The sequence below is a fragment of the Sciurus vulgaris genome (assembly GCF_902686455.1).
Source record: "Sciurus vulgaris genome assembly, chromosome: 16".
Classification (NCBI taxonomy): Eukaryota; Metazoa; Chordata; class Mammalia; order Rodentia; family Sciuridae; genus Sciurus; species Sciurus vulgaris.
In genome coordinates this window covers 40290900-40867615 of record NC_136477.1, presented here as the reverse complement: position 1 = coordinate 40867615, position 576716 = coordinate 40290900, and the positions used below count along the sequence as shown (strand labels likewise).

Sequence of the window (576716 nt, the reverse complement as noted above, 5' to 3'; positions counted from 1 at the left end):
CTAACATCAGACTGAAAATAAATCATACAGGATGCCTGATGTTGTTGCTCAAAGAGAATGAAGTGGAATTTTAACGATTCCAAAATACGAAGGAATGGATGATCCTCTTAAGAAGAGCCACATAGAAGGCTCTCCAGTGGGTGACTCTCACTTATTAAAACTACACAAAAAGGCTGGTCTTCCGTCGTAATCTTGCCTAGAGCCATTTTGCCTTTGGCCTAGAACATTTGGTAACTAGTCTTCATGAAGTATCTCAAAGAAAACAGCAATAACTATCCATCAAAATCACTTCCCTGTGTGGTGACGTAGGTCACACAATGAAGTCAATCTAATTCATGACTTCACGGGTCTGAGGGTAGGAGATGAGGGCTATGATTTTCCATACACCAACCAAGAGACATAGAAAGTAAGAAACGGGCTCTCAAAGGGATTATAAACTGGAGAAATCTACTCTGATTAATAGCGGGCTATTTCCAAAGGATAAATCCACCTGCAAAAGATAAATCTTTGCCTCTCCTGGAGATGATTAAACAACAGGGGAGAAAAAGGTGAAGGGAGCCAATACTTAAAGACTGCACCTCAAAAGTCAATCACAAAATATACTGGGGATCCACTCCAGCATCACAAAGTCTGAGGAGTCTCCTGAAGTCAGACATCAAGGAGGACCACACTCTCTTGAAATTCTATCACCTTTGTAGAAGTTCTGTTGCTTTGTGCTCACTACTTTTCATTGACAACAGTGACTTTGAAAGCACTTTGGAGTTCATTAGTGCATTCTTTATTAGCTGAATTTATAAATTAAATTTAAAAGATTCTGACTTCTTTGTGATTTTATTAACTGTAAGTACTAACTGCAAACTGGGCTCACTTATTAAAGTTATATTTCCCCTTTGCAGAACTGTAATTGTAGCATATTATTTTAAATGCATATTAAACACTGATCACTGTATATACACCCCAAAGAGAGAAGTTGACTTAATAGAAGTTATGAAATTATATAAGCTGTTGTTAGGCTTTCTTTACAAACATAATGTAAGACAAGTGAACAGATTGTCAACATAATAAATTTACTTTTTAGAAATTATTTTAAAATTGGCATGCATTTTAGTAATGGAGTCCAAATAGTTACAAAGCACATTCCGAATGACAAAAACCTGATTTGAGTGTAAACTGGCTAAGTTTATGGTTGCATCGCCTCATACCCTTAAGAAAAAGAAGTAATAATTTTTCAGTAAATTAAAAGTTTCGATTCCTACAAAATCATCAACACTTTCCAGAATTTTGCAGATCACAGAATACTCTTTCTGGAATTAGAAAAATCCTGACAACTTAATATCTTTGTCTGAGAGTTAGAGAAAAATCAGAAGGTAAGACAAATAGATTTGCAAAACTCACAACCCGAATAAAAAGGTGAGGTACTTTTACTTGACTCCAGTGACGCACACATTATATTGTACAATGTTTATAGATTTGTCTGAGATCTTTAGATGTATCAGTACTAAGAGCCCAGGTTCAAGAGAATGGTTTCTCCATTTTCATTTTCAAAGTTATACTATGACGTTCACGTAAGAATCAATTAGCCTCGTCTCTATGACTGAAAAATTGGTTGTATTTGCTTCTCCCTTAATGTCACTCAAAAAAATGACTCAAAGGAATGACTCAGAAAAATGTGAATTCAAGCTATAAGGATAACAGAAAGCAATTCCATTGGATAACTAAATTCTAAAGTTTTAATTCTCCCAATGCAGCTCCACAATATAATAATAACTGCTGGTAGATTAGTGAAATGCAGTACAATCATTCGAGAATGACCAAGTATATCCCTTTAAATTAAGAGTAACAGAATTACAATAAAGCAATTTAAAAAGTCAGATAATTTTATAGATTTTCTAAAATAAGTTATATACATTGTCTAGTTTTCTCAATGTTCTCACACCTAACTGTATTTATAATATCTCCCTGGGGTAAATATTTTCTCATTTTACAGAAGAAATGGAAATAAGGAAGATTATAATTTGCCCAAGTTTACATAATTTCAAAATGCACAAAAACTGAAAATTAAATAGGCAAAACAGAATTGAAATAACTAAAGGAGAATTATTCATGCTAGAGGTATTTAAATTCATTGGTTCAGACAAATTAGATTCTTGGGCAACTAAATAATTGTTCGAAGTCTTCAGATAATCACTAGCTATTATTTTAAGCATCAGTGAAATTAATACAGGATCTGGAGACTATAAATATTTAAGAAATAATTCATACCAACACTTGAGAAAGAACTTCTCCACTAATTATAGAAATTTTGCTGTATTTTATATTCATAGAAAATGCTGGGCTATGAAAAATTAAACTCAATGAGCAAGATTTTTCAAAAATCCCAAAGTACTTGATGAAAAATAAATTTTTTGTTACTAGTTAGCACAGATAAATATAATTTACATCTAAATTATAAAAAACAAGAACAAGAAAGTAAAAATGGTATTTAAAATGTTTTACTTTGATGTTTTTCTCATTGCTGTTTCATCTTAAATGAAGAAACACATGTACAGGAACTCTAATTCACATTAGACCACTAGGTGGTGTTCTAAAGTTTAGAAGACCTCTTGGTGAGGGAGAAGATACCAAATGATGGCCTTCATAAATCATTACATTACTCAGATTTTTAAATTGCTAACATAAAAAATAAATGCTCTGATCACTCATGTGATTCATAAACTCATCTAATTATAACAGGAAATACTCACAGACCGGACATAGGAAATGAAAAGCTTTATACTGTCTAACTTCAGGGAATGCTCTTATTATCTAGACATAGAAAAAATAACTCTTTATATTGTCTAACTTCCGGGAACACAGAGGGTTAGGTGAGAAAAGTCCTGGCTAAGAATTTTAATATGATCAAGAAACCAGCTATTTTAAAATGCTGCCTGTGCTTTCTGTGCTGAAAGACTGTTAATCATAAATAGGCACTGGAACGGCTATTTTATCCTTGTTAAAACATTAAAAAATACTTTCCTACCAGCTTACAAATAACTGCTGTGCTGGCTATCCCTTCTCCATGCCCATCCACAGCCTTCTCACTCCAAATTCTCCCCTGGTCCTCATTGCCAAGTAGCAAAGTGTTAAGGATGGCTCAATAGTGACATCTCTGCCTTTGCTTCTATCTGGTAGCTAAATATTTTTAATATCCTGCCTATGTAGGTGCCTAAAGTCAATTGATTTATTCATCAGGGTTTTGTTGTTGTTTTTTTTTTAAGATTTGCAAAAGTTGGAGAAAGTGAAAATAGAGCAAAACATCTCAAAGGAAGGGGCCCTGAGCAACATAAGCTTGTTGGTATGAGGAAGGAAAGCTAGGTAAAAACTGTGCCTAATGAAAAATCTCTATTGGCACAGCAATGAAGGAACTTGGGAGAAAATCATATTACTATTTAAATTTTGCTGAACTGTGAGATAATCATTTACAGTTACCCTTCAAAAAGTTCAAACACTGGTTTATGGCAAGGCATTGCTGGTGTTTGGGGAACAGAAGGAAATTAAATGATGTTCCACAGCTGGGAAAATATAGAACCAGTGATAGGGGTAAAGGCAATAATGTAAAGTAAGCTATGAGAGAAAATCATATAGCAAACCAGATTAATGAACTTGAATACATAACAGAAAATTTTCCAAACTGAAAAAGAGAAGATAACCCAAGAAAATAAAGCAGCAATAGGACAACTCCAAATACACATGAATTTCCAATCCAAAAGGAAAATCCAGGTAAGACAGAAGAAATATTTATAGATATAATGGCAAAAAAAATTCCAAATCTGATGAAAATTATAAACCCATCAGTCTAAGAAGCACAGCAAACCCCAAGCACAATGATCATGAATAAAGTTACACAAAGGTAAATCATAGTCTGTTAACTTTAAAACAATAATAAAGAGAAAATCTTAAAAGCACTAAGTGAAAAAAAAAAAACAGCACAATACTACAGGAAGGCAAAAATAAGTATGGTAGATTAAATCATCAGAGAAAAATAGAGCAACATTAAGATACTCAAAGAAAAATGGTGATCTATAATCCAATTCCCAATAAAAATCTTTCAGGAATCACATAAAAAGGCTTAAATAGTTCATTACCAGCAGATCTACACCACCAAAAAATAAATTTAAAAAATTAGTAAGAACAGTTGAAGCATATCCATTAGGCAGAAGAAAAATGATACCAGGTGAAGATATGGATCTGCACAAATGAAGAGCATCAGAAATGGCAATTATGTGAGCCAATATTTGTAACACTTTCTCATTATTTAAATATATTTAAAAGATTATAGAATAGTTAAAGAAAACAGTAAAAATGTAGTGTGAGTTTACAAAATATGAAAGTAAAACACATAACCAAAATAGCATAAATTCCAGAAGAGGAAAATTTTAGAATTACTACCAAAATAATCTTATGTGAAAAGTGAAATTATTCAATTATTCAATATCACTTGAAAGTAAAATGTAAAGGCCTACCAATGTATACTACAAAGCCTAAAACTAAAATAATAAAACAGAAGTTATAATTAATGAGCCCTCAAAAACATAAAATAAAATAAATAGAGGAAGAGGACCAGGAAAGGGAGAAGGGGAGGAAAAGGGAAGGTATTAGAATAGAAAACTGACCGAATTATATTGTTATATTGTGTGCATAACAAATACGTAACAAGGTATTCCACTATTATGGCTGATTACAATGCACTAATAAAAATTTATTCCGTTTTTTAAACGAAATATATTATGAAATCATAATAATATATTCAATTTAATTCAAAACAAAGCAGAAAAGATGAAGAAACAAAGAACAAATAAAAAATAGTATGGCAGTGGATTTAAACCCAATCATAACAATAACCACATGAAATTTAACTGGTCTAGATATCCCTATTAAAAGGCAAAGGTTGTTTATATACCTAATAACAAAGCTTAATATATACAATGCAAGAACTTAATATAGCTGCATGAAGAACAGTTATAATTCATAATTATATCCAGATATTCCTCCCTCAGTAATTGCTAGAACTAGTATACAGAAATCAGTAAGAATGTAGAAGACATAACCAACATTGTTAGCCAACTTGTCCAAACTGACATAGATCAAAGAAATACCCAAAATCAAAGTCAGATTTTTGAACTGAATTAAAATGAAAACATATCAAAATTAGAGAGATGTTGCTATGATAGTACATTAAATCACCCATTGCCTACATTAGAAAAGAAAAACAGTCTCAAACCAACAAATTAATCTTCTCCTTAAGAAAATAGCTAAAGGCCAGGCATGGTGGTGCACTGTAATCCCAGTGACTTGGGAGGCCAAGGTAGGAGGATCAAAAGTTCAAAATCAACCTCAGCAACTTAGTGAGACCCTGTCTCAAAAGAAAAAAAAAGAAATGGGGGTATGGCTCAGTTGTTCAGTGGTTAAGCACTCCTTGGTTTAATCCTCTGTATCAAAAAGAAAGAAAAGAAAAAAATAGCAAAGGAAGAATAAATAAATATACTATAATAGAAAAGAATATATAACAATCAATAAAACAGAAAATGGACAAACACAACATTTGATTGAGGTCAATTAAATTGGTGAACCTCTAAGCAAACTGACCATGAAAAAGAGAGAGAAAACATAAATTACTAATATCAGGAACATTATATCACCACAAATTCTATGGAAAATAAATACATTATGACCATTTGTAATATTTTATTCCAAGAACACAAAGTTGGTTTAACATTAGAAAAATCAATATGAATAATGGTATTACCAAACTTTTAAAAAATTCATTTACCTCAATAGATACCAAAACTATTTTATAAAACCTAACATCCATTCCAGATAAGAATATTGAAAAAAACAAGTAGTTTTCATCAATCTGAAATTTTAAAAAAGTTTAACTAACATCACATAATTATTGAAAACATGAATTATCTTCCACTCATGTAAGGAACAAAAGAAGGATTTTTCCACTGTCACAACTGTGGTTCAGCATTGTATGGAGGTTCTTGCCAGTGCAATAAGAAAAGAAAATGAAAAAAACGCATCAAGATGGGAAAAGGAAATGTAAAACTGATTATCCAAATATAGCCAGATTATCCTTATAGAAAATCTGGTGGACTCCACAAAAAAGTTACTAGAATTAGTAAATTTAGCAAATTTGTCAATCAACAAAACTCAGTTGTATTTATATATGCTACCAATGAACAGTAACTGATTTTTAAAATCTGTCATTTAGAATTCCAATTTCATATGTGTAACTATAATGCACCAATTTAAAAAGTAATAAATACACAGAAAGAAGACCAGTGGAGTAGTGGAAGCAGGTGAGGAGGAGGGAAGGGAAAGTACTAGAGATTGAAATGGAGCAAATTATGTTATATGCATCCCTGAATGTCAAAATGCATCCCATTGTTATGTGTAACTATAATGCATTAATAAAAACACTTTAATGTCACTTATACAGCTTTAAAATATAATAAATAATAAACACTTTAATGTCACTTATACAGTTTTAAAATGTAGTAAAAGATAACAAAAGAATTATTCACTGAAAACCATAAATGATGAGAAATTAAAGAAAACCTAAATAAATTAAATACAACTAGACTTGTGTTGCAAGAGTATCAGACCCATAGATCTTGACAGCTGCCGTATCTTGATCAAAGATATGATCAAGGGCTGAGATGTAGCTCAGACATAAAACACTCACCTAGCCCTAAATTCAATCCCCATTTGTATAGCAAGTGTCATCACTGGGTTTTTATTACTGACTTGTTTTATTATTGGCTTATTAAATGACATAAGTGGTTCTCTACTCATTGTCAGTAGTCAAATAACTAAATGTGAAAGATGAAAATTGGCTCAAGTTTTAGAGATACTCTGCCTTGTCTTGAAAACATAATCTAGCATATCTTTTCTAGCAGTCTAAGGATCACCATGCAAGTCTTTCTCCCCAAGAGTTCCCATCTCAACTATGGATTAAGATGATTTCTTATAGCCCAATTCCAATTATTAGGGCATATCATTTCTTTGAGGAATGTTGTCCCATCTGTCCTGAGTAAACTTTTCATGCAAGGTCATGGTTGCATAATCTAAATGCAGAGATGAGGGGTAAGAGAAGAAGGGAGGAACTTCAGATTATGTAGAGAGAAATGAGAGGGAGAGGGGGTGGGGGTATGAAAGATGGTGGAATGAGACAGACGTCATGACCCTATGTACATGTATGATTACACGAATGGTATGACTCTACCTCATGCACAACTATAGAAATGAAAATTTGTACCCCATTTGTGTACAGTGAATCAAAATGCAGTCTAAAAAATTTTTTAAATGCAGAGAGAGCTGTGACTTCTTTAGGTTTACAGGACAAGTTGTGGGGACAAGTTTTGGGAAGATTGTGTCTGGTTTCTAATTGGAGTTCATTTATTTAATATATAAATAATCCAGAAACTATCATCTAAGAATGCCACCAATTCTAAGAGTTCTCTTATAGTCCAGCTTCTTCAACCCTCCTAAAACAACTTTAAATTACTACTTCAAAACCCCATTTTCTTGTGGTGCTTCCATTGTGCCAGGGATGGTAGCAACCTGCCAGTGGTTCATTCATTTAGTGAAGAAATGTGTACTGAGTCCTTGCCATTGGCTTGGCACTGTGAGAAAAAGGGTTAGTTGGTCGGCCAGGTTGGAACTAGATATGATACTAATGGGTCTTATCTCCATCAAGATCCTCCTCTGGGGGAAGAACTAAAAAACCGAATGAAAAGGTAACTCACTTTTATGAATGAGGATCTACACATCAATGAAACAATGAAGAAAAACCAGACTCCTGATACCTGAAGCCTATGATTCTATCAGGGAAACTTGGCAATGGGAAGCCAGTTATAAGCATCACATGGACAGCAATATTATCTGTTAAGTACACACTCTCAGCCTGGTCAGCATTCCTGCATTTACAAACACAGATGACTCTTTAGATGGCTACCAGTCACTCAGGTGACCGTACCAAAATTCCACCTTCAAAACATTTCTGACACTCTACTACTGCCTTGAATGTTGTGTTTATTTGAAAGTCTCTTTCCTTGAATGTTGTGTATATTTTAAAGTTTTCATAGAAAGTGTTTTTAAATCCCTGAAAAGGAAGGAATCATCAAGCGTCCCTTGAACTTTCACAGAGGTGAGATCCTACCATTTTGTAAAGTTAATACGGAACTAAAACTGTACTTTCTATAATGTTCATCAATTGATCAAATCCTCTCCTGTGACCTATATGTAAGTAGTTCTTCACTCTAAAGGAAATCTCTCAACAAGAGAAACTTCCAAAAAGATGGTTATTTGTAACTATATAATTTGCTATTCAAAATGGGGAAAATTTTCAAAGTAAAAGGTGGCACAAAATAATTAAAATAATTTTTAAATTTGCATTTATTAATTGAATATTAGGTTCTATTATAGTGGTGGGTCTGTTAAAAAACTGCAATCCAAAAACTTTTTCAAAAATAAAATTCTTTTAAAAAAATAAACACATATGATGAGCCAGATGAGACATGAATAGGGAATGACCCCAGTTAAACCAAACAAATGGTCACCATAGTTACCTGTTTCATCATTACTCTGCCGGTTTAGGTAAACATCCCCTGTTCTTTGAACTGTTTTGACCTCTTCAATATCCAGTCTTCTCCATCTAATGATATATACGTAAAAGATAGCATAAAAATCATGCACAATATTTCTGATTAATTCTGGCCAATACTACATTACAATGAAGCCATCATCTCCATGAATCCAATATCACATTTCCTACACTCCCCTTAGACTGCCTCAGCCTCCCCAACAGCTGCATCCGTATTTCTGGCTCATATCCAGCTTGAATCAATCAACTGAAATTTTTGCACATTAAGTGCTGCAAACCCCAGTCTTCCTCTTTATGAACATTCACAAAAGATATAATTTTTTAAACCCAAATTCAAAAATTATACCTTGTTAGTTTTAGGTGATTATTATAGACTATTAATATATTTTTCACTAACAGCTTGTCATGGAATACATTATCTGTTATAATTTTTTGTGACATCCAAAGTTTGTTAAATCAATCATATGTATCTTTTATCCAAACCATTAATTAAAACAGTGAGCAAAACAGGACCCAAGCTGGACAAACATTAGCGATGTCCACTAATCACTAGGTAGCTCCACTTAGTAATATTTCTTTAACCAGGTAGGGGAAAAAAAATACCTAACCACCCTCATATTGACCCATATTTCTATCTCCAACCCAAAAGAACACCATCAAAGATATCAAACAAGCCAGATACTCCCTTTAGAATGGAAGATGATAGAATCCTCCAAGTAATTTTCCAATCCATTTGCCATGACAGATAGTCTCCTCGTGAGTGTTTGTCTTGTAAAGCAATCTGAAGGTTTTCCAATAGCAAAAGACACCAGTTGTACAAAACTCATCACACAATCTAACAGCTCAGCTGTTAAATGCTGCCTGATAAAAGCACAACCCAGAAAGGAAAGTGGGAGGCAAGTGGAGTGTATTTTGACAACCATTATCTCTGATTCAGTACAAATGTTAAATCTTCCCACGCTCTTCCTTGGAGCATCTTGGACTCGCTAATGGGGCACTGAGTTGTTTCCTATCCTAGGGTCACACCAAAGGTAGAATGAAATGCTGTGGCAGAGAGCCACCATGATTCAACACAAGGGATGAATTTGAGCCAGGAATGAACAAGCAGAGTCTAAGAACAAGAAAGATCTCTGACAGGTGTGGCAGAGTGTTGAAGTCCACACTGGCCAAAAACAGAAGAGGGGATGCTGGTGATTTCTTTAACACAGATCAGCAACAACAAAAGCCACTGATAAAACTCAACATGTCTATACTCTGAATCACTGTCAAGATAACCATAGTAGTCTCCATAATAATTTTTTAAAGCAAACACAACTGTAAAGGGATTGTGGAAGAAGTGTGATCTAGAGAAAATGTACATCAGGTGGGAAATCAGGTATCAGTTTCTTCACTTGTTAAGGAGTTTGGGGTTTTATGACTTTTCCCAGACCTGTTTTATTACCTGCAAATGGAGCCCTGACATTCATGCCATGTTGTTACAAACAGATCTAAGCCAGTTAAGCAAAATCTTCTTTGCTGTGCCATCTTCCCAGAGTAATTATGGAGATCAAATGTGAAAATATAAACACTCCATACAGATATATATTTGTATGATCATTAGTCATAATATTAACCTTTGGATGTTTTTGTGAATTTGATCAAATATTTCTCTGGGAGGTTGTGATAAGTAGATAAGTAGGCAGGTAAGAACACAGAAACAGAAGGGAAAGAGTAGAGAGAGATAGAGATATTAATGAAAGAAACATAAGAGAAAGAAGAGATAGAGATATTAATGAAAATAGTGAATTATATTTAATGGATGATATCAATGAAATACTCAAACCGCAGAAGTTTGAATCTGGAGTAGACTCTTTTTTCACAACATGATCTTACCGATGAGGACATTGAGGCTTAGGTATACTAAGTGACCTGCCCAAGGTCAAATTTAAAAAGAAAAAAAGGAATATGAATATATATATTATATATATATATTTATTTCTAGGGATCCAGTCCTGTGCTTTCTCCACCACCCCACTGGAATTTTAATTCTATTAGTGATGACACTGTCACGATTTTCAGTTCAGATTGTCACTGTTCAAAAGATAAATAAAACTAGTATGTTTGCAATATTGCTGCTATGGTTTAGACATGAGGATTCCCCATAGCTCAGTGTGAAATTCATACCAATTGTGGTGAAATGACTGGATTGTGATAGATGAAAACCTTATCAATGGGTTAATCCATACCAATGCATTAACTGGGTGGTAACTGTAGGTAGGTAGGTAGTAGTTAGAGGAGGTAGGTTTCTGGGGGTGTGCCTTTGGGACTTACATATTTTGTCTCTGATAAGCAGAGCTCTCTCTGCTTCCTGTCTGCCCTCTCTCTCTGCTGCCATGTTCTTCCACCAGGATGTTCTGCCTCACCTTAGACCCAGAGCTATGGGGTTGGCCATCTATAGGCTGAGACCTCTGAAATCATGAGCCAAAGTAAACTTTCTCTCCTCTATGTTGTTCATGTCAGTCTTTTGGTCACAGCAATGCAAAGTTAACTAAAACTACTGCCAAGAAACATCACCAACATATCTGGGTGTGAGGTTTCATTGGGTAATTTAGAATTGGTAAATGAAGACTTAATTGTCTCTAGTTCCTTTTCTTCTCCCATGGGCCAGAAAGTAGCTTCATACTCTTGAAAATAATAGTCTGAACAGACACTACATATCAAGTGGGCATGTTAGATGAAAATTATTTATAACTCTTAGATATATTAGAAAGATGGAGTAATCGGAAACAAGACATTTGAATTCTGGTCCAATTGCTCCAACTCCCTACCCATGCCATATCAGGTAGGCAAGTCATGGGTATTTCCTCATCTGTGAAGTGAGGGACCAGGGTAAATGACCCCTTTCCAGGTCAGAGCCTTCTGCCTTATGAATAATGTCTGCAGCCAGCTGAAATGAAATGAAAGGGAAATAAGATTATGAATATTGCAGATAAACATGTGTCTTGAGAGAAAAATTAGCTCAACAAGGCGCTTGTGATTTGTGACACATCCTTATTTTTCAACCAACTGATTACCAACAATTTAACAACTATTTGGATCTATATTGGTTAGAGTAGGCCAAATATTCATAACAAATAAATACCAAAATGCAACAGCTCAAATACATGCTGTTCTTACAGAACAGCAATAGAAGTGTGTTCATCTGTTACACTTGGCAGATATCTCTCCTCCATGTGGTCATTCAGTGATCTAGTCTGATAGAAATTCTTCATTTATAACTTCCAAGGTTGATCTAGTCAGTGTCTTTCAGCCCAAGAAAGAAGAGTATATATAGAAAGCATATTCATCAACTTCAAGGCTTGTCCTGGTATAATATACCTCACTTCCTTATGCATTCCACTCAAGAAAATTAACCATATGGCTATACATAACTTCAAGGAGGTTTGGAGATTTTATTCCCTAGGTGACCAGACACATCCCAGGTATGGTTATTGCTTCAAAGGGAGAACAAATTTTGTTAGGCAGCTAATAGTCCCTACCACAGTAGTAAGTTCATTTAGGTGTTTGAATATAATCAAGCTACAAAAACAATTTATGTAAGTCCAAGCTATTAATTCTGGAAACTGTTCCTAGATGCCTGGATTTAGAAGTTATTGGTTTGCTTAAATGTTAGCTAGTGAAATAAATTCACTGAGTGCCTACTTTGGGTCCTATCCATCTTCAAACTCCATAGAGACCTGGAAATCAGAAATGTATTCAATTTTATTCAAAGAAGAAAGCTTCTGATTTTCATTTGTTCCAGTAATCCATAGATAGCAGGTGCTTTTGAATCAGAAATGGCATCTACAGCTTTAAAGAGATACCTTCTCCTAGTAGTTGAGGCAGAGCAGTGAGCAATCTGACTGGCTAAGACGGAGTGATACTCAATAGAAGTGTGTTCATCTGTTACACTTGGCAAGGTTGCTAGTGCAATGATGTTGTTATGGCTTCTATTTAGCTCAGAAGTTTAAAAAAAAAAAAAGAAAAAAAGGAAGACATAGGATAAAACAGAACCACCACCACCCCATTTCATCAGGTCCCTCTTCACTAAGCATCAGCTCTTCTACTTGCAAAATGCAGCAGATGGAATGCTAAATCTAAACTATAATGTCTCTTTCATTCCTAGCTGTCAAAACAAACTATGTGCCTCCTGTTTCTCAACTATAATCCACTAAAAAGCAAGGAGACTATTTCAGATACCAGAACATGTACAACTGATCTATTTTGGGTGATTCTTTTTAAGAATATGTGTCAGAAGATGAATGGGTGAACTTAAGCAAAAAAAAAAAAAAAAAAAATAAGTGTCCAGAGTCAATGACCATTTATTGGCATTTTAATTAAGACTGCTGTATGACAAATACACTGTCTTGCCAAGACCAATGAAAGTAAAACTTCTCAGTTGTGAGCTAAGCTAAACAGAGTAGTTTTATATTAAGGTCAGAGTAGTCTTTATTCATTGTTTAGAACAAGGGTGCCCAATATAATGCAAGTCATTTTAAAAAGGGAAAAAGAAACAGGTGGATTAATTTTAATAATATCTTAACCCAATATATCCAAAATACTGTCTTTTCAACATGCAACTAAAATGGAGAATGAATTCTTTAAAAATCATGTTATGGAGCTGGGGATATAGCTCAGTTGGTAGAGTGCTTGCCTTGCCAGCACAAGGCCCTGGGTTCAATCCCCAGCACTGGAAAAAAAAAAAAAAAGAAGAAAATCATGTTATGTGCATATATAAATATACCACAGGGAATTTCACCTTTATGCATTAAGTAAAAAGAACCAATCAAATATAAGTAAAAAGAACCAATCAAATATGAATAAATAAATAAATAAATGGAAGTCTAGTAGAGTATAGGAAGGAAAACAGGAGAGGGAAAAGAAAAGAGGAGGAGAAAAAGGGAGGGAGAGGGAGTTCATGAACTGAAATCAAATTCCATGTATGTATGAGTTTGTCAGGTTGAACCTAACTACTATGTATAACTATAAAGCGCTGATTTTAAAAATAATTTTAAAACATGCAGCTAATATGAAAACATTGAGATATTTTATATTCTATTTTTATTGCAATTAAAACCTGATACGTATTTTATATTTACAGAACATCTCAATTTGAACTAGCCATCATTCAAGTGCTCAATAGCTACATGTAGCTAGGGGCTCCCTAATTAGTATAATTAGAAAGTTTTAGTTTTTATTTAGTACATGGTGCTTATATGAGAATTACAATAAAAATGAAGTAGGCTAAGTAGCAAAAATAAGTGACAGCATCTTTATACTGACCCCTTCCTCAAGAACAGAGTGATTAAAAATTCATGCACCAAATCAGGAGTTGACTAAATATTTTGAATACCCATAGCCAAGCATACCAGATGCCCTAGACCCACCCTTAAAACACAAATCTGGGTTGTTAAGAGACTAACTCCAGCACTAACCCAATGATTCTCCATGAATGTTTTGGTTATAAATCTTAGACCCAGGAAAGAATATATCTGGGCCTTCATCAAATGTGACTGAGTTTTGAGAAATCTGAAAATGTGACCAATTGATGAACTAGCCAAAAAAGGCACTAAGTCTTTGACAAAGAGGAAGTTAAGAAGCCATCTTCCATAAACTAAATGTCATTCCTGGATACTCTTTAGGGACCAAGACACGTTAAAAGGGGCAGGGTGTGGTGCACACGGGGATTAGACAGCCAAAATGCCCCATCCGCACACTGTAAGTCTGTAATACACTGTGCAAATTCTTGGGTCTTACAGGGCTTATGGGTTAAACTGCCCTTTATGACCCCTAATAGATACTCATAACCACCTAAAAGAAAGATTCCCATTGGACAAGAGTAAAGGACATCAGCCAAGATCTTGGAGGAAATAAAAATACTACATAAGAACCAATTTCTATTTTAGTACCTCATTTTTAACAATCTGAAAAATGAATAGCCTACTAATTTCCCAGTCCTCTTTAAGATACCTCATGTGTAAATAGTAGTAAATGGATGTGACAAGTGCTGGATTGTGTTACTTACTAAACGAACTCGAAGATGATTTTTAAGAGAGCCACTTCACAAGGCATTCTCGCCTCAATTGAGCAGTGCCAATATATGCAAATTAAACACCAGCACCTTGTCCAGAAGACTTAAAATGATTCTTTGGCACATTATTCATGATCTGCTTCTTCAGCAGAGTACAATTTTGGCCACAAAAGCAAGATATTCTTGTGAAGAAATAGCTTTGTGTAAGTATTCAATAACATACAAAGAGGACAATGGATCTACAGTCAAAAACCATGTTTATTCAGCACATCCTTGAAAACTAAATTATCCACATTATTGAGCATCACTAGAGAAACTTAACAGGAAGCATCTTGAGTACCTCAAAAGATGCGCTTTGCCCATGTAGCCAGAAAGTATGTTTATTATTCTTCTTGTGAAACTTCATGGGAAATGATGTAATGTGAATCTAATTTGTTATTCTTTAATATAGAAAAATAAACAAAAACTTTCTCCAAAAATATATAAGCAAAAAAATAAAATAAGCATAGCAGAGAGATTCTCCAAACACCCTGAGAGAAATCTGACTTTGATGGCCCTGAAATCCATCATTTTTCTAACACTATTTAAACCTTCAGTGCCTCAGTTTCCCCATGGGTAAAATGAGAATAATGCCTACTTCATGAATTTCTTACAAAGACTGCAGTAATTCATGTTAAGTTCTTAATAGAAGGACTGGCACATAGAACATTTTCTATAAATAAAATATTGTTTTAATTGTATTTTAACTCGTATTTGTACTTATTTACAGGATACAGTATTATAATGTGATACATGTATACAATGTGGAATGATCAAGTCAGGGTAATTAGCATTTCCATCTCCTCAAATATTATCATTTCTCTATGTTGGGAACCTTCAAACTCTTATTTGAAATGTGTAATTGTTTATAGACTATAGTTGTCCTACATGCTATATAACATTAGAACTACTTCCCTTGCTCTGTGTTTTGATACCCATCACTAACTCCACTTCCTCCCCTTCTTATGACTTCTACCCTTGAGTTTATGTGATCAACTTTAATATACTCATGTGATTTTAATATGAGGTGTCTCCCAAAAGTTCAAAAGACAAGGTAGCAATGCTCAGGAGAAAAACAATTTAGATTATGAGAATGGCACTCTCATCAGTCCATCCTATTCGAATGGACTAACTGGGTAATAATATAATTAAATGGTGTATAGTTGAAGAAGATAGGTCACTGGGGGCACACCCTGAAGGGGTTCAAATTCCCTGTGGCCTCTTCCCCCATCCCCTCTCTGCTTCCATGTGCTGAGCAGCTTTCCTCTTCCATGTCCTTCGGCCATGATGATCTGCTTCACATTGGGCCCAGAGCAATTAAGTTGGCTGATCATGGACTTAACCTCTAAAACTATGAACTCGGGATAAACTTTTCCTCTTCTAAATTGTTCTTCCCAGGTATTTTGGTCATAGCAATGAAGACCTAACTAATACACATTTACTAGTTTCATAATTAAAGATAGAGCAACACAAAAGCTAGACAAAGCAACCTAGGCAAAAGTCATATAAAGTCATACAGATATGGCCTAGGACATATGACTCTAGATTCTCTATAGGTCCTAAGGAATTTATTCTATTTACAGTACAAATCTTTTTTTTAATAATTTATTTTGATTCATTGTAAACAAATGGGGTACAATTTGTTTCTCTGGTTGTACATGAAATAGAGTCATACCATTTGTGTAATCATACATGTACATAGGGTAATGACATTTGTCTCATTCTGTTATTTTTCCTTCCCCCCACCCCTCCCATCCCTCTTTTTCCTCTATACAATCCATTGTTCCTCCATTTTGGTCTCCCATTTTGGATTATGTATCATCATCCGCTTATCAGAGACATCATTCTCCTTTGGTTTTTTGGGATTGGCTTATCTCACTTAGCATGATATTCTCCAACTGCATGCATTTGCCTGCAAATGCCATAATTTTATTCTTCTTTATGGCTGAGTAATATGCCATTGTGTATATATACCACAGTTTTTTAAATTCATTTTTATTGTAAACAAATAGGATACATCTTGTTTCTCTGTTTGTACATGAAGTAGAGGTATACCACAGTTTTTTTATCCATTCATCAATTGAAGGACACCTAGGTTGGTTCCACAATCTGGCTATGGTGAATTGAGCAGCTATGAACACTGATGTGGCTGTATCTCTGTAGTATGCTGATTTTAAGTCCTTTGGGTATAGGCCAAGGAGTGGGATAGCTGGGTCAAATGGTGGTTCCATTCCAAGTTTTCTAAGGAATCTCCACACTGCTTTCCAGAGTGTCTGCACTAATTTGCAGCCCCACCAGCAATGTATGAGTGTACCTTTCTCCTCACATCCTCGCCAACACCCTTTTGGTAATACGTCCTCACTCCAGCAACCATGTTATCAAAATATCATACTAATGCTTTGGTTTTACCAAGTTGATCTCAGGAAGGAAAATATGACTGCCTTTACTAAATCTGATTGGTGTAGGGAATTCTCAAATATGTACCTGGTGAACTGGCCAAAAGAAAGTACAGTCTTTAAAAAGAAAGAGATGAGGTTCAAACTTCTAGAAACTAAAGAATACTATTTTTTTATTCAGGTAGAGTACAGTTAAGTGAATAACCAAAAGGAAGAAAAACAAAAGTGTCCACCACTGAGATAAACAGAGAGATGCTTAAGATAACAAATGAAAGAACCTGCTTTATCTCAACCAGTCCAACCATAGAAACATTGTTTGTTTGTTTGTTTGTTCTTGCTAAACTTCAGCTTCCAGACCCCTTGAAGAAGGAATGAAAGACAGGGACTCGCATCCCACAGGCCAAGTTGATATAATTTTCTTACTAATGACGTTCAGACTGCTGCTCTCTCATTTCAAAAGGCTCTTTACTTTAGTAACTGTTAAGCCTGTAGAGTCTCCTTGTCCAAGCCACCAACATCTCCCATCTGGACCACAGAAATTAGTTCCTAGCCGAGGTCTCATTCTCCATGCAGTAATCAAAATAAATCTCTACTTAAAACCTTCAAATGGCTGGTCATTGGCTTGCCGTTCTCTAAATCCTGGAACATGACTTGAAAGGCTCTCCATGATCTGGCTTCTGCCTTCTACAAAATAATCTCTATTTTCTCACTCAGTCATTGTGTTCTGCTATTCTGGCCTTTGTTCACCACTTGAACCTAAAACCTTTGTTCTCATCTTAATAGGTTAGTACTTGTCCTCTGCTTCATCCTTCGAATACCATCCCCTAAGAGACATTCTCCTTGACCCCTCCAGCTAACTTAGTGGTCCACAAGCCCAATGTCTATCCCATTACTGGGTTTTATTTTCTTCAGAGCATTTGTGAGTATCTAAAGTCGTCTCATTTTTTTCTGAATATCCCACCCGACCCCACTACCAATGTAATACACTATTCATATGGCTCTGTCTTGCTTACAGTCCAGTATCTGCTCCATAATATAACCTCAAAAGGATATGTTAATAAATTAATGAAAGCTACAATCACACCTTCCCCAAATGCATACACTCACAAAAAAACTTTGCATGCAATTTTGCAGGATTATGAAACCCCTAAAGTCTTAGATATGGCATAGATTCACAGGGAGCCTAAGTCAATAAACTAAGAAACCAAATATTATGTTGACAGAACAGAGAGATAAGTTAGTTCAAGTTGGAATGTGGGCTAGTTTTACAAACCAGAAGTTTAGACATCTTTAGCTGGTATCTTTAACTTCCAAATATTATTGATTTTCCAACTGAGCCATCAATTATTTTGAGTAGGTTATTGAAGTGTTGAATATTCCTCTTCAATTCTTTTAGCTTTTGCTTCATGTATTTTGGGACTCTGATATTAGAAACATGTCTGTTTACAATTGTTGGATCTTCCTGGAAGCCTTTTTATAACTCTTCTATTATTATAAAATATCCCCAGTGCAGGGAATTATGAAAGTCTTTATTTAGCCCATTTAGCATGAATATTCATACTTCTCACCTCATTTCAAGTCATTTTCATATTTCAGTCACTGGAATATAGAGAAGCAAGTCACCTCCAGTTTCCTATCTAGTATGACCAAACAAGCCCTGTAGCCCATAGATCTTCTCCACCCCAAGTACCTTTCCACAGTGCATGGACCACAGCCATGTAGAACTTCAGGTACAGATCACCAATTGGCTTCCCCACTAGAAGGAAGCTTTGATCCCATATGAGCTTGACAGGACTGAGGACAGCTATTTCTCAAGACCTAAGGCTCTGCTTCCCACTAGAAAGTTAGCGTCACAACAACTTAGCATGACATGCTGACTGGCTGAAGTAACCTTTGACTCTCTGCTAAATAAGGTCACCTACCCCAATGGTCCAGTCAGCATGGCACCTCAGATTCACACCAAGAGGTTTCAGGCTAAGTTCCGTGGAACCCTACTGGACTACAAAGATACTTCAGCATTCCCCGAAGTCTGGATTCAAATTTTATTTTTAAATATACATAATCATCTATTTTAAAGCTGCAATAAAACCAGCATGCATATTTAAATGTGATATCAAATGGAAACACTTTAGAGACTGCATTAATTGTACAACCAAAAAGGTTGATTTTATACAAATCCCAGGGAAAATAAACTCTATCATTTCTAGTGTTTAATTAAGACTTCAACTATATCAGTGATTATAGAGATTGCAACTCTGCAGTGATATATTTTTATTCAAGCTTCTACATGTCAACACATGTAAAATTATTGACTACACGATTATTAAATACATTTGAGTCAGTATTGTCTTGATCTGTACAATCAAAAGAAAATAGAGAAATAAATTGAAGGCAGTCATTGTCATTCATAACCCTCAATTTCATACGTTCTTTAGAACAGTGCTATGATTTTCTTTTATTAACCTTACCTATTATATTTGTGAATTTAGAAAATTAAATTATGCTAATAAGGTATTGCTGTTATGTTTGTACCTGACCTCTAATCTCCACTTTGTTTTGACAGATCTCTGTGTTTTCTGCCTGCCTACAATTGAATAGAAATGAAAGGAAGGAGTATATTAGTGACATATTGCCTTATAACAAATTACCACAAATTTATCAAATGTAAACAACACCCATTTGTTATCTTACAGTTTCTATAGGTCAGACATCTGGAAGCAGAAGTCACTGGGCTTTCTGCTCAGGATCTCACAAGATGAACAAGATGCTGGCTAAGACTGTGATGTGGTCTTAGGCACACTGTCCTCTTCCAAGCCCATTCAGACTATAAGTAGAATTCAGTTCCTTGTAACTAGTCCTACTTTTCTATTATTTCTTAACAAATTATCACTTAGTGGCTCAAAACAATACCCACTTATTAGTTCACAGTTCTGTATCGGGAGTTCAGGCATGGTGTGACCAAGGTCTTGCTCACAACTTCACAGGGTAAAACCTGGGTGTCAGTCATACTAGTTTCTCGGTGAGGAAGAATCTTCTTCCACACTCCTTTAGATTGTTGGAAGAATTAAGTTTTTTATAGATGTTAGCTAGCTGTCCTCAGTTCCTGTTGGCCACCCTCAAATCCTTGCCTTATGTCCTCATCCACTTTCAAATCCAGTCGTTTATAATCTTCCTGGTGCTGAATCTCTGACTTCAAATCTCTCTCTATTCTGCTCTGACAGTCATATAACATCACCATTTCTCATATAATATAATCTAACCAAGGGAATGACTGTATTCACAGAGTCTATTCATACTCAAGGATAGGAGACTACACAAGATGTGGTCACCAGGAGGTGGGAATCTCAGGGGCCACTTTAGAATTCTACCACCACAAGATAGCAAGAGGAGACTTCTCCTCAGCCACAAAGTGAAACTTACTTTGTATGTGCCAATCACAATGATTCTTTATCAATGATCTGTTCCAAGATAGAATGTGACCCAGATGTAGGCAATAAGATACAAAGCGAAGTCCACTGGGGAAATTCTGAGAAATATTCCTCCCTTATAAGGTTAGAGCACCCCAATTCCAACTCTGTAGGATTTCCATTCTAGCTAGGATGTCTAAAACCACTGCTACCCTCTTGCTCCAGATGAGCTGAGGACATGAGCACCATGCAGTGGAAAAGAAACACAAGAGAAACAGTAAGAACGTGACTGAAGCCCCGTTGTACCCTGCTGCAGACCAGGTCACGTCTTGTTAGGTGAGATTTTTTAATTCCCCTCATCCAAACTAGCGTTAATCTAAATTCCATTACTTACAGCCCAGGTACTCTTTGAAACGGACTCCAGTAAGTTTTTTTATTTCAGGAAGAAAAAAAACAGTTCAGCCACTAAAGAAAAAAATTTAAAACTATAGACCTACTGGATAAAGTCAGACAGATCTGAGAGTCCAGCTTAACTTCCAACCTTAACGGGCTAAACTATCTCTTCTGTAAGATCGGAAAAGAAATTCCTGTCCCTATGAGCATTATAATGACTCAATGAAGTTACACACATGTAGCAACAAGTAACAATCCTTGTTGCTTGGTCCTTATGATCTGGAATTATAAAGCAGGATGAAACACAGGAGGATATGGACTGTCAGTAGAGAATGGGGAAATATGTGCGATGAAGAAGGGAACCAGATAGGAAGAGAGTCGCCTGAGGAGTTCGCATTTCTTTCCCAACCCCAGATGGGTATATGAGCTCTAAAGAGGGAGACTGCCAACACACTTGAATGTGGAGTGTGTGTACACAGCATGTGCACACACACACTTTTGCATTGTGTGACTAGCACCTTCATAGATACAAACAGAGAAGAGAAAAAGAAGAAGCTGCCACCACAGCTCAGTACTTCCGAGACACTTCCAGTAATAGAATTCCGTGGCAGACTTTAAGGAAAGAACTGAAAACGCCATTAAAGTAGCAATGGAAGTGGTCAAGGAGAGTGTGGGGAAGCATTCAGAGAAAACAAAGTGTTTTTGCATTCATTTTCCAGATTGTATTACATGCCTGGGTCTAGGATACCCTTTTTAAATTTATACTCTATTTCTGCTCAATAAATAGAATTTGGGCTGGGGATTTAGCTCAGTGGGTAGAATGTTTGCCTTGCAAGCACAAGGTCCTGGGTTCAATCCCCAGCATGCATGAATGAATGAATGAATGAATGGAATTTTCCTTCCCTTTTGATTGATGATGTGAGAGAAGAGGGAAATTGCAGCTATGATTACCGAGTGCTTTTAGGAGAAAAGTGTTTCAGCCAGTTCTCTGTGTGAAACAAATAATCCTGAAGTCTCAGTGGCTTACTATTGGGGGCTGTGCCATGTTGATCACATCGGCAGCGAGGAGGTTAATTGACATAAGCACACTCAGGTGATTTTATCGTCCATGCACACAATATATGCGCATGTGTTCTCAAGCACTCCTAATTGTGCCTGATCTTTGCGTAAGAGGCGTGGCCCTGCTCTCAGCCTCCTGGAGGTGATATAAGCATAGGTGGAGCAAGACAGAGACACACAGCAGCAGCTAGAAGAAAACACACAGCAGCCATTAGCAGAAAAGCAGTAGAAGAAGACACACGGCAGCAGCGAGTAGGGGCAGCGGCAGAAGGCAGATCCCAGAACGGAGAACTGAGACGCATCACTAAAACACCTTAGGTAGACATACCCTTAGTTCACAGGATGCAGGATGCACCAGTAAGCAGCAGACCTTAAGTGAGGCGTAGGAAGTCTCTCTTCCTCTAAGCTCTAAGCAAAGCCTGTCCTTCTCTCAAAGTCTCTAAGCAAAGTCTCTCTTTCTCTCTGATAAGCAAAGTCTCTCTCTCTCTCCTCTCAAAGCAAGTAAACCTCATTTCCTCTATCCTCTATAAACAAACAAGCAAGAAAGCAGTGCACTAAAGAGAAAGATAAAAGTGCCTCAGTTTCAAATCCACCACCCATAAGACCCGTGCAAGTTGTTGCTGCAAGCGGTGACAAATATCCATGGATTTTGTACCGCAAAGAGCCAGTGACAGCGTACTGTATTTCTTTTTCCCCCTATTGGGTCTACTCTACCAGTAAGCTGAAATATCTCAGCTTTGGATTTGGGGTCAAGGTCACATCTCCTCCACATGTCTTTCACCTCCATTGGACCTGTGACTACTCAGGGCAAGTTCTTCTCATGAGGGACTATAAGAGGTGAGGAGAAACACATAATACACAATGCCTTTTAAGGTCTCATCTCAGAATTTGCCCATTTTCACTTCCACCCACAATCCATGGTTCATCAGACCAAGTAATGGCCAAGCTCAAAATCAAGGAAGTGGGGAAGAATACTCAGTCCCTCTCTAATGCAAGTTATTTTGAAGTCACTTAACCAAAGGTACGGATTTATAGTTCACAGCATTGGTAAGAAATATGAGCAATGATTCATACTCTACAACACCAGGCCTTCTTGGGTATACAAAAGGCACATTAGAGATACAGGAGAGACAAAAAGAAAGGGAGGTAGAACCAGGTTAAAGACAAAAACTGTGCTCTTTCCAATTTTGCTTTTGACCTAAAACAGCCATCATCCATCCTCCATACAAATGTACACCATTGCCTTAGTTTGACATTTCTGCCTGCCCCTTACTTGAGTGAATCACCTCACCTCGAGCCTTGATGTCCTCCTCTTTAAAATGGGCAACATAGAGCTGGGGCGATAGCTCAGTTGGTAGAGTGCTTGCCTCCCAAGCACAAAGCCCTGGGTTCAATCCCCAGCACCACAAAAAAAAAAAAAAATGGGCAACATAAAGGCCTTGCTCACAGCATCGCCATGCAAAGTGAAAGCATGTTAAACTGCTGGCTTCTAGAAGTTGCCAACAAAAGACACACTCTCCAGCTGTGCTTCCTGTACTGCTGGGAACCCTGACACATAGCTGCTGTTGAAAACCTAACTAATCATTCTTATGCAAAATGCCAAATAAATCAGTATGATGTACGATATTAATAAGATATTAGAGATTCCAATATGGTGTTGGAGGCATACCATTGAAAGAGGGAACTTACAGTATCAGGGGAAGTTGGAAAAGGTTTCACCAAAGAGGTGAAAATTGAGTTTGGACTTGTGATGTGAATAGAAGCACCCCGGTCCAGGAAGGAGGGAAGGGCATTATAAAAAGTGTAGTTTATGGACGCCCACATCAGTGGGTGATATTGCTGGTGATATCTATGAGGAAGCGTGTCAGCTCCCCACATGGATGGTAACTTTGCCCTCATCTGCAACTTGATGGTAAGGCAAGTGAGTTGAACCTTCCCTCCTACAGAGCAGAGCACAGTTGGAACAGTCTAATGGTAGATTCTTCTGAGCCACTTGAAGCTACAAAGATTATCACCTGGGAATGTAGATATTATGAGAGGAGAAACTTGCAGAGTTTCAAACTAAACTAAGTGCTTTCTCTCACTGAAAGAACTTTACATGAAGCCACAGACTCACAGAACACACTGCTCTCCCAGGGGAAAGCTGTCTTGTTAACTTTACCACAAGTAAATAGTCCTTTTCTGTTTGGGTTTTTCTTTTTTCACTCTTATCCAATAATAAACCAAACAAGCTAAATCAGAGTAGACTGTTCCCCTTACCTTCTTAAAAGCAGCTGGTGTTTTTCCCACTGACTTTCTGAACACTACACTTAATAATGTCTCCACTGGGAATTTTAAACAATAAAATATATGAATTGCCTTTGGAAGGAAACACTGAGTTTAGTGAGTTTTGTACATTCTTACTCCCTTCTGCTACAGAATCCTTCCTATGTTGCTTCCAATGTGGGCATATGCTAAACCTACCTAGGTCTGGAAGATACCATCAGCAAACTGGTTTTCTTTGTCCTGAAGAGGTAACATTTAAATAACACCACCTCACACTCCCACAGTGCCCTGAATATAGCAAACGCCCTAAGTTCCATCCCCAGCACCACAAAAAATAAAAATAAAAAATAAAATAAAAAAGTGTATCTGCATTCATTTTCCATTTTAGTTCTCAAAATAATCTTGGAAAGAAAATAACAATATTCTTAGATATTAGGAAACTGAGGCACTGAAAGTTATGACAGAACAGTTGGCAAGTCACATCAGAATTTGAACTTAGGTCACAGACTTTCCTGTGTGGACTGGAAATAGAATGATCTGGATCACCTATACTCTTGACCCAGCAAAGAGGACCACTTCACTTTGAAGTTACATCATGAATTTTGGACACTCTACTCCCTGCTGTACTAGCATATGCCCTGGAGGAAGTTAATCGTGTTAAATCTGTTTCCTCAACTATTATATTAGTTTGCTAGGATTGACATAACAAAGTACTACAGACTGGGTGACAAACAGTAATATTTCTCCTCATAGCCCTAAGAGCTAGAAGTTCAAAATCCAGGTGTCAGCAGGGTTGGTACCTTTTCAAAAATCTCTCCCTTGGGCCTGTAAATGATCACTTTGTCTATGTGTCTTCGTACGGTCTTCCTCCATGCCTACCCCCATCTTAATCTCCTCTCGGTACAAGAACACCAATCATACTGGCTTCAAGGAAACTTGATTACCTCTTTAAAGACACTGTCTCCAAATACAGTCACATTCTGAGACACTGGGGGTTAGACCTGGGCATTTAAATTCGGTTGGGACCCAATTCAGCCCACAACATCTACAAAATAGGATGATGAAGTTATGATATCAAGGTCTTAGTATAATAAGTTCTATCATGGACCTAACGAATGACCGCAAAGCTAGCAGCTTACCACCCACTGATTATCTTACATTTCTGTAGGTCAGACGTCCTACAGGTCTTGCTAGGTTAGGGTTGTGATGTCAGCAGAGCTGCATTCCTCTCTATAACTCTGAAGAAGGATCAGTTCCCTGCCCATTCAGGTTGTGGGCAGAATTCAGTTCCAGGTGGTTGTTACACCTGTGTTCCCATTTCCCAATGGGCTGTCAATTGAAGACTGTTCCCAGCTTCTGGAGGCCAACATATTCCTTGGCCCATGCCCCGCTCCTTCATCTTAAAAGCCAGAAATGGTACTGAGTGCTTGTCACATCACATTTCCCCAATGCCTTTTCTGAGATCCTCTCTCTCCCTTAACAGTTTAAATGGGCGCTCCCTTTTGAACATTCACATGATTTAATCAGGCCCAACTAGACAAGAATAATCTAATCTCCCTGTGTCAGAGTTCTTAAGCACATCTGCAAAGCCCTTTCTGCCATGTATGTGTACTAACATACTCACAGGCTCCTCGGACTGGGTGAAAACATTATTGGGGGCTCTTCTGCCTGTCACATAAGGACAGCTATTCTGTCTTTAAAAATTCAATATAAACCTTTATAAACCTGTAAACCTATTTAAAATTAATTAGCTTAATTAGGTCACTCCAACCCAAAGACACATGACAAAGTCTGGAAACATCTTTGGTTGTCATACTGGGGGATGGAGGATGACATTGATCCCTGTTAGTTCAAGGCCAGGGACACTGCTAAATATCCCACAATGTACAAGACATCCCCCAGAGCAAAGAATTATCTAGCTTAAAATTATGCTAATGCCAAGGCTGAAGAACCCTGGTGTAACTGAACATTTGGGGAAGAGTTAATTAATCTATAAGGAAATCAAATTTTTATCATTATCAAGCGAACTCATCAATGCCATAATCGAGTGACATCTTTTGTTCCCTAACAAAAAAAAATCAGTTGGAAAAAATAGATTTAGTATGTTTGAGACATGGTTTATTTAGATGACTATATTCTCATTGGAATTTCAACCTTGTCTGAGAAGTGAGAATGGACCTAAACATGCCAAAATTTATTTATATTTGAAGACCCAGCAGGGGTCAGTCACTGTTGCAGGCATATGGATACATCAGCGAACAAAATTTTCCTGTTCTTGTGGAGCTGACATTCTAAAGAAGGGAAGAGTCAATAAGTCAAATGAATGAATGATAAATTATTCAAAAAGATGAAAAATACTGCAGAAAAACTGCCCCAAATCAGAAATGTCAGGACTGAGTGAAATAGGTAGGGGATCCCCAGTGGCATTAAACAGGGTAGTCAGGAGAGAGCTCCTTATTTCCCTGATGAGTGAATGATGATATATAATGGGGGTGGGGGAGTGAGAGAAGAATGGGGGAACTTTAGATTATGTAGAAGGAAATGGGGGGTATGAAAAATGGTGGAATGAGACAGAGATCATTACCCTATGTTGACATACGATTACACGAATGGTATGAATCTACATTGTGCACAAACATAGAAACGAAAATATGTACCCCATTTGTGTAAAGTAAATCAAAATGCAATCTGTAAAAAATTAAAAGATAAATTAAAAAATAATAAAAAAACAAAAAAAAAAGAAAAGTAACTTGTCTAGTTATGAAGACTAGATTCCTCCTCATTTTCTTAAGTTTATTTGCAAAGTATTTGCAAATTCTACTTGTGGGACATAACACTGAAAGAGAGCTTTGCAGTTTTATTTCCAGTGAATGAGAAAAATCAAGAGGAAAAGAGATGAACCCATATTGGTCCTTAATAAACAAATGGTCAGTGCTTGGAACTCAGGTCCCTGAGTTGCAAAATCACTTCTCCCAAAGTCACTCTGCCTTCTCACTGTCCTCTAGCACCAGGAACAAACAAGCATACATGCATAATGAAGCCCCAAGCTATGGAATATTCCCCTTCCTCCTCTATCTACTTCCACCACCCCACTCCAAAAAAATTAAACACAACACAGGTTAGGTGAACTATGGTTGAGTATATTATTTGCTTGTTTGTTGGAATCATCTAATATGCATTACGTCAATCATCTAATATATATTATGTCAAGTTATATTTATCATATAACTTGAATAAGATGAAAAGTGAACAACATTTTATTTAGTACTTATAAATACCTTCAATTCCTACCAAAAAAAGAGATGCTACAGAAAACAACTTAAAATATTACTAAATGCTTCTTCTTTAACATATTGATACATATAATAAATTCTGATTCTTGGCTTTAAAAATCAAAATAACCAAAAACTTCCTGAATAAAAGCCAGGTCCTAACTATAGTATGTCCTGAATTCCTAGAATGTGCATTCTTCTACAGTATTTTTATGTTATTAATCTTTGTAGTTCTGCATTGAAATATTTGACCCTCAAATATTTTGAGGAGTACCACCATTTATTCTTCCAAAATGAAAGAAAGAACCAATTTAGAATACAACTGGGTTCCCACCTAAAAACTGGGTCTGGTTATAATCAGCCTATGAAAATTCAAGTCAGCAAGTTAAAACTTGTTGTTGCATTTGTTGCTTAACAAATCAAGGAGGCAAATCAATATCTTCCTAATACAGCCTGGGGGAGGACTCAAGCAGGAGGAGAGACCATAGTCTCAGTTATCTAGGCAGTCTGAAAAACACAGTCAGAGCATACATTTAAGAATTAACTTCCCCAAACATCCTTTAATGGCCCATTTTGAAAATATTTCTGCTTACATATTATCCCACAGTTTGGCTATTTTTTTAATCCTCTCCCTCTCCAAATTCATTCCAGTGGGAGCTGCCCATTGGCAGTGTAGGACCGTGATTATCTCACTGCGTATAATTCATTTAGCAGCATAATGTGTTTTTGCAAGTGCTGCTGCAGCACAGAGAAAAACTGCCAACATTAGCATTCCAGGGTCATGCAACCTGCCCCACTAGGCCTCTTCATTTAGAACAGACCCCAACAACAAGCTTTGCCTCACCCTTTGCTGCACTAGGACACTACCCTTGTGCTACCGAAGTCTCTCTGGGAGGCAGTTCCTCACCCTGCTTCCTTATGAAAAGGAGATGACTACAAACCTGCAGCAATCTGATCCTCTGCTGCCTTGCTACTCAATGCAAGATCCCTGAAACAGCAGCAGACACATCTGAGAGTGTCAGAAATGCAGAATCTCAGGTCTCTCCCCAGACCTATGAATCAGAACCTGCATTTTTAACATGATCTCCAGAGACCTTGCATGCACTTGAAAGTTTTGAGAAGCTTGGCTTAAATGGATGAAAGCCAAGAATGTTGGAATTCTTATTCCACTTTTTTTTTTAATTTTTAATTGTAGATAGACACAAAGCCTTTATTTTACTTATTTATTTTTTTGTGGTGCTGAGGATCAAACCCAGTGCCTCACACATGCAAGGCAAGTGCTTTGCCACTGAGCTACAACCCCAGCCTTCCGCCTTTTTTTTTTTTTTTGAGTTGTGTTGATCATTGCTGATTTTTATTAACTCTAGATTTATGCCTATATCATGGTATTTATCATTCTTCTCCCTGATTATAATTTTTCACATATCTATCTCACTCATACCTCATCATGTATTAGATACTTCTAAACTTAAGCCCTCATGTATACTCTTGACTTCTCTGATTTTGCACCTTTCAGGAGCTTACAGATGATCAAAAAGTATTAAATGAAAACAAATTACCAATATTCCTCTTTCCTCCAAGGTGCTCAGAGATACTGTCACAGACACCTACAGTTTAACCCTCCCAGCATTCCTTCCTCCTTCCTAGGATCTCAGCTTCCCCTAATTCTCCAATCTCAGGCTAAGAGTTTAAAACATTCCTAGCTGCCTGCTCCTCAGTGGCCACATGAGAGCTTTCAACACATTGCCTCTATAATTGCTCAGGAAGTCATGCTTTCCAAGCCAGGTCAGCAAGTGTTAGCCACAGCACATCCCCTGGAATGAAGGGAAAGGTGTGCTCGCCCTTCTGTGCTTAGTAAGCTGGTAAGACGGAAGTCTAAAGAGAAGGTGGGCCATCTCTGCCTGTCCTAGGGAAAGCCTGGCTGAGAAGGGAGCCAGTGCAAAGTTAAACAGAGCCTCAAGAGGAGAACAGGTTCCAAAGGGCTTTGCTGTAGCATTCGATTCTTCCTGACCAAATCCACATAGCCTGTCCAGGCAAGAGGCAGCCATTCATGGGAGTGGGGCCAGGACTTCTGTAGAGTCTCCCCAAAGAATCTCCTCCTGTGATTAGAGGCCTGCCTGAGATGGACCACAAGTTCCCAGGTGATCTTCCTAATTGTCCTATGACCGACTTGGGATTCCTGAGAGTCCATGTTGTGAGTGCTCTTTGGCTTTTACAGGGATTGGCCAGAACTGCCAGCAACATAATTACCCCCTAAGCCTTAAGTTCTCTTCCCAGAAAACCCCTCTCCACTTTTTCTATGTTAGTCAGATATGGGATGTTACAGTTGGACAAGGTAGGTGGCCTACGGGTACTGTAGTTAATGTGCTAACCCCTTCGTGTGGAATCCCCAGGTGAACAGGCACCTTATCTCCTAGTACACATCTCATGCAAGATGAATCACACTCAAACATAAATATGCAGCCTGAGGAAGCATCTGTTCTGGAGGCCTCTCAGGCCAGAGGATGTCTCAACTGTGTCAGCAGTGGAACCTTTGGAAAGAACACCAAATCTGCAATACTCACTGAAGATCTTCATAAGTTCAACAGAACATTTGGACTCCATGACACCATAGCCCATACCTGACATCCATCTAGTGATTATGGACAAAAACTAATGCTGACCAAAACATAAGCCTCAGGCATCTGTTTCTGTGAGAGTCACTGTAGCAGACTAATAGATCAGAAGCTTAAAGATGAGACCCACATCAGGATGGTATAGAATCCATTCTGGCCTAAAAGCTGTATGCCATAAAATCCAACTTTCAAGGTTCCTGCAAGACACATGCCCAGATGTATGAGTTGCCTCTCAGAGGGGACCAAGAACATAGCTTTCTTATTCAGTATTTATAGTTCATTAACCCTCCAAGTCAGGATACAATTTGCCAATCAAAGTTCATTTTTTGCACAGGCTATCCTACCTAGAAATATAGTTGACATTCTGTCATTGTCAAATTACCAGGGGAACTGAGCTAGAAAGTTAAGCAAAGGTCAGATTCTCATTCAAGAAGGCTTTTGTTAACTATTTATCCATCAAGTTAACAAAGAGGGAAGATACCCTCAGAAAACCTAGAGAAGATCTGACAGAGATCCCAATACTCTGTAGTTCACTGCCTACACTAGCAAAGCAGTGGTGTAGGAAACAAACACAAACATAACCAGTTCTCTTGTAGAAGAATGGCGTTGTTTCAGGGACAGGGTTTCAGGGGTTTTCCTGATTGAAGCGCCACATGGGGACTGTTCCATCTGATGAAGTACAGTCATAGTCCTGTCCCTCACCCCTTGCCAAAGAAAACAAGTGGTCAGCTACTTTTCGACAAGTTGTATTAGGCCATCTTGTAAAGACTGAATTGAAGCCTAGACAAAAGGGGGAGTTCTAGAAAATCATGACAATAGGTGTTAAGAAGGTGTCCACTTCTATACTTCTAGTATGTTTGCTAATTTGACCCAGATTGGCATGGTTAAGTCTGACATTCACACTCAGCACAACAGCCAGGAATCCCTCACAGACTACCTGCTGTGTGCAAGAAACCCCCAATATCTCAATTGCCCCAGAGTAGCAAGATACCAAGAGCTCATAAATTTAACCTCCTTGGAAATGCAGAGGCACTTAAAGCTCTCATTTAGTTGTCAAACTGTGACAAAACCTGGCAGAAAATTTGAGTTCCCCAAACATAACGCCTGGGTAGTTGTACCAAGTATAACAACAACTGCAACCACCTAAACACACAAGGACCATAATCATCAAAAGCTCAAGTATCATCATTATCAAAGCCACCAACATTAAACACATTGTCATAAATGCCTCCAAATGGTATCATTCAGCTCCAAATGCCTGGAACCACAAGACTACCATTATCTAAAACTATGTAACTATAGCCAAAGCTACAAAATAACCAGTATCTAAGACTACATAGAGAGCTATCACTCTTGCCCAGAAACATTGTGTCCAGTAGTAAATCTATTATCACAAAAATGATGTGCAGTCAACCCAGAATTAAATAACTTTTAAAATAATAATACTATATTATTCATGGTTCTGCAGATTGACCAGGCAGTTCCTCTCACCTGGCCCAGGTTTGACTGTCTAGGAGGTCCTCAGCTAAGATAACAGACTCTGCTACAAGCTCTCTCACAGGCTAGTCTAGTCTTGCTCATGTTGAAGGAAGAGGGATACTAGCAAGAATAGAAGCACAAGAGGCCTTGAGAAGTCTCTGCTAGAACTGACACAATGTCATTTCAGCTACTTCCTGCTGATTAGAACAAGTGACAAGATGAGCTCAAATTTAAATAGGAGAAGTCAGGGGAAATATAATCCCCTCCTGATAGTAGTTGTGCAAAGTCCCATTGCAGAGGGCTGTGTAGAGGGATGCATGGAGAATTAGGATCATGTTTTTAATCAGCATCTCACCTATTTTGAATTATAAAACATCTTGACTACGTCTCTCCTGGTTCTGTTCTCACTTCTGCAAGCAACTTAGCTAAGAGGAATTTTACCCAGCTCCAGTCATAACTCACTCCCACTCCATCCCTGACAGCTACTATAACTGAAGGAAACAGGAGAAGAAAAGCCCCTGGCCATCATCCATCCCTACGTGCACATAACTGGGGGGAAGGGTATTGGGGGTCAGAGGACTCAAAGCAGCAGCAGAGAGAAATAACATTTGCTGCCACCAAACCTACGCAGGTCCCTGCCCCTTGTCTTGCCACACACTGCTGACGAGACACATGTGAGTACCACAGAGGGGATGCTGTGCTTCCTGCCCCCACCTCCCCCATGAAGCTGGACCTGAAACCAATGTCTAATAAGAGGACAAGTGTGAATGCAGAGAAAAAGGAACCCTTATATGGTGTAGGTGGAAATAAAAATCAGTATAGCTACTATGAGAAAAGCAGTATTGAGTTTCCTCAAAAAATAAAAAACACAGAATTATCATATGACCCAGCTATTTCATACCTGCATGTATATCCAGAGGAAATCAGCATACCAAAGAGATATCTGCATGCCCATTTTTATTTTGACAGTATTCACAGTAGCCAAGACGTGGAAACAGTCTAGGTGTCCATCGACAGATGAATGCGTGAAGAAAATATGATGTGTATATACACAATGGAGTACTATTCATCTAAAAAAGACTAAAACCTTGTCATTTGCATCAAAATGGATAGAACTGGAGCATATCATTTTGCAGAAAGGCAAGTATTGCATATTCTCCCTTGTTTGTGGAAAAAAAAAAATGTCGATCTGAAAGTAAAGGAGGGATCACTAGGTACTGAGAAGAGGCCTGGGGCACGATTTATACATGTACAGAAATATCACAGTGGGTTCCACCAATTTGCATAATTTATCAGTTAGTAACAATAATAACAAAAAGATTCTCTCCTTTGACCAAAACTTTAATCAGTATCTTCTGAGTCCTCTGCTTGACTTTGAGATTCCCTCTCTGTCGTTACAGAACCCAGTTTGTACAAGACAGTTTAGAGTCAGTCCCTCACCCTTGGTATCTGACCACCCTCAAGGCCTCCCACTCTCTGCAAGATTCCACTGCAGGTACCCATCTCCATGGCCCCACTTTGGTTAACCTCTACATTTCCATCTTCAACAAGCATCATGGATAATTTTTTCTTTAACAGCCTGAAACCAAAGTGACACCAACAGCAAAAGTCACCAGCTCCTAAGTCATGAGTATTTTAAATCACAAATATGTCACTATCACATGATCACTATTACCCAGAAACAATACACATGTAGCATGCACCTTTGTCAGTTATCTCATTCAGTGTTACAGAATGATACGTCCGGGTCAAAGAATTCCCTCTGACTGCCTCCTTCACAAGTCATGTATCTGTGTGCACTTCTCTTCCCCACTAAGTTGAGACCTAGGAGAAGAATCCACACTGTACTTCAATGATGGCTGTATTTTCCAACTCTTGCCAACATTTTTAAACACCACATCCTGACAAAGTGACTCCAGAGAGTAATAAACAACATGCATATGAGCATTCATGTGCTTGATTATTCTGTAAATTTCATATATGTCATTGTGGTTTGGGAAGTGGTCATCCCAACAGATAGTAAGTCAACTTCCTTCCTGTGAAAGGATCAGATACAGTTCCTCAGGGAAGCTTCTGTGAGTACCTTTCCAGAAAGCAATGATTTATTTTCTTGGTAAATACATGTACTGCTTTGGAAAAGTTTCCTGCAAAGAAAGAGAAAATGAGCAAGGTTGAATATCGGTCATCACCCACCCCCCCCAAAAAAAAAAAAAAAAATCGGGAACTTTTTATAAAACTTAAATATAAAGTGAAACATAGTATACCTAAGAAAATAATAAACTTGAGAGAAACCAATCTTTTTTAGGATATGGTTTCAGGACAGCCAGAGATTTTCTGTGCACATGAAATCTGGTCACACTGATGCATGCTTACTCCTACTCAAAGATGAGTCTTGTAGGAAGGAAGTCACTGGGGCCTCCTTGAGGCCTTTATGTGAAAGGACACAGCTGTAAACTGGCCACTGGCTACCAGATATCCTCATCTGACAGACAAGATCACTGATTGTGGGTACCTCCAAAACCACGATCTATTGACACAGTCAGGACCAGCTACTCCTCAGAAACAAGCTCACATCTTCCTGGGTCAAAAAGTGAAGATAGATAGCATTGGAAGATGCTGGCATTTTTTGCTTAATTTTAACTATTTGTCCAACAATGTCACTAGTAATCCATCCTGGTGGCCCTTCAGATATTATTGTGGGGCATTTTCTGCCTCTTCATGAGGGCAGTAGGAATAGCATGTGTACTATTTGGGTCAAGGAGAGGCCCTTGAAGCTATAAGCAAAGGTCATTGAGATGGAGATTAATTTTTGAAAACCATTTCTGTGTCTGTCATTCTGGGACACACTGGACCAAGACACATTACATAGATTCCAATTATGAGATGAATTCATTCAACACATATTTCCTGTGCCCCTACATTTTCTGGGAATTGAGTTTGACAAGGCAGATACTGAAGTGATTCAAAAGACAAGGTTACTGCTCTCATGTGCATTCAAACCAAGAAGCTAGGTCATACATGAGAAATACACAGTGAGGCAAAGAATCACAGCTTGTGATAAATGCCAAGAGGAGTGACAGAAAACAGGGATGAAGACTAATGGGAGGATCAGGCAGGCCAACTTCCCTCCAGTCTGTGTCAGGAGCTGCCTCTCTAGAAGGTAACACTGAAACTGAATTCCAAACAATGAGAAGGTCGCGCAAGCAGGCAAAGATCTGGAGGGACACAGGAGACCACAAGTGTGAAGTCCCTCTGCAAGGAGAGAACTCAGTTGAGAACCTGGCAGAAGACAGTTGTCACTGCTACCGCTGTGAGGAGTCAGAAAAGAGTGTGGGAGTCTGATGAAGCAGGGCCTCTTAGGCCACCGCGAAGAATACAATATTTATTCTCAAAGAGAAAAGAGGCCATTGCAAGGCCATCAGCCAGAGAGTTATATTATCTCGTCTGGCTTTTTTAAAGACCCATCTGGTTACTAGTTAAAGAATAGATGATGCCTATATTATCCTATTTATTTAAATAGACTGATACAAGCGTATCAACATAAGCTCCCCAGTGTGATATTAATTTGGGCAAAAGGCCTACAAATCACTTCGCCTCCACAGAAGAATAAATATTGCTTTAAGGCACTGCCAAAAGCAGCACACAACAGACTTTATTAGTTTGTGTTAATTTTTAATTTGATGCTTGAGCTCCTCCTTGTGGCTATATGGTTGCAAGCTCCTTGGCAATGCCAAATTCCATACAGCCACCAGGAATTTTTTTTTTTTTTAACCTATCCTTGTTAATAAAACACACAAAGGCTAAAATGTGGGTTTAAAATTTAATGAAGGCATTTGAAAAAAATAATTCTATTATCTGCTATTACATACACATATGCATTACACAGTATACATTTTGATATGATTACACTCCACTGAAATCTGTTGCTTTCTGTAACATTCTTGCCAACATCTGGTACAAATTAGAGTAAGATATAAAGTATTTACCGCCCCTCAAAAGTAATTTCATCAAATAACAATGTCTTTTAACCAACCTGCAACCACCAAACAAAAGGAATACATTTTAATGTTCCACCTCCAAAGTAAAAAATTAGGTAGGATATATTTATCTACTATGGAAGATGTGAATAAAAGTAGTCTTTCTCTTCATTAATCACCATATATATAGGTGGTGACTGACAATCTGAATTAAGAGAGAAATTCAAACAGTTGGGCATCAGGGACTTTCTAACTGTTCTATCCCTCACTTAATAAGAATTACAGCTTTGGAAATTGCGCTCAGAAGGCACATCCACTCCCACAAAAAAAAAAAAAAAAAAAAAAAAAAAAAAAAAAAAAAAAACACATTTTCAACCCATTTTGATGTGTAGAAAGCTTTCGTGCCACAGAGATTAGAGCTAGAAAGGAGGAGAGCCTACTCAGCCCCGGAGAGCTGGGACATGTGGCCTGAGGATGAAGTGAAATCCATACAACCTGGATTCTCTGGAATCTCCTTTCTTAGCTCTGTTTATTACTCCCATTCATTTGCAGAGGTACTTTGACTGGCATATAATAAACAACACTTGGAACTCTGTGGGGCCAGTGGGCCAGAAGGTGACCAAAGTAATGGCACCTTCCACTGACAAGCAGAATGTCATGAAAGATGGTGTTTGAAGCCTCAATGTGTACTCCAAGCAGGAAGGGCGGGCAAGGACTATTAGAGGTGGAATAACATCAAACTTCCACTGACGTCACACTGTTCACTTGTGGATGTCAGCCCTCTGGACTACCCTGAGCGTGATTCCTGTAGAAAAATGCATTTGGCCACAAAAATGTGCTTGAAAAAGCAGTTAAGAGACACTATTACAGATTCCAGGAACCTAAGAAAACGTTCAATGCCTGCAGTCACCTGTGAACAAGTAGCCGTAACCTTGAGACTCAAGATCCAAATTCCATGATGCAGTTTTGCTTTAAATGTCTCAGGTGTCACATGGTTTGACCACAGCTACCTCAACTCTTTGCTGTGACTATCTAGGACAGTCAGGCTGTGGTTTGTCGCCCAAGAGTTCATGTGTTAGAGGCTTGGTCACCTCTACCAGGTGAAGCCTAGTAGGAGATCCTTAAGTCTTTGGGGGGCATGCACTCAGGAGGGACTCAGGTACTTCTCTTTGGCTTCCATCTTGGTGATGTGATCTCTACCTCTTCCATTGTGATGCCATCCACCATGAGCTCCTCACAAGAGATAAGCTGATGTCAGGGTCATGCCCCTGAGTCCTCAGAACTATGAGCTAAATGATGCTCTTTTCTTCATAAAGATACTGAGCCTCAGGTATTTCATGATAGTACTGAAAAATGGTGTAAGACAAAGTAGTAATAGCTCACCAAAAAAAATGGGAAGAAATTGCGCATAGAGTTCGTTTACACAATAGATCCCTAAAACGTAAAAATATTTGCAACAAAAATTAAAATCATAGAAAATAAGAAAATGAAGGCATGGTGATGTACACCTGTAAGGACAGCTACTCAGGAGAAACAGGAAGGAGGATCACTTGAGCCTCCAAGTTTGAAACAAGATTGGGCAACATTGTAAAAGCCTGTCTCAAAAGAAAAAAAGGGGGCAGGCAGAGAGAGAGAACGTATGTGTTGTATCTAAAATGCAAGATAAATTAAACCACTTAGAAATAGGAAAGTAAGACTAGTAACGTAGATGGCTGAAAAACATTTTAAATTCTTCTCAATAACAATATACAAAAAGATAAGAAAAAAATTAAACATTCAGAGGCACCAATATTATATTTGGGATGCTGGTCATGCAGTGGGACAAAGCAAGGTGAGCTGATGATGTCACTGCTAGCTCATGAAACCCATCTCCTGCAGTAAGTAGCACAGAAGTGAGGCCACTACTGAGAGGATACATGCCACTTGTCCAGCAGCCACCACTGGACAAGGCATCGTGAGGGACGGAGGAGCTCTCTGACCAGCCTGCCACCCCAGAACATTCCATGCAAGCATTTTCCAAGAACCCTTAGGTCTCATTCACCATATGCAGGTACACTCTTTGGACTCCTGCCATCTTTTCCACTGCTCTAGCCCAACGGGACCATGCCTAGTACCCTCTCCCATCACATGAGGACCCAGTGAGAAGACAGCTATGAATCAGACATTGAAACTGCTGGTGACCTGATCTTGGACTTTCAGCCTCCACAGCTATAAGAAACAAGTTCTGTTGTTCATAAGCTGCTCAGTCCATGGAAATTTGTCACAGCAGCCCAAATGAACTAAGACATGACCACAGACATTCTCAGTCACAAGGTCCCGAGGACAGAGAGCATTTTTCACTTACAGTGAACATCTATAGGAAGGACACCAGGGTGTTCAGTTTGGGGCAATACTCGTCTCTGAACCAATCTCCAAAGCCTGGTGGGTGGGGAATCATAATTGACCATCCCTGGACCCACCGAAGCCATGTTGGGGGAGAAGGGTGGAGAATGGTATATCATGATTTCTAGCCCTACTATACACACATGCTCAAGGGAATGTGCTGCTGCCAGAAAAGAGGAGCAAAGAAAGGATGGGAGGGGAGAAGCCGAGCAGCAGATCTGTGTGTGATCGGGGTGTGTGTGCAGGTGTGCTGTCAATAGGTCAACTGATCACCTGCGTTAGAATACTGTTTGTAAGGTGTCAGTCCACACCCATACATCTCCGCGCGGGGAAGAGTAGAAGAAAAGAATAGGACATGCTATGTGAAGGTCAATTTCACTTCGAATATAGAGAGGACTTCTAACAATTAGAGCATACCAAACACAATAGGTTTTGCCCCGGAAAGCAGTAAAACAACTTCTGGAGCTGTTCAGCCTTTACCTGTAAGACAACTTAGCTGAATTGTTGTAATGAGAATAAAAGTTCCAAGTGGGTGGAAGGCGAATCCAAATAATGGCAACCTTGAACATTTGTGCTTCCACAATTTATGATATCTAATGTGATAAGATTATCCACAGAGACTGTTACAGTACCTGCAGGTTTGATTACACGTGGCTGCCAAATTTAGAGACAACAGCCAGGCCCCATAGGACCCCTCGCCAGACTGACTAAGCCCCATCTCCAGGATCCCTCAGCCCGACTGATCACCCCCTGCCTCTGGGGCCCTCACATCGACTGACTGCTCCCTGCCGCCAGGACCCCCAGACCAACTGACTGCACCCGGCCTCCAGGATCCCATAACCACACCAAACACACCTGACCTCCAGGACCCCTGCCTGACCAACCGTCCCCCACCTCTAGGATCTCCTGCTAACAACGGTCACACCCTGAGCTGCAGCTCCCCATTTGCCAACACATTCGAAAGCCAGAGTGGCCATCTTGGATAATCCTGGAAGCTGTAGCTCCGATCTTTAGGTGGGGCAAAACCCATCCTAAGACACCTGCTGGAGGCTTGAAGCTCATTGTCAGGTACCTCTCATGCATCAGGCAACTGAACTCTGGGAGGTTTCATTACTATATGACTATGATACTGTAGATTTTCTTTTTTCTCCTTATTGAAAAATTTAAGTTTTTATTTCTTTACTTTTCTTGCTCTATTTTCCTTTTGTTTACCTGTTCCCTCAGAGTCTCTTTCTCCCTTTTTTGCATGCTAACATCCAATTTCTTTTGGTTACACTCTCACCTTTTCTATTATCTAGAACTTCTGTATATTCTTTTCTTATTCCATTAACAGCTACATTCTACATCCCTCTGCATCTTCTTTGTCCTCCATTTGAAACTGCAGACCTTATTGCCAATCTGTTTGTTTTACTGAAGATAATATTTGAACACATTCTGTTTATTAGGACAATTTTGTTATTGTCCTCATAGGGGCTATTTGGTCTAGGATTGCATTGTGTCTGAATTGGGCACTGCTAATATTGATCTCCCCTTAAAGAAAGGGTCTTAGAAACCTATAGGGCCACTGTAAGCCTATAGGGGGAAATCTGCAATACCCCAGATCTGCAGCGCTAGAGGGGAAGATACATGAACAACATGAAAAAACAAGGGAAGAAAATGTTCCAAACAAATCTAGATTCTATATTAATAGAACCCAATGACAGTATGTTAGAAGAAATGTCAGAAAAGGACTTCAGATTATACATGATTAAGATGATTCACAAAGCAAAGGATAAGTTAAGAGAGCAAATGCAGACAATGAATGATAATACCAATAAGATGAAAGAGCAAGTGCAGGAAGCAAAAGATCATTTCAACAAAGAGATAGAGATTCTCAAAAAAAAAAAAAAAAAAAAAAAAAAAAAAAACCGAAATCCTTGAAGTGAAGGAAACAATAAACCAAATAAAAACCTCAATGGAAAGCATCACCAAAAGACTAGACCACTTGGAAGACAGAACCTCAGACAATGAAGACAAAATATTTAATCTTGAAAATAAAGTTGCCCAAACAGAGAAGATGGTAAGAAAACATGAACAGAATCTCTGAGATCTATGGGACATCATAAAAATACCAAATTTAAGAATTATTGGGATTGAGGAAGGCATAGAGATACAAATCAAAGGAATGAACAATCTATTCAATGAAATAATATCAGAAAATTTCCCAAACCTGAAGAATGAAACAGAAAATCAAACACAAGAGGCTTACAGAACACCAAATGCATAAAAATCAGATCCACACCAAGTCACATTATAATGAAAATGCCTAACATTCAAAATAAAGATAGGATTTTGAAGGCAGAGAGAGAAAAGCATCTGTTTACATATGGGGGAGACCAATACGGAGAGCAGTCGACTTCTCAACCCAGACACTAAATGCTAGAAGGGCCTGGAACAACATATTTCAAGCTATAAAAGAACATGGTTGCCAACCAAGAATCCTATACCCAGCAAAACTAACCTTCAGATTTGAAGATGAAATAAAATCCTTCCATGATAAACAAAAGTTAAAAGAATTTACAAATAGAAAGCGTGCACTACAGAATGTTCTCAACAAAATTTTCCATGAGGAGGAAAGGAAAAACAACAATGGAGGTCAGCAAAGGGAGGAACTACCTTAGAGAAAAACCACTCAAAGGAGAAACCAAGCCAACTTAAAAACCAAAAATAAGCCAAATGACTGGAAATACAAATCATATCTCAATAATAACCCTGAACGTTAATGGCCTAAACTCATCAATCAAAAGACATAGACTGGCAGAATGGATTAAAAAGAAAGACCCAACAATATGCTGCCTGCAAGGGATTCATCTCATAGAAAAAGACATCAAGACTAAAGGTGAAAGGATGGGAGGAAACCTACCACGCACAGGGATTCAGTAAAAAAGCGGGGGTTTCCATCCTTATATCAGATAAAGTGGACTTCAAGCCAAAGTTAGTCAGAAGGGATAAAGAAGGACATTTCATACTGCTTAAGGGAACCATAAATCAGGACGACATAACGATAGTAAATATTTATGCCCCAAACAATGGTGCATCCCTATACATCAAACAAATCCTTCTCAATTTCAAGAATCACATAGACCACAACACAATAATTCTGGGTGACTTTAATGCACCGCTGTCACCACTAGATAGATCTTCCAAACAAAACCAACCAAAGAAACCATAGAATTCAATAACACAATCAATAACCTAGACTTAACAGATATATATAGAATATTCCATCCATCGACAAGTGGATTCACTTTCTTCACAGCAGCACATGAAAACTTCTCAAAAATAGACCATATGTTATGCCACAAGCAGCCCTTAGGAAATGCAAAAAAAATAGAGATACTGCCTTGTGTTCTATCAGATCATAATGGACTGAGAATAGAAATCAATGACAAAATAAAAAACAGAAATTACTCCAACACCTGGAGATTAAATAACATGCTATTGAATGAAACATGGATAACAGAAAACATCAGGGAGGAGATAAAAAAATTCTTAGAGGTCAATGAGAATGATGATACAACATATCAAAATCTCTGGGACACTATGAAAGCAGTACTAAGAGGAAAATTCATTGCATGGAGCACATTCCAGAAAAGAATGAAAAGTCAACAACTAAATGACCTAACATTACAACTCCAAGACCTAGAAAAAGAAGAACAGAACAACAGCAAAAGTAGTAGAAGACAGGAAATAATTAAAATCAGAGCTGAAATCAATGAAATTCAAACAAAAGAAACAATTCAAAAAATTGACAAAAGTTGGTTCTTTGGGAAAGTAAACAAATAGACAAACCCTTAGCCACACTAACAAAGAGAAGGAGAGAGAAAACTCACATTACTAAAATTCATGATGAAAAAGGAAATATCACAACAGACACCACTGAGATACAGAACATTATGAGAAGCTACTTTGAAAATCTGTATTCCAACAAAATAGAAAGTACCAAAGACATTGACAAATTTCTAGCGACATATGCTCTTCCCAAACTGAACCAGGAGGACAAACACAATTGAAACAGATCAATATCAAGCAATGAAATAAAAGAAGCCATTAAAAATCTACCATCCAAGAAAAGCCCAGGACCAGACGGATTCTCAGCCGAGTTCTATAAGACCTTCAAAGAAGAACTTATTCCAAATACTTCTCAAAGTATTCCAGGAAATAGAAAAGGAGGGTACCCTACCAAACTCATTCTATGATGCTAATATCACCCTCATACCCAAATCAGGAAAAGACACATCAAGGAAAGAAAATTATAGACCAATATCCTTGATGAATATAGATGCAAAGATCCTTAACAAATATTGGCAAACCGTATCCAAAAACATATTAAGAAAATTGTGCACCATGATCAAGTGGGGTTCATCCCTGGAATGCAAGGATGGTTTAACATCCATAAATCAATAAACGTAATCCATCATGTCAACAGACTTAAGAATAAGAATCATATGGGAGGGTTTTCAAGATGGCGGCCTAGAGGGTGGCTGCATTTCATGTTGCTCCAGGACTCAGGATTCAAAAGAGGAGATATTGAGACGCTTGGGACCAACTCAAAGCAGCCGGGTGACTCTCACCCCCTGGGGAGGCATCCCGGATGGGACGGGGGTCCCGGAACGCAGAAAACTTTGTGAAGTAGAACTGCCGGCGAGACGCCACTCCCCCCACTAGAGCAGTGAACTCGGACAGCTGCGAGCGCCGTAAAGGAGGCCGCTCGGCACAGCGCTGGGACTCGGAGCAACCACTGGGGCTCCGGCGGCTGCCCAGGGGAGGAGTGGCGAGGAGAGCTGTGTGGACTCAGGACACTGGGGCCTGCCCTGAGGAGGAGGAGAGGAGCGTGGCCACTTGGATTCGGAGTGACTGCACCAGAGCTACAGGCGGTTGCCAGAGGAGAAGCTGCGCGGCGAGCTGTTTGGATCAGAACGACGCTTCTGAACCCCGGGGCCTGCCCTGAGGACGAGAAGGAGGAAGAGGAGCGCGGCCGCTTGGATTCGGGTGACTACACCAAAGCTACAGGCAGTTGCCAGAGAAGGGGCTGCGTGGCGAGCTGTTTGGACTCAGACCACTTCTGAACCCCGGGGCCTGCCCGGAGGAGTAGGAGGAGGAGGAGGAGGAGCGCGGCGGGTCCTTTGGACTCGCAGTGACTGCATTAGCGCTCCAGGCAGCTGCTCAGAGGAGAAGGCGAGTGGTGAGTTGTTTGGACGTAAAGGGACAGCTCCTGAACACAGGGGGGCTGCCTGGAGGAGAAGCGTGGTGGGATGCTTGGTCTTGAGTGGCCACACCTGAGCTCCGGGCGGTGCCCAGAGGACCCGTGCAGCGGGTCACGTGGATTCAGAGCCACTCAGAGGGACTGCTCCTGAACACCCGGGGGGTTATCTGAAGAAGGAGGAGGAACGGGGAGGGTCACTTCGACTCGGAGTGATTGATTGCCCCGGGCTACGGGTGGTTGGTGGGAGGAGGAGGCACGAAGTGAGTTTCTTGGACTCCTAGTGACCGCACTGGCATACTGGGCGGCTGTCTGGAGGAAGAGGCCTGTGGCGGGTCTCTGGGACACAGAGCAATTGTTTGGGGCCACAGGTGGCTGCTCAGAGGAGGGGCCACACAGCCAGGCGATTAGGTGCAGAACAGGGTCCCAGGATCTAGGAGGCTTCTGGGTGGAAGAGCCGCACAGAGACAGGCTTAGGGCGGAGCGAAGGTTCCAGGCCTGTGGGCAAATTCTCTGAGGAGGGGCAGCATAAGGAGATTCATCTGTGAAGGGTGAGGCTCCCAGGCCCAGGAGGTAGGGCCGGGCCCCTGGAAACTTTGCAGAGGAAGGCAGCCCAGCCCAGGCAGTAGCTGTAAATTGAGGGGAACCTCTAGGAGGAAACTGACCAGCGAGACCTCCCCACTGGGTGAGTCTTCCCTGCCTGGTGAGGTTTCCCCACAAGGACGGTAAAACCAGAGACACAGGCCCAAACAGGCCTTGCCTCAGCCCGCAGCCTAGGTCCCCTTTGGATGACCATTGGTCAACAAGTGGAGGCACCTCTGCCCACTAGCAGGGAATATACCCCACCTGAAGGCCACCACTCCTAGAGAGGCAGCTTCCTTGTGGAGCACCGCATTATCAACTTCCTCCAAGACTTCAGCCTACTGAAGGCTAAGGGGGGATATATATAGAAATCTTCAGGGACATTGTAAATCAACAGAGGAAATCTGTAATATCTCAGCGGTCCACTGATATCTGAACAATATGAGAAAACAAGGAAAGAAAATGCTGCAAACAAATCTAGATGTTACATCAATAAAACCCAATGACAGCATGGCAGAAGAAATGACAGAAAAGGAGTTCAGAATGTACATAATTAAAATGATCAGAGAAGCAAACGATGAGATGAAAGAGCAAATGCAAGCATTGAATGATCGCACCAATCGACAGTTAAAAGAGCAAATACAGGAAGCAAAAGATCATTTCAATAAAGAGTTAGAGATATTGAAAAAAAATCAAACAGAAATCCTTGACATGAAGGAAACAATAAACCAAATTAAGAACTCCATAGAAAGCATATCCAATAGGATAGAACACCTGGAAGACAGAACCTCAGACATTGAAGACAAAATATTTAACCTTGAAAACAAAGTTGAACAAACAGAGAAGATGGTAAGAAATTATGAACAGAATCTACAAGAACTATGGGATATCATGAAAAGGCCAAATTTAAGAATTATTGGGATTGAGGAAGATCTAGAGAAACAAGCCAAAGGAATGAACAACCTATTCAATGAAATAATATCAGAAAATTTCCCAAATCTGAAGAATGAAATGGAAAATCAAGTTCAAGAGGCTTACAGGACTCCAAATACACAAAATTACAACAGACCCACACCAAGGCACATTATAATGAAAATACCTAACATACAAAATAAAGACAGAATTTTAAAGGCTGTGAGAGAAAAGAACCAAATTACATTCAGGGGGAAACCAATACGCATATCAGCAGATTTTTCAATCCAGACCCTAAAAGCTAGAAGGGCCTGGAACAACATTTTTCAAGCCCTGAAAGAAAATGGATGCCAACCAAGAATCTTATACCCAGCAAAACATACCTTCAAATTTGACGATGAAATAAAATCCTTCCATGATAAACAAAAGCTAAAAGAATTTACAAAAAGAAAGCCAGCATTACAGAACATTCTCAACAAAATATTCCATGAGGAAGAGATGAAAAACAAAGAAGCAAATCAGCAAAGGGAGGAATTATCCTAAAGGAATTGTCCAATAAATGAGGAAACAAGTTGTGTCAAACAAATAAATAAACAAAATTTTAAAAATGAACCAAATGACCGGGAAACCAAATCATTTCTCTATAATAACCCTGAATGTTAATGGCCTGAATTCATCAATCAAAAGACATGGACTGGCAGACTGGATTAAAAAGAAAGATCCAACAATATGTTGCCTGCAAGAGACTCACCTCATAAAAAAAGATACCCATAGATTAAAGGTGAAAGGATGGGGAAAAACATACCATGCACATGGACTCAGCAAAAAAGCTGGAGTATCCATCCTCATTTCCGATAGTGTGGACTTCAAGCCAAAGTTAGTCAGAAGGGATAAAGAAGGTCATTTCATACTGCTTAAGGGAAGCATAAATCAGCAAGATATAACAATCATAAACATCTATGCCCCAAACACTGGCTCATCTATGTATGTCAAACAAATCCTTCTCAATTTCAGAAACCAAATAGACCACAACACAATAATACTAGGTGATTTTAACACGCCGCTCTCACCACTGGACAGATCTTCCAGACAAAAATTGAACAAAGAAACCATAGATCTCAACAACACAATCAATAATTTAGACTTAACGGACATTTATAGAATATACCATCCAACCAAGAGTGAATACACTTTCTTCTCAGCAGCACATGGATCCTTCTCTAAAATAGACCATATATTATGCCACAAAGCTAATGTTAGCAAATACAAGAAGATAGAGACACTACCATGTATTCTATCAGATCATAATGGATTGAAGTTAGAAATAAATGAAAGAGTAAAACACAGAAACTATTCCAACATCTGGAGATTAAACAATATGCTATTATATGATGAATGGATAACACAAGATATTAGGAAGGAAATTAAAAAATTCTTAGAGGTAAATGAGAACAAAGAAACATCATACCAAAATCTCTGGGACACTATGAAAGCAGTACTTAGAGGGAAATTTATTTCATGGAGCGCATTTAATAAAAGAAGTAAAACTCAACAAATAAACGACCTAACACTACAGCTCAAGCCCTAGAAAACGAAGAACAGAACAGCACCAAAAGTAGTAGAAGACAGGAAATAGTTAAACTCAGAGCTGAAATCAATGAAATTGAAACAAAAGAAACAATACAAAAAATTGACAAAATAAATAGTTGGTTCTTCGAAAAAATAAACAAAATTGATAAACCTTTAGCCACACTAACAAAGAGAAGACGAGAGAAAACCCAAATCACTAAAATTCGGAATGAACAAGGAAATATCACAACAGACACGAGAGAAATACAAAACATAATTAGAAGCTATTTTGAAAATCTATACTCCAAAAAAACAGAAAACCTCGAAGACATCAACAGGTTTCTAGAGACGTATGAATTGCCTAAACTGAACGAGGAGGACATACACAATTTAAATAGACCAATTTCAAGTACTGAAATAGAAGAAGTCATCAAAAGCCTACCAACAAAGAAAAGTCCGGGACCAGATGGGTTCTCAGCCGAGTTCTACAAAACCTTTAAAGAAGAGCTCATTCCAATACTTCTCAAAGTATTCCATAAAATAGAAGAGGAGGGAACCCTCCCAAACTCATTCTATGAAGCCAATATCACACTGATACCTAAACCAGACAGAGACTCATCAAGGAAAGAAAATTTCAGACCAATATCCTTAATGAACATCAACGCAAAAATTCTCAACAAAATTTTAGCAAATCGCATACAAAAACATATTAAAAAGATAGTGCACCATGATCAAGTGGGTTTCATCCCAGGGATGCAAGGTTGGTTCCACATCAGGAAATCAATAAACGTAATTCACCATATTAATAGACTTAAAGTCAAGAATCACATGATTATTTCAATAGATGCAGAAAAAGCATTTGATAAAATACAGCACCCCTTCATGCTCAAAACACTAGAAAAAATAGGGATAGTGGGAACATTCCTTAACATTGTAAAGGCCATCTATGCTAAGCCCATGGCTAATATCATTCTAAATGGTGAAAAACTGAAAGCATTCCCCCTAAAAACTGGAACAAGGCAGGGATGCCCTCTTTCACCACTTCTATTCAACATCGTTCTTGAGACTCTGGCCAGAGCAATTAGACAAACCAAAGAAATTAAAGGGATACGAATTGGAAAAGAAGAACTCAAACTATCCCTGTTCGCTGATGACATGCTTATATATTTAGAGGAACCAGGAAATTCCACCAGAAAACTCTTAGAACTCATAAGTGATTTCAGTAAAGTAGCAGGTTACAAGATCAATGCCCATAAATCCAACGCATTTATACATAAGTGATGAATCTTCAGAAAGAGAAATTAGGAAAACTACCCCATTCACAATAGCCTCGAAAAAAATAAAATACTTGGGAATCAATCTCACAAAAGAGGTGAAAGACCTCTACAATGAGAACTATACAACACTAAAGAAAGAAATTAAAGAACACCTTAGAAGATGGAAAGATCTTCCATGTTCTTGGATAGGAAGAATTAATATTGTCAAAATGGCCATACTACCTAAAGTGCTATACAAATTCAATGCAATTCCAATTAAAATCCCAATGACGTACCTTACAGACATAGAGCAAGCAATTATGAAATTCATCTGGAAGAATAAGAAACCCAGAATAGCTAAAGCAATCCTTAGCAGGAAGAGTGAAACAGGGGGTATTGCAATACCAGATCTTCAACTCTACTACAAAGCAATAGTAACAAAAACGGCATGGTATTGGTACCAAAATAGAAAGGTAGATCAATGGTACAGAATAGAGGACACGGACACAAACCCAAATAAATACAATTTTCTCATACTAGACAAAGGGGCCAAAAATATGCAATGGAGAAAAGATAGCCTCTTCAACAAATGGTGCTGGGAGAATTGGAAATCCATATGCAACAGAATGAAACTAAACCCATATCTCTCACCATGCACGAAACTAAACTCAAAATGGATTAAGGACCTCGGAATCAGACCAGAGACCCTGCAGATTATAGAAGAAAAAGTAGGTCCAAATGTTCACCTTGTTGGTCTAGGACCAGACTTCCTTAACAGGACTCCCATAGCACAAGAAATAAAAGCAAGAATCAATAACTGGGATAGATTCAAACTAAAAAGCTTTCTCTCAGCAAAGGAAACTATCAGCAATGCGAAGAAAGAGCCTACAGAGTGGGAGAATATCTTTGCCAATCATATTTCAGATAGAGCACTAATCTCCAGAATCTATAAAAAACTCAAAAAACTCTACTCCAAGAATTCAAATAGTCCAGTCAACAAATGGGCTAAGGAAATGAATAGACACTTCACAGAAGAAGATCTGCAAGCAATCAACAAACATATGGAAAAATGTTCAACATCTCTAGTAATAAGAGAAATACAAATCAAAACCACCCTAAGATTCCATCTCACCCCAATTAGAATGGCGATTATCAAGAATACGAGCAACAACAGGTGTTGGCGAGGATGTGGGGAGAAAGGTACACTCATACACTGCTGGTGGGGCTGCAAATTAGTGCAGCCACTCTGGAAAGCAGTGTGGAGATTCCTTAGAAAACTTGGAATGGACCCTCCATTTGACCCAGCTATCCCACTCCTTGGCCTATACCCAAAGGACTTAAAATCTGCATACTACAGAGATACAGCCACATCAATGTTCATAGCTGCTCAATTCACAATAGCCAGACTGTGGAACCAACCTAGATGCCCTTCAATTGATGAGTGGATAAAGAAACTGTGGTATATATATACAATGGAATATTACTCAGCCATAAAGAATGATAAAATTATGGCATTTGCAGGCAAATGGATGAAATTGGAGAATATCATGCTAAGTGAGATAAGCCAATCTCAAAAAGCCAAAGGACGAATGATATCGCTAATAAGTGGAGGATGACACATAATGGGGGGGAGGGAAGGGTTAGTGTTAGGGTTAGAGTTAGGGTTAGGGAGGGGGGCAAGTATGGAGGAAGGAAGTACTGTACAGAGGGTAAAGAGGGGTGGGAGGGGCGGGGGGAAGGGAAAAAATAACAGAATGAATCAAACAACATTACTCTATGTAAATTTATGATTACACAAATGGTATGCCTTTAGGCCATGTACAAACAGAGAAACAACATGTATCCCATTTGTTTACAATAAAAAAAAAAAAAGAATCATATGGTTATTTCAATTGACGCAGAAAAAGCGTTCAACAAAATACAGCACCCCTTCATGCTCAAAACACTAGAAAAAATAGGGATAGTAGGAACATACTTGAACATTGTAAAGGCTATTTATGCTAAGCCCATGGCCAACATCATTCTTAATGGAGAAAAACTGAAACCATTCCCTTTAAAAATGGGAACAAGACAGGGATGTCCTCTTTCACCACTTCTATTCAACATTGTCCTCGAAACTCTAGCCAGAGCAATTAGGCAGACCAAAGAAATTAAAGGGATACAAATAGAAAAAGAGGAACTTAAGCTGTCACTATTTGCTAATGACATGATTCTATATTTAGAGGATCCAAAAACTCCTCCAGAAAACTTCTAGACCTCATCAACGAGTTCAGCAAAAGAGCAGGCTATAAAATCAACACGCATATATCTAAAGCATTTTTATGCACAAGTGACGAAACAGTTGAAAGGGAAATTGAGGAAAACAACTCCATTTGCAATAGCCTCAAAAAAAAAAAAAAAAAAACTTGGGCATCAATCTAACCAAAGAGGTAAAAGATCTCTACAATGAAAACTACAAAACATTGAAGAAAGAAATTGAGGAAGACCTTAGAAGATGGAAAGATCTCCCATGTTCTTGGATAGGAAGAATTAATATTGTCAAAATGGCCATACTACCAAAAGTGCTATATAGATTCAATGCAATTCCAATTAAAATCCCAATGATGTACCTTAGAGCAAGGTACATCATAGAGCAAGAAATCATGAAATTTATCTGGAAGAATAAGAAACCCAGAATAGCTAAAGCAATCCTTAGCAGGAAGAATGAAACAGGGGGTATCGCAATACCAGAACTTCAACTATACTACAAAGCAATAGTAACAAAAACGGCATGGTATTGGCACCAAAAAAGACAGGAAGATCAATGGTACAGAATAGAGGACACGGACACAAACCCAAATAAATACAATTTGCTCATACTAGACAAAGGGGCCAAAAATATACAATGGAGAAAAGAAAGCCTCTTCAACAAATGGTGCTGGGAAAACTGGAAATCCATATGCAACAGAATGAAACTAAACCCCTATCTCTCACCCTGCACAAAAGTCAACTCATAATGGATCAAGGACCTCGGAATCAGTCCAGACACCCTGCATCTCACAGAAGAAAAAGTAGGTTCAAATCGTCAACTTGTTGGCTTAGGATCAGACTTCCTTAACAGGACTCCCATAGCACAAGAAATAAAAGCAAGAATCAATAACTGGGACAGACTCAAACTAAATAGCTTTCTCTCAGCAAAGGAAACTGTCAGCAATGGGAAAAGAGAGCCTACAGAGTGGGAGAATATCTTTGCCACTCATACTTCAGATAGAGTGCTAATTTCCAGAATATATAAAGAACTCAAAAAACTCTACACCAAGAATACAAATAACCCAGTCAACAAATGGGCTAAGGATATGAACAGACACTTCACAGAAGAAGACCTACAAGCAATCAACAAACATATGAAAAAATGTTCACCATCTTTAGTAATAAGAGAAATGCAAATTTCTCTTATTTCTACACTAAGATTTCATCTCACCCCAATTAGAATGGCGATTATCACGAATACAAGAATTCTTGTATTGGAGAGGATGTGGGGAAAAAGGTACACTCATACATTGCTGGCGGGGTTGCAAATTAATGCAGCCACTCTGGAAAGCAGTGTGGAGATTCCTTAGAAAACTTGGAATGGAACCACCATTTGACCCAGCTATCCCACTCCTCGGCCTATACCCAAATGACTTAAAATCAGCATACTACAGAGATATAGCCACATCAATGTTCATAGCTGCTCAATTCACAATAGCCAGACAGTGGAACCAACCTAGATGTCCTTCAATTGATGAATGGATAAAGAAACTGTGGTATATATATACAATGGAATATTACTCAGCTGTAAAGAATAATAAAATTATGGCATTTGCAAGCAAATGGATGAAATTGGAGAACATCATGCTAAGTGAAGTAAGCCAATCTCAAAATTCCAAAAGAGGAATGATCTCACTGATAAGCAGATGATGACACATAATGGGGGGTGGGAGGGGGGCGGGAGGGGGGCAAGAATGGAGGAAGGAGGGACTATACAGAGGGAAAAGAGGGGTGGGGGGAGAGGAAAAAATAACAGAATGAATCAAACATGATTACCCTATGTGAATGTATGATTACGCAAATGGTATGCTGTTACTCCATGTACAATCAGAAACAACATGTATCCCATTTGTTTAAAATAAGAATAAATTAAAAAAGAAAAAAGATTATCCATAGAGACATTGTTGGCTATTAGACATATTTGTTTCTTTGGCATAACTTCTAGTGGAGGTAACCAGCTTGTAGACCATAAGCCAAACCTGAACCATCATGTATTTTTAAATACTTGAATTCATTTCCCATACTCCAAATTCTTGGAAAAGTCCTATTTTTTTTATAGGCTACCCTTGAAAAACTTAGGTCTGTATTAAGTGGAGCCAAAAGTGACTACGCCTTTAGCACAAGGCTTAAATTCTCCCCATTTGCAGAGTAAAACCCAGCACACTTCATTTATTTATAGTGCCTCTTTCTCTTATTTATATTTCAGTTTGCAGCCCTGTGTAAACCACATTTAACACTATCATTTACTTTTTACTTTCTTTTCTGACAGATATCCTCTACCACAATCGTGCACACTCAAAAATTTTAGCAATATGCATAATACAGCATATAGGGTAATACTGAGTGTGTACTCTGCTAGCTAAGCAGTATACTAAATCTGTTAGATACTGTATCAGTCAGTATAGACATGCTTCCACTACAGTAACATAATTTCCAATCTCAATGACTTCACACAGAAAGTTCATCTCTTGTACATGTTTCAGAGTAGCAGTATGTTCTAATTCACACAGTTGCTAAGGGATCTAGAGTAACAAGCTTTTCCCATCTTGAGGTTTCCTTTTTTGTACTTCTCAAAATTTAGTAGACTTCTATTTTATTTCCCCAAAATTCTATGGACTAATATCTTCACCCATGGTTCTTCATGAAGTATGTTCTTAGAAAACATTCTGTTTTCCAGGCTTTTCTCTTAGAACTAAAGGTTCATCAGAATATGATCTGCATCTCAAGTTATAGTAGATGACAGTATCCCCAAATATTTTGCCACTATGTAACATGGACTGACTTTTTTCTGATTACTGACATCATGATCCTCATTGCTTTTTGCTCAATTGTGGAGCCAATACAAAGTATTTGAAGTTTTTATTGTAATAGCACCTTAATTCCTGTAAGATTGATATTATTCACAATACAGCCTTATGCTGCAGTAACAAGCCAACCAAATTCCCAGTGGATTGGTATCATTAAAGTTTATATCTCCTTTGTGTTACCTACTTCACATTAACTGGGACTCTGCTCCACACAGTCACTCAGGGATCAAGAATAAAGTGCTACCATTTTTTAATTCTACCACTTGTAACATACTACCTTCTCAACTGCCACAGTAGGGAAAGGAAAAGATTTGCAAATTACTCATTAATTTTTTAATGTTTCATTCCAGATGTGACACCATACTTCCATATTTTTTTGCCCAGAACTAGTCACATGGGCTGCCTAACTACAAAGGTTGGGAAATGTGTGACAGCAAAGAGAAAATCTGGTGAGCATCCCATCTTTCTTCCTCATTATTTCACTTAATTCTCACTATAATGTCAGAGGTAGGTATTACTGTCCCACTCTACAGATGAAGAAAGTAAGACTTGGAGTGGTCAATTGAGCTGTCCAAGAACATAATTAGCAGGTAGAAGATGAAAGATTGTGAATTCAAAAAAGGAGAGCTAGTCAGAGAAACTGCAACCAGAACATATTATCTACATATTTTGGTCAGTTTTAAATTAATTCATTTGCCATTAGCTAATTGATTCATGAAACAGAAAGTTCTCTTCCAAACGTCATCCTATGGAGTGATTTTGGATAATTCTTAACTTCAGTTTCACAGAGTTTATTAATGTGAGAATTAAAAAGTACCACCTGAACTTCAGTGATTAAAAAAGTGGACTGATAGCAGTTCCCATTGTGCCATCCATTCTGATACTCATCATTCAATCTAAGGCCAGCATGAAATTGATTTAGAACTCAAGAGATCAGTCCTCCAATAGGTGCTGCTGTGTCATCCACAGAATTATGAGGCAACCAGAGTTATCAGTGCATCTTTGTTGTCACTGGGAATCTCTGCAGTGCTACATTTCTCCCTCTTTTTGAGTGCCAAGACATTATTATTTCCAAGTGGAATCCCATAGATAATAAATGTTCAATGTCCATTATTTCAAACCGTTTTAAAATTGAGTACAAGAAGATGGGACAAAGGATTTTCTTTTCTCCCAAGAACAATGATTTTTTTTTTAATAATAGGCCTTAACAACTTACATAGAAAGAGGAGCCCTCCATTAACACTTAATGTTAATGGTCTCAACTCCCCAATTAAAAGATATCAATTGGGGCTGGCCTGTGGCTCAATGGTAGAGCACTTGCCTAGCATGTGTGAGGCACTGGGTTCAATTCTCAGCACCACATATAAGTAAATGAATAAAATAAAAGTCTATCAATATCTAAAAACATTGTTTAAAAAAGATATTAGCAAAATGGATCAAAAAACAAGAACCAACTATATGCTGTTTACAAAAGACTCATCTCACACTCCAACACATTCACAGGTTGAAAATAACAAGATGGAAAAAAATACTCCAAACAGAATCCAAAAACAAATAGGAATAGCTACTCTTACCTGACAAAGCAGTTTTCAAGCAAAAATTAATCAGAAGAGAAAAAGAAGGACACTATATCCTTGTAAAGGGAATGATCCAACAAGAAGATATAATGATAATAAATAATTATGCCCCATATGTCAGCATACCTCAATCCATTAAAAAAATAACTAAAAAGAATATCTGACGTTAAATCTCAGATAGACCCCAACACAATAATACTGGGTGATTTCAACATATCCTTATCACCAATGGACAAGTTGTCAAAATATAAAATCACTGAAGATATTTCCAATCTAAATAAAAATGAACCTAACAGACATCTACAGAACACTTCACCCAAAACAGCTGCATTTACCTTCTCAGCAGCTCATGGAACTTTTTCCAAAATAGATCATATTCTAGTTCTTAATGTAAATCTTAGCAAATACAAAAAAAAATTTTTTTAATCTATATAATCCCATGCATCCTATCAGATCATAATGGAATAAAACTAGAAATCAACAGCAAGAAAAATAATAGAAACCACATAATCACATGAATATTGAATAATACTCTTTTAAATGAAGAATGGAAAAGAAGAAACTAGAGTAGAATTTAAGAAATTCTTAGAAATAAAGAAGAACAGAGATACAACATATCAAATTTTCTGAGACAGTATGAAAGCAGTTTTAAGAGAAAAATTAAGGCACTGAGTACCTACTTTAAAAAATTAGGGGCTGGGGTTGTAGCTCCTTGGTAGAGCACGTGCCCAGCACATGTGAGGCACTGGGTTCAGTCCTTAGCACAATATAAAGATAAATAAATAAGATAAAGGTAGAGTGGCCATCTATAACTAAAAAAAAAAAAAATTTTTTTTAATTAAAGAGATCCCAAATAAATAGGTTTTTGTCCCACCTCAAGGCCTTAGAAAATGAAAAACTAATCCCAAAACCAATAGAAGACAGGAAATAATTAAGATCAGCGTCAAAAATCAATGAGACTGAGAATAAGAAAACAAAATGTAAGATCAATGCAATGAAGAGTTGATTCTTTGAAAAGATAAATTAGACTGACAAACCCTAAGCCAAACTAATGGGGAAAAAAAGAAACAGAAGACCCAAATCAATAAAATTAGAGATGAAAAAGGAGATATCACCACAGACCCTTCTGAAATCCAGAGAATCATCAGAAACAATTTCGAAAATTCATACTCCAATAAAATGAACAATCTAGAAGATACTGACAAATTTCTAGATACATATGACCTGCCCAAATTAAACCAGGAAGATATAGAAAATCTAAATAAACCAGTATCAAGAAATGAAATTCAAAGAGAAATTAAAAGCCTTCCAACAAAGAAAAGCCCAGGACCAGATGGAGTCTCAGCAGAGTTCTATCAGACCTTCAAAGAATAATACACACCAGTCTTTCTCAAATTGTTTCATGAAACTGAAAGAGAGGGAACACCCCTAATAAATTCCATGAAAACAGTATAACCCTGATATCAAAACCACACAAAGACTCAAAGAGAGAAAACTATAGACCAATATCCCTGATGAACATAGATACAAAAATCCTTAATAAAATACTAGCAAACAGCATTCAAAAACATGAAGAGCCAGTAATCCCAGAGGCTCAGTAGGATCACAAGTTCAAAGTCAGTCTCAGCAATTTAGTGAGGCCCTAAGCAACTTAGTGAGACTCTGTCTCAAAATAAAATATAAAAAGGGCTGGGGATATGGCTCAGTGTTTAAGTGCTCCTGGGTTCAATCCCTGGTACACACACACACACACACACACACACACACACACACACACACAAAGATAATACAGCATACATCATGATCAAATGAGTTTTATCCAAGGAGGCAAAGTTTGTTCGATATACTTGAATCAATAAATGTAACTCACTACTTAAAGAGAATTAAGCAAAAGAATCATACGATCATCATAGTAGATGTAAAAAAGGTCTCTGATAAAATTTAGTGCCCCTTCATGTTAAAAATGCTGAAGAAGCTAGGGATAGAAGGAATTTACCTCAACATCATAAAGACTGTTTATGACAAACCCCAAACCAACATCATAGTGAATGGAGAAAAAAAAATCATTTCCTCTAAAATCGGGAACAAGACTAGGTCGTTCACTCTCACCACCCTATTCAATATAGTTCTCAAAACTCTAGCTAGAGCAATTAGGCTAGAGAAAGATTATAAATGGATACAAATAGGAAAAGAAGAAATCAAACAATTTGTTTGTTGATGACATGATTCTATACCTAGAAGACCTGCCAAAAAAAAAAAAAAAAAAAAAAAAAAAAAACTCCACCAAAAGACTTCTAGAGCATATAGTGAGTTCAGCAAAGTAGCAGGATACAAGATCAACCATAACCATAAACCAATAGCTCTTCTATACTCCAACAGTGGTTCAGTCAAGGAAGAAATCAGGAAAACTATCCCAATCACAATAACCTCATTAAAAAAAAAAAAAAAAAAAAACTTTGGAATTAATCTAACCAAAGAGTTAGAGGTAAAAGAGTTCTACAAAGAAAATTATACAACAAAGAAGAAAGAAATTGAGCATCTTAGAAGATGGAAAGACCTCCCACGTTCATGGAAAGTCAGAATTAATATTGTCAAAATGGCTATAGTATCAAAAGAAATATTTAGGTTGAATGCAATCCCCCAAAAATTCCAGTGGCATTCCTCACAGAATTAAAAAAAAAAAGAAAGAAAGAAAGAAAGAAAATCATTCTTAAGACAAACCCACATATTTACAACCATCTAATACTGGACAAAAGTGCAAAAAATATTTTAGGGAAAAGATAGTCTTTTTAACAAATGGTGCTGGGATAACTGGTTAGCTCAATGTAGAAAATGAAACCACATCACTATCTCTCACTCTGAACAAAAGTCAAATAGAAATGGATCCAAGACTTAGAAATTAGAATAGAAATCTTGTACCCAGTAGAGGAAAATGTAGGGTCAGCACCCCATCATATTGGTGCTGGTACCAACTTCTTTAACACAACCCCAAAGCACGAGAAATCAAACCAAGAATCAATAAGTGGAATGTCATCAAATTCAAAAGCTTCTAAATGGCAAAGGAAATGATTAAAAGCATGAAGAGAGCCTACAGATCGGGAGAAAACCTTTACCAAAGACTCCTCTGACAGGTGATTAATATCCAGAACAAACAAGGAACTTGAAAAACTTAACACCAATAAAAAAAAAAAATTAATAAAGGGGCAAAAGAACTAAATAGAGACTTCTCAAAAGAAGAGACACAAATGGTCAACAAACAAATGAAAAATGTTCAACACCTCTAGCAATGAGGGAAATGCAAATCCAAACAATTTCATCTCACTCCAGTCAGAATGACAATTATCAAGAATACAAACAATAATGCTGGCAAAGATTTGGGGGATAGATACAGTGTCGGTAGGACAGCAAATTATCATAATCACTCTGGAAAGCAGTACAGAGTCCTCAAAAAACAAGGGATGGAACCACAATACATGACCCAACGATACCACTCCTTGGTATTTTTCCAAAAGAGTTAAAATCAGCATTACTACAGCAGTACAGCCACCTCAATGTTTATAGCAGCACAGTTCACAGTAGCTAAATTGTGTAATCAACCCAGATGTCCACCAATAGATGAATGGATTAAGATGTTGTGGTATATGTACACACAATGGAGTTCTACTCAGCCATAAAGAATGAAATTATGACATTTTCTGGTAAATGCACAGAAATGGAGAACATCATGCTAAGCAAAATAAGCCAGACTCAGAAACTCAGAGGTCAAATGATTTCTCTCATATGTGGAAGCTAGAGTAAAATAATGGAAAGAAGCAGGGAAGGATAAGATATCAAAGATATAGGGAAGACCAGTAGTGTAGAAGAAAGAGATTAAGAGGCAGACTGGGGGGATGGGAAAAGGGAGGCAATGTCATGTGCATATATAAATATACCATAGGGAATTTCACCTGTATGAATAAGTAAAAAGAAGCAATAAAAATAAATCCATAAGCAAAAGAAAGTCTAGAAGGGGCAGAAGTGGGATGGCGTTGGGGGGAAGTAGGAGAATCATGAACTATATATATGAATTTCACGTATGTATGATTTTGTTGGGATGAATCCAACCATTCGGTATAGTTATAATGCTCTGATAAAAAATAAAATTACAAAGAAAAAAGAAAAAGGAGCCCTCCAATGGTACTATAAAAATGAATATAGGGCAGAGGTCAGAAAACGAGGGCCCACCTGCCAAATTCATCCACACTTACTCATTTACATATTTCAGGACCCCATTTCATCACCAACCCTCCCAGGATGACTTCCTGTAACTGAGAACAAGCCGAATAAGGCAGAAGTTTATGATCATTGATACAGTATCAGCACCACAAGCAGACTGATCAGATTTATTCCTAACCCCTGCTGAATCCTACTGTATCGATTTCATGTACCAGTTTCACCTCAGGATGCAACAGCCTCCATCCTGAACTCCCAACTTCTGCCCTTGCACTCTTTTTTTTTTTAATTTTTAATTTTTTAATTTTAGTTGTTCTAATTTGTTGTACATGACAGTAGAATGCATTTATACATTTTGATAGATCATACATAAATGGCACGCAATCTCATTTTTCTGATGGTACGTATTGCAGGATCATATGGGTCATGCAGTCGTACACGTACATAAGGTAATAATGTCTGTTTCACTCTACTGTCCTTCCTACCCACATACCCCTTTCACTCTTACAACCTATTCTCCACACTGCCACCAGAATCACCTTGACAACAGAAGTGAGAGTCTGTCATATTTCTGCGAAGTTGCCCTATGTCTTCTCTCACTCACAGGAAGATCTAAATTCCCCAAGGCTCCACATCATCTGGCCCCTACTCTCTCCCTCTGACCTCATATAACACTGACCCTGCTTATTCGCTTCTTCCCAACCACACCAGCCTTCTTCCTATTCCTTGAACACCCGGAGCTTGCTGCCATCGCAGGATGCTGCCCTTTTTCCCTCTGACTGAAGCTCTCATTTGCATGACTTGCTCCTCCTCCATCAGGACTCTGTTCACATATCTCTGTATCAGTGATGTCTTAGACCACTACCATTCCAAAAAGCTGTCTGTGTTACTCTCTGTCCCGTTTCCCTGAAGATTTTTTCCCTTTTCATTTAACCTCTTCCCATAAACCCAGTAGCTCTTTGCTGTCTCCCCTAAAAGAGAGATTGATAAAACATTCCTCCATGATGGCATAGATCTGATCTGTTTGCCTCTACTGTGTTCCAATGCCTGAAATGGTGCTTATGATATAATAGGTTGCATAATACTTTTTAATAAATACAAAAATATATTAATTAAGCTCCTATTGTAGACCTGATTCATAGTAGAAACTAAATACATTGAAGCTGTTCTTACATAATTATTACTGAATTCTGCATATTCCTGCTCCTTTTCCCAAGAAGTACATGTTCTTATTTGAACAACTACCTTCATTTTGGGGAAAGAAGCCTTCAGAGACAACAGAAAAGGCGGACAGTTCTCAATGTCTATCCCAAGAAAAGGAAAGACTCTAAAAGAGGAACTCAGCTGGTTGGGTCACCTTGACTAGACTATTAATCTCATAAATACCATATGGCTAAGGATAAGTGAAATCGAACAGAATTGTCCACTGGAGTAGCTGCTAACTGCCTATGGCTATTTAACAGTAAGTTAAGGAAAAGTATATAAAATTAAATCCTCACTGCACTAGCAACATTATAGGTACTCAGTAGCCACAGTGGCTGGTGGTTCCCATATTAGAGAAGGTAGATATAGAACATTTTCTTCATTGCCAAAAGTTCTCTTGGACAGCCCTGAACTTGAGCTCAGTAAATATTCTCATGTGGAAACATTGTTCTAATGGAATTACTCTTGTGAGAACCACAAAGCCTGTGCTAACAGTGGGACAGTTTCTCCTAAATATTACTATTCTCAATTGTTCCAGGAAGGGGGAAAATCTCAGGAAAGAAAAGGAGAACAAGGATATCAGTTCAAGAACTTAGGAAAGTCAGTTTATGAGATTAGTGTCTGGACTTGCAGAAGCCTTATGGATTCAAGGACACTCCCAGGGGTGGGAGAAAGTTGCCTTCAGGTAAAGGTGGCAATCTGGGAGCTGAACAGCAGAACAGCCTGACAAAGCTTTCTGAGATATAAACCCGAAACTGTGGAGCATCCAGATGAGAAGCCAATCATGGGAGTCATGGAGGGTAATCATGGTCAGTGACACTAACAGTGGTATACAAACAAAATAGGAATTGGTGGTCCAGACAGAACCAGGATATGACACCATCTAACAAAAAGGCAATGTGAGGTAAGACTCCAAGAAGTAGCCTGGAAGAGGAGAGAAGGGTGCTCTCATCCTGCCATTATGTAGCCAGAAGTCTTCTTAATTAAATTTACTCACAAGATAGTAAGACCTTTGTTGTGGACAGGATCAGACACTCAGGCTACATGCATATATCACAACAAAATATATTGCCTCTACCCATGTCATCCCAGTCAATAAATGTCAGCCTTTTTAATTTAAATTGAAGACAATAAGGCTACCAATGGGTTGAGAATAACTGGAACAGTCTTGTTTGGGTTCAGTTGGAAAACTCATGCCCACCAGTGGCCTGTTGACATAGGGGTACTGAAGAAAGTTAGGAGGAAAAGGTCTGGAGAAGATGTGGGACAGGCCCCCTGGGTCTACCAGTGGGCCTCTGGGCCTTTGTAAGAATGCAAGAAGAAACTGGATCCAAAGTCTACCCAGTCAAGATGCCTGAATTTAGGATAGGAAGGACCATCCTAAGTAAGAGTACATACAGAGGTACCAACTGCTCCACTCAGAACCCCTAAGCCAAAAACCCAAGAAGAAAACAAAGCATTCTGCTCCAGTTATAATCACTGCATAATCCAACCATCCTAAGTGAAAAGGTATAAACAACAGTCATTTCATTCTGTCTCCTAACTCTGAGGGTCAAGAGTTCAGAAGGGGTGGCAGACAGGAAAATCTAGTCTCTGTTCAATGCCTGAGGCCTCAGCTAGGAAGAGTGAGGAGCTGCAGGTGAACCCACCAGGCCCTGGAATTACCTGAAAACGTCTGCCCTCACATATCTGGCTGGAATGACTTAAAAGCTGAACTCAGTACTGGTGGCCAGGTTTGGTCTTCTTACAACATGACAACTGAGTCCTGGAGAGTGAGCTGCCAAAAGACCCTGATGGCCACACATGGCCTTTTAGGATCTATCATTAAAGACAAGCATGAGGCACATGCCTATAATCCCAGCAACTTTGGAGTCAGACAGGAGGATCTTAAATCTCAGCCTCAGTAACTTAGTGAACCCCTAAGCAACTTCGTGAGACTCAGTCTCAAAATAAAAAATAAAAAGGACTTGTGGATGTGGCTCAGTGGTGAAGTGCCCCTGGGTTCAATCCCACACACACACACACACACACATAAAATCTACACTCAAAAGCCATAGAGCATCATTTCTACTATATGGATCAAAGCAAAGGAGGAAGGAACCCAACTTCTTTTTTTTTAATTTTTTTTTATTGTCGATGAACCTTTATTTTTTTTATTTATATGTGGTGCTGAGGATCAAACCCAGTACCTCACACATGCCAGGCAAGCGCTCTACCACTGAGCCACAACCCCCGCCCAAGGGACCCTACCTCTTGATTAAAGGAACAGCAAAGAATACAAAACCATATTTGAAAACCATCTAATTTTACTATCCATTTTGGCTTTACCATCTCAAGGGCTACTCATACATAGCAGATACATAATTATTTATTGACATAATGCCTAGCAAGAACCTGATTAGTTTGTAAGTATACTTGAAATGCTCACTGGGTATGCCTACAAATACTTGAGTACTTCACAGGGACCTAAGATCCTATGTGGACAAGAAGAACAAAAGTCAGAGAAACCAGCTTATTCTTGATTAGACACTTCTATTTGTAAGCACAGGCTGGAGAAAGCAGGGCAAAGGGTGGGGAGAACATGGCTTTTACCTAAGAACAATCAGATAAAACAGGGCAATGGGTACAAAACCCACTGGGACTATAAAAGACAAAAACTAAAGTATCACTTCATGCAATGCTTCCCAATTCTGGATGACTGCAGATTGCAAACTAGATGAGCTATTTTGTTCTGCTGAAATGAGGAAACAAGCTGTGCTTTTCAAGCCAACTCTTTAAGCCAACCTTGAGTCTTCTAAAAAGAATTGCAAGCATGATGTTCTTTGAAATGCCAGCCATGAATACTCATGGAAATGCAAACTTCATGTAGGAAGACTAGGAAAGGACTTAACTTGAGGAATTGGCTTTTCAATCACACCCCCTCACATCTTCAAAAATATAATAAGTCACACGAAGTTTATTTTCAAGCACTTGATCATTCCAAAAAAAGTCAGAGGAAATTTGAGTCCAAAGGGGGAGAAGTAGCCCCCCCACACACACCAAGGACAAATGTCTGCCCCATAATTTAGGGTGAAGTCAAATCATTCAAGCAGCAGTCTATTGGCATTGACTGCTATATCATCTAATTAAATGGTTACACAAGTCACAGAGTACCATATCTCCTGCCAACTGACCTTATTCTCATGACCTTCCCTGAACAAAATTCAGGGGAATGGGATACTTGAGAAAGATGCTGCATTTTTAACCTAGAGAAAATAAGGATTTTTTTTTTTTTTTTAATCAAAGGGAGTTAAGTGGTAAGCGCTTTTCCCTTGATTACTTTGCGCCATGGAAGCCTCCTGAAGAACTATGTATGAAAAATTTAAGCTCCCCCATTCTTAAGGGGGAAAAAAAAAAAGCAAAGGACAGTCATCACTTTGTCATTGTCACTGCAACTAAATTTTGCATGCAAAGTGTATCACTGTTTAGGCTGTTTTTTTAAAGTCCAGAGCTCAGCATTTCCTAAGCTTGTTTTTGTTACTAAAATCTTGACTCTTGAGTAATGTGAGCCTCCTGAGTTTTCTTTGGACACTAGTTGTGACTCATGACTAGGCTGATTAGGTCTCCAAAGAAACATGGGTAAAGTCTTAATGCAAAGTTTAATACTGACTTATCTTGCTACCCACGGAGCCCCAAGATGATGGGTCCATGCAAGATCCACATTACGTGAACTTCCGCAGTCTGAATGTGCTCTCACTTCTTCTTCCCACCCCCACGATCCTTTTCCTTCTCTACTTTTTATGAACTCATTCATGAATTTTTTACCATGTTTTATTGAGTCTTATCAATATAAAAGGGGTAACATTTATACATATAGACAGGCATGTGACTACCTGTCCAATCAAGATCTAGAAAATTCTCAATGTTCTACAGGGCTCCCACATGCCCCTTCCCAGACAAAAAGCCTCCCCACAAAGATAATCATGGTTCTGACTTTAATCACCATTGCTGCCCATGAACTTCATATAAATGGAATCATGTGGAACATGATTTCTGTCTCCTGGTTCTTTCATTCATCATTATGACTGTGAGAGCCATTCACATTAGTATCAGTTCTTTCTTATATTCCACTCTTTGAATGTACAAAAGTTCACTTGGAGACAATCTACTGCTACAGATCCCTTCTGCTGATGGTACCTGTCTTTTTTTTTCTTTTTCCTCCGCTTGTTTTTCTCTTAGTTCTGTCATCAAGTTCTATCTAGATCTTTCTCCAAGTTCCAGGCTCCACGAAGTGAGTAGGTGAAAATATACTCAAGCCTTTGATGTCCTGTCCTGGGGAGATTTTAGGTCCTTTAGAGTCTTCTCAGTGCTAAAAGAGCAGAAGGTAGAGGAGGAAGAGAAGCAGAAGATATGGAAGAGGAAGAAGAAAAATCATTTCCTTGCTAACATTGATCCCTTTTAAATTTTAACTTTGTCTGTTCAACTAATAGACTTTTTTTTTAGTACCTATCATGTGTCAAAATTTTTTTTAGGTCCTAGAAATGAAGCATCAAATAAGATGGACAAAGACACACTGTTCTTCTGAAGTCAATCTTCAAAGAAAATATCACATGTTGATAAAAAGCTATGAAGAAAATTAAAATAGGACAGTACAATAAAACAGCCAGAAAAAGCCTGAGGGGAACACAGAATCACAAGAAATAGCCAGCTGCAGCAGGGTCAGGGGAGCCATCAGGAGGACACATATTCTCAGCAGGCAAGACAACTAGGTCAAAGTTGAGTGAAGAACAAATCTGATCTTCTTAAAAGACAAAAGGCAGGCTCATGAGTCTACCACATACTGGTAACAAAAGCAAAAGAAGAGAACAGGGAGGTTATCAGGGATTGCAGGGAGGTGCTTAGACTTTATTGTAAGTGTGTTGGGATGCAATTAGAGGGCTCTAAGTAGGTGAGGGATCTAGGCAAATGGCTTGAAGAGAGTCAGGAGTAGAGGCATGATGCCAGAAAGAGGCCACTTCCCTCAATGACACAATAGTGTGTCTTGCTAAGAAGTAGCAAAGAATTAGTAGACAGTTCAACATTTCAAAGGGAGCGTCAACATAATATGCTCTGGACAAGATGCGCCATTATACTCATGTTGTGGTTTGGATATGAGGTGCCCCCCAAAAGCTCACATGCAAAACAATGCAGGAAGGTTCAGAAGAGAAATGATTGGATTGTACAAGTCTTAACCCAACCAGTGAATTAATCCCTAATGGTATTAATTGAAGTGGTAGGGTGTGACTGGAGGAGGTGGGAATTGGGGTTAGGCTATGAGGTATATATTTTGTATCTGGAGAGTGGAGTCACTCTCTCTGCTTCCCTCTGCCATGCTCTTCCACCATGATGTTCTGCCTCACCTGGAGCCTCAAGGAATAGAGCTGGCCTTCTATGGACTAAGATCTCTGCAACCATGAGACCTCAAATAAGTCTTTCCTCCTCTATAATTGTGCTGGTCTGATTATCTAGTCACAGTAGTGGGGAAAAAAAAAACTCAACAAATTTCTGTCTTCTTGTATGTCTGACTCAGGACCCCTCTGCTACCAGAATGGTGGAGGAAAGAAGAATAAATATTAAAGGAAAAGAAAATCCTGCCTCTCAGTAATAACTTCTGTTGGCCCTTGATGGGCACAAAGTAGTTTCACATACATGTTCTCATTTAATTCTTCCAAAAATTTTATAAGGGAAGGGAGCAGACATAACAAGTTTAGTTTCATAAATAAACTCAGGACTTAAAGATCCTAATGGACCAACCCAAGGACACACATTTGTAAGTTGTGAATTCAAGACTGGCACACATCCTCCTGACACTGGGCCCTCCATATTGTTTTCCAGAGATATTTGCTTTAATGATTATAATAAATCTTGGCTTTTATTGAGTGCTTTCTCTTTGCCAGACACTGTGGCAATTCATAACATATATCACCTCTCTTAATTCTACAATATAAAAACCATTACTGCTAACCTTATTTTGCAGACCTATAAATTAAGTAAACCTCCAAAGCTTTCATAAATGTTAAATGCTGGAATTAGAACATCAGCCAAGGCACATTCACTCCCAAGCTCATTTGCCCAGTCATAACACAAAGCTATTAGAGACAGAGTAGGCAGAATCTGCTGAAAAGCCCATTTACCACCTCCAGTGTAACAGCATAAAATAATTTCAAATACTAATATTCTCTAAGATCCTGTACTGGTAAATAAATACACAAAGATTCTGGGCATTTTGTTCTTCATCCATGATACTAAGGAATGTATTTGTCAGTTTTTCTCCCTAGCCTCTGAAAAATGTCTGAGATGTGAGATCTGATGATCTGCCCATTTACCATTTGATCCCTCACAACATCCATCTATAGCCACCAGTGTAATTAGAGATGTGTCAAAATATCAGAGCTGTTGGCAGGGTTTACTTTATCATTTGCTCAGAAAATATAAAACATCCATTTTAGAGCCAGCACTACATGGTTATAAACACTTCTTAAAGACAGAAGTTAACAATGGAAATGCCAACTCACCCAGAGAAAAAAACACCTAAGTACAAGATTACCTTCAAGGTGTCTTCTATCATTTAATCAAATATTACATTATTTAAAAATCAAATTCAGAATGCTTTCTGATTAAAATATTTTTGGTTTCATAAATCCTGCATCTGTTATTCAAATGCCTTCTATTAAATTATATAGCATTTAGAGCTGGAAGAGACCCGGGAGAGCTATGTTATCTAATGGCCTCTAGTTATAGACAGAGATACTTAGTTCCACAAAATTTACCGTGTGTCCAGGGTCCCCCGGTGAGTTGATTACAAAGCCAAATCTACGGCCCTGGCCTCTGACTGCCAGCACAGAGGCCACTTTGTTATCTCCTTTGTATATTACCTTTATTAGCATATTAACAGTCTCCCTCTCTGATAATGCTATTTATAAACTTAGTCTAGAGTCATCTATATCAATATATACGGAGAGAATCATCTACATAAACTGATTTTAATATACTTTATATATATACCTTATATACTCATACTTTAGAGTTGAGTAAATGCTCCAGACCAAGTTCAAATGCAGTTGCTTTGACTCCCTTGGAGAGAGTAAGACTTTCTGTCATTGTGTTTCCAGATTGGTCTGTTCATTTTTCAGTAGTTATGTTGTATTCTAATTTCTCCACTTAAATATCTGCCTTCCCTATTCGATCGTAAGCTCATCGGGGCAAAGATTGCCTTAATCCATCTTGTATACGTCAGCATCTTTAGTGAAATACTATGTTAGTCAGCTTCCCATCACTGTGACAAAATACATGACATGAGATAAGTAACTTAAAAGGGAATAGACTTGATCTGATTCACAGTTTCAGAGTTTTCTGTCCCTGGTTGCTTGACCATGTTGTTTTTGGGCCTGTGGCCAGGCAGAACATCATGGGAAGGAATATTAGCAACAGGAAAACTAGGAACCAATTTAACCATGCTTAGATTGGATGATCTCTTTCAAAAGATGGCAAGAAAGACATGAAGAAGGTTCTACTGCCTTAGAAGAGGTTTCATGGAAGCCTGGGAACAGGGAGAGAGAAGAGGGGGGATGAGAGGGAGAAGGGGAGAGAGAGAAAGAGAAGAGGGGTTACGGTCTAATATCCACTTCAAGGGCATGTCCCCAGTGACCTCACTTTCTTCCATGAAGTCCCACTTCCTAAATATTCACCACCTCCTAGTAGTCCCACAAGTTGGGGACCAAAGCTTTAACATATGGCCTTCGGAGGACATTTCAGATCCAAACCCTAACAAATGCACCCTCAGTAAAAGACTTTATGAATAAATGTGTCATTAAATTAATCAGTTATTGGAAATTGCCTTATCTATTCTCTGAGCTCAGAGGTAGAATAATCAATGTATTGGTATCATACAAAAAAAAACTGTGTAAATAAGTCATAAATAAGGCAATGTAAACAGCTGAAGAGGTCACTGTGGGAGAGGAGAAGAATTTTATCAATCTGGATCCAATTAGGAAATCAGAAGATAAACCAAAATTAAACAAAAGTTTACCATAAAAAAATTATTAAGCTATGATAGAAGAATAACTGAGGATGGGGCGGGGGGGGAAGATACCTTGAACCAAAGAACATCCAAGGAGGAAGGAGAAACTTGGAAGAGGACACCACTTCACAAATCTGAGTAAGGTATAGCTGCACTCTCCTGGAAGGGGAAAACTCTGTGGGGTTGCCAGTCCAGAGCTGTTAGACAGGCAGCAGCCCTTCAGGGCACAGTGAGCCCTGGCCTGCAGAGAGTCACAGCAGTACTGTCGGTGCAAGGTCTAGAGAATGTAGTACCTACAACTAGGAGAGACATGAGAAGCCAACTTCTGGGGCCAAAGTCAGCTGAGGTTCCTGGAAGGACAGAGAAGGCTTTGGAGTGCCATTGAGGAAATGAGGCCAAGATGATGCAAGGCCTTGAGCACAATGACATGCAGGCTCCAGGCTGGGATTTCTAAGGGATCACCCACTCGGGTACACAGTTCGGGCAGAGCACCTCCAAATGTCCCTCCCACACATGCTCCATTGAATCATCCCAAAAGGAGCAGGAAAAGGAAAACAAACACTGAAACTCTAAGGAGGAACAGACGTCCCCCTCCTCCCACAATGTCCTTTCGACATCCTCTACTGACCAAGTGTAACATCACGCTCATTGAGAAGAAGTGCAGAGAAGTCCAGTCCTCTGATTCTGTTTCCTCATCTGTGAAATGAACCCACTGGCAGGACCCACCTTGTATGTCGCTAAGTAGGATAACGTGGACAGGGAGGACACAGATGCAGATCATAGAACCATGCCTAGGATCATGAGAGCACCAATGTTTGCTACAATCACTTCCATTTCTTGGAAAAGCACTTCTTGGAATCAGGAAACCCAAGTTCTGTTTCCAACCCTTTTGTTTGGGACAGGAGCAGGCATTCACCCTGGACCTTAGTTCCTGTAGCTGTAAAGTGGTCCTTTCCCACTTTTAACCTCCCATGTCCCCATCTCACATCCCTGATGGCCACATTCTTGTCTCCACACTAGAGAAATCCTCAGGACATACAGTGAGCCTAACCCTCAAAGCTAAAGCTGAAAAACTGGAGGGTAAGGTGAATTGGCTGCGCTGAGAAAGGCTGAAGACCTTTACAAGACGAAAATAGCCATTCAATATTATGGTTTTTCAAACTCTACACATTTAGAAAATCTTCCTTCCACAGGTTCTTAGACACTTCTGTTGAGATTTTTTTTTTTTTTTCCAGAATCAGCCTTGGTTAGCAGCAACAGGAAAACTAGGAACCAATTTATCCATGCTTAGATTAGATGATCTCTTTCAAGAGATGGCAAGAAAGACATGAAGAAGGTTCTACTGCCTTAAAATTATTATCCCCATCACTCTGCACCCAACTGGCCTTCACTTACTGAAGGGAAGAGAATCGGCCTTATTGAATTCCAAGTGAATGTGGGGAGAATATTGCATTAAGTTATAGCTTGTCATATATATCTTAATGTGGATTATCTCATCAAATGCTTCCCAAGGGGTCCAGAATCCAAGAGTGTACCTTGATGCCAGAGGCTGAAAATAGATTTTGTCACCTGGTTAAAGGAAAAAAAAATAAATAGATGGGAATAGTGCAAGGGAACCTGGAAGAGCCTGAGAAATAGCTAACCTCATAGTTCTTCCTGGACCCGTCTCAGAAGGAGGATCACCTAAAGGAGGAAGCCCACTAATATTTTCCTGCCACAATGAGAGTCCAAAATTTCATCAATTTTATTGCTTGGGTTAGAGATATTTTTTCAAAATTCACCTAATACTCAGAATCATCTAGGGTGCTTGTTAAAAATAGAGATTCTAGGGTCCCATTCCCAAGTATACTGAATTGAATGCTCCAAAGTTCAAGTCCTGGAGACCTGCGGCAGTTCCTCAGATGGTTCTTATAATCAGGAACTAGTGAGTTGATAGAACATTTGATTATAATCCCCACTGGGCAGACTGTACATAAACAGACTTCTGGGTCACAGAACCCCTGGATCAAATACACAGGACCTCTCAAGAGTGCCAAGTGCTGGCTATGGTCAGCATCTCACTCAGCTCAGGCTGCCGTAACAATATCATTAACAGGGTAGCTTCAAAAACATGATTTCTCATAGTTCGTAGTTCTAGATTTAAGATCAAGGTGCTGACATGGTAGGTTTAATTGAGGCCTCTTTGCTTGGTTTATTAGGTGCCTGCCATCTTGCTGTGTGCTTATGTAACTCTTCTTGGTTTTCTCATTGGTGGAGGGAGATCTCTAGTGTCCCTCCTTACATGGGAACAACCCATCATGAGGGCCCCGTTATGAGTGATATACTGTACTATATAGATTGTTATGAGTGTTATGAGTAATGTAGTGTTATGTGTGATGTGCAACTTAAATGATGTAACTGTGTGAAAACCTAATGATGTAACCCCCAAAAGAGGTGTAACCAATTAGAGACAGTTTAGAATAACCACACCCAACACATCCAGTGCCATCCACCTTATTGAGCCATGACAGAACCTCAGTTCTGCCAAAGAAGAACTATAAGAAGACCAACCAGAAAGGAAGAGATTGGACAACAGAGAAGACACACACCAGCCTCGCTTCCCCCTGCGATAAATTCTCTGAGCACCCTCTGGGTCAAATAGACCCCCAGCAAAGCCAGTCTTAAGAAATGTCACATGGTGAGCACTGGGATGTTGGTGTGAGACTTAGTTTAGGTTAGGATAAGTAGTTGTGATTGTGTGCAGTGAATAAACTAGCACTGAGAACGTCTCCATTCTCTTGTCTCATACCTTCACCACTGTACTGCCCTCATGAGCTCATCAAACTCTACTTACCTTCAAAGACCCTACCTCCAAGTAATACAGCACTGGGGAGGAGACACATCACATACGTGACAGGCAGTATATGAAAACCCTGGGTTAAATAATAATTGACATGAAGCTTCTTCCAAAATTCATAGATTACCTGGGAAATGATAGCACACTCTAACCAGTATCAGGCACTAATGTATTAAGAAGCTGTAGTTTAGCTGGTAGACAGTCAAGTCCCAAAACAAAGAGGGCTCAGGGGAAGTCCTCTTTCAAGACCCAAAGGGAGCAGGGAACTCCATCTAGGAATTGTGATGTGAGTTGTGGAATAGTGCTTCTCAAATTCTAATATGCACATGAGTTACCAGGAGTCCTAATACTGTGATGGGCTGACAGACCTGGCTCCATGAGAATGTTATAGGCCAGACTCTAAGGGAAATGACTAAACAGATTCCAGTTTGCTCTGAGACTTCACGTTATGTAGGAAACAAGCTTCTCCCATGGGAACACCCCACCTCTGTACCCATCATAAGTTACTTAGTGTGACATATTTAACAATACAGAATGATAATTCTTATGTAATAAAAAATTGCTCTCTTTTGATCCCTATTGCTCCTAATCAATGTACCAAGTGAATGGTGATTGTGTGGATGTTAGTAACCATTCTTTAGTTTGTACCTAGGTAAGGGTCATTTTGACCCACTTCCTCCTCTGTTGATGGTCTCATGATGTTAGTTTGTAATTTTGAATCATAGCAGCAGACACTTATGATTGATGTGATTTTTGGTATAAGAACCCCTACAACCCTATGGCCAGGGCTGTTCTCCCAATAGCCCTTTTAGAGGCATTGTGTGAGACAGTCAACCAGCTGGCTTAATAAAGACTCTCAAATTTGGACTTCTCAGTGGTGATCGGTCTGTTCTTAAATTGTGCCCCATAACAATACAAAGTGAATTCAGATTCAGCCTGTCTGGGTCAGGTCTGAGATTCTGCATTTCTGAACTACTGGGCTACTACTACTACTACAAACTACTGCCTACTCCAAACTACTACTGTTTGGAGTAGGCAGTTCAGGCAGCCAGTGCCACGAAAGAGGCTTTTTCAACCTAAAATTTTTGCTTGGAGTTGATGATCTAACACCACAGCAAAAGGCTGACTTTCAAAGTATCATCTAGAAGAAAAGAGCTTCAGAAACACATTTCCAACTTTAAAAAAAAAAAAAAACTCCAAAATAACAGAAATCAAATAAACAAAATGTCAGAAATTATTTTCAATTGTCACCAGATTATAACAATGGTTGGCTTCCAAAATTTTTTTATTGAGTCATTAGTGCCACCATAATCTTTTCACGGAACCCCTGTTCAAAACAAATACCAATTGCTCTATTCATTAAGTAGTTAGGTCCATACAACTTAGTACCACAGGAACTTACTATTTGGAAGGTGTGGGATGATCACACAACTTCTCCAAATTTGGAATGAGATTGGAAACCACCAATCTGATTGTGTTTAGAACAAGAATTGCTATTTATCACAGCAACTGTTAAGAATCCAGCTTCAAAAAATACATGACATCATTGAAAGCAATGAAGACAATAGGCTGAAGAAACTATGAACTATCTCAGGCTAATAGTTTATGTGGTGTCCAACAAATATTAAATATCTCTGTACTTCTCTCCAAAACTGAACATTTTCAGAAGTACCTTCAAGGTACTTTGGCATGGTTTGGGAACTGCAGGATCAAACCCTTTCAGAGTACCAATGGTGACCAAAGGCAAAGTAGGAATTTCAGAAGAAGACAGAACTTTCCCAAGGAATAGCTGTAAGCAATACAACAAAATTTCCCTGAGATATTAAAGGGAAATCAGTTATTCTCTGGCTTGTCAGAACAAAGGTATCTCCTGCTTACACCAACATTAGGATTCTTCAATCAAAGTTATGATCTTTTGAAGGAAAATTATATTTCTAATATTTTCCCAGCAATAACACACTACTTTCCCTTCAGAAAAAATTAGACGTAGCATCTAATTACTATTGTTCTTTTATTTTCTTGCATTCACCTTCTATTTCCTTGACATTAAATTAAACAGAGAACAATTTCAAACATTCAGGCCTCACCAAAAAAAAAAAAAAGGGAACCTTGATTGATTCAAAGTTTTACTTTATGTACCTACAATTTCCCAGTAGTCCTATTTCTCAATCAGAATTTGAATAATCTTTACAACATGTATTCCCCCAAACTCGGATTTAATGACTCAGTAGGTTCAGAAAGAGAAATAACAGCTGCAGCTCATCCCGCTGTGCTCTTCAGTAATGACAATGTTATACCACATTAGCAATTGTGACATTAATAAAAAGAAGCCCATAGGATTAACCAAAGACAGCTGACTTTAGTCAAATGTAGGTCAGGCTTTGTTTGCTCAGAAACCGGTAATAAATTCCCAGGTAAGTGCTCTCGTGTGTCACACATATATGTCAGGAGCATAATTTCAACCTCACTAAATGATTCACATTTTTAAGTTTCTGTAAGCCATTTTTGAATTATTGTTAAGCATTTAATTCCACTGCCAGGCCTAGAGTCTCCTTAAAATTATTAACTTATGTGACATTACAGCGTGTTTTTCCTTTAGGCAACACTTAAGAACGCCTTGGAGGGTTTCGCAATCACCTTCCAGATACTGAAGTTCTTACTAGAAGAGGCTCAGGGGTCACCCCTAATTTACAGCATAATTATGGAGGAAGTAATGCTGATACTAAGATAGCCATCTGCAAGCACAAAGTTCGGTCACAGGAAAGCTCACTGCCAGCCCACCGTTAATGCTACAGTCTTCATCAAGTCTTATGTCAGGCTTTCTACAAACAAGAAGTCCAGAACCACGCAACCCTAAAATATATCTTAAAATATGAATGCTGTGAAAAACAGTTCAGCGGTTTCTTAAAAAGTTAAATATACTCCTACCATATAATCTCAACATTGCTCTCCCAGATATCTAAGAAATAAAACCAGACATCCACAAAGCAGTCCAGAAGAAAAACGTCCACAGCAACTCTTTTGGCCCCACTCTAGAAACAATCCAAATCAACAGGAAAATGGGAAGACAAAGGGTGGTTCATTCATACCCGGGGACCCTACTTAACACAAGAAAGGAAGGAGCCACAAATCCACTTGAGAATCGAGGACAATTCTCTGAAACACTGTGGTCAGTAAAAGTAGCTAGACCGAAAACAGTACGTGTCATGTGGTCCATTGATGTGATATTCTAGGGCGCCCAGAGTGACAGACCAGAGTGGGACAGGGGTTGTCTAAGAAGGGGGAAGAGAGCATGGCTGGGGTGATGAAGTGGTCCATACCTTGTTGGAATGATGTCATGTGCATGTACCTATTTGTCAAATTCATCCAACTGTCATATGAGAGCTGTACATTGAGATCCACATCTAAATTATACCTCAAAAAATCAAACACATGCATGTGACCTGAAAACCCTTAAATTTTATACTTAAGCTCTACTGTCACCTACCTTTATTAAATCTTACTACTTAATATAATACTTTACTATAAAGCATTATGAAGTCTTCCACATGTGAGCAAGAAAAAAAGCTGTTACCTGAATGAGTTACTAACCCCGTTTTACCCAAGGAAAGATATGAGGCAACATATTTAATGACTGAAATAAACAGATCATTTCAATTGACTTGCATTTTAATTCCCTCTACATGCAAATGGCATAATTTGAGAGCTCTGTGTTTATAAATTAGGAAGATTAGAAAAATATGAATGGGCATTAATGCAATTAAGTACTTAAAGTGAATTTATATTAATGAGGAAGAGCAGTTGCAAGATGAGGAAAACCAGTAAATGATACAAAATTCATTTGCATTTCTAATATTCAGCAGAGCTCAGTTAACTCTTCCAATATAAACCTGGTCCCCACTACCATTATGATTCAGACCTTGTCACTGACTTTTAAGTACCCCCAGATTTCTCACTGGTTTTCCTAGTTGTACTCTCATGCCCCCCTTTTATTTATTTATCTATCTATTTATTTATTGTGGTACAGGTACGAGGAATTGAACCCAACTCTACTACTGAGCTACATTCCCAGTCCTTTTTTTAATTTAATTTTGAAAGTGTCTCGCTATTTTGCCTGGGCTGTCCTTGAACTTGCAATCCTTCTGCCTCAGTCTCCCAAGTCACTGGGATTACCAGCATGCACCACCACACTTGGCTTGACTTCCCCACTTTAAAGCCACCATGTTAGTCTCAAGGCACAGCTTGAGCATTTCTTGGCATTCTTCAAAATCATAGTCCATAGTGGTTCAAACCATACCTGGTATTCAAACACCCATGTCTGTGTGACTGAAGTCAGCTCTGTGTTGCACCTAACCTCATGGTCACTTTTCCCTGGCCTCCCATCAGTCCACAGGTCTCAGTTCCCCTATTCCTGCCACTGGGCCTTTGCTCATGCTGCCTCCCATGTGAACTTCATGCCAATCCCAATTCATCAAAGCTCTCGAGGTCAACTTGAGATGCCACCATTCTGTGCCCAGATCTCCGATGGTCATCTCCCCTCCTATCCTTCTATGAAATGGTTTGAACTCTAACATCAGAAAGAAACATGCAGCTTCAAAACTTAGCTTCCCAACTGTCAGAAGTTACTTCTCTCTAGGCTTCCATTTCTTTGAATGTCACAAAATTGAAAAAATTGTCCCTCTCTGATATGACTATTGGTACTGGGAAATTAGATAATGTACATCAAGTGCTTAGTCTGACACACATTTTAAGAGCTCATTAATATTTACCCCAAAACCTGCCATCTAAAATAGAGAAAATTCTCTTAAGTGGACAAATTATATTCTAAGAAATGAGAGAACTTGCAAATGGAAAATTCTTGAGGAATATCACAGCATACCAGAAGGTTGGAAATGGATAACTTTTGCTGCTATTTTCAAAACTGGGCTGCAGTTAGGTTTCTGAAACTACAGAATGGTGACATTGATGTTAATTTGAGGCAGGAAGAGTCTGGTTAAAAGGCAAAACAAAAACAAAAATAAAATAAAGGAGAAGTAGTCCAGGTAGCAAACAGAAATAAAAACACATGTCTGCATCAACATTTATACATGAATATTCAGAGCAGCTTTATTCATAATGGCCAAAATCTAGAAACAAATGTTAGCCTGAATCTCAGTCAGTCACGAAGATAGATCAACAACACGGATGGATTTCACGATCATTATATCAAGTGAAGGAAATCAAACACACAAAAAGGTACATACTGCCTAATTCCATTTAGTGAAATTCTAGACAGTGCAACTGGCCAGTCATGACAGAAAGAAGGTCAGCATTGCCTGGGGAGCAAGCAGGGAGGGCAGGCGCAACGTGGCTGTGAAGGGGCACGAGGAAGCCCTAGCAGCTGATGGTGACGTGCTATGTTTCCATTCTGGCAGTGGTTTCAAGGATCTGTACACAATTCTGTCAAAATTCATCCAATTGTATACTTTAAGTGGAACTAATTTGTTTCTTGTATTAAGTCAGTGAGAACCTATAAAATAAAGGACTCTTGACTGGGACACAGTACTTTTTTACTAAGAAAATGTCTACAATTGACTGAAAAATTTTCCTTCCTCGGTGGGGCCGTAGCTTGCAGTATCTGGGACATACGGCAAATGCAGAGTGGCTGGACCTCAGCTCCACGCTGCAAGAGCTGGCTCAGGACACACCGTAGGATCCAGCCTTACAGCCTGGCTGCCAGGACACTTGGATAGTCGAGGGAAGATTCCTGTGTTGTCCTAGAATTCTAGTGGCAGATCAGTGGCTTCTGCATGCTGCCTGTCTAACGTTTTTATCAATTATTTCAATACCTAAGGGCTCAGCCATCAACTCTGTTGACAGAACCCTAGGATGTTGGATGAGAGATGGGGATCTAAATCATCATGACAGTCTAACACGGTAACAAGGTGAAACTTCATGGAGACAACTACTGAGCAGCTGAACTGAGTCTCCAACTTAACTTTCCAAGTATGAGAAAGAGACATCCTGTCTTATCATGATGTCTCTAAAAAGAGCAGCCTTAGGATCACAATCAATGATCAACTCAGTGTCAACCAACAATGAAATGTAACTCTTAAAGAAGTTAGTAAGACCTTGGGTTACATCAAGGAAGATATAAGCCTGAATTAGAAAGGAAGTGAAGTTTTCATTTTCTCCATAACAGACTTCAAAATATTGCATTAAGTTCTTGACAACATGCTTAACGGAGGGAAATAGTAGAATTAGATGACAGGAAGAAAAAAACAGTATGTCTTTAACCTGTTAAGTAACTGAAGGACAGAGTCCATGTCTTAGTTATCTTGTCATCACTAGCACCTATTTTGATTCCCAGAGTGGTCATAATTATTGTTACCAAAGTAAATGGTGTTATATATTGATAAGGCTTGAATTTTATCATATAAGTAGTGTGAAAGTAACAAAGGGTTTTAAGCCTGTAGATCTGAGGACTGAAGAAGAGGGGAGGGAGGGGCTAAGCAGGCAGGATGGCCCAAGATGTGCCTGTGGTCACTACAATGGCCTTTAATAGCTACAAATTTGCAGTCACATCTCTCCATCAAGCAGTGGGATTTTACTTCCCAGGCTTAGAATCTAGGCTGAATCCATGATCACTAGGACCAAGAAAGTTAAGGACAAATTATACTGTTCAGTTCCAGGTCCAGTCTTTATGAAAACAGGTATCAGTTTAATATGGGGAAAACTTTCTTAGAGAAGCATAATCCACTGATTACAAAGTCCTGAATTATCAACCAATAAGGGCTCTATAGAAAAGATGCATTCATCTGATAAAAAATGACATCAGATAGCTTTTAAGTTGCCTTCCAACCTGGGATTTCCTAACAGATATGCAATTTGAGGTCCAACTCTTTGCAGAGAAGGTGCTTAACAGGGATAGAAGGATGGATCAATGGAGGGAAAGCCAGATGATATAGTCTGGCATTTTCAAATACCCAGTACCACCTGTCCGTGGCCACATTAAATGCAGAAAATAAGCCAGATCTTGAAGAAAAGGAATTCGAACATATTTGTGCCTACAAAAGTTTGCCAAACACCTTTGAGTGACAAAATTTGTGCTGCCTATTTAATGCATATGAAAGCATTTTCCTAAGAAAATGAGAATCTCATATGAAAATCTCTTCATATGTTCTGACTAGCTGACTCTAAGCAGGGGTCACTGTGGCCTGTGTCATTTGCTATATTCAGCATCTGCTCTGAAAAGTCAGGAATCCAAGCTCCAGTGTAAAAGAAAGATGTGAACTGGGCATGGCGGCAGATGCCTACGATCCCATCAGCTCAGGAGGCTGAGGCAGGAGGATCCGGAGTTCAAAGCCAGCCTCAGCAAAAGTGAGGTGGTGAGCAACTCAGTGAGACCCTGTCTCTAAATAAAATACAAAATAGGGCTGGGGATGTGGTTCAGTGGTTAAGCACCTCTAAGTTCAATCCCCTATACAAAAAAAAAAAAAAAGAAAGAAAAAAGAAAGACGTGAGCAACTGAGAGTCAGTGCCAGCCAGCAGCCACAAGTCTTGCTCTCTCCCCTCCCAATTGACTGCTCTCCAACACATGGCTTTACTTGCTATTTTCTACCCATCACTCCTGTCACATACTCCCCAGTATGAGATGTTTTGACAAGGCCCACACCGTACTCTCAAAAACAGGACTCTTCATGCCTAAGGTTTTACTTCATAGACTTTCTAAAACCATCATACACCTTTTCCTCAAAAGCAGAGTCAGTGTGTGTTCTAGGGAGTGGTTTGCAAATTTTTATAACCATAACCTACAGTCAAAAAAAATGATATCACAACCTAATACACAGGAGACAAAATAATATTTGCTTTCCTATATGCCATAAATTCCATATTTTCTATTCATTTCATAGGCTTTTGGTGAGAGCCCATTAGTCTGTCTTTTAGGGTTCCCTAGTGCAAAGGGGCTGGTCATCTGAAAACTGCCTCAGGGATCATCATCCACAATACTTTGAGAGTGTGTGGCGATGGCCAAATACCCAACAATCAAGTCACCAAACCTAGAAAGACCGAAAATAAAGAGTTCATGCATAATGAATAAGATTAACTACGGGCTGGGGAGATAGCTCAGTTGGTAGAGTGCAAGCCCTGGGTTCAATCCCCAGCACCGCAAAAAAAAAAAAAAAAAAAAAAAAAAAAGATTAGCTAAATATAGAAATTAATTCAAGAATATGTGAGGTTGCAGGAATTTGAAAATATTCAAGTCCAATCAAGGTGTCCAGGATATATAGCATGATGGTAGTCTTACTAGATTATAATTCTAATTGGAAAATTTAAGACCTGACAGTTTTATTTTGCCTTGTCAGAAGAAATCCTGTTAATAGCAAACTCTGGCAGCACTGGGGTCTTGTAAGTGGGAAGTCAAAAGATGAGGAGTTATTGGTAGGTCCCCGCCTCGCATTCAGGGGAAACACTACTGCAGCCCCTAAATGCAAAAATTCAGCTTGTTTGGCAGCTTTAAGAAAACAGAGAAGAGAGGGAAAGTTGAACATGAGACTCTCGTGGCTCAATTACACCTGTCCCCTTTCTCCTCACCCAGATCCACTAAGCAACTTATGATTTAAACATTGGTTTTCCACATATGTTTTCCTAAAGAGGTAAAAACACATTATCCAGCTAATATGAATCTGACATCTATTTGCCAGTTCTATTTCTCCCTGTAAATTCAGAGATCAGGATCTTGATTAATAGACATCAGTCTCAGGAGTTTGGTTACAGGACAATTTCTGTACCAAATAAAATATCAAGTTTGTGGAAAGCAGGCAACCAGACCTAGGATAAACAGCTCTTCCAGGCTGATATCACTTTAGAAAGAGCCTGCCTGGGCAGCCAGCCAGGCAGTCTCAAAGAAATCCCTCTCTCCACTCTGTCACTAGACCTATAACGAGTTATTCAGAGGTTGATAGGTGACACACCAAATGAAAACGTATTGGTTTCATAGAGAAAAGCATTGACCTGCACTCCTTCAGTCAGCTGAGTGAAGGAAAATTATGGAGACACTGTTAAATTTGTTTTCACACACCAAAGCCGGGTGTAGTCCAACCTTTTGCAGACTGAAGTTAATATTTTTAAGGAAAGATAAAACGGCCTGTGTCATAGAGTCTGATGGTCATCTCAAGACAGCGCTTCCAATCAATGGCTGGGTCTGGCTTTCCATTGCATTCCAACATCATTCCTTCACTCCACACACATTTTGTAGAACCCAGATTCAATGGTCACAAGGAAATGAAGACTCCACCCTCAGGGGGCCCTGAGTCCAGAAGAGAAGGACAAATGATTTTAAGTCAGTGTAAGAAATAATGTTATACACAATCTGAAGCTGTGGCATCACAGGATTAATGCAGTCAGGCACAGGGGTGCACACCTGTTGTTATGGTTTGGATGTGAGGTGTCCCCCAAAACTCACATGTGAGACAATGCAGGAAGTTTCAGAAGAGTTTGGAAGAGTCTTAACCCAATCAGTGAATTAATCCTTGATGGGATTAATTGAAGTGGTAGGGTGTGGCTGGAGGAGGTGGAATTGGGGAATTGGGGTGTGGCTTTGGGGTATATATTTTGTATCTGGAGAGTGGAGACTTTCTCTTTCGGCTTCCTGATGACGTGAGCTACTTCCCTCTGCCACATTCTTCCACCACGATTCAGCCTCACCTTGAGCCCTGAGGAACGGAGCCAGCTTTCTATGGACTAAGACCTCTGAAACTGTGAGTCCTCAAATAAACCTTTCCTTCTCTATAACTGTGCTGCTCAGGTCATTTAGTCACAGCAGCGAAATAGCTGACTGAAACACCTGTTGTTCCAGCGACCCTAGAGACTGAGGCAGAAGGCTCTTTTGAGCCCAGGACTTCAAGGCCAGGTTCCAGTTTCCAGTTTTCACTGGAAAACAGTGAAACCTCATCTCAAAAACCGGTTGAGTAGAATCAACTCAAACTAAGGGATGGAGACCAAAGATTTTACCAGAGAGATACTGGAGGTAGGTTGTGGGGGTTAACTGGAGGTCACAAAGCCCACTAGTGGAGAAGGATCATGGCAGGAGGAGAATGTGTGCAGGAACCTGGAATGTACAAGGAATGTGACAGGATTGGTCTGGGCAGCTCCCATAAGGGTAAAGGGAACATTTTTTGTCATTGCAAATCTCCTTTATTGAAGGAACAGAGCATTATGACCAGGCTTACATTTTTAATGACCTTCTGACACACAGTAGGAACTGGAGGAGTTCATTGGCAATACTAGAGTCAGGGTCCAAGAAGATTACTTAGCTGATGCTATTAGTGGGGAACTGTTCAGGAGCTAATGCATGCACATAAGGCAGTTCTATTACTTAGCTCAGTTTTGTCTTGCTATGTGTTGTTCTCTAACAAAATGGAATTAACATTAATGTAAAGTCTTGCCACAGGAAACACAAATAGTTTTGATGATAATCATTTTTTTTCTTTTCCCAAAGCCACCTAAAATGACAGAGAAATCTTTTAAGTAGGAAAGTAGAAAAAGAAAAAAAAAAAGGAAAGTAGTTCACTTACAGCTAGTTTTTTAAACACGCAATTTGTCTGTTTTTGTATCATCTTAAAACATGTAATTGTGTGAAAGGAGGCCTCATTTGCCAATGCCTAGCAACTTTCTACTCTGTTCGCTAAATTATGCATAGGAGGAACAGTCTCTGCAGGTGTCCATTTCCCATTTTTAGATTAACCAGGGCCCAGAGCACTAAGGGTGGGGAAGGATGGTGGACACCAGACAGTTGGGTCCAGCATCAGCCAGAGGCAATGGACATCTCAGGAAGGTCAGTGTGCAGAACTGGGAAGGCTGTCCAGCCCAAGCCACACACCAGTGGGGAAGGTTTAGGAATCAGGTGACAGGTCAGAGGTAGGGCTGATGGTTTGAAGAAAAAACAAAGGAACAGTAGCAGTGACTTCTTATGGCCTGGAATTAGGATACGTTCAGGGAAGGGATTGCACTGAAAAGATTTTCTGCCCTCCTGGTTAAAAAGGAGTCGTGTTCCTTCCAAAGGCAGGAATCCTACATTATTTTATAAAATCAAATTCTTCTATGATACCAGAAATAATCAAATAAATTAATATAACTTTGAGAGGACCTGAGGGCAAGGGAGAAAAAAAAAAATCTCATTTTTCCTAATTATCATAAATTTGAGAGTTTCCTGTAATTTTTCATGAATCACTGATACTCATCAAAATAAGCTCTAAGATAACATCAATTCTGTTATGATGTCAGGACATGGTCAAATTGCCAATTATTATTTAAACTAGCATTTATTTCTTTGCTTATATGCTTGTGTACACATGTCTTATTCCAACAAGAATTGAAGGTGGTTTGTTAAGCAAGTAAATACGAGGCTGTTTGCATACCCTCTTCCTGAGCTATATAGAGGCTGAATATCCCTTATCCAAAATGCTTAGGGTAATAAGTGTTTCAAATTTGGGTTTTTTTTTTTTTTTCAGATTTTGGAAAATTTACATATAAATAATGAGACAGCTTCAGGATGGGACCCAAGTCTAAATACAAAATTCATTTATGTCTCATATCCGTCTTAGAGCCTGAAGGTAATGTTATGCAATATTTTGGTGCAACTGTGACTGAATACATGGGGTCACGTGTGGAATCTTCCTCTCCTGCCATCATGCTGACACTCAAAAAGCTTGATTTGAGAGCATTTTGGATTTCAGGTTTTCATGTTAGGGATGTTCAACCTGGAGCGAAGGCCAAGCATCAATGCACTTGAGTATATTTAAATATCTACATTTTTTTAAAAAAAGTATTTCCATACACAACTTTCAAATATTGGGAGGACAGTCACCAAACTGAACACAGCACATAATTGCATAAGGTATTCCCTTTCCAATTGTACATTTAAAATGAAAAGCATAGGGAGTCAAACATATTTCATCTGTGTACTTAAAAACTAGATGAATCAATAGAAACAATCTAGCACTTCCCAGATTAACACATTTCTTAAAAAGTAAAGTCAGGTATATAAATTATTTTCTTGTCTTCTTTTAGGAGTTTTAAATAAAAACATCAGTGCTAATAAGTATCATAAGTTGTTTTTCATTTCAATTTTATGTCTTCCCTTTGTCCCTGTTCCTGGCCGTTTTTATGTTTCTGCCATCACACCTTCAACTACCAGTTAAGCACATGATACTAGCAGAACAGTAGAACAGTCAGCTTTGACTTCTAGGGTTGGACCAGGCAACACTGGCCTCTCTGATTTCACTCAGAGAAGCCGCTTCAAAGCAGTTTAAAGCACTCTTTTAAAGAAATTCAAAATAATGATGAAAAGAAATGGATGTGCTTTTGAAAACACAGAAATAACAAGGGAGTTGACTGTACTGATCATATGTCCATGGATGAGGCTGTATGAAAATTAGAAATGTTACATTTGATTCATATCTTACTTAATGATTTAATGTAAGAACTCCTCATTTTTATAGAAAGAGTAGCTATAAATTTGAGACTTCATTTTTAAGAGCCTATTCTATAATAATATTGCGATTTTTTTGTTTGTATGACATTGTGTTAAGAAGGAAGAGCTTACAAATATTTCCCCTGCTGTAGGTCTTGAAAAATGTTTGAGATCATTGTAACCAGATTTGTGAGGTATAGCCAGTTAGTAATTAGTCATGACAAAGCAGAGAAACAAAGCCACCTTCCTTAAGAAACAAACTACTTTAAATAAAAGATTAGTTTGCACCAAAAAATTCTAGCAAATGTAGCTTCCTGTAAGAAACACAAAGCCCAGGACTCCAGATCTGCATGCTTGGATCTATTAATGAGAAACTCTCAAGATTATAGAAGACTTTTTGCCATTCTTAGTAAGCATTTTAACATGTTAATAGAAATTAACATTAGGATGACAAGATAAAGAATCAAATAACTTAAATATTATGACAAATGATATACAAATATTGCCTACCCTTTCTAAGCCTCTTTCAAGAAGGGACAACGACTAAATCAATGCTTTTCAATTCTGAAGTCCTTGCATTAATGGTTTCTTTAAAGTTTTCATGAAATAACACTGAAATTATTTCAACTGCAATTTCAACCAAAGCAGAAAGAATCTAGAGCTTATAATAATTTATTTCTGCATTAGCAAAGATTTTTCTTTAGTCATAAAATTCAATTGAAAAGGGCATAGTAAAACAGCTATTCTTATCTATATTTGATGAGTGAATCAATTTGTATAACCTTTTGAAAAGACAACTTGAATGTATTAAGAGATTTATATTAGTTATCTATTGTTACATTAAACATTATTCCAAAACAATAGACACTGTTTATCTCAGTTTCTGTGAGTTGGAAATTCAGAAATAGTTTATCTAGGTGGTTACAGGGTCTCTCTTGGAGTTGTAGTCAGTACCTTGGCCAGAGCTGAATTCATTCAGATGCTTGTCTGGGGTCACAGGATCTGCTTCCAAAATAATGCACTTGTCTGAATGTTGGACAGAGACCCTGGAGAAAGCTGCTGGCACCTGGCTCTCTCTACAGGACTGCTTGAGAATCCTATGAGTCAACTGGTTTCCCCAGCCCAGGTGCCACAAAGGGACACAAGAAATTAATTGCAGGGGTTTTTTTAATTTATTTTTATTGTAAACAAATGGGATACATGTTGTTTCTCTGTACATGAAGTAGAGGCATACCATTTGCATAATCATACATTTACATAGGGTAATGGTGTTTGAGTCATTCTGTTATTTTTTCCTCCCCCCCCACCCTTCCCTTCCCACCCCTCTTTTCCCTCTATACAGTCCCTCCTTCCTCCATTCTTGTCCCCCCCCCACTCCCCATTATGTATCATCATCCACTTATCAGCGAGAAAAGAGTGGAGAATATGAACTTTAAGTTCTAACACATAAAGGCAACTGATTCATCCTTTGGTTTTTTTGAGATTGGCTTATCTCCAATTTCATCCATTTGCCTGCAAATAATTGCAGGTTTTTTTAAGACCTGGTCTCCAAAGTCATACACCATTACTTCTGCCATGGTATATTAATTAGAAGTCATCAGTAAATCCATTTAGTAAGAGCCCCCTTTTGAAGGAAGGAGTGTCAAAGACATGTTAGACATACAGTGAAACCACAATAAGCTTCTATTCTAATGGTATGTGACAAAGTATCATATGAAAAAATATATATGGAAATACTTAAATAGAAAAGAATAAAACACTAAAATCAGTTGTCTTTATGTTAGAACTTAAAGTTCATATTCTCCGTTCTTTTCAAAAAACTCTACTTTTCAATAGTCCCATACAAGGGGACATCCACTTGCCTCTATTCTCAGCTTGAGGTATATTTACAGGCAGACTGCATGTCATGCTCTTTAAAACTTACAAGTATTATCTCTTATGCAGCACTCTCCTAATAGTAGGAGAATTTCTTCTTTTCACTTTAAAATTATTAAATTCATGATTTTTGAAAAGCTCAATCCAAAAGACATAGCAAACAATCATTCCTGTTCATGCCAGTCATGAGCAGAACTCCTACACCGCACTCCCTAAAGGATCTTGCTATGTTCACAAGAGTCCTGTCCGGTTGCTAAGACAAGAAACAGACAGTGAAGGACATTTGGAGGTCAAGACTCTGAGATCAAGCAAGATGAACAACTGATCCCAGAAAGTCATACCTGGACCCAGAGGCTGGAAACAGGACTCTGTGTCAACTCACCTTGTAACTCCTATGGTTGCCTTCTCCCTGCCACTCAGCTGAGAACATTCCAGAAAACAGATCTGCAAGGAATCACTTTCATGTATGGATCCAGGGGTCTGATCAGCTAGAACCATCCACCATTGTCCTCCCCCTCACACAGAGTCTCCAACCACCCTGTCCACCACGCATGTTCCCACTGGGACACTCACAGATTCTCTCTGTGCTCTACCAAGGTCCCCCAGAAGCTTCCTTACTAGTTCTGATCATCAATCCCATGGTTTCTGAGTGTTGTTTCTAAGAATTTACACCTGTAATATCAGTTGGATATTCCTTTTGAGCTACTGGACTACTTTGCTCCAAGCACAGAAAGCTGAAAGTGCTTGGGAGTTCCCATCTCACCCACTCACATCAAACACCCTCAACACACACACACACACACACACACACACACACACACACACACACACACACACACAGAGGCAGAGTGATCTTTAACCAATGAGGTGTTGGAAGTGGGACTGTGAAAGTCCAGTTCCCTGTGGCAAGCCAGGACAAAATCTGAAATATTACTCTGTCTTGGTGTCCCTTCCTATCCTACTCTGCTTGCCTCATACCCTTTCCAATATTGCTAGGAACTCTTCCTTAATGGGCTCTGTGCACAAATTCCTCCTTTCAGGATTTGCTTCCAGGAAAGTGATGGAAACCCCAGTGACTGGGAAATTTAGTTGCCCTGGAAACTAGGGATGTTAAAAGATCTCCCATGCAAGGAACATTCCACACAGCACAGAAATGCCATTCAAGATGGCCATAAGCACCCTAAGAAATAGTAGGAGGAAAAATCCAAAAACCAGAATGTTCAGCTTGGACCAAAACAAGACTAAGCCCAAAGTTTAGATTTGGTGGTGAAGGATATAGTTAATAATGTCAATAGAGAGTGACCAGAGCAAGAAGAATAAATGGAGACAAGGTGATCAATAGAAACCAAGGTAAGTTGCTTCAAAGAGAAAGGGGATCCAGCCACATCTCATGCCACTTAGGCTACATAAAAGCTGAGAACTGGCTCCTAGGTGTGCTCTGTGGGGTCAGTGGCACCCAGGACAAAAGCTAAGGAGCAGTGGAAATGAAGTTAGCTTTTGACAGGTTGAAAAATGAAAGGACATGAAGGAGGAGGAGACGGCTGTGTTTGTCTTTGAATAGGTCAAGAGTGGCTGGCAAGAAATGTGGGACTAGAGGACATATTTAAAGAACACGTTAATGATATGATTGAGTAAGGAAAGAGCAATAGATGGTGTCTACAAGAGGACAGAGCAGAAAGGGCATAATTTAAGCATGGAAGAAGGAATAGGACTTAGATCTCTCAAAATTCAGTTAAGATTCCCCAAGGATCCTGTTCTTAGAAACTTAATGCTCATTCTCCCTGGAAGCCCACCTCTGTCCCTTCCCTAGGGACAAAGATTTTTCATAAAGACTCACCCTTCCCAAACAACACATTGAAACACTTCCTGCATACGTGTGCACACACACGCACAGAAACACGTTTAGTTTTCTTGCCCCATGTGGTATTGAACAATGGTCAGAGAAGGTGTGGGGGTGACCTTGACATTTGAGGAACCATTCCTCCTCCTGCCTCCTGTGACCTTCCGTGGTGGTAAACCACTCAAGCATTTCAAGGTTTGCATCTTTGTGAGGCACCCAGTATGCACTTAAGGCCACCCACTTCCAGGCTGCTCCCAGTCAAGGAGAGTATGGCAGGGCCGCTGGTGCCAGGGGATTCCTGCCCAGGGTAGGATTCCTCTAACTGGCAGTTGCTCGGAAGCGCCCATCAGCCTGGTCTAGGCTTTCTTGGAGCTGCACTGCAAACTGAGGTGGTTTGAAGAATCCTTACCGCCCCGTTTCCTTTCACACTCTTCTAACCCACAACATGGTCTGAAGGCTCTGTCTGCTTCTGTGACCACTCCCTTTATCTTTCACAGATATTTCCCACAATAAATCTCTTGCACTTCTAATTCTGTCTCAAAATCTGCTGCCAGCAGGACACAAATTCCTCTTCCTTCAGAGATCCAGAACATGTCCGGGACTGAGATCTTGTTAGTTTGCCACTATTGGTCTTGGTTTTCTATATATAGCTTTTTTTTTTTTTTTTTTTTTTTAATCAAGGACTTGGCATCTGTAAAAATATTAAATTAGATTTGTATGCTTTTCAAGAAATAGATGATTAATAAATTGTTGTTATTATTGAGAGCTATGCTCGTTTTATAAATGATTGTTGTAACTTCCGTAAGAGCCAGCCCTGATTGATATCTATCTGCTCCCTATTGAGTAAGTGTAGTTCGAGAGATTGTTATTCTTCTTGTTTGCTCTTTTTCAACAAAGAAATCACAGTGCACAGTTGCCAAATGAATAGACTAGAATAATGTCATGATACAAATAGAGCAGAGAATGCCACCCAGGCATTCTCTATCAATAATAGGGTTCTTGATTACAAGCTATAGCTAAACTGATTCAGTAGGGAATTTATCAACGTGATGTAAGATGAAGAGAAAAGGACTGACAACAGGAGAGCAGAACAAAGCTTGAAAATGGATTAAAAGCACCAAGGAGTCTCTGAGGACTTGGAAGCAAGAAACAGGACACAACAATCATTTCATGGCTAAAAAATCCTGGGCGGAACTATGCTACCATTGCTGCCACAAGTCACTTCTCTGTCTCGCTGACATTCCTGTATCCAATTGGTTAGGTTCAAGTCAACATCTATCTCTACAAGAGATGGAGAAGAAAGACCCAGGAAGATCACCAAAAGTGGTAGGAGGACAGGTGTCTCTAGTACCAAGGCCATTAACAAAAGGGGGAAGAAATTCTTTCAGAGGAAATTAAGGAAGTGTCATGGTATCAGGTATCAGCTGGGTCCTGGAGAGAAAAAAATTTAATATAAATCATATCACACCTTTCTATATCAAAAACAAGTCCTTTTCTATTATTTGAAAACCATGGAAAGTTTGTTCAAAGAAAATATTAGAGCAGTCATTCTCAACCTGGGCTAATGGAAAAGTCTCTGGGGAGACTTCACAGTCCTAACACTCAGGCCCAAACTGAAACCAATTAAGTAAAGAATTTGGATGTTGAGATTCAGGCATCAGCACCTCTTTAAGCTTTCCTGAAGATTCGGATGCGCAACCAAAGCTGAGAACACCTGTATCGGTAGAAAGCACGATACACAAGACAGACGAAACTGAGTTATTTCAGTTCAGTGGGGACAAGTGGCACCTCTCCCATTCCTGTTGGTCCCTGAGGCATCTTCTCTAAGGAGTCTACTTCACCAGCACTTAGGATGGATTGTAATTAGACATTTGTTGACTTCTCTACTTTTCTCCTACTCCACATCCAATTGTCAGGTTGACTCATCTTTCAAAAGACAGTCAGAATCCCAGCACAACCCCTCTTCACTTCCCCTGCTACCACCCTGGACCAAACTACCTTCATCTCTTACTTAAATTGTTGCAATAGCTTTCTAATGGAGCCGCCTGCTTCCATCCTTGCCCCCTGCCATCTGTTCTCAATACAGCAGCAGGAGTGATTCTTGCATAAGATAAAGCAGGTCATGTCCCTCCTCTACCATGGAATGAATCAAAGGACAAAGGAAGAACAAATAAAATAAATGAAGAAATAAAGTGAGACCCACTGGCCTATTCTAGTGTTCTTCCTTTTAGCTCCCCTGCAATTGTATGAACTATGAATCATTTACTAACTATAGAACAGGAATACATGATAAATTGAGTCCCTTTGGGTAATAATGTAACAGAATCAAACCAGATACCTCAAAGATACATGTTTATCTGATGAACATTCATTTATGTTGATTAGAATAGTTTGCAAATTGATAGATCACAGTAACATTGAAAATATAATAAATCAGAAATATTCAGAAAATTTTACAAATGCCAGCAAATATAAATTTGTCACTTGAAATCTTTTTAAAGGATGAGTATGTTTCATGCCATTGTTATTTTATCTATTAAGCAGCAGTAAAATAAAGTCAAAATCATTCATTTAAGAAAGACACTGACAATAAAGAAACAGGTCATATAAAATATTTTATCTGGCCTTAAAATATAATATTTAACGTTTTTGCAGTCAGTTTTAGTTCTAATTTTAACTAGTACTGAAAGGAGACGGCATTTCTTAGCACCTGTTTATACCGGACAGTGATGGTCTAAAATCTGTCCCTGTTTACAAAGTAGATAATGCCCTTCTTCAAACAGAAAATTAAATGTTCTGTGGATACAATAGACAATGGAGGACAAAGAATAAGGCTGTGTATTTCTAACACATTCAGAGCAGGGCAAAGAAATTCCCAGGAAATCCCCAAGCCCCTGCCACATTTATTCTGAGCCAAGGTCAAATTCAGAAGGGAGGTAAATCATACACCCTAATACTCCCTAGAACATATTTCTCAGATCAAAGTTATAGACTTTATAGAGACTTCATCCCCAAATCTAAGAACTCCCTCTTATGTAAAAGATAGTTCGGCACATGTGAGTTACAAAAAGGTCAAAGCAAAAAAAAAAAAAAAAAACACTGCAAATATTAAGGTTTGTGATAAATTCATTCTGGAATTTGTCAAATTCACAATAAGCCTATCTAGAATGTTCCTGGGTTTGTCTTCATCCCAGTCCCTAATCCAGAACTGATGTCATTCATTTAGAGCTTCTGGGACAAACTGTTCAAACTGTCTGTGCTGGTTTTCCGTTCGCTCTAACATGGGTAAAAGGAGACAAGTTTGGTGTTGTTTGTAACACAAAACCACTCTCCTCAGCCAATTCCCCACCATCTTAGAGCACCCTGTTTCCACGTGAGGAACCACTCTGCTCAGCAGCAAGCTTCAGACACTGACACCCATGAAGACCAACAGTGTGGCTCATGGTTAAGTTATTATCTTGAAAGAGTCGGGTTATGAGTCAGCTTGCGATCCAGCATCTATGAATAAAAAGCCTGATGAATTTAATTCAATGACTCATGAAAGTCCAAGAACAAAGCAAAAACTTAAGGTGGAGTAAATCAGACCACTATGAAAGTTAGGGGAGAATGTGGTATTATTGGGTTAGATTTCATGGCTGACAGAAGCAGGAAAGACATATTGTCCCCTTAGGGCTGTTGACATGGGGTACTGCTATGTGGTAAAAGGCACCTCTCTGCCCTCAGAGTGCCCACCGCTGCCTAAACATATGCTCCAGGAATCTAACCTAGCCCTGCTGTGCTTATGATAATAATTACATGTAAATAATGAATTTTACTTCTACTTTGCAGTAACAGAAAATGTGTTTCTTTAACATACAAGTGCAGGCAAAGATTCCAGATTAGGACCCATATAGCTCAGGAAATAAAGAGTGGGGGGGGGGAGTCAATAAATGGGATGGCATCAAATTAAAAAGAAAGCTTCTGCACAGCAAAGGAAATAGCAGTGAAGAGACAACCAACAGAATGGGAGAAAAATCTTTGCCAGATTCTCTTCCAACAGAGGATTAATATCCAGAATAAAGGGGAAAAAACCCTCAACATTAAATAAGCAAATAACCCTATCAATAAATGGACAAAGAACTGAACAGAAAAGTCTCAAAAGCAGCAGCACAAGTGGCCACCAACTACATGAAAAAGTATTCAACGCCTTTAACCATGTGGGAAATGCAAATCGAAACTACTCTGAGAGTCCATCTCCCTCCAGTCAGAATGGCGGTCATCAAGAATACAAGCAATAATGAATGCTGGTAAGGATGCAGGGGAAAAAGGAACCCTTACTCACTGTTGGTGTGAATGTAAATTAGTATAGTCACTATGGAAATCAGTATGGAGATTCCTCAAAAAGCTAAAAGTAGAACTACCATATGATCCAGCAATACCAGCCTCCTTGGTATTTATCCAAAAGAATTAAGAGTCTGCATACTTTAGAGATATATACATCCCCATGTTTACTGTGGCACAATTCACAATAGCCAAGTTATGAAACCAGCCTAGGTGTCTATCAACAGATGAACAGATGTAAGTGTAGTATATTAACACAATGGAGTTTTGTTCATCTCTGTGATGAACAAAATTATGTCATTTGCAGAAAAATGGATGGAACTGGAGAACAATTTTGAGCAAAATAAGTCAGACTCAGGAAAGTATTGTATACTTTCCCTCATATATAGAAGCTGAAAGGGAAAAAAGCAACACCATGAAAGTAGAACAGTGACCATTAGGTTAGAAAGAGGGGACAGGATTGGGGGTAGTAATGGGAAGTGAAATTGATTGAATTGTGGTTTTATGTATACGTGAGTAAGCCACAAAGAAACCCACCATTTTGAGATGCACTGATTTTTTAAAAATGTGTTTCCTAAGCATAAAGGAAACAGAAAGTTCCACTGTATCCTGTTAAATTTTCTGCTTTACCCAGTGGGAGGAGAAAATGGCTTAGCTTCCCGTAAGCACTGACCATTCCCATTTCTACGATTACTTTTACATACACGGTGAGAATCCTATTCTTACTGAGCAACTACCTAAAAGTGTCACGAACTCTGCACAAACATGCATACACACCATGTCAAATTTATTAGGCGTTTTTCTTTCAAAATTTGTTTCTGGCATGTTCCCTTGGTTTAAAAACATATTTGCCCCAATTCTTTAAAATTAATTTGTGTGTAACGTGGATTTAGTTTTGCTACTGCAAAGTGACTTTCCAATCACTGTTTTCTTTTGGATTAGCCAGAGTTTACTTTTAAGAATTTTTTTTTTCAGGGAAATACATACATACACACACACACCACAGTTTTGGTGGAATGAAATTCTCACACCAAATCCTTGCCCAATCTATCCCTATAATTTATGCTCTTCTATATTTTAAATTTTGTTGAAAGGCTATCAGAGGAACATATTATTCCCTCTCTCCTTACAGGTCACCTTATATTCTCCCTGGATGCATTCTGAAAGTATTTGAAATTTTAAAATATCATCGGCCTTATCTAAATGTTTTCATTAATATAGATAGAGGCTGCATGAGCATTTTCTGTACACAGACTCAGATCTCCCAGCACTAAGGCAAGTTTTTTCCTCTTATATATCTGAATGTCATTCTTATCCTTTTTGCTCTGGTCTCCTTTTTAGAAACATCAATTATCTCTGTTTAATCACTACCTTCTGCTCCTAAGCTATCCATTTGTCATTATTTTTAACTCTTGGTCCTTTTTCTCTATATCCCTAAGACTGTGTTCTCCATTTTTCTGCTTCTGAATCTTTTCATCAGCTTCTCTGTTTTATTATTATTATTTTATTCCTATTCATCCTAGAAGAATGAATGCAAGGCTTCTGCTGCCTTGGTGTTTGCTCCACAGACTGAAAGGCTGGGTTCACTTGTTTCTCCTGATGTCCTTGGAATCCTCCTCTCTGATTATGGTCCAGAGTGTGCCTGATGTAAACATCTATTTCCTATTCAACCTGAAGTAACTGGCACGGAGGGAGCCAAGAGCATTCCCAGTAGAGAAATGTCTGTTCCCAGTCTCTTCCCAGTGTCACTGAAGCTGCAAAGCCTCCAGCTTTCTGTTTCCTCCTATTTTTTTGCCAGGCCTCCATGCCAGGTGACAGCTGTGCCTCTGCCCAGCCCTTCTTGGTCCTCCTGCCAACTGAATCAGGCCCCATCCTCACCAGCCTGCTGGATGCCTTCCCTGTCACTGCTGTGTGAAGCCAGATGCTACCAGTGGTGTTGATGTTGGTTTTCTGGTCTGTGGGAGTGGGACAGAAACCCAACAGTGTGTTCTGTGTGACCCTACAACCCACCTGAAAATCTTCAGATAGTGTTGGATACTGGTGGAATTAGGAGGTGTTCCAGGGTCTTCTTCACCGACTGAATCCAAACCTCTCCCCTTGTCCTGCTCTGACGCCTACCTTTGGGACAGGGGGTGGCATTCACAAAAGCTGGAGATTCCTTTTTCCACTAACCAATGTGGATCACCAACTGCAAAATGAAATCCTCCATATGTATATGAAATCCTGTATCCAGTCGGTCAACATACCACCTACCATCACCTAGAAACCACAACACAAGAACCTCAACTTGCCATGGTGTTTGTTCTTTCAGCGTACTTGAATGGTCTCACCTCAGGACATGCAAGGAAGCTGGAACGGTATCTAGTCTCTTTCTTTACTGAAACAACCTCCTCACCTCCCATCTATTCCTGAACCCAACTGAAGTGTCCTGGGTCAGGCTGCTGTGAAACTCGGATGCACAGATTCTCCTTATCCGGCATGCACACACACAGTAATTCTTAAAATGTATGTCTCCCCTTATGTTTGCAAAGAACCTTTGCACATTGGCTATTTCACTTGCTCCCCATGAGATCATCACCACCTCTGCTTTCAGGGTAGGAAAGTGCATACACTTTTGCAGCTTCACCCCATCCAACATCCTTTGCCCTGACCGTCCTCTTATAAGTTCCCGTTACTTGAGTCCCCACAGACTCTGGCAGTTTTTCCCAGACTTGCTTGTTCAGTCTTTTGGCTTCTATCCCTGATCCTTCACTTTGGATCACTGGATAAGAACTGGGCCCATGCGACCTCCCCTGCTTCCTGCCCTGCCCTACCATGGCCTGCAGCCATGGCTCCAATCACATTTTGCTCTGAGTCCTCAGCTGTGCACCAGTCCCTCTCACTTCCACACCAGACCTGGAAACTCAGCCTGGGCAGAGCCCTGGAATCCCCAGTTACCTAGGATAGGAAGTCAAATACAGAGGAGGAAAGGAGACCTGAGAAGAGGCAGGATGTACCATGAATTGTGATCTGCCAGAATAGGCAGACCAAGTCTGAAATATAACACTGTCATCCAAGAATGTGACCTTGAACAAATGTCTTCACCTTTTGTGTCTATTACTCAGCTGTAAAAAGGATGTAATGAAGATAAGCCAATCTCAAAAAGCCAAAGGACGAATGATATCGCTAATAAGTGGAGGTTGACACATAATGGGGGGGAGGGAAGGGTTAGAGTTAGGGTTAGGGAGGGGGGCAAGTATGGAGGAAGGAACTACTGTATAGAGGGTAAAGAGGGGTGGGAGGGGTGGGGGGAAGGGAAAAAATAACAGAATGAATCAAACAACATTGCTCTATGTAAATTTATGATTACACAAATGGTATGCCTTTACGCCATGTACAAACAGAGAAACAACATGTATCCCATTTGTTTACAATAAAAAAAAAAAAAAAAGGATGTAATGACAGTGCATCTCTCTCCCAAATGCCTTTTGCAAATATTAAATGAGATGGGTATAAGTTACTGAGCATAACGCTTGGGACCTGATAAACTGTCATAAATATTAACTGTCATTATTATTATTAGGTCAAAGAGTGAGTAAGAGGCAGAGCTAAGAATTGGACCCTTCCCTGTCACTTCATTTAATTTTTAGCAGCACTTAATTATAAAATATAATTAAAAGATAAAGCTAGTATATGAAGGTAGACAGAAATGGTCATGAAATAGTTTTTTACTAAATAGTAGAAAAGTTTGATTAAGCACGAACTAGAAGTCAGAAAAATATTACTCATCATAGGTTAATACTTATTAGCAATTTCTATCAGACTTCCTATTTTATTAGGCTCCTCTGATAGGGAGGTGTGAAGGAAATACCCCTACTGTATCAGAGGAGGCGAAACCCATTATGTTTTGTCTTTGTTGTTTTAAACAACACACATTATTAAGTCAAATGGCTTTCTCTGTGGACTATAATAACATACTGCCACAAGTTTTCTCCCCTCTTATAGGCAAGTTCTGGAATCACTACAGTGTCATCTATGCAATTAATGATGCAAAGTAGCTGTAACTTCCCGGGAAGCTGAGTGTGGGCTAAAGAAGAAGCAGTATCTGTGATGGCCCTGGTCATAGGGCTACTTGGGGATCTTCCCTGCAGTAATGAATCCCACTGAAGCACATGGTCCAGAGGCAGGCTTTCAAAGCAATCCACAAAGCAAGTGTCGAGATCCATCAGGCAATTAATTATGTGTGTTCCAGTGGAATCATCTTAATACTTCCAGTTTTTCTCTATAACATATCTGTAGAAGGGTCTTTTGATCGGATTTGATGGACACATTGGCCAGAGTGTTTATTGTAAGCCATAGTCTTTATGGATTTTGACAGATTATCTTTTGAGAATTTCCAGCAGTTGCTGCTTCAGGAGAAGAGATGTGTTCTTACTCAGTGATGTGCTTATCTTAACGTTTTGCAAGATTTTAAGGCATGCTTCCAGATTTTCTGGCAAGGAGATAAATTCTGGGGGTAACTAGAGCTTTGAATGGATCCAGATAATCTCTGTTTAAAAAGAAAAGAAAAAGCTTAGTTATGGTTCCTCAGGGTTTACCAGTGGTGGTTTGCACTTCATTGTTCCAAGGTTGGACTGGGTGTAATCCTATCTGGCTCATTCTGACAGCGTCCCTGAAAAGACATAAAACCCATGGCAAATTGAACATTAGCAAACAAACCTAATCTAGATGCGAGAAAAACTACTCTGGACCAGGGATTACGATCCACACTTTACATCCATGTGCTCATTTGCTTCTGATTCCAACCCTGTCATGAATGCTATCATTAAGTCTACTTAATGATGAGAACATTTAAGATTCAAAAGGATTAGGTCACCTGTTCAAGACCAAACTGCCAGCTTGTTCAAGAGGAGGGCTTTACCAGACTCCCTCATTCTAGAACTCCAATTATCTGCTAATGAGGACCAGCCATGCTAGCCTATCTCTTTTTTGTTTCTGGTACATGCCAAAACAAATCCTCCGTTAGGATCCTTGCCAACCCATCTCCTCGGTCATGAACACTTCTCAGGGATGATTTGTTGTTGTCATTCACAGCTCAGTATTCACAATGTTCCCTTTTGCAGAGGGCTTCTCTGTCACATGTCGTGCTCAGAGGAGTCTCGAGCAAAGGACAGGAGAGCTGAGTCAATTATCTCCAGAGCTTCACAGTCAAGGACAGCTTCTGGGAGCTCTCTGGCCTGCTCTGTGCATAGAAGCAGCTGTGTCCCATGCAGAAATGATGCATGCCAAGAGCAGGCTGTCAAGTTCAGTGAGTCTAGGGGTTCACCGATAGCCTCAAGAACCAGATTGTTGTCTTCTTTACAACTCAGCTATCCACAGTGTGAAACACATTCTCAAATCCAACAGTTCCCCCGCACCTGTAGACTCATGATAACACACTGCTGAAAGTATTTGGGGTGAGTTTTTCTCTCTCACGCAAGTTCTCAAATCACTGTTTAATTAACATATGCAATGTAATTTCCTGGGAAGCTAAGTGTGGTTAAAGCAGCAGCAGTATTTGTGATGGCCCTGGACACAAGAGCAACTTGGGTTCTTCCCTACAGTATTAAATCCCACTGAAGCACATGGTCCAGAGGAAGCAGACCATGAAGCACGTGTCAAGGTCCATCAGGTAATTAATTATGTGTGTTCCAGTGGAACCATCTTAGTACTTCCAGTTTTTCTCAATAGCATGTCTTATCAGATTTCCTCTCAGGAGTGTTTGCCTGTTAGCACTAGGTCAGCCGTTAGGAACAATTGGGACTGCTTCCTTGTTCACATCTAGTAAGACAAACCATCTCCTCCTATCAGGAGCAGAAAACTTCCTAGGTATTTCCAGAAAAGTCCCCTGCATATCTCATGGGCTGAAATTGAATCATGTGCCCATTTCTGAACCAATCTCTACTGATAGGAAAATACTATGTGCTGACTGGGTTAGGACGAGATTCTTAGACCAGTCACTGATGAGGAGGATAGTGTTGCTATGCCTAGGACACATTAATCAAAGCCAAGAGTGAAGCTGGGTCACTGAGCTGTCTCTGAGATGCATAGGCACCTGACAAGTGGTTAGTTTAGAATGGAACAGGGGGAAACAGATGCCAAGAGGCCAGGACGTTTCCAGTAAATAGAATAATTGTGCAGCTCTTTCAAGATTTTCCTAGGCAGTTTTATTTGCATAGACCAAAAACTACATCTTCTCAGTAACCCCCAACCCCATCCCAGTCAATAGCTCATGTCCTAGTTTTATTCACACAATAGCATTTATCACTCTCTAATTTACACTGGTTTGTTTATTCTCTTAGTCTGTTTTCTTCACTAGGACACAAGTTCCAAGAGAATAAGAGTATCATCTGTCTTGTGTGCCACTGTAGACCTCATCTATAAAGTCATACTAGATAACAGCAGAGGCTAAATAAATGTTTGCTGAACAAACTTATGAGCGAGTGAACCAAGTAACAGTGGCTTCTGCTACATAAAGCCAAGAGGTGACAGAAAGGTATGTTGAGGCCACTGATGGAGGATTCTTTATTCCCTGGCAGGTGTGGGTGATAGTGAGGGACTGAAAGAGGGTTCAAGGACATAAAGTCCTGCTCCCTGGCATCCTGGGTCAGATACCACCAGCCATTCTCATTCCTACTGGATGTCCCCAGTGCAGTATGACCAGAGCAGTGGTGGACAGGGCAGGGGTTGTTCTCCCTACTCAGGAGAGACTGAACAGTCAAACCAGGGGAATGATACAGGTCAATGGAAACCCAGGCCCAGAGTGGCTTACAAGAGCCCCAGGCATACTCAGACCTAGCCATGTATATCCTCAGACCACTTTTCTTCCTAAAAATGCTAGTTTTCATTTAGCCGAGATGCCAGAGAAATGCCAACAGTGCTGATCCTATTGTCCTACATAAACTAACCTCTGTGGACACACTCAACATCAGCAGAGAAATTACACTCAAGACACTAAGTTGAACATGCTGTCACTCGAAGGAAAGACCACATTCAACAGGTTAGCCATGAGAATGTTATAGGCCAGACTCTAAGGGAAATAACTAAACAGACTCCATTTTGCTCTGAGACTCCATGTTATGTAGGAAATAAGCTTCTCCCATGGGAACACCACGCCTCTGTACCCATCATCAGTTACTTGGTGTGACATGTTTAATAATATACAATGGCAACTCCTAGGTAGTAAAAAATTGCTCTCTTTTGATTCCTATTGATCCTAAACAATGTACCATGTAAACAGTGATTGTGTGGATGTTAGTAACCATTCTTTAGTTTGTACCTAGGTAAGGGTCAGTTTGACCCACTTCCCCCTCTGTTGATGATCTCATGATATTAGTTTGTAATTTTGAATCATAGCAACAAGACACTTATGATTGATGTGATTTTTGGTGTAAGAACCCCTACAACCCTGTGGTCGGGGCTGTTCTCCCAATAGCCATTTTTTGGGGGCATTGTGTGAGACAGTCAGTCGGCCAGCTTAATAAAGACCCTCAAATTTGGACTTCTCAGTGGTGATCGGTCTGTTCTTAAGTTGCATCCCATAACACGCCTTCTCAGACATGTGAGCTGTTGCCGGTGCACTGACCATTCTGAACATACTGATGCTTTGGTTGGCACCAATAACCTCCAAATCTCCACACAGAGGTAGAAACCTGGCTAGAAGTAGGGACTAGGAGAACTGTCATGAAATACAGAGTGCACACCACTGTTGTACAAATGATTCATGATTTAGGCCAGATCTGACCCTATCCCAGTGACCACTCTAGAAATCTGATGACTTCATGCACATATCAAGCCTGGCTCAATTCATACTTCCTGCTCACTGTTACTATTCGGGATACCATACTTTTCTTGGGTGAATTTCATTCCCCTAATCAATAAGCCTCTGCCAGTCCCTTGCATCCTCTCCTGGCCCCAAGGTTTAGAAGACTACCCTCCAAATTTGGAATTAGAAAAATTGGTGTCCATGTAGGAATGGGGAGCAGAGTACTCTGACTTCCAAAGCAGCACCTGAAGAGAACAGATGGAACAGGAGATCATAGTGTTAAGAAAAACAAGTCAGATGAAGAAAGGAAAGTATTGCATGTTTTTCCTCTTATGTGGAATCTGGGGGCAGTGAGCGGGGGATGACATGCAAGTAACAGGGAGACAATTTGAGAAGAAGGAGAGAGGATTGGGGAAAGGGGGAGAGAAGGGCAAGGGAGAATGTGGAGTATGTTCTTAACAAGTATGAATATTCCACAATGAAACCCCATTGCTCTGTATAATTAAAATAGACTAATTGAAAAAACCAGTACCTGTACAGTAGAAGAGTTATGGAGAATACTGGCTAGTGCAACCCTCGTGTCGTGGGACGTAAACAAGTGCCTGGGTGGGAGCTCCTCCTCCCCAGCTTCCTAGGAGACACCAGCAGTCTATTTCCCCCAGCATAGCTGGGATGAGCCATCTACATCATTTTTTTCCAAGCAGATCCTTTATCCTTGTAGTTTCATGAAATATGTCCAAGATTCTGGCAATAGGTTGAATAACAGTCCCAACTTTGAATGCTCATTTTCCCTTTGCTTCATAGGGACTATGGAGGACAATGGCAGGGACTACAGGAGAATCTGTTTAGGAGTGGGAGGTGCTAGGGATTGAACTCACTTGACCACTTGACCACTGAGTCACATCCCCAGCCCTATTTTGTACTTTATTTAGAGACGGGGTCTCACTGAGGTGCTTAGTGCCTCACTTTTGCTGAGGCTGACTTTGAACTCATGATCCTTCTGTCTCAGCCTCGCAAGACACTGGGATTACAGGCAGGGGCCACTGCACCCAGCCCTAAACTAAACTCTTGGATACAAAAAGTAAAACACTTGCATCTTTCAATATTCAGAGAGAGGGTCTCCCTATCAGTCTTAAGGTCCTTTGCCCTTTTCCTTTTAATCTGTCCCATGATATGCTCTCTTTCTCCCAAGCATTTTGTTTTGTTAAGTAAGCCATAATTTCAATACCATGAAGTGCAAAGAGTAACAGTTTTGCTCAACACAAGTTAACATATGTATGTATAATCATCACCTTCATCAAGATACAGAATATTTCAATCAAGAGAACTCCCCTTTGGGTCCCTTCTGCTATTATGACCTCCCTCCAAGGTAACTATCAATTTGACCTCCAGCACCATAGATGAATTTTGATTCTAATGCTCTTTCTTAATTTTTAATAAGATATCCCAGGCTTCAGGGCATTGTAATCTGTTCTCCCTCCAGTTTTGCCCATAAAAAGTGAGAAGAAAGAGTTCATGGTGATTAAAAACAGAGAATGGACAGAGAGGAAGCTCCCGAGTCTGGATACAGGTGGCTGTTTGATCCTGCAAGGAATAGGTGGCAACATCTGCAGACAATTTTGGTTATCACCACTGGGGTTGAAGATGATGGTACTGCTACTGTCTTGTGGGCAGAAACCAGGGTGCTGCTGAAACTCCACTGTGTACCCAACAAAGAAAGATACAGTCGACGGTGCCAGATGGCAATAGTGTCAAGGTTGAGAAATCCTAATTTCAAAGATAACTGCCATTAGATAGAGAATGATGTGAGACCATCATCTCTGAACCTTTTTCTACAATAAGAAGCTAAGAGTAGTCAGAGTATGTGTAGCCCAAGAACAGGATCATTCATTTATCTTCATCAATGATAGCTGCTAGAAATTTCACCCAAAATTTGGCTTGCTGTGTTCCTTTTAGTTTCTTGCTCTATTGCCAACTTGGGTCTTTTTTTTTTTTCTTTTTTTTTTTTTTTTTTTTCCTTTCTTTTTTTTTTTTTTTTTTTTTTTTTTTTTTGCTAACATGACAGCAGAATCCATTTGGATGAAATTATGCAAGTCTGAATATAACTTATTCCAATTAGGACCCCATTCTTGTGGGTGGACACAATGGTGGGATTCATTTAGGTATTTTCATATTTATGCAGAGGAAACTTATGTTAGATTTACTCTACTGCCTTTCCTATTCCTATCCCTACTCCCTTCCTTTTTTTCAAATCTAATCTACTAAACTTCTCTTCTTCCCACCCACCATCCCCAACTTCATTGTGGTTTAGCTTCTATATATCAGTGAAAACATTCAATCTTTGGTTTTGGGGGATTGGCTTATTTCACTTAGTATGATATTCTCCAGATCCATCCAATTACTGGCAAATGTCACAAAAATCATTCTTCTTCATTGTTTATATATATATGGTTATTTTATACATACATGTGTATTTGTGTGTGTGTGTGTATATATATAGTATATATATATATATATATATATATATAGTGATCTCTCTCTCCATATATATATCACAATTTCTTTATACATTCATCTGTTGAAGGGCAACTAGGTTGGTTCCATAGCTTAGCTATTGTGAACTGAGCTACTATAAACATTGATGTGGTGGTGTCACTATAGCTTGCTGATTTAAAATCCTTGGATATATGCCAAGGAGTAGGATAACTGGGTCAAAGAGTGGTTCCAATCCTCATTTTTTCTGAGGAATCGCTATACTACTTTCCAGAGGGGTTGCAACAATCTGCAGTCCCACCCATAATGTGTGAATAGTCCCTTTTCTCAGCTTGAGTCTTTTCTGTGTATCTTCTCAGGATATTGTAATGGCAGCTGGGAGAAGAGGTAGCAGATGTAGTTAGCCTGCTATGATATTACCTAGAAGTCCCCATGTAACTTTAATATTAAAAATATAATAAACATCTGCATTATTACTTTAAATGAAATGTTTTGTGGCTATGAAATAGGGAGTGATTTTACCTGATGGGAATTCCAGGAGAATAGATGGAATTAAACAAATTGTCCTCTCGACTGTCAACTTCAGCTTTTTCTAAGGAAAGGCTATTAGCAAGGTCCTTTTCTAACAGTGCATTATTGATCAGGTTCCCCGGGAAATTTGCTAGCTCTGCAATGTAGGTCAGACTCACAATTTGTAAGTGATCACTGATGCTTTTTCCCTCTAAAATAACAAATGCTGCATGCAGTCAAGGGTGATATATTCTCATTTCCCCTCATGGATTTTAAGAGCATCTCTTAAGTCTCCTTTTCATTAAGATATAAATTGTACAAGAATGTGAGATGCACTATTAGAAAAGGCTTACAGAGCCAATGACAGTTTTGTTTTATGGCCTTTTGGTTTAATCAAACAATGAAAGTTTTATAGGAAAACATCCATAGTCTCTTGCACCAACCCCTACCCTTTAAAAATTCTTCATTACTTCTCCATCATCAGGCATTATTAAGGAACAAGATATTTCAAGTACTTTCCAGATAAATGAAACATAACCTTTTAAGGAGGAAAATTATTATCTTTTAAAGCATGGAAATCTCTCCTCTCTCTGCCATTAGCAATTCTGAAGATCCCTTCTCTTTCTTCAGAACAAGTTTCTCTTATTGACCTAATCAGAAAGAATCTCTTGCTACTTGGAATTCCTGCTGTATTTTAATCATGTTTCTTTATGTCGTGTCTCTATTGAGGGTTGCTTCAGGAGCATAAAAATAAGTGAGTTTGCTCCCTCAGATAAACTATCAAACCAACACATGATGGACAAAAATACAGATAGAAGATGACACTTTACAGAGGATTAAAAAAAGTCAATGTATTTAAAGCACTTGGAACTACTCCTGGTATGTCATAAGCCTGAAATAAACGTTACTGACTACTATTATTGATTTCATTATTGGATTTAAATAACACGGAATTCTCCTAGAGAATAGTAGTTCATTGTAGTGGAAAATAATGTGCCCATCAAATAAAGGATTGTCCATCTTTCAAACTCCAGAAAGAGGAGAAAGGACACAAGGGGCAAAATATTAACTGGACCCATTCCAGCTTGTCTACCCTGTCTGACTGCAGCAGGTACAGCCCACATTGTGGAGGTGCTACTTCCTGTACCTAACCCCACTCTTTTCCTCCTTTCTCACAAATTGTTTTTCCCAGTTGAGAGACTTCACAGGTACTATCTGCTATGCGGATGTGTCTTCTAAAAACTGGAATAGCTGGCATTTAAATAATTTTGCTTTCAGAGTTGAGTATACACAGGTAAAAAGTGACAGGGGGCCTTTCTGGAACTTCTAGCACTTTCGATTACCTGTACATTAATAAATTCATGTTGCACTTCAGGCTTTACAAGTTTGGTCATTGTAAGCCTACACTTTAAAAAATGCATTCACTGAGTGAGTCAACAAATTGGATTTATGAGTCTGCTCTCTGACCAGACAGAATTCACCAAGGCATCCTGGAGATAGGGTAGCATTTCTTCCCATTGCCAAGCTCTGCAAGTTACTATTTCTACAAATTCAGCAACCTTTAAAACATTCTTATTTTTTTCTTATTTCTTCATATTACTATTCATGTACTTGATCACATGCAATTGTAAGCTCCATGAAAGCATTACTATTCATTCTTACCATCATCCATGGTTTTTAATATATGTAGTATTAACGAATATTTTTATACATCGTTGGCAGGCATGCCAAATGGGGAAAATATTTGTAGGAAAGATTAAGCAGTATTTAACAAGATTAAGTATGTGTCTAGCCTTTGACTAATTCCACAACTCAAAATCTACTTAAAGAAAAACTTGTAGGTGTGCACAAGCAGATGTGTATCAGGATACATTTGACATCGACTATAATGATCAAAAATTGAAATAATCTGTGTCTACCAGTAGAATGGACAAACAACCCATCATATATCCAATCTATTGTATAGAAATAAACAATTTAAAAGAATGAGGCAATTCTAACGTCCTAACATGGAAAGATGGGTAAGCCATGTTATTGAAAATAGGCAGGGGGAATAAACAGACATTCCACCAAAAAATATGGATTGTATGGCACTATTAATGGATATAAGAAAAATCAAGATATCATATGTATCCTCTGGGCACATTTACACATATGTAAATGCACAGACAAGTTTGGACACATACACTCCAGATGGATAAATGTGGATAGTCCTGTAAAGGTAAAAATGGTATCTCTAAATTTGGAAGGATAGACTTAGTTATAATGTTTGAATTTTAACAACAAGGATGTATATACATATTTGTGATTATAACTGAGTTTTAAAAATTACAATAATAAAATAAGAGAAGATTTAAGTAAGTGAGGAGACATCACAGAACTGGATTTAAAAAATTAAAATGTCAATGGCCCACAAATTTATTTGTAAATTAAAGTAATATAAATCATAGTCCTTTTTCTTTTTGAAAACTTGCAAAAATAATTATATGAGAAAACAATTTGAATTTTTCTGAAACCAGATTACAAGAGTAATATGTGTAAGGAATTTAAGTTATTAAAGTATATTATAAGACAACAAAATATTAAGGTATGATAAAGGAACAGAAATTCAAGGACAACTTAGGGAAAAAATTATCACAAAAATATGGGGCAAAACATCCTCTATTAGGGTGGGAAATTCTAGTACACATATTAAGGAATTTTACTGGTGTAAAAGATATTTGTTTGAACAAATCTTACTTTAATGATTTTATTTAAGTTCAAATCAATGTTACAGTTAAAATCAATAAAAATTTAATATTTCTCTATGTTAAATACTTGCCTTACTTTTTTTGAAGGGGTGAAGGTTTAACTAGGGATTGAGCCCCGGGGGCACTTAACCACCAAGCCATATCCCCAGTTTTTTTTTTTGTTTGTTTTTGTTTTTTTTTTTTTTATGTTTTATTAAGAGACGGGTCCTTGCTAAATTGCTTAGGGCCTCACTAAGTTGCTGAGGTTGGTCTCAAACTTGTGATCCTCCTGTCTCAGCCTCCTGAGCTGCTGAGATTACTGGTGTGCACCCCTGTACCAGCATGTCTTTCACTTTTTAAGGAGGTTTAACTTGTGCACATGAAGTTGCATAAATTACAAGCAAACAGCTCAAAAAAAATCACAAAGTGAGGAAATCCAGGTCAAGGAGGAGACTATGAGCAGCACTCAGAAATTCCTCTTCTGCCACTTTTCAATTACTAATACCCTTTACTCTCCAAAATTAACCACTAACCTGACTTCAAACACCATAAATTAACTGTCTTTAACTTTATAAAATAGGAATAGTATGGTATATTCTACTTTGTGTCTTACTTTAGTCATTTAATGTGTGTCCTTTAGGTTCATATACATTGTTACATGAATCCTATAGTTCATTTTCACTGCTGTATATTGTTCCACTATGTATATATACCACCTGCTATGGACCAAATGGTGCTTTCAAAACTCTGCGTGTTGAAATTCTAACACACAATGTGATGGTATCTGGAGGTGCAGCCTGTGGGTGGTGATTAGGTCGTGAGGGTGGAGCCCTGATGAATGGAATTAGTGCCCTTACAGAAAACATCACAGAGAGCTCCCTCACCTCTTCTGCCATGTAAGGATACAGTAAGAAGATGTCTATGAAACAGTCGAGTCCTCATCAGACACCAAATCTGTGGGCACCTTGATCTTAGACTTGCCAGCTTTCAGAACTATGGGAATTAAATGTTGCCAAAGACACCCAGTCCAGGTATTTTTGTTATAACATCCCAAACTGACTAAGACACTATCACTTACACATCTCTTTTACTGCCTATAGACATGTTTTGTTACCAGTTCTGCCCATTAAAATAAGACAGAGCAACAGACACCCTCAGATACTGATGGTAGCAGGATTAGATGGTTTAGCTGGTCTGGGAAAAGGTCTGACTTTATTCATCAGATTTCTTATGATGGAGCAATTTTGCTCTAGGAACATACCTTGAAGAAAAGCACACACTGGCTTGCCAAGACTGCTTTAGGCACTCCTGTGTGGGTCTTTGTGTGGGTGTATTGTCTTCATTTCTATTGGAGATTCCTTTTAGGAGGAGGAGGATTGCTGAGCTGTGTGGCCAATTGATGTTTATATTAATTTTCAAAGTCTGAAAACCAGAACAACTTTCGCCCTAATTTTATTTTGATAAATTGCCATCCCCAAACAATGATAATTATTTTGCAATTAAGTGTAAACTTATCAATGTAGCTTTTGTGAAATATTTGAAATTTTCACTTACTGGAATAGGAATTACTGTAATTTCATAATTTCTATCTGCCCATAGATTTTTCTTTTTTTTCCTGATGCTCAATTTCTGGTTTGATTAAAAGTATCTTGAACATGACAATGTTCTCTAAATTACTGTTTGAGCACACTTAACATACGGAGCTGTTTCTCTGTCTTTAAAATAATCTTCCATGAAACAGGAGGCTTGAAAAAAATCACAGAGTGAATATCTTTCTTCTTTGTTATTTCAGCTGCTGACATTCTTAATTCAATTTAGCAGTGGCCTTATATTTTTAAAGTTAATGAAGTGGATTTCAGGTTCAGTTAGCAGTAATTTAAGATGACAATTCAATCATTAGTGAAGCTAATTATTAAATGGAAAACTCACTGTAATACTCCAGCTCATAATGAAATAAAGTCTTAGGTCCAAGTGCTGTGCAAAGACTGAATTCTTTTCACCAAGCAGCACAATAGTAAGGCTGGGCAATGGCTCTCCTATACACAGTATTATTTTCAGCAGGCTGAGGTTTAATATTTAGGTTCCGTTGTACTCATGGCTTGCTTTCCCCTACATCACGTAGCATATAAAACACTTTGTTTCACACCATCTCCAGCAGTGTTTTTAAGCATAAATATATCCATTATGTTTATCTCATTTATCTGAAACTCATGACAAGTGTCGTAACTGCCACGTTTATTATAATAAAAATGAAATAGGATTGATGCTGTCGCTTTATTTTAGTAAGCAAATGCATGCATTTCTTTTGGGTATATACCTGGAGCAATAAAACTCGTAGGTCTATCAACCCATGAATAATAAGCAAAATGTAATGTATCCATATAACAAAATACTATTTAGCAATAAAAGAAATAAAGTACAGATCTATGCCAAATGTGAATGAGCTCCAAAATATTATTCTAAGGCGGGGGGGAAGCTGGATGTGACTGGTCATACACTGTTGGATTCCATCTCAATGAAATGTCTATAAAAGGTAAATTTATACAGACAGAAAGTGGATTAGTGGCTGCCTCAAACTGGAGATGAGAATGAGAAGTGACTGCTAATGGGCACAAAGTTTCTTATTGGTGTGACGGGAATGTCCTAAAATTAGACAGTGGTGATAGTTGCATAAGTCTGTAAATATGCTGAAAGTCAATGAATTATTCACTAAAACTGGGTGAAGCTTATGGTATGTAAATCATGCCTTTAAAAAACTGCTTAAAAAGAAAGATTGAATTTTGAAAAGAAGCTGGGCTATTATGGATTGGTTGTTCCTGACATCACTTCACATGATTCCTTGCTGTTTGTCTTCTCAAAAGGTCTAATGTTGCATCATTTGCTTATTTAAAAATTGAAGTTCTTGATGCAAAAATTAATAATAAAACATATTATAAAATGTAAAGATGTCCCATTAGCTAATATAACAGGTAATCCAGGTGGTATTTAAAAAAAGAATTTAACTTTTCAAAAACTGTAGTCAGAAACAGAATTGTTCATAAGGATTTATTTTTTAATCTATCTCCTCCTTCACCTTCACCAAGTCCCTTCTCCATGCAGGATTCAGAGAAAAAAAAATTAACTCAAAGCAGATCCCATCGCTCCCATGGAAAGCCTCCAGCACCGAGAGTCACACATTGCTCACTCTTGACCCCAGTCTGAAAGGCTCCAGGTCCTCACCTCTGCCTGCTCTCTGGACACAGCTCACCTCACACTCTTCATCCTTAAACACCAGCTGCATGGTCTTGCTGCCAACCTTCCACAAACCTCACATCTGTTTCAGCCCCAAAGTCTGCACCGTGGCTACGCCTAGAAATCCATCAGAGCACTGGTGACGTACAGACTGGCCCCGTACTGCCTGGCTCTCTGCCTGTGCTTAGGTACTAGCTATGATGCCTAAAGTAGGTTAATTTCCCTGTGCCTCAGTTTCCTCTTCTGTATCACGGAAATAACTGTTACTCTCATTTTGGGGTTGTTAGAGGATTAAATGAATTCATATGCTCAAGTGCTCAGGAGAGCTGCTCTGTAATTTTTTTTTTTTTAAGTGTCCTTCCCTAGTTCTTTTCAGAGGCCTGTCACTTAGAACTCACATCCTCACCTCGACCTCCTCACTAGCAGTTCCCAGCCCCCTCCACGCGATGCATATTTATTCCACGCTAGCTTCCTTCCAGGGAGGGTGTTGAACCCTGAGCACACACCATGAAGAAAAAAGATGCTTGCCCACGTGGAGCTTGCTTTCCGCCGGGGTGAGATGGATGGTAAATAATAACCACAGCAAACACAGCATGTCAGAAGCCATCATTGCGGTGGAAGAAAGGAAACAGCAGAAGCAGAGGGGTGAGTGTGGGAAGGAGCACTTTGAGTCACTGTGCGGGGTGGTCAGGGACACAGAGAGTTGAAGGAGGTGGAGGAGTGGTCAGTGGTCCCGGGGAGGGCTCAGCTGAAGTGTGCCTGGTCTGCCCGAGGACAGCTTAGGACCTCTGGGCTGCAGTGGAGGGAAAGGGAGAGGGTGGTGGAGCTGTGGCCAGAGAGGTATGATGGTAGGGGTAGATTACAGCGGGGGGGATGGGGGGACCTCCAGGGTTACCTAAAGGCTTTGCCTTCTTATCTCAGTGACATGGGGGAGGGACAGCAGATAGACTGAGATGGCACCCAAATCATCCCCAACCCCCAACCCACTGAAACTGTGAGATAACAAATGTTTGTTGTTTTAAGCCACTAGCTTGTAGCAATTTGTTACCCAGCAACAGATAATGAAGAGGGAGCCATGGAAGGGTGGAGAGCAATGTGGTCTGACTGGTGTTTTAGAAGCCGGGCTCTGACCACTGCATGGAGAGTGGACTGGATGACAGAGCATAGTAGGGAATGCATCACCAGGAAAAGGAAGAGGAAAAAACTGAATGAATGGATGGATCCAAATTCAAATCCTGTTTTTTAATTGGTTCTTTTTAGTTATGCCTTACAATAGGATTCATTTTGACATAATTATCCAAGCATGGACTATAATTTGCTCCGATTCAGTCCCCAGTACTTCCCCTGTTCCCTTCCCTCTACTGGTCTTTGCTATTTACTTCTAGTTTTTTGGTTGGTGTGTATATGTGTGTGTGTGTGTGTGTCTTGTGCCCTTTGTACAGTGGATGTAAGATTTTATTATATGTTAAATGGAACATTTTGCATTAATGAAAGGGCTTTATTTTTTATGACTATTGCTAACTAACAATTTAGAAAAAAAGTTAAATTAGATGCTTACACATACTAAAATAGATGACAGATGGCTTACAGGGTTTAATATAAAAAAGAAATCCTAAAAGAACAAGAAAATATAAATTATTTCTATGTGGATAAGGACTCTCCAAAGACATAACTACTTCTAAAAGATTGATAGGTTTGGTAACACAAAAATTCTTAACTTCTGTATAGCAAACTCATTATAAACAAAATTAAAACCCCAACCAAAAAACTGAAACATACAAAAGAAATGTCACTACATGTGGGATAGTGGGACATATCCTTCATATATAAAAGACACAATTAAAGGAACAGAGCTGGGGATATAGCTCAGTTGGTAGAGTGCTTGCCTCGCAAGCATAAGGCCCTGGGTTCAAATCCCCAGCACCGCAAAAACAAACAAACAATTAAAGGAACAATCCCCCATATAAAAATTTGCCTAGTGTATGGGAAAAAAAATTTAAGACATATAAATGTTCTTAAATAGTATTTAGCCTATTAAAACTAAATAGATGCAAAACAAAGCAAAATAAAATATTTCACCTATCAAACAGGTATTGATTTAATACTAATACTAATGTAAGTCAAGTAACTGATTAATGGACATCATTTTGGTCCCTGTAAATATATATTGATACAGTTCAAGAGGTGTTTCAGTAGAACACACAAATAACTTCAAAATGTCCATAGCCATTGCTCACCTGATTCTAGTTTAGGGAAATTTTCCAATATGCACATACACAAGTGTATGTCTCCATCATCAAATATTAGACATTTTAAAATGCTATCTATATAGAAGTGATATTAATTGTATTGGAAAATGTTCTCTATATAGCCTATTGTTAAAAAAAAAACGTTATAAAACATTATAGACATCTCAATTCTTAAAGGTACACATAAAATTTTCACTGTGATGTATACATATGACAAAAATGACCTAGACGTGGGGCGTGGTGGTGTAATCACAGTAACTCTGGAGGCAGAGGCAGGAAGATCATACTTTCCAGGCCAGCCTGGGCAACTTATCGAGGCCATGTTGCAAACTAAAAAATTAAAGAGGGGGCTGGGGATATAGCTCAGTTGGTTGAGTGCTTGCCTCACAAGCACAAGATCCTGGGTTCAAATCCCCAGCACCGCAAAAAAAAAAAAAAAAAAAAAAGAAAGAGGGCCAGGATGTAGCTAAGTGGTGGAGCACTTGCCTACCATCTGTGAAGCCCTGGGTTCAACCCCCAGTACTGGAGGAAAAAAAAGTTTGACAGAACTATATGCATACACTGTTTCAATGTTAACTTCCTGGCTTTTGATATTTTACTACAGTTATATAAACAACCATTGAGCATAACTGGATGAAGTGTACACAGGACAGCTCTGTGCTATTTTTGTAACTTCCTGTTCCTGTATCTAAAATTATCTCAAAACAAGGGTTTTTTTTTTTTTTCTGTACCAAAATAGCTTCGAAGTTAGAGAAATTCAATGAAATGCTAATAATCATTTCCACAGGCATATGAGATTTGAGTCATTTTTATTTGTCACATTTTTAAACTTCCTCAATGAGCAAGTAGGCTTATCATGAGAAAATGATATATTATTTTAAATAATGTAAAAACCTAAAGATGACCTGAGAATTAAGGCCTTTTTGAATGTATCTTTATGCAGGTATGTATGTATATTAGGCATATGTATGAGAAAAGATGAATAGAAAGAGCCATTTATAAACTATCACATCATACAATAAACTATCAAAAATTATTCTAGTAATGCAAACAAAGAGCATGAAATGTGAGAAACAGCTTTCATATTAATTTGTAGTCAACTACGATGTAATCAGTTCTTACAAATCACACCTTTAGAATTTTCTATTAGACATTAAATCATGATAAATATTGTTATTAACAAGTACCATGAAAGACTTGTTTTTTCTTCTCCCCTCTCCCCATCCTTTGCCTCCTTCCCTTTCCTTGCCCTCAGTAATATGGTGAAACAGTGTAAAGTAGAATAAGTTAAAAATAAACTTTTGACCTTGTTTCTTTTATTCAGCATCTGTGGTGGTGGGCAAATCTGTTACCACCCACCCAAACCTCAGTTATCTCCTCTGTGATATGGAAATACGAACATCCACAAAATGATTGGGAGAATTAACTGAGAAGATAGTTAAAGTTACTAGTACTAGTAGGTTCTCAATAGACATGAGTTTCCTCCTTTTCTTTCTCCATCTACTTCCCATTCCTTGATCCCTTCCTTCCTGCCAATCCCCCTCCCTTTTTTCCCTGAGAAAACAATGATATTTTTTAAGTTGCATAGACTGGAACACTAATTTTCTCAGCAAGTCCCCATTAAGAATTAAGCTCCTTTCTTTTGGGGGAGAGGAGTAGAGTTATAGGGAAAGGAGTGGAGCCAGACAGACACTAATATTTTCTGTCACCGTGGAAAGCCCAACACTACATGGAGAACAGTTTCTCCCAATTAGAACAGTTATTGGAGATCTCGTTTTACTGAGTCAACCACCGGTACATTTGTCTGGAAGAACTCCTTGGAGCTCTAAAGAGAGCTAAGAGCACTTCTATTCTCAAAGCACTATTTCTTCTCCGTGTCACTTTTAATGCCGCCAAATGCCATTATGCAATGATTTTAGTAGAAGCGGCTTTTCGAAATGGCATATTTTCTCACCTATCACCAAGAATTCATCCCACATTTCAGATGGCCTCGTTTCAAGCTGTTATGTCAACCACACTAACACACGGTCTCAGACTTCACAGTGTAGGGGAAGACAGAGGAGTGGCCTTGATTTGCCACTACGAGAGAGCATAACCCTGAAGTCCTGAGGATTCCCCCACATCCTCGGTGTGCCTCCTCTGCCTGCTTTTCCACGTGGACAGACTCAATCTTTCACATTCCAGCTGTCCAGCCTGTTTCCAGCCGACTCACACAATCCTCAGGACAGTCACTATGCTCATTTCCATCCTTCAAATACATAACAAAAACATGTGCTCGTCAACAGTCGTAAGTGAAAGATGCACGCCTGCCTGTTGTACATGAGGCTTATAGTGCAGCAAGCTGGGAGATGTTTAGCATACAGGTCTCTGGTTCTGATCCGCAGGAGTCCTTCCGATTTATCAGTGTCTGAGCTGTTAATCTTTTACCATTTTGGCCTCCAGCCCACATCTCTTTTCCTCTTAACTCTAATCTAGGTGAATGGAATAGATTCTGCAGAAACAAGCAGGTAGAATTAATTTTTAAACCATTTATTTAAGTAGACTAGTCTAGTGCTTTGTTACAGTGGGCGTTTGTTTCTCAATTTCTGAGCCAACTTGGCTGTCTTCTCCCCCAACCTGGGAGCTACCTACACTCCCAGTGAACTCCTTTTCTGTGAAATTTGCCCGGAATCATTTTCTATTATTTGTAACCAAGAACTCAATGATATAACCTTCCAGTCACCATAACACATCTTCATAATCTAAGATAATGGCACTGTGTGTGTGTGTGTGTGTGTGTGTGTGTGTGTGTCTGTGTGTGTGTATTTGGAGAACTTCATATAACATGAGTACTAACAAAATGTGTGGCACTGTGTGTGTTTGTGTGTGTGTGTATGTTTGGAGAACCTCGTATAACATGAGTACTAACAAAATGTGTACCTGAAAGAAACATATTTATGAAGTACTATTGGAGAAAAATAGAACACCTGACAAAAGAGTATTCTTAGGATAAGAAAAAAAGATACATGTCAAAAAAGACTGGAAGGGTATTGGTCACGAAGTTAATAGATTGATTAGAATAACAACTTGCCTGTGATTTTTATTTAATTCTTTTTGCTTCTCCATTTTCCCTGGAGTTTCTACCATGAATACGCATTTCTTTTGCAACATGAAAAAATAAAATAAAATGCTATTTTAAGGACTAGTATGCTCAAGGATGAATTTTCAGAATAATTAGGGGTTAGCTACTGATTGAAAAATATGTGAGCAATTAATGAAATGTTATTCCAAGGACCTGCCTTGGTAGCAGTTCTTGAATCCTAATGATAACACTGGAATATATATATATATATATATATATATATATATATATATATCACTTATTGTTCCCCAATTCTCAAAAACTAAACATCGTCTAATAGGTCATGTTGTTCATCATGAATCACAATGATAAATCATGACCTATAATGCTGCTGCTAAAAGGCTATAGCTAAACATATCATCAATCTATGCATAAAATTATCCCACTACTTTGAGAATCCAAGTATTTTTTAAAATGATTACTACACTGGCTTGACATTTCAACAGTCATTTTTGTCCTCATATCAGTTTAAAAATGCACTATAATTGCCAGCACACTAAACAAAGAAAAACATGAATAAAGGAAATTAAACAAATATTAGTTGATCTAGTGCTTAGGACTGAAAGTGTCCCCAACCCCCATGCATATTTTAAATTCCTAACACTTTCTGTGGTGGCGACAGGAGGTGGGGTCTTTGGGAGGTAATTAGGTCACTGAGGGTAGAGCTCTCGAGAATGGAAAAAGTCCCTTACTTTTGCTACAAAAAGCCAGGGAGCTAGCTAGTTCTCTTCCCACCATGTGAGGAAACCACGTGAAGTTGGCAGTCTGTGACTCACAAGGGAGCCCTCAGCAAGACCCGACCATGAACCTGATCTTAAACTTCAGGCCTCTACAACTGTGAGAAATGGATTTCTTTTGTTGATAAGTCACTCAGTCTATGGATCTTTTTCATAGTAGCTCAAGCCAAAGACGACACTCAGCTAGACTGCAATTCCAGAAAAATTTCCCCCTTTTTAATAAAGATAAAATAGGGCCAGGCCTGGTGGTCCATACCTGTAATCCCAGCAACTAGGGAGGCAGAGGCAGGAGGATCACAAGTTTGAGGCCAGCCTCAGCAACTCAGCAAGACCCTGCCTCAAAGTAAAGAATAAAAAGGGTTGGGGATATAGCTCAAAGGTAGAACACCCCTGGGTTCAATCCCCAGTATGAGGGGAAAAAAAAAAAATAGAAATTTTTCTAAGTTTCAAAGTTCACCAATAAAATTCAAACTTTTTCCATGTATTTTTAAAGACTGCTATTACACAGGCTTGGTAATTTATTCACCTCACATCAATCCTTCTCCTACTAGAATTCTTTAGAAACATTTGTCTGTTTTTTCCTTTTCATTAATTATTCAGCATTGCATCTGGTTTTTCTTAAAAGGTTAGAGGCAAAATTTTAAGTGCTTTTAGAATTTATTTATTCTTCTAGTGTTTGAAAGAAAATGTCCATAATAATCTATTAAGCATCAATTGATCATTGGAAGCTCTACATATCTTGACTGTACCATATCTAGGGTTAAATCCAGACTCTCCTACATCATTGGTTCTCAAACTTTTTGGTCTCTGGGCCTCTTTGTACCTTTGAATATTCTCTAGGACCCCAGAAAACTTTTTGTTTACCTGGGAGACATTTATCAATATTCAATTATTTGAAATTAAAAATGTAAATTTTTTTTATTTATAAATGCTGATAAATTCATTGTTACCATAAATAGCATGCTTTACAAAAAAAAATCTATATTTTTCAAAAAAATTAGTAAGCTAAGAACATTGCTTTGATTTTTGCAAATTTCTTTAATGCTTGACTTAGTAGATGATAACTGATTATCCTATCTGTATTCGCTCTGTTGAAATATCACACATCATTTAGCCTCTAGAAGTTTTCATTGTACACCTGTGAGAAAAATAAGACTTAAAAAGGCAAATGATAGTACCTGGGGTTGGGGCTCAGTGGTAGAGCACTTGTCTAGCACATGTGAGGGACTGGGTTCCAACCTCAGCACCACATATAAATAAAGGTATTGTGTTCACCTACAACTAAAAAAAAAAATTTTTAAGGCGAATGTAACATTATTAAAATAATTTTCATCTTATAGACCCCCTCACTGGGTCTCTGGCTTCTCTTTCCCTAGGGCTCCTTGGACCACAGACTGAGATCCACTGCTCTATATAAAGCCACAAGAGACACAAATGAGTTGATTTCATCTAATAGTTGTGCAGCTGCTAAATCATATATCTAATAGATGGCACTGCATATTTTCTGGATCAAGGACCGCTTTCCTGACGGGAACTGTTGGTCCTTCATGCCACAGCAATGGATGAAGACTTGGACCTTTCACTGAGATATAAAAGAATGGCCTCATCTTCCTAGTTATCAGCTAGGCCAGGAATCAGGGCTAAAGCATATTGGACCCTCATTTTCAACAGATTCCACCCCCACCTCTATCTCAGAAAGGTAATGTTTGTCCCTAAGTGACAAAAAGATCCCAAGTATCTCAGAAGAAAGGAAATAGACTTCATCACCATTATAGACTGTCCCAATGACAGCTCTTGAGGGTGCCTTAACTTTCTCATTAATCTTCAAAGAAAATCATACAGTGAGTCAATTAATAATGGTCAGACAACTATGGTCTGCCATGCTCTGTGCTAACCAGTTTAATATAAGGAGGATTCTGACCTTCCTCTCTAAAGCATTCCTGCTAGATAGAAGCAATTTGGTTGGTCATTCTTCAATGCAATAATTGTTTCACAATCCGTCCTGGTCAAACCATCACCTAAGCAGAAAGATTGAAAAAAATCAGTGTAGAAAGTTAACATGGAAAAACCCCATGTATCTGTCTTCCATTCATACACCCAATCACAGATTAACTGATGCTCTCCTGGTCCCTTCAAAAGATGTACTGACTATGCCTATAGTATGCTGACCCTCATGATCACTACATACACTCTCTCTAATGACAGGGATTACACCAGTTGGATTATATTTTAACCAGAATTAGTTAAGTTTGTCTTCAAATTATTTATTCCAGTGTACTTACTGTAATTTTATAGTTTAATTGAATCTTCTATAAACTGTTAAGTATGAAGATATAAAGGGCACTTGTTCCTATGCTATCTCAATCAGATGCTTTTAGAAAGTCACAATAAAGGCAAGACTTAAAAATATTAGAGTTGAATCAGGTCTGGGGATAACAATTTTCAAAGGAGTGGAGAAAAAGGTAAAATGGTAGGATGATTTTGTTCTCAACCAAAAGTTTTCAACAGAATGTCTAACATCTTGATCAAGAAATTGAAATTTACAGGTGATTCATAATGGGTGAATTTAATACAAGGAAGACAAGGTACTTCAGTCAACAAACTAATACTCAAAAAAATTGCCTTAAAATGACAGTTTGATGAATGATCATTAATATTTCAAATAGAAATGTTTGAGACATATGCTATAATATATACTATAATATATATATAAAACTTTTTTTAAAAAATGGTTCTCTTACCAATTTTTGAGCTTTTTATATGGTTATAACTATTGAGTCTACAGAAATATATAAAGAACATATAATCTATTGAGAAGTCTTGCGCATAAAACAACTAGAAAATAAACGTGTTAACCCCAATCAAGTGGCAGTATTGATTGCAGTATTATAAACTGTAGTGTTTATTGTAAATGTGACAAAAATTCAGAAATCAAACACCAACTGCACCAACAGTGCTGGATTCAAGAAGGTTCTAGGAGGGGTGGGCCATGAGCTGGGGGCATAGGATTGTTGGTAGTGTTTTTTCTGCTGTGTCTGAGTTTCCAAAGACAAGGTGAATTCAGTCCATCACCCATGAATATCTAACATAAAACCTGTTTTATGATGGTATCTTACCTTCCCATCTTCCCACTTCTCTGTACATCCAACTCACCAAAATCTTACAACCAAGAGCATACTTTTTGGTCACTGTTTATTTCCATCTTTGGCTGCTTAAATTCCCACCTACTTGTCTCTGAAAATTCCCCTTCCTTATATCTTTAACAACTTTCACTTCACCCATTCCAGAGGCCTTGACCTTTGACCATTCTGCAACTTGGATATCTCTTTTCTAGCTCTTATTTTTTGTTTGGTTTTTCTTTTCCTGTTTACCAAAAAAAAAAAAAAAAATGCAGAAATGGCAGATTATTCAAAAAATTTTATGATGCCAATGTTTTAAATGTTTTATTTGTTCTTTTTAGTTCTACATGAGAGTAGAATGCATTTTGACATATTATACATACATGGAGTATAACGTCCCATTTTTGTGGTTGTACATGATGTGGAGTTACACTGGTCGTACGTTCATATGGGAACAGAAGAAAGTGATGTCCAACTCGTTCTACTGTCTTTCCTATTCCCATCCTCCCTTTCTTTCATTCCCCTTTGTCTAATCCAATGAACTTCTTCCCTACAGCCCCTCTATTGTGTTAGTTATAATGCATATATTTTAAATCACATACCTACTCTAGTATCATTTATTTTTACAAAGCTATTCCTTGAATCCATATCCCTGAGCTTCTTCAGTTCAAAACATTTTAAGTGTTGTCTTTGCATGTTCTTTTCATTTCCACACCTCCAATATTCTCCTCCTGGCTGTTCAGTACCTGGCTCCTTCCCGTCTTTCAAAGGCAGGTTAAATATTACCTCCCAAGAGAAGCTTTGCACAACCTACTAGCACCTAAGCAGACCCACCTGCACCTTATTCTGTACCAGTGTCCTCATATCCTTCTTCTCACCTTCTGATCACCAATCAATGTCTAATCAGTTGCATTTATCTAAATTTGTTAGGTATTTTCCTATAAAACTCAAATGCTACTAGAATAGGAGCATGTTTTATTCAAAAGTATCCACCCAGAGCCCTACCTGGGCCTAGAAAGTAATAGATGATGAATAAATATGGAATGAATGAATTCATGCTATTGGCAAGTATCACTTTTAACTCTGTTGAGCGAATTTTCAGAATTTTTCCTATGGCAGCATATACATTTTTTTCTTTACAAAAAATAGAATCATACTGTGCGTATTGCTTTATCTATTTTGTTCATCGAAAATGTCTCAGAAACATCTTTCTATGGCAGAAATTGCTGATATTTGTCTCCATTTTAGTGCAGCATGCTTTCCAATATATAAAAGGTAAGTAATTCACTCTTTTGGATATTCAAAGTGATTTTAAACCAGTTCAGCTACATAGAACCTGTTTTCTAAATGTGAAAGCAGTATTGTCTTTTGCTTTTAAGATGACTCATTCATTAACTGCAGGAAATTTCCCATCCTTTTTTAAATTATTTCATCTAAGAACTCTTGTTTTCTGCTCTTTCTTGCAAAATTTTTGTATATTCCATTTTAGCACGGCTCTTCTATATGGTACATCATCATCTCTTATTATTTCAACAGGGGAAGAGAAAATAGTCATTTTTCCTCCCAAACTCCATGAATTTTCTACTCAAACTACAACCAAACAGCAATGATTTATATTGACATTTATTCTACATACCTCTCTTTATTCTGCATTAATCATTAAATTTTCTTTCTTCTTCACATTTCAACATTTCCATGGAGGTTTTTGATTTTCATAGAGCATTCTTCTCCCTCACTTGGCTTTTCACAAGCGTACTAAGGTGAATGTTATATTTATAATAATTTTCCTTATTATTTTGGCACACCATTATTTTTCCAAATGTAGCCAATAATTTTTCATTTGTGTGCTGTATCAATTGATCAATTGCCACTTAAGTCAATATTTCTAAGTTCCAGATAAGTGATTCATTAATTTTTTTAAATACTCAATTAAACCCTTTGACATTTCTCTGTTCCCAACTCTCCTCTGTGATTCAGTTTTCTACTTCATACATACTGTTTTTCTTAAGTCACTTCTATAATTAGAAAGAACACTGAGGCTACAAAGTGTGGTCTTTAAACACCCAGAGGGCAAAAGCAGACATTCCATGAAAGCCAAAGAGAAACTGAAGCACCAAAAAAAGAAAAATGACATCCGCGTTAAATCCCCCAGGAAATTATTTAAACTCTTCTGAATGTGTTTTGCAGAAAAATATGGTAACAGTAGAAAGCAAAACTAAAATGTGTATTCTGCTATAGAGTTTCTTTAATAGGTAGATGACTAATTTAGACAACTAGATGATAATTATCAATATCATCACAGAATTCTGGCCAATTTTGAAACATAAAATATATTTGATACAATAAAACATTGTGTGTTTTGCCCTGTTGGAAAAGGATCTGTTTAAACTCAAAAAAAGTGAATGCTATCACATACCCACTGCTGAGGGAAAAATCACCTGCTGTGAAGCATCAAGGGGTTAAATCCAGCACCACCCAGCAGGCAGAGGCAAGGAGAGAAGTCCTCCATCCACTAAGAAATGTCTACCTAGAATTGCTCAAGGGAAACACTCTCTTTTCTACATTTTCTACATTCTGACCAACACAGTAATTTACCTAATTGCTTGCTTTTTTTCAGACAATCCTCTCCCATTAAGTTTCATGCCAAACATCTGTTATGGATTTTTAAATTTTACAATTTTATTCATATATATAATTTCATTTCTCTCTATATAATACACACACACACACACACACATACACTATTAAAATAGCTACTATTTTTGAGTTTTTTTTAACACAAGCATTTTAGATACATAGCATTTTCTTATCCATAGAAAAAGTATATGAGGCCAGCATCATCCTGGTCTCCTAGGTAATAAGGGGCAGAGGAAGACTTGAAACTGAGGTCTGACTTCTGACACATACACACTTTTCACATTATTCTGACTTGTCAAGAAAAGTGATGTTTTAACATCACACAAGGTAGACATTCCTTCACTCATTCACTTCATAATCATTGAACTAATTCAAAACAAGTACATAAAATCTAACTTAAGCAGGGTGCAGTGGTCCACGATTACAATCCCTGCAACTCAAGAGGCTGAGACAGGAGGATCTCAAGTTCAAGGCCAGCCTCAGGAATTTAGCAAGGCCCTGTGTCAAATAAAAAATAAAAAGGGCTGGGGATGTGGCTAGATGGTAAAGTACCCCTGGGAGGAAATTAACTACAACTATAAGGAAAATATAAAAATTTCTAAAAAGAACACTCTCTACCTTTGGAATGCACAGGGTATTGTTGACAATGAGCCAGTGTTATCTGAATTTTAAATTTTGCCATTTTTATGTCTGAATCATTTGGAGCTCAGACAGAAGCTCAAGCCAAATTTTATTAAAAAGAAAAAAAAAAGGCAAAAACTTCAGCTATGTTCACTAAAGCAGCTAAAGCAGCTGGAATTTTTCCTTCTCATTGATCCACTGTAGATTTTTTTATCATCTCCTCTTCTATTATATCAAAATAAATTGGGGATTACCCAGCAGTTTAACACTGCAGCATACTCACTCTCCCGTATACACTCATCTAGAGAAAGATGGAATTCATGTGCACTATCCTTCCAAAGGGAGTTCCTCATTTAGAGTTAGTTTGCTCTGAAAAGTGCAAATCCAGACCAGAGCCCATCAGACTGCCTTTTTCTCACAACAGAAAGAAACTTTATTGACCAGCCGAATTATTGGACCTCTCACTGGAAAATTGCTAATAAAATTATTCCTTCTAGTGATAATAAGAGTTGGAGTCCATTCCAATCCTCTTAAAAAGATGGCCACAATAATCCAGCATCAAAATGGTTACACAAAGTTTGTCTTTATGAAATAACACCAAAGTAATATTCTTCAATTTAAACCTTGACAATTTCTACCACAACCATTCACAAAATATTTATGATGAATGTCTCCACTACACTTAAGCTGGTAAAATTCCCTTCTCTATTTAGAATAGCTAACCTAATCCTAAAATAAACATTAAACTATCTTTAAAAGAGTAAGCTATTTAAAACTAAAATAACAAGCACACTCAGACATACTAAAAAGGACACCTATAAAATGATGTCAATTAGGTAATGAATTCTACGTTACTCAGATAAAAAGTTATCCTTTTCATATTTTTGTCATAGAGCATTTGTATGGTTAAGAATCATGGGGAGGGGGATATACGTGTGTGTATATGAAATATTTGCTGGAGAAAGTCAGTTTCACCTTTCTCCCAAATAAAATAATTAATGGAAACCCACAACTTTACTTATACATATTTGATTTCAAGATAATAGTCCAGCTATGGCTAACGTCAACATTGTACACTGAATCTCAGCACAGAAACCACCCCTGAGTTCTACAATCTGTGATGCGGAAGAGCTGAACAGTACTAGGTAGCACTGGGCACACAAAGATAAACAAGACCTTCTACCTGCCCTCAAGGTGTCTGTGGAGTCAAGAATCCCTAGACATGTGCACTAAAAATTATTGAGCATCTAAAACTAGCAGAATGAGAAAGATGGAGAGGAGAGAATGAAACGTTATGAAAACAAGGGGAAATGACAGGTTCCTTGAGATCCCACAAATACAAAAGGGACAGACATAGGGACTCCGCAAATTCAAACATTGCAGACTCAGTCCACAAGCCTCTGAAGCATTCAAGTCTCTCAGTTCTTAGTTCTATTTGAAACCTTTGAGCAAGAGGGACATGCTGACTTGTCCTTAAAGAGGTCACTGTACAAGGGCCAAGATCAACCATCTGGAGGGACGACAGCCTGGCAAAGACATTCTAGCTAAAGGTGTAGAAGCCAACGGTCCAAGGAATCTGAACTAAGGCAATGACCACAAGTATAATAACACCAGCCACTTAAATTTCCCACATCTAAGTTTACCATACAGAGATTATGTGTATTTCACCCTGCAGACCACTGAAACATGAAGTAATAAAGAAAAGTTCATTAACCTAAATTCAGGAATTCAAAACCATACATGCAATACATGTTTAGGTGCATGGTAAAAAAAAACTGCTTAGAAATTTAGTTCTGATATCTATAAAGATTTTATAACCTTAATAATTTTCTACAACAATGCTAAACTCATTTTGAAAGTAAATTAGAATTAACTTTTTAAAAGTTATATACTAAGTGTGCTCAAAATCTCTAGCGCTAAGGTTCAGTATTTGTCTTATTACAGTAAAAATTGTTCCCACTTAGAGCTTTGGAAAATCTAGAGCTATTCAAACTGCACGCTATTTTTTAATCATTTTTTCTCTGCTAAAAATGTATGTAGAGTTTTTATTTGTATGGATAATTAATTTGTATATATGGATTTCTTTCCTCTTAAGGATATTGTGGGATGCCACAATTGTTTGGTAAGATTTAAGTTATAAATATTAAAGTACTGCCTGGTCTTAGAAGTGGAAGCTTATTAAACATTTATGAATTAACAATTACACAATTAATCTATATAACTATAGATTAATGTGGAATTGCTAGTTCAATTACAGCAAGCATGAATATTAAGAAAAATACTGAAATGCTTTGCAAAGTGGCTTATAATGAGTTTGAATTTAAATTTGCTAGTGATTTCTCAAAACAAATATGAATAATTTTTCTCTCCCATACTGTATCTTTCTGTAGGAAGAATAAAAATTCCATAACTGCAATGATATTTTATTTTGATATAAAAATAAGAATTGTACAAAATGTGTGAAGGGATTTTATTGAGATATTAAAAGACTTAAATATACATTAACCATGTTTTGGACTGAAAGACCCAAAATCAAAAAATAATTGATTCTCTATAAAATAATATGTGAATATAAAACAATACTAAATAAAATCCTAGGACAGTTTTGAGGCACACAGGTCTTTAAAAAGTAATTCTAGTTTTTTTTGTTTTTTTTTTTTGAGGAATAAACATGAAAATTGAAACATCTTCAAACTGAACATCTAAGAAAATTGAACATCTTCAATTTTTCTAAAATAAATAGGTGGAAACCTACTCTACCAGATTTTTAAATGGATTTTAAAGTGACAAACATGAAAAGGACTTGACAAGGGAGCCAGAATAGACATACCAATCAATGAAACAATAAATAAATGATTAATGATGATAATGAGAGGGGTCCTTGAATCAGTGGGGAAATGGTAGGTATTCAGTTAAGTCTTATTAAGGAATTGAACAAAAATCTGCGATCAAATTTAAAAATGTTATCCCTAATTCTTACTTTAATTCAGAAAAAAATCCAGATGAACTAAAGATATAAACATTAAAAATATAATTTTAAGCATACAAGAAGAAAATTCCACATAATCAAGGTAGGCAAAACCGTTCTAAACATGACATCACATAGAAAAGGCCAATAAAAGACATAAAGCTATGTAAGGAAACTGCAAAAATGCCAAAAACAAAGTTAAGTGAAAAAAAAGGGGGGGGGTAGGGGGGAAATAAAACTGTATCAGGCAAAAGGCTCCCATGAAAGTGAGATATTTTTTCACACCTATTAGGGTTCTGGCAGAAAATGAATGGCATATGCATGCAGATTGATTGGGGGAATTTAATAAGGGGATTTTTACAAGTGTGGACAAGCAAAGGGAAAATCAGCCACAGGTGGTAAAGGACCCTAAAACTAGCAAGAGCTCAGGAGGGATCCATTTCCCACCCTGGTTAGAAAGGATGAGGGAGAAGGCAACTACTAGAACCCAGAATGAGTAGAGATCACCAAGTAGGAACTGTGAACTTTGGTAGAAGAATGCAGCTCACCCACCATGGACCAGGCAGAGAGGGAGCAAAAGAAGAAAAGCCTTGACTTCAATCTGCTCTCATCTGCCTGTCTCCTGCCAGTGTCTCCAATGGCTGACCCACGAGAAAGCCAGAGGGCAAGGAGCCCACCAATGCTCCAAAGGGCAGGGTGGAAAAGGGTGGGGAGTAAATCCGAAGGTAGAAATAGAACATTTGTCATTGGTAAATATTAAAATAATTATCAGAATCATTGCTGAGGAGGGTGTAAACAACTAGAGATTCAAATAAAGGTTTATGGTCATGCAAATATTTCCACCTTTCAGGAGGTCAAGTGGACAATATGAAATGTAAATACCCTACAGATATTCAAAAGATCTATCGTTCAGAAATGGACAAAGAACCAGTGTGTGTTTACACATATATGTGTGTATATATGGGTACATATGCATACACATATATCAATATTCAAGGCATTGTTTACTACAATGGAAAGTTTTCAACAACCTAAAATCCACTAATAGGGAACTGGTTAATTATTGTATTTATAAAACTGGATCATTGAAACTGATTATTAGGCTTTTCTTTATAAGGAAAGATGATCATAATAAACCATTAAGTGACCACTTAATAAGGAGGAGTATGTATGTACAGAAAAAAAGCCGAAAAGGATATATGCCAAGACAAAATGGGGAAATTGTGGATGATTTTTGTTACTCTTATTCTTTGTTATATGTTTTCCAAGTTTTCAAACAAAAACATGAATTATTGTTGATAGCTGGTGTTCAATTTAGGAAAAAAAGGAAAATTTTTAATGTAAAAGAAGTAACTATAACATCAGATATTCTGGGCTGTTTTTCAATTCAGTTCCTTATTTGTTTCAGAAGAAAAATGTGTGTCCTTTCTTAGCCAAAAAAAAAAAAAAAAAAAAAAAACTAGATAGAGCTCTGTATCAGGGTAAATGAGGGCCTCTATAATAAAAAGCCTGGGGAATGGAGAACTATAAATATTTATGAGAGAATTGTATTTGGTGAGGAAAGGAGATGTTTTTAATGATAGAAAAAGGTACATTACAGAGTTGCTTCAGCCACAAAAATGACAGGATCACCAGTCATCAGACTCATCTTTTTCTCCAGCTTCTAAAATATATTGTCAACCTCACAGTGAGAAGCCCATTATAAATTGTAGTCCTAATTTTAAATTAATATCAAAATAAGACTAACAGAACTTAACTACCAAACGTGCTGCAAATAGTATTGTCTCTTACAGATAACCTGAAGTTAAAAAAAAAAAAAGAAAAAGAAAAAAATCTCTCCTTAGCAATTTGATTAACTAGTAGTTCTTACTTATTAAAGGAAGGCAATTTATTTCTAGAGACAATCAGAAAACTGGTCTATGAAATAAAATTCTTGGACGTGCATTTAAAAACAAAATTTTCTAGCTTCAAGTTAAGAATGATAGGCTGACACAGTGAATTCTACCTTTATGTATATATATAAAGTACCAATTAAAAAAATAAGTAAATAGAAGGAAGACCAGTAGAGAGGGAAGAGAATAGGGGGAGACAGGAGGGAAGGGAGAGGGAGGACTGGGGACTAAAATGGAGCAAATTAAATTCCATGCATGTATGTTTATGTCAAAATGAACACAATTCATATATAACTGTAATGCACTAATAAAAGCATTAAAAAATGATAGGATGACCAAATACATTTCTCACTTTTTCCTCTGAGGACCCTACTAATGATAGAGAAGAAATACTGCATATGTCGGCATACATAAATATACATATGTATGCCTGTAATAGCAAAGAGAACCAGAGAAAGTCCACAGATGAACAGGAGATTTCAAAGAAATTCCAAACGAGGATGAAGCACTAGGGAAGAAGGCAGAGCACAATGCAGACACAGAGGCAGCTACGAAAACAAGGGCACAAAGTTGCCTGACTTCTTGACAAACCCCAGGAAGGCTTAGAATTGGAAACCAAATGACATCAGGAATTGGGAATAAGATGTAAAACTAAGAACAGGAAGATGCGCTGGAAGTCAGTGTGGTAGCCCTTTCCTAAGATGGCGCCAATTCCCCTTACCCCACAGAATTCACTTGCTCAGTCCCATCCTATATTAAATAAGGGATGGCCTATGAAGCCCATAGAATATAGCAGAGATGACAGTGATGGTTTCTGAGATAAGGTCTCAAAGGCTTTGCAGCTTCCGCTTGGTTCTCCCAGACTTTTCACTCTGGAGAAGCCAACCCTCCATGCTGTGAGGACAACCAAAGGCTTCCCAAGAGAAGAGAGGAGGAGGAGATCATACTCAAAGCAATAGTAAGGTGAACTGAATTGGATTTTGCCAAGGGCAAGCAATGCTAGATGCTAGGCACAATGGCGGAATGTCCACATTGTGGAGAGAACAATGGTATGGTGTTTATGGACGTGGACTCTGGAGTCAGACTGCCTGGTTTACATTCCTTGTGTTTCCACTGACCTGTTGACCAATCTCATTTTAACTACTTTCACCTGCCTCTCATTCGCCAGAGGCAATCAGATCCATGATGAACAAAATGAAAAGAAGAATCAGGACTTCTGGGTAGCGATAGATAGGTTGGTTAATGGAATAAGGCCTAGCACAGTACTGACTTCAAGATACCACATGAAATAGAGGCAGAGGAAGACACAGACAGTCTGTGGGACAGTGACCAAAAGGGATTGGGAAATTGAAGGGAATCTCCAGGCTCTGGCAGAGAAACCAGACAGCAGAGATGGGTCAGGACCAGTGTGGCAGATCAGCTCCACCAACAACACCAGCCCCAGTCAGGGGCACCAAAGACTGTCTGCCTACACCTCACTTCCAAAAGAAAGGCAGCAGGATTATCACTTCCAAGACAAAGTGGATTTTGTGAAGAGGAGTCATCAATAAATCCTATTGTAGTCAGTAAACTGTATTGAATTTCCTCACCCTAAACTATGCGAGCTCGGAGGGCAGAGGTGACATTTTATTCATCATTATCCCCAGAGCTGGGCAGCTGAGCAGGGCTTGATAAATAAAAGAAAGAATGTATACACTTGTTCATATATAATTCTATTTTTTTAAAAAAGGTGATTTTTAGTGTTCAAATAAATTAAAATGAAGACCGGGTCTGGAGAAGCCTTGAACAAAGCCAAAGAAGCCTCTTACATGACCTTAACCTTGCTTGATTTGCAAACATGTGAAACTTAATGTGGGCTATTTTTAAAAAAAGAAGAAAAAGAAATTTAAGTCTAATTAATCGGAAGCCACCAACTAACTTGTAGGTAGATAACTAGGAGTTCCCCACCTGGACAGACCAAATAAGGCAACTGTATGACTAACAAATTGATCAATTTTTGGCTACTTATGTGCTCACCCTGTGAAAGCCTCCCTTTTCTGCTCCCCTGGCAGAGCCCCTGGAACCATTTCGGGTTCTCTGCTGCCCCATTAATGAACTGCTCAAATAAATGCTTTAAAATTTCAAAGTTTACCTTTTAACACTTTAGACCACTGAGTCAACCTTCCAAAGCCTGCATGGCCCCAAGAGATGCTGGTCATCCACTCTGACCCAGACAGCCAAGATGGCAAACCTACCCACAGTCCCTGTCTCTCTCCCCTGATGTGGGGATTTGTCCCACTGCAGGAGAGTCACACAATACTCCGGTTTCCTTGATTCATCCCTGGCTGCCCTCTTCTCTCAGGTGTCCCTCGTCTTTTCTTGCACTTTCAGGAACACGGTTCAAACTCACTGCCATTAACTTCAGGAAGAAACCTGCTCAGTGACACATGGACAAGCAAATTGAGTCACAGAAAGGATGGATAACTTGTCCTGGGTCAGAGAGGTGTCAAAGATAAGATTGAAATGGAACGATCTCGGAACAGTTTGTGCACACCATTGAACCTTTCAAACCCTTTAATCTTCCGGGAGCAGCCTCCTTGATGGTTCTGGCAGCCCCACCTTCAATCTCCAGGCAAGTACAAACAGCCCCAGGCCCACCCTGCTGACCTCCATACGCACTTTTCTCAGAGGGAGGAAACATTCTGTCAGGGTCTGTACGCCCCATAAATTCTGGACTACATTTTTGTTTTGTGAAGGTCACATCCAAGCACAGATCTCAGAAACACTTGAGGTTTTGCATTTATCCTGAAAATATGGCCTTTAGTTTCAAAGGGGAAAGCAAAATACCAGGAATTTGGAACTAATTCAGAGGGCATGTCTGTCTGCAGTGGGGCCAAGTAATGCAATCATGGTGCATTATTTTCAAGGAAATGAGGCTTTGCCAGGGTCATATTCCTATTCTGACTAGAACTGGACATTGCAATCATACTTGGAAGAAGACCCTAATTTAATGAATAAATAAGAATTACTTGAATTAGCAAATCAGAGCATCAATCTAAGCAGCCACAAGGTCCAGCTTACAGGGTCATTTCATTTTGTCTACATAATCTCCAGTACTGAAGTTCGTGAAATTATTTATTCTCCAAAGTATACAAACATCTCATATTCTTACTTACATGATTCCCTCACTTAGAAATTTTGTTTTCCCTTTAATACAGCAAAGAGGAACCTTAAAGTTCTATCTGAATTATCACAAATTTTGAATTGGTAACAACAGTATTAATGACATTTTAATATGGTGACTAAATTAGCTTAGATTTTTTAAATAAAAGTAACATCTTTGCAAGTGGTATTCACCACCACAATGGTACATTAATAGACAGATATTTGCTAAAAAATAAAAAAGGCAAGATATATTCTTACTTATTGAATTAGTTCCATTCTTCATGTGATTATGCAGTGAATTTAAACCTATTTTGATCATCTTTTCTAAAAGAGTTATTTTTTACATATAATTTACTAAGTTATTTTCAAAAGAGGTTATTCTTGATGTTAGGTAAGTTATAATGGCTTATTATTGATTATTTGGTTTATTAGACTTTCTTCTTAAAAATGTTCAGTGGCCATAATACTAGTTAAGAAACTTCTATGAGCAAAGGAGGGCTCTATTAATAAATACAGCAGTCACAAACTAGCTCTGTCATTGGTGTATTGAGAAGCATGGTCAGCCCAGCACAGTTGTCTCCATCCTGAGAATATATCCTGAATAAAATTTCTCAAAGGGTAAAACTAAATGCACAAAGACTTTTATTGCTACAGAATATGTATTAGTAAAAGATGAGAAGCAACATAATAAGAGAAAAATTAAGTTAAAGTAGGGGCATGCTAGCTGTAGATATAATTGAATATCATGTAACTCGTTAAAATTGATCACCATGAAGATGGTGTAACAGCATAAATGTCATGAAAATATTTTGGAAAAAAAGAACACAAATTCATATGTGCATCAGTATGACAACCACATCAAATTATATGCAGATATACTAATACAGAGATGTTCAGCTACATAATTTGTGGAGTCCACTACAAAATGAAAATGAGGAAGGGGGGCCTTATTAAAAAGTTATTAGGAATCTAAAGATACCATCAGCTGAGTACTGAACCAACATGGGACCTTCTTAGTGTGGGACCCTGTGTCTCTGCAAAGGTCACAGACCCATGAAATGTACAAAAGGGTCAAGTGAAAAGAGAAAATGAAAACAAATGAGTCAGCTATAAGGAAGATGAAATTCTTTGGTTTATTTTTGTCATTACTATTATAATGTTGGTCTTTCTAATAAGTAAAAATTTTCAGTTGTTAGCACATTATTATGGTCTGGATGTGTGGTATCCTCCAAAAGTTCCTGCTAATGGAGGGATATTTAGAGGTGAAATGAATGGATTATGAAAGGTATAACCTAATTAATGGATTAATCCATTTGATGGATTAACAATGTGAATGGACTACTGGGTGGTAATTGCAGGTAGGTGGGCATAGTTAGAGGTGGTAGGTCCCTGGGGACATGTCTTTGGGGTTATATTTTATCTCTGGTGCCCTGTCCTTTCTCTCTGCCTCTTGACCACCATAAGCTGAGCTTTCCTCCACCGTGCCCTTCCGCCATGATGTTCTGCCTCACCTCAAGCCCAGAACAATGAAGTCAGCCCACAGTGGACAGAACCTTTGAAACCACGAGCTCAAAATAAACTTTTCCTCCTCTGGGTTGTTCCTGTCAGCAGTAACACAAAGCTGACTAACACACACATCATTCAGCAGATGTAGTGAAATAAACTTTGCTTTAACCATGTGAGCATTCTCTGACTCCCTGAAAATAGACACACCCTAGGGCCCTCACTCACAAACATGCCAGAGCACTATCCCCCATGCAGCTTGATACATTCCAAATGCACACCCTTCACTTCTGGAGACTTGGTGAATCCAGTTTGAAACCAAGCAACTAAAACATAGCTATGGAGCATTCTCAACTGCCTCTTCCAACAGAAGAATTTCTAGTGTTGATGTTGGCCTTGGAAATCTTCTTCTCTTTCAAAAATAACAAATTTTTCATGACTTAATCATGACTACATGTCCTGTGTGGGGAGGGGTACTGGTTTGTGGTTTTGACTTTTATATTCTGGTTTTGGTTTTATCCATTTTTATACATTCAACCTGGACAGTCTCCCTGTTGGGTAAGCTTTCAAAATAGGAAGTATACAAGCTATGTCATTGAATGATCAAGTATTACATCTGAAAGAAGAACAAGAAGAAATTTTGGATACAGAGAATAACGACTTTGTTGAGAATTGTTGACATTTTTCCTCTATGTATCTTCAAGATAAGATCTGGCATGGCTTTATATGGGGTTTATTGTGGCCACAAAACTTATTAATAAGAAACACCACTCCAGATAACAGACAATCAACCAAAGATTGGTGCAAGATATCTTCATCCAGGTGAACAGTATGTCCACCATGCAATTCATAGCACAGAAGCCATGACCTACTAGCAGCACTCGCACCTGGAAATACTTGTCATGGGTGCTGGCAGGGTCAGAGGAGGGTGAAGTAGGAGAAGTGCCCAGAGTACATTTACGGATGCAGTCACTCTCAGGTGCCAACCAGACACTTACACAACCCTAGAAACTTGTGCCTCCTTAAACGTTGTGCCCCAGGAACCTGCTTCCTATCCTAGCTCAGGCCCTGCAACACAGCAGTGGGAATCTATAACACCGTGTCATATCTCTGTCTCCTTGTCTCTAGAACCAATAACAATGTTTGCCTTAATAGATTTTTTTAGAGGAAATTCTCAGTCATCAGTTAAGTAATTATTTGAATTGGATGCTATCTTCAGTAAATCTGGCTTTCAAATATCCATTAACAATATGTCAAAGTATGCCTAATTAAATCCTTGGATGACATACACAGAATTTCTGCACTATTCATTTGGTACCATTAAAACCTAAAATGACCTTTAAACAAAACATTACCCATTAAATCCTTATTCTACAGAAGGTAAGAACCAGCAACTCTGTGCAGACAAGCTAGCTGTATTTCAGCAGACATATCTTCATCGATCCAAGAGGTTAAAAAGTAGGGAAGAAAGAATTCTTACAGCAGGAAAATGACATTGTACACCCCCAGCTGAACTCAGCTTATCTCACCGATGTTTTCAAACTTCAGTCCATTCTCACCTAGTATCTTACTACTCAGAGTTGATGGAGCCAATTGGGACAGCAGCATAAGCATCACCTGAGAGCTTAGAGGAAGCTCAGAATCTCAGGTCCCTGCCACCCCTGATCTGCCACATCAAAATCTGCATTTTAAAAAGATTCCCCAGGTGGTCTTTAGACTCATTCTCATTTGATAGGCAGGCTCTATTCCAACCCATCCCCCTCCCAACAGGGTTTAACGTAGCCTTGTTTCTAATCAGAGCAAGGGGACCAATCAGTGCCAAATGAGTCCAGGGAATTCTGGTTCACTTGTTTTCACCCAGCTGTAGTCCCTACCCTAACATTTGCTGTGTCTGTCTAACCCTTAAAATGGGTTTCCGCAGTGGTCACTGATGAGAAGATGGAGGTCAGCACTCTGTCTTGATTTATACTCTGTGAATTCCACACTCTGCCCAGGAACACCTGAGAAATTTGCAGGGCTGTTTTTGGCAGGTATGCTTTTGATATTTAGTGGGCAGGAATCAAGGATAATCCTGCTCATCGAGAGGCCTCGCATTCCACAAAAGAATTTCAACTATTCCCCTGTAGGGAGAAAATTTGTATATTATTATCTGAACCTAGAATTTAACTCCATTTTGCACATGAACACAAAGTATTTTTCAGGAATGTAAATACTGTATAAAAAAGTGACTTTTTAAATTTTTGGTACCAGGAATTGAACCTGGGGTGCTTAACCACTGAGCTACATCCTCAGCCCCTTTTATTTTGAAACAAGTTCTTGCTAAATTTCTTAGGGCCTTGCTAAATTGTTGAGGCCAACTTTGAACTTGCAATCCTTCTGCCTCAGCCTCCCCAGTCGCTGGAATTACAAGCATGCACCACCATGCCAGGTGTTAACTTTCTTTTGATAAAATTTTTATCAAGAAATTTTTCATCAATTTCCTGAGGGGAAAAAAAAAATCACATTAATAATAGCAACACCACTCCTGGTAATTCTGTTGCCAATTCAATGCGCCAGCGTCAGGCGACATTTGTAAGCTTTCTTTTTTGCAATGCTCTGATTTCTTCATTATGTTTTCCAGGACCAAGCTTCTCAAAGCCCCTTCCCCATGCCAACAGCATCAACATCACCTGGAAGCTTGTGAGAAATGCAAAATCTCAGAGCCCACCCTATATCTACCTGTGTTACTCAGTTTTCTGTTACTGTAACAAAATATCTGAAATCAATCAATAAGAGGCTCACAGTTTTGGAAGTTTCCATTCACAGTAGGCCCACCTACAGGGGTCCTGAGAGGCAGGACAACACAGGAGTCTGCCGCAGTGGAAAACTGTCCACCCCACAGAGGCCAGAAAATGAATGAGAGAGGAAGGGGAAGGGTCCCAATATCCCCTCATGGCCACACCCCCTAACTTCTTTTCAAGAGCCCCCCCCCGCCCTTAAAGGTTCCATCCCTCCTAAGGCTTTAAGCACAGAAGACTTGACAGACAATCCAGAACCAAACCATAGCACTACTGAACCAATAAATTCTTTTAAATAAGATCCCGGGAGGTCTGAATGCACAAGAGAGTTTGGGAAGCCCTACTCCAGTGTAGTTGTTCACAAACATTACATTTTAAAATGAGCATTATTACTTTTTTTTACTTTAAAGCATACTGATTTTTTTAAATTATGTTTGTGGGTGGATTATTTTATCGATGAATGTTAAAAGTAGGTGGGTGTAACAAAATATTTATTTGAAATAGAGGAAATCAGTTGGGACAGGGGTGAGAATCATTTATCAGGACCTAGCCATCTGCCTTGTGCTGATGATGATCTACTTTCTCTAGCCCACACTAGCTAAAGCTGGAGCCACCCAAATCATGGTATCACCATTAACTTAAACTCCTGCTGCTGCCACCCACCAACCAGATGGATCCCCTTAGGTAATCACATTAGTCCCAGTCAAGATCAAATCCCCATGTGCTAGGAGATTGAAACTCTTTTCACTGACGCTTACCATCCTCTTTCTCTTAAAGATCAGACCATGGCCCAGTTATCCCCACACTGCCTCAAAATGTTCTCCCATACCTACGCAGGTGTTTCAAACCCTAATACACTCTGTAAGTGATCCCACCAGACTTATGAAGAAGATACAGATATGGTCCAGGTTCATTCAAACCTGAGGATTCCTTAGGAAACTTTCTGAGCTTCCAGAACGTTGCATACGCCTACATCCAACTGAATTCAAAAATACATTTCCACGGCAAACTATGAATGACTTGGCAGGGGGGAATGTGGTTGGCACCAACATTTGTTTTGAAAGTTATCTTTCCTTATTATGCCATAAACACTCAAAGAATTATTACAATTATAGAAGCCAAATGGTATAACCTTAATTTGATTTTTACCACTATGAAGAAAATTAGGAATTTAATCATCCAAGTGTCAGCTCCACAAATTATCTAGTAACATATCTTCTTGTTTCCAAATGCCATACTGTGTGACATTGTTTCTACGAAACATGCTAAAATTATCATGTGGGCAGGCTTTGGGTGGCTTACATGATGCTAACATATTTGTAATGCTCAGTTTTAATATGTCTTTTCATGCAGTTTCCAGTATTCAGAAGAGAAGTACCAAATTTACCAATTACATTTCCTGGTTCAGAGTTTGATATAAATCATTTACATCAGTACATTATGTGAATTCATCACTGCATACCTTCCTGTTCTGAGCTCCCACCTCCAAACATGTGGTTTAACTGAGCAGGTCCAGCCCCTTGATTCAGCCTAAAGACCTTGAAGACAGTACAGATGAGAAGCAGGAATGGGTACTTTGCAACCCAGGAAATAGGTGCTTCTCCCTTATTCTACCAGTTATTGCTTAGTGTGATTTCAGTTTGTGAAACACAGTTCCTGTTTGTACAGCAAAAAAGAAGAGGGTGAACCAAATGGCTCATTCTTTCTAGCTTTAACATTTTGTGATTGTGTCCAAAGACCAAACATGAAAATGTGTTCTGTAAACTGTAAAGCAATGTTATAACACCTTCAATTCAAACTTGATATTCAATCCCTTGGTAATTTTCCAGAAAGTTCTCTCAATTCTTGGTTATATATGTTCAGGAAAGGAAGCAATGTCATGCTGGGTACAAATATCACATATAATCAGCTTCTAAAAGTATTATTTTAACTTTTTTGCCCAGCAAAGGAAAGCTAGTTAGCATTTAGCATTTCTGACTGAATGGAGTTCAGGAAGGCAGACCTTGAAAGGAGATGGATCACAAATCCAGGGCAAAGGAGGGATGTAGGGCTAAACTCTAAGGATCTAAATTCCTAAACTCTAAGGACCTAAATTTAATTCATTTGAAAGGCTACATTTGTACAGGTAATGATCTAACATTTTTATAAAAGCTTTCTCATACTTTTGCAATAGCATAAAACAGATTGTAGGCATTCACTAAGCAACTTAACAAAATTTACCAAAATGTTAAATGTGCATGAATCTTGATTCAACAGTTCTGTTTCTTTATTCAACAACAGCACTGGCACAGGAACAGAAAGATACGCACGCAAACAATGGTATTTACTGCAGGACTGTTTGTAATAGAGGAAAGTGGAAGACAATGAATGATTGTCTGAAACCTAAATAAATAACTAGCAGCAAGGCAATGGCTATGTGCATCTGGACTATGGAACACTATACAATTATTTATTAACTTCTTTTTTTGAAATAATTTCAAACTTACAAAAAAGTTGCAATAATAGTGCAAAGAATTCTCACATATCCTTTATACAGATTTCCAAAGTTAGCATTCATCACGATTATCCTTTTCTTTCTCCCTCTCTGTGTACATACACACACACACGCACACACACACACATACACACATTAATCATTAACAGCAAAATTCATAAACATTTTTATCTGAGCCCAGGACAGACATTGCATTTAATTGTCACATCTCTTGAGTCACCTTTAATCTGTAATAGTTCCTGGGTTTTCCTTTGTCTTTAATGACCTTGACATTTTTGAAGAGTACAATTCAGTTATTTTTTAGAATGTCCCTCGAATTGGATAAATCTGATACTTGGCCATGATTAAATTATATAGCCATTTTCATTTAAGTAAATATATATGTGATGATATGGAAGACCTCAGGATATTTTGCTAATGGAATAAAGGGACATATTTGTCCCAGTCATCGGAGGAAGAACAGGGCCCACTCAAAAGGTTTTAACTGAAACTCTTTTAATGAAGAGATTCTTTTCAGAGCTATGAACAGGGTTCAAGGAAGAGCAAGGAGTTGAATGAATCCATTAGGGATAGCAAGGCCCTCGGGCCCTGGCAATGGTGGGAAGCTTTACCAGACTTAAACTGAAGGAACAAGAGGAAAAATAGCTACACCTGGAGCTAAGGAGGAGGGACCAGCAGGCAGCAGCTGGAGTCACAGAACCTAAGCCAGGCCAGAGAGCCAAAGTTATAAATACCCTGATTCCCTTCTCTACCACTTGGCAATTTCCTACTGCTGCTTCCCATTAGTCAAAACCAACCATAAATGCATTCTATTTTTATGTATAACTAATTAGAACAAATAAAAAATATTAAAAAATAAAAAATAAAAAACAACCAGATACAAGAGGACAAGAGAGCCAAGATGATACAGTCCACATAAGTCAGCTTTCTGGGGAACACAGAAGGGCAGAAAGAGTGGGGAACAGATCTGGGACAGAAGACAGAGAACAGGCACAGGGAGCAAGTTCTAGTATCTAAGGATATGAAACAAGATGTCAGCTTGTATTTTTTTCTCATGCTGCAGAATTTCAACTAAGGATCAGGACTGAAGATAGAAGTCACTAAACACTCCGTGTCCTCTGTACACAGAGCAGCCAACGTTGAAGTCACCTTCTTTCCCTAGAATTTAAGAAACAGCAGAAAAATGCAGAACCATTCCTGACACCACCACCACATGACCCTCTTCTAGGCCATGTAAAAAGAGAACTGAGAAAGGAAGGGGGTCACCAGTCTTAGAATAGCAAATCATGGGAAAAGTCTGTTCCGTCTAGTCCCCATTCCAGAGGGGAAGAAGACTCCCTCCCCTCCCAAGGCAATGAAGACAATTTCCACTGAGGCACCCAGAGAATCACTTGTAAAGATTAAGGTGACCACACAAAGATTGGCATTTTATTCCCTGTGTGATGTCTGCTAGGCCAGTAGATCTAACAATCTACTCCTTGATACCCAGGTAGAAGAGAACGAGAGAAAAGATGGCACACGGGAACAGGGGAGGTGCCTGGGGCAAACAAAGTCAAAATTGTCTCTATTCCCTCGAGTTCTTGGTTTGTCACAGTCATGGAAGATGGATCTCACATATGTTTGCCAATCCTAGAGGTAGGGAGTTTCAACAAGAAGCTGAGAGTGGAAGAATTCTTAAAACCTCCATAACCTAGAACCACCGTAGTCTTGAACCATCATAGTCTAAAACTACCATAGTTGAGCATGGTAAAGGGGAAGATACAGTCTATTAAAGAATGAGAATGGATACTATCCTCAACTGAACAAGGAATCACAATATGACAAAGGGCTACCAGTGTCCAACAACACTGAATGAAAACAAATCTTTCTTGTAAGGGGCATACTGATCCTTTTACCATCCTCACTGATCTCCCAAAACCTAGAAGAGCAGACCAAGGAAAAGCTGCAAGCAAGCCCACCGCCCATCCCTGACACACACGCTCCCACAAAGACCTAAGCAGCTAGAGTCATGCACAGGAGCCACAGAGACGAAGACTCAGAATTGCATTTAAGACTCAAGTTTTTAAATAAATATAATGTTAAATACCAAAATGAAACCACTTTAATAACAGAAAATAACAGGAAAGCAACAGAAAAAGGACCGAGATTTTATCATAAAACCTACACACCTCTCCAAAAAAAAAGTTTAAAATATCACATTTGGGAGAAAGTCATTTTTTAAAAATTAAATCATTTCACATGAATTGAAATGAAATTGTGAACACTTTTGTGTTCCAGTGAATTGTGTGCCTGTTATGGTTTGAATATGGCATGTCCTTCCAAAGTTCGTGTGCTGACGCCTGGTCCCCAAGGCAGTAAGGTCCAGAGATGGGGCTTTTGGAAGTGATTGGAATATAGGGACTCTAACCTCAACAGTGGATTAATCCACTTAATGGATTATCATTTGAATGAATTACTGGGAATCGGTGAAAACTATAGGCAGGTGGGCATAGTTGGAGGAAGTAGGTCACTGGGGGCACGCCCTTGAGGACAGTATCATGTCCCTGGCAACTTCCTCCTTCTCTCTCTCTCTCTTTCTGCTTCCGGGCTGCAATAAGGTGAGCAGTTTTCATGGCCCTCTGCCATGTTTCCGCCTTGCTACAGGCCTAAAGGCAATAGAGCCAATCGACCTTGTACCAAAACCTCTGAAACCATGAGCCCAGATAAATCTTTCCTCCTCTTAAATTGTTATTCTCAGGGATTTTCCCCCAGAGACAAAAAGAAACACGTAAAACATCTAAATAATTACCTTCATGAATTGAAGTCAGCACAGTATAGAAACACCTGCGTGCCCATATTTATCACAACAATAACCAATTCACAATAACCAAGTTATGGAATCAGCCGAGGTGCCTGTCAATCAATGAATGGATACAGGAAATGTGGTACATGTACACAATGGAGGCTTATTCAGCCATGGAGAAGAATGAGATCATGTCATTTGCAGCAAAATGGACAGAACTGGAGATCATCATGTTAAACAGAATAAATCAGACTCAAACAAGTATCATACATTTTCTCTCATATGTAGAATCTAGAAAAAAAATTTTTTAAAGACGACATGAAAGTAGAAGGTACATTAATAGAGAAGAAGGGGACCGTGGGGGTGGAAATGATCAGAAGGTGTTAAATACATATACAAATAAGCCACCATGAAACCCATTGTTCGGTATAGGTAACATGCACTAATAAAAAATAATTACCCTCATATTTTAAAAGTTAAATATACACATAATTATAATACACATAAATAGAAAGACTCAAAAGGCTACATATCAAACTGTTACCAGTAATTCCACATACCACAAAGGGAAGAGATAATGAAAAGCATCAAAGACTGAAGGTAAATTTTCCTGCCTTATCCCATCTTCTTCAACATTTGAAACTTAAAATAAGCATGTGTTTGTTTATTAATTATAGAATTATACTAAAGAAAAAAGCCAAGGGTTCTCTTGTACTTTCTCTGGGAGGTATTGCAACCTCCGTGTGTGTGAGGGTCTGAGGGGACCATGCACGTAAAGCCTTATCGTAAGTCCTGACCTTCACCTGACCTTCATCCAAAAGACCTTCACCTAACTCCTGCTCCTTGACTCTCCCATAACTATGTTTGACACTGGTGTCTTGTACTAAGCATGGGACCCAAATGTCACCTTGTGTTTAAAAAAGGAAAACCATTGTAACAAATGCCGCAAATGCAATGATTCCTTTAATGTTCATTATCCTTTTTAAGGATCAGTATTAAATACTTTTGTCATAAATGGCCTTGCCATTTTTTCAGTGTTTTCAGTATCCCTATACTTACTGGATTCTCCTTAGGTTCCTTTGCAATTCATGGCTTTCCACTCCCTGCCTGGTTCTGATGTACCTTTTTCCAGCCCAACCTCCTCTGAGCAGCCTCCCTCACACGCCTCTCAGAAAAGCACACAGGAACTATAGAGATTACGGTGGATTAAATTTGGGTAGGATCTGGGAATTTATTTTCTGAAATAGCATCTCAGATGATCATGGGTTGGGTTTGCCATCTACTTTTAGTATAGATCCAGGAGAGAAAAGTGGACTGGTAGTTGGCAGTCACGGCAGTAAATGTGATTTTCCAGGGAGACTACAGACAATATGTAGGGCAGGACTTTGAAGGAGCCCAGTAAGATCAGGAGGGCAAAAAGCACAGAAACTGAAAAGACTAAACTGTGGGTGCTCCTAAATCTTAGAATGATAAGCCTCATTTCTGAAACCACATAGAGAAAAAGTATAGAATAAACGTTTTTTAGAAATCTTAAAAAACAAGAAAGCACACATGAAATCCTGAAGGCGAAACAAATGTCAGCAGCAGAATGCACCCAAAAACCTCAGCACCTTCTCCGTGTTGCCTCCCATGACCTCACCATCTTTCACCTGCTCCTTTGCCTGGCTCACACCTGAGGAATACATCTTACGCTTTGCCTGATGAGCTGTGGATGCCACTAAGGCAGCTCCTAGCATTCCACCCTGTATTTGTTCCATAAGTATTTGCAGAGGGCTCACAAGTGTCAGGGCTCTGCTAAGCCTGGTGGGTAACAAGGATAACCATGATACATTCAGGTCTCACTGGCCACGCTCTTTTTTTTTTTTTTTTTTTTTTTTTCTTTTTTTTTTTTGGCCACGCTCTTAAACCACAACCTACTCAATGCTCGCACAGCCCCAGGTTAAGCCCTACCTTCCAAGATTAACATGAACTAATTCTTTACAATTTTCTAAAGTGGCCGCTATGATACTGTTTGCTGTTAATATTAAACATTACATCAGATGGCAAAAAGAAAAAGGAAAATCCGAGGTTTGGTTCATTATTTTTTATATATTTTCTCCTATGATAACCTGTCTCTCTGGATTAGAAAATATTACCAAAGTCATCTTAATTTTATGAGTACTGAAAGCCATTAACCTTGATTTTTAAAAGATGTTTAACATAAAACCAGATTGGACATGACTGTGATTGTGGGCTTTGATCCAGTGGGAGGTTGACAGCACTCTGGGAAGGCTACCACAACTACCATTGAGTATTAAATTTACAGTTGCCACCATGTGTTGAAGGAGTCCAAGTCAGTTTTGCAAGCTAACGTCTTTGCTATAGTTTCTTGAGGGAGATGAATGGGAAAAGGGGTTACCTATTTACTACTTTACATGTAACTCCATCGTCCCTAGAAGCTACAGAACAATTTAGAGACCTTAGTTTGAAACAGATGATTTACTGTGATTGTCCTTCACTCTGCTAATTTGTGCTTTTGAACAAAGCTAATATTAATTCAGATATGAGTACATATTTAATTAACTTCTAATTAGTTTCTCTCTTATCAAAATGAATCATCTGATAAAATTATTTCTGTACATTTAATTTCTTTTCTTTGAGAAGAAAAGAAACAAAATTTCAAAGAAAACAAAATTGAAGGGCTAGAAAAGAAGGGAAATTAATAAACCTGTGACCTGTGGAACTCACCTCTGAATTTGACTGTTGGGATCAACTCAAATATTGTGTCTGATGCAAGAAGATTGGTAGGTCAGCTTTGAACTGTGCTTGGGAATAAACAGTCCTGCTTCAGAATCTCAAAATTCTGAATAGCATGTTTTCTTTAACAATAAACTGATCACCAAAGTGTTAGCAGCATACCCTGCTATCATGTTGACATACAAACTCTTCTATTTAGAGCTACAGCAAGTGATTTTGATTTGTTGTCTTAAAAGCACTGCTTCTTTGGAGTCTTTAAAATCTGTTCCCTCCCTTTCTCACTCAGCTAAATCTGACTTCTTATCCACCCTGTCACTCCCTCTCTCTCAAGACACATTCCTTTTAAGTATGAACTCACTCAACTTTTGCCCCACAAGCAACTTCTCACAAAACTATGCTTTAACAATTTTTCAACCCAGCCAGAACAAAATTCCAAGAGAAGGAATGTGACTACAAGCCAGAACCTTATCTTTTTATAGAACAGAATAAAATCCACAGCTATTCAACTTGTACAGAGTAGAGTGCATAGCCAATGTCATGTGCATGAGTGCTTAATAAGACAGTTTGATGATGAAATACCCTGGGCAAAAAAGCCAGAAGGAAATTCCAGAGAAAGGAGCAGGGCCAAATCCTGCAACAAATTTAATTTAGCCCGCCAAATCACAACATGTAACTGATAATAGCAGTGAACGACAACAACAAAAAAGCACAAAAGTTAATCCTTAGGCACTAGGCTCCTGATATTCAATTATAGCATGGAAAACACATATAATAAAATATACCAGGAGATTAACATTTATTAAAACTGTTATCCTTTTCAACACTTATTGCTCTTATCCTAATACATTTAGTAAGGCATTAAATAGAGGCCCTAGTTCACCTGTAGTTCAAATTACAAAGCTAACCTTCTGCAAAATTAGGCATTAAGAGATACAGATGGTCATTTTAATAATTTCATGTAGTCAATGTGCACACACTGCTGCTGCTTTTGACCCCCAAGAAAAGCTCTCCCCTGGTTTAAAAATATAACTTATTCAGAGCATCATTGATTAATAGTCCTTAAGAAATCACAGAAAATAAAAGAAGTGCCAAAAGAATCAAAGAAGACAGGAGACTGCCAGACATTGCCCTGAATTTTTAAATGGGGTAAGAAGTAGATCCCTCAGACTCCAAACAAGTGCTAGTCAATGGGAACATTGTAGCTACATCCTAAAATGTTCAAAGAACCAGGTGAAAGTGAGTTTTAGTGGTATTTTTTAATTTAGTCCAAAGCATCCAAATATCATTTCTTCATATAATAAATATTAAAATTTTTAATGAGCTATTATATATCTTTTGTTCTACCACATCCTTAAAATCTAATATGTATTTTATGTTTATACCACATCTTAATTAAGATCAGCCATATGCTCTGCAGTCACATGTAGCTCTTGGCTGATGGTCTGTGCAGCTACTGACCCCAGCACAATCCTAAAACTGATTTTGGCAAAGCCTGAGGCAGTAGCTTATATGCCACTATCTTACGAAAGTACAATCCTCAGGAAGTAGAAATGAGGCAAAGGAAGAGTGGCAGGGAAAGAAGAGGAGCTTTCAGGAGGGTATATTACTGAATTGGCCACTGCTTAAAAACTAGTACAACCATTCATTTCATCTCACACAGTCATCTTCTGAGACAAATAGAGGTGCTTTATCTCAGCAGGAGGAAGGAAGAAGGATTTATCGGTTAGCTTCCATCTCACATTGACCAAGGCACTTTGCAGAACATTAACTCCCCCACACTTTCAGGTTACATACACCTGCTGCCAGCTCTGGTCTCACAGTACCTCTCCCACTACAAGAAAGCCCAGGAAATAAGCAGGAAATGTACAGCAGGGACAGGAGGCAGGGCACTATTGGGATGTGCCCATGTAAGGCCAGTTGCCATAGCAGCTGGAGAAAACAAATGGCCAAAGACCCCAGGGGCAGGAATGTCAGTGAGGATTTGAGGCAGTGTGTAAGAAATGTCTGATGCAACTAAGAAAAGAATGCAGAAATGACTAAGAGTTACCACAGGTGCACGCAGACTAAGTCATGCCAAATTAATTTCATACTGTGCTTTAAGCTACCAGACAGGTATATCACGTTGCAACATGCCTGGATCTCTATCCATCCATCATCTGTTTAATCTTCAAATCTGATGCAGTTTAATTCTTTTCTACATACCAAGCTTTGCCTGAGGTGCTTCTCAAAGTTAGGTACTGTGTAAGTAACTTGAAGTCCACCAGACTTACAGAACAACAGTCAGACAGCCTTATCCAGATTCTCCTCTGATTTTAGGACCCAATTCTGGTGACTGGGTTCCCACAGTATTATTTAGTTCTTATCCTTTGTTCTCTTTCTCTGTTTTTTTCTTCCTTTCTCAGGCTGCTAGAAACCAGTGTCTGCCAGGACCCTTCACTTAAAGCTGGAATTGTTCCACCTGCCTTGATTTTCCTCATTGCTTTGTATTACTTAATCTTTGCTTCCCCCAAGTATTGATCTACCTGGAAGACACACTTGCCTTATTGGTTATTCATTCCTATTAGAGATGGATCATCTGGGTCTCCACAGACGCCTTCCTCCAGCATTGCTGGACTTGCTTGACAATGCCTACAACTTGGTCCACTCCCCTCCCCAGTATCCATTCTTCTTTAAAAGCACATCTGTTTTCCAGGGTGCAAGGATCCACTGCCTTTGGTCTTTCCTAGCAAGGACCTTCTCCTAGCCACCCTGCAATGTGTACACCTCTCCCTTTGGACAGACACAGTCCTGCACCAGGTTCACAGCTTGAGAGCAGAAACCTCCTGGTGCAAGTTACAACCTGCCCAACTTCACTTTTGGCTTCCCTTTTACAGCCTGGAGCACGTTCTTCCCACACTCTTCTAAGACTTTCTTTCAGTCTCTGATTATATTTTCATCCTCAGAAGCCCTGCCTGGCCACCCATCCTAAATTAGTCACTCATTACCATCTCAAAGACTTGTGATTTACAGATTCTCCCTCCATTTTCTTATTTACTTTGTGTCTTCCTCTCATACTCTAAGTTCAATTAAAGCCAAAATTGCCAACCTATATCCAACCGCCCTTATAGTGCCAAAATAAATCCATTTGTTGAATGAAAAAGAATGGGTGAATGATTTATTTGTCTAGCAATCAAGTTCCTATATTAAAAATCAAGGAATAATACAGATCACAGGTCAGGCAGCATAATTATATAAGCCACTGGTTTCTGATACTAGAAAGTGGCAGGATTTAGGGCATACTGCACAAAGCCCATGCTTCCTTAAGACCTTCCAATTCAAATTTCAAATACATCTGCTGGCTCAACAGAACACCCCTGACTCAGCACACTGCTTTCCACCAACACTGTTGGACTGCTTGCCAACTCCTGCAGCTTAATGGCCAGCACTGGACTGTGAATTCATGACCCAATCGACATAATAGCCTTATTAATCAATATAAAGCTTTACCTCCAGGTCTTTGTATGTGCTATTCTCTCAATTCCATTCACATTTATCCTCTACCCTTTTAGTTTCCTAACTTTCGTTCACCCCCAGACCTCAGTTTAAGTACCCTCCTCAAGGGTCCTTTCATGATCATGTCCCCACCTCGTGATCCTAAGATGCCTGCACTCCTGTTAACCTATTTGCCTCCACGCCAGACTTCCCTAAAGGGAAGGGACTGGGACTCAGGTCCTGCTACATCCCTTGTGCCTAGCATAGTGCTTAGCTTAGGATAGAAGCTCAAAGTATTTACTGAATGAACACGTGACCCCATTCTAAGATACTCCCATGAGATAGAACTCTTCTCCTACTGAAAGCTAAAGAATGGATCCAGACAGATATGAACTAAGGTCTCTTAGGCTGTGTGACACGGGCCCCATCCCATTCGATAACCTGATGAATGACTTGACTGAAGAAAAGCTCTGTCCCAACATGCAAAGCTGGGAAGGAGAGTCAACATTATTGGGAAACAGCCAAAGGAGAGGAGATACAGATGGTGGCTGCGGTAAGTGCGGGCTAAGGCCTTCGTTTTTGTAAACCAAATCTAAACATTTTCGTGAGTGTTAGTGTGTAAGATCTGTAGGAGAGCGTGGGGGAGGAGCTGTGGTTCAAGGTAGGAATGTGCATCTGTTGACTGGATCCACTTACCGGTGGTTTTTACAAGACTAAAGCGAGAGCAGATCCAGTGTTTTCAGAGAGTCTATAAATGCTATTTAAAAGTAGCTTTGATGACAGGAGTCTATAAATTGATCTGTGTGTACCTTTCTCACCCAAATTCTCAGTTTATAACACCCTCAGTTAGAATGCAGCTTCCTTACCATATGCATATAAATTCAACAGATTTTTTTCCTCCTCTTTAAAAAAAAAAACAAAACTTATTGATGATGGCTTTATTCTTGAACTTGTATAGGGATTGCTGTTGGGGGTTAGAGAAACAGAGCTGATATAAATGGGACCATGGAACTGATATGTTTTGGATGCTAGCCAAACTTCTAACAGTCTCTCTAACCTACCCTTTAGGGAACCAGTTTTCCCTAAACTAGGTCTCATCCATTCTCTCATGAATGCTTCCCTCCAAGAACCAAAGCCTACTTGTAACTAGTAGGACCCCCATTAATGCTGACTGAAGAAAACACAAAAATTGGGCTGTGATATGTACGTGACCTTACTCAATTTTCACAAAAACCAACTGAAACACACAGCAGATCATGCTGGTGCCTTGCATATCCTCTAGGCCCTCACTGTCTAAATGGTACTCTCTCACCATAGAAGAACTTGATCTGTGGTTTGTGCAAATCAAGATAAACTATGGGTATAAAGTACACACTGATGTCAAAGACTTGGTACAAAAATGTAAAGTATCACATTAATAATTTTATGTTGATCATTTGTTGCAATCATGATATTTTATATGCATATATAAATTAAATATGATACAAAAATTAATTTCATCTGTTACTTTTTACTTTCCTAATATGGCTACTAAACTTAAAATCATATTGGCAGTATGAATTCATGGCTTGGTTCATATTTCCCTTGGATAGTGCTCCATTCAATATTCACTTCTATACTCTAAAAGCTGGTTATTATGAACATCTTGACTCTCTCCCCAAGGGCTTTTTCCTGGCACCAGATATTTGATTGACACATGCAAAAGATGTCAGAAGTGTTGAAGGGTTAACACCCCCAGAAGCAGCCCTCAAACCATGATAAAAGTGGAGTTGGAGAAGAAAACACTAGATCTCTTGCCCCTCCATTGAAATAACTCTGAGATGTATGTTCTGCAGTGACCCCCACAATTTCCTGGCAGGACTGAGCTTCAGCCAGCAGCGGTGACGATTGCTTGATGACACAGCCTTTGCGAGCTTCCTTCCCCCTTCCCCTCTCATTCTCCCACTTCCCTTCTGGTAGTCCCAGGCATCATTTCCCAAATGATTTGCACCCATATCCTCATCTTAGCTTCCGGAGGAGCACAAACGGAGAGGCTTCTGCAATTTCTGTCTATTTAAAAACCTCAGTCTTCAAAAAATTGGGGGAAGAAAAAAAAAACTTACCCAAGGTCATAGAGTTAATAAGCAGCCAAGCAAACATTCAAGCCCAGGTCTTCTGACCCCAATGTCCTTGGTTCTTGCGTCCTGCCTATCCCTGTGGAGTCATTCACCTTTGGCAGGGTCAGGAACTAACTAGCTCACCTGAAGAAGGACCATGGAATAGGAAAGGAGAACAAAAACAGTTCTTACAGAGCAGTGTTTTAAACAACTTCTTTTTTCTTCTTTTTTCTTTTTTCTTTCTTTTTTTCTTTTTCTTTTTTTTTTTTTTTTTTTTTGCACCCAAGGGTGCCTCATTTAGGTTACATCAGAAACAAACTCAGATAAAGATGCAAGTGAGAGTAATTAATTTAAAGGATACTATTAGTGGAACATTAAGGCAAGAAAGAGAAGTAACCCAGTAAAGAATATGTTATTGTGCAAATTATCACTGTGGGCAACAAATGAATTTTAATGCCACTGGATAATGCTAGGAGACTGAATAGAGAATGCATCTCTGGGTTATTCCATCCAGGGGTGAGGGAAGTCGGGTATTTATCCACCAACTCCTATCAATCTTTGTTGTAGGAGAACATTAATTTCTAGCATCTCTAGTCTTTGAAGACATATACAGACACCAGCTGGTAATTAGAAGTCAGTCAGCGTGCCTAGACATAAGAAGTGACACGGGGACAGAAGTGAGACTTCAAGAGCATGTGTTACAGACAGGCCTCCTGAAGTAGCCTATAATTATTTAAGTAACAATTGCACACAATCTAACTAAAAAGAATCTTAGAAAATTATTATGAAAATCTGTTGAAATGAAAGATTGTTCTACTTTTGAAAAGATCTGAAGGAGAGTTTCAACTCAAATGAGCTCAGCCTCACTTGCTATAAGGCTTGAGTCAGAGACCTTTGAAAAGTTAGTTTGTCTGAGCCTCAGTTTTCTTATCTGTAAAATGAACACAATAATTTCCACTGTACTTGGTAGTTGTGAGATAAAGTATAAAAAACAGATAGCATAAAGGCAAATAATCATGGTTTTGTTTTTAATTTTAAACTTGCAGTGATAATTGATGATGGAAATTTTACCTATACAAAAGATTGCTCAGAGAAAAACAGTAAAACTACGTAAAAGTCAGCATCGATGTGCTTAGGATAAAAGCTTAACAGTGCTTGCAAGTATTGAAATATTTACACATTATATAGACAAATATTTCTTGACTCACACTCCAGCATTTAAGTAACATTAGAAATTTAATATTGTTTCAGACATATCAAACTAAAACTTTATTATTCATTCAAGTTTGCTGTTCCTATAAAATACTACCAAAGCAGTTATACATAAAAGAAAAATCCAATCAAAATGGTAACAATTTAAATAAGTTTATTAGATTAAAAATGAACTTTGAATTTTAAAAAGCAAAATAGATAAAATGGAGAAGTAGCACTTCAGAGTTGTGATTTTAAAATTATGAAATCACACTAGTTCACACAGAATTAATAAATGAACTAGAGGTTATGAGTCTGCTTTTAGAAAACACAGATCTAGAGACTAAACTTAAATTCAAGAAAGACAGACAAGGTGCTGGGGCTGTGACTCAGGGGTAGAGCACTTGCCTGGCATGTGTGAGGCCCAGGGCTTGATCCTCAACACCCCATATAAATAAACAAACAAATAAATAAATAAAACAAAGATCTATTAACAACTAAAAAAATTTTAAAAAAAAAGAAAGACAAGTTAAACAGGCTAACAAGATCTAATTTTTCAAAAATAAGTAAATGTACTCCAAATGTCAGAAAAAAATGAACAGACACATTGTACATTCTTATAATTACTTTAGTCTTTACAAAAATAATTTTAAAACCCTGAAAACCTGAAAAATGAAGATATTTAAGCTCACATAAGAACTGGCAATGTCATCCCCTTGGAGCACAAAATTACCAACTTCTATGATGGAAAACATTTAGTTGTGGCAATTTGTTTTAGCCAATTCCCCTAAAGTTCCCAGGACAATCTAACAAACGTCAGGAGATAAATGTGAGCTCCCCTTCCCCAGTATGCCTGCAATATTGTTAGAGGAAGAAAATGCTGACGAAGATTTCTCTAAGCCCAAACCATCCCCGAAGAGGGCCTATGGGAAAAGTCCAATTATGGAAAATCAAGCAGGAAGGTTGCAATGAAGTGTTTGGGGATCGGTTAGGAAGAAAAGTGTAACAAACAGAGGCAGAGACAGGGCACCAGGAGAGAGTCAGTCAATGCCTAATCTAGGTCGTTCCCCCCAAAATCATAATCATAAGATCTGTGAGCTCTAGAAGCAGAGGTTGGAACAAGCAAAGGAAATGGAATAGACCCGAAGCACTCAGTGATGCTAAGTATCTCCTCTTTTTTGCTAAACCAGACAAAACAAAGGGGAATCCTCAATGTAGTCAGAAAAGACCAGGCAAAGTCCACCAGAAGCCTCTGATGTCAGCACTTGTATAACCCTGTAATGGAAAAGGATGACTCAATAGTCTAACACAACTCAATGGAAATAAGTCTTCCAGAAGACTCAGTTTCTTTTGCATGGATTTTCTGCCTCTCAGACTTTGATTATTACTCTTTCCCGAAGACCTTATCACTAAGAATGAGATACCCTAACCAATGCACTTAAACATTCTGACTTTAATGGCCTAGATATCCAAAATTATAAATTATAGTGCTGCAATTCAGTTTATTGCCCACACACTGAGTCTGATCTCAGCTGAATTAAAGTCCGCATGTAAAGGCATATGCTTGAAGGGTCCTCCTCCAAGGCTTGATTCCAGGCTCAGCCTGAAACAACCTGCCTGCCGCAGCCTCACATTCCTGCACGTGTGTTCTGTGCTTGGATGTCAGCAATTACCACCAAAAGGTCTGAATCCATTTAACCAAATTCTTTTCCCGAGGTTAGAGGCGATTCTGTTTGGGGAGTTGCTAAGCAGCTTTGTCTCTCTGGTAGAGATCCACAATGAGTCCTGTCTTGTTGGTTCTCTAGTTGCTGGGGTAGTGAGCTGCCCATTGTCAGAGGGAAAATGGCTGTAGCCCAGACGTCAGCTGTGCCACCTTTATTTATGAAAACCTGTTGCCGAAGGTTTGGATGACGTTGGAGAAAGAGAAGACTCTACTAATTTGGCTCCATGTTTCCCTTGGTCAGAATCATTTTATTTGCTAAGCCTTGGTCATTTAGAGAAGGTGACTGCCTTAGTAAAATTAAATAAACAATGATTTTACCCAGGCAGCTCCGTACCATCAAGAGCTGCAAGGCTATACCCAGTCTTTGAGTGGACAGGCTTGGCTGTTGGATGGTTCAGGTCATGTTTACCCAAGGACATTGCCAGTGCCAGCCAGCTCCTTCACTCTATGGCACAGAGCTTGGTTTGCTGGGCGACTGGTTCTATTTGGTTTTGGTGGTGATAAGGAAAAACTTCCAGTCAAAATGTATGATTTGTGATCAGATCATTTGTCTGATAATGGCTTTGACTACCTAGTTATGAATGAACAATCAAGAATATGAAAATAGAGTCCACCTCAGGACTTTACAAGTCAGGGGTGGTTCTGCATTCGAGGACATTTAGTTTAACACTACATATAACACTATTTTTTTAATTTAAATTTTTATTTTTACAGACTGCATTTTGATTCATTGTACACAAATGGGGTATAACTTTTCATTTCTATGGTTGTACACAATGTCAATTCACACCATGCATGTAATAAAAAAACTTTTTTTAAAAGTAAGATCTTATTTTAAAATATAGTGTTCAACAACCACACCAAATATCCTAGCATGCAAAACCAACCCCTACACATGAAGCCAAATTAACTACTGTCTGTTTGCCTCATTTTTGTATGTAATGACTTAGGAATCAGGTAGATGGTTTCTAAGCCCATGTTAACCACCTGCAGTATCTAAACTATTGAACAAGTCACAAAGCCCTGTAGGTTTCAGTTTACTTATTTGTAAAACTGGGATAAGACTCATTAACAAGTAGTTATTGAGCACCTAATATACACCATTCTTTGAGGTACTGGGGATACATAAGTGAAAGGGAAGAGGAAAGGTAAAATTTTTAGCCTTATGAGGCTCATATTTTTCTGCATCTTAAGATTATTTGGAGGAGTACATGAGATTACAAAGCACACATTACATTATTAGCACATAGTCGGTACTTAATGTTAGGTCCCCCAGCTAACCACTCCTTCAGTTTTCTTTTACATTTAGGAAGTGCTGTAGAGAGGGTAGAAGACAATGTAGCAAGTCCCTTCTGACCTGTGTTTACAAATCAAGACACCAAACTCACCTAGGTCAATATTTTTTAAAATTTCATTTGTGTCATACTTGTGAGATGCAAAATCAGTTGGTGGGTTAAGGCCAACATCCTTCCTCAATTAAAGAACAAAACCAAATGGAATAGAATAGAACAGGGAGGGACAGGATGGGGTGGAATGGAATAGAATGAAGTTGAAATATAGTAAAGGTGAAGTATTGTTTCCTACAGCATTTGTTTCAGTTGTGTGTGTGTGTGTGTGTGTGTGTGTGTGTGTGTGTGTGTGTATACACATGCTTATACACTGGGTCAGGGTGTAGTATGCATTTCTGACTATAGGTCACAGTTCCAAATAAAGAAAGAAAATTTATTTTATGTTTTTGCTTTTATGTTCAAACCTAACTTTATTTATTGAGTGAGTGAGTTAGTTATTTTTTTGAGACAAGATTTTGCTCAGTTGTTGAGACTGACCACAAACTTGTGATTCTTCTGCCTCGGGCTCCAGTCACTGGGATTACTGTGCCAGGTTCCCTAACTAATTTCTTACCTGATGTTTACATGATGACTACTATGAAAATGGGATTTACTCATATTCAAAAGCTCCTTTTCAGCAAAGGAAACAACCAATAATGTGAAGAGAGAGCCTACGGATTGGAAGAAAATCTTTACCACATGTACCTCAGATACAGCACTAATCTCCAGGATATATAAAGAACTCAAAAAACTTAATACCAAAAAAAAAACAAACAACCCAGTCAATAAATGGGCTAAGGAACTGAACAGACACTTCACAGAAGAAGATATACAATCAATTAACAAATATTTGAAAAAATGTTCAACATCTCTAGCAACTAGAGAAATGCAAATCAAAACTAGGATTTCATGTCACTCCAATCAGAATGGCAGTTATCAAGAAAACAAGCAACAACAAATGTTGGTGAGGATGTGGAGAAAAAAATTTACTCATACATTGCTAGTGGGAGTGCAAATTGATGCAACCATTATGGAAAGAGTATGGAGATTCCTCAGAAAAGTTGGAATGGAACCACCATTTGACCTAGTTATCCCATTCCTCAGTTTACACCTAAAGGACTTAAAATTAGCATACTATAGTGACACAGCCACATCAATGTTTATAGCAGTTTAATTCACGATAGCTAAACTATGGAACCAATCTAAATGCCCTTCAACAGATGAATGGATAAAGAAAATGTGGTATATACATATGATGGAATATTACTCAGCTGTAAAGAAGAATGATATTCTGGAATTTGTTGGTAAATGAGTGGAGTTAGAGAACATTATGCTAAGTGAAATAAGCCAAACCCAAAAAACCAAAGGCCGAATGTTTTCTCTGATATACAGAAGCTAATTCACAATAAGCCAGGTAGATAGGGATGAATAGAGTTACTTTATAGTAGGTAGAGGGGAGCAAAAAGAGGGGAAAGGGTATGGGGGAAGGAATGATAGTAGAGTGAAACAGACATTATTACCTCATGTATATGTATGACTGCATGACCAATATGACCTGTAATACGTATAATCAGAAAAATGAGAGATTACACTCTATTTATGTATGATCTATCAAAAGGTATAAAATGCATTCTACTGTCATATACAACTAATTAGAAAAAAAATAAAATTAAAAGATTTTAAAAAAGAAAATGTACACAGAACTAAGGTTTTTTTTTTTTAATGAAAATAAAGACTTCTGCAAAAAAAGAAAACATTTTAAAATTTATTTCCTATTGTCCCATAGATAGTACTTCTCAGAATGTCCAGCACAAAAGTAGAGTAGACAAGGGGAAGACAGGGCATGTACATACTCTAAGCAAATTTGCCAAAAGTGACACTGACTCAATAGTTTCCAATATGTTTGCATGATGCTCTCTGAAACTATCATGAATAAAATGAGAGGGAGATGTGAAAATAAGATTGCATGGCAGAAAGAGGAGGTAGACAAAGGTTGTGGTCTTCCCTCCAACCCATAGGCAGGTCTTGTCCAGCATCCCAGACACACACCATGCCCTACTTCCAGGGATACTGCTTCTGAATTTATAGCTTTGCCACATCTCTAAGCCAGCTCAGGACCTCCCAGGCTGGGAGAAATGCAATGGCTCCAGTCATGATCACCTTTTCCAGTTTTACTCTCACACCACTTTGTGAATCTTCCTGTATTGTGAACTAGCCTAAGTCAGGGCGGCCGGGAACAACTAGTAAGGATTTTTTTTTTTTTTTTTTTGGGGGGGGGGTAAATAGCAGTTGCCTCTAAAAAGTAGCTGTTCTTAATCATTTATGTCTTCGCAGAACAGCATTTTTAAACACAAAAAAATGCATGAGATAAAAAGAAAGCCAAATGTATTGAAGTATAACTGATGAAATATTTCAAAATAATGCGTGACATAAAAATACATAGGGTTCTCTACAAATAAATTTAAAATAGACCTACTAGTGGGACCTACTACTAATAAAATTTCAAAGTAATGAGATTGAATGACATGTTGAGTTATCTGTAACATCAGTAATGTGTCATGAAAATAAATGATTCTATTAGTGACAAAGAAAAGTTAATAATGTCAGAGTATGTTGCCTACACTCGTGATTGAAGAAAATTCTATATTTCATTTAGAGCTAATGAAAATTAAAAATGTAATTCTTTTTCATATCCAGGACCATGAACTCCTTGAATGCTACTTATGCAAAAAGTCCATAGACTGCAGAATAAGAACCAGTGGCAGCAGATGACTCTACAGCTCCCTTCAACCTCACTGCAGGATAACAAAAAAGGCAAATGTTTGACAGAATTTTGCCATTTAATTAACGGACAGACCCAAGGCAGTAGGTATGCTGTCCTTTAAATTGAGTGAAATCCCAGCTGTCTTTTTTTTTTAGAAGATATGACAGGACCTTACAGGAAATCATACCCAAACGAAAAGGGAAAAAATTCAAATATATATGATTTCACTAATCCTCAAGTAGAGTCACAAAATCTACCCAGTTAGAGTCTGAAAACAGGACTTCTTAGGAATCACCATTCACCTGAGGTGCCATTCAGGGCTGCTCCTTACCATTGTGTTTTTTGAGCACTGCAAAACCCTGTACCCAAAAACAGCAACCCTGTTGCCATTCCTAAGGGTGCAGCCTTGCTAGGCTCTCTCATTTTTATACTTGGTGCCAAGAAGCAATATTCAAAATATTTAACATCAAAAAGGGCACCAGCCCATCCAATCAGAATGGATGCTGACCCTAAACGACTAGTACAACCAAGGCAACATGTCCTAGCCAAATTTCAACCCTGTCCTCTTCATGCAAGAGTGGGGAGTGTCCTCTGACAATTCCCGTATCTTGACCATTAGTTCCACCAATGAATAATCTATAGAGTACTAGTTAACAAAGCGTTTATAATTGATCGAAAATCAACATAGTCAAAATCCTAACTTAGAGTAGCCATCTCTGGATTGTGGCCTCTTGATTAAACACTGGTCAATCAGTTCCGAAGAGTGTGTTCTAGCAACTATATTTGGTGTATTGATTAAAATGAACATAAATGCAGATGTATATCACTCAGGCCATACTGAAAGTTTTTTTAAAAGAATTACAAACTGATCCTCAACTATCATTACTTTGAAAAATTAATCTACTAGAGTTTTAACCTTTTGAACTTTTTTTGGGGGGGTGGGGGGAGAGGGTGGGTTCCATGGATTGAACTAAGGGGCACTTGACCACTGAGCCACATCCCAGCCCTATTTTTTGTATTTTATTTAGAGACAAGGTCTCACTGAGTTGCTTAGCACCTCACTTTTACTGAGGTTGGCTCTGAACTCATAATCCTCCTGCCCAGCGACTGGGATTACAGGCAGGTGCCCAGGCACCCGACAACTATTTTTGAAGAAAGATCTCTCACATGGGTCACTGGAAGGAGTTGATGGAAAACTATCTTTGAATTTGGGTGCTCCAGTTCCCTTCCATTAAATGATACTTTGCAAGCTTTGGAAAATCTCCTAAACATCATGAAGTTTTGTTTTTTGGGGTTTGTTTGTTTGTTTGTTTGTTTGTTTGTTTATTTAACAGACTGCATTTTGATTCATTGTACGCAAATAGGGTATAACTTTTCATTTCTATGGTTGTGCATGATGTAGATTCATACCATTCGTGTAATCATACATGTACATAGGGTAATGATGTCTGTCTCATTCTACCATCTTTCATACCCCTGCCCCTCTCCCATCTCATTTCCCTCTACATAATCTAAAGTTCCTCCATTCTTCTCTTACCCCCACCCCACCCCCATTATATATCAACATCCACTTATCAGGAAAAACATTCTGCCTTTGGTTTTTTGGGGATTGGTTTATTTCACTTAGCGCAATATTCTCCAATTCCATCCATTTACCTGCAAATGCCATAATATTTTTTATGACTGAATAATATTCCATTGTGTATATATATCACAGTTTCTTTATCCATTCATCTGCTGAAGGGCATCTATGTTGGTTCCACCATCTGGGTATTGTGAATTGAGCTGCTATAAACATTTGATGTAGCTATAGAGCACACTTCAGATAGAGCACTAATCTCCAAAATTTATAAAGAACTTATAAATGTTATACCAAAAGTACAAAGAACCCAATCAATAAATGAACCAAGGAACTGGACAGACACTTTACAGAAGATATACAGGCAATTAACAAATATATGAAAAAGTGTTCAACTTCTCTAGCAATTAGAGAAATGCAATTAAAACAACTCTAAGATTTCATCTTACTCCAATTAGAATGGTTATTATTAAGAACACAAGCAATAATAGATGTTGGTGTGGATGTGGGGAAAAAGGCACACTCATACATTGCTGGTGGAGTTGCAAGTTGGTGCAGCCACTCTGGAAAGCAGTATGGAGATTCCTCAGAAAATTTGGAATGGACCTATCTTTTGACCCAGTTATCCCATTCCTCATTTTATACCCAAAGGACTTAAAATTAGCATCATGAAGTTTTAAAGGAATTGAATCTGGTCTTGCAGGTAGATCCTGCCATCCCCTTTATGAAGCATGAAGGGACATGGTTTTTTAAAAAGTCGGTCTGGAGAGACTAAAACGCATCAAAGATTAGAACTTGTAAGAATCATGACGAAATCAGAGATATAGAAGAGGATGAAATTGTTCTTTGCCAGTGACACGATTCAAGCAGCAGAGAAACACCATGAATGAGATTAAAAAGGATGATATTTGGGTTGGGGCACTAAGCAACTCCGTGAGACTCTGTCTCTAAATAAAATACAAAATAGGACTAGAGATATGGCTCAGTGGCCGAGTGTCCCTGAGTTCAATCCCCAGTACCCAAGGATGGCATTTGGGCACAGATTTCTATCTTCCTCTTCTGATTCCAAAGAACTTGCCAGTGCTCAGACAACAGTACCACCTTCTACTAGGCTAGTAAAACACAATTTTTAAAAATCAAAATGCGCGAAAGTAAGTGCGCACCTAACCCCAGAGTCAAAAAATAACTCCAACAAAACTCTCAAACAACAGTGTAAAAGCTATAAAGAGAAAACATGGCAGCTATAAAAAAGAGAGATGTAAACTAAACTACTTCTCATCAAACGATTTTAAATAAAGAATACTATTTCTATGAGTAAATGTACTGAATTATGACCAAAACAAAGACAACTGGAATGCCCAGGACTCAACAGAAAGTCAGGCTTATGGTGCAAAACACTGCTTTATAGCCAGGTGCCTGTGATCCCAGGAGCTCTAGAGAATGGGACAGAAGGATCACAAGTTCAAGGCCAGCCTCAGTAACCTATTGAGGCCCTCAGCAACTTAGCAAGACCCTGTCTCAAAATTAATTTTTTTTAAAAAAGACTGGGGATGCAGCTCAGTGGTAAAGTGCCCCGGGTTCAATCCCTAATACCACAAAAAGAAAAAGAAAAAAACACCACTTTGTTTTCTTCTAGAACAAAGCTTCATTTCCCAGGATCCCTTGGAGGACTATGGGTCATGAAATTGAGTTCAGACCAAATGTGGATGAACTTGAAAAACCTCATGACAGATCTGGCCCACCCAAACCATTTATGCACACTTCCACACTCCATTATCTTTCAGTCTTAGGATTAGAGAAAATTATGCGACTCTGCAGAAAAGCAGGACCACAAGGAACTTGGGTTTCTGAAAAAGTGTGTACAACAAAAGCAGTATGCAAAAGATACGGTCACCTATGAGTGGAGGACTCTGAGTAACCTTTTTTGCACTCTTTCTCATTTCCTTTGCTTCTCAAAATACATACAACAAGCAAACACCGTGAAAGTTTTCTGTTGTATTAGCTAGTCAATCTTACAAGTAAAAAGCCAAAATATGGCTTTAAAAAGTGATTTACTTCTACTTTATTTTGATAAATCCAGATGGTAAGGATTTTGGTGTGTTTATTCATGAATATATCTTCAACCCCCAGAACAGAGCCAGGAACACTGTCAGCATTCAATAAATACATTTTAAAAGAACAAATCGTTTCTGGTATTCTCAACATTTGCTTATTTGTCAATACTCCTCTTAAAAAGGTGATGATTTCATCTAAATAAAATGCTTAAGATCAAAAATAATAATAATAGTTCACACATCTTCTTCACAGTACAAAGTACCTTGTGACCATTATCCTTGGTCTACATTTAGTACTACATTTCTGTGAATATGGCCAAAGATTGAATTTGAGATTTTTTTTTGGATTTTTTTAAAAGCAACATCCCACTGTTGGCTCATATTGATCTTATAATCAACTGAAACCCTCAAGTCTTTTTCACATAATTTGTTGTCAAGCCTGATTTCCCTCATTCTGCACTCATACAATTGATTTTCGTACCTCCAAATGCTGGACTTTAAATTGATCCTTGTTAAGTTTCATCTTATTTGTTTTGGTCCATTATAGAAGTCCTTGGAGATGCTCTTGAATCCCTGATTCTGCTGTCTTGTATATTACCTATCTCTCTGAATATGTCTTCTGATAACTTTATTATGTTCTAAGTCTCTAAACCTAAGGATAAAACTATTAACTGGATATGAATGGAGAGGAGAATTCTGTTGAACACTATTAAAAAATCTGAACACCATTAGAAATCACATCCAAAGGAACAATAATTCTCACGTCAATATTCTTGGAACAAATATCTTAGAATGTTAGGTTTCAAAGTAATCATCAAGCTCATCTGACTTCTAAGATTTCCACAAGTCACACAGCATATTGTTTGTTTAATACTTTTATGGCCCCATCTGTACAGAGATGCTCATTACTTCTTTGGACCTCAATTCTACTCTCTTGGAGAAAAATTCTTTCTTAGGGAAGCTATCCTGCTCCATCCCAGGAGGGAGCAGCCCTGTTTGCTTGTGTGGGACTCCATTCCCTGACCTTGGATGTTCAGAATATGGAGAAACCCTAACAGAGTACAAACACATCTGGAAACTAGGACCCATTTCATTTGACTAAACTACCTACAATATAGGAGGGACTGTTTGAGATCCTTGGCAAAGGACCACTGATCAAGATAGACAAAGAGAGGGGCTGGGGAGATAGTTCAGTCGGTAGAGTGCTTGCCTTGCAAGCAGAAGGTCCTGGGTTCGATCCCCAGCACCAAAAAAAAAAAAAAAAAAAAAAAAAGATAGACAAAGAGTCATCCACTTGTGGAACTTACTTTAAGCAGCTAAAGAAAAATATATTATGAAATACTATGTGTGAGTAAATTATATAGTATGATAGAAAGCAATAAAGCCTATGAAAAGGGAATGTTTTGGGTAAATGGTATGGGAGGTGAGGAATGCAGTTTTTGAATAGACTGGCCAGGTCTTCATGGAGAAGCTGACATTTGAACAATGACTTGGAGAAGAGGGAATGAGTCTTGGGAATTTCTGGGTAAAAGCATTTGTACCGAGGAAACGATCAATGCAAAGACACCAAGGAACATGATAATAAAAGAGTAAAGAGACACTGAGGCAAAAGGCAACTAGCACTTTCAAGGAACAATAAAAAAATCAATGTGGCTGCAGCGGAGGAATGATTTGAGGGAAAGGCTGTGTCATGCGATCAGAGATGTAATGGAAGCCATCAAAAAGACTTTAATTCATACTTTGAATGAAAGAAAAAACTACTGCATAGTTTTGAAAAGTGACATCATTTGATTTACATTTTGAGAGGAGGACTTTGATACTATGTATCCAACCTAAAGAAAGGAAGAATGTTTAGAATGTTTTTGCAGTAATCTAAGTGAGAGATGGTGACTTGGACCAGACTAGAGTGCTGTGATATTAAAAAATTTGTGATTGCTGCCTGGCAATAAGTGTAGCCCATGCTCAAGGGGAAAGGTTTAAGAGTGAGTAATACAAGGTGAGGGCCACTGGGGTCTGTCTTGGAAGTTGACGGAAATGCTGGGCACGGTGGCACACACCTATAATCCCAACGACTTGGGAGGCTGAGGCAGGAGAATCACAGATTCAAAGCCAGCCTCAGCAGCTTAGTGATGCATGAAGCAGCTCAGGGAGAGCCTGTCTCAAAATAAAAATTAAAAGATTGGGTGGTTGCTCGGTGGTAAAGCACCTCTGAGCTGAATCTCTGGTACCAAAAAAAAAAAAAAAAAAAAAAATGCAGTTGCTTGTTACACAGTAAAATCTAATCTGTTCACACTACCCACGTCTTTCGTTTTCTCTTTATTTTAAATTCCATTTCTTAGGATTTTGTCTCATTTCATTGCCAAGAAGCCCTGCTCCTAAACTTTAGCATACATTCCAGAGAAGTAGCATACTAGGAAAACAGTCCATGTATGGCTCATGGTCCATTCCATGCTTTCAGAACTTGGAGAAGCTCCTAAGGGTGGACGTTCACGCTTTGGCCATTCTAAACGTGCAGTTGTAAAAGTTTATTTATATATAATATGTATATTATACATATGCATGTGATTATATATTCAGGTAGAGGTGAAGCGCTCTCTTGCTGGGTGCAATGTAAAATGAATCCATCCAGGAAAAAAAATACATCATTCTCTGGAGACCCTCAAACCAAATAATAATAATTAGTAGTAGTAGTAGTAGTAGTAGTATTTTAGAAAATGAATCCAGAAGTACAGAATTTAAAGGTAATCCCCTAATTTCCCATGATCAGAGCATAAACTCAGGTGCGTGTGTTCAGAGGGGAAGGAGGGGGAGTGGTAAGTTAGGCAATGGTCTCCAAGAGAACACTCATTCATAAGCACAAAAGCAAGCATTGGAGTTGTTAACACTTTATTCCTTTCCTCCTCTACTGTTCAATAGAAAATAGAAATTAAATAACTCCAGAAATCTGAGATCATATCCAAAATTAATCCTCACACGTGCCAATGATATTTTAAAGATGCCCACTAATTTGCAATCCAAGTAACGTTTGCTATAATATTCAAATTTTTTATTTGTCTCTTAGAACTTTATATAAATATGAACTCTGGATCCTCTCACAGAACTGTGACACATTTTGGTCTTCCATTTCCAGCAGGAATGTAATAAAATTGCTGTAATCGTGGTTTCATAGGCTTCGGGAGACTCTTCCTGGGGATGTACGCAAATTGGGGTAGGACTATTGCAGCACATTGTTAATTAGCCAGTTAACATGTTTTATGAATACTACTGTGTGTCAGCTGCAATGGATCTTGCCTACTCTAAAAGCTTAGGCTATCACTTCCAATTTTATTCCCATGTATCAAACACAAAACCATTTGAGCAAACATTTTGAAGTTTGAACTGAAGTAGAAGCTAATGATGGAATGGGTCAATATGGAGCCTGTTACTATTTTTTAATCAGAAAAATATGCTGTTACTTTATTCCTCCCTTTTTACCTTGTGAAAATAATGACATTTGACATAAGACTTGCCTTCCAGGGGGGCAGGGAGGCTGGGCCATTTGAAGGTGATACTCCTCATGTTTAAAATTTATTGACCTATAGGAAATGAATGCTGTGATGGTTTTTGAATCTACACTTCAAATGTTTTTTTGTTTTGTTTTGTTTTGTTTTTTTCAGTTTGGCTTTTGGCCATTGCTAAGGTTCATTGGATTTATGTTTGCTCTGTAAAATATACAAAAATTCCTGTGTGAAGGTCACCACCGGGCTAGTGGTATAACAAATATATTACAATCTGTCCAACAATCCATAGCTAAGAGACAGAACTCAATTTACCTCCCCACCGAAAGAGCATGTTAATTCTACAAAAACTAAAACAAGAGCGGAGTAGAAACTTGCTTCAAAACCCCATTAGTGTAAGTACATTAAATCTCCAAGCGACAAGGGACACTACACGAAAGGCTACCAAAAAAAAAACCCCTCTGGGAATCAAAACATCACAGTTCTTTCGTTCTGACAAACAATTCAATTGATTCTGCAGATCAACTTCTACAGTGAGTGAGTTTCCTTGGGTTTTCATGCCTGTGTTAGTTGAAAAAAGAAGAGCTTGAGAGTAACAGTTCACAAAAGTCTGCGTCTAAATCTTCCATAAAACACTGAAAAGCTTGCATCATCCATCTTGCCTCCTCTACGCATAATTCAGAGATGAATACAGAAATTATGGGAGAGTGATATAGCTAGTAATAGAATTTACATATTTTTAAGAACGAATTCTGTCAGAAAAAAAAACATGTTCATGATGGAAGACTCCTCTCTACAAATAAAACACACAGAGTTGAAATGGCTGATTTAAGACACATGTGGAAGACTTTCTAGCATGCAGTACAAAATTATCAATCAAACTGAAAGTTACAATGGCTTTTTAGAACAACTTTACCAAAAAAAGATTCATATGGATGTATGTGTAGTCACCCTTTGGTATCCACAGGGGATTGGTTCCAGGATCTCCTAAGATACCAAAATTCATGAGTGCTCAAGCTCCTTATATAAAATGGTATACTATTTGCATATAACTTGTGCATAGTATGTATTTCAAGTCATCCCTGGATTACTTGTAATATTACTATAATATAAAATACTCATTATGCTTTATTTTTCAGAGAATAATGACAGGTAAAATACATACATATTCAGTACAGACATAATTTTTTTCCAAATATTTTTGATTGGTGTTCAGTTGGTTGAACTTATAAGTTCAAACTTATAAACTTACCAAACTTACTTATGAACTTACCAAACCAATGAATATGGAGGGCTGATGAAATTATATATATATAATATGATTATATATATTTAATATATAATATATATATAATATGGAGGGCCAATGAAATTATATATATATTATATATATAATATGATACATTATATGACATATATCTATGTAGACATAGATATGCTAGAGATAGAGACAGAAAGAGGTTCATCTTTAGAAAAATAGTCCCTATATCCTAATAGCTTTGCCTTACATCTGGCAAAGAGAATATGTTGACTGATAATTCTTCCATAAATGAATATTTTACTGAGCAGTAAAATGTGGAAAGAAAGATAACAGTGAATCATTCCAGAGAACACTGGGCTTGGTTCCACCCCCCCCACCCCCCAACCCCCCCACCCCCGTGGCTAGGGATTGAACCCAGGGCCTTGTGTTTGCGAGGCAAGTTATATCCCCAGCCCGGGGCTTAGTTTTGATTCAGCCGAATCACAGCCTCAGATCCACCATCAATTGTCCTATCAAAACTCTAGGCAGATCAAGAGCAACTTATTCACATGGATTCCATTGACACTAAGAGTGTTCAGATGCATTACCATGATAGATTGTCTTCCTGTTAAACATACCTGCTGTCCCTCCCATCAGGGAACCTCTTCCCCTAAGAGAGATCATACTTTACACTCCTTTGATGTCAGACTTAGCTGGTGATTTCAAACTGAAGACTTAGGAGACATTCTTTGCTTTCCCATGATCTCCTTAACCCTGTATCAACCAGCAATGTCCCAAATAGGGACAGCTCTGTCAGCCTATTCTTAGAATAAAGATTTTATCAAGGAGAGTCACAACTGACCATAAGCATAAGTGAGAAATGAATTTTGGTTGTAAATCACTGAGACTTGGGGGTAATTTGTTACTAAAGTATAACAGACTAAACTAAGTGCTACAATCAGACTGATAGAATTGAAACTTTAACTGAGACTCACAGAAGTAGTGGTTCACATGCTTAAGGTTATACAGAGGAAAAAATCAGTACTCCTTCCCCTTCCTGCACTGCCTGTGATTTTATATTTTAGGTTTTCATTTCTTTACCGACATATTAAAAGATTTGGGAAAAAAAAAATCATCTCTAAAGTTTCTTCCATCTCTCAAATTTTTCTTCTTCTTCCTCCTCCTCCTCCTCATCCTTCTCCTCCTCTTCCTCCTTCTCCTCTTCTCCTTCTCCTTCTTCAGTACTGGGTACTGTGGACTGAATCCAGGAGCACTCTACCACTGAACTATACCCCCAGACCTCTTTTAATTTTTTATTTTGAAACAAAGTCTCACTAAGTTGCCCGGGCTGGCCACAAACGTGTGATCCTCCTGCCTCAGCCTCCTGAGAATTTGGGATCACAGGTGTAAGCCACCAAACCCAGCTCAATCTCTAACCTCTTTTTATATGTTTCCTCCTCTCAGAGTTGAGCTTTGCAATGACTGTTTGGGTAATAATTGCCACTGTATTAGATACATTCCTTTGGATAAGATTAAAAATATTTGCATATTACAAAATATTCTACAAGTATTACGGCAAATTTTAGAACATATTGATTTGCACTTCTTGATTCTTTGTAAATGTTAGTTTTTTTTTTTTAAATAATTTGTTTTGTTTGTAGGTGGACACAATACCTTTATTTTTTTGTTGTTGTTTTTATGTGGTGCTGAGGATAAAACCCAGGGCTTCATGCATGCTAGACGAGCACACTACCACCAAGCCACAACTCCAACCACTTAGTTTTTTAAATATATTTGCATACAACCCTTCCAAAGGTTTGTAATAGGAATTTTTTTTTTCTTTTACTTTATTCATTGTCATGCCTCAACATGGTTTAATAGGTGCTTAATAAATCTGTCCCTTAGCCAATAAATCCTTTTCTTTATTTGAAAATGATGGAAATCAGACTTAACAAAAGAGTAAAGACGGGAACAAATTTCTTTGAAACTCCTCCTACTGAGATGGGGTCTAATTCCCCTCCTACTGAATCGGGACCAGTCTTAGTGACTCACATGTAACCAAGAAAATGCTCCAGAGGCAAATCATGCACACAGTCAAGCAGTTGCAAAACTGTTTAGGCTAGGTCAGAAAAAGGCATGCAGCTTCCACCTGGCTCACTGGCACACTCACTCTTGGAGCCCAGCTACCCTCAGCCCACCATGCTGTAAGGAGGCCCAAGTTACACGAGGAGGCTGCATGGGAGGCAACCCAGAGACAGTTTTAGCAGAGCCGAGTTTTCAGGTCATCCCAGCCCATAAGCCAGACACATGCTTGAAGAAGATTCTAGATGAATTCAACACTCAGTTATTAATATCACCACCAATTGTCATAGAGACCATCAATCCTCTTTCTTCCCTATGTAAATCTCTGATCCACAATATTCATGATCATAATAAAACAGCCATTTTTTTTCTGTCACTGCATTGGGGTGATTATGCAGCAGCAGACAACTGGAATGCATGGTGTCTGTAACTCAGCCTGGACCACAATGTCAGCCCAGACAACTGCAAAGAAGTGTATGCAGCCACATGTTTCCTGCTTTGATTATTTTTATTAGGGTGTAAAAACCTATCGGGGTAAACACATCCCCAGCAAGAGTAATGTGAAAGACAAGAGTATTAAAACATCAGGCAGAGATACAATCAAATTATTATCAAGCAATTGCAACATAAAAAGAGTAGGCACCGATAGAATCTCAGAACCTATTACTTTACCATACAATTGCAACATAATAAAAACACCAGTCAGAGATGTAATCACAAAGACAAGGGGAATCAATACTGACTCTGAAATACATTACAGGCCATTTTTAAGTAAGTATGTAAAATCTGCTTTAAATTGAGTCTAACTCAGCATAGAGCAAATAGCTGGAACAATTTTTACATATAAAGCTCAGAGAAAAAAACAGGGAGGAACAACCTGAAACAGGCACAGCTCGGGATGAAGAAGTCCTTCCACTCAAACTCATTTTGTGGCATAAAGTTGTCCTTTATAATCTGTCTCAGCAACAGATTTCACCTTATGGATCTCAAAACTCTGCTCAGGAAAGAAAAATTAACATGTTCAAACTGTAACATCTAGAGAGTTAAAAATAAAGGCAAGTGCTCTTTAATGTTAATCCAGGTTCCTAAGAAATCTGCAGAGAGGGAATAATCAAAAGTGTTAGGTTTCCTACTTGATTGTATTGTTTGGGTTTGTCTCTGGAGCCAGGTATCATATTAGTTTATATGCAAAGGTGTAATGATATTTCTATGCAGGGTATTATTCTAGGCATGAAAACCAAAGATATAAAAGGTATAGTCCTTGCCCTCAGGCTTATTAGTAAGAACAAGATAGGTAAATCTAAAAGTAACTATTCTACAAAGTAGAAGGCATTAAGAGAGGAAAGCAAAAAATATTTGTTAAACAGTGAAAGAGAGAGAGACCTATATCACAGAGCTTGAATTTAACTTGGATATTAAATAGTCCAGGAAGCCATACTCTGATATTTTAAAACATGGCTATAAATTCATACACACACCCATTCCAAGATGGCCGCCTCCCTAGACAAAAGAACCTTTAATTGCATGTTATATGTCTTCTAAATCCCTCATCATGTCCTTTGGGTGTGTTGCTACATAGGAATATACAATAAATATTAATGGATACAGTATATTTGATGCAAGACCTGTCACTAGAGAGTAGGAGCCCAGAAGAATTTGGGTTTTAGTGTCCAGGCTGTCCTCACCTACTTCTGGGGAATCTATGGTTCTTGTTCTCATCTTCTCACTTTTAAAAAGTTGCCAGTATTGTTTCAGGGAAATTTGAAGTGTTACCTCAAGAACTTGGCAATTTGAACTTTATTATGAATTATGTGACACAAAAGTTTAGTTCTCTGGACAAGAAAATGGTCCTTCTCCATGAAATCAGATCATGGGTAGATAACAATATATTTTACCTACAAATGACAAGGGTTCTGACTTTGTTGTCCTATTCCAGCTAAAAGGTAGACTTCAACAGACACAAGGTTCAGTGTCTCCAATTCTGCAAGGGTCTTTTAAATGTTTGAGATCTGATGAAAGATGTGTCGACTCCAAGATATGAACAGAAAAACCACAAAACCGAAATGAGAAAATGGTTCATTAAAAGCCTTCAAAGGGGGCTGGAATTGTGATTCAGTGGTAGAATGCTCACCTAGCACGTGTAAGGCACTGGGTTCAATCCTCAGCACCACATATAAATAAATAAAATAAAGGTATTGTGTCCACTACATCTAAAAAATATTTTTAAATAAAAGCCTTTAAAGGATAAAGTTAATAACCTAGATGACTGTATCTCACCTCTTACATGGTTGCACAGAAATGTGTACAATGTGGGCTACATACAGAATGTGAATCATTAGCATGTGGTGGCAACTGTTGCGTGTCTCCCTGCCTCCATTCTGCCACCCCATCTTTCCACCCCCTGTGTTTTTATCTTAACAAGGTTCTGATTTTGTTCAGAAATTCGCCTTTCCTCAAGCAGCCATGTACCTCAGGGGAGACTAACCCATGTCCATTCTAGAAATAAAGCCTTCTTGTCTAAGGGTGATATCCTGCTTTGCCAGAATTGGCATAAAACTCAATTGTGACCAATAAGCTAGGAAAAGAATTCTGCGAGGGAAGAGCTATTCTGGAGAAATTTCTGGTCTCTCATGTCTGGAGCTCTTTCTGGCTGAAGATGACACCTTGAACTACTTCAGAAATTTTGCTGAAAGCTGAAGAAAAACCAAGGCTGGAGATGGTAAGAGTGAAAAGATGGAAAGGACCTGGGTCATTCATAAGATGATTGAGCTGGAGTCAGCCTACCCAGAAGCCCACCCTACCTCTGCACTCCCAGCTGCATGAGAGGCAAAGGTCTCTGCTTAATCCAGTTTCAGTCAATATATCCTCACTGCTTATTTAGTCCCTTGTCATCTTAACCATTGAGAAGACATCTGCCTCCCTGTTCCTCCATCATCCTCTGTTTCAGTCATCCTCAACTCTGAGAACAATGAAGAACCTTCTCTACTGCTGGCTGTAAATTGATGAGGACAAGTATCATATGATGCTGGTTTCAAGTCAGTTAGTGACATCCATTTGATTAGAGCTGTTCTTCTTCATACGTCTGTAACACATTCATTCATGACAATAGCTAAATTCAGCCATGTGACTGGGCTCAGCCAGTTGCCACCTACTGAACGTAATCTGAGGACCACCAAGAAGTGCCATGCATAGCAGTATCTCTACTAGATTTCCACCATTAAAGTCAAGCTACTGTAACACGCTAAGGTATCAGTCGTTCCCGCCGAAGCCATCATTTGCATGTCCACCTGGAATATGGACCTGTGGAACTACATGATAATAATATTCAAAAGCCACTAGATTTAGATGATTTGTTATACAGTATTAGAAAGAAAATGTAGCCAAGTGTGGTGGCTCATGCCTGTAATCCCAGCAGCTCTAGAGGCTAATGGCAGAAAAATCACAAGTTCGAAGCCAGCCTCAGCAACTTAGCAAGGCCCTAAGCAATTTAGCAAGAACTCATCTCTAAATAAAAAATAAAAAAGGACGGAGGATGTTGTTCAGTGGTTAAGCATCTCTGGGTTCAATCCCCAGTACCAAAAAAAAAAAAGAGAGAGAGAGAGAGAGACAGAAAAGAAACAGAGGAAGAAAAAATACCAAGAAAATGTAAAAAAATTTTAACACATAAAACTGATAATATAGGTTAAGGTTCAATAAACTACAGCACACAGGCTACACAGAGCCATGTCTTGATTTTGTATGCGCCACAAGCTAACAATGATTTTTATGCTTTTAAAGATTTATAAAAATTGAAAAGAAAAAAATACAGCTGAACATATTTCATAAAACCTGAAATATTTACTATCCGACCTTTATAGAAAAATTTGTTGACCCTTGCTCTATGTGGGGACAAGTGTAAATAACAGGGTCTCAGGGATGCACGCTGTGCTGGATGTGTTACGTTGGACCCCTCTGGCTCCACTTCCCAACTTTCTCCCTGCCCAGGGAGAGTTGAACTGTGAGGACCACATCAGTGCCTTTTGCTGTCTGATTGGGTGTGGCAAGTAAAGGCACTGCCAGCAGAGGAAGGAGTGGGAGGAGAAAGGCAGGGTGTCCCCTTGACGGCTCCCTCTCTGCATTGGCTGCCTCAGACCGGTATGAGTTCTTCAACCAAAGGCACATTCCACAGAGGCTGCCCACTCCACGCAACTATCTCCTCTGAAAGCCAGTAACTGTTCCCTCCCTTCTTCGATTAAGCCCAGAGTGACTAGCACTCTGATTTTCACTGTGTGTGAGCTCCCTACCTGCTGCCCACACCTGTGCCAATGTTCTCTTTCATGAACACTCACAATTTATCCATCTGGAGTGTGACATCTGCTTTCTGCCAAGACCCTGATAGATACACTGGTTAAATTAATTATAGTGAAGGGAAGAGGAACCAGAGAAGGGAAACTTCAACTTGATCTTCAGCGTGTCTCTCGTTTGCTGAAGAATTCGAAGCAAAGGGAACAAACTGTGAATGTTGACTCATTCTGAATGGCAAATACACAAACATATAAGGATTTTTCTAGTATATGTCTATGTCTTAATATCTCAAAATTAAAAGACTTCACCAACCATCTGCTGGTTAGTTGTTTGCTCAGACAGTGGAAGTCCCCTGTCTGAATTCAGAACACACAATGTACCTGACCAGCCCCTGTCTTGCCTGATTGGCAGGTGTATCTCCTAACTGAACTTCTTCATCATAACTTGCAGCACCAAAAATCCCACTGCCCAATCTGCTCATCACCACCCAAGGTACAAAGCCACAAAGGCAACCCACAGCCCAGGACTAACTAGGCAAATGCTGTTCCCACCAGCCTAGTTCTGTGGCTCCCTCCTCTCCTGGACCTCCGCAGCAGGCTGTGTGCTGTTTTGGGAATGAAGTAATAAACCTCCCCTGCCAGTACTTATAAAATGTTCTGGCTTTATGGGACAGCATCTCCTGCTGCTTTGGGCACAAGTCCAGTTTAAACAAAGAGACTGGAAGGAGAGCAAAATGACAGTTTTATAATCATTGCACTAAGGATGGTGGGAAAGAAAAATTAGGTTCATGGTGAAAAAAGCTCATCTTCTAAACCAATATGAAAAAAAAAAAAAATAGGACTGCTAGCTTGGATCTGCCTAAATGAACCATGATCTGCCTAAGTTACAAACGGGAAATTCTTGGATTAATCATGAGAGCTTTAAACACATCAGAAGACACCCCCCACAGATACCCACAAAGACTGTGTCACCCTCCACCCAATGCTCCGAAACACCTAATCTCCACTTCACAGTCACATTTCATTTCATGTCATGTATCCTCTTCATCTGAATTCCGACTTTTAGGGAAGTGCTCTTGGTGAGTTATGGATGCTCAGTGGTTTTACATGTACTTCGTTTTTTACCAGCTGTGACAAGATTTTTAATCTTTATACAAGAGAAACCAAACCCATGCAAGAACAACCTGTCAGGAATAGTTACAGCCTTGTAGTTAACTCTCTCTTGAGTGTGATTTAATCAGCAAGGTGCTGCTGACAATGTGTAATAGAACATTGTAAAAGCTACAGGTTAATACCTCTGAGGGTGCCGAAGGAGAAGCCATAAAGGATATGGTGGTGAAATGAGAAATGATTATTATTTAGCATTTATTAATCCTGGGTGGTATGCGGAGCTGTGAAGAACACGCATAGACAGAAGCTGATTACCTCTAAAGTTCTGTGCTTCCCTTAACAAAAATGGACGAGGCTCTCCAGCACTCTCTCTAAAGAATAATATGAAGTAGAAATACCTCAAATCCACAGATGAGGGGCAAAAATACCAAATAAAAACCAAAAAGATTTCTGACGTTTATGTCCTTCATCCACAATCTACTTTCATATGCAGCATCGTCCTGGGTATCTCGACTAGGAATCAGCCCAGGACCACCTGTGGATGCATCATTTTTTTGTGAGACTTCATTAGAACACAGCTAAGTTCACCTGCCTACATATTGTCTCTGGCTGCTTTTTTTTTTTTTAATTTTTTTTTTTTACAGACTGCATTTTGATTCATTGTACACAAATGGGGTACATCATTTCGTTTCTATGGTTGTGCACAATGTAGATTCATACCATTTGTGTAATCATACACGTATGTAGGGTAATGATGTCTGTCTCATTCCACCATTTTTCATACCCCCCCTCATTTCCGTTTTAATGCTGTGATGAGAGGTGAGTAACCATGACAGAATCTGCCAATAATCATGCCCATAATCCCAGTTTCTTGGAAGGTTGAGGCAGGATAGAAAGTTTAAAGGCCAACCTGGACAACTTAGCAAGAAAAGAAAACTTATAGTCAGTAAAACCAAAAATACTTATTATCTGGCCTTTTCTAGTTTGACCTGGAGAAGTTGTGACCCAGATTTATGCCTTTCTGGAAAACATATTCATTTGCAATTATTCATTAAGCATGTAAAAAATGCCAATGCTGTTACATTGTAGAGGAACATCCTACTAGAGTGAAGCCCAAGAGATGACTCCTCCAGAGCAAGGGCAGTCTGATTCTGATGGAAATGTGGATTCTCCCAGAGAAAACTAGTTTCCCCAGCAAGATCTTTCCTTTTGAATCTCGGAATGAACGGGAGGTACGATTACACAAGACATCACAAAGGATAATGGTCCATGCTTTAATTTCTGGAACCATTATGAATAAGACTTGAAAATGATTTTGGGGTATTAAGACATTTTCAAATAAAACCCACCAACTCTTGAAAAAACATCTCTTGTGATCTACTTCCTTATTCTGCGGTTAGAGTATTTGAGCCACACAGTCAACAGTGTGATCAAATCAAATGGCATCTGTTTACTCAGAGGCCACAAATGGCTTTCTCGATATGAAAGTAAACATTGTTTGAAAAGTTCTGGCCTGAAGGATTGCTTTTTCAGCCTTCTTTGAAGAACTACTTTTAGCACTCCAACAAATGTGGACATTGGAAAACTCCTTTTTTTTTATCCGAACAGAACAATAATGGTGTTTAAATCTTCCAGACACATGAATAAAAAAAAATGTAAATAGCACTTTTTCAGCACACAGGTGGTGCTTCAAATGGATACTCTTATTTGTTCTTCAAGAATTGGACTCTATATGACTTAATTTTACCAGCTTAACCTCCAAAGATTTGTTTTAGATTTTTGGCAACCCACACTTGCTTCCCATAGCAACTGCACAATAACATCATATAGTTTCAAGAGGGAAAAAAAAAAATCAGAAGGTTTCAGGTCCTATTACTTCACGAAACTAATTTAAAAGTCAGACTGAACCAAATTGCTATATTTCCATTTAGAAGCATCTCTTTATTTTACAACAATTTTAAACAATCCATTTGAACAATTTGTATCTTCCGCCACCTGAAACTCTGAATAAAACAACTTGTCAGAAAGAACTATGAAAAAAAATCCAGGTTTGTTCAAGAACTGATCATGGATGTTCATAAACAGAATCAAAACTAGCACCAAACAGAGTGGGCAGGACTTGTGGTCTAGCCTGCCACAATGAGTGAACCAGATGAATGACTTTGACAAGTTCCTTCTCTTCTCTGGGTTTTATTTTCCTCATCAGTAAGAGTAGGTAATTTAAACCTACCTCCCAAAGTCCTTCCAGCCCTAAATACAATGATGACTAAAACTTGGCTTCTATCATGGCTCTCAATATAATTACCTCTAACCTTCCTCCAACCTCATTCCTATGCATGACAGAACGCCAGAGGGAGGGGAATCTCGGTAAGCCAAATGTGAATTTGATCCTCCCTTTCTAATTTGGAAGGAGGCATCAGGACATTGCTAACCCACAGAGAAAGTACATTCTTTTCCCTTCTTCCAGCACGTCATACAAGACTAGACAGAAGCCCAGTCTCAGTTTCTCCAACAATATCATTTTTAACAGTAGAAATAAAGAACGATTTTAAAAAACAAAAACAACTTCAGGACCACACAGACTCATGGATTGACACACTGGCTCATTGCAGAAATCTCTTTAAATATTTAAAGCATGATTCCAAGGCAACTTTATCATCTGTCCTTAAAAAAGAATGTATCACTAGAACTCCCAAATATTGCTGATAGAAGTTAAAATATGGTCTGATTTTGGAAAGCTATTTAGCAATTTCTTATAAAGTTAAACATATACCCAACCTATGGCTCAAACAGAATATATGGCTATTAGCATCAAACTTCACAAAAATGTAATGTGAAAATAAATTACAATATAGTCTCTTACTTAAAAGCGACTATCACAAGGACTCTGAAAATTTCTTTGCAAGTAATATTGACTATCAAATGATGACAGTGACATAAAATAATATAATAAGATATTGCCAAAGAGAACACAGGCCAGGTGAAGTGACACACACCTGTAATCTGGGGTACTTGGGAGGCTGAGGCAGGAGGATTCCAAGTTAAAGGCTAGCCTGGGCAACTTAGTGAGACCCTGTCTCAAGAGAAAATAAAAAGGGCTGGGGATGTCATCAGTGATACAGTGCTTGCGTAGTATGGGCAAGGTTCTGGGTTCAATCCCCAGCACTGCAAAAAAGAACACAGTCAGCAGTAACAGGTAGTCATTTACAATAATAATTAGGAAGAATTAAGAATGTGACAAAATGGATTGTTAAGGTTTGGATGTGAGGTGTCCCCCAAAAGCTCATATGTGAGATAATGCAAGAAGGTTAAGGGAAGAAATGATTGAATTATGAGAGCCTTAACCCAATCAGTGAACTGATCCCCTGATGGGATTAACTGAGTGGTAACTGAAGGTGGGTAGCATATGACTAGATAAGGTGGGTCCCTGGGGGTGTGCCTTTAGGATGTATTTTTTGTACCTGGGTCTCTCTGTTTTCTGATTATTATGTGAGCTGCTTCCTTCTGCCATACTCTTCCACCATGATGTTCTGCCTCACCTTGAACCCAGAGAAATGGAGCCATATGTCTATGGATTAAGACCTCTGAAACTGTAAGCCCTCAAATAAACTTTTTTTCCTCTAGACAGTTGATCTGACCAGGTCTTTTAGTCACAGCAGCAAAAAAACTAACTAAAACAGGATCAATAAACTGAACTCTTTATAAGTGACCAGGCTGGGAAACAGTGAGGATAACTTCAAACTTTCAGTGCTTTCTGATGTCAGGAAGGACTATCCAAGCAAAAAGGAAAACAATTAAGCAATCCTATCTTTTCTTCTCTATGATGAAGGGCCCTCCAGGAGGTAAGGGGTCCCAGAGAGGAGCTGATGGAGGAAGAAGTAATTAAAAGCAATGAAGCACAAACTGCACACTGGTTATTTTCTAGGATTTTTTTTTAACTTTATCTCAGAGCATTAAAGGAAACAAAGAATAAAGCAATATCCCTAAGCAACAATAATTCCTCACTTTTCAGTAATCTTATGCAGAATAATAAACCCCAGGAGGGACAAGAATGTGAGCATGTTTGACAGTTTCTCAGATCTGCCAACAACAGCAATACAATTGTGAAGAATTCAGACAACATCTGAATTTTAAGCCCAAGGTATCATTTTTACATAAAATAAACTTCAAACTCTTCACACAGCTCACAAAACCCAAAATGACCTGGCTTTTTTTTTTTTTTTTTTTTTTTTTCACTTCTCTGTCTCATCCCTCTGCCTCTCCACCTCACCCCCTACCTTCCAGTTGTTTCCTCACCCTTCCCCACCTGGTCCAGCTTCCAGGATGTTGCACCAACCCTTCCTCTGCCTGCACCGCCCTCTTCCTCATCTCTGCATAACATTCCTGTCTTCCAACACTCAGCCTGAAGGTCCTCACCCTGAAGTGGTCCCCTCCAATCACACAATTGGAAAAAAAAAAAAAAAAAACAACCTCACGCACATATATTTTTTGAAATTTTTCACATCTGTTTATTTGCTTATTTTCTCTCTATACCAGTTAAAATATAAGCTCCATGAAGACTAATAACCTGTCTGTTTTGTGCATGGTATAAGGAAGACTCTATTTAAAACTATTGCAATAGGAGTGAGAGATCAGACTCAACTCAAATCCAAGAAGAGAAAATGAAGATTTGTACCCAAGGAGCAGAGTGAGGGGGTCCATGGATGGAAAATTAATATGAGGAGAAATCAAAAGTAAAGGGATTCTTGCTACACGGACTTAACCAGACTCTTGTTGAAAGTAGACCAGGATGATAAGATACCAAGGGTTGGGGATAACTTAGCAGGACTCTGCTAAGACTGGGCGGGGTAGGCCAAAGACAGGACAGAGGCCAAGGTTAGCCTCTTCAAGAGTAGAGCTCAGTAGTTCACATCAACCATGCCTCCTCGGGGTTAGGGAGCACATGCCAGGGATGGTGGCAGCACGGTGCTGTTTGCATCCCAGGAGGAAGCTAAAGCAGGGTCATGGGAATGAGTGAGGAGGGAGAGGCCCTAGGTGAGGCCCTACATGAGGAGGCCTGGAAAGGTCTTGGCCTGCAGCTTTAGGCCAGAGAGGCAGAGGAGAGAGAGGGCCTGTTATCTGCTAGAAAAAGCATCCTGAGAAGGAAGAACTGTTGTACATCCTAAAATCAAGATTCAGAAACGGATGAGCTGACTATAAAATTTAAAGTTAAACAATAGCAAGTAGCAAAAATGAACATGAAAAACAGAGTGGGAAGATCCACCTTTCTAATAAAAAAATTAATAAAAAAAAGAATACAATTTCAGTAAAAAAAATTCATATTTCTAGATTTCAAAACTTAGAAGAAAACTAAAGAAGTCAAGGCTTTGTGCTTCCTGTCATAAGATAAACCTAAAAATTAATGGAATACAATCTATATATGTGTGTGTGTCTATGTGTGTGTATACACACAGACTGCAAAAAAATCTATTTTGAGTAAACTTTTATATAAATCTTATAAAATTTATGATTTTATATACATACATCTATATGTGTGTATTTAATTAAACAGTTCTATATAACTGGATATTAACATGCAAAATAATGAACTGGACCCTTACCCTACACTACCTACAAAATTTCACTCAAAATACATAATTTTTTTACTTCTTTTTTTTTTTTTTTTTTTTTTTTGCAGTACTGGGGATTGAACCCAGCACTCTACCAACTGAGCTATATCCCCAGCCCTCATAATAATTCGTGTGTGTGTGTGTGTGTGTGTGTGTGTGTGTGTGTGGTACTAGGAATTGAAACCAGGGTCACATGCATGCTAGGCAAGTGCTCTACAACCCACCTATTTCCCCAGTCCTCAAAATAGATTTTTTTAAAAAACTAAATATAACAAGCAAAGCTAAAAAAAAAAAAAAAAAAATCCCAATAGAAAGGGTAAATCTTCATTAATTTGGATTTGACAATGATTTCACAGATATGACATGAAAAGCAAAAGTAACGAAAGGAAAACTAGATGAGACTTCATCAAAATCTAAAATGTCCTCAGAAGACACTATGAAGAAAGTGAAAAGACAGCTTGAAGAACGGGATAAAATATGTGTAAATCCTATATCTGATAAGGCTGTAATGTCCAGAATACACAAGGAACAGTTATACCTAAAAAATAAAAGCCAACAATCCAATTAAAAATGGATCAATGACTTGAACAAACTTTGTCCAAAGAAGATGTACAAATGGCCTGCCAGCACAGGCTCAATGGCAACCATCAGAGAGACATGCCAAAGAAAAAACAATGAGATGCCACTTAACACCCACGGGGATGGTCAAATTTCCTTTCAAAGAGCAGAGACAGGACAAGTAATGAGGAGAATGAGGAGAAAGTGGAACAGTCAGTATTATTATAAAATGGTTCAACTTCTACAGAAAACAGTTTGTGGTTGCTCAATAAGCTGAACAGAGAACTACCATTTCTTTGTTTTTTTTTATTTTTTTTATTTTTTTAGTTGTTGATAGATCTTTATTTTATTCACTTATTTATGTGTGGTGCTGAAAATCGAAACCAGGGCTTCACACATGCTAGGCAAGCACTCCACCAACTGAGCTATGACCTCAGCCCACAAAAGAACTACCATTTGATTCAAAAATTTCACCCTCATGTGTGCTCCCCAAATAATTGAGGACAAGTATTCAAACAAGAATTTCACAACTACATGATTCACAATAGGTAAAAGGTAGAACCAACCTACATGTCCACAAGTGAATGAATACCTGCAATAAAAATGTGGTATGTCCATTCAATAAAAAAAAATCATTCATCCACACTGAACTGATCTATTTCAGTAGGTTAATCCACTGATTAGGTTATAACTCTCAAAATCGAACTATTTCACCCCAGAACATTCCTGAATTGTTTCACAGGTGAGTTTTTGAGGGGTACATCACATCCATACCCTAAGAGGGAATTCCTTTCAAACTCCAAAGTATGTGTTTCATGACTACCTCTGAAATGGAAGTCATGAAGCACATACTTTGGAGTCAGTTTCTAAATCAAGTCAAGGCAAGAAACGAAGAGAAAGCCAATATAGAAAGCTAAAATACCAATAAATTTAAACAAGAAATGTCAAAGGAGTTTTGAGGGTTTTCGAAATAAGGTATGAGCTGGGATTGTCGCTCAGTAGTAAGGCACTTGCCCGGGATTCATCAGATTCATCAGGCCCTAAGTTCAACTCTGAGCAATACACATGCACATACCCAAAGCAAGGTATGGAAGAACACCCTGGACCTCTGAGCATTCAACTTAGTTTTGCATTTCACCAATGATCAGGACAAAGATATCACCTGTTAATGGACAATAGTACCTCAATGTTTTCCCAGAGGAGAGAATAAAGAATTGGAACTCTCCCCCAAAAATAAATCATTCATTCACAAAAAGGAATGAAGTCCTGACACATGCTATGGCATGGATACACTTGGAAAACATTATGCTAACTGAAAGTGGCCTGATAAAAAATCTATATGTCATGACTGGGGTTGTGGCTTAGTGGTAGAGCATTTGCCTGGCATGTGTGAGGCACTGGGTTCAATTCTCAGCACAACATAAAAATAAAGATATTATGTCCATCTAAAACTAAAGAAAAATATTTTTAAAAAAATAAAAATAAATAAATCCATATACGATATGATTCTTTAGCATGAAATATCCAGAATGGGTACATAGTGGAGTGAGGAAGCAGATTTGTCGTTACCCAGGTTGAAGGGAGAAAGAAATGAAATGAGAACTGAATTCTTAGTGGGTTTCAGGGTTTCCATTTGTGTGCTGAAAAACTTCTGAAACTAGCAATTGTTATGGTAACAAAATACTGTCAATGTATTCAGTGGAACTAGACTGTGTACCTTAAATTTATTGAAATGCTAAATTGTATGTTATACATACCTTATTACATTATAGACCGAAATACTGGAATTTTAGCATGTAAAGATGGAAGATGGAAAATAAAGGAAGAGAGGTGGCGGCAGCTCAGAGGAGAAAAATTGAGATTTATTTAAGGGGAGAGTCTTCGTTAGCACTCAGTAGACTCTCCAAAAATACTGACTTACTAATTGATTGAAAGAATGAATGAATGAATTCTCTCCCCCAGAATTAAAATGATATTTGTTATTTAAATTTTTTCATTGCTTCACTTTTCCACTTTACCTTACTCCCATCAACACTGGTAATCATTGAAATAAATAAGGAAGGAAAGCTGGAGAATAAACTCTCTACTCTCTTCCATGGTGAACAGTTTAAATCTTCACAATTAATGGGACATTTTGTCACTTAATCCTCAAACATTTATTGAGAGCTCACCATATAATATGCTGGCTACCCTTCTAGGCAAGGACAGGTAAGTTCCAAGGAAAAATTCCTGCCTTCAAATGCATTGTCTACTAGGGTCATTGTCACTATCTACTGAGTGATAAATTCATGAGTGGCTTGGGTATGGAAAAAGGAGTCAGGATGACTGAGATGCAGACAGGGCAAAAAGAAAACCTCACCTGGCAATGAGACAGGCAGAAGAAAGACTCAAGAGAAGAGAACTCTAGTGAGAACTTCCCAAATCATATACCTAGTAATACAACTTCTGCCTGAAGCCCTGTTCATCCTCTGCAGAAGTATAAACCTCAGGACACTGACAGTATGATTTGCTTTCTGTTTATTTTTTTATTTACTTAATTTTTTTGGTACTGGGGATTGAACTCAGGGGCACTCAATCACATTGAACCACATCCCCAGGCCTATTTTATATTTTATTTAGAGACAGGTTCTCACTGAGTTGCTTAGCGCCTTGCTTTTGCTAAGGCTGGTTTTGAACTCAAGATCCTCCTGCCTCAGCCTCCTGAGCTGCTGGGATTACAGGTGTGCGCCACTGCACCCAGCTTGATTGATTTGATTTCTTGTGGAAGTCAGAAAATGGGTCAGGTTGAGTGAAAAATGTGTGCAGTGCTTAAACTCATCTAGGGAGACAAAGGAACAGCTGTACTACAGGCTTATGTTAATAAATTGTAAATCATGATTATAAAACATTTACTCTGACTATTGCAAGACCGATATCAAAGAAAAAAAATGGCACAGATACCCATGAGAATATCATTTTACTCTAGTGAATTCAGAGGGGAAAGGAAGAAAATGTGTTCCAATGAATGCGATGCTGCTACAAAACTTGTACGGATTGTGGCCTCAGTGGGTCCCCACAAGAGGACGGGCCAGGAGAAAGGATGGAAGTTGAGGTGCTCACTCCTGATGCTGTTCTGAGCATGCTCCTTGTATCACCTCCACTCCCAATGGTGTGAGGGGTAAGTTAAAAAACTGAAAATGATATTTACTAATATCTGTGTATTTTTTTATTTTAATATTACCGATATGTGAGTTTATTGTGCTAAATAGAAAAAAAAAGAAAGATTTTTAAATGTGGAACTTTTATTTCAGAAGAATTATAACCCAAAGCAAACTAGATGATCCCAAACTACAAAAGCAGAAGAGCTGAGAAAGAGAAGACTAACTCAATGTAAGAGGGGTGATATATGGTAGCAATGATTTCCAACACATGCTCATTTAAAAATTGTGCTAATTAGAAGCTCTGCTTCTTCCATGTGAAAGCAACTAATAAGAAGTTGATGACAGCAGAATCAGGCTTCAAAACCCCACAAGGAAATTACAGAAGTAATAGATACCTCTGGGTGCATATAAGACTTTTAAATCTAAATTGAATCTTTATTTAGAAATCAATTTATGTGGGTAGACTCGTTGCCCAAGGGTATTTGTTTGCTATTTTATGAATGTTTCAAACCAGCAATTTTTTTCCTGAGGGTTATAAATGCCTTTGACTAAATAAAACATGAGAATAGATTTGTGTAATAAATATGCCTCTGACATTATCTATTAATTTGTCCATTGAAACATGTAGACTTTATCTAAAACAGTTATCTATGAAACTTTTTATTTTATGAAATAAAATTATCTACAAATGACCTATTTCCCCCTGTGCCCTCCAAAGGACTTCAATTTATCCCAGAGATTGTGAGGTCAACCTGACCCCACGTCCAAATAAAGTAAGGACCATGCAGATTTAGTCTACCTTTATTACACATAACAAAATATTTTATATAATGTATTTGTTAAAATAAATATCCCTTAGAGTAAGTATCCTTTAGAAAAGGATAGAAAATTCTCTACAAACTTTAGCAATTGCTCCTTTTTCTTTTCTGAAAAGAAAGAGGTTCATAATTAAGGCGGAATCAGCCCCTTGACCCAAGCTGGTGGGGAGAGAGGTCCTCCCAGAATCAGACAGAACCAAAGCAGGGAACTGATCAACCTGGGTGAGCACCAGAGGTAATGGCCACTGGTCCACACTCCAGGTTCTCCTAGAAGAGAGTGACCTGGTACAGTTGACATGAATATCCAAGGAATCTACAGCAGCATGTTCACTTTTTGGTGAATGAGGAGATCAAGGGGCGACAACATCATGGACCTATGTGGTCCATCTGGTTTGGAAGGGCAGGCTTCCAACCCTCATTTAATCTGCAGTCAAATTAAAATTTGAAATTGCATAGGATTATTCCACTATGCCACTTGGGTTCCCTGAGATGATGCAGGTAGACGTTGCAAGACAAAGTGAGAAAAACTCAACTATCCAAGGGAAAAGTGATAAGGAAAACACTAATGCAGTAGCCACATCAAGTAATAATACAATGATAAATGCTTTTTACTACAGTTAGCAGAAATTTAAATGATACAGTATTTTAGTGCATCAGCCCTGCCCCCAATGTCAAGGTGTGAAGCAGTTTTAAGCCCCATGTTCTCTTGATCATCAAGTTTCATCTTTAAGGTTCTCTTTTCCAGCAAAATCTCCTGCTGTGCTTGAGAATTTCTTAATTACATTTTTAAGTTTTCTGCTATCATGGCAGAACACTACAGAAAGTAATTATGAAGCTAATAAAAAGAATGAAAAACTTTTTTTTATTTTCCCAAAAGCATACAACAATGCAAAATTGTAAACTTAAATGATTTGCTCCACATTTACTTCTGCAAATTAAAATACCATCTACCCTGTATGAAGAAAATTTAGATAGTAAAAATAGAATATAGCAAAGTAAAGAAATAACTAGAGACCAAATTTCCATCCAAACTCACTATGGGATTAATTAAAAGCTAAATTTTGAAAATTTTAAGTAATTTCCAAAATTGCTTTTTTTTTTATGATTAGAACTATAGCAAATGTTTGCAGTAAAAATTTTGGCAAACAGAGAAAAACAGTTTAAAAAAACAAAAAGATCTATTCAAAGCCCCAACATTCAAAGTTAGACAAATCTAACATTTAGGTATCCTTTCTTTTGATATCTTTTCTAGGCACATACATTCATTTTTTTTATATTGAGAAATCATAGCATACTTAATTTTTTATAAAGTACTTTTTTCTCTTAAACAGAATTGTAAAAAGTCTTCCATCCTTGAATACTCGTTTATAGCATTATTTTTATTGACTTCAGAGTATTTCAAGACTATAACTTATTTTATAGTCCCCTATTTGAACATATAATTTATTTATGATTTTTTCCTTATTATGCACATTTCTTTGATAAATTTCCTTTTACATATTTCATTGTGCATAACCATGACTGTTTCCTTAGGTTACATTTAAGCTTTTTGCTTGTATTGCCAAAATCACTTTCCAAAATGTTCCAACCTATATTTGCCCCGCACCCCCTTCATGTGAACAAGTGTTTATTTTCTAGTATCACTGGCTTTAGTACTTCTAATTACTGCCAAACTGGTAAAGAGAAAATGGAAATTTATATTTCCATTATTCCAACGACTAGTCATGCTATTTCTTCATGTTTATTGGCCAGGTACATTTCTATCTTGCAAATTGCTTATTTGAGTCCTTTGCCCCATTTTCCTACTGGGCTGCTCGGTTTTTCCTTTATCATAAAATCATTCTATTTAGATTATTAAACTTCCTTAAGTAATGAATTACAGACATTTTATTCAGTTTCTCACTTGAGTTTTAATGCTCTTTCTAGTGATTTTTTTTAACATACAGATTTTTCCCATTGTAAATAGTTAAACCTATCAGAATTTTCTTTTATAATCTTCCACAGTATTTGTATGCTTACAAGGTTTTTTTCTCATCCTCCCTCCAGGATCAGATAATACTTGTCGACATCCTCTCTTTTAAGTTCTTTAATAAGTTTCACTTTTTACACGTAGTTCATAATCCTCCTGGAGTCTGTTGGCATTATGCTGTAAGATTTTAACTTTATTCCCTTCCATGTACCTAAACACTTGATCACACAGCTTCTATTTCTGTGGTTGTTTAAGGGTCTTTCCATAATGGTGGAATGCTTTCTCCAAACAAAAATCTTCTTATATGAGAAGGCACTGTGTACATTACAAGTGAAAACAGAGCTGTATGAGTGACACCAGAGGTAAGTGACAGGTTCGGGGGTGGGGGGCTTCTGCATCAGCCTGCAGGACTCCATCGAGACCCATTTGCAAATCACTGATTTTTTTCCCTACAGATTTGAAATGGCACCATTATATTGCATTTCTTATCAGACTTGCACCTGTTTTGATCTTTCTGTTCTATTCCGTTCATCTGTTCTTTCAACAGTGCCCTTTTTTTTATGCATTATAACTTTAAAGTACACTCTAATGCCTACACTGACTTACACACATTCACACAGGCACACCCTCTCACATTCACTCAACTCTTTTTCAAAGTTTTTCTTGGATACTTGTGTCCACTTATTTTTTCATCTGAACTTTTTTTTTGGTGGGGGGGACCCAGGGATGCTTAACCATTGAGCCACATCCCAAGCCCTCTTTTAATTTTTTATTTTGAGACATGGTCTTGCTAAGTTGTTTAAAGGCCTCACTAAATTGCTGAGACTAGGCTTGAACGTATGATCCTCCTGCCTCAGCCTCCTTTGCCAGGGAGATTACAGGCATCCACCACGGCATCCGGCTTCACATGAACTTTTTAATGAAACTATTAGTCTTATTCACCCCCAAATCTACAAACAATAATTTAGGAGAATTACATCAGATTTGTAAATTAATTTGGGGCTAGCTTACATCCTAATATTGAATTTTTGATCAAGAACGGTAATATAATTTTCCATATTTCAACTCAGCTTCTTTAGCAAAATTTACATTAGTTTTATATACTTCTTAATATGGTTCTAATTAATTTTTATATGTGCTTTTTTATTGGGATTGAAATTACTATAATACATTTTCCTTCTGGTTATTATCAATTTATAAGAAAACTCTTGTTTTTTATTATCATCTTACTAATTTCAAAATTGTTTTGGTTGACTGCTTAGAATCAGTAATCAAATCACCATCAAACAATCATCTGCCCTATTTTTCTTACTTTTTTTTTTCCAATCTAACTTCATTAGCTGAACATTTCAAATGAATGTTACATGGTAGAGCAGCTAGTGAAGCTTTCTTTTGACTCTGACCTTGACAGGGATGCCTGAGATGGTAACTTAAATATGTTAACTGTTATTTGAAATAAACAGTCCAGGACTGGGGATGCAGCTCAGTGGTAAAGCATGCACCAGATCATATGTTGGATCCCAGCTGCACAAAAAATTAAAATAAGAAAATAAACAACCCATGACTGTTAATAAGGAAAGTATTTTCTACCCTATATTTAGGTTTAAAAGAATGTTGATTTTTATCAAATCCTTTTTCAGCATTGGAATGTTTTTCTCCTTTCAATTATTAACATGATTAATTATATTGATATATTTTTTTCACACCAAGCCTTCTCTGAATTTCTGGAAGTTATTACTTAATTATATATTGCTCTTTTAATATATGCTGGGTTTTATTTGCTAGTATTTTATTTAAGAATTCTGCATCTGTGTTTGTAAGAGAAATAAGCCTATGGCATTAGGGTTTTGACACTTTGTTAGGTTTTGGTATTAATGCTACATTAGTTTCATAAAATGATTTAGGAAGCTAAGTCTAATATCATGGTTTTAATAAAGCATATGCTTCCAGGGTAAATTGCAAACACAACTCATTATTAGTAAATGATGAAACATTCCATTTACATCAATGAAATTCCATAAGACAAAGTTTCCCCAGCAAGGTTAAGCAATAAATTTCTTACAGATAATGATAAAGGCTGAGTATAGCCAAGTAGGAATTTACAGAACTATTCTATCACAAAAGATGAGTACTGAATCTAATATTCAATAGTGGATACAATTTGCATGTGTAGTATACTTTAAGGGGTCATAGTGGTATGATCCTTTAAAACATACAAATGGGGTTCATTCAAAATACCAAAGTGGAAGTCACTATAAAGTAATATAACTGACATACTCAAATCAAGCTTCATTCACCAAATGTTTACGTATGATAGTCTTATCCGATAATGTCTTAAATGCTATAGAATATTCCTATGAGCCCACTTGGGATACTTGTTAAGAGCAAGATTTCTGAGCCCTTCTCCAGAGTTAACAAACCCAAATTATAGGAGAGGTATGTAGTATATTTACTTATTATTTATGCTGTGCTGGGGATTGAACCCAGGGCTTGCACATGCAAGGCAAGTGCTCTACCACTGAGCTACATCCCCAATCCTTGATGTTTGCGTGCTTGTTTTTACTATGCATCAAGAACAATTTTATCATCAGGAAAGTCTAGAAAACATTTGCCACAGAAGATTCAGCATAGATTGCTTTCATTGCACTGAGTAGCCTGGGTTCCTGAGACATACACCGGAACATCCAAGATCTGGATTTGAGACAACCTCCATAGGAGCCTGAGAAGACAACCCTAAGCCATAGACAGGTTTGTAGACGCTCCTGGATTTCTCCTAGAGGGACTTAGGGATGCTATCTGGTTATAAGAATGGGCAAAGGAATGTGTAAGTGTTCTGTGTAGCAAACTCACTCTCTGTACTTGATTATATGTTTAAGTGGGGTGGCTTTGGGAGGCCAGCAAAAATTACAGAGAGGCTAAGCCACCATTTGGCACCCTGACTGCCGCAGGATTTGAGCCTGTTTCCCAAATCAGACAAAAACAGCCTGAGACTTTGCTCTCATAAAAAAAAAAAAAAGTTAGGCCTTGCCCCTTACTACAGAATTCAGAATGGAAACAGTGAGATAGGAATGAGAACATCAACTTGAGATGTCCTGAGACGAGGGCCTGTTTATTTAGGATGGGGGAGAATTAAATGAGTGCATAGACAAGGAAGAAAGAAAGGTAGAACAAAATTTTGAAGCTGTGAAAGTAAGAGAAGGAATATGGAGCAGATCAGAGGAACCAGAGTCTGGTGGTGGCCACTATTGGGAGCAGAGGTAGCAAAGAGAACAAGCAAAAGGAGGAAGAAGTGATGTTGAGCTGCCCCAGACCCTTCTCAGCTGTGAAATCTCTGGTCACTATTCTGTTTCCTGTTCATCATCTGATCCTGTCCTAAGAGAGGAAGAGTGTCAACAACTTTAGCCTTTAATCAGAATGTGGGTATTAACACATCTTTAAAGTGATTTTTTTTAAGGTACTATGTTCCCTGGACATAGATCTGCTCTGTAGCATGCCCCAGGATGAATACTGGATACCCAAATGAGCACCAAGTTGCAATCTCCCCTTAACCAGACTGACTGGTCAATCTCCTGTTCCTCCCAGCTACTCCAAGCAAGAAAGCAGCTATCTACATTTTGTCTGCCTCTTCCAGGAAGCAAGAGATCTGGGCTAGAGCTGCTGCTTCAGCAGATCAGATTTGCAATTGCTTTCCGGCGTCCTGTACCTGACGGCCAATGAGTTGATTAGGGAGTAGGGCAGTCAACCACCTCCTCTGAGATTTCAGTTAGTCTACCCTAGGGCAGCATCCTGTAGAGCTAAGCTGTGCTTCCCAGAGTGTTCTCTCAGGATCAGTAGTGACAGCACCAACTCTGATCTTGTTAGACACGCAAATTCTTCAGCTCCATCCCAGACCTACTAAACCATGAATTCTGCAGACCAGGTCCAGCAATGTAGGTATTAACACATCTTCCAAGGGATTTTTCTTAAGGTACTGGGGATTAAACCCAGGAGTGCTTAACTGAGCTTCATCCCCAGTCCTTTTTATTTTTTATTTTGAAACAGGGTCTCACTAAGTTGCTTAGGGCCTTGCTAAGGCTTGCTGAGGCTGGCCTCGAACTTACAATCCTCCTACCTCAGCCTTCCTAGCCACAAGGATTCAAGTGTGTGCCACCATGACTGACTTTCAAGTGATTTTGATGTGTGAGAAACTTTGCAAGCCAGCCACTGTCCTATAGGAAGGGCAGATTACTGCCTGACTCTCCTCTCTCTGGCCCTTCTGGATATTGTCCTGATCAAATCACCTCTGTGTCTAAGCTCACTCACTTGGTCCTGCTCACCTTTTTCCTTCTCACCGGCTGTTTCCTCCTCTAAAGGTGGTGAAGGAGGAAGCCCTTACATTGAGTGTAGGAACGCCCCTCTCCTGGCCTCATTCCTCCATCAACAGGGTCAGAGGGCAGCCCCTGCACCCTGTGTATTTCTGGCAAGACTCTCCCCCCTCAAAATTCACAGTCTCCCCCTTTTATCTTCACCTTGACTATCAACACTAATGTTCTCATGCATTCGTTCCTTCACCCAAAGACCCTCATCCCCATATGCACCCCTTTTCTGACATTATCTTCCCCCACCCCCCAATTACTGGGATCCCCTAGAATTCATGACCCATCATCAGAAAATAAAACTTCATTCTCCTCTCTGAATGTTTGCTTCACATTACTGTTGCAACGAAGGGCTCCAACTTCGTACTCTCAGCTGATGAGTCTCATACTGGGCCTGAGGGTAGAGTAGGTTGCCTTCCTTCATCATCCTCACGGCCACTTCCAGCCCACTCTCCTCCCTCCTGGAAACTCCTGGCTTTGACTCTCACCACACTCCAACTTCCATCCCCTTCCCTATCCGTCACCTACCCATCTCCAAGTTGCTCCTTGGAAATTTTAGCTCTGGTTCACATTGCCATCATAATTCCTCTGGAATTCCACAATCACACCTGTGATCTTTTCCATACCCTGTTCTCTCAGTCCCTGGATCTCCTTTCCTCCACTGATCATTTCTTGCCTCAAGGGCTCACTTCCCTGGTTGTATTGTACATCCCATAATTACAAATATCTCCCTCCACGATGTCAATGCCAAGCATCTCGTTTTGATGGCCACTTACTCTCTTTCCAGCTTTTTGTTGTTGTGGTTCTTTTTAGTTATACATGAGAGTAGAATGTATTTTGACATATTATACATGCGTGGAGGACAACTACCCATTCTTTGGGTTGTACATGATATGGAATTTTATTGGTGGTATACTCATGTATGAACATAGGAAAGTAACATCTGATTCATTCTACTATGTTTCCTATTCCCAGGCCCCCTCTCTTCCCTTCATTCCCCTTTATCTAATCCCAAGTACTCCTATTCTTCCCTACCCGCCACTCACCTGTGGTGAGTTAGCATCCACATATGTCAGAGAACATTCAGTCTTTGATTTTGGGGGGATTGGCTTATTTCACTTAGCATGATAGTCTCCAGTTCCATTCATTTACCTGCCAATACCATAATTTCATTTCTCTTTGTGGCTGAGTAATATTCCATTGTGTATATATTCCACATTTTCTTTATCCATTCATTTGTTGAAGGGCACCTAGATTTTTTTACCCCAGTGCTCAATCCCATCAGAACCACATCTGTCTTATGTTGTCACTCTCCTTCTTATCCAGCCTAAGCATGGCTTATCATTTTAATCACTCCCTTGCACATACCTGCCTCGAATCATGTCCTTTTTTCACCTCAGGCTCATGCTAACTTTATGAGGCAGTATTCTGTAATTATTTGCTTGTTATATCTTATTTTACAGATGATATATCTCACAAATAGATATATGTTATGGTTTAGATTTGAAGTGTTCCCCAAAATCTCACATGTGAGACAATGTAAGAAGGTTGGAGGAGAAATGATTGGGTTATAGCCTTAACCTAATCAGTGAATTAATCCCTGATGGGATTAACGAAGTGGTAACTGAAGTGGAGGGTGTCACTGAAGGAGGTGCACATTGGGATGTACATATTTGTATACATCTTTGGGGTATATATTTGTATCCGGCAGGTGGAGCCTCTCTCTTGCTGCTTCCTGATGATTTGAGTCACTTCCCTCTGCCACACTCTTCCACCATGATGTTCAGCCTCATCTCGAACTCCAAGGAATGGAGCTGGCCTTCTATGGCCTTCTAAGACCTCTGAAACTGTGAGCCCTCAAATAAACTCTTCCTCCTCTACATTTGTACTGGTCGGGTCATTTAGTCACAGCAGCAAAAAAGCTGACTAAAACAATATAGAAACAGGTACTGACAAATCCAGACTTTGAACTCAGGTAGTCTGGTTCTAGCACTGGGTTTTTAACCACTCCATGAAACTATCCATGAAGGACAGATGTGGATACATGGCAAGTTGACATGAAGACTAAGAAAGCTATATGGAAACTCACTCTGGGTCATCCCAACTTTTTTCCTTAAAGGAAGAGGCAAGAAGGTCTCCAGAACTACTGTCCAATAGAAATATACTATGAATCACAAATATGAGTCCCACAATAATTTTAAACTTGCTAGTGACCACATTTAAAACATAAAAAAGTGAAATTAATTGTTATGAACCCCTTATGACCAAAATATTATAAATTTAATATTATGATCAATAGTTTTTAACAATACTGTATCAATTGAGATGTTCTACATTTCTTTTTTCAGACAAGTCTTAGAAATTCATGATGTATTTTAAACTTACAACACATATCAAATTAGTCCACCCGTATTTCAAGTGCTCAGTGGCTGCCATATTGGATTGTGTAGTCGTCAGTCAGGAAGTAAGAGTGAATTAAGGATAATCAGCAATAGGTTGTTTAGCAAGGGGGGTGGTCTGTAATACCTATGATTTTTCTGTCTTGAGTCATTGGGAGAAAGAAGTAATAAGGCTGACAAGTAGAAGCCAGGTTTACACTAAAATAAGACAATATAAACCTATACAAACGTGTATGTTTCTGTGTGTGCATGTGGGTATACATGCACACACATGTTGGCTTCAGTATTTATTTTTAGTGAGGCAGCAACTGGCATAATTTGATGTCAAAGAAGATTTACCATCTCCCCTACACAGTGCCTTGGGGTTTCCATAAGAGAATATAGACTTTGGTGAATTGATCTCTAGTCATCTCATATCTGTCCACCCTGGTCATGCTGTTCCAGGTCTCAGTTTTATGGTGTCTCCTCTCCAGTCTGATGCCTGTATGTCCTTCACCATTCCCTTCATTCTCTGGAGCATCTCTCTTCTCATTCAGAACCTCCTGGATTAACGCACTGATCCTCAATTGCTTGGCAATGCCCTTGCCCTTTCCACGGCCACACCCCTCCCTCGGCCAGTTTTATAACTAGTGTGAAACCACATGCCATTAGAACGACACCTGAAATTATCCCACCAAGTACCTGCCATTCAAGATGGCATCCTTCAGTTTATTTAACTCCCCCTCTTTTTATAAAGCTTGTCATCTCTTTAGAATGAATGTTCAGTAAAGATCAAGGAGCCAGAGAATTACTTAATTGCCATTCAGGTTAAGAATCACCGGGCGGTTTACCTGGAGGCCAAATTGGAAGACAGGAGACGGAAAGGGAAAACAAAATGGCCGAGGGACTGTCTGTCTATAAATATATTTTTAAACTCGATAGCAATATAATAGCTATGAAATTGAATCTTCTTCCCTAGGGTAAGTAAGTAACAGAGTATCATAGGCCTTGGCAGGCAGAATAACCCCCTTTCCAAGCTGGAAGATATCATCCTTTGATCAAAAACATAAGATCCTTTCATTTTCCCCAATACAGTCAGTGCCTCAATTTCAAAGGCCACTCGCTGTTTCTGATCTGTTATCAGCCAGGCAGACTCGGCACACACTGAGAAAGCCACTTTAGCAAAAGCTGCTGCCTCCTTTATCACAAACGCAGGCTTAAGGATCCTAGCCTGCCAAAGTGCCACAGCTCAACACGGAAAAGCAGAGGTGGGAGCCCAGGAAAGCCAACTTCGTAACGGGAAGTTGCAGATTCTCTTGAGCTGAAAGAGGTCGAAGGTAAGTGCAATGTGGAAAGTCGCCCAATGTGGCTAGATAAATCCTTTTGTTTCTGAGACCAATTTCACTCCTAAAATCAGGCTGTCCCAGAAGAAAATACTGAGATGTTATTGGGAGGTAGAAATATGACATTGCAACTAGAAAGGAAATTGACAGTGCATTCAAATGTTCTATTCTTTTTTAAAAATAGATCCAAGATCACCTCAGCATAAGAAAACAGAGGTTCAGAGAGTTAGACACATGGCATGACTACACTCCCAAGAAGAGGAGCTCTTGCTGGGTTCTGTGGCACACACAGTATAATCCCAGTGGCTAGGGAGGCTGAGGCAGGAGGATTGTGAGTTCAAAGCCAGCCTCAACAACGTTTGGAGGCCCTAAGCAAATCAGCAAGACCCTGTCTCTAAATAAAATCCAAAAAAGGGCTGGGGATGTGGCTCAGTGATTAAGCACCCCTGAGTTCAATACCCGGTACCAAAAAAAAAAAAAAAAAAAAAAAAAAAAAAAAAAAAAAAAGAGGAGCTCTTAGCTCTTAAGAGGAGCATTCAAACCTCTCCTCTCCTCCCCTCAAGCTTGGACTTTCTTTTTCCTTTTCATTTTTTGTTCATCTGTTTGCTTCCGTCCTCTCTCTCCTGCATCACTCTGCCTTCATAGACAAAGCAGACTTGGCTGTGAACTGGTTTAGCCAGAAAAACAAGCCCAACCACAATAACATCTGTTTTCACTCTGTCCATTGTATGTACATCATAAATGTACATCCCTCAAAAAAAAAGTTAGTTCAAATAAATAAATACCAGGCACAAAAAAACATCTATCCTTTCCCCACAATATAAAGCGTATTTGCCAAATTTGCTAAATTTGTGGTTCGCTGGTTTTAAACTACAGATTCATTCACATGCTTAATTAGCAATGTAATGTGCTTCATGCAATTTTTTTTTTTCAGGAGCACTTAATATCACTCATTCATATTACTCATTCAACAGTTTCATTCAACAAAAGACAATTGGGCCAGCGTAGTGGCGCATACCCACAATCCAAGTGTCTTGGATGGCTTAGGCAAGAGGATTGCAGATTCAAGGTCAGCCTCAGCAATTTAGCGAGGCTCTAAGCAACTTAGTGAGATCCTGTCTCAAAGTAAAAAATAAAAACGACTGGAGGTGTAGCTCAGTGGTAAAGAACTCTTGGGTTCAATTCCCAATAAAAATAGAAAAAAGAAGAAAAAAAATATTGGACAAAGGACCAAAAGGCAAAGAAAGATTGAAACCGAACAATTGGAATTGAACCAAACAAGAGCTCCACAGCTAGTTTTATTTCAGACTCTGGGATAAAACCAACTTGATCCTGGTGCACTATCTTTTTAAATATATTTTTGTATGTGATCTGCTAAAACTTTGTTTTAGAATTTTGTTCTAGAATTTTTGAGTTGATGTTCATTAAGGATATTGGTCTGAAATTTTCTTTCCTCAATGTGTCTCTGTCTGGATTAGGTATCAGGGTGATATTGGCTTCACAGAATGAGTTTGGGAGGGTTCCCTCCTCTTCTATTTCATGGAATACTTTGAGAAGTATTGGAATGAGCTCTTCTTTAAAGGTTTTGTAGAACTTGGCTGAGAACCCATCTGTTCCCGGACTTTTCTTTGTTGGTAGGTTTTCGATGACTTCTTCTATTTCATTATTTGAAATTGATTTATTTAAATTGTGTATATCCTCCTGGTTCAGTTTAGGTAACTCATATGTCTCTAGAAACCTGTTGATGTCTTCGAGATTTTCTATTTTGTGACTCATATTACTTCCCCATGTTTCTTTGTGCAATACTTGGTCTTGACCAATACTTAGAATTCCGGAGTGATAAGAGTGATTTTTGTATGCTACTGAGATGACTGGCGGGTGCGGTCCCTAGATAGCCTAAGGATGGGGGCTGGTTATCATGGATCCAACCATGTGATTAGGGTAGGGATTTCAACCCCCATCCACTGACCACTGGGATGGAAAAGGAGCTAAACCTGTGTTAAACCAACTGCCAATGATTTCATCAATCATGTCTTCATAATGAAGCTTCCATCAAAAAAATCAAAAGGATTGAGTGCAGGAGGCCTGTAGTTTGGTGAACAAGATACATTCATGTGCTGGGAAGGTGGTACGTGCCAACTCCACGGGGAGGAAACCCCTGTGCTCAGGACCCTTCCAGACGCCATCTCATGTATCTTCATCAGGTTTATCCTTTGTATTCTCTAGTGGTGAACACTGAAGATGTATTCCAAATGTTTGGTTGTTGTTATTTTGTTTTCCTATAATAAGTACTATTAGAACAAACTTCCTTGCATATATATATCCTTCTGTATAAATAGCTGGAGGCTACATCATAATAAACCCATCTGGGGGTGCAGTTCAGTGGTGGAGCTCTTGTCCAGTGTGCATGAGGCCACACCACTGCAAAATAATAATAATAATAGTAATAATAATAATAAAGCCAGGCACAATGGTGCATGCCTATAATCTCAGTGAGTCGGGAGGCTGAGGCAAGAGAATTGCAAGTTCAAAGCCAGCCTCAGCAACTTAGTGAGGCTGAAAGCAATCTAGTGAGACCCTGTCTCAAAATAAAACATAAAAATGGCTGGGGATGTGACTCAGTGGTTAATCACCCATGGGTTCAATCCATGGTACTTAATAATAATAATAATAATAAAAAGAAGAAGAAGAAGAAGAAGAAGAAGAGGAGGAGGAGGATCAAGCAGAACAACTATTTCAGGGGCTATGCACATTTTTATTAACAATATTATAGAGACACAGACCTTAAGTACACAATTCAATAGATTTTTTTGGTCTGATATGTCACTTTGTTTCTCTTGTATTCTCTGTATCAACAAAAGATTTTGGGCTGGGGTTGTGGCTCAGTGGCGGAGCACTTTGCCTGGCATATGTGAGGCCCTGGGTTCGATCCTCAGCACCACATGTAAATAAATAAAACAAAAGGTTTCACTGTTTACTTAGTTCCAGAACATACTAGATTTTTCCTTTTCTCTGACTCTTCACATCCATTTGGTTTTCATCCCGTTTTCAACCTTATAAATATTTTTTGCCCTGTTTTCTTTATTTCCATTGCTCCTCCACTCAATTTATGAGTTTCGACCCTCATAAACCTCGCTCATGTAGTTTATACACCTTTTCACTCCTAGTCTCCTGACCGCCAGTCTACAATCCTCCTCACACCACTGGCTGAAGATTCTTTCTAGAAGTCAGATTTAAAGTCTTTTTTTTTTCTTTCCTGTAAATTTATGTATTAACTCTGCAGAGTCTGTAAAGTTTAATTTTTCTCTCTCTCTCTTGAAAGCCCTTCAGGATCTGACCCTGCCTCTCCACCAGCTCCATCTCACCTTCATGTCTACAATTCGTCACTTTAACAACTGCATGTACACCTGGAACCGACACCCTAGTAGGGCAAAGAATATTCCCAGCATCTCAGAAAGTCCCTTACACCTCTTCCCAGTTAAACCTGCCCCCATGCTGCGGATCAACCCCTAATTTGATTTTGCATCTTGTATCTTTTCCTACAAACAAGTCATAATGCTTGTATTCCTTTTTTTGTTTGGTTTCTTTCTTTTTTACTTTATTTTTGATAAAGATGATTTTTTAAAATTCTTTTCGTACATGTATATAGGGTAATGATGTCTGTCTCATTTTACTCTTCCTCCCATTCCCAACACCCACCCCGCCCCTCACTATCCTCTGCATAATCCAAAGTTTCTTCATTCTTCCCTACCCACCCCCAACTATGGATCAGCATCTGCTTATCAGAGAAAACATTTGGCCTTTGGTTTTTTGGGACTTGCTTATCTTACATAGCATGATATTCTCCAACTCTATCCATTTACCTGCAAATGGCATAATTTCATTCTTCTTTATGGCTGAGTAATATTCCATTGTGTATATGTACCACAGTTTCTTTATCCGTTCATCTATTGAAGGGCATCTAGGTTGGTTCCATAGTGAACTATTGTGAATTGAGCTGCTATAAACATTGATGTGGTTGCACCACTGTAGTATGCTGATTTTAAGTCTTCTGGGTATAAACCAAGGAGTGTGTGTTTGTTTTTTATTCAGCAAAATAGCTGCAGTTCATCCCATTTTATTATATAGATATATCACAGTATTTCATTTCTTTTTAACTATATTTTGCAATACATTCAACTATGCTTTACTGACAACCATGTAAGTTGATTCTGGTATTTTTTATTATATTAATTTTTTTTTTCATTTATCTCAGGATGTAACCCCCAAAACAGCATTGTCTGATTATTTAAATGCCTGATTTTATTAGATACTATTGGCTATCTTCTCAAGAGATAACGCAATTCACACTCCCACCAACCCACTGACCACACTTTTACCACTCTGAATACCAAGGACCCCTCCTGTTAAAGACTCATTAAAGAGAGCAGTCATCTATTAAAGTATTTTAAATATATGTATTGAGTTCAAGTTTTGTGTAGAGCACTTTGCTGGGTTCTGGAAATAAAACATTGAAGATCTGCTCCTCATCCTTCTGTGGTTTGAAAGGCAGATGTCATTTACTGGTAAATGGAGTTGGAGAATATCATGCTAAGTTAAATAGGCCAAGCTCAAATACCGAAGGTCGAATGTTTTCTCTGAAAAGTGGATGACAATACGTAACGAGGGGGGTGGGGGAGGAAAGAAGAATGAAGGAACTTTGGATGGTGTAGAGGAAAATGGGGTGGGAGGGAGTGGGGGAAGAAAAGAGAGTAGAATGAAACAGACAGTATTACCCTATGTATATGTATGACTACATGAATGGTGTGAATCTACATTACATACAACCCCAGAAATGAAAAGTTGTACCCCATTTGTGTACAATGAATCAAATGCAGTCTGTGAAAATAAAGATTTAAATTTTTTTTAAAAAATGCAGAATGCTTAGCAAGAATGAAGATTTTTCTTGTGCAGCAGGAAAGGAAACAGGAAAATTAGGTGGGGAGGTCTGGTACAGCATATGCTAGTTTTGAAGAAGAATATTCTAGAATATTCTAGAATATTCTCAACAATCAGAAGAGACTGGGGAAGTCACAGAACTGTAAAAAAAAAAAAAAAAAAAAGGGTCCAGATGACGGAGGCAAAGAAACATGGCAACCACAGACAAGAGTGACCCCAGATACACGCAAATTCTGCATAAATTGGTGACATTTGAATAAGGTCTGGAGAGTAGATAATTCTGGTATATCAAAGTTAAATCTCTTGATTTTGATAACTTCTCTGCCTTTTGTTCTCAGGAAATACACACCGAAGTATGTAGGAATGAAACAGGCATAACATCCACAGAGTGCTCTCAAATGGGGCTGGAGATACAGTTCAGTTGGCAGATCGCATGCCTCACGTGCACAAGGCCTTGGGTTCAATCCCCAGAACGAAAAAAAAAAAAAAAAATACTCTCAAATGGTTCAGAAAACAAATAATGGGAGGGAGGAGAACAACTGTGATCAATGTTAACAGCTGATGGATCTAGGTGAAGAATGCATGAGAATGTTTTGGTCTTGCAATGTCTCTACAAGTTCAAAATTAAGGAAATGAGAGGGAGCAGGGGATGAAACATGGTAGAATGAGACAGACATCACTACCCTATGTACATGTATGATTACATGAATGGTATGAATCTACATCGTGTACAACCATAGAAATGAAATGATGTACCCCATTTGTGTACAATGAATCAAAATGCAGTCTGTAAAAAATTAAAAGCTAAATAAAAATAATAATAAAAAAGTTTTTTGTATCAATACTCAAAGTATAATAATGCCTTCGGTGATCTTCTGGTGGTTCTGACTACAGTGCAAGATGTAAAATGGAAAGTGGTGGCAAACCTGGAAAGGCCTTGCTCTCAACTGAGACATTTGAACTTTATCCTGCAAGCCATGTGGAGTAAAGGAGGGGTGAACTCCAGTTTTCATTTGAGGAAGACCGCCTTAGCTGCTTTGTGGAAATGGGTTTGCAGTGGGACCCAACGAGAGGAAGGAGGCCTGGTGGGAAGCTGCACAGCCTGACTGAGGCAATGACTGTGAGCAGGTGGAGGGCAAGAAAACTACATCCAAATACATGGATTGTGAAGGAGATTCTGTCTGGGGAACTGGTTAGATAGTGATGCACATCACCAAAATAGAAAACAAAGGTGGAGGAGGGAGTTTGGGAAGAAACATGATGAGCTCTGGGTTGATTGGGTCTTAGTCCATTTTCTATGCTATAATGAAATACCTGAAGCTGGGTACTTAGAAAGAAAAGAGATTGATTTAGCTCACAGTTTTTAGACATTCAAGAACATGGCATCGGTGTTGCTTAACTCCAGTGAGAGCATCAGGGCCATAACAGAATACACATGATAGCTCGTGGGAAGAGAGCAGATCAGAGAAAGAGAGCAGTCACATGGTGAGATAGGAAACAAGAGAGATTGAGGGGCCAGGCTTGCTCTTTTTATAATAATTTGCTCTTGAGGGTACCAACCTGGATTCCAAGAAAACCATATAATCCCTTCTGTGGGAACACCCTCCCATTACCTACTTACCTTCTACTAGGTCCACCTCTTAAAGGTTCTGACACTTCTCCACATCACCACATTAAGGAACAAGTTTCCAGCATAAGAGATTTTGCCATATACTCAAACCACATTTAAACCATAGCAATGAATCTAAAGTACACCTGGAAAATTCAAGAGGAGATCTCAAGAGCTAAGCAGGGAAATCTGGAAAGGAGGTAGTGACTTCTCAGAGACATCTGCATGTAGGTAATTTCAGCTCTAAAAATGACTGGTTCTTAAAGTTTTCTGCCTATTTCATCACTTCCAAAGTAACATTTTCTGAGGATGCACCATTATAATTTTGGATTTTGTTTTATTTATTGATCAATTTATTTTTGCATGGCTAGGGATGAACCCCAAAAACTTATAGAACATGCTAGGCAGGTATTCTACCACTAAACTACACCAGCAGTTTCACAGTCTATTTTTAAAAGAATACTAAAATGGATAAGCTGTTATCCTCTACAATCCATTTATGATGCTGTAACAGAATATCAGAAACTGAGAAATTTATAAAGACAGAAATTTATGTCTTACAGTTCTGGAGGCTGCCAAGTTCAAGCCCAAGGCTCTAGCAGATTCAGTCATCTGATGAGGGCTGCTCTGTACTCCTGAGATGGAACCGTGATCCTGCATCCTCCAGGGGGAAGGCACACTCTGTCCTCACCTGGCAGAAAAGCAAAAGATCAAACTAGCTTAACACTGCACGAAGACTCTTTTAAAGGGTCTTAATACCCTTCACGAAGAGAGGAACCTTCATTCATCTCCTAAAGACTCCATCTCTCTCTCTCTCTTTTTTTTTTTTTTCTTTCTTTCTTTCTTTTTCTTTTTTTTTTTTTTACTGGCAAGGTCAGGTTTATTCAGAAGCCACCACCATTTGGGGGCGCTCGGTTAGATGAAAGGGATTTATAGGGAGGGTGGTGGTGCAGGAGACAGTGGTGAGGAAGGCTCAATACTGAGCAGGGTTTTCATCATCCAGGGCAAAGAACGCTCCCCCCAACCCCACCCTCCCCTCCCCACCTCACCTCCACCCTGCCAGAATATCAGAATTGACCTTGACCTTCTGGGGTAGTTCCTATATCTTTTCTTTAGACTCTATTACTTGTCTGAAAGCTACACTTCACAACAATTTACACCTTGTGTTAGCTGATATACAGAATTAAAGAATAAGAAGGGACATTACAGATTCTGATGTTATCTGAAGGTCACCAGCTGTTCTGGGTTCTGTAAATCTAAAAAAAAACTATTTCACGGTTAACATCTGAATCACGTAGGTGGAACTTTTCTTTTGAACTCAGAATACCAGGCAAAAGGAGGGAAAGCAAAAGTGACTCTGCAAAGGGCTATTCCCAAGGGAGAGGTCACTGTTACGGTGGCAACAACCAGGCAGGCTGGAAGACGGGAGGCCAAAAGCCTGTGACCATCTTGCCTTGTGCCACCAAGAGAAGGTTGATACAGTGTGTTAGCTCAGTCTCAGGCAGGTGGGACCCAGAGCAGTTCATTCATCCTGGGCAATGGCCAGTTCTGGAATGTGGGTTGCAATATCTTATCTTGGTCTGGACTTCACCAGGAGTCCCTGGACATTTTTCTTTGGGAATCCTTCAGTGTCTGGAGGAAGGAAGAGGACAGGACGGCTCTTGGCTCTCTTTTTTGAGTGGATCATACTCAGCGGTTGAGTCCTCCCAGTCCTTGAGATAAGGAAGTCTATTTTCCATGTTGAAGAGCTAAGCTCTTCCTGAAGTCTTACCCATTTTCCAGAAATTAGCCTGTAGCTTGACAGAATTATGAAACAACCTGTGAGAAACAGAAAGTCTGGTGGTCCATATTCAGAATCTAGTATTCAGCCTTAATGGGATCCAATTCTCCATCTCTTAATTCTCTTATTGGTAACACTTGAAATTTCCAAGGCTCACATTCAAAATCACAGCACCCACAATACCAGGATGGCCCTGCTTTTTTTTTTTCTTTTTCTTTTTTTTTTTTTTTTTTTTTTTTTTTTTTTTTGTACTGGGGTTTGAATTCAGGGACATTTTACCACTGAGTACATCCCCAGCCCTTTTCTAATTTTTATTTTGAGACAGGCTCTTACCAAGTTGCTTAGGGCCTCACTGATTTGCTGAGGCTGGCCTCTGACCTTGAACTTGCAATCCTCTTGCCTCAACCTTCCTAGTAGCTGGGTTTACAGGCATGTTCCACTGAACCCAGCAGGATGGTCCTCTTCAGGGCATAGTACTGTCCCACAAATAGTACCATCAAAAAAAGAAAAAATACATGTTTTTACATATATAGATAAGACTGATAAATATATATCTGCTCTAGGTTAAAAGATTATGCATCCTAATAGATACTTCCATTAAATGCAGCAGTGGAGAACTATTTGCAAAAACACAGCTGTGGCTCATTGAAGCAGGTAAACCAGAAGACCAAGGTAGCTCTGAGCAGGGGGAAAGTTCCCCCTGATCTCCACCATTCCCCACTAGCTCAGTCAGGGGCTTCACAGACACAAGAATCCTCCAGCAATACCCCAGCACCCTTCACACTTCACTATCTCCTGAAATCTGCCTGCATTATACCATATTTTCTGACAACTATGAGGAAAATGAATAAAGGTGGAGGAAGAGATGCAGAAAAATGCTACCCAGGATAAAAGGGAAGAAAGTTAAACGATTCTATGTATTTTTAGAATTCTCTAAGCAGACAATTCTAAAACGCTGGGAAATAATCCATGGACCTGATGCTGGAGATAGAAATAAGACATATAAAATGATTTAATCACAGCTTGATAAGAATAACCATAGCTTTTAAAATATCTGTTATTGATAAAAAGAAATAAAAGGCATTAAATCAAGAAATTAAAAAGAAAAAAACTATAGGACAAAAATCCCTAAGAAAGGCAAGAGAAAGGAAATATTGAACATAAAACCCACGTAACTAAGGAGGAAGATGGAAAAATGGTAGAATTTATGAACAAATCTAGGAGTTTTTATTTTGTTATTTTGGTAGTGGGAATGGAACTCAGGGGTACTCTACCACTGAGCTACATCTCATGCCCTTTTTAGTTTCTATTTTGAGACAGGGTCTTGCTAAATTGCCCATGCTGACCTTGAATTTGTAGTCTTCCTAACTCAGTCTCCTAAGTCACTGGGATTATAGGCCTGCGCCACCACATCCAGCAAGTTTTATTTTTAAATATAAAAATCAATAAGATAATCAAAACTCTGAAAATATAAGCAAAGTAACACAAGATAAAAACATACAATTTAGAAAGAACATAGGAATATAAAAGTATGAAGATTTGTGTCTAATTCAAAGCAAATGTATTCAATTCAAAGCTAATAAAATTGAAAAGTTTAAGAGAATAGGTAATATTCTAGAATATTCTAGAAAAGAATAGGTGATATTCTAGAAAAGAATAGGTAATATTCTATGGTTCATTTAAAAATTGAAAAACCTGGGCTGGGGATGTAACTTGGTAAATATGCCTGGAATGTGTGAGGCCCTGGGTCCATCCGAGTCCTGGGAAAAAACAAACAAAACTTTTTAATTAACTAAAAGGAAAACCTGAATGAACTAAATGCATTTTTAAATGGAATAAATGATTAAAGAATGCCTTCTGGGAAAAGTCTCTGGATCTATTCCACTTTCCCTTGAGGCTTTTCTTCAGATTTTCTGTGTCCTTATTTTTGCCTTATACATTTTTTCTTTGCATTTTTGACAAATTTTCAATTCAATTCCACCAACTTTGTATCTTGTCTTCTTCACTTAACATTCTATCACTAATATCTTCCCATGGAATTAAAAATCCTTCATGGTCATATTAACAGCTGCACAGCAGTGAATTTCATTAATGTGCTCACTTTTTACTTGTATACGTTTAGCACCTTTTGGCTTTTCAGATTGTCACTCAAATGTCTATAAGTCATCGTCTATTTTTTTCCAGATTTTATTTCTTGATTCAGTCTCTGTCTACGAACATTTTTAAGGCTTTTGAAACAGCACCAAATTGCTTTCCTAAAAGTTTATGACATGGAGACTTACAGCAAGAATGCTTGAGCGTCCCTCTCAAGCTGCACTCTGACTATTATGGTTTGGATGTGAGGTGTCCCCCGAAAGCTCACATGTGAGACAATGCAGGAAGGTTCAGAGGAGAAGGGATTGGGTTGTGAGAGTCTTAACCCAATCAGTGAATTAATCCCTGGTGGGATTAATTGAAGTGGTAGGGCGTGACTGGAGGAGGTGGGAATTGAGGCGTGGCTATGGTGTATATATTCTGTATCCGGAAAGTGGAGTTTCTCTGCTTCCTGATCTCTGTCATATGAGCTGCTTCTCTCTGCCACTTTCTCCCACCATGATGTTCAGCCTCACCTTGAGCCCCAAAGAATGAAGCTGGCCTTCTATGGATTAAGACCTCTGAAACCCTGAGCCCTTTAAATAAATTTTTCCTCCTCTACAATTGTTCTGATAGTCACAGCAGCGAAAAAGCTGATTCAAACACTGACCAATATCTGAGCAATACCCATTTTAAAACTTTTGAACTGATTTCTTAGATGAATACAGAGTCTCAATTTAAATGTCCATAATACTGGTAATAACTTCCCAAATACGTATTAGTTATTCTTCATTCCTTTTGGTTTAGACTCTTTTCTGTTAATTAGCTTATTTGTATAATAACATGATTTGGGGCATTACCCAGTAAGGGACTCCTACAGAGTAAAAATGTAGCTTTCTCTTGTTATGTTTGTTGTATGCATATTTTCCCTCTATTTTTAAATTTTATTTATTGACATATCTTGGATACAATTATTTAGCTCTATGTAATAAAATTCCTTGCAATTTCTTCATGCTCTTTTATCAAAGTTTTCACACTCAGGTATTAAAATTATCATTTTTATCATTATTATTTTCTACAGTTTGGTGATTTTTGAAAAATGAAATATGAGTTATTTTTCTAATTATAAAAATCAAACACACTGAGCAGGAAACTTTTCTTTTAATTTATTTAATTTTTTTGTGAGTAGATGTTTATTTTCACAGCTCTATGGTATTCCATTGCACAAATATACCATAATTATTCATTCTACTTTTTTTCATACATGTATACAGGGCAATAATGTCTGTCTCATTCTACTGTCCTTCCCATCCCCACCACCCCACCCCACCCCACCCCACTATCCCACCCCTCCCCTCACTATCCTCTGCATAATCCAAAGTTCCTTCATTTTTCCCAACCTACCCCCAACTATGGATCAGCATCTGCTTATCAGAGAAAACATTTGGCCTTTGGTTTTGGGGGACTAGCTTATCTCACTTAGCATGATATTCTCCATCCATTCACCTGAAAATGGCATAATTTAATTCTTCTTTATGGCTAATATTCCATTGTGTATATATACCATGGTTTCTTTATCCATTCATCTGTTGAAGAGCATCTAGGTTGGTTCCATAGTTCAGTTATTGTGAATTCAGCTGCTATAAACATTGATGTGGCTGCATCACTGTAGTATGCTGATTTTAAGTCCTTTGGGCAGAGACCAAGTGAGAAATGGGATAGCTGAGTCAAATGGTGGTTCCATTCCAAGTTTTCTGAGGAATCTCCATACTGCTTTCCATAGTGGTTGCATCAATTTGCATTCCCACCAGTAATGTATGAGTGTACCTTTTTCCCCACATCCTCACCAACGCTAATTATAGCTTGTATTCTTGAGAGTTGCCATTCTGACTGGAGTGAGATGAAATCTTAGTATAGTTTTGATTTTCATTTCTCTAATTGCAGGAGCTGATGAACATTTTTTCATGTTTGTCGATCAACTGTATTTCTTTTTCTGTGAAGTGTCTATTCAGTTCCTTAGCCCATTTATTGAGTGGGTGATTTTTTTTTGGGGGGGGGGCGTTAAGTTTTTTGAGTTTTTTTTTTTTTTTTTTTTTTTTTTTTTGGTTTTAGCATTTTTCATTCTTAAATTTTTTTTTTTTTTTTTTTTTTTTTTTTTTTTTTTTTTTTTAGATTAGTGTTCTATCTGAGGTACCTACGGTAAAGATTTTTTCCCATTCTGTAGTCACTTTCTTCATGTTATTGATTGTTTCCTTGGCTTAGAATTTTTTTTTTTTTTTTAAGTTTGAATCCATCCCATTTATTGATTCTTAATTTTACTTCCTGCACTTTAGGAGTCTTTTTAAGGAAGTCAGGTCCTAAGCCCACGTGATGAAGATTTGGGCCTACTTTTTCTTCTGTTACGCACAGTCTCTGTTCTAAGTCTTGGCTCCACTTTGAGTTGATTTTTGTGTTGGGTGAGAGATAGAGGTTTGATTTCATTTTGTTATATATGGATTTTCAGGTTTCCCAGCACCATTCATTGAAGAGGCGATCTTTTTTCCAATGTATATTTTTGATGCCTTGTCTAGTATGAGATAACTATATTTATGTGGGTTTATCTCTCTGTGCCTTCTATTTTGTACCATTGGTCTACATGTCTATTTTGGTGCCAATACCATGCTGTTTTGGTTACTATGAACATTTTTAAGGCTCTTGAAACAGTACCAAATTGCTTTCCTAAAAGTTTATGACATGAAGACTTATAGCAAGAATGTGTGAGCATCCCTCTCAAGCTACACTCTGACTGTTATGGTTTGGATGTGAGGTGGTATAGTTTAAGTTCTGGTATTGTGATGCCTCCAGCTTCACCCTTTTTGCTAAGGATTGCCTTGGCTATTCTGGGTCTCTTATTTTCCAAATGAATTTCATGATTTTTTTTCTATTTCTATAAAGAATGTCATTGGGATTTTAATAGGAATTACATTAAATCTGTATAACACTTTTGGTAGTATGGCCACTTTGACAATATTAATTCTGCCTGTCCAAGTGCATGGGAGATATTTCCATCTTCTAAGCTCTTCTTCATTTTTTTTCTTTAGTGTTCTATAGTTTTCTTTGTAGATTTCTTTTACCTTTTTTATTAGATTGATTCCCAAGTTTTGTTTTGTTTTTTTGTTGTTGTTGTGGTTTTGTTTTTTGGGTTTTTTTTTTTTTTTTTTTTTTTTTTTTTTTTTTTTTTTTGAGGCTGTTGTGAATGGGGTAATTTTCCTGATTTTTTTTTTTTTTTGGTAATGGATTTGTGGCTTTACAGAAATGTATTTGATTTATGGGTATTGATTTTATATCCTGCTACTTTGCTAAATTCATTTATGAATTCTAGAAGTTTCCTGGTGGAATTTTTTGGATCTTTGAAATATAGAATCATATCATCAGCAAATAGTGATAGTTTGAGTTCTTCTTTTCCTATTCATATCCCTTTAATTTCTTTTGTCTGTCTGATTGCTCTGGCTAGAGTTTCAAGGACAATGTTGAATAGAAGTGGTGAAAGAGGGCATCCCTGTCTTGTTCCACTTTGTAGAGGATTGCTTTCAATTTTTCTCCATTTAGAATGATGTTGGCCGTGGGTTTAGCATAGATAGCCTTTATAATGTTGAGGTATGTTTCTACTATCCCTAGTTTTTCTAGTGTTTTGAATATGAGGAGGTGCTGTATTTTGTCAAATGCTTTTTCTGTGTCCATTGAGGTAATCATATGATTCTTGTCTTTAAGTCTATTGCTGTGATGTATTACGTTTATTGGTTTCCATTTGTTGAACCAAACTTGCATCCCAGGGATGAACCCCACTTGATTGTGGTGCACTATCTTTTTAATATGTTTTTTTATGCAATTTGCCAGGATTTTATTAAGAATTTTTGTGTCTATGTTCATCAGGGATATTGGTCTGAAATTTTCTTTCTTTGATGTGTCTTTGTTGGTTTTGGTATCAGGGTGATACTGGCCTCATAGAATAAGTTTGGAAGGGTTCTCTCCTTTCTATTTCATGGAGTACTTTGAGAGGTATTGATGTTAATTCTTCTTTGAAGGTCTTGTTGAACTTGGCTGAGAATCTGTCTGGTCCTGGGCTTTTCTTGGTTGGTAGGCTTTTGATGACATCTTCTATTTCAATGCTTGAAATCGATCTGTTTAAATAGTGTATGTCCTCCTGTATCAGTTTGGGTAGATCAAATGTCTCTAGAAACTTGTTGATGTCTGAGTTTTTCTATTTTATCTGAGTATAAATTTTCAAAATAGTTTCTAATTATCTTCTGTATTTCAGTAGTATCCATTGTGATATTTCCTTTTTCATCACAAATTTTAGTAATTTCAGTTTTCTCTCTCTTTCTCTTTGTTAGTGTGGGTAAGGGTTTATCAATTTTGTTTATTTTTTCAAAGAACCAACTTTTTGTTTTGGCCATTTTTTCAATTGTTTCTTTTGTTTCAATTTCATTGATTTCAACTCTGATTTTAATTGTTTCCTGTCTTCTGCTGCTTTTGGTGTTGATTTCTTCCTTTTTTAGGGCTTTGAGATGTAATATTGGTCATTTACTTGTTGTCTTTTTATTCTTTTAATGTATAAGCTCAATGCAATGAACTTTCCTCTTAGTATTGCCTTCATAGCATCCCAAAGATTTTGATATGTTATATTAGTATTCTCATTTACCTCTAAGTATTTTTTAATTTTCTCCTTGATTTCTTCTTTTACCCACTCATCATTCAATAGCATGCTATTTAGTCTCCAGATGTTGGAGTAGCTTCTATTTTTTATTTTATCATTGACTTCTAGTTTCATTCCATTATGATCTGATAGAAAGCAGGATAGTATTTCTATTTTTTTGTGTTTGCTGAGAGTTGCTTTTTGGCATAACACATGGTCTGTTTTAGAGAAGAATCCATATGCTGCTGAGAAGAAAGTGTATTTGCTCAATGATGGGTGAAATACTCTATATATGTCCATTAAATCTAAACCATTGATTGTATTCTTTAATTCTGTACTTTTTTGTTTAGTTTTTATTTGGAAGATTTATACAGTGGTGAGCAAGGTGTATTAAAGTCACCCAGTATTATTGTGTTGTGGTCCATTTGATTCTTAAAATTAAGAAGGGTTTGTTTGATGTACATAGATGCTCCATTGTTTGGGGCATATGTATTTATAATTGTTATGTCTAGATGGTGTATGATTCCCTTAAGCAGTATGAAATGTCCTTTATTCCCTCTAACTAACTTTGGTTTGAAGTCCACTTTGTCTGATATGAGGATGGAAACCCCTGCTCGTTTCCTTCATTTCGAGGATTTCTGTTTGACTCCTTTTTATGATCTCTGCCATTTAATCGAAGTGATCTTTCACTTCCTGTATTTTCTCTCCAATACCATCCTTTATTTCGAAGATCAACCTAGCTAGTTTTTAAACTCCTTCTCTGACATTTCTTCTACGATATTGTCTATGGATTCTATTGTTGGAACATCTTGGTTTGTTTGAGATGCTATGTTCCCTTGTTTTTTTATGTTGTTTGTGTGTCTTCTCGTTTGGCAAAATGGAGCTGAGGTAGTACAGATTCTACCCTGAAGTCTTATAGTGTCCCTGAAGGTTTTCAGTACCTCACCTTTAAGGGGGAGACCAATATTAATAGCACCCAATGCAAATGATATACCACCTTAAACCAAATGACTCCTATTAAGGTGTTTACAGTTTTGTCACAATACACAGAAATGAAGTATACAATTATCGTCTACAATATAAACAGTAAGTTTGCTAAAAGGGTTTACCATTTCAAATGATGGACAATGAGGGAACAGAAATAGTATAAGATATGATGTTTATGAGGGAGAGAAGATAGAGGTAAAAATTTATAGTAAGAGCGAGGGAGAAATTAATAGAGGTTGGCTGTTAGTATGAAAGAATTGAGAAAGAGAATCCAGGGAGACAGGTGAAAGAAAAAAAAAATGTATAGATTTTTTTAAATGTAAAAAAAATAAGAATACACAACAAAACTGTCACAGACATCCCATTCTTCAATAAATTGATACATGAAAAATATTTGGATTCAAAGATGGTAGAAGTGTGAGAGAGGGCAAAAAAAAAAAAAAAAGAAAGAAAGTCTCAATGGAAAGTTGACTGATTACTTCCATTGACTTTCAAAATTTTTTTCAGCGTCCCTTCTCTGCTAATAGGTGGGGTTGTCTGAAGTTTGATGTTAGCACCAGTCCAGTGGGTACTGGACCAGTTGGGTGGGTGAGCCAATAGCAAGATACCCCTCACACCCTCTTACAGTCTTCCCACCCACTGTAGCTGACCGTTTCTATCCCTGCACACTTCAGGACTCACTGAGCTGGAGGGAGCCCAGTTTTCCCCAGTTTCTTCAACCTCTGCTCCCCATAAGAAATTGCCCCTGGTCTCCAGCTTTCCACAGCCTTGCCAGTCCCAGACTGGCCTACACAAACCCAGCTGCAATCTGATGAACTTTCTTCTGGGCTTCAGCTTCTTCTGGGCTTGTCTTGCTGCAGTCCCAAGATCTCAATGCCCTTTCAACTTGCAGAGAGACCACCAGGGATGTACTCACACAAACCAGTGACCCTACAAAGAGGTAGCCAGGTGGCAGCCACTACCACACAGAGCAGAAAGACCTCAGGTGCAACCAGACCCATAGGTTCCCCAATATATCTCCAGGCCCTGGCCCATGTCCCCAAACCAAGGTGGCCATGCCCCGAGATGGTGGCCATTGTGGCGGCAAACCCGCAGGCTCTGGCTAGTGTCCCAAGATGGCAGCAGCCACATGTAACTAAACCTGCCTGTGACAATGGATTTCCAGGCAACAGCGGGCAGCAGACAATCCACTGGCAGTCTGTGGAAGGTCTACAGGCTTAACTGCAGACGATCAGCAGGGTGATGTCGGGCAGTGGGTGATGGGTAGGTCAAAAGCAGGCCATGGAAAGGCAAGAGGTGGGCAAATGGGCAAATGGCGGATGATAGGGGGCAGTAGTGAGAGATTTGCACTCAAAAGGCAGGTGATATGCTGGCAGATGGCAGGTGATTACGGCAGAAGAATGAGGTAAACAGCAGGGGATCAGTGGGCAGCAACAACTGCCTCAAAGAGAAACAGTATTTCCTCTGACTGAATACCAAGTTAGGAGCGACAAGGAATCCAACCTCCCTCTAGTCCACCATCTTGGATCCCGTGAGCAGGAAACTTGATAAAAACAAAAAGGTATTTAAGAAATATCCCCATTCCCTATATTTCACAACTGTTTAGTAGGAATTCAGGAAGAAGTTAATATTAGGAAATCTATTAGTGAATTTATATTAAAATACCACTTAGGGATAGACCACATGATCTGTATAGATGCTCATAGATAGAACTTGTTAAAAATCAAGAGTAGTCCCTGATTTTAGAAAAAATGAACTATGTATAGAAAATCAATAGAGAAAGTAATAAGATTTAAAGAGACATGAATAAAATAGAAAATAGAGAAACAATAGAGGAAATAAACAAAACCAAATTTAGTTCCTTGAAAAGATCAACAAAACTAACAAAACTTGAGAAAAACTAACCAAGTATAAGAAAGGCAATTAAAATTACTAAAGTCCAGGATGAAATAAAGACATAATTACTTACCTTACAGAAACAAGAAAGATTATAAAGTTATAAGGGAATTCAACAAGCAATTGTATGCCAACCAGTTAGATAATCTACATGAGATGGACAAATTCCTAGGAAGACAGAAATCACAAAACTAACTCAAGAAGAAATTGAAAATACAGGGGAAACTGTAATAAGAGATTGAATTAGTAATCCAAAAGCTTCCAACAAGGAAAATCTCAGAAGACCTCACTGGCAAATTCTAGCAAACATTTAAAGAAAAAAAAAAAAAAAAAAAAAAAAACTAATCATTCACAAACTTTTCCAAAAAATAGAAGAGTCAGAGACACTTCCTCATTAACTTTCTCTATGAGGTCGAATTGCCCTGATACCAAAACCAACCACATCACATGAAAAGAAAGCCACAACCAATATGCCTTATGAATACAGAAGATAACGCCAATAAAATACTAGCAAACTTTGTCTCTGCATGGAAAAATCAATCAATGAAATATACCATGTTAGTAGAATACTGAAAAAAAAACCCTAATGATCATCAAATGCACGAAAATCAGTTGACACTCTAGGTGTGTGTGTTAGTATCAAATATTTTTTAAATTTTCAGTTAATTCTAAAGTGACACCAGGGTTAAGACCATGGCTCTATGTCTGTTCTGCTTATTGGAAGGAGAGTTTTCCTAAAGAGAAACTTGCAAATTTAATTGGAGATTCCCTGAGCTATTTGCCATTAAAATCTTCAGATAATACTGTGAAACATTTAAGCTCTGAACCTGGTGGTTTTTATGTTAGAAAACCAACTTGACCTACTTCTTTAGGGTAATCAAATTACACAACTAATTGTAAGGGAATACCAGTTTTTTTTTGTTTTGTTTTGTTTTTTTCAGTGTTTTGACCGAGTATGAAAGAGTGAACTGTTTAAGGAATTCAATTCAAGCACAACCTATCAATATAAGTTAGTGGTCCGTAAAGAATTTCTTTCATGGTGAATTAAGTTGCTCCAGAAGATGGTTGTCATATAATTTTGACCAGACCACCCACAAGTATATCCAGGAATCATTCAAATGCAAGTGGAGTTGAGAGACACATCTGGAGTCCTTGAATTGATCTGATATTTAAGGTTGTAAAATAATGCATCTCAATTCTGTTTACCAGCATAACAACAACAACACAGACCCCACAGGAACTGAGAGAATGTGCATTCTAGCTCAATATTTCTATCATCTTATTCTGGTTCTCCAGAATTAATATTTATAAAAATTCTGGAGGATTGTGATAGGAGAGCAACATCTTATTCAGAGGCAATAACTGAAGGGAGCTCAAAGTATACACTATTTTCATCTCACATGTTGCTACAACAATGTCATGGTTCTGAAAACCAAAGATGCAAACGTTGTTTTTGACAATAAATCAGCCATTGCCCCAGTTGAGTTTAAAGAATCTGCAGAAAGGAAACTTATACTAGCTTTCATCACCCTGTTCACAGCCCTCAAGAGAATATTCTGGTTATAATGGCTTTGTCATGCTCCAATTGTTGGGGGAGATTGCTTGATAACTCTTGTTGGAGTCACCTTAGTCAGAGTGTTCTTCAGTCACCAGCTCAAGTTTATCCTCTGAGATTATTGATGGATCAATATCTTGAGATTTGCCTTGCTTGTGTTTGTGCTTAGTTAGGAAAAGTTATAGGACAAACAGTACTGTCTTCAGAGATTACTTAGCCTATATTTCTACTCTAAGAATTAGTTGCCATTGCCACATATAGTAATGGATCAAGATGAATTCCAGAAAATACGATAGAAGTTGAGAAAACCTGGGTTCCATAAAAGCCCTCAGGATAGTCCCCATTCACGGTCTCCAAACTCACAAAAATTCCTGACCTGCCTACGTGCTCAAGTGTAGTGGTTCAAACATATGACACTGAAGTGACAGGTGCCACTGCCAATGTCATATTGTGTGATACATCATAAGTTCAAAAAACATTCATCTGTTTGTTCTTGCATTTATTCATTCTTTTGCTCAATACATATTATATCATTAAGGAAAAGAGGTCAAGTTCCTGTCCTTAGAGATTAAATTCTGGTGGAGAAGAAAAGTAATAAAAGAGTTACATGTACCTTTATGACCTAATAGGACACAGCAATAGATGTTGTATAGAAAAATAAAACTGGGTAAGAGAGAAGTTGGTGGTGTTTCTGCTATGGTGAGCAATGGTCTCTCTAAAAAGGTTGTATCTGAGCAGATCAATGAATGAAAGGAGAGGATGGGAAGAAAACTGGGTGGAAATGGGTGAAGAACCTTCATTTTTATTCTTATTCTGGGCCTCTAAAACTGCAGAGATGGGCCTACATAGATTCAACCTTATAGTCCCTATTTGAATTTTCCAGCTGGATTTAGCACTGTGATCAAAAATTTTTTTGTATTTTTTTATTTGTAATGTGGTGCTGGGATGGAATCTAGGCTCTTACCCCTGCTAGGTTAGCACTCTACCACTGCGCTACATCCTCAACCCACAAAATGGTTTTTGAAAGGTTTTATTGTGGCATCGTTGACATGTGATAAACTGCATGTTTAAGTGATACCATTTGATATGTTTTCACATATCTACACACCAATAAAACAATTACCATCATCAAGATAATAAACATATCCATCACCTCTAAAAGTTTCCTCGTGCCCTTTTCCTATCCTTTCTTTTTGTCCTGGCCTGGCTTCCTCATCCCCAGGCAGCATAATTACTGCCCCTAACATTAAGTAACATTTTCTAGAATTTTTTTTTAAATAAACTGAATCTTGCCATATAAACTCTTGTCTGGTCTCTCCTTACTAGGCATAATTGCTCTGAGACTCATTTTCTCCCTAGTATCAGTAGTTCATTCCTCTTTTATTGCAGAGTTATATCCCATAGTACAGAGTATCAATATGTAGCCATTCTTCTGGCCTCTTATTAAGAAACCAATATGAACATCCAGGCACAAATCTTTGTAGAGTCTCATGCTTTTCTTTTCTCTTGAGAAAATTTTATCTGTGGTGAAATGGCTGGATTGCATGCCAGATATATGTCTAAATTTTTCAAATGCCAGTCAGAATAGTTATACTGCTTTATATTTATACCATTTTTGTATTTTCACCAGCAGTGTAAAAAATTCTAATTATTCCACATTTTAAGCAACACTTGTTATGATTAGTATGTCTAATTTTAGACATTCTAATTGGTATCTAGTGTTATCTCTTTGTAGTTTAATTTATATTTCTCTAATGACTAACAATATCCAATATTTTTGTATGTGCTTACTTATCATCTATATATCTTCCTGGATGAAGGGTCTACTCAAACCTTTTGTCCATTTTTTAATTGGATAGTTTTCTTATTATTGAATCTTAAAATTTTCTTTCTTTTTTTTTTTTTTCCCCACTGCAGACTGAACTCAGAGGCACTCAACCACTGAGCCACATCCCCAGACCTAATTTTTGTATTTTATTTAGAGACAGGGTCTCACTGAGTTGCTTTAGTACCGTGCTCTTGCTGAGGCTGGCTTTGAACTCTAGATCCTCCTGCCTCAGCCTCCTGAGCTGCTGGAATGACAAGGGTGTGCCAACTCGCCCAGCCTTAAAATTCCTCTGTGCATTCGGGATACAAGTTACTTGTAAAACATATGCTCCACAAATATTTTTCCCACTCTATATCCTATTTTTTCATTCTCCTAAAAATTTCTTTTAAGAGCAGAAGTGTTTAAGTTTTAGGAAATCCAATTTACCCATTATTTTTCTTTTATGAATTGTGTTCTTGATATCACATCTTAGAAATCTTTGTTTAATTTGAGGTCACAAAGATTTTTTTCCTATGTATCATCTAGATTTTTTTTAGTTTCAAGTTTCACATTTAGGTCTATAATCCATTTTGAATTAACTCTTTTATATAATACAAGGTGTGGATCTATTTTTCTTTTTCTTTTTCCTGCTTATGTACAGATCAAACTCTTCTAATACCATGTGTGGTGGTACTCTTCCAACACTCAATTACCTCTGCACCTTTTTCAAAAATCAGTTGTTATACGTGTGAGTCTATTTCTGGATCCTCTCTGCCGTTCCATTGATCTGTTGTTTACCCTGATGTCAATATTACACAGCCTTAATTCCTTTAGTTCTATAAAAAGTCTTAAAATTGGGTAGTGTTAGCCTTCAGCTTTATTTCTCTTTTTCGAAGTTGTTATTTTGAACCAGTTTTAACTGGTTTCTAATGAATCATCTACAATGAGCCAGCTTCTCACAAAAGCACACTCATCCAAAGTACTGATATTCCTGTGCTGTGTTAGTTATGTTCCTCGGCAACAAACCCAACCCCTCCTCTGAGCTGGGGTGCTGCAAACTACATTTCTTCGTGGCCACCTGAATCCATTATCAGTCTCTGCAATACAGAAAGCTGCTCTGGTGGAGGAGAAAGAGATCTGCTCCTTCCTATTGGCTCTCTGCACCTGTGAACATCACACCAGTACTCCATCTTCTTCCCAGCAGCTGCCACATCTCCCGGTCGCAGCAGATGAATCTACTCCGCAGTTTTTCCAACACTTGCAAGACCAAATTCATCACACCTGCACTTCCACCCACAGGGACACCAGAACAGCACTCTCCTCAATGATCTGAGATTTAGCTTCTTCAAGTTTCCAAAGTTTTTATAATTCCAATAATTTTCCCCCCTTTCTTTTACCAGTTCTAGGGGTAGATGCTTCCTGCATGGTTTGGTTTTTTTTTTTTTTTCAAATTTTTTTTAGTTGTCAATGGATCTTTTATTTATATGCGGTGCTGAGGATTGAACCCAGGGTCTCACCCATGCTAGGCAAGTGCTCTACCACTGAGCTACAACTCCAGTCCTCCTACGTGACATTTTAGAGCTCAACTTTTTACCTACTTACATAGTTTACAACTTTATATCCAGTTTAACTTTCTTCCTAGTACATTCTATTCTAATAACTAATGTGGTTTTTGTCTCCTGACTGGACCCTGACTAAGAAAACTCGTTAGCATCCTAACAGACCGGTGGATGCTTTCCCTCAAAACATGGTCCTAGGACCAGCAACACCAGCATGACCCAGGAACTTGCTAGAAAAACACATGCTTGGGACTAGCACCAGACCCAGTGAATCAGAAATTGGAGGTGGACCCAGAAATCCATTTTAATAAGCTCTCCAAGTAATTCTGGTGTGCACTGAAATGTGAGGACACAATTAAGTATGTGAGACTTAAGCAGGGAAAATGAGCCAGATATAACATCAGTCCAATGAAGTAGTCATATCCCAAAATTTGAAATGAGTTTCTCAAGTGTGCAGGCCCTGTCCTTTAAGTTCCTATAAACCTGAAGTCTAATGTATTTGATTAAAGGATTCCATTATTAAATGATTCTGGCTGTCAATTAGTATTTCGGAAGGAAGAAGTTAGTTTGGTTACACAAGTTCTGTGATTGTTAAATTACCCCAAACTTTAAAAAAAGTACATTCTTCCCCCAGCCCCATTTTTCCAATGGTGGCCAAGAAATGACATACACATAGGAGTACGCAAAAATGAGCCAAGAGTCTGTGGGTGATAAAGGAAGGAAGGAAACAGGAAACAAAAATGTGTTTGTCTTCTGTTATGTAATTTTCTTTCTTCATCTGCTTTGTTCCTTGGAATTCTCTCTTCTATGATCAGTTCTTTCTGACACATCAAGTATGACACTTAAACAGACACGCATTCTTATGCTCTCAGGTGCACACATCCACACACCAAAACCCAAAGTGAGTTCTCCTGGACTCCCTCCCGTAGCATGGCCTCTCCCATCAGCCTTATGGACCCAGAGTGGCAACCAGCCTCCCTCTAGCCAGATGTTTCTCTCTGCAACTTCTTTCTCCCAGTAGGTACTTCCTATTGCTTACCATCTTCAGGTACAAGGTTCTATTAAGACAGTGCCGCCTGGCTCCAGGTATTTCAAAGGTCAGATAAAATCCCATGATATGACCTCTAATTTTAGATTTTCTCTATTTCTTTCAAAATTAGCATAAGGTAGAGAAGTTAAGTGATCACAGAGAAAAAGTTACCATTTATTGAGCCCTTACTATGTACAGGGCCATGTAGGACTTTAATAATGTAGTCATGTATTTTCTTTACAAAAACTGCTACTGACAAGGATGGGGAGGAACAGGAACATTCATTCATTGCTGACAGGAGTGCAAAATGGTACAGCTACTTTGGAAGACAGTTTTTTGTGATTTCTTATACAACTATACATTCCCAGCTATTCCTGCTACTCAGGAGGCTGAGTAGTTTACTTAAACCATGATCAGGAGAAAGAATTCAACTTTCAGCAGTTGATTCCAGAGATTATCTTCCAAACCACTACAGAAGAATAATTCTCAGAATTACATAACCTTAAAATTGAAGGACCAAGCACAATCAATTATACTTGTAATCCCAGGTACTAGGGAAGCTGAGGCAGGAGGATTGCAAATTTGAGGCCAGCCTGGGCAACTTAGAAAGAACTTGCCTCAAAATAAAATATATAAAAGGCTGGGCATGTAGCTGATAAAGCAAGCACCCTTGGGTTCAATTCCCAGAACCACAAAAAAAGGTTGAAGGTATCTTAAGTATGATCTAGGTTGATGGTTTTCAACAGAGTGCACACTAGCATCATGGGTAGATTTTTAAGATACTGACAATCAGGTCACAATTTGGACCAATTAAACAATAAGCTCTGGGGCTGTGACTCCCTGTCTGCATTTACTGAAGCTTCATGGTGATTATTCTAATGGACAGAAACTGTTGAGATTCCCAAGTTAAAGAACAGAAGGCTCCAATCTTCACAGCGCAAGACTGTCATGCATTGCTGTTCTACTTCAAAAAATTAACTTTTTAAAATCATCCTTGTCTAATACTGATACAAAGAAACATAACTGTTTTCCCTTGAAATTTTAAGATTTTTAAGGCTTTAAGTGAAACTATTCTGTTATTATATGTGGTACTGTATACAGAAAAAAGCAGAGTTAGTGGTAACACATTCTAGAATCAACTCTGACACTGATTAACCACAATCTTGGAACACAGCCTTTCTAGAACTTCAATTCCTTATCTGCAAAAATAGTATATGCATGCTTTATTGATTTCACAGTTAGTTCTAATAATCTAATAAGACAATGTGTACCTTCCTTTTTCTTTTCCTTTTCTTTTCTTCTTCTTCTTCTTTTAACTTGGGGAATGACATAGTGTTTGCTTTTAGCAGATAGTCAACTTAAAGAAAATGCACATTGATGGCATGGTAACAGGGTCTTGGTATTCATTAACTGTTCTTCAAGAAGTTGTGTGAGCTTTTTGAAAGAGTACTCTTATCTACAACATGTAGAAAGCAAAATCAATAACCTCATGATTGTTTTGAGAATTAAATAACACTTCCAATAGTACATAGTACCTAAAAGTTATTCAAGAAGTGTTACTTTCCAGCTGGTTCATGACACATACCTAAAACCTAGCCACTCAGGACGCTGAGGCAGGAGGATGGCAAATTCAATTTAGCAAGACCCTGTCTCAATATAAAAGCAACTAGGAGTGTTGCTCAATGGTATAGTACTTGCATAGTATGCAAAAGGCTCTGGGTTCAATTCTCAGTACCACAAAAAAAAAAAATGAAATTAACAATAGCCAGAAAATATTAAAAAGGAAAATTTGCAAATAGGAACTATTCTATTGGTCATTACAGCATTGTACAAAGCCTTGATAATTAAAACAGTGAAGTGGCATAAGAACAGACAGCATATAAGAAGAATAAAATGAATCAATAAGTATGGCCAACTAAATAAAGAAATCTAGGATATGATCAAAGGGTATCTTTGGAGAAATTCAGTCATTTCATAAATAGTATTGAGATAAGTGAGTGACCATTTGGGGGAAAAAATTAAGCAAATTTTTCTGGACATAAGGAAAAGTTTCTACAATTAAATATCTAGAAGTAATAAAAAAGAAACCCGATAAATTTGACCATATAAAAACAGAGAATGTGCAAAGTCCAAACACACACACACACACACACACACACACACACACACACACACAAAGTCAAAAAACAGATGGAAGCTGGGTGCAGTGGTGCATGCCTCTAATCTCAATGGCTTGGGAAGCTGAGACAAGACAATCCTGAGTTCAAAGCCAACCTCAGCAACAATGAGGCACTAAGCAACTCAAGAAGGTCCCTGTCTCTAAATAAAGCACAAACTAGGGCTGGGGATGGGGCTCAGAGTTCAATCCCTGGTACTGCCCCCCCCCCCAAGGAAAAAAAAGTGGTCCTTATGCAATAATACCAAGTGCTGTTTGTCTGTTTAGGCTGCTATAACAGTAACTGATTAACAACAGAAATTCATTCCTCACTGTTCAGGAGATGGGAGGTCCTATCCTAGGTCAAAACACCAGCAAATTCAGTGTCTTGAGAAGGTTTTCTTTCTGGTTCATGGACAGCTGTCACCTTCACGAGGTGGAAGGGATAAGGAAGTTGCCTCCAGTATCTTCTCTAAGAGTGCTAATTCCATTTAGGTGAGTTCTGTCAGGACCTAGTCACCTCTCAAAGGCACTACCTCCTAACATCATCTCACCACATGTTAGGATTTCAACATTAGAATTTGGGGGAGACACAAATATTTAGTCTATATCTACTACTCAGAGTAAAAGAAATGCCAATTAAGCCAGGCACTGTAATCCCAGTGTCTCAGAAGACTGAGGCAGGAAGATTACAAGTTCAAGGCCACCCTCAGCAAATTAGGGAGCCCCTAAGCAACTTAGTGATACCCTGTCTCAAAATATAAAATAAGAAGGGCTGGGAATGTGACTCCATGGTTAAGTGCTCTACGTTCAAACCCCAGTACCAAAAAAGAAAGAAGAATTAAAACTATAGCTAGATACCATTTCTCATCTATCAGACCAGCAAACATGAAAGAGCTTGACAACACACGATTGGTGAAGCTGTGGGAAACAGACATGTTCCAGCATTGCTTGTAAAATGCAAAATGAAGAAGAAATTCCCTATGGAGGAAATACGGCAATGTTTAACAAAACTTCACATGCATTCTCACTTCCAGGAACTTATCCTAAAGTTATACCTCCAATAATATGAAAATAGACTGGCACAAGGTTACTCTCTGAAATATTATTTGTAATTGAAAAATATTGAAAATTATATAAATGCCTAAAATTAGTTATATAAACTGGCATATTACCACAATAGAGTACAATGTTGCTATAAAAACAATAAAGTCAATCTTTAGAAACTAATATAAATTTGTTCCCAAACAATATTGTTAAGCAAAAATAATGCTTATATGTAAAATGCAGTGTTACATAAATAAATAGGAAGGTCTCTTTAAGGGCAAAAAAGGGGGGGAATAAAATAACATACAGGTAGTTGTTGGTTTTGGTTTCTTCATCACTAACTTGCTGAGAGCCCGGGTAAATTGCTGAGACTGTCTTTGAACTCATGATCCTCCTGCCTCAGCCTCCTGAGCCGCTGGGATTACAGGCATGTGTCACCAGGCATAGCTCATGCATGTATCTGTTTTTAACCAAAATAATAATAATAATAATACCACCAATCAAAGGTAGCAAAGGACCAGTGAAGTGGAAGGACTATAGGAGAGAGTGACACTTCTGAATATTTATTTTATATAGTTCTGAACTTTGGAAGCATGTTACTATTCTACATATTTTTTTAAATTAAACTAAATCATCAAAGGTAGTAAAGGGAAAAATTAAAAAGCTAAAACTGAAAGCAAATGAAAACAATGAATCAATTCTATTTCTTATGAATGACATATGCATAGTAAAGTGGGGAAGAAATAAAGAAAAAAACTAATCTAAAACATGAGCAGAATACTTGACTTAAAATATATACTCATGGCCATGAGCAAGGTTGTAGAGTGAGGGGAAAACTACACACAAAACCTACACTCTTTTTCTGATTATTAAACTGGTATGGGCAAAGTAGTCCTGAAACTATTTTGGACGAATTACAGCAAGAAGGGGAAAAAATGTGTCCATACCATTGGGAGCTACATTTCCCACTATGGAAGAAGGAATATTCAAATGTGGGATGGCAGAATGCAAGAAGGAACCCTATGGAGATGAGCTGAATTTGGAGCTACTGGTAAATTCATGACTTAACATATGCATAAGTACATGTATATGCACATTGACATAAACGTGTGTCTGCACGTGTATATGTGTGTGTTTTTGTTATACACATGCATGTATCTATTAGCTTTGTCTCCTGAAAGACCCTAGATGTGAACATACCTCAATAATGATGAATGTAAGTAGCGCCTAGACTATCATTTACAATATCCTTCCTCACCAAAATGAACCAGGGCTCCTCAGAAAAATAACAAGCTCTGGGGCTGCAGAAGAATAGGTATAAGAAGAGCCTTGAACAGCTTATAAGGAAGTGTTCAACAAAAATAAATTAATTAATAATGATGAGGCAGAGGCTGAGGATGTAGCTCAGTGGCAGAGTGCTTGTAGCATGCATGAGGCCTTGGCTTTAATCCCCAGCACTGCAGCAAACAATGGGTCCAAGTCACCAAAACATGGGACCCAGCTTTAGGGGTTTCCACTGACCAAATCTGTTGAGATGGTTCCCCAGCCTACTGGTCCCCGCCAAGAAGTGGCAGCAGAATGGTGAAGTGGCAGAGCGTCAGCCCAGGTGGGCTGAAGCACAGGCAGCAAGAATGGGCTGCCATGCAGAGCCTGCCATGGCAGTGTGGGCCAGAGGCTTGGCAAGCCTGAGGCCTGGCCCAGTGAGGTGAGCTGAGGCAATGCCACCTCCCCACCCCACACACAGCCTGGCCCGCAGTGGGGATGGCCCCTGCAGAAGCACCCTCCACCCAGTTCTGCAGCTCTAGATACCAAACTGAGCAAGCACAATTTAATGACTTCAACCTCCAGTTTCCCATGCAGAGAGAAAATGAAAGTAAGGCAAACCTGAATGGATTCAGGACTAACCAATAGCATTAGTACTTTTAAAACTCTAATTAGCATTAAGTTTGGACAAACAGCATGACCCAGGTGCTATGTAGTACATTCTGAGGGAGAAAGCCTGCTATGGGGTCCCCTCTTGCACTGTAAGAGTTCTATTTCTGTTTGTTTCTATTCTTCAATAAATCACACTCTTACACTCACTCATCCTGGTCTGTGGATTTCTCTCTTTCAATTCAAAAGACAAGAACCCATAAAAAAAAAAAAAAAAGAAGAAGAAATTGATGGTGAGCTGCTGGGGTCTGCTGCAACACCACAACACCAAAGGGCAGAGCCCACCATAAAGAGCATTATCACTTCTCCACTGCAGAAGCCTGCACCTTACAGACTCCCAGCAACAGAATCAGACAAACTCTGGTCTTGCCCACTAGCAGATGTAGAGGTTCAAGTTTCATCTCAAAACTCTGGTTTCACTGTGACAATCTGGTCACCAGAATGTCTAAGGAGTGTGATAGTTATAAACCATTGGGAGAAAAAAAGGACTCCATAAACCCATACCACTAATAAATACATAAATTAAAATGAGAAAGAGAGGAGGAATACTGTTTAAAGAAGAATGCCCAGTGCCAACTGGCAAACCTGGAATGCAGGAGTTAGAATATCATCATTTTGCAGCCATTATAGAGAAACTTGGTTCAAGCAAGACTCATTAATGGATACTAAATCTAGGGGAATGTTTAATGAGGGGAAGAATACTTGCATGACCTTATTGTGTCTCCCCACAGATTGCTCATTAGTGGCAAAAGTAAAAAATAATATCTATACAGTAGAGACAAAGGATTACCCTGTCAAGACAACTCTTGACGGGGTGATCAAAATTAGCATCACAGATGTGGAACAGAGGAACATCATGGGCCTCCAGGTGATATGCTGAGAGGGACACATTGTCACTTGTACGGTATTTCAGTCAGGAAGGCATAACCTGAATCTATTATGAAACATCAGGCAAACCCAAAGTGAGGAACTTTTCTCATAATAGGCAAAGAAATGCTATGCAAAATTTTCCAGACAAAAGGAAATTAAAAAGACATGGCAACTAGATGCAATACACAATCCTGGACTGGATCCTGTACTGGAGGCCAAGTTGGGTTGAGAAAAGGAGCTCAAAAGAACAGATTAGCACAGATTAGATTGAAGTAATAAATAAATATATTTACTGAAGTTTTAACTATAGTGTGATTATATAAGACATTATCCCTCTTCTTACAAAACAGCATCCTATTGATGGATAAAGAGCAGTGATATATGCAACTGACTCTCAAATGATTCAGAAAAACATCTGCATATGTTTCTGTACATTTATATACACATACATACACACACACATATATATTGAGAGATCATGCACAAATCACAAAACAATTGGGGTAAAAATTGAACAGATGATTCTGGGTAAAAGACACGCAGATGTTCTTCCTACCACTCTCAATCTTTGCAACTTTTTAGTACACTTGCATTATTTCAAATAAAAAAGTATTCAAAAAAAATAAACAAATAAGTAGGAGGGTTCAGGGTATAGTTTAGTGATAGAGCATTTGCCTAGCATGCATGAAGTCCTGGGATCCATTCCCAGCACCTGGTGGGAGCGGGGTGAGTATAGCGTCAAGAGTTAATTGGACTCTCTTTAATGGTTCCTTGTGGGCAATGAACGCTCCAAGTGAAGCTGAATATCTCCTTCCCAGCCCCTGGCTGCCAGAAACTCACTGAAGTAAGTGGACAATGAACGTAAACTGCGTACTTTTTATGAAAAGCGTACGACCATAGAAATTGCTGTTGACGCTCTGAGTGAAGAATGGAAGGGTTATGTGGTCGGAATCAGTGGCAGGAAGGACAAACAAGGTTTCCCACGAAGCTGGGTCTCTTGACCCATGGCCATGTTCATCGGCTACTGAGTAAGGGGCATTCCTGTTATAGACCAAGGCCAGCTGGAGAGAGAAAGTGCAAATCTGTTCGAGGTTGCATTGTGGGTGCCAAGCTGAGCATTCTCAACTTGGTTATTGTTAAAAAAAGAGGGAAGGAAGGAAGGAAGGAAGGAAGGAAGGAAGGAAGGAAGGAAGGAAGGAAGGAAGGAAGGAAGGAAGGAAGGAAGGAAGGAGGAAGGAAGGAAGGAAGGAAGGAAGGAAGGAAGGAAGGAAGGAAGGAAGGAAGGAAGGAAGGAAGGAAGGAAGGAAGGAAGGAAGGAAGGAAGGAAGGAAGGAAGGAAGGAAGGAAGGAAGGAAGGAAGGAAGGAAGGAAGGAAGGAAGGAAGGAAGGAAGGAAGGAAGGAAGGAAGGAAGGAAGGAAGGAAGGAAGGAAGGAAGGAAGGAAGGAAGGAAGGAAGGAAGGAAGGAAGGAAGGAAGGAATATTCCTGTACTTAACAGATACTACTGCATCTCATGATACTACCGCGTCTCATCACTGGGTCCCAAAAGAGCAAGTAGAATTTGCCAACTTTTCAATCTCTTTGAGGAAGGTGATGTCCGCCAATGTGTTGACAGAAAACCCTTAAACAAGATAAAAACTCAGGACCAAAGCACAGAAGGTTCAGTGACTCGTTACTCCTTGTGTCCTGCTATACAAGCACCACGTATTGCTCTAAAGAAACAGCATGCTAAGAAAAATAAGAAAGAGGCTGCAGAATATGCCAACCTTTTGGCCAAGAGAATGAAAGAAGTCAAAGAAAAACACCAGGAACAGATTTCCAAGCGCTGCAGGCTGTCTTCTCCAAGAGCTTTTACTTCTGAGTCCAGTCAAAAATAAGAATTTTTAAGAGTAATAAGATCAGACCTTTAAAAAAAAAAAAAAGAGCTAATTGGAAACACAGAAAAAATAATGAAGGTTAGCCCAAAATAGCATAGGTCAATATTAGAATAAGTTATAAATTCATTTAAATCCAGGTCTGAAAATGTTGCAAGCTAATTTTGCTTAAATGACTTCATTATTTAACATTTATAAGGCCATTCACTGGAACACTTTTAAAATAGCATACAAACTATAGCACAACCAATAGAGTATATTAAATTTAATACTTAATAACGACTTAGAAATGTGCCACTGATTAGCTGGATGTCTTTCCGAGAACCTTTCAAGGAAGACCTGCTTAATGATAAGGAAAATATTGAAATGTCTAATCCGTAGACACTAAATAATTTTATTACAACATTACTCCTAAAATTATACCACTCTTTTTCTTATTTCAAAATAATGTGATTCAACAGTAGTATATTTTAATTTCACATTTTCAGTGCTTACCTTTTTAGTAATATTTATATTGAGATTCTGAAGGGAAAAGATATAGAATTAAACATCTCATACCCTACAAAAATGCAATGTCCTTCGGTTCACATGGTTATTGATAGGTTGACATCATATCTTTTATTTTAATGTTTGCTTTTTAGGAACTAATATAAACAGAATAAAGACTGTTGCCTCCACAGTGTTCAAACAGCTCACATTAGCAGGCCAGAGGTAACTATTTTCAATGGCTCAAAGTGGTTTTGACCAAATCATCTGCAAGGATTGGTTGTGTACTATAACCTCAGTTCCTGTTTTCTGTTTTAATTTTCTTTTAAAGGAAACAAACTTGTTATAGATCTGAGATATTGCTACTTTAATTCACATATCATAGCAAGAAATTACAACTTATGCACAAATTCTCTGCTACTTGTACTTCAAGCATAAAGCTAGTTATTTGTTTACCTAATAAAATGTCTAAGTAAGTGGTCATTAGTATATGGAATAGTATTTGCTCTTTTAACAAAAATTTCAATTCCACTCTACATTTCACATGTAGTCTTTATGTAAAAACACCTCTGATTAAGGCATGACTCCAAAAAACTAACATTTAATTTCTTGGAATTGCCTGTGTAAACAAAAGGAAAATTCATGATTTGTAAACTTTCTGCTGTAGACATCAGGTCATGTCCTTGCAGTTCCAATCTGCTTGAGTCTATTAGCATGTAATGATTTCAACATTGGCAGGAAGATGAAAGGGAGAATTGAGGGTATGAGAAGGAAGTAAATGCAAACGGGGAAAAATAACAAAAAAAAAAAAAAGAAGAGGAAACAGAAGAAAGAAAAAGATCATCAAGAAAGAAAATAGAATAAAGGGAAGAAATAGAAAATTCGAATAAAGGGAAATGGGAGATTAAAACTTTTCTCACCTGCAGGGTTGTTGGAAAGACCCTGAAATTGCCTTATTCACATTTGGGTCAAAGGGAGTACTGAATTCTTAATGAGAGATTAAGAATTTCTTATATTTCACATTGCTTCTGTTTGTTTAATGTCAATTTATTCTATGTACATTAAGATAAAACTTGGCTTGCATGAAGTTATTTTTTAATACTTGCACAAGCTTCAAGTGGTTGCTTCAGAGGTGGCTGTTAACTGTAATAGACGGCTGGGCTAAGCAGAGGCTGTGCAGCACGCCTGGAATTTGTAAGAATTGCCGACTATTAATAAAGCAGTGTTCTTCCAGTTGTCACTGTGTGCCATTCTTTGAAGCATCCCCGGAGGACTATTTTTAAAGAAGCTTAGATAGAGCTTGTCATGGTATCATATAACCACGATTGAACTGTGCTGAGCTTTGGATCAGCCATGAATCCTTTGTGTGACAAAGGAAAACAAACTGTCATAAAAGTGCATGAAAGTCGACAAGATTTTCTCTAATCGTTATATCCTGGGAATACATATTTATGAATGTTTTTGAACACAAGCTTAGTAAACACATATGACATCCTGGGATTGTTTAAAATATGAACCACTGACCTTAACAATCACTACAACTTACTTTGCAGATAAAGCTGTGGTTTCCTGACCATCCAGCAGCCAATAATGTTCTATATTAAAGAACTTGTGTTTTTTTTTTCCTTTCAACATTTTAAAGATTAAGTATAGACATAATTTAAAATAACCATCTCAACTTGTCTTAATGTTTCTATAATTTTCTTTCCATATTTTAATTTATGATTAGGTATAGACATCATTCAAAATAACTGCCTCAACTTGTTTTAGTGTTTATATAATGGTCTGAACTATATCAATGATTCTCTAATATTCTGTCACTATACTATGAAATCAATGAGGTTATTCAAAGGCAGTGACAGAGCAAAAGGAAACTCAAGAGATATTTTTCCTCTTATCTAAAAATTATTTTTCTCTTTCAAATCTTACAACTAATCCATATGATTTTTAAAGTAGACATTTTTCCTGGCTTTGAAGGTAATGACTTATGGGTTGAATGGCAATGCCACTCAGAGATATACGGATATTCTTAGGACACATAAAAATTTAAATAGGTATGAGTGATGATTATATTTGGGAATATATGACTATATTCACAGAATCTCTGGAGTAAACGGTATATCCTCATTTTTAATTTATGATGGAGTTGACTTCAGGATTCCCAGGATGAGCACACACAGACATGCAGTAAAACACCCCAGGATGTTTCACCACTAAACACAGGCAAAACATTCCAGGAGTGCCTTTTATAATAGTCAATAAATGTTACCATTGTCCTTGCATCCTTTACACGTAAAGCATTCATAAGTACATACCCATTATTTCTTCTTTGATCCCCAAATAATATTATCTACCTTTTAAACAGAAGGCATCTGAGACAAAAATGATATAAAGATAACTTCACCAATTAATATAAGGTTCATTGTGATTCAAGAGCTAATTCCTGTGCTCACTGCACCAAGATACCATTTCCTGCCATCTCTGCTTGTGACATTTATCTCAAGTAATACCAAGATTAGTTTAAGAATTAAGACCAGAATCAAATGCATTAGAACACAGAGGCAAAAAGCACTATAGAATTTTCAGAGTTGATGGATTTTAAAGATAATGTGCCTAACATTTCAAAGGAAACTGAAGTCTCAGAATGTGAAAAGACCTTCCAAATCTTGCATAGCTAGAGGCCTGAAGGTGATAGGAGAATAAGTAGAGAGGCTAAGTACATTTGATAAATACATTGGAAAGGGTAAGAAAATAAAGTCTTGGCAACATAGGTAACCAGACAGTATTGCTTCCCTGGGGGCAGAATGGTTTATGGAGCACGGCTCAGAAAATTCCCTTGATGCGGTGGTGAGCTGTGAAGTTGATCTGCTCAGATTGCTCCTTCCCCATAAGCAAGAGCAAATAGGCTTTAAACCCTCTCTTTGGCTGCAAGGATCTGTCCCTAGATATACTTCATAAGCCGCAGACACACTGGACTTCTGTGGTCCTATTTATTTTTGTTAACAGAAAACACCAGCCCTTAATAATTGAATGCATAGAGAAAATGTTTTAAATAATGAAAAACATTCCCTGGTGTCTTTCAAATGTGAATAAAGGAGCAGAATGGGAAGGAAGGATGTGTCAGGGATAGTATAACCCCTATGACTCAGGGTAAGGAGAGAAAACCTTTTTGCCCTCAAAGTGAAAATCCCCTTCTATTTTAAGGAATACTCCCTTACTTTTAAAAACTCTCCAATGAGTCATTAGGGTTAGGTCATATTCTCCTGGGACATTTAGTTTCCAAAGAATAAGTTTCTAAAGCATCAATCAGAGCAGGAAAATGTATAATCTGACCACTAGGAAGGAGAACCATCCCTTTCCAAATGCCCTGGCTGCTTTGGTCTCATCAGTCTACAGAGCTCAAACAACTGTGACTGGCAAAGATCCCAACTTAGTGGAGATAAAATGACTCAAATTTGAGTTCTCTGGGCCCAGGTTTTCAGATGGCAGCTTTTCTGTAACTATTAGTCTGGCAAAGCCTGTATATCACCTTCCGAAAATGTGTCCCAAAGATAGAGAAATGGATAATATGGTACTCTAAAAATTTTTTCAGCTTTCAGAGTGAAATCATAATCATATACTTGAAGTTGAGCTGAACAAATACATATGTTATTAGCTGTTGTTTTATTGTTTGCCCATTTAAAATGACTTTTTATCTTTTGGGCTGCATCTATCCTGTCCTAAATAATCTCTGAATTTATCCTACAACACAACCCTTCTTATGGAAATTCCTACTTCTTAAGTAATTTTGTTTTATATATTTAAAGAGTAGGAATCAAAAAGTAAACTCTCATGTTCCCAAATAATGAGAAAAACAGGGCTTCATTTCCATATCCCAAAAGTCAACTATATAGAAATAAATTATAGCATAAAGTGACTGATGGCCTACTTTTGAAGCTACAGGGATAGATCTGTGAAAACAAAAGTGGCCCAGATTTCCTCAAGAGCATGTGAGGAGAGGTCTTTGGTCAGACCCTAAATAGAGGAACTAAAGTTCTTTGATTGGTACCCAAATCCCAGTATGAGATAGCTTAATTCAGTGTTGAACCTGAGGGAAAACGTGTACACAAACACACATACACACACACATATACACATACATACACATAAAAACTCAGACCCTTTCTACATGAAGGGAAAGCTCTGTTACTAGCTATAAAACTACAGGACGTAGTTCTAAGCAGAGCAAGAAAGAATAGCCTCATTCCTCATTCATTCATTTATTCAACAACATCTATTAGCAATTTCTGTGGGCAGGCACCATGCTAAAATGAAAAAGACAGGTATCTTCAGAAGCTTAAAACTCAATGGAAGAGGGAATGCACTATTAACCACTCTATTGATGAGGATTCTTTGCATCCCAAGTGACAGAAGCCTACTTCACAAGAACATATGTGCTGGGAATTTGTCAGCTCATGAAACCAAATGTTCTACGTGTAGATTTCAGGCACTACTGGATGGAGCAAAATCAACAGGCACTCTGTCTTGCTATGCTCTGGAGCCTTCCTCTGAACTGATCTCACTCTCAGGTGAGTTTTTCGCCTTTTGATGATAACAAGACCACCAACCAGTCTGGGCTTAGGTGTTACCAGTTTAGTGACCATACAGTCTTTGTCTAATTTTCACAAAAGTCTCAGACCTGATGCCAATTTGGCCTAACTGGGATAATAGTCTCACTGCTAAATAGCCTCAATGCTTATAGAAATAGAATATGTTACTTGGCCAGGTCAGTAGGCTAAGCAAAGGAGGGATGCAGGTAAAACAGAGATGTCCACTCCAACATTACAAGACTGAGTGGAAAAGGGCTGAACAAAGGTAAACAGAGAATGCTGCAGGAATGTAGAGACAGGGCACTGAAATGGGACAGCAGAAGAGTACTTTAAGAGGCAGGCAGGCTTTATCAACTTCACAGTGAAAGTTACATTTCCAAAGCAGCCACTTTGGACAAAGATCTGGCAGTTCCCTGAAATAAACATAGAGTTATCTTATGACTCAGCAATTCCAGTCCTCAGTATATACCCAAGAGAAAAGAAAACAAATGCTCACACAAAATCTTATATAGTACATGTTCATGGCATTACTCGTGGTGCCCCAGAGATCAAAATGACTCAACTGTCCAAACACTGAAAAATCTGAATAAACAAATGTGGTAGATCTACACAGTGAAATATTATTCGGGCACAAAAAGGGATGAGGGGCAGATACATACAACATGGATGGACCCTGAAAATGTTACCATTAAGAGAAAGAAACCATAATCTGGGCACAGTGGCACCCACATGTAATCCCAGTGACTCAGGAGGCTGAGGCAGGAGGAAAGTGAGTTCAAAGCCAACCTCAGCAACTAAGTAAGGCCCTGCACAACTCAGTGAGACCCTTTGTCTAAATAAAATATTAAAAAGGGCTGAGGATGTGGCTCAGTGGTTAAGTGCCTCTGGGCTCAATCCCTGGTACCAAAATTAAAAGAAAAAAAAAATTAAGGAACCAGACCCTAAAGACCACTTATAAGATTCATCTATATGAAATGTCCAGAATAGGAACTAGAGAGAGAAAATAGATTTGTGGTTGCTTAGGGCAAGGGGAAAGAGAGATAAATGGGGTTTATTCTATGGTGAAGAAAATTCCTAAAATTGACCAAGGTGATAGTTGCACAAACCTATAGGTACACTAAAAAAAAAAAAAAAAAATTACTGAATTGCACATTTAAATAGGTGAATTCTATGGACATGAACTCATTTCAATAATAATGTGATTTTTACAAAACAATATTGAGAAGATAGGAGGGTTTCAACACAGGTCATCTCAGGCAAGTGCGTATGAGGCTAAGGAATTTGTTCAATAGAAGACAAATTGCGTTTCCTCACCTGTTTTACAAGCAGAGTGGAGTCAGGTGAGTCAAGTCTGTAGTGACTGCTGCAGTGTGCCACACAGACCTCCCTTTCCAGAATTATTCTGCAGCTGCTGGGAGCATGCCTGCTGACCGCCTCCCCATCAGTTCTTTCTGGGAATGGCTCTCAGCAGCACAGAGATAACTTCAAGTCATGCCCCTCCCCAGTGGAGCCTGCCTCCGGTGGCTGGTCCTTGTGAGTATGTAAGGACCTTGCCCTCTCACTGGGACTCAGGACAGTTTAGAAAGGTTGTCTATTCTTCAGGGTCACCACACAGTTGGCTGTGACTGCATTACAGCTTATCCTCTCACCCTATCCACTCCTGTCTCCTCTTCCTCCCTTCCCCGACCCCCTGCTTCCCACACAACCCAATCTTTATTGGTGCATGGAGGGATATAATTAAAAGAAAGACCAGAAAAGTAGATTTGGGAAAACTCCAGAAGACCTTGAATGCCATTGCTGAAGAATTTGAGCTTCAATAGAATATAGGAAAGTTACCATTATAATTGCATTTGGAGAAAGAACTCAGGCAAGCATGTTAAAAATTATATAGACTGAGACAAGATAAAGGACAGAGATGCAAGTTTAAAAAACCACAGGAGTATGAGCAAAAAGAAAATTTACTGGACACCACAAACAGGACTGTGGTAACACCAATGAAAAGAAGGAAAGAAATGGAGAGACATCCGTCCAGGATCAATTGGGTTTGACAAAGGATGAAGTGAGAGGTGGTTAGAAAGAAGATGAAAGGGACTACAAGATTCTTAGCCAGGCAGTTAGTGACCGGGGAGAAAAGTAGCACGGGGGTGAGGAGCATCTGTCAGGAGCCAGTCAGAAGACAGAAACCACGCCAGTTATTTTAATTGACAAGAGAGAAAGCAGCTTAACTGGGGTTGGAACACAACAGGGCCAAAAAAGGACAATTAGAAATCCTAGGTAGATAGTGTAGGAGCAACTTCTGTTCTGAGGACTGGGAACAAAAGGAAGAGAGAAGACAGATGTTTGGAGGAGGAATCCCACAATGTGGGATCTAGATCTAGAAGGAATGTGCTCTCAACTGTTGCTGCTATTTCTTTTTCCTTTTTTTTTTTTTTTGTTTCTTTCTATTCTTTTCTTTTCTTTCTTTCTTTTCTTTCTTTCTTTCTTTCTTTCTTTCTTTCTTTTTACTTAAAACAATCCAAAGTTATTACCCTACAGTGTTGTGGGTCAGAAGTCTAACTTGGGTCTCACTAGCTTAAAATCAAAGTGTTGGCAGGGTTGTTGTTCCTCTTAGGAAGCTCATTTAGATTATTTGCAGAATCCATTTCCTTGTGACCTGAGGTTATGGTTCCTGTTCCTTGCTGGCTGTAATTTGAGGGCTGTCTGTAGCTTCCAGAGGCTTCTTTCACCCATGCCTTGACTCATAGACCTTCCTCTATCTTCATGCTGCTGCTATTTCTGAATGGGATAGGATCCCGTGACATCGGTACCCAAACCCTTGCAAAGGAGGCCGCAGTCGGTGATACTGGTGATAATTCTGAAAACGTTGGGGAAACTGGGAACAGGAACTGACCTCTGCTACTAGAACAAATATTCTAAACGTCGCAAGGCTGATACTTTACAGGAAGCAAAAACATCCTTTCCCCCTCCAGTCTTATGGCCTCCCTCGCCCTAGACTACACAACCTCTATATACCTGAGCGGCCATTTAATTGACCTCCTCAATTTCCTTATCTATTAAGTGGGAGTTCACATTGGTCCTGCCTGATAGGGCTATTGGGAGCAGTCAATCAAACAATGCGTGTAAGGTGGCATTTACAATGAACTTTCAGCAAATAACTTTAGGGTTAAAATAGGAAGTGGAGGAGGAGAAAGGGAAGTCGGAGTTGATCATCTTTGTTTTGTGAAGTAGGTGGGGAGCAGGGAAGCGTGAGGAGCAGGGAAGCGTGAGTTCTTGGGGTCATGATGAACTGACTGTCTTCTTTAACAACTTTATTTGGCAAGGAGAGAGTTGGAAGTGTATGTGTTAGTTAGCTTTTTCGTTGCTGTGACCATAAGACCTGTGGAGAACAATATTAGAGAAGAAAAAGCTTATCTGGGGGCTCACAGTTTTCAGAGTTCTCAGTTCATAGAAAGATAGTTCCATTTCTTCGGGCTCAAGGTAAGGTGGAAGAGTGCGGCAGAGGAAAGCAGCTCATGTGAAGATCAGGAAGCAGAGAGCCAAGCCCCCCAATGCCCACCTCCTCCAGCCACACACTACCTGCCTTCAATTACCACTTAATTAATCCCATCAGGTGATTAATTCACTGATTGGGTTAAGGCTCTCATAATCTAATCATTTCTCCTCTAAACCTTCTTGCATTTTCTCACACATAAGCTTTTGGGAGACACCTCACATCCAAACCATAACAGTGTACATCTAAACTTTCCTCAGAGGCTATGACTAAAATATCAATAGAACAAATTTGTAGCCAGGCGTGTGGCACATGCCTGTAATCCCAGCACAGCTACAGAGGTTAAGGCAGGAAGATCACAAGTTCAAAGCCAGCCTCTGAAACTTAGTGAGGCCCTAAGCAACTTAGCAAGACCCTGTCTCAAAATAATTTTTTTTAAAAAAAGGACTGGGGATGCGGCTCAGTGGTTAAGTACCCCTGGAATTGATCTCCGATACAAAAAAAGAAAAAAAATGCATATGTAGTAAAGCCACACAGCTTGGTTAATATGCCATTTTGCTGACAATAACCAACTAGGCATATCCAGGAGCAGAAAAGATGAAATATGGTCAAGACTCAGACAGAAGCTTATACATGAAAATACACTAAAGTTGTGGTCCTAAAATTCTAGCATACATCAGAAGTTGGAGGACTTATTCAAACACAGACTACAAATTCGCAGTCTCAAAATGTCTTGTTGGCAAGGCTTGAGAATTTGCATTTCAAATAGGTTCCCAGGGGATCCTGATGCTGCTAGTTTCAGCTCCCTACTTTGAGTAGCAATGGTCCAGAGCTCTGAGAACAGAGCTTGGTTAGTATTCAGACTAGATTTAAAAGGAGGAAGAAAATTAACTGTTGAGTGTCTACTATGTGCAAGGAGTTTAACAGGTATCTGTAATTTGAGTCCAACAACCCTAGGGAGTAGGTGCTGACATCCCATTTTCCAGATTAAGTAAATTACAACTCAGCAAGGTAAGCCACATGACTAGTAAGGTGGGGCACTGGTACTCTGAACCAGATCTGTTCAACCCCAAAACCTGTTTATTTTCCATTCTGTTATGCTCTCTCAATCAGAAAAATCAGGAGGGCAATACAAGACTTGTTAGATGAAAAACAAAACAAAACAAAACAAAATGAACTACAGTTTACGATGAGGTTTTCTGTGCCTTCTAGATGGCAACTGCCAAATTTATTTTTCCGGACAAGACCTACCTCCTGAAACCCAGTGCTCAGCTTCCTATCCAACATCTCCAACTTCTTCCTCAGTGTGTCCTACAACGACTCCGAATATTACCCTCAAAGGTACTTTACCCTCCCTTTTCCCTTTTCAGCTGATAGCAACTCTGTCCTCAGAAATGCTCAAATCACACATTTTATTCTGCTTCTTGCACAATCCACAACTAACCTGTCAGTCTTGATGGCTCAGTCCTTCAAATGAACCCAGATTTGCAGTCACTTCCCACCACCCTGATCCAAGGCACTGACATCTCTGGCATTGATTTCCTGCAATACCCATACTCTCTGTTTCCACCTTTGTGCTTCCAGAGTTTATTTTTCAACTCCGGAGGAGTGATCCTTTTAAAATCTGAGTCAGATCTTGTCCCTTTCTGCTTGAAACTCTAAGCAATTCCTGACTTTACTTAGAAAAATCCAGGTTCTGCCTAATACTGACCCCCCCCCCTTATCCTCCCCCTACTATTTTCCTCCTCATCTCACCTGCTACTGCTCCCCCTTCCTTCCTTGACCCTAACCATACTGACCACTCTGCTGTTCTGTAAGCACTGATGGATGTATTGTCCCATTAAGGACCTTGTACTGGCTATTCCCTTTGCTGGAACACTCTTCCTCTAGAAGTCTGTTAGTGTGAAATTCTTTTCTCCAAATCTTTGTTTAAACTTCACTTTGTATTTGAAGGTACAATGACTCCTATTTTCAAAAAAATCCTGAACTCCCTTTTCTATTTTTTCTGCTTTGAATTTGTTTTGCTCCATAATCCTTCTAAAACACTGCAAAATTTACCTGTGTCCTCTATCATTTATTGTCTGTCTCCTCCCACAAGAAAGTCAGTTTTATGAGAATAGGGATTTTTGAGTTTTTCTCACTAAAGTATCAAGTGTGCCTAAAACTGTGCCTGCCACAGAGTGGGTACTCAAGAAGCCTTTATGAAATGAACAAGGGCGAAATTGAGTTCAATGGAACAAGAGAGCAAAAAGATGCAAAGTTAGAACAATGACATCAGAGAAAACTATTTTAGAATTGGAGCCCTTGGCCCGATGCAGTGTTGCAGGCCTGCAACCCCAGCGACTCAGGAGGCTGAGGCAGGAGGATCACAAGTTCAAGGCTAGCCTCAGCAACTTAGGGAGGCCCTCAGCAACTTAGCAGGATACTAACTCAAATAAAAAATTTTTAATAATAGGCTAGGGATGTGGTTCAGTAGCTAAGAGCCCCTGGGTTTAATCTCTAGTCCCAAAAAAAATTGGAGGTGGCATGGATCTGGTGATAATGGCAGTCTAAGGTATGAGTGTGACCTGCACAAGGGATGTGAAAATGGGAATGGGCTGGAAAGAAAGACAAACAGAGGATACAAAGATGCAAAATAGGAAGGCTTTTCTTACCACTTTCCACAGAAAAGAAAAGAAGGAGGGAAACTGGGAAACCCATTTCCCTTTTGAAAGTATTCAAAGTTTCATAGTAACCTAAGAGAAAGATGCATAATTTCTCAAGTTTCTTTGCCTTTGGTGCCTACCTGTAAAGAGGGTAAACAGGAGCAGCTTCTATCATAAGGAGTTCTTTCATGTTCCATAGTTGGTGTTTCTGCACTGTTCCTGCTAGAACCAGGACATAAAAAAGAAGTGTGCCCTGGACAGTCACAGATGCTCCATCCATCCCCAGCAGAGTTCCAGGGTCCAGCCTGACAGAATTTTTGTGTAGACAATAACAGAAAATCCAACTGAGACTGTCTGAACAAATGAGGGAGAGGAAATGTGTTGGCTTTGGAATGTAAAAGTCTAGGTCTGGTTTAATTAATCTAGGTGGAACTGAAGCTTTGAGATGAAACTCAATTCCCTGCTTCTGCTAGCAGGTGAGACTAGACTTTCTCAGCTTCTGCTGACAGGTGAGGTCTGCTTAAGGTTGCTGGACTCCACAGACAAGAAGCTTTGCACCTCTGAATGGTGAGCCAAAACCTCCAGTGTTGTAGCAGACTCCAGCTGCTCGCCATGATTTCTTTTTCTTCACCACAGTGTCTTCTGAGGAATGAAATCGACAGACCAGGAAAAGCAAATGTAGAAGTAAGATTATATTGAGGAAGAGATACAGGAACAGAACTCTTCCAGTGCAGGAATGGACCAGATACCAAGTTTCCTCTGCCAGAGTGCGCTAGGCTAGGGGTTTGTATAGCAGTTGGGTCACTGTTATTAGTCCAAATTTATGCTAATTAGGGTTTGAAAACAGGACCAAAACTATTCATCCAAACTTAGGCTAATTAGGAAATATACTAGGCTGTTGGTGGACTCTCAAGTCCTGACTTCCATTCTCTTGTCACAGGTCAAGAAGCAGGAGGTTGAGGTCCCAGCTACAAGGCTGTGTGGAGAGGGTTTCTGCAGCACTGTCATCTGTACAGTGCTTAAGCCTGGCTGTCCATGTGCACTGGCTTGCAGTGCTTCAGGCCTGACCTGCATGGTGGGCTCCACATGACTGCCGGCTGTGTTTGCTGCTGGTTCTCCAATGCACCTGGTTCCACCCTCCACCACACTCCAGTGCTCCACCACTATGCTGCCCCTTTTAGTCAGAGACCAGTAGACTGGCTCTGTGGCTTGGCAGTGGGGGAGCAGTGTCAGAATCTAAAGGTCCCAGTCTTCCAATGCATTCCCACAGATGTTTTTACGACTACAGCTGCCAACAGGAAGGAGTGAGGTTTCTGGAAGATATGACTGAATGGGATGATGGGCAGCCGTGGGAACCCAGGACAGGTTGGGTGGAAGACCAGGTATTAGGGTGTCTAATGATGCCATTTGACAGGAACCCAATGTAGAGGGCTGGGGAAAGTCAAGAAGAGCTGAGTCTCTGTATACGCCTAATATCCAGCACAGAATCTGAGAACTATTGGACATTTGCTGGGGGGAATGTAACACAGGACTCGGTGTTTAGGATTATTTAAACAAAAAAAACAAACTTGTCCTTAAGCATGGCAGTCATTGAAGATAACTTACCCTTGTAGGATGTGGACTTTCTAAAATTAAAAGAAATAATTTCTGGATTTTTTTTTCTTTTCTTTTTTTTTTTTTTTTTTTTTGGTACAAGGAATTGAACCCGGTGGTGCCCAACCACTGAGCCACATCCGCAGCCCTTTTTTGAGACAGAGTCTCGCTAAGTTGCTCAGAGCCTTGCTAAGTTGCTGACGCTGGCTTTAAACTTGCGATCATCCTGACTCAGTCCCCATGAGGCGCTGGGATTACACGTGTGCAGCACGTGTACACCAGGCTGACCTTCACTTCTTAAATATTCCTAAGATCACTGTTAGGTAAGCCTTAAGATTCTCTCCTATAAAACTCTGACAAAGCTCCCATATGTTTTTGCAGTCTGTTAGGCATCCATTACTCCTTTCTGGTAAAAGACCCCAATTTTGATTTTGGAGAATCATCCTTCTCCACAGTTCACATGAGATCTGACCCATCTTTTGGCTCCAGGAGTAGGCATGGGTAAGACCCAAGGCCAGACAATATGAGGAACACACCCCCTCGTCATGGGATATCTTTGGGGGAACATGAGTCAGGCCAAGGAAAAACAGGCATGGAATTTATCTTGGAGCAATTGTCAAAGAGGCTTTTCTTTGGATGATGTGACCAACGTGAGAATATAAGCCTAGAGATGCTGGAGGCCACATCTGGGGAAAGCCTGCCTAGAAATGATGCCAAACCAGAGGAAAGGAAAGCCCACTATCATACAAAATCTTTTTCTTGATGATACTGTGTTTGTGCCTATGACATGGCTCCCTGGCTACCAAGCTGTGCAGAGCAGTCTGCTGGTTTCTGCCCAGAAGCAGCAGCAGCGTGGTGGAGCAGTAGAGTGCAGCCAGGTGAATTGGAGAAGCAGTGGCAAGCACAGCCTGCCAGGATGTGGAGCCTACCATGCAGGTCAGGCCTGAGGCGCTGCAAGCCAATGCACACCAACAGCCAGGCTTAGGCACTGTATAGACGACTGTGCTGCAGAAACCCTCTCCACACAGCCTTGCAGCTGGGACCTCAACCTCTTGCTTCTTGACCTGTGATGAGAAAATGGAAGTCGGGAATTGAGAGTCCATCAACAGCCTAGTATGTTTCCAAATGCTAATTAGCATAAGTTTGGACCAATAAGCTTGGTCCTTTTTTCAAAACTTAATTAACATAAATTTGGACTAATAACAGTGACCCAAATGCTATATAAACTCCTGGACTAGCACACTCAGCTAGAGAAAACTTGGTACCTGGTCCATTCCTGCACTGTAGAAGTTCTATTCCTGTATCTCTTCTTCAATGTAATCCTACTCTTACTTACTCTTCCTGGTCTGGTCTGTGGATTTCATTTTTTGGATTCACAAGACAGGAAAACTGAAAGAAGAAATTGGTGGTGAAGAAGAAGAAATCATGGTGCAGCTGGAGTCTGCTACAACACTGGAGGACTTGGTCCACCATTAAGAGGTGAAAATCTTCTTGGCTGTGGAGTCTGGCAACGATAAGCAGACCCCACCTGCCAGCAGAAGCAGAGAAACTAGTCTAACCTTCCAGCAGATGCAGGGAACTTCAGTTTCAATTCTAGAACTGTCTCAAAAGTGCCCCCCAACATGTTTACTCACAAGTCTGACCTTGTCCACTTCCCCCCTACCTTCCTCCCACCATGTCTGAAATCTAATAAGAAAATCCACAAGCACCAGCTTGTCTTATATTGTTGTTGTTTCTAGAACTGAGCAAGGAATCTCAATGCTAAAAATAAAAATAAATGTAGTGGTCACCTACGCTGGCCTTGTACTTTCTTAAGTAGGAAAGAGACTTGTAGACCAATGTGGCAGTACAGGTGGCCACACTCCCCATCCTGCTGAGAAGCCTGCTAGGTGGTGATTCAGAACAGAACAAAAGAGAGAAATCATCTTTCCCCACCTGGTTTTCTGCCCTTTGTTATTCTAAAGCTTGATTTTATTTTTTCATTTATTCAATTACTCCTTCAGCAAATATTTGTTTGGAACCCATTGTGTGCCACATGAAAACGAGGTCTCAAGTGAAAAAGCTCCTGTCCTTCTCAGATGTTCAATCTAATGGAAGAAATAAGTAGGTACTGAAATGTGCCCGGCAAGTGCAATAGAATTGACAGTGATAGAGAAGACTAAAGCTTCAGGAGTTTGAGGCACGAGGTTTTGCAAGTTGAAAGCCAGCCTCACCAATTTAGCAATGCCCTAAGCAATTACTGATACCTCGTATTAAAATTTTTAACAGGGGGCTGGAGATGTGGCTCAGTAGTTTCACGCCTCTGGGTTCAATCCCAGGTAACAAAAAGAAAAAGAAGAGACCAAGGAGGGTGGAAGAGGGACTCCTTTCCCACTCAGTGGCAGTGGTGAAACCAGAGGATTCACTGCTTCTGCCGGCAGGTGAGGTCTGCACAAGCCACAGTACTCTAAAATGGAGAACTGTTGCCACTGTCGTAGCTTTTCCACAGACCAGGGTGAGCAAGTCTAAGAGTAAGATTTGTTGAAGAATAGAAACAGGACCAGAACTCTGCCAATGCAGGAGCACACATAATTCCATGTCTTCTCCACCTGAGTGTGCTCATCTAGGGATTTATATAGCACTTGGGTCACTGCTATTGGTCCAAACTTATGCTAATTTGGGTATGAACAAAGTACCAATGCTATTGGTGCAGACTTATGTTAATTAGGGCTTGGGAAAGTCCTCACACTATTGGTAAACTCTTGAGTCCCAATTTCCATTCAGGTCTGTCCCACTTCCATTTTCTCAACCCTCAGGTCAGGAAGCCGGAGGTTGAAGTTCTGGGCTAGTCTATGCTGTATTACTGCCTGGAGCAGACTTCTACAGCAGGCATCTATACCATGCCCAGGCCTGACCCCAGAAGAGTGACAGGTTGGAGTACCTTAGCTCACCTCGGCCACCACAGGACTGCCATGCCTGCATGGTAAGCTCCACACCCCTATGTGCTGTGCTTGCTTGACGGTCAGGGAGCCATGTCAATGGAATCTCATGGAAAACTCCCCACCTGAGATAAAAATGAGCTGAGTCTTCATGAATGAGTTGGGAAGGAGGGACAGCATGGTGAGTAGAAAACATTCCCAACAGAAAGACAACAAAACTCAAGGCAGCCAAGAGGTAGCTTGGCATGTATAAGTGATGACTAGAGAACTCAACAGAAACCAGATCATGCAGAACTTTTAGGGCAAATTAGGGAACCTGGCAATGCAAAGTGCAGAATTATCAACACATTCCACACAATGTAGTAATGTGATCCAATTTTCATTTGTGATAGAACAATCAATTGGCAGCTGTGTGGAGGTGTACATTGTAAGAGAAAAACATTAGGCAAGGAGGAAAATAGATAAAAGATTGAACCAATAAAATGAGAGTGATGAAAGGAAAAAAACATATTTGAAAAATATTTAGGAAGTAAAATCAGAATGACTTGGATATTGGTTAGATGAAGGGGTTAGGAAAAGGGTGAAAAACAGAGACCAGAGTCTGTTTACCAGTTGGTGACTATAAAAGTCAAAGTCTGGCTGAAGTCAATTATCATGGAAGGTAAGGAGAGAGCAGCACTTGGAAAAATTACACTTTTAGGGTGATAAAGATGCTAGGCATGATCAAGCCATCTTGATGGGACCTATCTAAGAAACCACCCATTCTAATTATCCTGATTTGATCATTTTATGTTTTATACATTCATTAAATTACCAAACTATACCCACATGAATATGCATGGTTATTTTATGTCATAAAAGAGAGAAATGAAAAGAAGATGAAAAATAAAACCAGAAAGAGGGAACTTTGGGAGTTAAGACTGTTGGATTCACTGCCAAAGGCAGGAGTGGAATGGGCTAGACCCAGAGGTCAGGAATAGAATGTGTCATACACATCACTCTGGAAATCCCCGCAGGAGGAATTCCAAAGAATGCACAAATGTCCCACAAAAGAACCAGAAATGTTAACAAAGATGGACAATAACTACACAAGTGATTTTAGAAAGTGGGCTGGTGGCTGGGAATATAGCTCAGTGGAAGAGTGGCTTTCCTAGCTAGCATGAGACTCTGGGTTCCAACCCCAACACTGAAAAAAGCAAAACCAAAAAGCCTGGTGCTTCTCTCCTCTGCATCTCACTGAGAAAGGCTGAGAAGGAAGGAATTTTTGGACATTGTAGGTCTCCTGGATTTGAAATTGATTCTTTGGCATTAGACTGCACTGAATCTTTTAACACCTGAAAATGAGCTATAATTACCTAAAGGATTTTTACATATCTGAAAATGACTACATAGAGATACCCAAGTTCTTTTTGAACAGTGATAGGGGAGCAGGGTATGCTGCTTGAGAACAATGTTTAGAGAAAAAGAAAACAAATTACTTATTCACTTATTCCCCCTGAGTTTGTTTCACCAGCTTTACCCCATTCTCTTAAAAGTTACATTAATATCTCTGTGGTCCATAGTCACCCAAGGTAAGACTATGCTCAGTGAAGACAGATAGTATAATAATTCAACTATGCAGTTAACATGGTGCAAATAAACTACAATGCATCAATCATCAAGGTCAACCTTTCCCTCCAACTTCACATGTACACACAGTGGAGCTCCCATTCATGCCTAGAAACACCACAAAGACTGTGTGGACAGGTGAGTGTCTGATATACACTACAGACACCAGTTTCAATATGTGTATTCATCACTAGAAAGCTCAGTGGGGTTTTTTGTTTTCGGGTGTGTGTGTGTGTGTGTGTGTGTGTGTGTGTGTTGTGGTGCTGGGGATTAAATTTCAGGGGTTCTCTATCACTGAGCTATATCCCAAGTCCTTATTTTATTTTATTTATTTATTATTTTATTTTGTTGTGCTCAGCATTGAACCCAGTACTCTACCAACTGAGCCACATCCCCAGCCCCTTATTTTATTTTTTTGACCCAGTATCCTGCTGAGTTGCCAAGGCTGGCCTCAAACTTGAAATCCAACTGCCTTAGCCTCCTTAGTTGCTGGAATTACAGGTATGTACTGCTTTACACAGCTAGAAAGTCTAGTTTTAAATTTAAAAAAAAGGGGGGAGGGTGGAAGCTCTGATGTTTTTGCCCACCTTCCAGAGGATCATCTCTCATACCACCCTGCCAGTGCGCTCCATGTCTGGAGACCCCAATGGGGTCCACTCTCTGCTCTGTAGACCCATCCTGGGCTCTCTCAGGCCAGGCTCAGGTGGTCCACACACACTGTTCGATCTTCACTCCTTTGTGCTCCTTCAAGATCCTGCTGCCTTATCTTAAGCTTTGGGAAACCCCAGGATGTTCTCAAGGAACACAGGCTGCATGACAGTATCTTTTTTTTTTTTTTTTTTAATCCTAAAACATAAAATTCTAATTACTTTCCCTGGGCAGAGGAAATGAGGTGTGGGAGAAGGATTTTTCCATCACTGGTCTGTGAGTCATCTTTTCAAAGGGCACTAGTCATTGAAGAAGAGACCAGAGGGCAAGGTTAATCTCCAAGCAATATTCTATGACATGTGGAAGCAGTAGCCCTTGGTGAGGACTCAGGAGACAGAACCAAGTCAAGGGTTGGAAAGGCTTGCTTGTTAACTTATTGTTTTTATTAAGCAAGCTGCAAGGATTCTGATTAGGCTGTAAACTACCAAAGACTGTGCGATGACAGCAAGGACCTTCTCTTAAACTGTTCCCTTGAAAGTTTCTGAACTCTTTCCTACCTACAGTCTTCTTGGTGTCCTCAGTATCCTTCTTCTATGCTGATGTCTCCACTTGATCCTGGCACTTCACTAATTCCCTGAGGTCATCTTACATAATTCTGCTCACCCTGAAGCACCACTGTCTCTGTAATCTTTTCTAAGCTGTCTTTTTTTATTTATTTATTTTTATTGTCAACAAATGGGATACATCTTGTTTCTCTGTTTGTACATGAAGTAGAGGCATGCCATTTGTGTAATCATACATTTACATAGGGTAATGGTGTTTGATTCATTCTGTTATTTTTTCCTTCCCTCCCACCCCTCCCACCCCTCTTTTCAATCTATACAGTCCCTCCTTCCTCCATTCTTGGCCCCTCCCACCCCCCATTATGTGTCATCATCCGCTTATCAGCGAGATCATTCATCTTTTGGTTTTTTTGAGATTGGTTTATCTCACTTAGCATGATGTTCTCCAATTTCATCCATTTGCCTGCAAATGCCATAATTTTATTATTCTTTATAGCTAGTAATATTCCATTGTTTATATATATATATATATGCGCCACAGTTTCTTTATCCATTCATCAACTGAAGGACATCCAGGTTGGTTCCACAATCTAGCTATTGTGAATTGAGCAGCTATGAACATTGATGTGGCTGTATCTCTGTAGTATGCTGATTTTAAGTCCTTTGGGTATAGGACAAGGAGTGGGATAGCTGTGTCAAATGGTGGTTCCATTCCAAGCTTTCTGAGGACTCTCCATACTGCTTTCCAGAGTGTGGAAATTTCTAATTTACAACCCCACCAGCAATGTATGAGTGTACCTTTTTCCCCACATCCTCGCCAACACCTATTGTTGCTTGTATTCTTGATAATCGCCATTCTAATTGGGGTGAGATGGTCTAAGCTGTCTTTATGCTGGGACTCTGGGTCATATTTTGTATATCCCAGCCTGCCTTCCAAGTCCTTCTTCTCTCTCCTTCTCTTCCCCGTGTCCTTGAAGATATTTTTGTAGTTCTCATAAGGAAATGTTGTATTTCCCATAGGAAAATAGACCTTTTCATTCTGGATTCACATAAATATCTGTTTGTATTTATCTTTCCATGGGTATATAGTATTTTGGATTATATTATACATACTTCAGATGTTTGTTTCATACATACAGCTCTATCATACCTTATTTTGTGCACACATGTATAAAGGAATTCTGGGATGATAAACAATAAAAATTAAAAAACAATCAATAGCTGGTCGTGATGGCACACACCTACAATCTCAGCTACTCAGGAGACTGAGGCAGGAGGATCACAAGTTTGGGGCCAGTCTAGTCAACTTAGTGAGACTCTGTCTCAAAATAAAGTTGAAAAGGAAAAAAAAAAAAATGTGTGTGTGTGTTGGGGGGGGGTGACTACAGGTATAGTCCCTTCAGTAATAGATACACCTGGGTTCAATCCCAAGTCTAAAAAATAAATAAATAAATAAATAATAACTTTAACTTTAGAGGTAGTATAAATTATTGGGCTATTTTTACAAGTTAAAAAGAGGTAATAAGAGCAAAAATCTTATGCAATCTTGGCAAATCTCATCACCATATCCATGCAAATGTTGTATGAATTTGAATCTCTTTTTCCCTTAATCCAATTTAGGTAGCAAATGCTATTTCCATTTTGGTACTAGCAGATACATGGATGTGAAATGACACCATATCAAGATACATGTAAGTATATATTTTATTTAGTTGTAGGAAAATCTGCCATTCTACCCCATTCCTGTCACAATCCCATCCCACACTTGCCAATACCCCCTGCTGATTCTGAAATAATTATCATCCAACTGTATTCATGTGAGAAGGTTCATGTGACAATTTACTCAGGCTAGTGGAATTTGTAGACACGTATAACACACTATTTGTTATATCGATGTTGATAGACATTTTCTCTATAGGCATCTGGTGAGCTGGTCGTCATCCTTTATGTAGCAACCAACCACAGACTATTTTTTAAACTTGAAAGTTTGTTTTTTAATAAAAAATTCAATATGCAAATTCAAGTTACTAGTTCTATCTGTGCATTGCAAGTGTTACTAACTTTTAAGTTTCATTCCAGAATACTAATTGGAGCAATGTATATTAGTCAATCCTCCTACTTTCATCAATTTCTTTAAAAATAAAAATCAAAAGAATGGGAAACTAAAAATACTATTTTTAGATTATTTCATACCAAAGAATACACATGAAGAACAGAAATCCTATTTTCAAAGTCAGGAAATGCTATAATACTTGACCTTCCAGAATTCCTTTCTCCTTCATTTGATTTTTCATTGGAAAATTCTGGTCAAGTAAAAGGAATGCAAAGTTCCCTGAGCTTTCAAGATTCCTTTTGCCATTTAAAAAAAGAAGAAGAAGAAGAAGAAGAAGGCTGGGGGCTGGTGAAGTGGGAGGGGGCTCTTGCTCTCACTGTCCAGCAATGACTGTCTATGTCTCAGAACTGCTCTCTTCGTGACCATTGCCCTCGGCCACACTGGGACCTTCTGATCCACAAAGCTGTGGCCTCTAATTCCTGCAGGAACAAACCTCGGTCAATGACTGAATGGCATCTGGGTACAAAGCCCCTTGCCTCAAGGGGCATCTAACTCTGTCATGTAATTTGCGTTTGGCATCTTCCCCATGGGGTAAGGTTGAGGCCATCTTCAGCTGAGGCAACTCCTTGCTTAGCTCTTTTCCTACCCAGTCCTGTTCCTGGACTTCTTCTTCTTCCCCAGTAAATCCTCCAAATCTCCACCCCAGGCTCAGCTTCTAAGGAACTTGACTTTAGACAAGTACTAACAAGAGATTTCTCAAAAAGAACCATTGCTGTCTGGTCAGCCAAGTTAAACCTCAGAAACTGATGCCATCTGGCTCAGTATTTTACATGTAATATATAAAATCTTACTTAATAGCTATAGCATTATTTAATATTATTTGTATATCTATAACATTATTTACTAGCTATAGTAGTATTTAATACATGATTTAAGACAAACCTTTTATTCTTTTTGGAAAAAAAAAAAGGAAAATAGAATTTAAAATTTAAAAATGATAGCATGGTAGTACATACTTGTGATTCCAGCACCTTGGGAGGCTAATGCAGGAGGACCACTAGTTTCAGGCCAACCTGGACAACTTATCAAGACCCTGTCTCAAAATTGAAAAATTTTTAAAAGGGGGAGGGGATGCAGTTTGGAGGTAGAAGTCTCAATCTCCCTTAAAATAAATAAATAATAAAATTATATAATATATATGTATTTTATATTTACCTACTATTACAGACTTTTAAAAATTCTTGAATATATATACTCTAACCTCAATCCGTATCAATTTAGAAACATGTCTACCCTCTGCTTTCCTCACTCCTCCTGTCTGTTCTATTTCCTATGGTATATTACTTTTTTGTTTGTTTTTACCTTCTCTCAGCCAAATTATAGAAAACTATCACATTCTAAAAGAAGCGTGTGGCATACTGAACTCACACACATATATAAATATGTTATGGTTTGGATGTGAGGTGTCCCCCAAAAGCTCACATGTGAGATAATGCAAGAAGGTTCAGAGGAGAAATGATTGGGTTGTGAGAGTCTTGATCCAATCAGTGGATTAATCCCTGATAGGATTGACTGAGTGGTAATTAAAGTGGTAGGGTATGGCTGGAGGAGGTGGGAATTAGGGCATGGCTTTTCTGCACATGTGTGTATCTGGCAAGTGGAGTATCTCTGCTTCTTGATCACCAAGTGAGCTGCTTCCCTCTCCCACAGTCTTCTGCCATGATGTCCTGCCTCACCTTGAGTTCCAAGGAATGGATTCAGCCACTTAGGGACTGAGACCTCTGAAACTTTGAACCCCTAAATAAACCTTTCCTCCTCTACAATTGTTCTGGTCAGGTCTTTTAATCACAGCAGCAAAAAAAACTGACTAAAACAAAATATATATATACTCACATATATAAACACACACATATATATACATATTTACACACATCACCCCCCACACACACACACACACATAAACACATGTATATGGATACCAGGGATCGAACCCAGGGCTCTTTATCAGTGAGTCACATCCCCAGACCTTTTCAGTTTTTATTTTGAGATAAGATCTTACTAAATTGCTGAGGCTGGCTTTGAACTTGCCATCCTCTTGGCTCTGCCTCTTATTTCACTGGAAGTACAGGTGTGTACCACCACACCCAGCAGTAAATACACTGGTGAGGGTGCAGGGAGGGTACTGGAAATTGAACCCAGAGACACTTAACCAGTGAGCCACATCCCCAACCCTTTATCATATTTTTTATTTAGAGATAGAGTCTCACTAAATTGCTGAGGCTGGCTTTGAATTTTCGATCATCCTACCTCAGTCTCCCAAGCATCTGGGAATAGAGGCAAGTGCCACCACTCCCTGATTAAATACATAGTTTTTTAAAAGGTCTGGCTGTGTAATTCATTGGTAAAACCCAGTGGTAGAAACCTACCTTTTACAAAGTCTAGGTTTGGTCCCAAACTGCACAAAAATAAATGAATAAATATGAAAAAGCAAAACAATTTACTGATCTATGTAGAAGCAAGCAAAGAGGAAAAGACGATCCAATTAAAAATAGTCTGTTTTGAGTAGCAATTAGATATACAAGAACAAGCATTCTGCCTTTAAAAGCAAATTAAACAATGCATCTCCACAAAATTTTTGTTCAACAATAGTAGTTTCTTAGGCTGCACTTCAGCCTGTCAGTAGCTTCTAGCTGTAGGCTAGCTGTATGTAACACTTAAAAGTAGTTAGGGTATCTGGCCAAGCCAGAGAAAACAGGATGATAATTAATCACCTCAGACCTGACTGCATTCACAGCGTCGTTGTAATGGCTCAGCCCTCCTCTGAGCCATCAAGTCCTTTTACAGAAAGAGAGAAATATGGGTAGCCTACTTTCAATTTTTTTCAGCTTTAATGGAAAGACTATTCATTCCACAAATATTTATTGAGTTTTTGCTCTGTACACACAGGTGTAGTGGAGAACTCAGAGCGGTGAATAGGCTGCTAGAGCACGAGAGTCATGCACAAAACCCAGAAACTCTGTCTGGCTTTGGTATAGGGTGCTACGAAGGACCTCCGCCCATATCAATTTAGAAACATGCTGACCCTCTCTGCCTTCCTCTCTCCTCCTGTTCTGTTTCCTATCACACCTTACTCTTTTTCTTTGTTTTACCTTCTCTCAGCAAAATTACAGAGAAACATCACTTCTTAAAAGAAGTGTGTGGCAGACTGAACCCAGACTTCTCTTTCTATTCCATGCTTCCTCTCTGTGATATCTCATCCAATCCCTTTCCTTTTATGCTTCTTAAGGGCAAGAGAATAAATAGGCATTAAGCTATTTGGCTTAAAAAGATATTAGATGGTCTAGCCAGGTATGAAAAAATGTCCTAGCCTAGATTTTGTGACACTCACCCAGTTGCAAGGAAGTCAGACAGTTCTTTGAACAGTCCTAAACTTGGCAACTGTCAAAGATGGATCTAGTTCATTGGAAAAATTAATGAGTCCATGTAATGGTCCTTTATACTGTTATGGAGTGCCCAAGGGTGCTTTACCACTGAGCCACATCCCCAGTCCTTTTTATTTTCTATTTTGGGACAGGGTCTCACTAGGTTGCTTACAACCTCACTAAGTTGCTGAGGCTGGCTTTGAACCTCCATTCCTCTTGCTTCAGCCTCCTGGGCCTCTGGGATTACAGGCATGCTCCACCACATCCAGCAAGTTTACAAAATTCTTGCACAGATGTACTTTAACTTCCAACATAATCTCGTGAGGTCAACCTACTGTATTAGAGAAAACTGAGGTTCAGAGAGGTTAAGTGGCTTGTCTAAAGTCACACTGTAATATGAGAAAAGTCAGGGTTTAGACCTAATCTTCTACCTCTAGGCCTTTATTTCAGGATTACCTCCTTTAAGCTTGTGAGAGCCCTGAATGCCCTAAAGTGTTTTCCCTCCCACTTCGGTCACTACCTAAGACAGCAACCATAATTCTCCTTCAGAAAAGCGAATCTTTGGATTATTACAATTTACTCTACCCCTCTGTCCTGCCCAAATCTTCAGAAAATTAGATAGATAATATATGAACCATCACTGTAGGGATAGTAATTTGTTAACTACCTTTCTTTCTCTCTCCACTTGGCAGGAAATGATGCTGTGAGATACAATATTTTACAGACCAAAATGGTCAGTAGGAACTACCAGAATAGATAGGAGGAAAAAAGAATTTGATTCGAAGCATGTCTTGCTAGGATTCATACAGGGCTTTTGTTATTTTTTATTTTTAACAGACCAGTACACTAAAGGAAGAAGGACAAGAACGTACGTGATGAAGTATGTCTGGGTCTCTGAATGTGTATCTTGTATTGGTGTCTGCTCCATGATTAACTTTTGTTTTCTCAGGGGAATAATGAAGGGGATGGAAATTAATGTTCTCAACTTAGGCTGTCATCAAAATCATCCAGGCATCATTTTTAAGGAAAATAGTTTAAAGTATTCATACATAATCTTATACACTGTATCAATATTCTTATGTATTATTCATTGGGATCAATGCCTAGATCCATTACTATTGACAACCATTGACGAGATCCATTGACTCTAGGAGTAACAGAAAGGTGATATGTTAATACTACTGTTTTTCTAACATTACTAAAAAGCTAAAGAAAGTTGGATACAGTGGCACATACCTGCAATCCCAGCAATACAGGAGGCTGAGGCAGGAGGATCACAACTTCAAGGTCAGCCTCAGCAACATAGCCAGACCCTGTCTCAAAATTAAAAAATGAATTTGACTGGAGATGTAGCTCAGTGGTAAAGCATCCCTGGGTTTAATTCCAGCACCAAAAAAAAAAAAAAAAGTAAAAAGCTAAAGAACTTTAAAACACACATACAAGAAATAATGTATATAACAATAACCAAACACAAACATCAGTACTTGGGTGGGTACTGTGGCACACACCTGTAATCCCAGCAGCTTGGGAGGCTGAAGCAGGAGGATCATGAGTTCAAAGCCAGCCTCAACAACAGCAAGGCATGAAGCAACTTCATGAGCCCCTGTCTCTAAATAAAATACAAAATAGGGCTGGGCATGTGGCTCAGTGGCCAAGTGCCCCTGAGTTCAATCCTTGGTTTCCCCCCACCCCATCCCCAGCCAAAAAAAAACCCCTTCATCTCAGCCAGAGTTAAACCTTCTATAAAAGGACAGATAGTAAATGCCTTAGGATTTGAAATCCACACAGTCTCTGTTGCATCTACTCAACTTTTCTGTTGTAGCATGAAAGCAGCCACAGGCAACAGAAAAATGGATAGTTTATTGTGTTCTAGTAAAACTTTGTTTACAAAAACAACAGACTAGATTTAACCTGAGGGCAGTAGTTTGCTGATTTCTGCCAAAGTTAAAGCAATTTTTGGAAGTCAATTTTTAATTTTTTAGGATGGACAATTTCAACCACATACAAAAGTTGTAAGAACAGTATAATAAATTCTTGTGTGTCCATCACATTTTTGACAGTTATCAGTTTAGGTTCAGTCTGTTCCTTCTATTATTTAGTTCTCCAGTTCCATACTCCCAGAGATCATGGTGCATGGCTTAATATCCAAAATTCACCTGTAGAACTGTTTGTCCCATGAAGTATTCAAGAAGGCAGCAGCACACAAGGATGGGGTTCAGGAGCCACGGCCACATAAGAAACACATTTATTGAGGTCTGGGGACAAATTCATCCAAATCCTAGCTCTCCCTCTTGCTAGGTGGTAGTGCCAAGTTATCTAATCTCCTTGTGCCTTGGCTTCATTGCCTCTACAAAGGGGTAATAATAGTAGCTATCTCATTGAGTTAATCTGAGGATTAAATAGGTTTAATACATATAAAGTGCTTAAAACAATGTTTTAATCTTAGATTGCTAACCACTACTGTTATTTAGAGCCAAGAATGTCACCTGCATGGTAACCTAAAATCAATAACAGGATGACTAGATACAAACAGACCACAAGTTGTGGTTTTGGGAAAAAAAAACAAAACAAATACAAAACCTTGAGTCATTATTGTAAAGACTCTGAGATTAAGAGCAGAGTAGGATAAAATTTCCCTTTTCCTATTATGAAAGTGGTCACATGAATACCATGAGCTGGTTGGGGGAGTGGGCAGAAGTGGACACAATATCCACAAGTCTTAGTCAAAACAAAAAAAGATTCAAGCTGCTATCATTCCTCTAATTCCACAGTTTATGAGAGTTCAAAGATGCCCTAACTCCAGCAATACTTTCTGCAACTTTTACGTGACCGCCTCTTGCTTCTGAAGTGCATGGCACATATCGGGTCATATCGACCTAGGTGAGAAATACAGCCCTCTCTTCAATTTGCATTTGCTCCTATGGAGCATTCATGAAATTAATGGTCTTTGCAGGTAATTTGGGGGGAAGATAAAAAAAGAGGTTTACCTTACATCAGTGAAAACTACCACCTGTGGTCACACAGATACAGATATCATGAACCATCCTGTGACTCCGTGCTGTCCAATAGAACTTACTATGATGGAAATGTCTCACTTCTGCAGTATCTGATTCAGTCAGCACTAGCCACATATAGCTTCTGAACACTTAAAATGTGGCCAGAGTTACTGAGAAATGGGATTTTAACTTTTAACATCTTTAATTTTAAATAGCTACATGTGGCTAATGCTTATCTTATTTATAGTACAGCTCTATTTCCTTTCCTGTAGCCTCAAAGACTCTTTACCCCAGAGTCCTGCCTCCTCTCCATTTTTCCTACTCTTCTCATCATTTTTTCCACACCTTCTCTTAATTTAGGCCATGCAGTTTATCCTTCTGCAGTGGTGCCTGCACATAGCCTTGGAATCTCATCCAAAGGATCTCTATTTACTGTGTGATTCTTAGCAAGTTTCTCTGTACCCAGTCTCAAAGCCTCTAAAATGGGTGTAACAGCAGGGCTTGGTGGCGCATGCCTTATCCCAGCCACTTGGGAGACTGAGGCAGGAGGACTGCAAGTTTTAGACCAGCCTCAGCAACTTGGTGAGAATCTGTCTCGAAATTAAAAGTAAAAAGACCTGGGGATGTAGATCAGAGGTACAGCACCCTTGGGTTCAATTGCCAGTAAATCAAAAAAATAAAATAAAATGGGTATAATAATAGTAAAAAAAACTTTCTTTTTGAGTTTATCTGAAATTAAACAACTTTTTACATATAGTGGAATACATATCCAAAATGGGCTTAACAGGGCATCCCAAAGAAAGACATTTTCATACCTAAAATAAATTCCTGGTTGTTCCTTATAAGGTCACCCCCGTCCTTAGGTGTCAACATGGCACTGGCCGAGCTTCTCTTCCTGATTTTACTCCTCATAACTTCTTCCCGCTGGTGTGAACTCACACCCAATCGGTGCTTGACATCCCACCCAGACCCCTAGCAACAAGGCTCACCCAATCAACCATCACCCGGTCCCCCAGCAACACAACTCACCAAATCAGCCATTGCCCCGCCCCCCAGCAACAAGGCTGTCCCAATCAACTCTCACCCATTTCATGCCCCAACCAATCAACCTCTTCCCGGCCCTATGTAAGTGTGTGCATTTTTAAAATAAAACGGGACTGCTCCGGTGTTTAGCTTTGATCTGTGGCTCTGTGAGCTTTTTTCATTCCTTATTTGGGGGAGGGGAGGATGCAGTGTACTGGGGATTGAATCCCGAGGTGTTTTACCACTGATCCACATCTCCAGCCTTTTTTTATTTTTTATTTTGAGAGAGAGTCTCACTGAATTGCTTAGGGCCTTATTAAGTTGCTGAGATTGGCCTCAAATTTGCTATTCTCCTGCCTCAGTCTCCCAAGTTGCTGGGAGTATAGGCATGCACCATTAGGCTGGACCCTGAAAGAAATTCTTTTAACAAGTGAAATCGAATTTTGCTGGGCATGGTGGTATAAGACTGTAATCCTAGCAACTCTGGAGGCTGAGGCAAGAGGATCGCGAGTTCAAAGACAGTCTCAGCAATTTATCGAGGCTCTAAGAAACTTAGTGAGACCCTGTCCCTAAATAAAATATAAAAAGGGTTGGGGATACAGCTCAGTGCTTAAGTGCCCCTAGGTTCAATCCCCAGTCCCCCCCACCCAAAAAAGAAATAAATTTTGACCTTGTTACAACAATTTTAGGCTACACTATGAATGCAATAGTGACTTACTACATGTGGGTTTCTAAATTTAGATTTTAATTCATAAAATTGAAGTTCATTTCCTCACTTTTCAAGAGCTCAATAGACACATGTGGCTAGTGACCATCACACTGAACATAGAAGACATAGCAAAGCTTTATTGGACAGTGGCAGAACATTATTTTCTTCATGAACTCAAACAAGAAGTATTGTGATAATAGGTCAGAAGAGGAATTAAATTGGGGAAGTCAATCAGCAGCAGATTTAACCACTTTATCAATCTCACTCTCATTCTTCTTGATCTGTATTTTCGCCTTTCGCTTTTCCCTTTTACTATTTCCTCTTCCATCCTGACAGTCCAAATGAAATGCTTTCAATAAATATCAATAACATACTGTAGATCGGATTTTAAATGTTATCAAGAATACTCTCTTCAGAATTTATTTTCTTTGAAGACTTCCCAGCAGAAGAGATTATGTCTTCTTTCTTATTAATACTATGTCATATCTGGAAACACAGGCATAATCCTATCCATTTATGCAGATAGAGCACAACTAGGCACAATAGATAACTTAATGAACATTTTTTATATAGTCCTATTTGCTTATAGATTGACAGAACCTGATAGGAGATGATAAAGGAAAGAAAGTTTGGATCCACAATGTGTCTGTGTGTTCATTACCATATATGTCTTTTGTCATTAATTATAGTAGGCAGAAACTTGTCTGAGCAGTTAATGAAAGTTCTCCCGTTAAGCTGCTCTTCTCTTGGACATCTGCTTTAAAGGGAAATGTTATCATTAGTACATGATGGAAACTTCCTAACTTAACAGAAGCTTATCCAGAGAGTGTGCAATCTTGCTGTGAATATCATTCTGAGTATTGGCTGCCAGAATACTTTAATCTTGATGAATGCACAGATAAACAGCTAAGTGTGGTGTCACACACCTGTAATCCCAGCAACTGGGAAGCCTGAGGCAAGAGGATGAGAAGTTCAAGACCAGCCTCAGCAACTTAGCCAGACACTGCGTGAAAAGTAAAAAATAAAAAAAGCTGGGGGTGTGGCTCAGTGATAAAGCATCCTGGGTTCAAATCCCACTACCAAAACCAAACCAAAACAAAAACAGAACAAAACTGTAAGGAAAAATGCAGCTCAGCCCGGGACCATGGTAGCTCCAGTAGCTCCAGCCCCTCTGACGGAACTGGCGCTCGTAAGCCCCGTCTCAATTGCGGCTCAACAATAGCTCCCAGAAATCCACGATGGACATGGGGAATAACATAAGGGAATTTATTAAGCAGAGTGTCTCCCTGCAGGGTAACAGAGAAAATGAGAGGAAAAGAGAAAGGAAAGAGAAAGGGCACACGCTAGAGAAAGTGGAAAGCGAGGAGGAGGAAAAGCAAGTGCATAGGAGAGAGAAGCAAGAGAGGAAAGATGGCGGTTGAATTCCACGGGGCTAACAGGGGACCAATAATGGAGAAGGATACTTGCAAGCTGACTGATGAACCAATAGCTAGCTAGGATGTTCACAGATTGACAAGTGGTTGGGAGACGGGGAAATGACTGCAACTGGCATGGGTGGGGGAGCAGCTTTATACATTACAAAAACAAAACAAAAACACCCCAAATTAAGAGGTGTACTTGGCAAAGAAAAGGTTAACATGGTCCATGATACTGAACCTGAAGAGTCCTCAGTGTTTGTTTCCATTAAAAGAAAACAAAAACAAGGAAGTAAGAGATCCAGGATGGGTTTAGTGGTAGATCGCTGGCTTGGCATGCAGGAGGGAGGGCCTGAGTTCTGTCCCTAGCACCGCAAAAATAAAAAGTCTTTAAAACCTAAGTAAATAAAATAATTTAAAATACTATTAAAAGAAATAAGATTTAAAAAAAACCTCAATACTGATCTTCAAAAATAAAATCTAGCCACCTATGATGTACAAAAGCAAAGCGATCCAGATCCAAACACGTGGTCTGAGTCAGACTGTCAGTTCTCACAAACCTGTGACCTTGGGCAAGCCATATCACTTCCTTGAAACTTTGTTTCCAAGCATCTCTAAACCTCAGATTCCAAGTGTCTAGGTTCCCGCCCTGGATGAAGACTTTCTTATGTAAATTTTCCAGGAAACAGACTCTGAAATAGACTTTTACTAGCAAGAACTTTATGGAAGGTTGCCCTTGAGAACAACATCTGTGGGGGTGTAAGAAAAGCAGGGTTGGACAGAGAGAGAAACTGGGTTGTATTAATTGCTGCAGAGTCCCGGGCCGTTATTACAGGGAGCTCTGGAGTCAGAACAGATCTTCAAGGTTGTCCTAAACAAAGACAAGAGGGCCCAGATTTGAACTCCCTGCACAGCTGTGCCACAAGTCTGTCCTTTGGCTATTGGCAATTCACAGAGAAGGATGTGAGCAGCTAGGTGGATTGAGCACCTAGGTCCTGAATGAGCAATCTGAGCAGCATCCACTACAAAGAGGAAAGTCCATCTCATTTCCTGTCCCAGGGGTAGTATCTATTTCATTCAGGTGTGAGGTCTGACTTCCACGAACCCGCTCCAGGCAAGGTAATTGCAAGGGTCCACAGTGCACCACTTGTCTTAGGAGACGGTCTTAAAATGTACCCAGAAGATTTATGTGAAAGTGATTTATTAGGAAATATTCCCAAAACAAACCAGCAGGAAGTGGGGGAGTCTAGGAAAGGAAGGAGGCCAACCAAAGGTATTTATGCAAATTTCTCCAGCTAGAAGCTTTGGTTTAATTCTGTAGGTGGGCCCTGAGAACAGAGTTGTCTCAGTCAGGTGGCAGGGAGGGAGAAAGCTTACAAGCCCGTGCGTGTACACGCACACGCACATGCACACACACGCACGCACACACACACCCCATCAGCCTTTGGTTAGAGACTACCTCCAGACAACTGAAACTCCCAGGCGCTTCCAAGACTCCAAATGTTGGCAAATTTGATTCCAGCTTGGGGAGCAACCCTTTCAACAAAGACGCAGGTGCTGTCTCTACTGGGGTGGTGGGGGGAGCACACAGGAATCCAAGTGCATTAAAATGATAAAGAGAGGGTGTAGTTGGTGAACTTCCAAACAAGGGCTGCGCTCACCAGTCTCCAATAAACCCACGTGAGATATTTCTTAGCAGGAGCTGAGCCCAGTTATTCTACTTCCTTGTCACATCTATGTGCCAACATGAGGAGATAATCAAATTTATTCCTCACTCCTTTCTTCGTATGGGAACACATTCTCTAATAAGAACATGCTTACGAAAACATGCACACACGTTTACTCTTCTCCCAAGGACAAGAAATAATCTGTAGGTCAGGGCAGTCCTAACCCAGATTAATGAAATACATTATCATTGTCATGATTAGAACTAATCAGGGCTTCACCAATACTTTTTCAGAATTCATCATCATCACTTCAGCCAAATTTTAAAATACAGCCCTTTAAAAAATCTGTCTATGATATTATTAGAGAATTTATCCTAAACCACATGTACCTATTTGCATAATATTAGAAAAGTTTCCTTTTAGTTTATCCTGTTAGTGTGTATTAGGGATGTCCTCCATGAAGTAACTTTCCCAACGGGCTTTCTAAAGTGATTAAAAAGAGCTTTTTACAATGATATTCAAGTATTTGTAAGGTCACAGCCCTAGTAATAATTAGCATAGATTGTTGCTAACTTTTTTTTTTTTTTGCCTTTTTTAAAATGTAAGCTATTTCATCAGATGACTCCTACCCGCTTGTAAGACTTGTATTATAAGGAAGGTCATTTCAAGCTAATACTCATTCTCAAATACTACTTTATTGTTTAAAAATCCAAAGAGATGACACCATAATAAGAGAGGTATTATAAGGACTTGATATTTGGCAACTCTTTCTTATGGAGGACAGTTTGAGGCCACGGCCCTTGCTTTGTTTTAAAAATTTATTTAATGTTGTTTATTTATTTATGGTACTAGGGATTGAACCCAGGGATGCTTGTCCACTGAGCTACATCATCTGGGATCTTTTTTTTTTTTTAAGTTAGTGTCTCACAAAGTTGGTGAGGTTGGCCTCCAACTTGTGATCCTCCTGCCTCAACTTCTGGAGTCCCGGGGATTACAGGCACGTGGCACCACGCCAGGCACAGTTCTCACTTTATAAGGATAAACAAAAGGAAAGGAAGCCAGCATTAATCACACTTGAGTGTTTGGTGCCCTTACAGATGAAGAAGGGGAACTCTGGGGCAGGCACACAGCTTTATTAGACTTGCTGTAAATAGTTTCTTTCTATCTACCTGAGGGTCTCCTGTGACTTTATTGATCCTGTCTACAAGGATAATACTAACTGCATTTCTATTCACAGGCTAAGGAGAACAATTTATCCTCTTTCACTAGATAACCATTTTGAAACTTAGGTGTATGATATCAAGAAGCAAATTCCGGGTCATACCCAAACGAAGTACTCTATTCATTATTCTCCTAATCCTAATTTACTCGACAGTGTATTATCTACATAATAAGCATGCAATTTTGTGTTTAGATAAAAAATCTATATGTGCTTTTAAAACACATGATTGTAAACAATCACAGACCATTTAAATTAAACGCACTTCATAAAACATTTTTCAAAGACCAGCAGGTAGAAACTCTTATCGGACTAGTTCTTTATATTGTCCAGTAGGTAAAGTTTGCAAAGTAAAAATATATTTAGGCCTGGTCAAGTATAGACAGCTTTGTAATATGCAGAGATTTACAACAGAAGATTCCAATCTAAATCAGAGATATACAGAATTACCTGTAATTTGGGGAGAATAATATTTTTGGTCAATTTCTTTAACATTCTGTTGTTGGAATTTTGGCCTTGTTTCTACATTTATTATGAGTAAGTTGATAATAATTACTCTAAAACATACCAAACCCTTTAATAATTGAAATACTGCTGTAGGCTCAGACAGTTTGGCACTGTTATAATTCAAATTTGTTCTCTGCAGAGAGGAAAGATACAATGTCTTATCGCCTGTGTTTTATCTGATTTTGATTGGGAATTCAAGCTATGTTTCTTATTCTGTTGAAGACATACTGAAACCAGACAAAGGATCTTAAGGTAAAGAACAGGAAACAGGTATCGATTTCCTTTATCCACCCCAGTCTCTTCAAATCTTTTTGTATTGTACTACGAAGGATTAGGTGGACAGGCTAGCAAATGTTTCACATTTGCTACTGATTTGATGGGCTTTGGGGAACAAAAAGAATTTGAGACATCTGGTCTTAAAGAGAAGAATCCTTAAAACCAGGTCTGGGTCAGTATGATAAGTAACAATGTCTCCCTACATCTGAAGACCCCAAACCTCCTACTTAGTACCGTATTTAGTTCTCTTAGCTCCTCTTACTACAGACAGAGACACACACACATGTACACACACCTTACTAAAATAAATGCTGATGGGTTTGTTTGTCTTTTGAGATGGAGTTTCTCTGTTTCTCAGGCTGGCCTAGAACTCCTGGACTTAAAGGATCTCCTGTCTCTGCCTCTGGCCATTAATCTAAGATTTCTTTGGGTTACTTCTGTCTTTCTTTTTCTCTTTGGTACTTGGGATTAAACCCAGAGCCGCTTAACCACTCCCCAGCCCTTTTTAAAATCTTTTATTTTGAGACAAGATCTCATTAAATTGCTTAGAGCCTCTCTAGATTGCTGAGGCTGGCCCCAAACCTGGCGATCCTCCTACCTGAGCCTCCTGAGCAGCTGGGATTATAGGCATGCACCACCCAAGCCAACTACTTCTTTCTTTTGTCATGAGTGAAATACAGACATGAAAACCATGCTTCCTTAGGGCCTGGGGTTGTGGTTCAGTGATAGAGCAACTTGCCTGGCATGTGTGAGGCACTGGATTCAATTCTCAGCACCGCATGTAAATAAATAAATATAATAAAGGTCCATTGCCAACTAAAAAAAAATTAAAAAAAAAAAAATTCTTCCTGATTCTCATAATCTTCTAGGTCAGTATTTCTCAAAGTGGAATCTGTGGACAGTGTCCAAGCCATCTAAAATGCAGATTCTAAACCAACTGAATCAGAGTCTAAAGGAGGGGGCCCAGGAATCTGCACTATTCAATATAATATTCTTTGGCACATTGAAGTCATTGCTGTAGGTTGTTATATAAGATTTGCAGACTAAATTAAATAAACTAAGGAGCTATCTGACACTCATAAAAAAAAAAAAAAAAAAAAAAAAAAAACTACAAGATTCAGGAATGTGGCACACCAGCTTCCCTAGCCTCAGGAACATCCCAGTCCCTCCTCCCTACTCTTTTGTGGGCTTTCCCATTCTTTTCTTTCTCTGCAGTAAATTATTTACAACATAATTAGGTAATGTCCCTCGGAATGTTTCCTGTCCCTTGTCCTAGCCCACGCGACCTTTCTATTTTCTCCTGACTTCTCTTTCTCATTCCCTTTAGAAGGGAGAGTGAAGTTCAAGGGATTGAAAAACTAAAAACAGAATAATTATAGTAGAACTGTAACGACAGAATGAATGGCTCTCCGCCCGACACGGTGGGGCAACCGGCAGCAGGCAATCTGTTTTAGTCTTCCTTCATTCCCACTCCCCAGCCTCTCACCTCCTCTTCATCACGTGCTCCTTTCCTCCAACTACCCAGTCACCTAAAGTCATCCATGTCGCCTCAACAAAGGCTTCTCAGGAGGCTCACCCTTTGTTTTCCCTGCTTTACATAAAAAACTTTTCATTTCTGCCCTAGGTAAACAAAACAAATAATGGCAAACAGAACAAACAGCCAAACACAGAGAAAACTACCTCTTGGTATTTCTCCTTGTGTGTACCCACTTTTTTCTTTTCTTTTGGCGGGGGGGGGATACTGAGGATCAAACCCAGGGCCTTGTGCTTCCAAGGCAAGCACTCTACCTACTGAGCTATCTCTCCAGCCCCTATACCCATCTTTGAAGTTAACCTTTTTTTGGTACCGGGAATTGAACCCAGGGCCGCTTAACCACGCCCCAGCTGTTATGATTTGAATGTGAGGTGTCCCCAAAAAGCTCATGTGTGAGATAGTGCCAGAAGGTTCAGAGGAGACATGATTGGGTTGTGAGAGCCTTAACCCAATCAGTGATTTAATCCCAATAGGGATTAACTGAGTGGTGGCTGAAGTGGTAGGGTGGGGCTGGAGGAGGTGGGCTTTGGGGCGGGCTCTGGGTACGTATTTATAGAGAGGACTCTACTTCCTGACCACCATGTGAGCTGCTCTGCCACATTCTTCCACCATGATGTTCTGCTGCCCCTGGAACCCTGAGGAATGGAGCCGGGCTTCTTTAGACAGAGACCTCTGATACCTTTCCTCCTCTGCAATTGTTCTGCTCGATTTTTTTAGTCACAGCAGCATAAAACCTGACTAAAAACACCAGCCCTTTTTTTAAAATCTTTTATTTTGAGACAGGGTCTTGCTAAATTGCCTAGGGCCTTGCTAAATTGCTGAGGCTGTCCTTGAACTTGTGATCCTCCTGCCTCAGCCTCCTGAATCTCTGGGATTAGAGACACACACAACTGCACCAAGCTAAGTTAACTTTTAAAAGTATATTTTACATACAATAAAAGCCACCCATCTTAGATGAACAGTACAAAGGATTTTTGACAATGTGCACCTGTGCAACTATCTCTACAGCAAGCTATGTAACATGCCTCTTCACCCCAGGAAGCTTCATCCTTCTTCTTTGCAGTTAAGTGTACCCCACAACTAATCCCGCCCCCTGCAAAGCACTCCCCTCCCAAGTCCACTGATCTGTTCTTGGTTACTATGGGTGAACTTGGCCTGCTCTGAAGTTCCATTTACATGGAATCATGTTACCGGTACTTTTCTGTCTAGCTTTTCTCCCCTTCAACATATTACTGTTGAGGTTCATTCATGTTGTTCCATGAATAGAGATACCACAGTTTGTTTATCCATTTTCTTGTTGATACACATGTGGGTCATTTCCAGTTTAGAACTATTCTGAACACAGCTGTTGACGCCATCGTGTACAGTTTTTTCCTTGGGCATACATTGTCATTTCTTTGGGGTAAATGACTTGGAAAGCAATTACTGGGTTGTTTGACAAGTTTATGTTTGACTTTATAAGAAACTTGCCAAGCAGTTGTCTAAAGTGGTTGAATCATTTTACATCCTCATCAGAAATGATAGAGTTTCTATTGTTCAACATTCTCACAAACAGGATTGTCGACCTTTTCAATTTTAGCCATTTGAAGAAGTGTGTGGTGGTATCTCCTTAGGGTTTTAGTTTGCATTTCTCTGATGACTAATGATGATGAGTATCATTTCGAGTGCTTTTTATTGCCATTTGTATAGCTTCTTTTCAGAAGTACCTGTTCAAATCTTTTGCTCATTTTATAAGTTGTTTGGTTTTTTTTTTAAATATTTTTATTTGTTTTAAGTAGTTATACATGACAGTGGAATGCACTATGATATATCTTGCATAAATGAAGTATAATTTCTCATTTTTCTGATAGTACATGATGTAGAATCTCATCGGTCATGTAGTCATACATGTACATATGTCTGATTCATTCTAGTATCTTTCCTACCCCCATCCCCCACCCCTCTCCCCTCCCTTCACTCCCCTCTACCTAAAGTAACTATTCTTCCCTAGGGCCCCCCGTCCCCCACCCCACCTTATTGTGAGTTAGCATCCACATATCAGAGAAAACATTTGGCCTTTTGTTTTTTGGGATTAGTTTATTTCACTTAGCATGATATTCTCCAGCTCCATCCATTTACCAGCAAATGACATAATTTCATTTTTTTTAAGGCTGAGTAATATTCCATTGTGAGTGTGTGTGTGTGTATGTATATATATATATATATATATCTCACGTTTTCTTAATCCATTTATCTCTTGAAGGGCATTTAGGTTGGTTTCATAGTTTAGCTATTGTGAGTTGTTTGTTTCATATCTCTCTCTCTCTCATATACACTCTATACTTTTGATACTGAACTCATTTGGTTCTAATAATAAGTGTTAGACACAGTAGCCAAGTGTAATCTAATTTTTAAAAATATGTATACTTTTATTTATTTATTATTTACTTATTTATTTGGTCCTGGGGATTGAACCCATGGGCGTTTAACCACTGAGCCATGTCCCCACCCCTTTTTAAAAATGTTTTATTTTGAGACAGGCCTCACTAAGTTCCTGAGGCTGGATTTGGACTCAGTTCTCTTCCCTCAACCTCCTGCCTCCCCCTCCTGAGCGGCTTTCATTACAGATGTGTGCTACTGCACCCAGCAATTGTAATCCAATTTTGTGAGTGAGAGTTGGAAGTTGTACCCCATACAAACTGCAAAATATTGGAGCCCAATATTAACATTTCCCCTGCTTTATTTTGATAGGACATAGTGATTAGACCCACTGATTCTTGAGTCGCTCTGCCTGGGTTCACAAACAAGCTCCACCATTTACTAGATGCATTTCATTGGACAAAATGCCTAGTCTGTGCCACCATTGCCTCTACTGTAAAATGGGGCCATGATGGTACAGAGGCTTCTCAGCTTCCAGGGGAGTTCTGTCCTGATAAACCCTTCATAAATTGAGAATATTGTAAGTCAAAACACACTTAATTCACCTAATCAACGGAATGCCCTAGCTTTGGAACTCAGTACACTATAGAGTACCAGTAGTTTACTCTGATAACTGTGTGACTGATTTGGAGCTGTAGCTGTGATATTTAAAGGAGACCAGTTAAAGCACTTTGAATAGTCCAACTATTCAGTAGATGTTCACTGTTACCAGGATGAAAAATCTGAGTTTGTTCATTAAAGTGCTCACCTGTCTACGCTCCTCATAGAATCATTAATACAGCATCATCTCTCTCCTTCAGTTCTCTGTTCTATTTCTACAACTATCTTCTGGATCAGCAATATCTGGAAACTTATTTTCCTCTTGCTCCCAGGTGATTTGCAAAAGCAACTGTAGAGAAGGAAATAGTGTGAAGGTAGGTTTTACCTGATTGTGTTTAAATTTTATATCAATTTATACCAATTTGTTCCTTAGAAGTCTAATTCCTTTTGGAATATCTCAACAAAGTCCTGATATAATTTAAAGCTCATGAGGGGGAGAGAAACGAGACTCATTCCAGCAGGAGACTGGGAGTAACGTTTTACAATCAGATTATTTTATTTTAGGGCAAGAAATTAGTTTGCTCCAGGACAAACAGAGGAAGTAAAACTTTTTAACAACTTTTGGCTCTGAACATCAGGAAGCCCTAAAAATCCTGAATGCACATATTTTTTTAGAAGGAAGAAAGAATTAAGATGTAGTAGATTAATATCATAAGGGACAAAAACCACATGGTTATCTCAATAGATACATAAAAAGCATTTGAAAAAAATCCAACATCCATTCATAATAAAAACTCTCAAACTAAGAATAGAATTTCTGCAAGCTGACAAAGAGCATATATAAGAGCCAGGGATGTAGCTCAGTGGTAGAGGGCTTGCCTAGCAGGCTCAAGGCCCTGGGTTCCATCCACAGTACTGCAAATTAAAAAAAAAAAAAAAAAGTAAATAAAAAGAAGAGTGAACAGACAAGGATTCTATTTTCCCCATTTGTATTCAACCTTGTACTGTATTTCAATAGCTAGTGCAATAAAAAGAATTTTTAAATTAAGGGCATCTGATTGGAAAGCAAGAAGTAAAACTGTATTTTCAGATGACACAGTTCTATATGAAACTCTAAGGGAATTTTATTAGAACTAATAAAAGACTTTAGCAAGGGTACAAGATCAATACAAAATTTAATAGTATGTTTATATTCTAACAGTGAACAATCAGAAATTTAAATTATGGAAACAATTCCTTCACAATAACAGTAGGGAGAATAAAATACTTTGGGTAAGTTTAAGAGAAGAAATACAAGAGTTACATGCTAAATGAATAAAATATCATTGAAAGAAATTAAGGAATGCCTGAATAAATGTAAAACATTTAATAATATGGCTTGAAAGACAATATTATCAAGATGGCTGTTCTCCTTATATTGATCTATAAATTTAATGCCATTCCTATCAAAATTCCAATACAGTGAATAACTATAATTATTTGCCCTATTTTGGAGCCAAGGGGTAAGAATAAAAATGCAGTGTCAGCTTTAACTTATTCTCTTCTTCCCCCACCAGCTGGTTTTATCTGACACCAGGACATCGCATGTTGTGGTATGTGTACATCCCTGACCATAAGTACAAGTCCCAACACTTTCTCCCCTATGCCCACACAAATAGCTTCCCCTGGGGCACCACTGAACCTAGGGCTGTGCATACCAGTGTCAAAAGACAGACCTAGAAATGTCAAGCCCAAGCAGTTGCTGGGAAAAGGGTCTCTTAGGGCCATCTGGGCAAGGGAATTCCACGGTCCTGTTCACCTGAGGTGTGGTCAAGAAGCAGAGGTGTGGGCGCATCCATTTCACATCGATGATTCCTCACAAAGAAAGCCAAGGAGTTCTCCTCTAAGGTAGGAGGTAGTGCTTCTCAAAATTTAGTATAGAAACTGATTACTGGGGATCTTATTAAAATAGGTTTAGTAGTTCCAAGATAAGGCCTCATAGTCTGCATTTCTAACAGGCTGCTGGTTTGTGAAGAACACATTTTTTCTTTTCTTTTCTTTTTTTTTTTTTTGTGTGGTGCTGGGAATTGAACCCAGGGCCTTGTGCTTGTGAGGCAAGCACTCTACCAACTGAGCTATCTCCCCAGTGCACACTTTTTCTTTTTAATATATAGGAAATTGATTGAACTCAGGGGCACTCGACCACTGAGTCACATCCCCAGCCCTATTTTATATATTGCATTTAGAGGAAGGGTCTCACTGAGTTGCTTAGCACCTCGCTGTTGCTGAGGCTGGCTTTGAACTTGTGATCCTCCTGCCTCAGCCTCCCAAGCCATTGGGATTAGAGGTGTACGTGACTACACCCAGCATGAAGAATACACTTTGAATAGTAAAACTGTAAAAGCACAGGGTCCAGATCAGGGACACTACAAACTGACTCTAAAGGCAGAACTCAGCTGTGGAATGGAATGAAAAATTGCTTTAGAATTATTGGAACTTTAGCACACGAGACTGAGCACACTGGTGATGACTGATGGAGATTGAATGAACAGTGTTTGCGGTGCTGGCTCTTGAACTTACAGTCTTTATTTAGACATAAATAATTGCAAGACATTGTATAATGGGGAACAATAAAGGTATATATAAGACATACAGGTGACACAGTAGAGGTGAGATTAACTAACTCTTTGTTGGAAAAATGTTTCAGAAAGAAAGTAATGTCTGAGTAGAATATTGAGGGTTTCCCAGAGAACAAAGAGGAAAAGTAGATTCAAGACAAAGGGAATTACGTAACTGTGGTAGCAATGGATTCCAAAGATGGTTGCCAGCAATATCTCCAGGCCCATAAAACCTTCTAGAAACTTTTCATTCCTTCTTTTTTGGCGGGAAGGGGTACTAGGGATTGAACTCAGGGTCACTTAACCACTGAGCCACAAAGTCAGCCCTTTTTTGTATTTTTTTTGTATTTTATTTAGAATTGCTTAGGGCCTCACTAAGTTGCTGAGGCTGGCTATGAACTCATGATCCTCCTGCTTCAGCCTCCCAAGATGCTGGGATTACAGGTGTGTACCACCACACCCTATGCCTTTTCCCTCTTAAGAGGTGAAGTCTAATTCCCTTTTCCTTGAATCTGGGTGGATTTATAGCATTGCTTCCATGAAAACGAAGTGGAGAAGTCACCCAATGTGATTTAGCAGGCTAGATTAGAAAATGCTCTATCTTTTGTCTGGGTTTCTTGAGGTTCTTGCTTTTAGAACCTAGTCACCATTCTGAGAGGAAGCCAGGCAACCATGAAAAGTTCTGGTGGGGAGGAACTGAGGTTCCCCAACCAGACTCCCATGGAGATCTTAGCTGACAGCCAACACCAACTTGCCAACCATGTTGAATGAGCCATCTTAGCAGGTTCATCTGTCCTTCAGTCATACTGTCCAGGTGACATTGTGTAGAGCAGAGATAAGCCATTTCCACCAAGCTCTGACCAGATTTCAAATGCATGAGAAAAATAAATGTTTGCTGTTTCAAGGACCAGCATTTGGAGTGGTTTGTTATGCAGCAATAGATTCCCAGAACAACATCTAAAGGTAAAGAGGTGTGAAAGAGCCTGATGTTTTAAGATATGACACAAATAGGGCATGTTTATGTATAACTCAGCTATTAGAAATACAAACAGAAAAATATGGGACATGTTGGCAATGTTGAATTTGTGATGTGGAGGGGAAAAAGTTTAGTAAACAAACTATTAACAGTGTAAGTGTAATGAAGTTGTACAGTGTAGTCAACCATGCTTAGATTAATTGTTATTCATGGCTGTGCCAGAAAATATTCCAAATATGGGTGTCAACATTTATATAACGAAGTATTCTTGCTGTAATAAAGTAAATTCTTATTGGAATGAAAAGGTTAAGGCTGGCAGTATAGCTCAATGGTAGATCACTTGCCTAGCATGTGCAAGGCCCTGGGTTCAATTCCCAGCACCAAAAAGAAAGAAAAAATAAAAGGAAAATTAATAGTCTGCTCTTGTGTGTACTCTGTAGATGAAACCCAGGTAGACGGTTTCTAAAAGAAATTATTTTATTGTTTTTACTACCAAAGTAGAAACATAATTTGGGTATGATTTCAGAAACGAATAAAAAACCCCAGCTGAATTCTTTTATGGGAGAAAAGTCCCCATATTCTTGGGATAAAGGTACATAATTCTAACTTGCCATCAATACCTTTGTTTTTTTCCCATAAACACATATTTCTAAGAGAGCCAACCATGAATTTCTGAAAGAAGTCCTCTAGAAAGTAATATTGTCAGCTTTATTTTCTATAGGACTTAGAAGTGAAGAATACCTATTAATTTGAGAAGTAAAAATTTAGAACCCAGTAGATTGATATGCCAAGATTATTTCCTGGGCTTGTGGGTCTCCTGAAAAAATTTTTTTTTATTCTTTTGACTCTAATCTAATATGTAGTTGGAAAGCAATAATAGGAATTTATGTTACGCTTAGCAGTTGGGAATGTCAGATTCTTGGGAAGGGATAGCAGGTGACAGATAGCTTCCTTCTTTTCTTAGCTGAGCTAACTCCTTCTGGAATATTGTGTTCAGTTCCTGACACCACATTTTAAGAAAAACATACACAAACTAGAATGTGTTTGGAAGAAAGTGGTTTAATGGTGAGAGAACACAAACTCATGTCACATGAGGGACAAATGAAGAAAAGGGAGATGTTTGCTTCAGGGAGGAATCAAGTCAGAGGGCATGTTAGCCATTTTTAAATAAGGAAAGATCCTATCTGCAGAGGGCTCTTGGCATTGTTCTGTCACCCCAAAAGCATAGCAAGAAAAGGATTGGGAGACAATTCAGAGGTGAAGAAAGTCAAAGCTGTCTTGAAATTCAGGCAGCAATTTACCAGAGTAGGCAGGGCCCCTGCCACTGGAGATATTCACCCAAATTTCTGTGGAAAGGATTCTAAATCAGATGGGGATTGAAGTCAACTTCCTGCAAGGTCATTTCACTATTGTCAGAGCATCACCCTCCTTTAGAGGTGCCTATAACATCCCACTGAGAGTCACCAGGTGTGCTCTCTCATGAGTTCATACCACAGCCATTTCCTTCCTTCCACTCTGGCTCCCAGAAGTGAGGGCATTTCCTGAAACCTCCATGGCCTATGAAATTCCAGAGGTAATGTGCTCTCTACCACTGGCTAAAGGCCTATGTCATCGCCGCTCTGCATCAGTGCCTCCCTGTGCAAAAGCTGCACCTCTGGGCCAAGCTGCTGGTGCCGCTTTCCACTCCGTCAGATCCCTCAACACGGCAACGCCTGACTTCCTCCCTTTCTCCTGTTATGTTGTGCAACTGTTCTCAAATAGATTTTGTGGGCAAATAACTGTTAGTTCTTAGTCAAAGGATTCCCCCCACCCCGCCTTGAACTTAAGTATAAGTCTACAGAGGTTGGAGTAATCAGGAAGCAACAAGTTTTATGTCTTGCTCAAAATTGCCTTTAATCCAGAATGATGTGGTCATTAGCCTTAAGCAAATCTTCTAGCCTCCCAATCTTTTTTCTGTTAAGGTCAATTTTTCTCAGGATACTCCTTGGTTCCTCCCTGCAGGCTGTTCTCCCAGCCTCAGTACATATCCTAGGTTGAGACTCAGAGCTGTGGGTCTTCTCTTCCCCATCCACTCCCTCCAACCCCTGCCACATACCATATGTGATTCTATGACTGTGGATGAGAGCAGAGAAATAACAGATGAAAAAATGGGAAGGGAAAGAAGTATGTGAGGTGAATGGCTTAATTCACCTGAGTGAATTTTAAAAGATAATTTTATATGATGTTTATACTACTAAATAGCATAACTGAAAGAAATACTCTTGCAATTTTGCAGTGACAATGTGACTGGTCATTCATTGTAAGATTTCACTTATGAAAATCTACTTCATAAATTGAGGGGGAAAATCCAACAGATTAACTGGGTGCAGTAGCACATGCCTGTAATCAAGTGATGGGAGGCCAAGGCAGGAGGATGGTGAGTTCAAAGCCAGCCTCAGCAATTTGGCGAGGCCCTAAGCAACTTAGCAAAACCTTGTTTCAAAATAAAGTGGATGTGCCTCTGTGTTTAGGCACCCCTGGATTTAATCCCCAGTGCCCCTCCCCCCAAAATCAACAGATTGCTGGTAATAATATTCAAAATAATTTTTATTACACTTTCAATGCTAATTATAAATTTTGGTAGTTGAATTAAGAATAAATTGTATGAAGATATTTTATATATACACCATGTGGGTCAATCAATACTCCTTAACTCATGAGTTAATAGCAGCTTATGGCCAATCTCATTGGCAAAATTAAGCGGAAGATACATGAAGGAGAGAGCACATGTCTGCCCTCCACTCTGAACACACGGACCGATAAACTGTTCTCAACACTTGCACCTGAACCTTCCTTAGAAGTGCATACCTCCTTAGAGATGCAGTTTTGGAACAAGTTAGGAGGGCAAAGGAGTCAACTATTTGAAATTTTTTTTCCCCCTGTGGTACTAGGGATTGAATCCAGGGGTCCTGTTCCACTAAGTTACATCCCCCGTTCTTTTTATTTCTCATTTTGAGACAGTGTCTCTCCAAGTTGTTGAGGCCAGCCTTGAACTTGTAATTCTCTGGCCTCAGCATCCTGCATCTCTGGGATTACACTTATGCATCGCCACACTGGGCTACTATTTGAATTCTTCTCTATTTTTCAGTACATAGTGTAGTGGACCTTTTTCTCTTACCTTTAAAAAAGAGAGATGTAATAGAAGTTAATAGGAAAGCTAACACTTACTCTAAACCTCCAAAGAAGAACCCAGGCATTTGTTTTGACTCTGAGGTCTGTCTAAAGACAGTTGAGCACAACACAGGATCGAACACATCAACTTTTAGGTAAATGGAAGAACTATGGGCAGGATAGCGGGTATGATGAAAAAAGCTCAAAGTTTGTAGCCTAGGTTAAAACAAATCAGCTATGGAGAGGCATGGTTGAGGTTGCTCTTCAAGAGAGAACTTTCCTATGAGTTGTGAGGTCTCCAGTCAGCTGCCAGGTCCAGCTCTAAGTGCTTTGAGGACCCATCTTAGCTTTTGAACCAAGAACATGCACTTCCCAGCAAATGCTAGAGCATGTTGGAGCACTGGAATCTAGCAACTACTGCAGAATGTTTATGGCAATCTTTTTACTGGAACCCTCTACTAGGCTGGACAAGACCTCCTGAGAGCTGCACTTCGGTGAGCCTCTTTCCACCTCTCCTATCATGGATGTCAAAACTGCATTGTAGCTTGAAGGATTTTCCCTGCCTATCCTGTTTCTTTCCTTCTTTATTTTATTTATTTATTTATTTTTGCAGTGCTGGGGATCGAACCCAGGACCTTGTGCTTGCAAGGCAAGCACTCTACCGACTGAGCTATCTCCCCAGCCCCCTTTCCTTCTTTATCTTTCAAATACATAGTAGACAAATCTCTTGCACTTCTAACTTCATCTTGGCGCCTGCCTCCAGGAGGACCCAGCTGGTTCAAAGGGGATGCTGGTGTTAAATGACACAGACTACATGGGGCTAGCCTAGTAAGACAATCACCAACTGGAGGCCTTGACACTTGGAGGCTCTGATGGTGCTGTCTTTTCATTTGATTCTGATTTTCATGTTAATTACAATGAGCTCAAACAAATGGTTTGCCTACAGTGTCCTTGCTGTAAATCCTGGTCAAGAGAAAAGTATAATAAACTAGACAAAAAGTGAAAGAAAACAGAAGAGACTTTGTTTTTCTTCAATCTCAAAAGTTGTGCCTACCTCTGAATATGTAAGTGTATTAAAAATCTCTGCATTATATACTTTATTTTTTTATTATGAATATTAACTCATATTATTTGTACACTTAATGAGTTTCACTGTGACATTTCCATACATGCATATGTTGCGTTTTAATCATATCTATCCCTACTTACCCTGTCGTGCCCTCCCCTCTCTCTCCTTTTCCCCGGGGTCCTTTTCCCCCATTAGCTCCTTTTCTACTTTAGGCCATCATTTTTTTCCCCAAATATGAGAGAAAACATGTAATACTTGTCTTTCCATATCTAACATTTCCCTTAACATGATCACCTCTGGTTCTCTCAATTTTCCTGCATATAACATGATTTCATTCCTCTATATGTCTGAATATTTCATTGTGTATATATACCACATTTTCTTTATCCTAAACTACACACTTTAAACTGGTAAGTTGTATGGTCTGTGAATTATAACTCAGTAAAGCTGTCATTAAAACATTGTGCCCTTTCCACCAGGTGTGATAGCACATGCCTGTAATCTTAACTATTACGGAGGTTGAGGCAACTTTGAGGCTGGCCTGGGCAACTTAGAGAGACCCTGTCTCAAAATAAAAATTTTAGCTAGCTCTGTGGCTTTTAATTCCAGCGACTCCAGAGGCTGAGGCTGCAGGATTACAAGTTCAAAGCCAGTCTCAGCAACTTAGTGAGGCCCTAAGCAACTCAGTCAGACCCTTTCTCTAAATAAGACATAAAAAAGAACTGGAGATGTGGCTCTGTGGTTAAGCACCCCTGGGTTCAATCCCCAGTACCAAATAAAATAAAATAAATTTTTTAAAAAAAGACTGAGGAAGAAGTTCATTGGTAAAGCACTTGCCTAACATTCACCAGACCCTGGGTTCAATCTCCAGTACTGAAAAAAAAATGTACTTACAAGCTTAGAAGGTACTGCTAAGGTAAGTGCAGAGGCAAAGGAAAGCAATAAGGTAAAGTCATCTAGCAAGATCTTTCTTCATTTGGCCACATATAAGGATTCCACAAATTTTCTTCATGGAACCTACAGATGGGCCAAAGGGGTCACGAAGTATTGGGAAGTATTTTAAAATATATACTCTATACTGTTAGAAAGAGTTAAGAGCTGCTGTATTTTTAGAAATGACTGTTGAAATGAATGACATGAAACAATGACACCCACTTCTTAGAGTTCTATAATTTAGGGAAATGGCAGATATAAAAGCAGGTACATTCATTCATTTGGCCAGCCTTTATGGGGTTACTTCTCTTTGTACTAAACAAGGACATGGAGATAAACAAGACATGGTGTCTGCCCTGGAAACGCTCACAGGTAGTAGAGATCATAGACTTCTAAACAGTGTAGGATGCAGGGAGACATGCCACCGTGACTGACCTGGGTGACTGTTTTCAAGAGAAATTGGCAAACACAAGTGAGACAATTACAGCCAGACTTGAGGGTGACATGACCTCCCACTTAGTAAAGCACTAGGAAGACTAGGAGCTCACATTTCTTTTGGACTCATTTTGTTTCAAGTGGCTTACAAACATTAACTCTTTAATCTCCCCTCTTGATGTATATAAGAATTAGCTATTGAAATAAGCCCCATCTTTAGGGGAGGAACCCTGGCTCAGGATCATAAAGCAAAGCAGGATCACAGTAGAGTCTGGATCATGGATCCAGACAGCCCTGTTCCAAAGTATCTCTGCTTCATCCACAGTCTCATTGCTCAGCAAATCTCTGACTTGTTGGTATCATTATTCTTTCCTTTCTGTTCTAAGTCTTTCTCAGAGCAGATTTTTACTTTCTTAACTCCTGTGGTGTGTTTCCAGGAGACTTCAGTTTCTAGGTTTCTAGCCACATGGTCCTCTCTACTGAGCGACTCACAATATGGCAGGTAGTTTCCACCGGAATGAGCGAAGAGAGAGAGAACATTGCACATAACCACACTGAAAGCCCTAATTTTTGTTTTTGTTTTTGAGACAGAGATCTCACTATATTTCCCAGGTTGCAAGTGATCTTCACACCTCAACCTTCCAAGTAGCTGCAACTGCAGGAGTGTGCCGATACACCCTGAACCTAATGCCTTCTATAAACTAACCTCATAAGTAACATAACATCATTTCTCTGCATTACGCCAACCCTAGTGTTAGGAGAATACATAAGGTGTGAATACCAGGAGGTGGGGATCTTTGGAGTCATCTTGAAGACTGAATATCATGTTCGGGCAGGGACTAGGGTTGGGAGAAGCAGACAAACTTCTGTGTTCACATCTTCATTTACATGAATGACACCTGACATTTAGCAATATGCAACTTGTGTAATCACAGAAAGTGACCCACACAGCAGTTCCTAACTAAGGTGGGGGGAGTCAGAGGAATTAGTGTTTGGTACTCTTAAATTCCCTGTTAGAAATGTATTCAATTATTCATTTATTCAACAAAAACTTTTTAGGCATCTGGTATGTACCTTTCTGTCAATACAGTAGTAATGGGGTTCTTAGAATTTTAGCTCTAAGGAAGTTTCTATTTTCCCACATTAGTGTTGCCCTTGTTTAATATGCAATTAAATTTACTATCTATTTAATATCCATTCCGGGTGACCACAGGGTGCCTGTTGCCTTCCTCAAGCCAGGATTTAAGCAGAAGATCATCGTTTTCCTTCCTATTCTTTCGGGGTTAAAATCTTTGTAGAACCTGAGTTCATGTCATGTTTCAGGGAATATAATCCTAATTTTTAATAACCCCTGATCATTGGGTGCCTAATAAGAATGGAAGCTTCCTAAGCAAGTAGCAGGAATCTGTAGGTATGATGCTTTGTGCTGAAATCTAGTCCAAATACTCAGAAAGACTTTTTATTCTTCTTCTTCTATCACCCATCCAGACAAACTGGAAAACTGATTGTGAGGCTACCTTCTCACGAGGCTGGCAGTGCCAAAGTTATAAGAAGGACCCTTCAACAAACATTGCTATTTGCCTAATCTAAGAGGGAAATGCAGCTTCTGCCTTAAAGTTCAGAAATAAGAAATACAGGAAAGGAGAAAGTAAGTTCATGATGACAGATTGATGTACCAGAGCAGGAAATAAAAGAAAGGTGGGCTATTTGTCTTGGAGACTAAGTTTGAGTCCCCTGGGGACAGGATCTGAGAAAATCAAATAAAAATCTATGTTGGTAACATTGGCCTTATGGTGAAGTGTCCTGAAGTTCACAGACTCTAGAGCCAAACTTCTGATTTCAAATCCCAGCTCTGCTCCTCTCTAGCTGTGTGACTGTGGGCAAGTACTTAACCCCTCTGTAGCTCAATGCTCTCATCTCTTGTGTTTTCATTTATACAATGGGGTTGATTGAATGAAAGCATCCCGTGCTATGTTTGGGACCTAGTATATGTAAAGTGCTTAGAACTTTGCGTGATATAAATTAAGAATGTATTTGCTGATTATTATTGAAGAAATTCAAACAATGTCTATTATGTCATCAACTGAAAGAAGTCAATTTCATTCACTCAAACAGTATTTTTCAAATATATAGCAACAAACCCCTAGGTGCTTATGTATGTGTGTGTGGGGGGGAGGTGGGATGGAGAAAGAAGGAAGGGAAGATGCAGGAAACTCAAGGAAACAGATAAGTAAAAATTATGCAATGATCATGAAAATTATTATCAATAAAAATTATTGATCATGAGATGATCAAGAAATTGATCAATGATCATGAGAAAAATAAAGCAATGAAGGACAGAAATTTCTGTGGGAGGGGCAGGATGTTCTAGAGATAGAAGATAGTAAAGACCAAAGTCTTGAGGCTGAGGAATACTTCTTGTGTTCCTTAACAGCAAGGCCAGTAGGGCTGGAACATGAGACCTGAGGGGTCCTGGTTGGCGGTAGGAAATATATCATGCAGGCAGGTAGTTCTTGGAAGAACTTTGGCTGTTGTTCTAGGAGGCAAAATTGTTAGCATTTTTGAGAAGAGACATATCTAATCTATATTAAAAACAAACAAAATAAAACAACCCACTCAGACTGCTCTGTGTGTGTGTGTGTGTGTGTGTGTGCGCGTGCGCCTGCCTGTTAGGGGTGGCATGGTTGTATCCAACGGGGATATTGAAAGATCAGATAGGAGATTATTATTGAGAGGTGATGGTGGCTTGGACCAGGGTATTAGCAGTGGGAGGGTAGTGGGAAGGAGTGGGAGTGGATATATTCTCAAAAGCAAAATCAACAGAATTTGCTGATAGATGGGATATAGAGTGTGCAAAACAGAAGGATCAGGAATAGGGAAGCTCTGTGAAGACAGAGATGTTTGTCTCTTTTTTTAAAAACTACTTTAGTTGTAGGTGGACACAATAACTTTATTTATTTATTTTTATGTGGTGCTAGGCTCACACATGCTAGGTAAGTGCTCTACCACTGAGCTACAAGCCCAGCCCCAGATGTTTGCCTGGTATTCAAAGTTATACCCCCACAACCTAGACTCAATAAATATTGAGTGTTTGCTACTCAATAAATATTTCTTGAATGAATGAAAAGGGTAACTGATTTCTACTATGCCTTTTTGAATTTAGTAAGTAGTAAATAGTGGGTAAAACATCTATAGAAAAATGAAGTATTGTTGCAACTAGTTTTAGCCATCAAAGCAGTGAAACCTCTTTCAATGATTTCAACAATGACAGAAAGTGACACTGCTGCATCCCTGGCTCAGTTGCCAATGACTAAGGATTATAAAATAATTTTTATACTTTCTGTAATAGGAGAGTACTTTGTTATAAAACATTCATTATAAACAAACAAACCCCAACAGGATATATACAGAAGAATATACAGGACTAGTTTATTTGGAGAAAACCATAAGAAATGGGAGCCTTCTGGGGGTGGCAGTAGCTCAGTTGTAGAGTATAGAGTGCTCAGCATGGGTGAGGCCCTGGGTTCAATCCCCAGCACCCCTTAAAAAAAAAACACCAAATGAACACAAACAAAACACCTCCAAAATAAAAATAAAAACAACAAAAACTCCAATGAGTTGCAAAACACACGGAAGGATTTGATTTCTGTTTTCTTGAAACATAATCAATAAGATGAAAATAATAATATTCAAAAATTTCATAAGATGAATTATGCACACATTTTAGGCTTTCTATGAAATGCTTTATTTGGTCATATTGATAAGTATTAAAAATCAAATATGATGCCACTGAGCCACATCCCAGCCCTTTTTATTTTTTATTTTGAGGCAGGGTCTCACTTAGTAACTAACTCAGTTACTTAGGGCCTCACTAAGTTGCTGAGGCTAGCTTTGGAACTCACAATCCTCCTGCCTCAGCCTCAAGTCTCTGGGATTACAGGTGTGTGCCACTGTGCCTGGGAAATACAATGCATTTTATGCCAGCTTTTCCTGTTACTTTATTACATTGCAACTACTAATATATTGTACCATGTGAGAGCTATGCGTGAATAGATAAGTGATAAACCAAGGATATGCTAATTTCTTTTTTATGTTTTTTTTTTTAGTTATACATGACAGTAGAATTCATTTTGATATAATTATACAAGCATGGGATATGCTAATTTCCAATTCTCCAGTATATACTTTGGAGTTTAAGGGCAATAGGACCTATCGATATCCTAGAGTGACACATAGCAACGCTCTCATTTTTGCTTGATGGTGATACACACAGACTAGATGCCAAAACTGGCTTTTGGCAGTTTCTACGGCTGTTATAATAGTCCCTTCTTGAGGAAGAAAGTCAATGAAAGAATTTTCAGTTCTAGATACATGCATGGCTCTTGACTTGCTCATCTTATTGTGCTGACTTCTTTAGGCTGTTTGGGGTGTCTTTGTTTGCTCATTGCCCAATGCTGGGCCCCTGTGGTAGGCTGATTTTCCTCACCTAATTGTGCATCTGGCAAGGTTATGTTCAAGTGACTAGATCTGTCTCTTTCCTTGTGTGTGTATATATTGGGAGAAGGTGTCTGTCTTCAACCGTGTGTGGGCAGGACAACGTCCCCCCAACCCCAAGCTCCTAAAGTCTGTCTACCTAAGTTTAGGAGCAGTAATAGCACTCAGTTGGTAGGAGACCTGGGGAAATTTGGTGGGAACTGAGTTTGCAAGCATGCAGTTCTTTATAAAAAATAACCACTTTTATACGAGTTATTTGGGGTAAAAATGATTTGGAAATCTAGTGTTCCCTCAGGCAAGTTCAGCACTACTAGTTTCCACACTCTTTTCAATTGGGCACGGAGGCAGCTTCCCACTTGCTCTGAGAGTGCTGCAGCTGTCTCCCTACACCTCTCCCCAATATTCCTGGGCAAAAGGATTTGCAACTCCTAGCTAAAGGCTGGTGAGCATTCTGAGTCAGTTTGAGCCAAAAGGGAGAAGAACCTTCCTGGGTCAGGTCAGGCTTAATCTGGGAGAACTTTCGAAGGCCGCCAATGTGAAGTTTTCCTATCTTGGACGCATGTGGGCACCCGGAGTTTGACTGAGCGTGTCTACAGGGTCGGTCACTGCAGCTACTTTGCGAAAGCTCTGAGGTGAGTCAATGGACTGGGTAAAAGGCCTCGCTGGGTCCCTCACCCGTCGCTCCCTGCACCTTTCTGGGGCAATCCCCCACCCCCTAGCCAGCGTTCCCCTTTAACGCGCGTGCCCGTCAAGGTCCCGCGCGTCTCCTCCCCTCAAACCGCCCCATCAGCCTCGGTTTCCCCCACTTCTCCCTGTCCCTGACGTTCCTTCCTCGTGGGACGCCCCTCGCCCACGCCCACACCACGAGACCCGCGCGCGGGACTCGGCTGTCACTTTACTTTTCCGCGCCGCCTCTCCGCCCCCTCGCCCGGCCCGCGGGGCAGCCCGCCCGTGCGCGCGCCCGCCCCCGCCCCCGCCCCCGCCCCCGCCCCCTCGCGGCCGCGCGCCGGCGGAGGAGGGGCGAAGGGGGGGAGGGGGAGCGCGCGGCGCCGCACGGCCGACGTGGGGCTCGCGCTCTCGCGGTCTCTCCCGGGCGGGCGGGCGCGCGCACTCGTGGGCGCGCGCGCGGACGGGCGGGCGGCGGCGGCGGCTCCCGAGGTGGTGGCTTCACTTTCCAGGACTCAGGGGCGGCCACAGCGGCAACCGCGGGCAGCAGCCTCGGGAGCTGGAGCTGGAACGGCCGGGGGTGGCGGCGGTGGCGCTGAGGGTGAGTCCGAGCAGGCGGGAGCGCGGTGGGGACAGGCGTGGCCGGGCGGTCGGGTGCGTGGTGCGTGGGTCCGGCTTTCGGTGACTAGACGGTCTGCTGGGGACATCCCGTCCCCGGGCCTCCCCAGTCCTCCACCCGCCTCGCGCCTGGGCAGCCCTCCGTCCTCTGGCTTCGTCTCGAGCCCGTGACCTGCGCGGACACCCTTTCCTCAGGTATTGGGTCGGGCCGCGCCGGTGCCCCCGCCTCGGGCGTCCTCTCTCTCGAGGGCGTCCTCCCCACTTTCCCAACCTCCTCTCCGCCCCGCAGGTCCCTGTTCACACCGCTCGCGCCCTAGTTCTCGCCTCCCCGGCTCCCCCGCGTGCCCGGTTCCCTGCGCCCCCTCCCGAGAGCCTCCTGCCCCGGTTTCTCGCCCTTTCTACCCTTCCCCCTCTTTCCCATCCTCCCCCCTTCTGCCTCGTCCCTCCCTGCCCTTCTTCTACCCCCTTCCGTTCTCAGTTCCCCATCCTTCTTCACCCTCCCAGCCCCTGCCCTCTCCCAGCCGCATCCTGGAACTAAGTCTTTGCAAAAGTACAGGATAAATGTCACGGTGCAAAGTGCCCTGCTTGATCCTTTGCGATTTTCCCTAATTGCATAATTGCTGCACATGGTGTCTCTCCGGGCGAGTGCAGGGTCTGACTCCACTGCCGCTGCACCCGGTAGCCCGCCCGCAGGAGACCTTGTGGGGTGTATTTATGTATGCCCTGGCGTGGGGTATGTGTTGTATTGGTCTTTTGTGATGCCTGGTGCTTGTCACAGTTTGGATCAGAAGCCCATTTTTCTCTGGATTCTTCTCTGCAGCCCCCACTGGCCTGATTTGAAACTGGATTCCCTCTATTCTCCCCCCCCCCTTCTCTTCCTCTCTTCTTCCCTCTCTTCTCTCATAATGTTTTGATCCTTTTGCCCTTTACCATTTCTAATGAAGATAAAGCGTGGCTTCTTGTGGCTCCCACCCCCCCCCACGTCCCCCCCAGTGACCAACCAGAAATGTCCAATCCATCTTCCCTAAAGGAAATTAAGGCCGGTTTAGAAAAACATCATCCTGTGCTTGGTAGCTGCTAGACCTCTTTGCATGTTTTCAAGATTCATCGTTTTATATTGTATATTGCTTAGCTTCAACTCAAATATTTTTATTTAAAAGTACAAAAGGAAGTATTAGAACTTATCCTAGATTGTCTTGCAGTTCCGAAAGATTTTAAGCTCTTCTTAGTTTTAAATACCTGAATTTTTGAAAATTATGTTTCTGAATATGTGGTCATTGAGTCTAGACCTTCGGAATCTAAATATTTGTCTTTCCTGAGACACTTTGAATGCTACTTGGTTCTCCGGAGTTTCATATGTGGGCTGATGATGAAGATTGAATGTTTCCATAAAGTGTCGTGACCTTTTCTGCCTATCGTAGGACACAGTACACTTCATCCCCAAATCGGGTGGTATGTTATTATTTCTTGTATGAATATATCTTTTTTTTTTTTCAGTGCCAGGTATTGAACCCAGTGCTTTGCATATGATAGGCAATAGGCAAACACTCTACCTATGAGCTATAAACCCACCTTATCTTTACAGTTAAAACCTGGATATTGAGAGATATTGTGCACAAATGTAGATTATTTTACATTGTATAAAAGTTTAGGAATGTGAATAGGAAGACGGGAAGGCACAGATGAAAGAATGAAATGTTTTCCTACTATAAAAGCTACGATGAACCCTTACTTTTGCAATTTTATCCCATGAGATACGATTATAAGGCTTATTTGTATAGCAATGTGGATTTATGGAATATCATTGCTTTTAGATTATCAGTAATTATTACAGCCAAATCATTTCATTTTTATGAAACATGAATTTCATTTATTATATGTTGCTAATGTAATTACAGCATAGAGTACCTGGCTAATAGAAACTTGGATGATTTGTATTGGAAGAAAGAATGATATTTAAATCTTAAATATTACATGTTTTAGGAATATCTTATTTTGTTTTTAGAAACCAATTTTATTTTGAGTATGAAATTAAAATATTAATTATTTATCATGGTTTTTTTGAAACTGTCATTGGAGAATATATCTGTGATTATAATCCTGAGATTTATCTTCTCCGTAGATTAGATAATTGGTTCAATTTAACTATTTAGGAATTAATTTTAAATGCTAATTTAGAAGATAATATTTGAAAGGTTTTAATTCAGGAATTTTTATTCATTGTGCTTTAGAGAAACAAGACACCAACTAATTAAAATGATTCGTAGACTGGTACAGTGGCACATTCTGTAATCCCAGCTACTCCAGAAGCTGAGGCAGAATGGTCAAAAATTGGAGGCCAGCTTTGGCAATTTAGTGGAACTCTGTATCGACATAAAAATGAAAGAAGGGGCTGATGATGTTGCTCAGATGTTTGCCTGGTAAATGTAAGGCCCTGGATTCAATCCCCAGAACTGGGGAGGAAAAAAAAAAAAAAAAAAGATTTATAGACTACTTTTGCTTCAAAAAAATTAATTGTGACTGATTACTACAGTCATTTTTCCTATACTTTTCTTACAATCAGACATAAAAAAAATAGATCCAGCAGAAATTCCCCTTATTTTTGTTTGTTTGTTTTTGGTGCTGGGGATTGAACCCAGGGGCTCTCAATTACTGAGTCACATCCCCAGCCCTTTTTTTTTTTTTGTTTTGAGACTGGGTCTCACTAACTTGCCTAGGTTGGCCTTGAACTTGTGATCTGTGATCCTCCTACTTCAGTCTCCTTCTGCCTCCCTCAGCCTCAGTCTCTGGGATTATAGGTGTGTGCCACCATGAGGGGCTCCCCTTATTCTTGATATTTTAGAGAGAGATATGAAAACTTAACTTCTAATAGTTTTTATAGTGTTCTTCAGTGACTTCAGATGAATTTATCATTTGTATATTTGTCATTGAATTTATCATTTGTATGATAAATTGATATGAAATAGCCAGATGCAGTGATACACACCTGCATCCCAGCAGCTCTGAAGGCTGAGGCAGGAGGATCGCAAATTCAAAACCAGCTTTAAGCAATATAGCGAGACCTTATCTCAAAGTAAAAAATACAAAGGGCTTCGGATGTGGTTCAGTGCCCCTGAGTTCAATCCCTGGTACCAAAAAAAAAAAAAAAAAAGATATGTATGACATAAAGTGTCTTAGATCAAAAATGGAAATACTTTTTAAAATTATGAAACTATAGAAATTATGCCTCTCTTTGAGCATTTTTTAAAAAAAACTTTTAGTTGTTGATGGACCTTTAATTTGTTTATTTATATGTGGTGCTGAAAATTGAACCTAGTGCCTCACACATTCTAGGCAAGTACTCTACCACTGAGCCACAACCCCAGCCCCTATTCAAGCATTTTAAATAATTTTTCTTTTTTCTTTTTTTTTTTTTTTTTTTGCTGAGGAAGGAACCCAGTGTTACATGCATGTTGGACCAGTGCTTTATCACTGAGCTACATTCCCAGCCCTTTCTCTTAATAGTTTCCTAGAGAGACTAATTTTTACTTTAATTTTCTTCTGATTTTCTGGAGTAATTTACAAAATTTTGATTTCAGATTATGCTGATTACATTATTGAGTAATTTTTAATGTAATTATATAATCACGGCATTATTAAATAGTTTGTAAATGCACATAAGAATATTGAGAAGAATGTGTAGCTTTGTAACTAACATGAAACTCTAGGCATAGTTTATTGTAGTTTTTTAAACTAAAGCTTCAGCTTCAGTATAAGAACTTTTGGATTTCCATATATTTGTCATATAATGGATTACTTCTCGTTTAAAATGTATAAAATGATTTTTCGCTCATGTCACATTTCTTAAAATATTATTGGCAGCATTTTTCTAGATCTGAACACCATTCTCTGAGCATTATTCTCTTTCTCACTACCATACAAATCTGCTTTAACATGCCATTGTGTACATACGAGGTTTTAAGCTTGTGATATATATATATATATATGATATAGATATATGTGATACACACACACACACAGACACACACACATTCTCCCCCCTCCCCCTACTAAGGATTGAGTCCAGGGCCTCAAGCATGATAGGCACATATTCAACCTCTGAGTTACATCCTCAGCCCTAAATTTCTGATATATTTTAACTGAGAGTAGATTGAAAAAACAACCAATCTTAAGTCCAAGAATGATAATTTAAAGTGAAATAAAAACAACAACAAAAAAAACCGCAAGAAATATATTTGGACTTTTAGAGCTAGACATAAAACATACTGATATAAAATTTCAGTATTCTATTAAGTGACTTTAGTGCTTCTAAAAGATGTCATAGCTGTGGAGACTAATGCTCTTCATTTACAGAACAGGTGGAAAAGTAGATTTCCTGTCAGTGTGTTTCAGAGCTGTTTGGGCAGAACTTTCTTTGTTTGACAAGGGGAAGGGAGCTGTGAGGGTTGAGGGTGGTGGTGGTGATTGTGTGTGTGTGTGTGTGTGGTGTCTCTGTAAAGGCATTTGATATTTTCTGTTGACTTTTCACCTCTCTGTGCTTTCTGGTTCTTCCAATCTTTTGCAGTGCTTTTTCGTTTGTCTTACTATAAAAATTACAATCCATGAAAGGTCTCTATTATGAAATCTCCTTGGTTTAGAGCAAGCTGCAAGTTAAATATTTGATGATGAATGTTCATCAGTGTCAACTAGCTGTCAGTTTGGATTAGGTTATAGTAATAAACTATGCTTTATTTAAAGTTTTCTTTTACCCATTCTTATTCTTGATTATGTCAGAAAGTTTTATTTCAAGTTTTTAGTTGATTAAGAGTAATCCAAAGGATTCTGTTGACTGTATTTTCAAGGGAATGTTTTGTGAAAAAGAATTCTTCAGTGTCTCAATACAGTCCATAACCCTTATGAAATGGTTGATTAGTGTATAGCTGGATCAGTGCTGACACCATCATGTGGTTCAGTTTTTATTTAGAATCATGCAAGCCTTTGTGTTCTATTAACACACAGATTTCTTAACAATTCACTAGTTTAGAGAATTTTAACCTTAGCCCAACCCTGAGGATATACTGATTTGATATGGATGTGGAAGTGTCCCCCCACCCCCCATTTCTCTCTTCTTGTGGCTATTTATACTAATACGGCACTTAGCAAGTTGGTTTACTTACTAGTCCAAATTTCTCACAAATATGGTACAAAGGGCTTAACATAGTGCCTGGAAGAGATTAGGCCCTCAACCCTCCGCCTTTCCTTTTTCCTTCTAACATCTCAATTGATATGTAATTCACATACTATAAAATTCACCCCACTTTTTTTTTTTTTTTTGGTGCTGAGAATTAAACCCTGGGCCTTGTGCATGCTAAGCATGCTCTCTTCCACTGAGTTACACCTCTAGCTCCAAATTCACCCTTTTAAAATGTTTAACTTTTTAGTTTTTAGAATATTTATAGAGTTGTGCACCATCACAACAAAGATTATTTTTGTAATTCTCCCAAAGAAACTTAAAAACCATTATTCAGTTGTTCTTTCTTTCCTTATTCCTAGTTTCTTTGTATGTCTATGGATTTACCTATTCTGGACATTTTATATAAGTGAAATTGTACAGATTGTGGTCCTTTGTGACTGGCTTCTTTCAGTTAGTATAATGATTCAGGGTTCATCCTTATAGCATATAGATGCTGCACTTAATTCCTTTTTATGACTGAGTAATATTCTATTAGGTACATATACCACTTTTTGAATATCCATTCATAATTGCTATACATTTGAATTACTTCTACTTTGTGTCTATTATGAATAATGTTGCTATGAGTATTTTGCTATGAAATTTTACATGAATGGATGAAAGAAAAATTTTGGCAACTCCCAAACTGTTTTGTAAATCAACTTCCATTTTATACAACTACTGAGTTTTACTTGTTCTGTTTTTAGACTCACTTTTTCCCCATTCTGGGGGTATCCACACCTGATTAAATGATTTTCGATTCTTGACTCTAGAATTTAAAATGTCCACTGAGGCACAGAGAGTTGATGACAGTCCAAGCACTAGTGGAGGAAGTTCTGATGGAGACCAACGTGAAGGTGTTCAGCAAGAACCAGAAAGAGAGCAAGTTCAGCCCAAGAAAAAGGAGGGAAAAATATCCAGCAAAACAGCTGCTAAATTGTCAACTAGTGCTAAAAGGTACCTGAGTTATTCTAACCTTTGAATTTATCATATTAAGGTCTGTTTTTGAAAACTGCATTTCATTTTTTTTTCCCTTGGGTTGTGGGCCATGAAGTTCTTGGATGTTTCTTTTGCCTTCAAGATTTTATTTTTTACATGGTTTCAATTGTGGAGAAAATTTTAAAGTCTGTTAAATGGCATGACATTTAAAATGCATATTCATAGTGTGTTTATGTGTGCTTATGTCTTGTTAGGACGTGTGTAAAATATGGTGGTTTAATTTATAACCATAAATGCTGGCCATAATATTTTTTTCTGTTCAGTAATACAGAATAAAGATTAAGTAACAATCTGCTGAGCTGGGTGCCATGGTGCATGCTTGTAATCCCAGCAGCTCAGGAAGCTGGAAAAGGAGGATCTCAAGTTGAAGGCCAGCTACAGCAATTTAGCAAGGCCCTAAGCAACTTAGTGAGACGTTATCTCAAAATAAAAGGCTGGGGATGTGTTTTCTATACCTTGTTGGTAAAATAAAAAATGTAGGAATTGAACAACAAATGCTTCTTGGTTTCATTACATTAGGCAGTGAGTCAGTCTTGATACAGATTTTCTTTTTCCTTAGAGAATAGATCTGGAAAGTAAGGTATTTGAATGATCTCTATTGACACTTAAATCTCTTATGATGATTGGCGTGTTGTTGGGCTTAGAGGGAATCCACTTTTTTTTTGGGGGGGGCGGGGTGCTGGGGATTGAACCCAGGGCCTTGTGCTTGTGAGGCAAGCACTCTACCAACTGAGCTATCTCCCCAGCCTGAGGGAATCCGCTTTGATATTGTTAGATTATAGAGCCTCTTGGAAAATAATTTGAAAGGTAAATTAAATTTAGTAGGTAAATTAAATTTAGTCTGATTTTTGTCATGTGATTTTGTAATTTTGTGTTTTTACTTTGTTTTAATACCTTTTTTACAACAAATAGGAAGTGTGAATAAAAGTAGTCTATAAATGTTAATTTAGCTTTCCACAACATGTAACTTTTAGGTTTATTGGAAAGTCTGAATTTTGAATAGTAGTTTTATTTGATATTGTATAATGCTGATTAAGGGAAACTCCTTTCTCAAAGATCAAAGACCTTATTTCCTTTGGTTTAGTCAATCTTCAGGGTTGGGAAGAACCTTTTCTGGCCCCCTCTGGTGAGAGATGGAGTGATGGTTAGTAGTCAGCAAATCTATTCCAAAGGACTAAGGTATTCAATTTCCCCTTCCCAGGGGTGTGTTGCTGATCCCTGACCTGTTGGAGGAATTATGTGAAAGTCAGATAGCCCTGAACATTAAGCCTTTAAACCTCCATACTGGAACATGATAGGGTGGGAAAGGGTTCAGTTTGTTTTACTATCACAACACAAGTCCAGGGGGATTCAGCTATCTAATTCTTCCACTGCCTGGCCACAATGCAAAATGACCTGCTATTGGGACATGGGGGGCCGGAGGCTAGTATAGATAAGAAAGGTGGGCAATGGAGAAAAATATGAAATGGATGAAAGAAAGGAGGTTATTCAAATAGAAATTGTACAGCTTCACGAAGATGAGGATACCCTTATTTAGTCCTTAGCTTCTGATGAGGGTTTTCACAAGCCTCTTCAGTTTTTCAGAAAAGGGGAAGAGTGAGCTGGCCAGGTTTATGGGGAATAAAGTCCTGATAGGCCTGTGCTTTGCTCTCCTGTGACTGCTTATTAACAAGGATTTCTCTTTTCTCTAGCTGGAAGCACTACTACAAAATACCTCACTCATTCTTTTGGGTGATGTATCAAAGACCAAATTTTGCTTATGGATGAGGGTGTACTGTTTAATGTGTGAATGCATTTTTTAAATACACATGTCATCTTTTACTTCATTTTAGTATATTCAAAGGCAGACTGTATATTCAAACCTAGTGATAGATTTCACTAGATAAATATGTATAGAAAAGATTTTTCCCTCTTTAAATAGGGAATTAAAAACTGATTTTAGAGGTGGTGTGTGTGAAGAGTCCAAGTAGTACCGAATTGGCACTTAGTAGCAAAGTGTTGTTGCATTGGTGAAAGTAAGAAGTACCTTACAAGTTGCTTCTTGGCTGAAAGAATTCCTCTGTTGGCAAATTCAGTCTTGTGAACCTGTGATTTTCAAGTTCTGATTCATAGTTTCCTCTGTAAGGTCCTTAGGTAGCTGATGGGTGACAGTATATGAAGTCACTTAGTCTTTTATTATTCATTTTACATATAAATAGACTGCTTTAGTGCAAAACTTTTTAGTTAAGCTTAATTATCTTCACTTTTCTCAACCTTACTCTAATTCAGTTAATAATAAAGTTCTTTTTCTGGGGGTACTGGAGATTAAACTCAGGGGCACTTGACCACTTAGCCACTTCCCCAGCCCAATTTTGTATTTTAGAGACAGGGACTCATTGAGTTGCTTAGCCTAGCTTTTGCTGAGGCTGACTTTGAACTCACGATTCTCTTGTCTCAGCCTCCCAAGCTACCGGGATTACAGGTGTGTGCCGCCACACCTGGCTTAATAGTAAACTTCTGAGAAATTAGAAAAAAATTGAGAATCATGAGGACAACAGACCTACATCTTTTAAATTCACTGTTCTATTCATAGTACCTAGCATAATGGTTTACAATAATTATTCACTGGTTGCCTTAGAACCCTGAGCTTAGATTTTCCATGGATATTAGGATTTCAGTTAGGATTCAAAGTTGGAGGAAGTTTCAAAATAAAATTTTAGTTTATACTTTTTTATTCTTAAAATTTATCTATTTTTGGTGTCAGGGATTGAAATTCGATGCCATTTTATCACTGAGACTATATCCCCAGTCATATACTTTTTTGAAATTGATAATTGATTTTTATTCATATGAGAATTTTTTTTCCTATGTAGTGTTCTGTGAGGTAATCAGTAGCAGTGCAGAGCTTAAACTTAAAAGATAGAAATTGAATTTGAACATAGGTCCTGATACTAAGTGGCTCCTATGATCTTGGCTATATAATTTAATGTCTCTAAACCTCATTCTTCTCTTTTATAAAATGAAGATAATAATGGTGCTCTTTTCAAAGAACTGTTGTGAGAACCAAATGTGTTAAAAGTATTCATTTGGCACATAGTAATCAATTATAGACTTTTAATGCCAGTTAAAGTCTGCAGTGACAGTTTTCAAGTCCGGTTGGTACAGACTTTGGCAAATTGAGATATAACCTCAGAAACAATGCTATTGTTAAACTAGAAATACTCAGATGCTGTAATTAAATATTTTATTGTAACTCAGAAAAAGTGCTTTACACACGGGGCTCAGTTACTGAATGTAATATGCTATAATTGTAGAACTAACAATTGCTGTAATAAATGTACTGTAATTATAGAATTAATAATTTGTTGTAGAAACATGTTTTCTTAAAAAAATCTCATTTTTGAGATTTACAGAATAGTAGTATACACATTTAAACAAGGGTGTAAATGAATTTGTCATGTTTAGAGTTAGAAGGGAAGATTGTAGTTACGTCTTTGATGCATTTTTGCCCTTCTTTGACAAGAATTTGTTTCTTAAATAGTTGGCATGCTCTTACACAGCCTGTTCTCTTGATATGTCTATATCACTCTTGTTATATTTGCAGGAATGTAGTTGGACTATGTCTGCAGTGACAAATTTAGATGATTTTTATCACATTGACTAGTCAATTCAATAAAACATTTATTTTGAGGTGATCATTGAATTGAGTCTGCTGCTTCTTTTACATGTTGTCATATCTGTAAATGTGAATTTTAAATCAAATTTATCTCAAATTAGCTTTGTTCAGAGTAGACATTATGATGGTATTGGGCACTCGGTATGTTATTGTTCTAGAAATAGTGTTAGATTTTTGAACTCTAAATTTTTGTTAGGTTGAAATGTTGATTCCAGTGTGTTCCAGTGTAAACTTTCAGTGTATAGACTCCAAGTTTTTTTTTCCACATGAGCATGAGGTAGTGCTGTGCATAGATAACCTTTTGTGTAATTACTGAATTTTGTTCATTCTAAATGTATATTGAAACTTTTTAATGGCCTGAAATTAGGGGGCATCTTATAGTTGATGTACCAATTGTTTAATTGATGTGTGTCTTTTAGAATGACAGGTACATAGTATACATCACCATTCAGAATTAGACTCAAGCATTATATGCAGTGGTAGTGTGTTCTAGAGACTGCTTTGCTATTACAATATTTTAATAATTAATTGTATGAATAATGCTTTCTTGACAATAAATTGATTTTAGAAGGAAGTTGATTCAGTTAAAATAGGAATTCGTAGGTGACTGATGAATGCAGTCCCTAGGGAAAATGTAGAAAGTTATTTAGGTGTTGTAAAGTTTTGCTTTTTATATTAGAGCATTATAGTTATACATAGTAGTTGGGTTCATTTTGACAAAATACATGGTTGGAATTTGATTTCAATCTCTGTTCTCCCCACTTACCTCACCCTCTTTCTCCCCCATTCTCCTTTCTCTACTCTACTGATCTTCCTTTCACTTTTTTATTTACTTATTTTTGATTGTTGCTTTTGACATAGACATAAAGGTGAAATTTTCTGTGGTATATTTTTATGTGCATAAAGCATGATTTTGTTGTGAAGGGTTTTTTGTTTCTCGTTACTAAAGATTGAACCCAGAGGCACTTTACCACTGAGCCAAGTCCCCACCCCTTTTTATTTTGAGGCATGGTCTCACAAAGTTACTTAGTGCTTTGCTGAGTTTCAGAGGCTGGCTTTGAACCTGTGATACTTCTGTCTCAGCCTCCTGAGTTGCTGGGATTAAATGTGTGCGCCACTGCACCTGGCCTGTGAAGGATTTTTATTTTTTTATAAGAGGAAAAGTTTATCTGGGCCTCACAGTTTCTGAGATTTTGTTCCTTAGATGGCCTACTTCATTGCTCTGGGCCAAAGTTGAGGTGGAACTTCATGGTAGAAGAGTATGGTGGAGGAAAATGGCTCAGGACATGGCTACCAGGAAGCAGAAAGAGATAGCTCCTTCATCATGAACAAAATATAAACCCTAAACACATATTCCCAATGACTCACCTCCAACCAAACCTGAGTAGTTTATAGTGACCACCTGTGAGAGGATTAATGCATTGATTAGGCTAATAAGACTAATAACAATCATTTCATTTTTTTCTTGCCATTGTCTCACATATGAGCTTTTGGGGGATACCTCATAACCTCATATCTAAACCGTAACATTCTGCTGCTGGCCCCTAAAAGCTCATGCCCATCTCACAGTGCAAAATACATTTAGTCCACTTCCAAGAATTCCCATAGTCTTAAGAGTTCCAGGATGTCCCAAAAGTCCAATTCCAAAGTCTTCTCTAAGATTAAAGACAAACTTTCTGTGTGAACTCCTGTAAAAATCAAAAGCAAATTACATATATCCTGTATATAAAGGCACAGAGTAAACTGGAGTCTCTACTGGAGGAATAGGGACATAGAAAAAGGGTTGGGACCAAAGCAAGACTGAAATCCAACTGGGCAAACAAGTTCTATAGCTTCATGTCCAACATCTGAGGTACATGGCATCTTGTTATTCTCTCCAAAGGGCTTGTATGGCACCACCCCTATGACTTTGTTGTTTGCAGCCCACAGGGCCTCTCTAGGCTTCTCTGTGCTCAATTTCTGCAGCTTTCCTGAGAAAGCTTAATCTTGGCAGTCTCCAGTGCTGTCTTGACTTCCTTCTCAAATCTCCATACATTGCCCTCTCCAGGGCTTAGACTCTGACCTTGCTGCACTTTACCTGGCCTCCCAGGCCTTCCTTTGAAATCTCAGTGGAAGCCTTCATGACCCCATATCTCCAGCATCCTGCAGTCCTACAGAACCAGCACCACATGGTTGACGCCAAGGTCTGCTACCATCCTTAGCAGTTGCCAACCCTCTAGAGACCACAGCCGCAGCAGCCTCTGGGTGCCTAGATGTCTGAGCACAATGCAACAACTTCCTAGGCCCCCTTTGCAAGCAGGATGCCACACTGGTCTCTTCTCAAGACAATTTTTACTTTTCCACTCTTGAGCCTGAGATAGGTGTGGTCTTACCTATTCTGGAGATGCCCCTGAGCCATCTTTCCTATTGTCTCTGGGTAAAAAGCTTTAGCATTTCTTTAGTGGCTGTAATGTCTTTAGCAAATACACCTTCCTTAGCCCCAATTTTACTCAATTCTGGCCAAACTTTTAAGATTTTCAAATCTCTGCTGCTTTGCTTTCTGCTCCTGATTATCTTAATAAACTTGACTTCATGCCCCTGCCTGAGTGCTATGCTGCCTAGATTAAGAAGTCCATTACTGCGCTAGGGTTGTAGTGTAGTCGTAGAGTACTGCCTCGCACGTGTGAGGCACTGGGTTTAATCCTCAGCAACACATAAAAATAAGTAAATAAAGATATTGTGTACATCTACAACTAAAAAATATTTTTAAAAAAGCCCATTACTTTTAAAAGCCTCATAGAAAGTCTTAGGTTATGGGTAAATTGTAGACATCTTCTTAGTCAGAACATAACAAGAATGGGGTCTAGTCCACTTTCCAATATAATCCTCCTTTTCTTCTAAAACCATATTAACCCAGTCTTTACTGTCTGTGGTCTTGTTGACATTCTGGTCTTTTCATCTCTTACCAGAGTCATCCATTAAGTTCTGCCTGTAACATTTCAAGGCTTTTCCAGCTTGCATCCCCACAAATTTCAGAAAGCTTCAAAAGCTTCTCAACTACATGGTCAGGTTAGTCACAACAGCAACCCCACTTCTTGGTATCAATTTTTGTTTAGTCAACTTTTTCACTAACAGAAGACCTGACAAGAACAATTTTAGAGGAGGAAAAGTTGATTTGGGTCTCAACAATTTCAGAGGTCTCAATCCATAGATGACCAGTTCCATTACACTGGGCCTGATATGAGGCAGAACATTATGGTGGAAGACTGGGGTGAAGTAAAATGACTCATGATATGGTCACCAGGAAGAAGAGAGAGACCCTATGAAGGGTTTAAAACAAAACAAAACAACAACTGCTATAATATCACTTTTGTTGCCAGGTTCAGTGGCAGATGCCTGTAATCCCAGCAACTGGGGAGGCTGAGAAAGGAGGATCACAAGTTCACGGCCAGCCTTGGCAACTTAATGAGACCCTGTTTCAAATTAAAAAGTAAAAAGAGCTGAGCATGTAGCTTGGTTGTAGAGGACTCCTGGGTCCACTCCCTAGTAACCCCCTCACCTCCCCAGTCACCTTTGTAGTCTCTGTTTCCATAACCCTGAATGAATTGTGAATTTCTTTTAATCCAAGGTTTGTGTGTGTATTGTACATATGCACTGCTTCATGTTTCAGAATAAACAATAATAATTCATTCCATATATTGATTTTAAAATGTGTGTTTCAAATCTTCTCCATTCTGTATGATTTTGGCACCATGTTCAGTTAAGTCTGAATGAATCATGTTATGAATCCCCCCTTTCTTTTAGCAAATAGTAGTCCCATACAGTATTCTTATTATACTCTTTTCATTCATTCTCGTAACAGTTAAAGTATTAGGTGCAATCATATAAGCTGATATTTTGTACTTTACTCCTGACTTGTCTCAGTAACTTTATGTAGATACTAACTTCTGTATCATAGTAACTTACAGTCTCACCATAGTTGCCTAATGGAAGTGGGAAATGCAGATAGTTGTATAGTTGATATTTATCTTAAAAGTTCTGCTAAGAGAGGAGTCTTTTTGTTGGTTTGACTTAAAAGATAATTGCCTCTGTCTTTCCCCTTGCCTGTTTAAAATAACCTTAATTTTTAAATTTTTTTAAATGAGCACCTTCATAAAATAGTGATAATTAGATAATTTTGTGGAATTTATTTTATTCACTTTTTTTGTTACAGGTTTTTTTATACCTTTATTTTATTTATTTATTTTTATGTGGTGCTGAGTATTGAACCCAGTGCCTCACATGTGCTAGGCAAGTGCTCTACCATTGAGCTACAACCCCAGCTCTATTTTATTCACTTTTAATGACCTCAGATCATCATGTGCAAGGTATGCTAAGTCAGGTGTGGTGTCCCACTCCTGAAATCCCAGGAACGATGGAGGCTGAGACAGGAGGATCACAAGTTTGAGACCAGTCTGGACAACTTTAGTGAGATCTTGGGGATGTGACTCAGTGATGAAGCACCCTTGGATTTAATTCCCCAGTACCTGCCCCCCACCAGAGGTACACCATGAATGTGAATTATTGACACTTTTTCATTTCTCCTCACCCTAAGGGACAGAATCTGAAATAGTTACCTTCCTTATTCCATGATGTCAAGAACTGAGAGACTTAATACATACCATGATTACAACTTTTGAAATTGAATTGAATTGCTATCATTGAAAACAGCAGGATATCTTACAACAGTTTAAATAGCAATTTTTAGTATAATCTTTTCTATCAAGAGAAATATAACCATTCCTAGGTAACAGTGGCTTGAAATATATTATAATATAGTGGCTCATTGCTCATAGTTGTCAAATTTATCAGTAAATTGCTTTTTGCATTAAATAATATAGATTTGGAATTACAGTCGTCTGGAAGGGTTCAAGTTCTTTTAGAATTTTGTGACAGAAAATTATGATTTATCATTTTTTTAAACCAAAAGGGGAAGTCTAAACATAAATCAAGATGATTTATTTGAAAATACCAAAGTTCTTTTTTGTTAAAAATGGTTTTCTTTGATAGTTTAAGGATGCCCTCTTTATTTGTATTACTAGCAGTTGAGCCCAGGGCCTCATGCATGATAGGCATATGTTCTATCACTGAGCTATATTTTCAGCCCTTTTTAAATTTTGATACAGGGTCTTACTAAGTTACCTAGGCTGTCCTACAACTTTGAACCCTCCTGCCTCAGCCTTTGGAGTAACTGGAATTATAGATGTGCATACCACCATACCTAGCTAAGCACGCTTTTTTGAATGCCTGTTGTTTTCATTCTCTCAGTATAAAAACAGTTTATAAAGATGACTCTTGTTTCTCATAACAAATTAAGCAGTACAGATATTTTTAATGGAAAGTAACAGGTTTTTGTGTATCCCCTTTCCCCTAACAGTCCTAATTCCATTCTCCATTTTAGCTGTCTTTGGTTTTAGTCCTTGTTGGTTCTTTTGCATAATTCTAAATAATATGCTTATTTCTTATTTTGTTGAATTATTAAATACTGTCTTTTGACTCTCTAATCTGAAATATTTCGTTTTACCAATTCTTCCTTTTCCCTCCTCCCAGTTAATGATAGTCAACTAAAAGAGTGATTATTAGTTGCCTTTTTACCCTAAAAAATTAAAGAATGTAAATTTCTATTCCCTGTTCCTTCAAATATCAACAATATTTCTTGATTCTCTACCTTGTAAAATAGGAATGTGATTACTCTTGTATCTGTTTACTGCTATTCCCTATTCACTCTTTTTTGGTGGTGGGGATACTGGAGATTGAACCCATGGCTGCTTTACCAACTGAGCTACATCCCTAGTCCTTTTAATTTTTATTTTGAGACAGGGTCTTGCTGAGTTGCTGAGACTAGCCTTGAAGTTGGTATTCTTCCTTGGTCTCCTGAATTACTGGGATTACAGGCATGCACCACATTGTCTAGCTCCCTTACCCTCTTTCAGCTGGTTTTTAATTGGCTGCCCTTTCTGATTTCATATCTTCTGGGTTGAAGGTTGGTAACATTTACATTGTATTGTGCAACTAATAGCTCATCTTATGTGCTTTGCCTATAAGTAAAAGACTAGTAAATTGTATAACTAAATATCCAGTGCCACAGCAGACAACATGTCAGGATTAGATATCCTACGAATCCAATGCCATGATTCCTGGATTACCTGATGAATCATAGCATTTAGGCAAAAATAGATCATCTCTTTTTCCCCTTAACATCTATTACTTGATTAAAATTATGTTACATTTTAGTTTCTTTCATATTTGATCTATGGTTTTCTTATGTAGCTTTTTTTCTTTTAGAATTTCTGATGTTCTTCTCACTCCTTCCTTGAATCTTTATTACGTCCTTACGTATTTCTGTTGCTCCCTTTTGCCCATTACATCCTGTTTGATTTACACCCATCTGCCACTTCTCTTTGTTGTTTATTCCTTTTTGCATTTTCTGTGTCCCTCACCCCAAGGAGGGTTCCTGAGCTCAGGGGAGGTAAATATGTGTTTACTTTGCCATTTTTAACCTGAATGTATCCATTTAGTTTTGAAATGCCTGTCTTATACTTTTGTGAAATTCATAAATGGTGTTCTGTGGTCTCAGATCTTTGAGACTTCTGTCTTTTAATTATGGGCTATATGTACTTGTATGTATGTAAGCACATCATAGAATCTATATTAAAAGGAAATTAAATAGTGTGTTAAAGATAAAAGAGATCATGGAGTTTAGTCTTTTTATTTTATAGGACAGAAAACTGAGACACAGAGAGTAGGTGTTAGTAGTTTTAGTAGGCTTTTTTTTTTTTTTTTTTTTTGTATTAGGGACTGAACTCAGGGGGTGCTTAACCACTGAGCAACTTCCCCAGCCCTTTCTATTTCTTATTTTTGATTCAGGGTCTTGCTTAAGTTGCTTAGGGCCTCACTAAGTTGCTGAGGTTGTCTTTGAACTTGTCATTCTCCTGCCCCAACCTCCTGAGTCACTGGGATTACAGGTGTGCACCACCGTGCCTGGCACTGTTAGTAGTATATTTGCTCATGGACTCCATTAATGGTATACTAGAATTAAGATGAAAGTTGTTTGGCTTTTAGTTTATTGTTCTTGCTCTCATTAATACTGCCTCCCTAACTTTGAATCACATGGTTTAGAGAGATGAATTTTATAAGTAATTATGTATCAAGCAGTTTCTTTAGGAAGTTGGTAACAGTCCTACTGGAGGAGTTCCATTTATTCTAGTAGTTCTGTTTGTTATCTTAAAAAAAGGTAAAGAATGATTTGAGTGTAATTGTTTTTGTTCAGATCCTCTCTTTAAGGTTCTTTAGTCAACTATTATTCATGTACTATCACAATAATTACCCAACAACAGGCATCCAGCTGTTAATCTCATATTTAAAAACCAAGGCAAAAGAAAGAAATGCTTTTGAGATTTTTAAAAAATTGATTTAACAAAGTCTGTTTAATAAGGCATGAATGATAGGTGAGATTGTTAAGTGTAGTCTTAGAAAATAGTGTTGCACTGTTAGCCTTTGTATACGTTAGATCAGTTAAAAATCAAAGTAGAAAGTAATACTTGAAGAGGTTAGGGTTGTAGCTCAGCGGTTAGCATGCGTGAGGCCCTGGGTTGAACCCCCAGCACTGTCCTCCTCTATCAAAAAGGAAGGAAAAAACAGATTATTCATGTAATATCAGGATAGTTCTAACAGAAGGAATGGTGTCAAACTTCAAAGCCCCAACCTGCTATAATTTAGAAGCTTCAGGAAGAAATAGTTATGTGTCTTGGTAGAAATTTTAGATGTTGTAGTGAAATCCTGATATTCTTTTCTTTGTCATTTGATTGGATCATTCGGGATTCTCGAATTCAACCTAATACGATTAGCTTCCCATCCTATGTAGAGACTTCTCATACAAATGGGAAGTTAGAATGACTCATAAATAGTGTAACAAATGTTTCCAATATAAACTGAAAATTTTGGTTCATGCTGTTAAATGGTGTGATGAAGTGTTGGTTCCAAGAGCTATAAGCAGTGATAGTGGCCAATCTCATTACCCTTTGTAGATATATCCTCAAAACTGGCAGAAATTACTACTTTGTTATTGTATCTGATGTTTTAGACATTATTTCAAGTTAAAAACATGCAAAAGGAAAATAGTACTCTTGAAACATAGTATTTTAATTAAATAGATTGATATTAAGATGAAAACATTTTAGCATAACTTACTTTGTCTTTATTTTAAAGAATTCAGAAGGAACTTGCGGAAATTACATTGGACCCTCCTCCCAATTGTAGGTAAGTACTTTGTGATTTTTATTTACTTGTATCTTTTGCAAAAGGTACATTTGAACTGTTGGTCTGATGTGTAATTGTTGTAATCTAATGAGTAAAAGCATCATTGTGGCTTGGACTTCAATGATTGTGGAAGACAGTGGTGGTAATTGTTTCTGTGCAGAAATAGAATATTCAACAAACATGTTTGCATTGGCACATGGAGTTGCCAAAAGTTGTGTAATACAATGAGATAGTGAAATTACAGGGTAACTAATAAAATTATCTTGGTGGAAGAGGTGTTAGGGTCTCAAATGACTTCTTTTTTTTTTTTTTTTTTGCGGTGCTGGGGATTTGAACTCAGGGCCTTGTGTTTGCGAGGCAAGCACTCTACCAACTGAGCTATATCCCCAGCCCCTCAAATGATTTCTTAAATGATAAAACAATAGTATAGATAAAATCTGTGCTGTTTTATAATTATTCAGTTGTATTGATGGAAATTGACTTTTAAAAATGCAGGAACATGGAAGTTATATTCCATATATGTGAAAATGCATTCTGCTGTCATGTATAACTAAAAAAGAACAAATAAAAAAATTAAAAATAATGCAGGAATATTAAACAGTGGTTTTTCTGGTTTACATTATTTCTTTCGGTCACCTGTGTTGGTGGAGTATGAGTGGGTGATTTGAGGCAATGATGTTAAATATAAAACACTCTTTCCCTTCATGATGGCATATCCCCAATTTTCTGGTCATTGTTTACTTAGAGGAAATAAAAGGGCTTTCTGGAAATGATTAATGCTATACAGTAACATAGAAGAGAGGATGAATATAAACAACCTTATACTATGGTACATAGAAGAGAGGAGAAATATATACTGCCTAATACTATATCCTGAGTCTGGTGTAATAGTTGAAGAATGGTGGTTTGTCTATTTAAAGGCATTTATTTCTGTTTTGATATGAGGTCAGTGTTGGAACCAGGTCAACAGAGTTTTTATAGTTTAAATTGTTAGTCTTATGCATTAAAGGTGAGAAGGTAGATAAAATGAAAATGTTTCTAACATTCAATGTAGGTAGAATTTATTTGGTATGATTTATTTTACGTGTGTGCGTGTGCGCACATGCGTGTATATACACATGTGTGTGTGTGTATATATATATATGCACACATATATACATATATATTTAGTTGTAGGTGGACACAATACCTTTATTTTATTTTATTTATTTTTATGTGATGTTGAGGATCGAACCCAGTGCCTCACATATGCTAGGCAAGCACTCTACCACTGAGCTACAGCCAGCCCTATTTTGGTATGATTTCTGATTTTACTGATTTTTTTTGTTTGTGTGAAAACAAAGGTACCAACTAAATGTATTCTTTTTATTTTTTTTTTGCGATGCTGGGGATTGAACCCAGGGCCTTGTGCTTGCAAGGCAAGCACTCTACCAACTGAGCTATATTGCCAGCCCTAAATGTATTAAAGTGGAAATTTGCAGATGGTTATGTTGATAAATGTCTAGTTGACAACAAAATAGTTGTCAACAAAAATTCTAATAAGGCTTATTTTGTTTGTAATGAATCTAACATGATTCTTTACATGAGAGTCATGTACAGTATATAAACTTCAGTAATGTTCAGAGAGTGTTTGACTCAAAACAAATAGCTGGATGCATTAGTACACACCTATAATCCTAGCAGGTTGGGAGACTGAGACAGGAGGATCACAGGTTCAAAACAAGCCTCAGCAACTCAAAATTAAAATAGAAAGGACTTGGAGATGTAGCTCCGTTGGAAAGTGGCCTGGGTGCGATCTTTAGTTTAAAAAAAGGTAGTAGTAGTAGTAGTAGTAAGACCATTTAAGATTTTTTTTTTTTTTTTTTTTTTTTGAGTACACCATCACTGCTATTTCAGATGGCAGATCATTGTTTTTAGCTTTTGGTGACCAATTCACAAGTGGACTGATTGTGGAGAGACTCCAGTTTGGATTTTTTTTTTTTATTATACCAGTTTCTTAAGATACTATTGTTTTTAATGGTGGGAATCTTGTTTTTTAAAGAATGAACTGTATTATATCAAATTGTTCTAACTTTATGTTATAAACAACTAAATTGTTACATGTGTGAACTTATTTGTATACTACTTTGTTTGAATTTTGAAAATAGATTATTGACCAAAAAAAGAGACTATTTTAAGGAGTTTATTTAAAGCTCATTTTTGATAAATGTAATCCATATATCGTGTGATGTAGACTGTAACTGTTCTTAAATATTTTATCTTCTAATATATTGGGTAGTATTTAGTTTGTTTTAGTTTTACTTGTTACATATAATAATTTAACTTTATTTAAGTGTATATTGTAAGCATGCATGAAAGCTTAAGAGACCGAGGAAAGAATTACATATTGGTTATTTAAATAAATAAATAAATGGTTGAACCACAGTCCTATTTAGTGTAAAAAAGAAAAATTTAACCATAGTGTCATCTGATATTTGGAGATTTACATTTAGTTGAAAATGCTATTACTGGTTCATATGTGAGGTTTTTAATAAAACAAAATACATAAAATAGCTTTTGATTTTTAAATGTAGAAGTTACATATAATAAACCCCTCAGACAATTTAGGAAAGATACCTACTTTGGTTAATTTCTAGTTTAAGGGAATTTGTAAGGAAATCCTCATGTGGTCTGAGGATTTGGATAGCTAATAACATTGCTTTAGAAGCTAGATCTGTCTGCAGTGGTTTTTGCTCCTTTTATTGATTTCAAAAATAGTTGCTTGGACTGGTTCAGGTGGAGAAAAAGATCCTGTACCTTTTTGTGTGCTCCTTTTGGCAAGCATAGGGTCCCTCTGCTGTGGCTGATTGGTAGGTGATGATTAGTTGTACATTTCTTGTGTGTTTGGCTTCTTAATATAGATAGTTTAGTGTGCTTGTTAAGTGGATTATTATGGTTGTTGGATTGTTTGGTGTCAAATATTTATTTGTGGCTCAGTAAATCTGCCCATTTATATTTCAATGAAAATGTGATTACTATTTTCAGAAAGAGAAGTTAGAGCATAATTTTTGTTTGGTTTATTTTTGAAAAAGATTGACAGTGTTGTGTGGTTGATTTTTAAAGTTCTGTGTTGTCTTTAGGTATTTCCTAGTAACTGTAATGAATTAATTTACAAAAATATAGCAAATTAAAGCTATCTGCCTAACAGGAGTCAGAGTTACTTAATTCGTAACTGATATCTGATTTTAGAAGAAATCATTTGCTTAGTACTATCTTTGTGTAACTCCTCTCCCAGCACACTTACCTCTGAAAACCCTGCCTTTTGGTTCTGTAGTTTTAGTCTGCTATCACAGTAAAAGAATATTTGTGAGGGAACAGCTGTGCGGTTACTTGTTTAGGCAGAAAGCAGAGGATTTTAGCTGTTTATTGACTGAGTATGTATGGGTGTATGTCATATTCCACTCAGTGTGATTTATCTAGTTTTCTGGAACCTTAAAGAGTGCAACCTAATTCTGTGTGTGTGTCAGGTTAGAGATGAGACCTCTGAATTTTGATGCATCTCTTAGGTGTTACCTAGTTAAGGAATTCTTGGAATCATATGAGGGAATTAGCATGTGTTTAAGAATTGTGCAAGTACGTTGTATGAATATGTTAGAAATATAAAGTATCCCTGAATTGCATCATTCCATATAGATAGTTATGTGTATATAAGGCTTTTTCGGAGGAAGTTGCTACAGTATTGGTTGAATTTATTTTTAGGTGTTTGAATAAACCATAATTTTATTTTACTTTATTTTGGGGGCTGGGTATCTTCTAGGGTTTTGCAGGCTAAGCATGCATTCAACCACTGAGTGACACTTCTAACCCTTCTAAATATTATTTTAAAAGAGGACAAATGATTTAATAGGTTGAATTATTTCTTCTTAAAATAAATATATGATTCTGCATCTTTTAGTTTTCCTACTTTGTTGTTCTTAAATGAGGTAAAAATGTAATATGGTTTTGTTTTTGAAACTGAATTAGTCTTTATCAATAATTCATTTTTGTGGTAATTGTTTAAGGAATACATGTTTAAAAGCAATTAAAACTTTATATATATATGTATGTGTGTGTATATATATATATATATATTTTTTTTTTTTTTTTTTTTGGTGGTACCGGGGATTGAACCTAGGGTTTGGACATGCTAAGCAAGTGCTCAACCACTGAACTACTTTCCCAGCCCTTTTAGAAAATTTTATTCTGAGACAGGCTCTTAGAAAATTTTATTTTGAGACAGGCTCTCACTAAATTGTCTGACTGACTTTGAAATTGAAATTCCTCTGCCTCAGCCTCCCAGGTAGCTGGGATTACAGATGTGCAGTGCAGTTGCCAGCTAAAATTTTAGGATATATTTAAGGAAAAATATTTCTGCTCATAAAATCAGTCTATAGTGTCATAGGTATAGAAAAATACATATTATTTGAGTGAAATTTGATATATGCTGAGAGTATTTCCTACAAAGAGTTGAATATATTTTGCTTGGCCTCAACTATTGTGTTGGATATCATAAATGATCCATGACATTTGCAGGATCTCTATCCTGAGGTCTCTGAAGATCCATAAATATTTTCATATGACCAGTTGAGTTGGTTATAATTGCTCACTACCCCACTGCCTTGCATACCAGCTTTGCTTGATGAAATAGAGCTATTCTTTCACAGATCTAATGGCTAGAATCACACTGTCCTTTATAAATTACTGCAAGTTGACAATTATTCATAATTTGTCAAAAGCTAAGACCTTAAATCTGTGAATGCCAGTGTTTATATTTCTTGTTACTAATGGAGAACGGATAACAACAAGAAAATTTCCAAATTAAAATTAAATGTTTGTCACCTAAAGGATAACTTGCTCCTCTGTATTACAAAGAAATTAAATTCAAATTGTCATGATCTGTTACTGCTGAAGTTTGTACTAGTTTATGAGCATTGGAATGACAAAGAATCTTTGTTACTTTTTGAAAGGTAAAATGAATCATTTGGATTTTGAGTTTTAGTTTGGTAATTGTACAAGAAAAAGGAGGAAGTAAACCAAAAAAGAAGTGGTAGAGGTAATTCAAGTATACTAGCAAATTTGCACATTTTTTTTGTACATTTAATTTTTGTTTCAAGAATCTGTTCATTGTACACTGACTCTAATTTTTTTAAAAAGTTTTATTGAAATATAAAGTGTAAAATTTGCTTATTCTTTTAGGTTTTTAAAATATTCACTGAGTTGTATAAATCACAATAGATTTTCTAACATTTTGTTTACCCACAAAAGATAACACCATGCCTTTTAGCAGTTACCTTTTCCTCAACTCTTCCATCCCATGACTAAGGCAACATTCTGTTTTGTGTTTCTATGAATTTACCTTATCTGAATATTTTGCATAAATGGAATCATACAAAAAATTTTCTTGGGTGAGGTTAACTGGTTTCTTGTATAAAGCATGTTTTCATTGTAGCACATTGCAGCATGTATCTGTATTATTCTTTTGTGTGCCCAAAGAATATTCAGTTTTTATGGATATTCCACATTTACGCATCCACTTATCACTTGATGGACATTTTGGTTGTTTTCACGTAGGGGCTGTTATGATAAATGCTCTTATGAAAATTTTTGTACAAATTTTTTTGGTAGGCATGTATTTTCATTTTTCTTGGGTATATGCCTAAGAGTAGACTTACTGGGTTATACAGTGTGTCTGTAGTTAGTTAGCCTTTGGGGGAACTGCCAGAATGTATTCCCTATTGACTGCACCCTTTTATTTTCCTATCATTAGGGTTCTGATTTTTCCACAATGTTGACAGCACTTACTGTTATCCCTCTTTTTGATGATAGTCATCCAAGAAGGCATGAAGTGGTATTTCATTGTGGTTTTGATTTGTCTTACCCTGATGGATAATGATGAGCATCTTTTCAGGTGCTTATCTGCTGTTAGTATATTTTATTTGGAACACTGTTTATTCATATCCTTTGCCCAATTTTGAAATTTGTTTTGTATTTTTTTTTTTCCAGTACCAGGGATTAAACCCAGTGTCTCATGTATCCTAGGCAAATGCTCTGCTACTGAGCTACATCTCTAATTTTTCTTTTTTAAAAAATTTTGTTTTGAAACAGGATCTCACTAAGTTGCCCAGGCTCCCCCATAAACCTGTGATCCTCCTCCCTTAGCCTCTGGAATAACTGTGATTATAGTTGTGTGCCACTATGTCCAGTTGCATTTGACAGTGGGTTTTTTTTTTTTTTTTTGTGATCTTATCTCTTTTGGGACGGGAGATCAAACCCTGAGCTTTGCAAATGCCAGGCAAACACTTGGCGGCTGAACTACATCCCAGTCCCATTTGACAGTTCTTAACTTGCTCTTTGTGAATGTCTGCACTTTACTGCCAGATTAGTTTCCCTGTTACTCAGCCTGATTCTATGTCACATTTTCTTACAATTCAATTTAGTATTCATTGAGGGCTTAATGGTAGATCTGTGCTAAGCCAAGTGTAGACATCCAGATGTGACACCTAGTTCTGAAGACCTGGTTATAATTAAAATAAGACATAAAGATGATTAGAGAACCATGTGAATAGGACATGTTGTAAATGAGAATGAGGTAGATTTTGGTAATTCATGAATACTGAGAAACCAATGAAAGAAAACGTTTTTGAGGAAGGCTAGGCTTTGAAGAATGGGTAGGACTTAGAAAGGCAGGAAGAAGAAAGGATGGCTTTAAGTAAGAGAAAGAAAAGAGTGCAAGCAGAAACATGAAGGGGGAGAATTTAGTATAGTTACTCTTGGAACAGTGATGTCAGCAGTTTGGTCTCCTTTCCATGTAGGAGGTAGATTTGTTAAGTGTTGTCTAGGAAAGGTGTTAAAATTACCAATTGCTATTGTTTGAGATTTAAATATTGAGTAGAAGAAAATGGAATTGTTTTGATAAAAATTGTCATAGGAATTAGTTTCATAATTTATGATACGGAGTGGAGAAGGGAAGTTAAAGAGAAGATATAATGAGTTAGAGGATAGACTAAGAAAACTGATGCATGAATATAATTTACATGTTCTGATAGAGGACCTGATGTGATTCTAGAAATGAAAGAGAGAGGGGAAAAAAAGCAGAGGAAATGGGAGATGTTTTTGAATTGGCAGCTTGTTTATGGTATGATTTTGTGAGACAGTTAACGATGTGAAGAATGATTGTAATGAGTTTTCTATTCGTAGACTAGGAGAATGGTGGTACTATTGACAGAAACCCATTTGTCTTTGTAGCCTCTGCAGATTGTCCTTTAGTTTGACTACCCAGAAGCCTGCTCCACAATTTTAGTAATTAGTGACATTTTGATAGAAACCTTAACCCTCTGATTGTTGCATTTTATTTTTCTACTCCCTTTCCTCTTATATCTGTTATCTTTATTTTATACTATGATACTACATACATTTTTGTAAGCCAACTTAAGAATTTGGGGGGGGCAAGGCATATAATTAGTAAATATGTGGTGTGAATAACTAAAAGTTATGTGAATGTGGTTAGCAAAATGCTGGCATATTTCTTGCTGAGAAATCATTAACATGATGAAGTTTAAGTATACATTGAAGGCCTGTGTTATATAGGGTGCTGAATTATTCATATCTATCCTTTAATATAGGCGATCAAGGAATAGTTTTTATTCACTTATATAAGATCTTGACTCAGTTGCTGTAGTGTTGAGTCATTTTACAAAGACTTCAGGAAAAGAAAAAACTCTTTAAATAATGAAGATGTACTAGGTGATTAGATAGAAAAATTAACAAAGTTGGTTGGAATAGACTTGCAGCTGACAGACCCGCGGAGTTGCGTTATGTGTACTCTGTGGTAAAGAATGAGAAATCATGGTTTTGCCCTGTCTTCTGTTTGCTGTTTAGAATTTCAGTAGTTTCAATCTTGTTTATATCCTCATTTCTGTAGTTTATTTTATGAATTTTAAACTGATTACCTTCATAACTGCCAAAAGCATATATGGCTTTATTTTTGTATTTACCTCGAAGCTGGTTTTTCACTCAGAGTACTGCCAACATAGAGTCTTAAAGGTCTGTCTAGCTACCTTCTTATTGCAGAGGGGGAACTTTATTTGTCATTGCTTTACTTCAAAAATAAAATAAATAACTGGACAATTTTCTTTCTTATTTTAAAGTGTTATTTTAAATTTGCCTTCAGTCATTGACTTAAAAATATTTATTTGCTAATAAAAGAAAATGTTGAATGAAAAAGTGAATTTAGTGCCCATTACTTGTGGTCTTTTAATATTGTATTTCCTTTGTTCTATACTTTGCTGTTTTCAGAACAATACAGGATTGTGCCTGAAAAACATATATTAAGTAATCACACTGGGATTATATTTTATAATAGCTACAGAACATTTTTTAATTTAGTGTGCTTACACTTACAGTTGATTATTATTATTTCAAATTTATTACCCGAGCACTTCAGATAGAAAGTGTCACATCACTAACTTGTAAAATTTTAACTCCCATGGCTCTTTATCTTTGAAGCTATCGAGAAAACAGTATTCTATTATTTCTTTACAGTGATTATTACATTCACTGATTTAAATTTTTTATCAACTAAGCATTATTGCAAATGACAGGTAAAACCTATTGTTAGTATATTGAGAAAAATGAAAATTCTGATTTTTGCATTTATGATTCAAAATTTGCCTTGTGGACTTTTCTCCCTGCTTATGGTACCAGGGGTTGATCCCAGGGACATTCTACCATGGAACTACATTTCTTGGCGTTTTTATTTTTAGGCAGAGTCTTGCTAGTTGCCAGACATTTTTTTTCCCTGTCTCCCTCTTTTTTTAATGTTCATTTAGAACTGACAGATGGCTTAATGGGATGCTTTTAAAAGTCTAAGTCTGTATTTGCGTAGAAACAACATATTATTCTAAAGTGTATAATAGAATTAGATAAAACCATAAGCTAAAATTCACTTTCTATTCCAGTACACAGCAGGTAGATTCATTGTGTATACTCATCTATATGAAAGATGAAGTCAGGTAATTTTTTGAAATGACCAAAAGGAGAGGCAGAGCCCTCATCTCAGAACCAAGGTTTGTCTCAATATTTGCTGTTTCCTCTGCCTAGATTCTATTGCTCTTTACCCAACACCCCACTGCGGTCTAGTCTCCTGATGCTTCATCGTTCAGCCATTTTATCTATTTCACTCACTCGGTGGGAGTACTTTCTTTTTTCTCATATTTCAAATGTAGCATTTAGTTTTTATTCAATATGAATGAATAAATGTAATTATAGTTGGGGAGCTAAAAACTGTTGTGTGCTCCCAGTGTTTGAGGCAGTGTGCTAAGTGATTTATCAGTATATTCTAATTAAATCTTCATGATTATCCATTGAGGTATATACTAGTTTTAGACAAGATTTCAGGGCTGGGAAGACAAACTTAGAGAGGTTGAGTAATTTGCCTCAAGGTCACAAATCAGTTAGTGGTAGAACTAGGAATTCAGCCCTTTTGTTTCTGACTAGTGTTCTGAGGCCTTGCTGTACTGTTTCCATTTGTAAAATAGATTTAGGTACAAAGTACCCCTGTTCTAGAAGAACTTTCTCACATGATACAAGTGTTCTGTATCTATATCGTTCAGTACAGTAGCCACTAGCCATATATAGTTGTTGAGTACTTGAAAAGTGGCTAGTCCAACAGGTAACTGAGTTTTTAATTGATTAAAATTTAAATATGTGACTAGTAACTATTGTATAGCACAGCTCTAGAAAAGTAACTTTGTAAGCTTAAACTTAGGTTTATATTTAAATATTTGGTAAGAGTAAACTGTCTGGTTATTTGATCTTATTTTTTTTTTCCTATTTTGGTGGGGTATGTGTTCTGGGGATTGAACCCAGGACTGTGTATATGCACTGTACCACTGAGGTATAACCTCAGTCCTTCCTTGATCTTTTTTGATAGTGCTTTTAGTTACGTGTGTATTCTACATAAAATCACATACTACCTGACCGTTTTGTCTCCCTCCACCCCTCCACTATTGAGCATTATATTAGTTTCTTTTTAAAAATTTGTTTGGCAGTGCTGGGGGTTGAACCCAGGCCCTCATGTGTGCTAGGCAGCTGCTCTACCACTGAGCTACATCCCCAACCCTTCCAGCCCTTCCATCCAGTGTTATATTTAAGAGTTAGGGCTTGAATACTCTTAGAGCATCAAGCTATGTTTTATATTTCGGAGACTATTAATTAAGCAAACAAACTTTATTAATACTATTAAGTATTAATTAGCTAAATATTTTAAAATTTTAACTTTTTTTGGGGGGGGGGACATAAGTGACCCAGGAACCAAGAAATCTTAGGATTAAAAGAAACTCAAATTTTTAGAGATTTAAAAATGACAGAAAACACTAAAGAAATCACCACTGCTCTTTATATATGCCTGCAGATTGTCTCTTTGATTTATGATTTTAATGATTAAGAGACATTTATTTTGGAACTTTTGTCCAATCTTAGAAAAAGATGACTCATGTCTGTAGGCAAAGATAAAATTCTGTGGCCGAAATTCTCACAGCAGAAAGATCTGAGACCTGCATGTAAGTGGTGAACTGGAAGAAGGTGAGAGATTGATCTGCACATACTGAAGGGAAGTCTGTCCAAAGCTAGGGCCAAGTTTCTGAAAAGTGGCATAACTGTTGATTGCTTTGAGCAATTGACATTTTGATGTAAGGTTTACATTAGGAAGCCAGTAGAGTATGTACTGTCTTTGAGGATCTGCAAGAGAAGTACTACATTTGCCTGAGTCTGCAGAGGCAGGTGGGAGATGGTCTGTGTCATGGTTTGGATATAGAATATCCCCCAAAATCTTATGTGCTCAGAAGTGGGCTTTTTGAAAGTAATTTGATTATGAGGGCTCTGACCTTATTGATCGCTTAATCCATTGATGACTAAATAAGTCTACTAGGAGGTGGGACCTCATTGGAGGACCTAGAGGTATACCCTGGAAGGTTTATCTTCTCTCTGGGTACTTCTCTCTTTGCTTCCTGGCTGCCATGGGCTGAGCATCTTGCTTTCTTCTGCCATGCCCTTCCAACTGTGGTGGTCTCAGTTTTAAAAACTCTGGCCCAAAGAATAGGAGCCGATTGACCTTATACTCAAACTTCTGAAACCATAAGCCAAAATAAATCTTTCCTCCTCTTAAATTGTTCTTTTCATGTATTTTGTTACAGTGATGAAAAACTGACTAACACAGTCTAGAATAATAATGAGTGGGAAAGTAGAATTGTAGGGGTTTGAAAGTCAGGCCCCCAGACTAAGGAAGGGCAGGACTGGATAGGAGTAATTTTATTTCTTTCTGAGGTAACTGTCATATTCTCTAGCTTAATGATAAAAGACTTGCCTTTTTAACCAAACCCTTATTATGCATCACTTCAGTAAAGACCCTACAATGGTCTGGTTCATAATTGATATTAAACAGTATATGGTCTCACTTTACAAACAGTTGGTACTTGAAGTGGGGGGAAAGAGGAAAATTTTATATTTTAAGAGGGGGCAAACAAAGGGATTGAATTTACTATTCTGTTGTATTGATATAAAATCCTTTAGAAATTTTTAGAGTTTGTATAATATTTTTGATGATTTCTTAATACATTGAATAAAATCTTGTACATTTACTCTAAATTCTAGTGGTTATAGGGCACTTCTGGGACTATCCAAATAACTTGGACTAGCTCCAAATGACTTTAGTTATTACATTACCAAAAGAGCCTCATTATAAGTTAGCTTTGCCTACACAGTAAAATGGACCCCAAAGACAATATTACAAGTACCCGGCAATGTTTAGGTAGCAGACTTACTCTGTTCTTGATTATCTGCATTAGTAGGAAATTAATAATTTACTGTGTAGTATATGTGAAAATGAGTAGTATTTAAACTGCTACATTTTATGGAATATCAACCCCAGATGGTATTCTGAATGTATTATAATGGACAGAGGGCTTTGGATACTAAATTTAGAGTTTAAGTGGTTTCTATTAAATATGTCAATATAGGTGTTAGAAAACATTTAATAAATATTTATCAAGATTATCATATAGTAGTTATCTAAAATTGTTTCTTTTGCCTTCCTCAAATTATACATGGCCAGATATATCCAACTTTCAAGAGGGGAAAAACTGTTTAATAGTTCTTCCAGATTTTGAGCTTTTTGTGGTGTGAGTTTGGGGTTTGCTGACAGAATCTGTGAATAGAGAAATAGAGTTGTACATAGTTTCAGATTTCATTGTTCTCCATGCTTAAAATATTCTTTCATTCCCCATGTTGACATCATTTTAAGTGAGGTGTTTGGAGTAGGTCATGACCAAATTGATTATAGCTTTGTAATCAGCAGGTTTGGGACTACTTAATATGGAATTTGGAGATTTCGGTAAATCTGGTTGAGCAGATTTTCAGTCTTCTGTGTAAAAGGTAGTGAGAAATGAATGTTCGCTTGGATACACATTTGTTCAGTTGGACACATTTGTTCAAATTCCTCCAGTGACCTTCAGTCTTTCAGTGGTTAGCACCATTAGCTGGGAATTCAGCTGGAAAGTGACTAATCTACAAAGTAGAGCATGTATTTTAGTAAGCACACTTTTTTAGGCAAGAGATTATGTGGGCTTAACTAGATATTTATATGTTTAAGTTAACTTTATAAGTTACACCTATATTAGTACTTTTAGGATTGATGTTCTAATCTGCCGGAGGCGTGGGAAGGAGGGGAGTCTTTTGCCTTACTGATCCCTAGGGCCTTAGGTTAAGTATGGTTTTCTAAGCACTAATTAGAATTAAGGTAGAATGGAGTATAAGTTGTTTTTTTTTTTTTTTTTTTTTGTCATATTAAGATAAAAATAGATTCCATGTTTGACAAAGTAGTTGGTCTGAAATTAATAGGAAAACCTGTGGATAGGCTCAGAATGGTATTGGGGGCCTGGGAAATAGCAAAATAAAAGTATATTCTTGAAAACAGTGTGTAAGATATTGGTGTGTTGAGAAAACAACTGTCTATGCTCCTAGGTAAAATGAATGAAAAGATAAATGAAATAAGATATATTTTGAGAATGATACTCATTTACCATTAAACAAATGTTTTTAAAGGCCTAATATCTGATCCTCACTAAGTTTAGATAATAGGGATGCAGTTGTGAACAAGACAAAAGGGATCTCCAGCCTTTGTGGACCTTGTGTTTCCGCTGTGAAGGCAGATTGGAAATTGTTTCACAATGAAACAAAAAATTGTCTTTATGAGGAAGAGGATAAGTAAACAGAAATAATAATTGCTAAGAAGAAAACAAATAAGGGATGAGGTTTAGAATGGGGATTTAGTTTTAGTTTACGTTGGGAAGCGGTTGTTTTCTTTCTTTTTTTTTTTTTTTTTTTCTTCCCTTTCCTTTTGGTACCAGAGATTGAACCCAGGGGCACTTTACCACTAAAATATATCCTCAGTCCTTTTTGTTTTTATTTTTTTTAAATTTTGAGACAGGATCTGGCTAAGTTGCTTAGGGCCTTACTAAGTTTTTGAGGCTGGTGTTGAATATGGGATCCTCCTGCCTCAGCCTCCCAAGTCTCTGGAATTATAGGCATGGAACACCAGGCCAGTCTTGGGAAGGTTTTTCTAAGGAGGTGGCATCTTAACTGAGAACTAATAAAGGTGTAGAGGACTGTTGACATAACAAGCTGTATGTGCTGAGATTCTAAAGCAAATATAGTCGTCCCTCAGCATCTACTGGTTGGTTCCAGAACCTATACCCACCCCCATGGATACCAAAATCTACAGATGCTCAAGTATCTTACATTAAATGACATGTAACTTAGGTACATCTTCCAATATACTTTAAATTATCTCCAGATTACATATAATACCTAATACAATGTAAATAATTTTACCATATTGTTTAGGGGAAAATGGCAAGACAGTACAGACTTTTTATTTTTTAAATTTTTTTTCTGATGTCAATCTTAGGTTAGTTGACTGGATGAAGAACCCATGGGTATGGAGGGTTCAACTGTACATATTCAGGGTTCAAGGTGCTAGAAGTAGTATGGTGTGATTGAATTGAAGGAGTCTGGAGAGGAGGCAGGGAAATGCTGTGACACAAAGTTGAAAAATGAGATTAGGCCAAATTAAACACAGTTATGCTTTATGAAGATTGTTCTGGTTGCTAGAGTAGAGAGGGTGAAGTGTAAGTCTGGAAACTGATAGTCATCAGGTAAGAGAGGAAGATATTCTGGATTAGGGTGGTAGCAGAAGAGATGAAAATAGGGTTAATTTGAGGTACATTTTTTGAAAGATAATTGACAGAACTTGCTGATGGTTAGATGGCAAAATTGGGAAGGATTTTACAGAAAAGGAAGAAGTCGAGAGGTTGAATTTGAGTCTTTTGGGGAAATGGTGCCTATTTTGAGATCAGGAAGATTCATGGGGAATAAGTGGTTTTTGGTGGACAGGATCAAGAGTTGTGTTTTGAATATGTTCATTTTGAAATATCAGTGGGACTTCCACATTCAGGTGTCAAACAAGCAGTTGAATGTGAATTTAGAGCTTTTTGGAAAAGTGAACATATCAATTTGGAATTTTCATCATAAATATTTATAGGAATCGATGAACTTGTGTATGGAAAGAGTACAAAGAAGTTACTCAAAACCAAGCCAAGCTCTCTGAAACTATAATATTTAGAGATAGGTGAAGGAGAAGAATCTAACTGAGAAGACCAAAAGAGTTTGCTGTCCAGAAGATAGAAATAAAACCAAAAGTAAGGTTTCCATGAGGTTGAGAGAGAAAGGGCATACCCAGTTCTTTTGGGAATCAATCTCACAAAAGAGGTGAAAGACCTCTACAATGAGAACTACAGAACACTAAAGAAAGAAATTAAAGAAAACCTTAGAAGATGGAAAGATCTCCCATGTTCTTGGATAGGCAGAATTAATATTGTCAAAATGGCCATACTACCAAAAGTGCTATACAGATTCAGTGCAATTCCAATTAAAATCCCTATGATGTACCTTACAGAAATAGAGCAAGCAATTATGAAATTCATCTGGAAGGATAAGAAACCCAGAATAGCTAAAGCAATCCTCAGTAGAAAGAGTGAAGCAGGGGGTATTGGAATACCAGATCTTCAACTCTACTACAAAGCAATAGTAACAAAAACGGCATGGTATTGGTACCAAAATAGACAGGTAGATCAATGGTACAGAATAGAGGACATGGACACAAACCCAAATAAATACAATTTTCTCATACTAGACAAAGGTGCCAAAAATATGCAATGGAGAAAAGATAGCCTCTTCAACAAATGGTGCTGGGAAAATTGGAAAACCATATGCAACAGAATGAAATTAAACCCCTCTCTCTCACCCTGCACAAAACTCAACTCAAAATGGATTAAGGACCTCGGAATCAGACCAGAGACCCTGCAGATTATAGAAGAAAAAGTAGGTCCAAACCTTCAACTTGTCGGTTTAGGATCAGACTTCCTTAACAGGACTCCCATAGCCCAAGAAATAAAAGCAAGAATCAACAACTGGGATAGATTCAAACTAAAAAGCTTTCTCTCAGCAAAGGAAGCTATCAGTAATGTGAAGAGAGAGCCTACAGAGTGGGAGAATATCTTTGCCACTCATACTTCAGATAGAGTGCTAATTTCCAGAATCTATAAAGAACTCAAAAAACTCTACACCAAGAATACAAATAATCCAATCAACAAATGGGCTAAGGAAATGAACAGACACTTCACAGAAGAAGATGTACAAGCAATCAATAGATATATGAAAAAATGTTCAACATCTCTAGTAATAAGAGAAATGCAAATCAAAACTACCCTAAGATTCCATCTCACCCCAATTAGAATGGCGATTATCAAGAATACAAGCAACAATAGGTATTGGTGAGGATGTGGGGAAAAGGGTACACTCATACATTGCTGGTGGGGTTGCAAATTAGTGCAGCCACTCTGGAAAGCAGTGTGGAGATTCCTCAGAAAGCTTGTAATGGACCCACCATTTGACCCAGCTATCCCATTCCTTGGCTTATACCCAAAGGACTTAAAATCAGCATACTACAGAGATACAGCCACATCAATGTTCATAGCTGCTCAATTCACCATAGCCAGATTGTGGAACCAACCTGGATGCCCTTCAGTTGATGAATGGATAAAGAAACTGTGGCATATATATACAATGGAATATTACTCAGCCATGAAGAATGATAAAATTATGGCATTTGCAGGCAAATGGATGAAATTGGAGGATATCATGCTAAGTGAGATAAACCAATCTCAAAAAACTAAAGGACAAATGATCTCGCTGATAAGCAGATGAGGACATATAATGGGGGGTAGAAGGGGTTAGTGTTAGGGTTAGGGTTAGGTTTAGGGTTAGGGATAAGGAGGGTGGTAAGAATGGAGGAAGGAAGGACTGTATAGAGGGAAAAGAGGGGTGGGAGGGGGTGGGGGGAAGGGAAAAAATAACAATGAATCAAACAACATTGCCCTATGTAAATTTATGAGTTTTAATAAAAAAAAATTCATGAAATTGTCAAGCAAATAAGACAGCAGAATAAGTTTGTAATTACTCATTCTCCTCACCAGGAAAGTAAGTGTATCTGGTTGCATTGAGATTTCAAGAGTAATTTCTTGTGTGATTTTTTCCCAAGATTATCTGTATTACCTATTCAACCAGGGTCCGTAATCGGACTCAGGAGGGAAGGCATTCCCCTTGGGATGCAGGATTCTGCCCGTGTAAATGTTGCCCAGTCAGGCCCCCCAGGGCTTAGGAAAACTCGGAGTTACTTTTTTTTTCTTTTTTCTTTTTAATGGACTGTGCACAAGTGGTTGTATATGTGTCATTTGTAGTTTTTCTCTTAATTTAATTTGTTTCTTACTAGAAAATAGATTGTTGCTGGTATAAACTGAGAATGTCAGTTCATATACATCTAGCTCCTATTTCTTAAGTGTGGTCTGCATTCATTTTTGCCATTGAGAAAGAATTGTCAGGAATGTCACATTTGGAGAACAGCAAAGGCCTTCCTCAGAGTTGGAGTTGGTGTACGTGTGCTCTTCAGCATTTCCTGTGGATGTGTGGACTGCCTATCACCACTCTGTGTCTTGTGCATGAAGCCGGATAGGAGTTGCAGAGAGAGCCTTTCTTCACACATGCGCACAAGCATGGCCTTTCCTCTGTCTCTTCCATTTAAAACCTGTCTCAGATATCACAATCATTCTATAATTTCATCTGCTTTCAGTGCATCCACTGCACTTGTTCCTTTCAGTTAGAGGCAGTATTACACAGTGGTTTTTTTTGGAGAGACTGCCTAGGTTACATGTACTGTATATAACCTCTTGGTCTAGTTACATCACTTGTCTGTGAAACCACATTGGATTGTGTGAGGATTTTTGTACATTAAAATATGTAAAGCGCTCACAATAATACTTGGTTCAGAAGGGCTTAGTAATTGTTAATTGTTGATGCTGCTGTTATTATTAAAAGACTTGCATACATCTCCTTTTTTGTTTTGTGAATTGTGAAGGCAAATGTCATTTATTATTTAGTATTTTCTTAATGTGGTATGTTGCATATAATGGTTGCTTTTATATAGTTACTCAGATAATTTCTGTGTTTTATTTTTCTCTAAAATTATAAACTTATGTATAAGTATTTTGTTACTTAAATGTGACCCTAAATTACTTGGTTGTCAGTATGTTTGGATTAAGGTTCTATGTCTTTGTATGTGGAAGTATTTTCAGGTGGGCTGATATTAGTAAAAAGAAGATGATTAAAAAATTTATTAGGTTACATTTATTATTTTATCATCAAATTAACTCATTAGTTTTTCATGTTTACAAAACTCATTAATTGGTGTTATGTTTATTATTAGCTAAAATTTTTTTCCTTAAAATGTAATCTTGTTTTTTACATTAATTATACTCAGTATGAGGTCCTTTGCATCATAGATACGTGAATCATACAAGCCTTATGTCTTTTAGCAGGACCTACCACCATTAATAGTTGCAGAAAATAGTTTTTGAAAGGTATAAGCTCCTACCCAAACCAAAAAAGTATTCTGTACAATGCATTTGTAAACAGGGTCTTCAGTACATTTGGTATTATTAGTTAAGAAGATGAACTTTACTTTTTTTTTTTTTTTGGTGCTGGGAATTGAACCCAGGGGTGCTTTAATGCTGAGTCACATCCCCAGCTCTTTTTTATTTTTTAATGTAATGAGACAGGGTCTCATTAAATTGCCAAGGCCGACCTCAAACTTGTGATCGTCCTGCTCAGCCTCCTGAATTGCTGGAATTACAGGTGTGTGCCACTGTGCCTTACTTTAAATTTGGTTTTAAGCTCATGGGGGGAAAAAGAGTAAACAAATTAGTTGTAGTTTTTCTAGTTTAGTTTTTCTTTTTTTGATAATATCATCTCAACAACATAAATATATTCAGTTTTCATGGATAGCTTGGTATTCTAATCAGTCCATCCTTGTGCTCAGTGTAGTGGAGACATAGAAAGGAGGTGGGAAGCAGATGGGTCTTTTGGGTAAAATGTTTCAACTTTCATCCCTCCTTTAAATCACAATTCCCATTTCTGCCCAGTTTTAATTTCTTGAGGTATATTGGACTTTTGCTTCATGATGCCAACTTTTTTTTTTTTTTTTATGTGTTATAAGATATCCAGGTTAAATTTTGAAAATAGTATAGACTAGAAGAATAGGCACCTCAATAATTTTTCATTATACTTTATTCCTTAATTTTTAAGGTTAGGATATTTGGCTAAATATTAACATTTTATTAAGTGGGTTCTCTCCCCCTTTTCATTTATTCTATCAATAATTCTCTTTCCCCAATTCTACTTGTATATCTAAATTTTAACTCTTTAGTTTACCAGTTCTTATAGGGCTTAGTTTTGTTTTATCTTGTTTAAAGCTGTGCTAGTGGATTAGCTAGTTAAAAAAGAAAAAAAAAATTGTTTTCTCTTTGGTAAAGTTTAGCTAGCTGATTATTTGGTAAACAACCTCATATACTGCAATAACTCAGTAGTTCCATAGTTGATCACTATATTACAATATCATAACTGAAGTAAAGAGTAAGACCTTCTCACCCCTCGAAAAATAAAAAGGAATAAGGTCCTTAACTGAAAAATGTTAAACTTAGTGTACTGTGTTTTAGAGGGGAGGGAAATATTCATTTGATAAACAGCTAACTTGGGTATTACTTGATCATATGGCAGTGTGATCACATTAATTATTGGTACTCAGTTCTGTTTTTACCATATTATCCTTAAAAAATGATTGCTGTTTTGTTAAGAGTGAAAACCTGTCATCAAATAGTTTTGTGTCTGTGAAATATAGCAGCACTGTTTGTGCTTTTATAAATCTGCAGGGTTTACTATTTCTGTAATGAAAGTTACAAGTGAAATCTGACAGAATCTTCTGGCATTTTCCTTTCTAAGAATACATCTATTATGGGAGCAACTTAATTCCTTTTGTATTATTGAATAGTGGTTATTTAAACTTACTGAATATTTTCTCTTCTTGTATTTTCTCTTTTTGTTAACACTAATTTTTAACTGAATATTGAGTGAGGTTATCAGTTCTGTTAGAGTATCTTAGAGTCCAGTGAGGTTTTTTTTGTTTTTGTTTTTTTTTGCAGGAGACTTTTAATGATGGAGCATTACTTAGATTTGCCAAATTGAGGTTAATAATAGTGAAATTTGTTATATTGATTAGCTAGTCAAATAGAAGTTAATACTAAAGGTTTAACTTTATTGTTTCACTTTTATTTTGTTCAGCTGTCTGTAAAATAAACTCATTTAAAATTTAGCTACTGTGTATAGCTGGCGTCTCAACACTCCATTTGAGTCCTTCAAAAGTAACAGTTCCAAACCTGAACTCCTGTTTTTCCCTTAGATCTGCATCAACCCCAGTTGTTTCTTTTTCTTCCTTAGTTAATAGCAAATCTATCTTTCTAGTTAAGCCAAAAATAATACTGTCATCCTTGATTTCTTTCTTTTCTTTTTCATTCTACATTCATTTTGTTCCTACTTTCAAAAATGTATCTGGAGTCTGATACTCACTTCTCACTTCCTGTGTTGTTACTACTATGGTCCAAGTTACCTTTATTTCTTGCGTGAATTATTGCCACAGGTCTTCCTGCTTCTGTCCTTTTATATGATAGCCAGGATGATCCTTTTAAAAAGAAAGTCTGATTATTTACTCCTTGGATTCTCATTTCGATGACCTATGAAAGTGATCCGTTCCTTTTTTTTTTTTTTTTTCTGAATTGGGGTTTGAAGCCAGGACCTAAAAGCAAGCACTTTACCACACAGTTACATACCCAGCCCTATCAGGTCTCACTTTCTCTCTCTGACTTCACTTGTTCTCTTCATCACTCTGTTCCACTTGCACTATCCTCTTCCTAAGCTTCCACCTTAGGATCTCTGCATTGGCCATTTCTTCCACTTATTGCTTTTTCCAAATCACTGCACTCCTTTCTCCCTAACACTCAGTCTTTCCTTACGTGTCTTCTCAGTGACCCCTACTCTGATCACACTATCTTAGCATGCCCTATCTTTTTTACTCTGTCATCTGTTTTTATTCTGTTTCTATGGAATGTAATACCTAACATTTACACATTATTATGTGTGTTGTATATTCTCTTCTATTGGAATATGAGTGTCCTGAAGTTGCTGATAGTTTGAATAGTACCTGGAATATAGTGAGTGTTTAATAAATTGTACTTTATTGACAAATTATTGGCAATAAAACATAATTAGCTTCTCAGAGGCCTCACATTTTCCTTTCATCTCTTGCCTCAAGTATAGTGTAAAAGTTGTTTTAAGTATGATTGGATGTTATTCTTATACAAATAAAGGTCTATTGTGTGGTAGTCTGTTTCATAGAACCTTATTCTTCAGGTGAGGTGTAATAGCATCCTTTTATCTTATATTTTCTAGCATAATCATGAGCAGTCCACAACACCAAAACATATATTGAAACAGACTATTTGTTGGGTTTAGGGAAATATGTTTAAGATTATTTCTGCTATCTTTTTTTTTTTTTTTGCTTCTTACAAATCAAATGTCACAGGGATGATAGTCTTCACTATTTTACTAGAATCATGATTTATATGATCATTTTATACTGTCAACAATATGGAACACTTTGTAGATGGATATGGTTGTTACATTGAATAGTGAAGCAGTGTGTACTGCTAACTCATGAGTCATTTTCCTTTTGGTACTGGGGATTGAACCCAGAGGCGCTTAACCACTGAGCCACATTCCCAGCCCATTTTTGTATTTTATTTAGAGACAGGATCTCACTGATTTTTTTAGGATCTCACTAAGTTGCTGAGGCTGGCTTTGAAAAATTGTTAAGTGGCATTATGTTAATGAATTGGGTAAATAAGCAGTTAAGATCCCTTATAATCTGACATAACTGCTTTATTTGAAAATAGTTATCATCAGTTTGGATGTGTTGGCACAGACCTTTAATACTATCTATTTGGGAGACTGATGCAGGAGGCTCACAAGTTCAAGGTGAGCCTCAGCAACTTTGTGAGTACCTGCCTCAAAATAAAAAATAAAAAAGATTGAGGATTGTAGCTCAGTGTTAAAAGCATTTCTGGGTTCAATCCCTAGTACCCACCACCCACAAAAAAAAAAAAAAAAAAAAAAAAAGTTATTGAATAGCAATATCCTAAAAAAGCAACTATTGAAGTTAAAGAGAAATGCAAAAAAGCTTCAAAGTTTGTGGCAGAATTCTGCACCTACTGCATTAGAGCCAGTATTATGAACAGTTTTAATACTACTGATGAAGTCCTTTGTTGAACACTTCTTCTTATCAGGTTTCATTGCTTCATCTCTTACATTCTCAGGAGTTCTGTAATGGCAAATATCATAGTTTCTTTTTTCTGAATAAAAATAGTCTCTGACAATGATGGTTTATCTTAGGATTTTTTACTTCAGGATGGCGAGATAGCAATATTCATTGAGTAGAAACTGTATTAAAGTTTTGAATTTCGGTCTTTTCCCAGAGTGGGGACGTGTTATTGTACACTATCATGAGTGAGCTGTGCTCAAGAGGGAAAACAACTCTGCAGTGTACTGTGTTTAGTACTGTAGAGTGTACTGAACTGTGGTCTGATGCTCAGTAGGTTAGGTTTATTAAACACACTTTTGGCTTAAAAAATGTTTTCAACTTTTGATGGGCTTACTGGCACATAATCCCATCATAAATCAAGTAGCATCTATATTATGTTAAATTTCTGAGCGTTAGCTTCTATATCAGACCTCAGGTCTTCTTGGTCCCATTACCTTATATAATCCTTCTCCACCTCACCGCTAACTTCTTGAGTTTTTATTTTGCATTTTATATTCTGAGTTTTCTCTAAAGAGTGACACATATTCATTTTTAAGTAACAGCTTTAAGAAAATTAGTTTTTGTTAAGAGTAGTACAGTTTTAAGACAGCAAAAAATTATCCTACTATTAGTAAAGGTATAATCATTTTAGAAAGTTCACTACCATTTTTTTCAAGCATTGGTTAGGCTAATTGAACTTTTGAATACTTTTTAGGTATTTTAAAAACCTGAAATCAGTTATCTACAGCTCATATGTCTTTTTCTCAGCCTTAAGGCTGTAATAATGAAAAATTTCCAAGTAGTTTTCCTGAAAGTACTTAAGTATAATAGGATGAATACTTAAATATAATAGGATGCAGCAGATTTTCCTCCACCCCGTGCCAATTTAGAAACTATTTTACCTTTTCTATGTATATTATGATGCCTTAGGATCTTTCTTTAGTCTAAGTATTCATCTTTACTTAGTATTTTAGCTGCCATTGCATATCAGTGATTTAGCCATGATTTTTTTTTTTGCCTCCAAAGATTTAAAAAAAAAAAAAAAACTTGAAGGTTTTAATGTCTTATTATGTTGACTAAGTGTGATTGTGTAGGTAGGAAAACATACCCTGATTTTCATCAGAAAAAATTAAATTGATAAGTGGGAAAGATTTTAAAACATGCTTAGTGTTAAAAAAATGCTTAGGAGAAACCGAAGCTGCAGATGTCTTGTGCAGACATTTTAAGCAAGGAAGACTAAATGGTCTTTCATAATTATGTTCTTACCAAAAGTTTGCAAATTCATATTATCATACATTATTTGTATATAATGATAGATTAATTTCTAGCTGTGTTTGAAGCCCATTTTGGAATGTACATTCTTATAGCAGGTTATATGTCTCATTGTGCGGTCGACTTTTCAGTATTTGTGTTCATTAGCCTCTTTAATGAAGATTTTTACAGTCAAAGTGGAAGAGGGCCAACTTTTTATTGTTAGCACAGCAGCATAATTAACTATACAAGGTTTGTTTATTATAGCTGAGTACTAGAACAATGCTTCCAAGGAGAAAACATACAGAGAAGATTAGTAAATAATATAGCAATTCATGAAGCTGGCCAATTGTAATAATGCCGGCTTTGGGTGGTTCATGAATTTGTAAGCACATGCTTACATTTTATAGAAAACAGGAACTAAAATGTCTAATTTTATTGCAATTGCTGTTGCAATATTATAAGGAAATAGTGGGAATTTTGTTTCAATAAATTAGTTATTGGAGAAATGTTATGTATACTTTCAGAAAGACTTTGAACTCCTATGCAAATGGATAGTGTTAAAAAGATAATGAAAAATCACTTTAGGGTAAAAATTTATTTGAATTTTACTGAGTTCCTGAAGAAAAAGTGATGCATTGCAATAATTAATTTGAATAATACACTAGAAGTCTGCAATGGACTTGGTACTATGCAAAGAAGTTAGGGCTTTGTGTCTTTGGTGTTGGGGAGCTCCTGATTTCAGATACTCCTCCTTACTTTTCTTTATATGTAAAAACAATCGTAAATCACAATACCCTAATATATGGTCTGATAATTGTGGTTAACCAATATTTTAGGCATTGGTGAAAGACACTGAGATCACAGTTTCATTTATGTAAAAATGGAGGGCTAGAGGATTAAAAAAACAAAAAACAAAAACCTGGACTAGAGAACACTTTGTTGTCTGATAAATGAGTATATATTTGAGAAGTGGGTTATACACTGTTTGGAAGAATATACAAAGGGAATATTAAGTTCTAATGTGATAGGCTTGCTTAATATTGTCATATTATCATGCATTTAAATTTTACAACATTGTCATCACCCTCATTTTTCAGCTGGAGAGACTGAACTAAGGGCTTTACATTGTTGAAGGTCGTCCACAAGGCTAAAATTCACTTCCTAACTTCTAATCCCATTTTCTTTCTGCTAAATCATTATAAAGGACTAGAAATCATCAAAGGATATAACTTCTTTAAAGTTGATTGAATTGGCACAGAGTGTGCAATATCTTTAAATACTATATCTAAACTTACAATGAAATATTATAGACCTTAGTTCTTACATGTATCAGTAGGAAATTTTTGATATTTATCTGAATAGCATGAATAGTTGAACGTATTAGTAATCAAGCAAATTTATTTAGTGATAATATATTACATTGGAACAGAATTTTACAGATTTAAAGGGCATATCTTTAATATCTATTACAGTCTTAGCATCTTAAATCTTTTATTAGATCCACCAAATAATTTGTTTGACCTTTTAAAAATTAAAAACAAAATGCCTGTTTGAGTTCAGGAACTGTCTTGCACACATGACTTCTTTCATCCTCCCACCAGCTTTTGGATTCACAGTTATTGGGCACTTCTGGATAAGTAAGCAGATGAAGAGATAAATAAAAGAATTGGTTTTAAAGGGAGAAGCAAGAGGTATTAGGTAAATATTTGCCCACAAGTTGTTGAAAATAGGCAGTACAATACATTTGAGCTTAGAGTAACTGTTTTTGTGTGGTACTGGAGATTAAACCCAGGTGCTTTACCACTGAACTTCATCTCTATTTCTTTTTAAATTTTTTTTATTTTGACACAGTGTCTCATCAGGTTGGTCTTGAACTTGTGATCCTCCTGCCTCAACCTCGTGGGTAACTGGGATTAACAAGTCTTTTTTGGTATTTTAAGCCATAGTGATCTGTATGAATTTATTACCTAGATCATTGCCTGATATGTAGTAGGGATTTATTTGGTCATAGCTTAATAAATGAATGAATACAATAAAAGACTTTCTAGACTTTTATTTTTTTCCAAAAAGTTTCTAAAGAATTAAAATAGTAAGAGAATTTATTGCTGAAATATTATAAAACTAGAGATTGGCTTGCTATTATTACTCTGATACTCTTTATTAATACATACTTAAATCAGAAAATAACTTAGTTATATATATTTTTATGTCTGAATATATTTTTATTATTATTTATTATTCCCAGTACTAGAGATTGAACCCAGGGAACTCTCTATTACTGAACTACATTCCCAGGCCTTTATTTTATTTATTTTTTATTTATTTTTTTATTGTAAACAAATGGGATACATGTTGTTTCTCTGTCTGTACATGGAGTAAAGGCATACCATTTGTGTAATCATAAATTTACATAGGGTAATGTTGTTTGATTCATTCTGTTATTTTTTCCCTTCCCCCCACCCCTCCCACCCCTCTTTTCCCTCTATACAGTCCTTCCTCCATTCTTGCCCTCCTCCCTAACCCTAACTCTAACCCTAACACAAACCCCTCCCACCCCCCATTATGTGTCATCATCCACTTATCAGCGAGATCATTTGTCCTTTGGTTTTTTAAGATTGGCTTATCTCACTTAGCATGATATTCTCCAATTTCATCCATTTGCCCAGGCCTTTATTTTTATTTTTTATTTTGAGACAGGTTCTTGCTAATAAGTTGCTAAGGATAGACTCTAAATTTCCATCTTCCTACCTCAGTTTTCCAAATCTATGGGATTACAAGTGTGCATCACCACATCTGACAAAGTCTGTTTTTTTTAAAAGTAGAATTATTTAGACCAAGAGAGGAAGAATTCTTTCATGAGTAAGGAAGAGGCATTTCTTTGAAAGGAAGGTGAATTTAGAGACTCATTTGATTTGCAGGAGAACTTTCCATTACACCTCATGCCCAGAAATTGTCTTACAAAATAATTCTGAAATTTACTCTCTTCCCTTTAATTTGTTATTAAAGAACAACTGTATAGAGTCATTTGCAAGTTCACTTATGAATATCCATTTTGTATTCAAATAGCAACTCTAAAGACTATTGTAAAACTCGTAGTGTTGTATATTAACACAGGGATAGTATTGCCATGTAAAATTTTTGATTAGCATAAAGAGGGAATCTGTTGCATATGAAAAGCAAGTACATTTTTGTCTCCAACTCCCAATTCTTAGAAATCTGGTCATTTCTCATTATTGCAAAAGTATAATTAATATTGCTCCCCCCTCTTTTGGCAGTTGAATATATATTTTTTTCTATCAAAAAAGCATTTACTGACTTGACAGGTCCCAGTTTTTATAGAAGATTCAGTTAGTGACTGTCTTAATGATAGACTGATAACTTTTTTTTTTTGTTTTTGAAAATGGGACTACTCATTGGACACAATGGCCAGAATTACCCCACATCCTCACCAGTATTCATTCCTCTCCTTTTATTTTTCTAGATGGGAAAGGAATTTCTCTGGCATTTTGCTAAGACTGAACCTTAATTCCTTGATTATAATCCTTGTTGGAAGGAAGGTTCAGGGATCAGGTGAAGTTTGGAATTGTTCCAGAAAATCTTGAGTTCCACCAACTGGGTGGAATGTTGAAAATTTAGAACATTCAGCACACAAACAATTCATCACCTTGTTTATGGAAACCTCATAAAAGAATATGCCACATGATAAAATAAACCATATATAAACATTAAAGTTTTATGTCCATGAGAACCCATTTTAGAATTTTTAGTGCAAATGTTATCTCACATATATTGCATCTTACTCAACTTGGGTAAATTTAACTATATACAGACTTCCTTACAATAAGGAGGAAACAGAATTGAGAAAAGTATAAAGAGTGCAAGTGAATCATTCTGTCATTCCTTTCATTTTGATCAATGGATATGTGTTCTTGATGGAAACAGATGGAAAATTCGAGTTCTCAGTTGTTTCATAGTGTGAACATCTCACTTTCCTGAATGTGATTTTAGTCCTTCCTGAAGTGGCCAGTTACTTCATCTGTATAGTGATCTGTTGCAGTGCTAGACAGCAGAGATTTGGTCTTACTGAGGAATAATACCTTACAGATGAGTTTAAAGAAGATCAAAGGTAATTTTTGCCTTTTACTAAGACTTAGGACCTAATTCTGAAATAAGATGCAACTTTGTCATAATAGTATATGAATTGTGATTAGCAAGATCAATAGTGCCAAGCCAAACTGAAACATTTGAGAACACTCCAGTTTGAAAAATACTAGATGCTTGGTAAGCTATGTGTAGAGAAATAACTCTTTAATCAAACAATTTTCTTTAAAAACTGCTTGGTATATTTTCCAATTCTTAAAACTTTGATCACTGAGAACAATGAGGGAGCAAGGGATTGATTCAGTATAAATGTAATTTAATTACCCAAGATTGGGGATTCTATTGACCTCAAAAGTAAATGTCCACATTAATTAAAGTTCAGATTATTTTAATTAAATATGATGATTAAATAAAAAGTTTTTTATTAACCTGGAGTTTACAAAAATTCTTAAGGATTGCAAGTGCAGATAATTTAGACTCTTATAAGTTAGATAAGTTAGATAATGTCAAACCCTGAGCTAAGTAATTTGCCTGTTTATCCTTTTCATATAGTGAGTATAGACACTATTCTTAGGAGCTCTACATATATTAACTCTTAATTCTCAACAATTCTAGAAGTAAGGAGTGTTGTTATTGCAATGTTGCAAATACAAAACTGCAATAGAGTCACAATTAGTTGCTAGTCAAAGTCTCACAGCTAGTAGTAGATGAGCCAGAATTCAAATTCAGATCTATTCAGAATGTAGCTCCATTTCTTGTACTCTTTTGAACAATTTATATTTAATAAAAAGCACATTATAGTTATATATACATTCTTGTACTCTTAACCTGTTTTCTGTACTGATTCTTCTTCTTTTTGATACGGGGGATTGAACCCAGGGGCGTTTAACCACTGAACCACATCCCCAGCTCCTTTTTTATATTTTATTTAGAGACAGGGTCTTGCTGAGTTGCTTAGGACCTTGCTAAGTTGCTGGGGCTGACTTTGAACTCGTGATCTCCTGCCTCAGCCTCCCGAGCCGCTGGAATTACAGGTATGTGCCACCGCATTTAGCTGGAGTGATTCTTAATTCTGTATTACATTATCTTCTCATATATAAAGGTTTCTTAATCTTGTTGAAACTGACAGCTTTGAGGATTCTGAGACCAAGTCTGCACTTAATGAAAAATTTCTAATTTTGTATCAGAAGTTGTTTTATTACTATGATAATAGTGATGGGTGGCATAATCTTATTTCCAACTATATCAAACTACTATATCTAACTACTTAGTTCTATATTTTAGTATTTCCCTCATATTTTGTTGATCTTTATTTTAGGTGGAATTATATGAAAAATATTTCTGCATTTCTGTAAAACTGCTGAATATGATATTCAGTGTTCCTTTGTAAGAATTCACATGAGGAACTTCTTACAGAATTAAGTTTTCAGATTAAAATCTCTGACCTTGTGATCTGGCATACTTTATTCTTTCAGTCATTGAGAACTATATAAACTATGCTTTCTATTTGTTTGGGTTGCAAAGAAGGTTAAATATATTTCATTTTAATTACAGTAACTTTATTAGCCTAGGGTTTTGATGTGGATAATTTCTTCTCCAACTCTGTGGCAGAAGTTTTTAATCCCATCACCTGTGTATTAATTTCAGGGAGTTTATGAACCCCTCTGAAGTGATAGGTAAAATTATTTAAATACAATGGATAGGGTAGGGTTACCAGCAATGATTTGATACAGGTGAACATGACAAATTAAGCCTTATTAATTTGAAAAACCAAAAACTGGAATGAATTAATCTGAAACTTCTGGATGCTGACTCCACACCACAAGTGCGGATAAAATTTTGGGGTGAGGGGTCCTGGGTTTTTCTTAGACTTTCGGTGGCCTCTTTCAGACTCCCCTCAAAAAAGATAAAGAACCATTATTCTTCAAGTTGACTTTTCATTTTATGTTTTAATGGTCTAATTGTGTAAAGTCTATTAAAAGCCTTTGATAACTTCTTTGGCAGTAGTTGGGCTATAAATCATAACCTTTGCATTCAAATCATCATCCTATTTCTCAGAAAGTTAAAAAGCAGCCTCTCTGTAATTTTAGAAACACTCATAAACTTAAGAGAGTAGTTGATGTTTTCATGCAAACTTTGTACCTATGACATTTGTTTTCCGTTATGGGAGCTTCTCTTTCTTAAATTTATTACCTTAAATAAGTAATAGAAAACTATCTGTGTAGTAGTTCATTCTTATATTTAGAATTAACATGTTTAAACCATAAAATGTACATATGAAAACAATACTTCTACATCTTTATCCTTAATATTGTAGGTAAACAGAATAGGTTATATAATCCTAATCATGTCTGTGGTCTACTTATGTATTAGGAGATATGACTCATCCAAAATATGTAGATATGATAGGGTTGCCAGTAACTATATTTTATAATAGGTAAACATGACTATAGTGGAGCCTCTCTAATATTAAAATTCCAAAATATGAGATGATCCAAAATCTGAAACTTTTGGACCTGACACCACAAATGGAAAATTGCACATCTGATCTGATGATGATGGGTCCCAGTTAAAGTGCAGGTACATTAAAAATATTTTATGCAGTTTCTTTCAGCCTAAGTGTATAAGGTGTATGTGAAACATCAGTGAATTTTACATGTAGGTTTAGGTTCTTCCCTCAAATATCTCATGTATATGCACATACTACCAAGTATGAAAAATCTGAAATCTGAAACACATCTGGTTGCAACCATTTTGAAGAAGGGAATATTCAACCTATATATTGTTATAGGAAAATGAAGCCAGTGCTCAACCTCATCACTCATATTTACAGCTGTCTATTTAACAATATTGTGTTGTCTTCAAATGCAAATTATAATGAGTATTTTACATAAAAGTGCTATAATCCAAGGGGTCACAAGTGTTATGTTTTTAAAGACTTTTTGGCCTAATTCACTATTTACTTGCAACGAAGAATTAGTTACTTGCTGAGCACAGTGGCACACATCAACAGTGGTATTGTGCTTCAATAGCAATAAAAATATTCCCTCATAACATTTAATTCAGTATTTTAACACAAGGTGCTTTAGCTTCTGAAAAATGATTAAATATATGGATTATTACCCAAAACAGTGAAAATGTGGGAGTGATGCTATGTAAAAAGAAATGACTAAATAAATTATGGTTAATTAATTCATTTGGTGCTTCTATGACCAATAAAAATAAATGGACAAACTGTAGTAATGTGAAAAGATACATATAAAAAGGAATGGGCTGTATTATATGAAATATGATTATAAGTTTATAAAATAAGTCTGAAAAACCCTTGAAGGAAGTTTTAATTTATAAGCCTTACGTTAATGAGGTTAATGATCTTTCTTCCTGTTTCTCTGAAATAGTTTTATTAATTTTAAAGTTTAAATTTAGATTTCTGTTTTTAAGAAAATTCAGTTCTGGTACATGCCTGTAATTCCAGTGACTCAGGAAGCTAAGGGAGAAGATCCCAAATGTGTTGCCTTTCTGAACTACTAAGTGAGACCCTTTCTCAAAATTAAAAAATGAAAAAAGACTGGGGATGTAGCTCAGTGGTAAAACACTCCTGGGTTCAATCCCCAGTACCACCAAACAAACAAACAAACAAACAAACAAACAAAAAACCACAAAAAAAAAAAGAAGAGAGAGATCTAGTTCTTGTTCTAAAGGTACTGACAGTCCGACAGAATATGGTTTAAGTAGGCTGTTGACATGAGAAAGACAACCAAATCCCTCCATCCCCTGGATTTCTTAATTATTTGAAAATCACCGAAGGGCCATTTCTTATCTCCTAAAATAAACAGTAGTCCCTCTCCACATCTAGTAGTTCAAAACTAGCCTCAGTAACTTACTGAGGCCCTAAGCAACTTAGCAAGACCCTGTCTCTAAGTAAAATATTAAAAAAAGGGCTGGGGATCTGGCTCAGTGGTTAAGTGCCTTTGAGTTCAATACCTTGTACCAAAAAATAAAAAAAATAAATAAAATAAGTAAATGTAAATAAATATCTTTTTCAAAAAAATAAAATATTATTTTTCTGTGTGATTTAAAATTATATGTTAAACTTAAATCTGTCTTCACAGATTTAGTATTTTGACTCATCACCATGGAATCTTAGATATGTTTGAAACATGTTGGGTTAAAAATTACTGATTTGTGTGTCTTTTGAAGCATCTGACTTACAAAGAAATTTCTTTTTTTTTTTTTTTATTGTAAATAAATGGGATACATGTTGTTTCTCTGTACGTGGCGTAAAGGCATACCATTTGTGTAATCATAAATTTACATACAGTATTGTTGTTTGATTCATTCTGTTATTTTTTCCCTTCCCCCCACCCCTCCCACCCCTCTTTACCCTCTATACAGTACTTCCTTCCTCCATACTTGCCCCCCTCCCTAACCCTAACTCTAACCCTAACACTAACCCTTCCCTTCCCCCCATTATGTGTCATCCTCCACTTATTAGCGATATCATTCGTCCTTTGGCTTTTTGAGATTGGCTTAACTCACTGAGCATGATATTCTCCAATTTCATCCATTTGCCTGCAAATGCCATAATTTTATCATTCTTTATGGCTGAGTAATATTCCATTGTATATATATACCACAGTTTCTTTATCCATTCATCAATTGAAGGGCATCTAGGTTGGTTCCACAGTCTGGCTATTGTGAATTGAGCAGCTATGAACATTGATGTGGCTGTATCTCTGTAGTATGCTGATTTTAAGTCCTTTGGGTATAGGCCAAGGAGTGGGATAGCTGGGTTAAATGGAGGGTCCATTCCGAGTTTTCTAAGGAATCTCCACACTGCTTTCCAGAGTGGCTGCACTAATTTGCAGCCCCACCAGCAATGTATGAGTGTACCTTTCTCCCCACATCCTCGCCAACACCTGTTGTTGCTCGTATTCTTGATGATCGCCATTCTAATTGGGGTGAGATGGAATCTTAGGGTGGTTTTGATTTGCATTTATCTTATTACTAGAGATGAACATTTTTCCATATGTTTGTTGATTGCTTGTAGATCTTCTGTGAAGTGTCTATTCATTTCCTTAGCCCATTTGTCGACTGGATTATTTGAATTCTTGGAGTAGAGTTTTTTGAGTTCTTTATAGATTCTGGAGATTAGTGCTCTATCTGAAGTATGATTGGCAAAGATATTCTCCCACTCTGTAGGCTCTTTCTTCGCATTGCTGATAGTTTCCTTTGCTGAGAGAAAGCTTTTTAGTTTGAATCTATCCCAGTGCTTGATTCTAGCTTTTATTTCTTGTGCTATGGGAGTCCTGTTAAGGAAGTCTGATCCTAGACCAACAAGGTGAAGATTTGGACCTACTTTTTCTTCTATAATCTGCAGGGTCTCTGGTCTGATTCCGAGGTCCTTAATCCATTTTGAGTTGAGTTTCGTGCATGGTGAGAGATATGGGTTTAATTTCATTGTGTTGCATATGGATTTCCAATTCTCCCAGCACCATTTGTTGAAGAGGCTATCTTTTCTCCATTGCATATTTTTGGCCCCTTTGTCTAGTATGAGAAAATTGTATTTATTTGGGTTTGTGTCCGTGTCCTCTATTCTGTACCATTGATCTACCTGTCTATTTTGGTACCAATACCATGCCGTTTTTGTTACTATTGCTTTGTAGTAGAGTTGAAGATCTGGTATTGCAATACCCCCTGTTTCACTCTTCCTGCTAAGGATTGCTTTAGCTATTCTGGGTTTCTTATTCTTCCAGATGAATTTCATAATTGCTTGCTCTATTTCTGTAAGGTACGTCATTGGGATTTTAATTGGAATTGCATTGAATTTGTATAGCACTTTAGGTAGTATGGCCATTTTGACAATATTAATTCTTCCTATCCAAGAACATGGAAGATCTTTCCATCTTCTAAGGTGTTCTTTAATTTCTTTCTTTAGTGTTGTATAGTTCTCATTGTAGAGGTCTTTCACATCTTTTGTGAGATTGATTCCCAAGTATTTTATTTTTTTCGAGGCTATTGTGAATGGGGTAGTTTTCCTAATTTCTCTTTCTGAAGATTCATCACTTATGTATAAAAATGCGTTGGATTTATGGGCATTGATCTTGTAACCTGCTACTTTACTGAATTCACTTATGAGTTCTAAGAGTTTTCTGGTGGAATTTCCAGGTTCCTCTAAATATATAATCATGTCATCAGCGAACAGGGATAGTTTGAGTTCTTCTTTTCCAATTCGTATCCCTTTAATTTCTTTGGTTTGTCTAATTGCTCTGGCCAGAGTCTCAAGAACGATGTTGAATAGAAGTGGTGAAAGAGGGCATCCCTGCCTTGTTCCAGTTTTTAGGGGGAATGCTTTCAGTTTTTCACTATTTAGAATGATATTAGCCATGGGCTTAGCATAGATGGCCTTTACAATGTTAAGGAATGTTCCCACTATCCCTATTTTTTCTAGTGTTTTGAGCATGAAGGGGTGCTGTATTTTATCAAATGCTTTTTCTGCATGTATTGAAATAATCATGTGATTCTTGACTTTAAGTCTATTAATGTGGTGAATTACGTTTATTGATTTCCTGATGTTGAACCAACCTTGCATCCCTGGGATGAAACCCACTTGATCATGGTGCACTATCTTTTTAATATATTTTTGTATGCGATTTGCTAAAATTTTGTTGAGAATTTTTGCGTCGATGTTCATTAAGGATATTGGTCTGAAATTTTCTTTCCTTGATGAGTCTCTGTCTGGTTTAGGTATCAGTGTGATATTGGCTTCATAGAATGAGTTTGGGAGGGTTCCCTCCTCTTCTATTTTATGGAATACTTTGAGAAGTATTGGAATGAGCTCTTCTTTAAAGGTTTTGTAGAACTCGGCTGAGAACCCATCTGGTCCCGGACTTTTCTTTGTTGGTAGGCTTTTGATGACTTCTTCTATTTCAGTACTTGAAATTGGTCTATTTAAATTGTTTATGTCCTCCTCGTTCAGTTTAGGCAATTCATATGTCTCTAGAAACCTGTTGATGCCTTCAAAATTTTCTATTTTGTTGGAGTATAGATTTTCAAAATAGCTTCTAATTATGTTTTGTATTTCACTTGTGTCTGTTGTGATATTTCCTTGTTCATTCCGAATTTTAGTGATTTGGGTTTTCTCTCGTCTTCTCTTTGTTAGTGTGGCTAAAGGTTTATCAATTTTGTTTATTTTTTCGAAGAACCAACTATTTATTTTGTCAATTTTTTGTATTGTTTCTTTTGTTTCAATTTCATTGATTTCAGCTCTGAGTTTAACTATTTCCTGTCTTCTACTACTTTTGGTGCTGTTCTGTTCTTCTTTTTCTAGGGCTTTGACCTGTAGTGTTAGGTCGTTTATTTGTTGAGTTTTACTTCTTTTATTAAATGCGCTCCATGAAATAAATTTCCCTCTAAGTACTGCTTTCATAGTGTCCCAGAGATTTTGATATGATGTTTCTTTGTTCTCATTTACCTCTAAGAATTTTTTAATTTCCTTCCTAATATCTTCTGTTATCCATTCATCATATAATAGCATATTGTTTAATCTCCAGATGTTGGAATAGTTTCTGTGTTTTACTCTTTCATTTATTTCTAACTTCAATCCATTATGATCTGATAGAATACATGGTAGTGTCTCTATCTTCTTGTATTTGCTAACATTAGCTTTGTGGCCTAATGTATGGTCTATTTTAGAGAAGGATCCATGTGCTGCTGAGAAGAAAGTGTATTCGCTCTTGGTTGGATGGTATATTCTATAAATGTCCGTTAAGTCTAAATTATTGATTGTGTTATTGAGATCTATGGTTTCTTTGTTCAATTTTTGTCTGGAAGATCTGTCCAGTGGTGAGAGAGGCGTGTTAAAATCACCTAGTATTATTGTGTTATGGTCTATTTGGTTTCTGAAATTGAGAAGGATTTGTTTGACATACATGGATGAGCCAGTGTTTGGGGCATAGATGTTTATGATTGTTATATCTTGCTGATTTATGCTTCCCTTAAGCAGTATGAAATGACCTTCTTTATCCCTTCTGACTAACTTCGGCTTGAAGTCCACATTATCGGAAATGAGGATGGATACTCCAGCTTTTTTGCTGAGTCCATGTGCATGGTATGTTTTTCCCCATCCTTTCACCTTTAGTCTATGGGTATCTCTTTCTATGAGGTGAGTCTCTTGCAGGCAACATATTGTTGGATCTTTCTTTTTAATCCAATCTGCCAGTCTATGTCTTTTGATTGATGAATTCAGGCCATTAACATTCAGGGTTATTATAGAGATATGATTTGGTTTCCCGGTCATTTGGTTCATTTTTTAAATTTTATTTATTTATTTGTTTGACACAACTTGTTTCCTCCTTTATTTGACAATTCCTTTAGGATAATTCCTCCCTTTGCTGATTTGCTTCTTTGTTTTTCATCTCTTCCTCATGGAATATTTTGCTGAGAATGTTCTGTAATGCTGGCTTTCTTTTTGTAAATTCTTTTAGCTTTTGTTTATCATGGAAGGATTTTATTTCATCGTCAAATTTGAAGGTAAGTTTTGCTGGGTATAAGATTCTTGGTTGGCATCCATTTTCTTTCAGGGCTTGAAAAATGTTGTTCCAGGCCCTTCTAGCTTTTAGGGTCTGGATTGAAAAATCTGCTGATATCCGTATTGGTTTCCCCCTGAATGTAATTTGGTTCTTTTCTCTCACAGCCTTTAAAATTCTGTCTTTATTTTGTATGTTCGGTATTTTCATTATAATGTGCCTTGGTGTGGGTGTGTTGTAATTTTGTGTATTTGGAGTCCTATAAGCCTTTTGAACTTGAGTTTCCATTTCATTCTTCAGATTTGGGAAATTTTCTGATATTATTTCATTGAATAAATTGTTCATTCCTTTGGCTTTTCTCTAGGCCTTCCTCAATCCCAATAATTCTTAAATTTGGCCTTTTCATGATATCGCATAGTTCTTGTAGATTCTGTTCATGATTTCTTACCATCTTCTCTGTTTGTTCAACTTTGTTTTCAAGGTTAAATATTTTGTCTTCAATGTCTGAGGTTCTGTCTTCCAGGTGTTCTATCCTATTGGATATGCTTTCTATGGAGTTCTTAATTTGGTTTATTGTTTCCTTCATGTCAAGGATTTCTGTTTGGTTTTTTTTCAATATCTCTAACTCTTTATTGAAATGATCTTTTGCTTCCTGTATTTGCTCTTTTAATTGTCGATTGGTGCGATCATTCAATGCTTGCATTGGCTCTTTCATCGTTTGCTTCTCTGATCATTTTAATTATGTACATTCTGAACTCCTTTTCTGTCATTTCTTCTGCCATGCTGTCATTGGGTTTTATTGATGTAACATCTAGATTTGTTTGCAGCATTTTCTTTCCTTGTTTTCTCATATTGTTCAGGTTTCAGTGGACCGCTGAGATATTGCGGATTTCCTCTATTGACTTACAATGTCCCTGAAGATTTCTATATATATCCCCCCTTAGCCTTCAGTAGGCTGAAGTCTTGGAGGAAGTTGATAATGCGGTGCTCCACAAGGAAGCTGCCTCTCTAGGAGTGGTGGCCTTCAGGTGGGGTATAATCCCTGCTAGTGGGCAGAGGTGCCTCCACTTGTTGACCAATGGTCATCCAAAGGGGACCTAGGCTACGGGCTGAGGCAAGGCCTGTTTGGACTTGAGTCTCTGGTTTTACCGTCCTTGTGGGGAAACCTCACCCGGCAGGGAAGACTCACCTGGTGGGGAGGTCTCGCTGGTCAGTCCCCTCCTAGAGGTTCCCCTCAATTTACAGCTACCGCCTGGGCTGGGCTGCCTTCCTCTGCAAATTTCCCAGGGGCCCGGCCCTACCTCCTGGGCCTGGGAGTCTCACCCTTCGCAGATGAATCTTCTTAGGCTGCCCCTCCTCAGAGAATCTGCCCGCATGCCTGGAACCTTCGCTCCGCCCTAAGCCTGTCTCTGTGCGGCTCTTCCACCAAGAAGCCTCCTAGATCCTGGGACCCTGCTCTGCACCCAGTCGCCTGGCTATGCGGCCCCTCCTCCGAGCAGCCACCTGGGGCCCCGTACAATCGCTCTGAGTCCCAGAGACCCGCCACACGCCTCTTCCTGCAGACAGCCGCCCAGTATTCCCGTGCGGTCACTAGGAGTCCAAGAAACTCACTGCGTGCCTCCTCCACCCACCAACCACCCGTAGCCCTGGGCAATCAATCACTTCGAGTCGAAGTGACCCTCCCCGTTCCTCCTCCTTCTCCAGATAACCCCCCGGGTGTTCAGGAGCGGTCGCTCTGAGCGGCTTTGAATCCACGTGACCCACTGCACGGGTCCTCTGGGCAACCGCCCGGAGCTCTGGTGCGGACACTCAAGACCAAGCGACTCACCACGCTTCTCCTCCAGGCAGCCCCCCTGTGTTCAGGAGCTGTCACTTTAAGTCCAAACAACTCACCACTTGCCTTCTCCTCTGAGCAGCCGCCTGGAGCACTAATGCAGTCACTGCGAGTCCAAACGACCCGCCGCGCTCCTCCTCCTCCTCCTCCTCCGGGCAGGCCCCGGTGTTCAGAAGTGGTCTGAGTCCAGACAGCTCGCCACACAGCTTCTCCTCTGGGCAACCGCCTGTAGCTCTGGTGCAGTCACTCTGAATCCAAGCGGCCGTGCTCCTCTTCCTCCTCCTCGTCCTCAGGGCAGGCCCCGGTGTTCAGAAGCAGTCGCTCTGAGTCCAAACAGCTCGCTGCGCAGCTTCTCCTCTGGCAACCGCCTGCAGCTCTGGTGCAGTCACTCCGAATCCAAGCGGCCACGCTCCTCCTCCTCCTCCTCAGGGCAGGCCCTGGTGTTCTGAGTCCACACAGCTCTCCTCGTCACTCCTTCCCTGGGCAGCCGCCGGAGCCCCAGTGGTTGCTCCGAGACACAGCGCTGTGCCGAGAGGCCTCCTTTACGGCGCTCCCAGCTGTCCGAGTTCACTCCTCCAGCGGGGGGAGGGGCGTCTCGCCGGCAGCTCTACTTCACAAAGTTTCCTGCGTTCCGCGACCACCGTCCCATCCGGGACGCCTTCCCAACGGGTGAGAATCACCCGGCTGCTTTGAGTTGGTCCCCAGTGTCTCAATATCTCCTCTTTTGAATCCTGAGTCCTGGAGCAACATGAAATGCAGCCACCCTCTAGGCCGCCATCTTGAAACCACAAAGAAATTTCTAATGTATTAATCCTTTTTTTTTTTGTTTGATGATTCATTTATGAATAAGTATGATTGATTATTGTGTGGTGTGAAACCAGTTATTGAATCCATTTATTACACGTTTACAGTGCTATGTTTTAAATTCAAAGATTGTTGTAAATGATGTTTGTACCAAATTGTACTTGAATTATTTTGTCTGCTAGGAATATTTTATAACTAATTTTGATTTAAAAAATTAAAATGAAGACCCAGACTATATTAAGGTACAAAAATGGTATAGTTCTTTTAATCCAGTTATATGTTAAAAATGTACTTTCGTATGTGAACCAAAACTACTCTTTAAGATTTCATCTCACTCCAGTCAGAATGTCAGTTATCAAGGATACAAGCAATAAGAAGTGTTGTTGAGGATGTGATTAAAAGGTGCACGCATACATTGCTGGTGGTACTGCAAATTGGTACAATGGAAAGCAGTATGGAGATTCCTCAGAAAACTTGGAGTGGAACCACCATTTGAACCAGTCATCCCACTCCTCACTTGATACCCAAAGGACTTAAAATTGGCATACTATAGTGATGCAACCACATCAATGTTTATAGCAGTTCAGTTCACTTTTGCTGAACTATGGAACCAACCTAGATGCCTTTCAACAGATAAATGGTAAAGAATGGATAAAGAAAATGGAATATTGCTCAGCCTTAAAGAAGAATGAAATTATGAGGTTTGCAGTTAAATGGATGGAGCTGGAGAATATCATGCTAAGCAAAACAAACCAAACCCCAAACACCAGAGACTAAATGTTAAGCAGATGCTGATCCATAATGAGGGTGGGTAGGGAAGGATGAGGAAACTTTGGATTGTGCAGGGCGGGGTGGGGGAGCAGATGTGGGGATGGGAAGGACAGTAGAATGAGACAGACATTATTACCCTATATACAATGAAGATTACACTACGGATGTGACTCTGCACCATGTACACCCAAAGGAATGAGAGGTTGTGCTCTGTTTGTGTACAGTGTGTCAAAATGCATTCTACTGCCATGTATAACTAATTGGAACAAATTAATAAAAAGCACTTTCTTAGAAAAGAAATTTAATATCGTGTGTTTGGAGGGGATGGAATTCAGATCCTTGAGGATAATGAATAGATCAGTTTACCTGGAAGCGTGTTTGTGGTACAGTAATGAAATACCTGAGGTTGGTAACTTTACAAAGAAAATAGGCTTCTTTAGATCATGGTTCTAGAGATGCAAGGGCAAAATTTTGGCACTGGCTTTGCTCTGGTGAGGATATTATATGACAGATGTTATCAAAATGGAAGGGGTTTGTGTGGAAGGGAGAAATCATGTGTGGCCAGATGGGAAGCAGGAGAGCAATTAAGGGAGTTGGACTCACTCTTAGAATGATTTGCTCTTATAAGAACTAACTTGGGGTACCCCAAGAGCTACCTTAATCCATTCCAAGGGTACATTTTCAGTGACCTGCCTTATTCCCACTAGGCTTTATCTTTACCTCTTAAAGTTTCTATTACTTCCCATATCACCACATGGGGACAAAACTGCCAATGAATCCTTGGGGACAAACCACGTATAAACCATATAATTTCACCGTTAGTCCCCAAGATTCTTGTCCATTTCAGAATGTGAAATGTGATCATTGCATTCCAGTCTTACTTGTCCTAACTTGCTCAAATACCACTCAGAAGTTCAAGTCCTAAGTCTCTTCTAAGACTTAAGGCACACTCTTAGCTGGAATCCATGTAAACAAAGTAAAACAAGTAAGTTACTTCCAAGATACAATGGCAGTACAGAAATGGCATAAATATTCTCATTCTAAAAGGAAGAAGCTCGACCAGTAAAAAGGAGTAATTGGCCCAAAGCAAGACAAAACCCAGTAGAACAGAAATTAAAACCTATAGCACTATTTCTGGCATCACGCTGATGGGTAACCTCCAAGGCCTTGGGCAGCCTTCCATGTAACAGCTTTGCAGGTCATTGCCCACATGGTTGCTCTCTGGTTTTGCACACTGATGTCAGTGGCTTTCTTGGGTACTTCCTGATAGTTCTACCTTTCTCGTGTCCTCATTGTGACTCCACTCCTGCAGCTTCACTAAGTATGCCTTATCAAGTGTTCTTTGCAGGGGCTCTGACCTGGCTTCTCAGGCATTCTTTTGAAGTTTCAGTGAATCCACCATGGCCCTATAACTGTTCCCATAACTGTTGCATTCCTTGTCTGTGCAAAACTAGATACATGTGGATGTCAACATCTGGCACAAGTATGAACTGCTCCTGACTTGAACCATGACTGCAGTGGCTCCATATGCTTTGCTGGCTGAATGTAAGGATACATATAGCTCCTGAGGCAATGCCAGGCTGGTAGCACTTGGAAAGTGCCCCAGGATTTTATGAAACAATTCTGCCCTTTCAAACCTGTGGCCCTGTTTTGGGAGGGGCAGCCTCAAAGATTCTGAATGTATTTCAGATTTTTTCTCATGTCCTGATATAAAACAAGTGACTTCCTTTTATCTGTGCTGATCTCTATGTGCTGCTTCTTCACTCCTTCCCTGACCAGGCTGAGAATTTTCAAACCTGTCTATTCTACTTCCTTTTGTTCCTGAGTCTCAGTGTAAATCTAACTGAATGTAGACAATGATCCATGCTGCAGCCTGAATATTTTTGTTGCTTTGAAATCTCCTTTGCTGTATCCACAAAGTCTTAGGACAGGACACAGTTCAGCTTAGTTCTTTGCAATAGTTGTAACAAAGGAAACTTTTAGTCCAATTTCTAATATAATTCTCATTTTCATCTGAGACTAGTTCCTTAGTCTTCTCATCTTCTGAACCCTCACCAGAGTCATCCATACTTACTTAACAGCATTCTAGACTCTATCTAGCCTCCTCCTCTGAGCTCTTCCAACCTGTACCTGTAACAATTCCATTCTCATTGACAATTTTCTGATTTAGTCTGTTGGTGTTGATAACCTTCTTGCTGGAAGATTCCTGAGGTGGTGGTGCAGGTCATTATGTGGCAAGAGATAAGGAACATGCTGTCTCTCTTCCTCTCCTTAATGAAGCCACAAGGATTCAGACATGTGGGCTCCACCCTAGTGGAGCCTCTCAGAAATCCCACCTCTAAATACCAGAGTTGAATTAAGTTTCCATCCACTTAATAACAGGGATTAGATTTTGACCCATGAAACATTGGAGGACACAAACTATATCTAAGCCGCAGTAGTAACTCTCCTGCTCTGTCGCCCCAAGTGTTATGGAAAAGTGGAGACATGAGGAGGTTTGACCTAAAAACGGTGGGTGAAGTCAGGATGTGAATGAGGTGCTTATGACTGCACTTGAAAGTTGACTGGCTAAAAATAAGGCTTGCTGAAGGGGTTCTGGGTTAGAAGATGAAGTAAGCTAGTGAGTGACCGAGAAATCAAGAATGGTAGTGAAAATAAAAATATATTTCCTTTTTCTTTCCTTATTTTTTGCTAGTTCTTCCAGTAGGTGATTGTGCTCTTACATGTATTAGATTCCCCTTGCCTTTGGGGCTTCTTCATTCCAGAATGCATGTGGTTGAGGTATAAGGGAACTATTGATAAAGAACCTGGATTTGTCCCCCTCACAAAGGAAGCTTGTTTTAGTTGGGTAAGGCATTTAAAACCTGCTTAGAGGTGGCATACAGAGTTAAAAGCTAATGCCAAAGGCTTAGTGTCCATTACTGTTGAGGACACCATGAAGTAAAGAAATGTAAAAGGTGCTCACAGGCTAGACTTTATTTTAGTTGGAATATGGCACAGTCTGCCAGTAAGTCAGTTCTCACATTCCAAAGGGACAGGATTGGGGGATTTGGAATGGAAGGAAGCAAAGAGAAAGTTTATAACTATTATGCAAAGGGCCAGTTAAGAGAATCTCAAGTGCACACCAAAGATCAGCTTTTAGTTGATATTTGGGCTAGCATAGGGGTAGCAGTAGATGAAATAACTTGTGCAGGACATGAAAGCTTTTCATGAGCAGAGAACAGAAAGCCCGTGGTAATAGAATTGGTAGCAAAGAGAAATAATAGAGGAATAAAAATGATGTACAACTTAATGTGGTTAAAATACCTATTAGAAAACAGGAAAACTTTTCCCTATATGTAAGTGAACAGCACGTTTTCTCAGGCCCAATCAGCCCCCGGAGACCATTAAATCAAGAATTTGAGGTCAAATAACTTTAAGAATTAGAAATTCCATGAAAATCTTGTTTTAGAGCCCCTTCTGTACAACTGTGGGAACCTCAGAAATACCTTGTCCTGGTGTTAGGACCTGAATAGCTCATGTGCTGGCTCTCTGGCTCCTACCCCAGCAGCAATAGTCCAGGCAAGTCCCTGCCTCTGGGCCTTCACCTGTTTGTGATCAAGATTCTTCTCCTGTTTTCTACTGCACTAGTGGACACTTTTGCTCCTTTTATCTCTCTCCCTACCACACGCTGTTGCACATTTAGAGTAAGGGTCAGGAATCTGCCCCATTCCACGTTCCGTCTACTGTTGTGTAGTAAGATTGCCTTCGAGTGCATTTCATGTGCTGTAATAGCATACTTGTGCATATAGGGCTTGTTTGAGCAGATCATTTGCTTTCCCTAAACTCCTTTTAAGAGTTCCATGGGCCTGGGTTACCCTCTAACTCGGAGAGGAGCCTGGAGCCAAGGCTTGGGAGTTATAAGAACCCCTCAGTCTGGTCATAAAACCCAGGAGCTAAGGATTTGCCCACTACCCTGCAGGGCTGGTTTTGCTTTCCTTCTAGTCAAGGGTTCATGAAGTTCAGGTATTCTGGCCCTCAGGAACTGCAGCGTACTTAGAGCAGACTGGATAATTCTGATACAAGTACCAACTGAGTATCTATCTCTGAGACTTTCAGTCTCTAAACTTTGGCAGAAAGTAAGAAGAAAATTGTGTTAGTCAGCTTTTCTTCACTGTGACCAAACTTAGAGGAGACAAGACCAACTTAGAGGAGGAAAAATTTATTTTGGGCTCATGGTTTCAGAGGTTCAGTTCGTTGTCAGCTGACTTCATTGTTTGGGCCCAAGGTAAGCAGAAGGGTGGTGGTGGTAGAAGAAAGCAGAAAAGAGAATGTGTGCTTAAAAGCAAGGTGCCAGAGATACATGAACTCCAAGTGCACACCTCCTACTTACTATAGCCTTGCCCTGTCTGCCTACAGTTAACCACCCAGTTAATTTATTCAGATTATTAGTCTATTAAATGGATTAATTCATTGAGTAGTTTATAGCTCATAATCTGATCATTTTGACTGAGCATTCCTGCATTAACACAGGAACTATAATGTTTAATGACATTTTCAGGAATTCATTTAACAGATTCCTATAAATGTGCAGTCATTTTAAAATATTTATTTATTTATTTATTTTAGCAAAACTGGTGTTGGATCATGCCCTGAATTAAGAATGATAATTGTATAATATTTGCAGAATCCTCCTGAGGACTAAATGTGTACTCTATTTGTTAGCTGACTGTACCTGAATAGGTCTGCCTGCATCTCCTTTAACCTTTGAGCAACCTGGAAAGATCAGACTTTATTTTATTTATCCATTCCTCTATTCTCTGTGAATAATAGTAGTAGGAGCTCAAAATTTAAGATACGGGCTGGGGTTAAAACACAGTGGTAGAATGCTTACTTATCATGCTAGAGGCCCTGTGAACAGGGCACACCCCATCATCTGCTGCCAGAAAAGTCAAGATAATAGCAATAATGAAGAGATAATAGCGATAATGATGAAACCTTGAATTTCAGAACATATGATGTGCCTTGAATTAGTCCACCAAGTCACATGTTCCTTTTATCCATAGAAAGTGTAAATGTGTTTGTGGGAGGTATGACGTTAGCATATGGGATGGTGTAGTCTCCAAAGACCCCTGTGTAAGTGTGTTTGCGCGCGCACGCGCGCGCGCGTGTGTGTGTGTGTGTGTGTGTATGTATGTATGTAGGGGGAGACAGGGACGGAGGAAGAGAAGCTTTATTAGGAATTGGCTCATGCAGTTACAGAGACTGAGACATCCCAGGATATGCAGTTGGCAAGCTAGAGAACCAGAAGACCTGATGGTGTAATTCCAGTCTGAATCCAGAGACCTGAGAACCAGGAGAGCTAATGGTGTAAGTTCTAGTTTGAGAGCTAGCAGGCTTGAGATTCAACAAAAGCCCATGCTTCCTTTTGAATCTCAAAGCAGTAAGACTGATGCAACAACTCACAAAGACAGGCAAAAAGATTTCTTTCTTCATCATAGCAGAGTCTGCCTTTTTGTTTTATTCTGGTCTTCCTGCTGATTGGATGAGGACGACACAGTAGGGAGTGCAGTGCACTTTTCTTAGTCTACCAGTTCAAATGTTCCTTTTATCCAGTTACCCTCACAAACATACAGAATTTTGTTAATGTATGACCAAATATCTGGGCAGGTTGACACATAAATTAATCATCATAAATGGTTTATACTTGTAAAACAATTTGTTAGAATGAAAAGCAATCTGATAATTTTAAGCATCATGAAATAAGTAAATGAACTCTGAATCATTCTCCCATTCAGTATTATTTTTATTTGAAGGTAATGTAGTATATGCTGTTTAAAATATGATCCAGATGTCAACATACTTGATTATTCTTACTAATTGGATATTTGTGCCAGAGCTCCTTGATACAATGGAAAAAACTATTGAAATAAAAAAGAAAGGTCAAATGTTACAAGGCTGGGTTATTTATTAAAAAATTATTTTAGGACTGGGATTGTGCCTGTCTAGCTAGTATAAAGCCCTGGGTTTGATTCCCAGTATTGGGAAAAGAAAAAGTGTACCAACACCCACATATTTAAATCAGTTGTTGTGAATTATTGCTGCATGTATTTATCTCTACATGTGGTGTTGATTTATAATCTTAGGTTATGTTTAAAATTACTGGCAGTCTGGAAATGTAAAAAATTAGTATCATGATATCCTTTTAACTTATGAAAACTTATTGTTAAAGAAATGCTGGATTCATTCAAAAATTGTTAGTGTCTCTATATTCCTTCTACAGTATGTTCCATAATTTATCCCTTATCACTAGAATTCTTTACTTTTAAAAATAATGATGCACTGGCTATTCTTATTTATAAATAGTCTGCATAACTCTTCTTATTTCTTTACAGTGAATGCTGTGTACTTAGATAAATGGAGTGGAGCTATTCCAAATAGTATCCATTTTTGAAGAGTTTGATAAATACTAAGCCCTTATTTAGTCACTTACATAAAATCAAATTATAATAATAGCTAACTTGTATTGAGTGCTGGTCAGGACCTGGGCTTTATATGGATTATTTAGTTTAATTTTCAAAACAACCCTTTGAGGGAGCTGTTATTTGTATCCTCATCAGGGAACATCTGAGTGCCTGCTGTTTGCAAAGTATTGTGCTAGGCAGGAGAACTATAATGAGCAAAATCATAGTTGATGCCCACATTCTAAAGGAAAAGATTTAGGGGTCAACAAGTACTCTGTTTAATTGAGAGTGCTGTTTAATTGTGATAAAATATTTTATCTTTTATAAAAATTTGATTTATGATTTTTATCTTATGAAAGAGAAATTTGGGCTTCTGCAAATATATCACATAGGGTAAGTGGAGAGAAAGCTAGAAGGAAATTATGGAAAAAATTCCTTTGGAGCCCAGATTTAGTTGTCAAAATGGATAGGGAGAGGGTGTGTTTTAGGTAGAAGAGGCAGCTTGTGTTATGGCCTTGAGGTGGATAAAAGGTGGAAATACATTCTGGGAACTGAAATTAGACCAAGTGTGACTGGAATCCTGATGTGTCCAGAGTAGATGGCTCAGCTGCCTAGATCCTCCATGGTCTGTTTTGGCCATGCTAAGGATTTATTTCTTTTTCCTAAGAGCAATGGGAAGCTTTTGAAGTTTTTCTTCTAGAGTAGTGCCAGTAGTTTATACATTTTTAAAAACACTTCTTTACCATCGGTTTGTAAGGTGTGAACTTTTTCTGTTGTCCTATAGTTTCAGTATCATTATTGTTAGTTTGATAGGTGGAGGTACTTAAGTTTTTTAATTAAAAGAAACCAAAAAACCTAACAAGAAAATCCATTATTCTAGGGTTGGGGAAAGGGTTCAAAGGGATGACTTGAAAAGGAAAGAATGATTCAAAGCTTAGAAGTCACAGAATACCCAACCCCTTTCTGTCACTGTGTTGGGACGATTAAAGTTGTATTTGAAGCAGAATATGTTGCTTAGCAGACCCTGAATCATTAAAAATCTGAATTTTAGCTTCTTTCTGTTCGTAATATTTTTCCATCTCACCTGATTTCCACAGACCGCATCTGAGAGGCTATCATTTAAGGGACTTACTGAAAGGTACTGAGGGCTTTGTACATTCATAAGCCATGGTGTGGGAGAAAAGAGTAGAGATAAGTTATTTTGAAAAAAAATACTGTCCCTTTTTATCTGCCTTGTAATGTCAGTAAAGTAAAATGACCATCAGACATGAACAAGGTGGAGAGAGAGACTCTCTGATTTTCAGTTATTCATTACCTTTAGATAGATCCTTCAATGTTACCTACATATTCCCTTTCCCCCCTCAAGACAGAAACAGTAAATTATATTTCTTAGAATGTATTTCTATAAAAGGTACATTTTAGTTACTCTAATTTTAATTTCAAGAAACCTTTTAAAGTTGAATATTAGAAAACTAAAGTTATACTGCTCTAGAACCAGTTAAAAATAATTTTTGATTGAAAAAATTCTAATATATTAAATAAGGAGGGGTTAATTTTCATTAGCATTAAAGGATCCGCTTTCATTTCATTTATCTTTGAATCTTAATGTGTCCTCAGAAAGAAAACTGTAGAAAGTTTGTAAAAATGTTAATGTGTTTCATAGTGGTTTTTACCTTCAGAAATGTCCGAATCTTTTCTTATAATATGATCATGACACAGACTTGTATTCTTAAATGATCATAAGCTTTTCCCTTTGTACCTAGAGTTAAACTTGAGTTCAGCAAATGTGTAGAAATCAGAAGTAGAGAGTGGACTGTGTTTGTAGGTCTTTAATAATTATGTACAAAAATACAATAGGAAGTTATTACTATAACATATTATATTGGGATGCAATTTTACATTGTGAGCATGTGTACTTAAGTAAAATTTTATTTCTAATCTTGATTGTGACTTTTGAGAGTATTTTCTTACATAAATAAGGATTGACAAAGTTATAGTTATTCATAGCTTTACTATTTTAAGAGAATTTTTATACTCGCCTAAAGAGAAAAAGCAGCTTTTTCTTCTTTCATTAAAAAAAAAATAAGTACAAGTAAATAAGTACACAAATAAAACTGAGCTAATTTAAAACAGTTGTGGTGCTCTGGGAAAACAAAGGGTTAGGTGAACGTGCTTCTGGTAGGCCTGAGTGTGACCATATCATGTATGTTTTCTTAATAATGCCTGACATTATCAGATTGATTAACTCAGCTTGAGGCTTAATCATATTTAACCATGGTTGGCAGCTGTACACTAGAAGAAGAATACAGTGGGGAAATAAAATCAGTTTTTAAATAAGCTACATTAAATAGAAAACTAACAAATATATCAAAAGTGTCCATTATATCACAGCAACATGTAAAACTATTGTGTTCGTGCAGTAGCCTTTTCAAATCCATGCTGACTTACATTTTCAAAAATTGGCTACTGCCAGAAGCTAGACATGCTGATAATATGATTTTCATTTGATAATTAATGGTGTGGGTTTTAGGCAGTTAGGATTTCCTGCAGGCTTCAAAGGTCAATGTTTTTATCTACATATTGTGTTTACTGTGTAAACCTCTCAAGGCTATCCAGCCCATCTCAGAACTAGAGCCAACAGGATTACTTACTTTTCCAAGGATGAACAGAAATATTTCTCTAAGAAATAAGTCATTGCAAAGTCATTTTTTCCTCATCTGTTTTTTAAGAACATAATCATAAAAAGTTAATAAATGATACTTAAGAAAGAGCCTTAAGTTAGAGGGTTGTAAATTAACTGTAATTGTACCATTAACTATAGCTTTAAAGTCTTGGTTTAATTAGATTAATTCATTGTTTAGAAAACACCACTTGCATGCTTATTCTGGACTCCAGGACTATGTTAATGACCAATACAGTAAATATATGGGTCCCATTCAAAGCATTGTTTTTATGTTCTCAGAATTCATCAATTTTGAGAACTGACATCCAAATTATTGAGGAATAGGCATGATAAAAGTCTTGAGTTTTTCAGTTGTGTTTCATAAAGTTTATGCATAGTATTTTTATAATCTTGGTGTGCTACCCCCCCCCCCCCCCACACCTTTTAAACAGTATTCTAAAGTTATTGAACTGATAAAACTCAATGTTACTATTCAGGTATGACCCAGTGTGGTATATCATTGGAATTAAGGTAACAAAATAGCTGATAAGTAAGCAGAAAAGGTGTACAAATGATATGGATCTGTTTTCATCTTCTGGGAAGAGAATAATTGCATTTCACAGAGCAATTTTCCAAATAAACATCAAAATGTACTTAGATGTATTGTGTGTTAACACATAATCAAATTATATGCATGTATGAGAAATATGTTGAATTTCTTATATTGCTCAACATTTCTAACTAAATTAATACAGTACAGTGTCATGACTTTTGAATTTAGAAATTATTGAAAAATATATTTAATTTCAGAAAAAAAAGCAGTTTCTGCCATTTTAAGCTGTAGTCATCGCCAATAGATCTTCATTTATAAGACAATGTATTTTCTAGAGGCTCGTTAAGTTCCTGAGTATATGAAGTTAGATAATTTATACATCCTTCTTTAAACTGTAATCTTGCATAAGAGTGAAAATATTCAAGATCCAAGAGGAATTATTTTGAGTAGTTTTAAGTATGGTAAACACAAATTTAAAATAAACTTGGTTATTTATCTGACACTGTAGCCTGATTTTAAATATATGATCTTTCTAGGCCTTGTTCTGTGTATACATAAACATTGTTGAATTGAATTAAATGTCTACTTGTCTGCTTCTGAAATGTAGCTTTCAAAGGTATTGAGCAATTGTGCAATTACATTAAATTATAAATAATAATCAAATGATCAATCTCTTTGATCTTTCTCTGTTTACATTTTGTACTCTTTTCCCAACTATAGTTTGCAGTTGACTCTGTTGAGATTGTAGTTTAGTTGACAAACCTAGTGATCCAGTAGCAGCTATAATGATCCAATTGTCTTATCCACTCAAAAATGGTCATCAGAAATGGTTAATATTTGTTGAATAGAGAAATAAATACTAGAGACTAGCTTCTGTGTGTCTGCTTTTTACTCTTCTTCTGTTTTTATTGATGGTTCTTCTCTGCACAAATGCTACCATCTCACATTTCACAGAAATTTCTTTATAGAGGGTCTTATAATATGCACTACTGTTAACAGAATACCATAGACTGGGTGACTTATACAGCAGACATTTATTTCTCACAGTTATGAAGATTGGGAGGTCTAAGATCAAGGGGCTGGCAGATTTGGTGTCTTGTGCAGGAACTCTTTCTGGTTTGCAGATGACAGCCTTCTCATTGTATCCTCACGTGGCTAAGAAAGACCTCACGTTTCTTCCTCTTCTATTAGGGTATTAAGTCCCTTAGGAGTGTTCCACCCCATGTTCTACTCTGCCAATTACCTTTCAATGGGGTTGCCTCAAAATATAATATTGGGGTATTGGGTTTCAATATATGAATTTGTGGGGGGATGCAAAAATGTTCCTCAAAAGCTCATGTGTTGAAAGTGTGGTCCCCAGTGCAACAAGGTTCAGAGGTGTGGCTTTTAGGCAATGGTTAGATCATGAGGATCATCATCATCTATTTACTATCAGTTGGATGGATTAATTCCATTGATAGCTTCATATACTGCTGGGAGGTGGGACCTAGTTGGAGGATGTAGATCACTAGAAGAGTGCCCTGGAAGGGTTTATCTTTTCCTTGACCCCTTGCTCTTTCCCTCTCTGCTTCTAGGCTGCTATGAGCTGAGCAGCTTTCTTCTGACACAACTTTCTGCCTTGATGTTCTGTCTCACCTCAGGCCCACAGCAATGGAACTGGCCAACCATGGACTGAAACCTCTGAAACCATGAGCCCAAATAAACTTTCTTCTCTAAGTTGTTCTTGTCAGGTATTTCAGTTATAGCAATGAAAAGCTGACCAACACAATGGCTTTCTTGATATAGAGCTTAAAAATCACTCACTTAGGGGTAGGCAGGGATTATTGTGATTGGCTGTTAGTAGAGTTTAAATGGAAAAATATAGGATGGAAATGTGATCAGTTGTGAGTTGATAAATGTTGAGACAATAAAAGGATCTATTATAGTCTTCTAAGAGAATGTTTGAAATTTTTATAAGGGAAAGTTGAAAAGCAAAACAAAAAGCAGCAGTAATATTTAGTAGCTTCTTCACACAATGGTATGTTACTTTGGCTGAGTATGTATCTTATAATGTAAAAAGAAAACTTTCCTGAACAAAAAACTAGCTCACCATTTTGGCATACTTTCAGATACAGTTTTTCAAATGTTTTGTGTGAATAGAAAAATAGCAAATTAGGGCTGGAGTTGTGGCTCAGTAGTAGTGTGCTCACCTAGCATGGTTGAGGCCTGGGTTTAATCCTCAGCACCACATAAAAATAAAAAGTAAAGGTATTGTGTCCACTCACAACTAAAAAATGTATTAAAAAAATAGCAAATAAACAACTCACCAAGAAATTGATACAAGTATCACTTTAAAGTGCCTTACTATATTACCATAGATAAACTAGGATGCATTTCCAGATCCTTTCTACATTTAAAACACATTTGAATTATTTTTATGCTTCTCCTTTTTGTGTTTTAAAGTATGTACATTAGCTAAGTACTAGGAATTTTAAGTGCTTGGTATTTAATTTTAGAATGTTAAAGTATTTCTTACTGTGTAGTTGAACTTGTTATGAAATTATAAAGGAATGCCAGTGACATAACATTAAAGTCCTGCATTACCAAATTTCACTAAGTTGTTTCATTAAATTTCTATTGTGGGACCAGAATAGTTTTCTTTAAGATACAGTTGTAATTTTGAGTAAGATTTGATAGAGTATTTAAAATTATTTGTGTATATGTGTGTTGAAAACCGATCAAAGAGAACTTGTGTTTCCATCTTTTTTAAGGAAAAATTTGATTTAATGAAAGGGTGAGTATTAAGATATTTTAAGTCAGTAATTAAACTATCCAGTAATGTATTTTCATAAGGTGGGTTTTTAGGGTATAAAAATGTATGTGTAAAGAATTATTTGTCACAATGAAATCCAAATATGTATTTATACTCTTAAGAGTCAGACTGATAACTTTAAGGTTATAGCTACTGTATCTTTTATCTTGTTAGGTTAATAAAACTAATGACGGGGCATTTAGGTTAGAGACCATTCTTGATGCTAGTCAGCTGTATGAGGCCCAGTGTTGGCTCTTTCTATCAGTCTAAATCAGTGTTTTTCAGATTTTAATGTAGGTAAGAATCACCTGGGGATCTTAAAAAAACAAAAATGTAAACCTTGTTTTAGTAGATCTGGAATGGGTCTAAGAGCTTGTATTTCTACTAAGTTCCTAGGTGATGTCAGTGTAGGTCTGAGTACCAATCACTCTTTCAACAGCAAAAGACAAGATTAATATAATTGTAGTTTAGAATTTAAAACTTCGGGCAAAATATGTATATAATATATTTATATGGACTTTGAAATACTTCAAAGTATTTTAGTATACTTAGTTTCATGGATTTAAAGGATTTTTTAAAAATTTGCATAGGGCTGCTTCTAGTTTGTACAATGCCTTTTACTGACTAGACATAGATGATCCTTAGAGTAGATAGATACATAGCTTGGCCAGTTAAGGTACCTTCCCTAGGTAGTTGGCAGCCCTGTACATTCATGGCTTAGATTTTAGATTGCATGTCCTGGGAGCCTTTGTGCACTGTACAAACTCATGTATAACTAGATAGTCCTACCTTTGTTTAACCTCTGGGTGGAAAGTACAGAATAATAGTAAAAGACGTATCTCTTCATATGTTGTAATAATAGGACACCCCCTACACATAGTTTGAACATAACTTTAAAAAATTAATATTGTGTCTGTGTATTCAATAGGTTGAATAAAATGCACAGACTACATACAAGCAACACACTGTCTTATCAACTATGCTAACTTAGAAATAGCCACCTTTACAGATGAACCAGGGCAACAATTCCAAAATTTGGTAGAACTTACATTCATACCCTGCAGATAGATATAAAGCAATTCTTACTGAGCCATAATAACAAATTAATGTCTGTAATTAAGCTAGGAAAGACAGTAATATTTGTTATATGCACTTTCCTGCAGTAGTTCATATAGTAGTCAGCTAGTTTTATAATAATAGATTATTTGACATTAGGTTCATTGATGGGAAATCTTGATTTCCAGTTGGTCTGATGTTATCTCCTAACTTTCCTGGTTACAATCTTGGATTGCCAGAAGTGAAAGGGTTATCAAGAAATCACTTATCCAGGGCTAGAGTTGTGGCTCAGTGGTAGAGTACTTGCATGACAAGTGTGAGGCACTGGGTTCGATACTCAGCACCATCTATAAATAAATAAAATTTAATTTTAAAAAATCCCTTATCCTTTTTCCATTTCTCTTTTTATCATCTATGTATTAAGTTTAGCATCTGGGTTTTTCATTGTATCTTTTTATTTCATCATTATTTTCTCTGAAGATACTCTATTTGTATTTGTTATGACCAGAAATTTAATTGGGCAGGTAATTATTGTCTCATTCTAAAAACTTACTATCTTTACAGCCAGTTACTGCTTCTTACAAGGACTTCCTTGTTTCTACTGCCTGAGATGAAATCTGTCTAAAACTATTTCTCCCTTACTCCCTTTTCTCTTTTGCATCCAAATATATGTAAATCTCTACAGAGTCTCTCTAAAACTAATTTTTCCTTATTTCTCTTTCCCTTTTAAAATATGTCTAAATCTCTGCCAGTTTCAAAAATCATCTTATACAATCACAAGAATGGGATCCTAATTAGAATAAGTTATACTCCATGTATGTATAATATGTCAAAATACACTCTACTGTCATGTATATCTAAGAAGAACAAATAAAAATTGCAAAAAAAGATCATAAACTTACTTACACTTGAACTCCTAGGCTCTGCTAGTCTTCCTGCTTCAGTCTCCTGGATAGCTCGATCTATAGTTTTATGCTACCATGTCTCACTCCTCCCTCGATTTTTGTAGCACTGTACTTTTTTTCTGCTCTGCTTCCTCCCTCCCTCCCTCCCTCCCTCCCTCCCTCCCTCCTTCCTTCCTTCCTTCCCTCCTTCCTTCCTTCCTTCCGCCAGTCTTTGCTGGTTTCTGTTTATGTCTCAAAGTATTTTCTAAAGCTAAGATTTTAACCCTTGATTTCTGTCTGTGAATGATGTCAAGGAATGAATGGGCCAAATAGAGACACAAATTATGAGATCAGCTCTCTGTCCAAAGGGAACATCACTGTTTGGCTTCAGTTTAGAATTATGTAGGAAAACAAGTTTTACTATAATCACATCTTCTAAAAATGAAGAGAAAAATGGGAAGCATAGATTTTTATGTGAAATAGCCCACATTTTGAATGTTGATAACCAATTGAAGTTCAGGAATAGTCAAATAAGTGGAGTTTGAAGTAGGATTTTGGTTTAAGTAGCCTCCTCATTGTAGTCTTTGAGTTTGTAGTCTACATTGTGATGTGTATTACTTGAACTACAGTAAACAGTGGTCCTAGGGATTGCTTTAAAGCTGTATTTTTACAACAGGTGCACATTTTATAATTTGTATGTATATTGTTTGGGTGTGCCACAGAAGACAGGTTGATTGAAAAGAATGGACTAAATACTTCCACAAGCCACCCTTTCCTGCTACAACTGTTAGAAATTAATTCTTCCTAAACATTGCAACCTGAAAAACATGACTATGAACCTTTAATTGTGACCTTCACTCTGAATCTTGAAGAACTCATTATTCTAAAAACTTGGTTCTCCTCAAGAAATTTTTAGCTGGTAAGTCAGTTCTTTAGCCCTCAATTGGCAGATCTTTGAATTAGAGGCAATTCAGTCCCCAGTTCAGCTTAGGGACCTTTCTAGTTCTAAAATTAATGATTATAGTATTCTAAATCTCTGATTCTCATCTGATTTTTCAAACTAGTCTGTGTATTATGTTTCCAACCATTACTGGAATTTTTCACTACTTTAGTGTTTGCTCTTTTCACCAGCTTAAAATTAGCATGTCTTATTCTCTTTCTGAAGAAGAATTCATTTTTTCTACTCATTATAGTCCCTTTTTGTCTTTAATCATTTTCCTACTAATTCAGACTTGTGAAAAACTTGCTGACTCAACTCCATTTATCTTCCTGGTCATGTTATTTCTCCCTGTAAATCTCATATTCCTGAGGCACGGAAGCTAGATTTGTTCTCTTTGACTCCTCAAGTCTGTTGCCTCGCTTGCAATATCCCTTTGAGCTAGTTCCAGTCTCTTTAGACAATAAACAACAAAAACTTGACCACTTGACCACTTCTCTTTACAAAAACCTCAATGGTTCTTATTTCCTGCCTACTAAATTTATTTGTCTTTGACATCTGCAAAGTCTCTACAGTTTTATCTTTACCCTATCCAACTATAGTTCTCATTAAGAAATAGTCATGACTGCAAGTTAGGGAGATGTTTTATTACCAGTTATACCTCTTGACTTAATTTGTTATTGCCCCACTACTGAAACTTCTTGATTTTTTTATTCCTCCACCAAAACATTCCTACACAGCCATGCCTTTCGGGAGTCTTCTCTGATAATCCCAGTTCACATTGACATCTCTTGTTTTGAATTTCTGTTATTCTTAGTGCTGCATAACTTATCACCTAAAATCTGAGATATTTTTAGAGCTACAAAATTTATTCAAGATCATCTGGTCATCTGTACATTTTACAACTGATAGAAAATTTGTGATTTGATCTTGATTGTATGAGCTAAAAGGGAGCCCAAACTAGTCCTGTCATGTACCTTCCTATGTAACTCAACTGAAGTAGTATGAAAGCAATAGACAATACTGTTGAATGTGGCTATGTTCCAATATAACTTTACCAAAAACAGTCTTACAGATCTGATTTGGTTTGTGGGCTCTAATTTGCTGATCCACATTTTACGGTAATACAACTGCTCTGCAATCTTTTCTCCTTGGTATTGATTTAAGAACAGTGAAACACAAGCAACAATGATAAAGACTACTATTTTTATTTAGAAGCATCATCAGACAAAGAAGGAAGTACAGTTTATTTTTCATTGTCAGATTTAAATTTTCATGTTTAATTCAGCTTTAGAAATCATAATGTTGGAATTGAGAAACATTGCTCTTAAATAGTAATAAGGATGCTTTATAAGAATAATCTATAAAGTAGACATATTTTGCATGAATAGAAGTGCCTTTCCAGTCACCTGTGTAGTACTTTAAATCTCTAGAATTATTTCTCTCACATTCCAAATACTTGGGGTGAAATAGAGGTTAAGTTACTGGTCCAGATCACAGGTTTTTATAAGAGGAAGATGTAGAACTCAGGAACACTTTGTTTGTCTACTCAAGATTGCTGAAATACACTATTGAGCTCCTGACCTCTTGGCCATTGAGGTTCCCAGGTTCTCCCCACAGGAGTTAGACTGTTAACCTGACATCCTGGACAGAGTCCAACCAATGTAATTATGTTCTTAGTTTTACCTAAATTATCTTCATAGTATATTAATGATCTACCCTGGATAGAATCCAGGGTACTAGGTTAGCACTGGTACTTTAAAGGGGGCTCCTTCTCTTTAGTCCTTGATTGTTATCTAACAAATACAAAATACAAAAAAGGACTTGGGTTGGCTCAGTGGTTGAGTGCCCCTGAGTTCAGTCCCTGGTTAAAAAAAAAAAAAATTAAAACAAATTTAAGTTACATTCATTAATTTGTTTCAAATCTCAATGGTAAACCCGTTGTGTTAATGTATAGATTATGAGAAATAGTCATATTTTGAAAAATTTCAAATAGTGGCATTTTTGCAAATTTCTTTAAAGCCTCACTTAATAGACCACAGGTGCTCTGGCCATGAATTTTTGCAGTATGTTGTTTGACTTGAAGACTATGAAGAATATCCTCATACATAATATGTATTTGGGAAAAGAATATTTTAATATGTTTTTCAGATAATTGTGGATTTTTTAAAAAATCCATAATACACCAAAAGTTGATTGGTGGTAATTTTTATAGGTTAAGTACAGTGTGGAATCTGAAATTTTATCAGTGTATTTTTGGGCTGGGGGTGTAGCCTGTTGGTAGAGAACTTGCATAGCAAGGCTCTGGGTTCAATCCCAGCACTGGGATTTGAAAAGAGACAATAAACCACTTGTCTATTTTACACTTTCCATGCTTGTATTCACTGGGTTGTGTTATTCATGGGGTTGTATGTTTTTGTATGTTTGACTTGGATTTTTCTTTTTTTCCTGTTCTTTTCCAGTTTAAATCTTTTTCCTTTGCATGATTTTGTAATATCAGGTATTGGTCATCTGAAAATATTGCTTCTCTGAGTTACACAAACTTTCTAAATTTTGATACACTTGGTTACATGGTATCAAAGTATTATTCTTTAATAACACCACTGATACCAGAAAAATCTTTATTGGTGGCAGATTTAAGTTTTTATAAGTTGTTAGATTTACTTGAAAAGTTTATCATTGGTGACTGATACTGTTAATTTTCTTGATGTTGTCAAGCTCATTCACTCATTATTTTTAGAAAATATCTGTGAATGAGCATAATGTTATGGTTTGGATATGAGATATCCCCCAAAAGTTAATGTGTGAGACAATGCAAGAGGTAAAATGATTAGATTATGAGAGCTGTAACCTAATTGGTGGATTTATCCACTTAGATGGATTAACTATATGGTAACTACATGCAGATAGGTTATGACTGAAAGAAGTAGGGTCCCTGGGGCTGAACTTTGGAGTTCGTTTAGTCCCTGGCACCTAACTTTTCTCCCTCTGCTTCCTGGCTGTCATGTTCTGAGCTGCTTTTCTCTGCCATGCCTTCCACCATGATATTCTACTTCACCTTAGGGCTCAGCTCAACAGAATCCACTGATGATGGACTGAACCTCTGAAACCATAAGCCAAACTAAATTTTTACTCTAAGTTGTTCTTGTCAGGTATGTTGGTCACAGAGACACAAAGCTGACTGACATACACAATTTGCCTAAGTGTGTTTATTAATTCTTTCAAATAAAAATGGCTTATCATGAAAAAAGCATCTATCAGTTTGCAACTTTAGCAGATATATGTACAAGTACTCTTATTCAAGACAGCCAGCATGTTTAGATTATGTAGCATAAATCTTTTGTGCATGTGTAAGGGACAGAATTTAATCAGTAAATAATTTTTACTGCTTTATCAAGAACAAGTGAAACTGACATTTTATTTTTTTAACTAGAGATAGTTTGGTGCCATTGTATTATTTGAAATAAGGCAATATTACCTCTTATTGTTTTTATGTCAGCACAAATGTTTGTAGAGTGAAAAAGGCAAATGAAGTCTTAGTATTAAAATGAAAATAGTTTTATCCTCTGATAAATGAAGTGTCTCTGGGATGATTAGAGGTCTGTGTGTCAAACCTTGAAAATTACAGTTATAACCTTTACAGAAGACAACAATATTTAATATCCCATGTCCTTTTTGACAGCAAAAACTCAGAACTATTCTTTTATCTTATTCATTTCATTTGCTTTAGTATTCTCTAAGAATATTACTGTGAAAACTTTGTTCATTTTTCTCATAGGGCTTTTATTTTATTACGGTGCTGGGGATTGAACCCAGGGCCTTGGGTATGCAAGGCAAGCACTCTACCAACTGAGCTATACCCCCAACCCATACTGGACTTTTATTATGTGTGAGTGCTAACATGACCATATTAATAATTACTTTTGGGAAAAGAGGGGTGGGAGGGGTGGGGGGAAGGGAAAAAATAACAGAATGAATCAAACAACATTACCCTATATAAATTTATGATTACACAAATGGTACGCCTTTACTCCATGTACAGAGAAACAACATGTATCCCATTTGTTTACAATAAAAAATAAATAAACAAATAAATAAATAAATAAAAATTACTTTTGGATAAACTTTCAGAAGTGAAATGGTAGATTAAAAAAGGAGGAGACTGAAAAGCGTTTATTTAAAACTTTTACTGGAAATTTATCTGGTCATTGAACTAGTTTAAAGAAACTAATTGAAGAACATAACAGTGATGTAGAAGATTCTTAATCACAGATTGTGCTCCAATCTGATTCTGAAAGTTTATTCTTTATCCTGAGAAAGTCCTTTGACTGTCTATGCTGTAATTCCCTGAAGAGTTGAGATTTCTGTAATTTTGTTATACGTACCCAGGAACTGAGATACACCTTCAGGGAAGGAAACACAATCCTTTACTTAAACATACCAACAATATTGTTTTGTTTTGTTTGTGTCATTGGGGATTGAACCCAAGGGTGCTTAACCACTCCCTAAACAACATCCCCAGACCTTTTCCTATTAAATTATTAAACAGGATTCCTACCCAAAATGTGTCAATTTTCCTTAATCAGTTAAGTCGATCAGTTAAGATTTCTTGATGTCCTTGCTGAATTAACATTTAATAACAAAATCTAAAAATGAATGATAGGTCTAGATTGGTGAGGAAATAAATAATACTCTTCTACATTATGCATGTGTCAACTGAGCTGGATTCTAAAATCAGTGTTCTTGTATAGTGGTTTTGTTCTATAGGTATCTACTGGTTCACTTACTTATCATTTAACTTCTAACAGTTTTAGTTGAATATCACCTTCTTAGTGCTAGTATCACCTTCTGTTTTTCCACAGGACACAAAAATTTCTTATTTTTGTAGTAGCACTTTTTGCTTGATTTTTTTTTTTTTTTGGTACCAGGGATTGAACTGGGGGGTGCTTAACCACTTAGCCATATCCCTGGCCCTTTTTATTTTTTGAGGCAGGGTCTTGCTAAGTTCTTAGGGCTTCATTAAGTTGCTGAGGCTGACTTTGAACACACAATCCTCCTGCCTCAGCCTTCTGAGTCGCCAGAATTAGAGGCATGAACCGCCATACCTGGCTTTCATAGCACTTTTGTACCTGCTTCACTTGGTCCAAGTATTGTGTGTTCATATTATGACTGATTATTAAGCTCCTCGAATTAGAAAATTGTGACATACCTCTTTACTTCTCCAGGGCCTTGACTGAACCACAGTGTAGCTCAGTATCTTTTTTTGGTATTGTTGTTGTTTTTTATTTATAATTAATAGATGAATGTGTACTTCATGCTTGATAGAGGTTTGTGAAATGTGTAAGTCAAATAATATGTACTCCATGATTCTGGAATAACTGTTCGGTGTTAAAATTTTGACTACTTTTTTTATGGTGTTTGCTGGTTTTTCTTCCTTAAATATTCTGATGCCTTCAGTTGGTGTTGGGCCAGTTTATTCCTGCTCCACATTGTCATTTATTATTACTTGGCCCAGATTTAGTAATTTCACTGGAATATTGTAGCAGTTGAATCTGTGAATTTAACAACAAAATATATTTAGGAAATTTAAATTCTTAAAAGATAATTTTTTTGGTTTGAGAATTGTCATCTTTATTCAAACTTCTTTTAAGAACAGAAAACTTAAACTTTTAACTACCCCAGAAATGAATTCAAGAAGGACCAAACTTCCTAAGGAATTATGAAGGAAGTTTAAAGGCTCTGCATCTCAAAGCAGTGTGACTAGGATCTGATTAATCAGTTCATGTTTTCTGTGCTTTTCTCCTCTTTTGGCAGCCGGCTTCTGATCATGTTCCTGCTTTTTAGCTACAGTACTAGAAGGTGGAATAGGAGATGAAGTTCACCTCCTTAAGTCTTGTTACCTATTAGCAAATTACTTAAATTTTGTGAAGACTATAAATAAAGTTAGGTTATTTGTGTTGCACCCTTATTATTTCATTCTCTTGTGATCACAGTGATGATTTATGTATTGACCAACATGGCAGGAAAGGAAAGTAGTTAGGAAATGCTATCTCAAGTTTTCAAAATTTTTTTTCACATTTTTCTTTGGGGGTAAAGAATATTAATAATAAAATAAGACAAATATATTTGGATTCTTTTGTGTATATGTTATTTTGTTAAATTGTAAGGTATATAATGAATAGTGAAATTGGGCTTGTTTGTAAATTACAGGAAGTAGCACATGTGATAAAGACTATGGTTTTGTGTCTGTGCAACAAACCAGGTGGAACTGAAATGAAACTATAAATATTTTATGGCTTATAGTTTAATTATTGTTTAGTTGTTTTCTACCACCAAACAGGACTAATCTTAATGAAAATTGGATCTCCTGATATGAAGTTAATGGGAAGCAGAGCAAGATAATTTAGTGCCAGGAAAATTTTAGAAGTTTTGGAAGTGGTAGGTACATAATAGTTTTTATCACTAAATATACAGTTATTAGATTATTTTACTCTAACGAATTGAAGTAACCACATTAGAGCTGTTATGTTTTTTTCCCCTTGGGACAAGGATTTAGATTTGATAATAAAATGTATATTATGTATAGAAGGTATTTGAGATATAATAATATAAAAAGTGAAAATATTCAGTTTATATGTTCTTTCCACAATTTTCATACTAGTCTGATGTGGGACTAGAGGAGGGAGATAAATTTCCAGATTATTCAATTGCCAGGATTATATGATACCTTCAGAAACTTTCTTGAAAAATAGTAACCAGTATAATTTTATTGCTTAGGATTTGAACTCTCTTAGGTCCTTAAATATGATATAGAGAATATTAGAATATTTTTAATAGATTAAATAGTTTCCATTCTCATTCTTTTCTTGGATCTCTTTTGAGGGTAGAGGGTACTGGATTTCTTGAATTTACAAGTCCAAACCTGTAGGCTTACAAACTTGGATTTTGTCCAGAGGAGTCAGAATGTATATATTTAATTATGCTTCCCTAAGTAATTGTGAAAATTCTCTTTAATTCATTTATTTTCCAGCAGGTAAATTTGAATGCTTTTTAAGAGATAGTCTACTGCTGTGACACATGTAATACATTTCAAACTCTCCTGTATCTCATTGAGCTTGAGGAGAGGGAATTATGAAAATACTAGTACCCTGCTTATCCTGGCATAGTTATCAGTCTCACCCCCTTTGACTTTCAAATGTCCTGGTTTGGATAATACGTTATATAGTCACACTGTGAATAATTATATAAATATCAGGCCGAGTTTAAACATTAAGCAGCTTCAAGAAAAGCATTATGGAAATTTAGTTGAAGGAGAAATTAATTTACACATGGTTGGAAAGCAACGGCTGTCTTAAACTGACACACTCTTTCAACTGGCAAAGGAATGCTGTTTGATTCTTGGAAACTCTTAAGTATAAAAGAATTTCATCTCTCGTTTTCACTTCTTATAGATGGATATGTTTTTTAAATTGTGATCTAAAAAAGAGAAGAGAAAGACACCAATTCTCTTGTTCTCTTCCCCACCCACCCCATTCTTGTGACATTCCCTTTGAGCAGCTGCTTAGATTTTTATGTATTCTAATGGATTAGGGTAAAAGAGAAATACTTAAGATGTTTTTGTCCCTTGCTTTTCTAAATTACTCTTTTTCTAGGATTATTTTGATTTAATCGAGAATAAAGGTTATAATTAATATGAAATAACTTCTTAGAAAGGTTTGAGGTTGTATGTAGTTTGACTTTGGAGATTTTCCTTCTTTTAATGGTACATAAAGTTTAATCTGTAATACGGAAGCTGATCTACTGCCCATTTCCTCTGATCATCGTCCTATTCTATTTTGCTAATGTGAAACTTTAGAAGCCACTTTTACACTAGGAGAAATACAGGTAAGAGTGTTTACTGTATTTACAGGCAGGCTTGTTGCTGCAGTGTTGGATACTGTCATTCAGGAAGTTATTCTGAAATTGCTTGTTTTGTTCTTTTAGGTAATGAGTTTGTATGATTTCATTTTCTTTTTCCCTTTGGCAGAGCAAATTGAGCAGCTTAGTAAAGGGCTTAATATCTCTTTTTGGCCATCTAGGAACCAGCAAAACAACCAATACTAAATGCTTGGCCAAACAATATTTTACAGAATTGTACAATAGGCCTTAGCTAGGAAGATGGACCTGAGGATGATGCAGAGAATTTAGAATCACAGACCTGTTGAAGTAATGAAAAAAATAAATGATGACCTAAAATAAGAGGATGCATTCTCGTGAAGTACATGTTAAGAATTTGAAAAGTAAGTCAAAATTCTAGCTGTTTTTTCACAAATTCTGGGGAAGGCTTATCAAAATTTTATAGAATAGTGAAGCCTTTTACAGGGCTAAAAAAAATACCATAAACCTGCCCATAAAGTTCAGACAAAACTTCTGTGCATAAATTAGGAGTTACTGTGCTTTAGGAATTTGTGAAGATGAAGTTATTCAGGGTTTTGGTTTCATGAAATGTCATTCTAGATTTCTTTAATCCCAGTTATAGTATGATAGGAATATGCAGATTTCTTATTTAGCACTAATTATGTAATAATTGGTCTATCTCTTATAATTACTATAAACATGGAACAGTGGTCATAATATAGGTATTGAGGAAATCAAATGTTTTCATTTTTGTGATTAATATAAAAATTAATGCAACATTTCTGATTTGGTAAACAAAAAAATGAGGCATGTCAGTAATTTGAACAGGCACATTTTCTAATTTGTAAGATAAAAGGTTAGATTAGCTCATCTCTAAAAAGAACCTTCTACCTCTGTTTTTGAGTCTGTAGATTGCATTCCTGTCATTTAGCTGAAATGCTTCAAATCTTAGTAGTCCTTTTGCACATGGACCATTAAATTTACAGCTTGGTACTTATGCCCTTCTTTCTTCCCCTGAGTGCTTATTTGCCAAAGTAGATGTTGGTTTATGTGTTAGTCAGCTTTCCATTACTGTTATAAATTACCTGAGGTAATTAACTTATAAAAAGAGAAAAAAGTATTTTGGCATGCAGTTTCAGATCATGATTCTTTGGTCTTCTTGCTGTGGACCTGTAACAGGGGCAGCATGTCATGGTGGGAAGTATATGTTGGAACAGTTTTCTCACCTCATGGCAGCTGGGAAGCAAAGAAGTAGAAAGAGGATGACCCCAAGTCCCAGTGTCTCTTTCAAGGTGTGTAACTAGTGATCCAACTTCTTTCACCTAGGCCCCACCTTCTAAATGTTCTACCACCTCTCAGTAGTGTTCCTGGGTAGGGTCCAGGCCTTTAAAACATGAGCCTTTGGCGTATATTCAGGATTTACACTATTACAGTTTCTCTTGAGAATGTGACGGAATAATTTTTGATGAACATTTTAATGTTTAGTGACATGAACATTTAAGATCAGAATTCATAGATACGTGAATTTTTATATTTGAAAATAGAAAACATGTTATAACTAAAAGTCAAATTTGCAGTGCTATATTGAAAAAATCAAACCAAATAGACAAATATTTATGGAGCTTCTAACACAAGCAAGTCTCCTGTTTCAGAATAGGCATTTAAAAATATCCATTGAGTTCAATCCATTTTACTAGGTGCTGTGGAGTAAAATTGCACCTAATTTTGTTTGTGATTTTCCTTGAGTTTGCTTAAAGGAATTAAAAGTAAATACAGTGCTTATATATTACCAAAATAGCAAGACAGACTAGTAGATAGAACATTGGTATATAGGCAGGCAAAAGGGCAGATTCTCTGCCAAGTGACTCTAAATGAGTTGATGCAAGGAATTTAAATATTAGGCTTTGATGAGAGATTGTTGAATTTCTTCAGTGTTTTCTTTCCACTGTATGCAAGCTAATTAGACTTAACAGCTAATTGGAGTGAGTAACTCAACCTGTTCCACTTGCCATTGGCACAAATGTTGGAGGGTGGCATAGTTGGCCTTATTGCTGACCAGGAAGTTTTGCATCAAGGCTTAACTGCAGTCACATCAGCAGTTTGTCCTTGTTTTCTCAGGAGACTGTTACCTTACATGGACCTTTGTTAAGAAGGGGTTTCCCAGAAAATCCCATCACCTTCACTCATCATGAAATTGATGAAATTTGTACTTACCTCTCTTAATTTATTTTAGGAATTTCAGAAGTCTACCACTCTACATAAATGGAGAGATCTCCTCTGTGTCAAAAATAAAAAATGATTACAAAGTGTTCTGCTTTTGCATTAAATGGTATCTTTTATCAGAGCAACTGATCTTAATTGTGCATAAAAACACCCAGGAATCTTGTTAAGAATTTAGACTCCTTTGGCACTGCCCTATAAATTCTAATGCTGTAAGTGCGGGATAAATAAATGCTGTAGAAGCCAGTCTTAACCAGCATGGAGGCTGTCTCTCCTAAAATATTCAGAAGTTAGAAATGATGTTGAAATAAGAGGAGTGCTTATAAGCAACTTTAAATGAGTTTTGTCAGTATTTAACTCAGAGCTGAAGTTAGTACTTAATATCATACTTTTAATTACATGAGTTCATTAGTATCTGTTAGTAAGCTTTTTAAAGTAGAATTTTAAAAGATTTTTTCCCCTCCTGGTATGGAAGTAATATTGAAAAATTAGAAAACCTCAAAAGTAAATGTACTTACTGTTGGCTAGGATACATTTATCCTGTAGAGACTAAGTGATAGCAATCTTCAAAATTTTGACACATGGTAAGTTTAAGAGAGATCATCTGGAGTTCCACATAGTTTGCTCTCATATATTGAATAGTACACATAAAACAAGGAAGAGTCATTTAAGTGTCTCCTAATTGAGTCATCTGAATTTGGATAAGACAGAGTGCCTTCCCTAGAGGTATATAGGGAGATCCATATACCCCTGCATTGTCCAGCAGCTTTATGCATTGGCATTGAAATAGATCAATTCCGGAATACATGATTTAGGATTCTAAAATGCTCTGAACGTCTTTGTTTACATAATTGTTTTCTAAGATCAGACCAAATTCTAGGCTAACAAAATACATTTGAAGTTACATAGTTTTGCCCAAATAGCTTGCTTATTCCTCCTCAATAAGAGCCATGGAATGAGAAAGGATTTAATTTTATTGAAAAAGGTTAGAATGACATTGTTATACCACTTTAATTATTTCTAATCATCCTTTTATGATTCCATAACTTCTGGGTATGTGTAGAAAATCATTGCTAAATCCAATGTTGTGAAGCTTTTGCTTTGTTTTTTAAAAGTTTATAGTTGTAAGTCCTATGTTCTTTTTTTGTCCCAGGTGTCTGTCCAGAGTACCAGTTTGCATTTATTCATCATATCCCTCTAGGCTCTTCTGGACTGTAGCAGTCACTCAGATTTTCCTTGTTTTTGATGACATTGACAGAAAGTTCTGAAGAATGTGGGTCAGAGATTTTGTAGCATGTCCCTTAGTTGGGATTTATCTGATTTTTTTTTTTTTTTAGGATTAGATTGCAGTTATGGATTTTGGGGGAGAAAGACCAAAGAGGTAAAGTGCCATTTCATTATATCAAGGGTATGTGTAATACCATGACTTACCACTAATAATGTTAAGGTTGATCATTGGCATAGGTACTATATAGTTGTGCTGTACTGCAGTCTTTGAAAGAAAGTCACTATGTGCAGCTCCCAAGGGATAGGGAGTTATGCTCCTTCTCACATGTTTTAATATGGTATATTTTATTTCAGTTTTATATCCTTTTATTTCCTTTGAGGCTTCTTTGGCCCACAGATTATTTATTAATTATGTCATTTTGATTTCTAACTATTTGAACTGTTGTCCACTGATTTCTGGTTTGATTTCATTAAAGTGAAGAATATATACTTCAGTTTTAATTATTGTAAATTTTTTTAAAAATTTGTTTTATTTTCCCAGGATGTGGCTTTTAAAAAAGGGTATATGTGTAGAGTGATTATTTGTTCAATTCTCTTCTTGATTTTCTGTGTGTACTTATATCAGTGCCTAACTGTAGGGTATTAAAGTTCCCAGTCGGAAGTGTGGATTTGACTCTTAGACCTGTCTCTAGTTTTTTGGTGAATACTCACTAAGATTATTTTGTCTTCCTAATGGTGTGATCTTTTTGTCATTATGTAGTATCCCTGCTTGTTTTAAGTGATTTTCTTTGAAAACTACTTTATCTGCTATTAATATTGCTACTCTTGCTTGTTTTAAAATTAATGTTTGCATAGTATGTCTTCCATCTTCTTACTCTCAGCCTGCTTACAGGTAGCTTTGGATTTTAAAGCAAAATCAAGTTCATTCACTTCTTTTCTTTTTTTTTTTTTTTTTTTTTTTTTTTGGGTGCTGGGGATCGAACCCAGGGCCTTGTGCTTGCAAGGCACGCACTGTACCGACTGAGCTATCTCCCCAGCCCCCTGTTCAATTCTTAAGTATTCTTAAGAAGTTCTGTTGATTCTTTCAGTTAATGTTAGAGTAAATATGTGAGTAAATGGTACAAATAACTGTTAAAATACAGAAAATGGAATATTGGTACAAATGAAAATAGGAATAAAGCCTTATTCTGTCATTAAACAAATATTGTTTGAACACATCATAGATATCAGGTTTAGGTGCATTGTTTAGGTGCTAGAGACATAGTAATGAACAAAACAGAAGGAAACCAAAACAAAACACTGCCAGACTTGAGTTTACATTGTAGTAGAGGAGGAAGAAAATGAAGACATAAACTGTGTCATATGTTGGAAGGTGATAAACTGCTTTGCAGCAAAGTCAAGCTTGGAGGGGAGCAGAGATTAAGTACTGGGGTTAAGGGCATCTGGGTGGAAAAGGTGAGCTTATTATTTCAAATAAGGTGATCAGAGACATCCTCTCTGATAAAGTGACATGTGAGCAAAGACCTGACTATAGTGAGGGAGCAAGCCATATTAATTTCCCTGGTAGAAGAGTATCTTATCAAGAAAAAAAGTATACTTGACAAGTGAGAGGAACCAGCAGGAGACCAGTATAGCTGGAGAAGAATGAGCCATGGGGAGAGCAAGAGATGAGGTCAGAGAGGAAACAGGGGATCAGACCATGTTAAATCTTGAAGAACCTTGTAAGGACTTTGTCTTAAGAGAGATGGTAACTCACTGAGGGTTTTGAACAGAGTAATAGCATGCTTTTGCTTAATTTCAGAAGAAGCATTTGACAGTTTGTGTATACAAACAGATGACAACAGGAAGATGGAAACTTATTGCATTTGTGTTGTTAAATTATATTTTTAAAAGATGAAGTTGAAGCAGGGCATTGTGGCACAAGTCTGTAGTCCTAGCATGTCAAAGGCTGAGGCAGGAGTATCGCAAGTTCGAGGCCAGCCTCAGCAACTTAATGAGACCCTGTCTCAAAATAAAAAAAAAAAAAGTCCGGGCATGTGCTCAATAGGTATGCACCCATGGGTTCAATCCCTGGTACAAAACAAAAGCAAACCAAAATAAATAATAATTTAAAAGGTCTTTTTCCAGCTTGCCTTTCTTCATCTTATGGACTTAAAGTAATAGATTTTTAACTTTTAAAAGTATGGAAAGTGTTTTGGAATGGTACATCTGCTAATGCTGTTGCTGTATGTTTGACATGTTTAATGCTTTGTTTGTTATTTATATCTTGCCACTTCTGAAAAGGAAATGCATGCCTAATAGTCATTAAAATAAAAATAAATCACTGAAAAAAAACATTAAAAATGATGTGACCATTAAAATCTATGAATTATATGATCATTTAGAGAAAGAAAAATTAATAGTATCTATTATAACAAAAGGAAGAAAACAAGCTGTGACAGAAAAATGGGCTAGGTACAGTGTTGCTTTGCACATACAGTTTTACTTTGAGCTTCCTGACAGCCAGCTGGTTGGTTAAGTTTTCATTTTTACTTACAGTTATGGGTCTCTGTTTAATTATGTCAGGCCATGTTTTTATATGAGAAAAAAATATTATTTAATTCTAGGGAACTACTTCTAGGTACCAACCTAAATATATTTTACTGAAATTTGAAATCACTTTGATAATTTTAAAGAAATTCATCACTTCATAGTTTTCTTGGCACTTTCAAAAAGTGATGACGGGTGTACATGGCTGTCAGCTCTGGAAAATGTAGCTGTCTATTTTGTTATATAGGTAATAAAAGCATTTATTCTGATGCAGAGATTATTTTAGAAAGAAATAGATCTCATTGCAGATCCCATTGTTACCTCTGTACTATTGCTGTTCTTGAATAGATCATAATGTCAGCCCTTATTGGAAATAGGTAAGCCCTAGAAGGTTCTCTGAGACGAGTGACATTCAAACTGTGTTCAAGGAAGTTGTGAAGGGATACCAACTGCAGAGGGTCACCAGCTGCTAGAGATTTGAAGAAAGAGCTCTTTTTTAACTTTTAAAAACTTGTATATATAGTATTCATCAAATATTATATTATCTTTATCCCTTTGGAAGGTTAAAAGCCTGAGGGAATACATTATAGGACATTTGAGTGACTGATCTTGGATATTTTCTTTCTCATAGAACCATGAGAGTTATTAGACAGAAAGAGATTTTGATGTTCCTGATCAGCAGTGGGGAGGAGGGAGAACCTTAGAAACAGGTTTTCTGGCACCAAACTACAGCACTTGATCCATCTTTTTCAACAGTAAGAAAAAGAATACCAAGACCCTATGGAACTTTCCTAACATTCATTTGTTCTGTTAACAGCAGAGCGGTGAATGACAGTGTTAAAAGAACTTGGAATTATTTATAATCATGCATAGTATTATTGTTAGTAATAATAGTGAGTAGTGGGAGCAGTAGTGTCTGGTAGTAGTTTAGCTTATAGGTATTAAATGACTGCATATGAGAATAGGTATAACTGATATCTATATGTGTCTCACACAGAGTTATATGTCTGAGAGATAGATACATTTGTCATCATCCTGTTTAACAGATGAATAGATCAGACCTTATAGAGGTAATTTAAGTAGCCTAAAATATGTTAGTAAATGCTGGAATCTGAGACTCTAATATTTATATATTATATATATTTATAATAAATAATATAAAAATCTGTAGTGATTTTTCTTTTAAAAGGTTTAAAGCATTTCCTTATCTGCTCTATTCTATTACTTGTATTTTTGGAGTAGTTATTGCTTTTTTGAGGTTATGGGAAGGGTTTCAAGAAATCATTTTGTCTGTCTTTTCTGAACCTTCAAGATCTATCTCCATCATTAATGATGGGGCATAGCCACTGGAGTGTAATACCATCCTATGCCTGAGTACCAATGATACCTGCACATAGAAAAAGATTTTAGTGTGCAAAAAAATGAATCAAAATATTCACCCTTTTTTAATGATCAGAAATTTTAGAATAAAACATGGCAAGTGAAAAAATTATAGTTATATCTACTAAGTATCTTTTTTTATATATATCTAGTTTATTTATAATTTCCTCAAACTGGAAACAGTATAATGTTCTTATGATGGTTTTAATGCTTTATTTTTTAAAATTTTTGTATTTGTTCTAATTAGTTATACATGACAGTAGAATGCATTTCTGCTAAGTATCTTAAGACATCTAGAATGATTTGGAATGATTTGGATAGTAGGGATATATTTTGAATAAGAATGGAAAGAAGAAAATAATGGCAAACATTCAGCACATTATATTAAACATTTTGGTTCTAATTAGAGATCATAAATGCAATATGTTTTTCTTTCTTCTAAGGTGAGTGCCTGACCAGTGATATTTTTCAAACCTCCGCAAGCAATTTTTCTAACATATTTTTCTGGTTGGGGCACATTCCGCCACAGACTCTGGAAAGAGGCAATTATCTATGTGATTCAAATTGGGAGATATGCTCTTGAAATGTGAATTATTATTATTAGTTGTCTTTTCCATTTAAAATTCAGCTTATTTTTATTTGTCTCATTTACTGCTCATAGAGATCTTTATGATGCAGTGAAGGCTTATGTTACATGCAAGTTTGAGAGAAATTAGACTTTGGGACATTAATAGCTTTATCAAATATCACCTCGAATATGCACATAAAGGAGTGCCATTCCTAGATGCAAGATATATGTTAGTCCATTTTCTGGTGCTGTAACTGAATGCCACAGGCTGAATAATTTATAAAGCATAAAAATTCATTCAACTCAGTTCTGGAAGTCTAAGGTTAAGGGACCACATCTGGAAAGGCCTTCTCGCTGGTGGAAACTATGCAGAGGTGTAGTGACAGAGAAAAGCCCTCTTAGTTTGAAACTCTCTCCTCTTATAACATTCCTCTTTAACATTATGTAATTTGATGTTTTATTTCACAAATAGAAGCCAGTAGTTTACTTTTATCCTAAATGTCTTAAGCCTTTATAGAAAATTTGGTTAGTTTTGAACAAAACTTTTTAGGTGCTTTAGAAAGAAAATAATGTCCCTAAAAAAATTATCTGGTTCTGCAGATAGATGGTGATGATAGTTGCATAACAATATGAATGTACTTAATGCCACTGAAGTATACAATTAAAATGGTTAAAATGGCAAATTTTTAATATGTACTTTACCAAGTTTAAAAAAACTAAATTAAAAAATATCTGATTATAAAAGTACTTACTATAGAAGATTTAGAGTATAGTGAAAAGCTCAGGAAGGACTCCCATTGTTTTATACATGTACACTTTGACTTAATTTTGTTGTAATGATCATATATATATTATACATTTAACCTTTTAAGGTTTTAAAAAAGATGTCAGTTCATTAGACTTGCTTTCAACTTGTGTTTTACATAGAGCTTTAACTCATTGTAAATAGCTATAGTGATTTCAAGTTTAGTGAAACATCATTTGAAGATCATATTTTGAACTTGTTTTACTTTTGGGTGAAATCAAAATGTAGTTTGCTTGTATTTAACAAAGGGTAGTCTCTTAATGTATTTTGAATTTTATGTGGTGTAATTAGCATGTAGTGAAATTAAATTTAATGATCAGTTGTTTTAGTCAAAAGAGTAATTATGAACAAGGTAAAAAAGTAGTTTGACTTAGCTCTGCTGAAATACCTGGTGACATAATAAATAGGTAGTATAAGCCTCTGATCTCTCAAAATACCAGATGTTCTCTTTGTGATTCTCAGATATCAGTGATTAAAGCAACATTTGTTTTTTCTCTTGTGATATATGGTTGGTCTCACTTATTAGTAAAAGTGAGAGAATGCTGTTTAAAATTTTTTAATAAAAAATAATATTGTTTAGCTTTTATATTATTATTTTGAAATCATTAGTTTACTGATGTGTTTTTGGTTCAGGTTTCTGGAGGTAAGTTGTACCCAAAAGTTGTAAAAAAAAGGGGGGAAAAGTCTTTCTCATGTGTCACTTCTTAAGAAAAATAAATTAGGATTCTGATTCTGTAAGTATTTACAGAACTAAAAAGCATAATATTTCCCAGATTGCTATGAGCGAATTAAATTGTTTTGGTGGGAAAATAAATTTAAAGCCCACTTATGCTTGTTTCACCACTACATTTAAACATTTTGGTACTGGTGTTTAAGCCAACATAAATTGTTCTTAGTACAAAATTGCAGTAAGTATGCAAAACAGGCCAACCTAGATATTGCATATCTCTTAGCAGCTGGATTTAAAATAAGTTGTGATTAGCAAAGTCTAACAAAGAACTTTTGAGAAAGGAAAGTGTTTTGATGTTTATTACTATTTTGGCTCTAGACTCATGGTACCAACCAATTCTAACCTTTGTTTGCTGGATAAGAATAAGTCTTCTTACTGTCTTACACTGAGGTTTTTGTTTTGGTTTTGTTTTTTTTTTGCGGTAGTGGGGCAGTGGCAGAACTCGGGATTGAATCCAGGGTTGCTCTACCTCTGAGCTACATCCTCAGCCCTTTAAATGTTCTCTTTTGTGATAGGGTCTCTCTAAGTTGCCAAGGCTGACCTCAAATTGTGATCCTCCTGCCTAAGCTTCCCAAATTGCTGGGGTTACAGGCATCCGTTCCCATGTTTCTAGTGATATTTCTGATATTAACTAGGTAATGTAATGCAGTGGAAAGGAAGAAATTTCCACATCCATTCATCTTACAGAGGTTTAGTTTCTACATATTGCTGGTGGTTAACAATCATAATATGGTTCTAGCATCTAATCCAATATTTCTTCTATTTTTTTTTTTTTTTTTTTTGGTTAATTTGATTGGGCACTTACTCAGTATTAATTGAGCCCTGCTTTTATGCTGTATTCTCTATTGGGAACTGAGCATATAATAGTGTAAAATTCCGAGTCTTTCCTCTTAAGGAATTTCTAATCTAGCCGAATAGGCTGACTTTGGAGAATTACAAAAGTGTTTAGTATAGATTGTCATTGAGGGAATGATTTCACGCGGAGTCCAACCCAAACAGGATATTCAAGGACAACTGTACTGAGGAAATAATATCTAAGTGGGGACTTGAATGATGTTTAGAAGTTATCAGAACTAAAGAAAAGGTGATTCTGTGAGAAAGAACTATTCTGTTTCTTACTGGTGTTGCCATCTGTTACTAAGACATTTCCAATAGTTGGATATGTGTGTGGGCATGTAATTTGCAAATTTTAGGATCACATTGAGCAGCCTGAATAGGCTCATAAAGCAAACTCTAACACATAAATTAGCAATTCTAAAACTACTCTGTGTTTTCTAAGATTGAGTAAATAATTATATTGCAATTATTAAACTTTTTTAAGATCAGAGAAACTACCTACAAATGAAGAGGGAAGCTGTGATTATCTTTGGATTGGATTGGAATTGGAGATAGCAGTGTGAATGAATGAGGATCGGTAGAAAGTTGTATGAGTATACAATATTTATTTCTAAGCTCTGTTCATGAGAGGGCCTAGGAACAATGAAATCATAGCACTAATGAATATACCTTTTTCTCAGATTTGGGTTTCTGAATGCCAGACAGCAGTAAAAGGAACCAGGGTTCCTTGGAGGAATGACTGATTCCAGCACTGGGGAGGGGAAATATAGGATGAAAGTGCTAAGTGAAATGATGAAAAAGTGATGGGAGCTCGTCAAAAATAATAGGAGACTCGGGATGCAGTTCAGTGGTAGAGTGCATGTGCTTAGCATGCCCAAGGCCTTAGATAGACAGACAGACAGACAGACAGACAGACAGACAGACACACACACACAGCGGGGGTTGGGAGGTGCAAAAAAACAACATAGGAGTCAGCTTTACCAAATTATGGACATTTTTGAGCAGCAATGATGAAGGACTGTATTCCATAGAACAAAAAGAAATATTTTGATATAAGTATGTAAATGGTGAAGACTGTCTTCTTGCTGTAGAACTCCCATTGATAATGTAGGAGGAATGGTGGAACAAAAGAAATCACCATTTGGGAAATAACACAGTGATAATTATTTTCAGGCAGGAATCATTAGTGGACAATGTAATACAGTTGTAAACAGCATGTGTACATTGTCACAAAATGTGTCATTAAAAGGTACATACTATAGTAGTCTCCTTATCCACAGGGGTATGTTACAAGACCCCAGGGGATGCCTGAAACCACGAATAGTACTGAACAGACTATAATTTTTTTTTTCTATTTGTACACATCTGTGATGTTTAATTTATAAATTAATCACAGATTAGTAATAATAAATGAAATGATTATAATGTTATTAAAATTTATGTGATTATAGTCTTTATCTCTTAAGCTATCTTACTTTAACTTACTAACTCTTTCCCTTTCCTTTCTTTCTTCCTTTCTCCTTTGAACTGAGGATTGAACCCAGGGATGCTTTACCCCTAAGCTACATCCCCAGTCCTTGGTATTTTTGAGACAAGTTCTTGCTAATGTACTGAGGCTAGCCTCAAACTCAAGATCCTCCTGCCTCAGCCTGCCAAGTTGCTGGAATTACAGGTGTGTGCCACCACACCCAACAAAACCTTTTGTTTTGCAATGCTGGGGATCAGACCCAGGACCTCATGCATGCAGGGCAAGTACTGTACCACTGAGCTGCATGCTCAGCTTATACTCACCCTTTTTCTTGTGATGATGTGAGATGATGTAATGCTTATATGATGAAATGAAGTGAGGTGAACGACATACTGACTCTGTAAGGGTTACTTGAACACAAGCACTGCAATACCGTAATAGTTGACCTGATAACAACAAAGAAGACTGCAAGGCTGCTAAGTCACTAAGGGCATGGATGGATATGCTGGAAAGGGGATGATTCATTTCCTGGGTGGATGAAGTGATGAGATTTTATCCTGTGTAGAATGGCTTCTAATTTAAATGCTTGTTTTTGGAATTTTTCCACTTAATATTTTCAGACTATGATTGTGGGAGGGTAACGGAAATCATAGAAATCAAAACTTCAGATAAGCGGGGCTACAGTGCTCACAAATGGAAGGATAGTGGAGAAAGTGGTTATCTTAACCAAATAATCAAAAACATCAGCAACAGGACATATGCATATTATATACTTTTCTCGCATGGTATACTGAGAAAGCCAAAATATCACAGCTATAGTAGTCTTAACAAAAATGCATACCCCAAATTTAATCATAGAAAACATCACACTCAAATTGCATGCCATGCTACAAATTAACTGACAAGTCACTATTCTTAAAAAGTGTTAAGATGATGAAAATAAATGGAGGAACTATGCCAGATTAAAGGAAACTGATATTTGATAACTAACAGCAATATAAGATTCTGAATGGAACACTCAATCAGAAGAAGGACATTAGTAGAAAGATAAACTTGAATAAAGTTTGTAGATTATTCAGTAAAATAATGTCAATGTTTATTTCCTGATTTTGATAGTTGTACTGTGGTTATATATGATGTTAACATTTGGGAAAGCTGGATGAAGAGTATATGAGAATTCTTTGTTAATTTGTACTAATTTATTTTAAAAGTCTGAAATTATTTCACAATTTAAAAATCTAGAGCCTCTCGATTATTTATTTTTTTCATCAGGGGTAAGGGAAACAGACATAGTGGGGTTGGTTTAGTTAAATTTGACTATAATTTGTGTTATACTTCATTTATGATCCTTGAATATATACTTCATTTAAGGATCCCCACCCCATCTTTCCATCCTTTTCTTAAATATTCTTTTGGGGACCAGGTGTATTTTATTGTGTTAGCAGAATGAGTCTTTAAAATTTATTCTTAAAATATAGTAATTGTGCTCCCAGAAATGGCCTATTTTTTTTCATTGTTGATGAACCCATTTCCTTTATTTTATTTATGTATATGTGGTGCTAAGGATTGAACCCAGTGCCTCATATGTGCTAGGCAAGTGCTCTATCACCAAGCCAAAACCCCAGCCCAAGAAATGGTTTAATTTTAAACTGACTCAAAATAATCACAGGTCAAATTGATTAATTTTGTTTTATTTTATTTTTAATTGTCAGGGAAAATTGGATATATTGAGCTACTTAGAGAAAAGGAATGAGGATGAAAATAGGGAAAAAACCTTCAAAATCTCTAAATGTTTTGATAATTCTGTGTATTTTCCATTGTTAACCTCCATTTAGCACCAGGATAAGGTGAAACCTGGAAGCTGGTTTGAAGGCGACACATAGGTAATATATATTAGAGGTGATATTTGGGCCTAGGTCTGTCAGACTTCAAATTTTTCTACAGGACTATAATGAATGAAGGATATGCACATTGTATTGAATTCGGAAGAACCATTACTCCTTTCTGCAAAAGTTCTTGTTGTCTGGAAATCAGATTTTCAGAGTACCAGATTGTCAGTGTTTACTTATGTTAAGTTTTTAGTTAAAATATAAGAGTATTTATAAACTGCTTTTAGACAAATGAGGAAAATAATTTGCATCTCCTATTTACCACACTCTTTTCTTCTTGTGATGCAATTGCAAGTGCCTGTCATGCTCTGGGGAAAAAAAAAATCTGAACAGCTGATGATTATAGAAATAATTATAGGTTGCCATTGTGAAGCACACAATCACACCTAATGCTACTTAAAATAAAAAGTGTACTTAGTTATACCAAAATATACCTTTTAAAATGTTAAACAGAAAAAGTTCTAAAAAGACTTATGAAAAATAATATTTTTTGACAGAGACTGAGTAGGTACAGGTAGAAATTGTTAAAAAAAAAAAAAAAAACAATGAAATTTTTTATCCCTGAAAACCCTTCTCGGCTTGAACTGGAAATTAATCCTTATTTAGTCTGTAAATAAGTCAGAATAGGAAAGATTGAATGCTGGGAGCAAAGGGGGTGTTTGATAACTCATTTACTGAGAGCCAGAAATGTGAAAAGAAAGGTCATGTTAAGTACAATTTCAGGGAATGTATATAAACTATTTATAAGCACTTTCTCCCTCCAAATCTGTTTCCTTATTTTCTGCATTTTCTTTTAGTATGCTCTTTTCTTTCACTCACATCCTCCCACCCACACTGGAAACTAGAAGTGAGGCATCAACACTAGGGGGAGAGTTTTTACTTCCTTGGAAATCCTTATGATTATAAAATAGAATAAATGAGATTACCTTTACCCACAATAATGAAGACTGTTTCTTTTGAAATACAGACCATGTTTCCAAGAAGTGTATGATCAAAGAGCCAGAGACTTTGCATTGTAAGATGTAAGTCTTCATAATTGTCTAATATTCCATTTTCCATCGGCAGCATTAAATATCGAAAGTAGGACTGTAGACTTAGAGACGACACTTGTAAGCAGTCTTATTGGTGATTTTAGTTGTAGCATGTGGACGCATTTACTTGGTGTTCATTAAATAACGATATGGGAACATATGTATGGCTTAGTATTAAATTGGAAAAAAGAGATCCAAGGCTGAATATGGTCATATATTCAATTTTTAAAAGATTATGAAACGAACCATGTATCTTACCTTTTAAGTAAACTTTTATATTAAGTATGTACAAAACATACATAGTCCTAAGTTACAGCATAAAGAATTCTCAAGAATACACCTGTGTAACCAATGCCTCACTTAGAAAAAGAACAGTTTCAGCACCTTCTCATGCTCCCTTCGAATCACACTGCCTCTTGCTCTAAATAGTAGCTCTTTGAACTTTTAACACTCTGACAGGTTTTGACTGTTTTTGTATTGTATATAAATGGAATTGTACATTGTTTGCTCCTGTATTTGGCTTTTTTGCTAAAGATTGTATGAGATTCATCCATATTTTGTGTAGTTGTAGTTCGTTCTTATTGCTTTGCAGTATTCCGTGTGAATATATTGTAATTTATCCATTCTGTTTATGGGTGCTTATGTAATTTCCAGTTGGGACTTAAAAGTATTTATTACTTTTATAATTAGACTTTAAAAACAAGAAGTATCAACTAAATCTGTTTTACAAATGAACACCTTTAAGTTGGCAAAATTTTTTCTATACTAATTATTTCACATGTTTTCTAATTTCTGATGTCTTTTTTCCTTCAGTTCTGCTTTATCATGAAATCTTCAGGTTTGGGGGTGTCTAGCCATGTTTGATTATGCTTAACCTATCTTTTTTCAAATATAGTACTCTGTCTTACCTGATTCAGAAATTTTTGGTCCCTCTTAACAAGTCTGTGTCATTTTATTGTAGAAATAGCTAACTCACTCCCTGTTTTCCTATCTCAAAAACTCTTGAAAACCTCCCAGAAAACTTATCTTGAGGTCACATTTGGGCAACCTCTGCTCTCTGTAATAAAGAAACCAAACTCATGTTTCAAACAAACAAACCCTCAGAGTCACAAAAATCTTTATGCCTATTTATTAATGTAATTTTGAGCAGATTTTATGAAACAAGCTAATGCCTTAGAACTTTTTTAAAATTCAAACCCTCCTATCACCACTTCCAGTGTCTCTCTTAGTTGCTTTCCTAAAGCATTCTCTGGCAACAACAACAAAAAAAAATGAATGAAGATGTTGAGAATTAAAGCATGATGTTAATGAAATAGCATGGTGGTAAGTTAAGTGTTAAAGTCTGAGACAAGTTAAAAAGGAGGACTGCTAATGCGCCCTTTAGTGGAGACAGTCCTCAAGTTTGCAGTTGTGAATTATGGAAACAGCATTCTCATGAGATCCTGGAAGAGAAGTTTTGCCCTTTACAAGTGATTATGTACAGCAGCATTTATTTGTACAGGTCTGATTCTGTCTCTGACTAGAGATTAACCAATTTTGAATTTGGAGACCACCTGCCTAAATCTACACTTAATCGCACCTGATTTTTGTAACCTGAGTATAGCAAAGAAAAAGTTGAATGGGTACATACTGTCTAGGTCCAACAGACTTCATAACTGTGAGTTGTTCTTCCTGCAGACACTTGATACTAAACCCCTATTGGTTATTAAAATTTAAGGCAACTTGATGATGATATTTTATAGAGTTCACCAGTTCTTCAGCAGTATTTCCAATACAATGTTATTTTGTGCTTATCATTTTGTTATGTATCATTTATCTTAGCTGGCATACAAAATAACATACTAAAACATTCTTCAGAGTTTTAATTGCAGTAATTACCACAGAACCACATTTTAGGCATTATGTACCTAAAAAAGAAATTGTCATCTCTCAGTAGCACTGAGTAATGATTCACAAACTTAATAGTCATGGAATAAAAGGGGCACAAGAGTACCAAAATTTAAAATTTGAGACATCAAAAATTAAAAAACACTAAGTAAATTTTATGTCATGTTAAACATTCAAATTACTTTAAAATATTCTTCACAATCATTTTGAGCAACTGCTACTGTATATTTGATTAATATGTAAACAACATTTTGATTGCTGGTGTTTTTTGTTCATTTCAGTTCTGTATTTAAGGATAGCAGAGCCTCAGGCACTGCTTGAGTAGGAAATTTGATAAGCTGATAGTAGACTTCAGAGAAGGCAGAAAGTCATCTTACCAGCAGCAGCCAGCAGCAACTAATGGTTTTCAGCTGTTGCTGATCTAATTGTTCATGGTGTTATAACAGCAGTTCTGTGTGATTCATATGTTGTTCTATTAGAATGCATTCTACTCCCTTGTTATTCTTAAGCCCCACTAACTCTGGGTTTCCCTTTCCTTAAAAGGCAGTTTCTAACAAAGTGTTTCTTTTTAAACTAATAATTAATAGTGAAAGAAAACCTGTCTTGTGGAGTTTCAACAAAAGTTAAGTCTTTTGTAGAACGTAGGAAAAATAGTATTCTTTATCTGATTAAAAATAAAATACTCGGAGCTGAAGAAATATCTTGTTTTGGAGGGCACTTGCCTAGCATGTGCAAGGGCCACAGTTTGAATCCCCGGCCACCTCAGAGGGAAAAAAATAAAATAAAGTAAAATAAAATAAAATACCCAACTGTGAGAAAATGTATCTACATTTGTTAAATGCCTTCAGTTATTAATGTTCTAAAGTAGCAAATTATAGTACCTTGCATCTATAACTAACCTATTGATTCCTGATTTTGCTTTCAGATACTATCATCATGCATAGGTTGAACAATGACATTGTCCTGCCTATCAAGGCATATCTTGAGTGAAATGTATGTATCTGTCAGAGGGCATCAAGCAGTCCCTTAGTTGACACATGGTGATGTTTTGATTGATAGTGAAGTTTTAGCTATACAAATGCTAGTACTATTTTACTAAAGACTATGTGATACACTGCATATTAATTAATAAGATGTTGGACTTAGAGAATTTTCCTTTAACGTTACTGGAAATTTTAACAGTTTATTCATAATACCAGAAAAGTATAAAACTTCCATATTTTAAGCATGTTTCTTTTACTCTTTTACTCATAGTGAAACCAGAGTTTGAGATGAAACTTAACTCTGCTTCTGCTGGTGAATGGGGTCTGTGCAAGCTATAGGTTTCTGTAGTAGAAAAAGCCCATTTTAGTGTTAGCAGTTAGTAATGGTAGGAGATGCCTGTTTGAGTCACCTCTGAGGGTCACAGCCAGCTAAACTGTATTCTCCTCTACTGTAGAGTGGCATGTTGCATTCTTAATGGTAGCCTCTGCCCTCCCTTGTCACAGCACACCTAAGCAGCTCACCACCAGTATTTTTCCAGGTTCTTTTGTTGCAAATTGAAAGACTGAAATCCACGAACCATAATGGAAGGCAGGAGTGAAAGGAGTAGGATTTAAGTGAGAGGAAAAGAGAATGAACTCCTTCAAGGAGAGAGGATACATGATTGAAGATCGCCACTTAAATGTACTAGTCTAACATCTTATGTAACTACTGGGTAGGGTTATTGATCAATATCTATGCTAATCAAGTCTTAGAAAAGTACTAATGCTATTGGTCAAAATCTGTGCCAATCATGCCATGGAAAAGTACCAGTGCAGTTGATTTGGCCTGAACCTTCTAATTGAAAGTGCCTTTTTGTTTGAACTTTATTGTAACCTTCATTCAGGTCTGTCCCCACTTATTGGGACCTATTAACTATCCTATCTTCTTCAGTAGAGTCATAATCAGCTATGGAAAAATTTCTGTTAATCACTTACTATATTTTTGAAAACTTTGGTTCACACCTGAAAAGTTATTTAGCCTGTTTTCTGCAGGAGAAAACTGAGTCACAAATGAGTCCACCATTATTACTACATTACTATTAATTTTGTAATACCTAAGGATTATAATCAGAATCTTCCTTGAAGTAGTAGTATTCACTGATGGCCCATTAGTACTTAGAGTAACAGAATAGCTTATTAAATGTTACTCAGCACCTTTTTAAATCTTGCCACATCCCTCTCTTTACTCTTCTCTCCCCACACCTCCTCCACCCCTGACCCTAGCCTCCTCCTCCTGCTATTAGAAGGGCTTAGAAAGTCGTCAGACTTACTGCAAGGGATGTCCTCTAGAACAGGAAAGTTTTACTCTGAGTTTGAAAGTAAACTCTCTTAATAAGTCCCAAACTAGATAATAGCCATGCTCTCAAGGGGTTAAAAGGGTTTTTTCAGAACTTTGAAAACTGAGTTTTTACATGACATGAACATATTTATAGGATCACCTGTATCATAACCTATATCGTAATCATAGAAGAATAATTCCAAATACCACAGTTTGTCTCTCTCAGGTATAGGAATGTTGACGTTATATAGAGACGTTCAGAGTAAATAAGGCTAGGGTGAGTATGACGCCTGAGCCTTGAAGAAGAGCTGAGATCCTTTCAGTCTCCCTGGATTTTACTCAAGTTAGAGGAAGACAGAAACCTCAGAAAAGCCTACAAAACCCAGAAAGCTTTTTAGGAAGTCCTGTTTGGGGCAAAGTGCCCTGTCCATCATGACACAGTAGTAATGGACAAAGGAATGAGGTGTGAATCTGAGGGCAGTTTCCATACGGTTCCACACATGCTAGGTTAGTGCAGAGAACATAACTGAGATTTTTTTTTGTTGTTTGTTCAAGATTGGGTCACATTGTGTTGTATAGGCTGGTTTCAGAATTGTGGACTCAAGTGATCCTCCCACTTATCCTGAGTAGCTGGGACTGTAGGTGTGTTCTACCGTTTCCATCTTGGAACCAAGACTTCTGAGGTCTCCCTGAAGAGTTTGAAAGTGCTGAATGAACTACAGAAGCGACATTGCCTTGGTTTCAAGAGGGAGAAGGCAGCAGCTGAGTCCCGATTTTTTAAGAACAAAGTGATTGTACACCTGTAGTTACACTTAAAGAGGCTTGCCTATGGACTAGGTGGAGGACTGGCAAACAGAAGGTGTTCAGAAGTCAGACCCATGAAAAGCCTCCCTGAGAGGACCATAAGAGGAGCCATGCTTTTTCCCCCACCCACATACCAACCTGGTACGAGAAGGGAGGTGACCGTCATAGGAGGGGCAGAAATTTTTATAGACTGAATAACTAGACAGGAAGTATTTTAAATAAGATACTAAGATTTTTAAATGGCAAGGTTGAGTGATGCCATTATTAAATGGCAAGGTCTACCATGATTTGGAATGGTGGTTTATAACTGGAAAGAGAATAAGTTTAGAAAATGATTTTTTTTTTTTTTGCATACTGTAGATTGTGACTGGCCAATTTATACCTATTATTGTAGAAAACTTCAAGTTATTATAGTTATTATCACAGTTCCCATAGATATTAAAATCTCTGATCTATAAAACTTCTGTTGCATGAAGGATACTGTAACTTCTCCTCTTGCTACAGTATTACCCTTAAAGAATAAAAAAAATTCATGTCTTTGTGTTTATTGACCATATAAAGCAGAATATGCAGTGTGCTGTGTGTAATACCCTTTGATCACTACATAAGAAAAATTACAGCTTTTTTATAAATGGTTTAGACTTTCTGAAGTTTGTCAGATATACTATATGTTATCTCCTAAAGCCTTTATTTTACATAGGGGGTCTGTGAGCTATCAACTGATTTGAGTTGGATACTTCATTAAAACTGGGAAACAAAAACAAACACACAAAAAAAAAACAAAACTGGGAAACACAGATATGATGGCTATAACAATCGAATAGGAAACAGGACTTGGAAAAACAAGAAAATGCTCTGAGCACTAGGGGTCCTAGTTTAGCAGTTAGCCAGGTAAGTGGGTGAGTTGTCCTCAAGATCCAGGGCAAAACAGGAAGAAAGTCAGGAACATTATGGTACATATCTAGTCAATTGTGACCATCAAATACTTGAGCCAGTCAGAAACCTACAGAGCTATAGGGAAAGAAAGAGTCACTGGTAACAAAGAAATCTTGATGATAAAGCAGACAGAATTCTTCTAGTTCAAAAACCAATTCTAGCATTGAGCAAACTAAATCTGCAGTTAGGCTCTGTTAGTTAAGTTGAAAGAGTAGCATGAGGTTGGAACTAAGGCTTTATCCTGATGTCCACCTTTGATGGTACATTCTGACACTAACTACTGACAGATTCTTCATATGTTCTCTGAAAACTCTTCTTCAGAATTTACTTCTGCTGATTATCCCATTTCTTTCTACATGCAAGTGTATTCCTTGATTCAACTCCTCAACTTTGTTTTAAATATTCCCAAGGAATTTTCCTCTGCTCCTCGTGAGAGTCCTGTTCTTTCTAAAATTTTTGTCTGAGACTGTTCTATCCTTTGAGAAGACTTTTTCATAGCAATTTCAGGAAGCTTTGGTGGAAGAACAGAAACACTAAATTTATGCAGTCAGCCAGGATAGGCTCACTTATACTGCATAACAAACAACATTAAAATTTTAGTTATGTAAATTTACTTCTCATCACTGTATCTGGGCAGTTCTCCTGGTTTACAACTTAGTAGTTTAGTAATGTATGCTGCTTTGATTTTATGTCACCACAAGTGCTGTGGCAGGGAGGGATAGAATGGAGGGTTTCACACTTGTGATCTCTCACCTCAGCCTCCCAATTCCCTGGGATTATAGGTATGTGCCAAGCCACCATCCCTGGCCTCACAGAACATTTCTAATGACATTTTTATCTTTATGTAATTCTTAGCGGAATATTTAGACATTTTTGGATTTTATATTATTAAGGATTTTATAACTTAAAAAGTTACATTGAGGTCATTTTGAAAATTCTGAATATCAGTGTACTTAGAAGTGAAGAAGTTATGAAATCAATAATAGATTTAAATGTGAGTTAACTTTCTAAACTCTGAATGTAGGAACAAATCTGAATCCTTAGGAATATGGACTTATTTCTAAGCTGAATGTTAGAAAGCCAGTTGCCTTAGTTGATGTCTTAGGAATGATCTAGGACTGTTCTCAGTGTTAAGGTTAACCTGCTTATTTAACTGGCTTTTCTTGCCAACTTTCAGTTATTTTGCAGACTAGAAGAGGTGTCTACACTGGGAAGGTTCTTAAGTAGATGAATGAAACAATTTAAGCATTTGAGTAGTACTGAGAAGCATCATTATAATAACAGTGTTATTCTAATATTTATGTTTCAAACTACAATCCTTAGTCATCCACAAAAGTTCAGTGTGTTTATGCTCTACAGTATCAGAAAGAAGTAAGTGCTATAATAGTAAAAAAAAAAAAAAAGTTTTGAAAAAGGTCAGTGTTAAGAAATTCAAACCTTTTCGTCTATGCTTCCTATGACAAAAATTAATTGAAGTTCTCTATATACCAAACTTGTATTGAATGTGTAGCTACAAAGAAGAATAATACATACTCTTTACCTCAGTTTGCTGTGTAATGGTTCAAATCAACATATAAAGAGATAATTACATTGTGATGTAATATGTTAATTATTGTGTTCAAAATACTATTGGAGGGCATAGAAGAAGAAGAATGAACTCTTGAGGAGGTGTGGGGGTGTATCCATCAGCATTCTAATTCATAATGAATTTTCCAGTTAATTATTTTCTGATGGCCTCACATAAGTGAAGTACAAGTATTTTTCAAGAAAATATCAGTTTGGGATTTCCATTGGTTATTCATTGCGGGTATTAGACTCTTTGGAATGAAAAATAGTCTGTTGAGAAAAATAATCAAAAGTGATTTTATACTGAAGATGAGCTGTATTTTCAAATTTTATATGAAGCAATTTGAGCTTCTCAGAAGAAATTCTTATTTTTAAACTCAAGGTATTGTTGGATATTTTTTTCTATAACCTTAGAACCATTTTAGTATCAGGTCTGTATTTGATATTTAATATACTTTAAACATTTAATAATTTTATACAAACTCAATTTTGTACATAACAGGTTCATAGTACCTGAAATTAATTCCATGAAAGGTTCCTTAAAGTTAATGTACATAGAACAGTAATCAAACATTAAGAGTAAACTGAAAAATTAAGCTAAATTTTTGAAAAATAAGTTGGTTTTAGTTCAGAAAATTTGTATTATAATTCAAACTATGTTCTAATTAATAGATGAATAGTTCATTGCCATAATTTTTGTATGTAAAATAACGTATTTCTAGGGTTTTTTAAATTGCGTGTTTGACTTAACGGTGTGATAACATTATTTTTGCAAAAAACATTAAGGTTCCTCAGTTTTTCTAAGGACTTCTCTTAGTCCTTTGATAGGTCATTCTGAAAACTTACCCTGTCATTATCTTTGTTGAGTTTTCATTTTTTAGAGACTTTGTGATCCCAGCAGATCTTCATCATCATATGTCTGTCTATTTGATGATACTGGGGATTGAATCCAGGAACACTTAACCACTAAGCCACAACCACAACCCTTTTTATTTTTTATTTAGAGACAGGGTCTCATTAAGTTGCTTAGGTCTTTGCAACTTTCTGAGGCTGGCTTTGAACTTGAAATCTTCTTACTTCAGCCTCTCGAGCCACTGGGGTTATAGGTGTGTGCTACCCATCCCTTTATTTAATTTCATGAAATCTTGTGAAGGATTTCTAGTTTCACTTTATAATTAAGTTTTCTTATAATTATTTAGAAACCAATTTTGTTTGATTGGATGGTTTTGTGTGTGTGTGTGTAACATTTGGTAAATATGATTAGTTTTACAAGTGGTTACTTTGTTAGCATTTTTATTTTGATGGTATTAGTTTCTGTATTCTTTGAAAAGTATGGATTAATATTTTTAACATTCAATAAATAGAGCTTACTCTTTAATCTCTTATTCTTCATGTATATCATGTATATTCATTTATATTATGTATATTTCTCATTTTATAAAAATTATAATCCTAACTTGGAATCAGCTGCACTGTTGACTAAGATAATGATGAAGCCTCTTCACCCATACAACAGTGGCTACTGTTGTGTGAGGCTTCTATTCTGCCGGTTGCATTAGGCAGGTAATCCTTCCCACAGCCTAACACAGTCAGTGTTAATCATCTGACTTCATAGATAAGTTGAGAGAATTCAGACAGATGATGAGTGTCTTACCAGTTAAGGACAAGCCATTCTAAATAAAAACCTGTGTTCTTTTTACTTCACTCTTTCTTTGGTATGAAGATGTATTCACTTCAGGATTTTTTTCTTATATGTTAAATTGTGGTTTTGGTGCATGTAACATAAAGTTCATAAAAATTTGTTTAGCCTACGGTTGTAGGGATACATTACTAGGTTTATATGTAGTAGTTCAAATTGATTTTTCCTCCTATTTGTTATTGAGAGATATTCAACAAATATATACCTCTTCTACAATAAATTCAAATAAAAATGGAATGGAAAGTGTAGAATTGATGAAACTGGGTTTTCACAACAAAAAATTTACGGTAACGTTTTAAAAATTGCTTGACTTCACAAAGTCAATTCTAATAGTTTATTATCTTCAAAGAGAATGGCGTGCCATTTCCTATTGACTACTTAATAGGAACCTGTGATTGCCATTGGAATTGCATTTATTTTTACACTGTGTTTTTATGAAATCCATTACCAGGACACGTTAATTGAATCAAGAAAATTTAGATATAGGTTGAGTATCATCCCTTACCCAAAATGCTTAAGATGGTAAGTGTTTCAGATTTCAGAGATTTGGATCCTGGAATATTTCCACAGACTTTACTGGTTAAGTGTTCCTTACCCCACATCTGAAATACTCTGAAATTTGTAACTTTTTGAGCATCACGTCAGTGTTAGATTTTAGGGTATTTCAAATTTTTATTATTAGGGATGCTATCCTGTATTTTATAGTTTTAGTCAAGAATGTGGAATTTCAGATACCAGTTTCAGTTCATTCTATGATGGATTTTTCAGTTGTTGAAGGCTTTATTTTCCATTTAAAGAACCACTTTGATCATGGCTTTTGGTCAAATGTGCTGATTACGTTGTTAAATTAAGAAAACAAAAACAACAATATATGAGGAAGGAGACCAAAATTAACCTGTTAGACACATAGAACTTTGTGGTCTCAGAAATAATGGCTTTAAACAGTGCATCCTGAGATCAGTAAATGTTACTGCTTTATTGCCTTTGGTTTTTACTGTTGTCCTCTAGTATGTGTGATTAAATAATGATACATTTCTTAGGTGTAGCCATAAGGTGTCACTGAGTTGTCTTTCAGACTTGTATCTTTTAGTTCCTTGATTTTTCTCCTAAGTAACAAAATGGAATTTCATTCTTATTTTAAAGCTGCCTGTTTCTTACAAGTAATTTCACCACATAACAACATTTTTGGTGCAGCATGTTCCCAGGGACTTGTTCTATTGTTATTTCTCACTCAGCATGTTTCAAAACTACCAGACGGCGAGGCATTAAGCATACTCTTTGGATATGCTCTTAGGAATATGGGGATCAGCATTTCAAAGCCACTTGTCCAGCCATCATGTCTGTCTTTTTGCTTTAAACACATTTCTCTGTTGCATTAGAAGCAGAAGTTGCTTGCCTGGGCAATAATGTACAAACAGGAGAAATTTCATTTTGATTGTGAGTATTTATTTTTAAAAAATTATTTATTTTGGGGGAGATGTGATTTCACTATGATGCCTGGGCTGATGTTGAATTCCTCAGCTCAAGTGATCCTCCCACCTCAGCCTCCTCAGTGTTGAACTACAAGCTTACATCACTGTGTCCTCCTTGTGAATATATTTAAATGGATGTTTTTTGAGTTGTTAAACACCTGTATCCTACATCATATTCAAATTTTTCACCCAGTGTCATTGATTGGTTACTTACATTTTTTCAATTAGATATACCCTGAGTAGCAAATTTTCTACTAAGAAAACTGTGTTGTTGTTACTTAATAGTTGGCTTTCCTATGAAATAAGAGCTGCTTTTTATTTATCTGGATACGAGGGATGAAGGCCAAGAGAATTGTACTGAAAATATATTGAAGTAAAGCAAATACTGGAGCTTATGAAAATTTAAGGATAAATAGAGAATGAAAACATCTGAATAAATAATATTGTTTTGCAAGGCATGGGGGAACTTACTTGCTTTGTGTTAATATTAAATACTTGGATCTGGGTGCTGATTATAGGATGTATTTCTTCTTAAAAGTCATTGAACCTGTTGCAGTGGTGCATGCCTGTAATCCCAGCAGCTGGGAAAGCTAAGGCAGGAGGATTGCAAGTTCAAAGCCAGCCTTATCAAAAGTGAGGCACTAAGCAACTCAATGAGACTCTCTCCCTAAATAAAATACAAAATAGGACTGGGGATGTGACTCAGTGGTCCAGTGTCCCTGAGTTCAAAAAAGTCATTGAGCTGGATGGGCAGGGTGACGTATGCTTTTGATCCCAGCAACTCTGGGAAGCTGAGGCAGGAGAATCCCATGTTGAAGCCATCCCCTGCAACTCAGTGAAACCCTTTCTCAAAATATAAAAAGCCCTGGGGATGTAGCCTGGTTTCAGTCTCCAGTAAGGAGGCAGGGGGAGTCATTGAGCTATACAAAGCCTAAATAAAACTTAATATGTACACATTTTTCTATATGTTAATTATATCTCATAGTTTTTAAATGCAGGAAGAAAAACAGTTGAAGTCTAATGGATGCTTCAGACCGAGATACAGCTTTAATATTGTTATTTTATGTGCATATACATTTATATGTATATAATATAATATATACTTTGTTAAAATAATATCTTTGTTAAAAGTAACAAAGATGATTTTATATATATGTTTATAAAATATTTATGTAAAATCATCTTTGTTACTTTTAAAATGTTCTTTAAAGTGGTACCCTAGGAAGAAAAATTAGCCAATATATTTCATTTATAACTGCCAGGAGCTGAAATTTCCCAACATTAACCTCTGTTTCAGATTCCTGCTTCTACACTATTCGTTGGTGTCAGTGGGGAGTTAACAGCACTTGATTTAACCTTGCTGTTTGTATTCCGTTTTGAATTTTTTCTTTTTCTCTCATTTAACTTCCTTACATACATCCCCATTTTAAAGATATTACGCGCACCATGGGGTCTGTAAGGTGAAAAGACTAGTGCTTTAGTACAGATAAGCACACAATAAAAGAACATTTAAAGATAATGTGACTCTACTTCCTTTCAATTTTTCTGGGCACATAGAGGTATTGACTGAAAATCATCAGAACAAGAGAAAAACTGAGTAAGTCTATGCATGCTGTTATTTTTTCAGTGAGGATTATAGACTTCTTTAAAAAAATGTAGGAACTATATAGAAGGGATTAATTATAGGTTATATGTTCAGATTGTGGGGCCTCTCTATGACTGACATGCTTGAATCCAATCATGTACAGAACAGTATCTCACCAGAAGCATTTCTCTCCTTTCTGCACATTAAAATTATAGAATCTATTAGGACTGGAGACCACACCACAGTTACTCTCAGTTCACCCTCTCACTCATCCTCTCAGTCTTTCTTGGCCCTTTTATCCTATAATGCTGAGCCTTGTCTATTCTAAACAGTCTTTAGTAGCCTGGTGGGAGGAACTAGTAATTGAAAAGAGGTGCCCAGGCCCCAGATCTCTCCTTTCTCTTTATTCCCCCTCACCCCATGTGAAAACATCTTCCCTGAAAATGGACTCCGTGGAATTCTGGTGAATTTAAAGACTGACTATAACCGCCCCCCGCCCCCCGCCCCCATATTGGAGATTGAACCCGGGGATGCTTTACCACTGAGCAATATCCCCAGCATTTTATTTTGAGACAGGGTTTTGTAGGGCCTTTCCAAGTAACTGAGGCTGGCATTGAACCTGTAATCCTGCCTCAGTCTTTCCAGTATTCATTATCATGCCCAGCTAAGACTTACTATTCTTGTATGTGATCTTGAGTGATTTTTCCTTTTTCTGATCAAAGACCACTGGGTAAAGTACAAAGTTAGTAGAAATGCAAAGGAAAGAAGGGTGGCTCAAATTTTGGAGATCCTGTAAGAACAGAAATAAGAAGACACTGTGTTGTAGGATAAACAGGAAGAACTCAGCTTCTCAGTTTCTTAGCTTCCAATCCCGTTTGTTTCCAGCCAGTACTTTGATCATTGCTAGTACACTCTTCTCCTGATCTCAAACCTGAGATTACACAAGATTCATTTTTACTTAATCAGGCATTTCGCTGGGGACTGAAGACTTTAAGGTACAGACAACAGTAAACACCTCCAGTGGAGTTGAGGGATGCCTAGATCCAGCTGTATGTAGCAGGGAGATACACATTCTTGCTACTCTAAATAGGTATTCCAAAAGCATTTCTCCAAAGATGGCTTGCTTTGGTGATTAGGGAGTATAATAACCCAGGTATTGTACTAGAATAGTCTACTCTTTCTCTAAGATATCATACATCCTGGCTCACACTGTTGTCCAGGCATAATCATTTTTGATATAACATCCCTTTTATTCCCAAAATGTTTGGATGAAAAAACATAGAATTCTTAGTTTATGGGAAATGTTTAGCAAAAGTCCAAAATATTGATATGTGATATTTCAAAGTATTTCAGGGTTAAAGTGAAAGGAAATGTTTTAAAAATATCCTAAATGCTAATGTTCATTAATGGTTCTTCAGAACAAACAACTCTGGAAAGAGGATTCTTGTTACCATAATATAGTACATAATTCCTATGGCATTGCTCATACAGTCAATATGAAATAACCTAATATTTTAAAGATCGTCAAAGTAATGATATATAATCTTTATAAAATCTTTGTAACAGAGTACTCAAAATTAGGAATTTGAGCTTTAAATAATAAAATTAAGTTCCTAAATTTTATGTTCTTTAGTTAAAGGTAATCTTTATTCATGGTCTTCATTGTGAACATTGTGTTTTAAACTCATGTTAATGTAGAAAACATAATAATTAAAAACAGTGAATTTTAGGAGGTAAATGTTCATTTGTCTCTTAATTTGCCTTTTAAAAGCATATTACTTCATATAGGTTATTCTGTACATTTAAATGTGTAAATGCCAACTAGAATAAGTAAAACATGTTTCGGTAAGAAAATAATTTATTTTTTAACCTAAAACTAATCAACCATTGCTAGTATGCTATAAAATTGTACTTAAGAGACTCCAATTATTAGTTAATGGCCTCTAGTTACTTCACCTTGCCTTGTCTAGGATATTAAATATGCAGAACCCATGATTTAATTATCACCTGTTAATATTGGGTCTAAGTTTGTTTCTGCCTTTCAGGATGAAACTAAAGTGATGAGCCAATTAAAAATCATTATCTTCCTACTCAAAATGCCAGCCTACTAACTATATCCACAGTATTGGATTTCCTGGAACTTTCAAGATGGAATCGCTGCCTTTAGGGACTGTTATATCAAATTTCTATTTTTGTTCATTTGTCATTCGAAGTAGCTAGATTATATAAAATTATTTTTTTCACATTATATATCTTAAAAACCATTAAAGCAGTGGAGTTATATTATTCTATATTATTCTAGTACAGTGGTAGAGCTGTTTCCTAGCATGTGTAAGATCCTGGTTTTCATCCCCAGCACTGCAATAAAAAGTGGTAGGGCAGCAGGAATAAAAAGAAATGTATCCTTTTATTTCTGTTTGAACATTATAAGATGTAATAGAACACCAAGAGATTGTGGTGCAGTAGGAGAGTTAACTTATCCTAAAATCTAATTGATATACTCTAGAAAAATATGTAGTTGATTTACAGTAACTTATTAAGTTTGTCTCCTATATTCTCCTTATGTACCATTCTACTGAAATCTGATTTTATCTGTTCACTCATGGGAATCAAACTCTGGAAAATTAATTTGTACTAACCAAACTCACAAGAGGTTTATTTATAAACTAGTAAATCACTTTTTAATTTACCATGTGAATGCTGCCTGATCCAAAACTGAGAATTCCTATGATGATTTTGAGTTCCCACCATGATCAGCACAGGCATTTCAGTGAATATAAAGTCCCCATCCTCACTGTGTTTATAATCTGGTGAGAGGACTTGAATAAAATACAAGTCAGACTTTATTTAAAGTACATGATGCATATGTAGTGGTTAAATGTATAAGGGAAGTCTCCTTTCTTTTTACTAGATAGACTTATTTTTAGGAAACCAAATTGAACTTTTCTCTTAAACCATTGCTCGATAATAAATAATAAATTAACCTAGGCTGGCCTCAAACTTGTGATCTTCCTGCCTCAGCCTTCTGAGTATCTAGGGTTATAGGTGTATGCCTTTTTTTTTTTTTTTTTTTTTTTTTTTGGCATGTTTCTGTATAAATAGCCAATCTTTAACCTAGAACACTTTTGCTTAGGGATATACTCTAGAAACTGTGCAGAGTTTTAAAATCTTTTATTTTCCAGATCTATGAAAAGCCCACTCTGTCTTTAGTTGTTATTACATTAGCCTTTTTATTTCTGTACTGTAGAGTCACAACATGGAGGGTGACTCCAAAGTTAATGCATAAGACAAAAATTAAATGATGTACAAAGTATCCTTAAAATTTCATAAGTCTATAAATTGTAGTACATTTGGACTGGTTAAATATTATTTGATGATGTAAATGAATAATGTTTGGTAAAATGTAATAAAGTATATATAACCTAAACATAATTTTGAAAATATTTTAAAGTGTTTGTAATAAGAAATTTTTATAAAATAAATAATGTATCATATGCATCCTCCATCATAACACCCAAGTTTGTCATTTTCTGCCATCACTTAGATTTTAGGTGGCTCACTGTCTTTATAATATATTTTAGGATACTTGTCTTTTTAAAATATAAGACAATGTAGGCTATTTTTTAGTAACTTCCCTATTGTTAGCTTATCTTAAACATTTCATGTGTGTTTGTTTTGTATGGTGAAAATAAGGAGATGATCTGAGTGTGATTTCATGAATCATACAGTTTGTTGCCATTCACAGAATTTTTTTTTTTTTTTTTTTTTTCAGATTCATGATACTTAAAGGGGGAGAATAATGTGAGCAAATCTTACAGGGAGTACACTTGATAAGTACACCAACTATATTAATCACTTAGTTAAAAGTTAAAAAATTATTAAACACTAGCTGCTCAGTTAGGATGAAAGCAGGCCTCTGTAAGTAAAGTCTAATTAAAGATTGAGGTATACCTTGTTGTGAGAAGTTTCTTGGGGGAAGCTGTCTTGACCAACACAGCAGAGATCCTTGATGACTTGTCAGGTCCCTTGATGCTAGCAGTTCGTGCAGTAGTTGGTGGGCAAGTTTTAGAGCTAAGCTTAAGGCCTTGTGCTCTACCTCTTTGGAGAAGTAACTGGCAGACTATAGCCTGTGATGACCTAATTTCTCAAATTTTCTGTCAGACTCTTAGATTTATGTATCTAGTTCTTGATTACAGTAGAATCATTCATGTAGCAAACCAAGTGTTTGGAATCATCTCATAGCTGCATAACGGAATTCTTATTAACAGTAGCCTTAGGCAAATCTCTTCTAGATTTGTATGATGGTTGTACTTTTTTCTACTACTTTCACCCAAACATACCACACAGCTGGCTAACATTGAATCCCATATTCAACTTTTGACTCTGGATAGCTTACCAGCCTACAAAGAAATCAAACCCCTGACTTTGCTGTTCCTGCACTGTGCTAACCCAGCTGAGCCTTATACCTGAAGAATGATAAAATAGTCTCCTTTAGCAGGCACACTGAAGTAGAAACAACTGTGTGTATATCTCTTAACCTGCATCCAAAGTGTGTAACTATGGGACTTTACCCATTATCATAGTAATGTTTAGGTGGTTATCAGTGATACTATTATTGTTGTCTACTTATTTCCACAGTGAAGTTAATACTTCTGTCTTTAGGAGACCAGAATTTGCAGAAACATTTCTTTGAAAGCCTGTGGTAGAACTGGAATGATATTTTTCTCCATTTATTTATTAGATCCTGGATATTATACAGAATATTGGAGGGACCTGATGAAAGGTGGTTTTTAGGATCTGGCATGTATAGATGTATAGAACTGTCTCTGGTATCTAGTAGTTGTGTGTGAATGTCACTTCATATACTCACTGGTTTAGTGACCTCCAGCAAGTCACTTTGTACATTTCAAACCTCAATTCTTTATCTCTCTTAGGATTTTTGATACAGTTAAATGAAATAATATAAAATGCTTAGCTTAGTACCTGGTATATAATAATAAATTAATAAATATGCTTCTTTTTAATCTTAATAATGACATTTGGAATTTCAAGTTTTTGACAGTTTTCATATGCATCACTTAGATCCACTAGATATTTATGCTCATGATTTTTCCCAAGATGCAACTCAATGTTTAAAAAAAATTCTAATGTTAATTACTCCTTCCATGATATTCATGATATTTTCTTTCTTTTTTGGTACTAGGGATTGAACCCTGGGGCCCTTTATCACTGAGCTACATCCCCAGTCCATTTTATTTTTTATTTTGAGGCAGAGTCTCTCTGAGTTACTGAGACTGGCCTCAAACCTGTGATCCTCTTTTCTTAGCCTTTCAAATCACTGGGATTACAGGTGTGCACCACTGTGCCCAGACATGATATTTTCTTAATCTGTTACAATGTGAGACATATGACTATAGCTGAGAGGTATTAAAAACAGAGCAGGAAACCACACAATTTAAAAAAATAAGAATATAAAATGAACTCAGATACATATACATATATACATACATATATAGATATCTAAAAAGGAAAGGGAATCAACGAGCAGAGTATTCCCAAAGCTGACTGCAATAAGTGAAAGAATGCCACAGTTGTCTTTAAAAACAACTTTCATTAGACTATGCAGAAATTTCATTGTAGTATACATTAAAATTTTTTGAAACTATGTGCTTCAAATGAATAATTCTCAGTGGAAATGTACATCATTTTAGGTATGTTGTGGGTTGAATTGGCATCTGTGGGCCAATATGTGAACCTAACCACTATTGATCACTTCTTTGAGAAAATGCACTGTTTTTCTCTTCTCTTTTCTATTCTTTTCTCTTAATTTTCTTTTTCTTTTTTTTTTTTTTTTTCTCTTTGGTTATTTGTGGCAGTAAAGTATAATTTGACTTATTTATACAAACAAGGAGTACATCTTATTCTAATTAGGATCCCAGTCTTGTGGTTGTACATGATGTAGAGATTCACTGTGGTGAGTTTTTCTTATGTTGAAGAAAAATTGAGGGTATAACTTGCTTCTAAATTAGGAGCTTAACTATATCTGAAAATATTTTCTTCTGGGTCCCCATTTGGCCCAGTCTTTTCCTGTTTCCTAAAGTTTGATGATAATATACTTCTATGGCAGGACTTTTTAACTGAGTTATTCTATACTATTGTACTAATATGATTTTTTCAAAGACAAATGAACAGGAAAATAGTGTGTCGATTGATGAAACAATTATTTCTAAGGAAAAACATTTTAGTTTCATGTCATAGAAAACTACTAATAAATTAATTCCACAATTCATCTAATATGTCATGCATTAGAGAAGAGGGGTACTGGAAAATTAGCTGTTTGGACGTTTAATATAACTTCAAATCTTCTCTTAGAGTGATTAAAATTATCCTGATAATAATAAAGGATTATATTTCTAATCTAATATTTGTGGATTGCTTTAAAGAATCTAATTTTCATAGTGCTTTTAATTAATTATCCTTTAGTCTGAGTTGCAACTAGTATTATATATTTGCTTCTTATTTGCAAGTAATTGATTTAGAGTCATGTTCTTTTTCAGTTGCTTTTCTGTAAAGGAATCCATTTCTGATTATTGTATTCACAGAAACGATTGTTTCCTGTCTGCCCTGAGCTGTGTTTTGTCATTTGGTGCTGTGATTCAGTATGCTCTTAAGACATTTCTTCTTTCTGCCTGGTTTGTAGTCCTCATGTTTTAGATTATGATGTAGCAGGGGCTTGGATAGCCTTCTGCCATCACTTTTCACTAGTGTTATGTAGCATTCCACATGGCTTCGAGGATGATAAATTGGCAAGACTCCAGGGCTTGTGTTGTAATCCTGCTTTGTCATTTAATGTTGTATATCTCACAGCTGACACTGATGAAACTGCGTAAGAAGTCAGATATGATCTTAGCTGACCAAATCTCACTTTCACATGCAGGGTTAGGTTATGTTTTGATCAATTTCATGGCAAATACTAACACTATTTCAGAAAATTGCATTATTTCTTTATGTCTTTTACATTCACCAGTCTGTTCTTTCTATAGTTTTGACTCCTGAGATGCATTTACTGATTTCTACTTGGACAGCAATATGTTCCTTTAAAACAAACTGAATTTAATTGATGTGGATTAACCCACACACTCTGCTCCATGAGCATATACTCTGTTATTATATATTAGAATGTATAGATTTGACCTCTTAAAGTTTTTTCCAAACCTGATTTTCCCTGACATTGGAGTCATTTTTGCAGACATGCATACTTGTGTCTGCTTGGAGTCCTAACCAGTCTCTGTTAGGGACATGGGCTTTAAAAACTTTGCTTATTAGTACCTGTTTATAGGAAACTGGGAAAAATGTCTCAGTGTTCAAAGGAAATTAGATTTGTCAGTATATTGCTTCAATTTACATACTACATTCATGACTCAGTGATAGGGTCACTGTCTGAAAAATGTTCATTAGGTGATTTTCTCATAGCATGTAGAAAGAAAATATATGGTAAAATATATGGTAAAAAGAAAATACATGAATCTACTTTCGTCATAACATAGCATACTTTTGCAGTAACATTCTTTTTTAAAAAAGTGAAATTAGTACACTCTCAAGTGTTTATGAAATGTATAGTAAGTAGATCAACTAATAGCACAGCCATTTAGTAGCAATAATTATATACTGTACATAATTGTGTTACACTTTTGTGCAACTGACAGTGCAGAAGCTTTCTTTACACCACTCACTACCAATGTGTGAATAATACATTGTGCTACCATGTGCGTTGCACTATGATGTTACCATAGCTAAGATATCACTAGGCATTAGGAAATTTTCAACTTCATTGTAATCTTATGAGACCACCATTGGAAATATGATCCATCATTGGTCTGTAAGTTGTTAGGGCATGTGATTGTTACAGAATCAAGATGCCATCATCATAGTTTTTTTAAAAATGGTTTTAAGACTGTAGCTTAATTTTGGTTATAACCACTACGTATGCATTAAATTAGAAATAGCATTATAAATAAGTAACAAAAACTGTGTTGCCTTTTAGTGAAATTCTTAAAACTTTTTTGAAAGTATTCCTAACCCAAAGCAAAATTACTGTCTGTACTTTGATGAGGCAGAATGAATGAATGGCTTAACACTGTCAGCAAGTACATAAGAAGAAAACCAAGGACATGAATAATCTACACATTGTAGTAGTTTGCCCTGAATATTTGAAAATTGACTCTGTCCTTACATGATTCACAACTTGAAGTCAGCATCAGTGTTACTGCCAAACTGATGATTCAGTTTCTAAGTGTTTCTCATTAGTAACTTTCTGATAAGAAAAGTCAATTAAAAGAATGTTGCCACAGTAATTACATTAATTACTTGAAGAATTTGCGTTAAAATCATGATCCAAAATTGTTGCTTTTCAAATTGTTAACTTAAGGAAAACAACACATTTTCACTTGTCCCTCCAGAGTTTAAATGTTCTGTTAATTTTTTTAATAGTTAGTAGGTAATTTATACCAACTTGCCCAAATCACTTAGGATTTTTAAAAGAAGGTTTTATTTTGATTTTTTGTGGTGCTGAGTATGGAACCAGGGCCTCACACATGCATAAAACGTGCTCTTGAACTATGTCTCCAGATTCTTAATGAATTTTAGTGTTTTCATAACTATTAGTGAATTCATAAAACAGTATTTATTTTGTGGAGGAAGAAATGACTTGCATGGGAACCCAAAACAACTTTAAAAGATCAATCGATTATGTTTTCTGTCCCAGGCTTGCAAGAGAGCACTTCTTTTCTTGATTTTCTGTGTAGGTATACTTCTTGTAGTTTTGTTTCAACCTTCTTATAAGCTATGAATCTGGATGATCCACTTTTTTTTTTTTTAATTGTAAACAAATGGGATACATGTTGTTTCTCTGCTTGTACATGGCATAAAGGCATACCATTTGTGTAATCATAAATTTACATAGAGTAATGTTGTTTGATTCATTCTGTTATTTTTTCCCTTCCCCCCACCCCTCCCACCCCTCTTTACCCTCTATACAGTACTTCCTTCCTCCATACTTGCCCCCCTCCCTAACCCTAATTCTAACCCTAACACTAACCCTTCCCTCCCCCGCATTATGTGTCATCCTCCACTTATTAACGATATCATTCGTCCTTTGGCTTTTTGAGATTGGCTTATCTCACTTAGCATGATATTCTCCAATTTCGTCCATTTGCCTGCAAATGCCATAATTTTATCATTCTTTATGGCTGAGTAATATTCCATTGTATATATATATACCACAGTTTCTTTATCCACTCATCAATTGAAGGACATCTAGGTTGGTTCCACAGTCTGGCTATTGTGAATTGAGCAGCTATGAACATTGATGTGGCTGTATCTCTGTAGTATGCTGATTTTAAGTCCTTTGGGTATAGGCCAAGGAGTGGGATAGCTGGGTCAAATGGAGGGTCCATTCCACGTTTTCTAAGGAATCTCCACACTGCTTTCCAGAGTGGCTGCACTAATTTGTAGCCCCACCAGCAATGTATGAGTGTACCTTTCTCCCCACATCCTCGCCAACATCTGCTGCTGCTCATATTCTTGATAATCGCCATTCTAATTGGGGTGAGATGGAATCTTAGGGTGGTTTTGATTTGCATTTCTCTTATTACTAGAGATGTTGAACATTTTTCCATATGTTTGTTGATTGCTTGTAGATCTTCTTCTGTGAAGTGTCTATTCATTTCCTTAGCCCATTTGTCGACTGGATTATTTGAATTCTTGGAGTAGAGTTTTTTGAGTTCTTTATAGATTCTGGAGATTAGTGCTCTATCTGAAGTATGATTGGCAAAGATATTCTCCCACTCTGTAGGCTCTTTCTTCGCATTGCTAATAGTTTCCTTTGCTGAGAGAAAGCTTTTTAGTTTGAATCTATCCCAGTGGTTGATTCTAGCTTTTATTTCTTGTACTATGGGAGTCCTGTTAAGGAAGTCTGATCCTAGACCAACAAGGTGAAGATTTGGACCTACTTTTTCTTCTATAATCTGCAGGGTCTCTGGTCTGATTCTGAGGTCCTTAATCCATTTTGAGTTTAGTTTCGTGCATGGTGAGAGATATGGGTTTAGTTTCATTCTGTTGCATATGGATTTCCAATTCTCCCAGCACCATTTGTTGAAGAGGCTATCTTTTCTCCATTGCATATTTTTGGCCCCTTTGTCTAGTATGAGAAAATTGTATTTATTTGGGTTTGTGTCCGTGTCCTCTATTCTATACCATTGATCTACCTTTCTATTTTGGTACCAATACCATGCCGTTTTTGTTACTATTGCTTTGTAGTAGAGTTGAAGATCTGGTATTGCAATACCCCCTGTTTCACTCTTCCTGCTAAGGATTGCTTTAGCTATTCTGGGTTTCTTATTCTTCCAGATGAATTTCATAATTGCTTGCTCTATTTCTGTAAGGTACGTCATTGGGATTTTAATTGGAATTGCATTGAATCTGTATAGCACTTTAGGTAGTATGGCCATTTTGACAATATTAATTCTTCCTATCCAAGAACATGGAAGATCTTTCCATCTTCTAAGGTGTTCTTTAATTTCTTTCTTTAGTGTTGTATAGTTCTCATTGTAGAGGTCTTTCACCTCTTTTGTGAGATTGATTCCCAAGTATTTTATTTTTTCGAGGCTATTGTGAATGGGGTAGTTTTCCTAATTTCTCTTTCTGAAGATTCATCACTTATGTATAAAAATGCGTTGGATTTATGGGCATTGATCTTGTAACCTGCTACTTTACTGAATTCACTTATGAGTTCTAAGAGTTTTCTGGTGGAATTTCCAGGTTCCTCTAAATATATAATCATGTCATCAGCGAACAGGGATAGTTTGAGTTCTTCTTTTCCAATTCGTATCCCTTTAATTTCTTTGGTTTGTCTAATTGCTCTGGCCAGAGTCTCAAGAACAATGTTGAATAGAAGTGGTGAAAGAGGGCATCCCTGCCTTGTTCCAGTTTCTAGGGGGAATGCTTTCAGTTTTTCACCATTTAGAATGATATTAGCCATGGGCTTAGCATAAATGGCCTTTACAATGTTAAGGAATGTTCCCACTATCCCTATTTTTTCTAGTGTTTTGAGCATGAAGGGGTGCTGTATTTTATCAAATGCTTTTTCTGCATCTATTGAAATAATCATGTGATTCTTGACTTTAAGTCTATTAATATGGTGAATTACATTTATTGATTTCCTGATGTTGAACCAACCTTGCATCCCTGGGATGAAACCCACTTGATCATGGTGCACTATCTTTTTAATATGTTTTTGTATGCGATTTGCTAAAATTTTGTTGAGAATTTTTGCGTCGATGTTCATTAAGGATATTGGTCTGAAATTTTCTTTCCTTGATGAGTCTCTGTCTGGTTTAGTTGTCAGTGTGATATTGGCTTCATAGAATGAGTTTGGGAGGGTTCCCTCCTCTTCTATTTCATGGAATACCTTGAGAAGTATTGGAATGAGCTCTTCTTTAAAGGTTTTGTAGAACTCGGCTGAGAACCCATCTGGTCCCGGACTTTTCTTTGTTGGTAGGTTTTTGATGACCTCTTCTATTTCAGTACTTGAAATGGGTCTATTTAAATTGTTTATGTCCTTCTTGTTCAGTTTAGGCAATTCATATGTCTCTAGAAACCTGTTGATGCCTTCAAAATTTTCTATTTTGTTGGAGTATAGATTTTCAAAATAGCTTCTAATTATGTTTTGTATTTCACTTGTGTCTGTTGTGATATTTCCTTGTTCATTCCGAATTTTAGTGATTTGGGTTTTCTCTCGTCTTCTCTTTGTTAGTGTGGCTAAAGGTTTATCAATTTTGTTTATTTTTTCGAAGAACCAACTATTTATTTTGTCAATTTTTTGTATTGTTTCTTTTGTTTCAATTTCGTTGATTTCAGCTCTGAGTTTAACTATTTCCTGTCTTCTACTACTTTTGGTGCTGCTCTGTTCTTCTTTTTCTAGGGCTTTGAGCTGCAGTGTTAGGTCGTTTATTTGTTGAGTTTTACTTCTTTTATTAAATGCGCTCCATGAAATAAATTTCCCTCTAAGTACTGCTTTCATAGTGTCCCAGAGATTTTGATATGATGTTTCTTTGTTCTCATTTACCTCTAAGAATTTTTTAATTTCCTTCCTAATATCTTCTGTTATCCCTTCATCATATAATAGCATATTGTTTAATCTCCAGATGTTGGAATAGTTTCTGTGTTTTACTCTTTCATTTATTTCTAACTTCAATCCATTATGATGTGATAGAATACATGGTAGTGTCTCTATCTTCTTGTATTTGCTAACATTAGCTTTGTGGCCTAATATATGGTCTATTTTAGAGAAGGATCCATGTGCTGCTGAGAAGAAAGTGTATTCGCTCTTGTTTGGATGGTATATTCTATAAATGTCCGTTAAGTCTAAATTATTGATTGTGTTATTGAGATCTATGGTTTCTTTGTTCAATTTTTGTCTGGAAGATCTGTCCAGTGGTGAGAGAGGCGTGTTAAAATCACCTAGTATTATTGTGTTATGGTCTATTTGGTTTCTGAAATTGAGAAGGATTTGTTTGACATACATGGATGAGCCAGTGTTTGGGGCATAGATGTTTATGATTGTTATATCTTGCTGATTTATGCTTCCCTTAAGCAGTATGAAATGACCTTCTTTATCCCTTCTGACTAACTTTGGCTTGAAGTCCACACTATCGGAAATGAGGATGGATACTCCAGCTTTTTTGCTGAGTCCATGTGCATGGTATGTTTTTCCCCATCCTTTCACCTTTAGTCTATGGGTATCTTTTTCTATGAGGTGAGTCTCCTGCAGGCAACATATTGTTGGATCTTTCTTTTTAATCCAATCTGCCAGTCTATGTCTTTTGATTGATGAAGTCAGGCCATTAACATTCAGGGTTATTATAGAGGTATGATTTGGTTTCCCGGTCATTTGGTTCATTTTTTAAATTTTATTTATTTATTTGTTTGACACAACTTGTTTCCTCCTTTATTTGACAATTCCTTTAGGATAATTCCTCCCTTTGCTGATTTGCTTCTTTGTTTTTCATCTCTTCCTCATGGAATATTTTGCTGAGAATGTTCTGTAATGCTGGCTTTCTTTTTGTAAATTCTTTTAGCTTTTGTTTATCATGGAAGGATTTTATTTCATCGTCAAATTTGAAGGTAAGTTTTGCTGGGTATGAGATTCTTGGTTGGCATCCATTTTCTTTCAGGGCTTGAAAAATGTTGTTCCAGGCCCTTCTAGCTTTTAGGGTCTGGATTGAAAAATCTGCTGATATGCGTATTGGTTTCCCCCTGAATGTAATTTGGTTCTTTTCTCTCACAGCCTTTAAAATTCTGTCTTTATTTTGTATGTTCGGTATTTTCATGTAATGTGCCTTGGTGTGGGTCTGTTGTAATTTTGTGTATTTGGAGTCCTATAAGCCTCTTGAACTTGAGTTTCCATTTCATTCTTCAGATTTGGGAAATTTTCTGATATTATTTCATTGAATAAATTGTTCATTCCTTTGGCTTTTCTCTAGGCCTTCCTCAGTCCCAATAATTCTTTAATTTGGCCTTTTCATGATATCCCATAGTTCTTGTAGATTCTGTTCATGATTTCTTACCATCTTCTCTGTTTGTTCAACTTTGTTTTCAAGGTTAAATATTTTGTCTTCAATGTCTGAGGTTCTGTCTTCCAGGTGTTCTATCCTATTGGATATGCTTTCTATGGAGTTCTTAATTTGGTTTATTGTTTCCTTCATGTCAAGGATTTCTGTTTGTTTTTTTTTTGAATATCTCTAACTCTTTATTGAAATGATCTTTTGCTTCCTGTATTTGCTCTTTTAATTGTCGATTGGTGCGATCATTCAATGCTTGCATTGGCTCTTTCATCGTTTTCTTCTCTGATCATTTTAATTATGTACATTCTGAACTCCTTTTCTGTCATTTCTTCTGCCATGCTGTCATTGGGTTTTATTGATGTAACATCTAGATTTGTTTGCAGCATTTTCTTTCCTTGTTTTCTCATATTGTTCAGGTATCAGTGGTCCGCTGAGATATTGCAGATTTCCTCTATTGACTTACAATGTCCCTGAAGATTTCTATATATATCCCCCCTTAGCCTTCAGTAGGCTGAAGTCTTGGAGGAAGTTGATAATGCGGTGCTCCACAAGGAAGCTGCCTCTCTAGGAGTGGTGGCCTTCAGGTGGGGTATAATCCCTGCTAGTGGGCAGAGGTGCCTCCACTTGTTGACCAATGGTCATCCAAAAGGGACCTAGGCTGCGGGCTGAGGCAAGGCCTGTTTGGACTTGAGTCTCTGGTTTTACCGTCCTTGTGGGGAAACCTCACCCGGCAGGGAAGACTCACCCGGTGGGGAGGTCTCGCTGGTCAGTTCCCTCGTAGAGGTTCCCCTCAATTTACAGCTACCGCCTGGGCTGGGCTGCCTTCCTCTGCAAAGTTCCCAGGGGCCCGGCCCTACCTCCTGGTCCTGGGAGCCTCACCCTTCGCAGATGAATCTCCTTAGGCTGCCCCTCCTCAGAGAATCTGCCCACAGGCCTGGAACCTTCGCTCCGCCCTAAGCCTGTCTCTGTGCGGCTCTTCCACCAAGAAGCCTCCTAGATCCTGGGACCCTGCTCTGCACCCAATCGCCTGGCTATGCGGCCCCTCCTCCGAGCAGCCACCTGTGGCCCCGTACAATTGCTCTGAGTCCCAGAGACCCGCCACACGCCTCTTCCTCCAGACAGCCGCCCAGTATTCTGGTGTGGTCACTAGGAGTCCAAGAAACTCAACTGCGTGCCTCCTCCTCCCACCAACCACCCATAGCCCTGGGCAATCAATCACTCCGAGTCGAAGTGACCCTCCCCGTTCCTCCTCCTCCTCCAGATAACCCCCCCGGGTGTTCAGGAGCAGTCGCTCTGAGTGGCTCTGAATCCACGTGACCCGCTGCACGGGTCCTCTGGGCAACCGTCCGGAGCTCTGGTGCGGCCACTCAAGACCAAGTGAGCCACCACGCTCCTCCTCCAGGCAGCCCCCCTGTGTTCAGGAGCTGTCACTTTAAGTCCAAACAACTCACCACTCGCCTTCTCCTCTGAGCAGCCGCCTGGAGCGCTAATGCAGTCACTGCGAGTCCAAACGACCCGCCGCGCTCCTCCTCCTCCTCGTACTCCTCCGGGCAGGCCCCGGGGTTCAGAAGTGGTCTGAGTCCAAACAGCTCACCACGCAGCCCCTCCTCTGGCAACCGCCTGTAGCTCTGGTGTAGTCACTCTGAATTCAAGCGGCCACGCTCCTCTTCCTTGTCGTCCTCAGGGCCGGCCCCAGTGTTCAGAAGCAGTCGCCCTGAGTCCAAACAGCTCGCCGCGCAGCTTCTCCTCTGGTAACCGCCTGTAGCTCTGGTGCAGTCACTCCGAACCCAAGCGGCCACGCTCCTCCTCCTCCTCCACCTCAGGGCACGCCCCGGTGTCCTGAATCCACACAGCTCTCCTCGCCACTCCTCCCCTGGGCAGCCGCCGGAGCCCTAGTGGTTGCTCCGAGTTCCAGCGCTGTGCCGAGCGGCCTCCTTTATGGCGCTCCCAGTTGTCCGAGTTCACTGCTCCAGCGGGGGGAGGGGTGTCTCGCCGGCAGCTCTACTTCAGAAAGTTCCCTGCGTTCCGGGATCACCGTCCCATCCTGGACCCCTTCCCAACTGGTGAGAGTCACCCGGCTGCTTTGAGTTGGTCCCAAGTGTCTCAATATCTCCTCTTTTGAATCCTGAGTCCTGGAGCAACATGAAATGCAGCCACCCTCTAGGCCGCCATCTTGAAACCTCTCTGGATGATCCACTTGTAATCCAGACTCTTCATCAGTTTACATACCACTTTGGTGAGAAAGAAGATCATATATTTAATGAGAGCCTATTAAGTTTCTTGAACCTTCTATGTTTTAGGTAAGATATCTGTAGAATGGATGAGATGACTCCTTCAGATCTTTCCTGGTTTCAAAAGGATGATTATTTGAAGTATGTTGGGTGCTGTGGTTGGTTTCCAGAGAAGTGTCATCCTAGTCATCATGTCCCTCAAAATAATGGTAATGATCGGAGAGTGAACTTAAAAAATTGCTGTGTTCTCATTGCATTGAAGGAACTGCTGTTTCTAGGCTTCTTTTGTAAGGCCACTCATCCCATTCAAGAAGGCTTTGCTTTTATGACCTTGTCATCTCCTGTAGGGTATATGCCAGTATATTGAGGAGTAGAATTTCTACATAGGAGTTTAGGGAAACAGAAATATGTAGATCATAGCATAGAATATTTGCGGAGGAATAAAAATGATTACTATAGTTCAGTCCTTAAAAGGCATGAGCTTATTCTGTAGGTAGAAGATAAAAACCTTTATCTAATTTTTATTATAAATTCAGAACTTTTTTCCCCTGTAGTGCTGAGGATTGAACCTAAGGCCTTGTGCATGCAAGACATGTGCTTCACCAACTGAGCTATATCCCCAGTCCTAGAACTAGTCATTTTGAAAACTAAGGCATTTGCTCAATTTGCTATCTGTTGGCAACCTGGTTCCCTGGTTTTCTTCATAATTCTATAAATAATACATTGGTCACCACATAAATTCTTTCAGTTATTCTAATTAAAATGCTTAATTTATCATGTCAAAGTCAACTATCTGGGAATTAAAATTTTCTTCATGAGCTTAAAGTAATTCTCAGGCCAGAGGCGTTTGGGGGGGGCGGGGGGTGTTGGGTTGAATTTTGAGAGACTTTGAGGACTTAGTGAGCTATTGGGTATCATAGGATCACCTTGAGACGAGAGATAGTTGAATAATAAGAGATAGTTGGCCATGAAGTTCATCTGCTTCTAATTTTGATATGAATGTCAGTTAAGTATGGAAGTGTTTGCTAGTTCAATCTGTCAGTATATATGCACCCTACCTGTTCCTTTAAGTAGAGTTGGGTTGGTTTGGAGAGTTTTAGGATCTTGAAGGCACAAGAAGGCAAAGCTGAGCAATTTATCCAAAGCCTCTTAGGTATGTGTAATGCTGGATAAATACTTTGTCCAGCAAAATAGTTTATACAAGTCTACTAGATTTTTGATTGTAGGTGTTATTGTTGGAATGATATAATAATCTAGTAATCTACCTCAGAAGACGCAATTAGGGAAGTGAGTGAGGTATGAGTTTTCAGTGTTCACTTACAGAATACATCTACTAACAGTCCTAAGAGTTAAAAAAGAAAAAAAAAAAAAAAGAAAAATTGTGTAATTCCACTTACATGAGGGACCTAGAATTCATAAAAACAAAGTAAAATAGAAATTACTAGAGGTAGAAGCTAGAGGTAAATGAGGAGTTACTGTTGAACTGGTCCAATTTCTCTTTGACATAATGCAGAGGTTTTTGGAATGGATGTTGTGGTTTTACAACATTGTGAATGTTCTAGATGACATGGAATTATATATTTAGAGTTCACAGTAAATGATATGCATATTTTACCACAATAAAAGAAGTAACCAGTTACTCTCAATTTAAAAAGACAAGCTGAAAAGAAAAGGTACCATAGTTTCGCCTTATCTGCAGGGGATATGTTATAAGATCCCTGTGGATTCCTAAACCTGTGGATAGTGCTGAATTCTATATGTACTAAGTTTTTCCCCCATACGTACATACACACATACATACATACCTGTGTTAAAGTTTAATTTATAAATTAGGGATAGTAAGAATTTAACAGTAATTAATAATAAAATAGAACAAATAATAATAATACACTGTAATAAAAGTTAATGTGGATATGATTTCTTCTCTTTTCAGAAGTCACAATAAATATCAGTATTTTCATACCAAGCTTGTCTGCAGGTAACTGAACCCATGGATAATGAAGAATTCATTACATAGAACGCTAAGGAGAACATTGGCAAAGTGCCAAATGAGAGCAAAGTTACCATAGTCCAGAGCTATGTAGCAGGGCTGTATAGCCTTATAGCATTAAACATCTTCCCTGTGTGTAAGAGCTAAGTGAGAAAGAGCTGCCCAAATCATAAAACCTTAATCATGACTCCATTTGGTAAAGTCTCCCAACTTGGTGCCCAAGAGTGCTTATTTATTGAAGCTAGGTCTTAGAATTCCGTTAATGAAGTTCTTGTGTACAATTATGCATTTGGGTTTTGAGTTGACTCATTACAATACACTTTTCTAGGAAAAATTTACGTTGTTGGTGGGATTGTAAATTAATGCAGTCGCTATGGAAATTAGCGTAGAGATTCCCCAAAAGACTAGGCATGGAGCCATGATATGACCCAGCTCTATCACTCCTTGGTAATTATCCAAAAGAATTAAAGTCAGCATGCAGTAGTGATCCATACATACCCCTGTTTATAGTAGCACAATTCACAATAGCCAAACTATGGAACCAGCCTAGGATTCTATCAGTGGATGAATGGATAAAGAAAATGTGGTAACTATACACAGTGGACTTCTATTTAGCCATAAATAAAAATGAAATTATGTAATTTGCAGGAAAATAGATGGAGCTTGAGACCATTATGTTAAGCAAAATAAGCCAAACTTAGAAGGTTCTCTCTAAGCTGGAGAGAAAAAAGGAAAAGAAAAGTGGTAGGTAATCCCATGAAAAGCAAAAGGGAAAACAGTGAATAGAGGTAGGGATTAATGGAGTGGATGGAGGGAGGGAAGGGGGAAGTGCTGGGGAGGGTTACTGGCCAAACTATATTGTTATGTTGTGTGCATGTATGAATATATAACAACAGACCCCACCATTGTGCACAAATATAATGAAACATTAAAAAATCATGGAGGAACATAAAAGACTGAAATAAAATTAAGTAAATATGCTTTCTAAACTTTAAAATTATTCTATAGAATTTCAGTTTTAAGTATAACCAATTGTCAGTTTCTAATCCTGTCAGTGTAGATGTTCTGCAAAATAGCTCTTGTAGGAATAGTCTTCAATGTTCTTTGTCACTTTTGGAGAAATAGTTTTTATGAAAATGATTCAGTATGGCTTATTTTGTGCAGAATATATTTTCAAAGAATATGGAACTTTTGTTCACATAAATGTAGTTTTCTTTACCTGACATAGTAGTTTTTTCCCAAAATATGTGATTGAGCAGATGTCAACTAGTTTATTGGTTTTAAAAATATGGTCCTCAGTGTGTAGTTAGATGTTTCTCTGCCTTAACAAACAGACAGACATAACTCTTGGATAAACAAACAAAATGCCAACAGCCTTCTTAATTTGAAATTTCAAAATAAACCAAATTCAGGTATTTCTTATTCTGTTTAGCTCCTGAGTTTGTATAATGAGAGATATTTTATTAAAAGTATTTCTGTCCAAGTTTTGGATAATGAATACAAATGAAAGCTTGTATAGCAAAACAACATCATCTCAAAGAATTTGTTCACTTCCCATGTTTGGTAGCTTGAGTTCATTTAGGGAGAGTTTGCTTTGTAGTGATATATTTATCATGGCTTCAAATAATAAAATGGTACCAATAGAATGAAGTATTGATGTAAGACATTATTACCTTTTCCGTCATTGTTTTATGGAATGCCCTTTGAATATAAAACTACTCCACAGGAATATCTATTTCAAAAATAATTGTTACTGAAGTGTAATAACTAGATTATATTACATATATATTATTTTCTATTTCTGGTGGCTTACATTTATATACAAGTAAGTGAGACTGTTTAGCAAGTAAATATAGCTGGGGTATGAAAAGATTTAAAGGACTTGACCATTGACGTGTGTGACAAAAGTATAGTTCTGTTTTGATTTGGTTTGGTTTGGTTTTTGATACAGAGTCTATTATAGGATATGGTGAGACTAATGGCAGAGTGGAAAGTCCTTTTATGAAATAAGCCTTAATATGGTCTGCTGAATAATATGTAACATTTTACTTAGTACTTAACCAATTCACTCACTTATTTATTCAATAAATTGAGTACCTGATGTGTGTTCAGGTACTCTGTGTGAGGTCCTTCAGCTTGGTGCCTGACCACATGGAAATGAAAATCTACTGATGTTCTGTATTATTTAAGAGGTGATATTTGTAGTCCGGAGGCAGATGACTTGGATTTGAATTCTGACTTTTCCACTTACTGCTTGACCTTTTGTTAACCTTTTATGTAATTAAAAGAAAGAGAAAGAGGAGGAGGATGACTCTACTATCATCTACTTTATAAGGTTTTATGAAGATTAAATTTGTGAAAAACTTATGATAGTCTACTGTAATAGATGTTAGCAATTTTTATTAAAACTATAACAGGCTCTTAGAAAAATTACACACTAATAGGACCTTGACTTGGTCTGGGAAAGTCAAGGATGACATTCCTGGGGATGTGATTTGGTCATGAAAAGCAACGAAGTAGGGAAAGAGGTAAACTGAAACAGTCTCAGACTGAGAAAAGTAAATTTGAAGGCCAGGAAGGAGCACAATAAGAGTGGCTTGCTACTATAAAGAGCTAAGTGAAGATGAGGCAGAAGAAATGATGGAGTCCAAATCTTGTAAAGACTTGGGAAGCCTGTGAATGATGACTCAAAGCAAGATAGTACCATGATTAAATTTTCATTTTACAATGACTTCTCTGAATTCATACAGCAGAATGTACTGAAATGGAGCAGAGTAGATGTGAGGAGCATAATCAAGTCTATTGAAAGTGAGAGGACAGAACTCATTGTAAGGTGGTAGGTAGATGGATAGAAGTAGATCCATCAAAATATATTAAGAGATAGAGTAGACATGACTAAATGTTTATTGGATATAAAAGATGAAGGAGAAGAACTGTCAGTGAGGACTCTCGAAGTTTCAGACAAATAGATTGCAGGTAAGAAGTGGAGGAAATATTCTGAGAAACTTGTGTTGGTCAGTTTTCCATTACTATGACAAAGTACCTGAGAAAATCAGCTCATAAAGAACAAGGTTTTATTTTGGCTCATGGTTTCAGTCACAGTTGCTTTGACCCATGGCAGCAAGTACATTGGGGCGGGAGCACATGACAGAGGAAGCCTGTATAACTCATGGTGGCAGGAAGCAAAGAGAGACAGGAATCAGCTAGGGCCCAGTAACCCCTTCAAGGGCACAGCCCCGGTGACATAACTTCCTTCCACTAGGTCCCACATCCTAAAGGTTCAACCACCTCCCAATAGCATCACAGATTAGCAACCAAGCGATTAACCATGGGCCTTTAGGAGACACTCAAGGTCCAAACTATAACACTGATGACATGCTAGGGTTTGCTTATATTGAGAGCGTTTTGGAGCAGTGATTCTCAAGGTGATAGATCAACAGCATCAGTATCCCTTGAACACTTGTTGAAATACTTTAAATTGTCAGGTCCTACCATGGACTTACTGAATCAGAAAGCTTGGGTGTGAGGTACCCCTATTTCATATTTTAACAAGCCCTTATGTGATTCTGATGAATGTCAAAGTTTGAGAACCACTGTTTTTAAAAATGTGGTGAAAGGTTTTTGGAAGAGGGACAGATGAATTCTATAATCAAGTCACAGACTTGCTTAGTTTTATGTTTTTGAGCAGGGGTTAGCAAACTGTAACCAAATCTCTTCTACCACCTATTTTTGTACAGCCCACAGCGAAGAATAGTTTTTATATTGTTTGATGGTTTTGGTGGAAAGAAATTAAAATGATGTGAGATTCAAATTTCTATATCCTTAAAGTTATATGGGATGCATTTACATTCATGCATTTGAATATTTTCTATGACTACTTTGGTTCCGTGATGGAAGAGTTGAGGGAGTAACTGACAGCATACAAAGCTGAATATTCTTACTATCAAGTCCTTTATAGGAAAAGCTTGCCAACTTCTGCACTAAAATGTACTGTGTTTAGTGATTGATTAAAATAGAGAAGAATAGTATGGGGAGTTCAGTACTCCAGTCTCTATGCAGAACCTAATAGACAGAGGTGTCAACTTGCTTGATTTATAATTGCTTTGTGCTTTATAGGGACCCAAACCCAGAATGCATGCTTTTTTCTGGCAGTAAGTTACCTGGTGCTTTTTATAATCATTTTTAGAGAATTTTTAAATGAAAATGATTAAGTATTATTTATTTTATGCAATGATGTTGTCTTGGTATTGAATGTACAATAAGAAGAGCCTACATTTTCATTTAAATGTGTAAATGATCCAAGATCCTCAAGCATAGTCTCCATGAATAGTTTTTATGGTTTGTTAGGTTAGATTCGATCCTGTCATGGGGGAAAATATTGAAACTTTAGAAATTTTTGCTTTTGATGGTGAGTGGGAAAATGTTGTCAACTAGCCTTCCTGCTAAGAACATCTAGAGCAACACAAAGCAAAATCTGTTTGAAAGGTATCAGGGAACTGATAAGGCATTGAGGTCCTATTCTTCACCCTTGCTTATTTCTAGGTTATTCTCAGCAGTTTAAGAATTTGAGCAGAACTTCTGGTACTATTCTGGAACTAAAATTTAAAAATTTTAATATTTTTTTAATTTTTTATTTTTAAGTTTTACAGATTGCATTTTGATTCATTGTACACAAATGGGTGCAACTTTTCTATGGTTGTACATGATGTAGAGTCACACCATTCATGTAATCATACGTGTACACAGGATGATGTCTGTCTCATTCTCTTTCCTTTCCCCTGCCCCTCCCCCATTTCCCTCTACACAATCCAGAGTTCCTCCATTCTTCTCTTACCCACATCTCCCACTATGTATCATCATCCACTTATCAGGGAAAACATTTGACCTTTGGTTTTTTGGGATTGGCTTATTTCACTTAGCATGATATTCTCCACCTCCATCTGTTTACCTGCAAAGGCCATAATTTTATTATTCTTTATGGCTGAATAATATTCCATTGGGTATAAATACCAGTTTATTTATCTATTGAAGGGCATCTAAGTTGGTTCTACAATCCAGCTATTGTGAACTGAGCAGCTATAAACATTGATGTGGCTGTATCACTGTGGTATGCTGATTTTAAATCCTTTGGATATGAACTGAGGAGTGGGATAACTGGGTCAAATGATGGGTCCCTTCTAAGTTTTCTGAGGAATCTCCACACTGCTTTCCAGAGTGGCTGCACCAATTTGCAATTACACCAGCAATGTACGAGTGTGCCTTTTCCCTCACATCCATGCCAATGCTTATTGCTTGTGTTGAAATTACAAAGAAGTGGTCTAGGTAAGCACACAGGCTTTCATTTAAGATTCCCAAAAGGTAGAATGGTAATCAGAAGGACCACTGCCCAAGCACTAGTTTATTTATTGATTGAAATAAGGTGATCTGCTAGAGAATTGCTTTGATTTTACTTTTATTAAACCAGACTATTAATCTGTAAAGCTCTTGAACCCAATAATTACATCATCTCTGTGGACTCTGGGGAAAAATCAAGCCAGTGGGAAGGAAAAATGTTCCTCTTCTTAAATAACAAAAGAGGAAGAAAAGGACCATTTATGAGAGTAAATCTTCTTTTTCTAATGTCATGGAGTATAAGTGTGAGAAAGCTAAAAGAAGCCTGAGAAATGGTCATAAAAGGAGGAGCTGGTACTTGTTTAGATGCCATATTAAAAACCAGTTTTACCCCTCACAACCTCCCTCATAAGATATATTAAAAACTTTGAGTAGCTTACAACTTCCCTCTTAAGAAGAAGCCAAACGGAAAATGGGGGCCAGGTAGCAGCCAAGTATGTGGATTCTCATGTAGTTATTTCCTGGTTACAACCATGTATCTTTGAGGCAATGTCCCAGTGCCTAAAAATCCTATGCTTTGGTATGAAGACTAAGAAGTGGGATATAGGTAACTGGTATCATTTCTGGTTTTTGTTGCAGCGTGTTTAAAAGTACTTAATTTGTTAAACATGCAAGTAGGTTATTGAATGTTAAAACTGCAGGTCTATAAATTATCCAAGCTGAGAAGCACTCTACAACAGTAGAATGAGAATAGAAGTAATTTTTTACATGAGTAGATCTCTGAGCTTAGTCATTCTTCTGCTTTGTTGTGTCTTCATCCTGGTTTTTTCCTAGTCCACATTTTAGAAGTCTATTTTGAGGGGGTAGGGGGCAGTAGTGGGGATTGGACCCAGAGCCTTATGAATATGAGGTAAGAACCAGTGCCCCAGCCCCAGCCCCGGAAAAAATTGTTTGTAAGGGTGAGTCCAAAATCATCTTTAACTTACAGTGCCAAGGTGGTCACAGCTTTATGTTTTCTTTCTGTTCCCTCTATCTTCTTGTTACCTACACCACAGAAAGGAGAATCTAGGAGTGCCTACACTCTGTTTTGTCAGCCCACATGATGAGCCTCAGAAGTGTGGCGAGTGTTATTGTAGAGGAAAGGGAAAAACTTTAAAAGTAAAATTTATGTGAATGTTTTCAATTTGATTATAGTTTCACTAAGTACAAGTAAATATAGTGGAACTGAATTTCATGCAACTCAATTAAATTACCTTATTTACTAACATTGATTATCTAAATTTTATTTGTAAATTTGAAGGATTTTCTTATGTTGCTATTTTAACAATGAATACAGCAGCAGGATTTAGCAGAAAGAACATGGTTTTAGAAATCAAGTAGGTCAGTAGACCTGACCCAGATCTGCAATTTTTCATCTGTATGACCTCAGACGAGTTACTTAATATTTTTGTGCCTTATTTTCTCTATAAAATGGAGCTAATAATAGTAACTTCATAGTAATAAATAATGTATGTAAAGAATTTGGAGCACTGATGCACTCATAATAAGGAATCAATAAATGTTAGTTGTTACTTTTCTTGACAACCATTCATTTGTATAACTTTGTCCCTACTTTAGCTAAGCATTGTACTGGATACTGGAGGCCTAGAGTCATAGCCTGCTGTTGGTAGGCGAGTAGGAGATTGAAAGATAAACAATAAATACATTGTGATACCAGCTATAAGTAGAAGTTTGTGCATTGTGCTAGCTCTTGTGAGAAGTGTTTAGTTTCTATTATCTCAATGCATCTTCCTAACACTTCTTCCCATTTACAGATCCAGAGGGATAATGATAAGAACCTCAGTCCTCAAACTCCCATCTTATAGCATACGATCATGCTGCAGTTCTGTGGTAAATAAATGCCAGATAAAAAATAATTTTTCTGAGGACTTAAAAAGCATACAGAGCATGTTGTTATTTTTTTGTGGAAGGATATTGGGAAATTCTTTCTAGTTTCATTCTAAAGACTATGGTGGTGGCAAATAACTGTTAATAAATAATTATTGGTAAACTTTTTCTTTTTTTACTTTAAAAATTATGAATAATAACATTTAGAAAAGTAAAGACAAAGTAAATGTATAAATGTATAGCGTAATGAATTATTATAAAGTGAGTATCTATTAACCTCCACCTTAGTGAAGAATTTGAACGTTACAGCCCCCGACCCCTACCCCATATATTCCTTTTCCCTGTCATAACTACTTCTCTTTCCCTCAAGGGTAATCACTGCTGTGTTTTGTGATGATTATTTGCTGGCTATTCTGCATAGTTTTGCCATCTTGGTGTGCATTCCTGAGTTTTATAATGTTTACCTATTTTTAAAGTGCTTAGGTGGAATCACTCACAATACCTATACTTTGATGTCTGGCTTCTTTGTTGAGTGTTTCTAAGATTCATCCATGTTGTATGGAGCTGTAATTTATTTCATTTTCTTTGTTTTATGTAGCACTCTGTTTATAAATACAACACATTTTGTTTCCCATTCTACTATTGATTCATATTAAATAAAATAGTTTCTTTAAAATCATTATTCCAGGAGATGCCTGTTTCCTTTTTCATTCTCAGTCTTTATTATTTTCATTCATTTGAAGATAAATTTATCGCACCTCTCTGTTCCCTTTGTGAACGAAAAATGTAATTTGTATACAATTCTTTCTAGAGTAATAAATACTACCTTTTTCTTAATTCTTTTTAACAATAGGTTTTGGAGCATCATATAGCTCCTTTTCACATTACTGGTTTATATTACTTAATTGAGCTTTGAAGAAACTTGGAAAGTAGAATTCTTCAACACCATATGATTTTTCCAAAGTAGTTGCTGTATTGTGTAACTTTTCGATCTTATCATCTCAGTTTTTGTGCTCTGTCCAGCTTTGGGAATAGCTGATGGATCACAAAGGAACCTAAGAATTCAGATTTTAGTAGAAACATGACAATGATAGTGATAACTTAGTATGGGACATGTTCCAAGACAAATTTACTTTTTCTGTGAATACTGTAGAGAACTTAGTACATTATAGGGATGTATATTAAAGAGGTGTATGCTGAAGTGAAACTTTCTTCTTCTGAATTGATGTTAAAGTGCTATATCACTAGGTAGTTTTAGTTTTTTATTTCCTCACCAGTATTATAAGTCTTCTGAACACTGTAAGAAATGCTCTCTCTCTGCTTGTAGATTTTAAGAAATTCTGAAGGCAAGGTGTTTTATAGCAGAACCTTCACATATAGTGCATCTTCTTTCTTTAAAAGAGCCTGTAATCTCAGCAATTGGGGAAGCTGAGGCAGGAATATATTCAATTTAAGGCCAGCCTCAGCAACTTAGCCTGGCCCTGTCTCAGAATTAAAAATTAAAAGGTCTGAGGATGTAGTTCAATGGTAAAGCACTCCAGGTTCGACCCTAGCAATGCCCTGCCCTGCAAAGAGTCTTGAATTTAAGTCCAGAAAGAAACTTAATAAGTGGAGTACTTTGTTCAATATTAATATAATTATGAGAGAACAAGTATAGTACAACCATTTTCTTACATAAAAATAAAAACTGTATATTGAATTTGAAAGTAGGATAAAAATTAAACTTTTAACATGAAAAAGCCAATTCAAATATTTACAAGATCATGTATATAGTACAACTTTCATTTCATGCTAAGAAGTATCTTTATATTTTAATTTGCTGTTGTTTGCATCATGAAACATACTTATTCATATTAACATATTGCTAAAGTGGAAGGGGAAAAAAACATTAGATAGGTAGTTACCATACCCTTCCTTACTTTGAAGTGATTGCATCCTTCTTTGGCAGCTGAACTGAGAATTGTGCTCTATGCATATCTACTGCACAGCAGGCCACTTTTAATTGCTAACATTACAGTACTTTGCAGTGTTAAAAAGGCAGAATAACTTTCTAAACTATTACTGTTTTGTTTAAATATACTGAAAGAAATAAACTAATTTAGTAAATATGCTGCAGATAAAGTCTTAGGAAACTTTCAGTGTAGTTTTGCAGGGATTCTGAAGTTAAGGTTTGTAATATAGAAAGATTTGCCAAAATACCAAACTTGGAAAATCATGTTCCTATTAGAATAAAACTTAAAACACTTCTACAGATTTGAACTCTTGACTAATCTCTTTGTATAATTAACCACATTCAGTCAAAACAGTAAACAGACAAAAACAATGAATTGAAAAAGCCATTTAATATATAGGTAAGGGAAAACAATAGTAATTGAGCCCACACATTCTGTGATTAGGAGCATATGACTAGCAGTTACCACTTAAAGTTCCTCCTAAAACCTGCATTAGTGAACAAAAGAGGGAATAAATGAGTATCTCCATATTTACCTGATCCAATGCCTTTGAGTAGTACAATGAGGTACATGAATTCAGTAGTGGTCCACTTATGAAAAGCAGATTGTCTATGAAATGGCAATAACTTTTAAAGCTTCAAATTAATCTTTTTACAGAGTTAGACTTTCTGCCTTCCTCTCTTTTTCCTCTCATCCCATTTATTCTTTTTCTATCAATATTTACTAGATATTTGAGTGCTAAAGATACACATGAACAAGTCTGTTTTCATTAACTTGATATTCAGTGTGATGAGACACTAATCAAATAAGTAAGAAAATATCTGTTGTCAAGATATGCTCCGTTGTGATAGAATTGACTGGTGTTTTCCCTTAGGATGGTCAGTTAGAGAAGACTTCTCAGAAGGTGATATTTAAGCCATGGCCTTGATGCCTTCGGAGAGTCATGTTACTGTCTGTGGGAAGATTTTAGGCACAGGAATAGACTATAGTAGAAGGCAGGAACTTGCTTTGCTTAGAAATAGAAAGACTGGTAAATGAAATATGGTGGAAAACTAGTGTAAGAGAAACATAGGGAGATGAGCAGGAATTAGATCACCGAAAGTGCTTTGTAAGCTAGATGAGAAATATGAACGAGCATAATCATAACAAGAATAGTAATGGTAGCGGCTACTGTTTACTCACTTTAGTATATGCCAGGTACTCCGCTTAAGCACATTACTTGCATTTTCTAATTTCTGCCTCTCATGGGTAAGTATTATCATTTCATTCTCAGACAAGAAACCAAGGCTGAGAGAATACATTTGCATATTTTTTTATCTTTGAAGTGGAGAAAAAGTAGAACTCTGCTCTGATGGGTTCCAAAACCTCTGCTCTCAACTATTATGCTGTAAGGAATCTATTGGTTTAGATTTAACATCCTGTCCCCTTTCCCTGCCTGTCCCCTTCCACCCTCCAAATAATGTCTTCTTCAGTTATGCTGGTCCTAGGACATAGAGAAGGCCCTTACATTCTGTTAGAATTGGCTCCTAAATCTTATTTTTATTTTATTTCTCCCATTTGTTGCTCTAGATCCACTACACTATCTTTATTTGAAAAGAAAATGTAACTACACTATCTTTATTGAAAAGAAAATGAACTTAGAAGGAGTCTAGAACGTTACTAAGTAACTTACATGTAATGTCTGACCCAGATAGTGACCTCTTGATAATTACTGCAGTGCTTCAGAAAAAGCTGAGGAAACACACCAGCAAATTTTTTTGGTCTGTTAATTCCTGGACACCTGATAGAGTTTCTTGGATTTCTAATCCTGGCATTTAATAACTGTTTTTCCCTTTAGTGCTGTTTGTTTTAGAAATAATAGTTTGCTTCAAAAAATACAGAGTCACTGGAAAGAAGTGATAGTGTTGACATTTGGGTGTATGGTTTTCCAGGGTTTTATATGCATATTTATACTTTTGAATTTTTCATTAAAACAAAGTCATCCTATGTATAGCACTTATAATCAACTTGTTTCATAATGTGTTATTTACTCATGTTATTAAGTAATTGTCCCATTATCTTATATTTAAAAGAAGTTTGGGGGAGCAGAATTGTTTTCTCATTTTCTGGTTTCATTGAAATTAGTTAGTACTAGATGAATGTTGGGATTGATAAAGTTTAGAAAATATTTTAAGGTCTTTAATCCAAGGGCTAATACTCAGTATTTCAAAAAGAAGTTAGTAATTTAGCCACATGCCCTGAAAATTTTCAACCCTCTTTAATTTGAAAATTATTTTTAAGTGACATAATTTCATTAGATACACCTTTCATTAGATACTTAGGAAAAAAATTTATTTGATATTTGCCTCTAGATATGCAGCTATGATATCATCAGGATTATAATATAACATTTTAGTTATGTGCATTTAAAGGGGAATATTTTTCAAATATTTCCCAAAGTGTCTGTCCAGCTGCCCTTGACATACCTCAAACTGTAGGCAAAAGACTGCTTGAGGAGGAAGGTATAAGATAGCCTCAGGTGCAGATTGGGTGCTACTTTTAGAAAATGAGTATCATACTGATTTGCCTAGAATATGTTGGATCTTGCTATATTTGTACTTACTCAGAATCAGACTAGCATAAAAATTACTTCATAAAATTAGCCAAAGATATAAAAGCTAAAACTAAAATTAATTTCACTTCTTGAACAAATGTAATTATTTTTACACAGCTGTCACTTGCACTTTGCAGTACTTGATGACACTTTCAGAGAAATACTCATAGGCAGGATTTCATGGATGTTGCAGTGATTGTACAAAACAGATAAAATTTCATAGCTTTCCTACATTTTTCAGTTTCACTTTTTAGGATCTAGTAAAACCAGTCTTTTGCTATTAATTGCCAGTGCCTTATATCTAAATGCAACATGATATTTTGTCTAGTTGTGTGTAAATTTTAAGTGCCAAGTGGTACAGTGCTCTATTGAAGAGTTCCTTTGTTGGCCCTGAATACACATATTTGGTTTTTCATGGAATAACATTGCAACCACATAGCAGAACTCTGTCATCAGCATATTAAATCCTCTGAGTGATTATAAGTGATAATGCCATAATAGGATGGTAGTGACTTTAAAAATAGAGAACAAACAAAAACACTTTCTACTTCTATCCAAGAGGAAGAATCAGAAAACAAAAAATGGACCATTGCTCCATCTCGTACTCTTGCTTCTGTGTATCTCTTTCTTCCTGCCTTTTTTGGCTACCATCTCATTTTCTTTATGCTCATGAGCAGAAACTGAACTCATAATACTGACTGTAATCCTGAAATAGATCCCCCTGCTCCTAATCTCTTGACTTTTCTCCTTTGACCTCTAAGAGAATGGTGCTGGAGATTACACAGATGCATAGAAATAAATTTATAGACACAATAATGAGATTTTGCATGTTGGTATACCATGAGAGATATCTGTATTGGTATTTATTTAACATTGGTTTTTATGTGACTGCAATAAGATTTTTTATTGTTTTGTTTTGGGGTACCAGGGATTGAACTCAGGGGCATTCAACCAGTGAGCCACATCCTCAGGCCTATTTTGTGTTTAGAGACAGGGACTCACTGAATTTCTTAGCACTTTACCATTGCTGAGGCTGGCTTTGAATTCCTGGTCGTCCTGTCTCAGCCTACCAAATTACAGGGATTACAGGCCTGTGCCATCACACCCAGCTTGCAATAAGATTTGACGCCAGTATTTTGAATTATTGCATCTCTCCCTTTCCACATATCTCTACAACATGACATCCATTTATCAAAAATAAGTGCCCAAATCAATGAAGTGTTTCTGTAACAGGTAGTAATTGCTTTGACTTATTACTCATAGCCCCCATACTCTTTCCATTATTCTTATCAGATAACCCATTGTTTCTACATTAACAGAGAGTAGGAGCTGTGAGTTCTTTTTTTTTTTTTTTTTGCTATTTGATGAACATATCTCTTGGTGACTATTAGAAATATAGCATTTGAAATTGTGTAAGTAATAGGTTAAGGTTTTTTCATTTTAAAAAATTTGTTTTATGGTTTAGTTTATAGCCCCCACGTACTTTCTTTTGCATAGATTTTTGTTGAAAATCAGCATTCTTTATTAACTACAAAGGCTTGATTTTTTTTTTTCACTTTGTAAAGTTGAAGAAAATTGCTATTTATAGCATTCATATATTTGCCATGCCTACTATATCTGTTCATACTCTGTACTCCTATGGCAACAGGTAGAGGGAATTTGCCGATAAATTTCCATCACTGTTCTACACTTGCAAGTGTATTGAATACAAGAAAATCTGACATACAAGTAGTTATCACAGTCCGTGTCCCAATACTCTTCAGTTTAACTACTTTGTTAACATTATGAAATCTGGCTCATATACTTTGACTCACTTGTGAAAGTGGGTTTTTTTTGATACAGAAATCGAAGGATGAAGCTAGGAGTTAATTGATAGTTGATGCTGCTATAACTAGTGCATTTTGAAAAATATATTACAGCAACAGATTCCTGTACAATATCCTAGGATTTGCTTTCATTTTAAATTTTACAGTTGGAAAGTCACACAAGACATTCCACATCTTTTAGCTTTCTAAATGTGAACAGAGCATCTATTCCTCTAAGCTTTGGTATCTTATCTTTTTTTTTTTTTTTTTTTTAATGTGAGCAATACACCTACTTTATCAAGTTGTAAAAATGAATGAGGTTATATAGAACAACTAAAACAGTAACCAGTGCTTTCCTTTAGTTTTGAAGTCCCAGGGCTTGTTAGTGATAGAGCATCAAAGTTAGCTCTTTTACACATAAGAAGTGCTTTTTTAAGCACAGCAAATTGTCTGTTTTTACTTGTTAGTAAAGAGCTGGGTATGACTACTGGTTTTGCAGAGCTGCAACTTTTTTCGGGCAATTTTTCCCCGTACATGCAAGAGTTCCTGGATTCAGTCCTTATCACCACCACCAAAAACAAACAAAACCCCAAACGAAACAAAACAAAAAGACCCCCCTCTTCCACATGAAATTCTGTTAGGAATTTTCTCCAGGAATCTTAAGTAGTAAGAATCAGGTGAAAATAAAGTCAAGGGATGTCTAGGCTTTTGACTGGGTGACTAATGATAATAGATCCATGTATTGAATGGGAAGCAAAGGAGGAAGAACAGCAGGTCTGGATGAGACTGAGACAAGTTTATTTTTTAAAATCATTAGCATTTTATTTAGTTTTAACTTGCTTACTTAGGACTTTTGTTGTTCCTAATTTTAGAGTATTTATAAATTTGCATAATTCTTTTGCAGATGCCTAATGCAGGTCTTTATCAAAATGACAGATTTCATGACAGCTCTCTCTTTGATTCTATGAATTGGCCACTCAAAAGAATTAACTTTTTTTAGAGTTTTGCATAGCCAAGGCCAAGTTAAAATCTCAGCCTCTTTAAGTTTACTCTTTTCTCCATGAAGATCTTCTCAGTATGGACCTAAATATATGTTTGTTAAAAAAATAAATGAATGACCTGGGGTATAGAGCTCGGTGGTAGAACATGTGTCTAGCATATGCAAAGCTCTGGATTCAATTTCCAGCATCACAGAATATAAGTAAGCAAGTAAATAAAAATAAAACTGTAAGCAAATAAATAAAGACAAAAGCACCAGTACCAAATGGAATCACTTAAAAGTATTATACATTGGTTTCACATTGACTACCTGGAAGACAGGACCAAATATAAAAGACACTGTTAGATATCCTTTCTAAGGTCATTCAATTTATAAATATTTGATCATGGATCTTCCTGGTCCTGTCTTCTTTTTTCTTTTCTTTTTCTGTCTTCTTTTTGATTCCCTATTTTTGTTTTTTCCCTCTTTATAGAGATGATGCACCCTATGGGCAAGGGCAGGTGAGACCAAGGTAGGTTCAGATCTTAGATGTCACATACTACTTGTGTGACTTCAGACTCATATATTTCACTCTCCACAGCCTTCATTTTTATATCTTTAATATAGCAAGCATTAGGACCAGTCTTCCTTAACAAGGCTCTGAAAGCATAGGAAATAAATCAAGAATCAATAAATGGGATGGATTCAAACTAAAAAGCTTTTTCCTAGCAAAGGGAACAATCGATAACTTGAAGAGAGAGCCTACAGAGTGGTAGAATATTTTTACCACATTCACTTCAGATAGAGCACTAATCTCCAGAATTTATAAAGAACTCAAAAAACTTAACAACAGAAATACAAAGAACCCAATCAATAAATGGGCTAAGGAACTGAGCAGACACTTCACAGAAGAAGATATACAATAGATCAACAAATATATGAAAAAAAAGTTCATCATCTCTAGTAATTAGAGAAATGCAAATCAAAACCACCCTAAGATTTCATCTCACTTCAATTTGAATGGCAGTTCCAAGAATACAAGCAACAATAGGTGTTGGTGAAGATGTGGGGGGAAAGGTACACTCCTATATTGCTGGTAGGACTGCAAATTAGTGCAGCCACTCTGGAAAGCAGTATGGTGACTGCTTAGAAAACTTGGAATGGACCCACCATTTGACCCAGCTATCCCACTTCTCAGTTTCTACCCAAAGGACTTAAAATCACATACTACAGTGACACAGCCACATCAGTGTAGCAACTCAGTTCAGAATAGCTAGATAGTGGAACCATTCTAGAGGCCCTTCAATAAATGAATGAAAAAAGAAACTGTGGTATATATACACAGTAGAATATTACTCAGCCATAAAGAAAAATAAAACTATGATCTTTGCAGGTAAATGGATGGAGTTGGAAAATATCATGCTAAGTGAAATAAGCCAATCCCAAAAAACCAAAGGCCAAATGTTTTCTGTGATAAGTAGATGCTGGTACATAACAGGGGATGGGGGTGGGGCGGGGAGTGAGGGAATAATAGAGGAACTTTGGACTATGTAGAAGAAAATGAGGGGAGGGGAGGAGGCCAGGGGAAGGAAAGATGGTGGAATGAGATAAACATCATTACCCCATGTGCGTGTATGATTGCACAAATAATGTGACTACATTGTGTACAACCAGAGAAATGAAAAGTTGTGCTCCATTTGTGTACAATGAATCAAATGCATTGTGCTGTCATGTATAACTAAATAGAACAAACAATAAAAAATAAAATTTCAAAAAAAAATGGCAACCATGATACCTTATTAGGTTATTGGAAGAAATGAGAAAATAGATTTAAGAGCTCATTTAGTATGTAGAAGATTTTAATAATAATAATAGTAGTAGTACCACCACTAGGGTTTGAACCGGTGAGCCACATCCCCAGCCCTTTTTATTTTTTATTTTTCAGACAGGGTCTTACAAAGTTGCTTAGGGCCTTACTAAGTTGCTGCGGCTGGCTTAGAACTTGAGATTCTCCTGCCTGAGCCTCTGAGCCTCTGGGATTACAGGTGTATGTCACAGCACCCAGCATATTATTATTATTATGCATCTAGTTGAAACTGTAGAGTGTAATAAGATATAATAAAGCCCAAATAGAATTTATTTGGTAATCTATGTGTTACTAGGATAAAAGTTCTTGGTTAAAGAGGAGATTGAAACTAATAGTTGAAGTAATTTTCTAAACCAAGATATAGCATATCTAAATCTTGGGGACAGTATGAAAACCATACTAAGAGGAAAGTTTGTTGCATTGAGTGCCTCTATTTAAAAATAGATCCCAAATAATTAAGCTAATACTCCACTTCAAGGCCTTAGATAAAGAAGAAACTATTTTGAAAATTTATATTTCAATAAACTGGAAAATCTAGAAGACACTGACAGATTTCTAACCACATATGATCTTCCCAGATTGAACCAGGAAGTATAGAAAATCTAAACAGACCAATCTCAAGTATTAAAATTGAAATTAGCAATTAAAAGCAAAACAAAAAACAAAAAACAAAAGCAAAAAAAGACCAAATCGCATGACCCAGATGGATTCTCAGCTGAGTTCTACCAGAGCTTTTAAAGAAGAACTCACACCTGCCCTTCCCAAATCATTCTATGGAATTGAAAGGGAAGAAACAATCCCAGATATATTCTATGAAGTCAGTATAACCTTGATACAAAAAAACCAGACATAAACACATCAAGGAAAGAAAACTATAGACCAGTATCCATGATGAACATGAAAAAAATATTCAGTATCTCTAGCAATCAGGGAAATGCAAATCAGAACTACATTATTTCATTTACTTCAGTCAGAATGACAATTATCAAGAAAATAATAATAATCAATGTTGGCAAGGATGTGGGGAGGAACACACACTCATACATTGCTGGTGAGACTGCAAATTAGTACAACCATTAATTTTTTAAAATTCATTTTTATTGTAAACAAATGGGATACATCTTGTTTCTCTGTACATGAAGTAGAGGCATACTGTTCTTGTAATCATACATTTACCTAGGATAATAGTTTTTGATTCATTCTGTTATTTTTTTCTCCCCCCCGCGCCTCCCCCCCTCATCCCCCTATACAGTCCCTCCTTCCTCCATTTTTGCCCCCCTCCCATCCCCCATTATGTGTCATCATCCACTTATCAGCGAGATCATTCGTCCTTTAGTTTTTTGAGATTGGCTTATCTCGCTTAGCATAATATTCTCCAGCTTCATCCAGTTGTCTGCGAATGCCATAATTTTATTATTTTTTATGGCTGAGTAGTATTTCATCGTGTGTGTATGTATGTGTATATATATATACACACATATATATACATATATACATATACATATATATACATATATACATACATACATATATATACATATATATGTATATATATGTATCACAGTTTCTTTTTCCATTCATCAATTAAAGGGCATCTAGGTTGGTTCCACAATCTGTCTATTGTGAATTGAGCAGCTATGAACATTGATAGGCTGTATCTGTGTAGTATGCTGATTTTAAGTCCTTTGGGTATAGGCCGAGGAGTGGGATAGCTGAATGAAATGGTGGTTCCATTCCAAGTTTTCTAAGGAATCTCCACACTGCTTTCCAGAGTAGTTGAATTAATTTGCAACCCCACCAGCAATGTATGAGTGTACGTTTTCCCCCGCATCCTCACCAGCACCTATTGTTGCTAGTATTCTTGATAATCACTATTCTAAGTGGGGTGAGACGGAATTTTAGGATAGTTTTGATTTGCATTTCTCTTATTACTAGAGATGTTGAACATTTTTTCATATATCTGTTGATTGCTTGTACATCTTCTTCTGTGAAGTGTCTGTTCATTTCCTTAGCCCATTTGTCGATTGGATTATTTGTATTCTTGGTGTAGAGTTTTTTGAGTTCTTTATATATTCTGGAAATTAGTGCTCTATCTGAAGTATGATTGGCAAAGATATTCTCCCACTCTGTAGGCTCTCTCTTCACATTGCTGATAGTTTCCTTTGCTGAGAGAAAGCTATTTAGTTTGAATCTATCCTAGTTATTGATTCTTGCTTTTATTTCTTGTGCTATGGGAGTCCTGTTAAGGAAGTCTGAACTAAGCCAACATGTTGAAGATTTGAACCTACTTTTTCTTCTATAAGATGCAGGGTCTCTGGTCTGATTTCAAGGTCCTTTATCCATTTTGAGTTGATTTTCGTGCAGGGTGAGAGATAGGGGTTTCATTCTGTTGCATATGGATTTCCAGTTTTCCCAGCACCACTTGTTGAAGAGGCTATCTTTTCTCCATTGCATATTTTTGGCCCCTTTGTCTAGTATGAGAAAATTGTGTTTATTTGGGTTTGTGTCCGTGTCCTCTATTCTGTACCATTGATCCACCTGTCTATTTTGGTGCCAATACCATGCCGTTTTTGTTAGTATTGCTCGTAGTATAGTTGAAGGTCTGGTATTGCGATACCCCTGCTTCACTCTTCCTGCTAAGGATTGCTTTAGCTATTCTGGGTTTCTTATTCTTCCAGATGAATTTCATGATTGCTTGCTCTATTTCTGTAAGGTATGTCATTGGGATTTTCATTGGAATTGCATTGAATCTGTATAGCACTTTTGGTAGTATGGCCATTTTGACAATATTAGTTCTGCCTATCCAAGAACATCGGAGATCTTTCCATCTTCTAAGGTTTTAATTAATTTCTTTCTTTAGTGTTCTGTCGTTCTCATTGTAGAGTCTTTCACCTCTTTTGTAAAATTGATTCCCAAGTATTTTATTTTTTTCGAAGCTATTGTGAATCGGGTAGTTTTCCTATTATTCTTTCCAAAGATTCATCACTTATGTATAAAAATGCATTGGATTTATGAGCATTGATCTTATGTCCTGTAACTTTACTGAATTCACTTATGAGTTCTAAAAGTATATTTTCGTGGAATTTTCTGGTTCCTTTAAATATACAATCATGTCTTCAGCAAATAGGGATAGTTTGAGTTCTTCTTTTCCTATTCGTATCCCTTTAATTTCTTTGGTTTGTCTAATTGCTCTGGCTAGAGTCTCAAGGACAATGTTGAATAGAAGTGGTGAAAGAGGGCATCCCTGCCTTGTTCCAGTTTTTAGGGGGAATGCTTTCAGTTTTTCACCATTTAGAATGATATTGCCCAGGAGCTTAGCATAGTTGGCCTTTACAATGTTAAGGAATGTTCCCACTATCCCTATTCTTTCTAGTGTTTTGAGCATGAAGGGATGCTATATTTTATCAAATGCTTTTTCTGCATCTATCACAATAATCATATGATTCTTGACTTTAAGTCTGTTGATATGGTGAATTACATTTATTGATTTCCGAATGTTGAACCAACCTTGCATTCCTGGGATAAAACCCACTTGATCATGGTGCACTATCTTTTTAATATATTTTTATATGCGATTTGCTAAGATTTTGTTGAGAATTTTTGCATCGATGTTCATTAAAGATATTGGTCTGAAATTTTCTTTCCTTGATGTGTCTCAGTCTGGTTTAGGTATCAGGGTGATATTGGCTTCATAGAATGAGTTTGGGAGGGTTCCCGCCTCTTCTATTTCATGGAATACTTTGAGGAGTATTGGAATGAGCTCTTCTTTAAAGGTTTTGTAGAACTCAGCTGAGAACTCATCTGGTCTTGGACTTTTCTTTGTGGGTTGGCTTTTGATGACTTTTTCTATTTCATTACTTGAAATTGATCTATTTAAATTGTGTGTGTCCTCCTGGTTCAGTTTAGGTAATTCATATGTCTCTAGAAACCTGTTGATACCTTCGAGATTTTCTGTTTTGTTGGAGTATAGATTTTCAAAATAGTTTCTAATTATGTTTTGTATTTCACTTGTGTCTGTTGTGATATTTCCTTGTTCATTCTGAATTTTAGTAATTCGAGTTTTCTCTCTCCTCTTTGTTAGTGTGGCTAATTTTTGTTTATTTTTTCAAAGAACTGTTTTTTTGTCAATTTTTTCAATTGTTTCTTTTGTTTCAATTTCGTTGATTTCAGCTCTAATTTTAATTATTTCCTGTCTTCTACTACTTTGGGTGTTGCTCTGTTCTTCTTTTTCTAGGGCTTTGAGCTGTAGTGTTAGGTCGTTTATTTGTTGATTTTTTTTTGTTTTTTCTTCTTTTATTGAATGAAGTCCATGAAATAAATTTTCCTCTAAATACTGCTTTCTTAGTGTCCCAGAGATTTTGATATGATGTTTCTTTGTTCTCATTTACCTCTAAGAATTTTTAAATTTTCTTCTAATGTCTTCTCTTATCCATCATCATACAATAGCGTATTATTTAATCTCCAGGTGTTGGAGTAGTTTCTGTTTTTTACTCTGTTATTTCTAATTTCAATTCATTGTGATCTGATAGAATATAAGGTAGTATCTCTATCTTCTTGTACTTTCTAATATTAGCTTTGTGGCATAAAATATGGTCTATTTTAGAGAAGGATCCATGTGCTGCTGAGAATGTGTATTCGCTCTTTGTTGGATGGTATATTCTAAAATGTCCGTTAAGTCTAAATTATTGATTGTGTTATTGAGCTCTATGGTTTCTTTGTTCCGTTTTTGTTTAGAGGATCTGTCCAGTGGTGAGAGAGCCGTGTTAAATTCACCTAGTATTATTGTGTTGTGGTCTATTTGATGTCTGGAATTGAGAAAGATTTGTTTGACATACATGGATGAGCCACTATTTGGGGCATAGATATTTATGATTGTTATGTCTTGCTGATTTATGCTTCCCTTAAGCAGTATGAAATGTCCTTCTTTATCCCTTCTGACTAACTTTGGCTTGAAGTCCACATTATCGGAAATGAGGATGGATAATCCGTTTTTTGCTATGTCCATGTGCATGGTATGTTTTTTCCCATTCTTTCACCTTTAGTCTTTATGTATCTCTTTCTATGAGAAGAGTCTCTTGCAGGCAGCAAATTGTTGGATCTTTCTTTTTAATCCAATCTGCCAGTCTATGTCTTTCGATTGATAAGTTCAGGCCATTAACATTCAGGGTTATTATAGAGATATGATTTGTATTCCCAGTCATTTGGCTCTTTTTTTTTTTTTTTGACATGACTTGGTTTATTTGGCTGTTCCTTTAGGGTAGTTCCTCCCTTTGCTGATTTGCATCATTGTTTTTCATCTCTTCCTCATGGAATATTTTGCTGAGAATGTTCTGTAATGCTGGCTTTCTTTTTGTAAATTCTTTTAGCTTTTGTTTGTCATGGAAGGATTTTATTTCATTGTCAAATCTGAAGGTATGTTGTGCTGTGTATACACACACACACACACACACACACATATACACACACATATATATTCTGTTATTACCATAAATTTACATTTTTTTCATTTCTCTCATATGTTTAGAGAGTAAAGTTTTTTATTGCTCACTGCATCCCTTCCTTAGGAATTCTTTTTTGTGCCTAATCCCCTTTAACCATGTTTTGGAAGAAAATAAAGAGGACCCAAATGGTGGTTTATTCCAGTGTGCAACTCAGCATGTGAAGTTCTGTGTTAATAAAATTTTTACAAAATGAAACTTTTTAAATCTGAGATTTGGCTTTATGAATCTTATAATAAACTTGGGGAAAACCATGTGATCTATTGCTTTTTATGCTCAGAAGAGACTCCACTAGCTGGAGACATCTTCCTGACCCAGTTTTCAGTGAGTGAACTTATCCTCTATTTGTCTATGCCCACGCACACTTGTGGAGTGCTTGACACAGTGCGTGGTATACTGCAGGTGCTAAAAAAATGTAAATTGCTTCTCTTCCCTCTTTTGAACTTTCACAAACATGAAGAGGCCATGAGAACATTTGAAAATGAGGTTACTGCATTAACTATGAAGGAAAGTGCTCAAGCATAACCTAAACTTTAAACTTCTAAAGTTTATTGATTAAATACTATATATTTTCTAAGTTAATTTTATAGTGTGTATTTCATTTTGTCATGTGTACAAAACAAAGTTTAAATGTTCAGTCAATGTCAGTAAGCCAAAGACACTGTTTTAGCTATTAAACAAAACAAAACAAACTATATATCTAGGTATATGTTATGATGTGGACATGGATGTGTCCCCAAATAGGTGAAGACCTGGTTCCCAGGGTGCTGTTATTGGGCAATGTTAGCACGTTTCAAGAGGTCTTTAGGTCACTGGGAACTTGTGAGACCCGTCTGGTGCATTCTGCTTCCTGGCTTGTGATGTGAGCAGTTTGTTCTGCCATATTCTCCCCAGTGTTGTCATCTGGCACCCCCCATTTTGAATTGGAACCTCCAGAAACACAAGCAAAAAAAATCCTTTTCTCTTTTTAAAGTGAATTGCCTCAGGCATTTACATCAAGCCCATCCGTATACTGTGCTTCCCAAATTGACAGGTTAATTCAGTCATCCCTCCCATGTTATGTTAGAAGCTGAACTAAAAGCATCTACATTTATAAAGTGTAATTGATGAATTAAAAAAAAATAGCCCCATAGCAATTTCGCAGTTAGTCCTAGAAGGAAATAACTAACCTAGTCCAAGATTGGGGATATAGGTAGTGTCACACATTGTTCTGAAAATGTATACTGGTTTGATTAGTATGTATCCTGTGACACTGAAATTACATACAAAGTAATTGGACAAATGCCCAGAAAGATTTAAGCATGACTAGTCGTGCAACATTTTGTGTAGTAGTACCCTACATTTCCAGCAGTGAGAATTTAGATAAATTATAGCAAATCTATTCAACAGAATGAATAGGCAGTCATTAAAATGTTGACATAGACACATATAAACATGGGAATAGTTGCATTCTCTGTTAAAGTGGTTATACAATTGTATGCAAAGCTGTAAACAAAAAGTTTCAGAAGGAAGAGTACCGAATAATAGAAATTATTTCAAGGTAACTTTCCTCTCCTTCCTCTTACCTGCATTTTGTGTAATTTTATTTTTGAACACTTATTATTGGGTTTTTTTTTTTTTTTTTTTTTTTTTGGGTGCTGAGGCTTGAACCCAGCACCTTGTGCTTACAAGGCAAGCACTCTACCAACTGAGCTATCTCCACAGCCCCGAACACTTATTATTGTTCCAACCACAACCCCTACCCCCCAAAAAGGAGAACCATAATAAAATAATATTAGGTTCTGTTCTAATCCAGTAGGGTAGGAGAATTGGATTTAAGAAACGTTTTCCATAGGAAATTTATTTTAGTCATATCTACAGAAGAACAAAAATTGGGGTATTTCACATAGTCAACCTGCTAAGTAAACTTTATAGTTTTGCTGTATCATCCTAAATTTTCCAAGGTGTTATAGAATTTAATTTGCCTGAAGCCAGGGCTATCCTTACGAATGCATGGCATAGGAAACCACCACACAGGTATAATTTGAGGGAGCCCGGAAGGAATTAAACCCCTCACCACCCAGGTGTAATTTGAGGGAACCTAGTAGTCTCCCTCCCCTTCAAATCTTCTTCATTCCTTTCTCATTCCTGCCACAGGCTTAAGATAGAACCAATAAAAGTATATTCTTTGGAGACTGGGAATGTAGCTCTGTGGCAGAGCCTAACATACCTAATGCCCTGAGTTCAATTCCCAATACTGGGGGTAGAGGGAGTGTATTCTTTAATTCAAGCATCTTCTTCCTGTGCCCCCACTTTTTTTTTTTTTTTTTTTTTTTTAATGAAAAATTAGGTAGAGGTGTTATGTCAAGTTACTACTGCCCCTTTTTTGGTGAATTAATTCATCAGCTTAATCTACTTTATAGTAGATTTAAGTTTTTGAAGCATCGGTCAACGCATGTGAGGATCTTGAAGGAACAAAAGTAGTACTGACGTCTGGGACCAGTACATAGGGAACCATAGGGGAAGGATTTTCTTTCCATTTTGCTTTTCCCTATGTCATATAAAGATTATTTTCCAAATAATTAGATGAATGAAATACATTATTATGACAGCATATTTCCAAAACATAATTGTAATAGCAGATTTCCAAATGATGAGTGCTAGATACAGGTTTTATTATTATGTGTTTCTAGTGTCTGTTGCCAGCTGATTTAGATTAGACTTAATCAGATCAAAATGTCTAATGACATTGAGCACCAATGCCAGCATCTCAAGTCTTTCCCTCTCTTCTGACTTTTAATACATCCTGGAAAAACATTTGTGTGATCCTGGTGTCCTCTCTGGTCATCTGCAGTCTCAAGAGTGTTATTTTCAATCCTCTTTTGTGCATTTTGCAGTGGGAGGACTTATTCTTTTTAAAAACTGTTTACTTCCTTGGCTTTCATGTAGTCTGTGTTTCTTTGTCCTCTCCAATCTCCAACTATTTCCTATTTGACACTTCAGTTGGTTACTCTTCAAATCTGTAATTGGACATTCATCAAAGCTCAGTTATTGGCCCTTTGCTTTTCTTTTCATACATTCTTCACTTTGATGATGGGCTTTTCTATAACAACTTAAACAATTACCTGTCATATTTGACTCAAATCTTTCTCTTCATTACTGTGTTTCTCCATCTCAGTCTCTTAGAAGAACTTCCTTCTTTGAGGATATCTCACTGTTGGACTTGGTGTACTCAAAATTGAAGTCCTTTCTTTTTCCTTTAAAATCTCTTATTTTCTTTATGCATCACAACTATCTCTGGTTATTGAGTCTCAGACCCTAAGATCTTTGTTTCTTTTTTTTTTTTAAATAAGTTCACCATCTCCTACACATTCTGCATTAAGTCAAATTTCTATTGTCTATAAATGACAGAGTCTAAATAAAGTATTTTGTTACAGCATCTCAGGTGAACTAAGACAATATTTGGTGACTAAGATCTGAAGACTTTCATGATCTTGGATGCAATTTAGAAGGTGTTAGGCTGCTGGACTTGCCAAATAATCCTACTCTTTTATGTAGGGGTAGAGTAGCATGTATGATATTTCTGGCCAATTCCATTGTAGAGTAGACTATAGTTAGGCTCTCTAACCGAAACTTCCTGCCAGCTATGTTTTAGTTGTAGTCAAGGTCATGAACATCCTGAATTTAGCATGTGTATTCCAGGTCATAAATATTTGTGAGTGTGTGCTAATTTATATAATCTGTTGGCAGTATGCCTTCTTTGTCTAGCCTACATATAAAAAAGAGTTATGGAAAGATGCTGGGGGCTGGAGACTAGAATTGCTGCCGCCTCCGCATAAAGCATGTCTACTATCCCAACTGTGCTTGGCATCTTCTTTCACCTGCCAGAATCCCAAATCTGTTTCCCAGGGTCTGAGCCTCTGCCCAACACATATTTTCAGTACTGTTTATTTCCCTAATATAATTTGTTTCTAATGTCTTTGTTCTGTTTTTTGTTTTTTACTTATAGATGAACCCTTTATTGGAAATGCTGGCAAAGATATTAGATGCAGGTGAAGATGTTGCATTCATTTGCCTCTTGAGATAAAATCCTGATTAAAGTCCTTCAGTCCTGATTAGGTCCTCTAAATGCTAACTTGCATGCAGAGGTACATCATATAGTCTGTATCAGTATTTCTTTAAATTACAAGTCTGATCTGTCAGTGTGTTGAGCAATTAAATCAGAGGGTCTAATATCATTTGCTATTACAGTATGGGATGGGAGAGGATAGAAATACAGTGCTTTTCATAAGTGTTGTTTCTTGAACCTGAAGTTACGTGTGTATATGCCATTGGGTAGTGAGGTACACTGCATTTCTATGGGTCATGGAGGAAAAATGTTTGAAATTAATAGATTTTTTTAAAATGATGGTATACTATAATAAAATGTACACACTGTAGGATTATACTGGCTTTGAGTTTATGACTTCTTGAGGGGCACTTAAGTAGATAAAATTTAGCCTATTTTATATTTCTGAAATTATTCTGTACAGAATTTCAGGCAAGATAGTAACAGAAGAAAATTCTCTTTGCTGAAAAGCAGATCCTAAGCTAGGCATTCTTTCAACATAGACTGTTTTCTGGAGTTGTTCAAAATCACTGCTATAGATCTTCCGTGTTATTATATATTAGACTCCTTGAATCTTCAGAACAACAGTAGAGAGAGATGTGATGTGATGATCACAGCAGTAATGATTCTAAGGGCCAAATTTAACAGTATTTAAGTCCTGCTGTTACTTTGCAGATGATACTTAAATATAGTTAAGGTTCCCTTGGCAGTAAGGATGTTCGATTAAAGGCTTTAACACCTGTTCTGGTCTTTCTGACTTTCTCTTTCACATATGTAACTTTCCTAATTAACTTGTAAGAACTCTGAAGCTTTGCTGTTTCTGCTTATGCAGTTGCTTCTAATATAGAGAGGGGTTATGACCCCCTTACCTTCAGATGTACATTTTGTGTTGTTATACCTGGACAGTGATGGGTTGTCAACATGTGGCATACTTCCTCTTAGAAAAGGTCTCTTTTGGGTCCAACACAGTACTGCATAGAGGGGAAGCTTCTCAGGACTTGAAATAACACAAGAAAATATCTCATAAGAATCATTTGGAAAACTTAATAATTTGCAGGTGTTGCTAGAGAGTTTTTTTTTTTTTTTTTTTTTCTTTAATAAAGTGGCCCTACAAGATTATTCCTACTTGCCTGCTGTGCATAGACTTTTGAAAGAACCCAAACCTCATCATGAGCATCAAGGGGGCCCATTTTCCTTAACATCATGACTTTTGTTTCTGGTAGAACTTGACAGACAATAGGTGCTGAATAAATGTTTGTAAAACGAGTGAATGGATCATTGTTTTAATTGACATTTGCTTCTCTTGAGGCACCTGCTTAGTTGATTTGAATTGCATGGTACCAAGTACAAGAGGGAAACTCCCTTACCCCTCCTTCTTTCTTAGATCTGCAGAAGTCTCAACACTTGAACTCGCTCCTCAGTTAAGAGGTTTTAGTTAGTCACTGACAAAATGACTTCTACAGGTGGGCTACTACATCTGGGCATGTAAATACAAAAACAATGTTTTAGACATAAAGATGGGAATAGATGCTTAAGGGAGAGTCCATGATGAAAAATTAGAACAAGTACTCCTCATCTACTATAGAACTTAAAATTTTATAACCTGATTATTAGTTTCAATTGTCTGTAAGTATAAGCTCTTTGAAAATCTGTGTCTATTCATATTTGTAACCACCATAGCCTCTGACCTAAGATATTACACATAGTAGGAGCCCAGGAATTGCTTAATGAAAGTATGAATGAATCTGGTCGCCCAGAAGGAACTCTAAATAAAATGAAAGAATTGAACTAGAAGTCTTCTAGAGAGAAGAGGCCCTTCTATCAAGTTTAGTGATCCTATGATTTGGAAAAGTAATCTTAATTGAGAAACCTCATCATCTAAGTGACACCATGTCCTTAAGACGTATATATAGTTTGAAGTTCTGAGACACTTTTTTATATGGTAGTGGAAATGAAAAAGTAATCAGAGGCACTAGAGAATCCAGAGTTGAGCACTTCTAATTAGCAATGCCAGATAATGTATCACTGTTTCTTGTCATCTGTATTGTTCATAGTGGTAACTTCAAGACAAAACTTTGGTTTTCATAGAGTTCACTATCCACACCAGAACCACTTGTAAAAATGCAAGAATATTGAGTTGATTTGTGATTTTTCTGTTGATATATACACATGAATTTCAGGAAGTTGTTTTGATTCTCCATTCCTCTCCAGGAAAGGATGATCTTTTACATGTGTATTGTTCTGTCTTTGTAGTTAGTCCCACAAAACCTTTAACTAGGTGTTGCCTAGTCAGGAACAGGGTAAATTTGAGGAAGGTAAGAAAATGTTGTTAGACACGTGAAAAGAAGATCATGTGGAAGAGGAAAAGTTTTTAATCCTTTCATTCTCAAACACTTAAAGGCAAAAGTTATAAGAAGCAAGATTTTACTTTACTATTGGGAAGAACCTTTTTGAAGTTTGAGTTCTGAAAGGGGCATGGTCTTTTGTGTGCATCATAAGTGCTCAAGTAATGATTGTTATGTAGGGTATTTCTTTGTTAGCTTTGAGATCAGCTAAGTGACCTGAGAATCTGTGATTCTTGAGTACACCAGAAAATATTTTAGTGTGTGTTTATAATAGTCACTCTTAATGTATTTAGGTAATGATTGATATCTATTTTACTCAAGCATAACTTGGCTTAGGAGACAGGTCTTATCTAAAAATGAAACATAACAGGAATAAATGCAAGGCACCAAGTGTGACTTTCCCAAATAATGACATAGTTATTGAATGAGAAAAATGGTTATAGGTAGTGACAGCAGGAGATTTGTTTACCAATCTTGGTTAAAGACCAGGAGATTTGTTGGTAGGTGAGTAAAACATTACTGGGTTGCCAGTAAAAACTAATGGGCTCTTATATAATATTGAATGAATAAACATTTTAAAAATTATAGACGTGTACCTATTTGAAACCAGGGTGATGAGTGCAAACTGGTAGTTGATGTTGATCGAACCACACTTCAGATCATTAAGTTCTTTAGGAGATACTTTTTTTTAAGTGATAATTTTCTAGATAGCTTCAGAGGAGAGAAGACTAAATGTTCAGAAAAAGAGAATGAGGGGTAAAATGACTGCGTTGGATAACATGGAGATAGGTTCTTTATGAGAGCTGCTACTTGAATATTGAAGTATATATTTGCTTTATATATATATATATATATATATATATATATATATATATATATATATATATATATGAAAGTTAACCTGAATTGTTTATAAATGTATATTGCAGTGGTGGAGAGAGAGAAATAACCAATTCTGCCAGTAGCAGCAACTCGCTGCCACTAGTCCAATGTTAATAGACTGGTTTTCTAAAGAAATCAAAAGTTCATGTGTTTTATGGAAATGTAAAAATACTGAGCAGGTAAACAAACATTTCTGAGAATTAGATATTTTTCTGTTTGTGACCCTGTGTAGAAAAGAAGAAAAAGAAAGTCTTCGAGGGAACCACAGAAAGCTATTTCAATTGCTTGTAGGTTATTAGGTGGAAGACAAGATTCAACTTTTTTTGTTGTTGTTGTTTTCCAGAAGGCTAAGAAAACAGGGACTAGTGGATGAAAGCTGTAGGAAGGCAGGTTTTCTTGAAAGGAGACTTTAACAATTAGAACAGAGTAGAAATAGAAAAGTATAGGCTATTTGCTGGAAATTCTTCTATATCTAGAAAGGTGGTATTCAAGCAGATGGTGGATAGGTGATGAATTGTCAAGAATGTCCACTGAGGGGTCTAGACAAGATAACATGTCAAGTTCCTTCCTATCATGAGATTCTTAATTCACTAAGATCTAGGTCCCTGTTTAACTGTTCTTCTAATCTTCACCTTTATGTTCGTTATGAGAGTTAACACCCTCCTATATTGGGCAAGTCAATATATTATTCTTAAAGGCTTGTGTTTTCAGTGGGTGTGTACTTATAATACATAACAAAGTTTCATTGGTTTGTACTTTTTGTTTAAAAATGTTTCTTTTATGTTAAGGAATCACCGCTTACATCAAAGCTTTAGGGTCTAAAGTTGTAATTGTTCTGTTCTTCTACCACATATGAGACAGTTTGATAGCTAGTACTATAACTAAAGCCAGTTTATTCTGTTTCTAACCCTGCAGCCTTCTTGGAGTACTAGTTAGCAGTGCAAAGTGAAGTGAACTAAAGATAATTAAAAAAAAAAAAAAAAATCCTTAGTTGGAATTATCTTAATTTTTCATTATTTATCCTAATAGTAAGAATATGAAAACAGAACTATGCTATTTCACTTTTCTTTTCTAGTATATGTAACCTTTTGTCAGGCATTAATATAGGAGTCAATCTATTTTTGTTACAACCTTGTTTCAATAGTTCACAGTTGTTTCTCTTATCAGGGTGAAAGTTAAATAATTTTATCAGCCTACATAAAACCTCTTGGTCTTACTTTCCCTTTATAACTGGTTACCTTATAACACATTAATGCCGTAATCTGTATAATATGTGTGTAATCAATGATATATTCATTTCTAAATCAGTTGTAATAGGTAGTAGGTCCTTAAAATGCATATATTAAACTGGAAATTAGGCAATTAAAATTGCCTTCTAAATGTAAAAAATCTTCATTATAACATTCATTTGAAAATAAATATCACATTCCTTCCTAAATCTAAAATCAGAAATAGTAGGACATGGTGTTACCTGTCTATTAGGAGTACAGACCCTGCCTCATACTAAAACCAGTATCTCCCCTCCTCCATCTCTTTGATTTGTGATCCTTAGGGAGGATCATTTTGCCTGGCTTATTTAGTTATTGAATCTGGTGGTTAACCTCTTGAAAAGGTGAGTGAGAAGCACTACTGAGAACTTTGAGAGTATTGAGAGTGAGTGAATATTTTCCCTTTTAAACTTTTGTTCCCTAATTTGAAGGGATAAATAATGTTTGAATTTTTGTTTGATTCTGCAGAAAAAAAAATTTATTTTTTCTGTCATTGTGTAGAAAATAACCAAACTGCATAAGATAAGGAACCGCTTCTGTGTTCAAACTTATATAAGCCAAAGAAATAAGAGAAAAACTATGTAATGTATAGTCCAGTATTAATAGAAAGATAGCAGTGACTTCCAGTTATCTTATTGAGGTACAAATGATTTTCTAACTGAATTCATGTATCTGGTCAGCCATTAAACAATCAGTCAACTGGAGTTCCTAGTCTCATAGAGACCCATACTTAGAGAGGAGGGAAAGATAAGAATTACATCCAACTTTTCCTCAAACCGTGCAGAGAATGGAATGAAATGCTTAAAGTTTTCAGAGGAGGAAAAAAATCCCTACAACTTAGAATTCTGTAACCTGTGAAATCAAATTTTAAAAGTGAGGAAAGAATAGGGATATAGCTCGGTGCTAGAGCACTTGCCTACCGTGTGCCCTGAGTGTGACCCTTTGTGACCAAAGGTGGGTAAAGAGAAAGAGGGAGAGATTAAGAGTTTCTCAGATGAACAGATGTTAAAGTAATTTGTCAGCAGACATGCCTTGCAATAAATGTTAAGTTTTCAGAGAGAAAGAAAATGATATAGATAAGAAATTTAGATCTACATTAAGAAAGGAAGAGCATTATGAAGTACAGGTAGAATAAAGAACTTTTTTCTTATTCTTGATCTAATAATTTGTGCTTCATAATGATAGAAATAATATATTCAATATGTGTGTATATATACTTAAGCATTAATGAAATGAATGATAATAAGGGATGAGAGGGAAGATTTAGGATTATTTATTTTAAGTACATGTATTAGCTGTAAAATGGTATATATTTGCATGAAATATATATATATATATACATATATATACATATATACATATATGTATGTATATATATGTATATATGTATATATATACATATATATATACAAATATATATATATACATATATATTTGAAAGTGAACCTGAATTGGTTATAAGTGTATATTGCACACTTCAGAACAATCATTAAAATAGAAGTATAACTAATAGTTTTAAGAAAGGAGAGAAAATGGACTATATAAAATTCTCAATTAAAAACTAAAATGTAGGAAAGAGTGCAAGACAAAACTGGGAACAAAAAACAAGGGTAATGAATAGAGAATAAGAAATAAGTATGTATTAATTCAGCTGTAATCAGTAGTCACATTAAATGTCATTGGACTAAATGCACCAATTAAACAACATTGTCAGAGCAGATCAATAGCAAGACACAACTGTATGTTATCTACAAATAACCCAATATAAAACCACATGTAGAGTAAAAATAAATTGTTGCAGAGGAATATAACATGCTAATACTAGTCAAAAGAAAGCTATAATAACTGCATTAATTTCACAAGTAGCGAACTCCACAGCACGGATAGTTATTAGGGATGAAGGGAAGGCATTACATAATAACAAGGGTCATTTCTCCCAAGAACTGATAGTACTGCAAAGAGAAATAGATGAATTGACGATTAAAGTTAGAAACTTCCAACCCCCCGACCCTTGTCAGAAATGGACAGATTCAGCAGGCAGAAAATCAGTAAGGACATAGTTGAACTCTAAATGGCACCATCAATCAACTGAATATAATGGAAATCTATCGACTGCTTTATCCAATAATAGTAGAATATACATTATTCTCAAGCTCACTTGAAACATTCACCAAGATAGACTACATTTTTGGCCCTGAGACATACCTTAATCAGGTGAAAGAATAGAACCTATACAGTGTATGTTCTCAAACAACAATAGAATTAAACTAGAAGTCAACAATATAAAGAGAGCTGGAAAATTTCCAGATTCCAAAGTTAGACTGTAGAGTTCTAAATAATGCACAGATAAAAGAAGAAATTGCAAGAGAAAGTGAAAGATAATTTGAATTAAATGGAAATGAAGATAGAACTTACTGAAATTTATGAGATACAGCAGAAGTGAAGCAGTATATACAGGAAAAAAAATTAGCCTTGAAAGCATATACTATAAAAAAGAAGTTCTAAAGTCAATAATTAAGTTTCTACCTTAGATTAATAATCTAAGTTCCTACAAGAGGAACAAGTAAAACAAAAGTAATCAGAAGAAAAATTATAAAATTTAGAGCAGAACTTAATGAAATTTGAAACAGGAAATTAGTTAAGATCAATAACAAAAGCTAATTCTTTAAAAAGATCAATAAACTCAGTATGTGTGTAGCCAAGCTAAGAACAAGACACAAGACATGAAATACATCAAAAACAAAAGAGAGGGAGGTTTCAAGATGGTGGCCTAGAGGGTGGCTGCATTTCATGTTGCTCCAGGACTCAGGAATCAAAAGAGGAGATATTGAGACACTTGGGACCAACTCAAAGCAGCCGTGTGACTCTCACCCATTGGGAAGGCGTCCCGGATGGGACGGTGGTTGCGGAACACAGGAAACTTTGTGAAGTAGAGCTGCCGGCGAGACGCCCCTCCCCCCGCTGGAGCAGTGAACTCGGACAACTGGGAGCACCATAAAGGAGGCCGCTCGGCACAGCGCTGGGACTCGGAGCAACCACTGGGGCTCCGGCAGCTGCCCAGGGGAGGAGTGGCGAGAAGAGCTGTGTGGACTCAGAACACCGGGCCTGCCCTGAGGAGGAGGAGGAGGAGGAGCGTGGCCGCTTGGATTCAGAGTGACTGCACCGGAGCTACAGGCGGTTGCCAGAGGAGAAGCTCCGCGGCAAGCTGTTTGGACTCAGAACGACTGCTTCTGAACACCGGGGCCTGCCCTGAGGACGAGGAGGAGGAAGAGGAGCACGGCCGCTTGGATTCAGAGTGACTGCACCAGAGCTACAGGCGGTTGCCCAGAGGAGAAGCTGTGTGGCGAGCTGTCTGGACTCAGACCACTTCTGAACACCGGGGCCTGCCCTGAGGACGAGGAGGAGGAGGAGGAGCGCGGCCGCTTGGATTCGGGGTGACTACACCAGAGCTACAGGCGGTTGCCAGAGGAGGGGCTGCGTGGCGAGCTGTCTGGACTCAGACCACTTCTGAACCCCGGGGCCTGCCCGGAGAAGTACGAGGAGGAGGAGGAGCGCGGCGGGTCGTTTGGACTCGCAGTGACTGCATTAGCGCTCCAGACGGCTGCTCAGAGGAGAAGGCGAGTGGTGAGTTGTTTGGACTTAAAGGGACAGCTCCTGAACACAGGGGGGCTGCCTGGAGGAGAAGCGTGGTGGGTCGCTTGGTCTTGAGTGGCTGCACCAGAGCTCCGGGCGGTTGCCCAGAGGACCCGTGCAGCGGGTCACGTGGATTCAGAGTCAATTAGAGCGACCGCTCCTGAACACCCGGGGGGTTATCTGGAGAAGGAGGAGGAACGGGGAGGGTCACTTCGAATCGGAGTGATTGATTGCCCAGGGCTACGGGTGGTTGGTGGGAGGTGGAGGCATGCAGTGAGTTTCTTGGACTCCTAGTGACCGCACCAGAATACTGGGCGGCTGTCTGGAGGAAGAGGCGTGTGGCGGGTCTCTGGGACTCAGAGCAATTGTACGGGGCCCCAGGTGGCTGCTCAGAGGAGGGGCCGCATAGCCAGGCGATTGGGTGCAGAGCAGGGTCCCAGGATCTAGGAGGCTTCTTGGTGGAAGAGCCGCACAGAGACAGGCGTAGGGCGGAGCGAAGGTTCCAGACCTGCGGGCAGATTTTCTGAGGAGGGGCAGCCTAAGGAGATTCATCTGCGAAGGGTGAGGCTCCTAGGCCCAGGAGGTGGGGCCGGGCCCCTGGGAACTTTGCAGAGGAAGGCAGCCCAGCCCAGGCGGTAGCTGTAAATTGAGGGGAACCTCTAGGAGGGAACTGACCAGCGAGACCTCCCCACCGGGTGAGTCTTCCCTGCCGGGTGAGGTTTCCCCACAAAGACGGTAAAACCAGAGACTCGGGCCCAAACAGGCCTTGCCTCAGCCCGCAGCCTAGGTCCCCTTTGGATGACCATTGGTCAACAAGTGGAGGCACCTCTGCCAACTAGCAGAGATTATACCCCACCTGAAGGCCACCACTCCTAGAGAGGCAGCTTCCTTGTGGAGCACCGCATTATCAACTTCCTCCAAGACTTCAGCCTACTGAAGGCTAAGGGGGGATATATATAGAAATCTTCAGGGACATTGTAAGTCAATAGAGGAAATCCGCAATATCTCAGCGGTCCACTGAAACCTGAACAATATGAGAAAACAAGGAAAGAAAATGCTGCAAACAAATCTAGATGTTACATCAATAAAACCCAATGACAGCATGGCAGAAGAAATGACAGAAAAGGAGTTCAGAATGTACATAATTAAAATTATCAGAGAAGCAAACGATGAAAGAGCCAATGCAAGCATTGAATGATCGCACCAATCGACAATTAAAAGAGCAAATACAGGAAGCAAAAGATCATTTCAATAAAGAGTTAGAGATATTGAAAAAAAAAACAAACAGAAATCCTTGACATGAAGGAAACAATAAACCAAATTAAGAACTCCATAGAAAGCATATCCAATAGGATAGAACACCTGGAAGACAGAACCTCAGACATTGAAGACAAAATATTTAACCTTGAAAACAAAGTTGAACAAACAGAGAAGATGGTAAGAAATCATGAACAGAATCTACAAGAACTATGGGATATCATGAAAAGGCCAAATTAAAGAATTATTGGGATTGAGGAAGGCCTAGAGAAACAAGCCAAAGGAATGAACAATTTATTCAATGAAATAATATCAGAAAATTTCCCAAATCTGAAGAATGAAATGGAAACTCAAGTTCAAGAGGCTTATAGGACTCCAAATACACAAAATTACAACAGACCCACACCAAGGCACATTACATGAAAATACCGAACATACAAAATAAAGACAGAATTTTAAAGGCTGTGAGAGAAAAGAACCAAATTACATTCAGGGGGAAACCAATACGCATATCAGCAGATTTTTCAATCCAGACCCTAAAAGCTAGAAGGGCCTGGAACAACATTTTTCAAGCCCTGAAAGAAAATGGATGCCAACCAAGAATCTTATACCCAGCAAAACTTACCTTCAAATTTGACGATGAAATAAAATCCTTCCATGATAAACAAAAGCTAAAAGAATTTACAAAAAGAAAGCCAGCATTACAGAACATTCTCAGCAAAATATCCCATGAGGAAGAGATGAAAAACAAAGAAGCAAATCAGCAAAGGGAGGAATTATCCTAAAGGAATTGTCAAATAAAGGAGGAAACAAGTTGTGTCAAACAAATAAATAAATAAAATTTAAAAAATGAACCAAATGGCCGGGAAAGCAAATCATATCTCTATAATAACCCTGAATGTTAATGGCCTGAATTCATCAATCAAAAGACATAGACTGGCAGATTGGATTAAAAAGAAAGATCCAACAATATGTTGCCTGCAAGAGACTCACCTCATAGAAAAAGATACCCATAGACTAAAGGTGAAAGGATGGGGAAAAACATACCATGCACATGGACTCAGCAAAAAAGCTGGAGTATCCATCCTCATTTCCGATAATGTGGACTTCAAGCCAAAGTTAGTCAGAAGGGATAAAGAAGGTCATTTCATACTGCTTAAGGGAAGCATAAATCAGTAAGATATAACAATCATGAACATCTATGCCCCAAACACTGGCTCATCCATGTATGTCAAACAAATCCTTCTCAATTTCAGAAACCAAATAGACCATAACACAATAATACTAGGTGATTTTAACACGCCTCTCTCACCACTGGACAGATCTTCCAGACAAAAATTGAACAAAGAAACCATAGATCTCAATAACACAATCAATAATTTAGACTTAACGGACATTTATAGAATATACCATCCAACCAAGAGCGAATACACTTTCTTCTCAGCAGCACATGGATCCTTCTCTAAAATAGACCATATATTAGGCCACAAAGCTAATGTTAGCAAATACAAGAAGATAGAGACACTAGCATGTATTCTATCAGATCATAATGGATTGAAGTTAGAAATAAATGAAAGAGTAAAACACAGAAACTATTCCAACATCTGGAGATTAAACAATATGCTATTATATGATGAAGGGATAACAGAAGATATTAGGAAGGAAATTAAAAAATTCTTAGAGGTAAATGAGAACAAAGAAACATCATATCAAAATCTCTGGGACACTATGAAAGCAGTACTTAGAGGGAAATTTATTTCATGGAGCGCATTTAATAAAAGAAGTAAAACTCAACAAATAAACGACCTAACACTACAGCTCAAAGCCCTAGAAAAAGAAGAACAGACCAGCACCAAAAGTAGTAGAAGACAGGAAATAGTTAAACTCAGAGCTGAAATCAATGAAATTGAAACAAAAGAAACAATACAAAAAATTGACAAAATAAATAGTTGGTTCTTCGAAAAAATAAACAAAATTGATAAACCTTTAGCCACACTAACAAAGAGAAGACGAGAGAAAACCCAAATCACTAAAATTCGGAATGAACAAGGAAATATCACAACAGACACAAGTGAAATACAAAACATAATTAGAAGCTATTTTGAAAATCTATACTCCAACAAAATAAAAAATTTTGAAGGCATCAGCAGGTTTCTAGAGACATGTGAATTGCCTAAACTGAACAAGAAGGACATAAACAATTTAAATAGACCCATTTCAAGTAATGAAATAGAATAGGTCATCAAAAACCTACCAACAAAGAAAAGTCCGGAACCAGATGGGTTCTCAGCCGAGTTCTACAAAACCTTTAAAGAAGAGCTCATTCCAATACTTCTCAAGGTATTCCATGAAATAGAAGAGGAGGGAACCCTCCCAAACTCATTCTATGAAGCCAATATCACACTGATACCTAAACCAGACAGAGACTCAACAAGGAAAGAAAATTTCAGACCAATATCCTTAATGAACATCGACGCAAAAATTCTCAACAAAATTTTAGCAAATCGCATACAAAAACATATTAGAAAGATAGTGCACCATGATCAAGTGGGTTTCATCCCAGGGATGCAAGGTTGGTTCAACATCAGGAAATCAATAAACGTAATTCAGCATATTAATAGACTTAAAGTCAAGAATCACATGATTATTTCAATAGATGCAGAAAAAGCATTTGATAAAATACAGCACCCCTTCATGCTCAAAACACTAGAAAAAATAGGGATAGTGGGAACATTCCTTAACATTGTAAAGGCCATTGATGCTAAGCCCATGGCTAATATCATTCTAAATGGTTGAAAAACTGAAAGCATTCCCCCTAAAAACTGGAACAAGGCAGGGATGCCCTCTTTCACCACTTCTATTCAACATTGTTCTTGAGACTCTGGCCAGAGCAATTAGACAAACCAAAGAAATTAAAGGGATACGAATTGGAAAAGAAGAACTCAAACTATCCCTGTTCGCTGATGACATGATTATATATTTAGAGGAACCTGGAAATTCCACCAGAAAACTCTTAGAACTCATAAGTGAATTCAGTAAAGTAGTAGGTTACAAAATCAATGCCCATAAATAGAGCAAGCAATTATGAAATTCATCTGGAAGAATAAGAAACCCAGAATAGCTAAAGCAATCCTTAGCAGGAAGAGTGAAACAGGGGGTATTGCAATACCAGATTTTCAACTCTACTACAAAGCAATAGTAACAAAAACGGCATGGTATTGGTACCAAAATAGAAAGGTAGATCAATGGTACAGAATAGAGGACATGGACACAAACCCAAATAAATACAATTTTCTCATACTAGACAAAGGGGCCAAAAATATGCAATGGAGAAAAGATAGCCTCTTCAACAAATGGTGCTGGGAGAATTGGAAATCCATATGCAACAGAATGAAACTAAACCCATATCTCTCACCATGCACGAAACTAAACTCAAAATGGATCAAGGACCTCGGAATCAGACCAGAGACCCTGCAGATTATAGAAGAAAAAGTAGGTCCAAATCTTCACCTTGTTGGTCTAGGATCAGATTTCCTTAACAGGACTCCCATAGTACAAGAAATAAAAGCTAGAATCAACCACTGGGATAGATTCAAACTAAAAAGCTTTCTCTCAGCAAAGGAAACTATCAGCAATGCGAAGAAAGAGCCTACAGAGTGGGAGAATATCTTTGCCAATCATACTTCAGATAGAGCACTAATCTCCAGAATCTATAAAGAACTCAAAAAACTCTACTCCAAGAATTCAAATAATCCAGTCGACAAATGGGCTAAGGAAATGAATAGACACTTCACAGAAGAAGATCTACAAGCAATCAACAAACATATGGAAAAATGTTCAACATCTCTAGTAATAAGAGAAATGCATATCAAAACCACCCTAAGATTCCATCTCACCTCAATTAGAATGGCGATTATCAAGAATACGAGCAACAACAGGTGTTGGCGAGGATGTGGGGAGAAAGGTACACTCATACACTGCTGGTGGGGCTGCAAATTAGTGCAGCCACTCTGGAAAGCAGTGTGGAGGTTCCTTAGAAAAATTGGAATGGACCCACCATTTGACCCAGCTGTCCCACTCCTTGGCCTATACCCAAAGGACTTAAAATTAGCATACTACAGAGATACAGCCACATCAATGTTCATAGCTGCTCAGTTCACAATAGCCAGACTGTTGAACCAACCTAGATGCCCTTCAATTGATGAGTGGATAAAGAAACTGTGGTATATATATACAGTGGAATATTACTCAGCCATAAAGAATGATAAAATTATGGCATTTGCAGGCAAAAGGATGAAATTGGAGAATATCATGCTAAGTGAGATAAGCCAATCTCAAAAAGCCAAAGGACGAATGATATCGCTAATAAGTGGAGGATGACACATAATGGGGGGGAGGGAAGGGTTAGTGTGAGGGGTAGAGTTAGAGTTAGGGAGGGGGGCAAGTATGGAGGAAGGAAGTACTGTATAGAGGGAAAAGAGGGGTGGGAGGGGTGGGGGGAAGGGAAAAAATAACAGAATGAATCAAACAACATTACTCTATGTAAATTTATGATTACACAAATGGAATGCCTTTACGCCATGTACAAACAGAGAAACAACATGTATCCCATTTGTTTAGAATAAAAAAAAAATAGAAAAAAAAAACAAACAAAAGAGAGGACATCACTCTGTATATGTTAAATAAATTGAATCAATAAGTAATAACCTTCTAAAACTTAAGCCACCAGGCCCTTTTAGATACACAAGTGAATCCCACTAAACATTTAAATAGAAACAATTATACCAATTCTCTACACACTCTTTTAGAAAATAAAACAGAATATTTTCTAACTCATTCTATTAGGCCAGCATCATCATAATATCAAAACTAGACAAATATATTGCAAAAGAAGAAAAGTGCAGACCAATAAATCTCATGAACATCGTTGCAAAAATTAACTGAACATTAGCAAACCAAATTCAACAATTTACAGAAGTAATTATACACTATAAACAAATGAGATTTATCTGGATATGCAAGGTTGGCTATCATTCAAAAATCAACTAATATAATTCAATCCATCAACTGGATAAAGAAGATTAATCACGTGACCATATCAATAGACACTGAAACAGCATTTAACAAAATCTAGTACTCATTCATGATCAAAAACTCTCAGCTAAATAGAAATAGAGCAAAATGTGTTCAGCTAGATGAAGAACAACTGCAGTATACCTACGTATAACATATTCGTGGTGAGAAATTTGACATCTTTTTGCTAAATCAGTAACAAAACAAGAATGTTCCCTTTTACCACTCCTTTATAACATTATACTAGAATTCCTAGCTAATACAGTAAGACAGAAAAGGAAATAAAAGAAACATTAATATTGAAGGCAGAAGTAAAATTTGCTTACAGGTGATATGATTGTATATGTAGAAAATCTGAATGAAGAAAAGAACCCAGAACTAATAAGCAATTGTAGAAAGTTGGGGGATACAAAATTTGTAAACATACATTGCTTTCTATATACCGGCAAAGAAATACGAAATTTAAACTTAAAACATAGCACTATTTACTTTACTATCCTAAAAATTTAAATCTTTAGGTATAAATTTCACAAAATATATTTATATAAGGCAAAACTACAAAACTCTGATTTTAAAAAATCAAAAAGGAACTAAATAGATACTCCCTGTTCATGAATAGGAGGACCCACTATCACCAAGGTATCAGTTTTTCTTAAATTTACCTATAATATTCAACAGAATCCCAATCTAAACTCCAGCAAATTATTTTGTGGTTATTAACAAATTTATTCTAGGTCTTCCTCTTGTAGATTTGTTATCAAGCAACACAGTGAATAAATACCCTTTTGTTAGTTTTCAGTGAGAAGTTTTCATGACTTCAGTGATAAAGTGGAATCTTCCTAGAGAACACATTCATAAAGGACAGTAATAAGAATTCATCCTGTAAAGGGTAGGATTTGAGACTGACTCTTTGAATGAAGCATCTGTATAGTGCTTAAGAATATAGATTCTCGGTGCAGGCTTCCTGAATTTAAATCTTATCTCTTCCACCTTCTAGCTATGACCCAGGCAAGTTATTTAATCTTAACCTCTTTGCCTTGGTCCTGATGTGTCATGTGGTGATAATAAAAATATCAACCTCATGGTATTATTAGTGAAGGAAAAAGTTTCATTTGTATAAAAAGGTTTTAGAATAGCATCTGGCTAACATTAGGTGCTTAAATTGTTGTTGGTAGTGTTTACTTTATATAGTTCACAGTTTACAAGAGTCATCAAAATCAACAGGTAATTTTTGAAATGCTATGCCATTGTCAGAGAATTGACTGAGTGGGTATAAATTTGGCCAGTACATCTTAACAAATGTATAGGTAATTCTGCTGTACTTGGAGAAACTACAGGAATAGAGAGTCATTGGAGGCTGTTCAGCAGTGAAGCGAGACAGGACAAGTGATCTCTTGAGAAAGAAAGAAAATCTGTTGGATGTCTTTAGAGAGAAGTGGAAGTTGGAGATTAGAAATTAAAAGTCTTTGGAGTAGGGGCTTGAAATATGGCAGAGAAATTTTTGTCAAGCTTTGGCGTAAAAAAAAAAAACACTTTGAGATGTTGAGCCTGTATGACTCAGAGTGATGGTACTGTTGAAAGAACAAAGGTCAGTTAGGTGAATCAGTTTGCTGCTGGTTTGTTTTGTTTAATATGATTGAGGGCCAGTTTTATACCCAGTGACCTGTTTAACGATGTTCATCCCAAGGTTTCTTCTGGACGAGAGTCAGAGAAGCAGAGGCTGCCTAAAGGATGATTGCTACCAGTCAGGCTTGTTTCTCAGCTAAACTCACATAACAAGGATTCTCCATTTAGAGTGTCTGAGGCACTGACATTGAGGTTGCAACCCTTGAAATTCTATATCACTGCATCATTTGTTTATGTCTACTGGCATTATAACTTTCCATTGTTTGCCATTTTCTTGTTTTTAATCTTACTATTTATTGTAGAATCAGACTTTTAGTTTTGTTTCCTTTCTTTTTTGTTTTTTTGGAGGTGCTGGGGATTTAAACCCAAGGCCTCGTGCTTGCAAGGCAAGCACTCTACCAACTGAGCTATCTCCTCAGCCCTAGTTTTGTTTCCTTTCAAGGCTAAGTTAGAACTCTAAGTTCTATCCAGGAAACCTTTCTTCTTAGTTTCTACTATTGTATATAATCATGTGATAAACATACTACTGCTTTATTTATTTAAAATCTATTTAGAGACTTTGCAGTAAGCTACTGCTGTTATGCTTTTTTTATGTTGTATGTAGCATGTGGGCATTATTGATGAGTTGTGGAGACCAAAAAACTCCTGGCATGTCCATTTATTCTTAATGAAGAAATATCATCATTTAAATATTTTAACTTTTATATCCATATTTCATATTCTCACATAAGATGTCAAATCCACTTTTTCTATTTCTTTAGAAAATGTATTTTTTTCTCCAGATTATTGTTCCTATTTCTCCTTCATCTGTCCTTGCCATCACAAATAAATTACCACAAGAATAAATCTTTTCTTGGGTAAAAAGAGAAATGAAATATCTACTTAATAAAACTTTTTTAAAAAAATCCCTTGATGTCTGATAAAAAATCTAAATTTTTTTTAATAAGAAGAAAAATCCCTGGACACATAGTTTTTGAATCATCCATTAAGTTTATAGCTGAATTCCAAGTATTCAAAGATGTTTTAATATATTAGCCAACATTTTTACATCCTGTAAGAATTAACTCCAGGGGTTGGGAATTAGTTCATTGGCAGAGCTCTTGCCTAGCACATGTAAGATCTTGGCTTCAATCTTTACCCTGGGATTGGAGAACCAAAAATTAAATCCATTGTATAAACATTGGGAGAAGGATGTTTATTATAGCCTTGTGAATTAATTAGAGAGTGTAACATAGTTTTAGGAACTTGTGAGGCATTGTAAAAGCAATTTGTGAACACTATCCACTTTTTCTTTCACTACCTCAATGGAGTTGGATTTTCTTTAAAAGAAAGTACTATATAACAGTATTTTTTTAAATTATTACTACCATCAATAGCAATGGGCATATGAACAAAGGCAGTAGTCTCTGCCTAGTTTTCCAGAAACTCTAGCTCCTCACAGTCTATTGCCAGAGACAGAGAGTACATATATTTGAGGAGCTCTTTGAGTGACACTAATATTTGCCTACGAAGAACAGTTTTGTTTTTTTTTTTTTTTTCTTAATTTGGAGTCATACCTCTAAATTAACCTGCTCAGTCATTTTATGAGTCAGTGCATATTCAACTTGGGTAAGTTTATAAAATTTAAGGTGAGTTTCACAACAGTTCCACCTCTCCCTTTTCTTTTCTTTCCTCAGCCCTTTCTCACCTTCCATCCCCAGTCTTCCACTTCTTCTAAACTGTAGTCAGGTATTTGAACTATAGGGAATAAGAGTCTGAGGAGATGTGAGTCAGGGAAAAACCACAAGGAAGAAAGTAATCAGTTTTTAAATTGTTTAAACTATTCTTTGTTTTTGTTTGTTTCATTTTTCAGTCATTGTTTTTTAAGCCATGGAACCCTTTGGTCAAGCAAAATTTGATCCAGGATTCTAGAACATCTAAAAGGTGGGCTGTTCTATTTGCAGGGATACAAAGCTGAGCCCTCCTCACTAAAAGACTTCCTGCTGTTCTGAGTAAGAATAGGGGGTGTAGAGGAGGCTTTTATATAACTTATGGCAACATCCTTTAAAAATCATTGTTCTTACTGAAGATTCATGCTGTCACAACACATTATTTTGAGTCCAACATAGAAGAAGGCTTATCACGAATTTCTATGGTAATTCATAAGAAGAAATTAGTAATTTTGTTTGCAAGCTTAATATATGCAAGGTGTTAGAAAGCATAACTTTAAATAGATTTCAAAAATCAAATTACCAAACTTAGTTGACTTTTCTTATTTTCCTTTTAAGATTGTCCATTTTCTAAAGAAAGGCTGTGATGGGCCTGGTCTTGGTGGTGGAAGACATCTGTCATCCCAATGACTCAGGGGGTTAAGGCAGGAGGATCACAAATTCCTGAAGGAGCTTCAGCCTTGAAGCTGGCCAGACCCTGTCTCAAATTTGAAAAAATAATAATAAAATAAAAGGACTAGGAATGTAGCTCAGTGTTGGAGCACCCCTGAGTTCAATAACCAGTAAACTCCCCTTTCCCAAAAAAAGAAAGGAAGAATGTAGTTGCCAATTTTTGTTGCTTTTGGGAAATGGGATAAGTACTATGGATCTCAGTGATTTAAAATTTTCTGATGCTTCTTAAGCTGTGGTCATACCAGCTGTTGACTTTCTTGTCCTTTTCATAGATTACATAATACATTTAGTACAGCACTCTTACAAGTTGCATAATGATGTTTATAGATTTATAATCATTTGATATATCTTTAAATTTCTTCTTTTAAAATATAAAATAGAGCTTTGCAATAACAATAAAATAATATAAAAAATTTGTGTTTGAAAAACACTTTATTTGCTTTATTAACTGCTTTGTATAGAAATACCATTCTGTTCTCAATATCCATTTGAATTACTAATTATAGCAAGCTGTAGGTCTGGGGCCTGAGTTTGATTTCTTTATTATCATAGTGATGACATTTGCAGAAGTGTGATTTTATGAGTGGAAATAAAACTTCAGTAGAGTTTCAGATTAGTCCAAAATATTTTCAGTTAGAATGTGGCCAAGTAGCCTATATACTGTAATACAAGCTGAAAAATAGTAATCAAAAGATTACTATGTAAGATCACTAAATAAGCTGTCTTAAATACCTCATATAAAACCATCTTTAAATCTAATAATTTAACTGAAAAGCATGTAGGCAAACCCTACTAATTATTATCACCTGGTAACATACAGTTTCTCTTCCCAAAGTTTTAAATGTTCTGCAGCTATAGTAAGAAATCAGTTTTTTCATAATTTCTGTAAAGTATTCCCTGCATCTTATCAAATATAGTAACTATATTATAAGCAGTGTCAAATTGTGAAGTGGTATGTATAGAGGGAAATAAAACAGATTACTATAATTAAGAATAAATAGTTCCTTTTTAATTAATTAGCTAATGCTTTAATATTGTGATCTATAAAATGCCATAAAATACAAATTACTGTTTGTTTGAGCATCCTATATATTGTGTAGGCAAGAGGGGAATAAATGAAAAAGCCAAAAATTATAACATTATATAAATGTTTGAAATTTATTTCTAAAAATGATTATTTCATTTGGCTTAGATTTTAATATCAGGTGAGATGGTTTTTAGTTTTTAAATATTTGGAAGACATTTTATAAGTGATATGTGAATTATGTCTTCTTGTTGATAAAATGTGACTATGAATCTGTCCACAACTTTATAATGTTTTATTTTTTCCTTTAATGTCTCAGCAAGATGCTTGCATTTATTCTTTCCTAATTTAGTAGTAGTTCCACATTTTAACTATTTTATATTCAATGAAAATTTACTTTAGTGTATTTAAAAGTACCCTCCTCCTAGCTCTTTAGCGATGTGTTTGCACCATGGATTCATTTCCAAACAACAGTAGCACACAGATTTGTTTTCTGATACTTATTTTTTGTAGTTAATAATGAAATAAATAGATTTTATATAGTCTGTCCTTATATAAAGATATCATAATTTTTTGATAACATAAGAAGATTCTTGACTGTGCTGCATCTAAGTGTATTAAGCACCAAACTTGGCAGCTTTTGGTGCCTTTAACAGGTACTGTGTTCACATATGATAATGGAAGCAAAAAGTAGATCTGACTTTTCAGAGAGTTTTGCCAGATCTTTATTCATTCAGCAAATAATTAAAGAAATTCAGATTCTGTTCCAGCACTTGGGGATACCACAGTGTACAAAGTCTTGTTCTCATGAGCGTGTCTATAAATTGAGGTAGATTTATACAGGCTGTTTGCATCCTATTGGCCGTGATTAGCTGAGTATTCATTGAAGTGTTGAAAATATCATGCAATATTAGGAATTTTTAAAAACAGATTGTCTTTATGGTTTTTTGACTTTTTTTTTTTTTTAACACTAAGCCAAGTTTTGGATTAGTTTAATACTCCCAAGTTATTCAACCCAAGGGAAAGACAGATTTAACAGAATGAGAGTAAATGAAAAATCTGTCCCATTATTGAGGTTCTTTTGTAAATTTACAACTCTTGAGGAAAGCTAATTAACTGAAGTACATCATATCTTGCTTTTTTCCAAGATGAAAATACAGGAATACATATGAACTGGATGGTAAAAATGTTAAACCATCCTGTTTGTAAGGAGGGAGAAAAGGGACTTCCTTTTCTTTCTCATTTCTATTTAAAATAAATCCTCAATATTATATGTGAGCTTTTATAGTATATAGTGAAACCTTTTTTATTTGGACATACAAACATAAAGATTTCCAATAGTTTAAAGCTAATATACACTAAGTGAAGCTAATAGATGAACCATAATACTGATGGTTGCTTGAGCATAAGTTGATGCTTTTGAAACCAACTAATACACTTAACAATGACATGTGAACAGTAGGTGTTCTGCTTATTTTTATTACAAGCTTTATACTTGTACAATTTTCTTACATGTTTACAATAATCTACATTAAGGTAGTGCTTAAATGTTTATTAAATGTGGTAGCCAAAGAGCTATGTTTAAAAAGTACTTTAATCTCAAGGTGGTGTCCATTTACTTCCTGAGTAAACATAACCTGGATTATGGTTTTTCTTGAAGTTTTAAATAATATTTCAATATCAAATATGAAGAGAATAAAATTTGTATCTCCAAAATGATGGAATTGTGCATCAGTGCCTCTCAAGCAAAGTCTAAAGTTGAACAGGTTTTAGTACAAAAAAAGAAAAAAAAGAAACCTCCAAAGGTTGAGGAACTCATACTGCTTTCCACAGTGGTTGTACTAATTTACAGTCCCACCAACAGTGTAAAGGTGTTCATTTTTCTCCACATCCTTTCTAGCATTATTATTTGTTTTTATTTATTTATACATACATTCCTACCAGGGATTGAACTTGGTCGCTTAACCAGTGAACCCATATTTGTATTTGATTTAGAGACAGGGTCTCACTGAGCTGCCTAGCACCTCCCCATTGCTTTTGTGTGTGTGTGTGTGTTTGTGTGCTGGGGATTGAACCCAGGGCCTCGTGCTTGTGAGACAAGCGTTCTGAGCTATATCCCCAGCGCAGCGCATCCCCATTGCTGAGGCTGACATTGAACTCCTGCCTCAAGCTCCCAAGCTGCTGGGATTACAGACATGCTCTGTCACACCCGGCTGTTACTTGTGTTCTTGATGACTGCCATTCTGAATGTTGTGAGATGAAATCTCAGTGCATTTTTTATTCGCATTTCCCTAATTGCTAATGATGTTAAACATTTTTTAATGTATTTGATGACCATTTGTATTTCTTCTTTTGAGAAGTATCTGTTTAATTCATTTGTTCATTTATTAACTAGATTGTTTGGGTTTGTTGGGGTTTTTTTGGTATAAAGCATTTTTTTTTAGATTTTTAAAAATATATTCTAGATATAAATCTGCTGTCAGAAGAGTAGATAGTGAAGATTCTCTCCCTTTCTGTAGGTTCCCCCTTCACTTTCCTAATTGTTTCCTTTGCTGTGCAGAAGCTTTTAATTAAATATGATATCATCCCATTTATTAATTGTTGGCATTATTCTTGAGATTTAGGGGGTCCTATTGAGAAAGTTATGGACACTGTGCCTATATGCTGGATTATTGACCCTACATTTTCTTCTAGGAGTTGCATAGTTTCTGGTCTAATTCCTAGGTCTCTGATCCATTTTGAGTTAATTTTTGTGCAGGGTGAGAAAGAAAAGGGCCTAGTTTAATTCTTCTACATGTGGATAACCTCTTTTCCCAGCACCGTTTGTTTAAAAAACAAAAACAAAAACTGTCTTTTCTCCAATGTATGTTTTTGGCACCTTTGTCAAGGATCACATGACTATAGATGTATAGGTTTGTATGTGTCTGTTTTTATGCTAGTACCATGCAGGTTTTTGAAGTAACCAGTTTTTTTCATATGTTAACTTATTGAACAGATTTTATTGCTATAAACTGATGCATGATCTGCATATCCAGATTCATGAAATCAAAGTACTGTTCAACCAAATGTTCAGTATCTTGAAAGTAGTCTTGGTTTCATGTCTACTTACATTATTAGCCCAGAACTCATGTTATTTCTCCTTGTAGTTGTTTTTCTGGTGACTGAATTTAAGTTATTTGTAACAAATAACCCAGATGAGTTTTAAACTGAATCTGGTCAATTTCACATATCTCTCTACGTACTGTTTTAAACTCTGTTATCAATTTTAATTTTAGAGGTTTTAAATCACTAGTAATAGTTCTGATGATAGGCAAAAGTAATAGGATAAGGGTGGCATTAGTAGACTTAACCATGAGAATTGCACTGTACTACTAGACATGATAAACACAATAGTAACTGGTCCACACAATGTTTATACAATAATCTGTAAGGTGACTATTTTAAATCTTAGTTTACAGAATAAAAAGCCTAGAGATATAACTTATTTGGCTGAGGTCTGATTCACATATTCAAAAAGTGGCTCTTTTCATCTCTGTTAATTAGGGAAAGATTCTTGCCATACAGCCATAGGGCTAGCCAAATGCACCTGATGAGGTGGACAAGAGTTTAGTAGTCCTATATTCTTATACCTCAGGGAGAAAGACTCCACACACTCACAGGATCATATCAAAGTTATGCTTCAGAACAGAGTGAATAAGGATGTAGGAAGCAGATAGGCTGTGTAGTATTAAGAATGTGGGTGGACTGGGAATATAGCTCAGTTGGTAGAGTGCTTGCCTTGCAAGCACAAGGCCCTGGGTTCAATCCCCAGTACCGCCAAAAAAAAAAAAAAAAAGAGGGTGAGGTGTCCCTTCATCCCACAAAAGGATGTAATGGACTTGTTTGAATAATTACTACTCAAGGAGGAGCAACAATTGCCTCTGACCCCTTTGATAAAGATGGGTGTTTCTATGGTTTCTTTTTCTCTGGACCAGAGTAGGGAATAGAACTTGGGCAAGGTCATTAAGGCCTTACCAGTTTAACCAGGTGTCAGGAAGCACATGATTTTAAATGTGAATTTTAGGTTTTATACCACATTGTCTAAAATGGGATTCTAATTATGGATTTTCTGACTCCAGTACCTGTGTTCATCCACTTTTCATGGTGTATCTTTTTCTGGGATGACATCTTAACATTTTAATAGTAACTGAGTATTTTTGTTTCATGGGCATTTTTTAGTCTGGTTTCCTTCAGAATTCATACACTGTAGCATCTGTTGTATTCTCATAAAAAAAACAAGAGCATTCTCATTTGGAAGGTATGTTATTCATTATTCTGTTGCTGTGAAAAAATACCTGAGAAAGTCAGCCCAAAGGAGGGAAAATTTCTTCTGGCTCACAGTTCACAGATTTCAGTTCATTGTTGCTTGACCCCATTGCTGTGGGCTTGTGTTGAGGCAGAATGTCATGCTGTGGATCACCAGTTGAAGCTTCTCATTCATGCAGCCCATTAGCCACAGAGAGAGAGGAGCGGGTAGGGCAGGGGAGCCAGGAACATGATATATCCATCAAGGACAAGCTTTCAATGACCTACCTCTTCATATTAGCCCCACCTTTTAACGTTTCCATCCACCTCCCTGTAGTGCCACCAGCTGGGGACCACATTTTCAATACATGAGCCTTTGGGGATTTTCCAGATCCAAACTATAACAGAAGATAATTTAAGAACTTTTTTTTTTTTTTTCCATTTTAGAGGAAAGAAGTATGTCCTAATTATATCTTGATTTAACTTTCTTCCACACAGAATTGGTTTTTTTTTTTTTTTTTTAACAGATTCTGTCTTCCCTTCCCCAAATCTTGTTTCCCCATGTTATTTTTATTAGAACTTTTTTACTTCCTCTTCACAGCCATACCATAAGCTGTAATGCTCCTCTGGCTCTACAATTGCATCTCCTATATTATACCTTTCCCACTACTCCTGCACAGAATCACACTCACCTTGTCTTCCATCTTGATTCGGAAATACTTCACAGAGTACTTGTATAATACTGTGGACTGGAGGCTACACAAGATGCTCAAAAAATAGGAGATGGTTTCTGCCATTGACACTCTTACTCTGGTAAACAGAAAGAAGGATTGTGTAATATAGGTTAAATCAATACACAAGATCCCATACTGCTCCTTCAGACCCACAAGGCTATCCATGAGCTGACTTTCACATGCTTCTGCCGCCCCCTTTTCTGCTACTTTTATTCACTTTCAGTAGGTTCTGACCACACATTGGCCTTCTTTCTAAGTTCTAAAATACACCAGGTTTTTCATCTCTCAGGGCCTTTCTCCTTGGCATAGAGCACCCTTCCTTTCATGTCTTGCTCCTTCTCTTCTTCCAGGTCTCATTACATGTGTTAAATTGGAAGAGATCTGAATTAAAAGGGACAAGTGTTCTCAAATAAGTGACAGGTGCTTTTCTATTTGTGTAGTTATAAGCTTTCATATTAGATGGTACTAAGTAAATTTTATGGTATTTTCAAAGTAAATTGATGACAAGCGGCCATTGAGCTCTTAGTCAGATATTAAAATTTTAAAGCATTTAAAATTTTCCTTTTTACTTTATGTGTGACAAACTTGACATAGTCTTAAAATGTTTTACTAAATTAGGTATTGCAGCATATGGCCCAATCTGTATATTAATAGAAAAGAAATGTTTATTATAGTTCATAAATTTAAATATTGGTTTCAAACCATGAAAGAATCCAAATGTAGGTGTATGCTTGAACGGTTTGTCACCATAGGTACAAATTTTCTAATAACAATAGCAGTATTCTTAGAGCTGGGGTTGTGGCTCAGTGGAAGAGAACTTGCCTAGCATGTGTGAGGCACTGGGTTTGATCCTCAACACCACATAGAAATAAATAAAATAAAGGTCCATTGACAACTAAAAAAAAAAAAAAAACAATAGCAGTATTCTTGTAAGGTTAATGCCTTCTTTCCAGGCATATTTGAATACTCACCACACCACATACTGGTTAACTATTATTGTCTTTATAGTAAGGAAGACATGAATATCATTATATTTGCCCCCAAATAAAGCATTAGACTATTTTCCTAACAAGGTAATCTGAAATTACAAAATTCAGACTAGGAACTTAGTTACTATGAATAGGTTGATCAAGAGAGATATTTCCTATTCCTTGATATTGAGTTTGTGATATCTTGTTTTGATGTGAATTTCAAAAGCTATTGTTTATATAGGGTACTTCTCTGGATCACATGATGGTGTATCCCCATGCACATTTCTCATGTGTACTGCAAAAGTATGGCCAAATTCCTCTCTAATTGGTCAACACAGATTGTTAGGGGGCAGTTGCCAGGAACCCAAGGACTAGAGGGGGACAGAGAGTTTTTTATAGACCTATTCAGGAGATGCTTCCTAACTCAAATCCCTCTAAGTCTGAATGATGGAATTGTTCTGGAAATGCTCATGGATGTATGTTTGGATTAAGGTGGATGTTGGAAATGGAGTTAGAATGCCAACTGCCCAAAGCCTCTAAGAACCTAAGAGATTGTCAGAGGGAGTCTCAGAAGACCTGGAATGTATCATACATACTTTCTCAATGAATGCTATCCAGCCTACCTTCTAGCAGCTGTCTCTACCTACCCCCCTACGGCACCCCCTCCCTCCCGAGTTTGGAACCCCCATTAATTACACCAGCTTTTGAAAATGGAAAAATAGATATATTTTTATGTTAATGTGTTTAAGTGGATAAATAGCTTAAGCCAAAATGCATTGCCTCTCACTCCATGCCCCAGTCCAGATGTGTAACTAAAGTACCACAGCACTCTCAGTGATGAACCCATTTTATGCTTAGCCTACATAGATTGAGCTTCCTTGGCTATGTAACATACCTAATATCAACAATTGATCTAAAAGAATCACCAGTGGAACCAAAGACACTGTATCTATTAATTGTAGACATTCTTATTTTTTTCTATAATTGCCTAATCAGATATAAAAAGTATTGACTGCTTTTTAGCTCCATGTTAACATTTCTACCTCAAAGTCTATATAGACCCAAGTTCATACTTTGTGAAATCTTTGAGCATCAAAAGAGAAAATTGTTTCTTGACAGAAAGGATGTGGTCACAGATCATGCCAGCCAAATAAATCTGCCAGTGCTTTGAAATATAGAGCTGTTGGGTGAGATCCTGAGATAAAGGATTAAAGTAAGATCAACCTAAATGTTTCAGTCTGGTTAATTTGTATGCTGCTTAAAATTTTTACTTTTACAAGAAAAGTTTTCAGATATAAAATACCATGAAGGTCTGACTTATTGTTTGACTTGGCTTAAAAGATAACAATAGTAATTTAAAAAGGTGTCCTGAAGATATTTCCTTCTGTTCCATCCTTGCAAATTTTATTTCTTGCTCTTCCTAGTTAGAATCCCCTCTTGACTCCCAGCAGTATAGCTGAATATTTAAATCCTGAGACTTGTTTATTGTTAGGCAGATTAGTTTTCTGCTGAAGCAAACTTAGGAAATTACCTAGAGACAATTTTAAAAATCCCCTACCACTGACATTTTAGTTAAAATTCTAAGGAGAGAATGTGCTGACCGGATACTAAGTTCTAGTTAAAAAGTGCTGGGGTTTAGGCTGAATTTTAAACCATTGAAGTCATTTGATCTAGTGTTGCATCATTCGGGCATTCTGAAGCCTCAGATGAGAACTCATAACAACTCTGGTGTTGGCAGGCAGCTGTTGGGCTTGTCAAATGAATTAGAATTATTGGAATACTGCCTAATTGATCAAGGATGGAAGAGTCGAGGAAGGAAAACTTCATAAATGGAGACTATTCCACCTTCTTTAAGTAGGGATCAAATTGGCCCAGTTGTTGAAAAGAAGCACAAACTGGTTCATTACAGGAGCCACTGACTTGTTCTAATGTTCATGTGGCTGGGGAAGGCTCCCAGCATTGCACTGATTCTCTTGGATTTTACTGGTAGCATATTCATCATAGTTTTTTACTATTACTTTTGAAAGGCAATTTTAAATTATATAATATTTGAGGCAATATTCTGAGCTAAAGATTTTAAATATGTTTTTAATTACTAACAGCAGTGGCAGAAAACACTTGGGAACTTTTGAAACAAATTTACTGTTGTTGTGATACTTAGGTTCAAGAACATTACATATTTATTTAAGTACATTGAGAATGTGATCAGACATTGATTTGTGATTTAAATTGACATTCCCAGGGTTCCTATGAGTAGTTTTAAGTTTAGATTTTAGTCCCAGACTTTTATATTAATTTAAATTGGGTCGAAGTGTTGCCTTTGTAATGCATGCTACACAAATAAAAACCTGTCTGGGAGCAAAGAACATGAGTGCATTTTAAAAATAAAGACAGAGTATTGTTACACTCATCAAACATTAGTAACAATCGGACTAGGAATATTGACTGAAAGGGACAGAAAATCAGGCAGAACAAATTTTGTCATTAACACTGAATTAAAGAGACATTTTAATAAATTGAGGAATACTAAAACATCATCAGTTGTGGAACTTTTTTTTTTTTTTTTAATAAAGTTCCACAACTGATGGTTAAATAGAAATTAATCAATACTGCTACCACAAAAGGTCTGTGTGACTTCTTATAACACAGAATGGCATCATTCCTTACTTTTTAGCCCAGTGATAAATTCTAAGTATTAAGGAAGATTTGTTTCCTGATCTTAGCTAAGTATTCGTAAAAACATATGAAGCATGTTTATGTATACTTACATTTTCCTGTGTTTAAGAAGAAAGTCTTAATATGAAGTGTAATTTTATTAATATTATTATACTAAATTAAATATAATTTATACTAAATTAAAGTACTTTAGGGCACTGAGCTTTCTATGTGTGTATGTGGATTTTTTTCTCCTTATAAAAACTTGTTTTATGAGTCTAATTTTTTTTTTTACATTACAAGCTTTTTTTTAACTGAAAAGAAATCTTCACAAGGTAGAATTTTGTAAAATAATAACTTAGCAAGCCTGATCATCTTCTCCTCATTCTACATCCACTACCAGTTTGTTTTCCAGAGAGGCTCAGATAAGTGGATCTGGTCAGTGGTTACTGATTCCTTCACTCTTGCATAGTTCTGCCTGGGGTTTCCCTCAGAGGAATGCTCTTTGAAAAAGTGTTTGTCTGCAACACTTACATTTGCATATTATTTAATTTTGTTTGATAATACATCACATCAAATACCCATAGCAGTCAGGATCAAACCAAATTCATTAATTAAAAAGCAGCAATTCATTAGATATGCATTACTTGTATGCCCTATTAAATTCCTTCAGAATAACAACTCTTCAGTTTTCCACTTACTTCTGTCCACTCTACAATCTTCCTTTCTGGCCATTTTCTTCCTTGTAGGCGTTAATACATGAAGTAATAGTTTCTTTTCTTTTCTCATTCTCTCTCTCTCTCTGCCTGAATGTTCTTATCTCTGCCTTTGGTTTTACTTACCGCCTCTGAACTTCAAAGAAATAACTTCTTTCATATAATAAAGACACCACAGATCATTAGGTCTGTCTTCACTCTGGCTTCCCAGAAAGTAGAGCTTGAAGCAGAGGGCCATGTGTTGTTAACTTTGTTAGGCAATGCATTCCAGCAAGTAGAATGAGGGATACAGAAAACATAGTTTTATAGGGGGAAAGCTAATGCATGGATAAGCTGTTGAGAAATCATATTAACTCTCTTAAGACTATGTACTGTGAGGGGAGAATGGAGGAAAATTTTTGCCACTAGTTTCTGTTTCTCATTGGTCAGAGATTCACTCTATAGTATATTAGTCACTCCATAACCCCCAGAAAGCTCATGGAGTGTTGTGCAAGTGGGGATGCAAAGCAGCCTCAACATAGATACACTAGAGTGAGAAGCACATCATAAGTCAGGGTACTATCAGGTTGAAGTTGTGTACTATCAGGTTATACTTATGTAAAGTTAGTGCTGATGAGACAGATGAAATAAGACACAAGTGAGGATGAGAGGATCTGATGTAATATATAAAAGGTGTCCCCTATAATATAGCCCTTTGCCACTCTGATCCATTTATGCCCTGCATTGTACCTTAGTAGCAAAGGTATTGGGAACTGAAAACCAAATCCATATCCAGAGCAGGTATTCTGTAAAGACAAAAACCATTGTGGCTACACTGCCACTCCCACCACAATGTAACTAACCTTACCTGGAGTGATCAATCCCCAGTAAAGATACCATATCAGGGGCCTGACATCACTCTCCCTTGTTGGCAGATTAGGCATTTAGCAATAGTTTTTTCAGTGAAAGGAAGCAGTTATGGTCCCATTGTGTCACCTCTGGTGGCCTAAATGGGAAGCGGGCTAACAGCCATAGGATGAGTCCTTCTGTCCACCTCATTGTTGACATCAGATAACACCCATTTACATTTTGGTGCATACTTCCTGGTGGGCATTAATGTAAGACACAAAAATGCACCTGATTTGCACCCAGTCCATCTTTCCCAGACTTACTTATCACTTTATCTTTCATGGTTATTTTTTAGGCTTCATATACAACAGCCAGACCATTCACTAGTGCCCATGTGTCAGGGCATAACTGTAGCACAGGGCATTTCTCTCTCCATTTGAAATGAATGACAAAGTATACTGCTCCAGTTGTTCTTACCTGCCATACTTCCTTTACCAGTCTTTTACATGTACTCCTAAATATGCCTGTAGTGCAGCAGCAGTTCATTTTTTGGCTAGATTTGAATTTCTGTTTTAGTTGATCATGAAAAAAAAAAGGCATTAGTGATTGGGGATTCTGGGTTATGTGTAATGTAATTTAGTCATGCTTTCTGAAGGTACTTGTGCCTAATACCAAAGGTGCCATTTCTATTATATAGCAGGGTGATTCTTTGCCCATCTAACTTTGACTTAACAGATACTTAAAAATCAGTAGTTTGTTCACTTATAGTCAGGCATGCAGGCTCTAGTTAGGCCCTGTAACATATCGGAAGCTGGTTTTTTTTTGTTTGTTTTTTTGTTTGTTTTTATTTTTGTTTTTTAGTGTAATTATTCTCTGCTGCAGAATCCCAGAAATATTCTTTGTAATTTCTCTTTTTGGTACTTGACAGAGATTCCAGAACATGTTTATCCATTAAGGATTGGTTCTGTACCATCAGATGGACTGATCACATATGCCTAATAGTCTGAACCTACTCAGAGTCTTCTCTGTTGTTGTGGGTCATCCTTCCAAGTCTCTGACAAATGGGTACAAAACTGTATTTTAAAGTAAGGAATATGCAGCCTCCAAACTTGAAAGAAGCCTATCTTTTTTTAAACAGTAGATGTTGAGAGATGCAACAACTTGTTCTTTACCTTAGAATGTTCTCAGCATGTCTCAGAATCCTGGACTCCTTAAAAACTTAAGCAGTATGCCATGCACCTTAATTTTTGTGAGGTGTCTTCTGTTTGTGTGTTCACTGGGCCATCTGTGCTTTCCATTTCTTGCTCATCTGATCCAGTTGGTGTGCTGTCATCAGTATAGTAGTATGTGAAGATGATCCAGGCTGATTGAATTTTGAAGCTCAGGAGAATTGACTTTATTCTGGGGCACGGTATTATGTTGTCCCTGCCATTGTGAAGATAATCTACTTTTAATACTCCCCACAGATAGAGACTGAGAAATACTATCGCCACATCAATAGCTAAGCATCAAATGCCAAGGGCTATTTTATAATGCCATGACAACTGCAATTGGGCCTTCCACTAGTTTCAGATTATAGTGATCCATTATCCACATATTTTTTTTCTGTTGGGCCATGCAACATATAAAAAGAAGCTATAATAAGAACTGCCATACTTTTGCATCTTTAAGTCTTTGATAGTGGTGCTAACATCTCTGCATTTCTTTGTAGTATATAGTCTTGTTTTGATTTAGTGTCTTGATGGAGAATAGAGTAGTGGGGGAAAGTTTCAGGAGCTTATATTTAGCCCTGCTTTGAAAAATGATACCTATTTCCCATGTCAGAGAGCTGGTGTGAAGGTTATACACATGAATACTGGGGAAATAACTCCAAGATATCTTAAGTCTATAGATGCTTTGCACCCATTGTAAGAGAGATTTCTCCTATAGCTTCATGAATCATATGGCCTGAGTAAACCCTCACTCTGCCCAGAGAAACATGATAGCAGTTCAGGTACCCCCATATTGGTGTAATTTGGCGTCCAATTGTAGTAATGCTCAAAAAGCCTGGGTTTTTCTTTTTCCTGGGACACAGTTATCAATGCAGAACAGTTGTTTACTCATTCTCTTTCCTTACACAGGCTTTTCCCCGCTGTATGACCCATTCATTCCTCTGTGATTTCAGGAGTTATATGGTTTTCCTCACCAGGGCAAATCAGAAATGTTATTGCACTAAATGTCTTTTTCTTAATGCTATTTATAGCAATCATTGTTTTGTATTGTTTTGTTTAGAACCTTTTTAATTCATCATTTAGCCAATGGAGGTGGTGAGCTGGTGCCAACACAAGCTGAGATAGCCTATAAAGGCCTACCTTATAACAACTCAACAGGCAGGGGAGAAAACAGACATGGGGACTGAATTCTTTTCAGAGAAGACCAAGCATGTGTTTATATATTTGCACCTCATTAAGAAATGCCTGGCAGCTAGGTGTTGTGGCACATGCATAGTCCCAGCTACTTGGGAAGCTAAGGCAGGAGGATCACTTGAGGCCACCAGTTCAGAACACCTGTGCAATCTTGCAAGACAAAAACAAAAACTGGTACCACACCACCACCACAAACATAGAGCATGTAGAAATCAAAGGAAGCTCTCTACATATATCACCTATACAGTCCTCCTCTCCTGTAGCCATAAACAAGCTCTTCCTTTTGGCAGGGGAAGAGGGTGATCATTGTGCAGACTTAAATGATCTCACCATTTATTTACTTTAAAGATGATATAGCCTGTCAGAGTATCTAAAACATGTCCTGGGAAATAGGTGATGGTGATTCCCTTAAAGAGGGGTTTGCAGAACAATTATGCAGGGCTCTTTTAAGTACGTAATCCTGTTGTTTTCTCAGATAACTTTTGTACCTGGGTTCCCAAGAAGCCAGCAGGACTGCACTGAGTGTCCACAGATCTGAGGGAGATACCTCTCAGGAGACACTAAGAAGAGGTCAGGGAGACTGAAATCAACTGAAACACTCCATGCTGGTTCTGATCTGCTCCAGGTCATTCAGGAAACTGTAGAACTTGAGGCCCCATTAATTCTGTAAACAAATTTGCAGTTTAATGTCCTTTCTTAACTGCCAATTTTAATTGTTTAAAAAAAATTCTTCCCACTTTCTCCAATTTGCTATTCCGAGATGTCACTCCAAACTTCTCTCCATAATGATAAACTGGTTAATCATCAGGGTCTGACCCATTGACCATTGAGCAAGTGTAGGGGCATTCTGTTTCCACTTTGCAAGTGACTTTCTTATCACTAACACCCAGAATTAGGAAATCCATGTAGATCTGCTCAGCCATGAGACTCTTGAAGAAACCATTTGAAACCAGGAAGGAGGCTTTTCTTAGATGGCCAAGAGTGATCTCATTGGTGATTCCAAATTCAGACAGATGTGCCAAAAAATTTTTTCTATTGCCTTTGGGCTCAGGAAGTGGAAAGGCTCTTTTCTCTGAACTGAGAACTGTGAGATGGCATATCAGTGGAAGTGTTACCCCTGCTTATCACCCCAAGACTCCAAAGAGGAGAGGAGTTCATCCTTAGGGAGACGACATACCACCTTTCTCTAACGATTGTTTCTTTATATTAATTTTCTGTGGGTTAGTTAATGCTATTCTCCACATGAGTTCCCTGAATGTAGTGTCATTACCTGTTTTGTGCATTTCTATGCCTAACTTAGTACCTGGGTCACATATTAGTCAATTAATAACAATTTAAGAAACAAGGGATTAGATGATGAAGGGGAGAAACCATTTTACTCCAAAATCAGGATCCCTGTTTCTGTATCTCGTCTATTCTTAAAAAAAAAAACTGTATTTTCCACATTTTAACATTTCTAATATTAATCACTTTGGATCTTGTAGCCATTGCGACTTAATTATTATTGCCTGTGCATGCACAAAAAACTTTGGAAGGAAATACAACTAGCTTAGAAAAAAATTCGAGAGACATTGGTGGAGTAACATTTCAAGATATACTGCATCTAGCGTACTCCTTATCATACAGAGGACTATGTTTTGTGGAAAAACAGCTATCTCTGAGTTGAAAAGGAACTCAAGATTCAAAACAGTTGAATTCTGTGAGGAATATTAGTAATTTTATAACTCCCATTATTGTATGTGTGTGTGCTCAGAACTGACATATTATTAAATATCACTGTTAAGCTTATCAGGAGATCTCTTTCAGTAATAAAGTATAAGATTTTTATGTGATAAGAAGTCACTATTATAGTTTAATGTGCAAGATTTTTCTTAGTAATTCATAAAATAATGGCCCAACTTTTATGGCCAATGAAGTGTGGCACTATGAAGTTGTCCTTAGAGGCTTTGTTAACATAATATGGCCTTTTGTATGAATTAGAAAAAGGCATTTCTTTCTTTAAGCCAGAATAACTGTGTAGTTGCATGTAAAAGACAGGTGAGCAAAGCCCAAGCTAAATTTCAGCTCCTCTCCACCACGTGCTTCTGGGTAGAGGAAACTAGCACTTTTACATGTGGCAGCTTCAGCTATCCTTAAGGTAATGTAAGTTTTTGTAAAGAACAATTTTATCATAGAATTTGGAACAGAGCATTATTTATACTTCCAGACATCACTGTCCTGTATTTGAATATTAAGATTTGGAAAAAAGATTGTAGATAAACTTTGACAGTATAGCAAACTATCATATCGGTGTTCAGAGGAATACATATCTATTTGAAAAACCATTCTTCTTAATCTAAGGCAGTTTTTTCCTAATGGCTAAGCCTATTGTGAAGAAGTTTTTATCTGTGAATATCAGGGTGTTTCTGGGTAGACAGGAAGTCTAGCAGAATTTAATTTTGAATGAGTCTGTCCAGGTCAGTGACCTCATAATCTTTTCAGAATGAAACTCTGGCCACGAATCATTCCAGTCCCACCCTTAGGAACTCTGGTCAACTCCTGAAAGGCATGCCTGCCTTTGATGTTTAGTGTTTGATGTAGAACTTTATTTTTATGTCCTTGGCAGTATTTTTGTTTAACCATGTACTTTGGAACTACTTTTCACACTGTTAGTGTGAAACCAGCAAGCTTAATTTACCCATGTAATGGAGGTTTTTAATACAATTAGGAATAGTTTACTTAATTGATATTTTCTTATGTGTGGTTTAACGTTTAAGGATTCTGATAGGAAACTAATCAGGAGTCTTTTTTTTTTTTTTTTTTTTTTTTTAAATCAGGAGTCTTATTAGTGCCCATTGTAGAAACTTTTAAGTTGTAGCCTCAAGTACTTGGCCTCTAAATACCTTCTCTATGAAGTAAATTTCTCTTGTGAATTAAAAAGTTATATAATTTATATTCAAATCTGTCATCTAATCTTATGTAACATACATTTTCATGTTTATGATTCCTTTCTCTGTCCTTGCACCCTCATTGTGGTACAGAGAAATGAAGTTTATGATAACCTGACCTCTAAATTGCTGTCTGGAAGCATAATTACAAGAGATTAGAGGGGAAAGCTGCTACCCAAGAGATTGAGAGTAAATCAGGAAGATCCAGGATCTTTGCTACCTGGTGGGGAAAGTCATGTCTTTAGTTTCAGTACGCAACTCCTCCTATTTACTTCTTCCTGCATCTCCTCTCTTGGCAACCACAAACTTCAATTTTCTGCCTTTTCTTTGGTTTTTTAGAAATGTGATATCATCTATCATCCTGAAGTATCCAGAGTGTTCAAGTAAATTGGGTCTCTTATTTAACTGTCCAAAGACAGGCTATGGTATGCCATTTTAAAGTATATTGGCAGAAAGAGTTTAAACTGGAGGAATTTAGGATATCTGTTCTGGAGTTTCAGAATGTCAATAGGAATACACCTTTCATTTTATCTTGTAATTATGTGTGTTATCCCTAAAGCAATGAAAATGTTCATATCATAGAAGTAGAGAACATTTCATAAATGAAAAATTCATGGGGGATTTTTATTGTTAGCCACACTTTTAAATTTCAACAAACTGCTTACATGGATTTCATAAAATTTGTTTGAAAATAACAACAAATCCTTGTCTTTGTTGACCGTTTCATTACTGTTATTTAGTACCAAATTACAGAATGGTCAGAAATGAGTGGATGAATTCAAACATTCCCTTCTCATCTTTAGCTATAATTTAAAAGTTTGAATGGGGTGAGAATAGAAACAGTGAAAGTTTGTGAGGTTTTTGTTATATCTGATTATATTTGCTCTTTTCTCCACTGCCAATTACCAATAATTAAAAGGGAATTACTCTTATTTTTTATCCAGACTGGAAAAAAAAAAAATAGCTGGTTCTATTTAATCTTTTCAACATTTAAGTAAACCTAAGCTCTAATGACAGTTCCAGTAATGCTGCAGGGTATTTTTCCTGGGGGACTGAAGGGCCGGCCAAATCAGACATATATCATGGTTAATCAGTTTTAAAAGTTTATCTCATATGACTCTGTTTTGAATTAACTAAGTAATCCAGTAAGCAGTGTTTTTAATAGCTAAGTGGGTGAAAATTTCAAAGCTGGCTAACAGTGAAATTTCCCATTTTTCACTGGCAGGAACCCCAGCCCCGTAATGGGGAAGGTCCCACCAGTGTGAAGGCCCCACATGGGGACCCTTCCCCTAGTGAGGAAGTTTACCCCTGAAGAGGAGTCTTCCTGGCCACTGGGCCTACTGCTACCCTGCCACGTGAGTACAGCAATAGTTTTGAGTACCTCAGCAATTTTTCCACTTCTTGGTGGCCACACACCTGACAGAAGAACTGGCTGAGCTCTATTCCTTTTCACCTTCTTAAACATTTCAGAAAATAAATAAAAGCCTCCTCTTTATCCACTGCTTTTTTTTTTTTAAACAAGTTTAATAAAAATAAATTGTTTGGCTAAGAGGTTAGGACTGTTGGTTAAGACTCAGTTAAGTATGATTAGTGAAACAATCTATACCTATTTAGAGAAGTACTGTTCAATAGAACTTTATGCAGTGATGAAAATGTCCTATATCCATGCTTTTCAAAACAGTAATCACTAGCCAGTGTGACTACTTACTCAGCACTGCTGCAGAGGTATAACTGTAGTCCAATTGAAGAATGTCATTTTTATTTTATTTCTTTTTATTTTAACTCACCCATATGTGGCTAATAACTACTAACTTGGACAGTTTATGTCTACATTTAAAATTGCATGCATGAGATAATCAGCCTCTTTGAACATTCCTACCTAGGAGTGTTCTGCCTCTAAGCTACATCCCAGCCCTGTTTTGTGTGTGTGTGTGTGTGTGTTTTTTTTTTTTTTTTTTTTTTTTTTTTTTTTTTTTTTTTTTTTTGAGACACAGTCTTACTAAGTTACCAAAGCTGGCCTCAAATTTGTGAGTCTTCTGCTTTACCTTCCCTGAGTCTCTGGGATTACAGGTTTGCACAACTGCCCCCGGTTTTATTATCCCAGAAGAATTTGCCTTGTGTTATATTAATAATTATTAATATGATTTTCTAAGAGAAAGAAAATACATAAATTAAGAATTTTCATTTCAAAATTTATTCACCCAAATTAACCTATGTGGTTTTAATTACTTTATGATATTAAGAAAATTATTCAGTCTTAAAATTATGAAGTAATATTTATTTAAATATACTAGCTTTATTTTCTGCTTTATATGTTTTAATTTGTAACTTCAATATGTATATAGAAGTAATTACATATATTAAAATAACTCATTTTATTATTCCTTTTTAATGAGACTATAAAACATCCTACATTAGCACACTGTTGCATTGCTATTACTAAAACATTAAATTTAGTACTCATTAATTATAATATGGCATAATAAGTTTCAAAGTTTGGTTCTGGTAAGTGATTACAGAAATCCCAAATTAATTGAATTTTTAAGTTTACCTGCTGAGAGTAAATTTACTTTTACTATTCACTATCATTGAAAGTTGCTTACATGATAAAAACATTAATAAGGGAAGCCATATAGAGTATGTGCAACTCTTTATATTATCTTTGTAATTTTTCTGTAAATCTAAAACTATTCCAAATTTTAAAACTCATGTATGGTAAATATTGTCCTACCATCCATTTTTTTTCATTAAGATGGTTGTGTATGCATCTAAAATTAAAACTTTCAGATCACTAATAAAGACTTACATAAATCTTCTTGCATGACATCCTCAAAACACCCCTGAAATTTTTATAATTTTACAGATGAGGAAGCTGAGGCATGGATAAAGAATAATTTGAGCAGAGTTCCTCAGCTGGTGAGTGGAGGAACCAGGATTTGAATCCAGGGAATTTAGTTCTCAAGTCAGTGTTTCCAGTGACTATACTATGTTTCCTCCTAAGCAGCCTAATTATGTATTATAAGTTTGGTGTGTCTGCTATCACTGTAGAAGGACAAATTTTTCAGTGTAGGAAATCCAAGATAATCTGGTAGTCTGATATTAATTACTTTTATAACAAAAAACATGGAGGCATGCTTTATTTCTGTTGTAGTGACTCAGATTTTATTCTCATACAATGGTTAATTATTTTTGAGTGATGAATTGCTCATATTCTTGACAAGAAATGTCTGCGTTGGTGGGGTTTTAAAAAATAGTTTTTGTTTCCTGAAGATATTGGCCACCCAGGCACAGTGGCTCATGCCTTGTAAGTCCTATCTAGTTGTGCAGCTGAGACAGGAGGATCACAAGTTCAAAAGCAAGACGCTCTCTCAAGTGAAAAAAGGAGGGCAGGATGTAGCTCAATGGTAGAGTGCCCCTTGGTTCAATCTCTAGTACTAGGGGAAAAAAAAAAAAAAAGGCAGGGGCAGGGTGGGTAGTGGCCAAGAATGAAAAAGAGCAAGTATATATATAAAGGGTAGGGGAAAATGGATGTGATTTCTTTTCTCAAAAAGTAAATTTTTAAAGGACATAGAGCAATATGTGACTCACTTTTATTATTTTTGTATGTTGTTTTAACCGTATGCTAGTTAATGTTATTCTAACTAGACATTATAAATATTTGACTGTTAAAATTCAAATATTGGAAAATTTGTTGGTGAATTTTCAGCATTTCTCTGATGTGTTTTTCTTGTTTTTTGGAGGGTATATATTTGGCTGAAAATATGGAAGAAAATGATGGTATTAGTTGCATAGTTCAAAAATCATTGCAGTGGAATATGTTAGTTCATGTAGCCATTTAATGACTGTTATATATCCATGGGTGGATTCATATTTTCAATCTATAGCTGCTATATATATATGTTTAAGGTCATATATTCTCTTGTAACCAAGAGACATGATGAAAATACTTTTAAGAAAATCTGAATCATAGAAGTATTTTACAAAAATTTGAATCATAAACAGGTGCAACTTTTTTTTTTCCCCAGCACTGGCAACTGAACCCAGGAGTGCTCTATCCTATCACTGAGCTACACTCCCAGCCTATATTTTGAACCAGCTCCACTTTTCCAGTGACTCTTGCAAAATTATTTGAATTTGAGACATGGTGTTTTCTTGCCAAGAATGTACATATTAAAGTCTATTAAGTTTTTTGAAAGACAAAGTTCAAGGCAAAAGTCGTGTTTGGGAAATAAAAGAATTTTAAATTTTAGTACATACTAAGCAATTAAAAATTTTATTTAGATCGTTGATTTAGAATGCTACCTAAACTTGATCTGGTTATTTTTATTAGACCAGGTGATTCATGTTACCTAAGGTAGTTAAATGGCTTTTACATAATTCTTTGTGGGGTAAAAGAAAACAAAGGCTTTCTCTCTGATGGAAAATGCTATCATTCTAAAAAAAAGAGAATACAGCAAGAGGCCTGGTATAACCAAAGAGGAGGAAAAAAGAACTTGAAGATCTGTAATTTATTCTAAAATGCCAGTGATCCAACAGATTGTTGTAGGATGGACAAGGTAATTTTATGCTGTTGGATTCTCATGGAGTTCTCTCTTCCACTATACATAGGCACCTGCCTTTGCTCTGATACCAACTATATGTCCTGAATTTCCTGGAATAAGCCAGCTTTTGGTATTCCATTCCATTTCTCTCATTAGTACACTTGTACTTCTTAATCTATGTTTATATTTTTTATATTTATATATTTATATTATATATAGTCTCATTTTAAAATAGCATACTAGAAATAGAGATTCTATGACATATGAGGTATAAAATATTTTGAAATATTTGTTATCATGAAAGAGTCAAGTATGCATATGACTTAGGTCCATAAATTTGAATCTGCCTTCATATAACCAGCAAATGCTACCTCTGGTGGTATACTTTTCTACTTTAGTGTGTACCATTTTAAATGTATCAGTTAAGTCACCTAGTTGTGATTTTTCTACTTATTAAAAGTATTGACTCATTAAAATGAGCACAAAGTATTTTTAAGTTCATCATTTCTATTGGAACGTCCTCAAACTCTTAATTTGTTTCTGTTTTGCATGGTAAGCCAGAGAAAACATGTTATTATCTTTTAACCTGATTTTGAAAAGAGGGTTGGTATGAATATGGCTTAAAAGAAGTAAAACAGAACAAACATCCAATAGATTAACAAAAGAAAAAAAAAAGACTATATGATATAGTTTCTCTTCCTACATATTCATTTCTCATTTAAAAATTGTTTAAGTATTTGAAGACTAAAACTGAAGTGTGTAGACTAATAGTTTTGGGATATTAAAAAAGCCTATTTTATGCTTTTCAGAGTCTGAAAGGGGAATCATTGAAGATCCTAGTAAAGTATAAGTCAGAATATTTCATGTAGCTGGGCATAGTGTTGCACACCTATAACTCTAGCTACTTGGGAGACTGAGGCAGGACCACTGGAAGTTCAAGGTCAGCCTCAGCAACTTCATGACACTCTGTCTCAAAATAAAAAATAAAGAAGACTGGGAATGTGACTTTGTGGTAGAGCCCTACGTTCAACCCTAGTACCACTCCCCCCCAAAATTTTAAAAATAAAAATTAGATATTGCATGTAAACCACTTTATAAAAACAATAAGAAATTTTTCATTATAGATTTTCCTAATCCTCTGTAGCCAGTTTCCTTCTCGAGCCAGGTATTATAGCTAAATTCAGGATATATTTGCATATTGGCACAGGAAATATAATACTTTGATTAGAGAGGAGCTCTAATCCTGGGTTATCATAGTGGTGATGGTTACCTCCTAAAGAAGACATACATACATATCTCAAAGTAAGCAGAATGTCTGATAGGAAGTAACCTTGAAAATACAGTTTTCTGTAGTCTTTAGTTTCAATGTAGAGAGACAGCATATCTGGGATAGTTACAAATTGTGTAAAATTATAATGCTAAGTGCAGGTATTTTAACTTGTTAGAATAATATGTCACTAGAATTTGAGGAGAAGATTAAAAGAAGTGATTTCATTCCTCAGTTTAGTTCTGTTCAGGTTTTTTGTTGTTACTTTTGTTTGTTTTATGCAGAACTAGGAATTGAACTCAGTGCACTCTATACTGATCTGTTAAACTCCTGGCCCTTTTTATTTTTATTATTATTTTGAGACAGAATCTTGCTAAGTTGTTGAATCTGGCCTCAATTTTGTGATGCTCTTGCCTTAGCCTTCCAAGTCACTGAAATTACAGGCATGCCCCACTATGTCCAGTTCTTTTTGGGGTTTTTTAATAAACTAATGAATTCTTAGATATTCACTAATTACTCTCAAATTTAATTGATCTTTAAATTTTTAATAGTATTTAAACAATAACATTATATGTTTTTGTTGTTGATTTATGGCAGAATCCCTGTTAAATGAGTTTATTAAGCCCAACATGGTGGTGCATGCTTGTATTCTCTGCAACTTGGGAATCTGAGAGAGGACAATTGCAAATTTAAGGCCAGCCTCAGCAATTTAGTGAGAACTTGTCTCAAAATAAAAAAAGGACTGGGGATGTGGCTCAGAGGTGAAGCACCCCTGGGTTCAAGCCTCGGTACTAAGATAAAGAAAGAGCGTATTATTTTAGATGAACAAAAAGCTTAGGAAAAGGAAGATCTATTTTAGAAGATGCTACTCATTAGTGCAGACCGTATTTTAGAAGTTCTTAGTTGGGTCAACCCTTTAATGGGGTCTTACTTCGGAGTCTTTTCTATCTACCTGCTAAAATCTAGGTCTCATGTTCTGCCTTGTTTTTTAAGTCTCATAAAGAACTTTGAGATCAAAATTATAGATTACATTGCTAGAAAGCTTAAGACACTAGAGTTGTAGGATGGAGGAAGATAACTAAAAAATGTAATGGGAATGACAGTTCTTCACAGTGACTTCTCTTACAGTCACTTCATAAACCAGATAACACAGACTGTGCTCTAGCCTGCTAATCAAATGGATGTACAGCTCTCCTTCATCTGTGGCTGATGTCTAGGTATGCTTACCTGAGACATACCATTCACCAGAATAACAATTCCTTTAAAACTATATTTGAACTAAGTACAGTATTAAACCACAAAACCATTTTTTAACAGCATACAAATGCACACACTAATTTTGAAACACATTAAGGTAACAAACCACATTAAGGTAAGAAAACATGAAATTGTTATACAGTGTACTTCCTAAGCTTAATGTGAATGTCGGTTTAACTGAAGCTAAATTGAATTCAAATTCTAAATCCTGCACAGAAAATATTAGGAACATTTTTCACCTTCAGCATACATTTTGCAGTGTGCTTTGCTTCTTTACACGTATGTCAGAGATTCCAAGAAGTCATGCAGGCCAGGTATGGGGACTTGATTCCTAAGCAATTGGAGAGCTCACTGTGGCTGTCCTGTATTCCTGTCTACCCAGATCTTTGCATGATGAGAACAGCTTAAAGCAGGTTTTATTCTCTTTTTCTAAGATACCAGAAAAGTTTGAGTTTCCAAAACTTTCACAGTATTCAAAGTAAGCTGAAGCAGAACTGTCAACAGGGCTATAATTAAGCAGTTTGTCCATATGAAACACCTTTTCATGTCTACCAAATGAACAAAATAAATCAGTAAATAAGAAAGCATGAATGAACTATATTTCACATACATTTTAATTTGATAATTCAGATTCCATCTCATTTATTTGCAAATGGTGGCTTAAACTAGATTTCCATTTGACTTCCATTTTTCACCTTAATTATATGTGGCCCCACATTTTTAATATTAAACACAAATCTTTGTTCACACATTATTTACCTCTATTATGTTTTCAGAATCTGCCAAATGCTTCTCTCCTGACCCCAATAAAAGCAAATCTACCCATGGTATATGCTATAGGGTTTACTCTTTGACTTGTAGGAGTATTTTTCTTGAAATTTATTTTTTGTTGTCCAATTCTTTTGTAGATAATAAACCAAAATGAATTTTTTCTTTCATAATCAGTCTGGTCATTGGCAAGACACTTGTAACTAAGGGAGATGGGAAATACTAACAGGAAAACTTGTAACTATTATATGTAGTTGAATTATATCCTCAGTGAGTTCATTAGTCATTAAAAACTGCTTAATTGAGAAATTTTAGCTCTTTTCCAGCTTTTAATTATGAGAAAATAAGTGGTAAAAGAAGCATAACATTTTTACATATGCACACATCTTTATGAAACAGCATTTAAACTCTCCAAAATATGAAGAGGAAAAGAAGCAAATAACATTGTATACTAGAGGAACTATATAAACACTCCCACGACCTCTGCAGTAACCCTTCTTTTGCTTTGAGGTCTGCCAGACAAACTTACCATATGAGCAGATTATGTCTTGGACCATATTAAGTTGTTAAGGAATTTTCTGGAAAAGGTCCACCAGCTTGTGTAGAGAGCTATTTTGCCTGACTTAATCACATATTTTTTAGAATTGTGATCTGTAAAATGGTGGTCTAGAAGGAAGCCTCCATTTCTCAGCATATTTTCTATATACTAATAAATTCACATATTTGCATTAGCTTTTAAAAGTTTAAAATGAAGAGAGGAAAACATAAAATTTACTTTGTGCCAAACAGTTTTCTTCTGTATACCTAAAAGGTTTTTTCCCACCCTTAACTTCAAGTTCTGAGAGTTTGGATAGGGGATAGTGCTTATCTCCATTTTCCAGATGAAGAGTCTCTGACAAGAGAGGTCAAGATCACTCTCTTAAAATGTGTACCATATTCAGAAGGGCTAGAGAAAGTTTAGGTGACCTCATGCAAATCCAGCACCATTACTGTAAATGTAACCCCAAACCTGCAAGTGATCATACCAACAGGGAAGTTACAAACCTAGTTGTTTTTTTTTTTTTTTTTTTTTAATTAACATCATGCACGAACTTTGTACCTTTTGCCACAGTTAACCAAGCTCTTCCCTGGACTTTCCTAGATAGCTTTGATTAATAATCATTGTCTTGATTAAGTTGAAACTGACCAATAAATGAATGTCAGCTCTCAGACTTGTTCTACAGTATGATAGAGGATCCTATTCTTGACTGAAAGATACCTGAAAAAAAAAATAAGAAATAAGGATTTTTATTTATCGATATTGCAAAATTATACACTCATATAACAGTCAAATCATTGAAATAGGTTCTTACTTAAATTTTCTATTTGCCGTTAGTGTGATTTCCTTTTTAAAGCTTTTTTTTTTAAATGGAGTGGGTTTTTTTTTTTTTTTTTGTCGTTGTTGTTGTTTGTTTGTTTGTTTGTTTTTCAGTGTTGAGGATTGAACCCAGGGCCTTATGCTTGTGAGGCAAGCACTCTACCAACTGAGCTATATCCCCAGCCCTTAAAGCCTTTTTTTTTTTTTAAGCACCGATCAAGTATCATAGACTTACTTGCCTTTATAATATATTTTGGTTGATGTAATAAGACATAAAAGCTCATGTTTTTTCATTAGATGTCCCAGACAGATATCTCTGGTATTGGACAAATACAGTGTATCTCCCATGATTATGCTATTGCATGTTGGTTACATTATGAATACGAAGCTAACATATTCTGCTTGAAATGTCTTGATTACATTGCATATTCTGAAAACTCAGACTACCCCAATAAATCTGTTACTTCAAGAGTAATATGACTATATGATGTGACATTTATATTAAATGTGATTTTCATCTATTGTTAGGGTTTTCTGAAATTATAACAAACTGTAATTTTCTCCATCTCTGGCTGCATTGTTAACTTGGCAGGGAGCTACAGTGATTTGTCATAAATATTCCACTATGGAATTTATTTGGAATGCATTGTAACATATTTTTGATTTTTAATAATTCAAGATTAGCATCATTCAGTTTGAAATACTATATTGTTATACAGCATAATTTGAGAAATGTCTCCCTGATGCTATCACTATCTTGTATTAATTTTAACTTGATGTCTTCATTGTCTAATACTTTGTGTATTTTTTGTGCTGCTTATTCTTTATATTGCTAAGAATTTTGTATGTAATTTTATTTGCCTTTGTTACCAGTGTACAGCTGGTGTCAAGAACATCTGTTACCATTTTGTAAATGAAGTAGTATTTTAAGCACCAGTTTTGATACAGCACACTTATGAGATGCTTAAAAATGCTAATTCTCATATATAGTAAGAGATTACAGAAATTTTAAAATTTATTTTAAAGCCTAATGAATCTCCAGTTTGTCCTCTATTGATAGTTTTTATCAGTCTACAAGGTATGTGATGTTTGGTGAAAAAAAAATAGAGCTTCTCACACCTGTTGTTTGCTGTATATGACCAACCCTGAATCTCTGAATCTTCATGTTCCTCCATCCCACTTCATGGAGCTTCCACAGTCCTTGCCCTACCTCCTTTGCTGGGCACCTGTCTAGGCAAATTTTAAAAAGTAAGTAAGAGTGGGGGAGGGCAAGAGTTAAGTGACAGCTGAGCACTAATAAATTTAATGAAAGGATCAGACAAATTATAGGCCAAATTTCTCTGTAGAAAAATTGCTTTTGGTGTTCCCACATCATTTTTTCTATATTTTTTCTTTTCTCTCTTTTTTTTGGTGGTGCTGACAATTGAACCCAGCGCCTTATAACTGCTAGGCAAGTGCTCTATCACTGATCTACATTCCAGGTGCAACCTTCCCCTTTTCTTTGGAGACAGGGTTTCATTAAGTTGCCTAAGCTGACCTCAAACTTGCAATTCTCCCATCTCAGCCTCCCAGGTAACTAGGATTAGGTTGTGTATTGCCATGTATGACTCTCTCATCTCTTATACTTTTTTTTTTTTTTTTTTTTTTTTGGCGGGGGCAGGTACCAGGGTTTGAATTCAGGGGCATTCAACCACTGAGTCACATTCTCAGCCCTATTTTGTATTTTTTAGAGACAGGGTCTCACTGAGTTGCTTAGCACTTTACTTTTGCTGAGGCTGGCTTTGAACTTGGAATCCTCCTGCCTCAGCCTCCTAAGCCACTGGGATTACAGGTATGCGTCTTATACTCTTCATTATCATCTTCATCTGATGGAAGAGTTCTGCTACAGCATAGGGTAACTGTTTCTAGCAGGACTGGAGCTGCTCATCAGCAATGCTATCTTGAGCAAGTGAACTCTGTACCTTCTTTTCTCTATAAAATTGAGTCATGTGTAATGATACTCCATCCCAATACCCAATATGGGTGTAAAGTACATAATAACAGTATATACCATATAAAAAGTATTATAGAAATGCTAGTAGCAGTGATATTATAATAAAATATTTGTATTATAAACTTGATAGCAAAGGGCATGTATGGAGACCTCATAGTACACACCTAGAAAGGGACTCAGTAATGTTGCATTTACTAAATGTTGCACAAATGAAAAATTTGATATTTCTTTTAAGTGCCTCTTACTCACAAATACCTTTTATCCTTTTCCTTTTATAAACTTAAATTCCTACATTATATAATTTAGTAAGGATATTGAGAAAAAATGGTTATCACATAAACCAAATCATACTAAGGTATGAATGACTAGTTGCCCCACCTTAGAAATGTTTGTGTGTAACCCATATTAATGGGCATAATTCTAGACAACTCATAGTTAGCAACAGCATTCTGAGCCTATAACCTGGATACCCAAATCAGTTTAACTTCACATCAAGTATTGCCTTTCTGTAAGCCATGAGAGGTCTGTGACTCAATTTCTACCATCTATTGATGCCTAGTAACTAGAGTGGTCATATAACTAACATTAAATCTCATGGAACATTTAGGCTATGGGATTCTCCTGCAAATGACTTAAGATGGTCTGACCTCCTGGGTCCCCCAGATTCTAAAAGTCTACAAAGAGAGCCTCAAAGAATCCTTTTGATCTGATGAGTTATTCTTCCTTCTCTAAAATGTTTGTCTGACTTTTTAAAAACTACATAAACTGCTTATTATTTTTTCTTAATTACCACCCAATATGTTTTCATATTTTTATTGGTGCATTATGATTATATATAATGGTGGAATTCATTCTTACATATTCGTACACACCCTATATAATCATATAATTTTACCAATATCATTCCCCCACCCAATATGATATATTAACCATCAACTTTCTCATTATGGTTCAAATTGAACCCATTTTAAGTTTATTCCAGTACAATTTTAAACTCCATTCCTTTTTTTTTTAATAATTTTTTTAGTTCTGGATATACACAATACCTTTATTTATTTATTTTTATGTGACGCTGAGGATTGAATTCAGTGCCTCACATATGCTAGGCAGGCACTCTACTACTGTTCTATAACCCCAACCCCTAAACTCCCTTAATTCTTAGTGATTTTCATTTATTTTAACATACCATGGTTCTGAACTTTTAATTCAGAAAGTTTAGAAGTATTAATGCTAATCATTTTCATTAACCCAATGTGATTAATATGTTAAAGAGCACAATGATCTTGATAAATTAAAATGTACAGAATATATGAACTGTGACATTGGGCTTCATTTCTAAATAGTTTGCACATCACTCTTGTGACTGTTTTGTACCTCTAATGTTTGTAAAACCCCAGCTTACACTTTGCAGAAAATGAACAACTCTAACAGAGGAGGTTAACCTGGAAGCAACAAAATGAAGTCATCTATAATAATAATGATGGTAGACTGGGTATGGTGGTGCATACCTGTAATCCCAGCATCTCGGGAGTCTAAAGCAGGAGGATCCAAGTTCCAGGGCAGCCTCAGCAATTTAATAAGACCCTCAACAACTTAGTGAGACACTGTCTCAAAGAATAAAAAGGACTGGGAATATAGCTCAGTGGTAAAACTCTCTAGATTCAGTCTAAAAAAAAAAAAAAAAACTAGCAATGAGGGTAGTATTTGTAGGGTAAGCTGGAACCTCATCACTAAAACCAAGGATATTGAAAAAAGTGTTTTATGTCATTTATGTAGATTGCTTTTTAATCCATTATTTAAATGTACTTAACTCTTTTCCAGTGTCTTAAATATTGAAATATTTAAGCCAATATTTAATTTGAGCAATATTAAACCCAATCCTTTAGTAGAAATGCCTTACTTTATAGTGTGATTGTAGTACTCTAAAATAACTCCCCTCTAGAGCAAGATATCTATTTAGTGTCTTAATAACATCAGCTGTTGGCAGAAGTTTTAGGATTCATTTTTTAGAGCCTTCCAAACATAGTATACTATTCTAGAGCCTAATAAGGATGGAAATAACCAGACATACACACACACGTATATATACATGTATAATGTAGAAAGCTTTATTCTAAGAATCATTTAGAAGTTTTATTTTACTGTGTTTGAGAGTACTATATAATTTCTATTAAATCCAAAGCAAAACAATCAATAATTTAAAATCTAACTTTAATTATGTAGTACCTAGTTCTATATCTTAAAATATGAAACAAATAGTTGTAAGAAGCATAGTTGGCGTGAGAAAGTACTACTTCATATACTGTAGTAAGATAATTAAATAACACTTCTGAACTTCAGTTTTCTCATCTGCAAAATGCAAATTATTATTTGTACATATACTTTGTGGTGGTAATCAAATGACATATGAGATCATGTAATTATTTTAAGTGTGAAGTCTTAAATACACATGATAAAATTTGCAGTGTAGACTACAGCCATACATCTGTATCTTTGGAAGATTGTTTACCCAACATTCTTTGAAAAGCAAGCATGCTGTCACTCAAGCTTTCATTGACACTCAGATTTTTGTCTCATTCGTAAGGATTCAGATATTACTGACAGCTAATTTTAACTGCCTTCTTACTATTATTTTACATATTATTTCTACTCTTCAACTTTTATTTCTACATGTCCCATCATTTAATCCTCACAGTAATCCTATGAAGTAGATAAAATTATGTTAGCCAAGGGAACCAAAATAGAATTGCTTTAAGAATTATCCAAGATCACAGAGCCTTATAAGTGGCAAAACAAAGATTGAATTCAGAGCTTTGTGATCCCAGAGCTCCTCCACTAACCCCTACAATAGGCAGTTTGAATAACATTAGTTACAGTATAGTTCACTTCATATTTAAGCCTCCTCATAAATTTCTGAAAGCCTGTTGTCATGAAATTACTTTAGAACTGGTGGCACCATAACTTTCAACTTTAAAAGGACCCGTTCTTCCAGGCTCAGTGGCACATGCCTATAATCCCAGCGGCTAGGGAGACTGAGGCAGGAGGATCAGGACAAAGCCAGTTTCAGCAAAAGTGAGGTACTAAGCAACTCAGTGACACCCTCTCAGTAAAATACAAAATAGGGCTGGGGATGTGGCTCAATGGTCAAGTGCCCCTGAGTTTGATCCCCAGAACCAAAAATACAAAAAATTTAAAAGGACCCATTCTTTTTGCTAATAAAGTAGATGTGACAAATTCATGATCGAACTTTAAGGTTAAAATTGATGACCCTCTGGCCTCTCAGAGACTACCAATGTTCATACTGTAGGCAAGTTGAAAATTCTGTAGCCAAAGCCAGGTTCTGTGGTGCATGCCTGTAATTCTAGCAATTGGAGAGTCTGAGGCTAGGAAAATTGCAAAATCCAGGTGAGCCTCAGCAACTTAGCAAAGCCCTAAGAAACTTGGTGAGATCCTATCTCAAAAAAGTAAAAATAAAAAGGGCTGAGGATACAGCTCAGTTGTAAAGCACCCCTGAGTTCAGTTCCCAGTACTTAAAAAGTTTCTGTGACCAGAACAAAAAATACCCATAGAAGGAACCCACTAACTCCTACTTATTTTTGCCATTCCCTAGACCAGATCTGCCTAAATTCTGCATTTCCAAATCTCCAAATCTCAATCACCCTGTAGCTTCCCACCTCAAGCACAACTGGCTTTTTCCCTTAACAAATGATAAGTATAATGGCATATTTAGAGAATTAATTAAGCCATGTTTAATTGAATGCCTATAAAACCCTCCTGAATAGTAGTTCTCAGTTTAAAAAAAAAAGTATTCATTTTAACTGTAACCAAAAGTTATATAATTTGCCTCATATATTCACAAAATTCTTTTTTTCTTTTTTCCCCTTCCTGGAGCTGAATATTGAACCCAGGGCCTTGCATGTGCAAGGCAAGCATTCTAGCACTGAACTACCCCCATTCTTCACAAAATTTTCTTAATTTCTTTTTATTTTTTCTTTTTTCACGGTACTGAAGATGTAACCCTGGTGTGCTCTACCACTGTGCTACATCTCCAGCCCTTTTAATCTTTCATTTTTAGGCAGGATCTTGTCAAGTTGCTCAGGCTATCCTTGAACCTGTGATCTTCCTGCCTCAGCCTCCCCAGTCCCTGAAATTACAAGTGTGTATCACCACACTCAGCTGAAAACTCTGCATTTGTGAATGTAGCTACACAAACTAATTTGGTAGCTTCATATAACAACACAGTTACTGAGGGATTTTTTTTTTTTTTTAAATTATCCCTGTGTTAGGAGACCATCATAAAGGTATCACCCAAAGTGTGATGCCTTACCACTAAAGGAGTACAGAATGATTACTGATAGTACAAAATAAACATTATTAAAATTTATAATTACATATATTCATTTTAATTTATATTAGAAAAATGTGTAACTAGTACCTTAAAGCCATGATTTCATGGCTTTGTATTTGAAGTTAAACTTGGTATGTATTTTTTAGAAAAGGATTTGAATAAGTAGTTTGTCTTTTTAAAGAAGTTAATGAAAATATTAAATGAAGACTCCTAGAGTTATTACCTGAATTAAGCAGGTACACATGAAATATGGAAAAATTGGCCTATAATATGCACAAATATCTCATAACCAGTTATCTCTTGTGCAGTGTGTCCTGTATAACAATTTCATGATCCTGCCTTTGTGACAGACTATAATGAAAACATTGAATGGGTTATCCTTTGCATAATAGTGAACTCATTACAGAGTTTCAAAATAGTGGTTAATCCCCAAGTCATGTGTCCCTGTTTCCCTGTGACTATATATTCATTATTTGCCTGCTTCTTCACAATGGAAGAGGCTCCTCAGAGTTTGCTATGATGTGTTTAGAAAATGAATATAAAACAGTATTTTTTTTTTTTTGGTGTTTTAAATGAGATCTTACTATGGGGAAGTCTGAGATAAAACTCCGCTGTTTTTCCTTAGAAATATTAGATATTTAGTAAATAAAGTTGCCTGCAAGGAATATGTAAATGCTCTGTTAAATATAAAATATATGTTCTGTTGGAATTACAAAATAACTATTGATCAAGTAATATATTTTATTATACACACACACGCACACATACATATATAAAATTTTTTTCCGAAGGCCTCCTGAGAAACCTCAGACTTGACGTTGTCTTTTGTTAGCTATTGAACTTTTACTTTTCATTTTCCCTTTGTGGTTATGTTTGAGAATAAATTGGAAAGTTTTTTGTTATTCTTGTTTTACCTCTTGGTTTTAATGGAGAAATCACTGCCAGAGATTAATATGGGGTTTGGAATCCAACCGATTTGATTTATGATACTGATCCTCTACTTATTTGCTCTGTGACTGGCTAAGTTGGCTAACTGAGCCCTCAGTTATACAACCTGAACGTGGGCCTAAAAATTCTTTCTTTGTGGGGTTATAGTCAAATTAATGTAGAATGTTTAAAGGGCTCACTGAATTGTTGAGAATAGAGTAAATAGATAGTAGCTACTAGTTTTGTTTTCGGAAGTCTACAGTTGATACATAACTATCATCATGGAACCCCACCATTCAAAGCCTCAGTGTCCTTTTCAGCAACCCACCTTCCTTCTCTAAACTTCTATAGAGCTTCCTTACTCTTGCTCCACTTGGACTATTCTGGGTTTTGCTACTCAACCACTGTATTCAAGCCACATCTTTTTTTTTTATCTTGAGGGAAACCAGAGTGCTCTACCACTGAGTTATTTCCCATCCCTTTTTATGTTTTATTTTGAGACAGGATCTCACTAAGTTGCTGAGGCTGGTCTTGAACTTGAGATTCTCCTGAATCAACCTCCCCCGTCACTGGGATTACAGGTGTGCACAACTATGCCTGGCCCATTGTCCATTCCGTAGGTAGAGGCTGAGTACTCTGCTAATTGTCTTTTCCTCTTTGTTCCTTTCTTGCTTATATCAGTCTTTGGTCTCTCATCCCTGTAGCATCCCCTCTTGGGAGTGTTATGACAATTATCTTTGTTTCTCCTATTTCTCTTTCCCTTACTTTATCATCAGGGATTTATCATTGTTTTGCTCGGAAAACTGATGCTTTTCAAGCCCTCTTGACTTTTTTTTTTTTTTTTTTAACATAGCATAAGAAAGTCTAATCAAACTTAGAACAGGATCATATCTAAATTTCTCTATTTTTGGTATCTAGTATCCCTGTTCCTACTGTTGAGAAGTAAGCACATCTCAGAAATTTTGTCTCTGAAACTATTTTTCTAACTGAAGTGCCTTAGCAACTTTCTCCAAAAGAATATCCCGTTCTCTTCTAGTTCTTCCTTTATTGTATTTTTTTGGGTATATATATTTGTAATAACTGCCTAAAGTGTACTTCTTGAAATTCTAATCAATAAATCAAAACCTAGACCAGTTGAGTTATGAAGGAATGGGAGCTTGCCCAAGGTAGTATTTGACTGAGTTTGTATTTTAAGGATGATTAACTATGAAATGGAACTGGCTGTTGATTATTTTATGTCAAATTTCACAATAAGACATGTAACTCTTTTTGAAATCCATGGAGCTAAGTGTACAAATACATTAGCAGGTCTTTAATCTTTTTTCCGGCATTGAGGCTAATAGAATAAAAAGAATCCATTGATAGCTGATGATTCTAAGGGAAACACACTAGTATGTCTATTAGAAGTAGTAATACAGCTACTGAAAAACAGACCCTTCTCTCTTTCAGTGTACCATAATGAACATAAAAGTCCACAAATATTGCAAGTAGAGCATTAAGGGTGGATCTGTGAATATTTATAATGTGTCTGTAACAAATTGAGCTTTTTTAAACACAGGGGTTAAAAACATAAATTGACCTGTCATCTGCCACTTCAATAATATTCTGAATTTAAAAATTTTGGAGTCACACTGTGGTAATACATTGGGGTTTGGAAATAGAGTAGTGCTAATCTAAGCAATAGCAGGGAATACCCAAGAATTACTTTTTATTCACTATATGAGTTATAATCTATTTTAGTGTTTAAAGCTTGTCTGCCTCTTCCCTTCCTATTTTGTTTTCTGCATTATCTAGAGGGACCTAGCAAGCACATCTGTTTAGCAAAGTGGATTTTTGTTCCTTTACTCAACGTACTTTAACAATATTGTTTTGCTTTTTTGTTGGGATTATCTCTGAGATAGTGGGATTATCTCTGAAATTTTTGTTTGTTGCTCTTGTTTTGAAATTTAGAAAATACAGTTAGTGTTTCAACAACCTGAATGTTTTCTTTTCACTGATAGTTCTGGAGGCATAAACATTGAATATGAAATTTGCAGTAGTACATACACCACTAAAAGATACCCACAATGTGAATTTAATGAATCTAAATGGTATACTTTCAATTTTACCATGTTGTGTTTAATAAACTGTTCTTTGTTACTTTCATCTTGTGTGTTATAAAAGCTGTCATATGAGTTGTTGCTACACATGTCATACATAAAATTACAAGAGTGATCAAATTGGATTAGAACAGATTTTTAACTGATGATAAGTTTCAGAGTTTAATATTTCCACTTGTAGCATTGATTTAACTCTGAGCATTTTAGTTATATTATTAAAATATTCTGTCTTTATCTTAATATTCTCTTGAACTAAATATGTGTCATTGTTAAATTAGCATTTTAAAAATTACATTGTGAATGTAAGCATAGCATGTTCTGGTCATAAACAGTCTAATTGTGTTTACAGTGGATAAATTGTTAGCCTAAAATAGAAAGAACTGTTACATGAATTAGGAGAGAATTTCTCTTGGTATTATGCAAACCCTTAACCAACTGTGAATATACAATTAAATAATATTACACTCCACAGCAAAAACAATTTATCATGCACTAATACAATTTTAGGAGCTTTTGTATGATTAGTTTTTGGAGTGGAAAAATGCAACTTGTAGATGTATTTCAGAACGTAGGTCTGGACTGGGAACGTTGCTCAATGGTAGAGTGTTTACCTAGCTAGTGTGAGCCCCTGGTTTTTATCCCAGCACTGCAGCAAAGAGAGAGAGAGAGAGGAGGGAAAGAGAAAGAAATTTCAGAAAGTAATACATAAGTATTCTACATATGTGTTTTACAGGGTTTTACTTGGTTGTTTATAAAAATAATTTAGAATCACAACATTCACCAACTGTGCTCTTATTATTATTTCTAATTGCCAGACATTGTATGTGTGTGCATACATGTGTCTCTGTGTATTTATATATATCCGCTTATTATTATCTTCCCATTTCTAGAATATAAGTTCCATGGAATGAAACTTGAGATTTGTTCACCTCAGGGGCACTCTACCACTGGGCTACATTGACAGCCATCACAACCCACCTCACTAGGATTATAGACATGTGCTCTTACACCAGGCTCCATACAGCTGTCTTTTACTCCTAATGTTTTCCCTCTTTTCTCCCCTTTCTTTTCTTTCTCTTCTTTATCTCCCTCTGCCTATATATGCCCAAGACTTCATGAAGAGATAATTGGTCAAATATATAGGAGTGCTGAAGTGACTGTTGCTTTGTCAATCCTACTTTCTTGTCAAGTCTCTCCTTAAACCTTATTATTCTTACCAGTTTCCAGTCTATACTCAACTTCATGAGCAGACATTTGATAGGCAAATATACAAGGAAAGAGAGTATAGTATAAAAAGTGGGTTTTTGCAGCTACTAGGAATATTATTATATTGGAGCCATGATGTTGACAGTGACTCATTCCATGCTGCTTACTTATAGAAAGTTACATGAATGGAGAAGACAGAAGTGTGGCCTGGTCTACAGAATTGATAGTGACTATTGGCCAACTCTTAGCTTTTCTAGGATTTTATATTATTTCTGTTGAGTACTTGGTACATTTGCTTCAAATAAAATCTGGAAAGTCACAGCTCCTCCACATCTTTATCCACTGCTTGTAGAAGGTATTTTGTGTTCGTAAACTATCATGACCTATGACACTGGAAAGTTGCCATTGGCATCCTGACTAACTTTTTTTTTTGCTACTCCATTTTCAGGCAAGTTAGTAAATATTTTTTAAACTAACATCCTGAAGGGGTCAGGGTCTAAGTAGCAGAAGATCAAATAAACTAAATTTGGACAATTTAGCTTGAGTGTACATCAAAATATACCCAGTTGAAATGCCCCCAACCTCTCACCTCTCCTCACTCTTCTCAATATCCTTACTTCTTTGCACCTCACTCCCTGCCACATAGAAAAAAACAAGTAATTTTAAATGTTGTTAAGTTACTAACACTACTGGTGATCACTATCATATTACTAATGTAATTAGTGGAATTAGGATGTAGCTAATATGAAACATTTGACAATATTTGGGGGAAATATCCATGTACAGAAGTGGATGAATAATCATATACTTTCATTTAAACTTTAAGCATTATTCAAGCTGTACATGCAGAAGTTTTCATTAATGAAAACGGAAGAAAGAAAATGTCACTCTCAGTATTCATTTCTTCAGTTAACAATTTTGTAATAACTAGATTTACAGGAAAATTACAAAGACAGTACAAAACATTACCATATACCTTTACTCAGATTTTCAAGTTTTTATTTTATTATTTTCTAAAAGGAAAGGAACCTAAGGAGACATGGCTGCCATGGTTTGAATATGGTTTGTCTCCTCCAAAACTCATCCTGAAATTTAATCCTCATTATAAGATGTTAAGAGTTGAAACTAGGTGGAACATTTAAGAGACCATAGGGTTCTGCTCTCATGAGTGGAGTAACTGCTTCACGTGATTTATAGATTGATGTATTATTTTGAGAGTTGTTGCTATAAAAGCCAGTTTGGCTAGGTCTCCAGAGCACTCCCTGTCTCTTGCCATTTTATGCCCGACTACACCCCTTGGTACTCTGCCAGCACAAATGCTATCACCAGATGAGGCAGTCCTTCTATCTTGAACCAGAACCTTGAGCCAAAATAAACCTCTTTCTTTATAATTTATCCAGTCTGTGGTGTTTTGATACTAGCAACAGAATGCAAACCAATATAGTTACTGAATGTACTGTGCTATCCTGGATGGGATCCTGGAACAGAAAAAGGACATTAGGTAAAACTAAGGAATCTGAATAAAGTACAGACCCTAGTTAAATATCAGTTGTGACAAATATTCCATACTAATGTAGGATGTTAATAATAGGAGAAATTGAGTGTAGAGTGTAGGAGAACTCTGCAATCTTTGCAGTATTTCTGAAAATCTAAGACTTTTAAAACAAGCGGTTTATTTTTTTTTAAATATCCCTCACCTTGCACTCAAATAAACTAGTTATCTTATTCAGTACCTACTCTGTCCTCAGTACTTTTTGGTCAGTATTAGAAGTGTCACTTCTTTGTGAATTCACACATTCGATCAAAATATGTTCTGAGAGTATCTTTTGTGTTCTAAACCCTTTAGAGCTCCCTAGAATGCAAAGTTGAATAAGACACAGTGCCTGCCCTCAGGGACTCCTAGTCTGCAAAAGACAGGCAACAACATACTAAACAGCAAACTCTATTCTGTTCTCATTTGATCTTCCTTTTACTTATTATCTGATTATGTGATTATTATAATCACCTTTAAGTTATGTACATAAAAATTTAGAAGATCTAGAGATTGAAAATAAACAAAAATATAAGTCACTTAAAAAATTTATAAAATTGCATAGTATAAAAAAAAAGGTTTCTACTTTCCTAACTTTCCAGGACTATACCTGAAATTTATGAGAAGGGCACTGACAAAATGGTGTTGTGAACAGAAGTAGAAGAAAAGACCTTAAATTTAACAAAGTAAAGTAAAAATGAGCATAAGATAATCTTTTTAGTGTGAGAAAAATTAAACACGTATTAAGTTCGTAACAAACTACCCTCTTTGATTTAGGGGGAAATTGTGCTCTTTGTTAGGGATCTAAAAACAGATCATTGATCTTTGATTTGAAAATATTAAATACAGCGTTTTAATAAGGGTATGAAATATCAATGACTGTTTTGTAATCTTAACACATAAATATGACATATTTGCTTTTGGGTTTTAATCTTCCCGAAGGAAAATTAAATCCATCAAAGCAATGAAGCCCAGCTGGCATAAGCACTTGACAGAATCAAAAGCAATAGGTTTTTCCTATAATATATTCTATTCTCAACCTTTTGTTTCAGCTTTAACATTTCTGTCCTTTCAAATGCTATTCTACATAGTTCACCTGCATCAAATGAATAATAAGTTTTTGTAAGTATTAGTTATTTTTTTCTGTTTGTAGACAATGAGTACCCATCTCAAGAAGAAATTTTTTAGAAATCAGACTACCCTTACTTTTTCATTAGAACTAATTACTTGATGCTTTCAGAGCTTTGCTTTTCATATACTACATATATTGTAGTCACACTGTGTCCTTAGTACTTGTTTCAGTTTGTAAAGAGTACAATTAGCCTTTATAATGCTTAGTTCAGTCACAATTAAAGCCCTCCTAATGGTTAGGGATTGGTCTTTCTAAGGCTGAGAGGTGTTTTTAATTATTCATTCTTCAGTTTGTTTCTTACAGCAACCTCAGCTGGGCTTTATTTTTCAAAGGTTAATGCAAACTGAGAAGTGGATAAATTAAATCTGCTTTGAAGCTAACAGCCCAAGGTATTAGCACACACTGCAAGATGGGGATGGGCAGTGTAAATTGTTTCTACTATTGCAGCACTGCCAAAAGCAAAAAACACTGAATTTCTCTCAAAGATGGAGCACGTTGACAGGAATTATTAAGGGATACTACAAATTGGTGGTTCTTAAATAGCAGGTCTTCTATAAAATCTGTTTGTTTTGCTTACAAAGAGAGAAGGCAAAGGCTGAAATTTGAAAGGCAGTAATAGCTACTGTAGAAAATTGATGTAGATACCATGACTAATGAACTTTGTATAATATTAAATCACCAAGTCGAATGCTAGAAGTCACTTCTATAAATGTTTTACAAGGGCAGACTGCAAAATCTCACATGAAAGATGGGGAATAATGGACCCTCCATAGATAGCAAGCTGTTAAATAGTAGACTGTGTTATCATTTGAAAATGTCATAATTATCCTTGTGAACATTGTAAATAACAGTGTTTCTATATCATTTGCTTCCCTTTTTAAGTTATATTTGTGTGTATGCCTGTGTACGTTAACACACACACACACATACACATATTCTTTACAACTGTGCAGTCAGGGATTTTGTAAATTCTTAAGAAGATACTTGGTAGAAATATTGACACAAATGATGAGGGGAAGAGATGACTCATTTTATTAGGGAAATAGATTTTGTGAATATACCAAATGCCAAAAAGAAAGCATCTAAGTCAATCCTCTTTTTCCACCAAGGTGTTCTATATGGCTAATCTCTTAAAAACTCACTTCCAGCTGGGGTAGCACTTCCAGCAAGAACCCCAGAGTTTAGTCAAGTACCTTCCAAGCTTTCTTTGTGGAGCAGTTAAGAGATATCTTTTACTTAGCCATAAAGAAGAATGAAATTATGGCATTTACTGGTAAATGAACAGAACTGGAGATTATCATGCTAAGTGAAATAAGGGAATCTGAAAAAAACAAAAGGCCATATATTCTCTCTGATATGTGGATGCTAACACACAGTAAGGGATGGAAGGGAAACGGGGAGGGAAGAATAGAAGTTCATTGGATCAAAGTTCAAAGGGGAATGAAGGGAAGGGAAGGGAAAAGGGAATAGGAAAGACAGTAGAATGGATCAGACATAACTGTCCTGTGTTCATGTATGAATACACAACCAGTGTAACTCTACAGCATGTACAACCAAATACACTCTACTGTGGTGTGTATGTAAAAAGAACAAATTAAAAAAGAAAAAAAAAAAAACAGTTACAAGCAAAACAAACCAAGACATCTGTGCCGTGTTTCCCACCTGTTGACCAAAAAAACCACCTGTCTTCCTGACTTCCTTATGGGCTGAAGGGAAGAAAGAAAAATTAAATCTGTGTATGTCATTGGGGGCCTGGTTTAGTTGTCAATGTTGTTTCATTTTGGTTTTTTGTTTTTAACAAAACCTGATTTAATGAATGCAACTATAAGGTATTAGGAAATACAGTTTTATGGTATTAAAATAGGAATTTAAGGAAGAAAATGTAAGCAGAGAAGTCTCATTTGAGAATTATCCCATCACATAGTCAAAGTGAAGGTTAAAGAAAATGGTGCAAATGAAAGTAGTTGACGTAGCCAGGAGCAGCGGTACACATACCTGTAATCCCAGCAACTCGAGAGCCTGAGGCAGGAGGATTGCATGTTCTAAGCCAACTGCAGCATCTTAGTGAGATTCTCAGCAATTTAGTAAGGCCATGTTTCAAAATAATAAGTAAAAAGGACTTGAGATATAGCACAATGGTTAAGTGCCTCTGGTTGAATCCTCAGTACCAAAAAAATTAAAATTCAAAAAATTGTTATCAACCTTATTCAGAGATTAACTGTTGTTAAACAAATTGCTGAATAACTATTATATAGTTAGCTAAATTGTTAAGTGTTTAGGTGATGTTAGGACATGCATGTTTTCCTCAGACCATAATACCTCTTAATTTGCTTTATATAGGTATTACCAGAATCAAAAGTCCCACCTTTCTCCTGCTCAAGTACCGATATTTGGTACATGAGTGTTAGCCTTATTCAAGGGTGGTCCTGAACATGATACAGGAGCTAGCTTCTCAAACTCTGGTTTCTCAGGCTCAGCCAAGCAAAAGGTTTTTAAGGGGCAGGGAGAAGGCCATGAAGCTGTAAGCTAGATAGTCTTTATCAGTAAGGGCCTGTGTCTTTTTCAGAACATAACAGATTTCAACCTCCCATGTGCTACTTACTGAGGAAGGGTGGTAAAAAGGCAATCTAAAGAACCCATATGAGGTTTCTGTTCAGCCACAGGATTAGGGAGGAGTGGAAGGGCAAAAGGGAAGTAGAAGACAATTTCAAGGGAGCCTCTATAACAGTGGCACATGTTTGTAATTTTATCCAGTTCTTGTCTCAAACAGAAATGTAGGAGAACCACATTTGGTTTATAAAAAGTCTGACATAAGCTGGGTGAACTGGTGCACACATGTAATCCCAGCAGGAGGATCACAAGTTCGAGGCCAGCCTCAGCAACTTAGTAGAATGCTGTGTCAAAATGAAAAATAAAAAGACTGGCAACCTAGCTCAGTGGTAGAGCACCCCTAGGTTCAATCCCCAGTGCTGGTGGTGGGATGGGCCGGGGAAGTCATAGCTTTCCATCTTTTCTGCTTCTAGACTACACTAAGACTCACTATCAGACCATTTGTGGAAAGTTGAACTTATCTGGGTTTGAAACTCAGTTCTGCCATTTACTATGTAACCTTTTTGTAAAGCATTGAACTCCCTTTATTCAAAGAACATTTGAAGAACTCATGCTAATCAAACTCTCTCTCTCTCTCTCTCTCACACACACACACACACACACACACACACACTGGCATTTCTGTTGTACTCAAAGGTGAGGGAACAGAGAGCTTAGTTACCCCAAAAGACCTCAGTGGATCAACAGATGTGAAAACTACAGGTCTTGAGGCTGTGTTTCCACTTCCTTATCATGATATTTAAGTAAGGCCATACACTATCTAACTCCAGCCTTCCTGGTATATTTACCATTCTCACAGAAGCAAGCTACTTTCCTCTTCCCTGCTTTTTTCCCATGAATTACCTTTAACCTGTTATGGCCCATCTTCCTGGGCCTGTTGAAATCTACTTTACCTTTCCAACCTAGATTAATGGCCACCCCTTTTATGAAGTTTTTCCCTAGAAGGGGTGTAGTTCACATCAGAACCACCTGTGGAACTTGTTCAAACCATTTGCTTACTTGGAGGTCTGATGTTTCCTCTTCTCAAGCCTCTGCTGAAATGAGACATATGTGCTGTGGTACAAGGTGGGGCAAGGAAACCTAGTCACCAGGAAATGAAATTGTTCTTTATGCAAGGCTCCCATGGCATCTTGATTATGAATCTCCTGGAACACATACTTCTTGCCTGGATGTGAAGCCCCTTGAGGACTAGGATTGTTCTTTGTGTTATCTACACCACAGGGCAGTGCCCTGTATACATAATAGGCACTGAAGAATAGGTGGGTAATTAGTGAAAATAAATCTCAGCACCCTAAGGCCTGTTGTTTCAAGTACATTACATGTTTTAATTTGTTAATGCTCATTTCAACTATATGATATAGACACTCTCCAAAAATGAAAGGAATTGAGACATTAAGAGGTTAAATAAGTTGCTGTGAGTTAGAGTAAATGGCAGTGTCAGGATTCAGACCCTGATTCTATGGATCTGAAGCACACTTTTTAAAAACACCCCTATGCTGTAGACTAATTTGCAGGCTAATAAAGATATATACTTATTATTATTGTGCATGTGCATGCATTCTACTAGGAATCAAACCCAGGGCCTTGACCTTTGACAAGCACTTTACCACTGAGCTTCAACTCCAGAGGGAATCCTCCTGCCTCATCCTCCTGAGTTGGGATTACAGGCATGTGCCACAGCACCGAGCTGAGTTTTTACTTTAAAAGCTAAAAAAATAAAAATAATTGGTTGATGAATTTAAAATGACTGTTTACAAATCTTTGAGTCAGCCCAAAATTAAAAGATATCCAGATATCTAGTCTCCTATCTGAAGCAGGGCATTTTATCATAATGGCAACCATGCTGTTTCTTCTTTGAGTCTTCATCTCTAACAACCCATGTATACAAAAAGTATGATTTCGTTCTTTTTGACTCTGTGGCTTCTCTTAGTACTTATAAGTGAATGTGACTTGCAAAACTGTAGCTTAAAGGAAAAAAGAAGAATACATAGTGTTTCCCTAAGTCTTCCTTCCTCCTTCCCAGTCTCTTTACCTCTCCTTGCTCACATTCAGTTATGTCTCTTAAAATTTTAAGTCTGTTGCATAATTGTGCACTCATTGCAATATATTATACATTCAGAATATTAAAATCACACACATGTACAAAATTCTTTCCTGCATAAAGAAGCAGGAAAGCCTAGGGGTGTCATGGACTTAGTGAAAGCCTTCCTTTCTCGATGACTCATACATAATAGGCAAGTTTACTCACTAAAATTCCTTCCCTCGGAAGAGGAAGTATTATGATTATTAGCCAGTTTTTGTATAGAGAATCCTCTTCTTGTTTCTTCCTTGCTGAGTTGTTTGTGTTAACAAAGGGTATAAAGTAGATTATAATAGTGACTTTAATATTTGATGGAAAGTAACTATAGTTAACCATAATCATTTTTTTTTTTAACCTTTACATCTCAAATCTGGAAAGTATAATTGAGGGTAAATAGCCTTCCCATTTATTAAACACTAACAAAAAGTATAAAGTCATTATTTTTCTTAAGAGTTCTTCAAGAACTATCAAACGATAGCAAAAGGATGATTCTCAAGTTTCTGACTAGATTAGAAATACTATCATTGTTTGGGTGATTGTCAAAGGTGGATAATGAGATACACAGAATGGAAAGACAAGGTAACTGAGTGCACAATCTCTCGAGAAGCAGACATGGGAAAGGTGTCACTGAAAAAAACAGAGAAATTAGAGTAGTACCCTCATTTAGAGGGAGACCTCAAGAGATCCTTGGAGAAGAGAAGTTTTTAAAACTCCGGGTGTGGCAGCAGCTAAGAGTTCTAATGAAGGCATTAAATGAAGGCAAAAAGCACCATTGGATTTTGCAGCAAGTCACCCCATAGCCTTGGGAACCCTAAGACATTCTCTCCCATAAATTTCCCACCCTGCATGCTTATTCTCATTTTACTCAAACAGCATCATGGCATTTCCCCTTTTCAACTGCCTTTGTTATCCTTATCTGTAACTGTCTGGGTCACACCTTAATATTTTCTTTCTAAAAGGTGAGAACTACTCTTTCCTTCCAGTCTGATACTAGAGAGACACTTTGTGTTGTAAGCCAGAGCTCAATATTCCTGCAGCTCACTTCCAGAGGAACTTTGGACACATGTGAAGCATATCATCTGGGTCTGAAAAATGTGCCTCCCTGCTGGAAGGGACGAATTCAATTATAGAGCCTGACACGTAAGCAAGGATTACTGGTGCTTCTGAAGAATCCCCTCGTACTATCTTCCCCTCACCATCCCATCCCTGTCAGTTCCCTCAGTGTAAAGAACATCTTTAGTAAGTTTAATTTTGACTTGCCAGAACTGCACACCTGCTCTTTAGACATGATATAGTCATTCCCCCTCACTCTTGGGCTTCATATCCTGGTCTCCAACCAACAAATCGAAAATTTTGAATGGGAGTGGCATTACATCTGTACTAAACTTATAAAAACTTTTTTTTCATGTTGTTTTTTCTAAGTAATTTACTGTAACAACCATTTACTTAGCATTTGCATTTTATTAGGCACTACATGTAATCTAGAAATGATTTAAAGTATATAGGAGGATTTGTGTAGATTATATGCAAGTATTAAGTCATTTTATGTAGCTGATTGAAACAGCCACAGATTTTGGTGTTTGAGGGGTTCCTGGAACTGATCATCTGTGGATAACAAGGGAACAAGGGATGACTGTACTTCCCTACTTGGTCAGTCTCTCTCTCTTTCTCTCTCTCTCTCTCTCTCTCTCTCCCTCTCCCTCTCTCTCCCTCTCTCCCTCTCTCCCTCTCTCTCATACACACACACACACACACACACGCAGAAATTCCCATTTGCTGTACAGTAAGCTTGAATTTCTAAATACATGGTGTACTTTAAACTTTATTTTTAGCTAGCCTCTTCATCAATACTAATTTTAAATGGCTTAGTCCCCTTCGATTTCTACTAGTTATTTCATCAAAATTTTAATCCTCTACTATCAAGATTTAGCCTAATAATATACATAAATAATGTCTATTCAGCATTTACTCTTTTCAAGGTATAGTTTTAAGAACTTCATTTGTTTTAATATCATAAAACTTTTTTCCAAGAACCCTTTTAGAAAGGATTTGAGACACAAAGATTAAGTAGAAAGTGATAGCATATCAGAGATATTCTAATCTTATGTAGCCTGAATCCCAACACTTCACAGGCATCCTTCTTCTTTACCTGTCCCAAAATTATTGTTAGGGAAAAGATAGCAAATGCATCTGGAAACTCTTAGAATCACAGCTGTGGCATAAGCATATCAATGTATTTAAAGTATCTCTTTTTAAAATATTTTTTGTTGTTGATGGCCCTTTATTTTATTTATTTATTTATTTATATGTGGTGCTGAGAATCAAACCCAGTGCCTCATGCATGCTAGTCAAGCACTCTACCACTGAGTCACAACCACAACCCCCTATTTAAAGTATCTTATAATCTTTTTTCAGTATTTTTTATTGTTGCATTGTAGTTGTACATAATGGTGGGATTTGTGGGTTTACATTAATACAAGCACACACTATAATATCTTACAGTCTTAGATAAAGACCACAAGCAACTAGTTCTTTTTGTCATTTTAACTGTGTATGATGTTTCTGCTCTATATAGGGGCTTAAGCAGTATAGGCAGCATCATGAGAAGCTCCACACAGTTTATAACATTGATTCTCCAGCAGACTTTCTCCTGGCAGCAACTTTGGACATTCAACAAATTTATAATTCACTGATATTAGCATCTTAATAGATATATCTAATTGCATTTTTTTGAAATTTAATTGTGAATCTTAGCTGTGTTTGTTTCTCTTCTTAATCAATAAAATCTAAAAATAAAAATTAATAAGAAAACTGACCATTTTAGAAATACATATTGCAAGTGGGGAAATATTAAATAATCTCATGCCTGAAAATTCTAATAGTAAATATACAAATGTTTCACTTACTAATAAATTTGGATTTTCTAAGTGTAGCAGCTATGGATCCTGATGATTTTCCAAGTTCTGCCCTACCTAAATACACATCATAAGATAATACAAGATGCTGATGCTGCTGCTGATGATGATTACTATTTTGGTAGTCTGTTTTCTAATCCTAAGGATCCTGAAACACCCTTTTTTTATAAGTTCACTAGGCAAATAAATGGGTGTTGCGAACTTCGGTGTTATCCACAGTGTGCAACAACAACCACAATAGCGGCTAACATTTGGAGGCTTACTATTTAGGCTATTTACAAGCTCCATTTTCTAAGCTCTGTGAGTAAAATTCTACAAAATATTCACAATTGCTCCATGAAATTAGTGCTGTAATTACCCCATTTTGTAAATCAGGAAACTAAAATAGGGATTACACATTTAGACAGGATCGTAACAGTTTTTTTAAGTGGCAGGGCTAGGATTCACATGAGCATGTCTAATGCCAGAGTTTGTTCATGTTCTTTGCCACTACTCTGTACTGCAAGTGTTCTCTGCCACCAACTTTTAATGCTGTTCTCAAGGATGAAATGATCATTAAAAGTATAAAACCAGCCAGGCATCGTGGCTCACACCTGTAAGCCCAGCTACTTGGGAAGCTCAGATAGGAGATTAAAGTTCAAGCTGTCCTGGGCAATTTAGTGAAACGGTCTCAAAGTAAAAAGGACTGAGGATGTAGCAAGAAGTAGAGCACTTGCCTAGCATGTGTGAGGCCTGGGTTCAATCCCCTATACCACAAAAGTATAAAACAGTTTACAGCATTTGCTTCTTACTTCTTTAAACCAAGTAAAGATCCAAATAATTCCTGACATAATAAAACCACTATAGTTCATCTTGGCTACTAAGGGTCCTGGACCTGTATTGTACAATACAGTAGCTATAAGCCACATATAGCTGTTCAGATTTAAATTTGTTCAAATCAAGTCAAATTGTGATTTCAGCTCCATGCTCACTAGTGTCATTTCAAGTTAATGGCCACGTGTGGGTAGTGGCTTTTATATTGAACAAGGGTAAGCAGCACTGAAATGTTGTCATTATCACAAAAGTTTTATTGACCAGTGTTTCTCCAGAATACTGCTGTATAATAGAAATATGATGATGTGAGTCACATGTAAAATTTTAAATTTCATAGTAACCATGTTTTATTTTATTTTTTGGTACTGGGGATTGAACCCAGGAGTTCTTTACCACTGATCTGTGTCCCAGCCCTTTTTATTTTCTATTTTGATACAGGAGCTCACTAAGTTGCTGAGGCTAACTTCTAGCTCCCAGTCCTTCTGCTTCAGTTTCCTGAGTAGCTGGGATTATAGGTGTGTACCACCATGTTTGTCAAGCAGCCACATTTTTGAAAGTAAAAAGAAATAGACAGGGGCTGGGGATATAGCTCAGTTGGTAGAGTGCCTGCCTCGCAAGCACAAGGTCCTGGCTTCAATCCCCAGCACCACATAAACAAAAAAATAAATAAAGAAAGAAAGAAATAGACAAAGTTTATTGTACTATATTTAGCCCAGTATATCCCAGATATTACTATCTCCAATGTAATTATTTACTATTAAATAATTCTTAAAGCTATTAATGAGATATTTTACTTTCCTTTGCATTGTCTTCAAAATTGAGTATGCATTTTTACATTCATGCACATCTCACTTTGCCCTAGTCACATTTCAGGTGCTCAGTAGTCACTGTAATATGACTGCCATATTATTCACAATTCCACACTTTTACACTGAGGGTTCTCAACTGGGACATACCCAATTGGGGTGACGCAGAGGGCTGTGTAGTTCAAGAACCACTTCTATAAACTTTAGAATTACAAGTGATAGAGACATACTGTTTAGTTTTTGCTTGTGGTACTGGGGTTTGAACTCAGGACCTCACACATGATGAGCAAGTGCTCTACCACTGAGATCACGGGGATACAGCCCAGTTCCCTATCCTTTTCTTTTTCTTTCTTTCTTTCTTTTTTTTTTTTTTTTTAAAGACAGAATCTCACTAAGTGGCCCAAGCTGGTTTTGAACTTGAGCTCCTCCTGCCTCAGCCTCCCCGGTAACTAATAAGGACAAGTACAAGTGTGTACCACCATAACTAACCCAAACATACCATTCCTAAGATGGTAGAGGACAGATTATCAGGCCTCAGCATGTGAATTAGGGAGTTAAAATTAGTTTTGTATGCATTTTAAATCACCAGTCTATTTTCAAGATAGTTTGTTGCTACTGGCTAAATATTTCTTAGAAATATACACCTTGGCAGCATAAACCAATTCAGAGTAATAATACTAGCTATGTTATTTCCTTTTTCCTTTTTTTTTTTTTTTTTTTTTTTTTGGTACTAGGGATTGAACCCAGGGGCGCTTTACCACTGAGCCACATCCCCAGCCCTTTTTAATATTTTATTTAGTGACAGGATCTCACTGAGTTGCTTAGGGCCTCACTAAGTTGCTGAGGTTGGCTTTGAACTCATGATCCTCCTGCCTTAGCCTCCCGTTAGCCTCCCGAGCCACTTGGGATTACAAGTGTGCACCACCATGCCCGGCTAGCTGTGTTATTTTCATCCATTTTTAGTAACTGCATAGACAACTGACCAACTTCAGAGAACCAATACAATTTGGAGTTCTGATTGAGCATTAGATAGACTTTGGAATGGCCACAAATTGAGTTTAGATTATCTGCAGACATTATCCTCCTTGCTGAAGTTTTGAGGCCTTGTCCTGTCTCTTACCTCTGGGCCCTTTCCTTGATCTACACTGTTAGGTAACTCCTTATTTAGTCTACATTCTGCAACTAACTGTGATTATCATTCTTGAAAGATCATCTTTAAATTGCTCAAAGTGACTTGGAGAAATTATATCTTCATGTTTGAGAAATGTGTTCACATTGTTTCATAACCGTATATTCTGTGTGTATGTTTTTAACTAAATTTCTCCATCTACATTGAAGTAATGTTGTTAACCATAAACCTATAATTTACTTTTAAGCTCTTCCTTCTGATAAACTTATCTATTTATATTGGGTCTAATTATAGCCCAGGGTTTAAGCTTGTATTTTATTCATCTGAATGAGCAAGCTTATCTGGCAGCAAGAAGCTGTTACTAAAGCTTCATTGTCATCTAGGCTGAATAGATTCTGTCTATGCCTCATTACCATCTTCAGGAGAAGTAGGTAAGGAGGAAGAGGAGGCAGAAATGCTGTGTTCTGGTCACTTGTCCCACTGGTTTGCCATGTATTTCAGCCCATTGCATTCAATTAGGATAATTGATTTTATTTTGCTCTATCTTTTTTAAATAAGAGAAATTAAACACTTGAAATAAAATTAAACTCTGCTTCATTTTCATCTCTAGATCTTTTTTCACTTCATCTCCCTCCTCCATTTACCCCTTGTTCCTTGCACAATCATTGTTATTAATTTAAGTATATCTTTGTTTCCAGGGCTTCCACTCCCACCACATTAGGGGTTGAACTCAGGGGTGCTTAATCACTAAGCCTTTTTTTTTTATATTGAAACATGATCTCACTAAGTTGCTAAGGCTGGCCTCCCAAGCCACTGGGATTACAGACATGTGTCACCACACTTGGTTTATATTCCATTTCTTAAAAGACTTTTGACCTAGATATTTATCCATAATCCATATATTTATACAGTTAGGATCTGGGGATTTTTGTTTGTTTGTTACTTTGTAGTGTTGAGGATCAAACTCCAATACCTTACACATGCTAGGCAGGTGCTCTTACCATTTAGCTACATCCCCAGCCCTGGGTTTATTTTTAATTTATTCAGTAGGATCATACTGTACGTAGGCTGCAACTTGCTTTTCTCACATAGCACTTTTTGAGGACTTTTTGAACACACTCTTTCTTCATATAAAAATTCAGTGTATGTAGAGAACATGTATGTTACGTGTTATGTTCAGATGAGGATAATTGGCACATCTGTCATTTCAGACATCTGTCATTTTTTTGTGTAGGGACCATTCAGAATTCTCTACTATATTTCAAAATATTTAATTAATTGTTGTCAACTGTGGTTATCCTACTGTGCATTATTCCTCCTGCCAACTGCACTCCTTTAGCCATTAACCATTTTCTCTCCACTTCCTTCTCAGGTTCTGGTGACCACTATTCTATTCTCTACTTCTGTGAGATCAAGTTTTTAGCTTCCACATGTAAGCGAGAACTTGCAGTTTGTGTTTTTCTGTGCCTGACTTACTTCATTTAACTTCATGTCCTTCATTCCCCATTTGTGGTGCTGCAAATGACAAAATTTTATTCTTTTTTTTTTTTTTTTTATGAAGATAAGCCCACATTCTTATCCAAAGTGATTAAACATGTTCATCAGCAGTGTACAGGAGTTCTGGTTTTCCCACATCTTCATTAATACTTGATTTTGTTTGACATTTATTTTTGCTTGTAGCCTTTATAAAATGATGTTATTAAAGTGAATTTTAGGGCTGGGGAGATAGCTCAGTCGGTAGAGCGCTTGCCTTGCATGCCCAAGGCTCGGGGTTTGATCCCCAGCACGGCAAAAAAAAAAAAAAATTGCATTTTAAACCTCATTTCTCTGATTTTGATGAAGTTGAATATTTTCATTTGTGTTTCTTCTTTTTGGAAATGTCTATTCATATCTTTTCTAATGAATTGTTAGTCTTATAGAAATTTGTACATTCTGGACACTAAAATCATTCAGCTTTGTATGATCCAAATATTATTTCTGTTTGTTCCAAACAATCCAAATATTGTTTTCAGCCCTGTCTCTGTCTTCACTCAAATTCTAAAATTTTGACTTTTGCATTTAAGTGTCTAATCCATGTAAAACAGATTTTTGTTTACTGAAGCCAGAAATGTAGTTCCTCTGTTTTTCAAATACAAAGAATATTTGCTAGCCCTATAAGATTTATAATACATATAAAAGTTTGAGGAATTTTTTTGACCTTTCAAACAAATTTTAGAATCATTTTGCCAATTTTAATTAAAAAAAAAAAATGGTTGGACTTTTTTTTAACAGCATTTAGTCTTTTCATTGAAATGTTGAAGAATTAATTTGGAAAAAATTAGCATCTGTAGGATACTGGGTCTTCTCTCTATTCCAGAAACCTGATATCTCTCCATTTATTTAAATATTTTGTGTATATTTAAATAAGCTATATAGTTTTCTCTATGAAGATTAAAATATTTTAATGAAATTTAATCATAGGTTCATTATTTTTTAATACCATTATAACTCATTTTAAAATATATTTGCCAATTTAGTTGGTATATTGAAATGGAATTGATATTTGGATATTGATTTTATGTACAGCCACTTTGTTGAAATCTTTTATGAAGTTTAGTAAACTATATTTTTAAGTTAGGGATTTTTTCCTGCAAACATACATTTTGTAAATACTAACTTTTATTTTTCCATCACAATCCATATGAATTTCCTTTATTTTTCATACTTTGATAATTATGATCTCTAGTAGAGTTCAAATTAGAGGAGACGATAGGAGTCATCATTGTCTTATTCCTCAGTATAAATGTAGTACTTTAATATTTTACCATAAACACAGGACATGGTGGCACATGCCTATAATCCCACTGATTTAGGAGGCTGAGGTGGGAGGATCAAAAGTTCAGGGCTAGCCTCAGCAATTTAGAGAGACAGTTTTAGTCGGCTTTTTTGCTGCTGTGATCAGAACACCTGGAAAGTACAATTAGAGGAGAAAAGTTTATTCTGGGGCTCAAGGTTTCAGAGGTCTCAGTTCCTAGGCAGTTGGTTCCATTCCTTGGGGCACTAGGTGAAGCAGAGCATCATGGTGGAAGGGTGTAGCAGAGGTAGACAGCTGTAAACATGGCCCCCAGGAAGCAGAGAGCTGTGCTCTATAAGGACAAAATATATACCCCAAAGGCACGCCCCCAGAGACCACCTCCTCCACCCACACCCTTCCTGCCAGTTACCACCCAGTTAATCCGTCAGAGGATTAATACCTTGAAGATCATTTCACCTGTAAACCTTTTTGCATTGTCTCACATGAACTTTTGGTGGACACCTAAAAATCTAAACCTGTCTCAAAATAAAAAGGGCTGGGGGTATAGCTCTGTGGTAGAGTATCCCTGGATTCAATTCCCAGTACCACCAAATTATGTTATTGACTATAATAGTTGCTGTTAAATTTTGGTACATGTTCTTTATCAGACTAAATAAATTGAAATTTTGTTAACAGGATTTAAAAATTTTGTTTTTACTTTTTAAATTATGAATGGCTATTAAGAACTTTTGATTGGAACTGGGATTGTGGCTCAGTGGTAGAGTGCTTGCCTAGCACATGTGAAGCCCGGGGTTCGATCCTTAGCACCACATAAATAAATTAAAAAAATTTATTTTTATAAAAAAAGAACTTTCGATTCACTGAGGTTATCATTTTATTTTCTACTTTAATCTGTTAGTGAGACGAATTGCATTAATTTTTTGTTATTAAACCATCCTTCCATTTCTGAAATAATTTCAGCTTAGTTGTAGTAATTCTTTTGATATGCTGCTCAACAATAACTTTTTTTTAATAGATAAACTGATTTCAAACCGAGAGAAAAGAAGTTATGTATCTTTGTTGCCAGTAAGATCTTTCCCAAGTATCTTAATAAGGTTGCCCACCTTGCTACAGGGTGTGAGAATCTCTAGCTATTAGATGCAGGTAATAGCTTGATGAAGAAGAGGGAACACTGGAAAACTAAATGACTTGTTTTTTAAGGTGCTGGGAACCAAAGTTGGGATGTCATGCATGCTAGATCAGTGCTGTACCACTGAGCTATGCCCCCAGCCCCTAGAAAGTTACATTCTAATCTTATTTTGCCCTTCTCTTCACCTGAGAGAACTATTAAAATTCCCTTGATTCATGTGGGCCTTATTTTCCTCAGTGAATTTCTTTGAGACTCAGACATATGTTGGCAACTAGTAGCCATGTGACTTCACAAACTTTACTATTAATTTGTCATTATCTAGCAACATGTACTTATTAGATGCTAAGGACAAAGCAAACCCTATTCCTTGAGGAATTTCTATTCTGGGAGGGATAGAAGTAATAGTTATAAAATAGTCATAAAACAAAATGATTTATCCTCTACAGTCTACATTGGTCATAATGTATGGGGTGGAGGTGGGGTGCCAGGGAGTCCTTAGGGTAGGGGAGAAGGGAAGAAGAGGTCCCAATTAGATGTGATCTGAGTCTTCTTAATGATGGCCGTGAATGATCTTCATGAACCTCATTGTGTTCTCAGCTGTTCATCAGTGGCCTTTCTGGGTTGGAAATTTTGTCTCTTTGACCCCAGAGCTGTGTCCCCCTTTCCAAAGACTTTACAAATAATTTCTTGCTTAACCAATTTGTGTTCCTACCTCTTACCTGTGGACCTTGGAATCTTTTGTTCTAATAGCTTAAGATTGTGAGTAATAGAACAGAATCTTCTTGGTTCTATTTAAGTAATATCAATAAATTTCACTTAGAGAAAAACAATGATGTTGACATTAATCATAACACAGAATTAACCTATTAACTTTCTTTCTTATGGAATTTCTCAATTTATTGTTACCGTAAATAGATTTTAAAATTTCTAGACAAGGTAATTTCTAAGCACATTTCATTTGTATGTCTTATTTCAGTGCTGGACCCAAAGGAGACAACATTTATGAATGGAGGTCAACTATATTGGGACCCCCTGGATCTGTCTATGAAGGAGGGGTGTTCTTTCTTGACATTACCTTTTCACCAGACTATCCGTTTAAACCCCCTAAGGTCAGTATGAAGTGTTCATCCATTTTTAGCAATATGTACTTGTATATGTGTAAATACATACTCTTAAATACCTAGGAATACACATTAGTATGGACAACTTCCTGGGACTAGTAGTATGTAAAAGGAAACAACAGGAGAAATTATTGACTACTCCCCTGTCCTGCCTTTTAAACTCAAATTTTATTGCTTTTATCTCATTCTTTTTCATTATATCCTTTCTGTAGTACATTTTTTAATGTAACAGAAAACATCATGTTTTATGGATAGAAAAAGAGAAATGAAGTTGGATGAGGTTCAGCCCTAGAACCTAGAGAACCAAACATAACCTGGAGCAGGAGTCAGAGCCAAGCTCAGGAGTCAGACTAAAGGTAGAGGAAGCCTCGCCAAGGCAGTTTATAACACCAGTTGTGAGGCTTTGGGTTTGGGTGCTTCCCCAGTTCAGCTATTTATGTGAAGTGTACGTACATGCACTGGAAGAGAAAATAAAACCCACAGAGAATAAAAACTGTGCTGAATAGAGAGATGTATGTGGGGCTGGGGGTGTAGCTTAATGATAGAAGGCATGCTTATCATGTGCAAGGCCCTGGGTTCTTTCATTCCTCAGCATGGGGGCAGGGAGGATGGAGAATACTTATACACACACACACATACACACACACACAGAGCCTCTAGTAGCCCATCAGTAAAACTGATTAGTGAAGAGTTGTTTATGTCCCTGTATGAAGAAAGTACAAAGAGCACAGTGTAATCAGAATAGAAAAGCTTTCAGTTAGGATGAGATTATATACTTTAAGAAGTCTTGACATTCCTCTCTAATGCCTATAAGTCAGTAATTAACTATTTTGAATATTATCTCCGTTCACATTTTTTTCTCCCTTCTGGCGGTAGAAAAGATCCAGAGGACACTATATATTGGTCACCAACAAAGAATTCTCATCTATCCCTGACTTAACTTCTCAGTAGAGAGGAAAATAAAACTTTGAGTTGTAAGTTGGAGTAAATAATTACAAAACACAAGAATAAGACCCTTCATTCACTGTGACTTTCTGAAATTTCTTCCACCTTTTTCACCCCCTCTACTGTTCCCTTCTTCTTTCTGTCCCATTGATATGCTTGCAGTTTTTTTTTTTTTATGCCAAACCAAAAAGTAGTAACTACAGTTATCCTTACATATAAGATGAGGAAATGATGGCACAGAAAAACTAAGTAATTTGCCCACCATAATACAACAAGCAAATCATAGTGTCAGGATTTGAACCTGGAAAATGAGACCCCAAAACTCTGATCTTTACTACACTACATAATGTATTTTTCCAAGCTGACAGGGCTGGTGGCACTTTTGACCACCCAGAGATTGCACTAGAGAGGTTTTCCATGACAAAGCTATAGTAAATCTAATACTTATTTTCTCCCTTTACTGGATGGGAACCTTATATCTTCCCATTCTGCTATGGGCCAGCACATAGATCACCTGGATTAACTGTTGCACTTCCAACAGTGTGGGACCTTTCTCTGACAGCCTCTATAGTAAAGGATGTATGAGGAAAATGAGGGAGATCTCAGACCATGCAGATGTTTGACCTGAGAATCTGGTTTGTGCAATGAAATAGATATCTGAAAAAATATGTAGACTTATACAAGTTCTGTGTGACAGAAATTTATTGATTAAACAAAGCTGAAAGGGAGAACTAATAAATTGCATAAAATAATTGGGTTTCTGAAAAGACCCTGATGGAATGGAAGGGTGAGCCAAAACTAACAAGATAGAATTTTCTGGGGAGCCTGAGATAAGAAAATCACAAGTTGAAGGCCAACAGGCAACTTAGTATGACCCTGTCTCAAGATAAAAATTCAAAAATGACTGGGGATGTAATTCAGTGGTAGATTGCTAGGGTTACAGGCACAAGGCCCTGGGTTCAATTCCTAGACTGCAGAAGAATCAAAAGTGATGAACTTTAACTTGGCTAATTGTGTATCATTTCATTGAGAAAAAAAAATATAAGATAAATCTGCTTTTTTATTTTCATATAAATAAAATTTAAGGGTGACTGAAAACTCTGGGGGAACTTTAGGTTCTTGTAACCATAGGAGACACTTTTAGGAGTATACTACCTATAACTTTGAGCTAATCACACTGTGACTGGAATACCTCATTCACTTCTGGGCTGCTCATAAGAATAAAGAGGAATATCCAAGGGGAGAAAGTTATTAGCACTCTTGAGTTTCTTCGAGTCATGCCCTGTGCTGGACATCAGCTGTGCCAAGTCATTTCTTCTCTAGGAAGGGGAATATCCTGGCTTTCTCAGGGCGTTCCCTTTTCGGAGATCTGAAAACTCAGATGAGATTTAGAAAGGATTCCCAGGAATGTCTGACCAGGAATCTGCTGAACTCTAACTCCAATGACCATGTCCCTTCCATTATACACAGCTGCCCTGGAGATGTTTACTAGTAAAAATAGGGCAGAAGAGAAATGTGATATTTGTCCTCAGATGTGTCAGGGACTATGGTGTGGGTTGGGGTTAGACTCTTTCCTGGATGTCTAGATAGGACAAAAATGGAAGCAGGAGGGTTCAGTTACAGGGAGTAGATTTCTGTTCTCTGTAAGGAAAACCTGACCCACCTTTAGACAGTCTGCTTTTGAATAGCCCTATTTATGATACACCAGGCTTCCCTTTACTAAGAATATTCAAGAAAAAACTGAATTGCTACGTGTCAAGAATATTATCAAAGAAAACTTAAGTCCCTCCACTGACTGAATTGGACTAGAGTTCCTAAGGGGGGAAAGATAAGTTTGGCAACTAGAATCACAATTTAAATGCCACATTTAATAGAAAGCTGTAGGAAGTTTTTAAAAACAAATTATCACCTCCTAATTTATCAGTCTTAGAAAACAAATTTTGTAGACAAATAGAAAAAATTTAAATGGCTGGGAACTTAACTCATTGGTAGAACACTAATGTAGCATGCACAAGGCCCTAGGTTCAGTCCCCAATAACAAAAATAAATAGATCTTAGCAATCAGTTCAAAGGATATCTTAGGATTTATGGTTTTGTTTGTTGTTTTTGCTTATCAAATCCATGAGTCACTTGCTAATGAAAGTCAGCTGATATTAATAGATGTTAACTACTTTCAGACAGTAAAATAGATAATTTAGGTCCTCAGGTTTTTTTTTTTTTTTAATAATTACAATGTCCTTGTTAGATTTTTGTTTTAAGGTAACAGGTAAAGGCTACCTGTGAATAAAGTAGCTGATTAGTTATAGTAGAAAGAGCAATATCCAGCATTTGAAAGCCAGAGAGAGATATTACTGAAGCTCAACAATGAGTTCTACAACTTTATTCTAAACAAGATGATGATGATGATGATGATGATGATGATTGTTATGTAATTGTTTTTATTGTGGTTGCTGCTACTGCTCAAAGAATAAAGTTCAGTGTGCCTCGCAGGATTTTCACAGAAAAAGCACTTACATGTATAAACCTGACTGCCTAACTCATTTATTTCATCATTGGATAGAGAACACACAGTGATCATGGGGTAACATGAATTAAATTATTTTTAATCTGAGTTCATACTGTTTTTTAAAGTTTGGCCCTGGGCCAAGTCCTTTCAAATGTATTTAATCGTCTATTTAACATCTTTAGTTGAACATTCAGTAGTCATCTCAAAATTAATAAGTCCAAAATCCTACTATTGATTACATACCTACTCCTAACCTACTCTAGCCAGACCAGCCCCTGGGATCTTCCCCACCTCAATGAATGGCAATTCCATTTTGTCATTGGCTAAGTCTAAAAACATTTTTGCCATCCTTGACTCTTTTCTCACATTTTAGCTACTACTCAGTCCAGCTGGCCCAATCTTTAAAATAAATTCAGAATCGAATCACTTCTCATCACGCCCTCTCTAGTAACCCTGTGGCCCCCACCATTCACTCTTCCCCTCCTCCAGATCATTGTGAGAGTCTCCTGTCTCATCTCTTTGCTTCTGTGGAATATACCCTTACCCCGAATGATCCTTTTAGAATGTAAGTCAAGTTATGTTAATTTTTTGCTTAAAACCCATCAGTGATTCCCAGCTTGATGAATAAAAGCAAAAAAGTAAAATAAAAGACCTATGGAATTACTTTGTCTGCAGCATACTTGTCAAAGCCATCATCTGTCACTCTTTACTCAAATACTCTAAGCCTGCTCCTTCCACAAAGTTTTGAATTTGCTCTTTCTTCTTCCAGCATTTATATGCTCCTATCCCTGAAAATTCACATGACTCACTCCATTGCTCCCTTCAAGTCTCTTGTCCACTGTCACCTTTTAGAGGGGCTCTTGTGTGACAAATCTCAGCCTCCCTGGGTTCCCTATGAATTTCCCAACACTACCCAGAAGTGCTATAGCACTTCTTCCTTCTGATATTATGTATTTTCATTATGTTTCCCTTTCTTCAGTTATCATCTTAGCTCTGCGAGCACAGGGACTTTGCCTATGTTGATATTCCTCCTACATCCCCATCATGTAGAGCAATGCCTAATAAATCCATAGGCACTCAATAAAGATTTGTTGAATTAATTTAATCCATGTACCCTTTCCATAAAGAAAAATGTCGATTAACCCCACTTGGTGGACCAGAAAGCAGATCAATGGAGACTAATTATGTTATGGTTTGGATGTAAGGTGTCCACCAAAAGCTCACATTGAGACAGTGCAGGAAGGTTCAGAGGACAAATGATTGGGTTGTGAGAGTCTTAACCCAATCAGTGAATTAATCACTGATAGGGATTAACTGAGTGGTAATTGGAGTGGTAGGGTGTGGCTGGAGGAGGTGAGAATTGGGGCATGGCTTTGGGTATATATTTGTATCTGGCAAGCGGAGTATCTCTGCTTCCTGATCACCATTTAAGGTGTTTCTCTCTGCTACACTCTGTCACTCTGCCTCACCTCGAGCTCTGAGAAATGTAGCTGGCCTTCTATGGACTGTGAGCCCTCAAAAACCTTTTCTCTTCTACAATTGTACTGGTCCGTCTTTTAGTCACAGTAGCAAAACTGACTAAAACAAATTGGAACTCAGGCCGCACAGAAAACAGTAGCAAGTACTGGAATCCAAACTCAGTTCTAAATTGGGCCTTTCACTCTCCAGTGATAGAGATTTAAATTGTGTATGCCCCTAAGAGAAGGAACACTTATTCTTAGGTTTTATATTCTGACTTTAACTATTCATATAAAATTATTCTCCACCCAGGTTCTTCTGGGTGGAGAAAAAGAGGTGCAATAAAGAAGAAAGGATGTTAGAAGAGATCTTGAGTGCCTTTCTCTTTTTCAGTTTTGCTAAGGGCCCTCTTCGAACTGACACTGACTTTTTTCTCTAATGTTTCTGATTTACAAAGACTGAGGTATTGAATCTGTGTTGAATAGTAGATACTGATTTCTGGATTTTTCCAGCCCTACGCTAATGGAGAAGTCATTTTATGTTTAACAGGTTATTTTCACACTTGACTTATATCAAAACAGACATCCTCAGTATCATGACTGGGCTAAAGTAGTACATTTCATGTGTAATATTTCTTTTTGATCTGTGCTCCTTTTTTGATGAATCATAAAAAAGTCATGCTACCCTTTAATGTACAAAATTTCAAAACAGATTGGATGATTAAAAGTAGATCAAACAGTGTCATCATCTTCATGCTTTTAAAATAGTACACATGGTCCTCCTGTCTGTATGTCCTACCACCACTCCAAATTGGATTTCATGTTTTCAGGACAAGGAATTTTAGCTTTATTTGGTGTAAACCAAATTCCATATTTCTATCATCTCATAGGAAATCAGCCATTTGTTTGACAGAAAGCTAATGTAGTTATATTTGGTGAGGATTCCTCTCTCCTTAGCTTTCTGTAGTCTCATGCACTTCACTAATTTTGGAGGGCCATTGTCTCCTCTGAGATGTTTGTTGCCCAAGAAAACTGTTCAGGTTGAATCAAGTCAGCTACCTATACTTTTCTTTACATAAGTTCTGATGGAGGTCATGTATAATCAGCTCCTCCTATATCTAATCACATATCCCTGAGTTAGAATATAAAGTCTGGGACTTCACAGAAGTATATCATTAAGACCCTCAGTCCTTTGAGATTTTCCTTCTCTGTGGAATATGACCTCACTCCAAATTATTACTGTTTATTTATGACAGTATTATTACTGGCAGCAGGAACAGGCCTAATTCCTTTGCTAAGGATGTTCTTCAGGGATATAGAACATATATGAACAAAAGAGACTAGGGTGAGAAATTGATTTTCTTTATTCCTACATACACTAGACTCAAAGCTCAATGAGAACAAGGACCTTATCTGTCTTACAGTGCTTGGCAGATAGTAGGATTGATGATACAAATGAATATTCATTTTACCTGTCACATCCTTAACATTTCTGAAATGTTTCATTCTCTTGGTTTATAGGTTTGAAATGTTCAGTAAATATGTATGTGTGTGTATTTGTTCTCTTCCTCCTACAAAATTAGATACAGGGGCTTCCTTTTCTATGAGGGTACCTCTTGTAAGGGCATTCAGCAGATGCAGTAGAAAGTAATGTATTTTATTTTAAAGCAGTGAAAATAATACAATTTATCTTAAAATTCTTAGAATTAAACCCTACAGATATTGGCATGAAACTTAGTTGGCTGCTTCAACAAGAAATTAATTAATCTGTATTAAAGAAAAATCAAATTTTATTTCAGTCTTGTAAAAAAATTGATATTCTTGATTTTTAAAAGTATCTAGGCTATATTTTAGGAAGACCATCTGTTGACACAAATTAAAAGCAAATAATTGTCATCCTTAAATATAGGTTTAAATAATGCTCAGTACATGGGCCAAATTTTGCAAATAATATAATCAAATCAAATTTTACAAATAATATAACCAAATCAAGTATCTTTTCTTGTGGATGTTTCCCTTTCACTATGAATATACTCATCTTATGTAATTTTCATAGCTTCAAAATTTGAAGTCATATCATGAAGGCCAAATTAATACATGTGTTTATTTTCAAAGCCAAACTTAGGCAAAGTAGGCAAACAGTTGTCTTTATTCTCACTTTGTTACGTTGTATAATTGTTGCTTTTTACCTTTTTTTAAAAAATGTTTTTTAGATGTTGACAGACCTTTATTTTATTCATTTATTTATTTGTGGTGCTGAGAACCGAATCCAGTGCCTCACACATGCTAGGCAATCCCTCCAGCACTGAGCCACAACCCCAGCCCCTCTTATCTTTATTTAAATGGAAACTCACCATGGGGAGGGGTCAAGTATAGTAGAATAGAAAAAAATGTGGGAGAATATGCAATACATATGAATCTCACATACAAGTACTAGTGTATGTAAATGTACAATTTCATTTATAAGTTCAAAAATAGGAAAAACTAATATGTAGAAGTAGGAGTCAGAACAGTGGTTACATTTTGAGGGGATGGTTATGACTGGAAAAAGCCATAAGGGTGGTTCTGAGGTACTGACCAAGTTCTACATCTTATTGTAGGCACTGGATACTCGGGTGTGTTAACTTCATTAAAAAGCTGAATGATTTGTGTATTTTATATATATTACAGTTTTTCAGGAGTTTTTATTTAAAAATCTCTATAGTCTTCAATTTAGGTAAGGTCTTTTTCATCTTGTGAAAATTAATTGTTTTGAACCTAAATGTCAGTCTCTCTTTTCTTTCTGTTAAATCTGTGGGTTTTTTTTTTTTTATGCCATACTTTGACATGTTTAGATCTTTTGATTCTTCACTTTTGATCAGTGTATTAACTGCCCAGCTTTATATCATCCATACATTTAACAAGCTAGTCTTTGATGTCTGTACTTAACCACTGATAAAATGTTGAAAAAGAACTAATCACTAATCATCCCACTATAGTACTGCTTTGTGCCAACTTTATTTATATGGTGTATGGTTTGAATGTCCCCACCAAAACTCATGCTGACATTTAATCCCCATTGTGAGATATTAAGAGAGTAGAAAATTAATCCAACTGTGGCATTTGGTGGTAGGCTCTTTGGGAGATAATTAAGGTTAAACAAGGTCATGAAAGTGAGGAATTAATCCAGTGGGACTATGGCTTTGTAAGATAAGCAAGAAAGACCTGAGCTAGAATGATCTATCTCACCATATGATATCCTGTGCTACCTTGGGATTTTGCAGAGAGCTGCCACCAGGAAAAAGGATCATCAAATATAGCCCTTTACTCTTCCAGCCTATAGAACCATCATCAAGATAAACTTCTTTATAAATTTTTCAGTCTCAGATATTTGTTACAGTAATAGAAAATAGACTAAGACATTTAGTCATTCAACCATACCAGCTAAAATTTGTTACTGAGCATAATCCACATCTGTCAAACTAAGTTATCATTCAACATGGAATTTCACGTCACCTAAAAGAATATGCTCAAAGTGAAGCTTGCAGCAACCCAAATTGCTTTTGAACCCTACTGTTTATAGCCTCCTTGGTTATAAATAATAGTTTCACACATACATAAAACTTGAATTTATGACTGCCAAGGTGGTTCATTTGTTTTGGCCCTGGGCCAGTGCCATTGACAGTAATAGAGAAGGACAACTTTTGAGAACTTGATTGTGCATATGCCTGACCAGAAAAGGAAGAAGCTATTAGTGGGTATAAACAAACAATGGAGTGATCACCTCAAATTGGTTGGCACAGCACCAGCATTCAAAAAGTCTGCATGTGACCCTCAATCTTTTTTAAGTCAATGATGTAACTTAAAGTCTTTTGAAAGACTTTTTTTAAAGGACATCATTATTTGCTGTGCTGGAGTTCAGATGTGCTTTATTTCCCTAATCTGCAATTTTAATAAGCTATATTGAAAAGGAAATGGAATCATCCATGGTACAATTTGTTTGTTGTGTATCCATGCTTATCTTGTTGATCACAGCATCATTTTTGAGGTACAAGAATACTAACAAGTAATCTGCTGAATAATACTTTCTAGAATTTTGTTTATATCAATTTTCTTATTGACTAAAGAAATAGAGTTTAATATAACTGAGTTGCACAGAGTTGAAAAAAATATTGCCTTCACTTAGCCATCTGTTAACATTTTACTGTCATCTACTCCAGATAGTGGTTTCATCCTCACTTGAAACTGCCTCTCCGCACCCTTGAGCATTTCCCCCCTAGAACTAATTTCTGAAACTAACTCCATGCAAACATTCAGATGGCAGAATTTTAAGGTAATTGATAAGTAAAGGAAGGTAAGAGTACCTATTATGGAATAAAGGAAGAGACCCAACCTTAACCCTGATAGCACTGACAGAAGTACTGGGGAGACAGACATGCCAGTATCACAAGGATGACAGTGCAGTGGGAACACTGGAAGAAAGAACACTTGAATTTGTTTGAAGGTGTCAGAAACTCATGAGAGAAGAGATGAAGAAGCAAGACCTAACTAAAGAATTGTGGTAATACTTCTTAGAGTAAAGGAATTCTGGCCAAAAGGACAGCATGGAAAGAGGACTACAGATTTGTAACAATTTCAGGCCATTCTGGTCCATGGAGCACCAGGACTCTGCCAAGATAGGCAAGTGTGCCACTTGTAGAAGTTTAAAGTTTATACTACAGTTAGCACACGGTGGAATGTATTTGCAAACAGGAAAGATTACTCTTGAAGCAATATGGAGCCTTATGGTGAGGGAGACAGACCAAGAAAAATAGTGTCATGAAAGAAGCAGTTGTAATATTCTCACATAGCAGTGATAAATCCCTGAATTAGAGTAATGGCAAGGAGAAAAAAGAAGTAGAGAAATTGTGGAGATAGTGTCAATGCCATATGTTTCTTTTATTATAATACTTCTAAGTTAGAGGAGGGAACCCTCCCAGACTCAATCTATGAAGCCAATATCACCCTGATACCTAAACCAGACAGAGACACATCGAGGAAAGAAAATTTCAGACCAATATCCTTAATGAACATCGACACAAAAAAATTCTCAACAAAATTTTAGCAAATCGCATACAAAAATATATTAAAAAGATAGTGCACCACGATCAAGTGGGTTTTATCCCAGGGATGCAAGGTTGGATCAACATCCAGAAATCAATAAATGTCATTCACCATATCAATAGAGTTAAAGTCAAGAATCACATGATTATTACAATAGATGCAGAAAAAGCATTTGATAAAATACAGCACCCCTTCATGCTCAAAACACTAGAAAAAATAGGGATAGTGGGAACATTCCTTAACATTGTAAAGGCCATCTATGCTAAGCCCATGGCTAATATCATTCTAAATGGTGAAAAACTGAAAGCATTCCCCCTAAAAACTGGAACAAGGCAGGGATGCTCTCTTTCACCACTTCTATTCAATATCATCCTTGAAACTCTAGCCAGAGCAATTAGACAGACCAAAGAAATTAAAGGGATATGAATAGGAAAAGAAGAACTCAAACTATCCCTCTTTGCTGATGATATGATTATATACTTAGAGGAACCAGGAAATTCCACCAGAATACTTTTGGAACTCATAAGTGAATTCAGTAAAGTAGCGGGATATAAGATCAATGCACATAAATCTAATGCATTTTTATACATAAGTGATGAATCTTTGCAAAGAATAATTAGGAAAACTACCCCATTCACAATAGCCTCGAAAAAAGAAAATACTTGGGAATCAATCTCACAAAAGAGGTGAAAGACCTCTACAATGAGAACTACAGAACACTAAAGAAAGAAATTAAAGAAAACCTTAGAAGATGGAAAGATCTCCCATGTTCTTGGATAGGCAGAACTAATATTGTCAAAATCGCCATACTACCAAAAGTGCTATACAGATTCAATGCAATTCCAATTAAAATCCCAATGACATACCTTACAGAAATAGAGCACGCAATTATGAAATTCATCTGGAAGAATAAGAAACCCAGAATAGCTAAAGCAGTCCTTAGCAGGAAGAGTGAAACGGGGTATCGCAATACCAGACCTTCAACTCTACTACAAAGCAATAGTAACAAAAACGGCATGGTATTGGTACCAAAATAGAAAGGTAAATCAATGGTACAGAATAGAGGGCATGGACACAAACCCAAATAAATACAATTTTCTCATACTAGACAAAGGTGCCAAAAATATGCAATGGAGAAAAGATGGCCTCTTCAACAAATGGTGCTGGGAGAATTGGAAATCCATATGCAACAGAATGAAACTAAACCCACATCTCTCACCATGCACGAAACTAAACTCAAAATGGATCAAGGACCTCGGAATCAGAACAGAGACCCTGCAGATTATAGAAGAAAAAGTAGGTCCCGATCTTCAACGCGTCAGCTTAGGACCAGACTTCCTCAGCACAAGACTCCCATAGCACAAGAAATAAAAGCAACAATCAATAACTGGGATAGATTCAAACTAAAAAGTTTTCTTTCAGCAAAGGAAACTATCAACAATGCGAAGAAAGAGCCTACAGAGTGGGAGAAAATCTTTGCCAATCATACTTCAGATAGAGCACTAATCTCCAGAATCTATAAAGAACTCAAAAAACTTTACACCAAGAATACAAATAATCCAGTCAACAAATGGGCTAAGGAAATGAATAGACACTTCACAGAAGATCTACAAGCAATCAACAAACATATGGAAAAATGTTCAACATCTCTAGTAATAAGAGAAATGCAAATCAAAACCACCCTAAGATTCCATCTCACCCCAATTAGAATGGTGATTATCAAGAATACAAGCAACAGCAGGTGTTGGCGAGGATGTGGGGAGAAAGGTACACTCATACATTACTGGTGGGGATGCAAATTAGTGCAGCCACTCTGGAAAGCAGTGTGGAGATTCCTTAGAAAACTTGGAATGGAACCACCATTTGACCCAGCTATCCCACTCCTTGGCCTATACCCAAAGGACTTAAAATCAGCATACTACAGAGATACAGCCACATCAGTGTTCATAGCTGCTCAATTCACCATAGCCAGATTGTGGATCCAACGTAGATGTCCTTCAATTGATGAATGGATAAAGAATGATAAAATTATGGCATTTGCAGGCAAATGGATGAAATTGAAGAATATCATGCTAAGTGAGATAAGCCAATCTCAAAAAACCAAAGGACGAATGATATCGCTAATAAGTGGATGATGACACATAATGGGGGGAGGGAGGAGTTAGTGTTAGGGTTAGAGTTAGGGAGGGGGGCAAGAATGGAGGAAGGAAGGACTGTATAGAGGGAAAAGAGGGGTGGGGGGAAGGGAAAAATAACAGAATGAATCAAACAACATTACCCTATGTAAATTTATGATTACACAAATGGTATGCCTTTACGCCATGTGCAAACAGAGAAACAACATGTATCCCATTTGTTTACAATAAAAAAAATACTTCTAAGTTGCTTGCAGTATGCATAAATATTACTATGTATTTTTCTGACCCTTAACTTATGTGTATAAGCATTACAATGCAGCTAGACTGTGTGAAGCCAATAATTGCTAGTCAGTATGCATAAGACAGAATATTTTGTGTAGACACATTTGAAACTGTCCATCTTTGTCTGGGTGAGCAGTTTAGTTGAGGAGGGTCAATAAAAAATCTTTCTTATATTTTAGCTCTTCAAAATTTAGTTTTTACCTGCCTCCTGATACTTTCTGTTAATTTTTCCTAGCCAGATCTTCTAATCTCAACTGTAGAGCACTGTGTTCTCTTATTTGTAAATAGAAGATAAAGCAGATTTGGCAAAATGTTGGCAATTGATGAGTCTGTTGTCCATATATGGATTTTTTAAAATTAACCAGTTGAAAAAATTATAAAACACAGTGAACTAGGAAGTCAGTTCTTCCTACTGGAGTATACACATCCATACCCAATATTTTGGAACACTGCTATTAGACCAGGGGTGGCAGAGAAAGACTTCCTTAAATATTATTTAGCTGGTCCATGACAGATTATAGAGTTTCAGTAAGGAGAAAAGAATATAAGTTTATCAAGATACAAAATGGCATGTTTTAAAATATGAAAAGTATTGGCTTTTCCTCCCTAGCAGACAGGGACACCATCTATTCCTGGAAATTAGATTAATGTAGCTGCATCAACTATATGCTCACTATACAGATAAGGAAGAAAGACACTTGAAATTGTAATACAGTCTCATAAATAGAAATGTATCAGATAAAAATGATAGGAATAAAAATTAAAATGAATTAACCAGATTAATGTTTGATAGAGTATATACTTCTTAAATCGTTCTGCTATAGAAATGATGCTAGAGTTCACATGCATGCTTTGAAAGCAGAAATACAGGTAGATATTTAGAGACAGCTGTAGTACCTTGAATGCCTCTTATATTGTTCTGTTACCATATTTCTAGATCCAGGGTTTAAGAGCAACTTTTTTTTATTCCTCAGTAGATGTGTGAAGCAAGATTGTGTACAGGCAAGATTCTTAGAAAATAATACATATAAATCAGGGTAATCACATTATTTGCTTGTAAAAGTATTCAAAAGCATCTTCTTAAAGTAGTACATAAAACTTGAATTTGCAAGATTACTTCAGCGAGATTACATTATCACCATTGACACAATCTGCAAGACAAATTGGTGAAGGGGAGACATTTGAATCTTTCAGATACTTTCAGAGAAGAAGGAAAACTTAATGCTATGGGAATATAATCTTATACCAGTAATACCTATAACCAAAAATTTCCTTGTTTCTTCACTAAGCTTAGTATAAAGTAAGTAAATGTAATGATAAATTTATCAGTAGTGTTTGAGAAGTACTATTTCTATACTAAATCAAATTCTTTAAAAATTTTTTTAGTTCTGGAACTATAACTGAGTGGTTGAGCACCTGCTTAGCATGTGTGAGGTCCTGGGTTTCATTCCCAGCAACACGCACACACACATACATACAAAGAATATTAGAGGTGAAAATGTAATAATTATTTTGATAAAATGTTTGGTTCATTCTTGTATTCTTTCATGAGTCGATTTTTATGGCCAGTGGAGGATATAATTGCTATCAGACCAAGAAGTATTCCATCATGTGCCTGTAAAGTAGTGATCCATGTTTTAAGGACCTACCTGAAAAAATGAATTTTAATTATTTAGAGTTTTACTATATCCAAGAAAGAAAAGCCATATATCTGTTATAGTTGTGGGATCCTTAATATATATGCCTTGAAAACCTTGCTGATATACGTTATCGCCTTACTGTGAGGATATATTAGTTTTTACTATAAGCACAAGTTGATTTCTTTGTACTATAATTCATCTGTCACTAAACAGTTTTGACCAAAAAGGAGAAGAAAAAAAAAAAAAAAAAAAAAAAAAAAAACACTTTTACAGGCTTTTAAAGAAAAGTAAATTCTTCTAATATTGTCAAAATTAAAGTATGAGAGTTGGACTGGGGTTGTGGCTCAGTGGTAGAGCGCTCACCTAACATGTGCAAGGCACTGGGTTTGATCCCTCAGCACCATATATAATTAAATGAATAAAATAAAGGTCTATTAACATCTAAAAACAATTTTTTAAAATAAAAAATAAAGGGCTGGGGATATTGCTTAGTTGGTAGAGTGCTTGCCTCACTCGCACAAGGCCCTGGGTTCAATCCCCAGCACCACAAAAAAATAAATGAAGTATGAGAATCATCTTCTGGGGAAAGAACTGCATAGTTTTTTAGTCATTTCGACCTAGATATCTCAGTTTTTTTAATTCTTTGTATTGTTTATTTGAATTAGATGCAATGTAATGACATGTGCCATACTTGTAGAATTTCTGTTATATTTTCTAATTTAAAAAATTTATGAAAGATTCTTAACTCCAAAGTTACAATTAATGTTTTAAGACTGTTATGATCTCTACTGAATAAGATATTAATTACAAGACTGAAAATTGCCGTAAGTCAAAATTTGAATAGCAAAATGCATTTCCCCTTAGAAACTTTACACATCTGTTAGTTGACACTCCCTAACCCCCAGTCCTCACAAAAGGTACTATAAACCTAAGGGTTGAAACATCAGAAGTTATTAATGAATTGTCACTTTTAATTTTGATATGTATGGCCTCTTTTAAAATGTAAATATCCTTTGCTTTTCCTGTTAATTTGTTTATTGAACAAACACATGTTGACATTATATTCTCCCTAGAGAGGATAACAATATCAGATATAATCGTGTCCTTAAGTTCTGATATAAATTTATTCCTTTTGTAAATAAACATCTTTGCTAGCCTAACAAAAATTCACATCTGAAATCCTTACTTAGCTATATACACAACTATCAGTTTTGTAAAATGAAGTCAGCACTATTTATAAAAAAGCTACATATGGTGCAATTGTTTGCTTTCAAAAGGTAATATTTGTTGTTATACTGCAGCAGCCAATTTTCTGCAATACAAAGATGAATGTTGCAAATTACAGGGAAAGGGAAAAAACAGCCTAGAGTGTTTATTTAGTATACTACTTCAGATTTTTTCTTAGGGATAGGAGATTCAGGCAGCAGTAGTAGTACATTAGATAATGGGGATGTGTTTTTTTTTCAATACAGTTCTGAATCATTGCTATTTGGCTTCTTACCCCCATCCCTTTCCCCCACTTGTTTCTATCAGCTACATTTCCACACAGCCTTAGGGAAAATTAACCTAATTTTTTAGGGCTGTTGTCTTACATAAGATACTGAAGCAGGGAAAAAAAAGTTAAACCCTAAAGCACCCCTGGGATGAATGAAGCAAGATAACCTAGAGAGTAGAGCCAGACTAGAGAAATAATTTCAGAAAGGACAGTGATAGCAGAGATTAACTTGTGTACAAGTGTAGAATATGAAAGGGACAGAAGAGGAGGAAAGAGATTGCCTGGAATAAAAGATTAGACATGAACATTTAAGTGGAAAACAAACTCACATAGTTATCATTAAATAAAAATAAAGATATTTCTCATAATACTGAGTTTTCTTCAGTGAAACTAACAAGTAATTCTGCCTGTGTGGCAGAAAGATACTTTGGTGATAGTCCTTGAGTTCTTGATATGAATTAAAAGTCAATCTCCCATTTATTTGGGGGGGGGGTGCAAAGAGGGAAACTTATATCCATCTGTATAAAGATACCTTGGCCCATAGCATCAGAATGCTTACCTTGGGCTCCTCTTTTACATATTTGATGTCTTCTTTAACCTCTCTCATCTTCTCAACAGGTAAACTCTAAGAGATAATGAAAGCCATGACAAAATTAGTTTTTCAGTCAATTCCATTTGCTCTTTCCCTGCAATGCCTGGTTCCTTCATTTCTCCATATGAATTGAATTCCTTTCTTTTTTTCTGTTTCTCCCTTCCCCTCCCTACTTTTTTTTTTTTTTTTTTTTTTTTTAATTCTGTGTTCATTTTTCTCTTGGTTTGGTCAGCTCTTAAGGCAATATAGACAAAAAGTTTCAATGATATTGATCTTATAAATGCCATCTTGTGAATTTAGATAAATGTCACCTACCACAAAGGATTTACTCCATAAGAAGTTAAGAAGGAACATTATGTAACAATCGTATTTCAAATTCCTATAATATCTTTTCATCATAGTACTCCCCTGATCAAAAACTATAGAATTTGGGACCGTAGTTTAGCATTCATTCAGTATTCATCCCTTCATTCTTCCAGACTGCAGTATTTTGTAAATGTTTTTTAGAAAACCAGCATTTTTGGGAATGGGGATATAGTTCAGTTGGTAGAGTACTTGCCTCCCATGCACAAGACCCTGGGTTTAATCCCCTGCACCACAGGGGGGAAAAAAAAAAAAAGGCAGCATTTTCATGCCAGGTTCTTATAGAGAGGAACTTAGGATATCTACAATCAGCACAGTCTCAAATAGAAATAATTAGATTGGAGAAATAAATATGCTTTCTTCCACTTTACCAATTTTTTTTAAAATTAGTGTATCCCTTTATTGAGAAGATTTATACAGTATTATTATTTCTAGTTTAGAACCTAGTTCAGACCATCACACAGTATTAGTCATGCCTATAAAACAAACTAAAGCATTCAAATATTAATAAAAGTATGAAATACCCTTTTTCAGGTAAGCTACCTGGCTAGCTATCCATTTTAGTATACAGTATCATGATCATCAGGTCAGTTCAATAACCAGCATTCACTAATATATTCTAAATGCTGAGATTTAGATTGTTCAAAAGTTGGACAAATGTTATTAGTGACAGTTTCTCAAGTTAATTTAAAACAATTATTTTTTTAACTGGCTTGGCTTTTCTTGGTTTCCATAATTTCACAAAGATGATAGGTCATTTGGCATAAAAACAGTAATAGCAATGATGAATATCATTGAATATTTCTTCACTTTGCTGAACACTTTACATGCATTCTCATTTTATCATAACAATCTAATAATGTTCTTGAACTCCTGCTTTGCTGTCTAAACTGTTGAGACCTAGAATGTATAAATATTGCTCATTTTTTTTCTGGAAAAAAGTTTGGGGGTTGTGGATTTTCTTGTAATGTTTGTCTATTTTCATTTATTTCATATTTTCCTTCCTATTATAACTTCTTTAGTTACTATTGGAATTGACTTAATTCTGAGCATTTGAATTCCTCTGAACCCATGTCTCAGTTCCTTTGTTAAACGGAAACAATAATAATACCACCTCACAGGGTGTCTGTGAAGATAAAATTGTATAATAAAAGCAAGTCACTTAGAACAGTTTCTAACATAAATAGTATAGTGGATTTTTTATTATTTTTGGTTACAACTTTCTGTGATATACATATAATATTTTTAAAATTTCATTGAATAAATATAAGAAGTATGATTATCCTCTCTAGTATGCATGCAAAGTTTGGAGACCGTTATGATACATAGGGACTATCATTTTCAAAGAGTGTCTCTATTGTGTGTTATGTGGCATTCACCAAGAAAGTGGGCATTCAGCCAATCTTTAATTGCTGTAAATTTACTGGGTCATTAACAGAATTATTCATTGTTTATTTTAGACCATGCTAAAATATATTTTACTTTTATACTGTTGTGGGCTATATGAAAAGACAAATTGTCACTTCTAGCTAGTTGTAACAGATACCTTGTATTGTGTTGTGTATGTATTGGATTATTAATGTCTTAAATAACACTTTGTATATTTACAAATATGAAATTTATTACTTTCCATAAAGATGAAGGAAGTTCAAGTATTTCATTTACATTTAGTATATCTATACATACATTTTGTCTTACAGAATTGCCTGGGATAGCATAAGACCTAAGCAAATAAAATTTTTCAAAGGGCATGCTTATGTTTATGTCACATCTTAACAACAAATGTCATATGGTCAGTCAGTCATTTATTATATACATGAAATCCATTAAGTATCTCAGCTGTTATGATTCCTAATTGTTATATGTGAGACACACTTAAAAAGCTGAAATGACTTGTCTTATTTAAGAGACACTGGATCATTGGACATCTGTTGTCCTCTCTATACAGTATTAGTTAATAAATGTTGTTGGATAAACATAACCCCCCATAACAAGTTCAGTGTTCTATAGCAACTGTTCTCGTATCTGGTATTTGGGGGACCGATTCCCCTGGTGGTAAGATTAAGAAAACTTTGTATTCTAATTTGATGTACATATTGTATATGTGCTTAATGAGTTAAAATATTGGAACTGTTTATATGATTCTTTGTGTACTTATTTAAGTTCAGTCACCAGGTCATCTTCATTTTCACCTCAGCTGTTTGGGAGTCAGAATTTTTTAATCCCCATATGATCATTACTAGAAAATTTGTCACATACCATAAAAACTCATTTGTAGAAAACTCATAGCCTGCTTTTCTAAAACTCTTTAACTGTAAAGGACTGGGAGTATAGAGTGCCCCTGGGTTCAATCCCCAGGACAACAATAAAAAACAACAGAAATCCAGATGTTGAATATATATACTCCTAGGAATGCCAAACTCCTAGAGCTTCATTTAATTTCTGATATCTATCCCCCTCCAACAGATTAAGAAAGGAAATTTCCATTATGCATACTAAACAGGCATTGATTGAACTGGCTGTAGACTGTTGTGTATTTACCAGATAGTATCTTGTTCAAAATAAATGATACATCATCTGTAATATAAGAGATTTTTGTAAAGATTTAAATGTAAAGCAACTCTTCTTTTCCTAAGGGATATATTTTTAACCTTACAGTTTGGCATATATGGTACAATCTTGTGTCAAACTAATGTTATCCCTGAGAACTATAGAAGCAAGTACAAAACACTCTGAGATCCAGGCACGTGGCACTTCAACCAAAAAATAAACAATGTACACTGCAGGTGAACTCATACTCAAAGATAACAGTCCACACTATGATAGAATAACATAAAGGAGAATCAGCTGGAATAACATTTCTGAAACTTTAGACAATGGAACAAATCAGAAGATCCAAATGAATATTTAAAGAGAAAAGGAAACACAAAGTATAAAGAAAGAATAAGTCTTTCCAAAACAAATTTGGGTCAAGTCATACCAGTCACCCTTCTTTCAGGAGTTGGGAGTCATCAGCTGTTTTATTGTAGGAAAGAGCACTTGGAAATTACATAAGATGCTCCCAGCCCCCAAGAGATTGGCTATTCGTGGTGAGGAAATTTTCTAGTTGCAAGTTATTCTATATCTGTAGAAAGATTTTTAAAAATTTAAATGTGCTACAAAGGTCTTTATTTTTTATTTTTGAAGTGCTGGGGATTAAACTCAGAATTTTGTGCAGGCTAGGCAAGTGTTCTACCACTGAACTAAATCCCCAACCTTTTTTTTTTCTTTTTGAGATGGGGATCTCACCATGTTGCTCACACTGGTCTTGAACTCCTAGCTCAGATGATCAGGTCTTCTTGCCACAGCACCTCAATAACTGGGACTATAAGTGTGCATCACTGCCACCAGCTGAAAATCTTTTTGATTATTAAATTGTTGTACTTGAATGTTTTTTAAAAAAAACAAGCTCTATCTTGCATCATACTCTAGCATGCAGCATTCACAGCCAGCTAGGTATCATCTTTATGTATTAAGGTTTATAAGTTATGGTTCATTTTAATTTCCTTACTACCAGTTATTCAAGGGCCAAATATATTTTCATTATTTTGGGAGGAAGGAAAGGGTGATATGTTTGGCTGAGTATATTTCTTATGCATATTTTTTGAGATTTGTGATTCTCTTCACTGATAATAGACTGTCCAGTTTTTATTGTGTCACTAATACTGAAAAATAATCTTGGGACTGAACTCTTGTCTAACATACCTGAGGCCCTGGGTTAGTCCCCAGTACCACAAAACAAAACAAAACTCTTAGGGTATGGTAGTTATTGGCATAATGCTCTTAAATCAGTTTTGAAAAAAGAGCACTTGAAACCTCAAGGATGGGTGGTATTGACATTTTTTAAATGTATACTATTAAACTGTTCAAATAAACTACAGTTTCACAATGAGCCCAAGGCAAAGATCCATTTGAATAATGCTACCTTACTATTTTAGGACCTTTGCTACATGATTCACTGATTCATGGCACATATTACAAATACTTCTTTTTTGCGTCTCCATGGAAAAGTATTTTAAGAAGAATGTATTTCTTCTTAGTGATCTTATACTTCCTCAGTAAAATCACAGTACCATTTATTTAGTTCCTGATTTTAAAACAATTTTTTTTAGTGGAAGCTGTGTGTAAACCAGAGGTTATCATTGAACAATGATATTTGACCTGGGGATGTGGCTCAGTGTAAGGTCCTAGATTCAATCCCCAGTACTGCAAATATAGATATATTTCTAAATGATTACTTTTAATATCATTCTCAGAACTATTTTTTCACCTTGGAAATATTTATTTATTTTAAAACAGTTTTCTAAATCATGTATAGAATCAGTTTGTTGAATAAGCTTTATTAAAATTTTTCTTACCTGTACTAAAACTGCACAGGATCTCTGTCCCCTTACAAAACCACATTTTATCCGTGTATGAAGGGTTGTCTACAACCTTGAGCAAGGGTGTACATGAAGAGAACATCCTGGTAATAGGATTAGTGTATAAACACATTCATCCTCAAGTAATCTTGTAATTAGGGGAAGTGAGGGAGGGGACTGGAGATTGATTGGATCCCTGCTGAGTACCAGGCATAGGATGAGAATTGTGTGCTTCAGTCTTCACAGCCATTAGGTGGAAAGCTGTTACTTTCCCCTGTTCACAAAGAAGGAAAGTGAACCTCCAAAATGCTAAGTAACTCATCCAAAATCAGGATGCCAGCTCAAGCCCGCCTATCTCCCAGTCTCAGGTATTCTTTCCACAATCCAGTTCTTGAATCTTGGAACTAGAACGGACCTTAAAGTTAATCTAGCTTCAGTCTCTTGTTTTATTAGGAGATAGAGACATAGAGTAGAAAAGTGGCTCATCTAAGATCAGTCGCTACTTATCATTCTTTTATCCTATAGTTAACATAAAGAATCACTAACTCTTTATTTTATTATTAATTATTTTATTTAGGTGATACTGGGGATTGAACCCAGGGGTCCTTTAACAGCAACTTGCATCCCCAGCCTTTTTTGTTTTTATTTTGAGACAGGGTCTCGTTAACTTGTTGAGGCTGGCCTCAAACTTTAAATCTTCTTGGGTCTGAAAGAGAATGCTGGCTGTTTCAAAAGCTTTTACTAGTGAGTTTTACCTTGATCATGCAATATATCTGCTGATATGACCAGGCCACATGTATTTTAGGTTCAGTTTTGTATGTATGTTATGTATTTCACAGTGCTAGGAATCAAACCCAGGACCACACTCATGCAAAGCAAGAGGTTTGTTTATATTGGTGTTTGTGGCACATATTGAGTGCCTACTAAATATTTACTATATCGTCAGCTTAATTTTTATGAAGTCTCTTGTGAAATAATAATCTATAGGAAAATTTGGTAAAGTAGCATAGGGCAGAAAAATGTTCAAAATATTTTCTTCTTCCTCAGATATTCTCCCCAGTTTTCCAACTTTGCTCTTTAAGTGTGCTTCTAAAATGCTCTTTTATTTAAAAAACTACAAGTATCCACAGGGAGGTTGTCTATTTGAGCACTAGCCTATGGTAGATTAGCTTTTGCTATATGCAAACAATGAACTCTTTCTATATGGGCACTGCACTGGACATCAGTAGAAAGAAAATACTTTTATGAGTAAATCACAGTGTGATGAGGAGGTCCCATGGCAACTGTGATAATAAAAATAGGAATATGATGAAGGAACCCTGAAGAGATTGTGGCGTATTACAAAACTCTGGAATCACGAATTTTTCTACTTTTGAAAGGTGGTAATTATGGCAATCTAAAGCATTAGAACATATAGGAACAGTCCACATGCCTATTTAATTCAGTAACACCTATCAGAATAGAAATTGATCAACTTCACCAAAGTAGATAATTTTCATTGGCATTATTAAAAAAGTATAAAACACTGTCCAAAATATTCACAGAATTATTTGCAAACTCATACTTATTACTTTTTGTCTAACTATACCTGTTTTTGTGTTTATGAAATGTCCCCACTTAAAACACAACTAAGAGTCAATAGTGAAAAAGAAGGGAAAAAAAGTCTTCAATTAGAAAATGGGAAAAGACAGGACAAACCACAGAGGTTAGCCAGATAGCATGTGAGCACATGAAAAGGTGTTTGATGTTGCTAGCCGTTGGGGAAATGGCAAATCAAATCCACAGGGAGGAATCACTTTACCCTACCAGAATGGGTAGAATAAAATATAGTAGTAACATCTAAAGCTGGCAAGAATGCAGAGAAACTGGATCACATTGATAATGGTAACATGAAATGGTTCAGTCACTCTGGGAAAGGGTATGACCGTTTCTTATAAAACTAATGTGAACTTTCCATATGACCCAGCATTTATATACACTCTTGGGCATCTATCCCAGAGATATAAAAACCTAAGGTTCATGTAAAAAAACACAAATGTTCATAGCATCTTTGTTTGTAATAAAGAAAAACTGGAAATAATCCTATAGTGTTGTAATTTCTAAAGATATATGCATTTGGCAAATGATTTAATCAGTCATACCTAGAAAATGAAACCTCTCTTGTAAACAGTAAAGTACACCCAGCAACACAGAAGGCTGAGGCAGGAGGATCTCCAAGTTCAAAGGCAGCCTCAGCAACACAACGAGGCCCTAAGCAACTTACTGAGACTGTCTCAAAAGAGGAGGGGGCAGCGTCCTGGGGATGTAGCTCAGTGGTTAAATAACCCTGGGTTGAGTCCCTAGTATCAAAAAAAAGAAAAGAAAGGGGGAGAAAAAAAAAAACTGAAGGACAGGGTTCAAGGAGCTTCTAGCTTATTGACTTCATGGAAGTTGGTATGCCCCATAAGAGCAGAGAAGCTCCACAGTCTTTCCCCTGTGCTTCCCCTGTGCTTCCCCTGTGTATCTCTCTGTCTGCCCTTTCATCTATATCCTTTGTAATATCCTTCATAACAAATCAGCAAAGCACTTATCTGAGTTCTGTAAGATGCAAATGATTGGATCCAAGGAGGGAGTCATGAAAACCCCATTTATAGGCAGTGGATCCGAAGTTCTGGAGTCCCAGAGTTAAGATTGGCATCTGAAACAGGAGGAAGTCTTGTCTGACTATGACTTTAACATGTGGGATCCTACTCTGACTCATAACTCCAAGTTGATAGTTGTCAAAATTGAAATAATCCAGCTGGTATCAGAAAATGTGTTGTTAGGGGTAAACCTTGGCCCATATTTGGTCACAGAACTGTTCTGTGTTGAATGTGAGTAAGAAAAACAGTTTGGTTTTTCCTATCATTGAAACGTAGATGTACTTCAGTGGATAAATGGTTAAACAAACTGCTGCATCCATACTATGTATGGAATACTATTCAGTAATAAAAAGGAATGGATTATTAACACAGAACAGTGGATGGCTCTCAAGGGAATTATGCTGAGTGAAAGGAACCAATTTCAAGGGTTACATAGTATATAATCCCATTTCTAAAGCATTCTTGCTGTGTCTGCATTATAAAGATGAGAAAAAGAATTGTTATGGGTTGCCAGGAATTAAAGAAGTAAAAGAGGATGATAATTGTGGCTGTCAAAATGTAACACTAAGGGTATTTTTGATGGAAGTGTTCTATATCTTGACTATACTTTCCCTGTGTATAAACACATGATAAGATAGCATAGAACTAAATACACATGTGCATAAGTGTATATAAAACTGGTAAAATCTAGGAAGTATCAGTGGACTGTTAATGTTGGTTTTCTGTGCTATTCTTACACAAAATGTTACTATTGGGGGAAGTTGAGCGAAAGATACATGTATTTTCTCTATTATTTCTTACAATGCTACATAATCATTGCAAAATTAAAAAATAACAGGCATAGAGGCTGAGTAGAACACACTTTCTCATATTTTTTATTTTTTTATTTTTATTTGTTTTAATTAGTTATACATGACCATGAATGCACTTTGATACATCATATATAATGGAGTATAATTTCTCATTCTCTGGTTATACATGATGTAGAATCCTACTGTACATATAGTTATATATATACATGGGGTAATAATGTCTGATTCATTCTACTGTCCTTCCTACCTCCATCCCTTCTCCCCTCCCTTCACTCCCCTCCCTTTACTCCCCTCTACCTAATCTAAAGTAACTCTGTTCTTCCCTAGCCCCTCCATATTGTGAATTAGCGTCTAAATATCAGAGAAAACATTCGGCTTTTGGTTTGGGGGGATTTGCTTATTTCACTTAGCATGAAATTTTCACTAGCTCCATCCATTTACTGGCAAATGCCATAATTTCATTCTTCTTTAAGGCTGAGTAATATTCCATCATATGTATATATGGCATTTTTTTCTATACGTTCATCTGTTGAAGGGTACCTAGGTTGGTTCCATAGTTTAGCTACTGTGAATTGAACTGCTATAAACATTGATGTGGCTGCATCACAGTAATATGCTGATTTTAAGTCCTTCGAGTATAAACCGAGAAGTGGGATAGCTGAGTCAAATGGTGGTTCCATTCCAAGTTTTCTGATGAATCTCCACACCACTTTCTATAGTGGTTGCACCAATTTGAGGTCCCACCAGCAGTGTACGAGTGTACCTTTCTCCCCACATCTGTGCCATTTATTGTTTATATTATTGATAATTGCCATTCTGACTGGGGTGAGATAAAATCTTAAAGTCTTTTTTTAAATATTTTTTAAGTTGTTGATGGACACACTATCTTTATTTTATTTATTTATGTGGTGCTGAGGATCAAACCCAGTGCCTAACATGTGCTAGTCAAATGCACTACCCTGAGCTTCAATCCCAGCCCGTTTTGATTTGCAGTTGCTAAAGATGTTGAACATTTTTTCATATATTCGTTAATCAATTGTATTTCTTCTGTGAAGTGTCTGCTCAGTTCCTTAGCCCATTTATTGATTATTTGGGGTTTTTTTGGTGTTAAGTTTTTTGAGTTCTTTATATATCCTGGAGATTAATGGATCAGCAAAATTGTGTGCAAATTCTGGCTATATCCCTTACCACACATGAACCTTTGAGCCAGTTCTTTAACCTCTCTGTTTGAAGTATATAATTTTCTCTTTATGATTTTGCCAGTTTTTACTTTGTATATTTTTGGCTGTATTATAAAGTACAACAGATTCCTAGTTGTTTTCCCCTGATGAATGATTCATCTTATCATTTAGTGACTCCCTTTATTCCTAAAGGTACTTTCTGCTTTAAACATCTATTTGTAGTCATTTAAGCTCATTTTTAGTTAGTTTTTAGTTTGCATATTTTATTTGTCATGGCTTAGAATTCTCAGGGAAAGCTGGACATGGTGGCTCATGCCTGTAATCCCAGCTAAGTAGGAGGCAAAGCAGGAAGATTGAGGCAATTTAGCAACATTCCATCTGAAAAAGAAAAGGAAAAAAAAAACCAAGGCACAGTGGTTCACACCTGTAATCCCAGCATCCCAGCATCTAGGGAGACTGAGGCAGGAAAATTGCAAATTCACGACCAACCTCAGCAACATAGCAAGACCCTGTATCAAAAAAAAAAGACAGATCCAGACTGGCGCCCGCCTGTCCCACACCAGGCCCCGCACATTCAGAGGCACCTTGCTACACTCCCCATCTACCAATGTGTGCTAGTCTCCATCCTGGGACATTTCTGCCACCATCTTTATTTGGAGCAGCTTCCATCTTGGGACACTGCTGAAGACTAAAAGCTCATTATCAAGGTACCTACTGCCACCACCAACTAGGGAGATGGTCTCTTCCATCTAGGGATAACAGCCGGTACCTGAAAGATCATCACCAAGGGCCCTACAGGCTTGGTTATATCTGAGGTATGCCTGCTAGGTGTGCTAATAGCCACCATCTTGCTGCAGAGGCAGGAGAGAGCCTTGCAAGGGGTCAGTAGGTGGGAAAAGGGCGTGAGGGCATCTTGATCCCAGCTCATCCAGCCAGCCCGGCACCCACCTGGATCCCAGAGACAACTCAGGCAGCACCTCCTGGACCCTGTTATCAGCCTGGTCCACGACTCCCTACCCAATAAAGCATCCACCTGATCACCTGATCCCGCCAGTTTGGCAATCAGCAGGGCCCTCCGGCTCCTCAATCTCCAGTCTCCCAACCACCACCTAACCAACAACCTGGTCCAGAGCCTGCAGTTATGTGGCTGGCCCACAGCTCTCAATGCCTGGTCCTGATCTGCTCAATGCAGAACAGCTTTCTGAGACAGGCACACAGCTGGTACTCAGCCCTCAGGACCTCTGGGGAGAGAGGTTCCTGACTTGTAAGTCAAAAGAGTGGAGGCAGGAGAGATATAATTTAGAGGCTAACTCATAGACCAAGAATTGTGGAGTCCACAAGTGAGGGAAGGGGCTAAGACAGGCTCCTGTGTCACATGAGTGAACCCCAAAGGAGAGTCCCAGGGTGCGGTCTTCCAGTGAGACTGGTAATGGCTACACCCTGCCTCCAGGAGTCCCACCTCCAAGTCTAATGCTCCTACTTTATTAACTCATCATTCTGAGGGTGGAGTTACCAGCAAACTCCAGACAGCCCCACCTGTCAGAAGAGAAGGGGGGCAGAGAAGATACTGAACTCCAACAGAAACAAGTGTTCAGTTTTTCTTTTAAGACTTTTTTTTCCTCCCCATATATTTTTCTTTTTTCTTTTTTTCATTTCCCTCTCTCACAGCCCCATCATTTTTTAAATCAAGTACTTTTCATGCATCAGGCTACTGAGAACTGAGAGGATTGGATAGTATATTACAGTTTTGTTGTAGATTTTTTTATCATTATCACTTGCTCTATTTTCCTCTTATTTATCTGTTTCCTGAGTCTCTTTCTCCCTTTTCGCCTGCTAACAACCAAATTCTTTTGATTACTCTTTTACTCTTCCTATGGTCTAGTACCTCAATATTCTCACTTCTTACCTCATCACATCCTACACCCCTCCCACATTCCCACATTCTCTTTTTGTCCACCATTTGAAATTGTAGACCTTATTGCATACCTATTGTTTATATTGTAGATAATAATCAAACATCCATCTCTGTTTATTTGCCAATGACATGATTCTGTATTTAGCAGATCAAAAAAATTCCACCAGAAAACGTCTAGAACTCATGAGTTCAGCAAAGTAACAGGATATAAAAATCAACACCAGTTTATCTAATGCATTTCTATTCATATGTGATAAATCCTCTGAAAGAGATATTAAGAAAACTACCCCATACACAATAGCCTCAAAAAAATAAATTACTTGGGGATCATTCTAACAAAAGAGGTGAAAGACCTCTGCAATGAAAACTACAGAACACTAAAGAAAAAAAATTAAAGGAAACCTTAGAAGATGGAAAGATCACCCATATTCTTAGATAGGCAGAATTAATATTGTCAGAATGTCCATACTACCAAAAGCACTATGCAGATTCAATTCAATTCTAATTAAAATTCCAATGATATATCTCATAGAAATAGAGAAAGCAATCATGAAATTCATTTGGAAAAATAAGAGATGCAGAATAACCAAAACAATTCTTACCAAAAACAGTGAAGCAGGCGGTATCATGATACCGGGATTTAAACTATATTGCAGAGCAGTAGGAACAAAAACAGCATGGTACTGGCACCAAAATAGGCAGTGGTACAGAATAAAAGACACAGAGACAAACCCACAAAAGTACAGTTATCTCATACAAAACAAAGGTGCCAAAAACTTACAATGGAGAAAAGAGGGCCTCTTCAACAAATGGTGCTAGGACTGTAAATCCATACTTAGCAAAGTGAAGTTAAACGCCTCTCACCCTGCACAAAACTCAACTCAGAATGGATCAGGGACCTAGGAATTAGATCAGAGACTCTACACCAAACAGAAGAAAAAGTAGGCCCAAAGGTTCACCATGTTGGCTTAGGATGAGACTCCCAAAGTCCTAGAAGTAAAATCAAGAATCAATAATAAATGGGATGGATTCAAACTAAAAAGCTTTTACTCAGCAAAGAAAACAAAAATGTGAAGAGAGAGCCTACAGAGTGGGAGAAAATCTTTACCATATGCACTTCAGATACAGCACTAATCTGCAGAATTTATAAAGAATTCAAAAAACTTAACATCAAAAGTACAAAGACACCAATCAATAAATGGGCTAAGGAACTGAGCAGATGCTTCACAGAAGAAATACAATCAGTCAACAAATATATGAAAAACTGTTCACAATCTCTAGTAATTAGAGAAATGCAAATCAAAACTACCCTAGGATTTCATCTCACTCCAATTAGAATGGCAGTTATCAAGAATACAAACAACAGTAGGTGATGATGATGATGTGGAGGAAAAGGTACACTCATACATTGCTGGTGGGATTGCAAATTGATGTAGCCACTTTGGAAAGCAGTATGGAGATTCTTTAGACAGCTTGGAATGGAACCACCATTTGACCCAGCTATTCCACTCCTTGACCTATACCCAAAGGACTTAAAATCAGCATACTACAGTGATGCAGCCACATCACTGTTTAGAACAGTTCAGTTCATGATAGCTAGATTGTGGAACCAACCTAGATGCCCTCCAATAGAAGAATGGATGAAGAAACTACGAGATATATGTATGTGTAATGTGTGTGTGTGTGTGTGTGTGTGTGTGTGTGTGTGTGTGTGTGTAATGGAATATTACTCAGCCATAAAAAAGAATAAAATTATGGCATTTGCAGATAAATGGATGGAGTTGGAGACTATCTTGGCTAAGCAGGATAAACCAATCCCAAAAACCCAAAGGCCAAAGACCAAATGTGAATACTGATACATAATGGGGGGACCAGGTGGTGGGGGGGGGTGGGTAAGGGAAGAATGGAGGATCATTAGATTATGTAGAGGGAAATGAGGGGTGGGGATGTGGGGTGGGAAAACTCGTAGAATGAGGCTGACATCATTACCATATGTACATGTATGATTTCACAAATAATGTGACTCTACATCGTGTACAACCAGAGAAATGAAAAGGTGTACTCCGTTTGTGTACCAAGATTCAAAATGCATTCTGCTGTCATGCATAACTAAATAGAACATTAAAAATTTTTTTTAATTTTTAAAAAGGCTGGGGATGTGGCACAGTGGTTAAGCTCCCCTGGGTTCAATCCCTGGTACCTAAAAAATAAAAACCTCAGGGAGACATTTTAATCCGCAATCCAGAGCCCAAATTTTCTCTGACAAATTTCTTTGCTATCTCTCCTATAAGGCATATCTCTTGAAGTCCATCCTTTACTTACAGGAAAACTAAGTGTCCTAATTTATGTAAAGGGTGTCAGTTCAAACCTCCTGCTACATACAGGCCTAAGAGTTCATCTTTTTCCTCCACGAAGGCATCAAGACACAAACCTTCATTTTATTAAGAATGCCTACCATCCTTAATTCTCTTTTTTCCCGATGCCCTACTGCTGGTATGCTTACTATAATTTTTGTTTGTCAATTTTGGCCACTGAGAATTCCCTGGAAGATTCAGCTGTGCATTTTAAAGTATATTGGTTATATTATCTTCACTATTTCTAGGTACTTGAGAGGTGTATGTTGGGGGCAGACGTCAAGGTTATTTGGCCTGGCATGGTGCCTGAAAGTCTTGCCTGAGAATACTGCTGTGTTGTTCAACAACTATTGATTTCTGAGATTTGACATCTTATAAATTACATAAATATCCTAGTGTTTGGGTGCTGGATTCACTGGTGGGGTGCTAACACCTACAGGGATCTGCCATTTTTTTTTTTTTTCTTGGTTCAGAATCATTTTGAACTTAAGGTACCAGAAAATGGGTCTTTAGAACACCCAGGTTTTTTTTTTATTTCAACTTATCAATTTGAGACTATTTATAATCATAGTAATAAGTAGCATGAAATCCTAATGATGCTTATAAAAGGCTCACATAGCTAAAAGTGATTTTTGACCATTTTCGATTGAAATTGTTTTTAAAGATGGTAAAAATTACATAAGTAAAGTATAGTGGTAATTTTGTTATCAGGGTAAAGGTAGACTACTAATATTACATTCAGAGTATAGAATTCAATAAGGAAAAGTTTGTAAATTAATTATAACTACCATAGTAATTTAACTAAAATAGTAAGTTACAACTATTTATAACACGTAGTTCTATAAGCTAAGCAATTTACATGCATGCCCTAGTTCATATTTTAAAACCATGTTATAGAATAACATTTTCATTTTATTAGTTATTCTCTCTCTTCTTGGTATTTGAGTTTCAAAAATGTACAAAATTCTTAAAAATAACTGGAATCCAACAGTTTTCTGTGAAAATTTTCAGAGATCAGAGTTAGTTTTCACCTCAGTTATAACTGAATCAAGTATTAATTCAGCCCCCAGACCACTACTTAAATAATAGGACTCTTCATCAGAAGTAGAATATCCTGATTTTGTTTTTGGCATTTTCTGTGCCCTGGATGACAGATTATAAATGTTGATTATTGATTATTCTTATGTATGTATCTAAGGAAAATCAAGGTAGATTTTAACCAGCATATTGGACTATTTTGTTTAACAAAAGATGTGTCTACTTAAATAACAACTTTACATTTTCTCCTAGGTTACCTTCCGAACAAGAATCTATCACTGTAATATTAACAGCCAAGGAGTGATCTGTCTGGACATCCTGAAAGACAATTGGAGTCCAGCCCTAACCATCTCTAAAGTTCTTCTCTCCATCTGCTCGCTTCTTACAGATTGCAACCCTGGTAAGAGACCTTAAGTTAGCATTGAATAGGCACTTGTCAAGACTTAAACACCAGACCTTGGTGTTTAATGCCACCACTACTACTATTACAATTACTGATTTTAGGTTTACATAGTATGTAACTAATTTCTTTTTGAGTCGTCTCATTTTTATTTTTAAGCTCTATTATTTACCCAAAAGGAAAAAGCATAATGTGATAAAAATTCATGAAAAAATTATTTTAGATGAGAAAGTACATCTAAAGAATGCATTAAATTTTCCTGCCAAATAATAATAAAAATTTAAATCTAATAGCTTAATCTTTAATTAGATGCCTACCAGAAGATGTAAATTTGAGAAATGTGGGCTATTAAAATCTGATTACAACCAGGCAGTACCACACAGATGTGACCTTTTGGCATCTTAATAGCCATGAATCCTGACAAGCTATTAGAACAAAAAAGCTGAATGGTCCTGAACTGGGAAATACAACTTCCCAGGAAAACTGAAGAGTTTATGGCCAGGTCTTTGTGGTTTACTGCTGTGCTTAACACTGAAAGTTCTCAGTCCTGTGGTCTCCTAGATGTCTAAGTATGTTGTCTTTGACTAATTTCTTCTAAGTAAAAGACAAACCAACTGCTGATTTTTTTTTTTTTTTTTTGCATATTTGGGTTAATTTAAATTCAAAGTAGTTATAAGGTTTTCATTGGTGTTCTCAATGGGAGCTTTCTTGCTTGAGTACTTAATTAATAACCTTAATATTGCACAAAATTCTACCTTCCATGTTTATGAATAAAATCTTCTGCTTTTACATGTTTGTTATTTTTTAGTAATAAAAACTTCTTTAGTGAAGAAATGTGACATGATTTAATAAAATTTTAATGTATTTAAAATGCCTTAAAGGTACAAATTGTTTTTAATACCAAAAGAAATTATGTAAGGTCATTATAAAATACTTTTAAAATTAATTCATACTTTACCACAGGTAGCGAATTCTGGTCTTGCTACATTAAGTGGGTTTTTTTTTTTTTTTTTTTTTTTTTTTTTTTTTTTTTTTTTTTTCAGAAAATCCTACTGTTCCTATTTCAATCTCATTTGTTTCTTTTTGTATAACCTCATTTAGTGGCAATGTTACAAGAAGGCAAAGGCTCTTTTGTTTGTTACCCAGGATGAACTATATGTGAGAATCTGTTCTTACTCCAGTATTCCTGCTTAAAGGAGTGTATTTGTTTCTCCAGTACTACCTCTCTTTAAGAAGATTATTGTTAAGTGTACTAGTGGGTTTTTTTTAAGGGTTTGGGGGGTTTCATTTTGTTTGGGGTTTGGCTGTCTCAGAAAATTATAGATGCATTCTACCAAAAAAAGAAAGAAAAGAAAAATTACTCCTGATGAAAGCAAAATCACATAAAATAAGGGTCTACATTTTGAAAATAATGTTGTGGGTTTTTTTGCTTTGGTTTGGTTTGATTTTTTTTTTTTTTTTTTTTTTTTTTTTCAGTCAGACTCTCAAGTTTTCTGGTCTGGGCTGAGGATGTAGCTCAGTGTTGGAATGTTTGCCTTGTATGTGCAAGGCCCTGGTTTCATGTCCAGCACAGTCAAAAAAAAAAAAAAAAAGCCAGGCATGGTGGTGCATATTTGTGATCCCAACAGTTCAGGAGACTGAGGCGAGAGGATTCCAAGTTTCAGGCCAACCTAGGCAACTTAGCAAGATTCTAATTTAAAATAAATAAATAAATAAATATATTTAAGGAGTGGGGATGTAGCTCAGTGGTAAAGTACTCCTGGGTTCGTTCCCCAGTACAATCAATGGATGGATGGATAGAAGATACATAGATAGATAGCCAACCAGCCAACCCAATCTGGCCTTGAACTTCCTGTCCTCCTGCCTCAATCTCCCCAATAGCTGGTATTAACAACCTTGTAATGACTAGTGAAAATAATACTATTAATAGTAAGAAGTAGTCTAAAAATAACAATGGCCCTTAAAAGCTAGAGACAACCTATCCAACATGAGAATAGGATATTATTTGTAAAATCATGCTGACATTTAGTTAATTGAACTTTAACAACATTATAAAAAGTTTCCTAATTGGCACCTCACTTTTATGAAGGTTGACATTTCTAGATTAAAAAGAGTTATCTTAAACAAGTCAAAAAATCCATTCTTTTATTTAATAGACTTCTTTCATGCTATTATCTGATTACACTTTAAACCTCTGTAGGTTTTTTTCCTCCTTAGATTTAAATCGAACTTCAATCTAAGCTATCTTCAAATTATCACAAGTATGTATTTGATGGAATACGAATAAATAAGATTGTCCTGTTACTGAATCTGTAGTTACTTTAACAAGATAAATGTGATCACTTCAAAAGTAGTCCTTGCATGACGATATGTATTTAACCAACTTAAAATATGCTCTCACATTTATCCTTCCATGAACTAATTTTTAAATTTTTAATAATTTTCTCATAATTTACATTTGCCTCTTTCAAGAGTTTTTGGCCCATTAAAAAATAGATGTTATCTTTTTCGGATGATACGGATACACAGCATACATGGATTTAAAAACCACCTTTAGTTTTATTGGTTGTGTGACCTTGGACTGGCCACTTCACTTTGCTCCTGCGTGGTTTCTTTTTTTTTTTTAAGTGGGTCGGGGGGTACCAGGGGTTGAACTCAGGGGCACTCAACCACTGAGCCACATCCCCAGCCCTCCTATGTATTTTATTTTGAGACCAGGTCTCACTGAGTTACTTAGCACCTTGCCATTGCTGAGGCTGGCTTTGAACTCTCCATCCTTATGCCTTAGCCTCCCGAGCCACTGGGATTATACGTGTGTACCACTGTGCCCAACTTGCATGGTTTCTTATATAAAATGGATATTATTATCAACCCTACCTAAATCACTGGGTTTCTGTGAGTTTAAAGTGAGATGGTATATATGAAAACCTTTTGTAAACAGTAGTATGTTGTAGCTAATATTCTTTCCTAGAGTGTTTCAGACACCAAATAGGCATACAGTAAATGATAGATAAATACCCACTCAGTTTAATTTAATTAAGAGAAGATAGTATTAAATAATCCCTAATACCACCACATCAACATTGACACTCTTGAATTTCATAATCCAAACCTGATTCTGAATTAGTAGTGCCTACTGTACTGTCTCTTAAGGTGGCTTCTCTGGAGTGGCAAACATCCAGTCCAAACATGATCAGCCCATTGATAGATACACCAGTGCTTATTATTCTATTCACAGTAGTACACCTAACCACTGACCTTATTTAACCACCACTATTAAGTAGCACTCTTACTTGTCAGTCATTGCCTGAGCACCATAGTTTGGCTGTAACACAGTCAAAAACAGCAGCAGAAAAGGAGTAAAGGATGGTATGATCAAATGGTCAGTCAGCACCAGCTTCCCAGATTCTCTGGATTTAGTCCTGCTTGGTAAACAGGTTTTAGCTAGAATCACATTGCCATTTTTCATGGAGTACTATTATTTTTAAATACTATATTCTCAAGTCTTATTCAACATATATACAATTGCAGTTCTGTTCTATTTTGTGTCATGTTTTCAAGTTTATTTTTGCTATTTTGCAGGTGGTTTTTTTTTTTTAACCTCTTAGATACTATGTGGTCTTCTTTATTATGAAATATGTTTCTTTAAATATTATTTAAGATGTGCTTATATTATGATCTTCAGACCTGTAAGTAATGAATAGTTAACCCATGAAACCATCAACTATCCGGGGCTGGAGATGTTGCTTAGTGGTAGAGCACTTGCCTATCAGGTGCCAGATTACCACCATAGTACCACCCAAAAAAGAGAGGGAGAGAGAGAGAAATAAAGGAACAAATGAAAGAAAAGAAAATCAGCTCTGCTGAGAACTCTGACATTTATAACAAGGAGCCAAACAGTTTTCCTGTACCTGATGCTTTATTTACACAGTAATGAATAGAAATATATCTTCTACATTTTTCCTTTTCCCTTTGGTACCAGGGATTGAACCCATGGGTACTTTACCACTGAACTATACCCCCAGTCCTTTTTGTATTTTATTTTGGGTCAGAGTCTTACTAAGTTGCTTAGGACCTTACTGAATTGCTGGGGCTGGTTTTGAACTTTAGATTCCCCTACCTCCACCTCCTGAGTTGCTAGAATTTCAGTGGTACACCACTGTGCCCGGCCATTGTTGTTTTATTCACCTCAGTTCCAATTTCCTACTTTGCTCCTTTTCTTTCTAAAGTATAATGAACTTGTTTCATTTTTGAACACATTTCTGAAGATAATGTATCATTTAAAAATCTCCCCCTAAACAGTCTTTATGAGACAGAAATTTGGAGGGGGGGAGCATTCGATATTGAGCAATTCTTGCCAGAAACTTTTAGGAATGGAATGGAATTATGATTATGAAATTTTTTCCATGTCCTTCCCTTTTAGAAGTATATACTGAAGTGTTTACAAATAAAATTTTTGGTGGGCTGGGGATGAGGCTCAGTGGTCCAGTACCCCTGAGTTCAATCCCTGGTACCAAAAAAAAAAAAAAATTATTTTTTGATATCTGAAATTTGCTTCAGAATATCCAGAAAGATTGGAGGTGTGTAGGGGTAGAGAAGATAACAAGATTGACCATTATAATTATTGACTCTGAGCAATGAATACATGGTTATTTGTGGTACTGTTTTTTTCTATTTTGAATGTTTGAATTTTTCCAAAATGGAGATTTTTCTTTTAATTGCCGAAGACTAGATATGCTAGCAGCATAATCTGTAAAATACCTGTGATTTGGCTTTCTTCCTCTGGGAGTGGGTGGAGTCATTTGGGCCCCCACCTGGCTCCTTGTATTCCTTTCTCCTGTCATCTGCCTGAACCAACAGGGGCCTGTCTTTATAAGCAACCTTGACTTCTTTGCCACCCTTCAGGCAGGCAGGATCTACAAATCGGGTCAAATGAAAAAGTGGTCATCAGGCCCGGGGAGCCATTTCCCCTCCTATCACCTTTCAAATAAAAACCAAATATTGGTTACCTCATTCTTATATTTATGCAGATCTTCATTAGAACAACAAATAGAGCTAAGAATGGCAACTAATTAACCCTCAGCCTTACACAGTAATTAAGCTGAGGGTGAGCACAGCTGCAGCTTCACTGGTAAGAGCTTTATTCTTCTTAAGTGGACTGAGCAAATGAAAAGAGGATTTTGCTCCCGGTGGCTCTGTTACAGTGATCTGTGAAAGGTCAGGAGGATGGCTTTTTCCTCATCTCCATCATCACAGCTCTTTGTTTCAGATCACTTAAGGCCTGCTTTATACATCTAATACAATTGTTATCCATAAATTGTCTCTGATACCTTAGGTTTGATCATTATCAATTGCTTGTTTTTGGCCTGGTTATGATTACATTGTTATTGAATAATCAAAATTTTTAATTGATAGTGGATGCTGGTGGGTGGGAACTATAAAACAGGATTAATTTTTTCAACACATTTATTTTGTGGAGATTATTCTGTTTGTGAGCTGCTAGACTGATGAATAGCACATATAACACTTTCATAGATTCCAGTGTGTGCACAGTGGCCAGGACCTTGCTTCTACATAGCCCATTCTACTGTAATTCAAAACTGATGCAGAATATCATCTTTAACTGAAATTCAGGTGAAAATGAGAAGTCTGCTTGTTTCTAAAACAGTCCATGTTAGCAGAATGTTTTTAAAAAAATGGAAAGAAAAGAAGGGGGGGGGGGGGGTCCTCTAGAACATCCACTACAGTTGGCTTCATAGCCAGCTTTCTTCTGATGCCCACGACTTTTTTTTAAATGAGAAACTTACAAAGTAGAAGTACATGACAAACATGGTAGCAAAAACCTAACTTCAAGGTATTTATCTGGGAAGAATTGACTTCCAGATTATTACAAGCTGAAATGATTCCCAAAATCATTCTAATCAGTATGGATGTAGCTAGGCTGTAATTTATAGTCGTTTAACTTCTTTCACACCCAGTACAAAGAACAGGAAAAGCTTTAGTTATAAAGAGTTTACACTTTGGCCCCTACCAATTAGGAAACATTAAATAGCTACTATTAATCATTCTACTCGGTGTTTCTAATATCAGAAGAGTAAGTACAATTTGTATACTAGCTTAGCATTACCTGTGGACTCCTAGGACTTTGTTGCTTTTCACCCTGTAGGTTCCCACAGGCTTACTCAGATCAGTTTGAAAATGATGCTGTTCAATAATGCAGTATTGAGGAGGTACAGGAAAAAATGAGGATTCATTAATACAGATGAATCATCAGAGACTATACATCATAAAATGAAGAACATCTCTCTTTTATGAATTAAAGCTTCTTAGAAGTGATTCTGTACCATCATAAGTTTGGTTTTTAAAAAGTAAAAAATAAAAACAAAAAAAGTCTTTGTCTTATGTTCTAGTGACCTTTTAGAAAGGAAGATGCTAGATATGAATTCAAGTCTTAACCACAGGCAAGTGCCTTCTATTTAGTTTCAAGCACTATAAAGGATGCCTTTTTGAGTCAGAGTTACCAGGAAAGGATTGGTGGCTTCAGTATGTAAGAGGTGATGCCACACAAAGCAAGAGTATCCTCTATAGCCCTTGGTATTTCTGTTTTCTGCAGGCAAGTCTTTATTTGCCATAACTCAGGTTGATATTTTCCCTGAACATTCAGTTTGCCTAGGGAAAAAGAACATCAGTTGTTTATTACTTTTCAATAGATCATTGTCCAGAAATTCTGACCTGTAAAATCTTTGGGGTTTTTTTTTTTTTCACTTTTTTTTTTTTTTTTTTTTTTCACATTTTAAATAAATATACTTGGTGAATTTAATTCTTTAAAGATGGTAAAAACTAAGACTTTGCCATTTTTGCTGATATGTGGGATGCATTAAAAATCTCTGTTTAAAGTTTCACCCTTATCTCTTTTGGAGATATTATTCCTGTTTGGTAGAAAGGAAAATACATATTTATCATCTTCATGGTTTTTTTGTTTGTTTTTTGTTTTTGTTTTGTTTTGTTTTGTTTTGTTTTTTTCACTTCTGTTTCCTTAGTTCTAACTCAGGAATTAGCTGTCAACTTTGGTTGGCCCAGAAATGTTATAGTATTCTTAAAAGTAGAAAGATGAATCCCTCAGGTGGCAATTTATGTTACTTTTTTTCTTATTTGACCATTATAAAGTTGCCATGTATCCTTTTAGGATTCTGATGAATGTGTCCTATGACACTATGTGCAGTAATATCACACGGATTCAGTATAGCTGAGAGAAGGTCAGCCTCAGTAGTTGTTTGTTAATGAATCGCAGAACATTTTAAATGAGTGAAACTTAACAGTCATATGTCCTTGTAGGAAATACTAGTGAACTACTTACACTAGATCACCTCTAGACTCTGGTCTACCAAGGAAAAGACTGAAGTAGGTTTTTTACACATTCAAGAAAACATTTATAATGAACCATAGTGTATCCCTCACCCAGCTTCAGAATTTGCCTACTTTAAGCAAGATTTGAGATTTAGTTCTTTTTATAGTTTATCAACTTTTTGGACAGGCTAAATATTTTCATACAATATTGTTTTACACTTAATTTTCATGGCAGCCCCTTTTAGTTAAGATACTATAGTAAACTTCAGAGGAGGTCACTGCATCAGAATTTTATTAATGTTAAATTAGCAAGGGTCAAGTTAATATATTATGGAAAAGTGCAGTATATTGCCGTGGGAGGCAGGCCGCTGAAAGAAGTCTTTTGTTCTTCTTTTGTGTATTGTTTGTTTCTGTTTGCAGTACTGTAGGTTGAACCCAGGACCTTGTATAAGCTAAGAAAGTGCTTTACTACTGAGCTACATCCTCAATCCTGTTTTTTGTTTTTCTACTTAAAGAGAAATGCAGATAGGTTATGTAAACACCATGTTCAGATAATACATATTTGAAATCCCAATATGCCCTGTGGTTTTTAATATGGAAATTTGTATTTGAATCAACATGATTCCTCTAACTTTTCAAAAATTATCCTGTGTGAACAAAACATCCAAATTAATGAATAACACTTTATATTGTTAATGCAGGTATTTGAGATCATAGAACGTCTTAGGTAAATATCATAATTATGAAAATTTGATGAATTAATGTAACTCTACCGATGCCTGAGTCTGGGACCCTTACCAACCCAGGAGTTACTTTACTCAGTAACTCATATTCAAAAAAGAAGATACTTCGAAAATGCCACCTTAATTATTTTTACATTACAATAACTGCTTTGTCTCGCTTTTTTTTTTTTTTTTTTTTTTTTTTTTTTCTTTTGTGGTGCTGGGGATTGAACCCATGGCCTTGTGCTTACGAGGTGAACACTCTAACAACTGAGCTATATCCCCAGCCCAACTACTTTCTCTTTCCTTAATATTTGTCTTTAATAGATTCTGGAGCTTAATGTTTGTCATGATTGTTTTGGTTATGTCATATGGTGAAGAATTCATGTAATAAACAGTATAGAAATTCCATTTTTTAAATGCCAGTATATTTGTTTCCATAACAAGTTCAGTTCTAGAAAATATATAAAATCAAATACATTAGAATATATTAGATGTATTTGAAGAACTTTTTGCTTGAGAGTATTCTATGGAAAAGCCTATTGCAAAGTAAAGTTTATAAAGTTGAATTTCTTTCCTTGAAAATGCAATAGGTTTGACTGCAGGTGTAACTCAGTGGTAGTACACTTGTCTAGCTATGCATAGTCCTTGGGTTGGACCCCTAGTACCTAAAAAAAAGAACATGTAGTAGGTTTCCCCCCTAATTCAGCATTGCCTTCCCTCTGAAGATGTCATATTGTTTGCAATGCTCAAGTGCTTAGGACAGCCAACAAAAGCATATTTAACCGTGTATGTGTAGGCAGGTATAGGATAGTACCTTTTGGGGAGACTGTTCACAAAAGGGGAAGGTAGAGCATTGTTGCAGCGGTTGACTTACGTGTGTGTTGGGGTAAACCAGTGCTGGAACGACGTTAACTAGCCCAGACTGGCTCTTACGGTGGAAACACGTGCTTACGTAGTCTAATTTAAATGCACTGGCTAACTTAGGAAGAGTAGAAGTCTAGAGGAGATATCTTTATAGTTTGTCTAGCTTTCAGTGCATTATATTTTATAAGAATCTCTAGAAGAGAGCACACAGCACTCAACTTACTACAAGAAGAACTGTGCTTCACTGGAGCAAAGTCACAAAATAGGGATAGCCAACCCTGCTCCTAGTGGGAGGGTACATTTACTTGAAGGATGTGTGTACGTTTTATCTTGGTAAGGTCTGATAGAGCTGGTATATTTAACTGAATTCATAGTCAGAATATTATGTCTACTTTATAGTTATAATTAAACATAGGAGTTCAAAAAGTTAATAGTGTCCAATTGAGTGAAAGTTTTTAAGTGCAAGATTACTATTTAGAGTAAACTTTTGTTTGCTTATTTGTTTAATTCTCTGGAAAGGTGATTTAAAGTTGTATTATTGCAGCTTGACAAAAAGCCTTTGATTTATGTTGTGGGTTGCGTTTGGGAGTCATTCAGGCCATGTGTATATTGGTGGTGTTCATGGCCCAGGGGTGATGTCTTAAGGTGGAAAAAAAAGGATCCTCAGTGTATTCCTTGATAACATGTTTGTGTTGGCTCCCCCAAGCCCCCCCCCCAAAGTGAAAATATTTTTGGGTTTGGGGGCTTTTCTAGTTTATAGTTTTTCCGTAAAATGGATTCCTGCTTGTTGAACTTTTCTTAAATCAAGTATCTTTTAAAGATAAGTATTTAATTTTCATTTGAGGTTGTTTGCTTTGGAAACTCAAACCCAGTTGAACTCAGCAAAGTGTATGTCAGTTAAGTTTGTCTCATAATCTTGGTGTAAATTTAGACACACTTGACCTCAAATTTTAACGCTGGCTTTGACCTACTTATATTTAGCATTTTTCTATATATATTTTATTGCCCCATAGTTGATATAAATCTAGATGTGAGTTAGCTGTTACTACAGATTTTTGCTCATTTGCTTCTTTGCTTGTTATAAAGTCTATAACTTTCCCTGCAATAATAATCTCTATTTTTATTGGTTTTGAAGTTGATCTCATTAAAAACTGCTATATCTGACTTAAGATAAAATTCTTTTCAATTTACTTTTTAGAAGATGCTGTCAAAGTTTACCTTCATAGAAATCACCTATGATCTAATCTGATCTGTTGTATTCCATTCTGTCCTGTTTACTGGGGGTTGAACTGAGGACTTCAGTCCTTACTGAGCATGCCTGTGATAAAGAAACACGGATAGAGAACACTGAGAAGGAAGTGATGGAGTGGTACTTGTCAATTTCTGCACTCTCCCAAAATGGAGGTCTTCCTCCACTAAAACCAAACTTTCTTACTAGTAAGGTTTATTATGATGTTAGTACTTTAGGTGTTTTTATCCCCCTAAGTTATCTTCAAATCTTTTGTAACGGGTGTTCATTAGGGACTTAGAACACAAAAAATTGAAAAGAGAAGCAAGTCCTCAATATAAACAAATATTCTTTACTCCCATGTGAATATGCTTCTACTCAGAACCTAAGGAATGATTCAAAGACTTTCTCTTGCATGAAGAATTTCTGGGGCCAAGAACATTTAGTTTAGATTTTAATGAATTTTTTTCATTTTTTTTAAATGAAAATAAAAGATCACAGCAATTTCTTAAATTCAGAAGATTAATTCTCCTCATTTTAGAGTAAAAAGAACATTTTTAAATGACAAGAAAAAGAATTATGCAAGAATTGTATAATTTTAGACTGCAAGAATTATATATTTTAGTGCAAAGAGCTTTCCTGTTCCCCTAGTACCCTCTTAAACAGTTTTTTGTTGGTGCTTTTTTTGGTTTTGGTGGGGTGGGTTTGGGGGTTGTTTTACAGTACTGAGGAATGAACCTGTCCCCCCAGCTACATCCCCCAGCCCTTTTTAAATTTTTTTAATTTTTGAGACAAGGTCTGCCTAAAAATTGTCCAAGCTGGCCTGGAATTTATGATTCTCCTGCTTCAGGCACTGAGAAGCTGGGATTACAGGTGTGCGTCACCATGCCCACTGGTCATCACTTAGCACCACACTATTTTAATGTTCAGTCAGTCACTGTGTTAATCATTATTTATTATTTATATGTATATGATACTGTAATGCTTCTTTCCTGTAGTTTTATCCATACTTTTTAAAATATAACTTGAGTTATTCTGTTTTGTACTTTATTGAACACATGTATTTCATTGCAAATTCTTGGACTCTTGCTTGGCTAAGTGAGGTGTATAAAAAAGAGATTAAATATTTTTGTTAGTGCTGCACTCAAGGAGCACATTTCATAGCTACCCAGCACACTTACTACTGGGTTTATTTACAGCTTCTCTCAAGAGATACATAACTGTGTCAGGCTTTGCTAAACAGGTTTGTTCCAACAAGAGTTATTTTTCCTGTGCCTGTTGTCTAGCTCTTCAGTAGGCTCTTGGCCTCCAAGTAAACAGAAAGGTTTCAAATGTTATTCACAGGTAGGGATTTGCCATGGGTGCCTTCTTCACCATTTTAAAATACCTAGAAATAGGGCTGGAGATGCAGCTCAGTGGTACAGCAGGTGCTTTGCATGCAGGAGGCCCTGAGTTCAATTCTCAGCAACAAAAAATAATAAATAAAAAATATCTGGAAATGATGAGATTGTTAAATAACTGACTGTGGCCTGTGTAATTCTTAGTTCTTTACCATTTGCCACTTTTGAAACTTTAAATGCTCTTTATTAACTAATTTATTTTGCAATTTAGATTTCTGTCCCCATTCAGTCCATATCTGTAATGTGTCTGTGGAATCATTCCAGTGGAATTTATTGTCATAAACACCCATGCCTGTTTTACAAACAACAGAACATGGATTTTACCTTGTGTAAATTTTTAAAGGAAATATATTTTAAAATTTGGTAACAGTGTACAACACCCACCAGGATGTTAACTGTGTCCTGCACTAAGAAGGATCCCTAAACTTAGAGGTCATGGTGTCCTGATCTTCTCTAGCTCACAACAGTTACCCTTTTCACCATTGTATTCCCCTCTCAGATGACCTGGCAGATGGTACCTCCTTGAGACCACTGACACACACACCCACTCCCAGCAATGGGGATAAAATCCAGGGCCTTGGATTTGCTAGGCAAGCATTCTACCACTGAGTTTATATCTGAGTCCCATGCTGACTTTTAAAGACTCTTTATTCCTAGCCTTATTAATGAAGCTATGTTACTTTGTTTCTTTTACTTTGTTAGTAAGTATCTAATGTCCTCAGGAACCACGTGTGAATACTAGAAAGAAGAGAGATGGCTCTTTAAGATGAAACTTTTGGGGGGAGTGGGGGTTTACCAGGGATTGAACCCAGAGGCACTCAGCCACTTAGACTCTCTCCTCTTCCTACAAATAGAAATAGACAAAGTAGTGTGAACAACTGGTTCTTTTATTCTAACTTCACCTTATTCATTGCTGCCTTCTTAAGATGCCTCTTTCAGGAATCCTGATCTTTTCATTGTCTTCTGCCTCACTTTTCTAAGTCATAATGACCTGTCCTTTTCAACAAACCTTGTGATGCCCCTTGCTGAACTCACCAGTGTCAGACAGATTGTAAGTATAATGCAAGGTAGACCCTTAAAGACAGATTAAGTCAAAGAAACCAAGTTTTTAAGCTGTCAGGAAAACTCATAGAAAAGGCAATTAAGAGGAAGAGAATGAACCATATCCAAGGTCACTAAGTAGTATAATATCTTTCACACAGATACTTATATATTATATAAAGCCATGTTTCTCATCCCTTTGTGACCCCATACGCTGTCAGTTGTTTTTACTCATATGTGACCTGTCTCCTTTAGTTCAGGGAATTCTCATTTTGCTTTACTTCTTTGGGTTTGTATTGTAAAAACAGTCGATCTGTATGTTTTTAGAGTCTATATGCACAAACTCCACCTTCACTCCAGTGTTTGATTCATCTTCATTCACAGGCCTAAAGTGTATCTCCATCCTCCATAAGAATCACTGAGCAGGGACCAAAGTGAACCAGCACATTGTTATTTCTTTAGGAGGAGCTTTGTGCTGAGTTACCCCTTCTTCCTTATCCCTTTCCCACTAATCTCTATTTCTAGTCCTGGTTTTGCTGCTGAATTTTGCTGCTATTCTTATCCTGCTGTTCTCTTTCCCTTAACTTCTTTTTTACCTTTCTTGCATCCAGTATAATGTTTAAAAACAAACAGAAGGAAACCCAAACTATATGTTTTTGTTTTTATTTTAGAAGAGCTCTATTATTATCTCTAACCATGTGAGTTAGCTTATATTGTCTTATCCCAGTATAACCTTGCAATATTTCGTTTCACTTCATGTGACACATTTACTGACTCCTGTTCTTCTGGTGTCCCTTCAACTCTTGAAGCATTTATAGTGTCAACTCTGAAAATGTGGCTGAACACTGCAAGTTGGAGTTTTGCCAGTCTGTCAGTTCATGCCTTCTTAATGCCACAACCTCTTTCCCTAGTTCAGCGGTTTCTTTTTTTTATCTAGTTGGAAGAAATATTAAATATAAAGTCCTATGCTCTATGAGCAGCACTGCCAGAGCAGTATCATGTGTATTATTATACACAGCATAATAATCTCATTTTGATGCTCTGAACTTCTTTAGGTCTTAAATGTTGAAAGCACTGAGGTTGATCCATAGTGTGACATATTTTGTGGTGTTTATTTCTGAGCTGTTGCCTTGATCTTCACTACATTTGTACCTCACTTCTCTAAGCCATAATGACATGCCCTTGCATGCATCTTTTCAGCACACCTTATGATGCCCTTGCTGGACTCAGCAGTCAAACAGATCATGAGCAGAATGTAAGATACAACCTTAAAGAAGGATGAAATCAAAGAAGCCTAGTTGTATTGAGTTTTAAAGCTGTCAGGAAAACTGGAGTTTTGACACAGCTGTCTCATTAACTAGCTTATTTAGATAAATATATGCTCTCATTTGTGAATTGAAGGCTGTACTTTTGATCCTATCTTGTAGCATTATTTTAAGGGAAAAAAATATGTATATAGACCTCTGTAAACACTCTGAAAGTTGTGAGTATGATTGTATGGAAGTATTCCACTGAAGGCCCATATTTAACTGTGTGAGGTGTGATGACCGACTTGAGATGTCTAAAAAGGTAATTTCATTGCTTGTGTCCCACCTTTAAGTGTCTTCTTCATAGTTATGTGAGTTTGGAGTTTTTGTATGTGATGAAATTATTTTCTATAAATACATATTATCTGAAAAAAAAATGGATTTTAAGTCAAACTTTATTTCAGTTTTCTTTAGGCTCCCATCTTTGTATTCTGGAATATTTAAACATTTAGGATTATCCTTTATCATCTATAAAATGAATTATAAATTGGCGTCTTTATTCCTAGCACCCTTAATGCACAAACTATATCCCCCAACTCCCATCTGACTGAAGAACTTTCCAGGAATCTGCCTTATTTTGATTTCAAGCCTTTTTACCCTTTACTGCCCCGCCTGTCTTGTATGAGATATGTGTCTCAGACCTAAAAGACAACTTAAATATGTCAGGATATTATACTGAATGACAAATTCCTGGAGGTCAGTGACTATGTGTAGTTAAGGTGGGAGTGTAACCTAGTTGTTTAGAGCTAGGTTTAAGTAAATTTAATTATTAAACTAGATATACTTTATTATCTGAATTGTTCATTGTTTTTAAAATAAATCAATGTGGACCACTGTTTCTGACCATTAAGTAATAACAGGAAAACAGATCTGTGCTCTTACTTTATGGACCTAGGAAACTAGACATTGGAAAATAGGTAGCCCAGGGGTACAGTCCCTGAGAGAAAAGACACAAGTGATCCTTATAGTTGTCTAACTTACTCCTTGGGGGCAATTTCCAAGCTGCTGTATATGCAGAAAGAACCAAAGAAAGAGTTCAGATAGAGTTTAGAGGAGACACATAGTAGCTTTGAAACACCAAAATGGTCAATGTTAATGGGACCCAGAGAAGAGGGACTACACAGAGAATGCTTCAGAGATCTGAAAAGGAATCCCCTTGGGTCTGTGGTTGAGTTTATATGTATTCCCCAGGAGATATTGCTTAATGTCAGAATAAATTTGTTGTAACCACTACACTGGATCCATCCTAACAAAGTTTAAAAGCCAGCTTTGAAAGGATCAGATGGTTCCTAAATAATTTAACTATTTGTTAGGATAAAGTATAGTATTCTTTAAAAGAATATAGCAAATTCCAACACCCAATAATGTAAAAGTCACACATAGTTCAATAGCTAATAAACTACTTACAAAGCAAGAAAGTAAAATTCATAACCTGGAGAAGAATGTAAATACAAATGACAGAGACTAAAGTTATATTTTAATTGATGAAAAGGAAAGCTTTTACATTAATTCCTAAAACATTATTATAGTTTCTAATTAATATTTTCAGATTTATTCAGTTTTTAACATCATGAAATGTGAATGCTTTAAGAATTAATTAGCATCTTTTGTTTAACTAGAGCCAAAATAATAAACTTGTTGACTATAATATAAACTTATGTTGGCTAGATGTGCTATTCAAACTTGTAATAAATGTTGTTACCCTGTCTGTGCTTTGTGAACATTCTCTATACCCCTTTATGGTTTCAAAGTTTTTTCTTTCAGTGCATTTGCTGATAGTTCATTCCCAAAGTTATGAAGATTCACACTTTGTCTCAAGGAATTATTTCTTTTCAAAAATAATTGTTGTTTTCTCATATTACATTAATTTATGGATACTTGGAAAATACAAGAAACACCTTACAGAACTAAAGAATAAATTAATTTCCATTTTCCTCACGAGTTTTAGTAAAGTTAGAGTTGTTTCAGTCAACAAGGTCATTTCTGGAGATGCCCTCATAAGAAAAAGAAACATAGGAATAGGCATCCGCTAAGTCTCTAGAAAGAGCATAATCGTCTTGTTTCTTTTGTGTTCATCCTAGCAGATAACTAGACTGTTTTTGAGAGTTTTTTAATTTTATTTTTTGACTTGTATCCTGTGATTTTTCTAGATTACCACAGTGACATACATTGTTATTGCATTAATCAACCAGAAGATACATGGAAAATTTTTTGATACCAAAAAGGAAATTCTTAAATGGTTGCAGTATTTTCTTCTTAAATGTTCTCTAGTTTAATAGTCTTTAAATAGTTACAGAGACAGTGAGTGTTGTGCAATTGAAGTAGTCAAATAAGTGATAACATTATTATCCTTATACTGTTCATCCCATCCCCTTAAAATCTATTTATAATGTCGATTTTCTGTCTGTGACCCTGGAGATGAAAATTAAATCTGATATCTTGGTTTAGTTATACATTCATATAACCACAGTTGGGTTCTCACCAGTCACCATTTCCTGGTTTCACTATACACATAAATAAATGTTGCCGTGGAATAAAACTTGGACCAAGGTCTTAGTAAGTCTCAGATAGTACCAAAGTGTGAAGACTGCACTTAGTGCAGTACCAGAGCTAAAGCAGATCCTTAGAAAACTCCTAGGAGGACTTTTGGTCACTCACAGGGTCATCAGTCAACTCTGGAGAAGAGAACTATCCAAGAAGTCATAAAATGTTATCCTTCAAGAATTGACATCCACTGTAATATGCTAATTTTTTTTAAGTCCTTTGGGTATAAACCAAAAAGTGGGATAACTGGGTCGAATGGTGGTTCCATTCCAAGTTTTCTGAGGAATCTCCATACTGCTTTCCATAATGGTTGCACCAATTTGCATTCTCACCAGCAATGTATGAGTGTACTCTTTTCCCCACATCCTTGCTAACACTTATTATTGCTTGTATTCTTGATAATTGCCATTCTGACTGGGGTGAGATGAAGTAGTTTTGATTTGCATTTCTCTAATTGCTAATAGCACCTCAACTCACAATAACTAAACTATGGAACTAACCTAGGTGCCCTTCAACAGGTTAGTAGATTAAAAAAAAAAATGTATGTGTGTGTGTATACACACATTTATACACACACACACACACACACACACACATATATATGTACACATAAATACACTGGAATATTTCTCAGCCTTAAGAAGAATGAAATTATGGCATTTGCTGGTAAATGGATGGAGCTGGAGAATATCATGCTAAGTGAAATAAGCCAATCCCCCCAAAAAACAAAGGCCAAATGTTTTCTGTGCTATGGGGATGCTAATTCACAATAAGGGGTGGTACTGGGGAAGAATAGAGGTACTTTAGGAGAGGGGAGTGAAGGGAGGTGACATGGGATGGGGGTAAGAAGGATAGTAGAATGAATCAGACATTATTACCCTAGGTGCATGTATAACTATACAACTGGTGGCATTCTACATCATGTATAACCAAAAAAATAAGAAATTATACTCCATTATATATGATATTTCAAAGTGCATTCCACTGTCATGTATAACTAATTAAAACAAATTTTAAAAATTAAAAAATGATCACCATCCAGCAACTATTTGAATGTGGCCAATTCCACTGAACTGCATGCTTCATTAAAAATTATTAAAAGGGTAAATTTTGTATTATACATATAACACACACACACACACACACACACACACACACACACACACACACACAAAATCTAATTATCATTCACTTTCTAGAAGCAACTGCCCAGGAATACCAAACAGCTTTTCCTAAAGGTTAACCTGTTGAGTGACAGGTTGACCCCTGATGGGAAAGAAAGAAAAGTAGAGAAGTGAGCCCTTCTCTGCCACTGTAGCTGAAATGGAATGAATCCAACAGTGTTAACAGTGAGGGTAAGTAGTACCTGTTGACTTTTCCCCTTTTTGCCAGGTTTGGCAATATAATGATAATGAATACAGTAATAATAACAAAGGCAATGATGTCTGTCTTCAGCCTCCCGTGTACCAGGTGCTATCCTCAGTGCTTCTCATTAGGTTTCTCACTTAGTCTTCTTAACCACCCTCTAAAGTAGGCAGAAATGTTTTCTGAAATTGGCAGATGAAGGAAAAGTTTCAGAGAATTAAGTGACTTGTCCAGGTTAGGGTTGCAGCTGGTGTTTACATTCTGAGTTTGACTTCAGAGCTTGAGCTCTTGGCACTGGGTCATGCTACCCCAATCATGGTTTCTGTATGTGAAACTTTTGAGAAATGACTTCTGCATACTAGTACCACATTGATGCCTTAATCTCTTGGTTGTTTAACAGCATTTACCAAACTGATTTAGGCCCAAGGCTAAGAGGGGAGAAAAGAGGTAGTTTTTGTGTGTGTTTTTTTTTAAAGGTCAAAAGTTTCTGCTCATAAGGAAATTAAAACACAAAAACTTCATAATAAATGAAATATCACCTGAAACCAGAAGTCAAGACTAGAACTTGTGCTCACCATGAAGACCAAGATGACCAGCGACTGAAGCCTGTCTACCTGAGAACACCTGCTCTGCCAGGGTACTCTACACTTTGGATCCACTGTTGCTTTGGCTAGGAGACAAGGTGCTCCTTTTTAGGGAACCCTGAATGCTTTTATCATCATTTCTATTGTATGTGTCCCTTCACGTGGGTCTGAGACACTAACAGGGTTTCTTCAGGGAGTGAAAGCATAATGTGGGAACATGGGATAATAGTAACTAAGCTCTTTCTGGATCATCAACTCCCTTTATCAACCCTCCCTTTAGGGAGGGTTCCTAATAGCCAAACACATCAGCCATAAGAATTGAATTTCTACGAGCAACAACAGGTGTTGGCAAGGATGTGGGGAGAAAGGTACACTCATACACTGCTGGTGGGGCTGCAAATTAGTGCAGCCACTCTGGAAAGCAGTGTGGAGATTCCTTAGAAAACTTGGAATGGAACCACCATTTGACCCAGCTATCCCACTCCTTGGCCTATACCCAAAGGACTTAAAATCTGCATACTACAGAAATACAGCCACATCAATGTTCATAGCTGCTCAATTCACAATAGCCAGACTGTGGAACCAACCTAGATGCCCTTCAATTGATGAGTGGATAAAGAAACTGTGGTATATATATACTATGGAATATTACTCAGCCATAAAGAATGATAAAATTATGACATTTGCAGGCAAATGGATGAAATTGGAGAATATCATGCTAAGTGAGATAAGCCAATCTCAAAAAGCCAAAGGACGAATGATATCGCTAATAAGTGGAGGATGACACATAATGGGGGGGAGGGAAGGGTTAGAGTTAGGGTTAGGGAGGGGGGCAAGTATGGAGGAAGGAACTACTGTATAGAGGGTAAAGAGGGGTGGGAGGGGTGGGGGGAAGGAAAAAAATAACAGAATGAATCAAACAACATTGCTCTATGTAAATTTATGATTACACAAATGGTATGCCTTTATGCCATGTACAAACAAAGAAACAACATGTATCCCATTTGTTTACAATTAAAAAAAAAAAAAAAAAGAATTGAATTTCTACAATGAACTCAATCGCTCTTCCTTCTCCCAGTGCAAAGTTGCATTATATCATCAAATTTGTCCCTCTCCTCGAGGACCCAAGCAACCTATACAAAGGGAGCATGAAGAAAAGAGGAAAGCACTGTGTGGTCAAGATTCCAGAAGCTGGGTTTAAGACACATCACCCTCATACATGAAAGTTCTTCTAAACTGATTTATTCATCATATAAGTGCACTGTAGCTCATACTCACCTGCACATTACACGTTCTCAGTCTTCTCCAGGAACAATTTTTAATTTTGAACTTAAGATTAGGCACCTTGGAGTAAGATAGAGGAAATTGCCTTTGTAGTTCAAAATACCTCAAAACCTTTTATACAGAAACTAGGAATGATATCTGTAAATGTTCTCTGCATTTGTTCTGTGTAGGATTGGGTTGTTTGCTTGTTTTTTTTTTTTTTTTTCCCTCTCTCTGTTAGAATATCTCCCAGTATGAACATCTGCCCAAGGTTCCAATATCTCTTCTAATATACCTCTGTTTATAAAGTATCTTGCTTTTGGCATTGTAACCACACTCTGCAAGTCTCTGCAAGTCTGAGGAAAAGCAGTCTTTTAAAATTGTTCTTCATCTAGCCCAATCTTTTAACAATATTTCATTTACAAACTTCACCTCCCAGAGACTACTCATAGATTTCCAAATGTAAAATAACTTCCCTGTTCACTAGTAGTCATTTAAAATTAACCTATTAATAGATAGCCATCACAATTATTACTCATTACTATAATTTTAGAGCATTTCTCATGCATTCAGTTCAACAGAATATATTTTTAGTGCCAAAAGTTGAAAAGAGCTGTACTAGGCTGTACTATTCCTATGCGGTATTCTAAGGAGCTGTTATGACTACTGCTACTGCAGGAGTTACTCCTCCAGCGACTTACTGTCTTACAGAGGCAAGTGGTAAATAAGGGAAGTGCCAAAATAGCATATTGCCTTATTGAAGCTTGGAGAGGATGTAGTTAGAAAATATAGGGGCAACTGGGAGAGGATCATCCTGGAGTAAAGGACAAAGAAGTGTGGAGATGGAAGTGTGAAGAAGATGCTCCATCCAGAATGCCTTGCCTCTTGGGAGAGAATGATGAGATGTAAAGCATGGTTTGCTATAACTAGTCCCAGGCTCAGGGAGAGCAGCTCTAAAGATGTACTGTGACTCTCCAGTTTTTTCCCCCTTGAATGCAAGTACATTCTGCAATGCTTTTCATCCTACCATTCAGCTGCTTTGAACACACAGCTGTGGCCATAAATCATCACAAAAAATATTGACCTCTAAGTTGGCTAAAATTTCAAAATCCTGTTTTTCTGCAGTCCTTGCTGGTTTTAGCCAGTCTTGAAACGACCAGCATATTAATAGCAAAACTAATTTTAAAAAATTTTTATTTTCCATATAAATTACTTAAATATAAAGGGAAAGTATTTTATCTTTAAATTTTAGTAAACATTTTGTTTTGAGCCCTAGTCCCCTTGATTGTACTTGAGTTTTATAGATAAAAGTTGAAGATTATTTCAGGGAGAAAATTGGGTGAAATATTCTCTGTCAAGCATAAGGTTAGCCAAGGCCTACTCAAAGATAACGAAATTAATAAATTACTTAGTGTATTCCCATTGTTACAAAGCCCAAAATGTTTACATCTTCTTCCTAAAGGATGATCGAAACATTTGGTTACACTTTAATAAAACAAAATGCTATATTAAGAATTAGTGATTTTTATAATAAACCTTATTTGTAGTCTCTTTTAAAAAAGATAATTTCAAAAAAGCAGTATCTCTTGTCTAAGTTTGTACTTCAGTCTATATTCTGGTAGCCAAAACCATAGGGCCTTTATTTTGGTCAATGATATTTAACCTACAGTTTATGTGAGTAAACAAACATAGTTCTGAAACTATATCATACACCAGCCACTGAAAATTGGACATTTGTTTCTGAAAGAAATGGTTTGGTTCTCTAAATGCCTCTTTTCCACTTACATTTGTTTTTTTAATCATTGAGAATATTTCTTTGGATTTTTATTTATTTTTTTCTTTTGTTTTGTTTTTTAAACATAAGGAGGCTTTTCCAAAAGGAAATGGAATAAAACAGTGGTTACCAGGGTTGGGGTGGGAGGACAGAAATGAGGTATTGTCAAAGGGTACAGAGTAGCTGCAACAAGTTAAAAGATCTCATGTACACCATGAGAATTATCGCTAATAATTGTACTGTACTCAGGATTTTGGGTAAGTGACTAGACTACAGCTACTCCTGGGGGGAGATATAAGTAACCATGCAGAATGATGGATATGTTTATTTGTTTCACAGTAGGCTTTTTATTATACATCTTATAACATGTTGTATCCATTCAGCATACACAACAAAATTTATTTTTGAAATATAGAAAAGTTGGGGGGAAAGGAGAAGGAAAGGGAAAGGTACTGGGGAATGAAATTGATCAGATGATGTTATGTGCATTTACAAATGTGGCATAATGAAGCTCACTATTATATATGATTATAATGCACCAATAAAAATTAAATAAAATAAAGAATTCTGCCTAACAGGATAGTACTACCTCAGAAGTAAACATGAAATTAAAGTAGATTGGAATTGTTGATAAGACATAAATACCAAAAACCAGCTGATTCTGGATTTAAAATGAAATAAATCATTGTATGTTTATTCATTGTTTGTTTGGGGTTAAAGAGTCACCCTTAAAATATGTAATATAAACTATGGTTTAGAATTGTATGTTTTTAGCCACTCACATGGCTTAACCATGTGTTTCAGGAGTCTAGCATTTCTTTATACCATGAAAATTTATATTTTAAATTAGCTTATCAAAATCCTACATAGTTTTAAAACAAATACTAACATTCTGTGATTCAGAAATAGTGCACTCAAAATTGGTGTGTTCTGTAGAATTATTCCTTTCTTTACCTACAAGAAATGTAAATCATATATTTGATGAGATTGATCTTCTCACTCTTTCACTCAGTTTTCCAAATGTAAGAAGCAAGTCTGATAGATCTACAATTTTTTCCAGTGGTAATGTCTCTGTTCTTTATTAGTGGAGTCATGCTGTCATTGTATTTCTCTACCTTGTCCACAAACCAGGCTTAACTAGCCTTCCTTGGAGTTTATGGGAATCTGACAAATTCCATTAGAAAATCGATCTAGCTTTTTGACTGTCTTGACATCAACACATTAAGTCAGCCTGTGTCTAAGAAAAGCATGTCAAAAGGGCTGTCTTACTGCATTTCTCATTGTTACTTTCTAGGGTGATATCCCTTGAAGGTCATATTACAGATCCTTTTATCAACAGCATGGTGACAACAGTAGCTGGGCAAGGGTTGGTCTTACCTAATGAGACATGTCCTCCAAAACCACTAAGAGCTTGATGCCCTATTTCACTGTGACTTCAGGCTAGTCTCAACTTACCATGTCTAATTTGTACATTCATTCTCAAAAATACATTGCTTCCTATATTTTATTCTGTAAATACAGGGTGAAAGCTCAGATTACCCCAAGTATGCCAACATATTATTATTGTTGCTCCTTCTCTGCCTCTCAGTTAATAAACCTAAAGCAAACACATGCACAGGCATATCTTAGTTATATGATACATCTTTAAGTTCTATGTTCAATTCACAGACTTATGTTAAAAGCAGATTTGGTAAATAAAGTTATCCTGAAATCAGACCATTGCCAAGAAAAGGACTTTCAAGATAACAGCTTATCTGCAAATTTTTCCTAAAATAGATTCTCCTCATGGTTAATTTTACAGGATTTTTGTCCTTAATCTAACTTGTGGTAAATCAGAGGTAGATGACTTTTTGAATATGGTGTGATTTCCTGGCACCCATCATCTGGATATTGTCTGTCCAGGATGAGCATATAAATGTGCCTGTTTCAACACTACTGTGCACTAAAATTCACTCATCTGAATATTATTTTTTTAACTAGTTCAAGTGCTAAATCCAAATTTCATAAACATTTTTATTCCCATGATAAGTTACTAGCATTATCTACTAAGAAATTCTAATAAGGTCAGTCAAATAAGTCACAGGAAAACTAATGTCTCAACACAAGGGTAATGTGATGATTTGCTCTAGGTATGGGCTGAACATGTTGCAATTCTATGGGCCTTAATTTTGACAGATTAAAAATGCCCACCTGGTGAAATGAAGCCACCAAAGTTTTATTCTTACATTATCCATAAAGAAACAATTATTCATTTGTATTTTAATTTATAACTTCATTATAAATTGAGGGTGACTTGTTAATACAAGCACATACCTTTTAGAAAATTAATCTAGCTTTTTGACTGTCTTGACATCAACACAAGTGCACTTGATTAAGCATTAAGCATCACTCCCAGAGGCAAGCAATTCAAAGAACCACTGGGCATGGAAGGCATTGAACATCCCCTAGTTGTTCTGCCCCGTAATAAGCCTTAATCATGACCTGCCCTACCACACACATGATTACCTGGGGGCCTTTCTACATCAGAAAGACTATACCAGAGACTTGAACTTAATACAAATGAGAATTAGAATTAAATTACTTAGCTAATTTTCATTTCCTATTTTAATCAAAATTTAAATACTTGCCTCCAGAAACAAAAAATATCATGTTTAACTAATACCAGCAGCCCTGAACCTGTCTCATGAGCTGTTTATGCATCATCCTTTTTTACTTCTTTGTTTCTTTTCTTTCTTTTTTACAATGTACAATGTAACACAAAAATCTGCTTGCCACTCCAATGAGAGTTTTAAAATGTGGTTAAAATATTGAAGGTGAATTGACCCTATAGTGACTTGGCTTCCTGCACAGAAGTAACCTCTTCCTTAACTTAAATACTGATATTTCATTCATTACCTTAATAGGAATTATATTTGATTTATTGATGAATTTTTTGTTAATTTAAACATGTAAAGCTTTATAGGTTTGTGCTGGATGTAGTTTATAAGTAAGAAGATAGCCTTTGGTAATGGGGATATGGGTATGTCAGTCTGTTAATATGGAGCTGGATGTATCTCTGGGTGTGCTCAACAGGCTATATTATTATTTGTAATGTTTTTCATTGTGAAGCTTTTTAAGTTCTTTATCTGGATTGTATCTTTCAAGCATTCAATAAATTTAAAATTGATACTTTAATGATGTAAGCAAGAATACTCACTTAAAGTATTTTATCCATGAAATAAGAGGGACAGTCATTCTAATTAATATTTGTCACAGTTATTGAGGTATACATTTTCCATAGGCTGCATTTTTTTGTTTCACTTTTCCTAGGATTAAGTAAGCTACTATAGCATGTGTGAATACCAAAAATTTGCTCTTATGACCTCTGGAAAAATGGAGCAAAAACTTTATAGACCTAGAGGGTTAATTTAACCTTGCAAAAAAAAAAAATATATATATATATATTCCTAATAAATATATATATTCCTAATAAATATATATATATTCCATTGTGTTTGTGAATAGAGTAAACAAGGAAAAAGTTACTAGACAAAAGGTACCAAATTTGCAAGTGAAAATATAATTGTTTATGCAGATGTTAGCATATTCTTATTTAGGAACAGTGGCTCTATTAGTCCTTGCCTCTTTTTTTTTTTTTTTTTTTTTTTTTTTTTTGGTTTGTTTCTGTTTTTCCCTTTCAAAATGCATTCTAGACATGCTATCACTATGCAAATCTAGTCAGCATGTTTACCCTGGGAACAAATACAGCCAATTACAGAAAAATAGGTGGGAATGTTTTAAACATTTATTAACTTTCTCAGGTTAAGAGGGTGAGTAAACTTCATGAAACTACTATAAAAATAACTTTTAGAATTTAAATGTGGTTGTGTAATCTGGTACATATTGCCACATTCAATTTTAACACCAAAACTTAACCTCCAAAAAATATTCCAAATGAGGCTTTGCATTTGGGAACCTGTGACTGTGTACCACTCAAGCATTTAAAAACCATGGCCTTAGCTGGACATGGTGATACATAACTTAATCCCAGCAACTCAGGAGGCTGAGGCAGGAGGGCAAGTTTGAGGCCAGGCTATGCAACTTAGCAAGACCCTGTCTTAAAGTAAATTTTTAAAAACTGGGGGTGGGGGCTAGGTATGTAACTCAGAGCAAAATTTAATACCCCCCATTGTGAAATTTGAAAAACAAAAAACTTTTAGGACCTTAGTTTGTTCTGTTTTTATGCAGAATTAGGAGTGGCCTTTGCATTTCCTATAAAAATTCTGTGAAGAAGTTGGGATAATTTTAGAAGTTAAAACATTAGTGAGGTCAAATTTCCCTGAAGGTTGACTAGCACAGTTAGTTACATGAGAATAATCAAAACCAGGCTTATGAGAATAAAGGGTAAAAGGTACAAGTTGTGTTCTAGACATTGTGCTGTGTACTTTACAGTATCAGAGGGGACAATGGCTTTCCAACTGTGTGATTTGAAGAACCAAGAATTCCTTCTTGTCAAAAAACAGAAAACATACATGTACTCTCTTGTTCCCTTTATTTTTGTGTGAGGGGATTTTGTTTTGGTGCTAAATGTAGCCTCTTTTTATGAAGTTCTCTGAAAGCGTAGCTTCCTATGGAAAAGATGGCACATTAGGTAAAAGTCACATTATGCGAATCAAGGTATATGAACATCTCTCTATCAGGAAAGGAAACAGGCCTGGGAATTAGTCAAATGGGGAGGGGTGGAGGCAATTTAAATGCAACCTGACATCCCCTCCTTTACAAAATTGCAATGCAGTCAGCTAGAGAGGCACCCAGCTTTGAATTATTCACTCTAATGAAGAGTGAGACACTTAAGAGAGTTTCGTTGTATGTCCTTATCCCAAAATAGACTTGGCATTTATTAAAAGTGAGATAGGTTTACAGCTGGGTTGAAAAGTGTCAAGGTAAGAAAGGTTATAGAGGACAGTGGCTTGTAGGGAATAATCAAAGACCTACTGAGGGAAGCAGCAGGAAGCCGAGGGTTGGAATTTCCACCCTAGGGAGCTAGAGAGAAGTTAGTCATTGCTGCAAAGGTCGGGAATCCAGTTTAAAATGCCCATTAGAAAAATCCTGTAATAAAACAGTTTGTCTTTTGTGTTTCCCCCTCTCACATGTGGAGCAAGACAATTCAACCTCGATGGTTCAGCATTATTGTAAAGAAGTGAATGCAGGTTACTTTGATTAGTACTCTGCCATCTCTTTTATTTTCTCCCTTCTGTGCTTTCAGAGTACCCCTCATGAAATCAGTGGTTTCCATTTTCTTCTTCCTCAGAGATTAGCCTCCTTAGGGAAGAATAGAATGACAATGTAGACTAAATTGTCCAGTGTTGTTGTTCCTGTGATTATAAAGATGGGAACCACTTCCCTGTTGATACCCTAAACATGTTGGGTAGTACTTGATACTTAGTGATCATAGGTGTTTTTGCTATGTATTTTCCTTTTTCAACAATGATTTCATTAGTATTCTTAGACTTTTCTTGCATTAACATGTTTGACATTTTAAAAACTCCAGTGTTTCCTCCAGAAACAGTGAAAACCAAGGAGAAGAGCAAAATATTAGGACAGTCTCTACTGAAGACAGCAGTATGATAAGAATAAAGAAAAAATAATAAAGCATTCAAGACATCAGGTTGTTGGGAAAAATGCATCTTTATACATAGTTGGTCTTGTCTTTCAGGATTTTATAGGGGTGAGGGGATTGAGAGGTTTTATTAAAAGGGAGGTTTCATGACCAAATTTGTATTTTTAAAGACTGAAGTTGTATTCTAGTACCAGCGAACATTATTTAGTAATTTTATGGTACCTAGTGGATTATCCCTCTGTTATCCCATTAAACCATCCCCCATTTTTCTAGCAGAAAAAGAGAAAACAGGCTTCATAATATGCTACCTAGAATGTGTTAGGATTCATTCGGACATAGTTCTTTATATATAACTAGGGATACACTAAAAGTTCTAATCCTAAAATTAGACTGCCTACTTGGCTGAGGCAGGAGTAGGGTAGAAACAGTGTGTGTGAACAATTTGGGCTGGTGGTTAGAACATGTTGCCCAGTGGGTTAAAACAATAGTAAGATTTCAGGCAGGGTTCAAACAGGAGAACACTGAACACAGAATGTAAGAATCTTTATAAATTATAAGAACTGAAACCTCCAGGAATTGAAAGAAGGCCACAGGGAAGTTGAAGACAAAGCAAGAGGTTTTCTATCTGCTTTAGACTTGAAGTAGAGATAGCTAGATATTAAACTCCAAAAAGTGAGACCAGGACTGACAAAATGTTTACCAAGTCATTGACTTAGAGAATCCCTGGTCCTATAGATATAAATGTCATTTAGGCCCAAGCATGGAAAGGAGGAAGGATGTGTAGTTAGGAATCTACCACTACCTACAAACTAAATTCATCCTGACTCCTGGGCTTAATCACTCATTAATTTATTCTTTGTTTAATTTTTATTGTATTGTCTACAGTTTCAGATAAAAGTTTTTTCATAGAAGACTGAAAGAAGGGAGGGGGGATAAAAATAGGAAAGTCGGTGGAATTAATCTGATACAACGTTCTACATACATATATGAATACATCCCAGTGAATCTCCACGTCATGTACAACCACACAAATGTGATCCTAATTAGAATAAGATATACTCATGAATATGTATAATATGCCAAAATACACTCTACTGTCATGTATATCTAAAAATAACTAATTTTAAAAGAATAGATTTAGCCAAGTACAGTGGCACATGCCTGTAATTCCTAGCAGCTCAGAATGCTGAGGCAGAAGGATTGCAAGTTCAAAGCCAGCCTTAGCAGTTTACCGAGACCCAAAGCAACTTAGCAAGACCCTGTCTCAAATTTCAAAAAATAAAGCTAGGGTTTGGGGGAATGTGGCCCAATAGTTAAGCATCCCTGGGTTCAATCCCTGGTACTAAAAAATAAATAAATAAAAAAGACTGCTACCATGAAGAACAGAAGGGACTTGGCAAGCACAGAGTGGTGAGCATCCTCTTTGATGGAGCTTAGGGATAGTTTGGCTTTAGCAAAAGATTCAAAAATACCTTCTTGGAGGAGAGAAGAGCAGGGCCTCAGGCCAAAACAAAGCCCACACCTTTAGTGGACAGTCATTTCTCAAAATGGACAGCATGCCTGTGACTCATCAGGCTTCTGTGACCACAGATTCCCAGCAGCCAGAGGCAGCCAGAATGGTCTGGTAAACTGAAACCACTGAGGCTCTTGTCCAGCTCTGGCTCTGAACCAGGTTATTTATATCTCTAGGCTCAAGTCCAGTTTTCCAGATGCAGCAAAGACGTGTGATAGTGTCTAGGATGTGACTGATGTATTCACCCTCTCTCACAATACTTCCCATCCTGCTCTTAGCCACTGAAGAGAAGAGACTACAGAGGTTACTTTGATATATTAGAGTACTAGTTTGTCGCAGGTAGACTACACTTGATTACTGGGCAAAAAAAAATAAAAAATCCTCTGAGCCAGGTGTCCTGGCTCACACCTCTAATCCCATTGGCTTGGGAATCTGAGACAGAAGGATCACAGGTTCAAGGCCAGACTCAGCAACCTAACGACATCCTGTCTCAAGTAAAGGGGGTAAATTGGGAATGTAACTCAGTGCTAGAGTGCCCCTGGGTTCAATTCCCAATACCACACATCAGATGCTTTAGGGGTATATCTCAGTGGTTGAGTATGTGTTCACAGATAGTAACAAGTATTAGTGAAGATGTGGAAAATTAGAATACATAAAGTAGTAAGAATGTAAAATGATGCACCCAGTGTGGACAGCATTTTAACAGCTCCTCACATGTTTAAACAGAGTTACCAATGACCAAGCAATTTCACAGATACACACACACACACACACACACACACACACACAGGATTAATAAAAACATATGTCCACATAAAGAAATTACACACAGATGTCCATTGTGGCATTATTCATAACAACCAAGAAGTGAAAACAAACCCTCACAGTTAAATGTGATTGTTCTAGTCAGCTTTCCATCACCATACAAAATACCTGCAATAAATCAACATAAAAAGAGAAAAGGTTTATTTTGACACATGGTTTCAGAGGTTGGAGTTCATGATCATTTGACCCTATTGTTCTGGGACGTAACAACACAGAACATCATGGTGGGAGCATACAGCGAAAGAAGCCTGTTCACCATATGGCAACAAGAAGAGAGAGCGACAGAAAGGAGCCAGGTTCAGGAGTACATCTCCATTAACCTAACTTCCTTCTACTAGCCCCTACCTCTGAAAGGTTCTTCCACCTCCCAGTAGTGCTGTGGGCTGGGGACCAAGCCTTTAGCACATGGAACTTTAAGGGACATTTCAGATCCAAACTACAGCAGTGAGATAGTCATACAATGGAAAATTACTTGACAATAAAAAGGAACACAGTACCAATGGATGCCATACATGGATGAATGAAAATATAATGCTTTGTTAAAAAAAAAAAAAAAAAGCCAGTCACACACACACAAAACTATATATAATGATTCCACTTACAAAAAATGTCTAAAACAGACAAATCAATGGAGACAGAAGTAGATTAGTCAATACCTAGATCTGAGGTTGGAGGATTTGGGGGACTGGGTAGTGACTGCTAATGGGATTTCTTTCTGGGATGATGAAAATATTCACACAGCTCTGAACACACAAAAAATATTGAAGTGTGCATTTTAAATGGAAGAATTGTATGGCATGTGAATTTTACCTCAAAGTTGTTTTGTTTTGGTTTACTTCTCATATCTTGGCACCTTGACCATTTCTTGGATTTTTTGCTGTGATATTTGGGGAAAATAGAGTGTGAATTTCTGATGTCTTAAGTCCTTTTCTATAAGGATATTTTTTTGAGAATTCATTCAGAATTATTGCTTAACTAAGCCCAGAATTTCAGTCCATTCACTCAGCAGGAATGCACTATCCGTGCTGTCATTACCTGAGTCTGTTCTAACAGACCATTTTATATTTCAAAACACACCACTTTGGGCTGGGGATATAGCTCAGTTGGTAGAGCGCTTGCCTTGCAAGCATGAAGCCCTGGGTTTAATCCCAAGCACCACAAAAACAAAAAAAAACAAAACAAAAAAAAAAAAAACACCACATTGATTCAATATACTGGAATATAGGCTTATAGGATGAATTTTTAAGTTTTTAACTGTATACTTTATGAACTGTATGCTTTAGATTATAGCCAGTGTGTTTTTACTGTTTTATTGAGCAGTCTCAACCAAAGGGCATTAATTTGGAGTGATTTTAATTTTCTCCACTCACTGCCTTAGGCCATGTTTCGTCGAATTTCACTTTTCTATCCCTTAATGATAGCTGGCAAATCTTAAAACATTCAGTTACTTTTAGCTATTAGTAGGTCAGTCTGGTCCACTTTGAACTCCCACCTTGTACCTGATGTAAAGCTAATTTCTTCTTTCCGCTCTATCAGGGTGGGTGGAAGATAGTCTGGTTTTCCAATATCTCTTTCCTCTCCCTTTTCAAGGCCTAACTCATTGGGGTTGAGAAGTGGGTAATGGGTGAGAATAGCGTCCCTTTGCCTAATTTCCCATGATCACTACCCTCCCTGCATCTTGTCCAACACTGTCTTGCCATCCCTGCCTTCTGGGTGACAGGATCAAAGTGCTGCTTCACAGAAGCTCATCATCTTCCAGTTCCCTGACTTTTAGCACCCAAGGAGGCTGATCAGCCTCCCTAACCAACCCCTTCCCCAGTAGTGTACTGGTAAATGCTTGACAACCAGCTGGGGGCAAGCGTAGGTGGTAGCATGTACATAAGTTTACATTTCACTGATGTAAAAGGAAGAGTAGTATTTAATTTACAAATAATAATAAAGCGGTTTTGTTGGTTTATTTTTTTTTCCATTTATTTTATTTTATTTTTTTATTTTTTTTTTTATTGTAAACAAGTGGGATACATGTTGTTTCTCTGTTTGTACATGGCGTAAAGACATACCATTTGTGTAATCATAAATTTACATAGAGTAATGTTGTTTGATTCATTCTGTTATTTTTTCCCTTCCCCCCACCCCTCCCACCCCTTTTACCCTCTATACAGTACTTCCTTCCTCCATACTTGCCCCCCTCCCTAACCCTAACTCTAACCCTAATGTTTGATTCATTCTGTTATTTTTTCCCTTCCCCCCACCCCTCCCACCCCTTTTACCCTCTATACAGTACTTCCTTCCTCCATACTTGCCCCCCTCCCTAACTCTAACTCTAACCCTTCCCTCCCCCCCATTATGTGTCATCCTCCACTAATTAGCGATATCATTCGTCCTTTGGCTTTTTGAGATTGGCTTATCTCACTTAGCATGATATTCTCCAATTTCATCCATTTGCCTGCAAATGCCATAATTTTATCATTCTTTATGGCTGAGTAATATTCCATTGTATATATATATACCACAGTTTCTTTATCCACTCATCAATTGAAGGGCATCTAGGTTGGTTCCACAGTCTGGCTATTGTGAATTGAGCAGCTATGAACATTGATGTGGCTGTATCTCTGTAGTATGCTGATTTTAAGTCCTTTGGGTATAGGCCAAGGAGTGGGATAGCTGGGTCAAATGGCGGGTCTATTCCAAGTTTTCTAAGGAATTTCCACACTGCTTTCCAGAGTGGCTGCACTAATTTGCAGCCCCACCAGCAATGTATGAGTGTACCTTTCTCCCCACATCCTCGCCAACATCTGTTGCCATTCTAATTGGGGTGAGATGGAATCTTAGGGTGGTTTTGATTTGCATTTCTCTTATTACTAGAGATGTTGAACATTTTTCCATATGTTTGTTGATTGCTTGTAGATCTTCTTCTGTGAAGTGTCTATTCATTTCCTTAGCCCATTTGTCGACTGGATTATTTGAATTCTTGGAGTAGAGTTTTTTGAGTTCTTTATAGATTCTGGAGATTAGTGCTCTATCTGAAGTATGATTGGCAAAGATATTCTCCTACTGTGTAGGCTCTTTCTTCGCATTGCTGATAGTTTCCTTTGCTGAGAGAAAGCTTTTTAGTTTGAATCTATCCCAGTGGTTGATTCTAGCTTTTATTTCTTGTGCTATGGGAGTCCTGTTAAGGAAATCTGATCCTAGACCAACAAGGTGAAGATTTGGACCTACTTTTTCTTCTATAATCTGCAGGGTCTCTGGTCTGATTCTGAGGTCCTTAATCCATTTTGAGTTTAGTTTCGTGCATGGTGAGAGATATGGGTTTAGTTTCATTCTGTTGCATATGGATTTCCAATTCTCCCAGCACCATTTGTTGAAGAGGCTATCTTTTCTCCATTGCATATTTTTGGCCCCTTTGTCTAGTATGAGAAAATTGTATTTATTTGGGTTTGTGTCCGTGTCCTCTATTCTATACCATTGATCTACCTTTCTATTTTGGTACCAATACCATGCCGTTTTTGTTACTATTGCTTTGTAGTAGAGTTGAAGATCTGGTATTGCAATACCCCCTGTTTCACTCTTCCTGCTAAGGATTGCTTTAGCTATTCTGGGTTTCTTATTCTTCCAGATGAATTTCATAATTGCTTGCTCTATTTCTGTAAGGTACACAATTGGGATTTTAATTGGAATTGCATTGAATTTGTATAGCACTTTAGGTAGTATGGCCATTTTGACAATATTAATTCTTCCTATCCAAGAACATGGAAGATCTTTCCATCTTCTAAGGTGTTCTTTAATTTCTTTCTTTAGTGTTGTATAGTTCTCATTGTAGAGGTCTTTCACCTCTTTTGTGAGATTGATTCCCAAGTATTTTATTTTTTTCGAGGCTATTTTGAATGGGGTAGTTTTCCTAATTTCTCTTTCTGAAGGTTCATCACTTATGTATAGAAATGCGTTGGATTTATGGGCATTGATCTTGTAACCTGCTACTTTACTGAATTCACTTATGAGTTCTAAGAGTTTTCTGGTGGAATTTCCAGGTTCCTCTAAATATATAATCATGTCATCAGCGAACAGGGATAGTTTGAGTTCTTCTTTTCCAATTCGTATCCCTTTAATTTCTTTGGTTTGTCTAATTGCTCTGGCCAGAGTCTCAAGAATGATGTTGAATTGAAGTGGTGAAAGAGAGCATCCCTGCCTTGTTCCAGTTTTTAGGGGGAATGCTTTCAGTTTTTCACCATTTAGAATGATATTAGCCATGGGCTTAGCATAAATGGCCTTTACAATGTTAAGGAATGTTCCCACTATCCCTATTTTTTCTAGTGTTTTGAGCATGAAGGGGTGCTGTATTTTATCAAATGCTTTTTCTGCATCTATTGAAATAATCATGTGATTCTTGACTTTAAGTCTATTAATATGGTGAATTACATTTATTGATTTCCTGATGTTGAACCAACCTTGCATCCCTGGGATGAAACCCACTTGATCATGGTGCACTATCTTTTTAATATGTTTTTGTATGCGATTTGCTAAAATTTTGTTGAGAATTTTTGCGTCAATGTTCATTAAGGATATTGGTCTGAAATTTTCTTTCCTTGATGAGTCTCTGTCTGGTTTAGGTATCAGTGTGATATTGGCTTCATAGAATGAGTTTGGGAGGGTTCCCTCCTCTTCTATTTTATGGAATACTTTGAGAAGTATTGGAATGAGCTCTTCTTTAAAGGTTTTGTAGAACTCGGCTGAGAACCCATCTGGTCCCGGACTTTTCTTTGTTGGTAGGTTTTTGATGACTTCTTCTATTTCAGTACTTGAAATTGGTCTATTTAAATTGTGTATGTCCTCCTTGTTCAGTTTAGGCAATTCATATGTCTCTAGAAACCTGTTGATGTCTTCGAAATTTTCTATTTTGTTGGAGTATAGATTTTCAAAATAGCTTCTAATTATGTTTTGTATTTCAATCGTGTCTGTTGTGATATTTCCTTGTTCATTCCGAATTTTAGTGATTTGGGTTTTCTCTCGTCTTCTCTTTGTTAGTGTGGCTAAAGGTTTATCAATTTTGTTTATTTTTCCGAAGAACCAACTATTTATTTTGTCAATTTTTTGTATTGTTTCTTTTGTTTCAATTTCATTGATTTCAGCTCTGAGTTTAACTATTTCCTGTCTTCTACTACTTTTGGTGCTGGTCTGTTCTTCTTTTTCTAGGGCTTTGAGCTGTAGTGTTAGGTCGTTTATTTGTTGAGTTTTACTTCTTTTATTAAATGCGCTCCATGAAATAAATTTCCCTCTAAGTACTGCTTTCATAGTGTCCCAGAGATTTTGATATTAGCTTTGTGGCCTAATATATGGTCTATTTTAGAGAAGGATCCATGTGCTGCTGAGAAGAAAGTGTATTCGCTCTTGGTTGGATGGTATATTCTACAAATGTCCGTTAAGTCTAAATTATTGATTGTGTTATTGAGATCTATGGTTTCTTTGTTCAATTTTTGTCTGGAAGATCTGTCCAGTGGTGAGACAGGCATGTTAAAATCACCTAGTATTATTGTGTTATGGTCTATTTGGTTTCTGAAATTGAGAAGGATTTGTTTGACATACATGGATGAGCCACTGTTTGGGGCATAGATGTTTATGATTGTTATATCTTGCTGATTTATGCTTCCCTTAAACAGTATGAAATGTCCTTCTTTATCCCTTCTGACTAACTTTGGCTTGAAGTCCACATTATCGGAAATGAGGATGGATACTCCAGCTTTTTTGCTGAGTCCATGTGCATGGTGTGTTTTTTCCCCATCCTTTCACCTTTAGTCTATGGGTATCTTTTTCTATGAGGTGAGTCTCTTGCAGGCAACATATTGTTGGATCTTTCTTTTTAATCCAGTCTGCCAGTCTATGTCTTTTGATTGATGAATTCAGGCCATTAACATTCAGGGTTATTATAGAGAAATGATTTGGTTTCCCGGTCATTTGGTTCATTTTTTAAATTTTGTTTATTTATTTGTTTGACACAACTTGTTTCCTCCTTTATTTGACGATTCCTTTAGGATAATTCCTCCCTTGGCTGATTTGCTTCTTTGTTTTTCATCTCTTCCTCATGGAATATTTTGCTGAGAATGTTCTGTAGTGCTGGCTTTCTTTTTGTAAATTCTTTTAGCTTTTGTTTATCATGGAAGGATTTTATTTCATCGTCAAATTTGAAGGTAAGTTTTGCTGGGTATAAGATTCTTGGTTGGCATCCATTTTCTTTCAGGGCTTGAAAAATGTTGTTCCAGGCCCTTCTAGCTTTTAGGGTCTGGATTGAAAAATCTGCTGATATGCGTATTGGTTTCCCCCTGAATGTAATTTGGTTCTTTTCTCTCACACCCTTTAAAATTCTGTCTTTGTTTTGTATGTTAGGTATTTTCTTTATAATGTGCCTTGGTGTGGGTCTGTTGTAATTTTGTGTATTTGGAGTCCTGTAAGCCTCTTGAACTTGATTTTCCATTTCATTCTTCAGATTTGGGAAATTTTCTGATATTATTTCATTGAATAAATTGTGCATTCCTTTGGCTTGTTTCTCTAGGCCTTCCTCAATCCCAATAATTCTTAAATTTGGCCTTTTCATGATATCCCATAGTTCTTGGAGATTCTGTTCATGATTTCTTACCATCTTCTCTGTTTGTTCAACTTTGTTTTCAAGGTTAAATATTTTGTCTTCAATGTCTGAGGTTCTGTCTTCCAGGTGTTCTATCCTATTGGATATGCTTTCTATGGAGTTCTTAATTTGGTTTATTGTTTCCTTCATGTCAAGGATTTCTGTTTGTTTTTTTTCAATATCTCTAACTCTTTATTGAAATGATCTTTTGCTTCCTGTATTTGCTCTTTTAATTGTCGATTGGTGCGGTCATTCAATGCTTGCATTTGCTCTTTCATCTCATCGTTTGCTTCTCTGATCATTTTAATTATGTACATTCTGAACTCCTTTTCTGTCATTTCTTCTGCCATGCTGTCATTGGGTTTTATTGATGTAACATCTAGATTTGTTTGCAGCATTTTCTTTCCTTGTTTTCTCATATTGTTCAGGTATCAGAGGACCGCTGAGATATTGCAGATTTCCTCTATTGACTTACAATGTCCCTGAAGATTTCTATATATATTCCCCCTTAGCCTTCAGTAGGCTGAAGTCTTGGAGGAAGTTGATAATGCGGTGCTCCACAAGGAAGCTGCCTCTCTAGGAGTGGTGTCCTTCAGGTGGGGTATAATTCCTGCTAGTGGGCAGAGGTGCCTCCACTTGGTGACCAATGGCCATCCAAAGGGGACCTAGGCTGCGGGCTGAGGCAAGGCCTGTTTGGGCCTGAGTCTCTGGTTTTACCGTCCTTGTGGGGAAACCTCACCCGGCAGGGAAGACTCACCCAGTGGGGAGGTCTCGCTGGTCAGTTCCCTCCTAGAGGTTCCCCTCAATTTACAGCTACCACCTGGGCTGGGCTGCCTTCCTCTGCAATGTTCCCAGAGGCCCGGCCCTACCTCCTGGTCCTGGGAGCCTCACCCTTCACAGATGAATCTCCTTAGGCTGCCCCTCCTCAGAGAATCTGCCCCCAGGCCTGGAACCTTCGCTCCGCCCTAAGCCTGTCTCTGTGCGGCTCTTCCACCCAGAAGCCTCCTAGATCCTGGGACCCTGCTCTGTACCTAATCGCCTGGCTATGCGGCCCCTCCTCTGAGCAGCCACCTGGGGCCCCGAACAATCGCTCTGAGTCCCAGAGACCTGCCACACGCCTCTTACTCCAGACAGCCGCCCAGTATTCTGGTGCGGTCACTAGGAGTCCAAGAAACTCACTTCGTGCCTCCTCCTCCCACCAACCACCCGTAGCCCTGGGCAATCAATCACTCCAAGTCGAAGTGACCCTCCCCTTTCCTCCTCCTTCTCCAGATAACCCCCCGGGTGTTCAGGAGCGGTCACTCTGAGTGGCTCTGAATCCACGTGACCCGCTGCACGGGTCCTCTGGGCAACTGCCCAGAGCTCTGGTGTGGCCACTCAAGACCAAGCGACCCACCACGCTCCTCCTCCAGGCAGCCCCCCTGTGTTCAGGAGCTGTCACTTTAAGTCCAAACAACTCACCACTCGCCTTCTCCTCTGAGCAGCCGCCTGGAGCGCTAATGTAGTCACTGCGAGTCCAAACGACGCGCCACGCTCCTCCTCCTCCTCCTCCTACTCCTCTGGGCAGGCCCCCGGGTTCAGAAGTGGTCTGAGTTCAAACAGCTCACCACGCAGCCTCTCCTCTGGCAACCGCCTGCAGCTCTGGTGTAGTCACCCCAAATCCAAGCGGCCGCGCTCCTCTTCCTCCTCGTCCTCAGGGCAGGCCCCGGGGTTCAGAAGCGTCGTTCTGAGTCCAAACAGCTCGCCGCGCGGCTTCTCCTCTGGCAACCGCCTGTAGCTCTGGTGCAGTCACTCCGAATCCAAGTGGCCACGTTCCTCCTCCTCCTCCTCAGGGCAGGCCCCGGTGTCCTGAGTCCACACAGCTCTCCTCGCCACTCCTCCCCTGGGCAGCCGCCGGAGCCCCAGTGGTTGCTGCGAGTCCCAGCGCTGTGCCGAGCGGCCTCCTTTACGGTGCTCACAGTTGTCTGCGTTCACTGCTCCAGCGGGGGGAGGGGCGTCTCGCCGGCAGCTCTACTTCACAAAGTTTCCCGCGTTCCGGGATCACCGTCCCATCCGGGATGCCTTCCCAATGGGTGAGAGTCACCCGGCTGCTTTGAGTTGGTCCCAAGTGTCTCAATATCTCCTCTTTTGAATCCTGAGTCCTGGAGCAACATGAAATGCAGCCACCCTCTAGGCCGCCATCTTGAAACCAACCGGTTTTGTTGGTTTATGGTACTAGGAACAGAACATGCTGGGCAAGTGTTGCCATGCCTGGCAAACCTGTAAATGGACTAGAGGTTTAGCTCAATGGTAGCGCGCTGGCTTAGCATGTGCAAGGCCCTGGATTTGATCCCAACAGTAGGAAGAAGGAGGTGGGGGACGGTGGTAGGGTGAAACAAAGAAGGATCATTTGGAACTTAACTCTTAGTCAGTGTCATGAGCAACTTCTTTGCTGTTCAGGTGCAGTAGTCCCTCTTATCCATAGTTTTGCTGTTTCAGTTACCTGTGGTCAACCCCAGTCTGAAACTATTAAATAGAAAATTTCAGAAATAAATATTTCATAAGTCTTCAATTACATGTTATTCTGAGTAGCATGATGAAGTCTTGAGAATCATCCCTTTTCCAGCGTATTCACAGTGTATAGACTACCAACCCCTTAGTCAGCTTCATTATGTCTTCATTATCAGATCACTGTTGTCAGTACTGCTGTACTTATGTTCAGGTAATCCTTATTTTACTTTATAATGGCTTAAAAGTAGTAATGCAAAGGAAGTGCCAGGACATAAAGCATCAAAAGGCAGATCAACTTTAACTCTGGCACAATGTGGCAACACTGCAGGGAATATAGGAACAAACATAGTATATATAGGATTCAGTAGTATCCACAGTTTCAGGTATCGACTACATCTTGGAATGTGTCCCCAACACATGAAAGGTGACTCTCATAATAGTTTTCAAATGCTGGAAGAGTATGTTCTCCAATTTTTGTGCTGTTCAAAATGTAAGGACTCTCATATGGTATACTTTTAACTTTAATCTGCATTATGAACATTTCATTCATCACTTTCTTAAGTCTAATCAACAAAATAATAAATCAAGTTCTGATTTGTGGCATTTGCCAATTTCAAGCTACCAACATGACCCTTATTACCTATATAATCGGGACAGGATGATCAGTAGCATGCTGTTAGAGTGGACATGAAAGAAGAGCATAGATGATGATAATAATAAAAGGCAGTAAATGAGTTTTAAATTTTTCTTATTTTTAGCGTTTATTTAATTGTAATTTTATATAATTTAATATAATTTTTAATAATTGCTGTGTTTAAATTCCTAAAAATTTAAAAATCGCCTGGCAAGTAGGCTGAAGTGTGCCTCTCTGCCTCTCCCACAACATTGGCCTAAGGCTCTTTGCTACTGGAGTCAGCTAGTGGGCTGTCTTCTTGCTGGAACACTGACAAGAGAGCATCTGAAATACAGACTGCTTTCATGCTACTCCCTTGCTCCTCAGCTAACAAGGGGCAAATCTGCAGCTCAGGATGACACTCAAAAGTCTCCTTCTTGCAGGCACTCCTAGTCTTTACTAATAATTTACTTGGTACCCTCCCTATGTGGCTTTGAGAGATATAAGTCAGTTCTCCTGATTTGGGTGGCAGGGTAAACCACCTCTTCTACCCACGTTTTTCTCCCAAGGTGGTGCTCAGTGTTCCAAATACCTCCCTCTCTCCTTTCCCATATTTTATGACAAACTTCTAGAGCTGGCAGAGTGAGTCCTGATGGAGATGTTAATGTCTCTAGATTTTGGGGTACTTGAAACCTCTTTTAGCACCACTATTAATTCCAGAGTAACAACACATCTTGCTAAACTTGTATTCACTTTTATTTAGTACTCACAATTTTAGATACAGTTTAATAATGTCCACCATTTATTTAAATCATGGAAATAATCGTTTTCTCCCTAAATCATTCTGTGTGTCACACTCAGACACACATAAAATACCTTTTTAGGACATTTAATCTTTCTGGTTGGGGTGAGACCTATAATTAGTAGTGTGATTTCCCCATATTTCAACAAAATTCCAACTTCGTCCTAATCTCTTGATCTTCAACTAGTAAACCAGAGAAATTCCAGTATTCCTAAATCATGATAATATTCTTCAGATAAGAGTCCTACATCCCTGGGGTGAAATAGCTTTAATTGTTCCACAAATCATAATCTCATCAGGATTAGGGTTATCCAAAAAAAAAATGTTTTAGTGAAGGAAATGTATGGGTATGTTAAGAACCTACCTGCCAGATAGCAAAACCTACAATAAAGCTATAGTGGATAAAAACAGGAGTGAGTAAAACAACAACAACAAAAAATTAACCTGGGACTGCAGTTGTAGCTCAGTAGTAGAGCCCTTGCCTAGCATGTTGAGGCCCTGTGTAGAATCAGGTCCAGATTTGTATATGAATCTGGTGTATGGTGCTAGCATTTCTCATGAAAGCTGCAATAAATATAGGAGAATGTAAGTACAGGAGACTGCTTCTGAAATACTAGAGTGGATGGATAGGACTTTTGTAAGCATGACATCAAATCAGAAAATATTAAGGAAAGATTTGAGTGCTTCTACCACTTTAAAAATTTTTTTAAACTTATGTATGGGAAGAAACATCATGAACTAGGTTAAAGGACAAATGATACACATGGAGAAAATATTTTCTCCACAAATAACAGATGAGCAGTATCAGCCTTAGAGGTACACAGAATTTATTTTGACTGAATACTGAACAGCCTGTGTTAAAAATCAATGAACAGCCTAAGGCAAAGCTAAATGTTCCCATTCCAAAAATGAACTTCTGAGATACAAGAATAAATATGAAATTTTATTTTCAAGAATGTAATATTACAAGTTTATTATCAAAACTTCAATCTCTTTTTTTAAGTTTGTCATTACAGTGTAGCAGTATAATTTTTCAGCACTGCCGGCTGCTGTGTGGCTCTCTGCCCAATGGCAGTACTTAAATAGTTGCTTGTTTTCAGCTAATGAAAAGCATGAATTTGGGGGTCTCTGTGTGTCACTGGGGGTTACTATTAGAGGAGATTTTGCTCTCAGATCAGTAAGCTTTACTTTTTCTCAGATTGTGACAAAAAGGTCAAGACTTCTCAACTCCTAGACTTAAAGATTTGGTGATGGTGATGATAGTGTTGTTGAAGCAGTTTCACAAACTGAAGCTGTGTGCAAAGCTTGGAGAAAATATTTGTTGAATATTTAAGAAGCAAGCAAAAGTTTTTCTTTTGTGTTGTTTTGTTTTGAGACGGGACTTGCTGTGTTTCTCAGGCTAGTCTTAAACCCCAGGGCGTAAGCAATCCTCCTGCCTCAGCTTCCCCAGTGCTGGGATTAGCGACACGTGCCACAACACCTGGCTCAGACATAAGATTTTTTCTCCCTGACATTTTTATTTCTGATATTCTTTCAATCTTTTACTGCTTCACTCAATCATTGGATGTGCCAGCAGCCTTTGGTTTTTACCTTTTCTGTCCGTATCAGTATCTGCAGCAGACACTATTAAGACCTGTTTTGTTCCAGCAACCTTTTAACACATGGCAGCTGCTCTTCCTTCTCACTTTGAAGACTCGTATGAATACACATGTAGATGGTTCCAAATCTTTCCCTTGGGTATCATATAGTTTGTCTTTGGGTCTAAGAGAATTTTAGTCCCAAAATTACATTTAGAATGCCTACTAATATTTGAAAACTAGTATTCAGGTATTAAAATAAGCCCAAGAGATGATGGTATGCTTGTTAGATATGATGGTAATATGATCTTTGATCTTTACAAGCTGAGTAAAGTCAAAGAACATTGAAGGAGGCAGTTGACTATTCAGTCTTCCAAAGTCTGAAGCAGGTTGACAGAATACTGGAGGCCAAAGCTGAACTTCAGTACCTTCTTATTATTTATAATATAAAGTGCTCCTTTCTAACAATTTTTTAAAAAATGAACAAAGGGCACGAGCAAACAACTCATAGAAGAGGAAATACACATGGTGAACAAACATCGAAAATGTTAAACCTTAGTAGTCATCAAGTCAAATACAGGTACTACAATGATAACTTTTTTTTCCTGTAAATTTGAAAAAAAAAAAAAAAAAAAAAAAAAAGGTTTTAAAATCGGATAATGTAGTATGGGAGAGAACGTCCCAAAAGGCAAAAATCCTCTTACTAAAGGGCAGTTTGGCAATATTTACCAAAAATTAAAATATACACCCTCTGGTTTACACTGTCACTTAGAGGAATCCACCTCCAGAAATACTAAACTGTGTGCTCAAAGATTTTACAATACTGTAATACTAGTTCTAATAGGAAAAAAAAAAAAAAAAAAAATCAAACTGTCATCATTAAGAAGCATATGCAAGGGAATTATTAAAAATAATAAACTATTATCTGTAGTGGCTCAGAAACACAACTCCAGCATGTGCCAAGCCCTGGGTTCGGCCCCCAACACCACAAAAAAGAAATAGAAAAATCACTGAATCCTGTTTGTATCAACACAAATACACTCCTTAAAAATTAATTTTCAAAGGCAGAAAATGTAGATTTCAATATACTTATCCACTGATGAATTTTGTGGGTTTTCTTTAGTAAAGTAGAAGAAAACTGTGATAAATAATAATTTCAAAGATTAATTAAGACTTGGTACAGTAGTAACAGTCCATAGACCCAAGATAATAAGAAATGTATACTTTTTCAGAACAAAATCTTTAGAGAAATAAGGTTAGACTCATTTATATTTGGAGACTGTTATTTCATCCCTGACATATGTGACTCAATAAAATATGAAATACTATAACAAGATTCTACCTTGCTTAGGATCCTAACTAAAGACCACAGAGTATCTTGAGCCATTAAATTCACTGTTCTAATTATTGCCTACATTACAGTTTTGATTACTTGAGTTCTCTCTTTTTTAAATTTTATTTATTTATTTTTAAGTTGGGGTTACTGGGGATTGAAGTCCTCAAGCATGCTTAGCAAGGGCTCTACCACTGAGCTACATCCCCACCCCTTTTAACTTTTTATTTTGAGACAGGGTCTCGCTAAGTTGCTGAGGCTGGCCTTGAACTCATTAGATTATTTTAACATTAAGAGCTATTTGGTTAATAGCGCAGATTTTTAAAATTCTTCCATTTTATATTTTTGGTTTTTTTCTTCATTTGTTTTAAGCACATGTAAACTTTTCGTAAATTTACAGATGCATGCATAATAATGTTCCTTACAGCATTGTTCATAATGTAAAAGTTAGAAAGAACCATGACTGTTGACAGAAAGTTGGTTATTAGTTTGAAAATATTGAAAATGATGATGAAGGTAGGAACTTATCCACCATAAAATGACTTTTGTAAAAGATTACAAATGTGGACCATAAATTAATCCCTGTTTTATCATCATATGTGTAGGGAGAAATACATCAAAATGTTAGCATCAGTTTTTTTCTAAGAAAATTTACAAATGCTCATTTCTTACAACTTGTCTGAGTTGATTTTTTAAATTATTATTCTTTCATAGTTAGCATATATAATTTTACAAGTGGAAATAATAATTTTAAAGCAAAACTCAAAAAAGGTAAAAGAAACCTGAAATTAAATGTTAATAATATAAATATGCAAAAAAATTTGTACGATCCATGTTATGTTACCAGTTCTTCAACTTACTTTTGAGAGTCCCCCCTTCTGTCCCTACCAAAATACTATTAACACTTTATTCATCGCCTTTTTCCACCCGACAGCTTTCTTATCCTTCATTTGTCTCCTTCTTCCTTTAGACTCAAATGACAGACCTGTCTTGTTCCCTGTTTCCAGTGTGTATTCACTCCATGAGGGTGCAATTTTAGGTACAACATTGATGCCACTAGTCATTCTACTGATGTTAAGCTTCAGTCAGTTAAGAAGTACAGATGACTTCACTAATGTAGATTCTGTTTAATGAAACACATGTCTTAAATGATGTAAGCTAAGGATGCTTAAATTTAATCCTAAGCTTTACACTTTAGACTGCCAGGAATTGGAACAAGATGGTTTGTTTCAAAGGTAGAGAAATGGGTCACACAACTCACTTTGGCCCTTTAGATTCTACAGTCATACTTAGTTTCAGCTGAAAGATCACTTTTTAAAAAAGTAGCTTGGCAAATTCCCAAGTACTTAGTGTCTTCCCTCAGTATTGCTGGTTTAAGTCTTATTGAATCCTGGCTGGGTTAGTTTCAGTGAAGTTTCAGTTTCAGCATTTAGGAAAGCGGAGGGAAAGAATCACAAGAGTAGACAGAGGCACAATTTCTAAACAAACCCATATACTGGATAGTCCCAATTTTGTGATCTAAGTGAATACAGGAACCTCACTTCTCCCTGGAATAATTATAACAAGCTTGCACAACTCCAAGAAAACTAGGCAAGGTCTTGTCAGGCAGGCTGTCTAAGGCTTTGTTATCTGCCTTAGCAGATCAGTTAAAAGGTGGTATCTATAATACTGAGAAGAATAACCACCAGTCTCTGTTAGGTTAGAATTTCCAAATCCTCCATAGTCTCTCTTTTTTTTTTTTTTTTCATATGTAACATTAGCTTTTACTTTGTTATTTTCTCTTCTTATCCACCTGTTCTATTAAACCCAAACTTTCAACACCAAATGTAAGAGAAATAAAAATTAGGGGAAAGAATGAAATTAGAAAATTGGAGGAAACTTGGTACTCTTGGGATCTCCAGAAACCTAAATTTCCTTCCTCCCCCCCACCCCATTAAACATTGATGTTTCATCTCCTCCAAGTACTGTGTAGTTCAGAGTTTGAACTCTAGCTACAAGTGCTTGCTCCACACTGGGCTAGTGACTTACTTGTCACATGCTTGTTCCCTCATGTGTCATCTCCTTCAGTGTTGGGTGGAATTGATACGTTAGAGTGTTAGGACATGGTAAATCATGGTGAGTGTTAGCTATTAACATCTATTAACATTTTTGTAACATGAGCTATGTGGATTTCGATTAGAGAAAGAAGATTGTCTCTCCCCTATTTGATTTGCTGCTTTGACTGTTCTGCTGATGCTCTGAATGTTCCCTCAGCAGGGAATGAGGGGCATGAGAGCCACCACTTCCTTTACTCAAGAGTTGCCCAGGCCATCTGAACCTCTGCCCAAGAGATCTCAAGTACCCTGGAGTCCCCATTCCACATCCCCACCTCAACTAGCCTTCTGCATTTTCTTAGTGAAATAATCTACTTGAAGACAAGAAGAGCAGGGTGAGAAGTGTGTGGTAGAGACAGGGAGAGAAAATTTCTTGTCAAGAATACATCAGAAGGTTATCAGTAAAACACCTAGATGACTCTTCAGGCAGTTTGTGTGAAATTTGGTCTATGGAGGGTCCCTGGCTATGCTGCAGTGACTTTTTTCCTGGTTAGAATAGTAGCATCTCGCCTCCTTGAACAAGAGCCAGCTTCTTGGACACCCCTTCCCTAGCTTAGAAGAGGAAGAGGTGCTGGTATTAACTGACTCCTGACCCTGCTTCCCTTGCAGCCGACCCTCTGGTGGGGAGCATTGCCACGCAGTACATGACCAACAGAGCAGAGCACGACCGGATGGCCAGACAGTGGACCAAGCGGTACGCCACATAGGGACCTGCTGCCCGCTGCCCTGCCGGACCTGTGCAAGCACATTCACCAAGTGCATCAATAGCCCTGCCACCCCTCCGGACCTCGGTTCTTATTTTCCAGTTTTTATTAAATTTTGAACTGTTTTGTGATGGTATGTCTCCCTTTTTTCTCCCTCCCCTCCTCTCTTTTTCCTTCTCTCCCTCCCTCTCTTTTCTCTCATTTTATTACCTTTTTGATTTCTGTTAACTTGAAAGATTTGGGATTTTTTTCCCCACCTCAATGTGGATGGGAACTTTTATTTTCAGTGCAAACATGTTGGATCTGTAATAGTAAGAGCTTTCTTACAAAGCTTTGTATTACTGTGTGGTTTTGTTTTCTGTTGTTTGTTTTGTTTTGGATTTGTTTTCCTTTTATGTGATCTTCAGAAAAACACAAATTCAGAATTCTATCTCGTTTCTACTTAAATGTAGTGCTTAGGGTTAATTTTTTGTACTGAAGTCTTTATTGGTGGGTGCATGCTACTGGGAACAAGTTTTTGTACAAAAGCTTCAATCAGAATCACTGTGCATTACTGAAACCCTGTTTATCACTAGCCTTCTGTTCACCACACAGAAGACTGTTGGATTGAACAAAATAATATGTATTTTGATTTACTTAAAGTGCTTGTAAATTTCTTAGGGACCTGCCACTTTTGACTGTGGATCAGTTGATGTACACTTGTATTATTAAAGCACTCAATAAATCACTGTGGCTGATAAATGCACTTGTGGTAACCCGGCATTTGCTTTGTGTCCTGGTGACCTTCGTAGCCCTACATGCGGGGAGGCTTGTCCTGTCTAATTCAATTACAGTTTCAAGTGTATTTTTCATCTAAGATCTCTAAAATTGCTTTGTAGTTGAGTCGCTTAGCATGTGGAATTTCTCCAGCTGTCAGTAGCCTGATGATTTTATGGTTATTTCAGGAGATCACTATCATTGTGTTGTTGGCTATACATCCATTCTGTTAACAACCTGCTTTACTCAGCAATTAAAATATGTGATTCCAAAAATAGCCACCAATGGGCTGGGGTCATAGCTCAGTTGATAGAGTGCTTGCCTAGCATGCACAGGCCCTGGGTTCAATCCCCAGCACCACCCCCCCACCCTCCCCAAAAAAAAGCCGTCAAATGCAGTCTGAGCTGATCATTGCACTCAACCACTTTCGAGTTTGTCTCCTTTTTCCTCTTGAAACTTTATGGAGATTGCTGTCCAGCATTGTTTTGTTTTGTTTACTTCTATAATTTTGGTGAAAGAAGCAAACTTATCTGTATCTGTCATGGTTATACATTCGGTGACAGGGATATGTCTGTCCGACTTGACTTTCTGGATGTTACAGTGTGTGGCTTCAGGAGACAGAGGAAGCGTGTGGATGAGTTTTAAAAAACTGACTTGCTGATTGATGTTCAGGGCTCTTTGGGTTAGCACATACTAGAAACTTCTCTTCCACTAAGCACAGTTACAGGCCCAGCATATAATTTGTTCTCAGTTAAATAACCATGAAGATCTTTACTGCTACATAGTAGGATTTGTGAATATACTTCTGAATATTTCAACATTTTAAATATCTGATTTAAAAGGT

At 37.2% G+C, this 576716-nt stretch overlaps 1 protein-coding gene and 1 long non-coding RNA gene across 3 annotated transcripts; one reads left to right on the top strand and one right to left on the bottom strand.

Annotated features, from left to right (window-relative positions):
• Window positions 1-273968: 273968 nt before the first annotated feature.
• Window positions 273969-575861, top strand: UBE2E2 (ubiquitin conjugating enzyme E2 E2). Of its 2 annotated transcripts, none has more exons than XM_079114334.1 (6): window positions 273969-274132; window positions 280135-280318; window positions 292242-292292; window positions 498144-498276; window positions 529362-529509; window positions 575022-575861. In XM_079114334.1, exons 2-6 carry the CDS (start codon window positions 280143-280145, stop codon window positions 575117-575119), a joined length of 606 nt encoding a protein of 201 aa, XP_078970460.1. In that variant the 5' UTR covers window positions 273969-274132; window positions 280135-280142; the 3' UTR covers window positions 575120-575861. The 2 variants fall into 2 exon arrangements, with proteins under 2 accessions (XP_078970460.1, XP_078970461.1); XM_079114335.1 differs by lacking the exon at window positions 273969-274132 and adding an exon at window positions 274200-274344.
• LOC306646787 lies at window positions 448716-460321 on the bottom strand. The gene is made up of 2 exons (XR_013759971.1): window positions 451826-460321; window positions 448716-451793 (listed from the first exon to the last, which is right to left on the bottom strand). It is a non-coding gene; the product is annotated as an uncharacterized lncRNA (long non-coding RNA).
• Window positions 575862-576716: the final 855 nt, after the last annotated feature.

Coding starts and splice junctions, on each gene's coding strand:
- UBE2E2 (XM_079114334.1), top strand. CDS start 280,143: ATGTCCACTGAGGCACAGAGAGTTGATGACAGTCCAAGCACTAGTGGA. Junction 498,277..529,361: donor ATCCGTTTAAACCCCCTAAG/GTCAGTATGAAG, acceptor ATTTTCTCCTAG/GTTACCTTCCGAACAAGAAT. Junction 529,510..575,021: donor TCTTACAGATTGCAACCCTG/GTAAGAGACCTT, acceptor CTTCCCTTGCAG/CCGACCCTCTGGTGGGGAGC.